The sequence below is a fragment of the Rhinatrema bivittatum genome, chromosome 8, assembly GCF_901001135.1.
Source record: "Rhinatrema bivittatum chromosome 8, aRhiBiv1.1, whole genome shotgun sequence".
In the NCBI taxonomy this organism is placed as follows: domain Eukaryota; kingdom Metazoa; phylum Chordata; class Amphibia; order Gymnophiona; family Rhinatrematidae; genus Rhinatrema; species Rhinatrema bivittatum.
This window is the reverse complement of record NC_042622.1, coordinates 208,024,643-208,601,358: the sequence shown is the minus strand read 5'-3', so window position 1 is coordinate 208,601,358 and position 576,716 is coordinate 208,024,643. Positions and strand designations below refer to the sequence as shown.

The following is a 576,716-nucleotide window of genomic DNA, read 5'->3' as shown; positions in this document are numbered from 1 at the left end:
AAACATATAATCCCAAGAGACCCGATCGAATGCTTTTTCTGAATCAAAGCTCACTGCCATAGCTGGGATTTTGTAAACTTGGCAGTGGGCAATTGCTGTGATAAGCTTGGTGATATGAGAGCTTGCAGATCTCCCCTTAACAAAACCCACTTGATTGCTTGAAATAAGGCCTGGAGAATTGAACTAAGTCATTTTGCTAAAATAATTGCCAGTAATTTGAGGTCACAATACAAAAGGGATATGGGCCTGTAAGAAGCAGGTTGGGTGAGGTCTGGGAAGCAGGTTGGGTGGGTTTGGGAAGGATAGTTATATAGGCCTTATTGAAATTTGGGGGAAACCTCCTTATGTCTAGCGCCTCTTGGTAAAAGGAACCAAGTGCCTCGGTATAGCCATGATATATAATAAAGGCGACAGAGGGCAACCTTGACGGACACCCCTTTGAGGAGTGAAATCTTGTGATGCATGACCATTTGCCAATATATGGGAGGATGGTGCTTCATAAAGAAGGGAAATGTATGTGAGGAGGTTGCCCTGCATGCCGTATCTACCCAGTACAAAAAACATATAATCCCAAGAGACCCGATCGAATGCTTTTTCTGAATCAAAGCTCACTGCCATAGCTGGGATTTTGTAAACTTGGCAGTGGGCAATTGCTGTGATAAGCTTGGTGATATGAGAGCTTGCAGATCTCCCCTTAACAAAACCCACTTGATTGCTTGAAATAAGGCCTGGAGAATTGAACTAAGTCATTTTGCTAAAATAATTGCCAGTAATTTGAGGTCACAATACAAAAGGGATATGGGCCTGTAAGAAGCAGGTTGGGTGAGGTCTGGGAAGCAGGTTGGGTGGGTTTGGGAAGGATAGTTATATAGGCCTTATTGAAATTTGGGGGAAACCTCCTTATGTCTAGCGCCTCTTGGTAAAAGGAACCAAGTGCCTCGGTATAGCCATGATATATAATAAAGGCGACAGAGGGCAACCTTGACGGACACCCCTTTGAGGAGTGAAATCTTGTGATGCATGACCATTTGCCAATATATGGGAGGATGGTGCTTCATAAAGAAGGGAAATGTATGTGAGGAGGTTGCCCTGCATGCCGTATCTACCCAGTACAAAAAACATATAATCCCAAGAGACCCGATCGAATGCTTTTTCTGAATCAAAGCTCACTGCCATAGCTGGGATTTTGTAAACTTGGCAGTGGGCAATTGCTGTGATAAGCTTGGTGATATGAGAGCTTGCAGATCTCCCCTTAACAAAACCCACTTGATTGCTTGAAATAAGGCCTGGAGAATTGAACTAAGTCATTTTGCTAAAATAATTGCCAGTAATTTGAGGTCACAATACAAAAGGGATATGGGCCTGTAAGAAGCAGGTTGGGTGAGGTCTGGGAAGCAGGTTGGGTGGGTTTGGGAAGGATAGTTATATAGGCCTTATTGAAATTTGGGGGAAACCTCCTTATGTCTAGCGCCTCTTGGTAAAAGGAACCAAGTGCCTCGGTAACTTTGTCGCTCAGTATTTTGTAATAATCATATGAGAAGCCATCAGGTCCAGGGGTCTTGTTGGACTTACTAGATTTAATAGCTGCTATAATTTCAGTCTCCGAAATTGGAGAGTTTAAGGATTCCAGCTGTAGTGGTGAAATTTTGGGAACACTGACTTTTTCAAAGAAGGAATCTTCCTCTTTACTCCTCCCATTTCTGTCCTCCGTATATAGTTTCTCATAGAAAGTTTTAAGTACCTCACATATCTCATTCCCTCCGACTGTCCACATCCCCTGGGGGGGTCTTTAATTTTTCAATATATGTTTTACTTTGGCGTAATCTCACCAACTTGGCTAATAATTTTCCAGACTTATTTCCATATTTAAAGTAATTATGTTCCTTGAATTGGTAAGTTTTTAGGGATTTTTGATGTAAATAGGATTGTAAAGAGCTTAGGACTGCATGATATTCAGCGAAGTTGGCAGGCGTTGGGGACCATTTTCAATTCAATATCTAATTTATATAAAACAATTTTTATTGAGTGTAGAACATTAAATGTGAAAAGCATGGATTACATCGCAACAGTATTGCATAGAACAGAATCCAAAGTGGTACAACTAGAATAACCAGATAATAGGAACACTCATTGCCTTTTACCCTATGTGTCCTTATCCACATCATGTCAAAAGGACAAGGTCCGGCCTCTCGAAGACCCTTGCATGTAGGTACTTGGGATGCTGAACTCTGATACATCCCCCGCACCACTTCATTTAACAACTATGGTACCATGAGACCTTGAGTGAACCGGGTTTGTGGAAAGCACATTACCCCTCATGCCCTCCCTCCCTCCCATGCCCCGGCAAGAATACTTCACAATAAGACAACAAGAGAGATAGTGGTCGAATCTAGGTCGTGATCAAGGGAACCCACATCGTAACAAAGTTGTGGTCTGCGCTGAGTATTCAGTCATTGAGGATCAAATTCCGAGCCTGATGTGGCAAAGTCTGTACATAGACTTCCCAAGTTCCTAAGAAAGCTTTACGCTGGAGCAGTGAAAGTTTAGAAGTGAGGCTGTCTATTTGCATCATGCGATGAACGTGTTTACGCCAAGTCCAATAGGAGGGTGCTGTCACCTCCGTCCAGTTGAGTAAAATAACTTTTTTCCCCACCAACCAAGCCTTTTTAACCAGTAGGCGTAGATCCACTGTTTGAAGGACCGACTGGGGAATGCAATCAAATAAAATCAGCTGCGGAGTAATCGAGAAGTGCACCTTCAATAGGCGTTGCAGGTAACTTACAATTTTCCCCCAGAATATCTGTATAAGAGGGCATTCCCAAAAAGCATGAGATAGCATTCCAATGGCAAGGCAACAGCGAGGGCATGTGGAGTCCGGGAGTAAATGTGCTCGCCAAGCTATCGGTGGGGAGATAAAGGCTCTCTGTGGGAGTTTATATTGCATTTCCCTGAAATACATATTTCCAGTGGTTCTAGGTAGATTCCACATACAAGCAGAAAAAGTTGCTACTGATATCGAGAACACTCCATCTTTTTCCCAACGCTCTACTGAGGTGACATATGTACCCTGCGACTGACCCTGCTGCAGTCCCCGGTAATACCTGGAAAGTGATGGGGAACTTTGTTTCTCCAGCTGAAAAAAGGATTCTAGAGCCAAAAAGTGGGTTGAGCTTTGATTATCAAGCTGTAAAGATTTTAGGTAATGCCTGATTTGTAAGTAACCAAAAACCTGGGCCGAAGTTAAGCCATAAATTCCCTGTAAGGAGGTGAACGGTAAGAGAGCCCCCTCAGCATCCAACAAATGTCCCAGGTGAGTAATTCCTAGCTGTGCCCAGCCCTGCAAACTAGTGGCTTGGCAGCCAGGGAGAAACTCTGGATTCCCTTGTACTGGAAGCAGGTAGGAACAACGTTGGGGCAAGCCTAGTCTGGTAAGGTAGAGCCAGGACTTTCCAAGTGGAACTATTAATGGGCTTTGGGAGAGCGTAGTCGGTAGCTCCTAGCTTGGCCCCATCAATACAAATTTAAGGTCTAGTAGAGCCACCAGAGTACGCTCCGCCAGGATATTTATAAAAAAGGAAGTCCCGACTATCTCTTCCCAGACAAGATGGAGATTCGCTGCCACACAATAAGAGCTTAAATTGGGGCCGCCCATGCCCCCCTCATCCCAACGCAGGCTAAGCCAGGAAAGTGGGATGCGTGCTCTCTTTCCCTGCCATAGAAATATACGCATCAGCTTGTGCAAAGTGGTGATATCACAGTGCTTAAGCAACAGTGGTAGATTTTGCATCACATATAACCATTTAGGCAAAATAGTCATTTTAAACAAATTAATGCGTCCACCCATGGAAATTGGTAAAGTTTTCCAGAGACTCAACTTGTCCCTAGTGTGTTTGAGCAATCCTGGGATATTGAGATCATACATAGCCGACATGTCCAATGAAAGACATATCCCCAAATATCTGATTGCGTCTGCCGCCCCATGCAAAGGCGGGAAACCCAGAGCCTCGGATTTATCCCAATTGATCCGCAGGCCAGAAAAGGTACCATAATCCTGGACCATTCTCAACACGGAAGGCAAGGAGTGCTGAGGATTGGTAAGGAAGACCAAAATGTTGTCCGCAAATGCGGCATATTTAAAGACCTCTTTCTGTCCCTGAGAGTGAAACAGAAGCCCTCGGATCACAGAAGAGGCCTGGATGGCCAATAGGGCTCCAGGGTCAATAAAAAGAGAAGGGGGGGGGACGGGGACAAAGGACATCCTTGCCGGGTGCCTCGCAATACTGGGAAAGTGGGGGAACACTGACCATTCACCAGCAACGAGGCAACCGGAGTGGCATACAAGAGTTGGATTGCTTGATAGAAAAAGCCCCCAAACCCCATCTCCCCCAAAAGGTGGAACATAAAACCCCACTCCGCTCAATCAAAAGCCTTTTCTGCATCCAAACTTGCAATGAGAAAAGGAGCATTGTGCCTAGTGCACAATTCTATTGCCACTGCCAGGCGTCGAATATTGGTCAGAGTGTAATGTTTCTTGACAAAACCCACCTGGCCAGGTTGAATTAGTTGGGGTAGAATAACACCCAATCTATCTGCCAAAATCTTGGCCAGCAACTTTTGATCCACATTTAACAGTGAAATGGGGCGATACGAAGCAGGCAGCAAGGAGTCCTTCCCTAGTTTAGGGATTAAAGTTACATGAGCCATATTACCATTTACTAGGAAGGTTCCCTGTGAGATCAAAGCATTAAATACTAAAGAGAGGAGTGGGGTTAGAGGCTCACTGAGGCAGCGGTAAAATTCGGAACTGTAGCCATCTGGCCCGGAGCCTTGAACCTTGGAGAGCCCCGTCTGCCCACCCTGACCTCCTCCTTGTAAATGGGCCTATTCAGCCACTCCGTCTGGGTCAGTGTGAGAGAAGGAAGATGTAAATTAGCACAGAAGGCCTCCCATTGTTCGGGTTTCCATCCATCAGCCTTATAAAGAGTGGTATAGTAATCTTGAAATGCTTTCATTATAGCGGAGGTGTCATTGAATATTTGTCCTCTCGAATTTTTGAGAGCTGTGATATGTCGAGAACCCCTAGCTGATTTGACTAGGTTGGCTAGAAGTTTTCCTGTTTTGTTGCCATGTCTATAAAGCTGATGTTGATAAAATAAGAGACTACATTTGGCCCTTTGATGTAAGAGAGAGTTAATCGCAGTTTGAATAGCCAGATACGCATCCTTATGTGCTTGCATATAGGAGCTCAATAACTTCGATTTAGCCTGCTGAAGTTTCAAGGTAAGGGTCAGCAACCAACTGTCCAATACTTTTTTCTGATGGGCTAAATATGAAATAATATCCCCCCGAACCACAGCCTTGGCTGTATCCCAAAATAATATAGGGTCCCCACTATGTTGGGCATTAAATGTTGCAAAATCTTTCCACCGCTCCAATAAAAATGCCTGAAATGCTCTGTTCGTTGCCAGATAATAGGGAAAACGCCAGTGGCGCTTGGCAACATCTGGGGGGAGTAACGCCAGCTCAACCCAAATTGGAGCATGATCTGAAATGGCGATATCTCCAATGCCTGCCTCCGAGATTCTTGAAAAAGAATACGTACTAACAAGTAGTCTATTCTGGAATGGGTAGCATGCGCTCTAGAAAGATGCGTGAAATCGCGTTCGAAGGGATGTAAAGTGCGCCAGGTATCAGTTAAGTGTAAGGTCTCCTCTAGAAGGTGAATCCCTTTTCCCACATTCCCTGCCCGCCGTGCAGACGAGGACCGATCCCACGCCGGGTCTCTGAGAGCATTGAAATCACCCCCCACCACCACCAGGTGCTCAATGTATGGGAGTAATAGCTTGTGCAGGTTCTGAAAAAAGGGCTTTTGCTGGGAATTCGGAGGATATATATTACAAAGCACCAGAGATGTCTGATTGACCTGAGCTTCTAAAATGAGATAGCGCCCTTGTGGGTCCTTGAACTCAGAGAGAATCTGCAAGGGTAAGTTCTCGCGGATTAGTACAGCCACTCCTGCTGAACGCGCAGATGCAAAATGCACCGACTCCACCCAATTTTGACGCAGTTTCCTATGCTCGACATCATTAAGATGCGGTTCTTGCAGAAATACTATATCAGCTGATTTTCTTTTCAGTGCCTGTAAGAGTTTAGATCTATTAATGGGCGAACTGATACCACACACGTTCCATGAAATCAACTTAAGTCCACGACTAACCATCTATCCCATATCATCCCACTGTAGCATTGACTGAACGGTAAGAAATTTCCAAATCCAAGGAAAGAGTGACCATCCCAGCACTGGTCACCCCCCTATAGCAGTGAGTTCCCCATCCCTTACACCATCCACACACCCTAATCCACAATATTTCCAGGGCCTGTAGCCCCCCTTCTTCCCACATGCCCACCCCTCCCATCCCCACCTCCCTCCCATCCTCAGCTCTTTATTCCTTCTTCCCCTTCCTCCTGCACCCTTAAATCCCATCCTAGCTAACCCACACCTATGAGATCACCAAAACCGCTGGAGGCTCCCCACCTCCCTCACCAACCCCATCCCCGCTCAACTAAGAACATCATGGGAAACCCAAAACAATCATCCATAAGGCAAAAAGGAGAAAAACAGGTCCCACAGCTCTATGCCAATTGGCTGCCTACCTAGTACATTAAACAAACAGAGACCATAATGCAGAGGATGCAGATGCACCCAGGGTTATCATGTAGAACAGTATAAAACTTCAATGCTCATTAATCAGTAAACATTTAGGGGAGACCATTAGACCAGCCCTGTCTAGCCACAGGGGCTATTTTCAACTTTAGACTTCGTTCTCCCCATAAACGCAATGAAAACAATGCCTGCACAGTGTGCTACAAGTCACCCAGTGTTTGAGTCAGAGTGATGCCTTCCCCGGTTCTGCTCTGCAGTCTGTCCCAGCGTAGCAATGTATTGCTTGAGATCTGCCACTTCTGTAAACAAACGGGGACCTCCTGGAGTGGCCACCTGGACTCGCGCTGGATAGATTATCACCGCACGTTGGCCCACGTTGGCCCAACATTAAATAGTTGAGCACACAGAGGGGAAAGCGCTCTTCGTTGTGCCGACAGGGCTCCCGAAAAGTCCTGAAATATCAAGATCTTCTTCCCCTCATAAAGCAGGGACTGCCCCTTGCGAACCGCCTGCAAAATTGCTGTTTTATGGGAGTAGTTTAAAATTTTTATAATCAGCACCCGCGGCTTCTCCTGTTGGGAGCGCTTCTGCCCCAGGCGATGGACCCTCTCTATGCGCAGGGGGCCATGTTCCTTAAACAGCGACAGCTTCCGATGCAGCCAGCACTCTAGCAGTTGCGGCAATTCTCGTTCCTCGATAGTTTCCGGGAGACCAATCAGTCGCAAATTCGACCTCCTAGACCTGTTCTCCAGGTCCTCGAGGCGTTCAGAGTGCTGGGCGATCATGGCCTGCAACGCTGTGACCTCCGTCCTCGTGGTCTGTGCGCCATCTTCTCCATCCGAGATTCTCTGTTTCAGCGCAGAAAACCGTGCCTCATAGCCCGCGATCGCCGAAGTCACTTCTCCAATCTGATAGGATAATTTTTTGAATTCGGGCTCGAGGGCTTCCACCACCGTCGTTCGCAAATCCGCCCAATTCGCCGGCACAGGATGTGCCGGCGAATTGGGCGGATCCGATGACGGTGATGTCGTCCGATGACGGCGATGTCATCCGATGACGGCGATGTCATCATCGGATGCCGCGTCCGCAGGCCGCGTCTTTTCTTTTGCTTGCTCCTTCTCCCTACGTGCGTCCTTGTCGACATTTTTTACAGGATCTTGCTCCTCTTGCCTTTGGCGAACCTGAAGTCATTCCCAGTGTCAGCGAAAGCTAAAATTCGGAGCGGGATGGGGCTGGATCGGCAAAAAGGGAGCCAGAGAGGGTCGGCTACATCCGCTCCCTCTCACAGCGTCACGTGATCTCGCAATATCTAATTTAAGAATCTCTGCATGTAAAAGTTTATTTCTGCTCCTCAAATAGGAGATGATCTCTCCCCGCAGAACCACTTTCCCTGTTTCCCAAAATAGACCCGGATCATTCTTATGCTGCTCATTCAATTCCTGATATCGGTCCCATTTGTCACGGAGATATTTTTGAAATGATATGTCATTTTTTAAGTAGGCAGGAAATTTCCACCAAGAATGGGAGGGTAGTTTGTCCTCCAAGTTGAGATCAACCCAGATAAGGGCGTGGTCCGAAACGCATGCCTTCCCTATTTCCGCTGAATTGATTAGATGAAAAATTGATGCAGAGCCCAAAATATAATCAATCCTGGATAGAGTGCCATGGGCCTTAGAGACATGGGTGTAATCATGTTCATCACTATGCAAGACTCTCCAGAAATCTAAAAGGCGCAAGTCATGACATAATTGACTTATACCCGTTCTCTGGAGCTTCTGTGTGATTTTTACTGGGGGAACAGAACGGTCCAATAAGGAATCATGAACACTGCTGAAATCCCCTGCTAAAAATAACCAGCCTTTCCCAAGTGTCAACAGTAGGTTAGCCATATTAATGGAAAAACCTGGGTTTGGAGTGTTTGGTCCATAGATATTGCTGATACTGACCTCTCCTCCATTTAATTTTCCTATAATGATGATATGTCTGCCCTCAGGATCAGTTAGTTCAGAGATTAATTGGAAAGAAACACTTCTATGTATAAGAATGGCTACCCCAGCTTTTTTTTCCGGCCGTGGGTGAGAAGAAATCAGCCCCTACCCAATCTTTCTGCAGTTTTTTACTCTCTGCCACGGTGAGGTGAGTTTCCTGCAGACATGCGATGTGGACTTTTGATCTTTTAAGAAATGTAAACACTTTAGTTCCTTTTATGGGACTACCCAAACCTTGACATTTAAACTGGCTAATCTCAGCTTGTCCTAAGAGATACCAGGATGTTTATTTTCCTGCTCAGATATTACCATGAGTGAGTAACTGCAGGCTCCCCAGCCTAAAGCTGCAGTCCAGTGGTGTTGTCCCCACCTTGGGGCCGCTTCTATTTCTTTACAATCTGATATCTCAACTAATATCTTATAAGGAGTCCAGGAAAAGCAATAACCTTAAAGAGAGTACCTGGAAGGCTATGACCACAAATGCTCATAGTTTGGGAAATAAAATCCCAGATCTGTAATGGCTGAGGCAGAATTGGACATTGTTGCTATCACAGAGACATGGTTCACAGAATCTCATGATTGGGATACAACAATACCAGGCTATAACTTGTTAAGGAAGGACAGAGAGAATAGAAAAGGGGGAGGTGTGGCTCTTTATGTCAGAAACAACATCCAAGCATCTGAGCTACAAGGAAGTTGGGGTAAGGAAGAAGCTCTATGGCTCGACCTAAAAAAAGATGACGGAGCGTCCATTTATATTGGAGTGGTTTACAGGCCTCCAAACCAAAAGGAAGAGCTGGACAGAGACCTGGTTGAAGACATCCATAAGATAGGTAAGATGGGAGAAGTGGTGATCGTGGGTGACTTTAATATGCCAGATGTAGACTGGAAAATCCCATCTGCAGAAACTAAAAATAGCAGAGCGATAGTGGATGCCATGCAAGTATCTTTGTTCAAACAAATGGTGTTGGAACCCACCAGAGAAGGAGCTATACTCGACTTAGTGCTCACTAATGCAGATAATGTCTCAGATGTCCAGGTGGGTACCCACCTCAGCAGCAGTGATCATCAAACGGTATGGTTTAATATCACTAAAAGAATAGGGAAAAGAACCACAAAGACCCGAGTTTTACAGTTCAAAAACACAGACTTTGAGGAAATGGGGAAGTACCTGGAGGAAGAACTTAAAGGATGGGAGAACGAGAGAGATGTGGATCAGCAGTGGACCAATCTAAAAGGAGCAATCGCCAAGGCAACTGCTCTATATGTTAGAAATGTAAAGAAAAGCAAAAGAAAATTGAAACCTATCTGGTTCTCAAAGGAGGTGGCGGACAAAATTAAAGCTAAAAGAACAGCATTCAAGACATATAAAAGATCCCAAAGGGAGGAACACAAAGAAGAATATTTGTATCAACTGAGGGAGACAAAGAAATTAATCAAGTTGGCAAAAAGTCAAGCGGAAGAGAGGATTGCCAAGGAGATAAAAAATGGTGACAAAACATTTTTCAGATACATCAGCGAAAAGAGAAAGATCCAAAGTGGTATAGTGAAATTGAAAGGTGGTAATGATCAATGTGTGGAGGGAGACGAAGAAATGGCAGAAATATTAAACGAATACTTCAGCTCTGTGTTCACTAAAGACGACCCTGGAGAAGGACCATCTCTACACAACAAAAAACTGGTGGGAAGTAGAATAGATGAAAATCCTTTTACAGTAGAAAATGTGTGGGAAGAGCTAAAGAACCTGAAAGTGGACAAAGCCATGGGGCCTGATGGGATTCATCCAAGGATATTGAGGGAGCTCAGAGATGTTCTGGCGGCTCCACTGTGTGACCTGTTCAATAGATCCCTAGAAACGGGAGTGGTGCCGAGTGATTGGAGAAGAGCGGTGGTGGTCCCGCTTCACAAGAGTGGGAACAGGGAGGAGGCTGGCAACTACAGACCAGTCAGCCTCACTTCGGTGGTGGGAAAAGTAATGGAGTCACTGCTGAAAGAGAGAATAGTGAACTATCTACAGTCCGGAGAATTGATGGACCAGAGGCAACATGGATTCACCAGGGGAAGATCCTGTCAGACAAATCTGATTGACTTTTTTGACTGGGTAACCAAGGAATTGGATCAAGGAAGAGCGCTCGATATCATATACTTGGATTTCAGCAAAGCTTTTGACACGGTTCCGCACAGGAGACTGGTGAATAAAACGAGAAGCTTGGGAGTGAGTGCCGAGGTGGTGACCTGGATTGCAAATTGGTTGACGGACAGAAGACAATGTGTGATGGTAAATGGAACCTTCTCTGAAGAGAGAGCGGTTTTAAGTGGTGTACCGCAAGGATCGGTGTTGGGACCGGTCCTGTTCAATATCTTTGTGAGCGACATTGCGGACGGGATAGAAGGCAAGGTTTGTCTTTTCGCGGATGACACTAAGATCTGCAACAGAGTGGACACGCCGGAAGGAGTGGAGAGAATGAGACGGGATCTAAGGAAACTGGAGGAGTGGTCGAAGATATGGCAGCTGAGATTCAATGCCAAGAAGTGCAAAGTCATGCATATGGGGAGTGGAAACCCGAATGAACTGTATTCGATGGGGGGGGAAAGGCTGATGTGCACGGAGCAGGAGAGGGACCTTGGGGTGATAGTGTCAAATGATATGAAGTCTGTGAAACAATACGACAAGGCTATAGCAAAAGCCAGAAGAATGCTGGGCTGCATAGAGAGAGGAATATCGAGTAAGAAAAGGGAAGTGATTATTCCCTTGTACAGGTCCTTGGTGAGGCCTCACCTGGAGTACTGTGTTCAGTTCTGGAGACCGTATCTACAAAAAGACAAAGACAAGATGGAAGCGGTACAGAGAAGGGCGACCAGGAAGGTGGAGGATCTTCATCGGATGACGTACGAGGAGAGATTGAAGAATCTAAATATGTACACCCTGGAGGAAAGGAGGAGCAGAGGCGATATGATACAGACTTTCAGATACTTGAAAGGTTTTAATGATCCAAAGACAACGACAAACCTTTTCCGTAGGAAAAAAATCAGCAGAACCAGGGGTCATGATTTGAAGCTCCAGGGAGGAAGATTCAGAACCAATGTTAGGAAGTATTTCTTCACGGAGAGGGTGGTGGATGCCTGGAATGCCCTTCCGGAGGATGTGGTGAAGACCAGAACTGTGAAGGACTTCAAAGGGGCGTGGGATAAACACTGTGGATCCATAAAGTCAAGAGGCCGCCAATGAAGAGTGGGTGACTCGCCAGAATGATGTCTAATGCCTGGAGACAATACCCTTATTCAATAAACGTACACATGCTTACTGTGACTCCAACATCATTCTAGCTTCAACAGCAAGAGGAAATGTGGAATAAAGGATCTGCACTCACAAAGGGGGGGAGTAGCTGGCTTGTTACGGCGGTTACTACCCCAAACCATATAAGCCTGTTACTTCAATTTCTATGCAAATACAGCATAGTTCTCTGCTTCAATGGCAGGGGAGAAGAAAAAACTGATACTACACACATCCAGCAGAGCTCTCTGCTTCAACGGCAGGGGAGAAGAAAAAAGGGTTCGCACTCACAAAGCGGGGAGTAGCTGGCTTGTTACGGCGGTTACTACCCCAAACCAAATGTGCCTGATACTTCACTTTCGATGCATATCCAGCATGGCTCTCTGCTTCAACAGCATGGGAGAAGAATAAACTGATACTTCAAGCATATCCAGCATAGCTCCCTGCTTCAACGGCAGGGGAGAAGAAAAACAACCAATAAGGGCTGTATAACATAGTCTGGGTAAAACAAATAAGCATGGGTGTAGCTTGCTTATTGCAGCGGTTACTACCCCTACTACCCCTAACTTATCAGCTAGATATTCACTTGGATGCAGCTCCATCACTGCTTTCTACATTAATGGTGGGGGTGGAAGGGAAATAGAACCAAGAGCTAAGAGAAACAGATAAGTATGAGAGAAAAAAGTGTGTGAAGCTTGCTGGGCAGACTGGATGGGCCATTTGGTCTTCTTCTGCCGTCATTTCTATGTTTCTATGATGTACACCTCCTATAGCGAAGTGCCCTTCCGCAGCGTGCTCTGCCCAGCGAAGCTTCCGTGAGTCGCGGGATGGGACAGCCCTTGCATCCCAGGTAAGAAGCATCAGGAAGGTCTTTCCTGGAGAGGAGCTCGTTGGGCTAGTTTGTAGGGGTTGCTGGGGGGGCTTCTGTATTTCTTTTCAGCCGCAAGCAGATAGAAGGTGGGAAGAGGGTGTTTTGGATTGTTGGCTGTTTCTGTGACCTTAAGCATGTCTACAAGGAGGAGGAGGATAGCAGGGGTTGGTGGTGGTGTTGGGAAGGGGTTGGGTGAGGGAGGCAATACAAATGCATTGGCCCCTGGCCTCCGGAGACCCTTGCTAGGCCACTGGAACAGCCTGCGAGGCAGCGCATCTATGGTCCTGCGAAGGCTGCTGCTGGCGTATGCAGCCAGCGTGGCCTTGCACTCTTTCCCCAGAAAATCCCCCTCCCTGGCGCTTCTCGCAGCATTCGTTCTTCCGCTCCAGCTGTGGGCAGCAGCCAGTTCAGCTGGGCCAGAGCTACCACCAAGGCGCAGAGTGCTGGCACTACCTGAAGAACGTGGTAGCTGTGGAAGCTTCACAGCCTGCGCAGGAGCCACCACCACAAGCTGAAGCAGGAGTGGTCCAGGGGATCCTCTGACAATTGATTTAGACCGCAGGTAAGGGCAAGAGGGACTCTAGAGGGAGGCAGTGATTTGAGGAGGGGAGGAAAGAAAGTTTTAGAGTTGGTAGAGGATTGGGGGCGGTGGAGATGCTGAGGAGCGGGGTGTGGGGACAGGAAGTTATTGGTGTTGAGCTCTGTGGTGGGGGGAGCTGTTGCTGAGTATTTGGAGGAGGTGGAAAGGGGGGGGTAAACTGGTGCTGTTGGAGAGGAGGAAGGGGTGTGGGGAGAAAAAAAAAGCTGCAGAGCACTTTGAGTGAGGGGAAATAGAAGGGGATCAGGAAATAATGGTGCTGGGCGGAGGGTGGGTGCATGGCAGAGGCGTACCTAGAGAATTTGGCACCTGGGGTGCATATTTCTTTGGCACTCCCCCAATATATCATTTTACAATTTCCTAAACATTGTTAAAATATTTCAAAACAGCAGACACATCAAATAACACCCAATAATTAAAACTAATAAGGATTTAAAAAATCTCCCGCTCTCCATATCTGTCATCCTAAGATAGTTGTAGACTGGGGCCATGCACAAACACACACACAAAATATGCTCCCTCTCTCTCAAACACACTTGTGTGTGTTGTGTGTGTGTATAAGGAGACAGATACACATTTCTTCCATCTCTCTCTCACATATACATGCTTCTTTATCTCTCACACACGCACACACATACACACAGGCATCCTCTCATACACATACCCTCATACACTCGCACACCAACACCCAAGCAGCCTTATACGCGAGAACACCCCCCCCCACACACACACCTTCAAATATATACACCCCCCACAGAGACACATGGACTCCCACACCCCCTCATACGTACATGCATACACCCACCCCGCCGCCACACACACACACTTACACTGGCACTTATCTCACAGGGCCAGGCTCTCCATTCTTCAGCTACCCCCGGCTCCAGGAGCACTGCTGGCAACGCTGGGTCTGTTCTTCCACCGCTGGCTCTCAGCGCACCGGCAAAAATGCTGGGCCTGTTCTTTGCCAGCGCACAGGCTCCAGGAAATGCCGGCAGCACCGCTGGCCTCTGCCACTGCAGCTCCTTGCTTTTGCTGGCGGGGTTTCCCCCTGCCACGTCACTGTTCTGCGCCACCACAGGACCTTTCTGCTGGCGGCAATGGCACCCCTCCCCCTGTTGCCACCCGGGGAGGGCCACTCCATCTCGTGTCCCCCCTCCCACCCCTTAGCCTGCCTCTGGTACGTGGAGTAAGACTGGATTCTGATACTGGGTAGAGGGTGAGAGGAGAGACGAAGGGCAAAGAAATACAGAGGGTGGGAGGGGATGCATATTTGGTTTGTTCAGTGGGGGAGGAGTGTGCTAAAATCAGTTTTTGCACAGGGCGCTGTTTAGCCTAGAGCTAGCTCTGCCTTTGGCCCCAGAGGCAGCACAGGAAGGTCTCAGCTGGAGAGAAGCAGCCACACTGAGCACTTGGGCTGCATTTGTTTGAAACGCATTTCCTAAACCATTTCATTTCGATTTAAATACTACAGGATAGAAAAAAAAACATGAATGTCCGTACATCACAATGGCACCTTTCACTCAGGAGACCCCCAGTTCTGCGCATCGTCCGTGTCAAGGGCACCATTTTGAGGAAGACATGCACCAAAGATGTCATCTCTAGGCCGAGGCCTGGGCCGCTGCGTCAGGAGCTGGTCTCTGCGCGGGGCCCTGGCGATGAGCCTAGAGCCAGCCCTGTCGAGGTGACCCTCCACAGACAGGGTAAATGGGGGCTGGGGTGGTTCCTGGCCCCGGCAACCTTTGTGGGGGTATTGTGGGAGAGATGGGGGGGGGGGGGTGCCTGGGGAGACCCCATTTTGTGTTTTTATTTTTATTTTTTTTACATGTTTATTTCATTTCTGCAAACTACAGAAATGAAAAACAGGCCTGACTGCTTTTCCACCTGGCCGAGCCATCCCTCTGCTGTGCGGGCTCTCCCGTCCTGCCCCTTTTTGACATCATCCAGGGGCGACAGCATAAACTGCACGAAGCGCCGCTGAAGGAGTGCGACAAAGGGGAACGCCCCTTTGTGTGCCTATCGGTGTATCAGCATGCCACCCTTTTTCAAATACAGTTCACACTTCTCCTTAGCTACTTATTACTCTCTCCTAACCGCCGCTGCCACCTCACAAAGATTCTCTTTCTTTTCTCAACCCCAATTCTGAAGAAAAGGAGATTCCCACGATATCCGTACAAGGTAGATATGGGCGCCTCAGTAGTCTGTACTATAAGCCAAAAGCGACTGACTGTAGCTCTTTAACTGCTATTGTACCTACTATTGTTATTTCTGTGGTAGTATTTTTGTTGGGTTTGTGGCATAGGGTGGACTCTTAGTTGAAGTGCAGATGACTCCTCCCACGGGGAGGGGCCCCGTGGGGAACCACAGCAATAGGCTAGACTCAGAGAGCAGACACGTGGAGGTGGAAACTTTATTGTACTGCTGTAGATAGATGGTATGCTGTAGGAAGGAATGGCTCAGACAGTCTCAGATGTAGAAGTCTCATCCCGATATTCAAGGTTGCTAGGGATCCGCGGTGCGGGATAAGCTAAACCTGGTGGGTGGAATTGGAAAACTGGATCATAGAGGTACTCACTGAAGCGTAGTGCAGGAATCTTCCTGGCAGATGGTGAAGATGGGACACGAGGTCCGTGGTACAGGATACTCCTGACTGGTAGGCCCTCGAGGAGCGAGTACCTAAAGTACAGACAATCCTGACAGAGAAGAGACAGACTCCTGAGGAGTGGTTGTCTCAGTTAGTAGAACCCCGAAGGGAAGTTGGAAGCGAGAGGGTCCCGAGCAGCGGGAGCCTAGAGCCAGGGGCGGATTGGCCTATCGGGTCATGTGGTCTCTCGCTGCTACCTGTCCTGGGCCCCCTTCCATCACAGCCGCTGCCTTCCTGAGTACACTGCCCCTGGAATGTAATTGCTCCTCCGATTCCTCCCTAAGGGTACGAGGAAGTGATTTTTTTTTTTAATGGAAAAGACCAATTCAGAAATTTTTTTTAAATAAATTAAAGACATTGCGACTTTCAATATTTTTTCAAAAGTTGGTAATCTTTTCATAACTGTACACATGGGGAAGACATTTCCTGTCTGTTCTGTCTGTTGGGAAACTGCTTTTCTCACCCTGGTCCAGTTAATGCAGGCGCTTTCAGCCTGGGGTTTGAGATTTGGGGGTGGGATGTGGGATCTGCTTTCGGACCCCTATCTGGACCTGCTTAACCTCCCACATGGCGGCTAGATAGACCTCCCGCTGAAGGAGTTCAATTCTATGGACAATCGTTGAATGAGAAACCTGAAATCTTCTGATTAACAACGCCAGCAGTGACACGCATTGAAACGCACGGCCATCTTGAATGTACTAGCATTTGAGACGCAATGGCATGCACTACGTAATTACGCACTTACGTACTGACATTCAGTGAAACGCACTACCATTTTGTAATAATAATTTGTATTGTATTAATACGATTGCTGCTATAAAATGTCTAACACATCACGTCAATTAAATGACGAAAACAATGGTCTGATTATAAGCTACACCTACCTGAAAGAATGTATAAAAGTCCATTCCCCCCGGGGAGTGGCATGCAGTTGTACTGAGCCATTGTCTTAGCTGCATCTTGCTGGCAATAAAAGTCTATCTTCACGGATCAGTTGTCTGGACCTCTTATCTGACTTTTAGAGACGGTTACATTTGGCGAGCCAGCCAGGAGGTGCCGGGGACGCTATATTAGCCCCCCAGTTGGTCCGGTAGTTTGGTGGTGGAGCGATCCCCCAGACTTACCTGGTGAGTGGCCACCGCTGAGTTCAGCGATCAGGTTTCTGAGGGGACCATTCCACAGAAAATCTTCTGAGACCTCTGGGCTGGTGATCCGGGAAGAAGGCTTTCTCCACGATCGACAGAACTTTGCAGGCAAGTATTTTGGGAAAAGAAAAGAAATAAGATAAGAGTAATTTTAAGCCGATCCGTTATCACGAAGGATTGAGGGGGCCTTGATCACGCCCCGCGCAGTAGCTAGTAGGAATTAAGCTCTGAAGACCACAGCAATTTGGGAATAATTTGGGAACAGGTTTCTTGTTGTGTGAAAGAGAGTGAATGGCCTCGCAGTTCTAGGCCGGGCGACCGCATCCTAGTCGGGGCGATTGTGATCCTTTTGTGTCTGGCGGATACGGACCCCTTACCTATCCGCTTGGCCGTGATTCATTAGCAAGACTACTGCAAAAAACGTACTACATTAACCGAATCACTCAATTGACTAAGCATGCAATTAATCAGTGTATTACATGTGCAAAGAACAATCCTCGAAATGGACCTGGTCCTGCCCCTGGACATGTACTTCGAGGAACTATCCCATTTCAAGTTTGTCAAATTGATTTCACTCACATGACTCCTTCAAAAGGATACAAAGCTATGTTAGTAGCAGTCTGTACTTACACTGGATGGATCGAAGCTATACCCACACGGACAGAAACAGCCAAAGAAGTAGTTACTTTACTTCTACATCAGATCTTGCCCAGATATGGGCTGCCAAGACAAATAAATTCTGACAATGGACCAGCTTTCACCAGTGAAGTCACTCAACAATTAAGCAAGGTTTTGGGCCTTAATTGGCATTTGCATTGTGCTTGGAGACCACAAAGCAGTGGAACTGTTGAACGAGCAAATAGAACTTTGAAAAGTCAATTAGCCAAACTATGTCAAGAAACAAAAACCAAATGGCCAGAGATTCTACCATTAGCTCTGTTACACATTCGATACATTCCAAAAATGTCTGGGTTAACACCCTATGAGATGATGTATGCAAGACCACCACCACTTCCATCATTCCCTGAATCACTACAAATCCAAGGAGAAATGTCACTCAGCAAGCAACTAAAAGGATTATATGATACAGTATCAGCAATCCGCAACTATACGTGTGAGACGGAACCACTAATCCTGATTACACCAACTCATCAATTTCAGGTTGAGGACTCTGTATGGGTAAAAGAATGGGACGATTCTGACTGCCTCAAACCTCGATGGAAAGGACCATACACCATACTGCTGACTATGCCAACTGCTGTAAAAGTCTCTGGGTGTCCATCATGGATTCATTGGACCCGAATTAAACCTGCTTCCAACACCTGGCAGGTTTCCAGTACTGGAGAAAACAAATTAAAATTCACTAGAAGTATACCAAGAGCTAGTGCTGAGTAAATGACAAAAGTGAAATACTGAACAATAATAATGTGTTATTTCTTTCCTCCTTTACAGGCATAATAATACATGACCTCCTCACTTTGGAAGTGGGCCATCTGTGCTCTTCTGTTCACCACTCTGAGTATTATATGCCCATCTAACAGTTCCTGGAAATGGTTCATCAGCTCTATCTACATCATCGGGTCTTCTCTACTATGGATCATTTTCATTATCTTCAGAGAGCTCTACAGTTCCTAATTATAATCATATGCACAACAACGAGATCTCTCAACTCTCCATTAAGTCAGAATTGCACTGAATGTATCAAACAAGTACGCACTACAACTCAAGATGGATTTCAGCTTGTTTTCACAATTATACATCAATCTCAACCACCAACATCCTGCACAGTAAAACCTGCTTGCTCCTTAAACACTACTCAAGGATATCAGTCTTTTCATCGATGTATACTGAACAACAAAGTTATTTGTCATTCTCCCTCCACTCCTAAGTACTACAACGTTACACTCACCTCTGGTCTACCAAAGAGTTACATGTCCGACACTATACCAGATGGGAAAGGAATACTATATTACGTTAACTCTACAAAGGTCCTAATGGGAGGACAGTCCAGTGTTACACTTACCTTTGATGCATGTGAAGCAATCGATAAACATCCAAATACAGTCAAATGTGGATCTGATTCATGGAAAGCAGCATATGTCTTCAACAACAAATATCTTTGTCCATACAATCGAGCATACAATCCATCCAGCTGGTTACCATGTGCGGGAGATGATAAGCTCTCTGGATGGAGCTTAGTTTGTGACTATACTGGAGGAGGATACACTGGTTGCCCAGATGTAGGTAGACTGAAGAAAGGCACTGGTAATACTGTCTCTTTAGACTGGCCAATCAGAACTGAAGGATCCTCTTGGCAAGATACATGGGGATTTGAAATCGATGGAACAGGAGGAGATCCTATGACATATATTACAATCACACAACGAAGAGATAAGCCACGCCCTATTATCCATCGAACTACAATAGTGGGTTATCAATCATTCTTCGATGAAGTATCTCATCTTGACGAGGAGCTCAAGAAACATGCTATTTCACATCAAGCAAAGAATATGTTCGTGAACCTGGCCAAGAACATAGCCCTATCCTTGGAAGTCAAAAATTGCTTTGTATGTGGAGGTACAAATATAGGAGAACAATGGCCTTGGGAAGCTAAAGAAATCTTCCAATCTGACCTGAATGCTTTGAATACTACTGTAACATATAACCGGAAAAATAGTCCATATGAATGGGCTCTCCAAACTGATGTTATTGGAAGACAGTGTTTATCACGACAATATTCAAAACTATACACTGTACCAATTGGAAATTCACCATGTACAGGAGTTCTTACAGTTACAATGGACAATCGCACATGGTGGCAGACAGAGAATCTTACTAAGCCTGCTTCTTTCTGGACTGAACCAAGTTTGAATGCAACATGGAATGCAGCTGGAAAACCTTCAACACCATTCATAGCCCCTGATGGATATTACTTTGTATGCGGACGAAGGGCTTATGAACAATTGCCTTCCACTTGGTATGGAACATGTTTCCTAGCAACTATACGCCCTAGCTTTTTCCTCTTACTAGTCACAGCAGGTGAAACTTTAGGTATACCTATATACAGCCCGATGAAACCAAACAAACGACGAAGAAAAAGACAAGATAAAGTTTCTATTGGGGATTGGTCCGATAAAGAATGGCCACCCGAACGTATTGTACAATATTACGGACCAGCGACTTGGGCAGAGGATGGTTCATATGGATATAGAACACCAATCTACATGCTGAATCGTATTATTAGACTTCAGGCAGTACTTGAACTACTTACCAATGACTCAGCAATGGCCCTCAATATTTTGGCCAAACAAAACACAAAACTTATTACTGCTGTATACCAGAATCGATTAGCATTGGACTACCTTCTAGCTCAAGAAGGTGGAGTGTGTGGAAAATTTAATCTTTCTAATTGTTGTTTACAGATCGATGATAAAAGCAAAGTCATCGAAGAAATTACTGATCGTATGGTGCGACTAGCTCATGTTCCTGTGCAGACCTGGTCCGGGGCCTTTGATTGGACTACATCAATGCCCAACTGGATCTCATCCATCCCAGGACTCAAGGAACTTTTCTTTCCTCTGATATTCTTTTTAATTTCTTGTGCTATTTTTCCTTTATGTTTCCCTCTTCTCCTTAGGAACTTGCGTGCCATGATGGAAACGATAGCCGATCGTAGAGCAGCAGCCCACATCATGATCATGAACCAGTACACTTCAGTCTCATCATTTCCCTCATCAGACTCATCAGATTCAGAAGCTGAATATTCTGACACTAACCTTTAATGCATTTAAAGTAACTAACGTACATGGGCCATCATGTTTGTTTGGGTTAAGTCCGGCTACAAAGGGGGGGGGGGGTGCTCCACTAGGGACCCCTCGTCTCAACCCCGGTGAAGTAACCAACGACCAAGCAAATATATTAGGGCCCACAATTTGAGTGAATACTGTTACTAATTATTGTTTGTCTTTTCAGCTACCTCATGGATGAAGGTGATACTTCCACCTTCTAAAGAAGTTGAAGTATCAAAGGGGGGAATGAAGGAGTTCAATTCTATGGACAATCGTTGAATGAGAAACCTGAAATCTTCTGATTAACAACGCCAGCAGTGACACACATTGAAACGCACGGCCATCTTGAATGTACTAGCATTTGAGACGCAATGGCATGCACTACGTAATTACGCACTTACGTACTGACATTCAGTGAAACGCACTACCATTTTGTAATAATAATTTGTATTGTATTAATACGATTGCTGCTATAAAATGTCTAACACATCACGTCAATTAAATGACGAAAACAATGGTCTGATTATAAGCTACACCTACCTGAAAGAATGTATAAAAGTCCATTCCCCCCGGGGAGTGGCATGCAGTTGTACTGAGCCATTGTCTTAGCTGCATCTTGCTGGCAATAAAAGTCTATCTTCACGGATCAGTTGTCTGGACCTCTTATCTGACTTTTAGAGACGGTTACACCGCTGCTACCTGTCCTGGGTCCACCTCCATCACAGCCGCTGCCCTCCTGAGTACACTGCTCCTAAAATGTAATTGCACCTCCCTAAAGAAAAGAGCAAGCGATTTTTTTTTTAATTTGAAAAGACCGATAGCAGCGAGAGGTCAATCTAGCCGCCATGTGGGAGGTTCAGCAACTTTTGAAAAAATATTGAAAGTCGGGCATGTCTTTAATTTATTTAAAAAACATTTCTGAATCGGTCTTTGCCATTTAAAAAAAATCAGTCTTTGCCATTTAAAAAAATAAATTGCTTCCTCGGTCCCTTAGGGAGATGCAATTATATTCTAGGGGCAGTGTACTCAGGAAGGCAGCGGCTGTGATGGAAAAGGGCCCAGGACAGGTAGCAGCGAGAGCTCTTTTGTAGCCTCTATGTGGGAGGTTCAGCAGGTCTGGATAGGGGTCCCAAAGCAGATCCCACAACCCACCCCAAATCTCAACCCCCCTCCTGGGAGAATTGGACGTGCCGACTCTGGACGTCCGGAGGTCGGAGCGTCCAATATTGGGGACGTCCAAAGATGGGACGTCCAACCTGGGGACGTCCAGAGTTGGACGTCCAGAGCTGGGATGTCCAGAGTTGGGGACGTCCAGAGTCGTGCCCTAAATCTCAAACCCCAGGCTGAAAGCGCCTGCATTAACTGGACCTGGGTGAGAACTGCAGATTCCCAGCAGAGAGAACAGACAGGAAATGTCCAACACTTCCCCCATGGGTAAAATTTTGAAAAGATTGCCAACTTTTGAAAAAAAATATTGAAAGTCACAATGTCTTTAGTTTATTTTTTAAAAATTTCTGAATCGGTCTTTTCCATTAAAAAAATTAATCGCTTCCTCGGTCCCTTAGGGAGGAGCAATTACATTCTAGGGGCAGTGTACTCAGGAAGGCAGCGGCTGTGATGGAAAAGGGCCCAGGACAGGTAGCAGCGAGAGCTCTTTTGTAGCCTCTATGTGGGAGGTTCAGCAGGTCTGGATAGGGGTCCCAAAGCAGATCCCACAACCCACCCCAAATCTCAACCCCCCTCCTGGGAGAATTGGACGTGCCGACTCTGGACGTCCGGAGGTCGGAGCGTCCAATATTGGGGACGTCCAAAGATGGGACGTCCAACCTGGGGACGTCCAGAGTTGGACGTCCAGAGCTGGGATGTCCAGAGTTGGGGACGTCCAGAGTCGTGCCCTAAATCTCAAACCCCAGGCTGAAAGCGCCTGCATTAACTGGACCTGGGTGAGAACTGCAGATTCCCAGCAGAGAGAACAGACAGGAAATGTCCAACACTTCCCCCATGGGTAAAATTTTGAAAAGATTGCCAACTTTTGAAAAAAAAATATTGAAAGTCACAATGTCTTTAGTTTATTTTTAAAAATTTCTGAATCGGTCTTTTCCATTAAAAAAATTAATCGCTTCCTCGGTCCCTTAGGGAGGAGCAATTACATTCTAGGGGCAGTGTACTCAGGAATGCAGCGGCTGTGATGGAAGGGGGCCCAGGACAGGTAGCAGTGAGAGGTCTTTTGTAGCCTCCATGTGGGAGGTTCAGCAGGTCTGGATAGGGGTCCCAAAGCAGATCCCATATCCTACCCGAAATCTCAACCCCCTCCTGGGAGAGTTGGATGTCCCGACTCTGGACGTCCGGAAGTCAGTTTGTCCAACATTGGGATGTCCAGTCGGGACGTCCAACCTCAGTACGTCCGTTGAGCACGTCCAAGTTGTTCTCACCCAGCAGGGCAGTTTTCAGCCCGCGGTTTGAAATTTGGGGTGGGATGAGGGATCTGCTGTGGGTCCGCTGCTGAACCTCCCACATGGCAGCTAGTTAGACCTCTCGCTGATACCTGTCCAGGGCCAGTTAATGCGGGCGCTTTCAGCCTGGGGTTTGAGATTTGGGGTTGGGATGTGGGCTGAAAGCTGCCCTGCTGGGTGAGAACAGCTTGGATGTGCTCACCTCAGACGTCCTGAGATTGGACGTCCCGACTGGACATCCCAATGTTGGACGTCCTGACTTCCAGACGTCCAGAGTCGGGACGTCCAACTCTCCCAGGAGGGGTTTGAGATTTGGGGTGGGATATGGGATCTACTTTGGGACCCCTATCCAGACCTGCTGAGCCTCCCACATGGAGGCTACAAAGACCTCTCGCTATTACCTGTCCTGTGCTCCCTTCTATCACAGCTGCTGCCCTCCTGAGTACACAGCCCCTGGAATGGAATTGCACCTCCCTAAGGGAACGAGGAAGCGATTTATTTTTTTAATGGAAAAGACTGATTCAGATATTTTAAAAAAATTAATTAAAGACATTCGCGACTTTGAATATTTTTTCAAAAGTTGGCAATCTTTTCAAAACTGTACCCATGGGGAAGTGTTGGACATTTCCTGTCTGTTCTTCCCTGCCTCCCTCCACCTCCACCTCCACCTCCACACCTCACATTCCATCATGCTGCACCCCCTCATTTGAGAGCCGTGGCAGGGATGCAACTGAGATTTTGAGATCCCTGGGGGAGGCCATACAAAAATGGACCCCCATTGGCCCCGGAAGATGCAGTGGATCTAATGGACACACATCCCTGGCTGCAGTGACATGAATCACGACAGCAAAACCATGTACTTCCAGTAACCTCTTTAGTCTTTCCTCATAGGGGAGCTGTTCCATTCCCTTTATCATTTTGGTAGCCCTTCTCTGTACCTTCTCCATCGCAATTATATCTTTTTTGAGATGCGGCGACCAGAATTGTACACATTATTCAAGGTGCTGTCTCACCATGGAGCGATACAGAGGCATTATGACATTTTCCGTTTTATTCACCATTCTCTTTCTTATAATTCCCAACATTCTGTTTGCTTTTTTGACTGCCGCAGCACACTGAACCGAAGATTTCAATGTGTTGTCCACTATGACGCCTAGATCTCTTTCTTGGGTTGTAGCACCTAATATGGAACCTAACATTGTGTAACTATAGCATGGGTTATTTTTCCCTATACGCATTACCTTGCACTTATCCATATTAAATTTCATCTGCCATTTTGATGCCCAAGTTTCCAGTCTCACAAGGTCTTCCTGCATTTATCACAAACTGCTTGTGATTTAACTACTCTGAACAATTTTGTATTATCTGCAAATTTGATTATCTCACTCGTCGTATTTCTTTCCATATCATTTATAAATATATTGAAAAGCACCAGTCCAAGTATATATCCCTGAGGCACTCCACTGTTTACCCTTTTCCAGAGAAAATTGACCATTTAATCCTACTCTCTGTTTCCTGTCTTTTAGCCACTTTGCAATCCACGAAAGGACATCGCCACCTATCCCATGACTTTTTACTTTTCCTAGAAGCCTCTCATGAGGAATCTTGTCAAACACCTTCTGAAAATCCAAGTATACTACATCTACGTGTTCACCTTTATCAACATGTATATTAACTCCTTCAAAAAGTGAAGCAGATTTGTGAGGCAAGACTTGCCTTGGGTAAAGCCATGCTGACTTTGCTCCATTAAACCATGTCTTTCTATATGTTCTGTGATTTTGATGTTTAGAACACTTTCCACTATTTTTCCTGTGACTGAAGTCAGGCTAACCGGTCTGTAGTTTCCTGGATCGTCCCTGGAGCCCTTTTTAAATTTTGGGGTTACATTAGCTATCCTCCAGTCTTCAGGTACAATGGATGATTTTAATGATAGGTTACAAATTTTTACTAATAGGTCTGAAATTTCATTTTTTAGTTCCTTCAGAACTCTGGGGTGTATACCATCCGGTCCAGGTGATTTACTATTCTTTAGTTTGTCAATCAGGTCTACCACATCTTCTAGGTTCACCGTGATTTGATTCAGTCCATCTGAATCATTGCCCATGAAAACCTTCTCCGGTACGGGTACCTCCCCAACATCCTCTTCAGTAAACACCGAAGCAAAGAAATCATTTAATCTTTCCGCGATGGCCTTATCTTCTCTAAGTGCCCCTTTAACCCCTCGAACATCTAACTGTCCAACTGACTCCCTCACAGGCTTTCTGCTTTGGATATATTTTTTAAAGTTTTAAAAGTTTTTACTGTGAGTTTTTGCCTCTTCGGCCAACTTCTTTTCAAATTCTCTCTTAGCCTGTCTTATCAATGTCTTACACTTAACTTGCCAATGTTTATGCATTATCCTATTTTCTTCTGTTGGATCCTTCTTCCAATTTTTGAATGAAGATCTTTTGGCTAAAATAGCTTCTTTCACCTCCCCTTTTAACCATGCCGGTAATCGTTTTGCCTTCTTTCCACCTTTCTTAATGTGTGGAATACATCTGGACTGTGCTTCTAGAATGGTATTTTATAACAATGACCACGCCTCTTGCACATTTTTTACTTTTGTAGATGCTCCTTTCAGTTTTTTTCTAACAATTTTTCTCATTTTATCAAAGTTTCCCTTTTGAAAGTTTAGCACGAAAGCCATGGATTTGCATACTGTTCCTCTTCCAGTCATTATTTCAAATTTGATCAAATTTGCAAAACTATCCTCTACTAGAGATAAAGCCTTCTCTATAGCTGGACCAAAAGAATGGAACTCTATTCCAGGATACCTTAGTTCCCTCAAAGATTCCAAAAATTTCAAAAAAGAACTAAAAACATGGTTGTTTAGACAATCATACTCAGAATGATATGATCTATATATACCTATCCCAACCATCATCTTGATCACTAATACTTCTTAATAAGTTTATGCATAATTAATCCCTTTTGTCTCATGCTAACTTGTTATACTCTGCTTTTGCCGAGATGTTATAAATATATATATTCTCTCCTTGTATAATGTTATAATCTATATGTTATAACTGTTCTCTGTATAAATTTGTTACACTGTTACACTGTAAACCGGAATGAAGGCACTCTGCTATATTTCAGAATAAAAAAGAATATAAATAAATAAATATTATGATAACTATTGCCAAGCGGCCCCACCACTGTTACCTCTCTCACCAAGTCCTGTGCTCCACTGAGAATTAGATCTAAAATTGCTCTCTCTCTCATCGGTTCCTGAACCAATTACTCCATAAAGCTATCATTTATTCCATCCAGGAACGTTATCTCTCTAGCGTGTCCCGATGATACATTTACCCAGTCAATATTGGGGTAATTGAAGTCTCCCATTATTACCGCACTACCAATTTGGTTAGCTTCCCTAATTTCTCTTAATATTTCACTGTCCGTCTCACCATCTTGACCCGGTGGGCGGTAGTATACTCCTATCATTATAGTCTTCCCCGACACACAAGGGATTTCTACCCATAAAGATTCAATTTTGCATTTAGTCTCATGCAGGATGTTTACCCTGTTGGACTCTATGCCATCCCAGACATAAAGCGCCACACCACCTCCCGGGTGCTCATCTCTGTCATTGCAATATAATTTGTACCGCGGTATAGCACTGTCCCATTGGTTGTCCTCCTTCCACCATGTCTCTGAGATGCCAATTAAGTCTATGTCATTATTCACTGCTATACATTCTAATTCTCCCATCTTACTTCTTAGACTTCTGGCATTAGCATACAAACATTTCAACGTTTGTTTTTTGTTTGTATTTTCATTCTGCTTTTTAATTGATAGGGATAAGTTAGAATTTTTTAGCTCAGGTGAGTTTTTAGTTACAGGCACTTGGACTATTTTTCTTATTATTGGATCCTCACTGTCGGGATGCCCTAATTCTAATGCATCATTAGTATCCTTTGAAGATACCTCTCTCTGAACCATGCGCTGCTGAGCGACTGTCGGCTTTCCCCTTTGTTCTAGTTTAAAAGCTGCTCTATCTCCTTTTTAAAGGTTAGCGCCAGCAGTCTGGTTCCACCCTGGTTAAGGTGGAGCCCATCCCTTCGGAAGAGACTCCCCCTTCCCCAAAAGGTTCCCCAGTTCCTAACAAAACTGAATCCCTCTTCCTTGCACCATCGTCTCATCCACGCATTGAGACTCCGGAGCTCTGCCTGTCTCTGGTGACCTGCGCGTGGAACAGGGAGCATTTCAGAGAATGCTACCCTGGAGGTTTTGGATTTAAGCTTTCTACCTAAGAGCTTAAATTTGGCTTCCAGAATCTCCCTCCCACATTTTCCTATGTCGTTGGTGCCCACATGTACCACGACAGCCAGCTCCTCCCCAGCATCTAAAATCCTATCTAGGTGACGCGTGAGGTCCGCCACCTTCGCACCAGGTAGGCATGTTACCAGGCGATCCTCATGCCCACCAGCCACCCAGCTCCTGCAATAGGGTCACTGATAACATGGCATAGCCCGGCTGTATTACTGTTGAATTGCATGCTGGCATGTTTATCCCAATTAAAGCCATCTTCAGGAGACACAGGGTTATATACTGTATCATTTGCGTTCCATATTAGGTTTCCTACTTATCTTTAAGATGCATTTGTTAGGGGTTGCCCATAGTGACACAGACCAGCATGGTATCCCAAGGGACGGGTGGGTGTGAACATCAGTCACATCTGCTGCTCCTGGGAAATAGGCCAGCAAGGCAGGAGGCAGCAGAGACATCAGCAGAGCAGCTTAGAAACCAGGGCAGCACTGCTGAAAATGTTGGCTGAGCCTGGAGTGCTTCATGTCTTTGGTGAGATCCTCTGAAAAGTGACATCTTGCTGCAGCACTCTGAAAGAACCCTGCATCACTGTGAACCTGTTTTGCTGGCTGGGAGTCTGTTATAATAAGCTGCCTCCTGCTGTCATGCTATTTGAACCTTTCTGCCAGCTTCTAGGCCATGCTGTGCAATAGAACGGCTACTCTGCTGGAGTGAACAATGTTCCAGTTACTGCACATTATAGGTTGGGAATCTGGAGGATGGGAGTCAAAGGGGATCTTTGAAGAAGAAGAAGATGTAAAAGGGATTTCAGAGAAGGGATCTTGGGAGGGGAGGTGGCTTTGGAGGCGGAAGGGAAAATCAGGGCACCCAGAGAGGGAAAGAGAGTGGGAATCAGAGAGCAGAGGGGAGATAGGAAAGGAAATGAGAAAAGAGAAGGGAAATAAGGGGGTGAGAAGAAAATGGGATTCTAGTTTGGAGGGAGGAGGATCTCGGATTAGGAGAAAGAGGGAGGGAAGATCTACTTTTACGCACCTCCTCCCAATGCTGTGCAATGGCGCATTTAATATAAGACCGCTGTGCTTTTACTTAAGCTGCACTGCCATGGACCAATTCTCTGCTTCGAATTTATAACCCTGGCAGAGCGATGCGCTCAGCTCATAGGGGCCTGCTGGACATAACCCTCTATGTGACTTGCCAGACTCGCAGACACTAGAACTTTCTCGGTTGCTGCCCCAAATTATCTGGAACTCTCTCTCCCCGAAGAGCTCCGGCTGATGGAATGTCAGAAAACCATTAGGAAAACGGCAAAGACTTATTTTTTTTTTCTCTAGGCTTGCCTTCTCGTAGGCATTGGTGCCACTGTGTGAGCTGTTTAATGAAGCTGCCCTGAGTTGTTATTGCTTATGTCATTATATTGATTTTAAATGACTTTATGTCTTGGATTTTATGTGTGTTATTTGGTACGCTGCTTAGGACCTTGGTTTAAGCGGCGTATGAAGAGATGCACTGCTGGTGCTGCCACAGCGATTCTGTGGCAGAGGGGCCCATTCCATAGGAAGGGCCGGATTCAGTGGCTCTTACCGCAGCTGCGGAATCACCCGAGACAGGGGACCCAGGTTATTATTTGGTCGTTTTAAGCTCTCCTAGCTGTTCTGCAGTGGCATTGAGTCAATAGAGAACTAAAAATATAATTCATGTGTGCAACACAGTAAATTAAGCTGAAGGGGAGGCGTTGTGGAGGAGAGAGCCCTCTGGTGAGAGGGTTTCGGTCGGGACGGTGGTCGGGGCTCCAGCCCCTTGAGAGTGCAGCCGGGAACATCTACAGTGCACGGACCGCTAGCTCCGCCCCCCACGTGAGGTCATCGACGGGGGACGGCTTGATTTTTCCTTAAATTGAACTGCCTACGGTGCCCAGCCGTCGGCGCGCAGCCAAAGCCGCGCGCCAAAGGGGTGCATTCCTTATTGAAAAAAGTTACTGCTACTTTTATTGCGTATATGGGCAGAAAGAGAAAAGTCAAGGTCTGGACTTCCTCTCCAGGAGTTTCTGTGAGGGGACCAATGGACTCGCACATTATCAGGGGGGTAAGTCAACCTAATTTAAGATCAATTCCAGATATTTCATTTTCCTCTGGATCCCCTGAAGTCCAGGGACCATTGCAGTTATCTCAATCAAGTATGGAGTCTACTTCAGCATCTCAGTCTAATGCTTCAGGGTTTAAAATGGTTAAAACTAATATTGATGTAATTAATGCTTCTTTAAACATGGGGAAAACTGAGGAGTGTGTGAACCAGGGACAGATTTTAACAGTCCCTGTATCCATAGCTCCTCAGAATATCACTTTGAAAGATGTTTGGATGTCTTTGGATAACCTGCAAAAAATTGTAATTAATTCTATTGAGCAAAATAGTAATACTACGGCAGAAATTAAAAATGTTCTGGAAAGACATGATAATTGTTTGGTACAGTTAGAGGAACATACTAAAGTTATGTCTAATCAGATAGATAACCTTAAGGAAGCAAATAATTCCTTTATTAAAGATGGTTTGGCAATTCATCGGCAGATAGAAATACTAGAAAACCAAAATAGAAATAGAAATTTGAGATTATTAAATTTCCCTGAAACTAGATTACTGTCTCCCATTGAATTGCTAAAAAAATATTTTATTGAAGTATTAGCTATTACAACAATTGATGACACAGGAATATCCAAACTTTATTACATTCCTAAAACTAGAGTAAGGACACAAGAAGGACTAGAAGAAATGGATGTTGTCCAACATTCCCCTAATTTAACTTCTTTTTTAGAAGCCTCTACAGATGATATCCCACAAAGGTCTACTTTACTTGTAACTTTCTGTAGGGAGAAGGATAAAAATCTAGTGTTACAAAAATATTTTGAACATAAAGATTATAATTTCTGTGGACAACAGATTCAAATATTCCCAGATGTGACCAGAGCCACGCAGGAGAGACGAAAACAATTTTTGTCTTTAAAACCGCGAGTAGTAGCCTTAGGTGCTGCTTTCGATTTAAAGTTTCCCTGCAAGTGCTCTGTGACCTATCTGCGGAATAAATTTATTTTCCAGGAACCTTCCCATCTGGAGTCCTTCTTAGTGGACAAAGAAGTTGGTTGAGAAAAAATTTAAACTGCTATAAATGTATATTCTCCGAAATTGTAATCTGAGATTACATATTTTTGTTGTATTAATGTATGTATAAGCCTCCCATAATGTGGACTTGATACCATTGATACTGTTAATTTGTGAGGGGTACAGTATTTGTTGAGAAGGATGATGTAAAAAAGGGTATTTTCCTGTTTTTTTTGCAATGTAAATTGTATAAAAACTTAATAAAATATAAATTAAAAAAAAAAAAAAAAATTAAGCTGAAGGAATAGAACCATTTGTGTCTTGTAAATATTTTATATTTCACACATTCGTTATTTTGAAATATTTTTCTAAAGAAGGGACCTGTATGGTCTCCGAAGTACTAAAACAGAGGTTCCCAAACCTGTCGTGGGAGACCCCCAGCCAGTCAGCTTTTCAGGATTTCTACAATGAACAGGCATGAGATTAAATTTGCATGGGTATCCTCCACAGGGGCGGATTGACCTATCGGGGGATCGGGCTTCCCCCGGTAGGCCGGTCACTCCTGTCACGTGATTTTTTTTTCTTTTTTGTATTATAAAGTTTCCAGCCAAAGTGAAGTGGGGCTTCTGAGGCCTACAGAGAAACTTGCGGAGCCGGGAGAATGGCCTGCAAGGCCGCGGCAGAGCCCATCTTGCCATGGCAGAAGAAAGCCATGCAGGCAGGGAGAGAACCTGCAAAGCCACGGCAGAGCCAGGGCCGGTGGAAGCACTAGGCGAACTAGGCCTGGGCCTAGGGTGCCGAGTATTAGGGGGCGCCACGAGCAGTGATATCCCAAGGGGAGCCAATGCCCCCAGGCGCAAGGAGGCTCATGCGGCCGCTGAGCAGCGACACGCATATAGCAGGCAGATTGGCAGGGCCGTGGTGGAGCTCACGTCACCACGGCCTGAAGAAAAAGATTGCGTTTAAACGCGCTGATGCTCCTTCTCCTTCCTGCCTGCGCAGCCCCGGAAGTAAACGTTGCTGGAGCTGCGCAGGCAGGAAGGAGGAGGAGCATCAGCGCGTGCAGAAGAGGAGCAGCGCTTTCGGGCCGCCACGAATCCCAAGTCGCAGCGGCCCGAGAAGAGGAAGAGGCCCGGTAGCAGGGCCGCTGCAGAGCCCATCCTGCGGCGACCCGCGAAGAGGAGGCTCAGAGGTGAGAGAGAGGCTGAGGGTCCGTAGATTGTGTGTGTGTGCGTGTATGAGATGAGTGTGTGGGAGTGAGGACCTGAATGTTTGCAGAGACAGCATGTGAGAGCCTCTGTGTGTGTGAGAGAGACAGCATGTGACAGTGAGAGCCTGTGCTTGAGCAAGACAGCATGTGGGAGTGAGAGAGAGCCTGTGTGTGTGAGAGTCAGACAGCATGTGCCAGTGAGAGCCTGTGTGTGTGTGTGTGAGAAAAATGCATGTGAGAAAGAACCTGACTGTGTGTTTGAGAGAAGAAGATGAAGAGAAAAGAAATAGAAAAAAAAGACAATATAAAAGGAATTGGCAAAAAAATAAGAAAGGGAAGGTGGAAAAAAATAAGAAAGGGAAGGTGGAAAAAAAAAGCCTGTGACCAACCGATTAGAAAACTAAGGTCAGCCAGCAAAGGTAAAAAAAAAATAAAAAATTACTTTTTAGTGATTGGCACATGTAATCTTTGGGAATGTGAAAGAATAGCACTTTCTCTATGTAGATCTCACAATGTACGAGATCAGCATGGAGAAAATGGAAGCCCACAGGGCCTGCACAGAGGAGGCAGCAGAATGGGCTTCAGTGTCAGTAGCAGCAATTGGCACCTCCCCAATAGCCATGCGGCATCAGTGACAGTGGCAACAGAGGAATGAGAGAGGCTCCGAGGTTGCTGGCAAAAGAAAGAGAGGGGTATCTGCCTTTAGTATGTGTATGAATGGGACTCTGCCTGGGGGTGTATGTGTGTGAATGCATGGGTGCCTGCCTGGGGGTCTGTGTGTATGTGTGTGTGTGTGTGTGTGTGAGGGAGCCAGTGAGTGTGAGAGCATGAGTGTGTATGAGAAATTTCAAGGGAGTAAGAGTTTGTGTGTGTGTGTGTGGAGGGGGAGAGAGTGTCTTAGAGCCTGTCAGTGTCAGTGAGAGGGAGAGGTTATGGTGGATATAAGAGCATGAATGTGTATGTATGTGACAGTGTATGTGTGAGAGAGAATGGACATGTGAGTATGTGTGAGAGAGAGAGGATAACCTCCTAATCCTCAACAATATCAGGGTGCCTGGAAATAAAGAGCTCCCACAGAAGGGGACAGCAGGGGCTTTTTAAAATCCTTATTAGTTTTAATTATTGAATGTTATTTGATATATGTGCTGTTTGAAATATTGTATTAGTGTTTGGGAAATTGTAAAAAATGTATATGATTTTAATTAATAGAAATTTTATTTATCAGTAGTTTTAAAATATTCTTTTATTATGGTTTTACTATTATAACTGATGCTTTATGTTTCTTGATTTTATTTGTTTTATGAGGAATGGTGGTTCTATTTTTCTATTGTTAATACACGGAGTCTGGCTTCTTGGAGTTTCCATTTGTTTTTCTATTGTTGCACTGCATAATAGTCTGGCCTGTTGCGGTTAACAGTTCAATTTTTGTCTGAATGTTTGTAATAATACTTTATGGTTACTTTATTCTGCATTTTTGTGAGGGTCTGTTTGTATTTTGCGTGTGTGACTGACGTATTCTGCTAGTGTGGAGGTTCTGTGTAGGGATCTGTAGCAGTTTGGATTTTTCTGTTTTCCTAACAGTAGGTGTATTGGCTTTTTAGAGTCTGGTGTAATGATCACAGTGTTGCCTTTTCATAAGTAGGGTTGTTAGTGTTTGCGTGCTGGCAGTTATTGCAGTTTTGATATGGAGATTTACTGTATTGAAATTGTAATCCAGTTTACTTGTGGCTTTCTGAGGGCAAAGCTCATACCCAATGCTCATTCCAATAGACCTAATACCAATTCCAAGGATCTTTTTTACTTTTTTGCAGGGTTTTTCAGCACTCCATACAAGTATAATATACATGTTGTAAGTAATATTTTTACCTCACAAGACGTTTTTATTTTGGAGATATTTTAGCTCAATTCCATCAGGTTCCAGAATTAACATGGCGTGCTTTTGGGAGCTGTTGACATATGTGCTGCAGGGAAAGGGCTGGTTTTGAAAAAATCCCCCAGGCCTATATTTTCTTGCAATCCACCATTGGTGCATATATATGTAAATTATATTGTATGTGTAATTGGGTACCCATGGGCCAGTTGGAGAAAAATCCCCCAGGCCACTACTTTCCCACAATCCGCCCATGCCTAGAGCTTCGTCAGGAGCGAATTACCCCGGAGGGAAGCGAGGCGTCTAAGTGAGCAGCTTAGAGTGCTCAGAGTAACTAAACCGAAGTCCTTGCTAACTCGTAGTTGGTAGCGTAGTGGAGGCATAAATACCCGGAGGTATTGACGTCATGCGGTGGGGACGCTCCCGAGGTTCCCGCCATGACGTGTAGATAAGCGTAGGCATCATGCGTGTCCTAGGAGGCCATGGAAAGGAGCATGGCAGACAGGGACGCCCATGCTGAGTTGGAGACGCCGAGAGTTTCGGCACTCGGCACTGGAGGCAGCCATTTTGCCCAAGGAGGAGGAAAAGGGTAGAAAAGAGGTAAGGCAGAGCGGTCGCAGCCATCTGTGACTGACGGACGCAATAATTTTCCTCTATTTATTTGCTAATTTGTAATGCCTAATCACTGACTGTTTTTTAATTAGTGAAATCTGGTTATTTGATACTGATGCTATAACAATTAACTCTTTATGTCCCTCTGAGTATATTCCCTTCTCCGAACCCAGACCATGCCACCGCGGCGGAGAGCTCCTAGCACTGGTCGAATCCTCCCTCCAACCTCATAAAAAAATGTTATCTCAGATTTACCCATATGAAATTCTACTTATTACCACACCTATTGCCAACTTTGTGATTATCTACTGTCCACTGGGTCTTCTACACTACAACTCATCTCCCTTACTTGAAGCCATTTCAGACCTACCAGTTACACTCTCGAAAACCATTATTGCCAGAGATTTCAATATTCATCTAGACTCCTCCCACTCTTTACCCTTCTGCATCCTCTTTTCTAGATGCCATGGGAGGCCTTGGCTGAGAACAACTTATTGATGCTCTCACTCACAAACTAGACTGTAAGCTTGATATTGTGTTCTGTAACCCCTGCTTTATTTCTATACCCACAATTGCACTCTCCATACACCCTGTTCCCTGGTCTGACCATTCACTCATCAACCTCTCCGCATCTCAATCCTAACAAGGACAAAAAGAGCCATCTCAGAAGAAAGAAAAAACTACAGAAACCTTTATCGAAGCTTTCCTACCAAATATGCCCTTAACAACAAGCTCTGATGTAAACACCACTGTATCCTTATGGAACTCTGCAATCAATACTACCCTTAACCCCATAGCTCCTCTAGTCCCTTATATGGTAAAGCCAAAATGTTATGCCCCTTGAAACTCCGCATCTTTATGAATTCTGAAATCCACTCTTAGGTGTCATGAACGTTACTGGCGCAAACATCATACAACCTCTGCCAAAAACTAATTTTTCTGTTGTCTGAGAAAATATAAAAAAGAAATAGACACTGCCAAAAAACCCTTCTACTCCCAAAAAATAATCACTACCAACAGAAATCACAAGTACATAAGAAATTGCCATGCTGGGTCAGACCAAGGGTCCATCAAGCCCAGCATCCTGTTTCCAACAGAGGCCAAACCAGGTCACAAGAACCTGGCAAGTACCCAAACACCAAGAAGATCCCATGCTACTGATGCCAGTAATAGCAGTGGCTATTCCCTAAGTCAACTTGATTAATAGCAGTTAATGGACTTTTCCTCCAAGAACTTATCCAAACCTTTTTTAAACCCCGCTACACTAACTGCATTAACCACATCCCCTGGCAACAAATTCCAGAGTTTAATTGTGCGTTGATGAAAAAGAATTTTCTCCGATTAGTCTTAAATGTGCTACTTGCTAACTTCATGGAATGCCCCCTAATCCTTCTATTATCTGAAAGTGTAAATAACCGATTCACATCTTCTTGTTCAAGACCTCTCATGATCTTAAAGACCTCTATCATATCCCCCTCAGCTGTCTTTTCTCCAAGCTGAACAGCCCTAACCTCTTCAGCCTTTCCTCATAGGGGAGCTGTTTCATTCCCTTTATCATTTTGGTTGCCTTTCTCTGTACCTTCTCCATTGCAACTATACCTTTTTTGAGATGCGGCGACCAGAATTGTACACAGTATTCAAGGTGTGGTCTTACCATGGAGCGATACAGAGGCATTATGACATTTTCTGTTTTATTAACCATTCCCTTCCTAATAATTCCTAACATTCTTTTAAGTGTGTTTTTTGTTTGTATTAACAACCTGCTTTTCAGTTGTTAGGGATAATTTGGAAATCTTTAGCTTCGGTGATTTTTTCATATAGGCACATAGACTATGTTTGCTTTTATTGGAACCTCTCTGTTGGGATGCCCTAACCCTCCTGTTTCATTAATATCCTTCAAGGATACATTTCTCTGAACCATGCACTGCTGAATGACTGTCGGCTTTCCCCCTTGTTCTAGTTAATGCCAGCAGCTTGGTTCCACTCTGGTTAAGGTGGAGCCCATCCTTTCAGAAAAGTCTCCCCCTTCCCAAATGGTTCCCTAGTTCCTTACAAAATGGAATCCCTCTTCCCTGCACCATCGTCTCATCCACGCATTGAAACTCTGGAGCTCTGCCTGCCTCTGGGGACCTGCACGTGGAACAGGAAGCATTTCAGAGAATGCCACCCCGGAGGTTCTGGATTTCAACTTTCTACCTAAAATCCTAAAATCCTAAAATCCTAAAAATCCTAAATCCTAAATCTGGCTTCCAGAACCTCTCTCCCACATTTTCCTATGTTAGCCATTGTTGTCCTGAGCACATGCTAAAGGGATTTCTCTGGTGGAACTGTTTACTGCATTGCAAAATCTTCATTCTGGCTAAGTATTTTCTGCTTATTTTTACTTATTTTTGCTTATTGATCTGAAGTTGTGTAGAAAGCTTGTGTAGAAAGCTTCTGTGATTATTTCCTGTCTGCAAAGCTATCAGCTTTTAAACTGGTAAAATCTCTCTAGTTTGGGGTTAGCTGGCACAAACTAAAAAACTGGGGCATAAAGACTGTTTTTTTAAAAAAGAATTGACCAAAACGCAAAGACAACAGTCCAGTAGTGCCCTGCTTTACCCAGCTTGTCCCAGGCTAAACTGTTTTACTCCCTCCCACCCACCCCTGGGGCTTGTTTCTAATAAAGACTGCCTAGATTACCATTGGCAGCAAGATAAATTAGTACATTGGTTACAGTCAAGGAAATATAGTCACAAATTACCAAGATGAGGACTATCCAATGTAACTGCTGTGGAGCCTTTATTCTGAGGGAAAGCATCTGGAAACTTAGAGCTTGCCCAATTTGTGCACAACTCTCTTCCTTGAAAATGGAGCTGACTGTGATTAAAGATCAATTAGCTTCAATTAAAAGAATTACACCCACATTGCATTACTCAGAAAATAATTCCCCAATACCACAAACAAACCAGGAGTCAAGAAAAGGAGATCCATTAGGCTCAGGTAGGACCCACAGTCACCCATTCTTGACAGAAGAGCAGCCAACAGGTATACCGCCCCACTCAAACAGGTCATTAGGAAATTCTTTAAAAACCAGGAATACAGTTGGCTCTGGTAGAATTAGACCTGTGATGAGGAGACACACAATGTACCAAATGCAAAAAGAACAACAAGCCTTCTCTAAAATAAAAACTGAAGAAGTTCTTGAGAAAAGCATTGCAGTATTACCAGAAAAGAGAGAGAAAACACAATGCATGCAGTATTTCAAGATCCATAAGCAAAAGAAAAATCTAATTGAGATGGATAACTCTGTCAACAGTGGCACTACCGCAAAAAGAAATAGTGAAGTGAATAATAAATCTCAACAAATATCTCACAAGGAGTCCAGGAAATGCAATAACCGTAAAGAGAGTACCTGGAAGGCTATGACCACAAATGCTCATAGTTTGGGAAATAAAATCCCAGATCTGCAGGCCCTAATGGCTGACGCAGAATTGGACATTGTTGCTATCACAGAAACATGGTTCACAGAATCTCATGAATGGGATACAACAATACCAGGCTACAACTTGTTAAGGAAGGACAGAGAGGATAGAAAAGGGGGAGGTGTGGCTCTTTATGTCAGAAACAACATCCAAGCAACTGAGCTACAAGGAAGTTGGGGTATTGAAGAAGCTCTATGGGTCGACCTAAAAAAAGATGACGGAGCGTCCATTTATATTGGAGTGGTTTACAGGCCTCCAAACCAAAAGGAAGAGCTGGACAGAGATCTGGTTGAAGACATCCATAAGATAGGTAAGAAGGGAGAAGTGGTGATCGTGGGTGACTTTAATATGCCAGATGTAGACTGGAAAATCCCATCTGCAGAAACTAAAAATAGTAGAGCAATAGTGGATGCCATGCAAGTATCTTTGTTCAAACAAATGGTGTTGGAACCCACGAGAGAAGGAGCTATACTCGACTTAGTGCTCACTAATGCAGATAATGTCTCAGATGTCCAGGTGGGCGCCCACCTCAGCAGCAGTGATCATCAAACGGTATGGTTTAATATCACTAAAAGAATAGGGAAAAGAACCACAAAGACCCGAGTTTTACAGTTCAAAAACACAGACTTTGAGGAAATGGGGAACTACCTGGAGGAAGAACTTAAAGGATGGGAGAACGAGAGAGATGTGGATCAGCAGTGGACCAATCTAAAAGGAGCAATCACCAAGGCAACTGCTCTATATGTTAGAAATGTAAAGAAAAGCAAAAGAAAACTGAAACCTATCTGGTTCTCAAAGGAGGTGGCTGACAAAATTAAAGCTAAAAGAACAGCATTCAAGAAATATAAAGGATCCCAAAGGGAGGAGCACAAAGAAGAATATTTGTATCAACTGAGGGAGACAAAGAAATTAATCAAGTTGGCAAAGAGTCAAGCAGAAGAGAGGATTGCCAAGGAGATAAAAAATGGTGACAAAACATTTTTCAGATACATCAGCGAAAAGAGAAAGGTCCAAAGTGGTATAGTGAAATTGAAAGGTGGTAATAATCAATGTGTGGAGAGAGACGAAGAAATGGCAGAAATATTAAACAAATACTTCAGCTCTGTGTTCACTAAAGAAGACCCTGGAGAAGGACCATCTCTAAACAACAAGAAACTGGAGGGAAGGGGAATAGATGAAAATCCTTTTACAGTAGAAAATGTGTGGGAAGAACTAAAGAACCTGAAAGTGGACAAAGCCATGGGGCCTGATGGGATTCATCCAAGGATATTGAGGGAGCTCAGAGATGTTCTGGCGGGTCCGCTGTGTGACCTGTTCAATAGATCCCTAGAAACGGGAGTGGTGCCGAGTGATTGGAGAAGAGCGGTGGTGGTCCCGCTTCATAAGAGTGGGAACAGGGAAGAGGCAGGCAACTACAGACCGGTTAGCCTCACTTCGGTGGTGGGAAAAGTAATGGAGTCACTGCTGAAAGAGAGAATAGTGAACTATCTACAGTCTGGAGAATTGATGGACCAGAGGCAGCATGGATTCACCAGGGGAAGATCCTGTCAGACAAATTTGATTGACTTTTTTGACTGGGTAACCAAGGAATTGGATCAAGGAAGAGCACTAGATGTCATCTACTTGGATTTCAGCAAAGCTTTTGATACGGTTCCGCACAGGAGACTGGTGAATAAAACGAGAAGCTTGGGAGTGAGTGCCGAGGTGGTGACCTGGATTGCAAATTGGTTGACAGACAGAAGACAATGTGTGATGGTAAATGGAGCCTTCTCTGAAGAGAGAGCGGTTTTAAGTGGTGTACCGCAAGGATCGGTGTTGGGACCGGTCCTGTTCAATATCTTTGTGAGCGACATTGCGGACGGGATAGAAGGTAAGGTTTGTCTTTTTGCGGATGACACTAAGATCTGCAACAGAGTGGACACGCCGGAAGGAGTGGAGAGAATGAGACGGGATCTAAGGAAACTGGAAGAGTGGTCGAAGATATGGCAGCTGAGATTCAATGCCAAGAAGTGCAAAGTCATGCATATGGGGAGTGGAAATCCGAATGAACTGTACTCGATGGGGGGGGAAAGGCTGATGTGCACAGAGCAGGAGAGGGACCTTGGGGTGATAGTGTCTAATGATGTGAAGACAGCGAAACAATGCGACAAAGCGATAGCAAAAGCCAGAAGAATGCTGGGCTGCATAGAAAGAGGAGTATCGAGTAAGAAAAGGGAAGTGATTATTCCCTTGTACCAGTCCTTGGTGAGGCCTCACCTGGAGTACTGTGTTCAGTTCTGGAGACCGTATCTACAAAAAGACAAAGACAAGATGGAAGCGGTACAGAGAAGGGCGACCAGGAAGGTGGAGGATCTTCATCGGATGACGTATGAGGAGAGATTGAAGAATCTAAATATGTACACCCTGGAGGAAAGGAGGAGCAGAGGTGATATGATACAGACTTTCAGATACTTGAAAGGTTTTAATGATCCAAAAACAACGACAAATCTCTTCCGTAGGAAAATAATCAGCAGAACCAGGGGTCACGATTTGAGGCTCCAGGGAGGAAGATTCAGAACCAATGTCAGGAAGTATTTCTTCACGGAGAGGGTGGTGGATGCCTGGAATGCCCTTCCGGAGGAAGTGGTGAAGACCAGAACTGTGAAAGACTTCAAAGGGGCGTGGGATAAACACTGCGGATCCATAAAGTCAAGAGGCCGCCAATGAAGAGTGGGTGACTCACCAGAATGATGGCTATTGACACAATACCCTTATTAAATAAACATACACATGCTTACTGTGACTCCTACATCGCTCTAAGCTTCAACAGCAAGAGGTAATGGAAAAAAAGGATTTGCACTCACAAAGAGGGGAGTAGCTGGCTTGTTACGGCGGTTACTACCCCAAACCAAATATGACTGATACTTCACTTTCAATGCATATACAGCATAGCTCTCTGCTTCAATGACAGGGGAGAAGAATAACTGATACTTCACACATCCAGCAGAGCTCTCTGCTACAACGGCAAGGGAGAAGAAAAAGGGTTCGCACTCAAAAAAGCGGGGAGTAGCTGGCTTGTTACGGCGGTTACTACCCCAAACCAAATGTGCCTGATACTTCACTTTCCATGCATATCCAGCATGGTTCTCTGCTTCATCGGCATGGGAGAAAGACTGATACATCACGCATTTCCAGCATAGCTCTCTGCTTCAATGGCAGGGGAAAAAAAAAAAAAAAACCAAAAAACTGATGCTTCACGCATATCCTGCATAGCTTCAACGACAGGGGTGAAGAAAAAAAGGATTCGCAATCACAAAGCGAGGAGTAGCTGGCTTGTTACGGCGGTTACTACCCCAAACCAAATGTGCCTGATACTTCACTTTCAATGCATATCCAGCATGGCTCTCTGCTTCAACGGCAGGGGAGAAGAAAAAAAAACCCAACAAGGGCTGTACAACATAGTCTAGGTAAAACAAATAAGCATGGGTGTAGCTTGCTTATCGCGGCGGTTACTGCCCCTACTACCCCTAACTAATCAAGCTAGATATTTCACTTGGATGCAGCTCCATCACTGCTCTCTACATTAATGGTGGGGGTGGAAGGGGAATAGAACAAGGAGCTAAGAGAAACAGATAAGAATGAGAGAAAAAATGTGTGAGGCTAGCTGGGCAGACTGGATGGGCCATTCGGTCTTCTTCTGCCGTCATTTCTATGTTTCTATGTTTCTATGTCGTTGGTGCCTACGTGTACCACGACAGCCGGCTCCTCCTCAGCACTATCTATAATCCTATCTAAGTGACGCATGAGGTCTGCCACCTTTTCACCAGGCAGGCAAGTTACCAGGCGGTCGTCACGTCCACCACCCACCCTGCTATCTATATTTCTAATAATTGAATCACCAACTATGATGGCCGGCCTAACTCTTCCCTCCTGGGCAGTAGCCCTGGGAAACCTGTCCTCAGTGTGAGAGGACAATACATCACCTGGAGAGAAGGTCTTTGCTACAGGATCACTTCCTGCTATACCAGGGTGATATTCTTCTACTGGGAGACCTTTCTGATCCAAGGCAGCACTGCGGCTACCAGATTGGATTTGGGACTTGGCTACTATGTCCACGAAGGTCTCATCAATGTACCTCTCTGTCTGCCTCAGCTCCTCCAGAGATCAGACTCGTTCCTTGAGAGCCAGGAGCTCTTTAGACCGAGTGCAGACATACAATCTCTCACCGGCGGGTAAAAAATCATGCATGTGACACTCAATGCAAAAGATAGAAAGCCCCCCTCTTGCTGCTGGACTGCTGCCTTCATCTTAGTTTTATTGAGTTCCTAGTTAAGTTTAGGATACTAAGGGAGTTGGAATTAGAGTACATTTACAGGTGTATTTACTAATTAATCAGTTAGTATCCTACAAGGGGATGATTAAACTTTCAGTAAGGGCTGGTATAATAGTATGATTTAGATAAGAGCCTGATTGATTTTTAATGAGAAAGTGTCTTTTGCCTAAAAATCAAGAGTTGAGTGGGTGGGAAAGACAGACACTAGAATTAACTATCTCTGGCTTGCTATTACCTCAGAGACACACAAACTCTAGAGAATATACCCCTCTATTTCACCTTTCTCCAAACCTTTATATGTCCAAAGATTTCCCAAAGCTATACTTACCAATCCTCTTTAATCACCATTAAATTGATCTTCACTCAGTTAATTGAACGGTTTGAGATTCACGCGTCATTAGGTGCACACTTCCAGTCCTCTTCTACTGCAAAGGGTGCGGGACCTCTGGAAGCTGGGGCTGGGGAATTCAATCCCTGGATCGCTTGCAGTGACCTCTGCACTTCTCTCCTGGGGATTGCTGGGAGCATCCTTCTATTCTCTTCAATATTGTAAAGACTCTAATGACTATCCCTCAAATCAAGCACGCCAATGTTGATGATGCTCTCTGCAATCGCATTGCAACCCACTTTCAGGATAAGATCTTCAAAATTACCAGTACTTTTCTGCAATCCTCTAATCAGCGGCAAGTCCTCCCTCCACCCGTCTGCACTTGGTCTGTGTTCTCATATGTAGATCCCTCATCTGTCACTCATATATTACATAAAACTAAAATCTCTTCATCTCCATTCAATCCTTGTCCTGGTCAACTACCAAAATCTTTAGGTGACCTTGCAAGCCTTCTTCTATGTCAGCTTATAAACCAATCTTTAAACTCTGGCATATTTCCAGGTATACTTAAGCAAACATCCATTCGTTCAAACCCTAAGAAAAAAACCAAGTACATTACAAACATTGCTAACCTATGTCCTATTGCATCTCTCACCTCTCTGGCAAAAATACTTGAATCTGTAGTCTTACATCAACTTTCTGACTATATATCCGAAAATGCCCTTTTTCATCCAAATCAACATGGATTTGGTAAAGGCCACACAGAGACATTATTACTCTCCCTTTTTGACATCTTAATAAGAGGTTTTGACACTAACACTGACTATATCCTAATGCTTCTAGATATCTCAGCCGCCTTTGATACACTAGACCACCAAATCCTTTTTCATCAATTAAAGTCCATTGGTTTGACAGGCACTGTTCTAAACTGGTTTCTTTCATACCTATTGAACCATCCTCATCAGATCAATATTGGTCCCTATTCATCCAACTGGTACATCCCCTCCTCCGGTGTCCCTCAAGGAGCATCACTTTCTGCCATCTTATTCAATATCTACCTAATACCACTTTTCCAGCTTCTCAATAGCCTCAATATTCAATTTAAGATCTATGCAGATGACATCCAGTTCTTTGTGCCTTACTCCTCATCCTAGTCTACCACACTACCATATGTCTACTTATTAAAACCATTAATACATGGTTATCTCATAACCGCCTCAAATTAAACACTTCTAAAACAGAAATTCTTCACCTCTCAACTATCCCTTATTCCGCCTGTAGCCTGCCATCGCACCTATTTCTAGATGACTTATCTATTCCCATTGTCTCAAAGGCATGAAACCTTGGGGTAACCCTAGACTCAAGTCTAACCATGTCCCATCACATCTCTGCCACCATTAGATATTCTTTTTTCAAACTCCATGTTAAAACATCTCCAGCCCTTACTTATTTGCTAATGAATTTCGCACTATCCTACAATCCCTTATCCTTACAGGTGTAGACTATTGTAACAGCCTCTAACTTGGTCTTCATGACAATGCACTTCGCCTTTTACAAATAATCCAAATTACAGCTGCACGTATTCTAACTGATACCTTGTAGAAAGATCATATAACTCCAACACTGTACTCGCTACATTGGCTCCCGGTTCCATGCAGAATACAATATAAAGTTTTATCTATTATACATAACCTAATTCATAATTATTCCTCTACATGGCTCTATTCTCTTCTCCTGATCTACCAACCCAGCAAGCATTTACATTCTTTACATAGAAACCTTCTAGAAATACCATCTGTCTGTTTGGCCAAGCTCAATATCACCAGAAGGCGTGCCTTCTCAGTTGCCAGCCCCTCACTCTGGAACTCTATCCCAGATCACTTATAGGCCAATTCAGTAAAGTCCGAGGGAGAGCGGACGAACGCCCACTCTCCCGGTGTGCGCACCGGCCCCTCAGTATTCAAATTAGGTGGCACAGTAGAAACGGGGAAAAGGAGGCGCTAGGGACGCTCAATTTTGCCGGCGTCGGTTCTCGAGCCCGCTGACAGCCACGGGCTCGGAAACCGGACGCCGGCAAAATTGAGGGTCCGGTTTTCGGCCCGACAGCCGCAGACCGAATTCAAATTTTCTTTTTTTTAACTTTTTTTACTCTTCGGGACCTCCGACTTAATATCGCTATGATATTAAGTCGGAGGGTGCACAGAAAATCAGTTTTTACTGCTTTTCTGTGCACTTTCCCAGTGCCGGAAGAAATTAGCGCCGACCTTTGGGTTGGTGCTAATTTCTGAAAGTAAAATATGCGGCTTGGCATACCTAATAGGGATGTGAATCGTTTTTGAACGATTAAAATTATCGTCAGGGCACGGGAATTATTTGGGGGAGGGCGGGAAAACCGGCACACCAAAACAACCCTAAAACCCACCCCGACCCTTTAAAACCAATTCCTTACCCTCCCCCACCCTCCCAAACCCCCCAAAATGTTAAATTACCTGGTGGCCCAGTGGGGGGGGGGGGGGGGGGTCCCGGCGCGATCTCCCGCTCTCGGGCCATCGGCGCCATTTTGGCTGCCACTAATTAAAATGGCGCCGATGGCCCGATAAAAAAAACCCCCACCCGACCCTTTAAATCGACCCCCCTTAGCCTCCCCCACCTCCCGACCCTTTTTTTTTAGGAAGGCTGATGAGTAAAGATGGCCGGCGCCATCTTTAAAGATGGCGCCGGCCATCCAGTGCTCCTACCATGTGACAGGGGCCGGCCAATGGCACGGATACCCTGTCACATGGTAAGGGCAAAGGGGCATCGGTGCCATTTTTTTTTTTAGAACAGCTGATGCCTGGGAACAAGAAATCTCTCCCCGAGGCCCCCCTGGATCTCTCCTCTCCCTGAGGCACCCCTGGATCTCTCCCCGAGGCCCCCCTGGACCACCAGGTAATTTTAAAAGGTTTGGGGGGGGGGGGGTCGGGAGGGTGGGGTCGATTTAAAGGGTCGGGTGGGTTGTTTTTTTTTAGTGGCGCGGGCCTCGCTAAAAAAAAAATTAGCGATGTGAATTGGAATCGGAAACGATTCCAATTCACATATCTTAACCATCAGATTCCCCCCCCTCCCCCCCCCCCCAGCCGAATCTGATCATTAAGATGATCTGGCACACGATTCACATTTCTAATACCTAATAGGGCCATCAACATACATTTGCATGTTGAGGGCGCACCTTGAATACTGTGTACAATTCTGGTCGCCGCATCTCAAAAAAGATATAATTGTGATGGAGAAGGTACAGAGAAGGGCTACCAAAATGATAAGGGGAATGGAACAACTCCCCTATGAGGAAAGACTAAAGAGATTAGGACTTTTCAGCTTGGAGAAGAGACGACTGAGGGGGGATATGATAGAGGTGTTTAAAATCATGAGAGGTCTAGAACGGGTAGATGTGAATCGGTTATTTACTCTTTCAGATAGTAGAAGGACTAGGGGACACTCCATGAAGTTAGCATGGGGCACATTTAAAACTAATCGGAGAAAGTTCTTTTTTACTCAACGCACAATTAAACTCTGGAATTTGTTGCCAGAGAATGTGGTTCGTGCAGGTAGTATAGCTGTGTTTAAAAAAGGATTGGATAAGTTCTTGGAGGAGAAGTCCATTACCTGCTATTAGGTTCACTTAGAGAATAGCCACTGCCATTAGCAATGGTTACATGGAATAGACTTAGTTTTTGGGTACTTGCCAGGTTCTTATGGCCTGGATTGGCCACTGTTGGAAACAGGATGCTGGGCTTGATGGACCCTTGGTCTGACCCAGTATGGCATTTTCTTATGTTCTTATGTTCTTATGTTCTTAGGTGCCGCGGGTTGGACGTGCGTTTTCCTCCCCTTACTGAATAAGGGGTAAGGGAAAATGCGCGTCCAATAGCAGGCTAACAGTGCGCTCCGTCGGAGCGCACTGTACTGTATCGGCCTGTCTGGCAGATAACATCACACAAAGAATTTAAAAAAAACTAATGACACATTTGTTCTCAGTGGCTTTTAATCACTTTCCATTGTTCGGTAGGCATTTCACGTTTTTTTAGTTACACTTATATAACTCTTGATTTTGCCAGATTTTAGACCATGAGTACGTCCCTCTTTATCTCCCCTTTTTCTGTTCAGTGTTTTTATGGTATGTCTCCTTATGTTACTTTCATTATGTATATTAACAGATGTAAACTGTTTTGACCAACGTATGTTGTAAAAGCAGTATATAAACCCTTTCAAATAAATAAATAAAATGATATCAGCATGTGAGAGACCAACAAACAAAAGAAACTACATTTTTTTTTCCTGCACCTCCCTACTGAGCACAGGATATGGTGACCGCAGCTCTGGTTCTCATCTCTAACCCATCCACCACATTTTGACGTCTTCACTGCCCTTTAGAGCTGGTGTTTCTATTAAGCAAACTACGCAGTCGCCTACATTGCCAAAGTTCTGGGGGCAGCAAACTCCTGCCAGCTGAGTTAATACCACAAAAAAGAGAGAACTGTTCTGCAGTCCTGCTGGCAGTAGGAGATAGAGCTGTGCCAGAAGTAAAGTTGGGGGCAGGAGGCCCAGGGCACCAAATATTTATTTATTTATTTATTTATTTATTTAAAAACTTTTCTATACCGTCGTTTAGTGATATACCATCACAACGGTTTACAAATAGGCACATAAATAAGTTCGAAATGGATTTAACTTTAACCAGAGGGTGCCGCAGTTGTTCAGATACATGATTCAGTATTATAAGCTATATGTAAAGTGTATTAAAATTCTCTTTATGAGCTAACCGTAGATGCGGTATACTCTAATTCTTTAACTTAATACTTAAGTGTGATAAAATAAAAATAAAAACACACATATGTTCTCAGGTGACTTTGCCTGTGTGTATAAGTCCTTTTCTTGTTTCTTAGTACCATCTATTTCCCATTCTCACTTTGAAAAGCCTTTTTGAAAAGCCATGTTTTTAAGCTTTTTTTTTGAAAAGTCTTTGATCCCTCATTAGTCTTATTTCGGGTAAAATTGAGTTCCATAATATAGGGCCGGCTAATGACAGTGCTCTCTCCCTTACTTGTGTCAGTTTAGCTGTCTTTACAGAGGGTATGGTTAGTAAGGCTTTATTTGCTGATCTGAGATTTCTTTGGGGAACATGTAGTCTTAATGCAGTGTTTAACCAATCAGTATTTTCTTCATTAATTATCTTGTGGATTGTGCAAAGTGTTTTAAATTGTACTCTTTGGTCGATTGGCAGCCAGTGTAATTCGGCAAGAGTTTGAGTGATGTGGTCCCTTCTGCTTTTTCCAGTTAGGATTCTGGCTGCAGAGTTCTGTAATACTTGGAGTGGTCTTAGTGTTGATTGTGATAATCCAAGGAAGAGTGTGTTACAATAGTCTGTGCTAGCGAAAATAAGTGCTTGAAGAACAGTTCGAAAGTGCGCTTGGGTTAGTAGTGGTTTTAGCCTTCTAAGGACCATTAGTTTCGCGTACCCCTCTCTGACTTTGAATGATATGTGTTGTTTGAGGTTGATTTCATTGTCAATTATTACTCCTAGGTTTCGAGTTTTTTCGGTTAGTTCTACTATCTGATTGTTTCTGAGTTTGATGGGATTCTGGATTAATTCAGTTGTTCTTCGTTCAAGGTGTATGAATTATCTTTTTTCAATATTAATTACTAGTTCCATTTGGCACAGCAGTTGTTTAATTATGCCTAGGTATAGCATTGCTAGATTCAACGTTTTTTCAATTGTTTCGTCTACTGGTAAAATTAGCTGGATGTCGTCCGCATATATGTAATGTATGATACCTAGACCGGCTAAGAGGTGGCATAGGGGCAGCCAAAAGTGCTGATCCCTGGGGGACTCCGGTTTTTAGCTGGATTTTGTCTGAAATAGTGTTTTTTATCTGTACCTGAAAGAATCTATGTTTAGGTAGGACCTGAACCATTCAATTGTTTTGTTTTGAAGTCCTATTTCTTCAGGGCTATTTAGTAGTATGTTATGATTTACTGTGTCAAATGCTGCTGATAGGTCTAATAATATCATGATGTAGTGTTTCCCACTGTCAAACCCACGTAATACATTGTCTGTTAGAGAGATAAGTAATGTTTCAGTACTATAGTGGTTTCTAAAGCCGTGTTGTGAGGGGTAAAGTATGCTGTTGTTGTCTAGATGTTCAGCTAGTTGTTTTTGTATCGTTTTTTCTATTAATTTAGCGAGCATGGGTAGGTTTAAAACAGGTCTATAGTTACTCAAGATGTTTGGGTCGCTGTTTTTTTTCTTCAGTATTGGTGTTGCAGTTGGACACTGCTGGAGAGATAGTGGACCCTTGGGCCGGCCTACCTAGGGTGACAGGGTAGGCCAGGGGGCGGAGCCACAAGCAGGAGGTGTTCACCCGGGGAACCAGGAACCCCCCGGGAGGAGCCCGTAGGGCACCAGGTCCTCGGGACTTGGAATAGAGGCAGAAAGTCCAGGGGCTGAGATAGGCTTAGACCGGGACCAGAGCAAACAGGAAGGATAGGAAGTCCAAGGTACCCGGGAAGCAGGGGACTGGCTGTACAGGGCCGAGGGCCGGCTGAAGGCAGGGCAGCGGGCGGCAGCGGAGTCTGTAGCAAACCGGAGGCTGAAGCAGGCTGTAGGCTGAAGCGGAGTCGGTAGCAAACCGGAGGCTGAAGCAGGCTGTAGGCTGAAGCGGAAGCAGGCCAGGGTCAGAGGCTGGCTGCAGACTGAAGCGGAGTCAGAGGCAGGCAGCAGGCTGAAGCGGAAGTCAGAAGTAAACCGGAGTCAGAAGCAGGAAACGTGGAGATCACCAGGAACGCAACTAAGAACAACTATGGAGTTGTGAACCTGTTGCAAGGCGATGAGAGAGAGTTTGAGCGCCGGTTATATCGGGGCTTGGGCGTGACGTCAGCAGCACGGGCGGGGCCAGGCTTCCGGGAGTTGAGCGCGCGAGACTAACAAGAAGCAGGCACATAATGGCGGCCGCCACGTGGAGTGAGAGAAGCCCCCGGGGTCCAGAGCGGGCGGAATGCGGTGATTCCTGAAGCGGAGGTAAGCGGGTTTGAGCCCTAAGCGGAGGGAAGCGGTAGAGACCGCAATAATTGGTTTAATTATAGCCCCCTTAAGAGAGTCTGGCATAAGGCCTTCATTAAGCGATAGGTTAATTATTTTTGCTATAGTAGGGGAGGTTATGTCAGCTAGTTTTTTTATATCCGTGGTGGGAATGGTGTCAATTTTATGAGGGGCAGGGTTCAAATTTTTTATCATGGATTCCACTTCGATTTGTGATACTTCGTCAAATTTGGACCATGGTGTCACGTCTCTTTTGCATCTTAATTTCTTGCTTTGTTGATATCGGTATCTTAGCTTTGAGGTCAGTTATTTTGTCAGAGAAATACTGTGCGATTTCATTGCATTTATTCTCTTGTGGGGTATGGGGTTCCTCTGTTTTATCCGCAGTCAAATTTTTTACTATGTTAAATAGAGCTCTGGGGTTATTTGTAAATTTTTCAATTTTTGAGCTAAAGAATTGTTTTTTTGCATCAAGAATTACTTTTTTGTAATATGCTAGTTGTTTCCTGAATTTGGTTAAACTTTCCTCTGATTTGTCTTTTTTTCCACTTTTTTTCTCAGATTTTGTTTGACTTCCTTTATTCTCTCGTTGAACCATGGGGTTTTTCTCTTAGGCTCCTGTATTTGTATTGTTTTTATGGGGTTAATGTCATCAGCCAGTTTACTCATGCTCGTCAGCCATTCTGTAGTTGCGGTTCCACAGTCTTTGTGGTCAGAGTGTATTAGTGTTTCTTCTAATTTAATCTTTAAAGTTTCGGTGTTAAATGGCGGACGGTATTTAAACTCTATGGTTCCTCTTTTATTATTTCTTTTGGCTTTATACACTTAACACTGGACTGAATTAGGAAGTGATCTGACCAAGGAATTTGATTATATTTAGTGCTTAACTGTTCAAAGAAGCTATGGTTGATGTATGTGAGGTCAAGTGAGTGTCCTGCTTTGTGTGTGGGTTTATCTGTGATTAATGTGAATCTTAGTGCTGTCATCAAATCGTTTAGGGTCTGGCATGAATTGGATAGTGGATGTGTGTCCATGTGAAGGTTGAAATCTCCAAGAACGATGGTTGGTTTGGAGGGGTTTAGGTTTACTGTTAAATATTCAATTAGCGGGGATATATTTAGCTCAAGTATGCTGGGGGGGCAATAGATAAGGCATATTTGAGTATGTTCGGTGTCAAACATTACAATTTCATGGTTTCGAGGGGGTGTAGTTTGAATTAGTTTACATTTGAATTTTTTTTCAATAATTAGTACTAAGCCACCACCGCGTTTATTAATCCTGGGGATCGAGAAAACGTCATAATTTTGATGAGCTATTTGGTTTTTTAGGATAATGTCAGATTTTTTTAACCAAGATTCAGTGATAGCTATGAAATTTGGTTTGATATCATACAATAGGTCAGTTACTATTGGGAATTGTTTTGTTATTGATTGAGCATTCACTAGGAGAAATGTTAAGGTTAATAGTTTGTCCAGATTTAGTGTGTTATGATTCTTAGTCTTTTTTACTTGGATGATGTTAGTGAGGTTTGGGTTCCTATTTACTAGTGACTTGTATTTGTTATTTAATTTCTTTGAATATTTGTAGCTGTATTTACCTTTGTTGATGCAGATTTCAATGGGTTGTGTTGCTACTCCATTCCTCTTTTCTACCTCTTCCATCATGCTTTGATTTGGTGTGAGGTGTGGTGAGAGGTTCTCAGATCCTGGTCTTTAGTTGTCCTCTGGGCGTACGAAGGGGCGTACAAAGGGGCATGCCCCTTTCTCGCGCGCCTTTGTCGCGCGACGCCAGCGTGCGACACCTCCGGTCTCGGGCTTGTTCCTTTAAACCCCCTCCTGGTGTGTTTCCTCGACGTCAGCACGTCGAGGGCATCAGCCAGGGGGGCGGGGTCTCCTTCGCTGCTTCCGGATCCGGGGGTGCCTGGTGAGACAGAACAAAAGAGAAGGAGAGAAGGGAGCAAGGCACTGCAAAAAAAACAAAAAACAGGTTAGCACAAGTGATTTTAAAGCCTCAGGGTGTTTGTTTGAGGCAGCAGGAAGTCACCCTGCGCCTCCGGTCTTGGGCTCGTTCCTTTAAACCCCCTCCTGGTGTGTTTCCTCGACGTCAGCACGTCGAGGGCGTCAGCCGGGGGGGCGGGGTCTCCTTCGCTGCTTCCGGATCCGGGGGTGCCTGGTGAGACAGAACAAGAGAGAAGGAGAGAAGGGAGCAAGGCACTGCGAAAAAAAACAAAAAAAAGGTTAGCACAAGTGATTTAAAGCCTCAGGATGTTTGTTTGAGGCAGCAGGAAGTCACCTGCCCTGCTGCCCTTTCCATTTTTTCCTTCCCCATCAGTTCCCATTCTTTGTCCAACCTTTTCACTATCCTCTGCTTAATTTTTCCCCCTCTAATTTTCCCTTTGGCTTATCCCTCCTCTCATGTCCCATCTCCTTCCACTTAAATTTTTTATCTTCCTCTGTTATCATACTTTCTTTGTCCACCCTTCCTTTCCATGTTTCTGATCATAGTCGAGGTGAAGCCCATCCTGCCAGGTGGAAGATTGAAAAATGCTGCTAGAGTGGCCTGACTCCTGGCCAGGGCCGATGGAAGCACTAGGCGAACTAGACGATCGCCTAGGGCGCCTAGCATTAGGGGGCGCCGAGCTGCTGGTGGCCGACAAGAAGGCTCATACGGCCGCCGAAGATCGGCAGGGCCGTGGTGTACTTCACGTCACCACGGCCCGAAGAAAAAGGTCGCATCTAAGCCTGCAAGTACTCCTCTTCCTTCCTGCCCCCGTGGCCCCGGAAGAAAAATGTTGCCGGAGCCACGCGTGCCGGAAGGAGGAGGAGCATCAGCCGCGTGCAGAAGAGGAGCAGCGCTTACAGGCCACCACGAATCCCACATTGCGGGCGGCCCAAGAAGACCAGGGCCGCTGCAGAGCCCATCCTGCGGCGACCCATGAAGAGGAAGCTCAGAGGTGAGAGAGAGGCTGAGGGCCTGTACAGTGTGTATGTGTGTGTGCATGAGATTGTAATAGGGTACAAAGAGCAGGCACAAACAGAAGACTCCAGGCACTTGGTCCAAGAAAGAAAAAGGTTTTATTCTTTTTCTTTTTGCCAGCAAAAATAGATGCAGCTGAAATGGTTTTCAGAAAAACTGCACACCCCTCCCAAGCAGGGAGTAACTTCTTATACATTCCACATTTCTTATCTTCTACACATGCGTGCTACACATTGCTGAGTAAGCATATCCCGGCTGAGGGGCTACTGACCCCCTCCTACTTCCCAATCTGGAACTTTCGTGCGGCTTCTCCTGTGTTCTGCAGGAGAGGCTGCTGGGACTTGCAGTTCTGGAAAGGAATTTGTGAGTCTGCAGCAATACTGCCCTATACATAATACATCCATTGTTCTAATCTAGGTTACAGACTTGGCAGGCAAGCAGTGAAAAGCTTATAGGACAATAAGAACAGTGAAAGCCAAAAATGAAAACGTGCTGACAGAGAGTTTCTCACTGTCCTACTATAAGTTTTATTGCAGGCAATAGACCCTTTATGAAGCGGGGAATTCTGGTACATGAAGTCCTGCTTTGTAGGAGTTGCAGGTTGTCCTCTGTCAGGGTGAAGTCTCCGCCCACTACATTCCCCCCTTTGATACTTATCAATCTCTATGAAAAGTATCACACCATCATAAAGCAGCTGTGGAGCTGAAAGAAACAGAAACAAGAAAAGTTAGCAAATTGAGTTCTCAGGGGGCCCTAATTTCCCAAACAGTCCGATGGTTTCTTCACGGTTTGAGATGGATGGGCTCTATTGGCTCCACCCCCCTTTGTAGCCGACTTGACATGAATGGGAAGGTGGCCCAGGATAAAACATGAGGACGGTTAAACAGGTTCTATAGGCACAGAGGAATACATATGCAGTGACAGGAGCTGCGTGGCTGTTTTGCGTTCAGCAATGTCCTCCATCATCCGACGAAGGCGATTGAGCAAGAAAGGAATAATGCAGGGTCCTAAAAGACAAAACAGAATTAAACTGGCTAGGATAATAAACAAGCTCTTAAATCTACCAATCATGGAAAACCAACCACGGAATCCATTGGCCCATCCCAAGCACTATTCCACTGCTGGACAGGGACGTGTGCCATCTTGACCATGCGATCAGTGATGTCTTGGATAACCTTGCTTTGGTCATTTATCTGCAAACAGCAATTTGAGAGATTAAATTTACCACATACGCCACCTTCTTAGGCCAGCAGGTAATCTAAAGCCAGTCTATTCTGGTACACTGCAGTCATAATCTTGGTGTTTTGTTTTGCCAAGAGATTAAGAGCGAAAGCAGTGTCATTGAGGATGAGCTCCAGGACTGCCTGGAGCCTGATGATCCGATTTAACATGTAAATGGGGGTGCGATAACCGTATGAGCCATCCACCGCCCAGGTGGCGGGGCCATAATACTGGATTATACGTTCAGGTGGCCACTCATTATTCTCCCAGTTACCAATTTTCAGGGGCGTGGCGGATCTTTGGGCTCGGCCCTTGTTAACGTATACAGGTATTCCTAACTGTTCCACTGCAGTGAGTGGCAGCAGGAAGAAACTGGGTCGGACAGTACCTAAGATACAGATCCCTGCCCAGCAGGGGGCAGTCGTTCATATGCCCAGCAGCCACAGATATAGTAATACCCATCAGGATCAATCCAGGTTACATTATAAATAAATAAAATAAATAAATTATTTAACCTCCCCACCCCCTTTGACCAGGTCTGATTGAGCACCCGGTCCGTCCACAGAGGGGTAGGAAGAGAAACATTATCAGTTTGCCACCAGGTGGTGGAGTTGTGGGTGAAAGTGAGCACACCCGTGCAGACAGTGTCACCTACGGGGCGTGTGTAGGTGTTACCCGGCACTCTGGAGGCACAGAGCTGACCGATGATACTGGTCCGAAGTGCCCACTGATAAGGAATCCAGGTACGATTGTAAACGAGGGAAGCGTTCAACGCATTAATCTCGTGCTGGGACATTTCCTTCGTCTCCCAGGGCCACTGCTCGCCCATATTGGTGCCCCCGCACACATAGCAATTAGTGACGTTAAGAGTGAGCGCAATGTTTTCAGCAAGGTTCAGGAACATGTTTTTCGCCTGGGCTGAGACTGAAGTTGTTCTGGAAATTATTTCTGCTTTCTCAATCTCATCATATACTTCCTGGTAGCCTAGAACAGTAGACTTATAGACAGTAGAAGGGGGCATTTCCAATGTCTGTTGAATCGTCAGGTAGGTGGAAGGATCTCGTCCAGTGCTATCAATACCAAAGGACCAGGATTTAATCCACGGCTGGTTCTGATGTTTAATGCGCCACACGAGGGAAACTAAATTGCCAGCCCTGCAGGTCAGGCCAGTGATGCCTCCCGAGCAGTCATAAAACCCTTCCTCCCCTCCGGTGTACATGCATACACTACTCCATCCCCAGCCCTGGCAGGGCCACCAGGGTTGTAACTCTTCAGGGGGGTATAGATATTAGGGATGTAAATCGTTTTTTGACAATTTAAAATATCGTCCGATATATTTTAAATTGTCAAAAATCGTTAGAGGCGATATATAATAGGAATTCCCCCGATTTATCGTCAAAAATCGTAAATCGGGGGAAGGGAGAGGGGAAGGGGGAGGGTGGGAAAACCGGCACACTAAAACAACCCTAAAACCCACCCCGACCCTTTAAAATAAATCCCCCACCCTCCCGAACCCCCCTCCCCCAAATGTCTTAAATTACCTGGGGTCCAGTGGGGGGGTCCCGGTGTGATGTTCCACTCTCGGGCCACGGGTGCATTTGATAGAAATGGCGCCGGCGCTACCTTTGCCCTGTCATATGACAGGGCAAAGGTAGCGCCGGCGCCATTTTGGTTCCTGTCCCATACGGCCGGCACCATTTTGCATTACAGCAACACGATTCGAGTGCAGGAGGTCGTTCCCGGACCCCCGCTGGACTTTTGGCAAGTCTTGTGGGGGTCAGGAGGCCCCCCCAAGCTGGCCAAAAGTCCCTGGGGGTCCAGCGGGGGTCCGGGAGCGATCTCCTACGCTTGCAACGTCGGGGGACAGGAACCAAAATGGCGCCGGCGCTACCTTTGCCCTGTCATATGACAGGGCAAAGGTAGCGCCGGCGCCATTTCTATCAAATGCACCCGTGGCCCGAGAGTGGAACATCACACCGGGACACCCCCCACTGGACCCCAGGTAATTTAAGACATTTTGGGGGGTTCGGGAGGGTGGGGGATTTATTTTAAAGGGTCGGGGTGGGTTTTAGGGTTGTTTTAGTGTGCCGGTTTTCCCGCCCTCCCCCGATTTACGATTTACACGATATTTAAAAAAACAAAACTGCGATGATCCGATTCCCTCCCCCCCCCAGCCGAAATCGATCGTTAAGACGATCGATCACACGATTCACATCTCTAATAGATATTTAGGGATGTGAATCGTGTGCCTGATCGTCTTAACGATCAAAATCGTCTGGCAGGAGAAGAAAATCGTGTTTGGCACGATTTTTTAGTAAAAAAATCATTTTTTCCGATTAGTGCGCACCAACAGGAGTTAGTGCGCGCTATCAGGAAGTTAGCGTGCACTAACCATTGTTAGTGCGCACTAACAGAAAATGATACAATATGACACTTTTCAGGTCAGTTAAGGTCAGTTTAGGAATGAATATGTATTCCTATTGGCTGCCCTCTTATTTATTCAATTTACCAAGGTTTCCACTGACAATATATGGGGAATGGGAAATGGAAACGGTTGGTAGCTTGACAAAAAAAGTAATGTGATCAGTCAATGTGACTAGAACTTGTGCCCTATCCCTGATACCGGGAGTGTTGTGATCTTCCTGCACGCAGTGCCGTATCCCTGATACCGGGAGTGTTGTGATCTTCCTGCACGCAGTGCCATATCCCTGATACCGAGAGTGTTGTGATCTTCCTGCACGCAGTGCCCTATTTCTGATACCAGGGGTGTTGTGATCTTCCTGCACTCAGTGCCATATCCCTGTTACTGGGAGTGTTGTGATCTTCCTGCACACAGTGGCTTATCCCTGATACCGGGAGTGTTGTGATCTTCCTGCATGCAGTGCCCTATCCCTGATACCAGGGGTGTTGTGATCTTCCTGCACTCAGTGCCATATCCCCGATACTGAGAGTGTTGTGATCTTCCTGCATGCAGTGCCCTATCCCTGATACCAGGGGTGTTGTGATCTTCCTGCATGCAGTACCCTAACCCTGATACCGGGAGTGTTGTGATTTTCCTGCATGCAGTGCCCTTTCCCTGATACCGAGAGTGTTGTGATCTTCCTGCACGCAGTGCCCTATCCCTGATACCGGGAGTGTTGTGATCTTCCTGCACGCAGTGCCCTATCCCGGTTACCGGGGGTCTTGTGATCTTCCTGCACACATCCCAGTATCAGGGATAGGGCACTGCATGCAGGAAGATCAAAACACTCCCGGTATCAGGGATAGGGCACTGCGTGCAGGAAGATCATAACACTCCTGGTATCAGGGATAGGGCACTGTGTGCAGGAAGATCACACCACTCCCGGTATCAGGGATAGGGCACTGAGTGCAGGAAGATCACAACACCTCCGATATCAGGGATAGGGCACTGCAAGCAGGAAGATCACAACACTCCCGGTATCAGGGTTAGGGCACTGTGTGCAGGAAGATCACAACACTCCCGGTATCAGGGATATGGCACTGAGTGCAGGAAGATCACAACACCCCTGGTATCAGGGATAGGGCACTGCATGCAGGAAGATCACAACACTCCCGGTATCAGGGTTAGGGTACTGCGTGCAGGAAGATCACAACACTCCCGGTATCAGGGATAGGGCACAAGTTCTAGTCACATTGACTGATCACATTACTTTTTTTGTCAAGCTACCAACCGTTTCCATTTCCCATCCCCCCAACCATCACCTCAGTGGGAACCTTGGTAACATCAATAAATAAGAGGGCAGCCAGCCAATAGGAATGCATATTCATTCCTAAACTGACCTTAACTGACCTGAAAAGTGTCAATTTGTATCATTTTCTGTTAGTGCGCACTAACTCCCGGTTAGTGCGCACTAACTCCTGTTAGTGCGCACTAACCCGATTAACGATTTTTTAACGATAAATCATGGGAATTCCTATTGTATCGTGTTCTTTAACGATTTATGACGATTTTAAAATTATTGGACAATAAATTTAATCGTTGAAAAACGATTCACATCCCTAAATAATGTTCACACATCCACTTGTGGTTAGACTTGTATGCTTGTTTCCAGGCAGCTGAGCCACAGGTTCTGGCCATGGGATGGAGGGAGATGACAGTGCAAGCATCATACCAGAAAGTGCAGGTGCTCGGGCCTCCCACCATTACACACGTGGAATTGACATAAAAGAGTTTGCCGTCCCCTTGCACAAAGGGGCCAGCTGACGTTCATGCCAATCCAGTGTATATGGTGATATTGTAGTATTTGGGGCTCGAGGGGGTGTGACAAATAACTTTATCCTGCTCAATGCATCTGTGGAGGCTCTGTTTGCCCTGCGGAGTTAAGACGGTGCACACAGGGGCAGGGACACATCCCTCAGGGGCTTGCGTTTGATAGATGAGAGTTCTGGACTGATTCCGCACACTCCCGTGCATATGGGTCACCACCTTTATACATTCTGCACAATCTTTGCTGAAGGTAGTTGGAGTTGGGGATGTCGAACAGGAGTGGAGTGATAGCAGCCAGATGAGGAGGAGCATTCCCCTTCTTCGATGATCCTGTGGTAATTAGACCAGAATATAATGACTAAACAGGACTGGGTGAACCTCTGTGAAATTTCATTTTTAACCCATTCCCTTTTACCACCCTCCACTCTGGGGTGGCTACTGGCTTGATTCTGGTCCACTATATCCAGGTTGGAGTGCCTGCAACCTTAAATGCAGGGCCCTCTCCATTTGGGTTTCAGGCATACTTGGAATCTGTGTATATAGTGACTACTTTGTCCTTAGGCCACCTAAGGGTTCTTGACCTGACTATTGCCTTCAGTGTGCACCGGGGCTGGTCCTTCAGGTCGGGTCGGCTGGCATGTATGGTGGTCATGCTTTCTTCACAGTCATGTGTTACTGGTTCCGGGGCCGGAAGCTGGGGCGTCGTAAGAGCCTGTTTCAACTCTTATAGGGCCCTCAGGTCCGGCTTGTATCACCTCGTACGTCTCCCGGGCGATTAGAAGGTTGTCGACATACTGAACAATTGGCCCCGGCTCGACCCGGTACATCTTCAGGTCTCTAGCCAGTTGTTCTCCGAACAGGGTCGGCGAGTTCCGGGATCCTTGTGGGAGACGTGTCCAGGTCAGTTCCATGTGAAGACAAAGAATTGCTGGCGATCCTCCGCCAGGGGAATAGCGAAGAAGGCGTCCTTTAGATCGCGTACACTGTAACGCTTGGCTTTTGCTGGGATCTGAGCCATGGGGGATATGGGTTGGGGACCAGGGCAGGCCTGTGTTCTGCGGGATCTGGTTTCTTTACCGGCAACAGTGGCATGTTCCGCTCAGGTCTGGGTGCTTTCAGGACTCCCTGTTTCAGGAGTGTTTCTGACTCAGAGCTGATTTCTTCCGGGGACTCCCTGTTTCAGGAGTTTTTTTCCAGGCTATTGACCTTCCCTAGGTCCTGGACTAGCCTGTATTCTGCGGAACCTGTGAATCTGATTGCTTTCAGGGCTCCCTGTTTCAGGAGTGTTTCCTCCCGGTCCCTTCAGGCCGTATGCACTCTTGTCGCCTCCACTGACATCTGCCAGTGGGGGTTGTCCAATCTTCTGCCTCCCTGGCCCCTCTGCGGCAGTGCAGGTCCATCTCTCTCATCAGTATCCGCTGCCAGGCTCCCATATTTCTCTTGCCATTCTTCGCAGTCTCGCTTCCAATGGCCTTCTCTCTTGCAGAACGCACACTGATTTCTTCCCAGAGGGGGCCTTATCCTCCCTCCTCTTTGCGGTCCGTCGATGTCTCGGTCTCTCCCCATCCAAGTGTCCTTGAGGGCGGCGGCCAACAGGGTCACTTTCTCTGTCATACGTCTACTTGCTTCTCTTTTCTCTTCCACTTCTCTGTTTCCAAACACTCAGTCTGCTATGGCTTTTAGCTGGCTGAGGCTCATGCCCTCAAAGCCCTCGGCCTTCTGTAGCTTCCTTCGGATATCGGGGGCTGACTGACTTACAAAGCTCATGACCACCATCTGTCGGTTTCCAGGGTCCTCCGGGTCAAACGGACTGTGTCTGCGGTATGCATCCATGATTCGTTCCAGGAAATCTCCAGGCTTTCGTCCTTCTTTTGTATAACATCATGGATCTTATTCATATTGGTTATTTTTCTCTTTCCCTTTTTCAGAGCCGCCAGATAGGCCTGTTGGTACGCGGCAATATCCGCTCTTCCTCTCTGTCTGGTGATCCCAGGCGGGGTTAGTCTGCGGAACTAGTTGCGCAACTCGAGCAGCAGGATCACTTCCCTGGGGGATGTTGGCTCTTACAGCCTCTTCCAGGTTCTGTTGTACTTGGCGTCTTTGCTCTGAAGTGAGCAGGTAAGAGTTTAATTCGGCCCAGTTAGGGTTGTGGCTGGTTACAAGCCCTGCTATCATTTCTATAAATTGTTCCGGTTTATCCTCATAAGATGGCCCATGTAACTTCCAGTTGAGCAGGTCGCTACTATTAAAGGGCACGTAGGTGTACACAGGTACTGGAACCGGCCGTACCCTACCCCTTCATCTTCTTGTGGGACATATGTCATGGTCTGTCTGATAGGGAACAATTGGGCCGTGGTTCCGGATTGCTGGGACGTGCCCTCCTGGTCCGGAAGTTCAGCCGTCTTTTGGGGCGGCTGTCCTTTCTTCCGGCGCTGAGATGGCTCCCTGCGTGCGTCCTGGCACACATCCGTAGCCCTCGTCCTGTGGGCGGGCCCAGTGGAGGAACTAACAGGCTCTAGAGACTCCGCTACATCATCATAATCCGAGACGTCCGGATCGGAGGTCTCCGTTTCGTCTGCCTCCTTTCTGTGATGTCTGCGTGGATCGGGATATATTGGAACATACTCTGGGGGTGGCAAGTCTTCCTCCTGACTTACAGGGAGTATGGGCTTAACTGACTCGCGTGACCGGCTGGGGTCGGTGACTTCGGGTTCCGGCACGCCACTCCCATCTCGCTTAGCCCTTGGACTTAAGGCAGGGAAAAGCAAAACAGTGCTTCTACTTCTCGCTGGTCCCTTCTTCTTCTTCTTGAGGGTACTGAGCATAATCAGAGCTGCCTTTTCTACTCCGGATTTGGCCCACTTAGGCGGATTGTGAATGACTTTAATCCACCCTTCAATGTAGGGAATATCATCCGGGCATCCAGGGTTTCCCTCGACTATCACTATGTTCTGGACTCTAGCAGCCCTGCTAAAATCGAAGGAGCCCTCCTCGGGCCAGTCAACAGATTGTCCGAGGCCGGGCCACATAACCTGGCATCTCTGAATCATGCCGCCTTTTGTGCATTCACTGGGGTTGAAAACTTCCTCAAAATGCTTAGTCATTAAAGACAATGGTGTGGACCCACCCCCGCCCATCCTATACACTTTGCCAAAGGATAGGTAGACAGACAGAGGAGGAACGGGATGGCGGACCGATAAGGGGTCCTGATCCGCCAGAAGGTTAACAGTCTGCACTGACTGGGACGAGGTCGCCCTGCCCAGAACTGCAGTGCCAAACATACGCTTTCACACAACAGGAAGCCCCCCTCCCTGTTTCTCAACCTGGCAGGCGGGTTTCGGAACGTAGTTCCTACTAAGCGTCTGTTCTGTTCGGAGGATGATCAGGCCTCCCATCAGACTCAATGAAGTCCGGCTGTGTATCCCTGAGTATGCATACTCGCCTGGTTCTGGAGTCTTCACTCTGGACAGGACAGTTCCTTCTCTCGGACCACCAATCCCCTCAGCCTCGGTCTGATGTGCCCACGGCAGCCCCTGGAGGCTCAGTCACTGAAATCAGCGGTGCGCACTCACTGAACATCCAGGCACAAGCCGTTGGCTGTCCCACCGAGTCGATTCAAAAATACATAAGGGAAAGTGGGAATATCCCATATTCCAAGAATAGCTCCTGGCTGGCTCGCCAATGTAATAGGTACAAAGAGCAGGCACAAACAGAAGACTCCAGGCACTTGGTCTGAGAAAGAAAAAGGTTTTATTCTTTTTCTTTTTGCCAGCAAAAATAGATGCAGCTGAAATGGTTTTCAGAAAAACTGCACACCCTCCCAAGCAGGGAGTAACTTCTTATACATTCCACATTTCTTATCTTTTACACATGCGTGCTACACATTGCTGAGCAAGCATATCCTGGCTGAGGGGCTACTGACCCCCTCCTCCTTCCCAATCTGGAACATTCGTGCGGCTTCTCCTGTGTTCTGCAGGAGAGGCTGCCGGGACTTGCAGTTCTGGAAAGGAATTTGCGAGTCTGTAGTAATACTGTCCTGCACATAATACATTCATTGTTCTAATCTAGGTTACAGACTTGGCAGGCAAGCAGTGAAAAGCTTATCAGACAATCGGGCGGATTTTAAATGCCCTGCTTGCGTAAATCCGGCCGGATTTATGCGAGCAGGGCCCTCGCGCGCCTATTTTGCATAGGCTGCCGGCGTGCACAGAGCCCGGGGACGCGTGGAAGTCCCGGGGCTTTTTTAAGGGGGCGTGGCCAAATGATGCGGCGTTTCGGGGGCATGACACGGCGTTTGGGGGCGGGCCCAGGGGCGTTCCGGGGGCATGGCCACGCCCTCCGGAACAGCCCCCGGGTCGGGTCTTGGCGCGCCAGCAGCTTGCTGGCGCGCGCGGATTTACGTCTGCCTCCGGCAGGCGTAAATCCATGGATAAAGGTAGGGGGGGTTTAGATAGGGCTGGGGGGGTGGGTTAGGGAGGGGATGGTGAGGGGAGGGTGAAAGAAAGTTCCCTCAGAGGCCCCTCCGATTTCGGAGTGGCCTCAGAGGAAACGGAGGCAGGCTGTGGGGCTTGGCGCGCGCAGGCTGCCCAAAATCGGCAGCCTTGCTCGCGCCGATCCCGAATTTTATAAGATACGTGCGGCTACGCGCGTATTTTATAAAATCCAGCGTACTTTTGTTGGCGCCTGGTGCGCCAACAAAAGTACGCGATCGCGCTATTTTTTAAAAATCTACCCCAATAAGAACAGTGAAAGCCAAAAATGAAAACGTGCTGACAGAGAGTTTCTCACTGTCCTACTGTAAGTTTTATTGCAGGCAATAGACCCTTTATGAAGCGGGGAATTCTGGTACATGAAGTCCTGCTTGGTAGGAGTTGCAGGTTGTCCTCTGTCCGGGTGAAGTCTCCGCCCACTTCAAGATGAGTTGAGAGATTGTGTGTGGGAGTGAGAACCTGAATGTTTGCAGAGACAGCATGTGAGAGCCTCTGTGTGTGTGAGAGAGACAGCATGTGACAGTGAGAGCCTGTGCTTGAGCAAGACAGCATATGGGAGTGAGAGCCTGTGTGTGTGAGACAGCATGTGCCAGTGAGAGACTGTGTGTATGAATGATTGTATGAGAGAGAGAGCATGTGACAGTGAGAGCCTGTGTGTGTGTGTGTGTGTGAGAGAGAGAAATGCATGTGAGAATGAGAACCTGACTGTGTGTTTGAGGGAAGAAGACAGATGGAGAGAAAAGAAATAGAAAAAAAGACAATATAAAAGGAATTGGCAAAAAAATAAAGGAAAGGTGGAAAGAAAATCCTGTGACCAACCGATTAGAAAACTAAGATCAGACAGCAAAGTAAAAAAAAAATTACTTTTTACTGATTGGCACAAGTAATCTTTGGGAATGTGCAAGCTTAGCACTTTCTCTATGCGGATCTCACAATGTACGAGATCAGCATGGAGGAAGTGGAAGCCCACGGGGCCTGCACAGAGGAGGCAGCAGAATGGGCTTCAGTGCCAATAGCAGCAATCAGCACCTCCCCAATAGCCACACGGCAGCAGTGACAGTGGCAGCAGAGGAATGAGAGAGGCTCTGAGGTTGCTGGCAAAAGAAAGAGAGGGGGTCTGCCTTTAGTGTGTGCATGTGTATGAATGGGACTCTGCCTGGGGGTGTATGTGTGTGAATGCATGGGTGCCTGCCTGAGGGTGTGTCTGTGTATGAGAATGAATGTGTGTCTTCCTGGGGTTTGTATGTGTGAGAATAGGTGCCTGCCTGTGTGTGGTGCATGAGTGTGTTTGAATGAATTGGTGCCTGCCTGGGGGTCTGTGTGTGTGAGAATGAATGTGTGCATGCCTGGGGATGGGGAGGGAGTGGTGTGAAAATGAATGGGAGCCTGCCTGGGGGTCAATGTGAGAATGACTGGGAGCTTATCTGTGTGTGTGTGTTTGTGTGAAAATGACTGAGAGCTTGCCTGTGTGTGTGTGTTTGTGTGAAAATGACAGAGCTTGCCTGTGTGTGTGTTTGTGTGAAAATGTGCCTGTGTGTGTGTGAGTGTTTGTGTGAGAATGATTGGGAGCTTGCCTGGGTGTGTGTGTTTGTGTGTATGTGAGGGAGCCAGTGAGAGTGAGAGCATGAGTGTGTATGAGAAAATCCAGGGGAGTAAGAGTGTGTGGGGGGGAGTGTGTGGTGGGGGAGAGAGTATCTTACACCCTGAGAATGTGTCAGTGTCTATGAGAGCGAGAGGTTATGGTGGGTATAAGAGCATGAATGTGTATGTATGTGACAGTGTATGTGTGAGAGAGAATGAACATGTGAGTATGTGTGAGAGAGAGAGGATAACCTCCTAATCCTCGACAATGACTGGAAATCAAGAGCTCCCATGCATGGACAGCAGGAGCTTTTTAAATTCCTTATTAGCTTTAATTATTGGGTGTTATTTGATATATGTGCTGTTTTGAAATATTTTATTGGTGTTTGGGAAATTGTAAAAAATGTATATGATTTTAATTAATAGAAATTCTATTTATCAGTAGTTTTAAAATATTCTTTTATTAGTATGGTTTTACTATTATAACTGATGCTTTATGTTTCTTGATTTTATTGTTTTAAGAGGAATGGTGGTTCTGTTTTTCCATTGTTAATACACAGAGTCTGGCTTCTTGGGAATTCTATTTCAGTTTTTTCTAATTTGTGCTCCTTTATTTTGTATTCTGTATTTGGTGAGGGTCTGTCTCTACTCTGTGTGTGTGACCATGATGAGAGATTCTGCTAGTATGTAGTGTCTGTATAGGGATCTATAGCAATCGGGTTTGTTTTGTTTCCTCAGTAGGTGGTGTATTGGTATTCTAGGACCCAGTGTAATATTTACCCTTGCTTATTCACAGGTAGGGTTATTGTTGTTTGAGTCCTTGGTGTTATTATTGTTATGTTATGATGGGATTGCAGTATAGATTTTGAGTGTCTTTTTTGCGAGGTTTTGTGTTAGTTCACAATGTGTCTGCCAGTGGAAGATGTTTGTGCTGCTGTTACTGTGAGGTAACACCAGAATTTGAAAATATCTTTTAGTATGATGAGCTGTAAGGGAAACATCTAAGCTCCATTGTTTGGGGGAATTTCAGTGGATGCACAGTTACAGAACTGGAGGTGCAGGATTTATATTGACATTCTGTCAATTCCAGACTTCACTCTCATAGCCACTTAGAATTAGTTGAATGAGGCTATCAAATAATTATATAGTGTGAAACTGGCCAGCTTTTTTAAATTACGCAGAAGACCCTTTGGACTTTTTTATTAACACTTTTTTTATAACCAATTTTAAAGCAGGATCCATGCTATAGAGGTGGGTGAGATGAAGAAATGTCATTTTGGCTTCCCCCCCAAATTCTTCTGTCTAGAGACGCCACTGATTTTCTGTGACCTTAAGCATTAGTACAAGAAGGATTACAGGGGGGGGGGGGGGGATGATGGGGGATGATGCTGGAGAGGCACACAAATGCATTGGCCCCCGGGCACCGGAGACCCTTGGTGCGCCATTAGGTATGAGCCATATGGGGCTGCAAGTGATGGCAAAGAGGAGTGGAGATTTGGCGGACCGCAAGCAGTGCCCAACCTTCTCGCGACCCAGAAAACCACACAGCCAGTGGGCGTGATCGAGAATGAGGTAGGAATCGGAGCCAAGACTGGGGGGTGGCGGTGGAACGGGGGGGGGGGGGGGGGGGGGGGGCGCAAGGGAGAAGGCTCGTCTAGGGCGCCAAATCCCCTTGCACCGGCCCTGCTCCTGGCAGTGCCTGGATGCTTGATAGTCTTACATTCAAGGTTAGCTTGTAATTGGGCCACTAATATAGCATGTATATAGGCATTTATATGGGGTAATAAAACACATTATATAGGAGTACAATGAATCTATTCCCCAAAGAGCTTACACACTGTCCACCTAAGGCAACAGGAACTAAAGTGATTTGTCCAAAGTCACAGCCTCTGTCACTCAGTGGCAGAAGCAATATTTGAACCCATTACTCTAACCATGTTAAGTGGTAGTAGTGAAGTTTCTGGTAATTCTCTATACATAGTAACATAGTAATGACTAGAGAAAAAGACCAAATGGTCCATCCAGTCTGCCCAACAAGTTTCTTATGACACCCCGATATTTTTGTTAAGGGTATTAACTGCTGCTCTGTGCAGGTTATCCCTAAGCCTTATGTTATGGGTAGTAATATTAATCAAAACCATGCAACTGTCAAATCCATACAAAATTATTGCTATCAACAGTTTTACCGGGTGAGCAGCCTTGCAGGGGCGAATTCCCGATGACAACCGGCCCAGAGATTCACCGCTTAGGCCGGCCCAGGAGATACCATGTGGTCTGCCGAGCGCGGCTCTGTCACAGCTGCACTCGGCAGACCACGTGACTAGAGCGACCGGCCCACCGGGGGATGCCCGATGCCCCGATAGGCCTATCCACTCCTGCAGCTTTGATAGTTCATATAATGCTGCTTGAACATGCTTTGCTTTTGGACTTGGCCATAGAAGCACTCCTGCGCTTTTCCCCTAATGTCTGCGTATCAGTACCATGAACCATAAAAGTCAGGGCCCAGCATTGGCTGTCATCTGAATCCAATTCTCCCTCCCTCACTATCAAAGCAGAGAGCGATGCTGCAGTTGCAACAAAATCATGTAAGCTAATTGGTTAAGGGTAGTAATCCCCATGCCTTCTGTTAGGGACAGAAGCTGCCTCTTCATGCTGGTTACCCCCCATGCACACTTTTCTTAATTTTCACCTCTAACCTTTAGGAATGTACAATGTTTATCCCATGCCTTTTTTAAATTTGTTTGTTTTTGTCTTCACCACCTCTTCCATAAAGGCATTCCAGACATCCACCACCCTCTCCATGAAGCATTATTTCCTGACGTTGGTCCTGAGTAGTCTCCCCTGAAGTTTGCTATCATGACCCATAGTTCTGTTTGCTTTCCAATGGAAAAGATCTGAGGAACATGCATCATTAAAACATTTTAGGTATCTGAAAGTCTGTATCATATCTCCCCTGCACCTCCTCTCTTCCAGGATATACATATTCAGACCTCACAAGTCTTCCAATACAGACCCCACACCATTTTGGTCGTCCTTCTCTGGACTGCCGCCTTCCTGTCTCAACACAGGTGAGGCCTCACCAAGGACCTGTACAAGGGCATCACCACCTCCTTTTTCTTACTGATTATTCCTCTCTCAAAGCAGCCCAAAGAGCTATTCCTCCCCATTTCCTGCCTCTTCCTTGAGTTATAGCCTGGGATGGCCATATCCCAATCATGAGAATCAGTGAACTGTGTCTCCCTAACATTAGCAATGTCCAAGTACACATCTACCATTAGGGCCTGCAGATCTGGGACTTTATTGCCCAGACTACAAGCATTTGTGGTCATAGCTTTCCAACTTTTTTTCCCTTGTTTCTTCCTAGTTACCTTTCTGCTTTTTTTTAGCTGATTGATTTTATTTATTTTCTCACTTCCTGTATCGCTTGGGGGTGACATGCCAATTTCATTGGACACCTCCTGCCTCCCCACCTGGTGATGTGTGATCTGAATGTCTCATTTAGCATCCTCTTTGCTGCTAAGGACAGATGTAGCTCATACTTATCTTATAATCTTCTATTGCTCCATACCTGCTCCCAGCCCCCAATGTATCCCAAATCACTTTCTTTATGCCATTTTTTGAGGCAGAAATTGAAGTTCCCTATATGGCAGAGTCTTTCCATGAACAGGTAATACTTCTGAAAAGGCCGCTAGCAGTTTTAGGTGAATCTCTAAGTTAAGTTTATTGTATTTTTATATTCACTATTTGGACATTATGACTTGCACACAAAAATTCTTTTAAAAAATGGTTATATAATGTTTTGAAACCTATGATTGAAATTATCATAGTGGATGAGCACCAATAGTGACTTTTCATATAAAAGTTTAAATGCCATTTTGAGTATGCTCAGCTATGACTTTATGAAGGTCTCTTTAGTTATCTCACTTGATAATTAACTTTCTGGTGGTATTTCTTTTCTATATACTGTTTACCTCCAGTACTGGATTCTAATGTTTTGAGTTCCCCAGATGGATGATAATATTGATATTGGAGTCTCTACTTTTTTCTATAAATGCATTGGCTATCCGGTTGGTATTTCTACTTGCTGTAGATCCTGGAAGGCATTAAACTCTTGTGTCCCCCATCAAATTTATTTCCCTAATTGGTACCTCTGATGACCGAGTCTCCCAGCAGAAGAATCTTCATTTTATGACATTCAATAATGGTTAAGGGTTTCTGGGTACACTGGGTAACTAAATCCCTTTCAGACATCACTTCATTTTCTGTTGCTGGAGCTTCTTCGTTATGCAATGCAGAAAAGGTATTGGGGTAGATTTTCAGACAAGCGCGAACAGCCTACTTTTGTTTGCGCTCCAGGCGCAAACAAAAGTACGCTGGATTTTAGTAGATACGCGCGTAGTCGCGCGTATCGGCTAAAATCCTGGATCGGCGCGCGCAAGGCTATCGATTTTGTATAGCCTGCGCGCGCCGAGCCGCGCTGCCTCCCCCCTTTCCCTCCAAGGCCGCTCCGAAATCGGAGCGGCCTTAGAGGGAACTTTCCTTTGCCCTCCCCTCACCTTCCCCTCCCTTCCCCTACCTAACCCACCCGCCCGGCCCTGTCTACACCCCCCCCTTACCTTTGTCGGGGGATTTACGCCTCCCGGAGGGAGACGTAAATCCCCGCGCGCCAGCGGGCCTGCTGCGCGCCGGGCCGCGACCTGGGGGCGGGTACGGAGGGCGCGGCCACGCCCCCGGGCCGTAGCCACGCCCCGTACCCGCCCCCAAAACGCTGCCGACACGCCCCCGGAACGCCGCGACGACCGGGCCCGCCCCCCGACACGCCCCCCTCCGAGAACCCTGGGACTTACGCGAGTCCCGGGGCTCTGCGCGCGCCGGGAGGCCTATGTAAAATAGGCTTCCCGGCGCGCAGGGCCCTGCTCGCCTAAATCCGCCCGGTTTTGGGCGGATTTAGGCGAGCAGGGCTCTGAAAATCTACCCCATTATGTAAGAGTAGCAGCGGAAGAGTGGATGTCCCTTCATCACAGACCTTATTCTTCCAGAGCCCACTATAATCCATTTATTCCTGGGTTTCTGAATCCTGAATGTTTGACTTCTCTGTGGGAGTGGTGTGTGTATTCAGGATGCTGCACAGTTGGGGAAATTGAGTGTTATATAGTTACATGTCTTGTTCTACTAGAACCCAATTTAAACCATTTATTCTTGGGTTTCTGAATCCTCTGTGGGAGCTGAGGGAGATATTTTGGATGTTGCAAGATAATGGAGGATATTTAAAGCCTGAAAAATTCCTCTTTCAAATGAGTCACCTACTTTTTCATTGCAGACAGCTGAAAGCAATCTGGACACCCCTTAAGTATCTAAATGGTAGGCCTTGGGACATAAACACCACAAATGTTACACTGAATAAAGACATTCTACTAATAGTGACTAATATACAAGTTGTTAGAGTGGTACTTAGGTCTTATATTATTCACTTAACCTAAGTCCTTTTGTAGATATCAGACCTTTTTTTAAATTAACAAACACACGGAGCGCACTGTTAACCCTTGATTGGACGGGCGTTTCCCCTTACCCCTTATTCAGTAAGGGGCGGAAAACGCGTGTCCAACCCACCGAACCTAATAGGTATTCAGGCACGATTCAATAAGTAAAATGTGTAGCCAAGCCGCACATTTTACTTTCAGAAATTAGCGCCTACCCAAAGGTAGGCGCTAATTTCTTCGGGCTTTTCTGTGCACCCTCCAACTTAATATCATGGTGATATTAAGTCGGAGGTCCCGAAGGCTAAAAAATGTAAAAAAAAAAAAAGAAAAAAAAATTGAAGTCGGCTGTCGGGTCGAAAACCGGACGTTCAATTTTGCCGGCGTCCGGTTTCCGAGCCCGTGGCTGTCAGCAGGCTCGAGAACCAACGCCGGCAAAATTGAGCATCGGCTGTCAAACCCGCTGACAGCCACCGCTCCTGTCAAAAAGGAGGTGCTAGGGACGTGCTAGAGTCCCTAGTGTCTCCTTTTGCCCGTTTCTACCGCTGGGCCTAATTTAAATACTGTATCGCGCACACAGGTGAGCGGGCGTTCGCCCGCTCTCCCGCAGACTTTACTGAATTGGCCCGACAGTAACTTAAATACACACTAGCAAGTTAGGACAAATATATAAAGATTTCAAACCTTGTAAAAACATAGAAGTAAAGATGAAAAAGAAGAATGTCAACAAGAAATCAATCTATATTATGGCTAGCAAATTAAAACTCAACTAATCTTGTAATCGGGGCTTGTAAACAGCGGGAAAAGGAAAATTGACTACTATGTCATTTAACAATCTTGGCACACTGGCAAGAATAATAAACTCTAGGGATGTGAATCATTTTTTGACGATTTAAAATATCGTCTGATATATTTTAAATCGTAAAAAATCGTTAGAGGCACGATACAATAGGAATTCCCCCGATTTATCGTCAAAAATCGTAAATCGGGGGAGGGGGGGAGGGTAAGGGGGAGGGCGGGAAAACCGGCACACTAAAACCGGCACACTAAAACAACCCTAAAACCCACCCCGACCCTTTAAAATAAATCCCCCACCCTCCCGAACCCCCCCAAAATGTTTTAATTTACCTGGGGTCCAGTGGGGGGGTCCCGGTGTGATCTTCCACTCTCGGGCCACAGCTGCGTTAATAGAAATGGCGCCGGCGCTACCTTTGGCCGTATTGCGGTATTGCAAAATGGTGCCGGCCGTATGGCCGTATGGCCGGTGCCATTTTGCAATACGGCCGGCGCCATTTTGCAATACGGCAACGAGTGCAAGAGGTCGCTCCCGGACCCCCGCTGGACTTTTGGCAAGTCTTGTGGGGGTCAGGAGGCCCCCCCAAGCTGGCCAAAAGTCCCTGGGGGTCCAGCGGGGGTCCGGGAGCAATCTCCTGCGCTCGTGACGTCGGGGGACAGGAACCAAAATGGCGCCGGCGCTACCTTTGCCCTGTCATATGACAGGGCAAAGGTAGCGCCGGCGCCATTTCTATTAACGCAGCTGTGGCCCGAGAGTGGAAGATCACACTCGGACCCCCCCACTGGACCCCAGGTAATTTAAAACATTTTGGGGGGGTTCGGGAGGGTGGGGGATTTATTTTAAAGGGTCGGGGTGGGTTTTAGGGTTGTTTCAGTGTGCCGGTTTTCCCGCCCTCCCCCGATTTACGATTTAAACGATTTAAAAAAAACCAAAACCGCAACGATCAGATTCCCTCCCCCCCCCAGCCAAAATCGATCGTTAAGATGATCGATCACACGATTCACATCTCTAATAAACTCTTTCTATAATGCATCTAATCTTAATCAGTTACCTCCTGCGGGTGGCCTTCCAAAAACTTAAACAAATCTGCAGGTTCAAAAAACACATATCTATTTTCTTTATAAGTTAAGATGCATTTGAGGGATATTTAACAGCAAATTTTGCACCCTGTCTCTCTACTTCTGCTTTCATAGATATAAACTTCCTCCTTCTCTCTTGCGTGGTTCTCGATAGATCTGGGTAGACCCATACCTTAGCACCATAAAACAATTTTAATCTGTTTCGCATAAAATGTTTAAACACCAATTCTCTATCAGTTACCAAGATAAATGAAACAAATAAAGTTCTTCTCTGTTTAATCTCAATCTCTGAAGACGATTCCAATAATTGAGTCAAATTCAATTTTTCTTGTAACTGGGGTAACTGTTGATCTTGCAGCTTTTTTTCTTCTCTTTCTTGTAAGTAGTAAATTCGATTACACACAGGAAAAAGTTCCAGTGGAAGACCAAAGATTTGAATAAAGTAATTTTTAAACATTTCATGCGGGGGTATCAGCTCTGAATAAGGGAAATTTATGATACGTAGATTTGAGTACTTTCCAACGTTTTCCAAATTTTCAATCCTCTTGGTATTTATATCCTCCACTCTAAGTATCTCATTTTGATTCACTTCTAGCTTCCCCACTTTAGTAGTTAGTTGCCTTATCTTAACCTTTTGGTCTTTAATTGAGGCATCCATTTTGTGGAATTGTTGATTTATTCCTAAAGTTATTTTTGTCAAATTTAGTATTACCGCCTCCAGATCCTTCAGGCCTCCCCACAATGAGTCAAGGGTTATTACTTTAGGCTTTTCCATAGGTGGAAAAAGTTCCATTAACTGTTTGGTCTGGTTCCCCGACAAAACTGATAAGTCCCCATTATATATTCATAAAGTTGAAATTATGGGAATAATTACTATATAAATTCCTGGAAATGTATCTTTTTCTCTTTGATTATTGAAAATTGCTTATGTATTGGTTGAAAATGAATACAAATTTAAATGATAAAAAAACTCAACTAATCTGGCCACAAGCTCAGTGGATACTGAGATTGTGATCAGATAATTGATATCTGCTACCAGATATACACAGTGCTGTACAAATATACATAAGAGACAGTCCCGCCACATACTTTCAATTTTAAGATAGTGCAGCATATATCTGTAAATGTTTTAAATACATAAGGTAGTCAAACAGGACAAATAGACTTAGCGTGTTTCATTTATAATGGAAAATGGTTAAAATCAGCAAACATGTGATTAGGGGAACCAGGGTGCTATGGTTTGTAGGCTTGTGAACCCCTGGGCCGACGGGAGAGGTGGAACCGGCCACAGGGAGGAGCCCTGTGAGACTCACTGTCAGGAGGCAAGGCCTTGACCGATGACAGACACAGCTGTGAACAGAGTCTTTATTGTAGAGAGAGAGAGAGCGCTACCCGAGGAGCGGGTAGTGCAGGAGAGCAAGCGAAAAGAGTTATGCCTCGTAGTAGCAATCCGGTAGTGGTCCGCAAAGCAGAGTACAATGCAGAGGTCTCTGGAGTAGAGGTTGATAGTGACCTGCAGCGCAGGTAGACTGAGCGAGAGTCACCTCTCGGAGGTGGAGAGGTAGTGGCCTGTAACACAGAATACACCGACAGGATCCTTCCTGGAGATGAGATGGTAGTGGCCTGCAGCGTAGGGTACGTCGGCAGGGTACTCACTCAGCGAGGGTCTGGTAGTGGCCTGTTACACAGGGTACGCCAGTGAGCTCCTCAGTTGAAGCAGAGATCCAGAAGTAGAACACGGTAGTGGCACACCGGGCAGCAATGGAGGCTTTGAAAAGCAGGTAACTCACAGAGGAAGCGTTGCAGCAAAAGCACCAGGGAACTAGGAGAAGCGTAGATCCCCAGGATGAAGGCCCTCCGAGGAGCAGATAGCCAAAAGCAAGAAAGGGCTCCCAAGGAGCGGGTACCCAGCGAGGAGAAAGTCTAAGGCGCTGGAACAGAAGTCCGCGGAGCGGAATCAGCAACAAGGGAACTCATTGCCAAGTCGTCAGTAGTCAGGAGCAGTCAGCTTAAGTATCTGGGGTTGTAGACGTCATCAGAGGGGAACGCCCTTGAGGTTCCCGCCAGACAAGGCTTAAGACTGTCCTGTGCGCGCGCGCCTAAGTGATTCCGGAGGCAAGATGGTGGTCGGCAGCGCCTCCAGGAGGCGCGGTGGTAGCTGGCGGAGGCCGCCACTCTCCCCAATGGAGTCAGAGAACTGAAGAAAGAGGTGAGCATGAGAGGTCGCAGCTGTATGCGACCGATGGGCGTAACACAGGGATTAAGATTTAAAAGCAGAATAAAAAATGTGGAGTTTTAGGTTGGTTTTGAATAAGGCCAGAGCAGGGTGCATGATGCACTAACTAAGGTGGGAAGTCTATTCCAGTCATGCAGTGGGCCGAGTTGGGAGCTGGCAGTGGAGGAGAAGGGCAAAAATAAGTCACCTATTTACCTGGGGTGTGGAGCTCATGGGGAGTGGTAATGAGGAATGTAACATTGCTTTGTGCATTTGTATATTAAAGCACAGTAAACAGTCCTGGAACAGGTTGAGGGAGATGGTAGTATTTCCCTCCCAGATATTGTTTTACTCTACTGGTCGCCTTTCTTTTTCCCCAAAGTTGTGTGTTCTTTCAAGGTGGGTGAAGTGCTGGAGATATTTCCGGGTATCTGCAGATGGCTTTCATCAGCTAATATTAGCACCACCATTGGGCTCTTTTTGTTTTTCTGTTTTCTCATTTCCTGCTGAGGGAAAGGCTGAAAACTTTGCTTTCACTTTTGAGACACAGGAGTAAACAGACAGTCAGGACAAAGAAGGTAAGCATTTTGGGTGGTCTCTCCTGAGGATTCCTGCATGCCTCTCTTTCTAGTTTACCTGCTGGATGCCTTATAAAGGACTGCAAACCAGTATCTGATACGGAAATGAATGGCAGCTCAAGAACTGGGGAGACAACGTGAAACAGGCAGAGAAGGGGGTTCTCCCCAGCCAGCTCTGAGTGTCAGATGTTGACATTGGGCTGAACCAAGGCCAGCAGACAAAACAGGTACCAGATTTGGCAGCCCTAACATTTCTTGCTGAGGTGAGGAGCAGGGTCAGTGTTGAATTTAGAAAGTTTGTGGCAAATCAGAATAGGGGAGGGCAGTAACCCATGTTACTTCTAATGGAAATACCACAAATATTATGAAACTATGAATCCCTTTTGACAGAGCCGTAGCTAGCCTGTGCTGTCACGTTCTCGCAATGTGGCTGAAAGGCCTCCCTTCCTAGAGCTTTGCTTCCCGGGGTACGGAGAGCTGCTGCCCCTGCTCGTGTCTGCTCTCCTCTCGGGGCCATCCTTGGAGGGGTCTCATAGTCGGCCTGCACAGGCATTTCTCTTTGCTCTGCCCTGCCCCGCAGTTAGAAGCAGAGTGGCCTGCAGGGCCGCAAGAATCATCATCCGTCTTTCCCCCTTCAGTTGGGAGCAGGAAAAGCATCGCAGCGCGGCAAAAAGAAGCATTGGCTTCCCCCCTCCTCTCCGGCAACTAGAAGCAGGAAGATAAACTGCATGGCCTGCGGTGCCGCAAGGAGCATTGCTGGCCTCCCCCACCTCCAGTCGGGAGCAGAAGATGTTGTGCAATGCACGGGCTGCAAAATAAAGCACCCGTTCCCCCCTCCCCTCCAGCAGCCAGGAGCAAAAGGAGCACTGCATGGACTGTGGTGCCACAAGAAGCATCATCAGCCTCCCCCGGTACTCAGGAGCAAGAAAAGAAGTGCGGCCAGTTGGCAGGAAGAAGCACCGTCGGCCTTTCCTACCCACCCCCACCCTCCATAGTCAGCAGCAGCATGCCAGAGGCTAGAAGAAATCTGATGGACTGAAAAAAGAGGCTTCTGTTGCTGCACCTTTTGCTTCCAGAGGGGGAAACCAGTGAGAAAGCATGTGTGTGTGTGTGTGTGACTGAGCATGTGAGAGAGTGAGCCTGTGTGTGTTTGAGTGTATGAGCGAGCAAGTGTGAGTATGTGACTGAGCAAGGTTGTTATTGTTTGAGTGTTGGCAGTTACTGCTGTTTTGGTATGGGAGTAGAGGAGGACGGGAAGGCTCATCTGCATACTGCTCCCAGCATCCCCCCAAGGGAGAGGAGTCCAGAGGCCCCGCAAGGTTTGCAGTAGAGGAGGACCGGAAGCGCGCGCCGAATCTCAAATACTTCCATTAACTGAGTGAAGATTAATTTAACCGTGGTTTAAGAGGATTGGTAAGTATAGTTTTCAGAAATTTTTGGGCTTATAAAAGTTTGGTGAAAGGTGAAATTAAGGGATATATTCTTTAGAGTTTGTGTGTGTCTGAGGTAAAAAGCAAGCCAGAGATAGTTAATTCTAGTGTCTGTCTTTCCCACCCACTCAACCCTTGATTTTTAGGCACAAGTAACTTTCCCACCCTTGATTTTTAGGCACAAGACACTTTCCCACCCACTCAACCCTTGATTTTTAGCCACAAGACACTTTCTTATTAAAAATCAATCAGGGTCTTATCTAAAACATAATATTGCACCAGCCCTTATTGAAAGTTTAATCATCCCCTTTTGGACACTAGCTGATTAATTACTAAATTCACCTGTAAATTTAAAGTACTCTCATTCCAACTCCCTTAGTATCCTAAACTTAACTAGGAACTCAATAAAACTAAGATGAAGGCAGCAGTCCAGCAGCAAGAGGGGGGCTTTCCAGTCTTTTGCATTGAGTGTCACATGTATGATTTTTTACCCGCCGGTGAGAGATTGTATGTGTGCACTTGGTGCAAAGAGCTCCTGGCTCTCAGGGAACAAGTCCGATCTCTGGAGGCTAGAGTAGCAGACTTGGAGGAGCTGAGGGAGATAGAGAGGTACATTGTTGAGACCTTCAGGGACATAGTAGCCACGTCCCAAATCCAGTCTGGCAGCCCCAGTGCTGCCTTGGATCAGAAAGGTCTCCCAATAGGAGAACCTCACCCTGGTGTAGCAGGAAGTGATCCTGTAGCAAGGACCTGCTCTCCAGGTGATGCATTGTCCTCTCGCACTGAGGACAAATCTCCCAGGGCTACTGCCCAGGAGGGAAGGGTTAGGCCGGCCATCATAGTTGGTGATTCGATTATTAGAAATGTAGATAGCAGGGTAGCTGGTGGACGTGAAGACCGCCTGGTAACTTGCCTGCCTGGTGCGAAGGTGGCAGACCTCACGCGTCACCTAGATAGGATTATAGACAGTGCTGGGGAGGAGCCGGTTATCGTGGTACATGTGGGCACCAACGACATAGGAAAATGTGGGAGAGAGGTTCTGGAAGCCAAATTTAGGATTTTAGGTAGGAAGCTGAAATCCAGAACCTCCAGGGTGGCATTCTCTGAAATGCTTCCTGTTCCACGTGCAGGTCCCCAGAGGCAGGCAGAGCTCCAGAGTTTCAATGCGTGGATGAGACGATGGTGCAGGGAAGAGGGATTCAGCTTTGTAAGGAACTGGGGAAATGTTTGGGGAAAGGGGAGACTTTACCGAAAAGATGGGCTCCACCTTAACCAAAGTGGAACCAAGCTGCTGGCACTAACTTTCAAAAAGGAGATAGAGCAGCTTTTAAACTAGAACAAGGGGGAAAGCAGACAGTCACTCAGCAGTGCATGGTTCGGAGAAATGTATCCTTGAAGGATACTAATGAAACAGGAGAGTTAGGGCATCCCAACAGAGAGGTTCCATTAAATGCAAACATAGTTCATATGCCTATGTGTAAAAAATCACCAAAGCTAATGATTTCCGAATTATCCCAAACAACTGAAAAGCAGGTTGTTAAAACAAGCAAAAAACACACTTTGAAATGTCTGTATGCCAATGCCAGAAGTCTAAGTAGTAAGATGGGACAGTTAGAGTGTATAGCAGCAAATGATGAGATTGACATAATTGGCATCACAGAGACTTGGTGGTAGGAGGATAACCAATGGGACAGTGCTATATCAGGGTATAAATTATATCGCAATGATAGGGAGGATCAGCTTGGTGGGGGTGTGGCACTTTATGTCTGGGAGGGTATAGAGTCCAACAGGATAAAGATCATACAAGAGACTAAATGCTCAGTAGAATCTATATGGGTAGAAATCCCATGTGTGTTGGGTAAGAGTATAGTGATAGGAGTATACTACTGTCCACCTGGACAAAATGGTCAGACAGATGATGAAATGCTAAGAGAAATCAGGGAAGCAAACCAATTTGGCAGTGCAATAATAATGGGAGATTTCAATTACCCCAATATTGACTGGGTAAATGTAACATCAGGACTTGCTAGAGACAAAAAGTTCCTGGATGTAATAAATGCTTGCTTCATGGAGCAATTGGTTCAGGAACCAACAAGAGAGGGAGCTATTTTAGATTTAATTCTTAGTGGAACGCATGATTTGGTGAGAGAAGTAACAGTGGTGGGGCCACTTGGAAACAGTGATCATAACATGATCAAATTTAAACTAATAACTGGAAGGGGTACAATAAGTAAATCTGCAGCTCTAACACTAAATTTTAAAAAGGGAAACTTTGATAAAATGAGGAAAATAGTTAGAAAAAAACTGAAAGGTGCAGCTGCAAAGGTTAAAAGTGTTCAACAGGCATGGACATTATTTAAAAATACAATCCAAGAGGCGTAGTCCATATGTATTCCGCACATTAAGAAAGGTGGAAGGAAGGCAAAACAATTACCGTCATGGTTAAAAGGTCAGGTGAAAGAGGCTATTTTTTTTTTTTAATTTTTTATTTATGCATTTTCACAAAACAAATTCATACATTTGTTACACCATCAGATACAAGGAAAATTTCTTTTTTTCTTACATTTATAAATCATAAGCTATACATCATTTGATCTGATAATCTGAAAAGGAAATAATTCAGAAGGATAGCTAACGTAAAAAGAGCGATTCAAAGGAAATAGAATAGCAGGATAAACACCCGCTTCCTGTAACAATTGAATATTGAGAGTCTGCTGGCATATATTATTTGCATCAAACAAACCATTACAGCAAATTATTGGGTGTGGGAGTCAAGGAAAACGCGCAGTTGTGAAATTTCAAAGAATACATATTTTTGATCCAGGTAGATAATCTCACACTTGCAAGGAAATTTTAAATTCATCTTCCCTCCTATAGCTTCTATCTCAGTTCTCAAATTAATAAACTTCCTTCTCCTCTCCTGAGTTACCCTAGAAAAGTCTGGATAAACTCATAATAAAAACTTTTTTAAATATATCCAAAGCAAGAAACCTGTGAGGGAGTCTGTTGGACCATTAGATGACAGAGGAGTTAAAGGGGCTCTTAGGGAAGATAAGGCCATTGCAGAAAGACTAAATGAATTCTTTGCCTCCGTGTTTACTAATGAGGATGCTGGGGAGATACCAGTTCCGGAGATGGTTTTCAGGGGTGATGAGTCAGATGAACTGAACGAAATCACTGTGAACCTGGAAGATGTAGTAGGCCAGATTGACAAACTAAAGAGTAGCAAATCACCTGGACCAGATGGTATGCATCCTAGGGTTCTGAAGGAACTAAAAAATGAAATTTCTGATCTATTAGTTAAAATTTGTAACCTATCATTAAAATCATCCATTGTACCTGAAGACTGGAGGGTGGCCAATGTAACCCCAATATTTAAAAAAGGCTCCAGGGGCGATCCGGGTAACTATAGACCAGTGAGCCTGACTTCAGTGCCGGGAAAAATAGTGGAAACTATTCTCAAGATCAAAATCGTAAAGCATATAGAAAGACATGATTTAATGGAACATAGTCAACATGGATTTACCCAAGGGAAGTCTTGCCTAACAAATCTGCTTCATTTTTTTGAAGGGGTTAATAAACATGTGGATAAAGGTGAACCGGTAGATGCAGTGTATTTGGATAGGAGGCGATGTCCATTCGTGGATTACAAGCTGGTTAAAAGAGAAGAAACAGAGAGTAGGATTAAATGCTCAATTTTCTCAGTGGAAAAGGGTAAACAGTGGAGTGCCTCAGGGATCTGTACTTGGACCGGTGCTTTTCAATATATATATAAATGATCTGGAAAGGAATAAGACGAGTGAGGTTATCAAGTTTGCGGATGATACAAAATTATTCAGAGTAGTTAAATCACAAGCAGACTGTGATACATTGCAGGAGGACCTTGCAAGACTTGAAGATTGGGCATCCAAATGGCAGATGAAATTTAATGTGGACAAGTGCAAGGTGTTGCATATTGGGAAAAATAACTGTTGCTGTAGTTACACAATGTTAGGTTCCATATTAGGAGCTCCCACCCAGGAAAAAGATCTAGGCATCATAGTGGATAATATTTTAAAATCATCAGCTCAGTGTGCTGCAGCAGTCAAAAAAGCAAATAGAATGTTAGGAATTATTAGGAAGGGAATGGTTAATAGAACGGAAAATGTCATAATGCCTCTATATCGCTCCATGGTGAGACCACACCTTGAATACTGTGTACAATTCTGGTCGCCGCATCTCAAAAAAGATATAGTTGTGATGGAGAAGGTACAGAAAAGGGCAACCAGAATGATAGAGGGGATGGAACAGCTTCCCTGTGAGGAAAGGCTGAAGAGGTTAGGGCTGTTCAGCTTGGAGAAGAGACAGCTGAGGAGGGATATGATAGAGGTCTTTAAGATCATGAGAGGTCTTGAACGAGTAGATGTGACTCGGTTATTTTCACTTTCGAATAATAGAAGGACTAGGGGGCATTCCATGAAGTTAGCAAGTAGCACATTTAAGACTAATCAGAGAAAATTCTTTTTCACTCAACGCACAATAAAGCTCTGGAATTTGTTGCCAGAGGATGTGGTTAGTGCAGTTAGTGTAGCTGGGTTCAAAAAAGGTTTGGATAAGTTCTTGGAGGCGAAGTCCATTAATGGCTATTAATCAATTTTACTTAGGGAATAGCCACTGCTATTAATTGCATCAGTAGCATGGGATCTTCTTAGTGTTTGGGTAATTGCCAGGTTCTTGTGGCCTGGTTTTGGCCTCTGTTGGAAACAGGATGCTGGGCTTGATGGACCCTTGGTCTGACCCAGCATGGCAATTTCTTATGGAGTTTATTGTATTATAATTATAATTCATTTTACTCATGGCTTTTTCAGGGTCAAGCCCACACCCAACATGCCATAGGCTTAATACTATAAGGGTTCCATACCATAAGGATTCCATACCATAAGAGTTCCAAGTGTCTTTTTTTTTCCCCCCTTTTAGCAGGGTTTTCTGGTTGGCACCAAAATAGTGCATGTAAATATAATACACATGTTGTAAGAGACTTTTAGTATCAAAAGACTGTACTTTGAATGATTTCATTTTTTAATTGTGTGTGGGGAGGGTGTGACTTGGGGGGGCAGGTACAAAGCTGTAAGGCGGAGAGTGGAGCTCACGAGGAACATGCTGGGATTTAATTTTGAAATTCCTGCATGTGCTTTATGGTGCTGACTTTGTATTTGCTACAAAGCAGGTGCAAAGTCTGACGTTGTGCAGGTACTCCTGGTTCCGGCTGGCCCTCGGATTTTCAAAGAGAAACTTTGTGGGCGGTTTCCCAGCCTCTTAAATTGTGTACATTGGATACGTCTGATCATACTGAATCCTCTCATCTATCCATAAGTTACAGCAACAAATAAGTTGCATGCTCATTATTTCAACATTGGAAACCTGACTAATTTAAATATGGTGAGCACTATTTGATACATGGATATATAAATATGTTTGTTTGTGGAATTTTTGAGGGTTCTGTTTTAATATGTATGTCATTTGTACCCCGCCTAGAATTGTAGACAGAGCGAGTTATACATTTTAATAAATAAATAAAGCTCATGGTTTCAGGATCCCCACATTGGTTCTGATTGAGCTGGAAGCCCAAAGGAGCAAAAGGAAACTGCTCAGGATGAGGGCACATTTTATCAGTTGGCCATAGGTGCTAAACTGCCTGGGTACGGTTCTGCTTTTTAATTATTTATATTTTATTAATATTAAATATTTCATCTTCCTTTGGGGTGACACTGGTAATGCGCCCCCTAGGGACTTGCCTGATCTCTAAACACTAACTGATTCAAAACTGGTCCATGCTTACTGTATCCCAGCTGTTTATTTATTTTATTTATTTATTTATGGTTTTTCTTAACTGACATTCATCAGAGACATCATGCCGATTTACATGTAACAGGGGAAAACGCAGTAGGAAAAGAGCAGTTACAAAAAAACAGGGAAAAGAAGAAGTGGGAGGTGCATAAGAGGAATGCACGACAGAAGGAGTGTCTTAGGCATGAGAGAATTAAAGAGAACTTATATACACAATATGTATCCCAAGTTTAAATTGGGATGTAAAAGGGACTTATATACACAATATGTATCCCAAAATTTAAGTTAAAATCACAATCTGAATCCCAAATTAAGTTGGGATGTAAAAGAACAAGTGGCTAGGGGCATATACAATGTCTAGTATTATTATATACACAGAATGTTTCCCAAGATTAGATTGGCATGAAGCATTGGCAAGTTAAAGTATAGCGAGGTTAAGTGTAGGCTTGTTTAAATAGCCAAGTCTTGAGTTTAATTTTGAATTTCTGCGTACTCTGCTCTAGTCTGAGTTCGGGTGGCATGGTGTTCCAAGCATAAGGGCCAGCGATGGAGATGGCACACTCTTTTGTAGATTTGAGGTGTATATGTTTCAGAGATGGAGTGTGGAGGGTATCTTTGTATGAGGATCTGGTGGCTCTGTTAGAGGCATGGAAGAGTATCGTGTCTTTCATCCATTGCATGTTTTGGTTGTATAGGGTTTTGTGTATTATAGTGAGTGTCTTGTAAGTAATGCGTTGGTGGATGGGGAGCCAATGCAGCTCTTTGAGTATAGGGGTGATATGATCACATTTACGAGAATTTGTGAGTATTCACGCAGCAGCGTTTTGGAGTAGTTGGAGAGGTTTGATCATGGCTTTGGGTAGACCAAGAAGGAGGGAATTACAGTAGTCAATTTTGGACATGATGGTGGCTTGCAGAACTGTACGGAGGTCACTGAGGTAGAGGAGGGTCTGAGTTTTTTTTAAAGTATTGAGTTTAGCTTCGATTTAAATAGGTCCTGTTCCAGAGTAAGTCGCAGGTCAGAGGGAAGAGAAGGGCCAGCACAATACAAGGCCCAGCATCCAGATTTCAACTGGGTACTTCTACCGGAAGGAGCAGTGCTGAAAGCCTCCAAAGAGGATCAAAGTACAGCATTAAGCCATCTGATAAATTACTTTTCCCAGTCCATGAAGTGCCATTGCTAACTGGCTCCAGATTTTCAGGACAGGATGAGTCCTGCTTTTACCCCATTGCATGCAGGGGCTTGTAGTTCTGATTTCTCTGTTACACTACCTAAGAAAAACAAGACTACAAGTCCCTGCATGCAGTGGGGGCAAAAGCAGGATTGAATGGGCCAGTCCTAAAAATCTGGAGCTGGCTGACGACCCTAGTCTTGAAAGTGAGCAATGCAGTCTTAAAGTGGGAGTAATCCAGTAAAACAGTAATCAGTTGGAGTAGCCAAGTAAATCAGTAATCAGTGGAGGCTCTTTGATATTGGAGAAATGCGATCTCCAAATCTGCAGCCAAATAAAATATGTGCTACTGAGCTTTGAATTGGAGTTTACCAATCTACTGACACAGCAGATAAAGTGCATAGCGGCGTGAGAAAAAGTGATTCTCTTCTTTGCTTTATTCCCATAGTGCTACTGAGGAAACCGCTGAAAGAGCATGGAAGGTAGGATTTACAGTTGTACAGACTGTTTTTTAATCTATGTTGCTGTATATTTGGTGATAGGAAATACAAATTGCCAACCAGTAAGATCAATAGTGGAAAATACTGACCCCCAAGGGATGGGCCCTTATTTTTCTGTTATTGCACAGATAGGGTGATCGATGTTGGTATAAAATGCTAGGAAAGAAAGTTTGATGTTCTCATGGACTTCTACCTGCTGCATGAATTACACCAGTTCATAGGTTTTCTGCTCTTTGTTGGTGAGCGTGAGTTTGCTTAGTTTAATGAGAGGTGCTGTTAGAAGTTTGAGGTCTCATATTCCCTGTTCAGTACAGTAGGGATTAAGCAGGCATGGATTTAAACACAAGCGCACGAGGCTTGTGCCTCAGATAGCAAAAATCTGGGGATATCAAATGTCCTGCCGCCCTGCCAGTTTCACCCAGCCTGTTCTATCACATGCACAGATGCCCCTTTCCCTCCCTTCCCATGGCCTTCTGCAATCCAATCCCTTCCCAGGGCAAGCCCATGAACGTGTCCTGCCCCGCCCCACCCCCAGCATGGAAGACCGGGGGTGGGGCCTGTGAGTGCAGCCGTGGGCTGACTCAGCTCCATCCCTGTGCTTGCTGCCATCCATTTACTGCATGACTAAAGTCCTCATGTTGCTCGAGTTGCCGGGAAGGGGATCAGACCTCAGAGGTCCATGGGAGAGAGGATGGACAATGGAGGTCCTAAGGAGATGGTGGGTGGAGAGGATGAACATCACAGGGATGGAGGAAGCATGGACATTGGAAGTCTATGGGGGAGGGGAGAGAGGTAGGAAAGCGAGGATGGACAATAAGAGAACTGCGGGGGAGGGGAGTTGGAATCATAGGGCTTGGGTTGGGGGAGGGAGGGAATGGAGGTTAAGGCATCAGATCAGAGGGCAGGGAGAGGAGGGCAGCATGGCACAGTGAGTGTCCAAAGGCAGCAAAAAAACCCAAAATCTTTCATTGGGGGATGAACAGTCTATTAATTTTATTGACCTTGTATGAAAAATCCCTAAGCTTGAAAAGTTAGATTCTGCCTTTCTAAACTAGGGATTTTCCATGCCACACCTGGTGAATTTGGTTTACCGATTTGCATTGTGAAAGAGTTGAAAAAAATACACTGCTAAAAACATGGCGACATCACATTATTACATTCCCTGGAAAAAGCCCGGCCTTTGCCAAAGGCTGCAGCAAAGAGTCCAGGGATACCGAATGCAAGTTTGTTCAATGAATGAAGGTCCAGCTTGATTTCCTGCCTGGGTAATACATAGTTGGAGGATTATATATTTTTATGTTTTATTTCCAGTCTGAACCAGAAATAGTGTCTAAGGTTCCAGGGCTGTAAATGTCCATTGTACATAAAGCCGTAGAGAGAATTGTTTTTCAGTGAAATGGGAGGCGCAGGTTTTGGAGGTCACTTATCAATAGATAGCCTATGGGAAGAGAAAAATATTGCAGTACATAACAATTCCTGGAAACACCAGGCAAAGTTCTACAAAGTAAATCCATGCAGAAACTCTATTTGAAAAGTAAGGTTTGAAGAAGGATTGCAGCATCAAAGGGGAAAATCAATTCCACTCAAAAAAAAAAAAGTCCATAATTCCATGCACTATGATCCAGCATTCTGTGATTCTCTTATAGTAAAATCTGCTATTGTCACATATATCTGTGGACTTTCCTCTGTGCAGTGGTTCCCAACCCTGTCCTGTGAACCCCCTAGGTAGTTGGGTTTTCAGGATATCCACAATGAATATGCATGAGAGAAAATTTGCATGTTATGGAGGCAGTGCATGCAAATTTTCTCTCATGCATATTCATTGTGGATATCCTGAAAACCCAACTGACTGGCAGGTCCCCAGGACAGGCTTGGGAACCACTGCTCTAGTGTGACCTCCCAGAATCACACACTGTTGCTCAGCACTCCCTGTGATTTACCCCACAGTTATTCCGCTAACAAAATCTGTCCCTGTATCTTATCCCATGATAAGCACAGGGACTGCGAGTCAGTCCCAGCAACAGCTCCCTCCTCCTTTGGTGTGGGATTTCCTTTCCAGGAGGAGGGGTGGCCACAGGAACTGAGCACTCCTGTAGGAATCCATTGGTTGTGCAGTTCAGTGAAGTTCAGTGTCCAACCAAAAAAAGATTTAAGAGGGGGTCTGAATTAGTTCCCGGCGGAAATGTCCTACAAGGGGCCATGAAGGTAGCTGCTACACTGAGAAACAAAACCTGTTGAGTTTCTTCTTTTTTTTTTTTTAGCTGGATCACCACTAGGGAGCTGCCAGAGACTACTGGAGAAATTCAAGCATGCTAGACTAAGTCCACCATTTAACTTCATCTGTCATGTCGCCATGTATTTTATGTGCCATGTCTCCTTCATTTCTGGGGTTAGGGCTGGGAGGGTTCTAAAGAGGCTACAGCTGCAGAAGTCTTTCAGTTTTGGGGTCAGGTCAGAAGTAGAGTTCCAAAAATGAATACAAAATTGGTAGCTGGCAAGATTTGTTTTTAATCACCATCCCCCTCCCTCCTCGATCCCCAGTCCCATCTCCCCCGGTTCCAATCCCAGACCATTTTACCGCTTCCCCTATATCATCCCTTCTCCATTGCCCCCATCCACTAGTGCACACCTTCTTTGCTCTCCTAAGCCTTGATCCAGTCCCCCATCAGGCTCTTACTACCTCCTACTGTGGCTTTGTAGAATAAGCCAGGTGGGGAAAGAGTCAGCCTTCCAGTCAGTTGGATTTAGGCCAGGCAAGGAGAGAGGCTGGGTGGAAGGCCTTCTGGGGGTAGCAGGTTGGGCTGGAAGGATGGTGGGATGGACAGGAAGTGAGGCAGGCAGCCCTCACCCACAGCTCCTTGGGTTCCTGCTCTGTGGGTTGGAGGTAGGTAGATAGTAGTGCAAGTAAGGAAGAGGAAGTAGAGTTACCGTCTGTCTTCTTGCCACCTGTAGTTTTTTGGTTGCCACTAGTGACCAGGCAACTGTATTTTAAGATGCTAAGGAGCCCTGTGGGGCAGTCCCAAAGATTCTATGGTTGCCCATTTGCTGCAGCTTTGGGTTTGGACTTGTGGTGGAATCAGGAGACATTTCAAGATTGAGGTGGGATGAAGTCTGAAGCAGGGGCGAATTGGCCTATTGGGGCTTTGGGCATGCCCCAGTGGGCCGGTCACCCCAATCACGTGACATTTCTCCGTGATTGGGCGCCGAGTATTAGGGAGGCGCCACGAGCAGTGGTATCCCGAGGAAAGCCAATGCCCCCGGGCGCAGGGAGGCTCATGCAGCCACCAGTGGACCTCATCCCACTGGCAGCTGAGCAGCGACACATAACAGGCAGATCGGCAGGGCCGGGGTAGAGCTCATGTCATCACAGCCCGAAGAAAAAGATCGCGTTTAAATGCACTGATGCTCCTCCTCCTTCCTGCCTGCGAGGCCCCGGAAGTAAACGTTGCCGGAGCCGCATGGGCAGGAAGGAGGAGGAGCATTAGCACGTGCAGAAGAGGAGCAGCCACCGCGGGCTGCCGCAAATCCCAAGTCGCAGCAGCCCGCGGTGTTTTATAGTTCTTGATTTTATTGTTTGATGTTTTATGAGGAATGATGGTATTTTCTGTTTTTCCATTGCTGCATTACATACAGTCTAACTTGTTGTGATTTCCAGTTCAGTTTGTCTGTGCATTTCTGTGTATATTTTATGGTCCCTTTATTCTGTATTTGGTGACTCACCAAATTGTATGTGTAATTGGGTACCCATGGGCCAGTATGGAGAAAAATCCCCCGGGCCACTATTTTCCCACAATCCACCCCTGGTCTGAAGAAACAGGATATTAGGAAGAGAGTGGACGTGACTTCTGGAAGAGGTATTGCAAGGTAAAGAGGTTGGGATGATTGTTGTATTTGACACATGGAGCAGGTAACTGTAATATCTTTCTTGTCTTCCCTTCTCTTCTCTTCCTATAGCTAACTTTCAAAGACCCAAGTTCATTGAAGGAGTTAATATGGCACTTATCAACGCTCTCCTGGATCAGCTGCTTTACGAAAATATTTTCAATGTAGCTGAAAAAGAAATGGTGATAGAAGAGCACAAAATAACTAAAGATAAGGCGCGATGTCTATTTGACATGGTGGTAAAGAAAGGTGACCATGCGTATGCAACATTTATGAGAATGGTGGAGAATGAGGATCAGCATCTCTACTCAAATATGATGAACAATTAAAGCAGGTAATGTCTTGCCTCCTCAGAGCCGCAGATGTTAGTGACATAGTGACACAGTAGATGTCAGCAGATAATGACCATTTGGCCTGCCTACATTGCCCAATCTGATATTCTCAATTGTACAGATGTGACCACCTTCACTGTTTAGTTCTTTATGGTTTCTCCTTCCCCATTACTCGCTGTTATTCCATTTGGCTGACCTTGATGCCTCCTTGTGGGAATCTGGCACAGTCATACCAGTGTCTAAAGTTCCAGAGTCATGCTGGTACTTGCAGGAACTCTCAGGTACTTGCAGGAAGAGGAGGCCTGGAAGGGAAAGATGTGTAGGTGAATCCCTTTGCTTGACCTCGAAAAGTTGCTGGACCTAGACCTGGAACTTGGAGTTGGGGCTTGGGTCTGTAGCAAGACATGGGATTGGAGATGCAGCATGAACTAAAACATAAGAGATGCCATACTGGGTCAGACCAAAGGTCCATCAAGCTTAGCATCCTGTTTCTGACAGGGGCTATCCTAGGTCACAAATACCCAGCAGGATCCCATAGATCCATCTTTCTTGCTCATAACTTAGGGATTAGCAGGGGCTTTCCCAAGTCTACATGGCTAATAATGGTTTATGGACTTTTCCTCCAGGAACTTGTCTAAACTCTCTTTAAATCCAGCTATATTAACTGCTTTCACCATATCCTCTTGCAACAAGTTCCACAGTTTTATTGTTCACCCAGTGAAAAAATACATTCTCTGATTTGTTTTAAATGTGCTACCTATTAGCTTCAAGGAATGTCCCCTAGTCCTAGTACTATTTGAAAGGGAAAATAACTCTTCCTTATTTATGTTTCCCCACTCAAGATTTTATAGATCTCTATCATATCTCCTCTCAGCCGTCTGTTCTCCAGGCTGAAGAGTCCTAAGATATTTAGCCTTTCTCTTAGGGGGAGCTGTTCCATCCCCTTTATCATTTTGGTCACTGTATTTTTTCCTGGTTCCACTATATCTTTTTTGAGATGGGGCAACCAGAACTACACCCAGTATTCAAGGTGCCATGGAGTGATAGAGGCGTTATGATATCCTCTGATTTATTTTGCATTCCTTTCCTAATACCTAACATTTAGTTTGCTTTTTTGACAACCGCTGCAGACTGGGCCAAGGATTTCAAAGTATTGTCCACAATGACTCCAAAATACTTTTCCTGAGTTGGTGATACCTAATATGGAATCCATTATTGTGTACCTATAGTTTTGCATTATTCCTTCTAGGTATCACATGTCCACCAGTCTATAATTTCCCAGCTCACCCTAGAGCTCTTTTTAAATATGAGCATTATGTTGGCCACCCTCCAGTTCTCAGGTTCTGTTGCTGATTTGAATGATGGTAAGAACATATGATACTGGGTCAGACCAAGGGTCCATCAAACCCAGTATCCTGTTTCCAACAGTGACCAATCCAAGTCACAAGTACCTGGCAAATACCCAAACATTAAATAAATCTCAAACTACTAGTGCTTATTAATTAATAGCAGTTTATGGATTTTTCCTCTAGGAACTTATCCAAACCTTTTTTAAACCCAGTTACACTAACTGCTGTGACCACATCCTCTGGCAATGAATTCCAGAGCTTAACTATGTGCTGAGTGAAAAATAATTTTCTTCGATTTATTTTAAATGAGCTACTTGCTAACTTGATGGAGTGCCCCCTAGTCCTATTATTTGAGGAAGATTAAATAACCAATTTACATTAACTTGTTCAAATCCTTTCAGGATTTTGTAGACCTCTATCATATCCCCCCTCAGCCGTCTCTTCTCCAAACTGAACAGCCCTGACTTCCTTAGCCTTTCCTTATAGGGCAGCCGTTCCATGCCCCTTATTTTGGTCGCCCTTCTCTGCACTTTGAAAGAGATCAAATTAATTGCAGACTTATTACAAGCAATCTCTAAATTCTCCTCTCAAACCACTGCTCAGAAAAAAATACTTGTCTTTTATTTTTTTGGGGTAGTTTGAAATATTGCTAGCAGTCACCATTTCATGAATATTGTCCTTCTGTAAGAATGGTCTGCCATTTTGAGATCTTGATCATTTGTTCCAACATATCAACATAATACAATTAAGTAATTTTTCAAGATCCAGATATTACTTTATGAACATTGGCATTGTTTTTGGACTGTATTTCAAGAACCTATCCAATGTGTATGTGTGTGTCTGTGTGGGTTTTGTTTTAGGGGTATGTCATGATTGGACACTCTTTTACTCCAATCCTGTTACCATCTATGGATTTTAAATTTTCTATGAACATACCGTTTTTCACTTGCTAAATATTCTTGAGTCTCCTTTAAAGAACTTGCATTTTTTAAATATTGTTTCTAGATCTAATTATTGGACCTTTTTTAATGTTTGTTTGTCTATTTATTTATTTATTTTACATTTTCATATGTACAAGATGTTTTGTATTTTTGGTTGCTGGCTTTTCAGCAGTTACAATCTGGCAGTGCCCCCCACCTCTCTTAACAATTCATACACTGAATCCCTAGCTCTCAGGCTAAAGGGAGGATGCAGTTACCTTCTGTGTCTGCTGCTTGTATGAATCCCCCTCCATTGATTTCTCAGCTTAGTCGTACTCCTGAGTTACTCCTCTCCTAATTAGTTCTTGCCTATGCAGTTTGTGCTTTCCCCTGCTGGATGGGCTGCCTGAGCATGCCTGCTGGTCCTCTGTCCAGATAGTAGCCAAGTCTGACCCTGCTCAGCCAAGCACTCAGGGGAAGCGTGATGAGAATGCCGACACAGATACTCCCTCGTGTAGCCACTGTTCCATGCAAGTGTGGGGCTCGGTCTGGAAGCGCTTCCAGCCTGTTACTGCTCTGTGATTAGTGCTTAGTCTGGGTGTGCTCGGGGTTTGAAGTCACCTTTCTGTCTCTGTTGCTGATCCATGCATTGAAGCAATAAAGGAGTACTCATTCTGTTTATCCCTTTCCTAGCTTACTGTTTTCAGGTAAGGAAAGGCCCAGCTCATGGCCTCTGTCAGAGCAGTCACACCTTTTGATTCCTTCTCCCTTAGTTATTGATCCATTCATGGAAACCTCAGGTTTTGTGCGTGATCATCTCTCTGTTACGGCTGCATGTCTGAAAGCTCCTTGGATTTTATTTGACGTCATTTACCACGCTCCATCTGGGGATGCTCATGTCCTGCAGTTACTACTGTTCTTCTAGAATCAAATGTGCAACATATTTCTAAGATGTCTTTCCTCACAGTGTTTTCCTGAATCTATCTCAGCTCATCATGAAACGGCTCCTCCAGACTGTCGCCACTTGTTGATGTTCCCTCTGGACACTCCTGAAGAATCAACAGTTAAGGAAGACAACTTGGAGCCAGCTATTTCAGAATCCATCTCCAAGGAAGGAAAGATAGTGCGGTAGACATCAAGGCATCAGCACCATTCAATAAAATTTGTTTTAGCAATAAGTGTTTGTGTTTTATTTGTGACAGTGAAATTAGTGTACACTGTGATGGCAGTTCTAATGAGCCCTTTTCTGAAAGTGTTTTGTGGAATTAAGAGATCATTACAGAGCTCCCAAGTGTTCCACTCTCTGGAGAGAGACTTTACATTAGTCCAGGGTTTTTCACATCCACTCCTCATGCTTTGTGGTACCAATCCCACAATACACTGGGATGTAAGTTCAGAAAACAGGAATGGCTAAAAGTTTTCTGAAAGGAACTGGGTCACTTGGCAGCTCTGTTGTTCCCGGCCTGTACAACTGTGCTCCCTTCCATAGCAATTCTTTACAGCCATTCATCAGAGCTCCTCCTGCTGGTGCAGACTGGGAATTAAGATGCTTTGTGTTCCCTTACTACCAGGGCTTCATGCTGGGAGAGGTTGGATTTGTAGGAGCTGCATATTCTCCTTATCCAGCATTTCTGTCCCATTCCTTACATCACTTCCTGGCGGGACTGCAGGAGCCATGAGATCTCCCACAACCAGCATTCCTGCACCATTTCCTATCGTATCTTCTCCAGCCTCTCCCAGGGGAGAGGATGTAGGGAGTTGTGAGGGTAGTAATCTCCATGCCTTCTGTTAGGGATAGTAGCTGCCCCTTCATGCTGGTTATACCCCCATGCATCTTTTTCTTAATTTCCAACTCTAGCCTTTAGAGATCCTCAGTGTTTATCCCATGCCTTTTTAAATTTGCTTTCTGTTTTTGTCTTCACCACCTCTTCCGGAAAATGTTCCAAGCATCCACCACTCTATGAAAAAGTATTTTCTGACATTTCTGAGATACCCCTGCTGAAGTTTCATATTGTGATTCCTAGTTCTATCATTTGCTTTCCAATGGACAAGATTTGAGGAACATGCATCATTAAAACCTTTCAGGAAGCTGAAGGCCTATATAATCTCTTCCCTGCACCTCCTGTCTCCAGGGTGTACATATTTAGATCCATCATCCTCTCCTCATAAGTCTTCCAATACAGACTCCATACCATTTTGGTCACCCATCTCTGGACCACTTCCCAGCTGTTTCTATCCTTTTTGAGATATGGTCTTCAGAACTTTATACAGGCCCTCCAAGGACCAATATAAGGGCATTATCACCTTTTTCTTATTGTTATTCCTCTCTTTATGTAGCCCAGAATTCTTCTGGCTTTAGCTATTGCCTTGTCACACTGCTTTGCCATCTTCAGATTGCCAGACACTATCACCCCCTAAGTCCCTCTCCGAGTCCATGCACGTTAGTCTTTCATCCTCCATCACATACAGCTCTTTTGAATCAGTGCATACCAGATGTATGACTGCATTTCTTTGCATTGATTCCCAGCTGCCAAGTCTTCATCCATTCTTCAAGCTTTCTAAAATCACTTTTCATTCTCTCTACTCCTTCAGGTATGTCCTCTCTTGCAGATCTTAGCATCATCTGCAAATAGACAAACTTTACCTTATATCCCTTCCGCAATGTCGCTCACATAGATACTGAACAGAGCCGGTCCCAACACCGATCCTTGTGGTACTCACAACACAATTCTCTCTTCAAAGTAGGCTTCATTACCATTACATACTGTCTCCTATCAGTCAACCAGTTTGTGGTCCACTCCACTACATTGGCACTGAGTCCCAAGCTTCTCATTTTGTTGATATAAAGAGCTACTCCTCCTTTCCTGTTCTCTCTGTTCTTCCTAAATAAGTTATAGCCCTGGATGGCCATATCTCAGTCATGAGAGTCTGTCAACCATATCTCTGTAACAGCAACAATGTCCAAGTCCATCTCCACCATTGGGCCTACAGGTCTAGGATTTTATTGCCCAGACTATAAGTATTGGTGGTCATAGCTTTCCAAATTTCTCCCTTGGTTTGATGCTCTTCCTAGTCACCTTTTCTGCTTTTTTTTTTAGTTGATTTTATTTTCTCTTCCCACTTCTTGCATTGCTTGAAGATGACATGCCAAGTTTATTGGCCATCTCCTGCCATCCCCTCTTAGTTTAAATGCCTGATGATGTATAATCTAAATTTCATACTTAGCATCCTTTTTCCTATCAAGAACAAATGTAGACCATCCATACCATATAATCTTCTATTGCTCCATACACCCCCCCAGCATGTATAGAACCAGAAATTGAACTTCTCTATATGGAAGAGCCTTTCCATGAACAGGTAATACTTCTGAAAAGGCAATGGTCTATGCCATATGTCTAATCTTCTTCCCTAGGTTTTAGAAATCTTTCTGTGCTTCAAGGATACCATTGCTAGCAAGGTCATTGGTTCCAAATGGATAATAACATTGATATCAGAGTCTCTTCTTTCTTCTGTAATTACAATGACTATCTGGTTGGTATTTCTACTGGCTGAAGATCCTGGAAGGCATTTAACTCTTGTGTCCCAATCAAAATTATTTCCCAAATTGATACCTCTGATGACAGATTTTCCCAGGAGAAGAAGCTTTGTTTTATGTTATTTAATAATGTATAAGGGTTTCTGAGTATACGGGTTGACTAAATCCCTTTCAGAGATCACTTCATTTCCTATTGCTGGCGCTTCTTCGTTATCCAGTGCAGAAAAGGTATTATGTAAGGGTAATAGTGGGGAAAGTGGGTGTCTCTTAATTACAGACTGTATTTTGCCAGAGCCCACTATAATCCATTTATTCCTGGGTTTCTGAATCCTGGATGTGTGAATTCTCTGTGGGAGTGGGGGTTGGTATTCAGGATGCTGGACAATTGGGGAAATTAGGTGTCCTATAGTCACATGTCTTATTCTGCTAAAGCCCACTGTAAACTATTTATTCTTGTGTTTCTGAATCCTCTGTGGGAGATATGTGTGTCAGTTTAGTGAAATGCATGTGTCTGTGTAATGTCTGAGCACTTAAGTTGTTTGTGGTCCTGACTATTGCATGCTACCAATAATAAAGAAGGATTATTATAGCAGATGTAGGGATTACCAGATATAGGGAACTAAGGCATGACAGAATTTGTCTCATTGATTAATTTGAATTTGTTTTGCTTGTTATATTAGGCTTTAAATAACATATACATCTAATACTGATTTAAGAGGTATGCCCAGATTTACAGGAGCTGGGCCAGATATTCTGTATGTTGCAAGATAAGGGATCATCTTTGAAACCTGAACAATTCCTCTTTCAAATGTCAAACCTGTTTTTCATTGCAGATAGCTGAAATCAATTTGGGCAATCCTTAAATCTCCACATGATAGGCCTTGGGACAAAGGCAGCACAAATGTTACTGAATAAAAGACATTCTGCTAATAGTGATTAATATACAAGTTGTTAGATTGGTACTTAGGTCTCATATTACTAACTTAAGTTCTTGGAAAAACTATTTTAAAAAGAAAACACCCTAAGGGTGGGTGAGTGGGTGTGGTATAGCATGGAAGGCAGTAAATAAACACCTTTTGTGGATACCAGCCCTTTGTTTTAAATTAATAAACACAGTAATTGAAATACACAATAACAAGAATTCAAAAGACACTATCAAACTAGGACAAATCTATAAAGATTTCAGACTATTAAAAAATCACAGAACTGCAGAAGAAAAAGAACAACGTCAGCAAGAAATCAATCTATATTATGACTAGCAAATTAAAAATTAAACTTAACTGGCCACAAGCTCAGTGCATATGTGTGTCTCTATAGAGGCACCTGTAAGTAGTTCTTGATGACCCCTGGATAATTTTACTCTGATATTCAGTGGAAAGCAACCAGTTTTGTGTTCTGCTGAATATACTTGGATAAAGTACAAGTTATCCAGATAACTTTAGGTTTGCTCTTTGACATGAGAAGGCTTGCCCAGATAATGCTGAATGTTTTATTATTGTTATCTAGGTAAGCTAGCCCTGCTCTGGAACATCCCTGGTTCACCTCCACTTTATTCAGATACATTTTTTTATCCATGTTAAAACACAATTAGATAAATCAGTGGTGATTGGCACTGTAGGAAACTCAAATCCCAGTTTGGATAAGTCCTGAACGTAGCCAGCCACACTATTTGGGGTAGATTTTTAAACTTATGTGTGTGCATCCATGTGTGCAGGTGTGTTATAAATACGAGGGGCGTGCGCACATGCGTGGTGGATTTTAACATTCGAGCGCATGGGGGGCAAATTTTTAATTTACGTGCGGCGATGCAATGATCCCTTTTCCCAGTTCCCTACCTCTCTACCTAACCTCCCTTACCTTTTCCCTCTACTCCCCACTCTCTAAACCCTTTGTCCTACCTTTTTTTGTTTTTATTTTGCTGCTGGAGCAGTAGCAACATGCGTGTGCCGGTGACCCCTTCCCCAGTATAGCGGCAAATGGCTGCTGTACCGGCCACCTCCAGCCCCGCCCATGGACCGCCACTTTCATTTGTTCTGGCACTTCTGCGCATAACAGGATTTATGCGCATGGCTGGGTCCTGTGCGCGCCGCGTGCATCTTCAAAGAGGCCCAGCCACGCGCATAAGCCCCGTTTTCCACGCGCGCAACATTTAAAAAATCTACCTGTATTTGAATATGAACCTTAATATGTATCTCAGAGATCCAGTGGAAAGAGAATAACCAGTGGGGGCACCTTTATACCAGAATAAAAAATCTATCAAAATGACATGGAAGATCAAAGTGGTGAAGGGGTAGCACGATTTGTTAAGGCATAAAGTCGAGTAGGATAAAAATTCTGCAGGAAACAAACTACACTCCAGAATCAATGGAGTCTGTGTTCAAAAGTTCTGTCCAGCTAAATCTGGGGTTTTAAATATCCACACCCCCCCCCCCTCCCCCAAATTACCGGGCTAAAACTTACTTGGATGAAAAAGAGGCAGCAGAAGGATCTTCCAGAATGGGACTTCAACTTAGCTGGCTAATGCCAGTATTCAGGATATCTGCGTCATGGTCCAGAGCAGGTCTAAATGTTACTCAGATATGTTTACCCAGATAACTTTCAACCTACCCAGCTATATTAATCACATTTCCAGGTGAGTTAAAAACCAAAAACAGCACAGCAGTGACCTGATTTCCTCCCTTTCCCCTTCATTGTAAAAAATAAAAATAGTAATGGACTTTTCTGGCCTGAACACCCCTCCCCCCTTGCTTATGTATTCATTTATTCCTTCCACTGTTGTCCAGATTGGTCATCTTGACTGTCAGTAAATGGACCAAGCCCCACTGAGAGCTTGTCAGCCTGTCCAACCTAGAGAGCAATGTAATGAATAAATGAAGATGTCAGTGCTGTAACCTGCCCATTGTATTGGCATTTAACCTTCTCTGATGGCGTGAATATATAACAATTCCTCTTTCAAATGTCACACCTGCTTTTTCACTGTAGACAGCTGAAATCAAATTGGACAACTGTTGCAACTGTTGCTGCCCGACGTCTCCACTCCGCCCTCCTTACCTCTTTGGCGACTCCTTCCGCGGTTGATGAATGGCTGCCGCGGCGTCTGCCTGCTGTCCTCTCTGGCGTCTCCGGTCCGGCTTGGGCGCTGCATTCCGCCATGCTGTTCAGCTCCATAGGGGGTGCGCGCCACACAGCCCTGCTTCTTATTCTTTCTTTGGCGCGAACCTCAGGGGTGTCCCCCTGTGATGACATCATACATCCCAGATACAAAAGCCTACTCTGTTTGCTAGCTAATCAAGTTAGCAAGGGACTCCTTATGGATGGGATTCGCTCTCCGTACCTAGCTACTCTGCCTCTCCTTTATTGGACTTACTCTATCGGGGTACCCGCGCCTCGGGGCCTCTCTCTTTTCTTTCAGGTCGCTGTCTGGAACCGGTACTCGCTCCTCAAGGGCCCATGTTCCCGGACTCGCTGCCTGAGCTCACTTCTACTTGGAAGAAACCACTGCCTACACCATCAGTGAGTTACCATCTATATTCTCTCAGAGCTATTCCCTGGAAACAGGTACTCATAAGAACATAAGAACATAAGAAAATGCCATACTGGGTCAGACCAAGGGTCCATCAAGCCCAGCATCCTGTTTCCAACAGTGGCCAATCCAGGCCATAAGAACCTGGCAAGAACCCAAAAACTAAGTCTATTCCATGTAACCATTGCTAATGGCAGTAGCTATTCTCTAAGTGAACCTAATAGCAGGTAATGGACTTCTCCTCCAAGAACTTATCCAATTCTTTTTTAAACACAGCTATACTAAGTGCACTAATCACATCCTCTGGCAACAAATTCCAGAGTTTAATTGTGCGTTGAGTAAAAAAGAACTTTCTCCGATTAGTTTTAAATGTGTCCCATGCTAACTTCATGGAGTGCCCCGTAGTCTTTCTATTATCCGAAAGAGTAAATAACCGATTCACATCTACCCGTTCTAGACCTCTCATAATTTTAAACATCTCCATCATATCCCCCCTCAGCCGCCTCTTTTCCAAGCTGAAAAGTCCTAACCTCTTTAGTCTTTCCTCATAGGGGAGCTGTTCCATGCCCCTTATTTTAGTAGCCCTTCTCTGTACCTTCTCCATTGCAATTATATCTTTTTTGAGATGTGGCGACCAGAATTGTACACAGTATTCAAGGTGCGGTCTCACCATGGAGCGATACAGAGGCATTATGACATTTTCCGTTTTATTCACCATTCCCTTTCTAATAATTCCCAACATTCTGTTTGCTTTATTGACTGCCACAGCACACTGAACCGATGATTTCAATGTGTTATCCACTATGACGCCTAGATCTCTTTCTTGGGTTGTAGCACCTAATATAGAACCCAACATTGTGTAATTATAGCATGGGTTATTTTTCCCTATATGCATCACCTTGCACTTATCCACAATAAATTTCATCTGCCATTTGGATGCCCAATTTTCCAGTCTCACAAGGTCTTCCTGCAATTTATCACAATCTGCTTGTGATTTAACTACTCTAAACAATTTTGTGTCATCTGCAAATTTGATTATCTCACTCGTCGTATTTCTTTCCAGATCATTTATAAATATATTGAAAAGTAAGGGTCCCAATACAGATCCCTGAGGCACTCCACTGTCCACTCCCTTCCACTGAGAAAATTGTCCATTTAATCCTACTCTCTGTTTCCTGTCTTTTAGCCAGTTTGCAATCCACGAAAGGACATCGCCACCTATCCCATGACTTTTTACTTTTCCTAGACGCCTTTCATGAGGAACTTTGTAAAACACCTTCTGAAAATCCAACTGGTTCACCTTTATCCACATGTTCACCTTTATCCAACTGGTTCACCTTTATCCACATGTTTATTAACTCCTTCAAAAAAGTGAAGCAGATTTGTGAGGCAAGACTTGCCCTGGGTAAAGCCATGCTGACTTCGTTCCATTAAACCATGTCTTTCTATATGTTCTGTAATTTTGATGTTTAGAACACTTTCCACTATTTTCCCTGGCACTAAAGTCAGGCTAACCGGTCTGTAGTTTCCCGGATCGCCCCTGGAGCCCTTTTTAAATATTGGGGTTACATTTGCTGTCCTCCAGTCTTCAGGTACAATGGATGATTTTAATGATAGGTTACAAATTTTTACTAATAGGTCTGAAATTTCATTTTTTAGTTCCTTCAGAACTCTGGGGTGTATACCATCCGGTCCAGGTGATTTACTACTCTTTAGTTTGTCAATCAGGCCTACCACATCTTCTAGGTTCACCGTGATTTGATTCAGTCCATCTGAATCATTACCCATGAAAACCTTCTCCATTACGGGTACCTCCCCAACATCCTCTTCAGTAAACACCGAAGCAAAGAAATCATTTAATCTTTCCGCGATGGCCTTATCTTCTCTAAGTGCCCCTTTAACCCCTCGATCATCTAACGGTCCAACTGACTCCCTCACAGGCTTTCTGCTTTGGATATATTTTAAAAGTTTTTACTGTGAGTTTTTGCCTCTACAGCCAACTTCTTTTGAAATTCTCTCTTAGCCTATCTTATCAATGTCTTACATTTAACTTGCCAACATTTATGCTTTATCCTATTTTCTTCTGTTGGTTCCTTCTTCCAATTTTTGAATGAAGATCTTTTGGCTAAAATAGCTTCTTTCACCTCCCCTTTTAACCATGCCGGTAATCGTTTTGCCTTCTTTCCACCTTTCTTAATGTGTGGAATACATCTAGACTGTGCTTCTAGAATGGTATTTTTTAACAATGACCATGCCTCTTGGACATTTTTTTACTTTTGTAGCTGCTCCTTTCAGTTTTTTTCTAACAATTTTTCTCATTTTATCAAAGTTTCCCTTTTGAAAGTTTAGCACGAGAGCCTTGGATTTGCACACTGTTCCTCTTCCAGTCATTAAATCAAATTTGATCATATTGTGATCACTATTGCCAAGCGGCCCCACCACCGTTACCTCTGTCACCAAATCCTGTGCTCCACTGAGAATTAGATCTAAAATTGCTCCCTCTCTCGTCGGTTCCTGAACCAATTGCTCCATAAAGCTATCATTTATTCCATCCAGGAACGTTATCTCTCTAGCGTGTCCCAATGATACATTTACCCAGTCAATATTGGGGTAATTGAAGTCTCCCATTATTACCGCACTACCAATTTGGTTAGCTTCCCTAATTTCTCTTACCATTTCACTGTCCATCTCACCATCTTGACCAGGTGGACGGTAGTATACCCCTATCACTATAGTCTTCCCCGACACACAAGGGATTTCTACCCATAAAGATTCAATTTTGTATTTAGTCTTATGCAGGATGTTTATCCTGTTGGACTCCATGCCATCCCGGACATAAAGCGCCACACCTCCTCCCGGGTGCTTCTCTCTGTCATTGCGATATAATTTGTACCCCGGTATAGCACTGTCCCATTGGTTATCCTCTTTCCACCATGACTCTGAGATGCCAATTAAGTCTATGTCATCATTCACTGCTATACATTCTAATTCTCCCATCTTACTTCTTAGACTTCTGGCATTAGCATACAGACATTTCAAAGTTTGTTTTTTGTTCGTATTTTCATTCTACTTTTTAATTGATAGGGATAAGTTAGAATTTTTTAGCTCAGGTGAATTTTTAGTTACAGGCACTTGGACTATTTTTCTAATTATTGGAACCTCACTGTTGGGATGCCCTAATTCTAATGCATCATTAGTATCCTTTGAAGATACCTCTCTCTGAACCATGCGCTGCTGAGCGACTGTCGGCTTTCCCCTTTGCCTCTATTCCAGCTTCTGTGTTACCTTCCGGGAGAAACTGCTGTGTGAGTAATCAACCAACGAGGCTCTATACCAGAACCCTGTGTATGCTCCACTGTACTCAATATCTCAGTTTCTCTCCACTACAGCACAGCTATTGACAGATCACTGTTCCAGTGTCCTGAGGGACTACAAGCCCAGTCGGGCTTCATTTCTACTCATTACTGCCACCTCAGGTGGCTTCTCAACTCTGTTTAATAAAAGATAATTCTGTGTTGTGTGTCCTAAAGCTGAGCCTGACCTGTGGCCCCTCACGGGACTTCTCCCCGTGGGCGTGGTCATCTGCCACAGTGTCCAAGGGTCCACCCAAAACCTTACAAACAATAACAACAACCCTTAAATCTCCACATGGTAGGCCTTGGGGCCTAAGCCCACAAATGTTACTGAAAAAGAGACATTCTGCTAATAGTGACTAAAAAACAATAGTGAATATATAAAAGCTTCTCCTCCTGCATATTTTTAGAGGTGGAGGGGGGTCATGCCCCATTGTTTTTGAGAAGAGGAAGGGAGTATAAGCCGCGAGCCATTGTAAAGCTTTTTTAAACTTGGGCCCAGGGCATAGGGCCATGAGAACCACAACCTTTTGGGTTTTTTTTTTTTAGAGTGCAGGGAGCAAGACGCAAAAAGGAGATGAGATGGAGCTGAAAGGCTTGGGGAGATGGGCTGATGGAGGGGGAAGATACAGGCTAAGAAGGAAGGGACGGAGAGAAGGAAGATGAAAGAGAACACTGTCTGAGAAGACAGCAGAAGGAAGACAAATATAAAGGTAAAATTAAAAGAAAAATGCGGAAAAGGAGCCAGGAGAAGACAGACGAGATGAAAGCAGAGGAGAGGTTCAAAACATTACAACAGGGAAAAAGTTTATAAAACCACCATTAAAAAAAAATGCTATTTTCAATGTATTTATTGGAATATATAATTTTTAAAGTGTTCACATAGAAAGTGAACACTTTAAAAATTATATATTCCAATAAATACATTGAAAATAGCATTTTTTTTTAATGGTGGTTTTATAAACTTTTTCCCTGTTGTAATGTTTTGAACCTCTCCTCTGCTTTCATCTCGTCTGTCTTCTCCTGGCTCCTTTTCCGCATTTTTCTTTTAATTTTACCTTTATATTTGTCTTCCTTCTGCTGTCTTCTCAGACAGTGTTCTCTTTCATCTTCCTTCGCTCCGTCCCTTCCTTCTTAGCCTGTATCTTGGGTTTTGGATAGCTTGAGTCTTGTCACTTTTTTACTTAATGAAATTCAAAATTTTGAGGAGTAATGACCTTGCTCAAGTAACCCCACCAAAGCTCAGTTTGCCTACCCGGTTTAATATCTCACCAGCCTGCCACAAGAATCAGTTTCTGAACAAAGTCCATCTAGGGGAGCCGGCAGCCTGAAAACAAATCGAATGCCCCAGAAAGTGTAATCCTCCCTGATCCTGTGAGAGGACAGCAGCAGAGGGAGGCACAGTGGGTGTTCTCAAGGCAGCCAATGACAAGGGTCCTCCAGGAGCTTAATACTCAGCCTCTCTTGACAATTCTTACTTCTGCTGAGCCAAGAGAAGCCAAAGCCACCTCGATTTCCCTGGTACCCTCCACCATGGTAAGTGCAAGCTCAGGACTGTCCCAGTGTTGGGGGCCCTTTTATTCGATGCTTCTTCCTCCTCACTCTGTCGCCTGTGGCCAAACTGCTCTGGGAATCTTCCTTCCCATCACAGAGAGCTTACCCTAATCTTTAAAGTGCTTTCATGATGTTGGTGATGGGACTGTTGGAAGTTCTCAGCTCGAGAAGGTGACATGAGGGGGTATACATGGGTGTCTGCACAGTACAGTAGAAGGACAAGGGGTATTTGATTATAGAAAAAGAAGGGGGAGGACTGTACCTGAAGCTAAAGATTTAAGGGTGTCTGGGGAATAAGGAGGTATTGTATCTGGGGATTTAGTGGATCATGGGATATGAGGAGGTGTCTGATTGTAGCTAGAGATTGAAGGATATTTGTAGCTGGTGATTTACGGGTGTATAGCAAATGGAGGGGTATCTGATTGTAGTTAGGGATTTAGAGCTGCCTGAGGAATGAGAAGGTCTCTAATTATAGATAAATGTTTTATGCGTCAATGTATTTTAGTTGTAAAGCTTGTTCTCTCTCTCCTTAGCATGCCCGCTGCAGCATTATTGGAGGGCACAATGTATAGTACTTTTTGTAATGAGAGTAAAAAGACGGACTTAATTTTATATTTGTGAGTCTGGGATGCTTTATTGTAAACTATGCTTTGTGGGAATGATTGTTGGAGCTCAGGAACTGGATGCAATGTTTTTCTGTAGACTGATGACTCCAGAGAGCCTTCTGTCTTCTCTGCAGCCTTTACAAGCTTGATTACCTTGATGTCTTCCTAGGGATACTAGACAGCTCCTGCTCATCTGGGACACACTGAGCCAGTCCTGATTTATCCTCACTACAGGCAGTGGGCTTCTATATCTGATTTCCCTGTATTCATAACGTGTGTACTTTTAGCTGCCTAAAAAAAGAGATGTTTGGGATGGTGGGTGGGCCTTTTGTATATTTAATTTTCTACTTTACATTGTCATTTTAAATGTTAAGGGTGTATATGTGCTTTTAGCTACATTAATAATGCAATATTTAAACACAATGTACCCAGATACCCCATGTTGGAAAGTTGGATTGTTTGGTGCAGACACTTAAATAACCAAGGGATGCATGCAGTAGGATGGAGCTGAGACTTAAATAACCAGGGGATACATGCAGTAGGATGGAGCTGAGACTTAAATAACCAGGGGATGCATGCAGTAGGATGGAGCTGAGACTTAAATAACCAAGGGATGCATGCAGTAGGATGGAGCTGAGACTTAAATAACCAGGGGATGCATGCAGTAGGATGGAGCTGAGACTTAAATAGCCAAGGGATGCATGCAGTAGGATGGAGCTGAGACTTAAATAACCAGGGGATGCATGCAGTAGGATGGAGCTGAGACTTAAATAGCCAAGGGATGCATGCAGTAGGATGGAGCTGAGACTTAAATAACCAGGGGATGCATGCAGTAGGATGGAGCTGAGACTTAAATAACCAGGGGATGCATGCAGTAGGATGGAGCTGAGACTTAAATAGCCAAGGGATGCATGCAGTAGGATGGAGCTGAGACTTTTCTAAGTCTAGTTTTCTTTATTTCAACAGGGGAGAGAGAGGTGGATGTTGTCAGACCTGGCTGTGTTAGAACTAAATGATGGGCCAGCTAAAATGCTACCTTGCGGGAGACCCAAGTTGGATTTCCAGGACCCAGATATAATTCCCTGGGCTGGCTGGGGATGAGAATACCACACAGGCAGCATTCACAGCCCTTGGGGATAAGGAGCCACAGCCAATGCTCAACGGCGACACCTGTTGGCTTGAACTAGGATGTAATGTACCAGGCTCCCCTGTAGCTTGTTGTCAAGGGCAATGAATGGGCTATGGAAACAAAAAAAAATAGGAGACATGCCCTGGGTAGTTGTAACCCAAGGCTTATGCGGCCAGTTCTAATTAAGCTGGAAGTCCAAAGGAGCAAGAAGTAATTGCTGGGCCAAAAAATGCAAGACAGAAAAAAAGAACTTAGCTAAAACTCTTGAATGAAGATCCCTACTATTGTAAAATAGGTTGAGGAAATATGTTTTACTTAGCATTTTTTTCTCCTGCTCTTTTTGGACTTCAAACTCAGTCAGAATCAAGGCATGGATCCAGTACCGTGAGCTTCTGTTCACAACTACCCAGGGTTTCCCCCTCCACACTATTTTATTACCCCCCCCCCCCCCCCAGCTTACTCTAGTGCAGTCACTGCAGTGATAGTCCTTGGTTGGGGGCCATGCACTAGGGCTTCTTCTAGAATGCTGCAATTACGGGCCCTGAATGCAGTTACTAGGTGTCACTGTTTTATGATGACTTAGGCCCCCCCCCCCCCCACCCCGGTTGCTGTGCACACTGCATCCCCAGGTGCAGCGATCCGTGAGATCTTTAATGCCCACAGAGCAGACAAGGACTGATTATTGTGTCTCATCCAAAATGACAGGAGCATAGTACCCTTTAATGCCACGATGATTGCTCCCTAGCATTATGTGGGGTCATCTGGCAACGCCATCATCATTCACTGATCCAGTTTGGTGGTCTACTAAATCAGGGTTGCCAGTTGACTCCTATTATTGGAGTAGAAAGGCAGATATAACTGCAAAGCAGAGTACATTGGGACAGTAACCCTGCGGGATGGTCTTGTTTGCTATTTTACAAATTGCTCTGCAAAAACAGCTATTTGTCTGCTCTGCAGGGATACTGTGAAATGGTATCCCTGGTGTTCCAGTGTCTTGCTTTATTTTTCCTAGTTGGCTTTCTGCAGATTCTACTGCTTCTTCTTTGAACTTGTAACACTCAGTAGACGAAGACCAACATGAGCAGAAAAGATCTGTATTGGCTGTGTGGAAAGTTGTTAGATACTCTGCGGAGGGCGTGAATTAGCATGTACCAAGCTAACTTAGCAAAAGCCAGGAGAATAGTTACATTTCAGTATTGTAAAATAGATAACCTCAAGCCGTTAGGCCCGTTCAAATGGGCAAGATTCTGTCAGTCAGACCGGCACGTCGGTCAGAGCCGCTCTCTTCTCCACAACGTCTTACCCTTCCCACTTACTCACTGATATCCTCTTCCCTTTTCCTTCCATCCCCCCTTTCCTTCCCCTCTCACCTCATCCACAACTCCTTCCCTCTCCCTCAGCCCTCCTCCACTCCCTGTGTTTCCTGCAAGCTTTTGCTCTGCAAATAGAGGGTGGAAACCCAGCCAGGACAGCATTAGTCGTTTTGCCGGAGGGGCCTGGTCCATCTTCACATTGTGCTGCCACACCAGCGTGGGACAGGCGAGAGTTTTGTTTTGTGGCACATCGGTCAGAGCTCTCCCGTCCGTGCATACACGGCACGTCGGTCAGAGCTCTGTGGTCCGCGCATGCGCGGCATTTCGGTCAGAGCCGCTCTCTACTGCGCATTGAGCTCTGACCGACGTGGTCTCTCGCCTGCGCATGCGCGATACATCTGTCAGAGCCGCTCTCTACCGCATATTTGCAGCACGTCGGTCAGTGCTCCCTTTTAGGTATGATAGGCTATTTAGAGTTATGAATGAAAACAAAATAATTTTATGAAGCCCAGTTTGAGATTTTCGCCATCTGCATTAGAATCTTGATAGCTTCACTTCCTATGATGGCTGTTAAAGTTTTCAATGTAGACCACTGGATGTGGTAGAATTGCTGAAAGCTGTTGATCCCAGTTAACACTGGGGGAGGGGGGGGGGGGCTTGTAGACATTTGCTATCTGAAAAGCACCAGGTCTGAGAATGTTGGAAAGCTCAGTGGGAAACAGATGAACTGCACCTGCAATGGTTGTTTGAACAAAAGTAGCATGACCATGCTTTGGCATCTCTCCCAGCTTCATCAGATGCAATATGTATATCTTGAATGCTGATCACACTGATTACTGTGCAAAGATATGGATTCAAGGTCTCTTGGCCCTCTCTAGGCCCTCAACATTAAGTTGCAGTACAAAAAGTTTTGTTCAATGGTATGGGAGTTACAGCAGTTTGAAATCACCAAGTTTTCTGAAATGACATTGGAGCAAACAAATAAGGATGCAGAAAAGACAGTTTTTGAGAGAGAAAGTTTCTGGCTATGGTTGTATTTTTGAGAGTCTGTATGTTACGAGTTTATTTTTCTGGGAGTTTCAAGATTTCTGGCTGGTCCAGGCCTCTGGAATTCATTACCTACCGAATTAAGGCTCCAAAGTAATTTAAAAATTTTAAAGAAAGCACTGAAAGCTTGGTTGTATGCTCAAGCATTTCAAATTGAGGCCAGTTAGGAACCTTTCATTTTATTTTTTAAATATTTTTAAGTTTATTATTGTCTTAATTTGATTATTTTAATAATTTTATTTGTTTTATTTATTTATATAATTGTAACTTTACTCCGTATGATTGGCTAAATTATTATGTTTTTGTATGAAACTTTTTGTATCTTAAATTGTTGTTTTTTATGAAAATTTTAAGGAGTTATTGTAAACCGGTGTGAAGGTACATACCAACATCAGTATAGAAAAATTAAGAAATAAATAAATACATTTGTTTGAGTGCTTGGTGCTCTTCATAGCTTTTCACAGTGGCAAAAAGTGAGAAAATAGGTCTTTAAAGGGAAGGAACTATATATAAAAAAAATAATGTTGGGGGATCTCTTGCCACATAGGAGCATACAAACAGGGCTGCTGAAAAGGGAGGTTCATTGGGAAATGGTTACAAAAACCCACAGATAAGGGGAAGACATAATAACAAATAAAATCATGGGAATGCGTAGGTGCAGAGATATTTCTGCATTGGCAGGTGGATACACTGAAGCAGTAGTGAACTGGAGGTCACTGAAGGATGGAAATTGTGAAGGCTGTGGATTGGATAGAGAGCAAATGGGATGATCAGGTAATTGTGGGGTGTAATGTCCTTGAGGCACACATTCCAGTACATGGGGGAAATGGTGCAATTCCTAGGAAGGAGCAGATATGGAAGCAAGAGAGAGGAAAGCAGAAAACCTACTTAGAACATTCTCTCCACCTAGCTTGTTGTTGCCCAGGTAGAGTGCCCATCAAGCTAGGTTGAGAGAACGTAGCCCAAATCTCCTCTTGGAGTGAGTTTCCTCACTCCGACGGCCAGCAAATCTTCACTAGAGACCACTGTTCTTTCCGTAGGTCTCATGTGGAATGCGAAAGTGGCCCCCAACCCCCGACGCTCATACCTAATCCCCACCCCGAGTTAGTAGGTGGCCCTCCCATAGGGGTTAAAATACCTGTCTAGGGCATAGGCACTATAGTAAGTGTCTCTCTCTCTCTCTCTCTCTCTCTCTCTCTCTCTCTCTCTCTCTCTCTCTCTCTCTCTCTCTCTCTCTCTCTCTCTCTCTCTCTCTCTCTCTCTCTCTGTGTGATAATCCTTTACTGGCCTGTAGCGCAGTCCGTACCGCACATTTGAGGGTTGTAGTTAATAGTCGCGATAGCAGCCGCACACGATAAACTGGTTCCCGCTTTGCATAAACTCCACCCCCTGAATACCAAATTACTGATTTTTATCGCACGCGGTAAACTGCTTTGAAAATGAGGCCCAGAGTTCCAGAGTTTCAATGCATGGATGAGACAATGGTGCAGGGAAAAGGGATTCAGTTTTGTAAGGAACTGGGGAAACCTTTGGGGAAGGGGGAGGCTTTTCTGAAAGGATGGGCTCCACCTTAACCAGAGTGGAACCAAGCTGCTGGCACTAACTTTCAAAAAGGAGGTAGAGCAGCTTTTAAACTAGCACAAGGGGGAAAGCGGACAGTCATTCAGCAGTGCATGGTTCAGAGAAATGTATCCTTGAAGGATATTACTGAAACAGGAGAGTTAGGGCATCCCAACAGAGAGGTTCCAATAAAAGCAAATGTAGTCCATGTGCCTATATGTAAAAAATCACCGAAGCTAATGATTTACAAATTATCCCTAACAACTGAAAAGCAGGTTGTTAATACAAACAAAAAACACACTTTGAAATGTCTGTATGCCAATGCCAGAAGTCTAAGAAGTAAGATGAGAAAGTTAGAGAGTATACCAGCAAATGATGAGATTGACATAAATGGCATCACAGAGACTTGGTGGAAGGAGGATAACCAATGGGACAGTGCTATATCAGGGTACAAAATACATCGCAATGACAGGGAGGATCAACTTGGTGGGGGTGTGGCACTTTATGTCCAGGAGGGTATAGAGTCCAACAGGATAAAGATCATACAAGAGACTAAATGCTCAGTAGAATGTATATGGGTAGAGAAATCCCATGTGTGTTGGGTAAGAGTATAGTGATAGGAGTATACTACCGTCCACCTGGACAAAATGGTCAGACAGATGATGAAATGCTAAGAGAAATCAGGGTAGCTAACCAATTTGGCAGTGCAATAATAATGGGAGATTTCAATTACCCCAATATTGACTGGATAAATGTAACATCAGGATTTGCTAGAGACATAAAGTTCCTCGATGTAATAAATGACTGCTTCATGGAGCAATTGGTTCAGGAACCAACAAGAGAGGGAACTATTTTATATTTAATTCTTAGTGGAACATAGGATTTGGTGAGAGAGGTAACAGTGGTGGGGGCCACTTGGCAATAGTGATCATAATATGATCAAATTTAAACAAATGAAATTTATGATCTATTAGTTAAAATTTGTAACCTATCATTAAAATCATCTATTGTACCTGAAGACTGGAGGGTGGCCAATGTAACCCCAATATTTCAAAAAGGGCTCCAGGGGTGAACTGGGTAACTATAGACCAGTGAGCCTGACTTCAGTGCCAGGAAAAATAGTGGAAACTATTCTCAAGATCAAAATCGTAGAGCATATAGAAAGACATGGTTTAATGGAATACCATCAACATGGATTTACTCAAGGGAAGTCTTGCCTAACAAATCTGCTTCATTTTTTTGAAGGGGTTAATAAACATGTGGATAAAGGTGAACCTGTAGATGTAGTGTATTTGGATTTTCAGAAGGCGTTTGACAAAGTCCCTCATGAGAGGCTTCTAAAAAAACTAAAAAGTCATGGAATAGGAGGCGATGTCCTTTTGTGGATTACAAACTGGTTAAAAGACAGGAAAAAGAGAGTAGGATTACATGGTCAGTTTTCTCAGTGGAAAAGGGTAAATAGTGGAGTGCCTCAGGGATCTGTAATTGGACCGATGCTTTTCAATATATTTATAAATGATCTGGAAAGGAATACGATGAGTGAGGTTATCAAATTTGCATATGATACAAAATTATTTAGAGTAGTTAAATCACAAGCAGACTGTGATACATTACAGGAGGACCTTGCATGACTGGAAGATTGGGCATCCAAATGGCAGATGAAATTTAATGTGGACAAGTGCAAGGTGTTACATATAGGGAAAAATAACCCTTGCTGTAGTTACACGCTTGTAACAGCATTACATCTGGGGAGGAATGCCAGTCTTGGCATGCCTGTGCCAATCTGCCAAACATGTGCAAATTGGTACCTAATAGTACTGGGATATGGGTTCCAAACTGGGAATCTGGACACATCAGTATCAAAGCTTCTAGCTGCTGGGCTACCCAAGTAAAGTGTTGGGGAAACTCCACTGTCACCACTATATAGCCCTCATAGGGACAACTATGGTTACTTATGCCCCTCAAGCTCCAGTCCCTGCAATGGTTGGCGTGGGATGTGTGACAACCTAGTATCATAGAAGCTCCAGTATATAAGGGAGACTTGGGACCCACTATCCAATAAGGCCTGGGTGGCCACACCTTCACTTCAGATTGGGACATTTGTTTTGGGCTCCACTAACTCCTCTGGCAAAGGGTCTTCTGCCCAATTGGATGGTTTCTGGCAGACTAAGTTATTAACATATAGGGTTCTCTGGATCATCCATGGCTCCTTTGATTTTGGAAGTTCCCCACCCCTCCCAGTGTGACCAAGGGGAATCTACATTGTCTCTTATAATGCCCTGGCTTCCCACACCTGCAACACACACCAGAATGCTTAGTGTTTCTTCCTGATGTGAGCACATTATTTCTGTATTGTCTGGGCAGTTCTTCCCCCCTCCAGTTCCTCTGGGGGGGGATCAGCCCTCATCAGAGAGTCAAGTCTGGTCTGAAGGGCCTCCAGCCTCAATTCCAACTCATGGACTCTAGCCTGGTACTCCTTCTCTGGGGTTGAGGTGGGTTCAAGGTGCCCTCCCCCACTCCATTGTTCCTGCGGACCCTGAACCATAGCAGGGGTTTATGGATGATCCTGGAAGGTCTTAACATCTGGTACTATTTTCCCTTCCAATTTGAGGTGGGGTCCCTCTTTGTTGGGGTGACTTAGCTTTCATAGCCTCTCGGTCTTCCTCTTCCCTGATCCCCCTCATTACAATAGCAAAGGGAGGAGTGTCCCTCTTTTCTGCTAACCCAATTTTGATCACAGTCACAACTGAGTATAAGGCCCCCCTGACTATCTGTTTAATTTGAGCCATGACCATGTCCTGTGCCATGATCTCCCCCTTCCTCACAGCTTTCAGTAGGACATGCTCTAGACAGGATAAAAGAACTTTTCCCCAGGCCTCTTTATGGTAGTTTTGAAGTGGATAAAGCAATCATCTTTGTCTTCTGTACTACCATACATGCCTTCTAAAATGTCCAAGCAATCCCGGGCAGTAGAATCAGGCTTGGAAAGGGTCAGAAACATTAATGCATCAAGGGCAGGGGCACCCAAACCCTCTTCTTTTTCTCCAACTCAGTGCATTGCCATTCTTGTAGCATCTGAAGGGCCAAGACTATCCAGTGGTCAAATTCCTCCTCTTCTGGTGGTATGGACTCAACTCCTGAGAATACTCTCAACCTCTTGAATGGGCTGGAATCATAATGGGGCTGCAGGCACTTCTTTAACACCTTCCCCATGGTACCAATCAGGGGAATAGGCTGGCTGTCCCGCCTGTGGTAGAATCCTTGCTACATCCTGCAGAGTTTTTCCCACACTTCTTATACAGTCTGCACATTTTCCTGCCAACAACTAGAAGGTGGGGATAGAACATCCACCGTCCCACTGGGATTAAGGGGAACAGACAATTTATTCCCCATAGTGTCTAAGGGAACAGATACCTCTTCACCCAGCAAAACTGTAAGGAGTGGTTTGTTAGGATCTAAATCCATACAGCAAGTACAGAAAACTTTCATATTTCATTGTGCATCATCAAAAAATCTCCTCCTAATCTTAAATTGCCCCAACACCTGGAGACCTTCTAGGGCCTGCTCAGTGGCAGCTGACTCCATGTCCTTGGGGATACCATTCACCAATATGGTCCGTGACAAGTTAACATCTTCACCTTTACACTAATTTTTCAACACCAATACATCCTTAGCAACCATTTCCCCCCAATCTGCGAGTTCTGTTCACAGTAAGAAAAATCAAAATAAATCAAATTGATCCCAGCAGTGCCTCTAAAAATTTATGTAATGCCTCCTTGACTGCTTACCTTGTGGGAATCCCCCTTAGGGCAGACTCCATTGGTTCTCACATTCTTGGCATCTGGTGCCTCCACCTGGAGAAGAAGGTGTTAGTGGGTGGGATTTCCCTCCCTTCACCCCAGGAAAACAAATGGGACTGTGAACAAGGCTGGCAGTATGTACAAATATATACAGGTTTATTAGACTTTATAAGTATAAACATTTCTACATGACTATGTACATCACTAATAGGATGTCAAACAGCATACTTATCTACTCGTGATTAATAGTCTCAGGCCACACAACTATATACAGTTCTACAAGGTAGCAAGAACATTTAATATTTGGCAATTTGGGGTTGTTGGCCCCACAGTATATCACCATATAGAATAGTTCCCACCTAATCAAGTGTTATTATCCTCTCCCTTTTTCCCAAATCTCACCCATGTGAAAAGATGCAACTGGGCTGGTGGGCAGTGATGGACTGGGGGGTCCGTTGTATCTAAACCACTGCCATCTCCTCAGTGCCACTTCCACTCTGCTGATAGGTCTGTGCCAACGCTGAGGTCCATGCCCTCCTGAGGACCCAACTCTGTGTCCCGGTCTGTCACTGGGGTTCACACCTTCTTGGGGGACCTCAACGGCTGGAATGATCCTGGGGTCCATGCCCTGCTGGGGAACCCAACTGTGCCTCTCGATCTGCTGCTGGGGTTCCCTTCTTCCTGGGGGACCACTCGATCTGTCACTGGAGTCCATACCTTCCTGGGGGACTGCTCGATCTACTGATGGGATCCACATCCACCTGGGGGACCACTTGATCTGCCTCTGGGATCCACACACTCCTGGAGGACCACTCAATCTGTTGCTGGAATCCACATACTCCAGAGGGACCACTTGATCTGCCTCTGAGTGTTCAGTTTGAAGTTAACAGTCTGCTTGGGATTAGCAATCTATTTGTTATTTAGGAGAGTTGTGGGTGCATCCTTGGACCGATGGCAGCTGACCACGCCCCCGGGGGAAGATCCCGAGAGGAACCACCGGTCAGGCTCAGTGTATGGAGACAGACACACACTAGTTCTTTTATTAGACAGTATACCGAACCACCAGAGGTGGCAGTAGTGAGCTAGAATGCCCGGCTGGGCTGTAGTCCCTCAGATATTGGAACAGCGATCCCTGGAGGCTGAGCTGTAGAGAAACTGAAATATAGTGAATAGGCAGGGTATGCAGAGTTCATGTACTGAACCAGATGGTAACACTCACACAATGTCTCATAGAAGCCCAGGGGCTGGAATGTATAGGCCCTCGAGGAGCGAGTACCTGGTTCCAGGGAAAGCTCTGAGAGAGTGATGGTAACTCACTGATGTAGTTGGCAGTGATGACTTCCAGGCAGAAGAGAGTACCGAGTAAGTCTGGGAATGAGGACCCTAGAGGAGCGAGTACCGGTTCCAGACTGTCACCTGAAAAACAAAGGAGAGAGCGAGGCCCCCGAGGAGCTGGTACCCCTAGTAAGTCTGAGGAGGCAGAGTAGCTTAAGTAGCAAAACCCTTGCTAACTTGAGGAGGCAGAGTAGCTTGGAAAGTCGAAGCGAGACCGTAGTCATTCCTTGCTAACTCAATGTGTTAGCAAATTCTAAGACCTTATATATCCGTCGTGGGTGACGTCATCTTCGGGGGATGCCCCCGAGGTTCGCGCCATTGCCGGTACTTCAGTCGGGGCCGTGCCACGCGTTCGCCCCTAGGCCTCCAGGAAACATGGCGAGTTGCAGCGTCTAGCCGGTCCAGGGATGCCGGAGGACCTCGGCAGAAGACACCGCGGCAGCCAATCTTCCCGTGGATGACGAGGGAGGCGCCAAAGAGGTAAGGAGGGCGGAGAGAGGGTGTCGGGAACCGGACACAACACTGAGATCACCTTGCTCAAGGGAGACCCAGGGTCACCTCCCAATCTGCCACTGGGTACCCTTCCTTCTGGGGGACCACTCCACCTTTGGATATGCTGCTGTCCTTCAGTTCTTTTCCCTTGGTAGGAGGGTTTTTCCTGGCTTGTGTTTACAGCTCCACTAGGCTCATGACCAGTCATTTGTTGTTACCCAGCCTGGATGGGTTAACTTCTCTCAGCCAAAAGGCCAAGATCCAGGCAGGAACATGGAAAGAGAATGTGTACACATCTTTCCATCCTGTCTGGCCTTTTTTTCTGTTGTCTGAGAACTGGGTACCCAAGGGTCTGACTCCCCTTGTTAGTTAGGGTGAGAATCTGTTTGCTTCCTAGGACTGTTTTTCAGTACATTTTTCTCACAAATCCCTCTCTCATTCAGAATTCTCCAATAAGGGACTTTTCCAGTCATAGTTCTGTAATTTCGGATTTTGCTTTCTTTTGTTTTAAAGTGATATTTCACTGCAAGTTACCAACAGTAGTCCAGGGGGCTGTGACATGCAAATCCCCTAAATGAGTCTCTGACTCATCTATAAGTGTCTGGATGATTCTTTATTTTGACACTAAGAGTGATTTTACTTTGTGAGTGCACAAAGACAAATGTAAAAAATTAATAATTTAATAATCATGGGACATTTGCAAGACAATAATAATAAAATATTGAGACATTTTCTTAAACTGATGATTTTATAAGGCTGAAGACAGTATAAATGTTTGTATACATTACTCTGGTGACACCTAGTATGAAGATCTAATATATGTTTAATAAATATATTGCCAAGGAGGATTATATTTTGACATTGTTAGCTATCCAATCACTTTGATTTCATTTTGGGACTCAAAGTTGGTTTCCATCTATTCAATGATCATTTAAGCACCTTCTCAGTAAGGGGTCTGGCAACCGTTTCAATCTCATTCTGGGTTTCCTGGGTTGGCTACTCATGTTACATAGCTGCATTATACTCTTTTTTTCTCTGCTTCAGTTCATTTAAATGGTAGCATGCTCTTTAACCTCCATCTGCCTTGGGAGGTAGGTTTCAAATATATTTATAAATGATCTGGAAAGGGTTACAACAAGTGAGGTGATAAAATTTGTAGATGACACAAAAATATGTAGAGTAGTTAAATCTCAAGCAGATTGTGAGAAATTACAGGATTACCTTGTAAGACTGGAAGACTGGGCTTCCAAATGGCAGATAAAATTTAATGTGGACAAGTGCAAGGTGATGCATATAGAGAAAAATAACTCATGCTGTAGTTACATGATGTCAAGTTCCATCTTAGGAGTTACCACCCAGGAAAGAGATCTAGGCGTCATAGTGGATACTACATTGAAATTGTCGGCTCAGTGTGCTATGGCAGTTAAAAAAAAGCAAACAGAATGTTAAGAATTACTAGGAAGGGAATGGCAAATAAAATTGTGGATGTGACCACACCTTGAATACTGTGTGCAATGCTGGTCGCCACATAACAAAAAAGATATAGTTGCACTGGAGAAAGAGCAGAGAAGGGTGACCAAAATGATAAGGGGCATGGAACAGCTACCCTATAAGGAAAGGCCAAAGAGGTTAGGGCTGTTCAGTTTGAAGAAGAGACGGCTGGGGGAGGGGGGGGGGGATATGATAGAGGTTTACAAAATCATGAAAGGATTTGAACAGGTTAATGTAAATCAGTTATTTACTCTGTCGGATAGTAGAAGGATTAGGGTGTACTCCATAAAGTTAGCAAGTAAAACATTTAAAACAAATCAGAGAAAATTATTTTTCACTCAACGCATAGTTAAGCTCTGGAATTCATTACAGGAGGATATAGTTATGGCAGGTAGTATAACTGGGTTTAAAAAAGGTTTGGATAAGTTCCTAGAGGAAAAATTCATAAATTGCTATTAATTAAATTTGAGATCTATATAATGTTTGGGTACTTGCCAGGTACTTGAGACTTGGATTGGCCATTGTTGTAGACAGGATGCTGGGTTTGATGGACCCTTGGTCTGACCTATTATGGCATATCTTATGTTCTCCTCCTAGCTCTACTAGTCTATGAGTACTGTGCTATTGAGTGTTGTACAGATAAACTACAGATACACTCTATAACTAGAACTCAGCCATGTAAATTGATCTGGAAGAAATGTTATTATTATTTTGAAAGTGACAGGTAGAGTAAAGCTCAGTGCTAGATGGTTTGTGTTCAGTTTGTGGTTTAGGCTTCTCTTCTCCAGGTCTTAGACTGGATTCACAATCAATTCCAAAGGGAAAGAAACCAATGCTGCTCTTATGGTGGCACCTAGTGGTCAGTCAAAGAACAACATTGTCCATGGTCTCAAGCAGCTACATCCTCTTTTGGCCATGGGAGACCATTGTAATTCTTGGCTTACAGTATGTCTGGGGGGAGAAAAATAGAAGGTACAGAGGTACTGCATGAGTAAAGGCTGAGAAGGAATGAAATATACTATATGGAATGGATCAATGGTGGAGGGAGGCGTATAGAATAATATGGTTAGGGAGGCTGTATCAGAAATCCCACTTATGACAGCATATGCATTAAAGTGTCTCTCTCTGTTTCAGGGATGTGTGGGCTTTCATATTTCCTGATTCTTCTAGTGCTTTGCTGACAACTAGATGTATGTGAAGAGAGACAGGCTGCGTACAATGGGGTAGATTTTAAAAAGTTGCGTGCGTGTGTCCGTGTGCGCGCGCTACCCGGTGCGCACACATGGACGCCCGATTTTATAACGTGCGCGCATGTTATAAAATCAGGGTGGGGGTGCATAATTCCCTCATTCCCTCCCAGGCCGCTCCGATTTTAGAGTGGCCTCGGGGGGAACTTCCCAATCCTCTAACCTAACCTCCCTTCCCCTAACCCTCCCGCCCCCTAGCCCTATCCTAAACCCCCACCGACCTTTATTTTACCTGTTGCGCCTGCCTCTGGGCAGGTGCATGTTGTGCACGCCGGCAGCCTGCCGGCACGCAATCCTCCAACACAGCAGCAAATGGCCCCACCCCTGGATCTCCCCACCCCCCTCCCTGCCCTTTTTCAAAGCCCCGGGACATATTTCTAAAATAGGCCTGGGGTGCGTAACCCGATTTATTTACGTAGGCTTTTTAAAATCTACCCCAATGTGAGCTAGATAGGAGAGAGTAAAGGGAGAGGTTATGCATAAGGGAGACTGATAGAAGGACTAAAGGAGGAGACCCCATGTGAAAAACACATATGGCCATGTCTCCCATTCACTATGGTGGTGTGGGCTGCATCTCCATTCAATAGCAAGATCCTTTTGTGAAACATTCATCAAATTTGTTTCAACTTTGCTTGGCCCAAGGAGGCTTCCTGGTTCCATATCTTTAGCTACAAGAAAGTACTGAGATTTGTTTCTTTTGCTTTCTTTGGTGTGCTGACTCTTGACCTATCATTTCGGGCTGAGAATTCACTTAAATTTAGGTTCCTGAACTTGGGAGCCTAAAGTGCGACCTGCAATTGATTTTCCCAGATTAAAGATCCTAAGGTAGGTGCCTAGTGCTGAATATTAGTGCTGAGTGCATAACTTTCCCTCGCCTCCCCCACCACTTCACCCCTGCAGCTACCCACTTTTTAGGAACCTAAGGGGTAGTTAATTTTTTAAAGTGCAGATTTAGGCTCCTAACTCCCTAAGTAAGATACTTAAACCCTTTGAAAAGGGACCCCTTGGTTATCATGAATTTGATCCCTCCATTTCTTGCTCCGATGGCTTCCTCTAAAGTCCTTTGCTTGCACTGTCACAGAGCTGCTTTCCTAAGTGCACTGCCTCAGAGAACCCAGGAGGAGTACAGTAACGGTGGAAATATTAACTTTTGTATTCCCGTTTCATTCTTTCTTTCAGACAAGCTACACCGATAAAGGAGAAAAGGTAAAGTACTTTGTTAATGTTGCCAGAGTAAAGATAGCCAAAGACAATGACGTGGAGACCTTTGCAGTGATGGTACTGTAGAAAAGACAAATTATAGTCCAGTTGGGGTATAAATCTAATTAGGAGAAACTCCCCGGATCCCCACTGGAGCATTACTGTAACAAGATGGAGCTTGCCTCCTCTGTAACCAAGTATAACTGTAGCCAGATGGCACTCACTTGCATCTTGCAAGGCAATACTATAACCAAGGAGACCTCATTTGACCCCAAATGGCACTAAATCATAACAAGGAGAAACTCACTTCATCTCTTCTGAAGCATCACCAACCATAACCAAAGAGAGCTTACCTGATTCCTGCTTGGGTCATCTTCAGAACTAGGGGAAGCTTAGCGGATCCCTGCCAGAGCAGCACTCTAACCAAAGAGACCTCCTCACTTGAGCCGCTATGTGTCATCACTGCCTTTTATGGGGTTGCTCTTCTCAGGGAAATACCATAAAAGGGGGAGCTCGCCCATTTTCTTTTGGGTCATTACTTTAACCAGGGGAGGCTTATCTGCTCTCTCCTGGGTGAACTCCTTAACCAAGGGAAAACTCTTCTGATCCATGTCAGGGCAACAGAAGTGCTCAACAGATCCCTACACGTGCATAATTAAATGCACTAACCTAACTCTTATTGGGACAACACCTTAAATAGGGATCAAGTACTATTTCCCTATCAATGAAACATTATATGCAGTGAAAGATCACCTGCCCCTGCTGTGAGAACAAGGGGACTTTCATTTAATTACCCTGCCTGTGGCAACTCTATAACTCTGTCTTGTATCGGTGACCAAATTCCTTTTTACCACCTCTTTTAAGACGCTACTGTTGTTATTTTGACCATCATAATAGGCATCATTGTGTGGTGTTATACAGCCATTATCACTCTGCCTTATATTTAATCATAGGTCAGTCCATAGTATTGGGACAATTGCTGGAACACTATTTTTTCAATTTTTTATGTGCTTCTCTCACCCGTGCAGTTAAAATCTCTTCTACAATCATGTAAATTTTTACTTAAATTCACTTATCTTATCAACTTGTTCCACACGCTCTTTTCTGTCTGCTTTTTACTTCCACTGCTGTAAACCAACCATGATCTTTCTGCCCGAATTATCAGCAATGTGAACAATTAACACACTGCTTTCTTCGTGCCCGACACCGTACTGTGTTTCGGACTCTGTAATGTCCTTCATCAAGGACTTGTATCTGCGCAGATACAAGCCCTTGATGAAGGACATTACAGAGTCCGAAACACAGTACGGTGTCGGGCACGAAGAAAGCAGTGTGTTAATTGTTCACATTGCTGATAATTTGGGCAGAAAGATCATGGTTGGTTTACAGCAGTGGAAGTAAAAAGCAGACAGAAAAGAGCGTGTGGAACAATTTGATAAGTGAATTTAAGTAAAAATTTACGTGATTGTAGAAGAGATTTTAACTGCACGGGTGAGAGAAGCACATAAAAAATTGAAAAAATAGTGTTCCAGCAATTGTCCCAATACTATGGACTGACCTATGATTAAATATAAGGCAGAGTGATAATGGCTGTATAACACCACACAATGATGCCTATTATGATGGTCAAAATAACAACAGTAGCGTCTTAAAAGAGGTGGTAAAAAAGAATTTGGTCACCGATACAAGACATTGTTGATTGTCTGACCTTTCCATCAAAAATTGGTTGCTCTGAGCATAGACAAAGTAACTCTATAACTCTAACATCAGTTTGGTATACTGCCCACTTGGCTTGCTCCAAAAAGATTGCTCACCCATTATTGAACTTTTCACAAAAGAATTCCATACTCCAGAAAGAACTATAATCTTAGGAGACTTCAATCTACACGTTAACGTTTCACCAACAAGTCCCTCTTGTGACTTGTTCCTTGATGCAATTGAGGCTTAGGATGGACTCAACACTCTCTGAAGCCACCCACAAAGCTGGCAACATACTTGATTTAATATTCGCAAATCCTAATTACTTCAATATAAGCACTAAACACAAGACAAGCCCATGGTCTGATCACCAGCTAATCATAGCTGATCTAATATACAAAAAAACAATAACTAAAATCTCTGATATGAAAAACACCATAACATTCAGAAAGAAAATAAAAATTGAAATACTAACAAATGAAATACTAACAAATTAGAGATCAAAATTAATGATTTAAACCTGAACAACTGTTTCAAAGAATTTGATTAGTGGGAAAATATGATCAAAGAGATTGCAGACGAACATAGCCCATTACAAACAAAAACTACAAACAAAAATAAAGAAAATCTGAGAAAAATGAACCCCTGGTATAATGATAAACTGAAGGAGTCTAAAAAACTACTAAGAAACTAGAAAAAAGGTGGCAAAAATACCCTACACATAATCACTAAGAAGATACAAATCTAACCTACCCCATTACCGCATACTAACGAACAAATAAAAAAAAAGAATATTACACAAAACAGATACATGGAGTAATTTTCAACACAAAACTCTTGTTTGAAAGTTAAGAGTCTAATTAATGACCCTTCTTCTTATCATACAATGAACACTAATTTTACAAAAACGTCATGTAATTATTACGCAACAGCACTAACACAAAAAATCTAAATGCTGATGTTACTCATGTGGACCCTTGGGCTGAGATGAGATTGGTGCAACCTCCGAAGAGGAATCTCATAGGTTTTCACCATCAGCAGGTGGCACTGGTCGATGGCAAGATGTGAGGTGATCCGAAGTCTGTCTGACAGCAAACAGAGAGGAATCAAAGAATACTCCCAGACAGGCAGATGGCAACAGCAAGTTGTGAGGCAGTCCGAGGTAAGGGCGGGCAGCAGGCAGGGAAGATCCGAAGAACAATCCAAGAGAGGAAAGGCGCAAACAGGCAAGGTCCGAAGAACAATTCAAGTCAGGGCAGGCGGCAAGCAGGTAAGATCCGAAGAACATTCCAAGTCAGGGCAGACGGCAAGCAGCAAGTCGAGAATGAGAGGCAGACCAGGTCAAACCAAAAAGAATTCCGAAGCATGCTTCAGGCCAGAGCACAAGGAACCTGTTGCTGTGGTGTCTGATGGAAGGCAAAGTTAACCTTAAGTAGGGGCAGCTCTATGTCATCATTAGGAGGCGTCATCAATATTCCCATTGCTGACCTTTTAAAGACCCAACTGCCACGTGCGCACCTAAGCAGTCAGTCTTATGGTGTCCCCGGCGAGGCGCAACAGCATCTTCAGAGGTCAGCCGTGTCCTCGGGGGAGCAATGTTGGCCAAGTAGCATGGTGAGGGCAGCCAGATGCAGGATATGAACGCAGTTGCCTGAGGGTAACAGTACCCCCTCCTTTAAGACCCCTTCCCCGAGGTATCGATTTTTTGGGATGGGATTCATAAAAGGTCTTTAGAAGATTTTTATCTAAGATATTCGAGGCAGGTTCCCTTGTGTTCTCCTCAGGACCAAAACCCTCCCAAGAAAGCAGGTATTCCCATTTCTTGTTCCTTTGCCATACCATCCCATCCAGCACTTCCATTACTTGATAAACTTGATCTTTGAAAGAGATGATTGGTGGTTTGGGGGTCTTCCGAGTCGGCCATGTAAGAACTAGTGGCTTGAGAAGAGATACATGAAAGACATTATGAATGCCCATGGAGGCAGGTAGGCGTAATTGATAAGTCACGGGTCCAACTTGGCAAAGGACTGGAAAGGGACCTACATATCATGGTGCTAGTCTCATCGAGGACAGACAGAGCGGAGGTGGCGGGTGCTTAACCACACCTTATCCCTGGGTTTAAACTGGGGAGATGATCGACGGTGTACGTCCATGGCTCTTTTCACTTTCTGTGCTGCTCTGTTAAGCATGTCTTCAGTATGTACCCAAAATTCCTGGTGCTCTTGGGCCATGTGTTGAGCTGCAGGTGATGGTACTGATAGTGGTATTGGTAGTGAGGGGAGGGGTTGTTTCCCATACACAATTTAGAAAGCTGAGGTCCCAGTTGCTGTGCTAATTTGAGAGTTGTGTGAAAACTCAATCCATGGTAGAAGAGAAGCCCATTAATTCTGACATTAATTAGTGTAAGCTATTAGGAAGGTTTTCAGCATTCGTTGGTCTTTCCGCCTGATCATTGACTTGAGGATGATAAGTTGTGGTATGGTCTAGGGTAATATTAAATTTCTGACAAAGAGAGCGCCAATACTTGGCCGTGAACTGTGTCCCTCTATCCGAAATTATGTGTTTAGGTAGTCCATGTAGCCGGAATATATGGGAGACGAACAAGCGGGCCAACTCAAGTGCGGAGGGAAGGCCAGGGAGAGGGACAAAGTGTGCCATCTTCGAAAATCTATCGATAACTACCCAAATTACTGAATAGCAATAGGATAGAGGAAGGTCCACCACAAAATCTGTGGATATGTGCGTCCAGGGTACCTTTGGAGGGGGTAGTGGTTGCAAAAGTCCCCAAGGTCTTCTTACCAAGGGCTTCTGTTGAGCACAAGTAGGACAAGATTCTACATAGGCTTTCACATCCCTCTGCATATAAGACCACCAATAATATCATTGGAGAAGAACAAGGGTTCTTACTTGCCCCAGATGTCCAGCTATTCAGGAGTCATGAGCCCGTTTTAGTACCTGAAGCCAAAGATGGCATGGAACAACTGTTTTCCCAGGGGTAACAGTCAACAAGGAGGCCAGCAGAATACGTGCTGGATTAATTACATGTCGGTATTCCTCTGGAACTTCTTCAATTTCAAAGGAACGAGATAGAGCATCTGCTCGTATGTTCTTAGAGGCAGAGTGATAGCATATCTCAAAGTTAAAACAAGTAAAGAACAGGGACCAACGGCTTGACGAGCATTTAAGCATTGTGCCTGGTGAAGGTGAAGTTCTTGTGGTCAGTATATATGGTAATCCGGTGCTGGGCCCCCTCCAGCCACTGTCGTCATTTCTTCAGTGCCAATTTAATGGCCAAAAGCTCCTTATCTCCCATCCCACAGTTCTGTTCAGCAGGGGTGAACTTTCGTGAAAAGAAGGAGCAAGGATGGAGGACTCCAGAGTCTGAATGCTGGCTAAAAACGGCCCCTGCTCCAGAATTGGAGGCATCAACTTCCAATATAAAGGGACAAGATGCATCTGGATGACGAAGACATGGTTCATGAAGGAAGGCCTTCTTCAGTTCATGGAAGACCTTAACTGCCTCCTGAGGACAAACCTTCGTGTTAGCTCCCTTTTTAATGAGTGCTGTAATAGGTGCAATAATTTTAAAGTAATGTGGAATGAAACCAGTAGTAATTTGCGAAGCCCAAAAATCTCTGCAGGGCACGAAGACCCGTTGGTTGAGGCCAGTCCAGAATGCTACGGACCTTTTCAGGATCCATGTGGAACCCACGACTAGAGATTATTCACCCAAGGAATGGTAAGTTTTCCTCTTCAAAAATGCATTTTTCAAGCTTGGCATATAGTTTATTCTCTTGTAAGCACTGTAGGACTAGGCGGACTTTATGACTTTGAGAGGACAGATCCTTAGAGAAAACAAGAATGTCATTGAGATAAATTTCACATAGCGATATAGGAGGTCTCAGAACACATCATTGATGAGAGTTTGAAAAACAGCAGGGGCATTGCAGAGTCCAAAGGGCATTACCAAATATTCATAATGTCCGCTCACGTGTTAAAAGCTGTTTTCCATTTGTCGCCTGGTTTTATATGCACAAGATTATAAGCCCCCTGAAGGCCCAATTTGGCAAATAGTCGAGCTCTCTGAAGGCAGTAAAATAATTCAGTGATGAGAAGTAAAGGATAGCAGTCTTTCTTAGTTATAGCATTAAGGCCATGATAGTCTATGCAAGGCCGCAAGGAACCATCCTTTTTAGAAACGAAGAAGAAGCCAGCTCCTGCGGGAGATGTAGATAGCCTGATAAATCCCCGATCTAGGTTTTCTTTATCGAGACATAGCCTCTGTATCAGGAATCGATAGGGAGTAAACCCTACCACGTGGTGGAGTGGTGCCAGGTATCAGATTGATGGCACAATCATAGGGCCTATGAGGAGGTAATTCTTCAGACTTTGTCTTCAAGAATACGTCAACGTAGTCCGCATATGGTGGTGGCAGACCTGATAGCATCATGGCCACCAGCAATGCTGATGGTAGTTTAACTTGATCCAAACAGGAGTCCTGGCATTGTGGGCCCCACTTAGAAATTTGTAAGGACTCCCAATTGAATTGCGGTGAATGGCGTTTCAACCAGGGAAGCCCCAGGATGATAGGTGAATATCCTTTTTGATAACCAGGAAGATGATATCCTCTATATGAAGAATCCTGGTGCGAAGTTGGAGAGGAGCTGTGCTGGTGGAAATACGCCCTAGGAGGGGTCTCCATGGATGGAAGAGATAGTCAGCAGATTCTCCTGTTTCACTATTGGTACATTCAAAGAGTGAACAAGTGCCTTTGTGATAAAGTTTCCCCCAGTGCTGGATTCAACAAGGGCTAGTGTGGAGTACTCTTGCCAGTCTGATTTTAGGGTAGCGGGCAGGATGAGTTGAGGAGCAAGCGTGGTAAGACCCAGGAGCTTCTCCCCTCCAGCTCCTAGGTTTGTCCATTTCTCGGCTTCTGTGGGCACTGTGCTAAGTGATGTCCTGCACCACCGCAGTAGAAGCAGAGGCCCAAGGTATGGCAGCGAATCATCTCCGTTGTGAGTTGGATCCATCCCAACTGCATGGGTTCTTCTGCTTGTACTGAGTCGGGAGTATTAGAGGAGTCAGATGCCATTTCCACTCGAGGGCGAGAGAAGGCAGGGGCCAACAGCCCTGGCTGATGTGGCTTTACCTCCCGAGCCCGCTGCTGTAGATGATGGACTATCCGACCGGCCAGGTCGATCAGTTCGTCTAAACAGTCGGGTAACTCCTGGGCAGATAATTAATCTTTTATTCAGGAGGATAATCCCTCCAGGAATATGCACCAAAGACTATCCTCCCTCCAATTTAGTTTGGTGGCTAAAATCCTGAACTCAATGGCATAGTCCATGAGCGGGTGTGCCCCCTGGCGTAGATGTAGCAGATCAGAACCCACTATAGTGAGTCGTCCAGGCTCATCGAATACCTGCTTGAAGGTTTTAATGAAGTCCTGCAAATTTTGTAGTAGACAATCTCCACGTTCCCACAGAGGAGAAGCCCATGCTTGGGCCTTCCCATCTAGGAGAAAAAGGATGAAGGTGGTCTTGATAGAGTCAGTTGGAAATTGTGCTGGCTGGAGTATGAAATGCATAAAACACTGGTTCAGGAATCTGCAACATTGAGCCGGGTCTCCAGTGTATCGTGGTGGTACTGGCAGATGAATCATAGGAGGAGCAGTAGCCATCAGAGGATTCTCCGAGGAAGTAGTAGATGCTGGAGCTACTGTGGCATCCAGCCGGGTGCTGAGGCATTCCAAGGAATTCGCCAAAAGTTCCAGGCACTGTTGTTGCTGCTGAATTCTTTGAGCTAAACCAAGAATGGCTTGCAAATCTGAGAGATCCACCGGGTTCATGGCCTCAGCAATTTGTTATTCATGTGGACCCTTTGGCTGAGATGAGATTGGTGCAACTTCCGAAGAGGAACCCCGCAGGTCCTCACCATCAGCAGGTGGTGCTGGTCAATTGCAAGACGTGAGGTTATCTGAGGTCTGGCTGACAGCAAGCAGGGAGGAATTGAAGAATACTCCCAGATAGGCAGATGGCAACAGCAAGTCATGAGTTAGTCTGAGGTCGGGATGGGCAGAAGGCAGGGAAGATCCAAAGAACAATCCAAGTCAGGGCAGGCGGCAAGCAGGCAAGATCTGAAGAACATTCCAAGTCAGGGCAGGCAGCAAGAAGGGAAGATCCGAAGAATAATCCAAGTCAGGGCAGGCAGCAAGTAGCAAGTCGAGAACGAGGGGCAGACCAGGTCAAACCAAAAAGAATTTCGAAACACACGTCAGGACAGGCCACAAGAAATCTGTTGCTGAGGTGCCTGATGGAAGGCAGAGCTGCCCTTAAGAAGGGGCAGCTCTATGACATCATTAGGTGGCGACATTGATATTCCCGCTGCTTGCCCTTTAAAGTCCCAACTGCTGCACGCATGCATAAGCAGTTAGTCTCGTGGTGTCTCCGGAGCGGTGAGGCAGAGTCTTCAAAGGTCAGCCACATCCTCAGGGGAATGTGTTGGCCGAGTAGCACGGTGAGGATGGCCAGCTGCAGGACATGAATGCGGCTGGCCAAGGGTAACAGCTGAATCAACAAATCATCTATTCATACCCTATCATAGCAACAGAAGAACTATCAGCACAAGATAAATGGTTATCATTTGACAGAGTATCAAAACTTGAGATAAGCAAAAATTATTGCCAAGCTAAAACCTGCTACACATCCCCTTGATCTGATACCTGCTAAAACAAGTAAACCAGACAATAACCCCTACAATCACAACGCTAGTCAACCTTGCCTTTGCGGAAGGTTATTTGCCCCAAGGTCTAAAACAAGCAATTATAAAACTAATTTTAAAACACAAATCTGGAAGTCCTGATGATTGGAATAACTCCCATCCAATCTCCAATCTTCATTGCAAAAATACTTGAAAAAGCAGTCTTTACCGAACTTGAAAATTATCTTGAAGACAATAAGACACTTTACCCTAATCAATTTGGATTCTGGAGAAGCCACTCAACTGATACTCTTCTTCAATCTTTAACTGATCCTATTTTAAGAGGTTTTGACTCAAATGAATTATATTACCTAGTCCTGACTGATCTAACAGTTGCCTTCTACACTGTTGACCATAACCTGCTTTGCCAACAGTTGAAAAACATTGGGATTGATGGAAATGTACTAAAATGGTTCACCTCTTTCCTCGCAGACAGATCATTCTAAGTAAAACTCAACAATTACTTATCTGACACCTTCCAAAGCATAACTAGTGAAACTCAAGGATCTGCCCTTTCAGCAACATTATTTAATATCTACATGCTGCCCATATGCAAATTACTAACAGACCTGGGTTTAAACTTTTTCTTATATGCGGATGATCTACAATTCTATATCCCCCTAACAAAATCTTTTGAAAATACATCCCTTATTTCTGAATATATGATTAAAAGAAAAGAAAAATTAGCTCAATGGAAACTCGATTAACCCCCCAAAAACTGTAATAATTTGGTTGAGCCACAACCCACAAAAAACTATATCCCCAGGGATAGATCTAGGAAGTTGCAAAGTAACACCTGCATCTCAAGTGAGAGATCTAGGGGTCCAAATTGATGAAAATTTAACAATGAAAATCCACATAAGCAAACTAATCAGATCTGGTTTCCACAAGCTTTAGATTTTGAGCTGATTAAAACCTCTATTAAACACAACAGATTTCAGAACAGTTTTACAATCCCTCATTTTCTCTAACCTTGATTACTGTAATTCATTACTTTTAGGTCTTCCAACTAGTCACCTAAAACCCCTGCAACTTCTGCAAAATACCATAGCTAGACTATTGTCTGGAGCAAGAAAATTTGGCCACATCTCTCCAGTACTGATGGCTCTGCATTGGCTTCCTATACAGTCAAGAATTCATTATAAAGCTCTAACAATAATATTCAATAACATTAACATGAACAACAATGATCTGCTAGGAATAACTTTTAAACCTCACAACCCCCTGCCAACCCTCAGATCACAGAATAAAGGCCTCCTCGAAATCCCGAACTTAAGAGACTCTCATCTAACGCTCACTAGAGATAAGAGTGATCTCAATTGCTGGCCCAAAGCTTTGGAATTCCATGCCAGAAGAACTTCCAACATTAACAGATAAAAAGAAATCCAAAAGTGACTTAAAAATCTTGGCTATTACAAAAGGACTTCCACTTGACAGAAACACCCAGTTCCCCATGACTCAGATATCCTATATATTTCCTGTACAATAATCCCCTGCCCCTTGCAAATCCCTATAATCCAGCTCTATCTTCATGTTTGATATCTACTGCTGTATTACTTTTGTTTATATGAGTGTTTTCCACCTTGTAACACACATTATATTTTGTATGTTTTAAATGTAAACTGTTATGAACTAGTGATTCTCACATGGAACAACGGTATATAAAACATTTCAATAAAATAAATAAATATAGCAAGGGGAGAGCTTGCGGAATGTTTTATTTGAAGAGCAGACATGACCAATGCCACAGAGAAACTTAGCAATGCAATTGACTTCCCTTATCATTAACTAAATTCAGCACAAAATGCGTTGTGCCTTTTTTCTCCCCTTCAGGTAACTCCAGTTCCGAGTCCCCATATCTAGAAAGTGTATAGTTTGGTATTGAGCTGAGCTCATCATGGTCAGCAATTCAGCCATTTGGCCCTACTATGGCCTTTTGCGGCCTTCACCGACTGAACTGCAGTTCTAAGAACCTTTAGTCCTTGTGTGTGATGTAATCAATACAGAAACTTTCGTATAATACAAAAATGACTGCATTTTTTTTTTTTTTAATTTTCCAGCATGAGAGAGGTCGCTTCGTCAAATTCCATCATCTCACCTTCTGGGTAGGAAATGCCAAGCAGGTACGGATCTCAGATGTAACCTTTATCTGGTATTCCACAGGCCCCCGAGAGCTCCTGCAGGATACTCAGAACAGTTTGCTTATTGGACAATGTACCGCTCACACTAATTACTCACTAGGTGCTGCACAATAAAAATCCATACATAATAAAGCCTAATCGCCCTGCCCTGACATGAGGGGGAAAATGTTCTCATTTCCAGACTTACAGGGTTTTTAAATTGAATGGAGATGCATTTCCCTTCTTCTCGGTGCCATACATAGATACATAGAAATGACGGCAGAAAGAGACCAAACGGCCCATCTAGTCTGCCCAGCAAGCTCCCACACTTATTTTCCCATACTTATCTATTTCACTGACCACCACGTTCAGGGCCCTTGTTGATAATTGTTTGTTTCGAATTTCCTGCCACCCCCTGCCGTTGATGCAGAGAGTAATGTTGGAGTTGCATCAAAGGTGAATCATAAGGCTTAATGGTTAAGAGTAGAAACCGCCGCATCAAGCAAGTTACCCCGATGCTTGTTTACCCTGACTGCACAGATCAATGCCTTTTTGGATGTTGTCTGAATGTAAATCCTCTTTTCCACATTTACCCCTGCCGTTGAAGCAGAGAGCAACGTTGTATATGCATTCAAAGTGAAGTATCAGGCTTAATTGGTTTAGGGTAGTAACCGTCGCAATAAGCAAGCTACCCCCATGCTTATTTGTTTACCCAGACTGTGTAGTTCAGTCCTTGTTGGTTGTTGTCTGAATGCAAATCCTCTTTTCCACATTTCTCCTTGCTGTTGAAGCAGAGAGCAATGTTGGAATTGCATTAACTATGTGAAGGCTTATTGAGTAAGGGTATTAATCACCAGGTAGTAGCCACCATCCTCTAGCCTTTATGGATCCACAATGTTTATCCAATGCCCCTTTGAAATCCTTCACAGTTTTAGTCTTCACCACTTCCTCCGGAAGGGCATTCCAGGCATCCACCACCCTCTCCGTGAAGAAATACTTCCTGACATTGGTTCTGAGTCTTCCTCCCTGGAGTTTCAAATCGTGACCCCTAGTTCTACTGATTTTTTTCCAATGGAAAAGGTTTGTTGTTGACCATGGGTCATTAAAACCTTTCAAGTATCTGAAAGTCTGTATCATATCACCCCTGCTCCTCCTCTCCTCCAGGGTATACATATTTAGGTTCTTCAATCTCTCCTTATAAGTCATTTTATGAAGACCATCCACCTTTTTGGTCGCCCTTCTCTGGACTGCCTCCATCCTGTCTCTGTCCCTTTGGATTTACGGTCTCCAGAACTGAACACAGTACTCTGGATGAGGCCTCACTAAGGCCCTATACAAGGGGATTATCACTTCCTTTCTCTTACTAGATATTCCTCTCTCTATGCAGCCCAACATTCTTCTGGCTTTAGCTATCGCCTTGTCACATTGTTTCGCCGACTTCAGATCGTTAGACACTATCACCCCAAGGTCTCTCTCCTGCTCCGTGCACATCAGCCCTTCACCTCCCATCAAATACAGTTCTTTCGGATTTCCACACCCCATATGCAGGACTCTGCACTTCTTGGCATTGAATCTCAGCTGCCATATCTTCGACCACTCTTCCAGCTTCCTTAAATCCAGTCTCATTCTCTCTACTCCTTCTGGCGTGTTCACTCTGTTGCAGATCTTAGTATCATCCGCAAAAAGACAAACCTTACTTACTATCCTGTCCGCAATGTCGCTCACAAAGATATTGAACAGGATCGGTCCCAACACCAATCCTTGCGGCACTCCGCTTAACACCGCTCTCTCTTCAAGTACGTTCCATTTACCATCACACATTGTCTTCTGTCCGTCAACCAGTTTGCAATCCAGGCCACCACCTTGGCACTCACTCCTAAGCTTCTCATTTTATTCACAAGCCTCTTGTGCAGGACCGTATCAAAAGCTTTGCTGAAATCCAAGTAGATGACATCAAGTGCTCTTCCTCGATCCAATTCCCTAGTCACCCAATCAAAAAAGTCAATCAGATTTGTCTGACAGGACCTTCCCCTGGTGAATCCATGCTGCCTCTGGTCCAGCAATTCTTCTGACTGTAGATAGTTCACTATTCTTTCTTTAAGCATCAACTCCATTACTTTTCCCACCAGTGAGGTGAGGCTAACCGGCCTGTATTTTCCAGCCTCCTCTCTGTTCCCACTCTTGTGAAGCGGGACCACCACCACTCTTCTCCAATCACTCGGCACCACTCCCGTTTCTAGGGATCTATTGAACAGGTCATGCAGCGGACCCGCCAGCACATCTCTGAGCTCCCTCAGATCCTGGGATGAACCTCATCAGGCCCTAGGGCTTTGTCCACTTTCAGTTTCCCTAGCTCTTCACATACATTTTCTTCTGTAAACGGAGTTTCATCTATTCCACTCCCCTCCAGTTTCTTAACTAGTGAAGGTCCTTCTCCAGGGTCCTCCTTAGTGAACACCGAACTGAAGTATTCATTTAATATTTCTGCCATTTCTTCATCTCTCTCCACACATTGATCCTTTCCACGTTTCAATTTCACTATACCACTTTGGACTTTTCTCCTTTCTCTGATGTATCTGAAAAATGTTTTGTCACCTCGCTTTACATCTTTGGCAATCCTTTCTTCCGCTTGACTTTTTGCCTTCTCATTCTAGTCTTCATATGTACTTCCAGTAACATGTCTCTGTTAGGAAAGATGGTAGACGACTCTAGTGCTTCATAGCCAGAATTATAAAAATGTTTCTCTTGATTTAAAGTACATTTTTCTTTCACAATCTCATCTGTTTTTTACCCATCCTAGCTCTCTTTTTAAATCCATTACATAAATATGTGCATGGTTTTTGCTCCTGTCTTAAATACTTAGGGCCTGATTTTAAAAAGCATTTACATGCGTAAAAATGGGTTTTACTCCAGTAAATGCACTTTACTTGAGTAAATGTTCTTTTTTTAAATTGTTACAGTATATGCCATTGAATTGTCCATAGGATTTACTCACATAAGTACACTTTACTCCAGTAAATGGCTTTTTAAAATTGCTACGACGGTATGTTACATTTACGTGTGTAACTCCTTTGAAAATTACCTCTTTACAATATACACTGATATCATATCCCACTGCAGTCCCTCTTTTCCATCGTGAAGATCTCGGTCTTTCTTTCTAGTCCCTTCAGATATTTTAAATGTTCTTGTCTCCTCACAAGCTTTGTTGTTCTTTGAATGTCCTTGATATCAATTAATAATCACTTAGTAAAGAGAGGACCAAGCCTTTACAAAAAAACAACGTGCCTTCAAAGCTCAATTTTATCTGAAATTCCAGTCAAGCTCCCCCAGCTCTATGCGCAGTGACCATATCAACCACAATGCATCATGGGAGTTTAAAGCTGTACTCCGTTCCTTGATTTTTAACATTTGCAGATTTCTGACTGGCCCGGTGGCTGTGGACTGCCATCTGGAAGGTCTCCGGGTTGGGTCTTCTGCTCTTTGGGTCGGCTGGAGCTGGGGATGCTACAGAGGCAGAATTCACAGCCTTCCCCACCCCTCGGAGGTGAAGGAGTCATGGTCGTTGTGTAAAACTGACACCTGGTAGTCAGATTTGGAGCCCGTGATTGCATGGTCCCCATCCCAGGATCATCACTGCAATGGCTGGACGATGTGGCTTGGGGTTAGGAGCTTTAAAGTAGGGGAAAAATCCTGGGGTAGTTGTGTCTGAAGGCTCATGGTATCCCATTCCAGCCCTGGTTCCAAATGAGCTGCAGGATCAAAATAAAGGTCCATCTTTAATCAAAGGCAGCATAAAAAAATGATTTGAATACCTGAGCCCTTAAATAGTGTCCTGAACGAGAACAGTTCTCATCCTTAGAAGTCTGTGAGAGCTCCCTCTACCCCAAACAACATCAAACCAGAAACAAGATTTGCTTCATAACCATAAAATGTCAAAAATGCACTGGAAGGTATTATTTAAAATGTGGATTTCCTTACATACAGAAACAACTGTGCCAAAAACTAATTACAAATGACAAGTCTCAAAACTTGCTGAAGGGGAGGGAGTGGGGTGAGCAAGAAAGACGTGCAGAGAGAGACAGAAATTGCCTGAGAACGAAGCAGAAAGAGTGTGAGACATTGCGTGTGAGAGAGAGACACTGAGAAGACAGAATGAAAAAAAAAGAGAGGCGGAGAGACAGAGTGAGTGTGACAGCAGAGAATGCAAGAGAATGAAAGTGAGCAAGGGAGAGACATAGAGAAAGAGAAGATAGAGGGAACAAGTGTAAAATGCAGTGATACAGAGAGAGTGAGACACAGAGTGAGTGAAAGAGACACAAAGAGACAAAGTGAAAAAAAAGATATAGCCAAGGGACAGACAGTGAGCAAGATATGAGAGTGAGAGACACTGAAAAAGAGAGGAGAGACAGTGAAAAAAAAAGATGGGGATGTTAGAAAGAGTAATGTAGAGAGTATGAGTCATTGAGCATGAATAAGTGAGAGACAGAGAAGAGTGTGTGAGATAAAGACAGAATGACAGTAAAGAGAGTGAGTGACACACAGGAAAGACAAGTGAAAACAGCTGGAGAAGAAAGTATGTGTCATAAAGAGAGAGTGATGCAGAGAGACTGTGAAACACTAAGCGTGAGCGAGTGAGAGACAGTGTGAGGTGGAGAATGACAGTGACAGAGTGACAGGTGAGAGTGTGAGTTAGAGAGCCTGAGAGATTCTCTCCTTCCCCTGGAGCTGGTTTGCTGCAGATCATATGACACGACGCCTCCCATAGTTCCCTGAGAGCTCTTTGTAAGAAGCACACGCAATCGGTAGAGAAACTTGGCTCTCAGTGTACTAAAAAAGTAAGCTAAAAGTCACTGTAACTGTTAAGGCTTTGTGTGACTGCAAGATATTAATTTGCAGAGAGGTCAGTTCTCCCCGAGATGTTGTACATGAGCTTGAAGACCCTTCATCGTGTCTTTGACATTTGCAACATCTGATGAAGGGACCCATTTGTTCCCTAATGCACGTGCACTCCATTTTTGGACAGTCTTCATACTCGTCCAATGGAAGCTAGTGTAACCGGTGCCCATTTTTTTCCCAGGACCAATAGGGGCTGCTAGCACTCTGCCCTGCGTGACCTGTCAGGAGAGTTGAAAGCAGGCGTTTCAGGTTAAGTGTCCCCGCCTTCTGCTTCCCGAGTCAGCCAGAGCTGGGGGTGCCACAAAACAGGCAGCATTCACAGCCTCTGCAATGACAGCACCTAGGGAGGGCTGGATTTAGGGCCTGTGTTTGCAGAGTCCCAAGCCCCCCGGCCAAGGACTGTCCTAACGATGACCGGTTTCCATGAGTTGACACACAGGCTATAAAAATGGGAGGGGGGGGGGGGTGGGAAGCGGGGAATCCTTGGCTGATTGGGAATTAAGGTTCAAGGAGGCACAGGCCCATGACATTTTCACTAACATCAAACTTATCTTTACGGACACTTCTAACTATTTATGTATCTAATTTTTATTGACGGTTGGCAGCCCGGATCTGGGAAGCAGCAAGGATTAATTCTGAGAGATTCTTTTAGATGCTTGTATTTGCCCAGTAATGAGGGGGCCTTGCATTACTGTACCTTTCCTCTCCCTGGTAGGCAGCAGCGTACTATTGTGACAAGATGGGGTTTGAGCCCTTTGCCTACAAGGGCTTGGAAACCGGCAGCAGAGAGGTGGTGTCCCATGCCATCAGACAGGACAAGGTAAGAAGAGCACAACAGTCCACAAACCGCATGAAAAGGAGCTGAGAGCATGAAAAAAAAAAAAAAAGCCTTTTGCGGTTGTCCTGGTTTCTTTTAAATGTTAGCCTGCAGGTTTTGGCTGTGGGATTCACGGATTTCTTTGGTTTTCTCCCCGCAGATTATTTTTGTATTCCAGTCGCCACTGAATCCCGGCAATGAAGGTAACCACCTCCAGCATGTTTTCTCCGTCTCCCTTTGACTAACACTGCAGCTGATTCGGTAGCTCAGGGCAACGGGACCAGTGGCCAAAGTCTCACTGTGCAACGTCACGAAGGACTGGTATTGTCCAGCGATTCCCGGGACCAGTACAAAATGGCTGCCTCGTGGCAGGAGAATGCGCAGGGAACTGCCACGAGGAAACTCCCTCTGCTGGACTCCTTGCTGGCACCGAGAGGGTCACTGCTGAGAGGAAGCTCACGTACTCTTCAGGGGCTGTTAGGAGTATTTGGCTTATACTAGATGCTGAATAAATGGGTCATGGTGCCCTACAGTATTTTATAAAACCATGTCAGCTTCAGCACTAAGAGACCCATATTCAGTGACATTTATCCAGCTGAGTTCAGACTTAGCTGGACAAATGATGGGATTCAAAAATCCCGCCCTGCTGAATGAGTCGGCCAGATAACTGTTTGACTGGCTGAAAGGTAATCCAGCTACCTGGGGGGGCAGCATCTTGGGTTGGAGCCAGCTATCTGGCTTCAGTTTCCAGCATTATTCGGCTTACATAGCTGGATAACTTTAGGACTGCTGAAAGGGGATTACGTGGGGATATTTCTGGCAGAATTTTAGCAGTATTATTGCTGCCCCCAATCACTGCCAGCTTCATCCTACATTTCCCCTTTCATCTCTTTCCTTTCCTTCTGTGAGGAAATCCTCGCCATCCTTCCTGATTTCCAGTTCTGGATGAGAGCTATGTGGATCGAGTTGTATGCATCCCTGATTATGTGTGCATTGCAATATGTGCCATTTTGGGGAGAAGGGGGAGGGGGGGTGTTTACAGAGAATTCAAGAGGTACAGGAGGAGTGAGGAGCTGAAGTTGCCTGGAGTCGGAGGGAAAGGTCACGAGTGCTTCCAGGAGTTGGTGAAACAGGGAAGAGCTTAACCAGCTTGTCTCAGGTTCTGTGGTTAACCGTCCCAGAACTTTCTCAGTGTTTCCATCGCAACGATGGTTGAAAGATATCTACCAGTTGGCAGGGCCGGCCCCCTTGTTGCAAGGGATTGCCAGAATTCGGCATCTTTGGGATGTTTCCCACCAGACATTTGGAGCAGTCTGCTGCTGTTCAAAATTGACACCAACCCTCTGATCCAAAAGCACCGACTAAACTGTCTGCAGGCATCTTGTGTGTGATTTGAATCATTGTTGACATGGAGCGAAAATGGCTATTCACGTCAAAAGCATTTATTGGGGCATTAAGTAAGAATTCATGTTTAATAAATTTTGATATACTGCCAAACAACCATATAATCTAAGCAGGTTTACAATAAAATGTTAAATATTACAAATACAAAAATTACCTGCCAGTACTAGGACTGGAAGAGGTGATCCTGTTATCCCATCATGGAACTTGCCACACTAGCCAGAGCTATTTAATCTTGTTTCTCCGCTATCACCCGTTAGGGTTGCCAACTGGCTCCAGATTTTCAGGTCAGGTTGATCCATTCCTGGCTTTCCCTTCTTGAGAGAGACTGTGTGCACATCATGCTTTCAAAGCAGAGATTTAAATACCTTTATTTTCATCTACTTATCTTCATAATATTGACATATTTTAGTTCAGTTTGTGTTGAGGCCTCAGTCCTCACTTTTATTTGATTTGTTTGAGTGGAAGGCAGCTCTTCTGCCTTCCCCTGTAAACTGACTGTTGCCTCACTTACACACACACCCCCCCCCTGTATACTGACTGTAGCCTCTCTTACACACACACCCCTGTATACTGACTTTTGCCTCACTTACACACACACACACACCCCTGTATACTGACTGTAGCCTCTCTTACACACACACACACCCCTGTATACTGACTGTAGCCTCTTACACACACCCTCGCACCCCTGTATACTGACTGTAGCCTCTCTTACACACACCTCTGTATACTGACTGTAGCCTCTCTTACACACACCCTCGCACCCCTGTATACTGACTGTAGCCTCTCTTACACATACCTCTGTATACTGACTGTAGCCTCTCTTACACACACCCTCGCACCCCTGTATACTGACTGTAGCCTCTCTTACACATACCTCTGTATACTGACTGTAGCCTCTCTTACACACTCACACACCCCTGTATACTGACTGTAGCCTCTCTTACACACACCTCTGTATACTGACTGTAGCCTCTCTTACACACACACCCCTGTATACTGACTGTAGCCTCTCTTACACACATACACTTTTCTTAGTTTCAGGGCGAAGTTTTATTTAGGCGGGGACAGTTTTTGAGGGCTTTAGTTTTAGGGTGAGTTTTACTGTAGGCAGGATTAACTTCAAAGCACATTTCCTTTCTTATTTTCTTTATAGTTTTAAATGCTGTTGTGCTCTTTTCTTCAGCCTTCCATTGGAGCTGAAGGGAGAGTCTTATTTCAGCTGTTTTGTTTGATTTAGTTATTTAATTTCAATCCTTCCCCAACAATTACCTTTTTTAAATTTTATTTTAGTTTTATAAGTTATAAGAGCAGCAGCTCTTACCTTTTATCTTCTTTAACTCTTGGGCTCCCGGTGATGCAGCCACCTCCGGGAGGGGGAATACCTCAGCTGCTCAGAAGCTCTGCTGAGCTAATCAGACACCTGCTCCAAGCAAGTAAGTTTCAGCTTCAGTTTTCTTTTTTAACACTCAGTTCCCTGTGCGCTCTCTCTTTAATTTTTTTTAGAGTGCAGGATTATTTTTTTTAACTAGCTTTTCACATTTATTTAATTCACAGTTATATATTTAATTGAAAAAAAAAATCACATTGAAATAGATCCACCTCACTTCCTTTTTCTTATTTTATAAGAGGCTGCTTCAATCCTAGTCCCTATTACCAAATCCTCAAGAAAAAAACAGCCTGGGCAATGGGGAAGAAGCAGCCTCAAGCAGGCCCCAGGAAAGCTGGGGGGGTTGCCAGCTGGAAGTCAATACTAAAGAGGAACATCTGTGACTTTCTGGCTGGCACCCCAAAAGCTGCAGCAACAACAACATCAGCTTCAGCTGCATCCCCAGCACCTCCTATCGCTGCACCCCCTCAAAATGCAGCATCTAACCCAGCAGCAGTTAATAATGACATCTCTGCTGTTCTGGGCACAATACTCCTGACCCAGCACTGTTATCTGCTGGGGCAGAGACCCCTATTTTTGGGGACCCTTTAGTGGCTGGTACTACTGTGCCAGCCACTGCAAACCCCATTCCTGCCTCAGTTCCATCCAACACTGAGGCAGCCACTCTGGCTGACATTACCCTTCCTTCCACCTCAGAGGTGGCTGCATCACCGGCCAGAGAGACAAGCGGTGTCCCTGCTGGTGCGGAGATTAATAAAACACCTCAAGCAGCAGCAGGACACAGTAAAGACAAAGCTTAGAGCCCAAGTTCCTCCCCTGTCATGGCATCCATCTCTGCTGCAGTCAAACCGCCACAATTAAGATCCAATGCGGTGGTGGTTTCAGGTGCAGCAGCTGGTGGCTCTGCCGGGAGGGATGTAGGATGAGCACAACAGCCAGGATCAGGCAGTAGAGCCCCATCCCCAATACAATATGTCACCTACCCCTTCCACGGGCTAACCCGGAGTCATGGGGTAAGGGGTCCAGCAATGGGAGGGGCAACTATCAAGGACCATGTCATGGCACTGGCCCATGTGGTGGATCCTGCAGCCATTATGGTGCCTGGCAGGATGTACGGAAAAATAATATTTTTCCTCCGTACGCTGGATGCCACACATGCGGCAATTGTAAATGGCATAGTGGTGGAGGGGGTCACACAATGCTCTCGCTCTCTCTTACTTACACACAGGCTTTCAATCACACACATGCTCTCTCTATTTCACTTACACACAAGCTCTCAATCACACACATATTCTATCTCACTTACAAACAGGCTCAATCACACACATGCCCTCTCTCTCACAGCCACAAGCCAGCCAAAAACATACTCCACTCTCTCTTGCACACACTTGTGTATGTCAATACATACACAAGTACCCTCCCTTACTCACATATACACCACACACATACAGAAGCACCCTCCCTGTCTCACATACACATTACACTCTCACAGAAGCACCATTCCTTTCTCACATACACACAGAAGCACCATTCCTTTCTCACATACACATCACATACACACACATACAGAAGCACCATTCCTTTCTCACATACACACCACATACACACTAACAAAGCACCATTCCTTTCTCACATATACACCACATACACACACAGAAGCACCATTCCTTTCTCACATACACACTACATACACACACAGAAGCACCATTCCTACTCACATATACACCACACACATACAGAAGCACCCTCCCTTTCTCACATACACACTACATACACACACAGAAGCACCATTCCTTACTCACATATACACCACACACATACAGAAGCACCCTCCCTGTCTCACATACACATTACACTCTCACAGAAGCACCATTCCTTTCTCACATACACACCACATACACACTAAGCACCATTCCTTTCTCACATACACACCACATACACACCACATACACACAGAAGCACCATCCCTTTCTCACATACACATCACATACACACACACAGAAGCACCATTCCTTTCTCACATATACATCACATACACACGCACAGAAACATCATTCCTTTCTCACATACACATCACATACACACACACAGAAGCACCATTCCTTTCTCACATACACATCACATACACACACACACAGAAGCACCATTCCTTTCTCACATACACATCACATACACACACACACACACACAGAAGCACCATTCCTTTCTCACATACACATCACATACACACACACAGAAGCACCATTCCTTTCTCACATATACATCACATACACACACACAGAAGCTCCATTCCAATCTCAAATACATATACACACAAAGACCCCCAGCTGAACAGCTTGTCTCCGGCGGTGGCTAGCAGCGCCGGTCTTCTTTTCTTCGGCCCCACCGGCCTGGTCTCCGGTGGCGGCTGGCAGCACCGGTCTTCATTTCTTTGGCCCCCGCCGGCCGGTCTCTGGCGGTGGCTGGCAGCACCGGTCTTCATTTCTTTGGCCCACTGGCCTAGCCTCCGGCAGTGACTGGCAACACCAGTCTTCATTTCTTCAGCCCCCGCTGGCCAGCAACGACAGTCTTCTTTTCTTCGGCCCCGCCGGCTGCAAGTAGCATGCAACACACCGGTTGAGAATCACTGGCCTAGGTCCTGCAGCTGCCACCATTGTCGGGAATCAGGACAAAATCTTTTCACAATTCTGAGCAGGTCTGATGGTAGCAGTAGGTGGCTGCTGGGTCGCTTCCACCGGCCCTATCCTGCTCATGCTGCTGGGTTGCTTCCACCGGCCCTATCCTGCTCATGCTGCAGGGCTCGTCACTGCAAAACAGCCATGCGGCACCTTCACTGTGAGAAGGAGCAGAGGAGGCCATGTGATCAGCTAGACCGGCCCACCGGGGGAAGTCTGATCCCCCGATAGGCCAATCCACCCCTGGATCCCGCGACGGCCTTGCAGGTCCAGTGCTCCACTTCTGGTTCCAGTTGGGTCAGGGTGGGCCTGGGTCCAAATTGGGTGGGCAGCTGCCCACCCAGGCCCACCCGTGGCTACACCTCGGGTGGGGGAAACCCCCACAGATCCCCACCGTCAGGAGGTGAGGCCAAGCGGGAAGCGGAGGCCAACTGAAGCTTTGCCAATACCAGCCCTCGTTCCCCGCAGGTTGAGCACTTGGGTCCTGGGGCCAGCTGGACTTAGGTGGGCCTCCGCGTGTTTGATCCTGGAGAGAGTGTCCAGAGGTAGGATGCCAGGAAGCAGTGCAGATGGAGGGTCCCAAAAGGGAGAGTCAGGATCCGAAGTCTGGAACAGACAAGAGTTAAGGCAGGCAGCTAGAGACAAAGTCAGGTCCAAGTAGAGAGTCAGGGCAGGTGGCTGAAGACAAGGTCTGGTCCAAGCAGAGAGTCAGGGCAGGCGGCTGAAGACAAGGTTGAGTTCAAGCAGATACGGCAGGCGACTGGAGACAAGGTCGATTTCAAACAGATAGTCAGGGCAGGCGGCTAGAGACAAGGTCAGGTTCAAGCAAGAGGTCAAAGCCAAGGAGATCCATCTGAAGGGCAGGAGGAACAGGAACTGGAGCAGGAGCTGGGAACAGGAACAAGAGATAGAGCAGGTACTGGAAAGGAACAGGTACCGGAACGAGAGAGGCAACGAAGCACACGACAGGAAACGTGGAGACCTGTTGCCAAGGCAAGCTCTGACTGTCAGAGCTTGCCTTAAATAGTCCCAGACCGATGACATCATCAGAAAGGGCTGGCAGCCCTTGCCTGCCGTGGGCCCTTTAAATGAACAAGAGAGGCGTGCGCATGTAAGGAGCAGACGGTGGTGGTGTCTCCGTCACACTCCAAGGCATGCTGGCGGCAAGCAAGGCCGCGAAGAGGAGAGCTGTGCAGGGGGCACCCCCCTTCACCGGGGCCCGCCCCCACCATGGTGGTGCGATGCTGGGTAAGGAAGGCCAGTCACAGGCTCTGCAGCTGGCCGACTTAACATAGAGGGATTTTCTTGCCCTTTGTGAACAAATTCTGCATTTCTGTATGACTATGGGTCTCAACTGCAAATGCACATGGACACAAAGCACAATTTCCTGGATTGACAGCAGTTCTTCAACTTGGTGCTGTAAGTCAGTCACACCCTTCTTAAGTGTATCCTAACAATTAAAATGATGGCAGCAGACAGACAAAAGCAGCAAACATGCTTGCAGACAGTCCCTAACACTTTCCTTTATACTAGGAAAGGCAGGTAACTGCGATCAAGTCAGAGTTCTGTCCCAGCCTTTCAGCTGTCTCTGGCTCAGTAACTGTTTAGTTTAGTTTAGTTTATTGGTGTTTATATACCGATGTATCAGACGAACCATCACACCGGTTCACAAAGATTACAATATATTTCAGAAAAATACAATAATTCGTAAAATAGTAACAGCTAAAAACTACGCAGAGTAAAGAAATAAATTAGCTGTTAATAAAATAAACAGAACAAATAAAACTCATAAAACAGAAATCAAGTTAAAAGCATAATAAAGGCATTAAAACAAAATTAGTGATAAAACAATAATAAGATCAAATAAAATAGTAGAAATAGTGATAGCCTGTTAAGGTAGTCAAAGATATATATGAACTCGCTGTTTTTCTACTCATTTGTTGCATCTCAGATTCTTATTGACATTCTGATCTGTATTTTCATACTCTATAAAAGCACATTCAGTGCTGCAGCATTCAGTTTTCTTGTGATTGGTCCAGCCAGACACAGTATCAGAAACCTGGTCAGTGGGAACATTGCTGGACTTACACATGATCCAAGTATTAACAGCAAAAAGGACACATATTCTTTTGTCACACTCTGCCACTTACTTACTGTATAGTACTATAACAAACAAACTAGGAGACAAACACCAATCCCATTCTGTTGCCAAATATAGTGGGTAGGAAAATTGGTGATTATTTTGTCATAGATTATACAACACACTTATGTATAAACATATAAGTTTTACTTATAAGTCTGAGAATAAGCAATAAAAGCATATAAGATTTTAGTTTGCATTAAAGAATATATACAAAAAAATACTTCCCCTCACAGTTCCCAATGTGAGTCTGATATATCTGTGGAAATCCAGGAACACAGCACCGAGAAAACAGCAACAGCTCATCAGGCACTTCATTAACCACTGGTCTCTCACAATCAGAGACACCATCTTGGGGCAATGAGGGACCGATTAAGATCAAGCTGAGGAGGAAGTCTTGTCCTGATCATGGGGAGAGCTTTGAAATCCTCAGCAGTGGGTAAAGTGCTCCTTGTTGCTAGCTCTGATGCTAATGCCAAGGCTAAGAGTACCTGGGTCTCAGTTGGGACCACTCCAGCAACCCCAATAGCAACCAATTCAACTTCAACATTTCGATGTGTGATCATTCCTAAGTCAGGCAAAAACAATTTGGTGGGAAGAAGGAGGGAGCAAAACCTTGGGAACTCGGAAATCTATATATCTTGAAAACACAATGTATATCTAGAGAAGCACCGCCACTGAATCCTTGCCTATTGTGAGCTTTCCTTCCAAGAGTAGATGGAAACTGTGGAGTGGGATGAAATACAAGGGAGACTGGGGATTGCTGATCTGGTTGATTATGCTCCCCAAGACATGGTATAGTGGATATATTATTATATCCGAGAATGAAACTGGAGGAGGCAGGTTGCAGCAGGTATGGGAAGGGGATCTCTCAAGTAGTAATATATATATTATAGGTAAGGAGCAGCATGGGAGGGTGCACACATTTCAGCCATGGGGGTATATAAGGTTGCTGTTGTCACTTACTGAAACTCAGCTCTTGATCCAAGATGGTATTTCCTAGTTCTGTGCATTATGTGTGTATTATGGTATGCACCAGTGGAGGGGGCATGAGGACCTCTAGAGGTGAGTAGAATTTGTCTTTAGGTCAGGCTGGAAAGAGGAGTAAGGAATGCCTCCAGGAATTGGTGAGACAGGGAAGAGCTTAACCAGTTTGTCTTAGGAGAGGTTTTGGGTTAACCATCTCAGAACTATCTCACTGCTTCTGTTGCAGCAATTATGGATTTATACCTGCCAGTTGTCAGGGTAAGTCCCTTTGTTGGAAGGGATCATTAATCCCACTCCATTGCATCTTGGGAGACGTAGGCCTTTTTTGCCAAGAGAAATCAGAACTACAGTTTCATTCGTATAATGGGATAAAACCAGAACTGGATCTGCCTATGGGGAGAAAAAAGGAGCCTGCTGGTTGTCTTTGGTCTAGGGTTCAGTGCTGAGAACATCTCCTCCAAAGCAGAGAGCTGCTCTGAACTGATGATGTGATCCAGACATGGCACACACATGGTACTGTGAAGTCCAAATATCAAAAGAATAACTAAATTGTGTTTATCAGTGATCTGGAAATGTGAGCCAATCACACTGATTTAATCTGAACCCAGAGGATCAAATGAATCCAAAGAATCCCGTTTCTCTGCGAATTTTACATTCTAAGGGATTCAGGCTTGTTCTCTGCTGAAAGAGAGATGAACTCCTTAAAGAAAATGAGCTGCAGTGCATGCTGTGCTAATAATATTCTTGGTAATGGAATGCGTCTCACCTCCTTTGCTTTCCAGAGATGGGGGAGCACCTGATACGGCATGGAGATGGAGTGAAGGACGTGGCCTTCGAGGTGCAGAACTGTGACTTCCTCATTCAGGTAAATCCCCCCTCCCCTTTTCCGCCCCCTGCGTCACCGAGACACGCTTACACACACACACACACACACACACACACACGCACGTGTACTTCACTACCATAGGAGAATACACACTAACACTTACACATATAGGGGGTATGTGTGTCTTATATTGAACAGGGCGTGGAACTTAAAATGTTGAGGTCCTTCTGACCTTTGTTAAATGAATGAATTGATGTTATCAATGCATTCCATTTAATAGCTGGAATGAAAGGTGTATGTGACCTGGAACAATTTCATTCTTGTTTCTTAGTATAAGAAAAGGCACCTATTCTGAGGTGTCCTTTGGCAGGGACTCAGTATAGTGCATCTCCCCCTTACCCACCCTGTAACACTGTCCCTGCCTTCACAGACACTATATAAATGTATCATATCACAGGGAAATACGCACATATGTACACTTACATGCAGCTCACTACCTCACCATAGGAGAATATATATTAAGATACACACAAGCCACTGTTTTATCAAAAGAAACACACACATATACAGCACATGGCTGTAACACAGGCGAATACACATGCAAACTTTACAATTAAATCTGTAATAGGTTTGGAAAATCTACATACAAAAAGAGTGTTTTCAGTGTTCAGAAAATTGTGTATTTTGAAAATAACTTTTTTTTTTTTTTTGTGAGGAGAGATGCAGGCTGGGTTTGAAACCACTGCACCACCATTGAGTAATTTTCACAAATCTCAAGTACCTGGACATACCCAGATCAGTCCAGACCAGTGGGTTATGCACGCCTACCAGCAGATGGAGGCAGAGAACAAAATTTTGAGGTACTTCTACATACCAAGTGTGCCACCTGCAGATCCTCAGTATTTCTCTGTCTCCAGCAGATGGTCCAGGAGGAGTCCAATAGTGAGGATGTCAACCCGGTCTTGGACAGCCTCTGTGGTCCACCCAGCGCCTTTCCTATCCCGAAGAAGATCCAGCTCATTAGCCAGGAATGGGAGTCTCTGGAGGCAGGCCTGAAGGTTGAACAGGCTATGGTAAAGCTGTATCCGGTGCTCAAAGAACATTTGGAGCGCCTTAAGACACCTAAGGTAGATACGGCAGTGTCAGTGGTCACTAAGAAGACTACCATCCTGGTGGCAGGGGCCGCCGCTCTGAAGGATGTGCAGGACTGCAAGTTGGAGATTCAGCTTAAGCGCCTGTTTGAGGTTTCATCTTTGAGCCTCCGTGCAATGGTCTGTGCGAGCATGATGCAGCATGCATGTTTGTGTGGATTCTAAAGCCTCAGGACATGGCTTCCTCCGGGGTTGTGACCCCTTCCTAAGTGGCCCGCCTGGAGGCAGGGGTCGCTTTTTGTCAGATGCTTTGTATGATCTGGTGCACACCACAGCCCGAAGTATGGTTTCGTTGGTTGCTGCTAGGCGACTACTATGGCTTTGCAATTGGGCAGCGGATGCATCCTCCAAATCTCATTATGTAACCTTCCCTTTCGGGGGAAAGCTTTTATTTGGAGAAGATCTCAACCAACTTATGAAGTCCCTGGGTAACAAGCTGCCCGAAGACAAGAAGCCTTTCAAAAAGTCAACGGTTCGCCGCGTGTCCGTTTTTGGGATTCTTGAAGATTCAGGTCTGGGAGGGGTGCACCCTACTCAAGTTCTAAGCAGTCCACGGTTCACTAGCAGGCCTTTCAGGGTTCCGGCAGGTCAGCAAGAAGTCGCTCTGGCCAGGGAGCTGGGGCCGGTAAGCCTGCCCAATGAGATCAGGCCCACCCACTCCTCGTTCATAGCGGTTGGGAGCAGGTTGTCCCTTTTTTTTTTAAATTCTTTATTTATCATTTTCAAATACAATTATTTAACATTGTATTTAAAGAAATACATAAGATGGAGATCAACAATGTAATTTGCTACAAGAAAAATAAAACATCAAAACTTCACATGAGCTCCAACCTATTTCTTATCAATGCAAATGGAGAGATGCTTTGAATCTCTAGCTGTAATTGCAATGGGATTAAAAAAACTGAAATTTAGCTATCAAGCAAAATAAGTGGCAAAAAACCTATACCATTTAATTATTTACCCTGTTGGTCTATCGGGGATGATGTTGCAGGAAGTTGTTCTTTCTTTTGTTCAAGATACAGCTTGAGTTGATCCGGGGTAAAGAAAATATAAGACTCATCCTGTTTACTTATAAAACACTTACAGGGGAAACGTAGTTTAAAGGTAAAGCCCAGTGACAACACTTCTTGACGAAAGGATAAAAACACCTTCTGCCTTTGTTGTGTTGTCACTGCCAAATCTGGAAAACTTTTTACAGGTTTTTCCATATAAAGAATGGGAAACCTGTTAAAATACTTTTTCATTATTTTATTCAAATCATTTACAGAAAAAAATGTTACTAACAATGTTCCCCAATCAATAATTGTCACATTTGAATCTTCCAAGAACCTTGTTAGATCGCCCTGAAACATCTCCTCAGATAAATTTCTATTTCTAGTGGACTTTGGAAGAAAATAGCAGTTGTTAACAATAGGTAATTCACCAGGAACAGAGCCCAGCGCCTCTTGAAAAAATTTTGTAAGAGTGATTAAGGGGGTTTCTCCTGTCACTCTAGGAAAATTTAAGATCCGAATATTAAAGCGCTTCGCGTTGTTCTCAAGTGCTTCATATCTATTTGCAATCTGGTCTCTATCCTTTACAACTGCTATATTAAATTCCTGATTTTTGATCTCTTTATTTTCTAAATTCCTAATCCTTTCATCTGATCTCTTAAGGTGCTCTTGGATCTGGATAGAGTCTTGCGAATACCTAGAATTGTATAAGTCAATTTTCCCCTCTAACTCCTTAATATTCATGGTCATCACTGCCATCATTTCCCAGATTGAATCCAATGTAATCAGTTCAGGTCGAGAAGGCATTTCCACTTTTCTGTTGCTAGATAGAGTAGCAGCGTCTAAAGCCGTCCTTGGTTGCGCTGGGCTTGTGGCGGGACTTTGTATCCCTCCCGCCCTAGCCTCCTGAACACTGGTCTCAATTAGGACTGTTTCATTGCCTTCCCCAGATTTTCTCTGAACTGGGGGAAGTCCAATGTTTGGACTTAGAGAAGCCTCCTCTGCAGAGTTAGGGAGTCCTCCCACACTTCCTGACTCATCAGGTTCCTTGGCGCTCTGAACTTACGGTATAGGTGAGACCATAAAGTTTGTGATTGCCTGCTGGATGGGTGATGCTAGTGAGGAGGGCAGGGAGGGAAAAACCCTTACTTTCCCTTTCCTCTTAGCTGGCATGTTAATTACTCCGTCACACCGGCTTACACAAGGTCTCTTAATTAGCCACTCAATTCTAGAGTCAAGCAGGAGGGATGAATTAAAAATATTTTTTAACACAAATACCTGGGGGCAGTGGCAGCGGCAAAGTCCGGCAAAATCTGGCAAAGTCAAGTAGGTGTGCGCCCCTTTAGTGCGCACGGCTTCAGCGGCGCGCCGGCTCTGCTGCACGCCGCTCTCAATTCGATTTTATAGGCTGCTTCCGTCTCCGACCCAGGGCTCCGCCCACTGCACGCCACTCTCCTTCTGCGACCGTCGAGGCTCAAGAATTTCCCCCGGAAGGCAGGCAAGATGTTTACAGGCTCAAAAAGGTATTCCTTCTCTCCCTCCTCTCTCGAGTCCTGGTTGGAAGCAGTTCGATTTTATAGGCTGCTTCCATCTCCGACCCAGGGCTCCACCCACTGCACGCCACTCTCCTTCTGCGACCGTCGAGGCTCAAGAATTTCCCCCGGAAGGCAGGCAAGATGTTTACAGGCTCAAAAAGGTATTCCTTCTCTCCCTCCTCTCTCGAGTCCTGGTCGGAAGCAGTTCGATTTTATAGGCTGCTTCCATCTCCGACCCAGGGCTCCACCCACTGCACGCCACTCTCCTTCTGCGACCGTCGAGGCTCAAGAATTTCCCCCGGAAGGCAGGCAAGATGTTTACAGGCTCAAAAAGGTATTCCTTCTCTCCCTCCTCTCTCTAGGTTGTCCCATTTTTACGAGGAGTGGGTCAAAATCACCTCCAATCGGTGGGTAGTGGAGGTGATAAGGGACGGTTACGCCTTAGAGTTTTCTCGCCCTCTCAAGGACGCCTTCCTGGAATTACGCTGCATTTCCCTCAACAAGCTGTTACGACTGTCGCTGCCCGACGTCTCCACTCTGCTCTCCTTACCTCTCTGGAGACTCCTCCCACGGTTGACGGACTTTTGGCTGCCGCGGCATCTGCCTGCCGTCCTCTCCGATGTCCCCGGTCTGGCTTGGGTGCTGCCTCCCGCCATGCTGTCCAGCTGCCTTAGGGTGCACACGCTGCGCAGACCTGCTTCAAATACTTTCTTTGGCGCAAACCTCAGGGGCGTCCCCCTGTGATGACGTCACCCATCCCGGATACAAAAAGCCTACGCTACTGCTAGCTAATCGAGTTAGCAAGGTGAATGGTCAGGGATTCCTTACAGATGGGATTCGCTCTCCGTACCTAGCTACTCTGCCTCTCCATTATTGGACTTACTCTATTTGGGGTACCCGCTCCTCGGGGGCCTCTCTCTTCTCTTTCAGGTCGCTGTCTGGAACCGGTACTCGCTCCTCGAGGGCCCATGTTCCTGGACTCGCTGCCTGGACTTCACTTCTGCCTGGAAGATACTGCTGCTTACACCATCAGTGAGTTACTATCTACTTCTCTCAGAGCTGTTCTCTGGAACCGGGTACTCGCTCCTCGAGGGCCTGCCTCTATTCCAGCTCCTGTGATTCCTACCGAGAGAAACCGCCGTGTGAGTACTCAACCAACGAGGCTCTATTCCAGAACCCTGCATATACTTCATTGTACTCACTATCTCAGTTTCTCTTCACTACAGCATAGCCATTGTGGGATCGCTGTTCCAGAGCCTGAGGGACTACAAGCCCAGCCGGGCTTCATCTCTGCTCACTACTGCCACCTCTGGTGGCTCCTCAGTACTGTTAATAAAAGATCTATCTGTGTTATGTGTCCTAAGCTGAGCCTAATCTGTGGCCCCTCACGGGACTTCCCCCCGTGGGCGTGGTCAGCAGCCACAGTGTCCAAGGGTCCACCCAAAACCTTACAAACAATAACACAAGCGGGCCACGGTAGAAGACACTGTCGAAAGGTTGCTAGGCCTGGAGGTGATTGTCCCGGTGCCATTGGACGAGTAGGGACGAGGAAGGTACTCCATTTACTTTGTGGTTCCGAAGAAGAAGGGTATTTTCCGTCCCATACTGGACCTTCAACAGGTGAACTTGTGCTTGCGGGTTCTGCGTTTTCAGATGGAGACTCTAAGAACGGTCATTGCAGCCGTCCACAAAGTGGAATTCTTTGCCTTCTTGGAGCTCACCAAGGCCTACCTCCACATTCTGATCCGGACCGATCATCAGAAGTTCTTACGCTTCAAGATTCTGGGTCAACATTTCCAATTCCAGGCTCTTCCCTTTGGCTTGGTTACGGCTCCACACACCTTTACCAAGGTGATGGTGGCATGGCGACTGCCCTTCGGAAGGAGGGGGTGTTGGTTCACCCGTACCTCAACAATTGGCTGATTCGAGCAAAGTCGGAGGAGGACTGCTTGCATTTGGTGCACCGGGTGATGCAATTCCTACAGTCGCTAGGCTGGGTGATCAATGGAGCGAAGAGTCAGCTGACCCTGTCGCAGTCCCTGGAGTACCTGGGAGCTCGTTTCGACACTCAGATGGGCAAGGTGTTCCTCACAATGGACAGGATGCACAAATTACAGCAGCAAGTGCTTCACCTCCTGCATCTTCAGATCCCCAGAGTTTGGGACTATCTGCAGGTTCTGGGCTCCATGGCGTCAACGTTGGAGTTAGTACCGTGGGCCTTCGCTCATATGCGGCCATTTTAGAGACCGCTGCTATCCTGATGGAACCCAATGTCGGAACATTACCAGCTGCCATTACCGTTGTCAAAGCAGGCCAAGTCCAGCCTGGAGTGGTGGTTATTGAAGGCCAACTTGCAGAAGGGCATGCTCCTCGAAGTCTCGGATTGGGTGGTCATGTTGACAGACACAAGTCTCCAGGGCTGGGGAGCGGTGTGTCTGGGTCATGCAGCCCAGGGTGCCTGGTCATTGGTGGAATGGTCCTGGTCCATCAATCGCCTCGAGACGAGAGCGGTCCTCAGGGCATTGGTAGCATTTCAGCCTCAGGTTCTGGGGAGAATGATTTGCATCTTCTCAGACAAAGCCACCATGGTGACATACCTCAACTAGCAAGGAGGAACCAAGAGCCCTGCCGTGGCTTGGGAGGCTCATCTACTGTTTGCTTGGGCCGATCGTCACCTGGAAGGAATCGCGGCCTCTCACGTAGTGGGAGTAGACAACGTACAGGCGGACTTCCTCAGTTGCCAACAGCTGGATCCCAGGGAATGGGAACTGTCCCAGGAGGCCTAGTAGAATCACATTTGTACCAGATGGGGAGTCCCCCAGCTGGCTCTCATGGCGACGTGAGCCAACTAAAAGACAACAAGGTTCTTCAGTCGCAAGAAAGAGGTTTGGTTGGTGGGGCTGGACGCCCTGGTGTGCAATTGGCCGACTGGGATTCCCCCGTATGCCTTTCCCCCTTGGCCACTCATAGGTCGAGTTCTTCAGCGCATTTCAGTGGTCCTGGTGGTTCCGGAGTGGCCATGGCGTCCTTGGTTCGCAGAGCTCATACAGCTGGCGATGGATAGTCCGTTACGCCTGGCCCATCTTCCGGGTCTCTTGCATCAAGGGCCCATCTTTTCGGATCGGGAGGATCACTTCTTTCTCGCGGCTTGGCTTTTGAAAAGTGGTGATTAAACATGAAGGGTTACTCGGAACCTGTGATTTCCACCCTCCTTCAGACTAGATGTCCTTCTACTTCAATGGCATATGTCAGAGTATGGAAAGTGTTTGAGTCCTGGTGTGATCAGCAAGGGCTAGTGCTGCTTTTGGTGACCATTCCTCACATTTTGGCTTTTCTGCAGCAGGACTTGTCAAAAGGATTGGCTTATAATTCCCTACAGGTTCAGGTTTCAGCCTTGGGTTCTCTCAGGGGCCGGATGCAGGGCATGCCTCTGGCTAGTCATCCGGATGTCATCCGCTTCCTAAAAGGAGTAAAGCAATTATGCCCCCTCAGTTCGTAAGCTGTGTCCAGAGTGGAATCTTAACCTGGTTTTACGGGCTCTGTGTGACCCCCCCTTTGAGCCGTTAGGATGGGCCTCCCTAAAGGATTTTACTTTGAAGGCAGTTTTTCTGGTAGCGATTTCTTTTGCTAGACGGATTTCAGAACATCAGGCTTTTTCCTGTCGGGATCCCTTCTTGCGCATTTCTACTGATAAGGTTTCTTTGCGCACGATGCCTTCTTTTTTGCCTAAAGTGGTGTCTGCCTTTCATGTGAATCAATCCGTGGAGTTGCCCGGATTTTTGGATTGGTCTCGAGATTCTTCGTCGGGTAGAGACCTTCACCGTTTGGACGTTCACCGGGTTCTGCTACATTATTTGAAAGTCACTAATTCCTTTCAGAAATCAGACCACCTTTTTGTGTTGTTTGGGGGCCCGAAGAAAGAAGAGAAGGCATCCAAGTCTACTTTGGATGCCTTCTCTCCTTGGCTGGTTAAAAGAGACCATTTGTTTAGCCTATCTTGGCAAGGGCCGACCCATTCCAGCTGGTTTGAAAGCACATTTTACTAAAGCATAGGCGGCCTCCTGGTTGAAGTGTCAGTTGGTATCTCCTAAAGAAATATGTAGGGCCATGGTCTCGTCCTTTCTGCATACCTTTACAAGACATTACCGTTTGGATGTATGGGCACCAGAGGATGCGGTTTTTGGGGAAAGCATTCTGAGAACGGGTCTTTCGGGTTCCCGCCCGGTTGTAGTGTGGCTTTGGTACATCCCACTGGTCTGGACTGAAATGAGTATGTACAGGAAAGGAAAATTGGGTCTTACCTGCTAATTTTCATTCCTGTAAAACCACAGATCAGTCTAGAGGCCCGCCCTGGTAAGACTACCGAAAGACTGATTTGCCTGGTAGTTAACAGCTGTATATAAGAAGTTTGTGAGTGATACTTTTTGTTTTCAAGTTGACGTGTTATGAGTTACGGTCCGGAGCTGGGTTATTCCGGTTCTGGGGAATCCATCCCTTGGGGTTTTTCTGTTCGCCCTTATTGGGGTTAAAAGTTTCCATTCTATCTTGACTTGGGTATTAATACTGAGGAGCTGCAGGTGGCACACTTGGTATATAAAGCAGTGCCTCAAAGTTTTGTTCTCTGCCTCCATCTGCTGGTGGGAGTACATAACCCACTGGTCTGGACTGATCTGTGGTATTACAGGAATGAAAATTAGCAGGTAAGACCCAATTTTTCTGTTAGCAATACCTAGAAGTTATCAGGGATCTACATATATCACATATCCCAAGCTGGTGCATCATGCCCCTTCAAGTCCTGCCTAAAATACCACCTTTTGGAGGTTACTTTTAAATCTTAAATGCTGAATCTTCCAGATTTCAGCCTCTTCAGTGTAATAAATAAATGTCTTGACATCTCTGTGTGTTGACTAGGTTGTAAACCTCATGGGCTTTCGACCAGGCCAGAGAAACCAAGCTTCAAATCTCACTTCCCCCACTGATGATTTTTTTGACCTTGGACAGGTCACTTTATCTCCTGTTGCCTCAGATTCCCACGTAGAATGTTAGGCTTTGGGGATGGAACATTGAATTTTACTGAAATAAAACACTGTAAGCTGTTTCTTATGTGTCTCTGTACAGCTCTGCGTACATCTAGAAGTGCTATAGAAACGATCAGTAGTAGCAGTGGGAATATCCACCAACACACATAAAACCTTACTGTATCATAGGTGAGCAGCCAGATTACTATAGGTGTAGGAGGGTAAGAGGGCAGGAACTACACAGGGATTGGGACTGCAATTGCAGTGGTGATCAGGAAGGGGATAACTGGTTGTATTTTAATGGAAAATCAGACAGAATATATATATTTTTTCAAAACCTAGCTGGTGTCGAAATACAAACTCTGCTGTTTGCTGATGACTGTAAGGTGGGAGGTTCATTTGCATCATTGGCCAAAGCAAATAAACAGGACTATGGGGGTGTGGAGCGAGAGGAGAGAGTGGAGTATTCTCTGTAATCTTTTCTCTTCCTTCCCGGCCAGAAAGCCAAGAAGCGAGGTGCTGTGATACTGAAGGAGCCCTGGACGGAGCAGGATGAGGGGGGCAAAGTGAAATTTGCCATCTTACAAACGGTAAGCCCTCTTAAATTCCATCTCCTCGTCCCTCCATCCTTCGTCTGAGATTGGAGGCAGGTACAGCAAGAAAGCCCTGTCCTGCTCCCTCACCCAGAGGCCAGGGTCACAAGGAGTCCCGTAGCTGCCCTGCAATGAAAGGTTGGACGTCTTTTGTTAAAAATGTTACTAATGACTTTGCTGTATAAACCGCCCCCCCCCCCCCCCAAAAAAAAAAAAAAGAAACAGAAAGCACATGGGTTGTGCGATTTTGAATCGAGGATTCAGTCAAAGAGCAGGGGAAAAAAAAACCTCCCTGTCACTTACGTCCGATGTGGTTTTACTAATGGAGCCATATTATTTCAAGTAAAAAATTGTTTTAAATGTATTTAAGATTTAATAACTTTTATAATTTGGGTGGCCCCTGCATCTGCTTGGCAGTGCTAATGGGGAGGAATTAACAGTGTCCCTGACCTGCTGCTCCTGCACACGCCTTCGCCTGAGACCGGAGACAGCGTCCCTTGGCTAGAGGAACGTGATGGAAACCCTTGTCTTTGCTTTCCAGTACGGTGACACAACTCACACTCTGATTGAATACCTGGAGCCATGTAAGGGGGTCTTCCTGCCAGGATTCCAGGAGCCGCTCTTCAGAGACCCCTTGTTACCTAAGCTGTGAGTGCCAGGTCACTGCTACCTTCACTGTAATATCCATTGGGCTTTTAGCAGATGTTCTCCAAACAGCATTCGTGTACTGGTTTTCTTACCACAAAATGGCAGGGGCTGAGTGCAGAGACTCCATGTTGTCCACGCTTTCTCCAAAGAGTCCATCCTGTCACAGTTTCTGACTTACGGAGCCCTTTTTCTTATATTCTCTGAAATGTCCTCTGAGGGACACCTGCCATAGAAAACCCATCCTGTGATATTGAGGGGTCCATGCCATGGAGAACCTTCCTCTGATACTAAGGAGTCCCTACCATTTAAACCCTTCTGAAATAAAGGGTCCCCGCCCAGAGAGATCATTTCTATGTACAGGGCTTCCTGTAGTGTATGTTTGTGATGGTCAAGAACTACTGAGTCGGTAAGCACAGGCTGAAGAAAAGAGTTGACTGGTTTTTGCAAGCGTTGACAATGCCAGCAGCACCTTTCCCAAGGCCCTTCCCTTGTATTTAGGGTCCTTGCCGTGGATAGTGTTTCCTGCAGCGATGAGTTCTTTTTCATAGGAATATAAGATATGCCATGGCTGCATGTATCTGCTTTGCAGAATCCCCCTTCAAATAGTATGGACACCTGTCCTGGAGAATCCCCTCTTCAAAGCCCAGTGGTACCTGATGTAGAGTCTCCCTTCTCTGATTCCTAGGTGCCCTGTCAGGAGAATCCCTCCTCTGACAGTGAAAGGATGAGCTCTTCCAGAGCCATATCTTCCTTTTGATATTTGGGTCACCAGTGCTCCAAATGTCCCTCCCCTGACATACTGGGATGCACCTTTCCCCAGAGAATCTTCCTTTTCATGCTTATTTATGTATTTATTATTTGGATCGATTACCTGCCTTTCTGAATAAAACAATTCAGCCAAGGTGGGATACAATAAATTAGAATAACAGCATACAGACCTTGGGGTATAACCTGTCAGGATAACAACATACAATCAGAAGTCATTAGCAGTCCAGCCATATTAAGGCACACACTAAGGACGAAAGCCTCTTCACCTTGAGGAGGGGCACCTAAGATGTGAGAGGGTCTGGTGCCAGTTTGGGAGCTCAGCACCAGCCTTTCGGGAGGATTCAGTGAAAGTTAGGCTGAACAGACGGGGTAATGGACCCAACGCACAATTAAACTCTGGAATTTGTTGCCAGAGGATGTGGTTAGTGCAGTTAGTATAGCTGTGTTTAAAAAAGGATTGGATAAGTTCTTGGAGGAGAAGTCCATTACCTGCTATTAAGTTCACTTAGGGGTAGATTTTCAGAGCCCTGCTCGCCTAAATCCGCCCAAAACCGGGCGGATTTAAGCGAGCAGGGCCCTGCGCGCCGGGAAGCCTATGTTACATAGGCCTCCCGGCGCGCGCAGAGCCCCGGGACTCGCGTAAGTCCCGGGGTTCTCGGAGGGGGGCGTGTCGGGGGCGTGTCGGGGGGCGGGGCCCGGTCGTCGCGGCGTTCCGGGGGCGTGTCGGCAGCGTTTTGGGGGCGGGTACGGGGCGTGGCTACGGCCCGGGGGCGTGGCCGCGCCCTCCGTACCCGCCCCCAGGTCGCGGCCCGGCGCGCAGCAGGCCCGCTGGCGCGCGGGGATTTACGTCTCCCTCCGGGAGGCGTAAATCCCCCGACAAAGGTAAGGGGGGGGTGTAGACAGGGCCGGGCGGGTGGGTTAGGTAGGGGGAAGGGAGGGGAAGGTGAGGGGAGGGCAAAGGAAAGTTCCCTCCAAGGCCGCTCCGATTTCGGAGCGGCCTTGGAGGGAATGGGGGGAGGCAGCGCGGCTCGGCGCGCGCAGGCTATACAAAATCGATAGCCTTGCGCGCGCCGATCCAGGATTTTAGTGGATACGCGCGGCTCCGCGCGTATCTACTAAAATCCAGCGTACTTTTGCTTGAGTCTGATGCGCAAGCAAAAGTAGGCTGATCGCGCTTCTTTTAAAATCTACCCCTTAGAGAATAGCCACTGCCATTAGCAATGGTTACATGGAATAGACTTAGTTTTTGGGTACTTGCCAGGTTCTTATGGCCTGGATTGGCCACTGTTGGAAACAGGATGCTGGGCTTGATGGACCCTTGGTCTGACCCAGTATGGCATGTTCTTATGTTCTTAGGCCCAGATGTAAGGGTGATATTTTGTTTCCTGCCCTCTGATTGCTCCCCACTTTGTCCCCAGTATCTCTCACCAGAAGATAAATTTAGGGACATCACTCCAAGGTATATTCAGACAATGCACTGATTAAATCAGGACTTCATAGACTTCTACAGCCAGGCTGCAACAGCATTTATTTCCAAATCACTTATTTAAACAATAATATTTCAAACTATGCTTTCCAGGAAGTATAGAGTACTTTTTTTCCACCCACATCTCCCATGGTTGCTCCATGACTTTCTCTGTACGGTACATATCTAATGTTGGTTCCAAATAGGTTCCTTAATCAGAGGTTCTCAAACCTGCCATTGAGGCAATGCATGCAAATTTATCTCATGCATATTCATTGTGGATATCCTGAAAACCTGACTGGCTGGGGGTCCCTTAGCACAGGTTTGGGAACCTCTGACTAGGAACCTATTTGGAACCAACGTCAGATATGTACCGTATGGAGAAAGTAATGGAGCAACCATGGCAGATGAATATGTATGAGATAAATGTGCATGCATTGCCTCCATGGCCTACAAATTTTATCACATGCATATCCATTGTGGATATCCTGAAAACCTGACCGGCTGGGGGTCCTCCAGGACAGGTTTGGGAACCACTGTCCTAGATTAAATTCACTATAAAATCATCAGTTCTCCCTACCATAATCAAGTCATCAAATCTTCCTCCCAGACAACATAAGGTTACTCCTTGAACGCTTAGTAGGGGTTCCATGGATTTCCCAACTCCAACCTCTATCGACTTCCTCATTCTTAGGTCTTTCACAAACAGTGAGTGGAACCCCAGAGCACTCCTCCTCCTTCAGGGCTCAGGACGAGTCCCCTGGTTATTCCTCTGTGGGAAGAAAAAATGTTTCCAGCCTCAGGCCTATCCCCATTGGGGGGGGGGAGTGCAAAACCCTTTCAGATCCCTCTCCTTGAAAAGAGTCTCTCCGGGCTCCCACCCTTCAGGTGGGGCTCCAGTTCCTCCCGCCAAACTTAAAACAAAAGTATATATACTCTGAAAAAACTCTCTATAGTGGATCTTCCTCAGCAACCCTTTTAAAGGACATCATCACCTAGATTCAAACGTCACCTCCATAGACTCTCAATGTCACATGCGTCTTATAATTTTAGCATACACAATGCCATCTAGTGACAATTCAGTATAATCACCCCATAAATAATTCTTCACAACATCCAAATATTGTTAAATCATTTACAACTACAGAGGCAGAATTTAAATGAACACCGCACCCAAACTCTCTTCTTAGCTAGACTCAGCACCACAGACCCAATTTACAGGGCCCAACACAACTGAATAAATCAACAGTATTGACCAAGCTTGAATAACAACTCAGCAGAATACCAGTGAGTACTTCAAAACAGGTTTACAATAAATAACACTTCTGCAAAACAATAGGTTGTAGCAGCATGTTCAGAGCACTGGAGGTGGTGCTAGACAGTTTCTGGTAGTCAATTCTTCAGCTTTCCAGGGAGGGGGAAGTTGTGGTTTTGTCATTTAAAGGCCTGACAGAAGAGTCAGGTTTATATTTGCTTCCTGAAGAAGGAATAGTCATGTATTTAGTGGAGCTATTCTGGGAGTTTAGTAGTGGGCCGATACAGTAAAAACCGCGGGCGCGGGAGAGCCGGAGCTCCGAGGAGAGCACCCGCTCTCCCGAAGCATGTCCAGGCCACTCTCCTGGGTGCGCGATCGAGTATTTAAATGAGGGCCCGAGATAAAAGGAGGCGCTAGGGATACTAGTGCGTCCCTAGCACCTCCTTTTTGACAGAAGCGGCAGCTGTCAGCGGGTTTGACAGCCGACGCTCAATTTTATCAGTGTCGATTCTCGAACCTGCTGACAGCCATGGATTCGGAAAATGGACGCTGGCTAAATTGAACGTCCGTCTTCCAACCTGCGGGCAGATTTAAATTTTTTTTTTAAAATTTTTTTTAAATGTTGGGGCCTCCGACTTAATATTGTTATGATATTAAATCAGAGGGTGTACAGAAAAGCAGTTTTTTCTGCTTTTCTGTACACTTTCCCTGTGCTGGCCGAAATTAACTTCTGCCTTTGGGCAGGCGTTAATTTCTGAAAGTAAAATGTGCGGTTTCGCTAATAGGCCCATCAACATGCATTTGCATGTTGTGGCCGCTATTAGTTTCGGGTGTGGGGGGGGTTGGCCGCACGTTTTCCACTCGCTATTTCACGTGGAAAAAGCGCGGCCAACCCCCCGAAACTAATAGCGGCCACAACATGCAAATGCATGTTGATGGGCCTATTAGTTATTCCCACGTGATACAGAAAGTAAAATATACAGTGAAGCTGCACATTTTACTTTCAGAAATTAACGCCTGCCCAATGGCAGAAGTTAATTTCGGCCAGCACAGGGAAAGTGTACAGAAAAGCTGAAAAAACTGCTTTTCTGTACACCCTCTGACGCGCGGCCAAACCAGGGCTAAAGGTGCGCTCAGCCGAGTGCACCATACTGAATCGGCCGTAGGGCAGGTCCTGCTCCTGAGAAGGATCAGTTATCTGCTCTTTTGATTTCTTAAGTCTATGGAGTTGTTATGGAGGATCCAAGTGCAATCTTAGTGGTCTGGAGGGCATGCATGAGAGTAGTCTTCCTCTCAAGTAACTAGGTCCATCTCAGAGCCTTGACTATCAGTGTCAGAGTTTTGAATTTGGTTCTGTAGGGGACTGGTAACCAGTGTAATTTGTGTAGGGCAGGTGTGATATGCTCATGCAGTTTGCATCCTTTTTCTATCAGTCATGCAACAGAGTTTGTATTAACTGGAGGTTGTGGAAGGCCTTTCTGATAGATGCTTGAACAGTGCATTGCATTAATCCAGCCCTGTGGTTACCACGGCATGAAAAACTGAAGAAGTTTTTCTTCTTGATGAGCAGTAGCAAGTTCCATAAGTTACCTCATTGGAAATGGCATCTCTTTACTGTTGCCTGGGTTTGTGAAAAATATGATGAGTTTCTAGTCCAGCAGGACTTCAAGGCTTTTTACCTGAGTTTTAGTGGGACCATATAAGGTTCACAAAGGATTTTCAGATTAGGGACCTGTCTATGCATATTTGTATTTGGGGGCCATATCCCAGAGCTCCCCTCCTCTGATACTTAGGGTTTTCTAACCCAGAAAATATATCCTCTGATATATTAGAATCTGTTCTAGAGAGTTCTTATTTTCATATGTTGAAGTCAGAACCCAAGAACACCCCAATTCTGATACCTGCAGTCAACACTCCAGAAACCCCTTCTCTGACCCCAGACATACCTGCTTCAAAGACTCTTGTATTGCTGAGTGGAAATAGAGAGGTTTCAATTCTGGAGAGTTCTTTCACTTAGTATTTTGGGGGCTCTGCCCCCAAAAAGCTCTTTCTCTGACACCAGGAAGTGGACTTCATCTGAGTGCCCTTTTTCTGACACCTAAGGATCCCTGATCCAAAAAAACACATCATCTGATATTAGGAGGAAGGCTTCCCGCTAGCTTCAAACACATGCTGATTAAATTCACCTATCACTCACACACTAACAGAGCATCTTATCTCTTTCGTACCTGAGTGAGCTTTATTTCTGTTACACTATGATTGAGTTCTCCCACCTCTATCACGAACTGAGGAAGAGATGCACTAATCCACACGATTCTGAAGAGCCACAAACAGGCCTGCTTTTCAGGATATCCACAATGAATATGCATGAGACTGGATTTACATGCACTGCTTTCATTGTATGCAAATCTAGCTCATACATATTCATAATGGAAATCCTGAAAAACAGGCCTGTTTGTGGCTCTTGAGGACGGTAGTTGGCCACCCCTCCACTAAATATTTCCACCATAGACACAAAATTGGAGAAAACCCTTAATGCATCTGACCCTGAGGGTTTTTGTTTGTCACACGCTGATGAGCAGTTATGTCTCCGTCACACACTAACAAGATCTTTCCCACCCCAGTCATAGCTGGCTCATCCTCACCCATCAATGCCCCGATGACTCTCACCTACCAGTCGCACCTTACCCAATCTCTCTCACCCTTGTCCCACACTGACTGAGCTCTCTTCTATCGAGTCCTGGCTAAGAGAAAAAGAAGCCCGGCGTCTGCCAGCAGTGCTCTCACCACAGGCAGCAGACTTTAGCAGATCAGATTTCTTGAATCATGGGAGGCTCTGAGAATTCCAAGCCACAGAAATCTAATTATACTCAACATGAAAGGCTTCCCATGCAGACATCAGTGGAGGGGAATCCTAACGTGGGTGTGGTGTCCTAGGACACTGCTGGGTTTGTAACATGCTGCCTGTCTGTCCCCACAGGCCAGAGGGATGTCTGCATTTCATTGATCACATTGTTGGAAACCAGCCAGATGACGAGATGTTGTCAGTGGTGGATTGGTGAGTACCAGGAAGGATAATTCAGTAAGAGAAAGCTTACTGAATTATCCAAGTAAACATTTTTACTTTTCATTATCCTGCTGGACCTTTGGGACCAGCCACACGGGCCAACAGACATACGCCCGTGCCCCGCTTGCTGTATCTGACTGCAACATGTTCTATTGACATTGCATATATGTGTTAATTGAGTTATATTTTTTTATATTGTATTTTGCCTTATGCCAGTTTTGTTGAGAAACATGTAATATAAAATATTTAAATAAATAGATGACAACAAAAAAACCCGACCATTTGGCCCAGTTATTTTTGCCCACCTTGCAAGGATATCCCTCAGCTGCCAGCTTATCCAGCGTGCCCACCTGTAGAATATCACTTCTTATACTGGTCAGTTTGGCTTTTCTTACCCATTGGTTCTCTACCTTCCTACCATCCTGGGTAGATAAGCATATAAAATCCCATACTTAATGCAGCACCAACCTCCCCCATGTCTTTACCACCAAGCTTTGTAGTAATCTAAAGAGCTGCCAAAACTAGTGAGGCTGTTGCCCAAACATTTGGCCTCCTAGATCACCGTGGCCTTGCTGGATGGAAACCGGCCACCCACATCCTGCTGGCAGCAACCAGCTAGTTTCTGGAGTGTTGTAACTTACTGACACCAGCCTAGCTATGTCTGGGCTGCGGTGTTGCTACCTTGTGCTTCCTTTATCTGTCATTTGTTTTCTCCTTATCATCTCTCCCTCTGCCTCTGCTCCGGAGGGAATGAAGGGTAGGTTGTTTGCAATACTGAAACCTCTCAACCTACTCCCATCCTCTGTATCTGTCCAAAGCATGCTTGAATTCTGTCACTCTGCTGGCTTCTACCACCTCTGCTGGTAAGTTATTCCAGGCATCCAGCATCCTCTCAGTAAAGAAGTATTTTCTCAGATTTCCTCTGAACCTGCCTCCTTTCCACTTTGGATTGTGAACCCTTTCACTTTGAAATTATTTTTCTGTGGAAAATGTCACCATCCTGTGACTTGCTGAAGCCTGTCCAAAATGTAAATGTTTCTGCCATTTTCAGGGTGCACATTTTGAAGGTCTTAAGCCTCTCTTATAGGGTTTGTGCTGTAAACCGTGTATCATTTTTATAGTCTTTCTCTGAATGGTTTCCATACTTTTGATGTTCGTAAGAAGGTACAACACACAGATTATTAGCAAGGTTCACAGGAGCCTCAGGTTTGAGATTCCCCAGTCTGGAAACCCTGTCAGTGGCAGAGCAGCATGTGGTGGTGATGGTGGGTCCAGTGCTCGTGGTGTGGTGAAGACACTGATCCAGCTTTTTGCTTCCCTTCAGGTACCAGAAGTGCCTCCTATTCCACCGCTTCTGGTCTGTGGATGACAAACAGATTCACACTCGGTACAGTGCGCTACGCTCAATCGTGGTAACCAACTATGAGGAAACCATTAAAATGCCAATAAATGAACCAGCTCCTGGGGAAAAAAAATCCCAAATACAGGTAGGAGCATCACATTAAAACTTGATTGCAGTAATTAGTTACTAAAATAGCAAAATATGAAGTTCAAAGTACAGTTACCTAGTTAATTTGGATTCTTCTAAACATGAGGTACGTCACCTCAGTGTGCGGGTTTTATCCTAGATACACATTTATTAATGAAGAAAAATATTGTGAACATGGTGTACAAGATGATTGAAAAGACACAGTTAAAAATAATCTTTGGGGGCCAGTTTGGTGGCTAAAGTGGCAAGTGGCCAGCCTGGTGCCATGTAGAAGACCTAGGTACAATTGCTGGGCCAGACTTCTGCTTCTCTGGCTAGCTGGAGCTGGCGATACTGCAGAGGCAGCATTCACAGTCCAAGGAAGGAAAGTTGCAACCAAACAAGGTAATTTTCAAAGTAATCTCCGTTGACGTGTCATTTTACAAAGTTGCTGTTGTGGGAGTCTCAGTTTAGTGGACCCTTGGGCCGACCTGCTGGAGACTGGGAAGAGATGGACAGTGTCTCTGATGAATAGCAGGCCGGGAGGCAGATGTTCAGGCGGGACATAGATGCTCTTCACCCTGGAAGCTGGTACTCCCCCGGGAGGAGCCCGTAGGAGCCCAACCACTGGGACTTAGGTGGCTTCACCCTTGGAAGCCGAAGCCCTCCCCGGGAGGAGCTCGTAGGGGCCCGGCCGCTGGGACTTAGGCGGGTTGTGGATCAGGATGGGTAACTGGAACCAGACTAGGACAGTAGCGATACTGTAACTGGGTTCGGGTTCAGGAACCAGGCAGGAACTTTAGCAAGACTCGGGTACTGGAACCAGGCAGGAACTGTAGCAAGACTCGGATACTGGAACCAAGCAGGAACAGTAGCAGGACACAGGTACTGGAACCAGGCAGGAACTGTAGCAAGACTCGGGTACTGGAACCAGGCAGGAACTGTAGCAAGGACACAGGTACTGGAACCAGGCAGGAACTGTAGCAAGCAGGGTACTGGAACCAGGCGGGCACTGTAGCAAGCAGGCAGGAACCAAGCAGGTACTGTAGCAGGAACGGAGCGACGAAACCCGAGTCACTCCGGGGCACAGCGCAACAGGAAGCCGGGATGCTAACCCGTTGCAAGGCAAAGGCTGGATGGCCACAGCCGGCTTATCAAGGCCACGGTGTCTGACATCAGGAATTGGGCGGAGTCAGCACTGGCGGGAAACGGGCTACAAAGGCGCCCAAGTGGCGCGTGCGCGCGCCTAGGAGCAGGGCATCCACCGGCCCCTTCACGCAGGCGCTGACCCATGGGGACGCCACCAAACAGGCCGCAAGCCAGGACTCCGGAGGCGGAAGCAGGTCCGGGAATCAAGAGGTAAGGGCCTGGCTGCGGTGCTCGCGGCCAGGACCGCAACAGTAACTCCCCTCTTACGCCCCCTCTTAGCCGGTCCGGGTTTACTGGGGTGGTCCAAATGGAACTGCCGTAATAAGCCCTTGTCGAGGATATTACGGGCCGGTTCCCAAGAGTTATCCTCGGGTCTGCAACTCTCCCAGGCAAGCAAGTATTCCCATCGGCGTTGATGGAACCGGACATCCAAAACTTCACGTACTTGATACGTAACCTCATCTGGTACTGAAGGGTCTGAGGGTTCAGGAGCCCTGGAGTGGTATCTGGACAACACAAGAGGCTTCAACAATGACACGTGGAACACACCATGTATGTGCATGGAGGAGGGTAGGCGTAGACGGTATGAGACTGCTCCCACTCGTTCGGCGACTCGGAAAGGCCCACAGAATTTTGGAGCTAGTCTTCGAGACGGAATACGTAGCTGTAGATTTCTGGTGCTAAGCGAGACACGGTCTCCTGGGAGGAAGATAGGTGCTGGCTGACGATGCCTATCCGCCCATTCCTTGGCGGACAGGACGGCTTTGCGGATCTTTTTCTGGGTAGAGCTCCACAAGGCATGAAGCTGGCGAGCCGAGAGTTGCACTGCTGGGAGTGCACTAGGTTCAGGCGAAGGTAGGGGCGGTCGAAGTTGCTTCCCATAAACAATGAGGAACAGGGAGCTTCCCGTAGCAGCATGTGTGTGATTATTATACGAGAACTCCGCCCAAGGGAGTAGCTTGGCCCAATTGTCTTGTCGTTCGTTGACAAAGGCACGGAGAAACATCTTCAGGGTTCGATTGGTTCGTTCCGTTTGCCCATTACTCTGAGGGTGAAATGCAGACGAAAGACTAAGTTGCACATTAAAGCACTTGCATAAGGCTTTCCAATAACGGGCTGTAAACTGTGGTCCTCGATCGGAGACTATATCCTGCGGAAGACCGTGAAGTCTAAAGATGTGCTGAGCGAACAGACCAGCTAGGTCAGGAGCAGAAGGAAGCTTTGGCAAGGGAATGAAGTGCGCCATCTTGGAAAATCGGTCCACGGTTACCCAGATGACCGAATTTCCTCCTGAGACAGGAAGATCCACGACAAAATCAGTGGAGATATGTGTCCAAGGTTCCACCGAGATGGGCAATGGTCGCAACAAGCCCCTGGGCTTCCCGAGGAGCGGCTTTTGAACAGCACAAGTAGGACATGAGCCCACAAAAGCTTGGACGTCTTGTCTCACCGTTGGCCACCAGTGGAAACGGTTTAACAAGTCTAAAGTCCCTTTTCAACCAGCATGGCCCCCAGTGAGGGAGTCATGGGCCCAAGCGAGGACTGCTCTCTGGAAGCGACACGGAATGACTGTCTTCCCTTGGGAGGACACCAAGGTTGCAGCAAGACTTACTTTCTCAGGGTCCAAGATATACTGAGGTGTATCAGGGGTCTCTTCGACCTCAGAAGAGCGTGAGAGCGCGTCAGCTCGAACATTCTTAGAGCCGGGTCGATAGCATAAGGTAAAGTCAAACCGATCAAAAAACAGCGACCACCGGGCTTGTCTTGGATTCAGGCATTGGGCTTGCTTCAAGAATGCTAGGTTTTTGTGGTCGGTGTAAATCGTTACTGGGTGGTTGGCTCCCTCCAACCACTGTCTCCATTCTTCCAGGGCAAGTTTCACAGCTAGCAACTCTTTGTCACCAACACAGTAGTTGCTCTCAGCCGGGGAGAATTTCTTTGAGAAATATGAACAGGGCAACAGCTGTCCAGAATCAGAGTACTGGCTCAGTACAGCCCCACGGCCACATTGGAGGCATCAACCTCCACTACGAAGGGCCGGCTGGGATCCGGATGATGAAGGCAGGTGTCTAGTAAGAAGGCTTCTTTGAGGGCCTCAAAAGCTTGGCAGGCAGAAGGAGGCCAATCCACTGCGTTAGCCTCCTTTCGAGTGAGGGCAGTTAACGGAGCCACAATACGGGAGTAGTTGGGAATAAAGTGACGGTAGAAATTGGAAAAGCCGAGGAAGCGTTGCAACACTTTAAGATCCCTGGGCCGGGGCCAATTCTTAATAGCCGCCACTTTTTCAGGATCCATCAGAAAGCCTTCTGCAGAGACTATGTAGCCTAAGAACGGCAGGGAGGTCTTCTCAAAACTGCACTTTTCCAGTTTCGCGTATAGGCCATGATCCCTAAGTATCTGGAGCACTTGGCGGACATGCTGACGATGTGACGGCAGGTCCTGGGAGTAGACTAACACGTCATCGAGGTAAACAATTATGCAGGTGTTCAGAAGGTCCCGCAACACCTCATTCATCAGGTGCTGGAACACTGCCGGGGCATTACATAAGCCAAAAGGCATCACGAGGGAGCTCCTCCCAACCTCCTAGGCTTTGGCGTTTTCCGCACGCTCCTGGCAGCGTCCCAAGAAGTGGCCCTTCTGGCCACAATATAAACATAACTTCAACGAACGGCGACGTTGACTTTCTTCAGCAGCAAGCGGGGCCCGTCCCAGCTGCATGGGTTCGCTGGTGGGGACGTCTGGACGAGAGCTCTTAGGAGAGGGCACAGGTCTCGGCCCACGAGCCGGACTATGGCGAGAAGAGTGCTGCTCCTTGGCCCGTTGCTGTAGGCGGCGGTCAATGTGAGCAGACATCTCGATCAAGGCGTTGAGGTCCTCCGGCAAATCTCGAGCCACAATCTCATCCTTAATGCGTCCGGAGAGACCTTCCAGGAAGATGGCCTTAAGACTAGCATCTTGCCAACCTACTTCCTGGGCTAAAGTCAGAAACTCCATTCCATAGTCTGCCAAGGAGCAAGCCCCCTGACGAAATTGCAGCAGATCAGACAAAGCCGTGGCTAATCGGGCGGGCTCATCAAAGGTCTGGCGAAAGTTCGTGATGAACAGTTGTAAGTCCGTTAGTGAAGAATCATTATTTTCCCAAAGGGGAGAAGCCCATATCAAGGCTTTCCCATCGAGCAAAGACAGGATGTATGCCACTTTCACCGCATCCGAGGGAAACTGCCGAGGCAACAAGGAGAACTGTACGAAACATTGGTTCAGGAAGCCGCGGCAGGTCCTTAAATCGCCAGCGTAGCGGGAGGGTGCCGGTAACTGAGTCATAGAAGAGCCGTGACCCTCGGGGGCCCTGCCAGCGGAAGGCAAGGACTCCAGGTGCGCGGATAGCCGTTCCACTGTGGCTGCCAAATTATCAATGCAGCTCTGGTGCTGTAGCATCTGCCGGGCCATCCCAGGCAGGTCCGAGGGAGCGGGTGCATCCGCAGAGTCCATGGCCTTGCAATCTGTTGTGGGAGTCTCAGTTTAGTGGACCCTTGGGCCGACCTGCTGGAGACTGGGAAGAGATAGACAGTGTCTCTGATGAACAGCAGGCTGGGAGGCAGATGTTTAGGCAGGACGTAGATGCTCTTCACCCTGGAAGCTGGTGCTCCCCCGGGAGGAGCCCAACCGCTTGGAATTAGGTGGCTTCACCCTTGGAAGCCGAAGCCCCCCCGGGAGGAGCCCATAGGGGCCTGGCCGCTGGAACTTAGGTGGGTTGTGGATCAGGACGGGTAACTGGAACCAGACTAGGACAATAGTGATACTGTAACTGGGTTCGGGTTCTGGAACCAGGCAGGAACTGTAGCAAGACTCGGGTACTGGAACCAGGCAGGAACTGTAGCAAGACTCGGATACTGGAACCAAGCAGGAACAGTAGCAGGACACAGGTACTGGAACCAGGCAGGAACTGTAGCAAGACTCAGGTACTGGAACCAGGCAGGAACTGTAGCAAGACTCGGGTACTGGAACCAGGCAGGAACTGTAGCAAGGACACAGGTACTGGAACCAGGCAGGAACTGTAGCAAGACTCGGGTACTGGAACCAGGCAGGCACTGTAGCAAGCAGGCAGGAGCCAAGCAGGTACTGCAGCAAGCAGGCAGGAACCAAGCAGGTACTGTAGCAAGCAGGCAGGAACCAAGCAGGTACTGTAGCAGGAACGGAGCGTCGAAGCAAGGCGAGTCACTCCGGGGCACAGCACAACAGGAAACCAGAATGCTAACCCGTTGCAAGGCAAAGGCTGGATGGCCGCAGCCGGCTTATCAAGGCCGTGGCGTCTGACATCAGGAATTGGGCGGAGTCAGCACTGGCGGGAAACGGGCTACAAAGGCGCACGCCTAGGAGCAGGGCGTCCACCGGCCCCTTCATGGCGGTGCTGCCCCAGCAGGGACGCTGCCAAACAGGCCGCAAGCCAGAACTCCGGAGGCGGGAGCAGGTCCGGGAATCAAGAGGTAAGGGCCTGGCCGCGGTGCTCGCGGCCAGGACCGCAACAGTTGCCTGCCCGTGCGTCAAGTTCGCACAGCAGTTTGTCTGGATTGTGTGGAGACATTCTTGGGGGCAGAGTTGGGGAGGAGTCTGCATGTACACGAATAATTTGTAACATTCAATCGTATGCATATACATTTCCAGGAAAACGTTCTGTGCACCAGATGGCCGGTATGCAGGGTACATTTGGTGAGGTAATTTTCAAAGCGGACTTACGCAAGTAAGTCCGCTTTGAAATCTGGTGTAACTTAGGCACATACGTTATGCAGCATGTTTGAACATTATCCTCTCTCTGTGCTCCGTTCGGGCCCCTGTGAGATTAACCATGTGCCCTTCCAGCTCATTCTTTCAGTCACCCTTGCGCCTCCCCCTCGTCCGCATTTTCTCCTGACCTCCCATGCTTTTTTTTTTTCCTTCTTTCCTTTCCCTCCTCCCACCTTTCTTTCTCCCTTTTCCCAGGAATATGTGGATTACTACGGAGGTGCCGGCGTGCAGCACATTGCACTCAACACGTCCGACATCATCCAGGCAGTGAGTGACACACGGAGCACAGCTGGCAAAGGGGGAGGGAGAGTCCGGGGGACTGAAGGGGAGGGAGAGAAGGTAGTGTTTAAGAGTAAGAGGAGTGTTTCTCCAGACGTGGTGGACAATACTTTGCTATGGACAGGGATGTGTGCATTCTTTCACTGGAAAGTGAGAATGCAGGAGTGAGGGGGTAGATGTATGTATGTTCGGGTATATGTCAGAGGCGATTGGGTATTTGACTGTATGCACTAGATAAATAAGCAGACACTGGTGCATGGAGATATTTGTTTGGGGTGCAGGGTGCTCAGGGGTACAAAGGCACTTGTGTACATAGGACGGGACAGATGTGGGAAGTTGGTGGGTACAAGGGTAAGTGGATGTACACGAGGTTCAAACTTTACTGGCATGTCAAGTACTATATTAAGTGACAAAATGAAAAAATACACAGTTTAGAAGAGAAAGAACAAAGACATATGTTCAGTAGTGACTCTGGTCACTGGGTGCATCATCTCAGCCACATTTCTAACTAAGCATTAATAGAAAGGATCTAAACTCCGGTCAGCACAATGTGATGAAAAGCCTCTCTGTGTGGTCTCTGGAGCTGCACACAGTAATCGAGGTGAGGTCTCACCAGGACCTGTAGAGAAGATGATATTCTTTCCCTCTTCTTACTAGTGATGCCTCTCTTTAAGTACACAATTGGGACTATAAATCAAATAAATACAAATGAGCTGTCCCAACTGCTTCGTCACTCTGACTGGTTACCTTCAGGTTATGAAGCCAAGACTTTTTCTAGTTCAGTGATTGTTGGTTCTTCCATCCCTCCCCACCCCAAAATAGCAATTGGCCTTTGGATTTCTGCACTATAATTATAAGAATATTTTCCCATAAATTTTGTCTTTTGGTATTTCTAAGCAGCATATTTGGCACTGGGCGCTGATGCGGACACATGTTCACAAGATAGAAACAGTATCTGACTCGTGTGAACGCCTCTTGGAGGAACTCGGCAAGCTTAGCCCATTGTGGTCTGTCCATGTTTTATTCCAGGAGTCAGAGAAGGAGCAGCCGTGGCTGAAACCTGGGTTTGTGTTTTACAGGTTGTTAATTTAAAAGCTCGAGGAATGGAATTCCTTAGTGCACCAGACACATACTACAACCAGCTTAGAGCCAACCTGAAAATGTCCAAAATCCAAGTGAAAGAAGATATCAACAAGCTGCAGGTGAGACCATCTGGGCCAGAATGTATTTTAAAGACCGTCCAGGGATAAGATATTGTGAGATCATCTAGTAGAAGGCTTTTGACTAGACGTTATCCAGAACAGGTTTACTGTGAGACAGGGACAGGGCTATTGTGTGACACACAAGGAATTACTATCCAGGGCATGATTAACATGAGACGGCGCCCAGGGAATTGTTGAGAGACTGCCTAAATCTGAATGCTTTGGAGACACTACCTAGAGTATAGGGAATGCTGGGAGACCACATGGAACAAAGTTTTACTCTAAGAAGCTGTCCAGTTCAGTGCAAGTGTCAACAGATTATGGCAGGTGGAGGGAGATCAGAAAACCTTCAGGGTAGGTTTAGGGCTGAGGGAGTGTCCCATGGTTGGTGTTCTTTAGAATACTGAAGCATCAACGAGAGGAGCCCCAGGAAAGGGCTTTATCATTCTCCAGGTCCATGACAAGAATGAAACTCATGTCCCTATCAAAATGCAAAACACATCATCTATCTTGAGTATTATTTCTGTACAATATTATTACATATGCCTACACCTGTTGCACACAGTTTTCAAAGGCAGTGACATGCATAAAACCTGGTTTTATGCGCATGAGTAGCTGTTTGAAAATAGCTCTGGCAGGTGTGTGTGCAAACTGCTTACTCACGTACTTTCACGTACACTCGCATCCTGTGCACCTGAGGGGCGGACTAGTGTGCAGGCTTTTGGATTTTCAACACTCTGCATGTAAGTTTACATGCAGATGTTATGTATTGCTATGAGTATGTGCAACCACCTGCGTGTAGCCAGTGTGCATGCAAGGGGGACTTTACCCTGGCATTTTCAGAGCGATTTAATGCACATAACGTCGCTTTGAAAATTTGCGGTAAAGTCTGTGTTTAGCAGGGGTGAGCTGCAGTCTATTACAATAGTAGTGATCTTCTTTCAAGTCATTTACCTTCCAATGAGAAAACTACATTCACTGACTAAGGGCCAGATTCATTAAGGCTTTTCTCCCATTTTGTGTCTATGGGAAAAACCCTTAGTGGGTCAGGTACTAAGATCTTGTTTTACAAATATTTTATGATGTGTAAACAAAATATAAAAATTAAAATGTATTCTTTTGGAAAACAAAGATTGAGCAGGTATGTAACAAAGCCCTTGACTTTCACCTGTTTCAAGACTAATATGTCCATATCTGTGATTGTAACAGTTAAAATTATATTCCGAAAAGCAGAATATAAATCAAATCAAATCAAGATTTCCTAATTTTAGGAGAACTCTTGTTCCTATGCAGAAGAGTGATTTTTTTTCTCTAGCGATTGCTTTGTTTCCTAGGAACTCAAGATCCTTGTGGATTTTGATGATAATGGATATCTTCTTCAGATCTTCACCAAACCTATGCAAGATAGACCCACCCTCTTCCTGGAAGTGATACAGAGATATAATCATTATGTGAGTAATCAAAATTTACATCACCAACACCAACAGTTTAACCACCTGTTCCCTTGGCTCAGCAATCAATGAAAAATCTGCCCACCTGCTCATATCAACCACCTCCATCGGTGACACATCCACCCACCTCTCCTCACATTTGCAGCACAACTGATAAAACAGCTGTCTGCTGCCTCCCACCAGCAAAGCCATCCATGGAACATCTATCTGCCTGATCTTTCACATAACAACACAAAAATTAAATCCTGCTGAATGTGTGCGGGTCAACAATTGATTGTTTCAAAGTGACCTCATATAACGTGCTCAGGTTGCTACAGGCTCATAAAGCTCTGGGGAGCGTTAGGCCTTTTTAATCATTGGTCACTGAGAATATTTTGAACAAATGCTTCCAATAGAAGCTAGACAGTTTTTGAAAGATACTGCAACCAATGAAGTTATCAGGAGGGAACACTTATCTTGAGAATATATTGCCCTCCAGTCCAAGTTTCGCTGGTAGTGGCAAACGGTACAGTCCTCATAAAGATGAAGAGCCAGGCTTGATGAAATTAGTCCGACGATATCCGACACTGCGGGGTTTGGGAGATAACTCCTTCTTCAGGGAATCGGATGATTTTTCTCGCCGGCACAGAGGACTGTGAATTTCAAAAAATTCTTGTGTCACTTCGACTATGTCTCTTAATGAACGCTGCGCGATGCTGCAAAGCTGTCTGCTGCCCCGCTGTGAGGAGTCTGTCAGTTATATGAGGTCACTTTGAAACAATCAATTGTTGACCCACACACATTCAGCAGGATTTAATTTTGGTGTTATTTATGGTTTCCTGGCTGGTTTGGATTCATTTATTTATATGATCCTTCACATCAGCATCATGTTGCGTGTGTGTTTGTGTCTGTGTATAGGAATTAAAATGTGACCAAAAGACTTTCTACACCGTGGTCTCTAGAGATGCACACAGTTCTCAAGGTGAGGTCTCACCAGAGACTTGTAGAGAGGTGATAATATTTCCCTATTAGTGATACCTCTGTTTATGCACCCAGAGATACTATTAGCTTTCTGAACTCATTTGCCACTCAGACTGGCTGCCTTCAGATCATGACCCCAGGTCTTTTTCTAGTTTAGTGTACCTAATGACCTACTAAGTGTTACATTTACTGTGAAAAGGCCATACACCATGCAAAGAGGAGAAGTGGCCTCGTGGTTAGCCCAGCAGCCTGTGAACCAGGGAAGCCAGGGTTCAAATCCCACTGATGGACCTTGGACAAAATCACTTCACTCTCCATTGCCTCAAGTTCAAACGTAGGGTCTCATTTACTGAGCATTTTTCCCAGAATGGGAGAAAACCTGTGGTAAATAGGCCCCCTTAGATTGTAAGCCCTTTGGGAACTGAGAAAATACCTGAACATAACTCATCTTGAGCTGCCAGTAAAAAGGCGTGAGCTAAATATAAATAAATAAACAGCAGCTAATGCTGTGGGGCAGGGAGATCAGTATCTTCAATAATCATAGGATTGTGCCTCTTTCCTTGTTCAGAAACCAATGTTCACTTATGAAGCAATAGAGTAAGTTAAGATGAACAAAGTACAAAAATGCATTGTGTTCAGCTTTCTTCAGCTACCTCTCTGGCAGTTCCTCGGTTCTGATCCAGTGGAAGGCTAAAAAGAATAGGCTTTGTTTGTGAGCTGAATTTTTCTCCCAGATGGAATATTTCATTCCTGTATTTTATTTTATGTTCCTTGTTTTTTATTGTAAATGTGATTTGTAGGCCGCTTAGGGCTGTGCATAAAGTGGCTTATAAGAAATGGCATCTCCATAGATCGATGCCTAAAATCTAAGCAGCTGCAAAAGCTCATCCAACTTTCTCCTAAATGTGCTTTAGCTAGAACAACTTTCTCCAGATGCATATTCCACAGCTGTACTATCTAGTATCATCATATGCTTGAGAAGACAGTGACACCTTATTGCCACTGCCCATACTGCGTTTCCTAGATGCAAGAGATTTGCCTTCAGTTGTGTTTATTGGCAACACTGGACAAATATTTCCAGTGAAGATGGGTTAGACGTGGGCTAGCAGCAGTTCAGCTGCGTCAGAGCCACAGGCAGTGGTTCAGAAGCACAGTGGTGAAAGCTTTGGGGCCAGAAACGTGCAGCTGGCTTGCACTGCATCAGCAGGATCCATCGACAGCACGATAGCAAGGCAGAAGGCAGCAAATGTAGCATCGGCAGACAACCCGAGGTTAGGTAGCAGAGGAAAATTGGGTGCCCTTGGGGTAACAGTGAAGGAGAAAGGGAAACACAGTCCCATGTCGGGGGACTGAGTTATAACTAAACTTCATTTCTGGATTAAAATGGCTACTTTTTTTTACTATAAGGAAGATTGAGTTTCTAACTTATTTGGCTCAGCTGTATTTACATTAACATATTGACCTTACGCTTGCTAACAGCCTGTTTGTAAGATTTTTTGCAGCAGGGAAGAGGGGAGTGAGAGGGGTTAGGGGAAGAGGATTTAGAAATGAGGGATAAGAGGAAGAGCCATGAGAGGGTTATGGGAAAACTTGGCAAACAGCAAAGGGGGCACATGGGGGGGGGGGGGAGTATTTCAAGAGAAATGCTCATTTGACTGTAAATGTTTTCCAGGTTTCAGCTAGTAAATGAAAAACAAATCTTCCTCCTGAAATATTAAAACATACACCTCTCTAATCTCAGAGAATGCTCCTTCTTTATTATTGCAGTGGTTGTATGGGCAAATAGCTCCTCTGCAAGATCCTTGCATGATTTTTTAATGTTGGACAATATAAACTTGTCCCCAGTCGTCCTTCTTTGTCATATGGAAAAGCTTAGCTTAATAAGCATTTTGTCCTAGAAAAACCTCTCCATCCCTTTAATTAGTGTACTTAGGGCTGGCCCGATGGCTTAGTGGCAATGCTATGTGCTGCCATGTGGGAAATCTGGGTTTGATTACCAAGCCTGGCTTCTGTTCCTTAGACTGGCTGGGACTGGGGATGCTGTGAAGGCAGTGTTCACAGCCACTGAATCAGCCACTGCACAAAGGCAGCAACTTGTCAGATTGTTGGTACACATGTATTGGGTTCAAGAGGAAGCCGGTCTGTGGCCACTGACTAAGAACTGTTGCTGCAATGGCTGGACTAGATAGAAAATCACTCCTTTCAAGTTAAAATTAAGAACTCTATATCTGATATTATTGCAAACTGGAGTGCCACAGGGTTCAACTCTGTCCGCAACCCTTTTAAATGTTTATGTATTACCAATTTGTCATTTTTTAAATGGACTAAGCCTAAAATTTTATATTTATGCGGATGACATACAATTTCTAGTTCCCATAGAAATGTCAGTAGAGCAAACTCTCGAAATTATTAAAGTTTATATAGCTGCCTTAAAAAAATTACGACAGCATTTGAGATTCATTTTGAATATGGATAAAACAGAAATAGTTTTACTTGAGAGAAAATGTCATTACCAAACCATCTCTGATTTAATATTGGACAACAATATTAAGATAACGCCAATGTTTTTTACAAGGGACTTAGGGGATATTTTAGATACAGAATTATCCATGAAAAAACATATTACTACCAAATTAAAAGATGGTTATTTTAAATTACTAACATTAAGAAAATTGAAACCATTTTTAGAACAGTGTGATTTTAGATCTGTGTTACAAGCCTTAATTTTTGCAAATATTGACTATTGTAATTCGCTGTTGTTAGGATACCAGCAGCAACTATTAGGCCTCTCCAGGTTCTTCAAAATGCGGCCGCAAGAATTTTAACAGGCAAACGAAAATATGATCACATAACACCTACTTTGATATCATTACATTGACTTCCGATTTTCTATTGGATCCAGTATAAAACAGCTTGCATAGTCCATAATATTATTTAGTGAAAGAACAGAGTGGCTGAATTCATCTATACGCTTGCATATTCCACAGAGAAATTTAAGATCTGCCAATCAAGGACTTTTGTCAGTTACTACGATTAAATCCACAAAGCTCAGCCAAGTAAGGGAGCGCGTAATATCAATAGCAGGAACTAAAGTATGGAATTCCTTACCTATTTATTTGAGACTACAAGCAGACAAAAGAAAATTTAAAGCAGACTTAAAAACATGGTTGTTTGAATGTGCTTATACTGAGTTGGAACCATAGTCACAGTTAGCAGTAGCATTATTATATTTCTGGTCTTAACCTTTTTAATTCTTCTTTTAATTTTTTAACTTTCATTTTAGGAAAGAATAATTGACTTTAGAATATCTTATTAGTTCTTATATATTTGCTCTTAGATAATAATGTATCACGGTTTTTGTTTTTTTTAATATTTTTATAGTAGTAGTTTTATGATATTTCTTAGCAGCTAATTTATACATGTTTCTTTTATTAATTTTAGCTGTTATCCCTTTTATGAAATTATTATATTTCTCTATTTTAATCCAATTGTAAACCGTTGTGATGGCTTTGCCGATGTGACCGTATAGAAAAACCAATAAACTAAACTAAACTAAAAAGGAGGGGGAAAAATGATGAGTTCATAGTACAGTAGCCCCAAAAGAAGCCAGCCTAAAGGTGCTGGGGGAAATCTCCCAGTCCACAAAATAATTGTGAGGTCAATAGTCAGACACAGTCCAGATAGCAAAGTTAATCGGATAAACTTATCCAGCTAACTTTGGAGGCATATTTAACAAGGCAGGCACACTACTTAATATAGTCGGCTATCTTATTAGTTAGTCAGCTAACTATAGGCGGCTAACTTTAGGACAGCTCTTTGACTCAACCAGACTTAGCCAGCTAAGTCATCTGGCTAACTCTGAATATTGGAGTTAGCCAATTAACTTAGCTGGCTAATTCAACTCCTCCCAGTTATGCCTCTGGACCGCCCCTGACTTATCCAGCTAAATTCTAGCCCCCTAACTTATTAGCCAGATAGAATTTAGCCATATAAGGACTGAATATAACCGGGTAAGCCATTTAGACTGATTACCTATTATCTGTCTGAACGGCTTTTGAATATGGACCTCTATGTGCTTTTCTAGCTCCTCCATATTCATTCTGAAGTGTGGGTTACAAAGTTGTATACTCTTACTCCAGATGTGACCTGATAGTGGCCTTATTGAATGGCAACGTAACTTCCTTATCCTTGATAGCACTGCATATTTAATACATACAAACACTCATTCAGACCTAGCAATGCAACTTATTGTCCCCTATAATTCCCAAGTCTATTTCTTTGGTGATAGTAGAAAGTTTTGACTTATTCAGATTGTATTCTGCATGCCTGTTCTTGTTGCTAAGTGCATCAGCACGCATTTGTCTACAATAAAATCTCATCTACCAGATCTCAGAAACTGAAGGCCAATGCCAAAGCTTGGAGCCCTTTAATAATCATGTGATTAGATGTGCCCCTTCTCAGAAGCTGATGATTAGGGCATGTACAGTACTCAGAAAACTATTCCTTTAAATGTGTTACTATCTCATACAGCTTGTCTCAGGAATTGTACTTAAGCCCTTTCACCAGTTCCCCAGCTACTGATGGAATGATTTTATTCATTAATGACAGAACTGTAGTTAGAGTTCTAGGACTGGGCCATAGTAGAATTATCACCATAAGAAGGTCATGAGGGTTGACTAGGGAAGACGTTTCTAGTGTAAAGGTTTGAAAGGAAAGTAATCAGCATTAACCTTTGTCCTCTCTCCCTTAGGGCTTTGGTGCCGGAAATTTCAAGTCTTTGTTTGAAGCTATAGAGATTGACCAAGATGCCAGAGGGAACCTGACTGTGTATAAAGCAAATGGAGAAACTCAGTCATTCTCCTGAAGACACTCAAGTAATGCAGAAGATGGGCTGCACGTATTGACACGCCTTCCAAAGGTTACCAGACAGCTCTGAATTAGTAGGCATCCAGTGCACAAAGCTTATCCTGTTTCCAACAGCAGGAAGTTTAGCACATTTCCCACGGCTTCCCCTCAAGGCTCATCTTCTGGACTTGGGACCCATGGGTTTGAATACTTTGGATGACCATCAATCAATGAGCCTATTTCAGCAGCTTCCTGGTAGCTCTTCCTTTCAGTTATTATCATATGGGAAAGGACTAAGATTCTCTCCAGGGATATTTATGGACAGATCACCACACCAAAAAAAATGATAACAACTGGTGAACTGAATTGTTTTCATTGTAAGAAGAAATAAAATATGCAGCCACTTGTGGTCCTGGTTGATTCTGTCTGTCCTATGTGATATTTGACTCTTCTTTCTGACGCAGTCAGGCACTGAGACAAGAGATTTCTTTCCATGAGCTGATACAGTAAGTTCAGAGCTCACTTTCTCTCACACAATCACTCATCTCTCAATAGTGTTGTGAGGTTATTGTAACGCCTACAGCCATCAATGTATCCCAGACCATGTCTTAAACGCATGTGTCCCTTACCTGCTCTTATTCCTAAGTTTACTCTCTCTTTTTCATCAAAGTTATTTTCTTAGGATTTTAACTTTTGTTAATTATATACCTTTTTAAAGGAAAAAACAAAATTCTAGAACAAATGAAATGGTGATAAATATTACATAATGAAAAAATCAAACCATGAGTAATTGGTCTGACTTAATCCAACAGATCATCCAAAAACATGAAAAAAAGCTGGGTTTTTTTTTTGCCAAGCTACTTATATTTAAAAGTTTGGTACAAGGTGCTGGTGGATTATGCTGGGTTTTGCTTATACCTTTCAAAGAACCAGGATAAAAGATGATGTACTTCATGTATAGCTGTATGTGGTAATATCTCAAATGTCCTCTGTCCCCAACTTATTAAATTTTGCTGAATACAACTTATTCTTATATGAGTTTAACAGACCATTGAGCTGTTTGCAACATACTCTTTTGCCTTGTTTCTAATTATATTTTGATGTGATTTGCATTTTCTCCACATCCATAGTGGTGTTTACCTTCATCTGTTTATGACAGATTCATACATTGAGTGTATGAAGGTACCTTTGTCTCCTTCCTGAGGTTACACTTCAGCTGCCTATGCTATAGTTGTAATTCAGCTTTCTGGATTGCCCTTAGCACACGTTTATGACGATGATCAGAACTACAATACCATGAATGACTTGGATCCAAAATGGAAGGCTTGACCTAATAAGATTAGCTTTCAAAAGATGGAAATTAACGGACATACAATGTTTGGAAGCAATAGATCTAGAGTCAAATCCAAGCTGCTGTAAATTATGCTGGAGTAAACTATAAGCAGATAGAGGTGCTAAAACATAAAAGATTAGATTTGCAGTCCCAGTGTTATGAACTGATATATTTGTGGACCCTGGATCATGGTGAAAGTTGGCTCCACCCACAGGAGGCTTCTGTCTTGTGCAAGTGGCGCAAGAATCCACATACGTGCATATGTCTTCCTTCATTGAAGGCCATAAATAATACCGCTGTAATGTGGATAGCGTACAGAACTGCCCAGGGTGGCTGGCTAAGCAGGAATCATGAGCCCATTTCAGAAGTTTCCTCCTCAAGCATTGGGGCACTACTGTCTTCCCAGCTGGAACGGCATGTGTAGCAGCCAGCATCACCTTTTCAGGGTTAATAGTATGGTGGGGTTCGTCCGGGACATCTTCTGAAGTAAAAGAGCACGAGAGGGCATCTGCGCGGACGTTTTTGTCAGCAGGACGATACTTGAGCAGGAAATCAAACCAGTTAAAAAACAATGACCATCGGGCTTGTCAATGATTTAGTCGCTGAGCACGATGCAGATATTCTAAGTTTTTGTGGTCTGTGAAAACAGTTATCTGATGTTGTGCTCCCTCAAGCCACGGGCGCCACTCTTCAAAAGCTAACTTAATAGCCAACAGCTCTTTATCTCCTATGTCGTAATTCCTCTTGGCTGGAGTAAAATGCCGGGGAAAAAAAGAGCAAAGGTGCAGTGTCTGAGTATCACTGTTCTGGCTGAGCACGGCTCCTACTCTGACATCGGAGGCAGCAACCTCGACAATAAATGGTCGGCGAGGGTATGGATGATGAAGGCAAGGTTTTTTGAGGAAAGCCTCTTTGAGGGTCTGAAAGACAGCAATTGCTTCGGGTGACCACTGTGAGGGATTGGCTCCCTTTTTGGTCATGGCTGTGAGTGGTGCCGTCAAGGTGGAGTAGTACGGGATGAATGTGCGATAATAATCAGTAAAGCCGAGGAAGCGGCGGAGTGCTTTAAGACCAGTGGGTTGAGGCCAGTCCTATATGCTTTTGGTTTTTTGTGGATTCATCTGGAACCCTCTACTGGACACCACATAGCCCAAAAAGGGAACGGACTCTTGATGGATGGCAAGTTTTTCAAGCTTAGCGTAGAGACGGTTATCTGGTGACATCTACTTGATGGCATTGCAGATCTTGGGAAAAAATCAGTATGTCGTCTAAATACACAACCACACACTGGAACAGCATATCTCGCAGAATCTCATTCATCATATTTTGGAATACAGCCGGGGCGTTACACAGGCCAAAGGGCATGACCATATACTCAAAATGGCATGTCTGGTATTAAAGGCCATTTCCCACTTGTCCCCTTGACGAATATGGACCAGATTATAGGCCCCTTTTAGAACCAGTTTTGTAAAAATCTTGGCTCCCTGGAGTCTGTCAAATAGCTCCGAAATCAGAGGTAGGGGGTATCGGTCTTTGATGGTAATTTCGTTGAGTCCCCTGTAGTCTATACATGGGCAAAGGGATCCATCCTTTTAGCCGACAAAAAAGAATTCTGCACCAGCTGGTGACTTGGCGGGCTGGATGAATCCTTTTTGCAAGTTTTCTTGGGTATAGGCCGACATGGCCTCAGTCTCTGATAGTGACAGTGGGTACACCCTTCCTCTAGGGGGTTCCGAATCTGGTTTTAGATTAATAGCACAGTCGAAGGACCGGTGTGGTGGTAACACGTCAGCTGCTTTCTTAGAAAACACGTCTTGAAAGGACGCATATTGTGGCGGCAGGTCTGGAAGTGAGGTGGTGGTAGACAGGCAGGGTATAGGTGTTACACTCTTCAGGCACTTATCGTGACAAACAGAATCGTGACAAAGCATAATGTGAAAGTTCCATTATGCTCCAGTCAAACTGGGGTGTATGATCTTGCAGCCACGGGAGGCCCAGTACTATAGGATGAATGGCCTTTTCAAGGACCAGAAATGAGATGGTCTCAGTGTGAAGGGCACTGGTGTGCGCATTAAGAAAGGTGGAAGGAAGGCAAAACGATTACCGTCATGGTTAAAAGGTGAGGTGAAAGAGGCTATTTTAGCCAAAAAAACATCCTTCAAAAATTGGAAGAAAGATCCATCTGAAGAAAATAGGATAAAACATAAGCATTGTCAAGGTAAGTGTAAAACATTGATAAGACAGGCGAAGAGAGAATTTGAAATGAAGTTGGCCATAGAGGCAAAAACTCATAATAAAAACTTTTTAAAATATATCCAAAGCAAGAAACCTGTGAGGGAGTCGGTTGGACCATTAGATGACAGAGGGGTTAAAGGGGCTTTTAGGGAAGATAAGGCCATTGCAGAAAGACTAAATGAATTCTTTGCCTCCGTGTTTACTAATGAGGATGTTGGGGAGATACCAGTTCCGGAGATGGTTTTCAGGGGTGATGACTCAGACGAACTGAACGAAATCACTGCGAACCTGGAAGGTGTAGTAGGCCAGATTGACAAACTAAAGAGTAGCAAATCACCTGGACCGGATGGTATGCATCCTAGGGTTCTGAAGGAACTCAAAAATGAAATTTCTGATCTATTAGTTAAAATTTGTAACCTATCATTAAAATCATCCATTGTACCTGAAGACTGGAGGGTGGCCAATGTAACCCCAATATTTAAAAAAGGCTCCAGGGGCGATCCGGGTAATTATAGACCAGTGAGCCTGACTTCAGTGCCGGGAAAAATAGTGGAAACTATTCTCAAGATCAAAATTGTAGAGCATATAGAAAGACATGATTTAATGGGACACAGTCAACATGGATTTACCCAAGGGAAGTCTTGCCTAACAAATCTGCTTCATTTTTTTGAAGGGGTTAATAAACATGTGTGTTAAAGCTTACTCTATGCTTATGGCCAGGGACACAAGAACACTTAGACTCAGTAAAAGTATAATGTATTTTTATTAGTCAATATAAGTGTTCTCGGGAGATGCTGGGTACTGGGTGCCCTTCGTCTTACAATCTGACCAGCATCTCCTTGTATACAGAAAGTGATCCTTGTTTTATAGATAACATTCAAATACAGGGTAGAAGGTTCTAGAGACTTGCATGACTGCCCAAAGGATCATTTACATAAGTTGTGATGTCAACTGCATGATTAAATCATTGCTTACTATCCTGATTGGCTTCCCAGGATGTGTAGCCCATTTCCCATGACTTTCTTTATTCTGGTAAACTGCTCTTGTGTGGATTACAAACTCCTGAGAATAGTGCCTGAAGCTCCCCTGTGGTGACTCTATGAATAGACATCACCTGTCTGGTGCCAGCTTGCCTCCACAGATATCCAGGGACATTCTGTAAGTCACTCAGAGTCCATTCAGCCCAGGCAGGCCAAAGACACGCAGAGGGTTCTGGGGATTTCCTTCTCCATGTTGGCATACTTCTCATGTGGATAAAGGTGAACCGGTAGATGTAGTGTATTTGGATTTTCAGAAGGCGTTTGACAAAGTCCCTCATGAGAGGCTTCTACGAAAACTAAAAAGTCATGGGATAGGAGGCGATGTCCTTTCGTGGATTACAAACTGGTTAAAAGACAGGAAACAGAGAGTAGGATTAAATGGTCAATATTCTCAGTGGAAAAGGGTAAACAGTGGAGTACCTCAGGGATCTGCATTGGGACTGGTGCTTTTCAATATATATATAAATGATCTGGAAAGGAATACGACGAGTGAGGTTATCAAATTTGCGGATGATACAAAATTATTCAGAGTAGTTAAATCACAGGCAGACTGTGATACATTACAGGAGGACCTTGCAAGACTGGAAGATTGGGCATCCAAATGGCAGATGAAATTTAATGTGGACAAGTGCAAGGTGTTGCACATAGGGAAAAATAACCCTTGTTGTAGTTACACGATGTTAGGTTCCATGTTAGGAGCTACCACCCAGGAAAAAGATTTAGGCATCATAGTGGATAATACTTTAAAATCGTCGGCTCAGTGTGCTGCAGCAGTCAAAAAAGCAAATAGAATGTTGGGAATTATTAGGAAGGAAATGGTTAATAGAACGGAAAATGTCATAATGCCTCTGTATCGCTCCATGGTGAGACCGCACCTTGAATACTGTGTACAATTCTGGTCGCCGCATCTCAAAAAAGATATAGTTGCGATGGAGAAGGTACAGAGAAGGGCAACCAAAATGATAAAGGGGATGGAACAGCTCCCCTATGAGGAAAGGCTGAAGAGGTTAGGGCTGTTCAGCTTGGAGAAGAGACGGCTGAGGGGGGATATGATAGAGGTCTTTAAGATCATGAGAGGTCTTAAACGAGTAGATGTGACTCGGTTATTTACACTTTCGAATAATAGAAGGACTAGGGGGCATTCCATGAAGTTAGCAAGTAACACATTTAAGACTAATCGGAGAAAATTCTTTTTCACTCAACGCACAATAAAGCTCTGGAATTTGTTGCCAGAGAAGGTATTTATTTATTTATTTATTTATTATTTATTTAACATTTTTATATACCGGGCTTCATGCAGGATTGCATATCAGCTCGGTTTACATTGTAACTGAAAAAAGACATGCATAAAGAACGCAAGTTACATAGAACAGGGACTAAAAAACTTGGAACGAATACATGGGTAAAATTAACTTAACATAGTATAAAAAAATGTGAAAACATAGTATAAAAAAAAAAATAAAAATGTGAAAACTGGAAATTATCTTGATTGTGAAGTGTTATGTTTCAGGTTTGATTGAGAGTCTATGGATGGAATGTTTGCTAGTGCGTGGAAGATGAGGTGCTTTATTAACATGATTCGAACGCTTGAACAAAAAGCCAGGTTTTTAGTCTTTTTTTGAAGTACTTAGTGCAGTTAGTGTAGCTGGGTTCAAAAAAGGTTTGGATAAGTTCTTGGAGGAGAAGTCCATTAATGGCTATTAATTATACTTAGGGAATAGCCACTGCTATTAATTGCATCAGTAGCATGGGTTCTTCTTAGTGTTTGGGTAATTGCCAGGTTCTTGCGGCCTGGTTTGGCCTCTGTTGGAAACAGGATGCTGGGCTTGATGGACCCTTGGTCTGTCCCAGCATGGCAATTTCTTATGTTCTTATGATATAAAATACGGGAAAAAAGATCCTCAGTATTTGCGCCAGGATCTCTGTATTGGTTCCGACTAAGCTAGAACTCAAAAGGACCAAGAGGAAACTGCTTGATCAAAATAAAAATCAAAGCCTCCTACATTTAGCAGAGGCTCCCACCTCTTGGTGATGTATGAAATGTTCAGCGTGAGGGTACACTGTTTTACGTGGTCATAGGTGTCAAATTGCCTGGCTAGGGCTCTGGTTTCTCACCTCCCACTATTGTTTTTCATAAAAGGCGTAACATAAGTGTTGTAATTACATCAAATTAAATCTGCAAAATCGTGCCTGCTGGAAAATGTCAAATAATGGGCAGGACTTATACAGTAACATGACAGTACTATATGTCTCATCTTGGACTGCGAAGGCAAAAAACGGAGCAGAACAGCATAACCAACAACATTTTATTTATTTAACACTTTTTTTTTTATACCGACCTTCATAGTAACATGCACACACATCCGCTTTCCTAACGCGCCCCCGAGGCGCGCTTACGCGTGCGCAATACCCCCTATCCGGCACGTGCCATTCTTTTCTTTGGCACTTGTCTGTCACCCCCGAGCGCTAGTTCTGACCTGTCGTCTTGGGGGCCCTGCATGTGCTCTTCTTCACAGCGCGCGGCACCCCGCATGCGCCGTGTACTTCCCCACACGACCTGTAGTCTTGTTCTCCCGGGCGCGAACTTTCCTTTTCTTGGCGCGCGCTCGCCCATCACTGGCGCGCGCCCTTTTTTTTCCGCCCGCCGCCACGGTCTTGTACCAGTTTCTCCACGCGCTCCCCGGCCGGTATCTCGAAGCATGATTGGTTGGAGTTTAGAATTTAAACGCAGCGGTTCGGGAACGACATTAACGGTTCCATCGATCGGTAAGAGGCGGAATCCGCAGCTGCTGAACCGAGATCGGGAGGCGATCGCCACCGAGAATCGGCACAGATTGAGAGAGAAATCGGGGTGAAGGAAGGAATTTCTGGCCTGAGAGACATCCAGTGAGGAAGAGAGAGAGAGAAATCCAGAAGTAGCAGATTCGGAGAGAGTGAGAGAAATCCAGGAAAGACAAATTCAGGCAGGGAGGTGAAGATAGAGAGCTATCGAGGCACGACAGATTCAGAGAGGAAGAGACGAGAGAGACAGAGAAATCAGGGAGGAGGAGAGCTAGAGAAAACCAGGAAAGACAGATTCAGGGAGGGAGAAATCCAGGAAAAGGAGGGAGGAGGAAGAGAGATCAAGGGAGGGAGGATAGAAATAAATCCAGGAAAGACAGATTCAGGAAGGGAGGTGGTGAAAGAAAAATCCAGGAAAACGAGAGATTCAGAGAAGAGACAACAATCTGGAACACAGAAAGCTCTAGAAAAGTGAAAGGTGCAGGGAGAGAGGGTTGTTTTGGATATAAGTAACAGACAAAAACTCAGTCTTGACAAGTAAAGTAAACTACTATTCTGTGATAGCAGTGAAGATGCCACTGGTCTAGGGTGCTGTTAACCCAGCATGGTGAAGGTTTTGGTGGGTATGAGGTGCCAGTAACCCATTATCAGTAAGGGTCCCAGTGGGTGTGAGGTGTAGGTGACCCAGTATCAGTGAGGGTTCTGCAGACAGTACTAGGGCAGTTCTAGATTCAGCTGTAGCTCTCTCTCTTTCTTTGGTTTTATTGCTTTCTACAAGGCTCACTTGGGAAAGTTATGTCCTGCCATGTTCTGAGCCCCACAGTTAATGCTATGGAGGTGGAAAATGCTCTACTATCCACTCCTATCAATCCAAACAACTTCCCTGCCAAACTGTGGCGGCTGGTGAATAGCCCTCGATATCGCTCCATTCGCTGGGATGCCCGCGGGGAGGGGCTTATTATTGACCAACAGCTCTTTGAGTCTGAGCTCCTGTGCCCCTCCAAACCCGTTGATGAGGGCTCAGAGCTCTTCAAGACTACCAACTTCACCAGTTTCATCCGCCAGTTAAATCTGTATGGCTTCAGGAAGGTGGTACTGGGAGCAGGTAGCAATCCAGGGAACCTGCACCCTGGAGGAGACTTGGGTGCTGGCGATGGCCACCTCCATCACTTCCATAGCGTTCACTTCAGAAAGGATCATCCAGAGATGCTGGTCAACCTGAAAAGGCTGACAAGTGCCAATAAGGCCAAGCTAGCTGCAGGCATGGAGGTGAATTCAAGACCTCCAAATCGCTTCCAGAGACTGCTCACCAACTCATTGGATTCTATGGGCAAAGGAGAGAAACCTGGTAAGAATAAGTGCAAACTGGGGAAGCGCTCAGACTAGGCGCATATAGAAGAGTCTTTAGGCCTCTCCAGAAATCTGTGTTGGTGTTTATTCTTGCTACTGCCACGCAAACTCTCACACAAAGCTCTCTGTTCCATAAATCCACTGCTGCTGAGGCCACCTTGGTCAAATGGAGAAGATTAAGATACTGTCAAATGATTTTGTGGATCTGGCCCATTTAGTCAATTATATGAAATCACACTGAGCTTAATAAAGTTACTTAGGTGAGCTAGTGACAGAAAGATCTAAGTACTTCAGTATGCATTTTAAAATTTAAGTTGACTTGGTTTGTAGACTGCAGGGCCAGACTGACCGTGATCTTGGTCCCCGGGCAGTAAGGATCATTGGCCCTTAACCACCTATCTGGGGCTAAGGGCGGGTGCTATGGGCTCATGGGCACTGCCCTGTTGTGTGAATAGTCAAGCCACTTCTGGTAGAAAGTGGTTATTCAGGGGCTGGGTATGCTTGCCTTTTTGGAGTCAGGAAGAACGTTTTACTTTTGGAACATACACTGATTGGCTAAAGTTCTACAGAGGCTTTGTCTTGTGGATCAGCATCAACAACTAACCCAATGAAGGTAGTCTGAAGGGGGCAAATTCAATGACAAGATCATTTCTTTTCAGCAAATCATATGTAAGTATATTACTAACGCTTACAGCAACATATTGAGCCTGAGTATAATCAGATATGTCAAAAACTTATGACTATACACTTGACTAACACAGGGAACCTTTCTTCTACAGGTATACTGTCTACTTCCCATTCATATGGGATGGAAAATAAGAAGGAAGGAAAGAGGTGGTGGGAGAATGAGGAGGGGGTAATGAGAGACTAGGGAAAAGAACAGGATAGATGGAAGCTCAAAAGAGAGTAAAATGGCACTGCGGGATCCCAGCAAGGAGAGGAAGAGAGGATGGATGATGAGAGTTGTGGGAAGACGAAAGGAGAGTCAACTAGAAAATGAAAGACATGGAGTGAGAGAAGCAAAGAAAGGAAGAAAATGTAGTTTTAAAAAGGTTACTTTTTCAAACCGGATCTTCATGAAGTTCATGGAAGATGAAGGTCCTCTACATGGTGATCTTGTGTTTGGATGCCTAACAGGCTACAGGTGATAGATGTACTGCATTTGCTAAGCTAATAAAGCCTCTGAACTAATCCTACCATTAATCAATCCATTTTTTTTCATTCTACAGGTCCAGTAACAGTAGGACAACTGCACAGATCTTTCCGAAGAGATAACTTATCTCCTTACTCCTATGCATCAGCTTCACCCCATAGTCACAGTACTTTCCCAGTGAAAGGTTTGGATCGGACCCCAATCCCTCCCAGAACCTGGCAAAATTCACTAGGGATGCTCCCAAGTCAAGTGGATACCCCGCCTGCATTCTCTGAGAAGGACATCCCATTTCCTGTTCTCCAGCGGTTTCCAACCGAGGTGACATACACGCTGCAGCCCACTGTAACCTCTGTCCCCATCCAGCAAGGACCCCAGACAATGACCAGTTCCTCCCAGAAATACAGCAACTACACCACTGCTTCAGCACAGTACTCCCAAGCTTACTATCCGGCAGGTACAGTCTGGGAGTTGGGGATTTCTCTGGATCTTGACAGTTGAAGCCTTCCAGGCTGTAGTTACTGAATGGGGTGGTGGAGGAGCATGTTTCCAGGATGTAGTTTAATTCATATTAGTTTCATGTAGAGTCTGATGTATCGAGAGGTTCAAAATCACTGTAACATTTTCAAGAAAGTTCCATCGCCTAAGATAGGTAGCACATCTTTGGATAAGTTATTTGTTTATGTGGTACTAGACTTGCTGTCACCAAGGTGAGTTGTTCCCAGTACCTCAATCTCATTTTTCCCAACCACTGACAACAGGAAATAAACTTCCAATCCACGTATTGATAAAAAGGGATCCGTTCCCCTAACTTGTTTATCTATTTAAGTGTTTTATATACTGTCATTCCATGTGAGAATCACTAGTTCATAATGGTGTACAGGTTTAACACTCATAAATAAATGAAGAAATGCAGAGGTAGGCCAGAATTAATTTACACTCGCTGACCTACCTGAACTCATTCTTCCATGTTGGATGAGCTGTCAGTATGGGAGTTTTGACCCTTGTTAAATCTATGTAATTGACTGAAATTGTCATCAATGCTGTGATCTGTGTGTAAATCTGGCAGGAAGGAAAGGGTTCTTGTATATATCTGAATGTGTCTTGATTTGTTTTAAATGTGAACTAGATCCCTTGCATGCAAAGACTTTATCTCCAGGTCTGAAATGTCTTAGGGTTTTTTTTTTGGGGGGGGGGGGGGGGGGATTGATTTGTATTATCTTTTGAGCTTACTCTTTGTACTTGGAATTTTTCTAGCTGTGTTGCAATGCTGCTCACCACCTGCCCACATGGAATCTCTCTCAGGGTGTCCTAACCCCACTGCTTCATCCTACCAGCACTGCAGCTATTTCCAGGTGAGTGAGTGAATGGAAGGGGCTGTAAAGATAAGCATCCCGAATAGTCATTTTGATGGATAATGTCATTTGTCCTACCATGCAGAAGAGCTTCTCCCAAGCTCTAGAACTTTCAAATGTTGCTACATGACTAGGTGACACTGCCACCCTAATTTAAGGGTCCTTTTTATTTCTTTTCAAATCTTTGATTCTTTAGGTTTTTTTATTACAGTCGTAGTGGGCCTTTTTAGTTAATTTTCTTTTCCTTTTTCATTATAAATTTCTTTATTTCTTCAATATTTCAAACTAATACACAGTAAGGAAGATGAAATCCTAATATAATTAAGATATTGGCCTTTTTTCAACAAAGATTTATACATTGACTGCTGTTTTTGTGTCAAGTTTTTCCATTTCTTTGCCTAATATAATTTTATTTCTTTTAAAATTTCACTTAGATTCATTTAATTTTGTTTTCTATAAAAAGGCCTCAAAGCATTCGGTGAAACCCCCCCATACACTATAGTGACTGATCGGCCTTTGTACATGTCCAGAGTTCATGCTTGAGGTGGTGTTGGAATTAATTCCTTTGTAACTAGTCAATCTTCCAACACTGTTTCTTTGTCCTCATGCCTATAGGGGGAGAACCTGCTCCATATAGTTTGAGTCGTAAGACAGCTTGTGCCATCTGTCTGCAGTGGGTTAGAAAATCCAACCAGCATATATTGTAACCCTAATAAACTTGCCATTGCCATCAGTAAATGTTAGAGGGTGAGGGGTGACAGGCATGAATTACAAGAAAGGCACAGATAATGAGGGCAAATTTGTGACATTGCACATAAGTTCGCCAGCAAATATATGCATGAGTTACACCAATATTCAAAGCAGACTTACATACACACAGCTGTTGCTGAATGTACTCTGATAAAATTTTGTGTGCAATTTTATCCAGGTATAGTTAGGACAGCTAGTTTTCCAACCAGACTTGTGTGCTCATTGGCTAAAGTTTAGTCTGCTTGTGGAATGGTTCCATTGACCTTCCTTTTTGTCCGGATAATTTTTGTGCGCACAAAAAGTTGTGCACACAAAATGTATGCAGGCAGCAGGTGTAGAATTTCAAAACTTAGCTTTTCTTTTCCTCCTCCCAGACCAGTCCAGACCATGCCCCACTGATCCTGTGTCTTACCACTTAGGTTTGTACTGTAGAAATGCAGAAAATACTGAAAAAGAAGGAGCACTGTGGGTTATGAGAGAGATGGGAAGTGGAACTATTGTTCACATTAATGCGATCTGCTGACCATCAGCACAGAAAGAAACATTGGACAAAGACATTCATAGTATAGCAACTAATGGGGAGACAATACTGATGGGTTACTTTAAGCACCTGGATTTCAATTGGGTCATCTTAGCTGCACACCAGCTAGGAGCAGGGAAAATCTAGGTTCTGCAAGGTTCATTTCTCAGGCAACTAGTAACGAAAGTCACACATAAGGGTCTTGGTACTCACAAAAGGGGAACGTGTTGATGACTTTATGGTAGGGAGACACCTGTGGTTCAGTGGTCACTAGGTAGTGTGGTTCAGCATAAGAACAATGCTAGAGTCAGGCCATAGAAAGATGAGAATCCTGGATTTTAAGAGTGACAAATTATTAAGATGGGCTTTATACTTTATACTTCAGAATGACATACTGGACAAATGCATTCTAGTATTCACAAAAGACAAAGGACCACAGAAGCGGCAACTCAAACCGAAGAGAGGTGAACCCAGGTTCATTTGCAAAAGAGACAGGCCAGATGGAGTTTCTAAAACTGAAAGTAGAAAAAAAACAATGACATTCTTCCTAGAATATTAAGGGAACCTAGAGAGGTGCAGGCAATCCCACTGACTATCTTGTTAAATCACTTGCTAAAGTCATAAGAGATTCATGAAGGTTGGAGATAGGCAAATATAGTCCTGCGCCACAAAAGTAGGACCAGGGAGGCAAATGGCAATTGACATGATCTTAATGAATGGAAAATGATTGGAATCAATATTACTAAAAAAGGATTGTAGAACATCAACAGTCCAGTGGGTTACAGGACCTGAGACAGCAAGGATTGAATAAAGAGAGATCTTAGCAAATAAAGCTTATAGATTTCTTTGGGTTACCAGGAATTAGATCTGAGAGAGTGCTGAATTACAATGAGGCTTTTAACACTGTTCACATAAGAGACTTGTAATCAACTTGGGCAACCTGGAGTTCCTGTTCGTACCCTGGATCAGTCCAGGCAAGTGGGTTTATGTATCCCTACCAACAGATGGAGGCAGAGAACAAAACTTTGAAGCACTATTACATAACCGAGAATGCCACCTAAAGTCCCTCAGTATTTTTCTTGTCTCCAGCAGATGGTAGAGGTGCAAACCTGCAGCCTGGAGTTAAAAAAAAATAAGTAAATACAATTTTTAGGAGATGGCCAAGGCTATGGCTAAGTTATATCCCTTGCCGGAACAGACTTTGGAGTTGTGGAAGATTCCCAAGGTAGATGCGGTGGTGTCTGTGGTTACCAAGAAGATGACCATCCTGGTGGCAGGTTCAGCCGCACTGAAGGATGTCCGGGATCGGAAACTGGAAATTTTACTTAAAAGGCTGTTTGAGGTGTTAGCCTTGAGTCTGCGTGTGGCTGTGTGCGGAAGCTTGATGCACAGTGCTTGGCCTTTGAGAGGTGGTGGCTCCGCTTGAAGGGTTATTCTGAGCCTGTGTTGCAACTTTGCTTCAAGCAAGGAGGCCTTCCATGTTGTTAGCTTATGTCTGAGTGTGGAGAGTGTTTGAATTGTTGTGTTTGCAAAATAGAGTGCAGCCTTTGAATGTGGACGTTCTGCAGATTCTGGCCTTTTTGCAAAGCGGCTTGGCTAAGGGTTTGATCTTTAATTCCCTTCGGGTTCAGGTGGTAGCTTTAGGATCCCTTTGAGGTAGGATTCAAGGTAGATCGTTGGCGTCCCGTCTGGATGTGGTGACTTTTTTCACCTTAACCAGGTTGTTGAGCTACCGGACCTTCCGAATTTGGCAGCTGGTGCTCTGGTGGTAAGGGAGCTTCGCTTTTTGGATGTGCATCAGATTCTTTTGTGATATCTTAAGGTGATAAATACCTTTCAGAATGTCAGTTACTTTCTCTGCAGGAGATTTGTCAAGCTGCGATTTGTCAAGCAGCGATGTGGTCTTCTCTTCACACTTTTTTTTTTTTAAATTATTTATTTATTGAGTATTTCCATTTTAATTACAACAAATCACGGAAAAAGAAACAATCTTAAAAAGAAAAACATTCCAATTCCATATGTAAATTCCATATATACTAAAAGATAAAGCAAGAATAAACAAGGATATGAAGAGGTCTTAAACTCTAATAGAGAGCAGTTACATTTGAGAAAAAGAAAAAATGTATTATTGTCCTAATTCTCTCCCATTCTTTTTATCTTCCTGCACAATAGGGGTTTATTAGGATAAGGAATCCAAATAGGATTTCAACTGAGCTGGTTGATTGAAAACATATTTCCTCTCTTGATATGAGACAACGCAGCGACAGGGAAATCTTAAAATAAATTTAACCCCTTTTTGTTGGGACTCTGCTTTCATTGATAAAAATTCCTTCCTCCTGAGCTGTGTTTCCCGTGAGATATCAGGAAAAATTCTTATATTCTGACCGTAGAATTTATTATTCTGCTTTCTAAAGTAAAATCTCATTAAAGATTCCTTTTCAGATAGGAAGGAAAGTTGAACAATGAGAGTGGCTCTAAGATTTATATTCATTTCAAAAGATTTCTCCAACAAATCAGATAAATTTAAATTTTCAATTTCTTGAGCATTTTGTTTCTGATTCTGTTTATCTATTTCCTGATTCTGCGATAAATAGTAAATCTTATCTATTACAGGTAAAGTTTCATTACTATAACCTAATACATTCACTAAATAGCTTTTAAACAAGTCTTGTGCAGACATTAAGTGAGTTCTAGGGAAATTAAGTATCCTTAAGTTATTCTGTCTAATTTGATTTTCCATCACTTCCAATTTATTACTGTGAATTTTCTCAGACTTAATTGAATTAAGTTGAATCCTATCCAATTCTTTCACCTTTTCCTCTACTTTATTAATCTTAGTCTGAAATGCCATGTTCTTATTTAACACTTCCTGCAAGTGTTGGCAATATTATTTATAGATTTCTGTAGTGTCACCAGCATTGTCCCAATCTCTTCAAGTGAAAATCCCCTTGGGGTAATAACAGTCAGGTCAGTTATACCTCCTCCTTGAATACCTCCAACTCCTCCCTCTATTGGGGTCTGTCCGGCAGCAGATTGAAAAGTGGAGGTGCCATCTTCCTCCCTATGATCCATTTCTGGAACAGCCAAGGAGGGAGTTACACCTCCAACTAGTTCTTGCACTGATACAGCTGAAAAATCCAACTTTAATTTGGGATCTTCTAGGTAGGGGATCCCAACTCTGTTGCCAGATGGTGGCTCAGGTGTTTCTGGCGCTCCAGGGGTTAATGATAGTTCTTGGGTCAGATGGATCTTTCCCTGCTCTTGGTTAGAGCCATCAGCGACTCCTCCTGGAGTTTTTATAGGAGCTTTTGTGAAACAATCCTTTATTTTGGGTTGATTGTCTGACAAAGGTGTCGAAGATAACTCCCGCAGCTTAGCTTTTCTCTTTGTGCGTGGCATTACAAAGAGAAAGTTCGCAACGGATAAAATACACACCCAAAAAATAAAAGAAAATAAAGTTATTTGACTTACGTCGTGGTAACTCTTACTTAGGATCTTCAACAATGGACAATCTGTACTTGTTTCGCCTCTTCATAAACTTGTGGCTGCAGCAACAAATTGTTGAGAAGAACTCCTGGCAAGGCCAAGCACGCCGAGCTAAGCCGAACAAAGCCCCGCGCGCGGCTTTGGCGGCGCGCCGGCAGCTGCGGTGCGCCGCTAGAACGCCGATCTTATGGGCGTCAGCCCGGCTCCACCCCCGACGTCCTGACCTCACAGGCAGCTCGGCAAGCAGGAAATCACCTCCGGAAAGACAGGTAGAAATGCGGCAGCTTGGGGCACTGGGACGCCGGTCTTATGGGCGTCAGCCCGGCTCCACCCCTGACGTCCTGACCTCACAGGCAGCTCGGCAAGCAGGAAATCACCTCCGGAAAGACAGGTAGAAATGCGGCAGCTTGGGGCACCGGGACGCCGGTCTTATGGGCGTCAGCCCGGCTCCACCCCCGACGTCCTGACCTCACAGGCAGCTCGGCAAGCAGGAAATCACCTCTGGAAAGACAGGTAGAAATGCGGCAGCTTGGGGCACCGGGACGCCGGTCTTATGGGCGTCAGCCCGGCTCCACCCCCGATGTCCTGACCTCACAGGCAGCTCGGCAAGCAGGAAATCACCTCCGGAAAGACAGGTAGAAATGCGGCCCTCTTCACACTTTTACCAGACATTGCCACTTGGATGTGTAAGCGCCAGAAGAGGCAACGTTTGGGAAAAGTGTGTTGTGCGTGGGTCTTTTGAGTTCCCACCCAGAATAGAGGGGCTTGGGTACATCACACTTTTCTGGACTGATCCGGGGTAGGAACAGGAACCAATTTTCCTATGGATCCTAAAGTGGTAAACTGGGCTAGAAACCGATTGAGTGGCAGGCAGAAGAGAGTGGTGATAAAAGGAGTTCATTCTATGGAGAGGGGTATGATCAACAGGGTGCCACAGGGATCAGTCCTCATGGGATAAGTTCTGTTTATTGTTTCATAAGAGATATTGAAGAGGGACTAGAAAAGAAAGTATCCTACAGATGACACATCCTCAACACTAGTGACCTTCCAGAGGGAGTGGAAAAAATAGAGAAAAATCAGAATAACCTGAGGTATAATTGGTGTGGCAGCAAAGATTTAATACCGCTAGTTTTAGAACTTCCTTTCCATTGCATTACGGTATTACTTGTGCATTATTACTTCCTTTTAAATATTTAAATGTTTCTATTATATTTCCCCTGATGCTCCTCTAGGGTATACTATTTAAATCTTCAAGTTTCATTTCATATGCCATTTTGGTTGCATTTCTCTGGACTGCCTTTAACCTTTGTATGGCCTTTTTGAGATGTGGCCTGAAGAACTGAACATAGTACTCTAAGTTCGGCCTCACCAATGACATGTAAAGAGGCATTCCATCCTGCTACACCAGTCCAGACTAGGGGTTATTTCCCCCTACCAGCAGATTGAGGCAGAGAACACAGATTTCTCTATGACATCATCACCGCTAGATGTGTATTGCAGAAAAGTTTCAGTATTCTCTGCCTTCAGCATATGGTAGGATGTGGGTAAGTAGGTGGTGCAGCAGGATTGATTGTTCTAGGCCTACCTAGCCTCTTTTGATAGGCAGGAACCCTTCCAGTAATTTCAGGACCAGGCACTTGTTTCCTCCAGGGTAGCATGCAGTAAGAAGTTTCCAGCCCCAAAGGCGGCTTGGTCAAGCCTGAGCAGTTGTTGTAGTTTGGCAGTGTATTAAAACAATAAAAAAGAGAAGATAATCTGGGAAGGATGCTCTGACTGCTACCCCCTCCTCCTGTGGTGAAGCCTTTATGCCAGGGTTGGCCAACTCTGGTCCTCCAGAGCCACAAACAGGCCAGGTGTTCAGGATATCCACAATGAATATGTATGAAATAGAGCTGCATACAATTAAGGCAGTGCATGCAAATCTCATACATATTCATTGTGGATATTCTGAACACCTGGCCTGTTTGTGGATCTGGAGGACCAGAGTTGGCCATATTTGCTTTATGCTGTTAAATAAAAAGAAAATAAATAAAGTCATTAGTCACATTCAAGAGAAAGATGGTGAGTACAGCTGCTGGGGCCTAGCCAAGTTGGCCTCTCAGGGAAGGGGGAAGTTCTCTTGGCTGTGAAGAACCCTGTTTTCCCACATGTCACAGCACCATGATGAACAAGGAGCAGGGCTATTGGTGTGCAACCTGTGGGCACTAAGCATTCCTCTGCCGCATAAGGCTCATTATGCCTGAAATTATCAGAAGGACTGAGGAACATGTCTGGGGCAGCAAGGCCAGTTGGGGCAGAGCCAGCCTCCATAGGGAAGGAATCCTGCCCCAAGCGGCCAGAGAACAGAGATTGCAGATATGGCATTTTTGGTGGGATGGTCCATCATTTTGGATATGGGGCAGAAGATCTCCGTGGCTCAGCCTGGCCAGTATTTAGACCTAGTCTTGTCACCAGTGGGGATTATTAACAGAGAGGTCCTGTGGGGGCTGTCACCTCTTCCTCAGAGTTTTCTCTGGTGTTTTTTAGGTTCCTTCTCCAGGCTTTTTGTGCTGTTCAAAAGCCTGGAGAGAGAGGGAGAACTTCAGGTTTCTCTGCTATGTAATTGTTACACAAGTCTTTGTTAAAAGATTCAGTGTCCCTTAAGAAGGCCAGGGTAAACTTTGAGTTGGAGGAGGCTTCTCCCTTTGGGTCCAGCGAGCTTTTTTCTTATGGATTCAGGCAGCATTTTTTCCTTAGAGAAAGGTGAGGTCCCCTTAGAGGGGGGAGAGTGACTGTGATATGACTGGTCCATAGGGATGAGGTGGCGTCTCTCATAGATGAAGTAGTAGCTTTCCTTAGAATTTCTGAGTCTAAGGTGGAAGAAGCACCCAATTGGGGCCCTATCATTAAGGGGCTCCGCAAATTCGCCAAGGCATTCCCTCTACATTCAGAGGTGAAATGGGAAAGAATGGGAGTCTCCAGAGTCAAGGCTCAGGGGTATTAAACATTTCAGTAGCCTGTATCCACTCTCTCCAGAGGCTGTGCAGCACTTGTTTCAGATGCCCCGCGTGGATGGATTGGTGGCGGCAGTTACTAGGAGGACAGCTATCCTGGTTGAAGGTGGTACCTCTCTTAAAGAGCCCCAGGATAGAAAGATTGAACTTCCCCTAAAGCATGTGTTCACTGCTTCTGAACTGTTGGTGCAGATTGCTATTTGTGGTGGCCTTGTAGCTCAAGCTCTCCTTCGCTGGGTGCAGTAGATCCCATAAAAGGATAAGGTGACTCGCATGATGTCAGCAGCAGCATTCCTAGCTAATGCACTATATGATCTTATCAGAATTTCCTCTAGATCTGTTACTTCAATGATGATTATGAGTAGGCTTTTGTGGCTAAAGCACTGGGTAGTGAATTCGTAGGCTAAGACCCGCCTATGTAAGCTTTCCTTTAAAGGGAACTTACTGGTTGATGAGGACTTGGCTCGGCTTTTTAAAGATGTAGGAAATTCCAAACTTCAGAGACTCTGAGGATAAGGGTTGAACTGTTGCGTCCGTTGGTCGCAGACGGCTGCGACCACTCTGCCTTACCTCTTTTCTACCCTTTTCCTCCTCCTTGGGCAAGATGGCTGCCTCCGGTGCCGAGTGCCGAGGCCCTCGGCGTCTCCAATCCAGCATGGGCGTCCCAGTCTGCCATGCTCCTTCCCGTGGCCTCTTAGGGCGCGAGCGCGCACGTTGCCTACGCCTATGTACACGTCATGGCGGGAACCTCGGGGGCGCCCCACAGTCAATACCTCCAGGTATTTAAGCCTCCGCTACGCTACCTACCTTGAGTTAGCAAGGACTTCGGTTTAGCTACTCTGTCCGCTCTAAGCTGCTTGCTTAGATGCCTTGCTACCCTCCGGGGAATCTCGCTCCTGATGAAGCTCTAGGCACCCTCTCCTCGGGGACCTCTCCCTTCCAACTACCCTTTGGGGTTTCTACTAACTTGACAATCGCTCCTCGGGGGTTTCTCTCTTTCAGGATCTTCTGCACTATCAGGTACTCACTCCTTGAGGGCCTACCAGTCCAGTGTATCCTGCACCACGGACCTTCGGTCCCACCATGTTCATTGCCAGGAAGACGCTTGCACTACGCTCCAGTGAGTACCTCTACGATCCGGTTCTCCAACTCCACCCACCAGGCTTGGCTTGTCCCGCTTCGCGGGTCCCTATCTACCTTGAACATCTGGGTGAGACTTCTACATCTGAGACTGTCAGAACGTAACTTGCCGGACTTAAGTGCCTTTTCTTCCTGCCTCATACCATGTATCTTCAGCAGTACAATAAAGCTTTCCACCTACAAGTGTCCGCTCTCTGCGTTTAGCCTATCGCTGTGGTTCCCCATGGTGCCCCTCCCCGTGGGAGGAGTCATCTCCACTGCGACTAAGGGTTCACACAATGCCACAAACACAACATGAACCTTCTATTGGCCCGGCAGAGGACAAGGTCAGTATAGGAATTTAAGAATACAGACCAGGCAAGCAGTCTGCTTCTCCGCTTTTCAGGTTTAGAGGATGGTGCTTTTGGGGTTATAGGCCTATCCTCAGTCTAAAGGGAGAAAACAGCAATCTTTGTGCTTTTCATTTCCAAATGGACACTCTTTGTTCTCTGTACATACCCAGATCAGTTCAGACTCCTGGGTTTTACCTCCCTTCCAGCAGATGGAGACAGAGAAAGATTTTGAGAGGATCCCCTCTTAGTCCGGTGTGCCACCTGCTTCTCTTCAGTATTTCTCTGTCTCCAGCAGATGGAGGTGGTGCAAAACCTGCGGTTCTGTACCCAGCTTTAAAGAAAAAAAAAGAGTGCTAGGTCTAGCCTCCCAGGGGGTTGTTTAGGTCCTGGTGGGACCATCCCCCCTGGTGGTTGGCGTACAGCGAGCAGGTGTTGGGGATCCCAAAAGTTGCTCCTTGCTGCTGGAGGTGATAGCTGGTGCACCAGCTCCCTCTCCTTCAGCCTGCAGACGCTGTCTGGGTATCAGGAAAGTATCCAGTTATTTAGCAGTTTTTGTGTTTAAAAAAAAGAAGGGACTTTAAATTTTCGCAAGCAGCAACAATCAAACTGCGGGGGGGGGGGGCCCAGCCGGCACAGAGGATCGCCCGTGCAGCGCGGAGAAAGTTTGTAGGGGCTTGCCATGTTCTTATCCCTTCCCCCCTCCTGTTTCCAGCGCGGCGACCGTGCTGTGTTCAAGCCGCTGCTGGAAACGGGGGGGGGGAGGGGGGGGAAGGGATAAGAACACAAGCTGCACGTCCTGCGATCCCTGTCCGCATTGCATCTCCTGTGAGAAGGGGGCCTCCGGGAGGGCGGCAACGGCTTCTGCTCTGCTGTGGTAAGCAGTGCAGGCACAGGGTGCTTCTGAGTCTCGGGCTGATCCGTTTCCCCTTTAGCGCGGAACGGTGCCCATTTTGGATGCCTTCTATGTGGCTGAGGAGAGCAGCAGGGGGAAAGGATATCCCTCCATAGTTGTTTCCCGCGGACATGAGGCCCGGGGGCCTCGGGGACACTGATTGCGGAGGAGTTTGAGCCAATGGAAGGGGTAGGAGGGGGCCCTCCAGGTTTTCCCCAGACGTTTGTCCTCATGCACCAAGTCTTTTTGGCCAGCAGTGCTTTTAAGTGAAAAGAGGTGCCCGAGAGTGAGCGGAGTCTTGAGCCTCCTCGCAAGGTCCATAGGCTGGGGAATACGCCAGCCACTCTCAAGTTATGTACGCTACGGCCCCCATGTGCGGGGAGGGGGGGGGAGCACAAGAGGGCTCATCGGAGGGCTTGGACCTGGATGCGCACTTAATTGAGGCACTTTCTCCCCTGGTGGTTCCGGATGTTGGAGATGATCAGGTGCAGTCCCCTACCGTGGAAGGGGATGACCCCAGGGTGCTGTGCTTATTCCAGCTCGAGGAGTTGGCACCCCTTATTCCACATATCCTGACGGAGTTAGGCATCCTGTACCCGCTGGCGGTGCCAAGTATGGATACTGTGGATCCGGTCATAGCGGGCTTACGGAGTCCGGCAAAATCCTTCTCTTTTCATGAGATGATGAGGCAGATGATGGTCCCCGAGTGGGATACTCTGGAGATGGGCCTTAAAGTCGGCAGAGCCACGGACAAGCTGTACCTGCTGTCGGAGGATATGCTAGAGCTACTGAGGCTTCCCAAGGTGGACACGCCGGTTTCGGCGGTCACTAAACAAACTACTATTCTGGTCACGGGGGCGGCAGCTTTGAAGGATTTACAGGATCGCAAAGTAGAGGTCCATCTTAAATGGATTTTTGAAGTCTCCGCTCTGGGCATTAGAGCGGCGGTATGCAGCAGCTATATGTTGTGGGCCAGTTTGCGATGGATTCAGCAGTTGCTGAGCGCCAGGTATCTTCCTCCTCAGGAAGTGAAGCAGACGGAGCGGTTGGAGGCCCCGGTAGCCTATGGAGCAAATGCCCTATATGACCTTCTGCGTACCTCATCCAGGACCATGGTATTGGCCATTTTGGCGAGGAGGCTTTTGTGGCTGCGTAACTGGGCGGCGGATGTCTCCTCCAAGGCGCAGCTCGGGGTGTTACCCTTCAAGGGAAAGTTCCTCTTTGGTGAGGACCTGGAGCAACTGATCAAGCAACTGGGAAAGAATAAGGTACATAAGCTCCCAGAGGACAGGCCGAGGGGCGCGAGAGGCTTCCCGCCTCGCTCCTGTTTTCGGGGCCAGCGACGTTTCTGTCAGAGCAGAGCTCAGGGGACAGGACAGCGGCAGACCTCAGGGAGGTCTCAGGATTGGTCCTAATCCTTTCATGGCTGCAGATCCAACCAAGATGGACCTGCGCCGGGAGCAAGTGGCGCCAAGGCATCACAATGAAACGCAGCCAACCCTCTCCTTGGTTCCGCTCTTTGGGGGTCGGCTGACTCTCTTTTACCAGGAGTGGGTCAAAATCACGTCAGACCGATGGGTTCTAAGAATGATAAAATACAGTTACGCATTAGAGTTCGCTCGTCCGCTGCGCAGCCTGTTTCTCGTGTCTCCCTGCGGATCCCCAGAAAAGAAGCAGGTCATCCAACAGACTCTCCTCCGATTAAGAGAACTAGGGGCCATTGTTCCAGTGCCCCGCCAAGAACAAGGCCAGGAGAGATAGTCTGTCTACTTCGTAGTTCCAAAGAAGGAGGGATTCTTCCGCCCCATCCTGGATCTGAAGAAGGTCAATGTGGCCCTTAAGGTGCCCCACTTTTGGATGGAGACTCTCCGTTTAGTGAAAGCAGCAATGCGCCAGGGGGAGTTCTTGGCCTCTCTGGATCTAAAAGAAGCCAATTTGCACATCGGGATCCGCAGGGATCATCAGAGATTCCTCAGATTTATGATCCTTGGTCAACATTTCCAGTTTTGCGCCATGCCACTTGGCCTGGCCACAGCTCTCTGGACCTTTACAAAGGTCATGGTTGTGGTGGCGGCAGCCTTGCACAGAGAGGGGATTCTAGTCCGCCCCTATCTGGATGATTGGCTGATCAGAGCAAAGTCACAGGAGTTGTGCACGCAGGCGGTCAACACAGTGTTGCTCCGGTTGCACTCCTTGGGCTGGGTGGTCAACCTAGCCAATAGTCCTCTTACTCCTTCCCGGATCCTGGAGTTTCTAGGGCCCCGATACAATACCAACATGGGAAAGGGTTTTCTCTCGGAAGAGAGGATTCTCAAGTTGCGAGCTCAAGACCAGAACCTGATGCAAATGCAAATGCCCAGTGTCTGGGATTATTTACAGGTTCTTGGGACCATGGTATCAACCTTGGAGCTCGTCCCATGGGCCTTCGCTCACATGAGACCTCTGCAGAGAGCGTTGCTGTCCCTTTGGAATCCGTTGTCGGAATAATTTCATCTCCTGCTCTTTGTCCTGGAAGTCACCAAATCCAGTCTCCTTTGGTGCCAGATCACTTGGAATGCGGTGTGGACCTCGAAATAAAGGTCGCCCTGTCCCAGAGGGTTTAAAGGCCCATTCCACATGTTTGCAAGCGACTTCCTGGGTGGAATGTCAATTGGTTTCTCCTCAGGAGATTTGCAGGATGGCTACTTGGAAATCTCTGCAGACATTTGCCAGGCATTACCGCCTAGATGTTCAGGATCCCGGAGCCTGTTATTTTGGCGATTGGGTTCTCCAAGTGGGACTCTTGCAGTCCCACCCTGTCTAGGGAAGCTTTGGTATATCCTAGGAGTCTGGACTGATCTGGGTACGTACAGGGAAAGGAAAATTGGTTCTTACCTGCTAATTTTCGTTCCTGTAGTACCACAGATCAGTCCAGAGACTGAGTTACTGGGTTCGGTTGTAACTAAGAGTCCGCTCATCCAATATTTTCTTGTTGCTTGCCTGATCTAGGGCATCCAGTCCTTTAGTCTTACCTGTCAAATTGAATTGTTTTTTTGTCCCTCATCTTCTGCTCATTGTAGGGTTGGGGGATACCATTCTTAAGTTCTCGATTGTTCATTTATTTGCTTGTGTACTGATCAATACTGAAGAGAAGCAGGTGGCACACTGGACTAAAAGGGGATCCTCTCGAAGTTTTTCTCTGTCTCCATCTGCTGGAACGGAGGCAAAACCCAGGAGTGTGGACTGATCTTGTCATTGTTTGTAAGGTTTTGGGTGGACCCTTGGACACTGTGGTAGCTGACCACGCCCACGGAGGGAAGTCCATGAGGGGCCACAGGTCAGGCTCAGCTTTGGGACACACAACACAGAGTTATATCTTTTATTAGACAGAGTTGAGAAGCCACCAGAGGTGGCAGCAGTGAGTAGAGATGAAGCCCGTCTGGGCTTAGGGTTCCTCAGGATACTGTAACAGCGATTCCCTCTATGGCTGTGCTGTGGTGGAGAAAACTAAGATAGTGAGTACAGTGGAGCATACACAGAGTTCTGGTATAGAGCCTCGTTGGTAAAGTTACTCACACAGCGGTTTCTCCCGGAAGGTGACACAGAAGCTGGATGAGAGGCAGGCCCTCGAGGAGCGAGTACCTGGTTCTAGGGAACAGCTCTGAGAAAATAAAGTTGGCAACTCACTGATGATGTAGGCAGCAGTTTCTTCCAAGCAGAAGCGATAAGTTCAGGCAGCGAGTCAGGGAATTTGGGTCCTTGAGGAGCGAGTACTGGTTCCTGATAGCGACCTGAAAGAAATAAGCGAGGCCCCCGAGGAGCGGGTACCCCGTTAGGATAAAGTCCAAAAGTTGGAGAGGCAGAGTAGCTAGGTACGGAGAGCGAATCCCATCCGTAAGGAGATGCCTTGCTAACTCGATTAGCTAGCAAAAAGTGTAGGCTTTTGTATCCGGGATGCGTGAGGTCATCACAGGGGGACGTCCCTGAGGTACACGCCAAAGAGAGAATAAGAAGCAGGGCCGCGCGCGTGCGCCCTATGGTACCTGGACAACATGGCGGGATGCAGCGCCCAAGCCGGACCGAAGACGCCAGAGACGACGGCAGGCAGACACCGCGGCAGCCAGACGTCCATCAACCATGGGAGGAGTCGCAAAAAAGGTAAGGAGGGTGGAGTGGAGACATCGGGCAGCGACAGTCGTAACAGTACCCCCATTCAAAGGGCGGTCTCCTCTGTGGATTCCAGGTTTTGGTTTCAAAGGATGCGCAAGATGAAATTGATGGAGCATCTCTTTATCAAGGATATTAGCCTGAGGCTCCCAAGAGTTTTCTTCGGGGCCGAAACCTTCCCAAGAAAGAAGGTATTCTAATGTTTTGCCTCGTCTTTGGACATCAAGAATGGCTTCGACCTTATATTCTAGGTCATCTTCTGCATTGATGGCAGGTGGTTCCTGAGTCTTGGAAGAGAATTTACTGAGTATGAGAGGTTTCAAGAGTGAAACGTGAAAAGCGTTGTGGATGTTTAGCCCGGGTGGTAACTTCAGACTGTAAGTGATGTTGCCAAGACGTCGGAGGATTGGAAATGGTCCAACGTAGCGAGGAGCAAATCGAGTGGAGGGTAACTTCAGTCTGAGATGTTTGGTGGATAACCAGACTTTCTCACCAGGTTTGAAGACAGGCGCTTGAGAATGGTGAGCATCATAAAACATCTTAGCACGGTCACTCACTTTAATTAGCATGTCTTTCGTCTGAGTCCACGGATTATGGATTTCATCAGCAGTAGATTGAGCTGCTGGGGATGTCACTGAGAGCTTCAGTGGAAGTGGCGGTGTTGGTGAACGTCCATATACCACTTCAAAAGGTGTTGATCCAGTTGATGTTGCTGAATGAAAATTGATGGCGAATTCAGCCCAAGGTAACAGTTCAGCCCAGTTATTCTGACGGCAATTCACGTAAGCTCGAATGAACTGTTTTAAGGTTCTATTCGTCCGTTCTGTTTGGCCGTTTGATTGCGGATGATATGCTGAAGTGTAGTCTAGAGAGATGTCGAATAGCTTGCACAAGTCCCTCCAGAGTCTTGCCGTGAATTGGGATCCTCGGTCTGATACTATGTGTTTTGGTAGGCCATGAAGGCGAAAAATGTGTGATATGAAGAGCTTCGCAAGCTCCAAGGCTGAAGATAAGCCAGGCAGCACCACGAAATGGGCCATCTTGCTGAAGCGATTGACTGTTACCCAGATGGTATTCATTCCTCCAGAAAGAGGTAAATTGACTACAAAGTCAGTAGCGATGTGTGACCAGGGCTGTTCCGGAGCTGGCAACGGTTGCAGCAATCCCCACTGTTGGCCAGAAGTGGGTTTGTTGGCACAGTTGGTACAAGATGCCACGTAGGATAGTGTATCTTTTTTGATAGTAGGCCACCAATAGAACTTCTGGATTTTGAGCAGGGTGCGGCGTTGACCAGGATGGCCAGCCAGCTTGGAATCGTGCGCCCAAAAGAGCACTTTCTTCCTGAGGTGTTTAGGCACGATGGTTTTACCAGCGGGCACAGAATGTGAGGTCACCAAGATTACTTTCTTTGGGTCAGTTATGTGCTGAGGTTCTTCAGGCACATCCTCCCAGAGAAAGGAGCGTGACAAAGCATCGGCTCTGGTATTCCTGTCTCCGGGGCGATATTTAAGCACAAAGTCAAAGCGATTGAAGAATAAGGACCATCTAGCTTGACTGTAGTTAAGACGTTGCGCATGGCGGAGATACTCTAGATTTTTATGGTCCGTGAATACGGTTATTTGATGTTGAGCGCCTTCGAGCCAAGGCCGCCATTCCTCGAATGCTAGCTTAATAGCCAAGAGCTCTTTATCTCCAATCCCATAGTTCTTCTCTGCCTGGGAGAAACATCGTGAGAAGAAAGAGCAGGGACGTAAGAATTTGGAGTCTCCAGTTTGGCTCAATACAGCCCCCACACCGACATCCGAAGCGTCAACTTCTACGATGAATGGCTTGTTGGGGTCAGGATGACGCAAGCATGGTTCCGTGGAAAAGGCAGTCTTTAATTTCTCATAAGCGGAAGTGGCCTCCGCAGACCATTTTGAAGCGTTGGCACCCTTGCGGGTCATTGCGGTCAAGGGCACTGTTAAAGAAGCGTAGTTCTTTATAAAGCTTCTATAATAGTTGGTAAACCCCAAAAATCGTCTCAGGGCCTTCAGGCTGGTAGGTTGGGACCAATTTTTAATAGTCTCTAGTTTTTGTGGATCCATCTGGAAGCCATCTTTAGACATGATATAGCCAAGAAAAGGCACAGAGTCTTTATGAAATTCGCACTTGGATAGTTTGGCGTAGAGCCGGTGTTCACGGAGTCGGCAAAGTACTTGCTTGACATCCTCTAGATGAGTGGGCAAATCCTGAGAAAATATCAGGATATCATCCAGGTATACCACGACTTTTTTGTACAACAGGTCCCACAAGATGTTGTTCATCATATTCTGAAATACAGCGGGTGCGTTGCACAGGCCGAAGGACATTACTAAGTACTCAGAATGTCTGTCTCGAGTGTTGAAGGCTGTTTTCCATTCGTCGCCACTGCGAATGGGAACTAAGTTGTAGGCCCCCTTCAGGTCAGGTTTTGAGAATATTTTGGCCGCTGAAGCCGGTCAAACAGCTCTGAGATTAAAGGCAGGGGGTAGCGGTCTTTGATCGTGATCTCGTTCAGACCTCGGTAATCGATACAAGGACGTAAGGTACCGTCCTTCTTCCCCACAAAGAAGAAGCCTGCGCCGGCTGGAGACTTCGATGGTCTAATAAACCCCTTCTGTAAATTCTCCTCGATGTATTCAGACATAACCTTGTTCTCAATCACTGAGAATGGATAGACACGTCCTTTAGGAGGTTCAGTATTGGGTTTCAGTCTTATGGCACAGCCATAGGACCTATGTGGAGGAAGAATATCAGCAGCTTCTTTGGAAAACACATCACTAAAAGATGTGTATTGAGGCGGCAGTCCCGGCATCGCTGGAGTCATAGGCATGCAGATGACAGTAGCAATCTCCTTAAGGCACTTTCCATGACAAACTGGGCCCCAGAGGGAGAGTTCCAAGGAAGCCCAGTCGAATTGGGGTTGGTGCGACTGCAACCAGGGTAACCCCAGGACGATAGGGTGCATGCCTTCTCTAACGCAAAGAAGGGAATTGACTCTGCATGGAGAGCTCCGGTATGAAGGGTTACCGGTTCGGTTTGGCAAGTCATGTCACCCGGTAAGGGCTCCCCATGGATGGAAGATAGGAGTAGTGGAACCTTCAAAGTGACGAGGGGAATCCTCAAATGTTCCACTAGGCGTCGAATAAAGTTGCCTCCTGCCCCTGAATCCACCAGGGCAAGAGTTTGAAACTCACACGGTCCGCAGATCAGGGAGACTGGGAGAGAGAGCGGAGGAGAGGGCATAGTAAGGCCTAAGAACAGTCCTCCTGCAGGACTTAGGCCCGTCCATTTCCTGGATGAATTGGGCATGTTGGGACATCGTGACCAGCCTGTCCACAATACATACACAGTCCATGCCTCTTCCGAAGTCTTCTCTCTTTAGAAGTCAAATGACTGCCACCAAGTTGCATTGGTTCATCTCCACTGGCAACAGGAATTACTGGAACCATCCGAGGTGCAGGTTTAGAACTAGCCTCCTTCTGACCTGGTCCTCTATTAGGCCAGAGTTCTTTCACCTTATCACAAAGCCGGTGGTCGATTCTAATAGCCAAAGCCACTAGTTCATCCAGCGAGTCAGGTGTTTCACTAGCGGCCAGCTCGTCTTTCAAGCGAGTATCCAGGCCTCTGAAGAAGAGAGTTTTCTGGCATTTAGGGTCCTAGCAGAGTTCTGTAGCAAGAGTCTTGAACTCTATCACAAAATCAGCCAGTAGTCGGTTGCCTTGCTTCAGGTCCACCAGAGCAAAACCGGCAACGGTCATTCGGGCAGGATCATGAAAAATGGATTTAAATAAGTCCAAAAATCCGTCAATATCCTGCAAAATAGGATCCTTGCGTTCCCACAGTGTAGAGGCCCAAGACAAGGCCCTTCCATCAAGATAAGATAGAATGTAAGTAGTCTTGGCAAAAGCTGTGGGGAAGTGAGAAGGCTGTATTGCAAAATGCATGCAGCATTGGTTTAGAAAGCCCCTGGTTCTCTGAATCTCTCCCGAGAAACGAACTGGAGCAGCCAGCAGTACAGTAGTCTTTAAAGTTACTTCAGGTAACTGACCTTCATTACTGGAAGTAGCGCCTTGAGTCTTCTGTGCGTGCAGCCGATGGAATGCTGAAGTGAGTTTCTCCAATGCATCTTGCTGTTCAGAAATGCGTAGGGCCAGGCCCGGAATGGCCTGCAGGGCATTGAGCTGGGCGGGATCCATGGAGTTAGCAATCTGTTATTGTTTGTAAGGTTTTGGGTGGACCCTTGGACACTGTGGCAGCTGACCACGCCCACCGGGGGAAGTCCGTGAGGGGCCACAGGTCAGGCTCAGCTTTGGGACACACAACACAGAGTTATATATTTTATTAGACAGAGTTGAGAAGCCACCAGAGGTGGCAGTAGTGAGTAGAGATGAAGCCCGGCTGGGCTTAGGGTTCCTCAGGATACTGGAACAGTGATTCCCTCTATGGCTGTGCAGTAGTGGAGAAAACTGAGATAGTGAGTACAGTGAAGCATACACAGAGTTCTGGTATAGAGCCTCATTGGTAAAGTTACTCACACAGCGGTTTCTCCCGGAAGGTGACACAGAAGCTGGAATAGAGGCAGGCCCTCGAGGAGCGAGTACCTGGTTCCAGAGAACAGCTCTGAGGAAATAAAGTTGGTAACTCACTGATGATGTAGGCAGCGGTTTCTTCCAAGCAGAAGCGATAAGTTCAGGCAGCGAGTCAGGGAACATGGGCCCTCGAGGAGCGAGTACCGGTTCCTGATAGCGACCTGAAAGAAATGAGCGAGGCCCCCGAGGAGCGGGTACCCCGTTAGGATAAAGTCCAAAAGTTGGAGAGGCAGAGTAGCTAGGTACGGAGAGAGAATCCCATCTATAAGGAGATCCCTTGCTAACTCGATTAGCAAGCAAAAAGTTTAGGCTTTTGTATCCGGGATGTGTGACGTCATCACAGGTGGACGTCCCCGAGGTACGCGCCAAAGAGAGAATAAGAAGCAGGGCCGTGCGGCGCACGCGCCCTATGGTACCTGGACAACATGGTGGGATGCAGCGCCCAAGCCGGACTGGGGACGCCGGAGAGGACGGCAGGCAGATGCCGCAGCAGCCAGACGTCCATCAACTGCGGGAGGAGTCGCAAAAAAGGTAAGGTGGGTGGAGTGGAGATGTCGGGCAGCGACAGTTGTAACAGATCTTTGGTACTACAGGAATGAAAATTATCAGGTAAGAACCAGTTTTCCTATCTGTTGTGGTTGCAGTTCAGAAAGATGAATACCTTACCTCTCTGGATCTTTGAGAGGCATATTTTCACATTCCTAAAGGGAGGACCATCAGAGGTTTCTTCGGTTTTGCGTTCTGGATCAGCATTTTCAGTTCAGGGTGCTTCTCTTTGGCTTAGCCACACCTCCAAGAACATTCACCAAAGTCGTGGTGATTGTGGCATTCTTGAGGAAAGAGGGTAATAAGCTTCATTTGTATCTAGATGATTGGTTGATCAGGAACAAAACTTATCAAGAAAGTATCAAAGTTTCCAGAAGAATGTTCCAGCTGTTAGAAAATTTGGACTGGATGATCAATTTTACAAAGAGCTACCTTCTGCCTTCTCAATCTCTGGAATATCTGGGAGCTTGATTTGTTATAAAGCCGGAACATGTCTTCCTGACTTCAGAGAAAGTGGCCAAGATTGTGGACCGGTTGCAGAGGTTCTCAGTCAAAAGAGGCCTCAGAGCTTGGAACTTTCTTCAGCTTCTGAGTTCCATGGCAGCAACCTTAGATCTGTTTCCATGGGCTAGAACTTATATGCGCCCCCTACAGGCTGCATTGCTTTTTTGCTGGTCATCTTAGGCCCATGATTATGAATACTGTCTTCCACTTTCAGTTTCAGTGAGAGAGAGTCTCCAGGGGTGTTCAGGGAAACTAGGTTGGTAAGCCTGATGTCAATGCTGGGAAAAATGATATAAACTAGTCTAAAGAACAATATTACAGAACATATAGACAGACATTGATTAATGGGCTTCAGCCAACATGGATTTATCCAAGGGAAGTCTTGCCTCAGCAATCTGCTACATTTTTTTGAAGAGGATATTAAACATGTGGATGATGATTAGCCATTGAATATAATGTATTTAGATTTTCAGAAGATACGACAAAATCTGTCATGAGAAACTCCTGAGAAAATTGAAAAGTCCTGGGATAGGAGGCAAAGTCCAATTGTGGATTATGAATTGGTTAAAAGACAGGAAGCAGAAAGAACTAAATGGTCATTTTTTTCTCAATGGAGGAAGGTAAACAGTGGGGTGCCCCAGAGATCTGTATTGGCACCAGTGCTTTTTAGTATATTTATAAATAATGTGGAAAAAGGGAAAAACGAGGTGATCAAATTTTCAGATGACACAAAATTATTCAGAGCTGTTAAATCTCAAGCGGACAATTCTCACGGGAAGGAGCAAGATGGTGGCATAGGTGAACTTCTGGTTGAGCGTGTTTCTGAGTTCTCTGCTTTTGAAGGGTTGTTACCTGATATGCCTTCCAAACGCAAGGCTAAGGTTCGGGTGTTTCCTTCTGAACCTCTCCCCTCTCCAGTGATACATGTCCACGCCAGCATCAACTCCAGGGACTGAGGGTTCTAATGAGCGAGGTGACTTGGGAATGTTGCTCTTGCCGGTAGAGGAGGTTTCCCTGAGCCCAGATCAGCGTCAGCTGCCGGCGCAGAGAGCAGGAGCGATGACTTCCGTTGAGGAGCCGGGAGATGGGGTTGCTTCCAGACCCGACGAGGGGGGGAACAGCTTGTTACGATCATCTGCGGATTTTCGACCCCATGATAACGTCTGTGCGAGCCGCGGCAATGGGATTGGAGCCTTATCCGGTGGCCACGCCGGGAGAGAGAGGACACTTGATCTTCTGAATCGATATTACTGGTGGCCCAAGGTGCGCCAGGATGTACACCTGTACGTGGACTCTTGCCCCGTTTGCGCCAGGCAGAAGCCTCTCAGCGGCCGCCCGTGGGGTCTCCTGCAGCCACTTCCTATACCCACTGAACCATGGACCCATATCGCCACTGATTTTGTGGTGGATCTACCCCCTTCCGAGGGCAACACTGTGATATGGGTAACAGTGGATCGTTTCTCCAAAATGGTTCACCTCGTACCTCTACCCAAGTTACCTTCGGCACCTGAGCTGGCCCTCCTGTTCACACAACACATTTTTAGGGCTCCTGGGCTCCCACAAAGCATCGTTTCTGACAGGGGTCCTCAATTCACTGCTCGGTTTTGGCGAGCCATCTGCAGGAAGTTTGGGGTACAGTTGAATCTGTCTACTGCTTTCCATCCACAGAGTAATGGACAAACTGAACGAATGAATAGGTCTTTGAAGACCTTTCTCCGAACTTTATCTCTGAGAAAGGAAACAACTGGGTTTCCCTTCTTCCCTGGGCCGAGTTTGCCTACAACAATCACACTCACTCGGTAACGGGACAATCACCTTTCCAGACGGTATTTGGACGCCACCTGAAACCGCCGGTTCCCATTCCAGTTACGGTACCTTCACCGGCAGCGCTATCAGTGGCTCATCAGATTCATCATCTCTGGAGGACTGTTCAACAGCGACTCGCATCATCCGCGGAAAAGGCACAAAGATGTGCCAATCGTCATCGGCGACCAGCGCCCGTATTCTTGCCCGGTACCAAGGTTTGGTTAAGTACCAAGAATCTCCATTTGCCGGGCCGCTCTCGGAAATTGGCATCTAGATACTGTGGCCCATTCACTGTAGCGGAACGAATAGGGTTAGTCTCCTATAGACTTCGACTGCCCTCATCTTTACGTATTCACAATGGGGGTCATTTTCAAAGGAGTTACGCATGTAAATGTGACATACTATCGTAGCAATTTTCAAAAGCTATTTACTCGAGTAAAGTGCACTTACTTGAGTAAATCCTATGGACAATTCAATGGCATATATTGTAGCAATTTTGAAAAGCCCACTTACTTGAGTAAAGTGTATTTACTCGAGCAAAAAACAGTTTTGCTCGAGTAAATGCTTTTTAAAATCTACCCCAAAGTGTTCCACGTATCTCTACTGAAACCTGTGGTACTCTCCCGTTTTCATCACCCATCTACAGATGCCGTATCGTCCATCTCTAATGAAGAGCCTACTTATCAGGTACGAGAGGTTCTAGACGTCCGTTTCCACGCTCGTCGCTGGGAATACCTGCTGGCATGGGAGGGTTGCGGTCCTGAGGAGGATTCTTGGGAGCCAGCCCGAAATATTCTGGACAAGTCGCTGTTAGTTCAGTTCCATCAGGACAATCCTGGGAAGCCGGGTCCCCTGAGGAGGGGGCGTAAGAAGGGGGTTACTGTTACAGCCCCAGTCGCTTGCACCGCGACCGGGTCCTTACCTCCCTCGCGGGTCTCTCCCCAGCGCCGCGAGCCGCGCGATTCCGGGTGGGCCTGGCCGCATGGCAGCAGCGTCCTCCTCGTGGAGACGCCGGCTCGGCCTAATGGTAGCTCCTCCCCCTGCAGGGGAACGCGCGCGCGCGAGGCCAGCCCTCTTAAAGGTCCAGCACCTGGAAGTGCTGAACCGCCCTCTATTCTGATGTAAGCCCCGGCGGGGGATTTAAACTCGCAGCTTCCTCTCTTGCTTTGCCTTGCAACGTGGTCACTCTTCGGAGAGTTAGTTGCTGTTCCTGAGTTCCTGATTCTGTGTACCGGTTCCAGCGCTCCTCTTGCTTCTGCCTGATTGCTGCCTGTCCTGATCCTGGTTTGTCTCACGGTTCTGATTCTTGCTGCCTGTCCTGATCCTGGTTTGTCTCACGGTTTTGATTCTTGCTGCCTGTCCTGATCCTGGTTTGTTCACGGATTCTGATTCTTGCTGCCTGCCCCGATCCTGGTTTGTCTTCACGGCTCCGTCTCCTGCTGCCTGCCCAGACTCCGGTTCGTCTTCTCGCTCCTGACCTCTGCTGCCAGTCCTGACCACAGTCCGCTCCAGGTTTTAGTCCACGCCAGCGTTTCTCCTAATTCCCAGCGGTCCGGGTCCCTACGGGCTCCTCCTGGGGGGACCTCGGACTTCCAGGGCGAAGCCACCTAAGTCCTAGCGACCCGGGCCTTAACAGCTCCTCTGGTGGGGTCACGGGTTTCCAGGTGAAGTTCCATCTTTCGCTGTGCGTGTCTGCCTTCCGACCGTCTCTTCTTGCCGGTCGGCCCAAGGATCCACATCCAGACGTTAACAGATGCCAACACCAAGAGGTTGAAGGAACTAAATATGTAAACCTTAGAGAAGAGGAGGGGCAGGGGAGATATGATACAGACCTTCAGATACCTGAAAGGTTTTTGTTATGAACGCTCCTGCCCACGGGTTCCCCCGCAAGCAGGCTCACTCACCATGCTGTTCTTGTTTCTTCGCTGACGCGGCAGGACGCCGCCGTCGGCCTGCCCATGCAGCCCGGAGACCGCCCCGGATTCCCCTCTTCATCGCGGCCGGAGTCGCGGGTCTTCGGCCCCCTCAGCGCGGCTGGGAATGCCGCTGACGTCATCTTCTTCACGGCGCTAAGGCCGCATCCCCGGGCTGGCCCGGCGGCTGGAGCCGCCCCCGGGGCTCCCCGCAGCGGCTGGAGCCGCTGCCGACGTCAAGGCCTGCTCCTCAGGCCCTGCCCTGCTTCTCCGGCGTCTGTGTGTAATGACGATGGTGCAGGCCGCTGTCCGCGGTCCTGCACAGCTTCCTGCTCTCTCCTTAGGCGCCAGCGCGCGCCCTTCTGCAGAATTTAAAGGGCCTGGCACAGGAAGTGTGCTGGCCCCACCTTCAATGGGACTTCCTGCTTCAGCCCTATAAAGGGCTGCTCCATCAGTTGTTCTGGGCCTTGCATCAAGGTGACTTCGCTCTGGAGGCTCCTGCCGGCCAGAGCCTTTGTAAGGTCTTCTAGTCTTCAAGGAGCTCCTCGTTTCGTCCATTTGTATCTTGTCAAGTCTTGGTGCCTGAGGTCCTCATCCAGGTGTCCTGATCTTCATGTCCTGGTGTCTTGTCCTGATCCTCTGTTTCCTGCTGTTTCAAGTTCCGGGATGTCTTGTTCCTGTGACTCGTCTTCGCTCTCGAGCCTTCTGGTCCGGTAGGCCGAAGGTCCCTCGGATGATGTGTGCCTGAGTGGACTAGCCTGCTGGTGGACGTCTGTCCTGTGCTCCTGAGCCGTCATGCCCCGCCAGCCATTGTGGAACTCCGGGCGACTTATGGCTCCGTCGTCGTAATTCCGCCGTAACTGGACTCTTTCCTGCATCTGTCCCGTTCTTCTCGTGGTCCGTGACCAGCCTCTTGGGGCTGTGTAGGGCACGTAGTGGACAGGGAGGTCCGCAACCAGCCCATTGGGTGCGCCCGTGAAGGTGGGCTGAGTAGGGCGCCCTGAGAGACAATGCAAATGTCCTCCCAGCCATAGTCAAGTTTCAAGTGTCTCGTCTGCGATGCCGTCTGCATCGATCCCAAGTATCTCGTCTGCGATGCCATCTGCATCGATCCCAAGTCTCGTCGTCAGTGATGCTGTGCACCAACTCAAGTTCCGGCGTTCTTGAGGCTTCCATTTTATCTTCGTCGGTGGTGCCGTTACAGCGACCCCAAGTCTTCTATGTCTTCATGTCAAGGCCCGTCTGCCCTCAACCTCAGGCCAGGCCTGCTGCTCCATGCTGCTCGCAGCAGGTCCGAAAAGGCCCGGAATGGTCGGAGGACCATTCACCTTCCAACATCCTTGGATGTTGGCCTTGGGAGCTTGCTGGCCTGGCGGAGGGTAGGCTGTCAGCCATGTGGAGCCACCGTCAACCCTCGGCTCGGCCCTGAAGGTCTGGGCCCGGGCTGAGGCCCATGGGCACACGAAAACACCCCGTTCTCAACAGAATGCAAGGCCTTTCGAGGCTCTTCTCAACAGAATGCAAGGCCTTTCGAAGCTCTTCTCAACAGTTTTAATGATGCACATTCGACAAACCTTCTCTGTTGGAAAGAAATCAGTAGAATAGGGGTCATGAAATGAAACTCCAGGGATGACGACTCAGAACCAGTGTCAGAAAATATTTTTTCATGGAGAGGGTGATGGATGCCTGGAATGCCCTTCTGGAAGAGGTGGAGAAAACAAAAATGAAGGAAGATTTTAAAGGGGCATGGGATAAACACTCTGGATCCCTAAAGGCTAGAGGATGGAAATGAGGAAAAGAACGCATGGGGGTAACTTGCCGATGTGGGGGTTACTACCTTTAACCAATAAGCCTTCATACTGTTGATGCAACTAATTATTGCTCTCTGCTTTAATGGCAGGGGGAAAAAAGGAAAAGGAATTAGTTTCGGACAGCAACCAACAAGGACGGTTTGGGAAGACAAATAAGCATGGGGGTATCTTGCTGATGCAGCTGTTACTACCCTTAACAAATAAGCCTTAAATTTGTGATGTAACTCCAACATTGCTCTTTGCTTTAACGGCAAGAGATAAGAGATAACAGGGAATTGGACTCAGACAGTAACCAACAAGGGCTCTGACTTTAACAATTTGGGAAACTAAGAATGGGGGTAACTTGTATGCCATGGCAGATGCCACCCCCTGATGTTACCATTATAGGGGAGACCTGTATGGCATGGCTGATGCTACATAAGCTTGCTGGGCAGACTGGATGGACTGTTTGGTCCTCTTCTGCCATCATTTCTATGTTTCTGTGTAACCAAGGATTGGCTCCCCAAAGCCGTATAGGCATTCCAGAAACTGAAGAACGCCTTTTTGGATACGCCTGTCTGCATCATCCAGACCCACATGGCTCTTTGTCCTAGAAGTTGATGCCTCTGCTCTGGATGTAGGGCCAATTCTAACCAACATTTTCGAGAAGGAGTACTTTATCCCTGTTCTCTCTTTTTGAAGAAATTCTCACCCACGGAGTGTAAGTACAGCATCGAAGACTGAGAGCTCTTGGCTGTTAAATTAGCTCTTGAGGAGTGACGTTGTCTGCTTGAAGGAGCGCAACATCATATCACAATATATACGGATAACAAAAACCTCAAACATCTTCATCAAGCTCAGCAACTAAATGCAAGACAAGCTTGCTGGTCCTTGTTCTTGACTTGCTTCAGTTTCGAACTGTGTTACCGGTCCATGCTCAAGAACCAACATGCGGATGCTCTCTTGTACTCCTTCCAGACCTAGTATGCTCCAAAATCCCCCAGGCATATAATCGATCCTGCTAAAATACTTAAGGCTATTACAGTGACCATCCCTCCAGGGAAGACTGTCATACTTTCCAGACTACATGAGAAAATGTTGAAATGGGCCCATGACTCCTGTGTTGCAGGTCACCCTAGATGGGCTTGAACCCTTGAATTGCTTCGGTGTTACTACTGGTAGCAAATGAAGCAAGATGTCAAGGCCTATGTTGAGTTGTGCTCCATCTGTGCAAAGCAAAAAACACTGCATGGCCGACCCAGGGGGCTTTTACAGCCGTTGCCAGCCAGCGCTCACCCAGGCTTCTCCTAGGCATGTGCGTGCCCGACATCAGGCCATTTAAAGGACTCAAGGCAGGGTTCCTTTATGACCTCACACTCTATAAAAGGCCCTCTTGTCCTCCTCTTTGCCTCGGCAACAGGTCTCCTTACTATTTAATAGTGTGACCCACCTGTCCACAGATTTTATCATGGACCTTTCCTCTCAGACGGCACCACCATGATCTGGGGGTCATAAATCGTTTCCCTTAGATGGCACACTTCGTTCCACTACTGGGCCTCCTGTCTGCACCAAAATTGGCACATCTCTTTACTCATCATATCTTTCGTCTGAATGGCTTGCCAAAGCACATATTGTTGGACAGAGGAGTACAAATTACCACAAAATACTGGCACTCCCTCTGTAAGAAATTGGTATCATGCTAGACTTCACTATCGCCTATCACCCCCAAGGAAATGGACAAGCAGAATGTACCAACCGGACTCTCAAGACCTTCCACTGCTCATACACCAAATGCCAGAACAATTGGGCTTCTCTCTTACTCTGGGTTGAGTTTGCTCACCATACCCATATTAACAAAGCCATCAGGTCTTCTACCTTTCAACTGGTTTATGGGAAACAACCGTTACACCTGCTGCCCTAATCTGACACTGTCCTTACCAGCGATCCAACTGTCTGCCCAAGAATTGCAAGAACTATGGGCCCAGAAAACAAAAAGGAAGGCGATCAAGAAAAGCCGTGAGGAACAAAAAAGAAAGTGACCGGAGGTCCTTCAGGAGTTCTTTATTAGTTGCCCGACTCTAGGCCTGAGTTTCGCCTAAAAAGGCTGCTTCAGGGGCTACAATAATAAAATACAATAAATATTATGCAAACAATCAAATAACAAACATACATATTTAAGAAGATTAAAAAATCAGATTAATAAATTTAAAAACATGAATAAAACAGACGCATAAAAAGTACTAAACATACATAAAACTGTGCACTCCTAATTAATTAAAAATGCAGTGATGAGAAAAGGCAGAGGAGGGACCGAGAACAAGAATATTAAACACAAATGGTCGTAAAACAGGTGTTTAAAAAGCTAATTGAGCATAAAAGTCATACCTAAACAAACTTGAAATAAATTAAGAAGCGTGATCAATTGGGTGATATCACAGGCAAAATTTAAAGAGAGCAATAAATATGAACTGCTATTGAAATTATAAAAATTCTTATCTTAATGAATTACATTTACCTTCTTTAAATATCTCCAAAGGATTTAGAGATATATTCTCTAATACAAGCAGATGTTATTAATCCTTCCATCAATCGGGATTTCCTCGATTGTGGTCAAGTGCAGTTTAAAATTCAACTGAAAAAAGGTTTGTAAAAAATATCTTTAATACAAAAATCTCTTCATTTGTGCACCTAAAATCTAATATGTCTTCAAAATCAGTGTAATAAATATGTGAGAAAACAAACTATTAAAAGCATATGTAATTAAGAGAAAAGAGTGATGAATTTGCTACAAGCATGTGTCAATTAAAAATCAAGTGAAACAATTAAATAGTGTACAGATGTGATTTATCTAATATATTCTTCTTGATTATAATTACGCATGTGGAATATTTGTGATGATTATTTGTGCATAAATAGTAAGTATTTCTTATTAATTAAATTATAACGGAACACAAGACAAAAAGTATATGCACACATCTCAATATTTTATAATTAATCTAAAATATTAATCAATTACTTTTTGCTACAAAAATAATAACAATAAAAATTAAATTAAGTGGCAAAATGAAAAGAAAATAATTTCGAATCAACTTAGTAATCATCATTATAATATGTGACCGCAGTTAATCGTGACAAGTCAAATGAAATATTACCTTTGAGGGACAAATGAATGTGTTTCTGAAACATTATAATTATAAATATTTAGATACTGCCTTAGAAAGGCGAACACACACTGTTTATTGTACCAAAAAAACGGGGACATTTAAACACCAAAAATTGAAAATTGATAATTAATATATTCAGCGCCAAAATATCAAACACAGAATAGACAAACAACAAACATAAAACACATTTAGTATAGTTAAAAAAGAGTTGCGTCGAAAATAAATATAACAAAAAATTGTTAAGCTCATGTCGGCATAGTTAACCTATAATACAAATCAACTCATTAGACCGTAGTTTTTGAAATGTAGAAAATTTTAAGAAAAAATTTTTTTTGCCTGCCATATTCTTTTCTTTTAATGCTCGCAAAATATCTTTAGTTAGTTATCAGAACTGTTACTGCATTACTCATGCATTGCTAATTGCCCAACAAATCCTTTCCTTTATGTGCTATGTAGTCGCAGAGTCCCTTAGCAATTTAACTCGTGCATTGCTTTGGTTAGTTATCGAGACTACTGCGGCAACATACACAAAGGAGCCATCAAAAAAACGCGGACTAATGAATGCATACTTAAAAAATATGGAAATACCCAATTAAATAATGTGCACGAAGAAAACTTACGTCGTACTTGTTGCGCGTCTGAAGTCACACAAAATTAAACCAAACCTCGGGAGCATTCAAACAAGAAAGCTTATATATTTGTATTTGGCGCCAAAAAAGCTGTCAATCAACTGAAAGGGGAGTGGGCAGACGGCGAACATGAAAACAAAGGTTTTAATTAAGAATGTGGACACAAATATGATTAAACAAAAAATAATTAAAGTAAATGTGACAAAATGTATAAAGAAAAACTAAAAAATGTGTTAATCTTTGGAAAAGATAAGTAAATTTGTGTGGGCGTGGTTAACCAAAACTGTCAATCACCTCATGTGGGCGTGGTTCACAAAAAATGTTAAACGCCTGTCGTGTTCTTAACCAACTAGCAGGCTTGTCATCTTTGTGCTATACAAACACAGTATGTATTAGTGATTTGACTTAAGTATTATTTCATTAGTGATCAGAAATGCTGCTGCAGCAAAATGCTTGGATAAGTGAATACATAATCAAAAAAACAACCCAATTCTATATATTAAAACAAATACACCGTGATTACTATATATCTAGGATCACAAAAAATAAACTAAAATAAAAAACCAAAAAATAACAATCAACTAAAATGAGCGGCAAACTATAAATATATTAATTTTATGAAGTGTAAATCTATTAATTATATTAGTGACACAAAAAAGGGGGAAAAAAAGGAAGAAAAAGAGCAATATTTATACAAAAACAAAAAATGTATACAAAAGATTTTGACAAGCACTTACATCACTTATAATAGATAGACTCTAATGTTTAAAATGACGTCTCCTACAATATTGGATAATAATCAAATCTTAAAACGACCCAAATGTGATCAACTAAATAATTAAGTCCAATAATGTGTAACATGCATCGGAATAATGTAAATAACAATGAACCTTTGATCGAGAAAAAAACTTTTTTGCGGAATCACACCTTAAAAGGTAAATATTCTTTCAAATAGCAGAAAAATATAACTGCTTAATTAAAATGAGTAAAATTGTAGCCTGTGATATACACCAAAAGATACACGATAAAAAAAATCAGATAGACTATTCTATAAAAAGAATAAAAGTATATAAAACACCTGTCGTACAATAAAGACCACCTATTATTATAAAAATACAGAGTAATCAATGTCTAAGTTTAGACCATGTGGGGACATTGTATTAAAATCAAAAATGAGTTTTTGTTCTTGCTGCAAAAGTATTTTATCTAGGTCACCTCCTCTCCAATGCAATGAGGGTTGCAACAGGACGCAAAATTTGTAATCGTTGAATTTGTGATTTGCTTCTAATGAGTGATCAACTAGTGGTTTAGATACAATTTTTCTATTAATATTGCTTTTGTGCTCTATAATTCTTTTTCTAAACTCTCTCACTGTTTTCCCAATGTACATCTTATTACAGGGGCAAATGACTGCATAAATGACACCTTTGCTCCTACAGTTTGTGAATTGCTTTAATAAAAAATTTTTGCCAGTACCAGGAATGACGACATTGTTTGTCTTAAAATTAACATTACATACAGAACATGCGTTACATGGTCTGTGTCCAGCTGGTCTAATGTCTCTTGGCTGTTTCTGTGGGAGAGCTGACGGAGAAATATAATCTTTAATATTTTTAGATCTTTTGTTTGCTATTAGTATCTCTTTATTCTCAAAACCATCAATTAATTGAATCATTGGCCAATGTCGTTTCAGAATTTTGATAATATTATGTGACATGTGAGTGTACATCAGCGGACAAGTGATCTTGACATTTGGCGTCTTAATTTTGGGCTGAAGAAGATCAGACCTTTTTTGTTTAAGTACTCTATTAAGACCACTTACTACATGCTTCTCAGGGTATTCTCTATCAAGAAATCTCTGCTTCATTTCACCAGCTCTAAACTTAAATGTTGCATCATCATCACAAAGTCTTCTAAGTCTTAAAAACTGGGAGTACGGTAAATTATTCATTAGAGACCTGTTATGGCAACTGTTAAAATGTAAAAGTTTATTAGAATCTGTAGGTTTTCTGTAAATGTCAGTATGGAATCTGCCTTCCTTTATGGTAATTTGAATATCTAAAAAGGAAATAGTTTTGTTGTGAGATTGCATTGTAAACTTGAGATTAAAATCTAATGTATTGAGCCATTCGTGAAACTCTTCTAAATCTCTCTGATTCCCATTCCATAGCAGAAATATATCGTCTATGTATCTTTTCCATACAATAATATTAGTAGACCATCTGTGTTCTTTTAGAAATCTTCCTTCAAATTTGGCTACATATAAGTTTGCTATGGAAGGGGCCATGGCAGACCCCATAGCAACTCCCTTGATTTGAAGAAAAAATTCTTTATCAAATTTAAAAAAATTTTTGGTTAAGGCAATTTCGGCTAGTTCTATGACAAATTGATTGGGTATGCGTCTGTGTACATTATGTTCTAAAAGTTGTTCAGTGACAATCTCTACCGCTGACATCTGCGGGATATTTGTATAAAGGGATTCAATATCCATGGTAACCATAAGAGCCTCTTCTTTCACTTGTGGAAACTTTTCTAACATCGTAATAAAATCGGACGAATCTTTAATATACGACGGGATGGAAGGGACTTGTTTTTTCAAAAATGTGTCTATAAAAGTGGACAAAGGTTCAAGTAATGAGCCAATTGCTGAAATGATGGGCCTTCCTGGTGGTTCACTAAGCGATTTATGAATTTTGGGTAGGACGTATATTGTTGGGAGAACTGGATGGTTTACAGTCAAAAATTCAAATTCTTTATGTGTAATAAAATTCCCTTCTTTTGCTGTAACAAGTAAGGTGTCTATCTGATTTTTTAATTTCATTGTAGGATCACTTAATAATTTACAATAAAATGTTTGGTCCGATAGTTGTCTTTGAATCTCTGCTATGTATTTTGTTCGGTCCATAATAACTATGGATCCTCCCTTGTCTGCAGCCTTTATTACGATACTGTCATCATTTCTTAAATCTGTGATGGCATCCATTTCTCTTTTTGTCAAATTTTTATAATGCTGATTAATATCTTTTCGTTCTTCTTTCGCAAGATCATTTAAAACTAAAGTCTCATACGTCTGTATGATCGGATGAACTCCACCAGGGGGTACCCATTTACTAGGGCGTTTTACAATTGAGGTATCGGTGTTGGCATTAACAGTATTAGAAAAAAATTCCTGTACCTTAAGTTTTCTGGTAAATTTAAATAAATCGACGCGAGTTTTGAAAGGATCATATTTGGCCGTGGGGACGAATGATAAACCTTTGTTTAATACTTTCTCTTCATCTTGATTCAATGTTCGAGAGGAAATATTGACTATTCTCGATAATTCCGAAACTGGTTTTGGAACTGGTAATGTCCCTGGTTGTAAGGCTGGAACTGATTGTGTCCCTGGTTGTAAGGCTGGAACTGATTGTATGCCTGATGATGAAAACCTCTCCCTCTCCCTCTTCCTCTCCAACCCCCTCTTCCTCTGAAAAAAGGGGTATCCGATTTTTTATTTTGATTCATATCTTGTTCTGAATTCTTCCTCCAAATTCTATTAACTTGTGATACCCGTGTATCACCTCTGTTTTGTCTATTACAATCAACTTCCGAACTAAACAGGGGTGCTGAGGGGTCTATTTCATCATCGGTAGTGCTGCGTATTCTCTTGGCGTTTCTATCTCTGTTGGGACTGGATATATGCTCTTGTCTGTCTATGTTAATTCTATTCTTATCTCTGTCTCTATTGGGACTGAAAGCGTCATCATGTCTGTCTTCAGTATATCTTGTTGTTTTATCATTCTTGTAAAAAGATTTATGGTAAGGTTTATTAAAACCATGCCACTGATAAATCTTGTGATTTTTATAATCTGCTTCATCTCTTCTGAACTTCTCATATTTTTGTGATTTTAATTCTTTCGTGAAGCTATCTAAATTTTTTTTATAATCGTTGTAAATAATATCAAAACAGAGGTCATTCTTTTTAAGAAAATCAAGATTTTCATCCAGTTCACCCTTAATTTGACATTCTCTTGTTTTAGATGTTTTAATAATCAAGATCATTAAGTCCAGGGAGCATTTATTAAGTATTGCCTCCCATGAATTCATAAAAGCAGCATCCTCTCGAAACATACTAGGCGGCTTGTTGACTCTCAATCCTCTTGGTATTCGCTTGTAGCGACAATAGTCCAATAACGTCGATGCATGTAAATTGCTTCTTACCAGGCTTTTACTTAAATTAATAGTGTCTTCCCATTTTTTTAATAAATCCACAAAGACTTCATCATTTTTGAAGAAGGGTTCTGATGATAAAAGCTCATTCAATTGTCCATCGTCGTAGCTTAAAACGTCCTTCCATGGAGAGAAGGACATCTTCCTTAAAAGGGATGGGCCCAGAAAACAAAAAGGAAGGCGATCAAGAAAAGCCGTGAGGAACAAAAAAGAAAGTGAGCGGAGGTCCTTCAGGAATTGCAAGAACTATGGGCACGGATCAGCATTTAATTCAGAAAGCCACTGACAGGACCAAAAGAACTGAGGAGGCCCACAGAAGACCAGCTCCACAATTTAAAGTTGAAGAGAGATTTTGGCTGAGCACATAGCATCTACGTCTGCAGGTTCCTTCCATGTGCCTGGCCCCACACTACATTGGACCTTTCGCTGTACTGGAGCCTGTCAAGAGTCAATTAAAATTGTTAGCTACGCTAAGGATGCACAACATATTTCATGTATCGCTACTCATGCATGGTCCTTTAGGGCAACACCGAAACCACAGGATTCTGGAAGTCTTAGACTCATGTCATAGGGGCAAAAATAGTTGACTTCTTGACCGGGTGAAATGGCAGCTTGAACAGGGAGCTCCCGGGCACCCCGAGCTATTATCCGAGCGCATCATCCTCCAAAATTCACTTTTAGTGGAAAAGGGGAACAGAGAGATTAATGCAAACGAGTATCCCCATGGCGACCCGGAAAAAAGGCACAGATCTCAGCCGATACTCGTACTTTAAAGTAGAGGCCGACACGGGAGCTGAGTCGGCCATGACAGGCCTGGCGGAAGTGGAGGAGGAGACTGACACAGCCGAAATAGATTCGCAACTTAGCACCATCCCTACCAGAAGTGAATTCCGCCAATGGTTCATGGATATAAGGGCTGAGATGAAAGCCAATAAGCGAGAAATGTTGGATAAAATGGCAGAATTGAGGGAGGAAATGGCGGAAATCGACCATAGAGTCGATGAATGCGACATGCGGATCGACGCGCAGGAAGACAAATTAAAGAAGATGCAGACACAATGCGATAAATTTTCAACTTCAGAACTTGAATTGACTGTTAAATTGGAGGACTTGGAAAATAGAAATCGCAGGTGTAACCTGCGATTTCGAGGCATCCCTGAAACCGAGGCCTATAAGGACTGCCATGCAGTGGTACAGTCTCTTGGTACCTTTTTTCTTTCAAAGATGGCCGACGGGGAACAACGAACACCAGCCCACGAGATCGAGTTAGAGAGGGCGCACCGGACATTGGGCCCAAGGCAAGGGAACCTGCCAAGGGATATAATCGCCTGCTTTTTGCGATTCCCAGTGAAAGAAAAAATCCTGCAAGTGGTCAGGCAACAGAAGACATGGGAATGGGAAGCGCACTCGATTGCAGTGTTTACCGACCTCGCGCCTGGAACCCTTAAACGCCGTCAGGAATACAGGCAAATCACATCATTCTTTGGCAAGAAGACTGCCGCTATCGGTGGCTATATCCGACAGGGTTTTCTATTACGATTAAGGGAGCTACTTCCCGGGCAGCCTCACCATCGGAAGCGATCGCCATTCTGAAGGAGGCAGGCTACACTGTCCAACAAGTGGCGCCAGTGGAGCAGAGGGAAAGGCGAGAGCCTCCCCGCTGGCAGAGGGTGGAGAAAGGAGGCCGTCGCCTACGAAGGCACTCCGAGACGCCCCTGCAACCCTCGATGGAAGACCAGGGCTGAAGTCTACATCCTAAGCAGTGGGACAGACCGGCCTACTTATTCAGGCGACAGACTGGTAACAACTTTGAAGGCGAGGAAAATGGCGTATACACTAGGCACGGACATTTTGCTATATCTTGCGTATAAGCTTTATATGATCTCTACCCTTCTATGCGTATGCTATGTGTTCTATGTTTGTGGGGGAGGGTTTAACTGATCTCCCGGGGTGGCCCGGGGGTTGACCATTAACCCCAGTCACACCGACTACTCCTGCTTTGCAGGAAGGCCATAGGATTATGGCACTTGAAAACGGGGGGGTGGGGAGGGGGGGAGGGGAGGGAAACTGGACTTGAGAACCAGGAGGGAGGAGAGGGGATTGATTTTGGGAATGGAGGGGACACCGGCTGATTCGGTCATAGCCTACAGTAATGGGAAAAAGGTTTCTGGGGTCTTAGATTCGCCCTTTCATGATTGGCCAGCCCTGGTCAAACAATATGCGTCAGCGTTGATACTAGAGGGATACCGAATACATGCTATGGGGAAGATGTATGTCCATTGGCGTATCAACCCATCCCATAGATAATGTACCATGACACTACAAATTTTATCTTTGAATGTTAAAGGCATTAATACTCCGCACAGATGACAGCTCCTTAAGCAGGACTCTCAGTTTCTATCTGCTAACATAAAATGCTTACAAGAGATGCATTTAAAGCGCCAGTTTGAACATGTTTTGGCATGGCCATGCTTTGTCTATAGATTTTTTTCTGCTGCACATAAGAATAGCAAATACGCAGGGTGTGCGTCCTTTTCAAACAAGGAATGGATTATAAAATCTGCACACACATAGAAGATGATGCTGGGAGGTATCTCTTGGTTAAATTTGAATTGAGGGGGGAATTCTACACGCTGGTAAACATCTATGCCCCAAACACCGATCAACAGAGATTCTTTGATAGGATTGGCAAACTATTGTGCAGTGAAGGGGAGGGGAATCTGATATTGGTAGGAGATTATAACTTAACCATAGACCCCAATTTAGACAACTCAGGAGGAAGAGGAAGGGGGTCGGGTCCGGCCAGGCGCACACTGAAGTCCCTCATGAAGACATGGCATCTTACGGATGTATGGCGCCAAAGAAATCTAACCAGTAGGGATTACTCATTCTATTCTTCCCCACACCAGTCTTACACAACTTTTTCCTCACGGAAAACTCTAAAAAACTTCAACCGCAAAGGGTCTCCCTTAGTATAGACATCGCGGTAAGTTTTTACCGATTTTGCGGTTCCGTTCCGTTTTTCCAAATTTTTTACCTGAGTCATAGGCCGTCGACGGCTGTCTGGCCACAAAATGACTACAGGCTTCAAAAAATGCCCAAAATGCACGAGGAACATGTCCATCACAGACCCTCACCAGGACTGTGTCCTCTGCCTGGGTGAAGGGCATGATGTAAAAAATTGTCCCTTATGTGCTACGATGACCTCGAAAGGTCGACGTCTGCGGCTAGACAAAATGGAACAGTTGTTTAAAATACAACTAGTTACTGCTCCATCTACTTCCACACAATCGTCTCCGGCTGGGTCGATTAGAAAAGTCGTCCTGAAAAAACGCCATTCAGGTGAGTCGGGAGACGCTCCATTTTCCTCCCCCTCGCCATCGTCCAGGGCGTCAACATCGGGCAGTGAGAAAGCCCGCGAAAAAGACAAACATCGCCATCGGCATTGTAGGCCGCATACGGCATCCGCTACACCGATACCCGGCGAGCCATCGACGGAAGACGGGGCACCGGTTAAGAAACCCCGGCTCCAGGGTAAGGCTTCGGAGCCATCGACAAGGCGATCCTCGCCGATTCCGGCGGAAGGAACCGTGCCTCCTCAGGGCTCTGAGGATGTACTGATGTCGCCACCACCGCCTCCCCCCATGGGTGCTCTGTTCACACCATCCATGTGGGCGGAACTTGACGTTTACATACGCCAAGCGGTCAGGGATGCCTTCGTCGAAGCGATGCCGCGACCTGCTACACCGGTTCTGCCATCGACACCGGTCATAATAAGATAGTCGATTCCATCGCCAGTACCCTCGATGCCGATGCCGAGGAAATCACCGCAATCATCGATGACGTCGGTTCCAGCACCGGTGCCGTCCATGCCGCAACCAGCCATGCCGTCGATGCCGATGCCTCAGATTCCATCGATTCCAATGCGGCCACCGACCCAGATGACACCATCGGTGCCAACTCATGATTCGTCCATTTTCCAACCCTTGATGGACAGATTGGACTCACTTATCCATGCTTTCTCCTCTTCACCACAAGATCTAGGTTCTGGTCAACATCAGGAACCATTACCAGGTCCGTCAGGTGTCATACCACCCATCAGACCACAAACACCAGTCTCTGAAATCCCATTTAAGCCTCCTAGGCCAACAGGGCATCCTCTGGACACTAGTGACTCAGAATTTTCATCTGAGGAAGATATCCTCTCTGAGCCTTCACCACCAGAGGACAGGAGAAAATCACCACCGGAGGATCTTTCATTTTCTAATTTTATAAAGGAAATGTCTGAAACCATCCCTTTCTCCCTCCTCTCAGAGATAGACAGCAGGCAAAAAACCTTGGAGGTACTTCAATTCGTAGATCCTCCTAAGGAAATTCTTGCCATTCCAGTTCACGAGGTCTTACAGGAATTGATGTACAGGATGTGGGAGCACCCTGGGTCTGTGGCGGTAGTCAATAAGCGTGCTGATGCCACTTATCTGGTTCAGCCCATCCCAGGGTTTCAAAAAACTCAATTGCCCCATCAATCAGTAGTGGTCGAGTCGGCCCAGAAGAAGGCCAAGAGGTTAAAACAGCATGCCTCCACACCTCCTGGGAAAGATAACCAGTTCCTAGACAATCTTGGGAGGAAAATCTTCCAAGCTGCCATGCTGGTATCCAGTACCAGCGAGACCTGTGGAAACAGGTTGAAACACTGTCACACCAATTGCCTGACCAACTTCAGGACGGATTGCTAAGACTCGTGCACAAAGGCCTAGAGGCGGGCAAACATGAGGTAAGGGCCACATATGATTCCTTTGAGACAGCCTCCCGATTGTCAGCGTCAGGAATCACAGCTAGGAGATGGGCCTGGTTAAAATCATTGGAGCTGAGACCAGAGGTGCAGGAACGCTTGGCAGACTTGCCTTGCCTGGGGGAAAACCTCTTTGGTGATAAAGTCAAAGAGGCGGTGGCGACCATCAAGGACCACACTGAAACCCTTAAACAGCTGTCTCAGCTGCCACAAGAAGTACACCAACCTTCTAGGAGGCTTCCAAGAAGGGAACCAAGGAAACCATATTATCGTCCTAGGCGATACTATCCTCCAGCAACCAGACCCAGACAACAACGGCCTACTCAACGGTCACAACCTCGCCAGAGACCTGCTAGGCCTCAGCAGCCTCCGCCTGTGGCATCCACTTCTGGATTTTGAAATCCAACCAGAGAGCAGGAGCCATTCCCAAAATCCTCATCCACAATTACCTGTAGGAGGCCGAATTTCTCATTACCATCGAACTTGGACCTCCATCACAACGGACCAATGGGTACTCTCAATAACAACTCAAGGGTACCGCTTGGATTTCCTCACTGTACCAAACGAAAATCCTCCTATTCCATCTTGGACAGTGTCTCATCACTCCACAATTCTACAAGCAGAATTATCCACCCTACTGACTGCCAGGGCCATAGAAAGAGTTCCCAGGCCTCAGTGGGGCAGAGGATTCTACTCCCGATATTTCCTCATTCCAAAGAAAACCGGGGGCCTACGTCCTATCCTGGATCTCAGGAATCTCAACAAATTTCTAAAGAAAGAAAAATTCAGGATGGTGTCATTAGGCACCATGCTACCTCTTCTTCAAAAAGGAGATTGGCTCTGCTCTCTGGATCTTCAAGACGCTTACGCTCACATTCCCATTTTTCCTCCTCATCGACAATACCTGCGATTTCTGGTGGAAGGTCAACACTTCCAATACCGAGTACTGCCTTTCGGCCTAGCCTCCGCACCTCGAGTGTTCACAAAGTGTCTTGCAGTAGCGGTGGCACATCTTCACAAGCAAAGAGTACATGTCTTTCCTTACTTGGACGATTGGCTCATCAGCAGTCAAACACAAAGCGGAGCTCTCTCTTCTCTCCATCTCACAATAAAGTTGCTTCACTCCTTGGGGTTTCTCATCAACTACGAGAAATCCCATCTCACACCATCTCACCAGTTGCAGTTCATAGGTGCAGATCTCAACACCATCACAGCGAAAGCCTTTCTTCCAAGAGACCGTGCTCAAGCGCTCGTTCTCCTAGCGCACTCTGTTCGCAATCAATCTCGAGTTACAGCTCATCAGTGCCTCACCCTGCTCGGACACATGGCCTCAACGGTTCATGTTACTCCCATGGCCAGGCTCACCATGCGACTAACGCAATGGACACTCAAATCTCAATGGATTCAAGCCATTCAACCATTGTCCACTCCCATTCGTATCACACAAGATCTAAGATCATCTCTTCTCTGATGGACATCCACAATCAACTTGCTCAAAGGCCTGCCTTTCCAGCAACCAGCTCCACAAGTGACTTTAACTACAGATGCGTCCACCTTAGGGTGGGGAGCGCACATTGCTCACCTAAAGACACAAGGCACATGGACAAGGCAAGAAGCCTCCTTTCAAATAAATTTTCTGGAACTTCGAGCTATACGCTATGCTCTACATGCGTTCAAGGACTGCCTTTCACACAAAACTGTTCTGATCCAAACGGACAACACAGTAGCCATGTGGTACATCAACAAGCAGGGAGGCACAGGCTCGTACCTCCTTTGTCAGGAAGCAGCTCAGATTTGGGACTGGGCCCTAGCACACTCAATTCTTCTGCGGGCCACCTACCTAGCAGGCATCCACAACACAGTAGCGGATCGCCTCAGTCGTCACTTCCAACCACACGAGTGGTCTCTGAACCCATCGCTAGCAACCACGATTTTTCAGCGTTGGGGTCAACCAACAGTAGATCTCTTTGCATCCCACCTGAACTACAAAGTGAACAATTACTGCTCCCTCCTCTGGCAGTCCAACAGCCTACCAAGGGACGCCTTTGCTCGCCATTGGAATTCAGGCCTGTTATATGCGTATCCTCCGATACCACTCATAACCAAAACACTAGTGAAGCTACAACAGGACAAGGGGACAATGATACTCATAGCCCCATATTGGCCTCGACAAGTATGGTTTCCCACACTGCTAGATCTCTCAGTCAGGGATCCAATTCGCCTGGGAGTAGCTCCCAATCTGATAACTCAGGAACAGGGCCAGTTGCGCCATCCCAACCTTCAGTCCCTGTCCCTGACAGCATGGATGTTGAAAGCTTGATCTTACAACCACTCAACCTTCCAACTACTATATCTCAAGTACTTATAGCTTCACGTAAACCTTCCACTAGAAAGAATTATTCCTACAAATGGAAAAGGTTTACACTGTGGTGCACTCAGAAAGATTTAGATCCTTTCACCTGCCCCACTACCTCGCTACTAGATTATCTTTACCATCTCTCAGACTCTGGTCTTAAGACGTCATCTGTAAGAGTACACTTAAGTGCAATCTCAGCTTACCATAACAAACTGGGAGATGCACCTATTTCTACACAGCCTCTCGTAAGCAGATTCATGAGAGGTCTAACTCACATTAAACCTCCAGTTCATTCCCCGAGCATACAATGGGATCTGAACGTAGTACTCACTAGGCTTATGCGTTCTCCATTTGAACCCATAAATACCTGTGACCTTAAATACCTTACTTGGAAAACGATATTTCTCATAGCCATTACATCAGCTAGAAGGGTCAGTGAATTGCAAGCACTAGTCACATACGAACCTTTTACAAAGTTCCTACATGACAGGGTAGTCCTCCGGACACATCCAAAATTCCTTCCTAAGGTTGTCACGGAATTTCACTTGAACCAATCAATAGTTTTACCAACATTCTTTCCTAGGCCTCATTCCCATCAGGGTGAAAGAGCCTTACACACTTTGGACTGTAAGCGTGCGTTATCCTTCTATTTAAACCGCACAACAGCCCAAAGAAAATCCAGTCAGCTGTTTGTATCCTACGATCCAAACAAACCGGGTAAAGCAGTGGGTAAGCATACTCTGTCAAACTGGTTAGCAGATTGCATACAGTTTTGTTATGAAAAAGCAGGCCTTACTCTTCAAGGGCGAGTAAAGGCACACTCAGTCAGAGCAATGTCAACTTCAGTAGCACACCTTCGCTCTGTACCTATTCTGGACATTTGTAAAGCAGCAACATGGAGTTCTCTTCACACCTTTGCAGCGCACTACTGTTTAGACAAAGAAGGAAGACAAGATTCAGCATATGGACAATCTGTCTTAAAGAACTTGTTTCCAGTATAACCCCAACTCCTTCTACATCCAACCTGCTGTGATTTCGGCTGATTCATTTCAACAACAATAATTCACTGTTGCTTCACCACAAAATGACTCAGCCTCTAGCTTGCTAATCACCCATATGTGAGGACTAGCATCCTGCTTGTCCTGGGATAAAGCAAAATTGCTTACCTTGTAATAGGTGTTATCCCAGGACAGCAGAATGTAGTCCTCACGAAACCCACCCGCCACCCCGCGGAGTTGGGTCCAATACGTTTTATTATTTTATTTTTGGCTAACGCTATTGCTACAAATCAAGACTAAAGGGAGACCCCTGTGGCAGGGAATATCATAGCATGCTGGGCATGCTCAGTAGGCACTCTGGTGCCAGTCAAAAGTTTCATAGAAACTTTTACAGAAGTTTTCCGTACATAGGGCTCCATTACTGATGTCACCCATATGTGAGGACTACATCCTGCTGTCCTGGGATAACACCTATTACAAGGTAAGCAATTTTGCTTTACTGAATATGCCACTGGAGACCTCTCAGATGCAAGGTAGAATAATCACCCTTATAATCATTGCAGCCCGCTGCGAAATAGCTAAGGTGTGGCGATTGAGTACACTACCCACGTTATCCGACCTAAAAACTAGGCTATCCAAGCTTTATTCCTATCATGCCCACTTTGCCAGTAGACGGAAGAAACAGACGCAATGGCAATCCCTACAAGAATGGTTAGACCGAAGCTCCGGGACTATGGGATAATACCGAATCTCGCCTTTGGGAGGCAAACTTACACTTTATGCTTGTGAGCCATACATAGATGACCCCAACAGGAGGTTCTGTATGGTACGTGCTTATTCTCTCTACTCTAGCTATCTCGCTATCACTGTCCGGTAATCTTAGGTGGGGGGGAGGGGGGAATATGGAGGGTTATGATAAAGCACTGTTGCTAAACACCTGTTGATTTATTCAGGAGGACTTTTCCAAGGGCTATTATTTAGGCCCTATATGTTTGGGTTTTGTTAAACACGGTCACTGAATGTTTTACAATACTCAATGAATGAGGTTGGTTGATGTTGTTATTGAAATTTTGTATATATATATGGTGTACCGCACTGTGCGAAATCTCTTAATAAAATATAAATTACAAAAAAAAATAGTTGACTACTTTCTCTCATGGAAGAATTACTGTCCAGAAGAAAATTCCTGGGAGCTAGCCTCCAACATATTGGACTGTAACCTATTGAAGGATTTCCATCTACATCACCCCAAGAAACCCCGATCTTCAAGGAGGGGGCTTAAGGGTGGGTACCGTTAAGTTTGGCAGTCTGCGGGCTTCCCCCACAAATTGCCACTCTTACCCATTTGGCCAGGCCTTGCTCATCTTTCCCCAATGCCGCCAAGTTTCCTCACTATCCAGTGCGGCGGGACATCGCACCTCGACAGTAGGATGCCGCTGATGTTTGTGGCAGAATGCCACCAACGCTCACCCAAGCTTCTCCTAGGCACACGCACGCCCGATGTCATGCCATTTAAAGGACTTACAGCGAGAAAGGCTCGGAGAGGTTCCTTGATGACCTCACAACTTTGGGTCTATAAAAGGCCCTCCTGTCCTCCTCTTTTTTGCCTTGGCAACAGGTCTCGCTACTATTTAATAGTGTGAGTTGTTCTAGGATTCTTCAGTTCTAGCATCCTTCAGTTAATTTCATCTCCTGCCTGTTCTTCTTCTCGTCCTCTTACCCTGCCTATCCATCCCTCCTTCCCTTCGGATGGATACTTGGTATTGACCTTGGCCTGACTTCTGGATACTCCTGACCGTAACCTACTACCAACTACTGCCTGCTACTGGATTTGTCTGACCTACTTCTCCATCCAAGCAACCTTTGTGGACCTCTCCACCATCAGCAGAGGCCCCCCACCTAAGACCTGCTGGCCCTGGCACCCAAAGGCTCAACATAATGCACAAGATGTGGTTAACTGGTATTCTGTTTCAAAATATCAATAATGTATGTAAACATCCAATTTCTTAATTTTATAAAATTATGTGGGACTGACGCTGAGTCAGCTAATAACATCAGGACTGCTCTTGAGCTTAAGTCCACTCTAATTTATTTTTTAGGAATTTTTTGTATTTAAAAAATGACCTTAACCCAGTCAGGGGACAAACTGAAAATATATCTTGTATATTTCTCAAAGTCCGAATAGATAACAGGGCATACGTGAGTGTAAAAGATTGAAAAGATACTTAGCTTGCAGACTGGGGCGGACTGCAATGTTAATTATTCGGACTTAGAGAAATATACAAGATATACGTTCACTTTGTCCTCAGCAGTAGTCCGGGTAGGGCTGCTGTGAAGGATTGTGGCTGCCAGGTGGTGGAGGGAGGTCAGCCGTGATCAAAGCAAGGCACTTTATGCAGGATCAAGGCTGCTGGAGGTGGAGGGAGGTCAGCAGTGGCTCAGGCAGGGCTTCTGTGAACAATTGGGGCTGCCAGAGGTAGAGGGAGGGGACTGTTGAGTTTTCCTGTATATCAGGGCTACAGGGATTGGGAGGAAGTATGACTGCTGGGTTGAGGGAGATTTGCAGCACATGAGGACTTTGGGTTTTGGGTAGAAGGGTTTCTGCAATCCGGGAGGGTTTTTTTCTTTGTCTGCTGGGGTTGGGAGAGGGAAGGATAGCAAGATATGGACCTAGCCAGCAAACCTTAGGACAGCAATTTTCGTACCTTGATTTAGCCAGCTGAAAATGAGCACTAGCTGGTTAAATTGCTCCTCCAGCCTAAACTCGCCCTGTGAATCCCCTCAGTTTGAGCAATTGAATTTTCAAAGGCTTTGATTTAGCTGGTTAAGTAGATCCTTTGATTTAGCTGCTAGGTAGATCCTTTTGAAAATTCATTCCTATGGTGTTCAAATTACTCTTGCTCAGTACAGTAATTGTTAAAGCCCACGTTTCCCAGTCTGTTTTGTCTCTGCAGAGTCCTTCTATACAGTCTTCCTACCCTGTGGAGTTTCTGCCTTCTAATTGGTCATGTGCTGCCTCTGAGGAGAACAAGAAGAATGAGGTGAACCTGGAAGCTGTTTTCCAGATTGTAGATGAGCTGCATTCATCCCCCAAACTGGAGATGGTAAAAGTGCATCACGTGGAGAGCCAAGAGAGTCCAGCCTCTCAGCCTAACAGAGGCCAGCATATCCCAACCACTTCTGTGGCCACCAATGATACTTCATGCACCAGCCAACCCAGTCAGCTGGAGTCTCTCACTCCTGTGGTTTCAGATATCACCTCATTTGTCGTGGGAGCTGACCAGCCTATGGGCTCATCACTGCCCCAGGCTTCAGAATTTCTCTACACGATGTCCTCGAGCCAGACACCAGAGAGCACAGATACCACTACTAGTGCTGCAGCGGTGATTGTGCAGGGGCCTGCAGCTTCGCAACAAGTATCTGTCAAAGTGGAAAATCAGCTGAGTCCACCTCCCTCACAGCCGGTGGTAGTCCTGATGGAGGAAGGGATGTCATCCAGTCCACAGCAGGTAAGAAGGGTTTTGTAGAGAATAATGATTGTAATCTAGTGCAAAAAATGTACCTATGCCAGTGTTAGCTCTCTCCCTGGATGCCGAAATGGCTTTTGTTAGAATGGAGTGGGAGTATCTTTTCTATGCTTTATGCTAGTTTGGTTTTGGCGATACTTTTCTGTCAGCAATATGTTTACTCTATGTTCAACCACAAGCATGTATATTGGTAAATAATATGATTTCCCCTAAATTTACTCTAACTAGAGCAGGGGTGGCCAACCGGCAACTCTTCCAAGCTTCAGTTGCGGCTCCTGGCTAAAATCCTCCTGCACTGCAGACCCCTGATGTTGATCCAGGTTTATCATCTGCCTCCTGCAAACAACGATCCTCTCCCTTCTCAGCAGCTGGCTCAGGCAGAAGTTGTAAATTTACAACTTTCACCCATTCCGGCTGTTGAGAAGAGGGAAGATCATTGCCTACATAAGCTGCCCACCTTCACGTTGCTGTTGCCTCCCCACCATGTCAAAGCACTCCACATTCCTTAAGACGACCCGGACCCAGATCCAAAGGGCTGGTGAAGAGGCTGATGTTGATCTCAGTGGCTCCATGCCTATGGAGCCACTGCGAACAGGCCCCTGCAATAGCCTCCCCACTGGATCCTAGTTAGTTTCATTCTCTCTGCCGCAATACGAGCTCCCTGGGCCTGCTCCCTTAGTAAACCCCTCCCCTCCCTGCCGGACATACACACACACACACACACACACATACAGACACATGAACCTTCAGAAAGAAACAAACCAACTGTCTCTCCTTGTCTGCTGTGCCTTTCTAGGTGGGAGGCACCTAGCACACCTCCGGCTGCTGCCTCAAAAGCCCCATCTGCTGTCTGCAGTTAGCCATCTCATTCTCGGGCCGCAACAAACTAGAAAAGAGTATGGGGGCCTGGCATTCTGGAAGACCTCCAGAAACATTAATTGGAAGCCCACCTATTTATTCTCCTTTGATCCTGCCTGGATTCCCAGTGAGTCTGTGAGAGACAGTGAGTATGTGAACACACATATTTTATCTGTGAGCAAGTGTGTGTGAGTGTCAGTGAGCAAGTGTATTAATTTGTATGTCAGTTAATGTATGAGAGTGCATGGGTGTGAGAAAGTGTGTGTGCCAGTGAGCATGTGTTTGTGAGCATATTTATAAACATGTGTGAGTGAACATGTGCGTCTGTGAGTGTGTCTGAGTGTATGTCAGAATATTTGTGAGCATGTGTGTGAATGAGCATATGTGTCTGTGAGCGAGAGTGTCAGTGAACGTTTGAAGGTATGTGAGTGCGAGCAAGCACAGGTGACAGTGAATGTGTGTGCGTGTGTGTATGCATGCATGAGAGAGAGAAGAGTAAATTTGTGCACCAACACCAGTCCCCATTCCGCCCCCTCAACTAATCCACAACAATCTCAGGAAAGGAAGCATGGATGATTTTAAAATCCTTATTAATTTTAATTATTGAGTATTATTTGATATATCTGCTTTTTGAAAAAATTTTATCGCTGTTTGAGAAATTAAAAAAATTAGTTTTAATGATTGGATGTTCTATTTTGTCAGCTATTTGAAATATTCTGTTAGTATGGTTTTACTGTTAAGAATGATTTATTTTTTTTTGTTTTCTTCTTTGTTGTGAGGAAATGTGACATTTCTGTTTTTCCATTGTTGCACTGCATAATACATTTTGGCTTGTTGCAGTTTCCAGTACATTTTAATGTCAGCATGTTTCTAGTTATACTTGGGATCACTTTATTCAGTATTTGGTGAGGATCTGTCTGTGTTCTGCATGTGTGACCAAGGTGAGTTATTCTACCAGCATGTATAGGGTGTTGGGATCTATAGCAGTTTGGCTTGTTCTATTCTAATAGGAGGTGCATTAGTGCTTTAGGGCTGGCGTAATAGTTGCAGTATTGCCTTTTCATAGATAGAATTGCTACTATTTGAGTGCTGGCAATTAGTGTTGTTTTAATATGGGAGGTTATTCTGCAATTGTAATCCACTTTACTCATGGCTTTGAGGGATTCTGTGTGACTGGACTGAATTCTGAGAGTGGCAGCTGGCTGTAGGTGTATCTGGGAGGGAGGGAGGATGTGCATTTGTATGTCTGGGAGAGAGAAGAAGGGAGGGTGTGTGTTTGTATGTCTGGGAGAGAGAGGGAGAAAGGTGTGTATGTTAAATGTCCGGGAGATAAAGAGGGAGAAAGGGGTGTGTGTTTGAATGTCTGGGAGAGAAAGAGAGAGAAAGGGATGTGTATGTCTGGGTGAGAGGAGGGAAAGATGTGTGTGTGTCTGGGAGAGAGGGAGGGTGTGTGTGGGAGAGAGAGGGGGTTGTATGTATGAGGGAGAGGGGGAGGAAGAGTAGGCTATGTGTCTGGGAGAAAGAGGGAGTGAGAATGTGTGACTGTCTAGAGGGAGGGAGGGTGTGTATGTCTGGGAGATAGAGAGGGGTTGAGGGGTTGAATGTGTATTTGTGTCTGGGAGAGAGATGGTTGACCTTTTCTCACAGGACAAGCAGGATGGTACTCCTCGCATATGGGTGACATCACAGGATGGAGCCCAATCACGGAACACTTTTGTCAAGTTTCTAGAACTTTGATTGGCACCTACTGGGCATGCCCAGCATGGCATCAACCCTGCATCCAGCAGGGGTCCCCCTTCAGCTTTTTTTTTCCAGCGCAGCAGTAGCCACGCGGGTTAAGAAGCTCTTCAGAGATTCTTGACAGGGATTTTTCCTCACGGAACTTTATCAAAAAATGCAAAAATTTTCTACCCCACAGGGGTCCCCTTATCGATATCTTTGCTCCGCGGTCGAACGGTTTTTTCCCTGCTTGCGGTCGATTCCCGTCGAGTTTTTCACCTCGCGGCCTAACAGACATTGACCGCACCTCGGCTAAATTTTGTCAAGGCCATGGCGTCAGGTTTCCTTTGGTGCCCTGACTGCACTCGAACAATGTCCATCACTGACCCTCACACAGTCTGTGTGATGTGTTTGGGGTCCGACCATGATGTCCTTACTTGCACCAAATGTGCCCAAATGACACAAAAGATCGCAAGGCTCGACTGGAGAAGATGGGTCTTCTCTTTCAGTCAAAAACCCTGACTACGTCAATAGCTTGGAAGTCGTCTGAACCACTGCCGTCTACTTTGCGCCAGCACCGGGAAACTGCTGCTGCCCGACCGGCTTCGATGTCTCCGTGGGTGTCGACCCCCTCTGTTCCTCCTCAGGAAAAAGACTGAGGAGAACATCGAGAAAAACATTGAGAACGCCATCGAAAAACTCAGGCCACCGATACAGGCAAGCCCTCGGCATCAACGTTGTCTGAGCCACCGACAAAGAAGTCCTGTACAGAAAAGGCCCCATCCTCTTCTGTCTCTGGGTCACTGAGGTGTTCCCCACCTGGACAGGTGCCGGGAGCAGCGATTCCACTTTCACTTGTGGACCCGCCGGCTACGCCAGTGTTGCCTCCTACTCCGGAACCGGGCATCCATGCCCCAGGTTTCCGTGAGGAATTGGATTGGATGATCCAAGAGGCCATCGGTAAAGCACTCCAGGGGTTCAAACCTCCATCGATGCCGGTGCAGGTTCCTGATCTGGCCACCGATCTGATACCTACAGTGCTTGCACCGCTATTGGCAAGAATGGATGCGTTAATCGGTGCCCTTCCACTGGTGAATCCGAGGGAACCGATGGCCCTGATTCCTTCCTCACTGATACCCTTGTCATCGGAAGAAGAAGAAGAAACACCAATCTCCATTCCGCCCTCCGGAGTGCTGCCACCGACACATCCATCGATGTCGCCGATTCCATTGGTACCTTCGTCGATGCCTCCAATATCTCCTTCGATGCCCGCATCTATGCCTTTGATGCCTCCATCGATGCCTTCGATTGCACCTCCAAGACCATCGAAGCCTAGGCCCAGGCCTTCGGGAATAACACTGTTACTCCCTTCTGATGATCATATGGGAGCTGGTGATGAGCCTTACGATCCTTGGACCGATGATTCGTCCCAGGATACTGATGATCTGCCTTCACAGCCCTCTCCTCCTGATGAAAGGAAGCTTTCTCCTCCAGAGGTCTTGTCCTTTATCAACTTTGTAAAGGAAATGTCTGAAACGGTTCCATTCCAGCTTCAGATTGAAGAGGACTCTAGGCATCAGATGCTGGAGCTTCTCCAGTTTCTCGATGCTCCTAAGGAAATCAAGTCTATCCCTATTCATGAAATCCTCCTGGACCTTTTAAAGAGAAATTGGGAACACCCTGGCTCTGTGGTACCTGTCAACCGTAAGGCAGATGCCACCTACCTAGTTCAGTCAGCCCCTGGCTTCCAGAGAACTCAATTAGATCATCACTCAGTGGTTGTGGAGTCAGCCCAGAAGAAGACACGACGCTCCAAACCTCATTCTTCCATTCCCCCAGGAAAAGAACAAAAATTCCTGGATGCATTTGGGAGGCGTGTATTCCATGGCTCAATGCTCATCTCTCACATTGCTTCCTACCAATTGTACATGACCCAATACAACAGGGCCCTGTTCACGAAGATTCAGGAAGTTGCTGAAGCCTTACCTCTGCAATTCCAGGACCAGCTTCATGCCCTAGCACAGAAAGGCCTAGTTGCTGGCAAACATGAAGTACAGTCGGCATATGATATCTTCGACACCGCCTCCAGAGTATTGGCGGCAGGAATTAGTGCGAGGAGATGGGCCTCACTAAAGTCTTCAGACCTCAGACCAGAGGTTCAGGACAGGTTAGCTGACTTGCCCTGTACGGGGGATAATCTTTTTGGAGAAAAGATTCAAGAAACAGTGGCGCAGCTCAAGGACCACCAAGAGACTCTGCGCCAGCTCTCCTTACTGCCTTCTGATCTTTCTTCCTCTTCCAAAAGATCTTTTAGGAGAGATTCCAAGAGACAAGCCTACCGGCAAAGGAGATACTATCCCCCAGCATCCAGGGGTCAGCCTTCTAAGCCTTACCAAAAAGGCCAATCCAGGCAACCTCGAGTACAGAAGTCACAGCCAGCCCCCCAGCCAGGTCAAGCATCTCGCTTTTGACTCCTTCCTAGAGAGCAGTATCCAGCCTCCACGTCCGGCTAATCCCGTCGGAGACCAGTTGTGCCACTTCTCCAGACCATGGCACACGGTCACCACAGATCAGTGGGTACTCGCTGTAGTAACTCAGGGTTACCACCTCAACTTTCTCAGTCCCTTGACCCCTTTACCTGTCCAATCACAAAGTTTCTGGACTTTCTCTGGCATTTGTCAGAGTCAGGTCTGAAAACTTTCTCCATCAGGATGCATGTCAGTGCGGTAGCCGCCTTCCATAAAGGTATCGGGGATGTTCCCATATCAGTACAACCCCTTGTCACACGTTTTTTGAAGGGCTTGCTTCACCTCAAGCCTCCTCTGCTTCCTCCGGCCCCTTCTTGGGACCTCAACCTAGTTTTGGGTCGGCTCATGAAACCACCATTTGAGCCTCTTCAATCCTGTGACCTTCGATATCTCACATGGAAAGTAATTTTCCTTTTGGCAATCACTTCTGCTCGCAGAGTTAGTGAATTACAGGCTCAAGTTACCTTCTGCCTTACACTAAACTTCTGCAGGACCGGGCAGTACTCCACACTCACCCTAAATTCTTGCCTAAGGTAGTTTCGGAGTTTCATCTCAATCAATCCATTATACTACCTACCTTTTTTCCCAGGCCCCATTCCAATCCAGGAGAGCAGGCTCTGCATACCCTTGACTGTAAACAGGCTCTAGTGTTCTACCTAGACTATACAGCTGCCCACAGGAAGAGCACTCAATTATTTGTCTCTTTCCATCCTATCAAATTGGGGCAGCCTGTGGGTAAACAGACTCTCTCCTCCTGGTTAGCGGACTGCATATCCTTTTGCTATCAGCAAGTGGGCATTCCACTTCTTGACTGACTTCAGTAGCACACCTACGCTCGGTGCCGCTTCCTGACATTTGCAGGGCTGCAACCTGGAGTTCTCTCCATACCTTTACAGCCCATTATTGCTTAGATAAAGCCAGAAGACAAGATTCCATCTTCGGCAAGTCTGTCTTGCGCAACCTATTTACAACATGACATACCGCCTGCCCGGTGGGGTTCAGGATGCTCTCGGCCAAATTTCATCCCAGGCCTAGTGCTTTGCATGCCTGCGTACATTTAGTGCATACTTGGACATCCTCAGCTCGGTACTCACTCATATGTGAGGACTACCATCCTGCTTGTCCTGTGAGAAAGCAAATGTTGCTTACCTGTAACATGTGTTCTCACAGGACAGCAGGATGTTAGTTCTCATGAAACCTGCCCGCCTCCCCGCGGTGTTGGGTTCGTAACGTTTTCTTATTTTATTTTCGGTACTACCTGTAGCTTTTTAACAAGACTGAAGGGGGACCCCTGCTGGCTGCAGGGTTAGTGCCATGCTGGGCATGCCCAGTAGGGGCCAGTCAAAGTTCTGGAAACTTTGACAGAAGTGTTCCGTGATTGGGCTCCATCCTGTGATATCACCCATATGTGAGGACTAACATCCTGCTGTCCTGTGAGAACACCTGTTACAGGTAAGCAACATTTGCTATCTCTCGTCACCATGCTTCCATACCGCAGTAAGTAGGTTGCCTCTTTCCTCTAGTTTTGAATTTTTCTATACCGGCGTTCATGTAGCAAATTTTTTTCTATGTGCTTCATGGTGAGTCAACAATATTACAATCCCAAGCTCTGCCGGTTGCATCAGCTTCGGTAACTTGGGTATTTCATTAAATCACTAGCAGTGACTGCTGTTTCTCTACGGAGTAAAACATCATTCACGCTTTTCCTTGCATGGACAGCTACATAATAACAGTCAACCCAAGCAAGGAGCTCTCCCTTCTTCATGACTCACTATAAATCTATTACCTGGGAATGCTGTTCACTACCATAAATCCCATATAGCACACTTCTGGACACCACAGTCACAACGAACTTCCTGTCCAACAACCGCACAGACATTCTGACAAATTCCTATATGTCTCTGCGCGCATACACCATAACCTCAGCCCCTCAATTCTTTCATTGTTGGGCCATAGCATTTTTTCACCATGCATTTACTCATAGGTCCCAAAAAATTGCTATGAGTAAGATTCAGTGAAATTCAATTATCAGTGGACCTAAGCTGTTCAACTGCTATCGTCCCTGATCCATATTACAGATCTAGAGCCAAAACCTAAACTGGCCCTGCTCACACTTGTATTTACTCAGGGTTGCAGAGTTCAAACTAACATCTTCTCAACCCAATATGCGTCTCTTCTGCTCCATGCAGAGTTTCACATTAACTTCCTGGAGCTTTGAGCCATGAGTTATGCCTTTATGCCTTACAATACTGCCTATGCAGCAAACCTTTGTGCATACAGACAGACAGCATAGTGACATTGTGGTATTTCCAACACACAAGCATGCACAACCTCTTAGCTGCTCTGCTAGGAAGCTGTGCAGCTCTACTCTTGGCCCTTGCTCACTCCATGCATCCCCGGGCCATTTATCTAACAGACTTACTGAACGCACTAGCAGACCTTCTCCACATAAGTTTCCATCCTCTCGGATGGTCTTGGATTATATGTGTAGTGAGGAATATCTTCTAGCGCTGTGGTCAACCGAATTTGCCCTCTGCGTCTGAATCAAACCATATGGTGGACAGATTCTACTCCCTACACATGTCTCCAATGCATTCCCATGGACGCCTTTGCTGCAACAAAGGCCTCTTATATGTGTCTCTTTTGATGCCTCTCATAGCCAGCACCCTTATTATGCTGCACCGGGACGGGGTTCACTGTTCTCAGACCCACGTCCTCGCCGAGACCAGTATGCTTTCCCATACTTCTCAATCCGGATGGAGGAGATGGAGCAGCTTTTCCAAATTCAGCTGTTACCCTCAGCATCATCCTCCACGCAATCGTCTCCGGCTGGATCGATTCGCAAGGTAGTGCTGAAGAAACGAGTCCCAGGTGAGTAGGGAGATGCCTTTATTCCCTCCCCCTCTCCATCGTCAAAAGCATCGACGTCGGGCAGCGAAAAGTCCAAAGACAAAGAAAAACATCGACATCGCAATTGAAGGCCGCACACATCGACCATCGATCCGATGCCCGCAGTACCATCGATGGAAGCGGCATCGTCGGCTAAGAAACCTCGGTTGGATGTGCAGGCTCCAGGGCCTTCGATACCAGGGCGATCCCCACCGGCATCGGTGCAGGGAACCGTACCTCCTCAGGGCTCTGAGGAGGTACCGGCATCGCCTCTACCGCCTCCCCCAATGGCTGCTCTGATCTCATCAACCATGCGGGCGGAACTTGATGTATATATTCGTCAAGCGGTACGAAACGCACTCCTCGATGCGATACTGCCAAGACCACAGCCATCGACACCAGCGATGCCATCGACGCCGGTACCGACGGATATTTTGCCCTCGATACCGATGTCACCGTCCGTTCCGACACCGATGCCATCGGTGCCTATTCCGACGCCAGCATCGGTTCCTCCCATGAAACTGTCGATGCCGATTCCAGAGGTTTCTATGTTTCTACCTCTGATGGAGAAGTTGGACACTTTAATCGATGCCGTAATCAAAAAGCCTCAAGACACCGATGAAGGCACCATTCCAGAGCTAATTCCTGGACCTTCAGGTATTCCTAAACCTCTATACCCACAGTCTCCGAGGTTTCCTTCCATACCTCACTCTTTGCCATTGATGCCTTTCAGACCATCAGGTCATCCAAGAGATACTGGAACCGATTCAGACACAGATGTCTCTACAGATGAGGAGATGCTTTCTGAACCTTCACCTCCAGAAGATAGGCGAAAGTCATCTCCAGAAGATCTCTCTTTCTCCAATTTTGTGAAGGACATGTCGGAGACCATCCCATTTCAACTTCTCTCTGAAATAGATTCCAGACAGAAAACACTTGAGGTGCTACAATTTGTAGATCCACCTAAGGAAATTCTGGCTGTACCGGTATATGAGGTGCTTCAAGAACTCATGTACAGATTATGGGAACATCCTGGTTCAGTAGCATCAGTTAACAAACGATCAGATGCTACATACCTGGTCCAACCAATCCCTGGATTCCAAAAGACTCAACTACCTCACCAGTCGGTGGTAGTTGAGTCAGCTCAGAAAAAGGCAAAAAGAGTCAAGACACATTCTTCCACACCACCAGGGAAAGATAATCGGTTCCTTGATAACTTAGGCCTGAAAATCTTTCAAGGAGCTATGCTGGTTTCAAGAATTGCTGCTTACCAGCTCTTCATGAACCAGTACCAACGCAACCTATGGAAACAGGTCCAAGACATTACCCACACTCTTCCTGAACAGTTCCAGGAAGTATTCTTACAACTAGTGCATAAAGGCCTAGAAGCAAGCAAGCACGAGGTCAGGGCGACATATGACAGCTTTGAAACCGCATCTCGTCTGTCAGCCTCAGGTATTACAGCTTGTAGGTGGGCTTGGCTTAAGGCATCAGACTTAAGACCAGAGGTCCAGGAAAGATTGGCCGACCTTCCTTGTTTGGGAGATAACCTGTTTGGAGACAAGGTTAAGGAAGCAGTCGCCACGTTAAAAGAACACACTGAGACTCTCAAACAACTCTCATTAATTGCTCAAGAGTCACAACCTCCTTCCAGGAGACCTCCTAGACGGGATACAAGGCGTCCTTACTACTGTCAACGCCGCTACTATCGCCCAACAAGCCATGCAAGACCATCTCACCCAGCTCAACGTCCTCAGTCTAGGCAAAGGCCTGCCAGGCCTCAACCCCCTCCTCAGACTGCATCAACATCGGGGTTTTGAGATACACTCAGAGAGCAGCAGCCCATCTGTCAATCCACTCCCACACCTGCCAGTAGGAGATCGCATAACCTTTTTTCATCACACCTGGACCTCCATAACCACAGACCAATGGGTACTTTCCATTATAGCTCAAGGGTACCGATTGGATTTTCTCACTGTACCAAAAGAAACTCCACCAATCTCCTCTTGGACAGTGAACCACCATTCCAAACTTCTAAAAGCAGAATTATCCACCCTTCTGAGAGCCAGGGCCATAGAACCAGTCCCCTGGCCTCAACAGGGCAGAGGATTCTACTCCCGCTATTTCCTCATTCCAAAGAAAACAGGGGGCCTACGTCCTATCCTAGACCTCAGAAATCTCAACAAATTTCTAAAAAAAGAAAAATTCAGGATGGTATCATTAGGCACCATGCTACCTCTTCTTCAAAAAGGGGATTGGCTCTGCTCTCTGGATCTTCAAGACACCTACGCTCACATTCCATTCTTTCCTCCTCATCGCCAGTACTTGCGATTTCTAGTCGAAGGACAACATTTTCAATACTGAGTGCTTCCATTTGGCCTAGCCTCAGCACCTCGAGTATTCACAAAGTGTCTGGCGGTGGCAGTGGCACACCTCCACAAACAAAAGGTACATGTATTTCCTTATCTAGACGATTGGCTCATCAGGAGTCAGACGAAAGAAGGAGCTCTCAATTCCCTCAAGCTCACTGTCAATTTGCTTCACTCCTTGGGGTTTCTCATCAATTACCAGAAATCCCATTTCACACCATCTCACCTTCTACAATTCATCGGTGCAGATTTAAACACCATCATAGCAAAAGCATTTCTTCCAAGAGACCGTGCCCATACACTCATTCTGGCACAATCTCTCAGAAATCAGTCCCAAGTCATAGCTCATCAGTGCCTCACCCTACTCGGTCACATGGCCTCCACAGTTCACGTCACTCCCATGGCCAGATTGACCATGCGACTAATGCAATGGACACTCAAAACACAATGGATTCAAGCCATTCAACCGTTGTACTCTCACATTCAAATAACTCAGGAACTGTGTTCTTCCCTCCTCTGGTGGACATCAATGAACAATCTGCTCAAAGGTCTACCTTTCCAGCAACCAGTTCCACAAGTAACATTAACTACAGATGTGTCCACTTTAGGTTGGGGAGCGCACATTGGTCATCTGAAGACCCAGGGGACGTGGACAAAAACCGAAGCCTCTTTTCAGATAAATTTCCTAGAGCTTCGAGCTATACGTTATGCGCTACATGGGTTCAAGGACTGCCTTTTACACAAGACTGTTCTGATCCAAACGGACAACACAGTAGCCATGTGGTACATCAGCAAGCAAGGGGGAACAGGTTTCTACCTCCTTTGCCAAGAAGCAGCACAGATTTGGGACTGGGCCCTAGCACATTCAATTCTTCTACGGGCCACTTACCTAGCAGGCATCCACAACATAATAGCCGATCGCCTCAGTCATCAGTTCCAACCACACGAGTGGTCCTTGGATCCAGCGATAGCAACCAAGATTTTTCAACAGTGGGGTCAACCGACCATAGATCTTTTTGCGTCTCATTTGAACTACAAAATGAATAATTATTGCTCCCTACTATGAAAGGAGAACAGCATGCCAAAGGACGCCTTTGCTTGCCATTGGAACTCAGGCCTGTTATACGCGTATCCACCGATACCGCTCATAACCAAAACTCTAGTGAAGCTGCAACAGGACAAAGAGACCATGATATTATTAGCCCCATACTGGTCTCGACAAGTATGGTTTCCCACACTGCTAGACCTCTCAGTCAGGAATCCCATTCACCTGGGAGTAGCTCCCAATCTCATAACTCAGGAACAGGGTCGGTTGCGCCATCCCAACCTTCAATCCCTATCCCTGACAGCATGGATGTTGAAAGCTTGATTTTACAACCACTCAACCTTCCAACCACTATATCTCAGGTGCTTATAGTGTCACGTAAACCTTCCAGTAGAAAGAATTATTCCTACAAATGGAAACGGTTTACTTTGTGGTGCGCTCAGAAATCTATTGATCCTTTCACTTGCCCCACTACCTCACTACTAGATTACCTATACCATCTTTCAGACTCTGGTCTTCAGACTTCATCTGAAAGAGTACATTTGAGTGCAATCTCAGCTTACCATAACAAGCTGGGAGACGCACCTCTCGTCAGTAGATTCATGAAAGGTTTAACTCACCTTAAACCTCCATTTCATCCCCCAAGCATACAATGGGACCTAAATGTCGTATTAACCAGGCTCATGCGTTCCCCATTCGAACCCATAGATACCTGTGACCTTAAATTTCTTACATGGAAAACTGTCTTCCTCATAGCCATTACATCAGCTAGAAGAATCAGTGAACTACAAGCACTTGTCACATACGAACCTTTCACAAAGTTCCTACATGACAGGGTGGTCCTCCGTACTCATCCCAAATTCCTTCCTAAGGTAGTCACGGAATTCCACTTGAACCAATCCATAGTTTTACCAACATTCTTTCCAAGGCCTCATTCCCACCAGGGAGAAAGAGCCTTACATACCTTGGACTGTAAACGTGCACTATCTTTCTACATAAACCGCACTACAGTCCAAAGGAAATCCAGTCAACTATTTGTATCTTATGATCCAAACAAACCAGGTAGGGCAGTGGGTAAACATACTTTGTCAAACTGGCTAGCAGATTGCATACAGTTTTGTTATGAGAAAGCAGGCCTTACTCTTCAAGGGCGAGTAAAAGCACATTCATTGAGAGCAATGTCAACCTCAGTAGCACACCTTCGCTCTGTACCTATTCTTGACATTTGTAAAGCGGCAACATGGAGTTCTCTTCACACCTTTGCAGCTCAATACTGTTTAGACAAAGAAGGAAGACAAGATTCAGCCTATGGACAATCTGTCTTAAAGAACTTGTTTCCAACTTAATCCCAACTCCTACTACATCCACCCTGCTGTGATTTTCGGCTGATTAATTTCCAACAACAATACTTCACAGTTGTTTCACTACAAAATGATTCAGCCTCTAGCTTGCTAATCACCCATATGGGAGGACTAGCATCCTGCTTGTCCTGGGATAAAGCAAAATTGCTTACCTTGTAATAGGTGTTATCCCAGGACAGCAGGATGTAGTCCTCACGAAACCCACCCGCCATCCCGCGGAGTTGGGTTCATACGTTTTATTATTTTATTTTTTCGCTAACGCCAATTGCTACAAAACAGACTGAAGGGAGACCCCTGTGGCAGGGAATATCATGGCATGCTGGGCATGTTCAGTAGGCACTCTGGGTGCCAGTCAAAAGTTTCATAGAAACTTTGACAGAAGTTTTTCCGTTTAGGGCTCCATTACCGATGTCACCCATATGTGAGGACTACATCCTGCTGTCCTGGGATAACACCTATTACAAGGTAAGCAATTTTGCTTTCTATCCAGACCGCACTTCACTCCATAGGACTTACACCTAACTCTTTCCTCCTGTGGAAAAAGCCAAGCTGCGAGTTCCAGTGGGCAAACAGACCTTTTCCTCCTAATTGACGGTCTGTATCTCTTTTTCCTACTAACAAGCAGGCATTTCACTACAACACCATGTGTAACCACACTCTGTTAGGGCCATACCAGCTTCAATAACTCACCTTCGGCCAGTGCCGCTTGTACATATTTGTAAAGCTGCGACCTGGAGCTCGCTCCATCCCTTCGCAACCCATTATCCTTTAGATAAGACTGGCCGGCATGCTTCTATGTTTGGCCAGTCCTTCTACTCCTCTTCTGTTCGGTTTAACTACCCAACACACTTCCACCAACCCATTAAGGGTTTCAGGATGCCCTCCTTACCAAATTCCACCCCCGACGTTGAGCCTTTTGCACGTCTTGGGTGCATTTGGTGCACTCTCGGGCATCCTCAGCTCGGTACTCACCCATATATGAGGACTACCATCCTGCTTGTCCTGTGAGAAAGCAAATGTTGCTTACCTGTAAGAGGTGTTCTCACATTATTCTCGTGGTGTTGGCTGAGTTACTCAGGCTTTGACAGAACGATGCAGGAATGCAGGTGCCAGACAGCAAAAACTTAGCTGAAGAGTAATAGATCAAGAGTGGACTGTTTGGGCTCCTGTTTGTATAGAGATACATATGAAGAATACTGACTTATTACATTACTTTATATTTTACAATTTTATACTGCTTTACTTCACAAATATGAACCTAAAGCAGCTTATATCACAGGTAAAAATACATTCCATTGCCTTCTACTTCACCAGTTAGGAATAGATGGGTTTGTCCTCTCGTCCAGCCACTAAAATACAGAATTGCTCCTTCCCCCACTGCCACTGGGGAATAGGCCAACTCTTTAATACAAAACTAAATAATAATCATTCCACATAAATCCACAGAACTCATCCCACACCTGCCTATCTAAACATCAAAGTACATTATTTTAAACTACCAAAACCCCAGCAAACCTACGTAATTCCCTCACTCCAAAAACAGAGGATGCATACCTTATCACAACCTGAGTAACCATCCCTGCTTCCCCTGGTGGTCTCTTCAGAGTCAGCCTGCCCAGGGGCAACCTGTCCTCAGCAGAAGATGGCATCAGGAAGGAGGCAAAGCCATCAGTAAGGCCCCGGTCTGAGAAGACATCAGGCAGGACAGGCATGTAGGCAATAGAGGCAGGGGGACTGGATGGAAAAATGTCTCGTCCCTCTTGCAGCCACAGTTGATGGAAGAGCTACCAGCTTTAGACCTCTCTTTGAAGTCTTCTGCAGATGACATCGTGAAGGGGGCAAATAAATTGTCTGTAAGATCATGGGACCTAAGCTGGAGCTTTTTATATCATACAAAAATGTTGCTAAGATATTTTGCAAGACTTTTGCAAATGCAAGACAGAACAGAATTCAGTGATCTCACTAACCTTGGTTCACTGTCCTATTAATGATAGCCATAGCAGAAACTATCAGATTAGGGACTTTGCAGACTTAATTTCTCAACACTAGGGCATACTCCTCCTCTGATTTCTATCTCTCATAGCCTGATTGCTAGAGGGGGTACAGTTTGGCAGATTCTCTATGTCTAAGAAGGTATATTAATTCTTCTTGGCCATCCAAAAGGAATCCACCTGTCACCCTAATAGGATCTTTGTTTCCTTCCTCGGGTGTTAGTCTGTGAAGTGTCAAATGGCAGGAGAGTTTGATCCAGACTCATTCTGTGCAGAAGCAATCATTATATAACAGAGCTACTTAGCTCTTTGTGCATTGCTGGTTGGTTCATTTTATTAATGCAGGGTTCACCTATTATGACCTTATTTGTGTTCTGCTTTATCCCAATCAGACTGAATATCTTTATATGGTAGGGACTTCAGGCAAATTTTTGGACAAGTATCAAGTTCTTGAACAAGTTGAAATTATGAGGTCAACTATTTCTCAGAGATTATCTTTGTCTGTTTGCTACCACTTAGTTCATGAGTATCTGCAAGGACACCAGTTCCTTATCCTTAGAGGCCAATTAGTCCATAAGCTATCATGCAAAGCGGAATATAAATCAAGTAAATAATAATTTTAAAAAAATTAATAATAATAATGCTTTTTGTCTGGCCGTTCCTTTATCCTGTCTCGTAACTCTGTTTCTGGTGCTCGCCTGTTTTCTCTCTGTATTCTTTACAGGTCTTATTGTTATGATTCTGGCCCCGAGGGGGGGTCCACGGCCGGTCCCCCTACCTGCCGTGTTGCTGTCTGGCGCTCCCCACGGGCGTCTGGCCTGGACGGGGCCTTCTCGCGGTGCTCCCTATGCGAGGGAGATGTCGCCGACTCCAAACTCTTGTGCCCGCCCCTTTATTTATTTATTTATTTATTTATTTATTTATTTATTTATTTAAAATCTTTTCTATACCGTCGTTAAGCGGGTGCCATCACAACGGTTCACAATAAGGCACAAAAACTATGTTGCATAAAGTGTCTGGAATTCTAACTCTTAAACAGGTGCCATCAAAAATACTGTAACATTATATCATAATAAGTACTATTTGATGAGTGTTATAAGTTATGTCTAGATTTTCTAACTCTGCTAAAAGTTTGGTGTTACTTAACTTTAGGCGCGCGCGCAGGGGCTGGCAATAAAGGGACCAGCGTGGGAGACTTGGCTCCCCCCCAGAGATGACGTGAGACGCCCTCTGCTGTTTAAACCTGGCTGCCAGCTTTCTTCTTTGCCTTGCAACGGGTCCTCTCGTTTAGAGTGCTAGTTGCCATTCCTGCCTTGTGCCTGCTCCAGCCTTGTTCCAGTTCTGTTCCTGCCTTCGGCTTGCTCCAGACTTTCCTCTTTTCCAGCTTGTCCTTGATTCCAACTCAATTCCAGCTTAGTCCTGTCTCCAGGTCCGTCTTCTCCTGCTCCTGTTCCTGCTTCCCTTGTCTTGTCTTCCTGACTCCTGACTCAGTACATCCTTGGATTTTCTGCTCCGCTGCCTGCCTCGATCCCTGACTTGACTCTGATTTCTGCCGTCTGCTGCCTGCCCCGACCCTCAGTCCGCCTCCACGTTGTACTCCACGTTGCTTGCTTCGACTCGGACTTCTCTTCGGACTTTCATCTCCAGGAGGCATCTCCTAAGTCCAAGCGGCTCGGGTCCCCAAGGGCTCCTCCCGGGGGGGATCTCGGGCTTCCAGTGGTGAAGATCCCGTTGGCCTCCTGGCTCCGACTCGTCTCTCAGCTCAGGACTTCTGGGACGCTCCTCGTACCACGGTCTTCAAGCAGGTCTCACCTAAGTCCAAGCGGCTCAGGTCCCCAAGGGCTCCTCTCGGGGGGGGGGGGGGGGGGATCTCGGGCTTCCAGTGGTGAAGCTTTCTTTCGGTCTATGGGCCTTAATCTGCCTCCCGGCTACCATCCTTTCTGTGGACCTCTCCACAGCGCATCCTCAACATCTTCTAGCCGGCTCAAGGATCCACGAACTCAACACTTATATTAAGCCAGCAAAGCGCACGAACGGGCGTGCGTGCACAGCGTACGCCCATTCGTGCGCTTTACTGGCTTGGGGGCCCAAATTGACGACACGTCGGAAGAGCGAAGAAGCTTCGGAGGAGAGGCCGCGCTTTAGTAAAGAATTCGCCTGGGAGCGATCGTGGCAGAGGGCCCGTGCAGGCATTCATCTTCGCCGGCGGCGGGGGCTGCTTTCGCCGCCGGCTGCTGCCGGGAGGCAGGGGGCAGCCCCCGGGAGGCAGGGGAGCTGCGGTCCGTCTCCGGAGGAGGGCTGCAAGAAAAAAGTACGTTAAACTTTACATGCCGAGTCGCGAGGGGATTTCAAATGTCACTTGAGCGCCTAAATTTCGCTTTTCGTTGCTTCGGGAGGAGGGTAGAGAGGACTGGGCTGCTCCGGAGACCGGCACCCATGGACACGGCCAGGGCAGGTGAGCAAGGGCTGGGGGAAAGATTGCCGCCTACCCTAACCCCTGCCTCTAATGCAGGGGTAAGGGTAGGCGGTAAGTTAGCAGGTTAAACACGCGGCAAAACTGCAGGTTTAAAAAGCGATAATCGGGGCACGCGTTACTGTATGGGAGGGAATAGCTAATCTGATCGTTTACATCTCATATACATGCCGCGGGCGGAAGGGGTTTCCCGTTGATTTAAAGAGGTGGTAAGAATGGGTTAAAGGGGATAGTGAATCGCGGGTTGGACTAACGCGGCCAAATTGTGAGTAGAAGGCGGGTTAGAAGCAGGGTAACCGCGGCCGCACTTTACTGTATTGACCTGATATTTTGTAGCTAATTTTCAAAGAGAAGCTACCTGGATGCATGGACGTGCAAAGAGTATGCATGCTTGGCACCTGCTATTTGTGTGGATGGTGTTATGGTTATGTTGGACTGGATTCTTGGGTACTGCGGTAATGGCCACTCCCACGGGGAGGAGCCCTGTGAGGAATCACAGTACTAGGCTAGACTCTATACACGCAGACACAGAGAAGTTGTATTTATTGTACAGCTCGATGGTACTGCCCGGGGAGCGGGCAGCAGTGGAGGTAACCCAGTGAAGTAGTCCAGGAGTCCACAGCAGAGGAGACCAGTCTCACACTCGAGTAGGTGATAGGCAACGCGGCGTAGCAGGGACAGGTCCTGGATGTAGACACAGAGCGCTGAAGCTAAAGGTGAGACAGACTGAAAGGGTTAGTATTCACTGAAGCAGAAGCTGTATTGAAGGTCCTAGCAGGCAGAAATTGTTCAGTGGCAGGCACCAGATTAGGGAGAGCAGGCCCTCGAGGAGCGAGTACCCAGTATCCCAAGATAGGTACCTGAAATAGAGCAGAAGGGCCCCCGAGGAGTGGGTACCCAGGTTAGTGAAGAAATACCCCGAAGAGCAGAGAGATCTTCCTGCGGCAGTTGGGAAGCGGCAGAGCAGCTTAGACCGGAGGCAATCCAATCCTTGCTAACTCAGTTTGTTAGCAAACGAAGGGCAGGCTAAATACCAGGATGTGATGACGTCACTCGGAGGGGATGCCCCCGAGGTTCCCGCCATGACATGGATATAGACGTGGGTGGTGTGCGCGCACACACCCTAGGAGGCTCTCAGGAAAATCATGGCGAACACCGTCCATGTTCCCAATCTGGGGACACCGGAGAGAGTGGCATGAAGACGCAGCAACAGCCATCTTCCCAAGGCTTGAGGAGAGAGAAGGAAGAAAGGTGAAGCACAGAGGTTGAAGCCGTCTGAGACCGACAGACGCAACTGTACCCCCCTTCAAAGGGCCCCCTCCAGACCCCCTACCTGGTCTAGGTTTTTGAGGATGCGATCGATGAAATTGATGAAGCATCTCTTTGTCCATGATATTAGCCAATGGTTCCCAAGAGTTTTCTTCTGGTCCGTATCCTTCCCATGACAGGAAGTATTCCCAAACTCTGCCTCTCTTTCTTACATCAAGGATTGCATCAACCTTATATTCGATGTCTTCTTCTGCATCAACTGGGGTCGGTTCAGGTGTCTTGGTGGAAAACTCGCTAAGAACAAGCGGTTTCAGCAGTGAAACATGGAATGCATTGTGAATCCTCATAGCTGGAGGGAGTCTCAGACTATAGGTGAGTGAGCCCAAGTGTCGGAGAATAGAAAAGGGTCCGACAAAGCGTGGAGGAAATCTAGCAGATGGAAGCTTAAGTCTCAGTGTAATAAATCTACTCCCCAGAGGGGTGGAGTTAGCAATCTGTAATAAATCACCCAGCCAAAGGGGAGGAGTAGCAATCTGTTATAAGTCCACTAGGGAGTTAGCAGTCTGTTATGGATCACCCCGCCAAGGAGAGGAGTTAGCAATCTGTTCAATGCTGCTCCCCCCAAGGGGAGGAACTAGCAATTGGTAATACTCTGTAGGCGGAGTTAATGATCTGTTGTGGGTTGGCTCCCACAGAGTGGCAGTTGTATGATACCGCTCTAGTAATGTAAGGAATGAACACTTAATGTAAATTGGTAAATCCTTGGGCTGATGGCAGATCACAGCGCCCCCAGGAGGATATCCTGAGAGGGACCACCGGCTAGGCTGGAGTATGGATACAAACACAGTTCTTTATTAGACAGGAACTAGAACCATCAGAGGTGGCAGTAGTGAGCTGATGTGCCCGGCAGGGCTGAAGTTCCTCAGATACTGGAATTGTGGTCTCTGGGTTGCTGAGCTGTAGAGAGAGACTATAGGTAGTGAGTAGACAGTGTATGCAGGATACATAACCAGTATCAGATGATACACTCACAATTGTAGATATCTGTAATGGCTTCTATGCAACAGAGAGTCTTCAGTATATTCAGGAACAGGAGCCGTAGGCGAGTTCTGGTTCCTATATGCAGTCTGGAATAAGAACTCACAATATCTGTGTATGAGATGGCTTCTGGAATAGAAGAGAGTCTTTGGAGGGTTTTAGGAACATAGGCCCTCGTGGAGCGAGTACCATTTCCTATCTGCAATCTGTAATAGTAATTCACAAGGTATAGGTATGTGATAGCTTCTGAAATAGAAGAGAGTCTGTGAAGGGTTTAGGAACATGAGCCCTTGTGGAGCGAGTACCGGTTCCTATCTGCAATATGAATAGTAATGTACCAGATATAGGTATGCGATAGCTTCTGAGATAGAAGAGAGTTTTTGAAGGGTTTTAGGAACATGGGCCCTTATAGAGCGAGTACCGGTTCCTATCTGTAATCTGCAATAATAACTCACGATCTCCGTACCTGCGATAATGTCTTAGATAGAAGGGAGTCTTCGGAGATTAGGAACATAGGCCCTCGTGGAGCGAGTACCAGTTCCTATCTATAATAGAACTCACAGTGTTCACGTCTGCGATCGCTTCCAGGCAGTAAGGAGTCTTCTGAGCATTCAGGGACGTAGGCCCTTGAGGAGCGAGTACCGGATCCCGTCTTAACAATCTGAAATCAAGAAGAGAGAGCGGGGCCCCCTTGGTAAGTTTGTAGAGGCAGAGCAGCAGAGAAAGAATTCCCCTTGCTAACTCGACTCGTAGTTGCAATCAAAGACCTTTTAAGTTGGAAGCGGATGACGTCACTACGGGTGGATGCCCCCGAGGTTCGCACCCTTGCCGGTACAAACTCTGGAGTGCGCGCATGCACGCGCACCTTTACGTCATCAGGAACATGGCGGATCCGCAGCGTCAGGCCAGCCCGGGGATTCCAGGGAGAAATGGCAAGGAGAAGCCGCGGCAGCATCTGTCCGTCAGACCCGAAGGGAGTTGCCACAAAGGTAGATAGGGTGGAATGAGGGTGAGAACAGGCACGAACACAACACTCAGATCTTTAGTAGAAAGCCAAACTTTATCTCCAGGCTGGAATTCAGGAGCCTTGCTTCGGTGAGCGCCATAGCCTTTGTTTGCTCTTTGTCCTGCTTTTTGGAGCATCTCTTTAGTCTTTCTCCAGAGCTGCTGTATATTTTTGGCAGTAGATTGAGCTGCCAGGGACAACACAGAAAGTGGAAGTGCTAAAGGTGGTAAAGGTTGTCGTCCATAGACCACGTCAAATGAAGTAGATCCAGTAGAAGACGCTGGATGCAAATTGATGGCAAATTCAGCCCAGGGCAACAGTTCAGCCCACTCATTCTGTCGTGAACCGACATAGGTGCGGAGGAACTGTTTGAGAGTTCTATTCATTCTCTCAGTTTGGCTATTCGACTGAGGATGATACGCAGAGGTGAAGACAAATGTGATGTCGAATTTCTTACACAAGGCTTTCCAGAACTTTGCTGTAAATTGAGCTCCTCTGTCAGAAACAATATGTTTAGGCATGCCATGTAGGCAAAAGATGTGACTGATGAATAACTTAGCAAGTTCAATGGCTGATGGCAAGCCAGGGAGAGCCACGAAGTGAGCCATCTTCGAAAATCGGTCCACTGTAACCCAAATGGTATTGTTAACTCTGGAAAGTAGCAGGTCCACCATAAAATCTGTTGCAATATGGGTCCAGGGCTCATCCGGTGCTGGCAAGAGTTGAAGCAGGCCCCAAGGACGTCTGGGCGGAGGTTTCTGTCTGGCACAATTGGAACAGGAGGCTACGTAAGCTAGAGTGTCTTCTTTCATGGTGGGCCACTAATAGTACTTTTGTAGCTTGGCCAGTGTTCGCCATTGACCAGGGTGTCCAGCCAGTTTTGAATCATGAGCCCATCTTAGCAATTTCTTTCTTAGATTGCAGGGTACAATGGTTTTGCCCGGGGGTACCGGATGTGTAGCTGTGAGAACCACTCTCTTTGGGTCAATAATATGCTGGGGTTCATCAGGTATGTTCTCTGAGAGGAAAGAGCGAGATAATTCGTCTGCTCTGACATTCTTGTCACCAGGGCGATATTTCAGCAAAAAGTCAAATCTGTTGAAGAACAGGGACCACCTTGCCTCTCTATGGTTGAGGCGTTGAGTGTGGCGGAGGTACTCCAGATTTTTGTGATCAATGTAAACAGTAATCTGATATTGTGCACCTTCAAGCCAGGGGCGCCATTCTTCAAATGCCATTTTTATTGCCAACAGTTCTTTATCCCCATTGACGAAGTTCTTCTCCGCTGGCGAGAAGCATCGGGAAAAGAATGAACAGGGGTGCAAGATCTTTGAATCACCAGTCTAGATTAGCACGGCCCCTACACCTACATCAGCGGCATCGACTTCCACAATGAAGGGTTGAGTAGGGTCCGGATGGCAGAGACATGGTTTGCTTTGAAAGGCGTCTTTTAACTTCTGGAATGCAGTCACAGCTTCCATAGACCAAGTAGCAGCATTGGCTCCCTTCTTAGTCATTGCTATTAATGGAACAGTCAATAAAGAGTAATTTTCAATAAAGGTCCGGTAGTAATTGGTGAATCCCAAAAATCGTCTTAGAGCTTTTAGGGCTGTGACCATTTTTTAATACTCTCAAGCTTCTGCGGGTCCATTTGGAAACCGTTGTTTGAGACTGTGTAACCTAAGAAGGGTTTGGATTCTTTATGAAATTCACATTTAGACAATTTGGCGTACAAGCGGTTCTCGCGAAGTCTCTGCAGAACTCTTTTGACATCTTCCTGATGGGATTGCAGGTCATGAGAAAATATCAAGATGTTGTTTAAGTAGACGACACATTGGTAGAGTAAATCATGCAGAATATTGTTCATCATGTTTTGGAAGACAGCCGGGGCGTTGCACAAGCCGAAGGGCATCACCAGGTATTCAAATTGTCCATCCCGGGTATTAAAAGCCATCTTCCATTCATCGCCAGAGCAGATGCGAACTAAATTATATGTTCCTTTGAAGTCAAGCTTAGAGAATATCTTGGCTCCCTGTAACCTATCAAATAGCTCCGAGATGAGTGGTAAAGGGTAGTGGTTCTTTATGGTGATCTCATTCAGACCTCTGTAGTCAATGCACGGACGTAACGTTCCATCCTTTTTCCCCACGAAGAAAAATCCTGCGCCGGCAGGAGACTTAGAAGGTCTTATGAAGCCTTTCTGGAGATTCTCCTGGATGTGCTCCGACATCGCCTTATTCTCCACTACGGAGAGGGGGGTAGACACTTTCTTTGGGTGGTTCCATATGTGGCTTCAAATTAATTGCGCAGTCATAAGATCTGTGTGGAGGTAACACATCAGCAGCTTCTTTTCAGAATACATCTTGGTAAGATGCATATTGAGGTGGCAACCCAGGCAACAACAGGGTAGTTGGCATGCATGGTATTGGAGAGACTTCCATAAAGCATTTGCCATGACAGTCTGGACCTCAATGTGAAAGCTCCAGTTTATTTATTTATTTCATTTGTTTATTTATTTATTTGATGAGTTTTATATACCGTTATTCGGTAGAGCCATCATAACGGTTTACAAAGTGAACATTTTTCTTAACAGTATTGAAACATAATAGCAGAATAAGGATATATAGAGATTAACAAGTCAGGTCAAATAATTATTCTTAGGTTGGATGAGGAGGGAGGCAAGTTTGGTTGGAGATTAGAGTTGAGAATTCATTTGATGGTTGGTATGGTCAGTTGAAGGTGGGTCGGTGAAGAATTTGCGGAAGAAAAAAGTTTTTAGGTCTTTTTTGAATGTTTTATGTTGTGCTGTGTTCTCAGGTCTTCAGGTAGTGTGTTCCAGAGTTTGGGGGAGGCGATGGAGAAGGCTCTTTCCCTTGTTGTAGCCAGATGTGCATCTTTTATGGTAGGGATGTTTAAGTAACTTGAGCTATTGGAGCGTAGGTTTCTTGAGGGGTTTTGATGAGTTATGTTGTGCGTGTTTAGACCTTGATTATCGTTGTTTAAAATTTTGTGAATGATGGTCATTGCTTTGTAGGCAATACGTGCAGTAATAGGAAGCCAGTGAAGCGATGTTAATATGGGCGTTATGTGGTCATTTCTTTTTGTTCCTGTTAGGTCTCTGGCAGCTGAGTTCTGCAGTATTTGCAGAGGTTTGAGGGTTGAAAAGGGTATTCCTATTAGTAAGGAGTTGCAATAGTCGAATGTGGAGAAAATGAGTAGTTGCAGGACTGTTCTGAAATCGTCGGGGTTGAGAAATGGTTTCAGATGTCAGGGTTAAGAGTCTGTGGTAGCCTTCTTTGGTTTTATATGAAATGTGGTTCTTAAATGAGAGATCTTTATCAATGATGACTTTTATGATGAATTGTGGCATGTGTTTCTGCAGCTACGGTAGCCCATGTACCAAAGGGTGCATGGCCTTCTCTAGCACAAAGAAGGAAATAGTCTCTGTATGAAGAGCACCGGCATGTAAGCTCACTGGTTCTGTAAGCAGCATTACTTCACCTGGTAAGGGCTCTCCATGAATAGAGGACAGTAGTAATGGAGGCGTCATAGTAGTAGTAGGGATCCGCAAATGTTCCACTAGACGTTGCAAAATGAAATTTCCCCCTACCCCAGAGTCTACTAAGGCAAGGGTCTGATATTCCAAAGGCCCACAGATTAAAGATACTGGAAGAGAGATTGGAGGAGAGGGTGCAGTTAGACCTAAGAAGAGTCCTCCCACAGGACTTAGGTCTGCCAGTTTCCCGGACATATAGGTCATATTTGTACAGCATGACCAGCATGTCCACAGTACATGCATAGTCCCAACCTCTTTCGGAATCGTCTCTCTTTAGGAGTCAAATGACTGCAGCCTAATTGCATTGGTTCTTCTTCGCCAGCAGCAGGCCCTGGGAGTGTAGGCCTGGGTACAGACTTGACACGAATCTCTCCCTGGAGTGGTCTTCTGGGACTCTTGACCTCTTGAACTTTGTCTCGAGTTCGGCGATCAATATTTGCTGCCAACTTCATAAGTTCTGCTAAGGTCTCGGGCATCTCACGAGTCACCATTTCATCTTTCAACCGGGAGTTCAGGCCTTCAAAAAATAGGGTTTTCAGGCACCTAGGGTCCCAGTGTAATTCAGAAGCCAACATCTTGAATTCAATGACGAAGTCTGGTAAAGGTTTGTTACCTTGTTTTAGATTATCAAAGCTGATCCTGCTATCGAGTACCGGGCATGGTCATCAAATACCATCTTAAATAGTTCAAGAAACCCGGCAAGATCATTCAAGATAGGGTCATTGCGCTCCCACAGCGGTGAGGCCCAAGCCAGCGCTCTTCCATCCAGATACTGCTTTTCCTGTCCCCGGACACGCCCCCTCCCGCCCCTTTTACGAAGCCCCAGGACTTACGCACGTCCTGGGGCTTTGCGCGCACCGGTGGCCTATGCAAAATAGGCGCGCCGGCGCGCGAGTGCCCTGCGCGCGTAAATCCAGGAGGATTTACGCGCGCAGGGCTTTTAAAATCTAGCCCTATGTGTGCATGATTGAGATCCTTTGTGTGTGAGAGAGATCATGTGTAAGTATGATTAAGAGCCTGTGTGTACAAGTAAGGGAGAGAGCATGTGTGTCTGTGTGTGATTGAGAGCTGGTTTAAGTGAGAGAGCATGTCAGCATGTGATTGAGAGCCTGTGTGAAAGTGAGAGAATGAGAGAGCATGTGTGTCTGTGTGTGATTGAGAGCTGGTTTAGGTGAGGGAGCACGTGAGCATGTGATTGAGAGCCTGGGTGTAAATGAGAGAGAGAGAGAGAGCATGTTTGTAAGCATGTGAATGAGAGTCTGTGTGTGAGAGAAAAAGACAGCATATATGTGTGTGATTGAAAGCCTGTGTGTATAAGCATGAAAAGATAGACAGTATGTGTGTAAATGTGTAATTAAGAGCCTATATAAGTGAGAGAAAAAGCATGTGTATATGTGAGTGACTGAGAGCATGTGTGTATAGGTGTGTAATTGAGAGCCAGTGTGAGAGGGAGCGCTGGTATGTGATTGAGAGAGAGGAGAAAGTTCCAAGCAAACCACCCCTCCTCCTGCTAATTCAAAACAATCTCAGGACACCTGGATATCAAACGTTTCCAGGTATGCAGAGCAAAAACATTTTTGTATCCTTATTTTTCATTACTAGGTCGAAATTTTTTATATGAGTTTTTAATTATTGGATATTCCACTCATCAGCTGTTTTGAAATAATCTGTTCTTTTTGTTAGTATGGTTTTACTGCTACTGATTTTATATTTCTTGATTTGTTTTACAAAGATGGGTGATGTTTCTTTTTTCCTTTATTACTCTGCACATAGAGACTCTGGCTTGTTGCAGTTTCCAATTCAGTTTTTTCTGCATGCTTCTAGTTATGCGTTTTGGTCTCTTTATTCTTTGTTAGGTGAGGGTCATGACATGTGATTCAGGTGAGGTTTTCTGCTGGCGTGTAGTTTCTGTGTAGGGCTCTATAGCAGCCTGACTTGGTCCGTTTTCCTAATAGGAGATGTATTGGTGTCTTAAGGCCTGGTGTAATATTTCAGTGTTGCCTTTTCTTAGGTAAGGTGGTTACTGTTTAAGTGCTGGAAATTGGTGCTGTTTTGCTGTGGGATGTTTACACAATTTCTGTTCAGACAGAATATGTATCTTTTCCTTGTGTCATTTTAAACAATAAAAATAATTACTGGACCTTAACTTTTTATTTCCGCCGTGAATTGTAATGAGCAGGGTGTCACACATGTGAGCGTGGCCTGTCCGGTGTGTCACGATAGGAAAAAGGTTGAGAACCACTGCTATAGAGCATGGTCTTTGGCTAAGAAAAGGTCTAAATTATCCCCGAACCTTTCATCATCTGCTAAAAAATCTGTATGTTTCTTTCAGCAGTTGAAAAAATAGTATTTTTGCATGTGTTATAATTGAGGCTAAAAGGATAAACAATCAAGAGAGCTGAAAAGAGATGTGCCTTTTAACCAATTATTTAGGTGTCTAAACACATCCTGATTATATCTTTTAAGATTTGGCAGCACAAGCCTTCTATTTTCATGAAATTCTGTCAGTTTTTTTCCAGCACAACCTTATACCCACACACCACTGTATTCCAGTGTACCTTAAATGTATACCCACAAATTCAAACCAATAGTACAACTGGTCAATAATTAATATGAAAGGTTTTTGCCAAGTATATATATATATGTAGGCCCCTCACTCTTAGGGTCTGTATAATGCCACAGACTCCAATGCGGTATGGGGTCACCTTGCTTTAATTATAACATCATTTTTTTAAATTTTGTTTTTTCAATTAAAACTTCCCAGTCTCAGTCAATGTGTTCAATAATCGCTTTTGTCACACCATATTTAGAGATACGAGAGGAACAATCTTACTCATCTGCTCCAATCTTGGTTGCTCTCCCTCTCCCGACATGCACGTGTTTCGAACAGAAAGTTCTGCTTCAGGGGATTTCCTTCTGTATCTATTTCTCAAACCATCTTCCCATCTTCGATGCTGCGATTTTCCATCTTCGATACTATGATTTACCTCCTCTTGGCTTATTTAACACATCTTGTTTTCACGGCAGCCCCTTTGAGCCGCGTCTGCGCTTGAAATGGTATACCGCCCAGAGAGATCCTCTTATACCCTGGACCGGAAGCTACGTCATCATGGGCAGTCTCCTCTCACGTCCAGCTCGTCTTCTTTAATACACAGTGTCACCAAGGCTCTATCGTTTAAAATTAAATATTAAGAGATTTCATCCTTTGTTAGTGGGATTCCACCTCATCTCATATTTTTTGTTTTATTCTCCATATCATCAGTGTAACTGCTTCTTTCTCGAAAGCGGTCACCATCAGGTCCTCTTCAAGTCCTCTATCATGTCCACGTCGACGTCATCAGGTTGCTTCATCCGGGTCCTCCCCGTCATCTGCTGATTTCTACATAGGCGATCCCCATCAGGTCCTCTTAGTCCTCTATTACGTCCACGTAATCAGCAATCTCTCTCACACCGGAATCCAAGTTCACTATCACGTCCTCTTGAAATCCTCTGTACCGACCTCATCGGCATCAACGGGTTCCCACATCCGGATATGGGAAACTTTCCTTCATCCGGGTACGGAGGACCTCCCTTACGTCGAACTTCACGTTCTCTATCACGTCCTCTTCAAGTCCTCTCTACCAACTTCATCGGCGTCAACAAATTCCTTCATCCGGGTATAGGCAACTACCAACTTCATCGGTGTCAACTAATTCCTTCATCCGGGTATAGGAAACTTCCCGTCCCATTGCGCTCCACATTCTTTCTCACATATCACTCGCTGTGACTTAATGCACAACATACCACTTATCAACTCTAATATCTTAACTTCACCCTTCATCAGGCAAACATACCACTTGTTCTTTATTATGGCCTCACATAATGATAATCACTGAATCAGCACTTTCCTCACTTTAACAGGGAATGGGGTCCCTCGGGTAATGTCTAAATAAGGGAATACCAATTGATCTTCTCATTAAGACCTCCCGGGTCCATTGTATTGAGCCAGTATATCCAAAATTGTTCCCGCATATTTAAGCGTGCTTGGATGTCACCACCACGTAGGCCACATTGCACCTGTTCTAGGACTAACCATTTCAAGTCTGAGAAGTTGTGCTGTAATATCTTCCAACTGACCCACGTCTCTTAAAACTAATTGCATAAATGTAGCTATTGCAGAGTCTATAGGACCTGGAGGCATAAAACAACTTGCAGCCAATCCACAGGTTATAGTTAAACCTGCAGATAAAGGTGGGGCAATCGTGATTCAAAATACAGAAGATTATGTACTAGAGATCCACCGTCAATTAGATCAAAGTGAGTATTATCAAATCCTAACTGTTGATCCAACAGAAGAGTTACAGCAGATTATTGATGGGCTGGTGGAGAAAGGTCTACAAGAAGGATACATCACCTCTAGAGAAGCCCGGGCTCTGAAGGTTCAACAACTGGTGATCCCGGTACTGTACACCCTCCCGAAAGTACACAAGGATATAAGATCCCCTCCTGGACGTCCGATTGTCTCGAGTAAAGGTTCGATATTAGAAGCTCTGTCAATGTTCCTTGATTTCTTTTTGAAGCCGTATGTGAAAGAGGCCCTCTCATTCTTACAAGATACATCACACATGCTTCGGATCCTGGAAGAGGTAGCAGATCTACCGGAAGAATATTGGTTAGTCACTCTTGATGTGACGGCATTATACACCAATATCCCTCAACGGGAAGCATTTGATTTATTGAAAAAGATTTTCCAGTCCCGTCCCCGTCCCCATTCAGTCCCTTCAAGTTTTCTATTGGAGCTGTTACAGTTAGTACTATTTAGGAACTTTTTCAGATTCGATGATACATTGTATCTCCAGGTGAAAGGGGTGGCGATGGGAGCCACAGTTGCCCCCGACATCGCAAATTTATACATGGTCGATTTTGAAGTTCAAAAATTGTACAATTCTCATTGGTTTCAATTCATAAGAATATACAAGAGATATATAGATGACATATTTTTTATCTGGGTGTCATCTGAAGACAATTTACAGCTGTTTCTAACATGGCTAAATTCAGTAGATAAGAATTTACAATTCACAGCACATTTTGACCGGCAGTCCATTGCATTCTTAGACATTCTTATCCAACGGGATAAAGATCTGATAAAAACAACTTTATATAGGAAGAAAACGGACCGAAACAACTATTTAAGATATTCTAGTGACCACTGCCAGGAACTGACCACTGCCTGCCTTCTGACTACGTTTGACCGCTACCTGGAACTGACCACTGCCTGCCTACTGACCACGTTTGCCTGCTGCCGGGAACCGACCACTGCTTGCCTACTGACCACATATGGACTGATCTCGGAACTGACCCTTGCTTTGGCTGACCATTCTCGGACTGATACCCTGGTTTTGACCCTTGCGCTACACTCGGATACTCTATTCGCTCCTGTAACAACCAAACTAGCCTGCTCGGACGCTACCAGTGGCCTACCTCCTACTAGACCCATAGGCGCTGCCTATCTCGCCCGGAAGACCTTCGCTTCCTATCTCCATCCGGAGGTCTCCAGTGATCCAGATCCAGGTCTAGTGCATCCCTTCCTCATCAGCCACGCATCTTTGCTAGTGGTGGGCACACCTCTCCGCTATCTCTCCGGGAGAACCTCTGAGGCCCACCTAAGTCCAGGCGGTCCAGGTACCCAAGGGCTCAACCTGCAGAAATCCCAGATTGCTATTGGCGAAGCTCCAGCTAGCCTCTGTCTCCTAGTGTGCTCCGCCTCCTGGTGGCAGGCGCTCTCTGGGTCTGACCAGCGGGCCGTACCAATCCTGCACCAGGCCAAGGGTCCACCTCCAGCGTAACACTCCATGTCTCCATGGTATGCACATTTATCTCATGCTTATTCATTGTGGATATCCTGGAAACCCAACTAGCTGTGGGGTCCCTAAGACAGGTTGAGGAAGCTCTGTCATAGAGGCTTAAAATGCTCTGCTTGTCAGGATTGCTATTTTAACTAAATGAACTCTGCCAATCAGTGAGAGACAGGTGGTAACAATTAACCAAAAGCTGCTCAAAATTTCTGAGCAGCAGAGAGATATTAAATTTATACAAAGTGTTGTAATTATGTGTGTTTGTGGATCCTTGGGTGCTGTGGAGGTGACCACGCCCATGGGGAGGAGCCCCGTGAGGAGCCACAGCACTGGGCTTGACTCGTACTACACAAACACAAGAGTTCTTTTATTAAACAGCTTGAAGAGAACCACCAGAGGTGGCAGTAGTGAGGCAGTCTAGTAGTTGCAGTCTCAGGGACCTCAGCAGAGGGAGCCCTTCTCTCCTTGATGACGTCAGGAGGTTCCGCAGCAGGTCTTCCAGCGAGGAGATACTGTGGATGAGATAGACTGAGGGTTAGAGTACTCACTAGCAGGTCAATACAGTAAAGTGCGGCCGCGGTTACCCTGCTCCTAACCCACTTTCTACTCACTTTCCGGCCGCGTTAGCCCTTCCTGCGATACACAATCCCCTTTAACCGATTCTTACTGCCTCTTTAAATCACCGGGTAACCCCTTCCGCCCGCGGCATGTATATTAGATGTAAACGATTGAATTAGCTATTCCCTCCCATACAGTAACGCATGCCCCGACTATCGCTTTTTTACCCTGCTGTTTTGCCGCGCGTTTAACCTAACTTACCGCCTACCCTTATCCCTGCGTTAGAGGCAGGGGTAAGGGTAGGCGGCAAACTTACCCCCAGCCCCCGCTCACCTGCCCTGGCCGCGTCAATGGGTGCTGGTCTCCGTGGCAGCCCCAGTCATCTCCCCCCTCCTCCTGAAGCAATGAAAGCGGAAAAAATCGAAAAAATCGAAAAAGCCAAAAAAAAAAAATAAAGTAGCAACGAAGTGGACGGTTCTCCTATGCTCGGGATTGCCAGTCCTCTCTCCCCTCCTCCCGAAGCAAGGCACGTAAAGCAGCCTTGCTTCGGGAAGAGGGGAGAGAGGACTGGCAGTGTAAAGCAACAACTTACTTTTTTCGCAGCCCTCCTCCGGAGACGGACATCGGCGGAGACGGATCGCGGCTCCCCTGCCTCCCGGAGGCGAAGATGGATGCCTGCACGGGCGAAAGCGGCCCCTGTGCGTGCAGTTGGGCCGCTCAAGGCGTGACATCACGACGTTTGGCGTCACGACATGTGCTTTACGCGCCTTGCTTCGGGAGGAGGGGAGAGAGGACTGGCAATCTCGAGCGTAGGAGAACCGTCCACTTCCTGGTACCTGTCATTTCAAATGTCATTTGAAATGACATTTGAAATGACAGATACCAGCGTGTCCGTGAAGCGTTAGGCCAGCGCACCCAGGATACTGTATAGCGCTCTATACAGTAAAATGGGTTGCGCGGGCCTAACGCTTCACGGACGCTTCTTGGACGCGGCTTGCATTTGCAAGCAATTTAAATACAGTATCGAGCGGTAGGTGAACCGGACTGTGCGTGCGGCAACCGCGGGTGCGCCCGGCACTAACGCAGCTCTTCCTACCGCTCCTTACTGTATCGGCCTGTAGGTGTTTGCTGTTGATATGCGATTCCACCAAGTCTGTTGTAGAAGGTACAGGCACTGAGGCAGGGAGAGCAGGCCCTCGAGGAGCGAGTACCTGTTCCCTGTAAGGCACCTGAAATAAAGCAGAGGGGCCCCCGAGGAGCAGGTATCCAGGTTAGCATATACTCCAAAGGGCGTAGTAGCGGCAGAGTAGCATGGATGAGAACGGATTCGAGTCCTTGCTAACTCGAGGAGCTAGCAAATGAGTGAAGGTAATATACCCGGATGGTGTGACATCAGCATGAGGGAACACCCTCGAGGTTCGCGCCAAGGGTGGTACAAAGACATGGGTTGCGTGCACGCACGCACCCTAGTAGGTACTTGGGAGGAGCAATGCCGGGAGGCTGCACCATAGCCGTTCCGGGGATGCCAGAGAGGTCGGCTTGTAGACGCGGCAGTAGCCATCTTGCCCAGGTAAGCAGGAGGAGTCGTGAATAAGGTGAGGCAAATGGGGCAAAGCCGTCGAGGACCGATGGACGCAATACAAAGTAGATACAGTAAGTCTCTTGAGAGGAGTACTCCAAAACATAGGGAGGGTAACTTTCAACAGTGGGCATTACTTATGCACGTGCGTAAGTAGGTGCGTCTAAAGTTACAACAGTATTATATTTTATTTTTTTATACAATTTCTCAACTGTTTTCCTACCACTGCCCTCAATATCTATTCCAAGCATACCCTAAATCTGCCACAATGATGGCCTTCACCACCTCCATTAGTAGACCATTTCCGATCTTTGCCACTTCACCTTTCCTTCTTACAAGACCATTAACTAAGCCAAACTGTCAAGCCTCCTTCCATTTCTTATTACCAAATTTTGTAATAATCCTCACAACCACCAAGGTTAGTGAGGCTGTTATAAAACATCCGGGTTTCAAGTATTGTCCCTCCATGCAGGTTACCCCATCCTTCTTGGAAGCCCGATGCTATTTTGCCACTACAGTTAGTGATGTAACTCTGTGCAGGTTATTTTTCCGTCGATAAGCAGGGCAATTAGCCATGCATCATGGGTGACGTCATCCGTGATGTCACGAGGCGGAGCTGACTCTCTTAGCTCAAAGAGCTTTGAAGTGAGCATGACCTCGGCTTCCTGTGCCATGCACAACAGAGAGTCATTCCTGCACAACCAGTGGCCCAGTATAACTTCAGACCAGTGTGTCCTTCTCATCATTCGCAGAGGGTACAAATTTAACCTATGGAGTGCCCCACCAAATCGCCCTCCGACTCCATTTTGGGGACCCGTAGCACTTCAGGAAGTGCTTCTATTGGAGCGCTCCTCCCTCTTAATGGCCAGAACAGTTGAACTCGATCCACCAGAGCAGAAAGGGAAGGGGTTTTATTCCTGGTACTTCCTGATGCCAAAAAAAAAAACAGGGGGACTCCTTCGCATCCTAGACCTAAGAGCCTTGAAGAAGTTTCTAAAATGAGAAAAGTTCAAGATGGTTTCCTTGGGCATCTTCATCCCTTTCCTGCAAAAAGGGGATTGTCTATGCTCTCTTGATCTGAAAGACACGTACACCCACATCGAGATCTTCCCCAGCCACCAGAAGTATCTCCGATTCAAGTTGAGAAAGCAGCACTGCCAGTATCGCATTCTGCCATTTGAATTAGCATCTGTCCTGCAGGTCTTTACGAAATGCCTGGCCAAGATGGCAGCGCACTTTCGCAGATTTAGAATTCATGTTTTCCCCTATTTGGCTGGTCAAGAGCACCTCTCAGGCAGGGGCCAAAAGGTCCATGTGCTCAGTCATCTGGGTCTTGGAGTTATTAGAATTCATCAACTACCCCAAGTCCCATATCAGCCTGTCATCTCAATTGGACTTCATTGGAGCCCTGCTAGACACAGCTAAGTCTAAAGCCTTTTTGCTGCAGCAACAGGCCATCACTCTGATGAACATTGCGGTGGAGATTCAGCAGAGCCAACAGGTATCAGCATGGCACATATTGAAACTGTTGGGTCACATAGCCGGCACAGTACATTACTCCCTTGGCATACATTCACATGCGAAGAACCCAGTGGACTTTGCAATCTCAGTGGCTTCGGGCCTTTCAGATTTGTGGGACTGCATCCAAGTCACACCATCCCTCCAGGACACCTTATCCTGGTGGTGGGAAATTTCCAACCTGGAAGAAGGAGTATCCTTCCAAATTCCTTCCAGTTATCCTAACCACAGATGTGCCTCCCTGGGCTGGGGAGCCCATGTAGATGGGCTCAGCACCCAAGGTCTCTGCTCCACTCAGGAATGTCTCTGTCATATCAATCTCCTGGAGCACCAGGCAATTACATACCCACTGTGGGATTTCAGAGATCTACTGACCAACAAAATTGTGTTGATTCAGACAGACAACCAAGTGGCAATATACTACGTCAACAAGCAGGGAGGCACAGGTTCTTACCTCCTGTGTCAAGAAGCGGTCCAGATATGGTCCTGGGCCCTCTCACACAGGATGGCGCTCACAGCTTGGATGTTGAAAGGTTGATCCCTCAATCCCTCAGTCTCTTGAAAGTTGTGTCTCGTGCCCTTGTAGCTTCTAGAAAGCTTTCCACCAGGAAGTCCTACGAACTGAAGTAGGGAGATTTTCTGTGTGGTGTGAGCAAAAGGCCCTAGATCCTTTCTCCTGCTCAACAGAAAAACTACTCGACTACTTTCTGTACCGTTCTGAAGCTGGTCTCAAGACCAACTCAGGGTTCATTTGAGGCGATTGGCGCATATCATCGTGGTGTGGATGGTAAGCCCATCTTTGTATAGCCTATAATTGTATATTTCATGCAGGGCCTGCTTCAGTTGAAGCCTCTCCTAAGGCTTCCCGCTGTGTGCTCCTGTGACCTGAAGTACCTTACCTGGAAGGTCGTATTTTTGGTGGCAGTCACTTCAGCACGCATGGTCAGGGAGCTCCAGGCTTTAGTGACTTACTTTCCTTACAATATGTTTTTTCATGATAGGGTGGTCTTGCGCACGCACCCTAAGTTCCTGCCTAAGATGGTGTCGGACTTCCATCTTAACCATCATCCTGCCAACATTTTTTCCCTGGCCATATTCGCACTAAGGTGAACATACCCTGCACAGTTTGGACAGCAAGAGAACCTTAGCTTTCTCTCTAGAGAGGACAGAAACCCATAGACAATCCACCCAGCTTTTTGTTTCTTTTGACCAAAACAGGCTGTGGATTGCTGTTGTCAAGTAGACGTTTTCCAATTGGCTAGCAGACTGCATCTCCTTTTGTTATGCCCAGATCAGATTGCATTTTGGGGGTCATGTCAAGGCTCACTCTGTTCAAGCCATGGCAGCATCGGTGGCCCACTTATGAGCAGTTCCCATGGAGGAGACCTGTAGGGCTGCGATGTGGAGTTCCATCTACTCATTCACATCACATTACTGTTTGGATAGGGAGGGCCAACGCAATAGTAGGCTTGGCCAGCATGTCTTCCAGAACTTGTTTTGAGGTTTAGAATCTAACTCTGATCCTTCCTAGGGCCCATTATTTCTGTTCAGGCTGCCCCCCTCCCCCTCCTGTTACCAACAAAACGTTGTTGTTGTTGTGCCCCTTGCACCTGTTTAGCTGATCCCCTTTTTTGTTTGGTCGTCTGTAGCTAGGGATTCACCTATGTTTGAGGACTGCCAATCTGCTTGTTCTCGGAGAAAGCAGAGTTGCAGGATGTCAGTCCTCATGAGACCTGCCTGCCTCCCCATGGATTTGGGTCTCCACTTTGTGGGTTTTATTCTTTTTTTTACTTCTATAATTCTATATTATAACACTGAAGGGACCTCACTTGGCCACGTGGTATGTTGCATGCCAGAGCATGCTCAGAAAGATGCAATCAAAGTTCTAGAAACTTTGAGATGTTTTTCATGCCAGGTGTTATGAAAGTGGACCCTTGTCTCGAGGTAAATGACTACCGTCGAAGGGCAAGGCCTCTTGGACTGTAGAGACTTGCTAGAAGTCTTCACCCTGGAAGCACGCGACCCCCTCAGGAAGAGCCTGTAGGGGTCCGGCCGCTGGGACTTAGGCGACTCCTCTGAAGACTGTAGAAGGTCTGGATGCAGGCGCCTCCTGCAGGTCGTGGGTTCCAGGCGGCTGGTGCCTCCAGCAGGTCGAGACAGTCTAAGGACAGAGTCGAAGAAAAGTCCAAAACTGGTCCGAGAATCAATATACCAGCGGGGTCCGAGTCCAGGCCAGGATCAAGGCAGGAGAGAGGTCCAGAGCCGTACCGGGGTCAAGCCGGGAGAAGGGTCCAATGCCGTACCGAGGCCAAGCCAGGAGAAGGGTCTAAATCCGTACCGGGTCAAGCCAGGAGAAGAGTCCAAATCCGTACCGGGGTCAAGCCAGGAGAAGACACATCCACCAATCCAGAGGTCAGAAGCCAAGAATCAATCCACGGAGCAGGGGAGAAGAGCGGGACGAAGAACCAAGAACCAGGAGCCAGGAACACACTCAGGCAGGAACCTCAATACCAAGGCAAGGACTGAATGCACAGCCCTTGCCTTAAGTACAGGAAACCGGGGGAGGAGCTTCAGGGGCAGCCATGACACTTCCTGTCATGGCTCCTTTAAGAATTTCCTTCAGCCGCGCACGCGGCCCTAAGGGGCAGAGGAGGAGGAGCCAGATAGCCGCGGAGCCACGCTGCCGACACAGCGATGGCAGCGGCCAAGAGGGAGAGAAGAAGAAGGGCTGCCTGCGCCTGCAGGCACCCTCAACCATACTGGCGATCCGGGTGAGTTATAGTTTACTGCGGCTGTCGGCCTTGCTTCAGTCGCGGCCGACCACGGCCAGCGGCCATGACACCTGGTCCTGGTTGCAGCCTGCCGCGGCCGACGCTGCTAACACTAGGTTCCATTGGATGGTGTCACCCTTGTGTGAGGACTGACATTCTTCTGTCTTTGGAGAACACCTGTTACAGGTAAGCAACTCTGCTCTATTTGTGAGGTGTTTACATATCTCTATTGTATTTTCCCTTCTCTTTTCTCCTCTACATATTTAGATCCTTAAGTCTCATTCGCTTATGGTTTTTGGTGCAGACCCTGCACCATTGTGGTTGCACCTCTCTGGACCTCCTCTATCCTCTTTCTGAGAAATGAATGCAGTACTCTAGAGGTGGCCTTACCAATGAGCTGTAAAGAGGCGTTATCGTCTCCTTTGTTTCTGGTTATGCCTCTTCCTAAGTACCCAGCATCCCTCTGGCTCTGGCCAATGCCTTATCACACTTTTGCTACCTTGAGATCATGAGACACTTAACAGCCCTGGTCAGTGCAAATCAGCTTCTCATCCCTCAGATTTCTGCACCGCAAATGCATGACTCTGCACTTGTTTGCATTGAATCGTAACCACAAAGCATCCAGCACTTTCTGTTTTTCTTCCCTGATCTAAATTTCCCCTCCCCCTAAAGCCTCAACATATTACAAAAGCTGACATGTACTTTAGCTGGCTTAAGGTGGGCAATTTTCAAACATGGCAGGCTATGCATATTAATCCCTTTTAATATAGCTAGATTGCTTTGAAGATCATCTTTCCCAAGTGCATTTTTAGCAGATCTAATTTATCTGATTAATTTAACCAGTTAAGTCCGAATATCAGGGCTTATATGACTGAGTTATATGGCTAAGAAGTACCACCCCACTACATGATTGTCTGCCCACTGGATATCCAGTTCCCTGTACGTACCAGGATCAGTCCAGACGGTGGGTTATGTCCCCCGTCCAGCAGATGGAGTCAGAACAGAGCTCGAGAGTGCCACCTCATATACCAGCGCACCCTCTGCTGGAGCTCAGTATCTTTCTGACTCCAGCAGATGCGAGTTGGGGAAATCAGTGCTTCCCCAGAGTGACAGGTTTTTTTTGGTTATTCTTTCTCTCTTCTTCAGTTCTTCCTGTCATTTCTCTTAACAATTTGGATCAAGTTGTCAAAAAAAAAAAGAAGAAGTTTAATTTCTGAGGAGGCGTGCTTTCCTCTGTTCTGCCTCCTTCTGCGGTTCCCTCTCTTTACCTTGGGGGTAAGTGTCGTTGTTTTGTGAAACTTTTATTTTCAGCTGTTTCTCTTTCTGTCGGCATTGCCGGCCACTGTGCAATTTGACGGTCCCGCGGCCCGGCAAATTTTCTCGCGGGCCTGGGTGCGCCGGCAGAGGTTTTCCCACCGGTGCCGGAGGACTCTTTGGGCGGGTTGTGAAGGCCTTTAGGCCCCCCCGTAGTGTGGTTTGCTTTTGGCCCCCCCCCCGAGGCGTTTTTTCTTCAGTGGCACGGCTATGCCGCGCTTTTCCCATTGCGAGACCTGCGGCAATCACTTTCCACCTCATGGATACATCATCCCAAAGAAAATTTAGGAAAAAACCTTACTAAAGGTCTTACTATTCTCAGAGGTCAAGATGTAATTCTTATTACTGTTATAGGCAACGCCCAATCATCCTGCAACAACTGCAGCAGCTACATCAACAGACAGAATATCAACAACCCAGGTCAAGAGGCAGAAATAGGTAGCAAAAAAGACAAATGTAACAACCGCTGCAAAAGCCTCTTCAAGCTTTTGACAAGCAACAAAAGACCATCAGAACCCATTACTAAAAATAAGAATAGGAGAGAAACTCTGCTACTTTGCTCTTCAGTGCAGTGAAATCACAACAGATTAATTGGTTTAGAAAATCATAAACCAAGGCTACGTTGTAAATTATCTCTCAGGACAAGCAGGATGGTAGTCCTCACATGTGGGTGACATCATTGGATGGAGCCCAATCACGGAGCACTGTTGTCAAAGTTTCTAGAACTTTGACTGGTACACTCAGCATGCCCAGCATGCCACTAACCCTGCATCCAGCAGGGGTCCCCCTTCAGTCTCTTTTTTTCCGCGCAGCAGTTGCCTTGCGGTTCTTAGGAGCTCTGTGAGTATTTCTCACAATTTTTTCCTCACAGAACTTTTCTCAAAAAATTTCAAAATTTTTCCCTGTCCCGGAGTCCCCCATCAACCATCGACCTCCGCTGACGCCGGTAAGTTTACCATGCTTCTTGCGGTCAATTCCTGACGGTGTTTCCATCGGTGCCCGATGACCACCGACCGCACGCCGCCCCTTTTTTCGAAATGGCGATCAGTTTTTGGAAGTGCCCCGAGTGTCCGAGGACTATGTCCATTACGGACCCTCATGACATCTGTGTCTTATGCTTGGGGCCTTCCCACGACGTCCAACAGTGCACTAGTTGTGCCCAACTGACTCCTAAAGGCTGCTGCGCCCGCCTAGAGAAGATGGAGCACCTGTTCGCCTCTAAGCACTCGTCTCCATCGACTCCAGCCAAAAGCGCACAGAGTCAGAAACTTTCCTCTTCATCGACTCCTTCTCCATCGACGTCTCAACAACATCGAAATGCCGGTGACCAGCCGTCACCGACGTCGTCCCGCTCAAAGGCTTCGACATCCTTGTCCTCAGCGCCGGAGAAGGACCAGGCCGAGCATCGCGAGAAGCACCATCATTGGCACCGACACGAAGCTTCATCTGGTGCTGGCACCAACAAGCCATCGACCTTGACTGAGCCGCCGTCCAAAAAGTCCTCGAGAGAGGAGCCCCCATCCTCCTCTGGACCCGGGACACCGAGGCGTTCCCCACCTGCAGCGGCACCGGGAGCTGAGATTCCACAAATTCCGGTGGACCCTCTGGCAACGCCTACTCAGCCTCCAACCCGGGCCACTGTGTTACCAATACCAGCCTTCTGGGAGGAATTGGACCGGATGGTCCAAGAGGCAGTACTTCAGTCGCTTCAAGGATTTCAGTCACCGCCAGCACCGACTCCCAAGCCGACGCCTGACCCGGTGCCAACTATGTTGGCTCCACTCCTCGAAAGATTGGACACCCTGATCGGTGCACTTCCATCAATGCCTGATTCTTCTGGACCAGTGGCGCCTCCGAAACCATCGATCCCGATTACTTTATCTTCAAACGATGAAGAACCGGACAGTGCTGCTTCTCCTTGCCGGGAGCCACCAATGCCAAAACTGATTCCTGGGCCATCGGGTTTGCTTCCACCCCGACGGCCATCAAGAACACCGATACCATCGGTGCCACCACCGTCCTCGGTGCTGCCTCCTCCTATCTCGGTGCCTCCATCTTTTCCATCGGTGCAACCTCCTGATCCAGCTGGATTTGGACTTCTGCCTCCATCTGAAGGCCCACAGGGTGGAGGAGAACCACCATTCGACGCTTGGGGTGATATTCCTCTGACTCTCAAGATTCTGAAGACCTTCTGTCAGAGCCTTCACTCCCGGAAGAAAGACGCCGCTCCCCTCCGGAGGACCTTTCATTTGCCAGCTTCATAAAGGAGATGTCTGAAGTCATCCCCTTTAAATTGCAAACGGAGGAGGATGCCAGGCTGGAGGTACTTCAGTTCGTGGATGCCCCCAAAGAGGTAATGGCAATTCCAGTCCACGAAGTTCTGCTTGACCTCTTACACCGTACTTGGGATCACCTTGGCACAGTGCCACCAGTCAACAAAAAACCTGACCTACATACCTTATTCAGTCAGCTCCGGGTTTTCAAAATAGCCAGCTACCCCACCACTCCGTAATGGTAGAATCTGCCCAGAAAAATCTGGTAGAATCTGCCCAGAAATCTGCCCAGAAAAATCTGCCCAGAAAAAGGCTTAGAGATCTCATTCTTCTGCCCCTCCTGGCAAAGAGCAGATGTCCTTGGATACCTTCGGCCGAAGAGTTTTCCAGGGATCTATGTTGATCACACGTATAGCAGCCTGTCAGCTACACATGATGCAATACACCAGGAATCTCTGGAAACAAGTCCAAGACTTCACTGAGACCCTGCTGAAGAATTCCAGGAAGGATTGTCTACCATCCTCCAGAAGGGACTCGATGCTGGCAAACACGAGGTAAGAGCGGCGTATGATACCTTTGACACAGCCTCCAGAGTGTCAGCGGTGGGAATAAGCGCCAGACGCTGGGCATGGCTCAAATCCTCTGACTTATGCCAGGAAGTCCAGGACAGGTTAGCAGACCTTCCATGCATGGGGGACAATTTGTTTGGCAAAAAAAGTCAGGCAACAGTAGCACAACTCAAAGACCACCACGAAACCTTGCACCAACTGTCCATTGTCCCCTCGGACTTCTCGTCTACTACCAAAAGAACATTTAGACGAGAACCTAGAAAACTAACCTACAAACCACGTAGGTATTACCCTCCTCCATCCCGGGCTAGACCTTCCAGACCCTCTCACAGAGGTCAGCCTCGTCAGCACAGGCCCCCAAAAGCCCAACCAGCTCCTCAGACTGGTCCTGCATCGGGGTTTTGACTTCCATCTAGAGAGCAGCAGTCAAACCCCCCGCCCCCTCCAAGCATGTTTCCTGTGGGAGGCTGCCTGTGCCACTTTGCCAACAAATGACACCGGTCAAAGAGAAAAATAGTCAAACATCAGATCCTCGATCACCCATATTCCCCTCAAGAACCAACCACGCCAGATCTGAACTACTCACCTGTTTAAGACTCCATCTCTGATTCATCAGTCTTCTTTAATTCATGCATAACTCGGATTTTTGCACTTCAACAAGGTCTATGCACCCACACATCACAATTTAGACTACCCCTCTAATTATTCAAGATATTTATTCACGCTTTAAACATTCCTTACATTGATCCTCGTCATGTTGACGAGTTATTATTATTATTGTCTATGTAATATTTAAGTTGTATTATTTATATTTATATGTTATATGTTACTCATATGTTAAGAAACACTGTTTAATGTAACGCCTTTATTGCGACAGTTATTGTTCTATGTAAACCGACCTGATTCGATACTTGTATTGAGAATGTCGGTATATAAAAATCCGAAATAAATAAATAAATAAATAAATAAATGGCACACAATCACCACAGACCAATGGGTCCTTTCTATAGTAGCCCATAGTTACCATCTAAATTTCCTTACGCTACCACCGGACTCTCCACTGCGTCCAGTGTGGAGTCTAACCGACCACACTTCACTTCTCAAGGCAGAACTCTCAATCCTCCTCAGTCCAATGCCGTGGAACTGGTTCCCCTACTGCAGCAAGGGAAAGGGTTCTACTCTCGATATTTCCTGATTCCAAAAAAGTTGGGTGGCATACGTCCTATATTGGACCTCCGCGCCCTAAACAAACATCTTCACAAGGAAAAGTTCAGGATGGTTACCTTGGGCACCATGTTCCCTCTTCTGCAAAAGGGATATTGGCTCTGCTCTCTAGATTTTCAGGAGGCTTATGCCCATATAGCCATATCCCCTTCTCATCGAAAATATCTCAGATTTACTGTAGGTCAAAGGCTTTTCCAATACCGGGTGCTACCGTTCGGCCTGGCGTCGGCACCTCGAGTATTTACGAAATGCCTGGCAGTAATGGCAGCTTACTTAAGACAGCGCAGTATCCATATCTACCCGTATCTAGATGATTGGCTACTCAGGGGTCCATCCAGGGAAGTAGTACTTCGATCCCGCCATCTTACCATACAACTGCTATAGTCATTGGGATTTCTCATAAACTACCCCTAATCTCATCTGACTCCGTCACGTACCCTCTTGTTCATCGGGGAAGATCTAAACACCATTCAAGCCAGCGCATTCCTCCCAAACGACCGAGCACGCACACTGTCAACCTTAGCCAAAGCAGTACAGACTCACCAAACCACTATAGCTCGTCACCTGCTAACCTTGCTAGGACACATAGCATCTACAGTTCGTTACCCCAATGGCTCGTCTAGCCATGAGAGTAACACAATGGACTTTAAAGTCCCAGTGGTCACAAGCACACCAACATCTGTCATAGATTGTCGACGTAACCAGCCAGCTTCTCCTCTCACTAGCTTGGTGGATACAAGAGTCCAGTCTTCAGATAGGACTACCCTTTCAACCTCCAGATCCTCAGATTACGTTGACCACAGATGCCTCCAATCTGGGTTGGGGAGCCCATTTCAATGACCAACAAATCCAGGGAACCTGGAAAAGAGCAGAAGCAAACCACCAGGTAAACTTTCTGGAGCTCCGGGCGATACAGTATGCCCTATTCGCATTTCAGGATTGCCTATCCAACAAGGTAATCCTAATTCAAACAGACAACCAGGTAGCGATGTGGTATCTCAACAAGCAAGGGGGCACAGGCTCTTGCCTGCTATGCCAGGAGGTGGCGCAGATCTGGGCCTGGGCTCTCTTCCATTCCATGCTGCTGAGAGCAGCCTACCTGGCAGGCATCAACAATGTGATGGCAGACTGTCTCAGCCGGACCTTTCATCCCCACGAATGGGCCCTAGATCGCACTGTAGCGAACTGTAGCGAACAGTAGCCCGCACATCGACCTCTTTGCATCAATTCACAACCGCAAAATAGACCGATTCTACTCTCTACACTGCAGCCACGAGTCACCATTGATGGATGCCTTCGCCCACTCGTGGAACACGGGTCTTCTATACGCATACCCTCCTATTCCACTCATCAGCAAGACTCTCGTGAAGTTACGACACGGCCAGGGCACAATGATCCTCATAGCTCCATACTGGCCGCGACAAGTTTGGTTTCCCATCCTACTCGACCTCTAAGTCCAGCAACCAATTCACCTGGGCACAGATCCAACTCTAGTAATGCAGAACAATGGACTGTTGCGTCATCCGAACCTCCACTCCCTATTTCTTACGGCATGGATGTTGAAAGGTTAATTCTACAATCCCTTAACCTTTCTAACGATGTGTCCCAGGTCCTTGTAGCTTCACAGAAGCCTTCTACTAGAAAATCTTATCGTTCAAAGTGGAAAAGGTTCTCCTTGTGGTGTACGACAAAGGACATAGATCCCTTCTCCTGCCCCACACCAAGGTTCCTGGACTACCTCTGGCATCTCTCGGAGTCTGGCCTACAAATTCCCTCCATCTGAGTACATATAAGTGCCATAGCTGCTTACCATAAAGGTGTAGGAGAAGCCCCAATTTCGGCACAACCCCTTGTAGGGCGCTTTATGAGAGGCTTACTCCAGCTGAAGCCTCCACTGCGTCCCCCAATTGCACCATGGGACCTCAATGTTGTGCTAGGACAACTCTTGCGACCTCTGTTCAAACCCCTACACTCCTGCGAGCTCAGACATCTCACTTGGAAAGTGATCTTTATAGTTGCTATAGCATTGGCTCGCAGAGTCAGTGAGCTACAGGCATTAGCAACATATGCAACTTATACCAGATTCTCCACAATTGTGTGGTACTCCGCACTCACCCTAAATTCTTGCAAAAGGTAGTTTCTGATTTCCACTTAAATTAGTCCATAATACTTCCTACCTTTTTTCCAAGACCTCACACCCAGGTAAGCGGGCACTGCATTTCTTGGACTGTAAACGTGCGCTCACCTTTTATTTGGACCGCACTACAGCCCATAGGAAGTCCACCCAACTTTTTGTCTCCTTTGATAAAACCAAACTGGGAGTTCCGGTGGGCAAGCAAACCCTGTCCACCTGGCTGGCGGACTGTATATCCTTCTGCAACCAACAAGCAGGCCTTCCGCTACAGGGACGCGTGAAAGCGCATTCGGTCAGAGCCATGGCAATGTCAGTGGCGCACCTCCTTTCTGTATCTGTTACTGACATCTGTAGAGCTGCCACATGGAGCTCTCTCCATACATTCGCAGCTCATTATTGTCTCGACAAGGCTGGCAAGCAAGATTTGTCTTTGGCCAGTTTGTACTCATAACTTGTTTCCAGTTTAATACCTCAACTTCCTACCTACGACCCACTGTGAAGTTCAGCCTGCCCTCATAACCAACAGAACCACTGTTGTTGTGCCTGTTGCACATCGTTGGGTGCTGCTTGGTTGCCTCTATTCGGGCATCCTGTAGCTCGCTATTCACTCACATGTGAGGACTACCATCCTGCTTGTCCTGGGAGAAAGCAGAGTTGCTTACCTGTAACAGGTGTTCTCCCAGGACAGCAGGATGTTAGTCCTCATGAAATCCGCCTGCTACCCCATGGAGTTGTGTTCACTTACGTTTTCTTATTTTATTTTTCGCTTGTACTTTTTGCTACAAACAAGACTGAAGGGGGACCCCTGCTGGATGCAGGGTCAGTGCATTACTGGGCATCCACAGTGTGCCAGTCAAAATACTAGAAACTTTGACAAAAATGTTCCGTGATAGGGCTCCATCCGATGATGTCACCCACATGTGAGGACTAGCATCCTGCTGTCCTGGGAGAACACCTGTTACAGGTAAGCAACTGCTTTCACACTCTTCCTCCTCAACATCCTCCATGTTTCCAAAAAGCATACAGACATACAATTACACATCCTCAATTAAGAACTGCAGTCTCTTCTACAAGCAAAAGCAATTCAATCTATCCCTTAAAATCAGAAAGGAAAATGATTCTACTCAAGATGTTTCCCGATTCCAAAACAAGACAGGAGAACTATGACCTATTTTAGATCACAGAGATTTGAACTCTTTCTTAAAGGAAAAGTTCAAAATGAAATCCTTGGGTACAATCCTTCCACTGCTGTAAAAAGAGGACTGACTGACATCCATAGACATTAAGGATGCCTACACACATACCCCAATAAACAAAAAGCACAGGAAATACCTAAGATTTGCCTTCCAGGATTGCCATTATCAATACAAAGTGGAATGGCACTAAGGGTGTTCATGAAATGTCTAGACATAGTAGCTGCATATTTAAGAAACAAAACTTGGCTAGTATTTCCATGACTAGACAACTTGCTAATATCGAACACATCCTACGAGAACTCTTATCATATGTAGACTTGGTGATCCAAACTATGCAATATCTGAGATTCATAGTAAATTTCAAAAAATCAAGCTTAATCCATGTAGTATATTTTAAATCTTGGAATTCATAGGAACTCATTTGGATATGAGCAAAGGAAAAGCCTATCTACTGATCCAGAGAACAATCATAATACAAACAATGGCAAAGTCCATGTATATACAAAAATGAATAGCTGCACAAAATTTCATGGTTATTGGGACATAGGGCATCAACAGTGCATGTCATTTCCCTGACCCATCTAAAGTTGAAATAAGCTAAGTAGCATCTGAATCCACATGTACAGCCCCTCACATTCACAATCCCTATGATGAAGGACCTTATCTATTCTCAGATGGTGGACCAAGAAGGAAAACATTTTTTCTGATCAAAACTTTCAACCAATAGATTATCAGAAAACATTAATGACAGATGCCTCACATCAAAAAGGGGGGGGGGGGGGGCAGGGCCGCATATATGGATTCAGTTTCCACATAAGGTCAGTGGATATTACAATTCTGCTAGCGGACCCATCCGCAAGCAGCCTCTCACCTCCCACCAGCCACCTCCAACGTTGCCTTCTCTTGCGGTCGGGTGCCGCCACTATTGCTGCCATCCTTCATATGGCAGGAGCACCACCGACACCGAGCCTGTCTCCCCCACGGCCCGTGTGCTGCTGCCATTGCTGCTGTCCTCCATGCGGTGAGAGTGCTGCCGCTGCCTTTCCTTTGCAGCCTGGAGGCCGCCGACACCACTTCTGCCAGCATGGCAGGGGAGCCACCGCTGATGTCTCCTCTGGCAGGGCAGCCGCTCCAACACAGCTCTTCGCAGCAAGGATGCTGCCGCTGCTATTCCTGGCCCCTGCTTTCCCCTAGGCATGTGGCTGTGCACCTCTACAGTATTTAAAGGGCCCGTGACGGGAAAAGCCCCACAGCCCTGTTAGATGACATCACTTCATCGTCGCTTCTTCAGCCCTATAAAAGGTCTCTTTGCCAGTTCCTCATCGCCTTCCCAAGAAGCTGTCTGCTCCTAGATTCTCCATTTCAGCTTCTCTTTGCAGGAGGCTTCCTTGGTCCATCTTCGCTTCTTCAAGGTCTTCCGTTCTTTGTTGGAGCTCCCTTGTCTTTATCCTGTGTTCCTGGTCTCTCGACAGATCCTGCGTCCTTGTCTGTTTCTGTCTCCAGGTGTTCCAGTCTCTTCAGTTCCTGTCTTCGGATGTTCCAGACTCTTCGGTTCCTGTGTCCAGTTGTTCCTGTTTCACCAGTTCCTAGCTCCGGGAGTTCCAACCTTGTCTTTTCCTACCGGATACAGTCTCCAGCTGACCATCCGTGCGTTAAGCCTGAATCTGTGTCTGAATCTGAGCCTGAGTCCTGTTCCTGTTCATTGGAGCTCCGTTCTGGTTTGGAGCTTCCTTCAAGCGCTGCCTGGATGCCTCCTTTTCTCTGAGCTTCAGTCCTGTGCTTGACCTGTTCTCCACGCGGTCCGCGACCAGCCTCTTCAGGTTGTGTAGGGCGCACAGTGGGACAGCGTGGTCCGCGACCAGCCCAAAGGGTCTGTAGGGTGCGCTGAGGGGCAGTGCCTTGTCTGACTCTTCAACCCTTCGTCTCATCCAAGTCTCCAAGTGCCTACATCTCGTCCAAGTCTCCAAGTGCCTACGTCTCGTCCTAATCTCCAAGTGCCTTTGTTTCATCCAAGACTCCAAGTGCCTACATCTCGTCCTTGTTCCAGAGTCATCATCCATCATCTGTCAACTTCTGTCTGTTACGCCCGTCGGTCGCAGACGGCTGCAACCACTTCTGCTCACCTCTTTCTTCATCTCCCTAACTCCATAGGGTAGATTGGCAGCATCCGCTAGCTACCTATAACCTGCCTACCGCTTCCAGGGCTCCCGGGTCAGCACGGATGCTGCCGACCGCCATTTTGCCATCTGATCTCTCTAGGTGTGCGTGCACGCACACAGGCCAGTCTTATCCACGTCATGGCAGGAACCTCGGGGGCGTCCCTTCCAGATGACATCAGGATCTGTGGATATTTAAACCTGCTGGCCCTCTCCAAAGATGATTTGGCAAAGAGTGACATCCTTGCTATTTCCGCCTCACTTCCTGAGGACCCTGCGTTCCAGTTCCGACGTGGACATCTCAGGTACCTGCTCCTCGGGGGCCTCTCTCTCGTCCTGGCTAACCGCTCCTTGGAGGGCCTGACGCCTGGAACTCCGTCTGCTCCATTCCTCGGGTATTCCTGGAACCCACTCGCTCCTTGTGAGTACTCCGCCCTGCGGATCCCTTTCTACCTACTAAGTGCCTATCGGGTGTGCTCCGCGCTGTGGGCCATTACCATCACCTCTAGAAGAGACCCAGCAACGCAATGCTGGTCTCTGGGGTAGCCCTCCAGCCACTCGCTAGCCCTTTTGGACCTGCCACCTCGGAATGGCAGGTGCGACAGGATGGACAGTGTTAGGATTCTGTGATGTCAGAAGGAGTGTGAACACTGGGCCGAAGTGAGGAGATGGTACCGCCCATGGGGAGGAGCCCTGTGAGCCTCACTGTCGGGAGGCTAGGTTTCAGCAGAGGAAGGCACGAAAAGAATAGAGTCTTTATTAAAGAGATAGAAGCATTACCCATGGAGCGGGGGGTGCCAGGAAGAGAGAGAGTCCACACAGGCCCTATGACACAGGGTCGATGAGATATGTAGTGCCTTGAGGGAATACCTCCGTAGCGCTGGTAGTAGTCCATGAAGCGAGTATACAGGAGAGGTCTCCTGTAGAGATAGTAGTGGCCCGCGGGGCGGGATACACCAATGATGTCCTTGGTAAGGATGGTAAACCTGCAGAGTAGGAAATGCAGATGAAGCCCTCAGAAGAGGTGACAGTGGTCCGTGGAGAGAGGAGCACAGTTAAGGCCCTAGATGGAGGTGGTAATAGCCCGCAGCGCAGGGTACACCAGTGAGGGTCCTCGGTCGGTCTGGTAGCGGTCCGCAAGGCGGGGTGTGCCTGTGGGGTCCTCAATAGTGTGGTAAAGATCCGTAGAGCAGGCACTTCTGATGAAGCTCTCTGTAGTGATGGTAATGGCCCACTGCACAGGGCGTCATGGCGGGAACCTTGGGGCGTTCCTTCCAGATGACATCAGGATCTGTGGATATTTAAACCTGCTGGCCCTCTCCAAAGACGATTTGGCAAAGAGTGACATCCTTGCTATTTCCGCCTCACTTCCTGAGGACCCTGCATTCCAGTTCCAGTTCCGACGTGGACGTCTCAGGCACCCACTCCTCAGGGGCCTCTCTCTCGTCCTGGCTATCCGCTCCTTGGAGGGCCTGACACCTGGAACTCCGTCTGCTCCATTCCTCGGGGCTTCCTGGAACCAACTCGCTCCTTGTGAGTACTCCGCCCTGCGGATCCCTTTCTACCTACTAAGTGCCTATCGGGTGTACCCTGTGCTGAGGGCCATTACCATCACTACAGAGAACGCCGTCAGAAGTGCCTACTCTACGGATCTTTACCACGCTATTGAAGACCTCACAGGCGCACCCCGCCTTGCGGACCGCTACCAGACCGACCAAGGACCCTCACTGGTGTACCCCATGCTGCGGGCCATTACCACCTCCATCTAGGGCCTCGACTGTGCTCCTCTCTCCACGGACCACTGTCACCTCTCCTGAGGGCTTCATCTGCATTTCCTACTCTGCAGGTTTACCATCCTTACCGAGGATATCATTGGTGTACCCCAACCCGTGGGCCACTACCATCTCCCTCAAGGTCTCTTTGGCATACCCCGCTTCGCGGGCCACTACTATCTCTACAGGAGACCTCTCCGGTATACTCGCTTCACGGACTACTACCAGTGCTACGGAGTATTCCCTCAGGGCACTACCTATCTCATCGACCCTGTGTCATAGGGCCTGTGTGGACTTTCTCTCTCCCTGGCACCCCCCGCTCCATGGGTAGTTCTTCTATCTCTTTAATAAAGACTCTATTCTTTTCGTGCCTTCCTCTGCTGAAACCTAGCCTCCAAACAGTGAGGCTCATGGGGCTCCTCCCCATGGGCGGTACCATCTCCTCACTTCGGCCCAGGGTTCACACTCCTTCTGACATCACAGAATCCTAACACTGTCCATCCTGTCGCACCTGCCATTCCGAGGTGGCAGGTCCAAAAGGGCTAGCGAGTGGCTGGAGGGCTACCCCAGAGACCAGCATTGCGTTGCTGGGTCTGTGCTCTGAGACTTCAGCCTGTCCGCCCGTACTCGGATACGTTTCACCTGTCACGGTGCATCCCCTGGGTCGTGCTGTGGTCCAGGGCACACACACTGTCCCGAATAAGTGACCGCTCTCCCGCGCTCGCAACAGTGGTCACAATAAGAGTCAAGACTCCACATCAACCTACCAAAAAATAAGAGCTAACTCAATGGCCTATGAGTGTTTAAGACATGGTTAAAGAACAAGACCCTTCAGGTCCAGATGGACAGTCAAGTAGCAATGTTCTATATAAACAAACAAGGAGAAACAGATTCCTCACAACTTTTCAGAAAAGCACTAGCAATTTAGAATTGGGCCATCAAGAGAGAAATACATATCTCAACGATATATCAATATACTTGATGACAGATTTAAGTTGCTAGCTTTCAGCCTCTTAATGGTCCCTTCACAAAGGGATATTCTTTCCAAGAGCGTGCACCCATAAAGGCGAGCATTCTCGTCATACATTGGTCTGCAGAAGAGTTTTATTTTTCTGTTTGCAAAGGACACAGTCTCACAGAGTAAATGGGACAATTTATCTGGATAACTTTAGCCAGATAAGTTGTGCACTAAACGGCTTACTGAATATTGGCCTGCTCGTGTGGAAGCAGAATGCAGATGTGCTAAAGAAGTTGCTGTAGCCCTAACCTAATGGACATAAGAACATGCCATACTGGGTCAGACCAAGGGTCCATCAAGCCCAGCATCCTGTTTCCAACAGTGGCCAATCCAGGCCATAAGAACCTGGCAAGTACCCAAAAACCAAGTTTATTCCATGTTACCGTTGCTAGTAATAGCAGCAGCTATTTTCTAAATCAACTTAATTAATAGCAGGTAATGGATTTCTCCTCCAAGAACTTATCCAATCCTTTTTTAAACACAGCTATACTAACTGCACTAACCACATCCTCTGGCAACAAATTCCAGAGTTTAATTGTGCGTTGAGTGAAAAAGAACTTTCTCCGATTAGTTTTAAATGTGCTATATGCTAATTTCATGGAATGCCCCTAGTCTTTCTATTATCCGAAAGAGTAAATAACCGATTCACATCTACCCGTTCTAGACCTCTCATGATTTTAAACACCTCTATCATATCCCCCCTCAGCCGACTCTTCTCCAAGCTGAAAACTCCTAACCAGTCTTTCCTCATAGGGGAGCTGATCCAGTCCCCTTATCATTTTGGTTGCCCTTCTCTGTACCTTCTCCATTGCATTTATATCTTTAATTATACCTTTAATTTACTTTGAAAATACAGTCCTGCTTTTTTTTTTATTTAAGAGGTGATAAGGGGGTGTTGAGAGCATGACCCAACTGGGCAGATATCAGAAGTTGTTGGAGGAAGGCCAAGAATTGGGCCATAGGCCCTTTTCTACTATTTCTTTAAAAAAGGTGCCATTTAACCGGATATCTGCCTGACAAGGCACCGTTTAACTGGATATCTGCCCGACAAGGGTTATTTAACTGGATATCTGTGTTAAGGCTCCGGTCCAGGCAGAGTGAGGGGAACACCACCCCCAGAGTGGCGTGGGCGGCAGGGCAAGGTTTGGGCAGTCTGATAAAACTGAAGCAAGGCTTGGCCAATCTTGCAAAGCTTGAGCAAAGCCTGGACAGCTTGGTTTAGCTGAAGCAAGGCTTGCACATGTTGGTAAGCCTGGAACCATGGTTTGGACTGGAACAGAGTGCAGGTAAGGTTGGAACCAAGACTTGGACTGGAACAGAGTGCAGTTAAAGCTGGAACTGAGGCTTAAACTGGAACAGCCTGCAGGTAAAACTGGAACTGAGGCTTAGACTGGAATAGCCTGCAGGTAAGTCTGGAAATGAAGCTTAGATAGGAACAGCGTGCAGGTGAGATTGGAACTGAGGCTTAGACAGGAATAGACTAAGACAAGACAGGACAGGTAAGCAAGGACAACACAGAACATAAAGCCCAAAGGCAGAGATGCAAGAAGGCCCCGATGGACAAGACAAGGAGAAGCCTAGAAAGCCCAAAAGGGCACAAGGCAAGGGTCAGAAGACCTGAGGGCAAAAAGGCAAGGCTGAGGTCAAGAAGGCTCAGAGGCCACAAGGCAAGGCTGACATCAGAAGGCCACGAGGCAAGACGAGGATAGGCCTGAGTAGGCCACAAGGCAAAGGTGGCTAAGGCAAGGAGCCAAGGAAGACTCGACACAGAAGCATTTTGGGACTGACAAGGTAGGATTATGTAGGTGGGGGAAGACCGAGAATTGAGCTGTAGGCCCTTTACTACTACTACATAAAAAAAAAACACTACTTATCCAGATATCTTTTGAAGATATCCAGTTAAGTGGAAAGTTATCCAACCACACAAGGCTGGATAATTTTAGACCTGCTTTGAAACAGGTCTAAAATTATCAGTTATAATCAAAAATCAGCTAAGTTACCCAGATAACTTTACTCCTCCCCAAAATGCCCCCAGATAATGATTGATCAGGCTAAAACTTAACCAGATGAAATGCTTGTAAGTTATCTGTCTAAATGGCTTTGTATATTGGTCTCAAGATATCTGCAAAGTTGCTACATGGTTTTCTATCCATTCCTTCATTGCTTATTACTGCCTAGAGACTGCCTCGAGTCAAGACAGAAGCTTTGGACAGGCAGTTCTTTGAAGCGTATTTAATTAAATCCTTCAACTCTACCCTCTATCCTCAGGCAATATAGATGGGTCGCAATAATCTACTTCTGACATGCAAAAATAACAAACTAATCATATGCAGCCCTCAACTTGGGAGTCCTGACTTGCGTGTCTGATATTATCCTGCTTGTCCATGGAGAAAGCTATTGCTTACCTATAAAAAGTATTCTCTGTGGACAACAGGATAAATCAGCCTCACAATTCACCCATCTCCCCTTTAGAGTTGAAGCTTAGCTTGCTGTTAAGACTGAGCAAATTTGCACAGCGGCGGCACAGATTGTCCAGATTTCTTAATAGGTGGATTTTTATCCTGAACAGAGTTTCATATAGTCAGCAAAAAGAGCTATATTGCTGTAAATCCCTTTCAGATCATTTAAGAATAAATTAAGTATGAGCATACCCATCATCAATCTTGAAACCACTTGGTAAAACTTAGAATATTGTGCAAGAATCTTTACTCCCTAGATCATATCATCTAACCAGTTTTTGATTCAAAGATACATGGAATCCCAAATACATGTTTTCTTTATATTAAACAACATTGTTTCATGTGTTGCTAAAGATCTTTTTAAAATTCAAATAAAGGTAAATTGCTTACTTGTAACTGGTGTACTCCGTAGACAGCAGGATAAATTAGTTCATAATTGGGTGATATCATCTGATGGCACCATGATGAGCAGCTCTCTCAGAGGATGGACAAATTTGTTTCATCCATAGAACTTGGAATGGGGACTATGGCCATGACCCGATCAATATCTGGCTTTTCCTTCAGAATCGCTGTGGGTGAGCCAGGGCCAGGTCAGGCAGGCAGCAGCTGTTTGGCAGCCAGAGGAAGAGGAAAGCAACAGCGCATCAATCATGTCCTCTACCTCTGCAGATTTGGGCCCTACTGCTGCTTTGAACTGCACAGGATTCTGTACTATGGCGCAGGCCACAGCAGCTGGGCCAGGTGGCAGAGGAGGAAGTGGCCTGAGGCATCACTGCTGTCCTCCTGCCACTGGTCAGTGTGGAACAGGTAAAGCGGGATCATAGAGGGAGGGAGAAATGAAGAGAAGGGATGGGATAGGGGAAAAGAGGGGTTGGAGCAAGCGAGACCAGTGGGGATCAGGGGACAGAGGGGATGGGTTGGGGCGAAGCCACTCAAAACATTCCACTGCCTCTGGTGACAGCTGGTGAGTGGCTAATGCAGAATACAAATTGAGTCAGCTGTTTCTACTGCCATCCAATAAAGGATCTGAGAATTAAAGTGAGTTACAAGCTAGACATAAATGTTTAAAGCTAGGCAGCAACCATACTATATAAGGCCCTATTTAGTTGTAATATGGGTTCATGTGTGGGTTCTATGTTATCAATTAACTAGGAAAGGTACAGAGATGAGCAACTAAATTAATAGAATGAGTGATTATTCCACTTCAGGCCCATAGGCAGAAGACTGGGGGGTGGAGGTTTTTGCCCCCAGAAATGAGCACCAGGGGAAGTCCTAGTTTCTTGGGTGCTGTCAGAATTTGGCACCCTGGGCACTTGCCTATGCCAAAATCTGGGCCTGTCTCACTTGCAAACACTTATCAGGTTATTATAAACTATTCCTTAGGAAAAAGGTTGAGAGGAGAAATAATTATAGTTTACAAATATAAAGGGTCAAACATAGATGTGTTAGAAGAAATATTGAGCAGCACAGAAATTTACCAGAAGCTGAATGAGTTTTAGGTGGTGATCCTTGCAGATTCCATTTTTGGGGGTCATGCAGATAATTTCACTGGATCACCTCTAGGGTAATTCCAAAGAGACAGCTGAAGAAGATTAACAATAATGAATTTTTTTGTTTAGTTCAAATAACGTATCCTAAAAGAGCTGTGATATGACTATTCTTCTTCCTCAAAGGCATGGGGTAACCTGCACAAAATGACACTGGAGGAGTGGGTGGCAGGTTACATTTGGAAATGTATATGTGCATTTACCCAAAATGGGCAGGCATTACTGATGTGCCATTTTGGTCTTTATCAGTTGTCATTTTCTATGCTACTGTGGAGATTACAACTAAACAAAAATTGGTTCACAAAGTCAAAAAGGTCAGATAAGATGAGAAGCTACATATTACAACCAAGGAAAATAGTATTCAAAAATGAAAAAAAATGTTCTGCTGAGTTCATGCAGATTGATTCAAGGAGTTACAGAAAAGTAATGAAGGGAGCTTTAATGTTCTAGGTGGATCCCACTATGAAGAGCCACACACATTCATCACATACAGTCCTGCCTGCAGAGCAAATGGAATTTCTCATCTCAGAAGTGTCAGCAGCTGGAAAACCTGGAAAAGAATTAACTTCAGCCACCCCAGTGCGAAGCAGAGAGAGGAGAGGCAGCTCGCAACCGGGCAAATCCCCTGGTAAGGGTTACACCGCAACTTTAAGCTCAGGAAACTTAGCAACAACTTGAACAAATAAAAAGTGTTGTGGCTTCATTGGTATACTACGGATCCTGTTTTCAAATGTATTAATTATATAGCTAGTCAAGTTGTGTGCTTTGCTCAACCAATTGCATAAATATTTGGAGGCCAATATTCAGAGAGTTGGCAAGTAGGTAAAAGATCCTGTAAAGTTATGCGTAGTACTTTATCTGCATATTCAGCAGAACTCAGAAGTCAACCACTGAATGTATCAGGATAGCTTTAGGGCAGGGATTTTTCTGACCAGACTTGTGTGTAACTTTAGCTGGACAATGCTCAAGATGTGTGCATGCCAGCTAATGTTTAGCCCCGCCCCTAGAACGTCTGCAGCGTTGCCTACTTTTATCTGGATAAAGTTTGTTTGCACAATGAATTTATCCATTCAGTGGGGTAAATGTACAAATGTCGGCTTTTGTCTGGCTAACGAACCAGAGAAAATCTTTGAATATTTACCTCTTGGTAAAGGCATGATAAATTCAAAATTTACACAGGCAAAATTAAATATGCAACAGCAGGAGGGATCTTGTGGAATAAAGAGCCTTATCATAGGAGCATTGCACACTCATTAAATTGTAATATCTGACTTACAAATTTTATAAAGCTACATACTTTCTGTTTGTTATCCATCGCTTATCCATCCTCACACTTTGTCATTTATCATCAGATATATATAAAAATGTGATGTGTAGAGGGGAAAATAATTGGGGCATTGAGACACATTGGAGAATGCAACGGCTCCTTTAGCTACTAAGTACCAGTGGTTGCATTGGTTGTATTTACTAGTATGTAATAGAGTCTCACTGATGGCTTGTGTCCTTACATATGCCTAATTAGAAGGTACTTCTCCCAAGCACAAAGTTTACACAACTCTGGGTGGTGTTACTCATTGCAAGTACCCAGCCTCATTTGCTGTTTTCCGCTTTGGATCCCCATCCTGATCATTGATGTTCCTGTATCTTCCTTTTGCTCCTTCACTTGTTTATCCAGATTTTGTTAATATTGACGAATCAGACCCTTTTCGTCACTTAACATTCTTGATTGACAAAGTTTGTTTTTTATTTTTAACCATTCCATAGATATCTCTTCAGCTGTTTGTCAGCAGCATTAAGCAAATTGTTTTGTTTTCTTTTTGATGCATTTTATTTTTTCAGAATTCTTTCCAACTTCATTTCTTTTTGTGGATGCTCTACTAGAGCATGCCAGTTTTTTCAGTCTTGCTGCATTGCAAAATCCAGATGGGGTGATGCTGATCATAGTATCTTCTTCTGCTGTGTGGTGCTGCTCTTACTGCACCTAGTTCTGAGATCTCTTTAAGGATATTGCTTCCAGCTGTCTGGTCTCAACAGGAAATGCTCTGTGCCCACTAGTCCAAGAAAGAGAAGCCCAACTTCTGTTACATATTGACAAGCAGAAAAGTCAGTCACACATCTGAGTGGCATCATTTGATAATGCAGAGGATGGAACTGCCATTTCTCTGAAGTGAATACTTGTACTCTACTGAGCATGTGTGTTGTACTGCACACACCCAGTGGCTGTGTGAGGTCTTTTAGTCCATTTCTTTCTGTGGAGCCAACAGGACATGTCCCTGCAGTGCTTTGTAACTCTTTGTGAGATTCCATCAGGAAACAGGTTAAAATTAAAATAAATATTTATTATTTTTTTGCAGTTCTACCTGGCAGCTTGCCTTCCATTAGAAAAAATTGTTACTTTCAATTTGGCTAAAATTATCTTTTCCTTGTTGGAGATAATTCCTCTGGATTTAATTGGTGAACAGAATGTAACATGAAAATGTCTCTAATAGATAGACACAAGATTTGTCTTCTCTGTGTAGGGCTGGAACAATAAATTGAAAATATTCCACCTCTTCTCAGATGTCTGCCAAATCCTTGAAGCTCAGAAAACTAAGGCTTCAATACATGTTTCAAACAATCCTAAGGTCTAATCCCCAGGAAACCTTTCCTTCAGCCAAGTGCAAATCACTGAGATCTACAGATAAATTGCTTAGATGTAAATCCGCTTCAGATAAACAGCCGGTTCCTAAACACGACAAACAGAAACATAGCCACTGTCCTTAGGCTGCCTTACAGAAAGCAAAGGGGAGCAAGGTCCTCTGTTCTTGAGCATTATGCTCAGACTGTTAGACCAGTGGTTCCCAACCTATGGTCTACAGAGACATAGGGTCCACTGGAAGTGCAGCTGCCCAGAAAAAGAGCAAGCTGTGCACTAAGGCTACTTCCTGTGCCTCATTGCAGCACTGAACATTGTGTGGTACAGAAGAGCCTAGTTCTGTGCTGCTGAAGAAGGTTGGAGCAGGCCGAGTTGCTGCCAAGAGTCCGGCGCAGAGAGAGGCGGAGACGTGTCACTGCTAGGGCCACTGCTGAGAGCCGGCTCTAGCCACAAGGAAAAGCCTGCAAGAGCATGCCACTGCTGAAAATCCGGTCACATGCTAAGAAGGCCAAGGAGCAGGGCACCAAAGAGAGAAGGAAGAATGCTGCCAAGAACCATTCCCTGCACCCGAAGAGACCTGTAAGAGTGTGCTGCTGTCAAAAGTGTGGTCCCACACTAAGAAGAGTGAGGAAAAAGACTGCTGCAGCCAATGTGGTACCACTCTGAATAAAATGTGAAGGAGCTGAGCGCTTACTGACTAAGAAAGAAAGTGAGTGCCAGAACTTTACTATGGGAATGCAGTGGTAAGAGGCCAGCACTGGAAGGAGCCATAGGGGGAGGGTCAGAGGATGAGAATGGAGGAGGAGGATCATATGGGATAGAGGAAGGGAAGGTGCTTGGGAAGGGGCCATGGGGGGAGGGCAGGAGAAAGAGGAGAAAGGGGGCAAAGGGCAGGAGGGAAGGTACTGTGGAAGATGGGGAGGGTCCACTGGTAAGGAGAAGTGGACAGGAGGGAAGAGACCATGAATGGAAGAAGGTTGGTGGGATGGGACGGAAGATACAAGGGACAGACAGCAAGAGGGAAGGCACTTGGAAAGGGATGAAGTGGGAAGTGCTCAGGAATGGGAGAAGGGTGAGGGGAGGTGGGCAGAAGGGTAGGGGTCATGGGAAGAGGCCAGGAAGGAGAGGACAGGGACAGAGGGTAGGAGGGAAGGCACTTGGGAAGGGGACATCAGTGAGAGGATGCAGAGCAGGATGGAAAAGGCTATGGAGAAAGGCAGGAGGCAAAAGATGGAGGTCAGAGGGCAGGAGAAAGGGTACGGGAAGGGGCATTATTTAATAAGTTTTATATATTATGAATGATTCTGGTGTGCATATCATTAAGGGGTCCACGCTCCCAAAAAAGGTTGAGAATCCCTATGTTAGACTGAGTCAGGCCTCAGGTCCTCAAGGGGAGGTCCTTCCAAGTGTCCTCTTAACTACAAGTGAATCTTCTCTGGTTTCCAAACTTGAGGCTTCCACAGGAATAGTTGGGCAGCAAGACTCGACATCTATAAGATCATTGTTGACCTCCACATGCCCATATACTCATTGACTCAAATTCCACAAAATCAACATTGACCTCCACGGCATTCGGGCTTGCTATCTCAATGTTCAGAGAGTTGACATTGAGGATTTTGACATCAAAAGCAAAGTCCTTAATATTGAGGGTACCCCCCTTGACATCTAGAAATATACCATTAACATTTAGCAACATATTTTCAGTGTGTAGAGACATGCCATCAACTACAATATTAAAGCCTTCCATATCCATGCCGCACCTTCATATAGAGTCCATCTTTAACCAGCCCTGATAATTCTATCCTTAGAAAGGGCTTCAGGGTGACCCAGGAAACCATAGACAAGTGAACTTGATGTCGGTGCTGGGTAAAATGGTAGAAACCATTATTAAAGCAGAGTTGATTACCTGTAACAGGTGTTCTAGGACAGCAGGATGTTAGTTCTCACAGATGGGTGACATCATCAGATGGGGCCCGGCACGGAAAACTTTTGTCAAAGTTTCTAGAACTTTGACTGGCACACTGAGCATGCTCAGCATGCCACTATCTGTACGTCCACGCGGGGTCCCTCTTCAGTCTTGTAACATAGAATTCACAAGTGAAAAAACTAAAATAACAAAATGCATGTGAACCCAACTCCGGGGGGGGGGGGGGGTTCCTGAGGACTACCATCCTGCTGTCCTAGGAGAACACCTGTTACACTTAAGCAACTCTGCTTTATCCCAGGACAAGCAGGATGGTAGTCCTCACAGATGGGTGAATACCAAGCTACAGGCTGCTCCCGGTAAGGCTTATGACCAACAGGCACCGAATCAGGTGCCAACGGGCACAAAAATAACTGCGGTGCTATTGGTAACATAGGGAGACAGCTGAACCCAAACAGTGGGCCCTAGGCAAGGAGAGTTGGGTTTTTAAGCCTAGAAGAGATTATGAAGGACAGATTGGCCGAAGTTACTGTTATGTCGACCATCCTTGTCCAAGCAGTATTGAGCAGCAAACGTGTGTAGGGAATTCCATGTCGCAGCTCTGCATATTTCGGCAATGGGAACCACTTGTAAGTGGGCTACCGATGCTGCCATGGCTCTTACCAAGTGAGCCTTAATGCGGCCTCCAAGCTGAAGGTCTGCCTGCGCATAGCAGAAGGAGATGTAATCCACCAGCCAGTTGGACAGAATTTGTTTGCCCACTGCAACGCCCATCCTGTTTTTGTCAAAGAATATGAAAAGTTGTGTGGACTGCCTGTGGCCTTCAGTGCGTTTGAGATAGAAGGCCAAAGCCCTCTTACAGACTATGTGGAGCCCATTTGCCTTGGTGAGAATGAGGTCTCGGAAAAAATGTGGGCAGAATAATAGACTGATTAAAAAGAAAATCAGTCACCAGCTTAGGCAGAAACTTAGGGTGAGTACACAGGACCACCCTATCATGAAAGAACTTCGTGTAGGTGGATATGTCACCAATGCCTGAAGCTCACTAACTCTACGAGCCATAGTGACCGCCACAAAAAATAGAACCTTCCAGGTTAGGTACCTCAGATCGCAGGAGCGCATAGACTCGAACGGGTCATGTATGAGCCACTGTAGCACCACGTTGAGGTCCCAGGACACAACAGGAGGACGCATGAAGGGCTTCATCTGAAGCAACCCCTGCATATATTGCCCTACTATGGGCTGCACAGAGATGGGCGTACCACCAATACCTTGATGGTAAGCGCTGTTTGCACTTAGGTGGACCCTAACTGAGTTGGTCTTGAAGTCAGCCTCTGAGAGATGCGACAGGTAGTCTAGCAACTGAGGCATGAAGCAGGCGAATGGATCCAAGCCATGACCTCCACACCAGATGGAGAACCTCCTCCACTTAAGCTTGTAAGACTTCCTGGTGGAAGGCTTTCTTGAAGCTACCAGTACCTGAAACACGTCATCAGAGAGGTCGATGGACTGCAGGACTAGCCTCTCAACATCTAGGCCATCAGAGCTAATGACCTGAGATTTGGATGGCGCAGCCTGCCCTGGTCCTGTGTGATCAGATCGGGGGAGGACCCCAAACGGATGGGCTCTCTGATCGACAGGCCCTGCAGGATTGGAAACCAGACCTGCCTGTGCCAGTACAAGGCCACCAGGATCATGGTTCCCTTGTCCTGCTGGAGCTTCATGAGAGTCTTCATTACCAGCGGAAGCAGATGATAGGCATACAGAAGACCCTTGGCCCGGTAGCTCCTGTAAAGGGAGCAGAAGAAGCTCATTTTGCTGTTGCAAAGGGAGGTAAAGAGATCCACATCTGGGGTTCCCCATAGGTGGAAGATCCGTTCTCTACTGAGGAGTTCAGCGACCACACGTGTGGTCGGAATTTCTCGACTCAGGCAGTCCGCCACCACATTTTCTGACCCAGCCAGGTAAATCGCTCGCAAGAGCATGCCTTGGGATAGGGCCCAGGATCATATCTGCACCACCTCCTGACAAAGGAGGAAGGAGCCCGTGTGTTATGACCGTCAGTCGCAGACGGCTGCGACCATGTTTACTTATTTTATTTATTTATTTATTTATAGATTCTTATATACCGCGGTACGTATAGTTCTACATCACCTCGGTTCACAGTGAACAATAACTTAGCAACAGGCTTTACATATAACATGTTCTACAGAAAAACAAAAGTAGCAACAAATTTTACATATATATTTTACATATAACAGTTACTTACATCTTGTACTGCCCTGCTTCCTTCTCCAGGACTGCTCGTGGATGGGGCCAGCCTTCACTGCCGCGTATCTCCTGGTTCTTCTTGGCGGCTGAGATGCCGCCAACTCCGGGCCTTGCTAGGTGCACGCGCGCACCACTGGGCCCTCTTTTGAAGTTGCTACGGCGGGAACCTCGGGGCGTCCCTGACTGATGACATCACTGGGTCAGGGTTCTTAAGCACCGCCTTCACCCCCTACTAGCTGACTTGGCAACGAGTTCCATCGCTACTCTACTAGCTCCTGTTTCCTCGGACCTGTGGTGACTGCACCGGACCCTTCTTGGACTCTGGATCCTGGCTCAGGTACCCGTTCCTCGGGGGCTTCTGTGCGCTATCTCCGGAGATCTGGTCTCCTGGCTTCCCCCGCTCCTTGGGCTAGCCCTGCATTTCCCAGGAGTCCTACTTGCCGTCTCCCCGCTCCTCGGGGTTGCCTCCGGGAATGCCTTCACCACTTGGGAGACTTATCTCCACGCTTCCCCGCTCCTCGGGGAGCGCCTACATTCTACAACAGAGACTGTCTGTATTTCCCCACTCCTCGGGGTAGTACCCACGTACTACAACAGAGACTGTCTGTGCTTCTCCGTTCCTCGGGACAGTGCCTACGTTCTTCTCCAGAGTCTTTCCGGGCTTCCCCGCTTCTCGGGGTTGCCTACGTCATTACCTGGGGACCAGACGCAGGCTTCCCCGCTCTGTGGGTTAGCCTACGTCATTGCAGCAGTACCTTCTTCGCTAAGTAGCTCCACCCCTCGGTGTTGCCTCTGCAGTACACCTCCTGCTCTTCCTGCCTCGCGCTTCCCGCTCCTCGGGCCTGTCTAGCGCCACCTCTTGGAGGTCTCCGCCCAGGTACTGTTCTCCACTCCAACCTGCTTACTGTGGGGTCCCTCTCTGCTGTGTCTCTCACCCGCTTTTCGGGCCTCCCCACATATTCTGTCCCAGAGCTCCAGCCATACCTGACCTCACCTCCTGACGGTGTGGACTTGTGGGGCTCCTCCCCACAGACAGTAATAACTCTCACCTCGAGCCAAGGGTCCACGAAACCCACAAACCATAACACTGTGCTTCCTTGTTTGTTGATGTACCTCATTGCATCCTGATTGTCCATCTGGATCAGGACAACTTCGTGGGACAAACGATCCCGAAACGCCCAGAGAGCATAGTGGATCACTCTGAGCTCTAGGAATTTGATCTGGCAGCCAACTTCCTGTTCCGTACAATGATCCTGTGTACGGAGGCGACCCTGTGTATGGAGGCTGTCCACATTCACCCCCCAACCCAGGGTAGATGCATTGGTGGTGAGCACAATCTGGTGCGGGGGAGCTTGAAACGGGAGTCCCCGCTCCAAATTGGAGAGATCTTCCCAGCAAGACAGGGAGGCTTGAAGAGGCTGTGTGATGCAGACGGGTGTTGAGGTCCTGAGTTGCCTGTAGCCAATGAGAGTGCAGGAACCATTGAGCACTGTACATAAACAAGCGGGCGAATGGGGTAACTTGGACAGATGCAGCCATGTGACCCAGGAGTTGGAGCAACAGGCGAGTGGAAACCTGACGACTGCGGCGACCAAACCCACCAGTGATGGGCAGACTGGATGGGCCGTTTGGTCTTCTTCTGCCATCATTTCTATGTTTCTATGATGCCAGGGCAAGCACTTGGTCATGTGGCAGAAACGCCTTGGCCTGAACCATATCCAGACTGGCTCCAATAAAGCCTAGATGTGGAGATGGGCTGAGATGGGACTGGGATAGTTGATGACAAACCCCAGAGACTGGAGCACATGGGTAGTTAGTGTCAGGGAGCGGAGCGCCCCCTGCTGGGTATTGCTTCTGATTAACCAATCGACCAGTTAGGGGAACACATGCAGTCCCTGCCGGCGTAGATGTGCCCTCACAACCACCAGACACTTGGTGAAGCCCTGTGGGGCCGAAGCAAGGCCGAAGGGCAACACACAGTATTGGAAAGGCTCCTTGCCCACTAGAAAGCGGAGATACATCCTGTGACTGGGGAAGATCTCGATGTGGGTGTAGGCATCCTTTAGATTGAGGGAGCAGAGCCATTCTCCTTTTTGCAGGAGAGGGATCAGGGTGCCCAAGGAGACCATCTTGAACTTTTCTCTTTGAAGGAATTTGTTCAAGGCTCTCAGATCGAGGATAGGGCGAAGGCCCCCTGTTTTCTTTGATACCAGGAAGTACCGAAAGTAGAACCCCACTGGCAAGGGGGGACGGTTTCGACCACCCCAGCCATTAGAAGGGCGGAGAGCTCTGTCTCGAGCACTTCCTGATGAGCGGATAGACCCTACAATGGGCATGGGGGAGAGTCCGCGGGGCAGCCCTGATGTTCAGCCGGTAGCCTCGATGAACGATGGCAAGAACCCAGTGATCCGACATAATGCTGAGCCAGAGGTCCACAAACAGACATAGCCGGGGGGGGAAGGGGGCCGAGGGTATGGCAATCTGGCATATTCTCCCTCACCCGCAGTCAAAACCCCATAACGGGGCTTTGCTGGGGGGTGGGTTGAGGCCTGGGGGTCTGCTGTTGACTTGAGTGGCCCCAAGAGCTGGCACATGATGTGCGTGCCCGTGAGGCAAGAGAGTAGTACTTTCTCTGGCGGTAAAAGGACTTCCTGGAGCCCTGTCACAAGGATTTCCTGATCAAGGACGGCAGATCTGAGGTACTCGCAGAGAGGTGCTGCAGGGTCTCGTGGTGGTCTTTTAAGTGAGCCACCGTGTCCCTCACTTTATCCCCGAAAAGATTCTCCCCTGTACAGGGTAGATCTGCCAGCTTCTCCTGGACCTCTGGTCAAAGGTCCGAGGCACAAAGCCAGGCCATTCTGCAGGCACCAATGCCTGCTGCGGCCACCCTCGCCACCTTTTCAAACATTTCGTAGGTGGACTTCACATTGTGTTTGCCTGCCTCCAGGCCTTGCCTGCAGTACTGCCATGAAAACATCCTGCTGATGCTGGGGCAGGCGCTCTGACAATTACTGGACATGTTTCCACAGGTTCCGGTGATATTGGGTCATGTACAGTTGGTAGGACACAATACGGGTGATGAGCATAGCGCCCTGAAAGACCTTCCTACCTAGGCCATCTAAGGCCCTATGTTCCCAACCTGGCAGGGCAGAGGCGTGGGTGCGAGAATGCTTGGCCTTCTTGAGGGCAGACTTCACCACCACAAACTGGTGCGTGAGGTGGCGCCTCTCAAAGCCCAAAGCTTGTTGCACCAGGTAAATGGCGGGAGGAATGGACACAGGGTGCTCCCAGACCCTGAGGAGAAGTTCCTTGAAGATCTCATGGACTGGGATAGCCACTATCTCCTTTGAGGCATCAACAAACTTGAAGAACTCCAGCATTTTGTGTTGAGCGTCCTCTTCTGTGAGGAGCTGGAATTGGATGGCCCCAGCCAGAGCCCGGACAAAGCCCACAAAGGAGAGATCCTCTAGGGGAGACCGAAGCCTCTCATCCAGCGGAGACGGCTCAGAAAGCAGGTCATCTGAGTGTTCCGAGGAAGACTCGGATGTGTCATCTCCGCAGGGATCATACCGGACCTCCTCTTTGCTCAGGTCCCTTCGGGACCGGCGTGGAGGATCCCTGCCTAAGCCTCTTGGTTTTGGCATAGAGGGCACCGTCGGCCCTGAGGGAATCGATGGCACCAGGGGCATCGACGGCACCAAGAACCCCAATGGCCTGGGAATGGAATCAGGGAACCCCAGCCGCGATATTTGGGATCCCGAGGGCACCGTTGGCCACACGGATTTTTCCTCCTCCTTGGACCTGATAATGGGAATCACTCCAGAGGGGAGCATCAGTGACTGCTGGGGAACTGATGGTCCCCTGGGCACCGGCTGCGTCAGAAGTACGCCCAAAAGGACATCTAGACGCTCAAGCAGGGGCACCAAGAGAGACAGCGCAGGCTCTGGCACTGTAATGGGGACTGGTGCCAACAGCAGTTTGATACCCCTCAGGGCTCGGAACACTGCCTGTTGAACCCTGTGGACCAACCCCTCCTGAAAATCTGCTTTGGTTAAGGATGGAGGAGGAGGAAGAGGCGTCACCAGAGTCTCCTCGGAGCCTCGAGGAGGCTCGGTGCCCAGCACCGCAAGCGGTGGGGAACACCTTGGACTCCCGGGTCTGATAGAGGACGGTGCCTCTTCCCTACGGGGTCGCTTTGATGGCGACACAGCAGCTGCCGGTGCTGCACCAGTCTCAGAGCCGCGCGCTGATGGCGACCAGTGACGTTTATGGGACTTCCCTCGGTGCTTGGCCCAGTCTTAGCCGGAGTCGAGGAAGGTAAGATCCTGACATCCTTGAGTGCAATGACACTGGAAGACGGCCTATCACCGGCTCCTCTCTCTTAAGAGGGGCTGCTGGAGGGGTAGAGAGGGACGGCGTATCTAACAGCTCCCTCGGCCCTTCGGTGTCAACGTCCCTGATGCTGGAGTAGATAGATCAGACCTTCTGGCAAAAAGCTTTTCCATCTTATCTAGCCAGGCACGATGGCCTTTGGAGGTCATCTGGTCACACAGATGACAAGCTCGGACGTTGTGTGATGTCCCCTAGCAAAGGATACAGACCTCATGTTGATCAGTAAGCAACAAAGTCCACAGGCACTGGGGGCATCGGCGAAAAACGGACGATGCAATAAAAAATAGTCAGCGAGCGGCCAATGGCCGTCAGTCACCGAGAGGCGACTCACCGCGAATCAATCGCATGAAGGGAAATTTTAAACACCTACCATACGCCGGACAGCATCGACCGAAGAAGAGGGACCTGGCGCCAAGAAAGTCGAAAACAACCAGGAAAAAATACTTTGAAAAGATGAACTAAGAGTTCCACTGCCGTGAGGCAACTACTTCGCAGAAAAAGAGACTGAAGAGGGACCCCGCATGGACGCGCGGATAGTGGCATGCTGGACATGCTCAGTCTGCCAGTCAAAGTTCTAGAAACTTTGACAAATGTTTTCCATGCCAGACTCCATCTGATGATGTCACCTATCTGTGAGGACTACCATCCTGTTTGTCCTAGGAGAAAAACAGTATCACTGGACATTTAGATAGACATGGCTTAATGGAGAAGAGTCAACAAGGTTTTATTAATTTTCAAATATGTAAATCCTGGGTAGGCAACATTGGTCCAGGAGTGCCATAACCAGGTCTGATTTTCAGGATATCCACAATGAATATGCTTGAGGAGTATTTGCATGCACTGCCTCTATTGTATGCAAACATATCTCATGCATAATCATTGTGGATGACCGGAAAACCAAACCTGTTTGTGGCACTCCAGGTCTGAAGCTGCCTATCACTGGTGTAAATAAACATTTAGATTTTCAGACAAAGTCCCCCATGAGAGACTCCTCAGAAAATTACAAAGTCATGGGATAGGAAGCAGTATTCTCTTATGAATCGGTAACTGGTTAAAAGGCCGGAAACAGAGTAAAACTAAATGGTCAGTTTTCCAAATAGAGAAAGGTCATTAGTGGAGAAACATATTCATAAATGATCTGGAAAAGGGAACAACAAGTGTGGTGATCAATTTTGTAGATAACACAAAATTATTCAAAGTTAACACAGCAGCAGATAACGAGGAACTGAAGAAGGACCCTGTGAGACTAGGAGACTTGACAATTGAATAGCAGATGAAATTGAATTTGGAAAAGCGCAAAGTGATACACATAGGAAAAATAATCCCAACTACATATACACAATTTTGGGTTCTGTATTGGACACTACCCAGGAAAAGGGTCTTGGAGTCTTTGTGGACAATTCGTTGAAATCCTCAGCTTAGTACACAGTAGTGGACAAAAAGGCAAAAAGGCTGTTAGGAATGATCCAAAAAGGAATGGAAAATACATTTTAAAATATCATATTTCCTCAATATTGAACCATGGTGTGACTGCACCTTGAGTATTGTGTGCAGTTCTGGTCACCCCAGCTTAAGAAAGACAAAGTGGAACTATAAAATATGCAGAGCAAGGTGACAAAATTGATAAAGGAGATGGAACATCTCTCTTATGATGAGGGGACATGATCATATGTGGGGTGGAACAGATAAATAAAAGGCAATTATTTATCCTTTCAAATAATATTAAAACAAGTGGATACTCCATGAAACTAACAACCAGAAGATTCAAAACAAATTATAGAAAGTACTTTTTTACTTAGCATACTATCAAGTTTTGGAATCTGATGCCAGAGGACATGATCAACGTGACTGGCATAGTGGAGTTTAAAAGAAACTTGGACAAGTTCCTGGAGGAAACATCCATAACACATTCAGGTGAATTTTCAAAAGAGTGAAGCAGCAATTTTCAAATGCCCACTTAATGTGGGTAAAAGCTATTAACAATTCAATGACATATGTTTAGAGACCTTTGTTTTCAGTTTTTATTTTATTTTTCCTGGAAAAATATGAGCGTTTATTACATTGAAAACAAAACTAGGAGAGATCACTGGGAAAAAATGACACTTCATTTTTCTGGGTAAATATAATTTGTGTTCTTGTTACAATAATTACTGATAAATTCCCAGGAAAATTAAAATAAAAACTGAAAATGAAGGCCCCTACATATATTGTAGCAATTTTCAAAAGCTCACTTAACACAGGTAAGTGCATTTACATGTGTAAAACCCACTTTTAAGTGTGTAAATGCTTTTGAAAATCAGGCCCATTATTAGCCAGGTTGACTAAAGAAAGCTATTGCTATCCCTGGGAATGAGTAACAGGAATTAGATCTACTTTATGGCACCTGCCAGGTACTTTCGACCTGGACTGGCTACTACTAGAGACAGAATGCTGGGCTCAAGCGACTTTAGTCTGACCCAGCATGTCAATTCTTATGTTCTTATGCTTCAGTGTTTACTGAGGAGGATGCTGGGGAGATACACATACCAAAAACTGTATTTAATGGTGACAGTTCAGAGGAACTGAAGCAAATCATGGTGAACCTGGAAGATGTAATAGGGCAGATTGACAAACTAAAGAGTAGCAAATCACCTGGACCAAATTGTATATACTCTATAGTTGTAAAAGAACTAAAAAAATGAAATTATAGATCTAATACTAGTAATTTTTAACCTATCATTACAATCATCTATTGTACCTGAAAATTGGAGGGTGGCCAATGTAACACCAAATTTTGAAAAGGGCTCCAGGTGTGATCCGGGAAACTTTAGATATTGAGCCTAGAAACTATTCTAAAGAACAAAATCACAGAAAAGCCAATATGGATTTACTGAAGGGAAGTCTTGCCTCACCAATCTACTGCATTTTTTGAAAGGGTTAATAAGCATGTGGACAATGGTGAGTTGGTGGATACAGTGTATTTGGATTATCAGAAAATGTTTGACAAAGTCCTTCATGAGAGACTCCTGAGAAAATTAAAAACTCATAAGATAGGAGGCAATGTCCTATTGTGGATTGCAAACTGGTTAAAAGATAGGAAACAGAGAGTAGGACTAAATGGTCAGTTTTCTAAATGGAGGAAGGTAAACAGTAGAGTGCCCCAGGAATCTAGATTGGGACCGGTGCTTTTTAATGATCTGGAAAAGGGAATGACGAGTAGGTGTTCCGTGTACGTACCAGGATCAGTCCAGACCACTGGGTTGTATCTCCCTTCCAGCAGATGGAGTCAGAGAAAAAAAACTGAAAAGCACCCCCTCTTACACTGGTGTGCCACCTGCGATCCTTCAGCATTTTCTCCGACTCTAGCAGATGAGGGTCCTGATCCTGTAAAAAAAGAAAAAAAGAAAGGGGTTTTTTGACTTAAATTTGCCAGAAAGCCTGCTCTTTCTGAAGGATTCCTTGGCTACATCAAGCTAATTAAAAAAAAAAAAAAGAAAGAGGTTAAAGTTAGTTACTTCTGTTCTTTGCTGAAGTTGGATACGCCTCCCAAGGCACCTTGGTAGAAGCTTGGCTGGGGTGGGACGCCCCGATAGCCGCATTCCCGGAGCCCCGCCAACTGGTAAGTGGGGAGATTCACCGGTGGGCCGGTCTCTCTCCTCCCTTCACCCTGAGATGTACACATTCCTCAGGTGTGCCCTGTAGTGTTAGTGGTCCCAGGGACGCCAGTTTTCCCCTGGTTGACAGGGTTTCAAAAAAAACAAAACCTTTAGAGATTTAAATTCTTGCCGTGCAGGTTCCAGGGGCTCTGGAGGGGCTTTTTTGGTGCTGGATTGCTGACCTTATCTTCTTTTGCTTGGACCTAAGGGGGGTCCTGTCCCCTTGATTTATTCAGCCTAGAACCCTTTTCCCGGTGGCCTCTTGCCTGGCTCTGGGGTGATACTGGTAGTCCAGTCCCTCCCCCGTTGAGACCCCTGAGAAGTTTCATGACTCGGGTCTCTTGTCAGAGAAGTAAAATTCCTCTGACACTTTAAGCTGTCTGAAAAAAAAAAAAAGAAGAAAGGTTTTTATCCCAGGACAAGCAGGATGATAGTCCTCATATATGGGTGACATCATCAGATGGAGCCCTGGTACGGAAAACTTGTGTCAAGAGTTTCTAGAAACTTTTGGCTGGCACTGTGGGCACACTGAGCATGCCCAGAATGCTGTGATATTCTCAGCCACAGGGGTCTCCCTTCAGTCTCTTTTTTTCCGCCTCGCTGTAGCAAAGCACATCAGGAGCTCTGGAAAACCAATTCCCTCACATTTATCAGGGAAGAAAACTTTCCAGTCACATATTCTCAGTCACAATTTCATCATAATTGGGTCTCCTTTTCACATAGTCTCGGTGAATACATTTTTCAAATACCTTTTGGATCGATTCCGGTCACCTCAGCGTCGATTCCTGCCGGTTGTCGACCGTTATCAGGCCAAAACATTTATCATGGCCTCGGGTTTCAAAAAGTGTCCGGATTGCAACCGGATATGTCTATCACCGACCCACATTATGTTTGTGTTCTTTGCCTGGGATCAGGCCATGATGTCCGAGCCTGCTCAACTTGTGCCCAAATGACACCAAAGGGCAGACGAGCTCGGCTAGATAAGATGGAAGAATTATTTAAAAAGATTCCATCATCGTCGTCGACATCTTCACCAAGGATAACTCCTCCTTCGGCATCGACGCATCGAGAGGAAAAACGACTCGATGACCGGCCGTCACCGGCGCCATCCGGAACCTCGATAGCAACATCTTCGGCATCGAGAAGCCATCGTGAAAAAAAGCGGCATCGACATCAGTCTACCGATCCAACCGATGAACAGACATCGACATCGGGATCCAGACCCATCGGATCGATGCCGAAGAAGGTCCATGTACTGGAGCCAACTCCACCGGCTGTACACGTGGAAACGAGGCGCTCTCCACCGGGCTTGGTGTTGGAGGAAGAGCCACCACGACTTATCGTGGAAGTACCTATAACGTCAGCAGTACCTTCCCCAGTAGCAGTGGATACTGCCCCGATTTCAAGGGAAGAGGTGACTATTTTAGTCCAACAGGCGGTCGTCGAAGCTCTACGAAATCTGCAACCTCCGACAGCGCCTCCGACACCGGATTCGATACTGCCAGTGGCACCGGATCAGTCCATTTTTCAGCCTTTGCTGAACAGGCTCGATGCCTTAATAGAGGCTTTCCCTACAGCACCGACAGAACCGGTTCCATCGAAGAAACCATCGATGTCACCGATGACTCCAGCCATTCTGGCCCACAGATCATTGGAGGAGGACGGAGGAGACTCCGATTCAGCCCCAGGTCCATTGGGGCTACATCGACATCGATATCCAAAGGAACCCTAGATGCCTCCCCATCATCCATCGATGCCAATACATCCAGGCCCCTCAGGGGATACAAGGCACCGATTTCCATCAAGGCCTATCGATTCCCCATTGATGCCCTCATTGCCAAAAAACATACCAACAAAGGCTATGTTTAAGTCAAAGCACGATCTACCTTCAGATGATCCTGATTCTCCTTATCATCCAGGATACACCCCTTGGAAAGATGTTGATTCGGACACAGAGTCAGAGGAAATGGTATCAGAACCCTCTCCACCAGAAGAGAGAAAAAAATCCCCGCCTGAAGATCTGTCATTTTCTAACTTTATTAAAGAAATGGCAGAAACAATTCCATTTCAATTAATCACAGAGGAAGACACCAGACATAAGGCATTACAAGTTCTACAATTTGTAGATGCACCTAAAGAAATTATGGCCATTCCAAATCATGATATCCTTTTGGAATTGCAGCAGAGAATGTGGGAACACCTCTGCTCAGTTCCTGCAGTAAATAAAAGAACAGACGCCACTTATATAGTGCAACATCAGGGTATCAAAAATCTCAACTACCCCACCACTCTGTAGTTGTAGAATCAGCTCAAAAGAAAGCCAGAAAAACGAAGCCTCATTCTTCTGTCCCACCAGGGAAGGATCAACGCTTCCTGGATACATTAGGAAAAAAGGTCTATCAAGGTTCCATGCTGGTAGCACGTATCGCAGCATACCAGCTGTATATGACACAATACCAGAGGAACTTGTGGAAACAGGTTCAAGGTATTGTAGATAACCTTCCACAACAACATCAGCAACCTTTAATGACGTTGGTGGACAAAGGACTAGAATCAGGAAAGCACGAGGTAAGAGCGGCGTACAACGTATTCGAGACTTCAACCCGTCTCTCTGCCTCTGCAATCAATGCAAGAAGATGGGCTTGGCTTAAAGCCTCAGATCTTAGACAAGAGGTCCAAGAACGTCTGGCAGATCTCCCTTGCGATGGAGAAAATCTTTTCGGTGAGAAAATTCAAGCCATGGTGTCTCAATTAAAAGACCACCATGAGACACTCCGTCAGCTTTCCACGCTACCAGCAGATCAACCATCCTCTCTCAGGCGACCAACTCGCAGAGATACGAGGCGACCTTTTTACAGACCTAGGAGGTATTATCCACCTGCCTCTTCAGGACGTCAAAACCGACCCCTACAGAGAGGACACCCTCGCCAAACCAAGCAGCAGAAGACCCAACCACCACCTCAAACTGGTCCAGCAGCGAGTTTTTGAACCGTGCCACGAGAACAGAAGTCTCTCTCTCCTCTGCTAAACCCTATACCTTCCCTACCAGTCGGAGGACGACTTCATTATTTTCAACAGCAATGGAGTCATATCACAACAGACCAATGGGTATTAGTCATACTAAATCGGGGTTATCGATTGAAATTCAAAACAATACCCCCACATTCACCTCCCACTCCACTCTGGACTCACATGATAATCACATCTCAGTTAGCAGTGGAACTCTCTTCTTTGCTGACCACCAGGGCCATCAAACCAGTTCCCCTGTCTCAGCAAGGGAAAGGGTTCTACTCCCGCTATTTCCTCATTCCAAAGAAAACAGGAGGCCTTCGTCCTGTCTTGGACCTCCGCAATCTCAACAAATTTCTTTTCAAAGAGAAATTTCGAATGGTATCCCTGGGATCCATCATCCCGTTGCTTCAAAAGGGAGATTGGCTCTGTTTTCTGGACCTTCAAGACGCTTACGCTCACATACCAATTTCCATACAACACCGCAAATACCTACGCTTTGTAGTGGGAAAAAACCATTACCCGTATCGAGTCCTCCCATTCGGCCTGGCCTCTGCACCACGAGTATTCTCAAAATGTCTAGCAGTGGTGGCCGCACATCTAAGAAAAAACTATATTCACGTTTTTCCTTATCTCGACGATTGGCTCATCAGAAGTCCATCCAAGCAGGGAGTTCTCTCTGCCTTAAAAACCACATTAAACTTATTACACCTCCTGGGTTTTCTCATCAGCTATCAAAAATCTTACATTGAACCGTCTCAGCTCCTCACGTTCATCGGAGCAGACCTCGACACCACAATGGGGAGAGCTTCCCTTCCATGCGACCGTGCAGACAATCTAATGCGACTGGCAAACATTATGATTCATCATCAGTTCGCATCTGCTCATCAAGTTCTGATACTTGTAGGACACATGGCCTCCACAGTACATGTAACTCCTTTCCCAAAGTTAGCCATGAGAAGAACTCAATGGACTTTGAAATCTCAATGGCTCCAAGCTTCCCAACCATTGTCGCACACAATTCAAATCATCCACCAATTTCGCCAATCACTTCACTGGTGGACAAATCAGACAGCACTGACTGCTGGTCTCCCATTCCAACCAACAAATCCAAAAGTCATCCTGACTACAGATGCCTCCAACCTGGGATGGGGAGCTCACGTCAACAGCCTTTAAACACAAGGGACATGGACTCTGCTTGAGAAAAAGTGTCAAATAAACTTCTTGGAACTTCGAGCGATACGATATGCCCTTTATGCCTTCAAAGACTGCCTCTCAAACAAGACTGTGCTGATTCAAACAGACAACACAGTGGCAATGTGGTACATAAACAAGCAAGGAGGCACCGGCTCATACCTTCTATGCCAAGAAGCAGTACAGATCTGGGCTTGGGCTCTGGAGCACTCCATACAACTCTAGCAGACAATCTCAGTCGACATTTCAATCCCCATGAATGGTCGCTGGATCCACGTGTAGCGAGCAAAATTTTTCAACGTTAGGGTCGCCCAACTATAGACCTCTTTGCATCCAAACTGAACCACAAAGTGAAAAGGTTTTGTTCCCTCCACGGATGTCGGCAACCAATCCCCAGGGACGCATTTACTCACCCCTGGAACACAGGTCTTCTGTATGCGTATCTTCCAATTCTGCTCATAGCGAAAACTCTCGTGAAGCTACAACAGGACACAGGGACAATGATCCTTATAGCCCCGTATTGGCCACGTCAAGTATGGTTCCCCATACTCCTCGACCTCTCGATCTCACAACCAATCAGACTGGGCACAGAGCCCATTCTCAGCACGCAGAATCAAGGCAAGTTGCGTCATCCCAACCTGACAACTCTTTCCCTGACGGCTTGGATGTTGAAAGCTTAATCCTACAACCACTTAATCTTTCAACACAAGTCTCACAAGTTCTAGTAGCTTCACGAAAGCCTTCAACACGTAAATCTTACTACTTTAAGTGGACCAGATTTACAAAATGGTGTGCTCAAAAAGGTATAGAACCCTTTTCCTGCCCCACTTCTTCTTTACTGGATTACCTATGCCACCTGTCGGATTCCGGTCTCCAGGCATCTTCTGTCAGGGTACACCTAAGTGCCATAGCGGCTTACCACAAGGGTTTAGGCGATGCGCCCATAACGGCACAACCACTAGTAAGTAGGTTCATGAGAGGTTTACTTCACCTTAAACCTCCCATTAAACCACCGGTCACTGAATGGGACCTCAATTTGGTATGAACAAGACTCATGCGTTCACCGTTTGAGCCTCTACACTCTTGCGAAGAGAAATTCCTTACATGGAAAGTACTTTTCCTAGTAGCCATTACGTCGGCTAGGAGAGTCAGTGAGTTACAAGCTCTCGTCACATACTCGCCTTACACATGATTCCTGCATGACAGAGTAGTCCTTCGCACTCACCCAAAGTTCTTACCAAAAGTGGTAACAGACTTTCATATTAATCAGTCAATAGTTTTGCCTACTTTCTTTCCAAGACCACACTCTCATCCGGGAGAGAGAGTTTAACACACTTTAGACAGTAAACGTGCGCTAGCTTTCTACCTTGACCGCACAGCGGTCCATAGAAAATCCACCCAACTCTTTGTTTCTTTTGACAAGAATAAACCAGGAGTTGCGGTAGGGAAACAGACTCTATCCAACTGGTTTGCAGACTGTATAGAATTCTGTTACGAATAAGCTAATATTCCTCTCCAGGGGTGAGTAAAAGCACACTCGGTAAGGGCTATGTCTACATCAGTAGCACACTATCGTTCAGTGCCCATTCTTGACATATGTAAAGCTGCAACATGGAGTTCCCTTCACACATTTGCAGCTCATTATTGTTTGGACAAAGAAGGACGACAAGATTCAGCCTTTGGACAATCTGTCTTAAAGAACTTGTTTCCAGTTTAATCCCAACTCCTTCCATATACATCCTACGGTGATTTCAGGCTGCCTCAATTTTTTCCAGCAGTACACCTGTTGTTGTGCTTGTTGCACTTGTATGCTGTTGGCATAACATAAGAATGACGCAGCCTGTAGCTTGCTAATCACCCATATGTGAAGACTACCATCCTGCTTGTCCTGGGATAAAGCAAAATTGCTTACCTTGTAATAGGTGTTATCCCAGGACAGCAGGATGTAGTCCTCACAGAACCCACCCACCTCCCTGCGGAGTTGGGTCCGATACGTTTTATTATTTTATTTTTTTAGCTCACGCAAATTGCTACAAACGAGACTGAAGGGAGACTCCTGTGGCTGACAATATCATGGCATGCTGGGCATGCTCAGTGTGCCCACAGTGCCAGCCAAAAGTTTCTAGAAACTCTTGACACAAGTTTTCCGTACCAGGGCTCCATCTGATGATGTCACCCATATGTGATAACACCTATTACAAGGCAAGCAATTTTGCTTTACTTTTTATTAATCAATTACCAGCAGCTTACGGGGGAAGGAGTGGAGAGCAGTTTTCTCTCTCTCCCGCTCGCAGCAGCCAGGCACAGAAGGACTTTTCCATTCCCGCGGCAACTCCTCACACCCCCCCCCCCTTGCCTCGATTGCCATTTTGTATTGCATGTGGAGAGCCGGCCTGCTGCACATATCGAACCTGTTTCTTTGCTGGGCGGGGGAAGGGATTCTGTAGTTCATCAGTCCTCTGTGGATTCTCCGGATTTGATCCTGGACCCTCAGGACGATATCCAGCCTCCTCCAATTCCAGTGAAAGCCCCTTCTCATTTTACTACTGATTTTGTACTTTTATTACACAGAGCTTATGTCGCTAGCTTGCTGCAGCAGGAGGATCCTCCCAAAGACCCCCCACCTGTGAAGGTTCCTATAGGCCCTCCACCTGCAAAGGTGCCTAGGGTATCTACAGATCAGGGACCCAAGCTCCCAGTTTCCCAGGGGACTAATCGGGTTTGGACCATACCAGGGGCGCAAAACCCGAAGGATCCTCCTACCCCACCTCCTCAGCTCCCGGATCCCACATTGGGTCAGGTCAAAGTGGCTTACTACACTAGCCAGTTGTAAGAAACCCCGTATCCTTTAATTCAGAATCCACCAGTCGAAGGGGACCCCAAGAAGGAGGGCTCCTTCCGCCCAATTTTGGATCTCAGGAGGGGATCGGAACCGGCAGATATTCCATATATTTCGTGGGCCCCAAGAAGGAGGGCTCCTTCCGCCCAATTTTGGATCTCAAGAAAGTGAACAAGGCACTCCAGGTGCCTTGTTTTTGCATAGAGACCCTCCACTCGGTCATTGCGGCTGTCCACTGGAGCAAATTTTTGGCTTCTTTAGACTTGACAGAGGCCTACCTTCACGTAGGGATCAACGAGTGGTATCGCCGGTACCTCAGGTTCATGATTTTGGGCGAGCATTACCAGTTTCAGGACCTTCCGTTCAGATTGGCCACGGCTCCCCGCGTATTCATCAAGGGGATGGTGGTTGTAGCGGCGGCGCTACAGAAGGAGGGGATTTTGGTACATCCCTACCTGGACGATTGGCAGATCCGGGCGAAGTCGGAGGAGCTGTGCAAAGTGGCGGTTCAGTCAGTGCTCTGCCGGCTACAATCTCTCGGGTGAATCGTCAATTACACCAAGAGTCAGTTGATTCCGGTCTAGGTTCTGAACTTCCTCGAGGCTCGGTTCGATTCAATAGGCAAGGTCTTCCTCACAGAGGAGCAGGCCACCAAGCTGGTGTGCAGGTTCAGCAGCTATTGTACCCACCGTTACCCCGAGTGTGGGATTACTTGCAGGTGCTTGGTTCTATAGCGTCAGCTCTGGAACTAGTCCCTTGGGCCTTCACCCATACAAGGCCTTTGCAAAGAGCGTTGCTTTCTCGTTGGGATCCGAAGTCGGAAGAGTTCCAAATCTGATTGCCGCTCTTGGAACCTGCCCGGTCCAGTCTCCAGTGGTGGTTGATTCCGGCCCACCTGCAGCGCAGTATGGACCTGGAGGAACCTCAATGGGTGATATTGACGACGGATACCAGCCTCTCCGGTTGGGGAGCAGTTTATCAATCCCAAGCGGCGCAGGGCAGTTGGACAGGGCAACAGGCGAAATGGTCCATTAATTGCTTGGAAACCAGGGCGCTGCGTCTGGCGTTGCGCCGTTTTCTTCCTTTGGTTCGCCGTCGGTCCTTGCGGGTGTTGTCAGACAATGCAACAGCGGTGGCTTACATCATTCGACAGGGGGCTATGAAGAGTCGTCCCGTAGCCGCAGAGGCCGACCGTCTGATGGTTTGGGCGGAGCGCCATTTAGTCCGTCTGACGGCTTCTCACATAGCCGGAGTCGACAGTGTTTAGGCGGATTTTCTCAGTCATCAGTGTCTGGATCCCGGACAGTGGGAGTTGTTCGAGGTAGCCATGGGCCTCCTGGTTTGTTGGTGGGGCGTGCCTCGCCTGGACTTGATGGCGACCCAGAGAAACGCAAAGGTGGCTCGGTTTTTCAGTCGCCGAAGGGAGCACTGGTCGGAAGGGGTCGATGCCCTCGTCCTTTCTTGGCCTCGCAACATCCTGCTTTATGTGTTTCCTCCCTGGCCCTTGGTGGGCAAGGTTCTAAGGTGCATAGAGATGCACACAGGGCCAGTTATCCTCATGGCGCCGGAATGGCCACGGCGCCCATGGTTCGCAGATCTGGTCAATCTAGCAGTCAACGGCTCGCTTTGACTCCATCATCTACCGAATCTTCTTAGACAAGATCCAGTATTTTTCGATCGAGTGGATCGCTTTTGTCTAGCTGCCTGGCTTATGAGAGGCGACAGTTGAGGAAAAGAGGCTACCCTGATACAGTTATTTCAACCCTCCTGCAGGCACGCAAGAAATCCACTTCTCTTGCTTATGTTCAGGTCTGTAAGGTTTTTTGACACCTGGGGTAGCGGAGTAAATGTGTCCCCGTGACGTTCTTCCATTGTACATATTCTAGCATTCTTGCAGGAGGGACTGAAGAAAGGGTTAGCGTGCAGTTCTCTTTGGGTGCAGGTGGCGGCCCTTGGATATTTGCGGGGAAAGATTGACGGCGTCTCTCTCGCAACTCATCCGGATGTGTCATGCTTTTTGAAGGGCGCGAAGCATCTGCATCCTCCGGTTAGACAGGTCTGTCCTTCGTGGAGTTTGAACCTGGTTCTCCGAGGCTTGTACGGTCTTCCCTTCGTGCCTATCAAGCGGGCTACCTTGAAAGACCTGTCTCTCAAGGCGATTTTTCTTGATGGCTAACATGTCGGCTAGACGCATATCAGAGCTTCAAGCGTTGTCCTGTTGGGAGCCCTTTCTCTGGATTTTGGACTCGGGAATTTCCCTTCAAACAGTACCCTTCTTCTGCCAAAGGTAGTCTCGGGGTTTCATTTGAATCAGACAGTGGAGTTACCTGCGTTTACTCATTTGGATCGCGATTCGCCTCAGGCTCGTGAATTACATAGGTTGGATGTGAAGTGGATTCTACTTCGCTATCTGGAGGTTACCAATACCTTTCGATTGTCTGATCACCTGTTTGTCTTATGGTGTGGCCCTAAGAAGGGACAGAAAGCTTCTAAGGCTACCATTGCCAGGTGGCTGAAGGATGCCATATCCTCAACTTACATTGGGCTTGGGCGTTCAGTACCGGATGGCCTAAGGGCGCATTCAATCAGGTCTCAGGTGGCGTCTTGGGTGGAAAGTCAATTTGTCTCGCCACAGCTGATTTGTATGACGAAGGGTTGATGGGTGCGGTGTTGACCGCATTCTTGTTCATTCAGTAAAGCTGTTTCCATTCGAAGTTGTATGGGTTCTTTCAAAACCTGGGTCAGGTGACCTTCAATCTGAGTCCATAGAAGTTTGATGCAGCCTCCTGACCACCACATATGCAAGTAGGTGCCTATAGTGTTGCACCTTCTCCAGCATGTGCTAGAGCATTTAGACGAGATCTTTGCCATACGCTCAGGTGTGAAATACCATCGATATAGTTGTTTATATCCATTTTCCACCAATACTGAGGATATAGAAGCTTTGCTCAGCTGTCCGAAAAGGGCCTCCCAGTCCAATTCCAAATTCTCTCTCATCAAGTCCTTTTTCCAAGTTAATATATGAGCAGAATCTTCCAGTAGTTTTACATTCAGCAATTTATACACTTTAGTAATAAGACCTTTAAACTGATTTGGATCAGAGCAATAACTTTCCAGTAGAGTTTTCCCCCTAGTTAAGTTTTCCTTAACCTGTACACTGCGGCAAAAATGTCTGAGTTGGAGATATGCCAGAAACTCAGCAGTGGGGATAGAATATTTCGCTTTCAAGGAATCAAAGGAGAGAATACCCTCCCTCCCCCCCCCCCCCCCATATATCCTCAAATTTGAGAATCCTTTTAGCCTTCCATTGGGTAAAGGAATTGGGGGGTAAACACGGCAGAAAGCTGGTATTATGAAACAGCTGTGTTAAAAAGTAACATGACCTATCACCCACCAATCTGGTTTGCCATCTTCTCCATAAATTTAATGTATGCCTAGTAGTTGGTAGCATGTGATTGTTTGGTTTCCATGTCTTCGGAGCCTGCCAAGTTAAAGCTTCCAAGGGCATGTCGGGGATTTGGGATTGCTCTATCACAGCCCAGTGTTTTGGTGTTTCTGTCTGATGCTAAACTATCAGGGGGTGGAGCTGCGCTGCCACATAGTACCAGGTAATATTAGAAACACCGAGACCCCCTTCCAGCTTGTTTTGGTATAAGACCCTCCGGGCTAACCTCGGTGGTCGTCTTTTCCAGAGAAAGCCAAACAGCTTTCTTTGCCATTGTTTTAATAATTCAGGGGGGAATCGGTACTGGTAATGACTGGAACAAATATAATAATCTGGGAAGAATATTCATTTTGACTGTTGCCACTCGTCCCAGCCAGGATATTGGTAGGTTGCCCCACTTATCCAAGTCCTGGAAGACCCACTTTATCAAAGGGACATAGTTTAACTTAAATAGATCAGTGGGGTGAGCCGCAATATTAACACCCAAATATTTTATCTTTTGATTAGCCCAGCGAAAAGGATGTAAGGGTTGCACTGCCTGGACTGCCGCAGAGCTACAGGTGATATTGAGAATTTCAGATTTGTCCCAATTCACTTTGAAACCGGACACACCACTGAATCGTCTGATATCATTTTCTATGGCTGTTAGGGAATCGTGGGGATTAGTCAGAGAAAACATAATATCATCTGCAAATAAAGTAATTTTGAAGGTCTGATGTGCAAAGGTAAAACCCGAAATCGCCATGTTTTCCCTTATGGTGATTGCCAGGGGTTCTAAAAAGAGTGCAAATAATAGTGGTGACAGTGGGCAGCCTTGCCTGGTGCCACGGCACACTTGGAATCGATCTGAGTAACCCCCATTGATTTTTAAGCATGCCCTGGGATTGGTGTATAAGCTAGTTATCCAAGTACAGAAATAAGATCCAAAGCCCATCTTCTGCAGAACCCTGAAGAGAAATGGCCAGTGCACCATATCAAATGCTTTTTCTGCGTCAATAGAGAGAAAAATGGATTCTTTCTGGTGCTTATGTGCCCACCACATCAGATCTATCAGTTTGCGCAAATTGTCCCCAGCCAAGTGCCCTGGCATAAAGCCTGCCTGATCTTGGTGTATTAACTCCGTAATGAAACAATTCATGCGGGCTGCTAATATTTTTGTGAGAATTTTAAGATCAAGATTTATTAGTGATATGGGCCTGTATGATCCACAGACAGCTGGGGTCCCTTCCAGGTTTCAACAGGATGGTTATCCCCGCTATATTGGAGTTATGAGCCAAAGATCCCCCATTTCGTAAGTAATTATATACCGTTTGAAGGTAAGTAACAATATAGGGAGCGAATTGTTTATAGAATTTAGCTGTGAGGCCATCAGGACCCGGGGATTTTCCGATCTTTAGTGTTTTTATGGCATGGAGGATTTCGACAGTCGAGATCTCTTCATCTAACCTATCCTGTGCTGCCTTTGTCAAAGTGGGTATGCATATCCCCTCAAGATACAGATCAATATCTGATTGATTAATATTTGTGTCAGAGGCATATAACATACCATAGAATTCCAGAAAGCGCCTACGAATATCAGTATTATTAGTAAGGATATCTCCTTTATCATTTTTTATTTTGGCTGTGGTATTCTGGTAAGTAATTTGTTTGAGCTTGCGGGCTAAGATATGGCCTGCCTTGTTTCCCCCCTCAAAATATGCCTGTTTAACAATATTCAGTGAATGAACTAGCGAGTCTGCTTCCAATCTAGCCAATTCTTCCCGAGTTTGGATATATGTTGCCATATTTTCAAGGAGCCGGTAGCCTGGTGGTCTCGGGTAAGTTGTGTCTATTTTTGGTGCAATTCGAACGCCTTTTGGGTATCCCTTTTCTTAAGAAATGAAGCCCTTGAAATCAATATACCCCTCAGATATGCTTTTAAGGAGTCCCAGATTTCCGCCGGGCTCACATCCCCATTATCATTTAGGCATATATAATCCTGTATCTGGTTTGCCAATAGTTTGTTAAATCCAGCATCTGACAACAAAGAGTCATTCAAACGCCAAAATCGGGTCCCCTTGTCATAGTGTGGTATACATATGTCCACCAGTACCGCAGCATGATCTGACCAGGCCACTGGGCTAATATCGGGCTTCAAGATATAAGAGCAATGCCTTATCGATCAGAAAGTAATCGATCCTAGTGTTGTGCAATCAATATACAGACCCCGGTGTATTTGGTGGCGTTCGTACTTGGAGTAAAGAATTGATATGGGTATTGGTGATTTTTTAACAATGATTCATGTTTACGCTTTAAATGAGATTCTTGGATAAAGGCCATATCCGCTTTTAGCATGTTCAATTCTTTAAACATGGTATGCCTTTTGTATGGTGAGTTGAGTCCCTTAACATTAAGGGATACCATGCGGAATGTGGCCTTAGCTAGCTGTAGAAACCTATGGTCCTCCACCACCCAACACCAGAATCCGGTACACAGAGTAAATATTTAACCAACGCACATGCAATACCACCCCTGAGTGTATATTGTGGAACATTCAAACAGGGAACACAGCCTTTAAATAGTATGTGATAACAGGTACCATTTTGTGCAGTAGTTACATGTACAACCCAGATAGACTGCTGACTCTCATCCCCAAATAAAATACAGATAGAGACATTTAACCCACTCTCCCCATGAGATTCCCCTCCCCTTTCCCCCCTCCCCCCAACCATGATCTGCTAATAGCTCCACGCAGATCTAGCGTAACCCAGCTCATGAAGGAAGATATTAATCATGGACTTTACGCTCCTTCAAGCCGCTAGAGAAAAATCTTAGTGGGCTTCTGGTTATCTGTCGCCATAAGATATGCAAATATATTATAGGTATAGAGTCCCGACAACAAGAAAAACATTCAAAATAGAACCGCTATGTGTCTATGAATCAAAAAAGACTGTGTATCCTGCTAAGCTTACGCTTAGTCTTCAGGTGCCTTCCTCCTGAAGTTTCCGGGAATCTGAATTTATTTTCAGGCGGCTATTCCTGGAACCAGCCCTTTGCCATCTGGGTGGTTGATTCCTGGGTGTGAATTTTTTGTAGCCTACCGGCTGTGGGATTCTTGCTGTAAATCCACGATCCTTGAGCTGGATTGCAGCCTCGGTCGCTGTAAGGATACGGGTAGATATACTTTCCCATGTGTATTGCAGGCCGAATAGGTGCAGCCACCGGGATTTGATGTTTTCTTTTTGAAGAAAAGCTGTAGCCTCTTTTAGTTCCTGCCTGTTCAGTAAAGTAGCTTGAGACAGATCAGCATAAACAGAGATTTCTTGGTCTTCCCACGACCACCACATTTGTTTTCTAGCAATACCTGCAATTTTTTCCTTCAGGGCATAGTCATGATAGCAGACTATGATATCTCATGTCTGGTTGACGCCCGTTGCCCGCAGCGCCCTATGGGCACGATCTATTTTAATGCTGGCTTGCAACATATCTTTATGTTCTGTGGTAGAGTGTAGTAAGAATAAACTGAAACGCTGGATTAACTCAGTGCAGTCATTATTTTCTGGTTTTTCAGAGAAACCCCGGAACCTAAGGTTTCCCCTGCGAGTTCTATTTTCTAAGTCTGCTAATTTCGCTTTCATACCTAGATTTTCTTCTTGAAGTTCTGTAAGAGCCTCGTGTAGTTGCTTGGTTGTCTCTGTCTGGGTATCCACCCTCATATCAATATCATCTACCCGTCGTCCCATCGAAGAAAGTTCCTCCTGGAAATCATTGATCATAGCTGTAATTTCTTTTTTGTAGGATTTCAAGTCCTTCCGTAGTTCCCCGAACCACTCTCAAAATTCTTTTCTGGTCGGGGCTCGTCAGTGCTCAAATGCGCTGCGCCATCATCCGCTTTACCGTCCGCGGTAGCATCGGCCTCAGCGTCCTGCTCTCCTGCCTCGCGATCTTTCTCCTGCACTTCTCCTTTGCGGTAGGAGAAGCAGTGGAAATCCACCGATTTCCTTTTCGCCGCCATCCTGAAGTGTTGTCGGGTCCCTTGCACTATTTCTAAGGTGTTAAGGCTCGTCTAAAGTGCCCAAAAAAAGCAGTTTTAATCGGCATTCGGAGGAGCTCCCTTTTCAGGCAGCCATGCAGCCCGATGACGTCACTTCCTCCTTTGCAGAATATTCTCAACGAGGTAGCATTCAAGTTGCTTATAGACATGCTCCTTCGATGTACATAAGTTCCACATTATGCAGTTTCCTTTTTTCTTAAGTGGTTTGATATAGCCATTGGTTCTTATGTTAAAGGTTTGATATTTTTCATTCTGCTATGGTATGAATTATACTGAAGGATCGCAGGTGGCACACCAGTGTAAGAGGGGGTGCCTTTCTTTTTTTTTCTCTCACTCCATCTGCTGGAAGGGAGACACAACCCAGCGGTCTGGACTGATCCTTGGTACTAGAGGAATGAAAATTAGCAGGTAAGAACCAATTTTCCTATCAAATTTGCAGATGACACAAAATTAATCCGAATTGTTAAATCATAAGTGAATTGTGAGAAATTGCAGGAGGACCTTGGGAGAATGGACCACTAAATGGCAGATTAAATTTAATATAGATGAGTGCAAAGTGATACATATAGGTAAAAGTAGTCCAAACTATAATTACATGATGTTCCTGAACATACCCAGATCAGTCCAGGCAAGTGGGTTTTATTCATCCCTACCAGCAGATGGAGGTAGAGAACAAATCTTTGGGCACTGCCACATATACGAGAGTGCCACTTGCAGTCCCTCAGTATTTCTCTACCTCCAGCAGATGGTAGATGTGCTAACCCTGCAGTCCTGACTGATTGGATATTTTGAGGAAATTTGCTCCCCGAGGTGCCAAGTTCCTGAAAAGGACCATCCCTCAGATTGAGCTGGGCGAACGAGGGGTTGGATACCCCTGCCCAGTTTCAGCCCGCAACCCTTGAATCCCTAACAGCCAGTAGTCTGGTTCCCTCAGTGGAACCCGAAAACCCTCCGCCGGCCTAGGAGTTCAGGGAAGTATCCCTCCTTTGGTTTTTTTACTTTGGGGACTTCTCTGTTTGGTGTGTGGGCCTTTAAGACAGTTAAAAAAAAACAAAACACTAAGGGGAGTGCCTGCTTTGCTAGCAGCGGCAGCTTGGACAGGCAGCCGGCCTGGCAGGATCGTCGGGAGTGGGTCTCGAGGTGCTGAGGCAGAACAGGGAAGCCGACAGTGGAGGATGCCCCCAGTCGGGGAGAAGTGCCTCCGGTAACTTTTTCCGCACTGCCGGTCGGGTCGCGCATGTTTCAGCCACGCCAGCATTCTCCTTTCGCGCTGGCGGGAATTTCTGGAGGCAGTGCACCCACTACGGTTTTTGGCAGCTGCTGCGTGGTGCGCCCCTCCCCCTCTCGGGCCTGGCCACATTGCCACGCGGCGTAAGAGGGATTTGCTTTTTTCTTGTGGCTTTAGTCCTATGTCAGACAAGCAGCTAGGGGAGGCCTGCCGAGCCTGCGGGGTTCGGTCGGCCTCCCTTAATGACCTCCTCCTATGCGCAGAGTATTCAGGAGGGGGGAGGGGGCATCAGCAAAGCGGACGAAGCCATGGAGAGCCCTGCGGGCCGCGGTGGCGGCGCTTGGTGCACAGAGGGAGTGGCTGTGGCCGCGGAAGCGAAGCCGGATAGGGGGTTTCGCTCCGGGGGATCCCCACCACTTCTTTCCCCTGAGAGAGGAGGACACAGATGGTTCGGGTCCTAGCAGCCCCAAGAGACCTTTGGGAGCCCCGGGGGTGTTCTCTCCCGAGTTTGTGCTTTTGCTTCACGAGGCCTTCCTGGCTAGGCAGGCAAGTGCGGTTTTAAAGAAAGCCCGGCGGACTCGGCTAAATGGATGAAGGTTCCTCCTCAGGGATCCGCGGGATTGTGGAGCCTGCCCCGTGAAAGTCGCCCGGCGCGTTTGGGGTCTGATTTGGAAGATTCAGATGAATCTTGGGAGGATGGGCGATTGGGATGAGGACCCAGCAGGGGGTCCCCCCCAGGAGACTCTAGGGCGGATCAGGGGATTTCTGAGGGTCCGGAGGCTGAGTACGATGATCCGCAAGTGATCCGTCTCTTTAAGAGAGAGGAGCTTCGCCTGCTTATCCCCCAGGTGTTGGAGGAATTGGGGATCAAGCTCACTCTGTAGGATTCGAATGCCGAAAGGGTTAATCCGGTGCTGGATGGCCTAAGGAGACCTCCCAGCGCCTTCCCCATTCCGAAGAAGATCCAGAAGCTGATTAACCGGGAGTGGGGCTCCCCACTCGGGGCTGCAAGTAGGTAGAGCCATGTCAAAGCTTTATCCGCTGTTGCAGGAGCATTTAGATTTCTCCCAGGACAAGCAGGATGGTAGTCCTCACATGTGGGTGACATCATCAGGATGGAGCCCAATCACAGAACACTTTGGTCAAAGTTTCTAGAACTTTGATTGGCACACTGAGCATGCCCAGCATGCCACCAATCCTGCATCCAGCAGGGGTCTCTTTTTTTCTGCGCAGCACTAGCCTCGCGGATTCTGGAGCTCTGTGAGAATACCTCACAACTTTTTCCTCACAGAAACTAAACTTAAAAATTGCCCCATCCTGGGGTTCCCCATCGACTACCGACCTCCGTCGATGCCGGTAAGTTACCCCGTCTTTGCGGTCGGTTCCCGGTGGCGTTTTTTCATCGAGGCCCAACAGCCACCGACTGTGCGCCGCCCATATTTTTTCTAACATCATGGCCACCAGGTTCCGTAAATGCCCCGAGTGTCCGAGAACCATGTCCATTACGGACCCGCACGATGTGTTCGTTTTGTGCTTAGGCCCTGTTCACGACGTCTAACAGTGCACTATCTGTGCCCAAATGACGCCAAAAGGCCGCAGGGTCCGCTTGGAGAAGATGGAACTACTCTTTAAAGCACTGTCATCACCATCGACGGAGCACTTCCTCCGATGCCGTCGCCGGTAGGCTATCGACATCGGCACCGACAGAGCCACTGGCCAAGAAGTCCCGGAGAGAAGGGGCCCCATCCCCTTCTGGAGCCGGGACACCGAGGCGTTCCTCACCGATACCGGTGCTGGGAGCCAAGACTCCACTAATACATGTGGACCTTCCGGCAATGCCCTCTGAGCCTCCACCCCTGGTGACTGCACTTCCAACGCCAGCCTTCCAGGAGGAAATGGCCCGGATGGTCCAAGAGGCAGTACTCGAGGCACTTCGGGGATTCCAGTCTCCACCGACACCGGCCCCCATGCCGACGCCCGACCCTATGCCTATCATGCTGGTTCCGCTTCTTGAGCGACTGGACACATTGATCGGTGCATTGCCATCAGCACCGCTTCCTGTCATGTCATCGGCACCTACTACACCACCAACACCGATGCCGATTCCATTATCCTCGGAGGAGGAACCAAATTTACCGATGCCAGAGCCGGTTCCAGGGCCATCGGGCTTGTTACTGCCCCAGCGTCCTTCGAAAACACCAATTCCATCGATGCCATCACCGTCCTCGGTGCCCACATCGGTGCCACCTCCAGATCCGGCTGGGTTTGGAGCTCTACCTCAACCTGAAGATCCTCAAGGTGCCTGTGATGCCCCTTATGATCCCTGGGGTGATGATTCTTCAGATTCTCAGGTCTCAGATGAACTCCTCTCAGAACCTTCACCCCCAGAGGAATGCCGCTGCTCCCCTCCTGAAGACTTAACATTTGCAAGTTTCATCAAAGAAATGTCTGAGACCATTCCCGTTAATTTGCAAACAGAGTAGGATGCCAGGCACAAGATGCTGGAGGTATTGCAATTTGTTGATGTCCCTAAGGAAGTCATGGCAGTGACAGTTCATGAGGTGCTCCTGGATTTGCTACAACGCATCTGGAAACACCCTGGCACAGTTCCACCAGTAAATCTACCTAGTCCAGTCAGCTCCGGGGTTTCAAAAGACACAACTACCCTACCAATCTGTGGTCGTGGAGTCTGCTCAAAAGAAGTCCAAATGATCCCAACCTCATTCTTTGGCACCTCCAGGTAAGGAGCAAACATCTTTAGATGCCTTCGGACGAAGAGTCTTCCCCGGTTCCATGTTGATAGCACAAATAGCAGCGTACCAGCTTTATATGACTCAATATTCCAGGAATCTCTGGAAAAAAGTCCACCAGTACTCTGAAACCTTACCAGACGAATACCAAGAAGAACTCAACAACATCCTTCAGAAAGGACTTGATGCTAGAAAGCATGAAGTGAGAGCAGCATATGATATCTTCGATACTGCCTCCAGGGATCTGCAGCTGGTATAAGTGCCAGCCGCTGGGCATGGCTCAAATCCTCTGATTTGCGTCAGGAAGTCCAAAAAAGGTTAGCAGACCTTCCATGTGCAGAGGACAACTCATTTGGTGTAAAGATCCAAGAAACAGTTGCGCAATTAAAAGACCACCACGACGCCTTGCGTCAGCAGTCTTCTCTCCCTGCGGACTTCCCATTCACTCCAAAGAGATCTTTTAGACGGGATCCTAGAAGGTTTTCCTACAAACCATGTAGGTATTATCCACCTCAATCCCGTACTAGACAGCCTAGACCTCCGCAAAGAGGTCAACCTCAACAGGCCAGGGTCCCAAAAGCCCAACCAACCCCACAGACTGGTCCAGCATCGGGGTTTTGACTCCCTTCTAGAGAGCAGCAGTCAACCCTCACCTGCCACAGCCATTCCGGTGGGAGGCTGTTTGTGTCATTTTGCCAACCTGTGGCGCAATATTACCACAGACCAATGGGTACTGACTAGTCAACCGGGGTTACCATCTAAACTTCCTCACCATACCACCGAACGCTTCACCACGTCCGGTGCCAAATCTAAACACTCACTCTCCACTTCTCGAGACAGAGCTCTCAACCCTTCTGCAATCCAATGCTGTGGAACCAGTACCTCAACAGCAGTGGGGTCAAGGGTTCTACTCTCGGTATTTCCTAATCCCAAAAAAATCAGGCAGCATTCGTCCTATCCTGGACCTACGCACCCTAAACAAACATCTCCAAAGAGAGAAGTTCAGAATGGTAACCCTGGGTACCATGCTCCCACTACTGCAACAGGGAGATTGGCTCTGCTTTCTAGATCTTAAGGAGGCTTATGCCCACATTGCCATATACCCTCCTCATAGGAAATACCTCAGATTTACAGTAGGACACAATCATTTCCAATACCGAGTGCTACCATTCAGCCTCGCATCAGCACCTCGCATATTTACCAAATGCCTTGCAGTAGTAGCAGCCCATTTGTGACAATCCAATGTCCTCGTCTATCCATATCTAGACGATTGGCTTATCAGAGGTCCGTCTCAAAATGTAGTGCTTCAATCCCTCCATTTCACTATCAACCTGCTACAATCCCTGGGGTTTCTGATAAACTACCCCAAGTCGACTCTGACTCCATCATGTACCTTATCGTTCATAGGAGCAGATCTAGACATCATCCATGCAAAGGCATCTCTCCCAAAGGCAGGACACGCATGTTATCAAGCTTAGCCAAGTCAATGCAATCTCGCTGAACCACTACAGCTCATCATCTATTAACCGTACTGGGTCACATGGCGTCCACAGTTCATGTGACTCCCATGACTCGACTTGCCATGAGAGTAACACAATGGACTTTAAAGTCCCAGTGGTTGTTGTGGGAGTCTCAGTTTAGTGGACCCTTGGGCCGACCTGCTGGAGACTAGGAAGGGATGGTCAATGTCTCTGATGAACAGCAGGCCGGGAGGCAGATGTTCAGGCGGGACGTAGATGCTCTTCACCCTGGAAGCTGGTGCTCCCCCGGGAGGAGCCCGTAGGAGCCCAACCGCTGGGACTTAGGTGACTTCACCCTTGGAAGCCGAAGCCCCCCCGGGAGGAGCCCGTAGGGGCCCGGCCGCTGGGACTTAGGCGGGTTGTGGATCAGGACGGGTAACTGGAACCAGACTAGAACAGTAGTGATACTGTAACTGGGTACAGGTTCTGGAACCAGGCAGGAACTGTAGCAGGACTCGGGTACTGGAACCAGGCAGGAACTGTAGCAAGACTCGGGTACTGGAACCAGGCCGGCACCAAGCAGGTACTGTAGCAGGAACGGAGTGATGTAGCCAAACAGGTCACTCCGGGGCGCAACGCAACAGGAAACCAAAATGCTAACCCGTTGCAAGGCAAAGGCTGGATGGCCGCGGCCGGCTTATCAAGGCCGTGGCGTCTGACGTCAGGTATTGGGCGGAGTAGGCACTGGCGGGAAACGGGCTACAAAGATGCTCAAGTGGCACGCGCGCGCGCCTAGGAGCAGAGCGTCCACCGGCAGCTTCTCGGCAGCGCTGCCCCAGTGGGGAAGCCGCCAAACAGGCCGCAAGCCAGGACTCCGGAGGCGGGAGCAGGTCCGGGAATCAAGAGGTAAGGGCCTGGCTGCGGGGTTTGCGGCCAGGACCGCAACAGTGATCCCAATCAAGTCAAAATATGTCCCACATTGTCCATGTCACCAGCCAGCTTCGTCTCTCCCTGGCTTGGTGGCTACAGGAGTCCATTCTACAAATAGGACTACCCTTCCAACCTCCACAACCTCAAATTACTTTGACAACAGATGCATCCAACCTGGGTTGGGGGGCCCATGTCAACAACCTCCAAACCCAGGGAACCTGGACAACTGCGGAAGAAAAGCACCAGATAAACTTTCTGGAGCTCCGGGCAATTCAATATGCCCTCTTCACTTTTCAGGATTGCCTCTCCAACAAGGTAATCCTAATTCAAACAGACAACCAGATAGCAATGTGGTACCTCAACAAGCAAGAGGGTACAGGCTCTTACCTGCTATGCCAGGAGGCAGCGCACATCTGGGCCTGGGCTCTCTTCCATTCCATGCTATTAAGAGTGACCTATCTGGCAGGCATGGACAATCTAATAGCGGACAATCTCAGTCGGACCTTTCATCCCCACGAATAGTCCCTAAATCCCATGGTAGCGAACCAAATATTTCACCAGTGGGGTCACCCGCACATAGACCTCTTTGCGTCAATACACAACTGCAAAGTGAACAATTTCTCTCTCTACACCGCAGCAGTGATATACCTCCACGGGATACCTTCGCCCACTCGTGGGCAGTGGGTCTCCTCTTTGCCTACCCTCCACTTCCACTCATCAGAAAGACTCTCGTGAAGTTACGTCAGGACAGGGGCACTATGATTCTTATAGCCCCTCACTGGCTGCGTCAGGCTTGGTTCCCCATCCTATGCGACCTATCAGTCCAGCCTCCAATTCGCCTGGGCACAGATCCAACTCTGATAACACAGAACAACGGTCTGTTGCGTTATCCCAACCTCCACTCACTGTCCCTGACAATCTTTGAATCTTTCTGACAGTGTGTTCGAAGTCATCGTTGTTTCTCGAAAGCCTTCTACTTATCGTTCAAAATGGAAGAGATTCTCATCGTGGTGCACGACAAAACAAATAGATCCCTTTTCCTGTCCAACAACAAGGTTCCTGGACTACTTCTGGCATCACTTGGAGTCTAGCCTACAAACCTCCTCCATCCGCGTACGTGTTGGCGCAATAGCCGCTTACCACAAGGGTATAGAAAATTCTCCTATTTCAGCACAACCACTTGTAGCTCGCTTCATGAGAGGCTTGCTACAACTCAAGCCTCCACTGCGTTCTCCAGTTCCAGCATGGGATCTTACTGTTGTCCTAGCATGACTCATGAAACATCCTTTCAAGCCGTTCCATTCCTGCGAGCTTCAGCATCTCACTTGGAAGGTGATCTTTCTAGTGGCCATAACGTCAGCTCGCAGTCAGTGAGCTACATGCACTAGTAACATACCCACCGTATATCAGGTTTCTTCACGACCGTTTGATACTCTGCATTCACCCTAAATTCCTTCCAAAAGTAGTGTCTGATTTCCACTTAAATCAATCCATATCACTTCCTACCTTTTTTCCAAGACCTCACTCACAGCCAGGTGAACAAGCTCTCCATTCCTTGGACTGTAAGCGCGCACTTGCCTTTTATTTAGATCACACTGCAGCCCATAGGAAGTCCACCCAATTATTTGTCTCTTTCGATAACACCAGATTGGGTACTCTGGTAGGCAAACAGACTCTATCCACCTGGCTAGCGGATTGCATCTCTTTTTGATATCAACAAGCAGGACTTCCTCTACAGGAACGCGTAAAAGTGCATTCAGTAAGGGCAATGGTAACATCAGTGGCACACCTCCGTTCCGTACCTCTTGCTGACATCTGCAGAGCTGCCACATGGAGTTCTCTCGACACATTTGCAGCTCATTATTGTCTCAACAAGCCTGGCAGACAAGATTTCATCTTTGGCCAGTAGGTCCTGCGTAATTTGTTTGCAGTCTAAATAACCCAACTTCCTTCCTGCAACCCAGGGAGATGATCAGGCTGCCCTGCTAACCAAAGCTACCACAGTTGTTGTGCCTGTTGCACGTCATTAGGTGTTTTGGCATCATTATATTCGGGCAACCTGTAGCTTGCTATTCACCCACATGTGAGGACTACCGTCCTGCTTGTCCTGGGAGAAAGCAGAGTTGCTTACCTGTAACAGATGTTCTCCTAGGACAGCAGGATGCTAGTCCTCACGAAACCCGCCCGCCACCCCGCAGAGGTGTGTTCGCTTATGTTTTATTATTTTATTTTTCGCTCGTACTTTTTACTATAAACGAGACTGAAGGGGGACCCCTGCTGGATGCAGGGTTGGTGGCATGCTGGGCATGCTCAGTGTGCCAATCAAGGTTCTAGAAACTTTGAGAAAAGTGTTCCACGATTGGGCTCCATCCTGATGATGTCACCCACATGTGAGGACTAACATCCTGCTGTCCTGGGAGAACACCTGTTACAGGTAAGCAACTCTGCTGTCCTCAAGGTTCCGAAGGTGGATGCGGTTGCTGGAGTTTCCGCTCTGAAGGACATTAAGGATCAGCAAGTGCACCTCAAGCGGGCTTTTGAGATTCTGGGCCTGCGGGCGACGGTCTGTGCCAGTCTGATGCAGCGGGCCTGTTTGTGTTGGATTCAGAAGCCGCAGGAGTAGAAGGTCTCCGGGACTCTTCCCCCGATCCAGGCAGTTCGCCTTGGAGGCGGGGGTTGCCAATAGAGCCAATGCCTTATATGACCTAGTAAGGACCAGGGCATGCGGTATGGTGTCGGTGGTGGCAGCCAGACGTCACTTGTGGCTGCGGAATTGGTCAGCGGATCTTTCGTCGAAATCGCAACTGTATAATCTGCCTTTTCAGGGCAAGCTGTTGTTTGGTGAAGACCTTGACCGTCTTATGAAGTCTTTAGGGGAGACGAAGGGCAGTAGACTGCTGGAGGATAGGAAGTCTGTCCGGAAGCCTTTCTCCTCTCGGCCTCGCTTTCGGAGTCGAGGCGGTTTCGTCCTGCTAGGCCCTCAGGGTCTTCGGCTCTGAGACAGTCCTCGCGTAGACAGCAGTCCTTTCGGGGGGCTGGAAGAGCATCTAGAGTTTGATCCTCCCAGGGAGCGGGTGGCATTAAGTCCTCCCAGTGAGATCCGGCAGGTCCACTCCTCGTCCCTGGTGATCGGTGGCAGGCTGGCCCGGTTTTACGGGGAGTGGACCAAGATAACGTCCGACCAGTGGGTGCTGGGCGTGGAGAAGGAAGGTTACACCTTATAATTTTCTTGTCCTCTACGGTTGGTTTTTCTGGAGTCGCGCTGTCTTTCCTGGAGCAAATGGTCAGCTGTCCAGAAGCTGCTTCAGCGGTTGTTAAGTCTGGAGGCTGTGGTGCCGGTACCGGTCTCCGAACAGGGACAAGGCAGATACTCCATCTATTTCATGGTACCAAAAAAGGAGAGCACCTTTCAGCCCATCCTAGACCTGAAGAAGGTCAACCAGAGTTTGAAGGTACAGTGCTTTCGGATGGAGACGTTACATATAGTAATTGCAGCAGTACGAAAAGAAGAATTTTTGGCGTCCCTGGACCTCACCGAGGCTTATCTTCATATTCCCATTCGGCAGGAACACCAGAAGTTCCTCAGGTTCATGGTCCTGGGGCAGCACTTCCAGTTTCGGGCTCTTCCCTTCGGTCTGGCCACCGCCCCTTGAACTTTCACGAAGGTGATGGTGGTAGTGGCTGCAGCCCTGCTACAAGAGGGACTCTTGGTGCACCCTTATTTGGATGACTGGCTGATCAGGGCGAAGTCACAGGAGGAGTGTTTGCGGTCCGTAGACTGAGTGAGGTCACTCCTGGAATCTCTGAGCTGGATCATCAATGTGCAGAAGGGTCATCTGGTGCCCTCTCGTTCCCTCGAGTACTTGGGAGCCCGCTTCGACTCCCAGCGGGGCAGAGTGTTTCTTACAGATGACAGAGTGAACAAGATTCAGGGACAGATAGCTCGTCTGCTTTGACTGCCGCTGCCAAAGGTCTGGGATTATTTACAGGTCCTGGGATCGATGGTGTCCCGTTGGAACTGGTGCCTTGGGCGTTTACTCATTTAAAGCCTTTACAGAGAGTGTTGTTGTCCCGCTGGAGTCCTTAGTTGCAGCAATACTTTCTGTCTCTGTCTCTGCCGGAGTCGGCCAGGTCCATTCTGGCCTGGTGGATGACGCGGAGCAATCTAGAGAAAGGAATGCCCGTCAAGGTCCCGAATTGGGTGGTGGTCACCACGTACACCAGTCTTTGGGGCTGGGGGGCGGTCTGTCTGAGCAAGTCCACTCAGGGTCTCTGGTCGACGTCGGAGCAGGAGTGATCCATCAATCGGCTGGAGACGAGGGCGGTGCGCAGAGCTCTTGTGGCGGTTCTACCCTTGGTCCGCGCTCGGATGGTGCGTTTTTTCTCGGACAACTCAACCACAGTGGCGTACATCAACCGCCAGGGGGGAACCAAGAGTCCTGCAGTAGTGCAGGAGGCTCAGCTGTTGTTTGAGTGGGCAGAGCTACATTCGAAGGGATTGCCTCCTCGCACGTCGTAGGAGTGGACCACGTCCAGGCAGATTATCTCAGCCATCTACAGTTGGATCCAGGGGAGTGGAAGCTGTCCCCGGAAGCCTGGGGTCTCCTTCGCAATCGGTGGGAGACTCCTCAGTTCGATCTCATGGCAATGAGTCTCAATGCCAAGACGGAGAGGTTCTTCAGCCATTGGAGGTAGTCAGGGGCGGTGGGGCTCGATGCCCTAGTATTCCCATGGCCAACCGGTGTCCTCCTGTTTGTCTTCTCTCCATGGCCTCTCATAGCGAGGATTCGCAGAAGAATAGAAGGTCACCCTAGGTCAGTAGTACTTGTGGCTCAGAGTGGCCTCGTTGTCCATGGTTCGCAGACCTGCTGCGTGTGGTGGTGGTCGGACCGCTACGCCTGACACACTTGTAGGACCTGCTTCATCAGGGTCCCATATTTTCGGATCGGGAGGATCGCTTCCGTCTAGCGGCCTGGCTTTTGAGAGGCAGCGATTGCGTGTGAGGGGGTATTCCGAACCAGTGATTGCTACCTTTCTTCAGGTGCGGTGCCCTTCTACCTCCTTGGCCTATTCCAGAGTCTGGAAGGTTGTCGGATAAGGTGTCTTTGCGGACGGTGCCTTCGTTTCTTCCTAAGGTTGTGTCGGTGTTTCATGTGAACCAGACAGTGGAGTTGCCCGGGTTTCCGAGTTGGACTCGGGATCCCTCGATGGGACGGGAACTCCATCTTTTGGATGTGCGACGAGTTTTGCTGCGGTACTTGAAGGTCACCAATTCTTTCTGTCGCTCTGATCATTCGTTCGTCCTTTTCAGTGGAGCAAAAAGGGAGAGAAGACGTCTAAATCCTCCTTGTCTCGCTGGTTGAAAGAGACTATCTCCGCTGCTTATGTTTCCAAGGGATGGCAGTTCCAGTGGGATTTAGGGCCCACTCGACTCGAGCTCAGGCGGCGTCTTGGGCTGAGTGTCAGCTGGTGTCTCCCCAGGAGATATGTAGGGCCGCGGTGTGGTCTTCACTGCACACTTTCACAAAACATTACCGTTTAGATGTGCGGGCCCCGGAGACGGCTCTTTTTGGGGAGAGTGTTCTTCGAGCGGGTCTTTCGGGTTCCTGCCCGGTGTAGGAGGGCTTTGGTATATCCCACTTGTCTGGACTGATCTGGGTATGTTCAGGAAAGGAAAATTGGTTCTTACCTGCTAATTTTCGTTCCTGTAATACTACAGATCTGTCCAGAGGCCCGCCCTGGAGATCTATGCTGAAAGACTGCTTGTTCTACTGCTGTATTTGCTTGCAGAGCAGTGTTTCCATAATTGGCTAAGAATTATTTCAGTTTACTGTTTAATGTTTCTGAATTGGTTATCCAGTTGGTCTGGGGTATCCATCTTAGGGGCCTCGTTCACCCTCCAGTTTAATTATCTTGGCTTGGGTATCGGTTAATACTGAGGGACTGCAGGTGGCACTCTCGTATATGTGGCAGTGCCCAAAGTTTTGTTCTCTACCTCCATCTGCTGTTAGGGATGAATAAAACCCACTTGTCTGGACTGATCTGTGGTATTACAGGAACGAAAATTAGCAGGTAAGAACCAATTTTCCTTTAGGTTCCATATTGGGAGTTTCCATCAGGAAAAGGATCTAGGAGTCATTGTGGACAATTCTTTGAAATCCTTGGCTCAGGGTGCAACAGCAGTCAGAAAAGCAAACAGAATGTTAGGAATTATTAGGAAAGGAATGGAGAATAAAATGGATATTATCAGAATCCCTCTCTATCACTCCATGGTGAGACCACACTTGGAGTACTGTGTATTATGCCTATTTGTTACCCTTGATTTCATTGTTCTGAAGTTATTTGTAAGTTATAAGTTTTTAAGTTATCTGTAAACCGATACGATGTGCAAACGGTTGTCGGTATATAAAATCTTTAAAATAAATAAATAAATATTATTCTGGTCACCACATCTCAAAAAAATACATAACTGGACTGAAAAAATGTACAGAGAAGGCTAACCAAAATGATAAAGGGGATGGAACGACTCCCCTATGAGGAAAGGCTAAAGAGGTTAGGGTTGTTCAGTTTAGAGAAGAGACACTCAGGAGCGGATTGGCCTATTGGGGCTTCGGGCATTCCCTTGTGGGCCTGTCACCCCAATCACGTGATAGCTGTTGGTCGCCATGATTCTTTACTAGGCATGTGGCTGCGGCGACCAACACTCGCCGCAGCCACATGCCTAGTACAGAATCATGGCGACCAACATCAGACATGTGACATTTCTTGGTGAGTGGGAGCGTCTCTCGAGACTCTCTGCTTAGTGCTGCTTTTGTATTTTCCCCACGGCAGCAGCCCTGGTTCCATAGGCCTACTCGCCACGCTTGTCCCATCCCTCATCATCACCTTGGTGACAGGAAACACTCCCGCCGCCTCCATTTGCTCCAGCCCCGCTTCTGTTGTTTGCCGGCGGGAAGCAGCCAGCACACTAACAGCCGCTGCCTCACCTCAGGCTGAATGCCTGCCTCCCAGCTCCCACAGATTTTCTCTGTGGCAGGCTCCTTTCATTCTCATGCCGCAGCAAAAATACATATAAAAACAAACAGCTTCAGGACTTAAGTGGCTTAACAGACCTTGGGCCTTCCCACACTAAGGGGTACATTTTATAAAAAAGCGCGAGCGCGTACTTTTGTTCGCGCACCAGGCGCAAACAAAAGTACGCCGGATTTTATAAGGTTCGCGCGTAGCCGCACGTATCTTATAAAATCCAGGGTCGGCGTGCGCTGCCCGTTCCTTCCGAGGCCGCTCCGAAATCGGAGCGGCCTCGGAGGGAACTTTCCTTCCACCTCCCCCCCTTCCCCTACCTAACCCATCCCCCCCAGCCTATCTACACCCCCCCCCCCCTACCTTTATTCCCAAAGTTACGCCTGCTCGAGACAGGCGTAACTCACGGGCCAGCTGCTGGCGCGCCAGGTTCCTGTCCGGGGGCTGGTCCGGAGGCTGCGGCCACACCCCCGGAATGCCCCTGGGCCGGAACCATGCCCGCGGCCACACCCCCGGAACACCCCTGGATGACGCGCCGCCGCGACCCCCCCCCCCCCCCCAGGAAAGCTCCGGGACTTACGCGCATCCCGGGGCTTGCGCACGCCGTCGAGCCTATGCAAAATAGGCTCGGCGCGTGCAGGGGGGGTTTGGGGTAGGTTTTCGGGGGTTACGTGCGGATCCCTTTGAAAATCTACCCCTAAATGGTCACCCCTTCCTCAAAAGCCCACTTAGACTCTCCGCTCTTGGGCCCTGCCTGGATTTTCTCTGGCCACCAATGTAAGTAAAAATGTTTGTTTTACTTATTCACAGACAGAGAGGGAGAAATGCGAACATAAGTGAGAGTGACTGAATGTGTGAGGCAGTGAGGGTGTATATGTCAGCACGTGTGAGCGTTAGAGTGCAAGTGTGTTAGTGAGCATGTGTGTAAGGGAGAGAATGACAGCATGTTTGAGTGTGCATAAATCTGAGCATTTTTATGAGCATGACTGGACAGGAGTTAGTTTGTGTGCCAGTGAACATGTGTAAGTGTGACAGTGCGAGTATGTCAGTGAGCATGTGTGTGAGCGTGACTCGGCATGTGAGTCAGTGCAAGTGTTTCCGTGAGCATGTGTGTGAGGGAGAGTGAATGAGTCAGCATATGTGTGAAAGCATGCATAAGGCCATGAGTGAGAGCATATTTGTCAGTAAACGTGTGTCAGAGCAAGCAAGCACATCAGTGAGAGAGGGAGACTGTGTGCGCGCATGGGTGAGCATATGAGTGTGTGTGACATGTGTGCTAGACAACATCTAATTCATGACCATCTCAAGGTGACTGGAATTAAAAGTTCCCAAGTATGGAGAACCGGGGATTTTTTTCCTATCCTTATTATTTTTAATTATTGGATATTATTTGATGTCTGCTGTTTTTTAAATATTTTATTGGTGTTTGGGACATTTTCAAAAATTTGTATATGAGTTAAATTACTGGATGTTCTATTCATCAGCTGTTTTGAAATATATATTTTTAGTATAATTTTCCTATTGTGATTGATGTTTTATAGTTTTTGATATTATTGTTTCATGTTTTATGAAAAATAATGGTATTTTTCTGTTTTTCCATTGCTGCATTACATATTCTGACGTATTGTGATTTCCAGTTCAGTTTTTGTCTGCGCATTTCTGTGTATATTTTATGGTCCCTTTATTTTGTATTTGGTGAGGATCTGTCTGTGTTCTGCATATATGGCCGAAGTGAAGTATTCTACTACTGAATAGTTTCTGTGTAGGGATCTATAGCAGCCTGCCTTGTTCTGTTTTCCTAATAGGAGGTGTATTGATGTTTTAAGGCCTGGTGTCATATTTGAAGTGTTGCCTTTTCATAGGTAGGGTTGTAACAGTTTGAGTGCTGGCAGTTTGTGCTGTTTTCATTTGGGAGGTTTAGTCATGACTTTCTGAAGGCTGTGCCCGAGCCCATCTGGCATTACAATAGGCCTAATACCATATGGGTTCCAACAGTCATTTTTGTTTTCTCAAGGGTTTTCTGGTTGGTACTTAAATATAATACACACATTGTTTTAAGTAGTGTTTTTACCTCAGAAGACTATACTTTGAATTTCAGAGAAAATGTTATTATAAATGCATAAATTGTAATTGTGTTTGGAGAAGGCAAGGCTGGGGGGAGAGAGGAATGCAAGGCTGTAAGACTCGCTTTTCGTTCTTAATACTCTTGCACCAGCCCTGGCTTTGCTGGCTCTACATGGGAAAACAGGGTTCCATCTGGAGCTGTGCTGCTGGAGATCACTGACTCTCCCCAGTTTCAGCCAGGGCTTAATATTATTTTTCTTTTTTTTTTTTTTAAGTCCAAGGAACAGCATGGATTTCTTCTGGTCCCCATCCCCCCTGGAGTAGGCATGCAGAGTAGTAGCCTGGGGAATCATAAAAGCAGCAAACTATGTAGTGCACAGTCAGTGGGAATATGCTGGTAGAGTGGGGGGCAGCGGAGAAGTCTAGGTAAGCTACAAGCTCAGAAAGGAAGTGGGTGAGTCAGGAGGAAGTGCATGTGCAGTGCTGGTGAGGGTTACTGTGAGGTGACTGAGCTGAGTTCTGAGAAGGGCAGCTGGCTGTAGAACCTGTAGGTCTCCTGAGGAGTGGGGGAGTTGAGAAGGGTTGCAAATGGGAAAGGGAAGGGCTGCTGCAGGCTGGGGAAGGGCTGGCAGCAAGCAAGAACTTTACATAGTGATGTGGCAATGCTGGGGTGGGGGGGTACATTCACTGTGTGAGCATGAGGAGCAGTACCACAACAGCAGAGTGTGTATATGCCTGAGAGAGAGACTGTGTGGGTGTCTCTCTAACTCAAAGATGTGCACACCCTCTCTTGCTGTCAGTGTGTTGGTGTCAGTGTGTATATGCCAATAAAGTTTCCTCAATCTGAAAATATGTCTGAGTAACTGAGCAAGTGTGTGTGTGTGTGTGTGTGCGCGCCTGATATTGGTTGGCAGTGTGGTTCATTATTTGGCAGTTGGTTCAAGAGCTGATTGATTGACAATAGACTTTAACACTGTACTAGGATATCTGTCTATATATAAGAGATGTAGCTAAACTTGTGGGGAGACCTAACCAATTGAATGAATAGAATGGGGACTACAGCTGTTTGCTCATCCCTGTTCAAGGGTGTCCTTTACTTCTTATTCAGGAAAAATTTAAAATTTTATTTTGGAGACTTTTTGGCTCAGCTCTGCCAGGCTCCAGGTCACATGATGGGTTTCTAAAGGGTCAGCTGTTGACGTATGCGCTGCAAGGAAAGTATATTTATTTATTTTATTTAGAAACTTTTATATACCGGCATTAGTGGGTACATCATACCGGTTCACATAATAACTTAAAGCTTGGAAAATACATTTCAACAAGGAGAATGTAACTGGGCGTGGGGGTAAAATAAATAGGCAGTAGGAAGGATAGATAAAACAAGAAAGTCATAACCAGAGAATACAATTTATAATTTACAATGGTAGTCTCCTTAATATAAGGAGAGGGCAGTCCCCTGGAGGGGGGGGACTACGAGAGGAGATGGAAGAGTTATTCTGGGTAAGCATGGTTGAACAGAAGTGTTTTTAGTTTCTTTTTGAATTTAATTGCACACGGTTCAATGCGCATGTGGTCAGGTAGAGAGTTCCATAGAGCCGGACCGGCAATAGAGATAGCACGGTCGCGGGTAGAGGAGAGATGAGCCATTTTCAGGGATTGGACATGTAGGGTGCCTTTGTTGGTAGATCTGGTGGCTCGGGTGGACTGGGGGGCAGTGAAAGGGAGGTCGAGCCATATATAAGGGATTCACGTACCTTGTAGGCCAGTTTTGAAAAAAATTCCCCCGGGCTGATATTTTCCTGCAATCTGCCCCTGGAGACATCTGAGGAGAGATATAAAAAAGGTCTACAAAATCATGAGTGGAGTGGAAGGGGTAAATGTGAATCAGTTGTTTACTCTCTCAGACAATACAAAGATTTGGTTTGAGTATGTGTTTTTTAGATCTATTTATTTATTTATTTTGACATTTTATATACCAATGTTCCAAATAAAGATCACAACGGTTTACAAAAGTTACATTTTTAACTATAAATCAACAAATATTGACATTTTACAGATTTATTTTATTGTTTGTAATTATGTGTATTTTATGCTTGCTGGCTGAAAATTTTCTGGAAGATGCAGAACATACAATTTTAAATAAATAAATAAATGAACTTGGGGGACACTCAATGAAGTTATTAGTACATTTAAAACAAATCAGAGAAAATATTTTTTAACTCAAACACAGTTAAGTTCTAGAATTTGTAGCTGGAGGATGTGATAAAGGCAGTTAGTGTAACTGGATTTAAAAAAGATTTGAACTAGTTCTTGAAGGAAAAGTCTATAAACTATTATTAACCAGGTAGACTTGGGGAAAGCCACTACTTATCGCTGGACATTAGCAGCATAGAATCTATCTGCTATTTGAGATCCTGCCAGCGACTTGTGACCTCCTAGATTGGCTACTGTTGGAAACTGGATACTGGACTTGATGGACCCTCGGTCTGATCCAATATGGCAATTCTTTTGTTCTTATGTTCCTTTTGTGACTTCAAGTCCCCTTTCACTCTTGATAGTGCAAGAGATGATCTCGCCAACTACAAAGGTCATCCCACCCTCTGAACCCCTGCAAACTCAACATTTACCATTTGAAAAACAGGATTTTACTAAACTAATCCAGGACATCCTCGGACAACATCTGTCTATGTTTCATTGTATCATGGTCACAGGCAACCCAAGCTATTCCTAGAATCCTGTCTATCTCTAGAACCCAGGATTTGCAGCCTCCTTTATTATTCTCCCCTTATATAGATTCTATATTTCAGAGGGATAACTCTCATAATATGGATCATGAAAATCTATCACCTCTCCCATCCTAATATAGTCTGAATGGTTTTGGGACTCAAAAGCAAAGGGTGTGGACAGTTTCTAAGATCTTGACTTGAAGAATACACTTGATTTGTCCTCAGAACCATTTCCTCAGCCAATGGGAAAGCACTTCACCACAGGGCCTCTTGTTCCCAGCATTTATCAGAAAAATGTCCCATTCAGTATTTTCTGAGATATGAGAGAAACCTAAGATATGAGAGAAACCCAAGGCTTGAGACCCCATGTTGGGGTACCTGAAATATCTAATTGTTCCTAAACAGATATCAGCCATCCTTGTGCATCAAATTCTAAAAGACCTTCAAAGCAATATCTACTATTACTATTAACATATTTGAAATTAGTTACAAAATCTATTTATGGTGGTATTTATTTCCTCAGATTAAATTGAATATAATGTATCCTCAAGTTTCAGATAGATGCTGGCAGAATTGTGGGTAAGTGGGCTGCAGGGCTCATATATGGTGGGAGTGTCCCATGATTATAAATTATAGAAAAGGGTCCAAGCCCTCATTTTTTATATAACTGAAGTTAGCCCTCCACAGGACTCTACAATCTTCCTTTTTTTGTCTGCCTATACTGGATGTTGGATCAAACAAGCAAGCTAATTAGGCAACTTTTCATAGCAGCTAAATACAAAATTGTGTTTTATTGGAAAATTGCTGAAGCAACAGCTGCTTCATCTTTGCATAGTCGATTCTGGAATAAGTATCTTATGGGGTTCCTGACAGCACTGTGTAGGGATACTATTTCTACTTTTAATTTGTTATGGGATCCTTTAAAAGCTGGATTATCATCCATGTTCCCCTCAAGACCTGGCTATTCTCTAAAATATATACATCTTACTTCCCCTCTCTCTCTATTGTGTTACCCTTACCCCCCTTCCTATCCCTTTTCCCCCCTCCCTCCTTCCCTTCTCTTCCCTCTCACCCCTTTTTCTACACAAATGATATATTTTATGTTATACCCTATCATTGTACATTTTGTAAATATTTGCAACACTTGCTTACAATAATTTAAGAATTAACTTAATTCTTAATTATCCTTCACATTTCCCCCCCTTTCATTTACTCTCTTGTTAATATGTTATTTTATATTATGTTCTTCTTTATATTTCCCCCTCCTTTTAATTACTCTCTTGTTAATATGTTATTTATGTTTTATGTTAAACTTGTTCGATGTAAAGCGCCATCCCAGGCACTAGTTTATGTTACGCTGTGAACCGATGTGATATCACTGATGAATGTCGGTATATAAAATCGTTAAATAAAAAAATAAAAAAATTAAACGTACTATAAAATGAGGACTCGTGATTCCAATATATGATTATATATATATATATTTTGTGTTGGAGTTGAGTGAGATGGGGTTGGAGGGGGGGGGGGATAAGGTTAAAAATTTTGGGAAATTTAATGATTTCTGCGTAATTGTAATGGTTGAAGCTGTATTATTGGATTTGCTTCTGTTGGATTATATATTTATCTATTGCAGAAATGGAATAATAAAAAATTAATTAAAACACAAATTTCTAAAAACCCATAGAAGCAGGCATATCTGCATACCCATCTTTCATCTACTTATAGTTCGATACTTGAACTCTAAAACTGAGCTGCAAAGCTTCTCACGTTCACTTCCAGAAGCAAAACTGGAAGAGTCTAAAATTCTACTAGAAGATGGCGACAAGTGCAGCATGCACCTAATAAAGTCAGCATACAATGTCTTTGATACCTTCAAACTTTAACAAACTCTCAGGCCGAGTGCACCGTTAACCCCCGTTTGGAAGCACATTTTCGACGCGCTATTGCCCCTTATACAGTAAGGGGTAATAGCATGTGGAAAATGCGCGGCCAACCCCCCCGAAACTAATAGGGGTACATTTTAAAAAACAGCCCCCCCCCCCGGCCCTATCTAAAACCCCCCCTACCTTTGTTGGCAGATTTACGCCTGCCAGAGGCGCACCATCACCCGACCCGGGGGCTGGTCCGGAGGCCTCGACCACGCCCCCGGGCCGGCGGCACGCCCCGGCACGCCTCCCGCCCCCCGACACACCCCCTTTACAAAGCCCCGGGGCTTGCGCGCCCCGCCGAGCCTATGCAAAAAAGGCTCGGCACGTGCAGGGGCCTTTTAAGAGGGTTACGCGCATAACTTATGCGCGCAACCCTTTTAAAATCCGGCCCATAGTGCGCATCACATGCAAATGCATGTTGATGAGCCTATTAGTTAGTCTCGCTCAATACAGAAAGTAAAATGTGCGGCCAAGCACCAGACAAGTATACAGAAAATGTGCGGCCAGCACCGGACAAGTGTACAGAAAAGCAGATAAAACTGCTTTTCTGTACACCCTCCGACTTAATATCATAACGATATTAAGTTGGAGACCCCAAAAATAAAAAAAAATAACAAATCTTTAAAAAAAACTGCCCGCGGGTTGGAAAACGGACGCTCAATTTTGCTGGCGTCCGGGTTCCGAACCTGTAGCTGTCAGTGGGTTCGACAAACGATGCCGTAAATTAAGCGTCACCTGTCAAACCCGCTGACAGCCGCCGCTTCCGCCAATAAGGAGGTGCTAGGGACGCGCTAGTGTCCCTAGCACCTCCTTATTAGCGCGGGCCCTCATTTGAATACTGAATTACGCGCCCAGGAGGGTGAGTGGATTACATTTAGCTACTGGAGATATTTCCTTATCCCCAGAGAGCTTACAATTCAAGATGATGACTTTAAACAGGAGTACAGGCACACATATATATGTGTATATGGGCCCAGGCTAGATATGAGGCAATTTTAATATCCTGCACACACGTATGTGCACGTGTTATAAATTAGCCTTGGCACATGTATGTGGCGAGTGGATGTCCCCTTGTGCTCAAAAGCAGAGGGCTCAGAAGATTGACTGTCTATGTGAAGAGGAATCCAAGTTGGCTGGAAGAGTGGAGATTTCCTCAATGTCGGGAGCTATGCTCCGACGAGGAATTTAGGTGGGTAATCAATGCAGTCCTCACTGGTACCTGAGATATATCACACAGGCCTTCACAAGCGAGCTGTGACGGTAGGCCCCTTGGGAAAATCATATGTGCCATCTAAGACCGCATCTAAACAAGTTAAAAGTAAGGGAGCCACAGTGCCTAAGAAAAAGTTGGCACAAGCCACCCCTAAGATAATGATACAGGGTGTTTTAAAACCCATGATGCCAGGAGTTCTGACACACAAAGTGCCAAAAACTGTCAGTCCAAAATACTTGATGCACAATTGCCTGAAGACTATGCATTTGAAGCATACAATGCAGGATGCACCAGAACACGACTCATTGGAGCATGAAGCACATGACGTGGCAAAATGTAATGTGCTGAAACATGTCACACAATGCACAGTGACGCAGAGCAAGAAAGCATGCATCGAGCAATGTACCAAGATGCAATGCCACAAAGCAGATAGCGCATGATCATCAGAAACATGCGGTGAAGACAATGCAAGCATCATAGAGCAGGCAATTAGGATCTGCTGGCATGGAGGACAAGACTTTGCAAAGGCCCAAGCACCCGGCACCTCATTCAGTAGCAGCAGGACCACAGGCTCTGAAAAAGTCAAAAAACAATGAAAAGGGCTTTTCTACATCAGTCCTCCCAAGCCATTTAGAACTAGGAGTGGCTTCCTTGTCTGACCATGATTGATCACCCCCATCTCATTCTCTCTTCAAAGTTGCTTTGAAGAAGGGAGACCTCTCACCTTCAAAAGGAACTTTGCACCAGACACATGGATATTTGTCCGGAACCCTCGCTATTTGTTCCTTTCTGGCCTACGCTTTCCTCCATCCTGATGGCTGCCATACAGCCACTGAGTTACCCAAAGGATCGTCTGTTTGTTTCTCCTCCTCGTTCAAGAGTTAAGGATTATAGATAATTGCCTCTAGAAGGACCACCCCTATTGTCCCCAGGTTCTCGGTCCTCCCAGGCAATGGAGCAAATATCATCCATTATCAGAAATTTCTTCTCTACATCTTCAAGTGCAACCACCAACTTTTCTGCCACAATACCTGGTACGTCCACTTTCTGAGTCAAATAGACCGTCACACTCTCAGGAACCAGCCTCCCCTATTCCTGAGAGTCCAGAATCTCTGATATTAAAAAGTCTTCCTCCTTCGCCTGATGCAGTAGGAGAATGCAGTCCACTTCCCTCCCCACATTCAAAGGTTACATTGAACAAGTCATTGGAAAACTCACTAAGTAGCTCAACAGAAATTCCATCCAACACTTTGGAAGAACCTCCTGAGCACTCCTCTCCACTGGAGGATCTCATGTACTTCAGATTTGTGAAAAAGCTGGTTAAAGCCTTGAATGTGGAAATCCAAAAAATGCCAGACCTATGCTCGGAAGGCATCTTAAAGGTTCTGGATATTCCTGGGGAGCCAATGGCCCTTCCTTCCCCTGCTGTTTCAGATTCAGTACTATTGAAAACATGGGAGTCCTCCTTTTCCAACTTACTGCTGGCTCAGAAAGTAGACCTGAAATTTTGTCTAAAGAAATCCTCGGGATATGGAATAATCAAACTGTCTCATACCTCAGTTGTAAGAGAGTCAGCAGTGAAAAATACTAAAAAATGTAGACTCCCCTTGAGTCCGGAAAAGACCACAAGATCTTAGATGACTTAAACCGAAAAGTATTTCAGAGCTTGATGCTCATCTCAAGGATAGAACAACATCAGTTTTACATTATTCAATATCTCTATTAGTGAATACAAAAACTCAAACCTTTCATATGATCTAACTCCTCAACCACTTCATGATTTGGCACCTTCTCCATTCAGTATATGAAGTCTTCGATACCATGGCTCGCTCTTCCATAGCGTCAATTGCCGTCCGCCGGCTGGCTTGGATAGAGTTAACACTATTCAAGAAGATGTCCATGAGAAATTGGCAGACCTGCCATGCCTAGGCAACAATCTATTCGGGGATAAATTTATAGAGACAGTATCCCAGATAAAAGAACAGAACGTGGCTGTTCAGTACTTGACCACTATAGCGGAACAACAAGGAACTCCTTGAAGCTTTTATTCGCAATTCAAATGCCCTTACTACTAGCGAAAACCATATAGGCAGTTTCCCCTATATCGTCTTTCTTCATTGTACCAACAAACCCGACAACTTCAAGCGGTGCAACTGAGAGGCTGTCAGAGAGACCGCAGACCACAGAAGCAATACAACTGCCAACAAGTCACAGCAAGGTTTTTGATTACCGAACAGCCTCAACCTCCAGTTCAGGTTGGAGGAAAAATCAAACATTATTTGTCAGCATGATCTCAGATAATGACAGACCATTGGGTACTAAGCATAATACGAAAGGGATACTGTCTGGATTTCACTGACTGACTCACTATCCTCCATCTGGATGCTCCCTCAGGAGACCCCTCTCAGCTGCTCCTTTTAAGCCAGGAAGCCCACAAGTTACTGGTTCAGGATGCCATCCAGATAACACCAGAAGCACAATGCAACAGAGGGTATTATTCCCAGTATTTTCTCAGCTCCAAGAAGTCAGGAGGCCTCTGCCTTATTTTGGATAGCAGATTTCTCAACAAACATCTGAACAGGAAGAAATTTGAGATGATATCTCTCAAATCAAATTTACCTTTCATCCAACCCAACAATTGGATGTGCTCCCTCGATCTCAAAATGCTTATGCACACATTCCAATTCAGCAGTCTTGTTGGCAATACCTCTGTTTCAAGATAGGATCCCACAAGGTACTCCTGTTTGTACTCTCCTCTGCCTCCAGAGTCTTCACCAAGTGTCTAGCAGTAACTGTGGTTCACCTCCGATGAACTGGGATATGAATATTCCCCTATTTGGAAAATTGGCTCATAGTTTCCCCAGAGGCAGAGGCCCTGCATTCCAACCTAAAGAATACCATTCAATGCCTGGAAAACTTAGGCTTCCTTATAAATTGCAAGAAATCAGTACTCAAACTGACACAGATTCTACAGTTTATAGGAGCACGAATAGATACAGTTCTTTCACGGGCGTTTCTTCCCAATGACAGAGCCCTACTATTGCGTCAACTGGCTTCTCAGCTTCATCAGTAATCCTCCTCAACAGCACGCCGTTTATTGGTATTACTCAACCATATGGCAGCGGTGATTCATGTGGTTCTTTGAACCTGTCTGCATATGCGATGCTTACATTGGGGTCTGAAACACCCATGGTCGCAGTATCTACAGCCACTGTCCACCAGAGTAATAATAACAGAATCAATGAAAATAGACATCGCGTGGTGGCTAATACATCTTAAGCACAGACGCCCCCCCCCCCCCTACAGCCAACCTCCCATCAGCTAATTCTCACAACATATGCTTCAGTCCAATGGTGGGACACTTAAGTACTTCAGTACAAGATGCAAGGACTGCGGTCCTGGGAGAAGAGTTCCTACCAAATCAATCTACTAGAGCTAAGAGCAATACAGAATGCCCATCGCACATTCTGTCACATACTGCAAAACAGATTTGTCATGATTCTTACGTGCCAATGTTCTGTATAAACAAGCAAGGGGAGTCCGGTTCATGGATCTTATCCCAGGATAAGCAGGATGATAGTCCTCACATAAGGGTGACCTCAATGGATGGAGCCCTATCACGGAAAACCTTCTGTCAAAGTTTCTAGAAACCTTTGACTGGCACACTGAGCCCACTGAGCATACCCAGCATGCCTTTATCCCTTGAGCCACAGGGGTCTCCCTTCAATCTTCTTTTTTCCGCACTGCAATTAGCCTCGCGGTTAGGAGCTCTGGGCCGGATTTTATAAAGTTGCGCAAGCGCGTACTTTTGTTCGCGTACCAGGCGCGAACAAAAGTATGCTGGATTTTATAAGATACGCGTGTAGCCGCACGTATCTTATAAAATCAGGGGTCGGCGCGTGCAAGGAGGTGCACATTTGTGCAACTTGCGCGCCAAGCCCGGCGAAATCGGAGCGGCCTCGGAGGGAACTTTCTTTCCACCCCCCCTGCACCTTCCCCTCCCTTCCTCTACCTAACCCCCCCCCCCCGGCCCTATCTAAACCCCCCCCCTTACCTTTGTTGGCAGATTTACGCCTGCTGAAAGCAGGCGTAAATCCGCAGGCCAACAATCCGCAGGCCAACAATCCGGACCAGCCCCCGGATCGGGTGATGGTGCGCCAGCGGGCTGCTGGCGCACCATCACCCGATCCAGGGGCTGGTCCGGAGGCCTCGACCACGCCCCCGGGCCGGCGCCACGCCCCAGTCCCGCCCCAACCCAGGACACGCCCCTCCCCCCCTTTTACGAAGCCCCGAGACTTACTCGCGTCCCGGGGCTTGCGCGCGCCGCCGAGCCTATGCAAAATAGGCTCGGCGCGCACAGGGGGGGTTTGGGGTAGGTTTTCGGGGAGTACACGCGTATCTTACGCATGTACCCCTTTGAAAATCTACCCCTCTGTGTTTCTTCACATAATTTTTCTCACGAAAAAATTTTCAAAAAATTTCTCAAAAGGTTATCCCTTCATAGGGGTCTCCCACTTGAAATCCATTTTTCATCAATCGGTGAGTAAAATTTCTTACGGTCGATACCGTTCTTCTCGTTTTTGTTGCCAGAAGGCTGTCGACGGCTGTCTGGCCTTCAAGTTTTATTATCATGGCAACCTGTTTTAAAAAATGCCCAAATTGCTCTCGTATGATGCCAATCACTGACCCCTATGACGAGTGCGTACTATGTTTGGGCGCAGGACGTAGTGTTACTTCTTGTCCTCAATGTGCCGAAATGACGGCAAAAGGCAGACGGGCCCATCTGGAAAAAATGGAAAGCCTGTTCAAAATTCGGTTACTTCATCGACCTCAACATCGACGCAGTTGTCACCAGCAGGAGCGGCTAAAAAAGTGGTAATGAAAACCCGGCAGATTCTTGAAGGAAGTGGTGACCACCCATCTCCGACTCCATCATGGTCATCGATTAAATCAACCTCGGTGCTGGAGAAAAAGAGTACCGAGCACCGAGAAAAGCATCGACACCGGCATTGACGATCTTCCACACCCGATGCTGGCTCAATTTCCGGAGCGCCTTCGATGGCCATCGAGCCGCCACCAAAGAGGACTAGGGTAAAGGAGCCTTCTACGCCCTCCATACCTCAAAGTCCTCCATCGATGCCACTGAAGTCTCAGCCAAAACCATCGATGCCTTTACATCCTTCGATGCCAGTCTTCATCCCTCCATCCACTCCTCAACATCACACCTTATCAGATACCTGGGAAAATATGGATACTGATTCTTTTTCTGAAGATATATTATCAGAGCCATCTCCACCAGAGGAAAGGAGAAAGTCACCACCTGAGGACCTCTCTCCTTCTCCACCTTCTAAAAAGAAATGTCAGATACAATTCCTTTCCAATTATTAACTGAAGAAAAACAAGACACAGGACTTTGGAGGTCCTCCAGTTTGTGGATGCCCCCAAGGAGGCAGTAGCCATACCAGTGCACGATGACCTTCAACATCGTCTGTGGGAACATCCCTGTTTTATTCCTCTGGTGAACAGGCAAACTGATGCCACATACTTGGTGCAGCATATACCTGGTTTTCAGAAACCTCAACTCCCACACCAATCTATTGTGGAAGAGTCCGCACAAAAAAGATCAGAGAGAATCCGTCCACATTCATCCACACCTCCTGGCAAGGAGCAAAAATTTCTGGATAATTTGGGACGTAAAATGTTCCAAGGCTCCATGCTTGTATCAAGGATTGCCTCATAACAATTATACATGACGCAATGCCAACGAAATTTGTGGAAGCAGATGCAAGAACTGTCAGAATCTCTTCCACAACGGCATCAGGATACCTTCAGTCCCATCATTCATAAAGGTCTTGAAGCAGGTAAGCACGAGGTACGTGCGGCCTAAAACTGTTTCAAGACATCCTCCAAAATGGCAGCAATGGGCATTAGTGCCAGAAGATGGGCATGGCTCAAAGCATCCAACCTCAGGCCTGAGGTCCAGGAAAAGTTAGCGGACTTTCCTTGTACTGGTGAAAACCTTTTTGGGGAAAAGGTACAAGATGCTGTGGCGCAGTTGAAAGATCATAATGAAACTCTGCGCCAACTCTCCATCATTATGGCAAAAACTCCATCTTCTGCAAGACGCCCATCCCGGAAAGATACAAGAAAACCATTCTATCGACCACAAAGGTATTATCTACCAGCTCCTCATGGTAGGACAACAAGGCCATCCCAAAGAGTTCATTCCAGGAAACCAAAGGCATCCAGACCTCAGCCACCCCCTCAGGCAGGACAAACATCTGGATTTTGAAAAACTCCCAGAGAACAGCAGCCTCTCCAGAAACCCAAATCAAAATCTACCAGTCGGGGGCTGAGTCTCTTATTTTCTACCCAATTGGAAAAACATCACCACAGATCAATGGGTAATATCCATTATAACACAAGGTTACCATCTGGATTTTCTCACAGTACCCAGGGATTCCCCACCAAATTCCCTCTGGGTACACAAAGATCATACCACTCTTCTAGAAACAGAATTATCCACCCTCCTGAGAGCCAGGGCTGTGGAACCTGTTCCCCGACCTCAGCAAGGCAGAGGATTTTACTCCCGCTATTTTCTCATGATTCTACTCCCGCTATTTTCTCAAAGAAAACAGGAGGCTTCCGCCCCATCTTAGACCTCAGAAATCTCAACAAAGTACTACAAAAAGAAAAATTCAGGATGGTGTCCTTAGGCACCATGCTTCCCCTTCTTCAAACAGGAGATTGGCTTTGTTCTCTGGATCTTCAAGATGCTTACGCTCACATTCTAATCTTCCCTCCTCATCGCAAGTACTTGCGCTTCCTAGTGGGTCATCAACACTTTCAATACTGGGTTCTGCTCTTCGGACTTGCCTCAGCACCCCATGTATTTACAAAGTGCCTAGCAGTAGCTGCGGCCCATCTATGCAAGACAAGCATTCACGTTTTTCCTTATCTGGATGACTGGCTCATCAGAAACCAGTCGGAACAAGGAGCTCTCGACTCTCTCCAGATTACAATCAATCTGCTTCACTTGCTGGAATTTCTAATCAACTACCAAAAATCCCACCTCATACCATCTTGTCTTCTACAGTTCATCGGAGCAGAGTTGAACACCACCGTAACAAAAGCCTTCCTACCAAGAGACCGCGCAGACATGCTCTCCAGACTGGCGACTTCTCTACGAGCAAAGAAAATGGCTACAGCCCATCAGTTCCTAATTCTGCTGGGCCACATGGATTCCACGGTTCACATCACCCCTATGGCCAGATTGGCCATGAGAATGACGCAATGGACTTTGAGATCACAGTGCCTCCAAGCCATTCAACCACTTTCAGCTCCAATTCAAATAACGCAATAGTTACGTTCATCTCTTCTCTGGTGGATGAACACAACCAACTTGCTAACAGGCCTACCGTTCCAGCAGTCAGTTCCACATGTGACCTTAACTACAGATGAATCCACCTTGTGTTGGGGAGCACATATAGGAAATCTTCAGACTCAAGTTACTTGGACAAAACTGGAAGCAACATTTCAAATCAACTTCCTGGAGCTTTGAACTATATGTTACGCTCTCTATGCGTTCAAGGACTGCCTTCTCATACAAATAGACAACACAGTTGCCATGTGGTACCTGAATAAACAAGGAGGTACAGGCTCTTATCTCCTTTGCCAAGAAGCCATGCAGATTTGGGACTGGGCCCTGACACATTCCATGTTTCTCCGGGCCACTTATCTAGCAGGCATACACAACGTAGTTGCAGATCGCCTCAGTCGTCAGTTCCATCCCCATGAGTGGTCCCTGGATCCTGCGGTAGCAACCAGAATCTTTCAATATTGGGGTCAACCATCGATAGAACTCTTTGCCTCCGAATTGAATCACAAAGTGGACAGATTCTGCTTTCTACACAAGCAGAGTGTTATGCTTCTGAAGGTGGACCCTTGGTCCGAGGTAGAGTTGACACTACTTAAGAGGGTAACCCCTCTTGGGACCCTACCGTCGGAAGGCAAGGCTGGACACAGGTGGATCCTTGAAGACAGAAAAGAGATCTGGATGCAGGCATCTCCTGCAGGTCGTGTAGTCCAAATAGCTGGCGCCTCCAGCTGGTCGAAAGTCAGTCCAGGAGCCGAAGCTCGAAGGATGGTCGGACACCGGTCCAAGGGTCAAAGCCTGAAGAATGGTCGAAAGCCGGTCCAAGGGTCAAAGCCTGAAGAATGGTCGGAAGCCGGTCCAGGGTCAACGCCTGAAGAAATCCAACCAACAAGGAGAGAAGGGGAACCAGGAACGGAGAAGCCAGGAACTCGAAGCACAGGGATATCCCAAACTAAGAGCCAAGAAGCCAAGGCAAGTTCTGAGGAGCAGACCTTGCCTAAAATAGCAAACCGGAAGGTGGAGTCCACAGGGAGGAGCCATGACAATTTCCTGTCATGGCCCCTTTAAATGTACAGTCTCTGCCGCGCGCGCGGCTCTAAGAAGGCCAGAGGTGGAGGAGCCAGCCCGACCCAACAGGGAGCCATGTGGCTGGGCCCAGCAGCGGCCGCGAAAACCACCCTAAAGGGACCTGCCTGCTTAAGCAGGATCCCCAGAGGTGACCCAACGCCTTGGGTAAGTCTTCGGCCCCCCCTCCTTTAGGCCTCCCCCTAGAAGATCTGGGTTTTTCCGGGAGTTCATAGTGAAAGTTACAGAGAAGAGTCTTTTCCAGGATGTTAGTAGCAGGTTTTCAGGAATTCTCTTCTGGCCCAAATTCTTCCCAGGCTAGGAGGTACTCCCATTTGCGACCTCGTCTCCGGACATCAAGAACCTCACAAATCTGGTATATAGTCTCCTCCTCAGCCCTCAGTTGTAGAGCTTCTGGAGCCTTCCGAGAGGGCCAAGTGAGGACCAGTGGCTTCAACAGCGACACATGAAAGGAATTGTGGATTCGCAGTGTGGCAGGCAAAACGTAGTTGATAGGTCACGGGACCTAATTGTTGTATCACCGGAAAAGGACCAATATAGCGGTGGGCCAATCTCATCGAGGGAACTCTTAAGCGGATATGTCTGGTGCTGAGCCACACCTTCTCCCCTGGACAAAACCGTGGAGCCGGTCGTCGATGTCTGTCTGCAAATGTTTTTGTGGTATTAGCTGCTTTGTGTAGCATCTGCTGGACGTGAACCCAAAGTTTCTTCAGTTGTAGGGCTATAAGCTGGGCAGCCGGGGATGAAACAGGCAGAGGTAAAGGCAAATGCGGCCTGGGTTGTCGCCCGAAAACAATTTGAAATGGTGAAGCCCCGGTCGAGGTACACGCATGAGAATTATGAGAAAACTCTTCCCAGGGAAGCAGTGCTGCCCAGTCGTCCTGACAAGTATTAACATACATGCATAAAAATTGTTTCAAAGTACGATTAGTACGTTCCGCCTGACCGTTTGGCTTGAGGATGGATCGCTGTGGTGAAGTCCAGAGTAATGCGAAACGTGGTACAGAGGCTCCGCCAATATCGGGCTGTGAATTGTGAACCACGATCAGATGTGATGTGCTGAGGTATTCTGTGAAGGCAGAAGATATGTAACATGAATAGGTGAGCCAGACGGGGAGCAGACGGGAGGGAGGGTAGCGGAATGAAGTGGGTCATTTTCGAAAATCGATCCACAACTACCCATATCACAGTATGTCCTTCAGAAGATTTATTTATTTATTATTTATTTTGGACTTTTATATACCAACGTTCGTGTAAAAAATACAAATCACATTGGTTTACAATGAAACTGTTGTAACATGAGAGCATTACATAGAACAAGGGTTACAAATAACTGGGGTACAGGAAGATAAATACCTGTAGTTAAATACAACCTGCTGATATATATAATTAATTTGTTAAATTCGTAAAAAGCACAATAAAGAAATATGTGTAAAAATAAGAACAAATAGATAAATAGTTATAATATAAAGGAACAGAACATTAAAATGAAGCCGAAATCGGACTGAGATGATTACACTTATGGGATGAGCTCAGAGAAATTTCAGATCTAGGTTGGATCAAGGGTGAGATAAAGAAGGGGGAAGTAATTAAAGGAATAGTGGCCTACTAGAAAAAGTAGGGGTTCAGGGATGGGGTAGGGTCTAGGGGGAGAAAGGGTAGGGTGGGAAAGGAGGGAGGTATAACTGGGATAAAATGGGGCGGATAGGGTGGAGAATTAAACTTGATGGTGGTAGATCTATGGTTGAAATATAAGAAAAAGATGAAAAGGGATGAATGTCCTGCTTGCATGTGGTGTGCCCTGTTCGAGGTTAAAATAAGAGTCCCATCATGTCCTGGGATTGAGGCTGTACGATCTTTTTAGGGAGAGAGAATGATTGTCTATCATTCTCTCTCCCTAAAAAGATCCACAATAAAATCCGTGGAGATGTATTTATTTATTTATTTAACATTTTTCTATACCGAACTTCATGACAAGCTTCATATCAGGCCGGTTTACATCAAACTTAGGGGTTAACTTAACAAAAACCATATAACAAGAAGGCCAAAGCGCAGATACAAATAACAGGGAGAATGAACTTGGAGGCTAGAGTAGCCAGGAAATAAAGGACAGAAAAAACTGGAGAATGAACATGAATGAATATACAATTACTGGGTTGGACATTTAGTCTATTGAGCTAAATGAAAGCACTTTTGCGATGTTATGCTTAAGGGAAGGCTTGGACAAAAAGCCAAGTCTTGAGTTTTTGAGATGTGAGTCCATGGTCTCGTAGGAGTTGGAAGTGGTTGTAATTGCCCCCAAGCCTTCCGTGTAGGACTCTTGTGCTGAGCACAGATCGGACATGAATCTACATAAGCACGAATATCCTTGCGCATCTCAGGCCACCAATAATGTTGTTAGAGAAGGGCCTGCATCCGTATACGTCCCAGATGTCTGGCCAATTGGGAATCATGTCCCCATTTTAATACTTTATTATGAAGCCTCTTGGGCACCACAGTCTTGCCAGGTGGGACCGTGAAAGTTGCAGAGATGATGATGCGAGCTGGGTCAATAATGTTTTGAATTGGCTCCTCAATGTCCTGATTGGAGAAAGATCGAGACAACGCATCAGCCTTGATGTTCTTGTTAGCTGGTCGATATTGCAGTTCGAAATCAAAACGTGTGAAAAAAGCACCCAGCGAGCCTGACACGGATACAAGCGTTGAGCTTGTTGGAGGTATACCAAGTTCTTATGGTCCGTGTAAACAGTGATACGGTGTTGTGCTCCTTCTAACCACTGTCGCCACTCCTCGAATGCGAGCTTGATAGCTAGAAGTTCCTTGTCACCAATGGAATAGTTGCGTTCAGCTGAAGAAAATTTTCTAGAGAAGCAGGAGCACGGATGAGACATCCCTGATGCGTCAATCTGGCTCAGGACAGCTCCTGCCCCTTCAGCAGAGGCATCAACTTCTACTGAAAATGGACGTCTGGGATCAGGGTGTCGGAAGCAAGGTTGTAGTAGAAAGGATTCTTTGAGAGTCTGAAAGGTTTCTTCAGCCTCTAAAGGCCAGGCCTTAATGTTTGCCCCCTTACGAGTGAGTGCAGTAAGAGGTGCAGCCAGCTTGGAAAAGTTCTGGATAAAATTACAATAGTAGTTTGCGAATCCAAGGAATCGCTGGAGTGCGCGTAGACCATTAGGCTGAGGCCATTCTTGGATGCATTTCAATTTAATGGGATCCATTTGAAAACCTTGCCTAGAGATGATATATCCCAAAAAAGGTAATGATTCTTTTTCAAAAATACATTTCTCTAGTTTGGCATAGAGTCGATGCACTCTCAGACGTTGCAATTCTTGAATAATATGTTGATGATGTGTCTGTAAATCGCAGGAAAAATTCAAAATGTCGTCTAGGTAGACTACCACACAGACATAGAGCAAGTCTCTAAATATTTCATTAACAAAGTGCTGAAAGACGGCAGGAGCATTGGTTAGTCCGAACGGCATGACAAGATATTCGTAATGGCTGTCTCTGGTGTTAAAAGCCATCTTCCACTCATCACCCTCACGAATCCTGACTAGGTTATATGCTCCTCGAAGATCCAATTTGGTGAATACCCGGGCTCCCTGTAGGCGATCAAATAGTTCAGCAATAAGGGGCAATGGATAGCAATCCTTGACAGTAATAGCATTCAGACCTCGGTAGTCGATACAAGGACGTAAAGTTCCATATTTTTTCCCGACAAAAAAACCCCCAGCCCCGGCAGGGGATGTGGATCTTTGGATAAACCCCTTCTGAAGATTGTCCTGGATATATTCGGACATGGCACGGGTCTCAGAAGTGGACAAGGGATAGACTCTCCCCCGAGGTGGTGTGGATCCCGGAAGCAAGTTAATCGCACAGTCAAAATCTCGATGTGGAGGCAGGGTATCTGCAGCCTTTTTGGAGAAAACATACACAAATTGTTTGTACTGAAAGGACAAATTCTCCAGAAGAGAAATACAGATGAAACTACTAGAAGGAGTAATTCCTTTTAGGCAAGTTTCGTGGCATGCTGGGCTCCAATGAGCGAGTTTTAAGGATGTCCAATCAAACTGCGGATTGTGGCGTTGTAGCCAGGGAATATCAAGAACAACTGGATGAATAGCTTTCTGGAGGACATAAAAAGTGATCTGTTCTGTATGGTTGGGTGCAATGTGACAGTCCAGAAGTACTGTAAGGTGTGTTATTCTTCCAGGCAAGGGTTCTCCATGGATAGAGGAAATAATCAACGGCCTCAGTCAAGGACGTGTAGGAATATGAAGTTGTTCCACCACTTCTTGCAAGATAAAGTCTCCACCAGACCCAGAATCTACTAAAGCCAGTGTGGTAAATTTATGTCCTCCGATGATAAGAGTAACAGGCAAGGTGAGTGGGGGAAGTGGTGAAGTGATGCCTAGGGTTATTCCCCCTGTGGAACCTAGGCTTTGTAGTTTCCCAGACGTGTAGGACAGCCCGCAATGCGATGACCCGACCATCCACAATATAGACAAAGGCCAGCCTTACGGCGTCTTTGACGTTCTTCCGGTGAGAGAGGGCCTCTACCCAACTGCATGGGTTCTTTGGCGATCCCCTCGGTGGTTGGGGAATCTCGAGAGGCTGAAGAGGATGAGTGTGAAGCAACAGGAACTGCCATGCGTCTTCTCGAACCCAGACCTTCACGAGCCCTTTCCTGTAGACGGCGGTTGATTCTGGTGGCTAGTTCAATGAGAGCATTTAAGGAGGACGGAAGTTCCCGAGCGGCCAGCTCGTCCTTAAATCTGGCTGACAGTCCTTCGAGGTATATAGTCTGGAGAACACTTTCCTCTCAATGGACTTTAGTTGCTAGGGTTCTAAATTCGATCGTGTAGTCCGAGAGTGAACGTCCTCCTTGACGGAGACGAAGAAGGTCAGAACCAGCGGCTGCTTGTTTTCCGGGTTCCTCAAACACTGTCTGAAATAGTTCCAGGAATCGTGGAAAATCTTGTAATACCGGATCCAAACGCTGCCACAGCGGGGAAGCCCAAGCCAGAGCCTTGCCCTCCAGCAAGGACAATATGTACATCGTCTTAGTTATGTCATCCGGAAAAAGGGTAGCTTGAAGCCGGAAATGCATGCTGCATTGGTCGAGAAATCCCAGGCATAGACGTGGTTCCCCGGCATAAAGTGGGGGAGCTGGCAGTGGAATTACCGGCCGAGGGTAGCCATGTATTGCCAGCGGTGCTTGTGCTGGTGGAGGACTTGCGTGTGTTGCAATCACCGCATCCAGACGGGCGTTGAGTTGGTCCATAGATGCTGCCATGGATTCCAACATCCTCAGTTGTTCCATTTTCTTCTGGGCCAAGCTGGGAATGGCTTGCAAGGCTGAAACCTCTGCCGGATCCATGGCCTTAGCTTACTGTTATGCTTCTGAAGGTGGACCCTTGGTCCAAGGCAGAGTTGACACTACCTAAGAGGGTAACCCCTCTTGGGTCCCTACCGTCGGAAGGCAAGGCTGGACACAGGTGGACCCTTGAAGACAGAGAAGAGATCTGGATGCCGGCGCCTCCTGCAGGTTGTGTAGTCCAGATAGCTGGCGCCTCCAGCAGGTCGAAAGTTAGTCCAGGAGACGAAGCTCGAAGGATGGTCGGACACCGGGCCAAGGGTCAAAGCCTGAAGAATGGTCGGCAGCCGGTCCATGGGTTAACGCCTGAAGAATGGTCGGCAGCCGGTCCAAGGGTCAAAGCCAGAAGAATGGTCGAAAGCCGGACCAAGGGTCAACACCTGAAGAAATCCAACCAACAGGGAGAGAAGCAGAACCAGGAATGGAGAAGCCAGGAACTCGAAGCACAGGGATACCCCAAACTAAGAGGCAAGAAACCAAGGCAAGGTCTGAGGAGCAGACCTTGCCTAAAATAGCAAACCAGAATGTGGGGTCCACAGGGAGGAGCCATGACAATTTCCTGTCATGGCCCCTTTAAATGTACAGTCTCTGCCGCTCGCACAGCTCTAGGAAGGCCAGAGGGGGATGAGTCAGCCCGACCGAGCAGGGAGCCATGCGGTCCGGCCCAGCAGGGCAGCGGCCGCGGAAACCAGCCTAAAGGGACCTGCCTGCTTAAGCGGGATCCCCAGAGGTGACCTGACGCTTCGGGTAAGTCTTCGGCCCCGGTCGCGGACCACCGCGACCAGCGGCCATAAAACAGAGAAACCAGTTAGCCATGGACGCCTTTGCTCGTCCCTGGAACTCAGGCCTCTTTATACGTGTATCCCTCGATACCGCTCATAGCAAAAACCCTAATGAAGCTACAACAGGACAAGGGGTCAATGATACTCATAGCCCCTTATTGGCCTTGACAAGTATGGTTTCCCATACTTCTCGACCTCTCGATCAGAGAACCAATTCGCCTGGACTCATCACCCACTCTCATAACTCAGGACCAGGGTAGTTTGCACCATCCCAACCTTCAGACCCTATACCTCACAGCCTGAATGTTGAAAGCTTGATTCTGCAACCACTCAATCTTTCAACTAATGTCTCTCAAGTGCTTGTAGCTTCACGAAAGCCTTCCACACGAAAATCCTATTGTTGTAAGTGGAAAAGATTCACCACGTGGTGCACGCAAAAAAGTATTGATCCCTTTTCCTGTCCCACATCATCTTTATTAGACTATCTCTGGCCCCTTTTAGACTTTGGTCTCCAGACTTCGTCGGTAAGGATACACCTGAGTGCTATCTCAGCTTACCACAAAGGAGTACGGGATGCCCCAATATCAGCGCAACCCCTTGTCAGTAGATTTATGAGAGGTTTAATTCAACTAAAACCCCTTTTACAGCCACATGTCACAGAATGGTCACTGGCAAGGCTCATGCGTTCTCCTTTTGAGTCCATAGATTCCTGCGATGTTAAATTTCTTACATGGAAAGTTCTCTTCCTAGTAGCTATTACATCTGCTAGAAGAGTTAGTTAGTTACAAGCACTTGTAACATTACTCACCCTATACCAGGTTCCTACATGATCGAGTGGTCCTCTGTACTCATCCTAAATTCCTTCCCAAGGTGGTTAAGAATTTCCACTTGAATCAGTCTATAAACTTGCCCACATTCTTTCCAAGACCTCACTCTCACCAGAGCGAAAGAGTTTTACACACCTTGGACTGTAAACGTGCGCTAGCGTATTATCTAGTCCGCACTAGATTCCATAGAAAATCCACCCAGCTCTTTGTTTCTTTTGACAAAAACAAACCGGGTAAGGCAGTGGGCAAGCAAACTCTCTCCAACTGGCTAGCAGATTGTATAGACTTCTGCTATGAAAAAGCAGGCCTTTCTCTCCATGGACGAGCAAAAGCGCACACAGTTAGAACAGTGGCAACCTCAGTAGCACACTATCGTTCTGTACCAATTGCTGAGATCTGTAAAGCTGCAACATGGACTTCTTTACACACATTTGCAGCCCTTTACTGCTTGGACAAGGAGGGACGACAAGATTCAGCCTTCGGACAATCTGTCTTACAGAACTTATTTCCAGTATAGTCCCAACTCCTTCCACATCCAGCCTGCTGTGATTTCAGGCTGCCTCATTTTCCCCAACAGCAGACCAGTTGTTGTGCCTGTTGCACAAGTTGTACGCTGTTGGTCCAAAACAAATATGAGTCATCCTGTAGCTTGCTAATCACCCATATGTGAGGACTATCATGCTGCTTGTCCTGGGATAAAGCAGAGTTGCTTACCTGTAACAGGTGTTATCCCAGGACAACAGGATGTAGTCCTCAAGAAACCCACCCACACCCCACGGAGTTGGGTCCGAAATGTTTTATTATTTTATTTTTCGCTCGCACTTATTGCTACAAACGAGACTGAAGGGAGATCCCTGTGGCTCAAGGGATAATGGCATGCTGGGCATGCTCGGTGTGCCAGTCAAAAGTTTCTAGAAACTTTGACAGAAAGTTTTCCATGATAGGGCTCCGTCCAGTGACGTCACTCTTATGTGAGGACTATATCCTGCTGCCTGGGATAACACCTGTTACAGGTAAGCAACTCTGCTTTCTGCAGAGAAGCTGTTCAAATCTGGGACTGGGTAGAAAACCACTCAATCTCCCTTTAGGCCACATACTTACCAGGGATAGCGAACACAGCTGACAGGCTTAGCAGAGCTGATGTTGGTTACCTGCTCAGTCAGCAGGTAGTCGACGACATCTTTCAGCACTGGGGCCAGCCATAGATAGACTTTTTTGCAATGAAACATAACAAGAAACTGGAGAAGTTTTATTCCATTCATTCCAGTCCCAACAGAGAGGCCCAAGATGCTTTTCTTCACTTCACGGTCAAGGAGCCTACTTTACCCCTTTCTCCCAATACCAGTGATCGCCAGAACAGTTCAAAAGTGCATACAAGACAAAGCAAGGATGATTATAATAGTTCCAGTATGACTGAGACAACTATGGTATGTGTATCTCAGTGCAAACTCTGGGACCCCTGATCTATAGCCAAGAGGAAGCATCGCTTCTTCACTCACTACACACATCCCTACACCTCACAGCTTGGATGTTGAACGTGCAGCATTAAATCAATTCAACTAACCAGAATCAATTCAGGAAATTCTCATTTGCGTAAGGAAGCCGTCCACCAGACAAAACTATTCCTTTAAATGGAAACAATACACAATGTGGTGCATCTCTAACTCAATCGATCCTTACACTGTGAACCTAAGCAACTTCTGTAATATATACACCACCTATTTCAGTCAGTTCTAGCTACTTCATCAATCAGAGTACACCTAAGTACTACTGCAGCCTATCACACTCAGAACGAAGGACCACCAGTTTCATCCCATCCTCTCATTTCCCATTTCATGAAGGGCTTCTAAAAATTTGCCCACCATGGCAGAAACCTTCAGTGCCATGGAACATTAATATAGTTTTAATGGCACTAAGAAAGCTCCCCTTTGAGTTTTTGAAATCAGCATCATTAATGTATGTGACTTGAAAGTTTCTATTTTTGGTAGTGATAACTTCGGCTAGAAGAATAAGTGAACTTCAAGCTTTGGTGCATTTTCTTCCATATTTGGAGATCTTCCATGATAAGGTGGTACTTCAGACATGTCCAAAATTTCTACCGAAAATAGTGTCCTCAAGCAATCTATTACACTTCCTACTTTTTTTGCTAAGCTGCACAAGAATAAAAGAGAAAAAGTGCTATATACATTGGATTGCAAACAGTGTTCACTTTAAGCTGCATGATTGCGCAGCAGCGCAAAAGAAAAACTCCTGCCGCACAAACGTTTTAACCTGTCGTGCAAAAAATTCAGTTATATATATTTTTATTTTGTTTATGTAACAAATTTTTATAAGGTCTGCATTCAGATTGAAATACCTCGATGATAGTGCTATGAAAGCTATAAAAGTTTCTTTTACCACTTTGCCATTTTATTGATTTCCATTTCCTGTTTTTTTCATGGCGATTTGCAAAGTGAGGGAAGTCGATCATAACTTTTTCTGTAAAGAGAATCCTACTGCTAGTAAAATGTCGAAATATGGTTTTGAAGAAAGTGAAAACGAAAGACCGTCAAAGAAGTTCTGCTTAAGATTTAAGGAAGAGTGGCTGCAGGAATATGTACAAACTGTTATTTAAAATGTTATTTGCTTCAGAAAGTTCACGTAAAATCTATGGATAGGTTACGCACTCAGCGTCGGGAAACAATTAGGACCTTGTTAAGTGAAACCTGTTCTTCCACAAAGAAGTTTATTCTTTGTGGAAGAGCTGCAAAGGACGACAAATTGTTTCTACAGCTGTTAGTTGATGACTAGTAAGACATAAATAATGACAAAATTATTCATTAATAAAAACCAGTTTATTGAAAATTATTCTTCTGTCTTAAATGTTATGATTCCTGACCGCTGAGTTTTTCACCGGGAGCAGGCTTCTCTCCTACCTTCTAGCCCCGCTGCCTTCGCGACCAGTGCCGCCACCGGGTCACTCCACGCAGCCAGGAGGTCGCCATTACTGCCGCTCCACCACGCGGCCTGGACCGCCGCGTCTCTGACCTCCTAAGCGGGCGGGAGGCTACTTCCAATCCTGGCCTCACTTGCGGCAGGGAGCCGCGAGGCAGCATTGTCTTCAGCAGCAGGAAGCCATAGACGTCAGTTCTCTTCGCAGCCCAGAGGCTGCAGTTCCCGGTCTCTCCTGGCGGCTGGAGCCGCCTTTGATCCCTCCTGCAGCGGCAGGAGCCGCTGCTGATGTCGGGGCCTGCTCCTTGGCCCAGCCCTGCTCTCCTGTCGTCGGTGTCTGTGCAGGGCCGCTGGCAAAGGTCTTGCACAGCTTCCTGTTTCCTGCTCCTAAAGCACGGGCCGTGCTTCTTCACAAGAATTAAAGGGCCGCGGCCGCATATGCCCCGGGCCCCACCTAATGACTGTTTCCTGGTTCAGCCCTATAAGAGGGATTCTCCTGCTCTCCTGTGTTGCCTTGCATTGGAGTTTCCTATCTCTGGAAGTATCGTCTTCCGCATTGGAGTTTCCTGTCTCTGGAAGTCTCGTCTTCCAGCGCTCCGTCAGGTCTACGTTCTTCGTTGGAGCTCCATGTCTCGTCTTGCTTCCTGAGTCTTCGTTGCTTCCTGTGGTTTCCTGATGTTCCAGGTCTTCATGTTCCGAGGTTCCTAGTCCAGGTTTCCTGATGTTCCAGGCTTCCTGATGTTCCAGGCTTCCTGTTTCACTTCCTGATATTCCAAGGTTTCGCTCCTCCTTCACCTGTCTCGAGTCTTCCAGATCCTCCAGCTCCTTTGGTTCTCCAGATGACACCTTGCCTCGTAATTGGAGTTTAATCTCGGCTGGATTCCCTCCTGACTTTCCAGCTTCTCTGGTTCTTCAGATGACACCTTGCCTCATAATTGGAGTTTCGTCTCAGTTGGATTCCCTTCCTGTGCTTGTCCTGCTCTCCGCGTGGTATGTGACCAGCCTCTTCAGGTTTTGTAGGGCACGCATTGGGTCCGCCCATGTAGGTGGGCTGTGTAGGGTGCCCTGAGAGACAGTGCCAATGTCCGAACCTTCCAAGTTTCTCATCTCGTCCAGACTCTTCCAAGTTTCCCATCTCGTCTAGAGTCTTCCCAGTTCCTGGTTCTCATCCAGAGTCTTCTCATCTCGTCTTGAGTCTTCTGTGTCACAAGGCCTCCGTCTGCCCTCATCTTCAGTCCAGCCTGCTGCTTCTTGCCGATACCTAGCAGCAGGTCCAAAAGGACTGGGAATGGTCGAGGACTGTTCACTAACCAACATTGCGTTGTTGGCTTCCAGAAGCATGCAGGTCCGGCAGAGTGTCAGACTTTGTCTTCGCCCATGCTGGGACACGCCTCACCAACCCTTGGTTCTAGCTTGGATTCGTCTGGGGTCATGCCAAGGCATAAGGGCACACAATCCCCTCAAGCTGGGATTGCTCCTAGCGGTCCTCCATAATACTGAATTTGTGTTTGATAGTTTTATTTCTGCTGAAAAATTTTGCACAAAAAAATTGACACTGTAAATATTTGCACACAAACTAGCAATCCTAAGAGGGAACATTGATTGCAAACTGGCCTTAGCTTAGTACAAATGCAGAACTCAAGGCCACAGATAAGCAGCTCAACCCTTCATTTCCTATAATCCAAATTCCTTAGGGGTAGTGGTAAAAAGAGGACCTTGTCAAATTGGATTACCTACTGTATACAGTACTGATATAATGCTAATTTACCCATAGATAAGCATCAAGAATTAGCTATGCTGTCTGGGATGTCCTCTGGGCAGCTAGGTGGGGAGTTCTCTTAGAACACAGCCTTTCAGTGTAGTGTGCCTGCTTGGATCCCCCCGTGCTTCCCCCATCTCCCTCAGTCCGTTTTTTTCCGCAAGCCTGACTGCATGCGGAGCTCCTCTTCTCAGCGGAACTTTTCTTCTGACAGGGAAAAAAAAGGATTTTTTGTCGGGTTTTTTTTTCAACATGATGCCGCAGCCACCGGGCTTCAAGTTTTGCCAATGTGGTAAAATCATGTCGGTGACCGACGGGCACATCAGAAGCTACATCTGCCTCGGACTAGAACACTACCAGGCGACTTGCAGGGACTGCGGACCATGTCCCCCCGAGCCCAGCAACAGAGGGCTGCCAGGATCACCAAACTTCGAGAAGCAGCATTGGGATTGTATGCCCCTTCTGAAGACTTGACTAGGTCCTCCCTGGGACCTCCCCGGGCCTCCAAAGCATCGACGCATCGTCAAGCCTCCTCGGTAGGGCCTCCTGGTTTATCCAGGCCGGTACCGAAGCGAGCTTCAATGGCGCTAACGCATGACGCAGGAGACGAGTTGACAGCGTCAATGGCGCCGAAGACACCATCTGTGCGAACCGCATCGGGGCCCCGACACATCTGACATGGGGAGCCAACCGCATGATTCGGCACCAAAGCACAAACACAAGACATCAACGATGCACCGAAGCAAATCGGCGCCAACACCCTCAACGCACAGTGTCACAAAGACGCCCAAAAAGCACTCATCAGGGCACAAATGACCCAGGGAACCTTCCCCACTCTTAGTAGTGGACTCCGATGTGGCGCCTACTTCTCCAGGTGCCTCTCATAGTTCCTCGGCCTCATCCAGGGTCTACTGTGGCCTGTCCACTGCCTCACACCATAAGAAGAAATCAGGCCTCCAAGAACCCTTACGTAAGAAGCACAAGCGGCCTCCTACGGACCCTCTCCCACCTAGAGGTCCAGACACGGAAATCCTGTTGGCTGCAGTACCTCCCAGTGGTGCTCCCAGGGAACCTAGGTCGCTACTCAGCAAAGCTCACAGACAGCCTGTCCTGAACCCTCAGGACACCGTGGCCTCTCAGACAATGTCTCAGATTTCCTTCCTTACCACCGTGGATCAACAAGGGAAACGTCCAGCCGAGATACCCCTGGAAGCCCCTCCATCGCTGCAGGACAACCTCAGTTCAGATCCTTCTCCTCCCGGCCAACCTATAGTGACTTCTCCTCCTGGGGATGTTTCCCCCCAGCCTTCCTCTTCACCAGGTTCCTCTACAGCAGTGGTTCTCAAAAGTGTGTCGCGACACAACAATGTGTCGCCAAGCACACGCAGGTGTGTCGCCACACTTCCCAGTCCCCTGCTGACCCAGCTGCTCCCCCTACCCGAGCAAGATAGGTCCTACACCTGGGCTTAAAACTCTGAAAGCCCGGGCGGAATGCAGCAGGAGTCAGCGGCACCGGCATGCTCTCTTCTTCCCGCTCCCCCCCGTGGCCCGGAAGAGGACGTGGTGAGCAGCGGGTGCGTGCGTGGGAAGAAGAGACCTTGCTAGTGCGCTCGGCATCAGCCCAAAGAAAAGAAGAGAGGTGCAGTCTGAAGAATGAGCAGCGCGGCTCAGAGAAAAACGAAGAATGTCATCAACCCCCGCGGTCGATGGGACTCCTTGCTCCGCGAGAGCTGAAAATGAAGTAGATTGCTGCTGCCTTTAGGGTTAGAAGTGGAGGAGGCTGCTGCTGCCACTAGTTCGGGGGAGGGGGGAGAGTGAATGAATGAGCAAGCATGTGTGTTTGAGATCCTGTGTGTGTGTGTGAGCGAGATAGCATGTATGTGAATGATTGAGAGCCTGTATATGTGAAAGAGAGTTTGTGTGTGATTGAGAGCTGGTTTAGGTGAGGGAGCATGTGAGTATGTGATTGAGAGCATGTGTGAAAGTGAGAGAAAGACAGCATGTGTGTCTTTGTGTGATTGAGAGCTGGTTTAGGTGAGGGAGCATGTGAGTATGTGATTGAGAGCCTGTGTGTAAATGAGAGAAAGAGAGAGAGCATGTGTGTCCGTGTGTGACTGAGAGCTGGTTTAGGTGAGGGAGCATGTATGTGATTGAGAGCCTGTGTGTAAATGAGAGAAAGGGAGAGTATGTTTGTAAGCATGTGAATGAGAGTCTGTGTTTGAGAGAAAAGGACAGCATGTATGTGTGTGATTGAAAGCCTGTGTGTGTAAGCCTGAAAAGATAGCATGCGTGTAAATTTGTAATTAAGAGCCTATATAAGTGAGAGGGAAAAAGCATGTGTATATGTGAGCGATTGTGAGCCAGTGTGAGAGAGAGAGAGAGAGAGAGAGGGGAGAAAGTTGCAAGCAAACCACCCCTCCTCCTGTTAATTCAATACAATCTCAGGGCACCTGAATATCAAACGTTCCCAGATATGCAGAGCAAAACATTTTTTGTATCCTTATTATTTTTCATTACTGGGTCTTTGTGTCTGCTATTTTAAAATATTTTATTGGTATCTAGAAATTTTTGATATGAGTTTTTAATTAGTGGATATTCCATTCATCCGCTGTTTTGAAATAATCTGTTCATTTAGTTAGTTTGCTTTTACTGCTACTGATTTATTATTTCTTGATTTGTTTTATAAGGATGGGTTATGTTTCTTTTTTTCCTTTGTTGTACTGCATACAGAGACTCTGACTTGTTGCAGTTTCCAATTCAGTTTTTGTCTGCATGCTTCTAGTTATGAATTTTGGTCTCTTTATTCTTTGTTAGGTGAGGGTCAGCACATGTGATTCAGGTGAGGTTCTCTGCTGGGGTGTAGTTTGTGTAGGGCTCTATAGCAGCCTGACTTGGTCCGTTTTCCTAATAGGAGATGTATTGTCTTAAGGCCAGGGGAGGAGGAATAGCCTAGTGGCTAGAGCAGTGGGCTACAAACCAGGAGACCAGCGTTCGAGTCCCACTGTCACTCCTTGAGACCTTGGGCAAGTCACTCTACCCTCCATTGCCTCAGGTACAAAACTTAGATTGTAAGCCCTCTGGGGATAGGGAAAAACCTACAGTACCTGAATGTAAACCGATGTGATATCTCAGATTGAATATCAGCATACAAAAGTAATAAATAATATTTACAGTATTGCCTTTTCTTAGGTAAGGTGGTTACTGTTAAGTGCTGGAAATTGGTGCTCAATCTTTTATCTAACGTCTCTCAAGTGCTTGTAGCTTCACGCAAACCCTCCACACTAAAGAACTATCGTGCTAAGTGGAAAAGATTTACCATGTGGTGTACACAGAACGGTACGATGGAGAAGGTACAGAGAAGGGCAACCAAAATGATAGGGGGGATGGAACAGCTCCCCTATGAGGAAAGGCTGAAGAGGTTAGGGCTGTTCAGCTTGGAGAAGAGACGGCTGAAGGGGGATATTATAGAGGTCTTTAAGATAATGAGAGGTCTTGAACGAGTAGATGTGACTCGGTTATTTACACTTTCAAATAATAGAAGGACTAGGGGGCATTCCTTGAAGTTAGCAAGTAACACATTTAAGACTAATTGGAAAAAATTCTTTTTCACTCAACGCACAATAAAGCTCTGGAATTTGTTGCCAGAGGATGTGGTTAGTGCAGTTAGTGTAGCTGGGTTCAGAAAAGGTTTGGATAAGCTCTTGGAGGAGAAGTCCATTAATGGCTATTAATCAATTATACTTAGGGAATAGCCACTGCTATTAATTGCATGGGTTCTTCTTAGTGTTTGGGTAATTGCCAGGTTCTTGTGGCCTGGTTTTGGCCTCTGTTGGAAACAGGATGCTGGGCTTGATGGACCCTTGGTCTGACCCAGCATGGCAATTTCTTATGTTCTTATGTTCTTATTGATCCTTTTTCCTGCACTACATCATGTTTATTAGACTATCTGTGGCACCTCTCAGACTCTGGTCTCCAGACCTCATCTGTAAGGGTACACTTAAGTGCAATCTCAGCTTATCACAATACCATCAGGGATGCACCAATATCAGTGCAACCCCTCATTAGTAGGTTTATGAGAGGTTTAATTCAACTTAAACCTCCCCACCGACCACCAGTCACAGAATGGGACCTTAATGTAGTATTAATGAGGCTCATGCATTCTCCTTTTGAACCCATGGATTCCTGTGATGTTAAATTTCTTACTTGGAAGATGATAATCTTAATAGCCATCACATCTGCTAGAAGGGTTAGCGAGTTACAAGCACTTGTCACATACTCACCCTATACAAAATTCCTACATGACCGAGTGGTACTCCGTACACACCCAAAATTTCTCCCCAAGGTAGTTACGGAATTCTACTTGAATCAATCTATCATCTTGCCTACTTTCTTCCCAAAACCGCACTCTCACCAAGGAGAGAGGGCTTTACACACCTTGGATTGTAAACGTGCGCTCACATATTACTTAGCTCGCACTGCAGCCCATAGGAAATCCACCCAGCTCTTTGTATCTTTGGATAAAAACAAACCTGGAAAAGCTGTGGGCAAACGAACTCTCTTGCAGATTGTATATAATTCTGTTATGAAAAGTAGGCCTCTCTCTCCAAGGGCAAGTAAAGGCACACTCAGTAAGAGCAATGTCAACATCAGTAGCACACTATCGTTCAGTGCCAATAGCTGACATATGTAAAGCTCACTACTGCCTGGACAAGGAAGGATGACAGGATTCAGCCTATGGACAATCTGTCTTAAAGAACTTGTTTCCAGTATGATCCCAACTCCTTCCACATCCAACCTTCCGTGATTTCAGGCTGCCTCATTTTTCCTAACAGTACACCAGTTGTTGTGCCTATTGCACAAGTTGTACACTGTTGGTCCAATACAAGGATGACTCAGCCTGTAGCTTGCTAATCACCCATATGTGAGGACTAGCATCCTGCTTGTCCTGGGATAAAGCAAAATTGCTTACCTTATAAGAGGTGTTATCCCAGGACAGCAGGATGTAATCCTCACGAAACCCACCCGCCACCCCGCAGAGTTGGGTCTGATACGTTTTATTATTTTATTTTTGGCTAAAGCTTATTGCTACAAACGAGACTGAAGGGAGACCCCTGTGGCTCGAGGGATCATGGCATGCTGGGCATGCTCAGAGGGCTCAGGATGCCAGTCCAAAGTTTCTAGAAACTTTTGACAGAAAGTTTTCCGTGATAGGGCTCCGGCAGTGACGTCACCCATATGTGAGGACTACATCCTGCTGTCCTGGGATAACACCCATAACGGCAACACGATTCGAGTGCAGGAGGTCGTTCCCGGACCCCCGCTGGACTTTTGGCAAGTCTTGTGGGGGTCAGGAGGCCCCCCCAAGCTGGCCAAAAGTCCCTGGGGGTCCAGCGGGGGTCAGGAGCGATCTCCTATGTTCGTGACGTCGGGGGACAGGAAGCAAAATGGCGCCGGCGCTACCTAGGTAGCTCCGGCGCCATTTCTATCAACGCACCCGTGGCCCGAGAGTGGAAGATCACAACGGGACCCCCCCCCACTGGACCCCAGGTAATTTAAGACATTTTGTGGGGGTTCGGGAGGGTGGGGGATTTATTTTAAAGGGTCGGGGTGGGTTTTAGGGATGTTTTAGTGTGCCGGTTTTCCCGCCCTCCCCCTTCCCCCGATTTACGATTTTTGACGATAAATCGGGGGAATTCCTATTAAATATCGCCTCTAACGATTTTTGATGATTTAAAATATATCGGACGATATTTTAAATCGTCAAAAAACGATTCACATCCCTAGTGGCTGATGCCAGCAGCTCTCATAGCAGGAACCTCCTGCGGGCCCCAGAGTATCACACAGTCCTTACCACAGACGCTTCCACCAAAGGATGGGTCTGTGGTCCACCTGGGAATGATCACAAGAGATCAACCTACTGGAGCTCTGAGCCATTCGAAACGCTCTTTGAGCCTTCGAACAAGCTCTCCAAGGGAAGACAGTCATAAGAACATAAGAACATAAGAAAATGCCATACTGGGTCAGACCAAGGGTCCATCAAGCCCAGCATCCTGTTTCCAACAGTGGCCAATCCAGGCCATAAGAACCTGGCAAGTACCCAAAAAAACTAAGTCTATTCCATGTAACCATTGCTAATGGCAGTGGCTATTCTCTAAGTGAACTTAATAGCAGGTAATGGACTTCTCCTCCAAGAACTTATTCAATCCTTTTTTAAACACAGCTATACTAACTGCACGAACCACATTCTCTGGCAACAAATTCCAGAGTTTAATTGTGCGTTGAGTAAAAAAGAACTTTCTCCGATTAGTTTTAAATGTGCCCCATGCTAACTTCATGGAGTGTCCCCTAGTCTTTCTACTATCCGAAAGAGTAAATAACCGATTCACATCTACCCGTTCTAGACCTCTCATGATTTTAAACACCTCTATCATATCCCCCCTCAGTCGTCTCTTCTCCAAGCTGAAAAGTCCTAACCTCTTTAGTCTTTCCTCATAGGGGAGTTGTTCCATTCCCCTTATCATTTTGGTAGCCCTTCTCTGTACCTTCTCCATCGCAATTATATCTTTTTTGAGATGCGGCGACCAGAATTGTACACAGTATTCATGGTCCACATGGACAACCAGGTGGCCATGTTCTACATCAACAAGTAAGGAGGGTCCGGTTCCTGGAACCTTTGCAAAGAGGCTGTGGGGATCCTGGAATGGGAAGAGAGCAGATCCATCACCCTACAGGCCACATACCTACCCGGCATCAACAACGCCAGGGCCAACAGACTGAGCAGAATCTTTCACCCCCATGAGTGGGAACTCCATCAGGACATGGCGGACAGACTCTTTCAAAACTTGGGACTGCCACACATCGATCTCTTTGCTACAGAACACAATCGAAAGATAAAGACCTTCTGCTCAGTGTATCCCAGCTCCCAACTACTTGCACAGGACGCGTTCCTCATCGACTGGACAGGGGTCTACTCTACATCTTCCTTCCTATACCTCTAATTTCTTGCACAATTCAGAAATGCATCACGGACAATGCAGACCTCGTTCTCATCACTCTAGTGAGGCCCAGGCAACAGTGGTACGCGTATCTAGTTCGACTATCGGTGGATCGACCAATCCCCGTGGGCAACAGCTCACGCCTCCTCACCCAAGAGGGAGACTCCCTGCTTCATCCGCTTCATTCATCTCTAAGTCTCACTGCGTGGAGATTGAAAGGCTGGTACTTCACCACCTGAACCTTTCACTTCAGCTTCAGGATATCTTAGTTTCCTCCAGGAAACCCTCCACAAGAATTAATTATCAAAGGAAATGGGCCTGTTATGCCTCCTGGTGCTCAGAAACCGAAATGGACCTGCTCACCTGTCTGCCTGAACGATTACTGGACTACCTCCATCTGCTGTACTGGAAGAGACTAGCCACGGCTTCAGTCAGAGTTCACCTCAGTGCCATAGCAGCCTACCATTCTCTGCACAATGAAGCCCCAATCTCTTGTCACCCGCTCATCTCAAGATTCATGAAGGGGGTTTTACATCTCCAGCCTCCGATCCGGAAACCTCCAGTTCCATGGGATTTGAATGTAGTGCTAGAGCAATTGATGCTACCACCCTTTGAACCACTGGACACTTGCCATCCCAAGTTCCTTTCCTGGAAGGTGCTGTTTTTGGTCACCCTCACCTCCGCAAGACGTGTCAGTGAGCTGCAGGCCCTGGTGCACTAGTTATGTTGCGTACGCATCCCGCCTTCCTTCCTAAAGTGGTTTCGGTTTTTCACCTCAACCAATCCATTACCCTTCCAAACTTTTACCCAAAGCCACATAGTAATGAGGCAGAGCGTAAACTACACACGCTGGATTGTAAGTGAGCACTCGCTTACTATAAACGCCGCATGCACTCTGAGCGCAAAGCCTCACAGCTTTTTGTGTCATTTAACCTTAACGCTCCAGGACTTCCGGTTTCCAAAAGGACCCTTTCGTCATGGATCTCAAACTGCATACAATTCTGTTATCAGAAACGTTCGGAGACCTTGTCTGCCTCCCCTAAAGCTCACCAAGTCCCTGCTATGGCGGCTTCTATAGCTCATCTTCATGAGGTGCCTATTCTAGACATTGGCAGAGCTGCCACCTGTTCCTCGCTGTACACATTTACAGCTCACTACTGTTTAGACAAGCATACTGCAGCTGACGCAAACATGGGCAAAACAATTCTCAAATCGGGCACTTCTTAAAGCTGCAAAGACAACAGAGATGAACTCTCCGCCTATCTTCTCTACTGTCTTGAGTACATTAACTCAACTCATCATTGGGACATGATCAGAAACTTTGCGCTCAATACATCAGCTGGGGATTCCCAGACAGCATGGCTAATTCATGCTGCTTATCTACGGGAAAAGAGCAAGTTTGCTTACTGTAAACAGTGTTTTCTGTAGAAGCAGATGAATTAGCCATGCTGACCCTCCCGCCTCCCCCGGACAGTTCTTGCTACACTTCCTCTGCTTAGATATGGACTGAGGGAGATGGGGGAAGCGCGGGAGGAATCAAGCAGGCACACTACACTGAAAGACTCAGTGTTCTAAGAGAGCTCCTCCACCTAGCTGCCCAGAGGACATCCCAGACAGCATGGCTAATTCATCTGCTAACTATGGAAAACATCGTTTAGGTAAGCAACCTTCTCTTCATTGCCTTTATCAGGGTTCATAAGGGCACATCAGCTGTGCAAGGCAGCAGCATGGTCATCAGTTCATAGTTTCACATCCCACTACTGCCCTGACCAATTATTAGCATCAGACAGTTCCGTGGGTACATTGGTCTTGAATCAGATGGCGAACAAGTAATGGCTGTTTATGCAGGAGTCTAATTGCAAGAAGACAAATATATGGATATTATATCAGTGAGCGTCACAGCAACCCTCAGCTTGGGACTCCCCAGTAAGCATGGCTAATTCAACCTGCTTATCAACGGAAAAAAGCAAGTTTGCATACTGTAAATGGTGTTTTCTGTAGATAGCAGGATGAATTAGCCATCAAACCCGCCCAATCTCCCTGGACAGCCCTTTTCGAGATGCTCAACTTTTACAAACTTTGATATAGACTGAGGAGATCTAACAGCAGATGATCTTCTGGGAACTGTCGCACATGTACAGAAGAGGCAAGATCTGCAAGCTTGGAGAGATGACTCTGTCTTCATGCCATCAGATGATATCACCCAGAAAGCATGGTTAATTCATTCTGCTATCTACGGAAAACACCGTTTAGAGTAAGCAAACTCTTTTATTGGATTTGCCAAACAATACTCAGCAAAGAATGAACAGCACAATGGCGATTATGAAAACGCCATAAGAATTATGTCTATAAGCATATACCGGTAACTCACACTTGTGAATATGGAGGAAAAACACTTTAGATGCCAGTTCTCAAGCATACTACTTTTGAAATGATTAAATTGCAAAATCATTAGTCATAAAAAAACCTCTGTATTACGGTGTATTAGAACAACAAAATTAGAAGCACATTTTTTATATTTTTTGATGTTTTGTTTTTTGTCTCTTGCTGCTTGTGCTAAATAAGTGTGCTTATGCTCATGTAATCTTATACTCATATAAAAATGTACTGGAAGCAACAACTTCTTTGAATGCTCATGTCAATGTACAGCGAAATATTATGAAAGTACACTTAACTTGATAAACTGTCTGGAATCTCAAGATAATTGTATGGCTCGAAAGTGTTACTCTGATGCTGAGCATTTCGCACAAACAGGCTACCTCAAGGAGTAGCCTTCAGTGCTAGTATACATTGCAAAAATGTGCAAACTTGAACATTCATACATTTTGTTGTGATGCTAACATGTACCTAGCTTAAACAAAATGGCTGAATCATTCAGTTGGCTCTGAAGTACAGCATGATGGTGTCTGGTGCCAACATGGTGCAGCTGGAATGATGGTGCTGGAATACAGTGTTGCCAAAAAAATCAGTGCCGAAGCAGGGCACAGATTAAAGCATGCCGCAGCCAAAATTATCGGTGCCAAAGCATGATGCGGTTGAAAGTTATAGCCACTGGAGCGTGCAACTGCCTAAATTCAAGGCGCCAAGGCATGGTGCAGCTGACATAGTGTGATTGCACAACCAAGCTATCAGCACAAGACATCTAAACAGCATAATTTTATTTATTTATTTATTTATTTATTTATTAGTGGTTTTTATATACCGCTCATCGTTTGGAACATCTGATCGGTTTACAGTAAAACAGCAAAATTCAGCAACAAGCTTTACAAGTAATTTAGTGAGTAACAACGTAGGCAGTAGGAAGAAGGAGGAGAACAACAAGAGCGAGGTGAAACGGTAGAAAGAGGGAGATAACTAACTCCGAACTATATACAAATATTTACAGCTGGTAAATGGCAAAGTGTGAGTTGCTGTATAATTACAAATTCGAGGAGGGGGGGGGGGAAGGGAGTTAGGTGAAGGCTTGCCTGAAGAGCCAGGTTTTGAGATTTTGTTTAAATTTTTTGTAGAATGATTCTTGACGTAGGGTATGAGGCATGTTGTTCCATAGAAAAGGGCCAGCAATGGATAGGGCTCGGTTTGCAGTGGACTTCAGTCTAGTTATTTTGTAAGAAGGGGTGTGGCTGCATGTTGTTTTCTGAGTGGTCTACCGGATTCATGGAAGTAGAGGTGTTCCTTGAACCATTGCATGTCATTGTTGTAGAGAGATTTATGAATGAGGGTGAGTGTTTTATATTGTATCCGTGAGGATATGGGAAGCCAGTGCAAATGTTTGAGAACCAGGGTGATGTGTTCGTTCTTGTGTGCATTAGTAAGGATACGTGCAGTCGTGTTTTGTAGGATCTGTAAGGGCTGGATTGTGCTTTTTGGGAGGCCTAATAAGATGGCATTGCAGTAATTGATTTTTGTTAGAATGATGGCCTGTAGCATGGTGCGAAAGTCACTGAGGTGTAGAAGGGGTTTGAGTTTTTTTAGTGTGTGTAACTTGTAAAAGCCCTCTTTAATGGTAGCGTTAATGAAATTTTTTAGATTAAAGTGAATGTCAAGGATCACACCGAGACTGCGGACGTGCGAGGAGAATGGAGTAGGTGGTGTAGATGAGATAGGTGGAGTACGTGTAGTGTTACTGATGGGTAGAGGGTTGTTGGAGATGGTGTTAGGGGAGAAAGCGAGTAGCTCTGCTTTTACTGTGTTGAGGGCGAGAAAGTTGTCAGTGAGCAAGGAGTTGATGGAGGGGAGTGCAGATTCCCAGGTCTTGAGGGCATTCGAGGGTACGTCAGTGATAGGGATGAGAATCTGAATATCATCAGCGTATATAAAATGTGGAAAACCAAGGTTAGACAGGAGACGGCATAGAAGGAGGAGATATATATTAAATAAAGTGGAGGACAGAGAGGAGCCTTGGGGAACACCTTGAGCTAAATTATATAATTTAGATTCATGATTTCCTATTTTTACTTTGTATTGACGATTACTGAGAAAGGAATGAAACCAGAGGAGGGCGGACCCTGTGACCCCAATTTCCTGAAGGCGTTTGAGTAGTATATTGTGATTAACCGTGTCAAAGGCGGAAGAGATGTCAAGTAGTGCAAGGATATAGGAATGACCTTTGTCTAGGGCTTTCAGGATGTAGTCGATTAGCGAGGAGAGGAGGGTTTCCATACTATGTAGTTTCCAGAAGCCGTATTGGGAGGGGAAGAGGATGTGGTTGTCATTCAAGTAGTCTGTTAATTGGTGATTGACGATTTTTTCAACGATTTTGGCTAGGAATGGGAGGTTGGAGATGGGGCGAAAGTTAGCAGGTTCAGTAGGGTCAAGGGAGGGTTTTTTGAGGATGGGCTTGACAATGGCTTGTTTTAATGGTTTGGGACATGTCCAATCGATAAGGATCTGTTGAGTATGAGGGAGATGGGTTTGAAGATTATGTTCGGGATGGTGAGGAGGCTTTTTGTGGGAATGAGATCCGATGGGTGAATAGCAGGTTTGAACTTTTTCAGGATTGACTCGATTTCCATTTCGGTAGTGTTCGTAGTGTTCCATTTTGGTAGTGTTCGGCTTGGGGCGGGTGTAGGCCAAAGCGAATGGGTATTGTGGTCGGGAAAGATATCGGGAGTCAGAGCAGTGTCGGTGTTAGCAGAGGGTAGGTTAGTGGGGGTGCATTTAGTAGGTAGGGGTACTTGAGTAGTGGAGGGGGGTGGGGGTGTCTGAGAGGAAGAAAAGAGAAGAGGCAGGCCATTTCTACCATATCCAGAGTGTTACTTATTAGTGGTGGAATTTTGGTCACACATGCCTGTACATATAAGAAAAAAAATTATTTCCAATAAAGAAGAATTATGATTTAGCAAAAGAGAAAAATTAGCATGTTGTGCATCATGCTTTGTAAGACATTCAGCATTCAAAGACACGGGAACCAACTTTTCAGAATAATTGGGGGTGCTAAACTTGACACAAATTACCCTTCTCTAGTCTCAGTAGTCAATATTAGAATTGCTCAAACACTGACTGAGCTGGCACCTATGTTCAAAAGTGTTTTAAATATTCATGCTGAAGTGACAACCATTGTGAGTGCTGCTTAAGAACATAAGAACATAAGAAATTGCCATGCTGGGTCAGGCCAAGGATCCATCAAGCCCAGCATCCTGTTTCCAACAGAGGCCAAAACCAGGCCTCAAGAACCTGGCAATTACCCAAACACTAAGAAGATCCCATGCTACTGATGCAATTAATAGCAGTGGCTATTCCTTAAGTAAACTTGATTAATAGCCGTTAATGGACTTCTCCGCTTAGAAAAGCTACTATTAAAAAAAAGGAAAATAAATAAATCAATATAGAGCACATCAGAGGGAATTCAACCTTCTTATTGTGTCATTACTGATATAGTTACTTCAATGTCATCCAACTTTCTTAGTGCTTAAGGGGCACAAGATGGCATGTCAGTCATTAAAAAAAAGCATATCCTTAAAAGGACATGTCTGTGTAATGCAGATAGGATCCTATTAATATATTAATAACCTAGATTTTCAAAGGATTTGGACAGCTTCCTGAAAGAAAAGTCCATAAACTACTATTAGGGTGCACTTGGGAAAATCCACTGACTATCCCTACGATAAGCAGCATGGAATCTATCAGCATTTGCGATCCTGCCAGATACTTCTGTCCTAGATCTTCCACTGATGGACAAGCTTACTGGGCTTGATGGACCTTTGGCTTAATTCAGTATAGCAAATCTTATGGCCTTATACTCTAATCTTATCTCAGTGTATAAATTAATAATACTGTTTATTAAATTGAGCTGTTAACAGGTCCTGCTGGGCACATTTGCATTCCTTTAGCAAGAAAATGTATCATATCATACACCTTCTACAAGGGCGCCTAGAGATGCACATTTACTCATACGGTTTATTCCATAAATTATACCCCACTAGCACGCATGAACCATGTACAGTCATGCTCTGCAACAGGTAAAGCAGACAGTGCATAATCCAGACAAGGCATCAGCAACTTACCAGTCTTCATAATTGTGTAAGATGAAAGTAATTTGACTTATCTCCTTCCTCTGTAAAGTAAAGATTTATAACTTCAAAACAAAATCATGCCACTAGCATTTCATGAAACGAAGGATTCACCAGCCCACAGCAATGGTCGGTAGGTAGAATGGTACACCTTTGGTCAGAAGAGCCACAACGCTGGAAACTAGGCCATAACGCAATAAGTAAGGTTCACCAACACAATTTTCAACTAAGAAATAAATGTTTTCTTTAACCTGATCCATAATAACCATGAGAACACGTCTACTATTTTTTTATAGATCCTGTTTAATAAACTAAAGCAGCTGATACATTAATAACTCACTGAGCTGCTCAATTATGTCAATAGCTATGTTCTTCAGTTCATTGATATCAACATAAAAAAATTATACAGATTAAATTGAGTTTTAGTGGCATAACATAAAGAAACATAGAAATGATGGCAGAAAAGGATCAAAGGTCCAGCCAGTCTGCTCAGCAAGCTTCTGCAGCACCATATAAGCCACCTCCATAACTTATCAGTTTCCCAGACCATCAAAGTCAAGGCCCTTGTTGTTTGCTGTTTGAGTCCAAATTGCCTGTTACCTTTTACTGTGAAGCAGAGAGCAAAGTTGGAGTTGCATCATGAGTTACAGACTTATCAGCAAGTTACCCTATGCCTATCTGCTTTCCCAAACCACAAAATTCAATGTCCTTGTTGATTGCTGTCTGAATCTAATTCCCCTTTTCCCCCTGCCGTTGAAGCAGAAAGCAAAGATGGCTTTACATCAACAGTATGAAGGCTTATTGGTTAAGGGTAGTAACCGCCACACCAGCAAGCAAGTTACCCCCATGCACTCATTTCTTCATTTCCATCCTCTAGCCTTTAGGGATCCACAGTGTTTATCCCATCCCCTTTTAAATCTTTCACTGTTTCTGTCTTCACCACCTCCTCCGGAAGGACATTCCAGGCATCCACCACCTTCTTCATGAAGAAACATTTCCTGACATTGGTTCTGAGTTGTCTTCCCAGGAGTTTCATTTTGTGACCCCTAGTTCTACTGATTTCTTTCCAGCGGAAAAGGTTTGTTGTTGATTGTGCTCATTAAAACCTTTCAGGTATCTGAAGGTCTGTATCATATCTTCCATGTACCTCCTTTTCTCTAGGGTGTACATATTTAGGTCCTTCAGCCTCTCCTCATAAGTCATTTGATGGAGACCACCCACCATTTTGGTCAACCTTCTCTGGACCACCTCCATCCTGTCTCTGTCCTTTTTGAAATATGGTCTCCAGAACTGAACACAGTTCTCCAGGTGAGGCCTCACCAAGGACCTATACAAGGGAATTATCACCTCCTTTTTCTTACTAGTTATTCCTCTATGCAGCCCAGCATTCTTCTGGGTTTAGCTATCGCCTTGTCACATTGCTTCGCCGTCTTCAAATCGCTAGACACTATCACTCCAAGGTCCCTCTTTTGTTCCTTTCACAGCAGCCCTTCCCCCTCATCACAAAGAGCTCTTTTGATTGGGTGACTAGAGAGCTGGATCAGGGAAGAGCGCTCAATATAATTTACTTGGATTTTAGTAAAGCTTTTGATATGGTCCCACATAGAAGACTCATCAACAAAATGAGAAGCTTGGGGTGAGCTCCAAGGTGGTGGTGAGGATTACAAACTGGTTGATGGATAGAAGACAAAGTGTAATGATAAATGGAACCTACTCTGAAGAGAGAATGGTGTTAAGTGGAGTGCCACAGGGATCGGTGTTGGGACTGGTTCTGATCAACATCTTTGTGAGCGACATTGCGGAAGGGATAGAAGGTAAAGTTTGTCTATTTGCAGACGATACTAAGATCTGCAATAGAGTGGCACGCCGGAAGGAATAGAGAGAATGAGACGGGATTTAAGGAAGCTGGAAGAGTGGTCGAAGATCTGGCTGCTGAGATTCAATGCCAAGAAGTTCAGAGTCATGCATCTGGGGTGTGGTAATCCAAAAGAACTGTATAAGTTGGGGGGTGAAGGACTAATGTGAACAGAACAGGAGAGAGACCTTGGGGTGATAGTGTCTAACGACCTGAAGTAGGCGAAGCAATGCGACAGGGCGATAGCTAAAGCCAGAAGAATGCTGGGCTGCATAGAGAGAGGAATATCTAGTAAGAAAAGGGAAGTGATAATTCCCTTGTACAGGTCCTTGGTGAGGCCTCACCTGGAGTATTGTGTTCAGTTCTGGAGACAGTATCTCAAAAGGGACAGAGACAGGATGGAGGCGGTTCAGAGAAAGGCGACCAAATTGGTGGGTGTTCTCCATCGAATGCCTTATGAGGAGAGGTTGAAGAACCTGAATATGTATACCCTGGAGGAGAGGAGGAGCAGGGGTGATATGATACAGGCCTTCAGATACTTGAAAGGTTTTAATGATCCATGGTCAACAACAGACCTTTTCCATAGTAAACAATTTAGTAGAACTAGGGGTCATGATTTGAAACTTCAGGGAGGAAGACTTAGAACCAATGTCAGAAAATATTTCTTTACGGAGAGGGTTGTGGATGCCTGGAATGACCTTCCAGAGATGTGGTGAAGACTAAAACTATGAAGGATTTCAATGGGGCATGGGATAAACACTGTGGATCACGAAAGACTAGAGGATTTCAAAGGGGCATTGGATAAACACTGGATCACTAAAGGCTAGAGGATGGAAAAGAATGAAAAAAAGCATGGGGTAATTGGTCTGGGGTAACCCGCACGAAGTGGCAGTTGCTACCCTTAACAGAATCATAGGGGTGACTGTTACGATTCTGCTTGTGGGATAGGCCCACAAGCAGCCTCTCACCTCTTCGTCACCGACAACTGCTGCTTTCCTCGCGGCCTGGAGGCTGCCGACATCGCCTGCCTTCTTCCACGGCCAGGAGGCCGCCGCTGAAGCTACCACTCGCGGCAGATAGAGCCGTCACTGTTGGATCTCCCCGCGGCAGGGAGCTGCCACTATTGATGCTCCTCTTCGCAGCCTGGAGGCCGCCGCCGTCCTTCTCCTGCGGCCCGAAGGCCGCTGACGTCATCGTCTCCTTCCTGTGGCCAGGGAGCCGCCGGTGTGGGACTTCCCACGGCAGGGAGCTGCCGCCTTCTGTGCCTGTCTTAGTGGCTGGAAGCCACCATCATCAGGGCCTTGCTTTGCGGCCTAGTGCCGCTCCTGTGTGAGCCTCTTTGCTGCGTGGACGCCGTCTTTGCTGTCCAAGGTCCTGCCCCTTCCTAGGCGCGCGGCAGCGCCTCTTCTCTTTATTTAAACGGCCTGCGCTGGGCAGGGCTCTGAGACTCCTGATGACGTTCCTAGGCGTCTCCTTCTTCAGCCCTAAAAAGAGGGCCTCCCTTCAGTCTCTCATCACCTTTGCAAGGAGTTGGTTAACTCTTTGAGTTCCCTTGGTTCCAGCTCTTCGTTGCAGGAGTCTTCTGTACTTCACCTCGCTTCTTCAAGGCACTCCGTTCTTCATGGGAATTCCCTTGTCTTCATCTGTGGTTCCTGATCTTTCGTCTTCACCTTTGTTCCATGTCCTGGTCTCTCGTTGGATCCCGTGTCTTCATCTGTCTTGTTTTCAAGATGTTCCTGTCTTCAGATGCTCCTCTCTCCGGATACTCCTAGTTCCGATGCTCCTGCTCCAGAGGTACCTGAGGATCCTTGCTTCTGTTCTGGTTTTGAGATGTTGGAGTGGATTCTTGGGTATTGCGGTGATGGCCACTCCCACGGGGAGGAGCCCCGTGAAGAACCGCAGTACTAGGCTAGACTCTAAACACACAGACACAGAGAATTCATATTTATTATACAGCTTGGTGGTGCTGCCAGGGATGGCAGCAGTGAGGTAACCCAGTAGAAGTAGTCCAGGGGTCCTCAGCAGAGGAGACCAATCCCACGCTCAGGTAGTTGGTAGGCTGCACAGTAGGGAAGTCCCGGATGCAGACTTGCAGCGCTGAAGCTGGAGGTGAGACAGACTGACAAGGTTAGTTACTCACTGAAGTTGGTAGCTGTAATGATGAAGATCCTGGCAGGCAGAAGTAGTTGAACTGTAGGCATCAAGGTAGGAAAAGCAGGCCCTCGAGGAGTGAGTACCCGGTATCCCATATAGGTATCTGAAAGAAGCATAAGGGCCCCTGAGGAGCGGATACCCAGGTTAGAGATGAATAACCCCAAAGGGCAGAGAGAAAGCTTCCAGCGGCTGCTGGGAAGTGGCAGAGCAGCTTAGACTGGAGCGATTCCAATCCTTGCTAACTCGAATTGTTAGCAATCGAAGGGCAGGCTAAATACCCGGATGTCGTGATGTCACTCTGAGGGAACGCCCCCGAGGTTCCCACCATGGCGCGCACCCTAAGAGGCCGAAGCCGTCTGAGACCGACGGACACAACAGCTCCTTGTCGCAGACGTCCCAGATGTCCTTGTTTCCAGAGGTCTCTTTCGTCTAGTGGCTCCGATGTCCTAATGTTCCGGTGAACTAGATGTCCTTCGTTCCTGCCCTGATCCTGATGTTTCCTTCGTCAGCTCTTCACCCAGCTTCCAAGTTCCTCTCGTCCATTCTTCACCTTGCAGTGCAAGTCTCTGATGGACCCTTGCTTTTAATGTTCCTGAATCCGAGTTCCGAGTCTGAATCCTGAGTCTTGTATCCTGTCCCCGGTCTGAGTCCTTGCCTGCTTCCGTCCATGCCTAAGCCTCTGCCAGAACTTGCTCCACTTCAGTCTGGTCCATGACCAGCCATGGGCGGCTGTGTAGGGCGCGCCCCGGTGCAGGCCTCTCCTGAATCTTCGTCATGTCCTGGCTTCAACTTCCACTTCTTCGCCTGGAGTCTGTTTCAACCTGGTCTGTGACCAGCCGTGGCGGCTGTGTAGGGTGCGCTGCGATGCAGCTCTCATCCAGTACTTTTGCCCAAGTCCTGAATCCTTGCCTGAGACCTTTGTGTAACCTGAATCCTTGTCCATGTCTTCTGAGTAATCTGAGTCTTCATCTGAGTCCTTTAAGTAACCTGTATGCCTATCTGAATCCTCTGAGCATCGTGCATCTCCATCCTCGTCTGAGCATCCAGCATCCTTGTCCACGTCTGAGCATCCTGTATCTCCATCCATGTTTGAGCATCCTGAACCTTCGTCCACGTCTGAATCCTTGCCTGAGTTCCAAGTTTCCTCGTCTTGTCCAAGTCTCAACTTTTCCTCATCTCGTTCCAGTCTCCAAGCTCCTTGTCTTGTTCCTGTTCCAGTACCATCACTTGTCCTTGTCCTCTGTTCATCCCTTCGCATCTGCTGTTCCCTGGCGGCAGGTCCGAAAGGGCTATCGAGTGGCCGGAGGTCTACCCCAGAGACCAGCATTGCGTTGTTGGGTCTCTTCTGGTGCGATGGGTTTGGCAGGTGTCAGGCTCACTGGGTCTTCTGCCTGTCCGCCCGTGCTTGAACACGTCTTGCCGCGGTGTTTCCCTGGAGTCCTCTGGGGTCGTGCCGTGGTCTGGGCACACTAAATCTCCCAGGAATTGAGATCGCTTCCCACCGCTTCCCCAATAGTGACCTGCACGGAGCAGCAGTTACTAGCCTTAACAGAATCATGGGGGCAACCTGCATGGAGCAGCATTTACTGCCGTGGGAATCTTGCTGGGCAGTCTGGCTGGACCATATGGTCTTTTTCTGCCGTCGTTACTATGTTACTATGTTTTGGATTACCGCACCCCAGATACATGACTCTGCACTTCTTGGTATTGAATCCCAGCTGCCATATCTTCGACCACTATTCAAGCTTCCTTAAATCACTTCTCATTCTCTCCTTCCGGCGTATCCACTCTGTTGCAGATATTAGTATCATTCGCAAGTAAACAAACTTTACCTTCAATCCTGTCCACAATGTCGCACATAAATATATTGAACAGGACCGGTCCCAACATTGATCCATGTAGCACTCCGCTTAACACCGCTTTCTCTTCAGAGTGGGTTCCATTTATCATCACACGCTGTCTTCTGTCCGTCAACCAGTTTGTAATCCATGCCACCACCTTGGCACTCATTCCCAAGCTTCTCATTTTATTCACAAGCCTCCTATGCCAGACCATATCAAAAGCTTTGCTGAAATCCAAGTAGATCATATCAAGCGGTCTTTCTCGATCCAAATCTTTAGTCACTCAATAAAAAAAATCAATCAGATTTGTCTGACAGGACCTTCCCCTAGTGAATCCATGTTGCTTTGGGTCCAGCAATCCTCCTGACTGCAGATAGATCACTATCCTTTCCTTCAGCAGAGACTCCATTAATTTTCCCACCACTGAGTGAGGCTAACTGTCTTGTAATTTCCAGCTTCCTCTGTGCTACTATTCTTGTGGAGCGGGACCAACACCGCTCTTCTCCAGTTACTCTGCACCACTCCCATTTCCAGGGATCTATTGAACAGGTCATGCAGCGGACCCACCAGCACATCTCTGAGCTCCCTCAGTATCCTGAGATGAACCTTATCCGGCCCCATGGCCTTGTTCACTTTCAGTTTTCCTAGCTCATCCCATACATTCTCTTCTGTAAAAGGAGTTTCATTTACCCCATCTCCATCTACTGTCTTGTTAACCAGCAACGGTACTTCCCCAGGTCTTTTTTAGTGAACACCGAAGTGATGTATTTGTTTAATATTTCCGTCAGATCTTCATCTCTCTCCACACATTAATCCTTGTCACCTTTCAGTTTCACTATACTACTTCGGACTTTCTTTTTTCTCGGATATATCTGAAAAATGGTCTGTCACCTCTTTACCTCTTTGGCAATCCTTTCTTCTACCTGACTTTTAGCTTACTTGATTTCCTTCTTCGTCTCCCTCAATTTCACCAGATATTCTTTCCTGTGTTCCTCATTTTGGGGTCCTTTATTTTTCTTGAATACTGTTGTTTTGGCTTTTATTTTATCAGCCACCTGCTTTGAGAACCAGATCGGTTTCTTATTTCTCTTACTTTTGTTTATTTTTCTAACATATAAATTTGTTGCCTTTGTACTTTCTCCTTTTAGTTTGGCCCACTGTTGTTCCACCTCTCCCATTTTCTGCCAGTCTTCTAGCTCTACCTCCAGGTACGCCCCCATTTCGACAAAATCCATATTTTTTAAATTCAAAACCCAGGTCTTTGTGTGACTTCTCTGCATCCTATTAGCAATATTAAACCATACCATTTGATGATCACCAGTGCTGAGGTGGGCACCCACCCGGACATTAGAGACATTATCCCCATTAGTGAGCACTAAGTCAAGTATCACATCTTCCCTTGTGGATTCCATTAGCATTTGTTTGAACTGAACCCCTTGCAGGGCATCCACATTCTCACAGGACAAGCAGGATGGTAGTCCTCACAAATGGGTGACATCGAGGATGGAGCCCTGTACGGAAAACTTTTCTGTCAAAGTTTCAACAAGCTTTGACTGACACTGGCACACTGGGTGCACTGAGCATGCCCAGCCTGCAATTATCCCTGTGAGCCACAGGTGTCTCCCTCAGTCTTCTTTTTTCCGCTCTGCAGTAAGCATAGCGGTTGGAGCTCTGTGAGGATTTTTTTAACTAATTACCTCATGGAAACACTTAACTTTTCACTTCAAAAAACACTTTTCCCTGCACAGGTCTCCCTCCGCGTACGTTTTTACGACGCTCGGTGAGTACTAATTCTTATTTTTCGGTCGGTTCCTGTCACTATCTTAAGGCTGTTAACTGACTGAAGCCTTCCCTTCCCCCATTTTTCAGTTAGCTTTAAACAGCTTGCGAGTATCTCTGTGACACTCTGCTTGCTTATGCTAGTGGGGTAGGGATTTTTTCCTTAACTTAGGACCTCTGTAGCTTCAAGTCCTTCGTTCCCTGGTACCCTCACGCAGTCGATACCCTATCGCTACACCGGGACCCGCCTAAACCGCCCTGGGCTTTTATATGTCATCAGCGCCCCTCCCCCCACGGTGCCCTGATGCCTTTATCCATGTTTTTTGCTTTTCAGTGCTACCAGGCTTTTTCCTCCTACGCACTGTTTTTTTCCTTGGGCTTCCTCGGTGCTGTCCCTACCCGGATGCATGCCATTGACGCACACGCTGTTAGTCACTGCCATGCATACTCGGGTCGCCGCCACCGCTGCCCGAGACACTTTTTAACGATCCCAGGGTCACTTCATCGATGCCACCCCCCCTTTTGGGGATGCCATCGATGCCCCATCCTCCCCACCGATGTCCAGCCCTTTCCATCGGGGGGCATCGGTGCCACATCGATTCGTCGGTGGGCATCGATGCCGGATGGTCCCCATCGGTGGACATCGGTGCCGGATGGTCCCCATCGATGGACATCGGTGCCGGATGGCTTGTCCGTCGATGGCATTGGTGCCGGATGGCCGTCCGTCGATGGCATCGGTGCCGGGTCCTTTTGCATCGATGGACACCGATGCCCAGGTGTTTCATCCATGGGCATCTATGTTAGAATGCATCCATCGAGGGCAGTCGATGCCAGGCTGCTCCCATCGGTGAAATTCGATGCCCAGGTGGGTCCCATCGGTGGGTATCCATGCCGGCTCGATTCCGTGGATGGGCGTTGATGCCAATGCCAGCCTTATGGCTGGCATCGATGCCCATGCCGATTCCAGGACTGGCGTTGATGCCGGGATGGAATTCATCGACTGGGAGATCCATGCCATCGATTCCATACGTGTCCATATCGATGCCACCGACACACGTGTCTGGGGCACCGATGCCATGTACACTTGGAAATCTGAGTCTGTCCAAATCGATACCGTCAACGTCTATGGCCCTATAGTTGATGCCCGTGGCCATGCCACAAACGGCATAAATGCCCGCCCTCCATGCATCGATTGCCCTCGACACCTCCGTTTTCCTTCGGTGTCCTTGACGCCCTATTGATTCGACTTCGACTCAGTCGATGCCGGTATCTTTTTCAATAACGGCAATGTTTTTCGATTATTCGATTCCACATCGTTTCAAAGATACCTATGCCACTGCTGTCAGTGCCCGTCACTGTCATCATTCTCCTGGCCAGTCATCGACGATTTTTCATACCCATTTTGATGATATCCTCGAAGCCCCTTAGGTTGCCTTCAATATCGTCAATACCAACATAGCACCGCCACATAATACCCTCGCCTCCTCACATTGCTCCACGCTTTGGGTTCTTTTTTAAGCCCCGTATTAGCTTAAGACACTCCATTGTGTCAGGAGCAGAGCAGGCGTGCTGACAGTTCGTCATCGATCGCCTTCCAGGACGACGAGGGCTTCCATCTCGGCGCTGGGGAAAGACCGGGCCGAGCACCGTGGCACCCATCATCGCCGACATCGTGATCGTCCGCCGCTGACGCCATCCAGCACATCGGTGCCATCCTTCTCCAGGCTGGACAACGCTCGGGCAGAGCGACATCACCACTGCCATCAGCACTGTTCCTACAGTTTTGGCAGTCCTTGGTGATCCAGAACTTCCGGATCCAGGTCCGACAGCTTCTGCATTGGCGTCACGACACATCGAGCCGCTGTGACGAGGGAAGGGAACATGAGTTCCGTTAGGGCTCCTCTGTTCCTGGCGTGCCCCACCGTCAAGTGGTGTGGGACTATGGCCATCTGTTACACTTAGCAGTCTAAACGCCACTCACGCCTGGCCTGTCTCCTCTGTACCTGTGCCACCATACCGGGTTTCAGAGCGAGATGGACGTTTACGTCCCCGGCCTTACCCTCGAGGACTCCGGAGACCGTCGGGGTCAACAATCTTCACCGGCTCGTCTTGCGGCGATCCACGTCGGATGGTAAGTACCCGCTTCGGTGGCATTCCCATAGAGTTGTGTTCTCCCATTCGGACCGTGGTTCGAAAAGTTCTGGGTCATGTGCCTTTTAGAACTGTATTAGTGTCACATATCACTATGTTAGCTATGTTAGCCACAATATCAGGAGAACCCCTCTATCTTCTTGGGATTGCAGCAGGGCTTCTTCTCTTGTCAGTAACAAGTCCCTGTGCCGACCAATGCTCTGACTCTTGGTTCCCTCCCAACCAAGGTCCAGCTGCATTGGCTGATCTGCTAAACATGAGATTCAGCAACCATTGCCCCATGTACAAGTCCACCTTGAGGCCTGGCCACAGGTCTCAGTGTCTCCTTGTACAGCATACAGAAATGCGGGTACCACTTACCGCTCACACACCTGCAGGAGCCTACATGATATCCTCCATTGGGACACCTCTTGGTCTCCCATCTGGTCAGATATCAGAGCGGCCACCCCACCTTGTACCAAAGTCCCGGTACACTCCCCCAGGCGCTACGAAGTGCAGAGGGGAGAAGGGAGGGGGGGTTGGGGAGTTTTAATTGCACTATTCTTTCTTTTAACAGAAAATAGTTACTCTCCGCACATCCTGGACCTAAGAAAATCCAACTTTCTTTAGACGTCACAGGTACAATGGTATCTTTGGTTACCATCACTCCATACTGCAGTAAGTACATTATTTTAATGTTTCTATGTGCTTTATGGTGAGTCAACATTACAACCCCAAGCTCTGCCGCTGGCACCAGCTTCGGTAAGTGAACTGTCTCTTGCATCACTGTTGGTGAATGCTGTTTTCTCTGCGGAGTGTAACATCATTCACTTTCCTTGCATAGACTACTGCTAACCACTTTCAGTACATGCAAGGAGCTCTCACTTTTTTCAGGACTCACTATACATTTACTAACTGGGATTACTGTCACTGCCATAAATCCCTTCTGTAACACTTCTGGACACCACAGTCTTAAGACCCTCTTGTCCAGCATGCGCACAGACATTCTGATACATTGTTATATGTCCCTGCGCATATTTTCCATAACCTCAGCCTTTCAAATTTTCATGGTTGGGCTATGGGGTTTCTTCCCACTATGCATTTTTCTCATAATTCAAAACTGCTATGGGTTATATTCAGTGACATTCTATACTCAATGGACCTAAGTGGTTTCATTGCTTTCGTCCCTGATTCTTATCCCAGTTCGAACTAGGACCTAGTCTCCTTCGACTCATGCTCGCAATTCCTTAGGGTTATAAAGTTTCTCCTGAAAGCTGTCAACCCATTATGCATCTATTGCACTCCAGCATAGTTTCTCATAAACGTCCTGGACGTTGCACCCATGAGTTATGCCCTTATGCCTTCCAATACTGCTTTTGCAACAATTCTTTGTGCATACAGACAGACAGCATAGGGACAATGTGCTTTCCAACTCATAAGCACGCACAACCTCTTAGCTGCTCTGCTAGACAGCTGCGCAGCTCTACCCTTGGCCCTTGTTCACTTCATGCGTCCTTGGGCCACATATCTAAGAGATTTAATGAACGCTCTATCTGACCTCCACGTAGGTTCTATCCTCTCGAATGGTCTCAATTACATGTGTACAGGGCAAATCTTTTAACGCTGAGTTTAACTAAACTTTCCTCTGTGTCTGCATCATTCCATACGATGCACAGGTTCTGCTCCCTACACATGTTTCCTATGCGTTCCCTTAGATGCCTTTTCTTCCATCAAAGGCCTCTTCAATATATCTCTTCTGCTGCCTCTCGTAGCCAGCATTCTTCTAATGTTGAACTGGGATGGGGTTCAGTATTCTTTTCCCCACTCCCTGACTGAGATCAGTATGCTTCCCATACTTCTCAATCCATCATATCAGTAACCTTTTATTCCCTCACCAGTCAGTCCCAAATCATAGACTTACTGATGTTCTTAGGTTCTGGTAGCGTCACAAAACCTTCTATACATAAATCTTGCCATTTAATATGGCAGGCTTTACCTCCTGACGCTAAAAAAAAAAAAAAAAAGAGGTATTACCCCTTTTACTTTTCCACCATTTTTTCTTACTCCCTCGGATTCTGTTCTCCAGACATCCTCCACATAGATACACCTTTCTCTTAGGAGGTGTATCGTTTTGGGAGTTGGGTTCCCGTTTTCGGTAATCCTCTCTGAGTCGGCTTACCATGGATTATCCACTGATCAAGCCGCCTCTATTTCTCTAATCACGGAATGAACATATATATTCTCCTTATAAGTCTCATACATTCTACGTTTGAGCCTTTCCATTCCTCTCTTCCACAGTTTGGCAAGGGAACTTCTTTCCCTCTTAATGTCATTCCTGCCAGCAGGGTCCGTGAGTTATGCACTCTTTCCATACTCACCTGACTCCGTTCCTCTGCCACTGAGTAGTTCTACGCATTCAACTTTCTATCCTTTTCAGGTAGATGTTGTATCTCCTTTCCTCAGGAAATACTCTATTAATTTTTCCTAACCTCTCTCTCTCGCCCTAGGGAGAGACTGGGTTTTCCACATTCCTGGACAGTAATGCTGCGCTTACATTCTATCTACATTGCACTGCATTCCATGTGAATTCCACTTGACTCTTTCCTTCATGCAAGGGTCAAGCTGCTACTTCCAGTGGCCACACAGACCTAATCCTTCTGATTAAGTGGTCTATATTTCCTTTCCTACCAACAAGCAGACATTTCACTACAACACTGTGGGTATCCACATACTGTTGTGTCCGTCTTAGCCTTAACAGCTTCCCTTTGGTTACTGCTGCTTGTACTTTTTTATCAGGTTGCAGCCTGGAGTCCTCTCCATACCTTCGCAGCCTATTATTGCTTACATTTGACTAGCCGGCATGCTCCATGTTTGGCCAGTCCGCCTACTCTTACTTTTTTCAATTCACTACCCAACATCCTTCCACGAACCCATTATGGTGTTGCGGATGCCCTCCGTTCCCATTTCCACCTCAGTCGTTACGCCTTTGCGCATCTGCGGTGTATCTGGTGCATTCCCGGGCATCCTCAGCTCGGTACTCACCCATTTGTGAGGACTACCATCCTGCTTGTCCTGTGAGAAAGCAAATGTTGCTTACCTGATGTAACAGGTGTTCTCACAGGACAGCAGGATGTTAGTCCTCACGAAACCCGCCCGCCACCCCGCGGAGTTGGGTCTGTATACTTTTATTTTAGTTTCGCTTGCGCTTTTTAGCTATAAGACGAGACTGAGGGAGACACCTGTGGCTCACAGGGATAATTGCAGGCTGGGCATGCTCAGTGCACCCAGTGTGCCAGTGTCAGTCAAAGCTTGTTGAAACTTTGACAGAAAAGTTTTCCGTACAGGGCTCCATCCTCGATGTCACCCATTTGTGAGGACTAACATCCTGCTGTCCTGTGAGAACACCTGTTACATCAGGTAAGCAACATTTGCTATCTCTCTACTTCTGGTAGATTCTGCAGAAGGCATTCTCCAGTCTACGTCTGGCAGATTAAAATCTCCAACAATCAACATTTCTCCCTTCTTTCTCATCTTCTGGGTGTCTTCAACCAGATCTCTGTCTAGTTCCTCTGTTTGATTCGGAGGCCTGTAAAGCACTCCAGTAAAAATGCATGCACCATCATCTTTTTTTAGGACGGTCCATAGTGCTTCTTCTCTACCCCACATTCCTTGCATTTCAGTTGCTTGGATATTGTTTTTGACATAAAGAGCTATTCCTCCCCCTTTTCTGACCTCTCTGTCCTTCCTGAACAATCATAAGAATCTGTGATCCATGTCTCTGTGACCGTAACAATGTCCAAGCCAACCTCAACCATTAGGTAGGGCCGCAGGTCTGGGATTTTATTGCCCAAACTGTGAGCATTTGTAGTCATCGCTTTCCAATGTTTCTCTTTTGATTTGTTGTACTTAGACACCTTTTCTGAGCTGATTGATTTTATTTTCTCCTCCCACTTCCTATATTGCATGGGGGTGATATGTCAATTTCATTGGCCATTTCCTGCTACCTCCATTCATTAGTTTAAATGTCTGATAATATATGATCTGAATTTCTCATTTAGCATCCTCCTTTGTGCTACAGACAAACGTAGGCCATCCTTTCTATAAAGCCTTTTACTGCTTAATACATGACCCCCAGCCTCTATTGTATCCAAAACCACTTTCTTTACACCAGGTTATGAGCCAGTAATTGAAATTATCTATGTCATAACTTCTCATTTCCCTTTCCATGAATAGGTAGTACTTCCAAAAAGGCACTATTCTTTCCTAGATTTGGTAAATCTTTTTGTTCTTCATGGAAGCCATTTCTGTTGAGGTCATTGATCCCCAGATGGATGATAACACTGATATCAAAGTTCCTACTTTCTTCTTCAATGACTTGGCCTCTCTGGTTTGCATTTCTACTAGCTGAGGATCCTGGAAGGCATTTAATTGTTGTGTCACCATCAAAATGTGCTCCCATATTGGTTTCTCTGACTATTGAGTCTCCCGTCAGAAGCAGCTTTCTTTTATGACATTTGATTCTATTGAAACATAGAAATGACGGCAGAAGAAGACCAAACAGCCCATCCAGTCTGCCCAGCAAGTTTTGCACTTTTTTTTTCTCATACTTATCTGTTACTCTTGGCTCTTAGTAACCTTTTGATTCTATTTCCCTTCCACCCCCACCATTAGTGTAGAGAGCAGTGCTGGAACTGCCTCTAAATGAAATATCTAGCTTAATTAGTTAGGGGTAGTAACCGCCACAATAAGCAAGCTATACCCATGCTTATTTGTTTACCCAGACTAAATAATTCAAACCTTGTTGGTTGTTGTCTGTATATAGATCTACTTTTCTTCATTCCCCCTGCCGTTGAAGCAGAGAGTTATGCTGAATATGCATTGAAAGTGAAGTATCTGACTTTCTCCCCTGCCGTTGAAGCAAAGAGCTATGCTAGATATGTGTGAAGTATCAGTCTTTCTCCCCTGCCATAGAAGCAGAGAGTTATGCTGGATATGCATTGAAAGTTAACTATGAGACTTTCGCCCCTGCCGTTGAAGCAGAGAGCTATGCTGGATATGCATTGAAAGTGAAGTACCAGGCTTATTTGGTTTGGGGTAGTAACCGCCGTAACAAGCAAGCTACTCCCCACTTTTTTTTTTGTGAATGCAAATCTTTTTTCATGTTTCCTCTTGCCGTTGAAGCTTAGAGCAATGTTGGAGTCGCATTAACCGTGTGTATGTTTCTGGGTGTATTGGGTGACTTTACTTTTAGAAATCACTTCAAAATCTATTGCTGAAGTTTCTTCATTCACCAATGCAGAAAAATCATTTTGTAAGGATAATTTTTAAAAGGATTTTCATGCTACAATGCACTTTACACATATAAGTAGGCTTTTGAAAATTGCTACAGTATATGCCATTGAATTGTCAATAGGTTTTACTTGTATAAGTGCACTTTAAAAGGTGAATTTTAAAATCCAAAATCGGGAAATGTGCTCACCTGATTTTAAAAGACGCCCACATGCATGCCCAAGTCCTGATGTGCAAATTACAGTGGACACAAAAAGGGTGGAATGTGGGTATAGTGTGGGTGGGGCATGGGTTCTGGGGCAGGGCCAAGAGATGTGCATACACAGAGTTACCTATGCGTCTGGGTGCATGCCTAGGTCCAGCGCTTCAAAACTTTACTTCTGCTTTGAAGGAGGTGTAAGTCTTAATAAAAGTATTTTCAGGCATCTGTGAGGGGTTTAAGGGGTCTGAGGTATCTGGGGGAATTGCAGGCTAAAAAACCAGGGCAGGACGTATCTCTGCAGAGCGAACTAGGCGTGTACAAGCTTAAACTTAGGCACACACCTATATGCGTGCTTAGCCTATTTTATAACATGTGCGCGTATGTGTGTGTATGTTATAAAATTGCTACCTCTCTAAGTGGGCATCAAAGCACATGTGTATATATGCGCCCACGCACCCATTTAAAAGTTACCGCCTAAACATGTAAACAGGCTTTTGAAAATTGCTATGATAGTGTGTTACATTTATGTGCATACCTCTTTTGAAAATTACCTCCCCTAGATAGCATGTACCTAATATTGTTTCTCAGTTTCCTGGAAAAAAAAAAGTTTTTTCAAACTGGGAGGATAACTTTCAAACAACTGCATGTGGCAGTATATATGCGTGTATATGGCTGCACATAGTTTTGCTATAGTATTTTATAATCCACACATATCACATGTGTGTGGATTATAAAATATGGGGACCATATTCAAAATAATATAATATGGAGAGGGAAATTATATTCCCAAATATGTTAAAAACAAGTGATCAATATATGTAAATAAGGAGAAAGGTATCATAAATAAAGTGCCTACTAATGTCAATCCACCGTCTCCCGCCCACATAGGGCCACAAACGGTATCATCTCTTATGGCATTATTAGTTGTAATCACGTACCCACTCTCTTATACATATATATTTTTTATTTTTAATCTTTTATGTATTATTTTATTTATCTATGAAATCTCTAAAATTATTCAGGTATAAAGATATTTTTCTTCCACAAGATACATTGAGCGTTTTGGCGCCATTGATAAACCAGCATTGGGAAGTTTGCCCTGTCTTGAGAGTTTGTGCTCTGTATAAGGGTATGGAGATACGAAGGGATCGCGGCGAGCCTGTAATATTTGGATGAAAGAAAATCCCCTGATGAAGGCTATTTTTAGCCGAAACATGGTCCGTGTTGGGAACAACTTATGATTTATGATACAGTAGTTGATAATGTGGAAAAGATGATATCGATACGCCAGTGATTGAGTTAAGTATCTTGTGGAAGAAAAATATCTTTATACCTGAGTAATTTTAGAGATTTCATAGATAAATAAAATAATACATTAAAAATAAAAATAAAAAATATTTTTGTATAAGAGAGTGGGTACGTGATTACAACTAATAGTGCCATAAGAGCTGATACCGTTTGTGGCCCTATGTGGGCGGGAGACGGTGGATTGACATTAGTAGGCACTTTATTTATGATACCTTTCTCCTTATTTACATATATTGATCACTTGTTTTTAACATATTTGGGAATATAATTTCCCTCTCCATATTATATTATTTATATATTAGGAGAGGAGGTTTGACTTCTGTGTAGTGACCATATTCAAAAAACCGTTTAGATGGATATCTCAAAAGTTATGTCTAAATGGCAAATTAGGAATATTCAGCTATTTATCAGGCTAAATTATAGCCGAATAACTATATAACTGGCTATAATTTAGTCTGATATAAAAGGGGCATTTCAAGAGTAATCCAGGGAAGGGTTGAGTTAGCCACCTAACTTAGCCGAATAATGCATATATCCAGCTAGGTTAGCAGGCTAATTTTAGACCTGCTTCCAAGCAGGTCTAAAATTATGAAGCCTTGTGTGGCTGGATAACTTGCTACTTATCCAGATATCTTTAAAAGATATCTGGGTAAGTAGTGCTGGGAAACTTTGAAAAAAAATTGAAGTACAGGGTCCTGTGGCCCGATTACCTCCCACTTCCATCATCAATTTTTACAGAGGCCTTAGCAGTCTTGCGTTCCCCACCTTACATCACCTTGATATAATCAATCTTCACCCACCATGGACCTTCCCTTTCCCCACCCCCCACTGAGTTTCAGTGATACACTCTGTACCCCCACCAGCACCATCTTCATTAACTGTCCATTGCACTGTGAGGTTTTAGTTCTTAAAATTTAGAATTGTGATTTATTTACATTTTTCAGTATTGAATGAAGCATTGATTTATTTATTCCATAGTCTTTAAAATTTATAAATTTGTTTTTGTACTTAAAATAATATTGATTGAATAAAGGGTAAGTTAGTTGGATTTACTTAGTGTGGACTGTTCCTTTTTTTGTTTTTTCAATTCATAAATAATAAAATCATAAAACATTTAGATAGTCAAGGTTTAATGGAATACAGCCAACATGGATTTACCCAAAGGAAGTCTTGCCTCACAAATCTCCTACTTTTTTTGAAGGGGTGAATAAACACGTGGATAAAGGTGAACTGGTAAATGTGGTGTATTTGGATTTTCAGAAGGCATTCAACAAAGTCCCACATGAGAGGCTTCTAAGAAAACTAAAAAGTCATGGGATAGGAGGCAATGTCCTTTTGTGGATTGCAGGCTGGTTAAAAGACAGGAAACAGAGAGTAGGATTAAATGGTCTGTTTTCACAGTGGAAAAAGGTAAACAGTGGAGTTCTTCAGGGATCTATACTTGGACCGGTGCTTTTTAATATATTTATAAATGATCTAGAAAGGGATACAAGAGTAAAGTGATCAAATTTGCGGATGACACAAAATTATGCAGAGTAATTAAATCCCAAGCAGATTTAATAGTACCTGTACATACTTTAACTGTACATAGTCTCCCTCTTTTCTATTTTCTATTTGTTTTATACTTCATCTAGCTATGCCTTTCCCCCTCCCGCTCCCCATCCCCCCTTTCCCACACACCCCTACCCTCCCTCCCTCCCCATGCCCTGCCCCCCTGCCTATCCTCCCCCACCTCTCCCTCCCCCCTTTTGTTATTGCTCCTTTGGTTCATTTTGTATTCTGAATTTTGTTTCTGTTATTAATGTTATATTGTTATATTGTTTTATTGTATTTCCCGCCTGAGTTCTTTGTAAACCGGCATGATGTGTTTCACGAATGTCGGTAAATAAAAAGTTAATAAATAAATAAATAAATAAATAAATAAATAAATAAAATTGTGATAAATTGCAGGAGGACTTTGTGAGACTGGAAGACTGGGCTTCTAAATTGCAGTTGAAATTTAACATGGAGAAGTGCAAAGTGATGCATATAAGGAAAAATAATCCTTGCTATAGTTACACAATGTTAGGTTCTATCTTAGGAGTTACCACCCAGGAAAGAGATCTAGGTGTCATAGTTGAAAATACATTGAAATTGTTGGCTCTGTGCTGTGGCGATCTAAAAAGCAAACAGAATGTTAGGAATTAAGAAGGGAATGACAAATAAAATGATGGATTTTATAATGCCTCTGTATTGCTCCATGGTGAGACTGCATCTTGAATACTGTGTACAATTCTGGTCACCACATCTCAAAAAAGATATAGTTGCACTGGAGAAAGTACAGAGAAGGGCGACCAAAATGATAAGTGGCATGGAATGGCTACCCAAAGACACCAAAGTCAGAAGCTGTTATTTTAAACTAACAATGCATCGTAATGGTAAAACCAAACCGCCTAAATGTTCCCAACAATCAAGCTTAACATACACACTTTATTTATAATTATGAATTGTTACCGTACAATGATGGCACTTAACAAGTTGTAATCTATACCACCCATATGCTCATATATATATACCACCCATATATATATATATATATATATATATATATATACCACCCATATGCTCCCCATTAAACAAAGGATACTCTATAAGGTACTCACAATCATCCACAAAGCGACAAACAAAATAGCTCCCATCACGTTAAGCTTTCAACTCCAACCGCACACATCTTCCAGACCTATCAGAAGCGCTTACAAAGGATCACTGCATGCCCAACAAGTAAATCATCTCTGAGCAAAAGAGCGCTATCCTTAGCAGGCCCCCACCAGTGGAACATGCTCCCCCCAAATCTAAGACTTGAACCCAATCATCAAGAGTTCAAAAAAAGGCTAAAGACTCTTCTTTTCCAACAAGCCTTCCCAGACTCACAATCCTACCAAGACGGAAAGTCTTCCAAATAAGAAGTATCCCCTAATTATGGTCACCATACCAAGTCCTACCTTCAGGTCTCTGCAACTGGACAACAATCTTTGAGTTCTAAAAATTAATCTTATTTATATTTTCCTCTGCAACTGGACTACAATTTCTAAGTTCAAAATTCATGTTATCTTATTATTTATATTTGGCATGGTTAATATGTCACTATATCCAAGTTAAATATTTAAATTATACAGTTTATATTACATAATTTTATTAATTACAAGTAAAACTATTCTATATTATTTATTATCATTATGTTAAATTGTCATCCAGTTATAATGTTCCATATGTACCACTGTTCTATGTAAAGCCCCCTTATCTCTGTTGGGCAGTTTATTGTTATATGTAAACCGGAGTGATTTATAGTCTCTATAAGAACCTCGGTATATAAAAATTAAAAAAATAAATAAATAAATATTGTTGTGCCCCTATGTAAACCGTTGTGATGGTTAACCAACTTAACGACGGTATAGAAAAGTTTTTAAATAAATAAATAAATAAATAAATACCCTATGAGGTAAGGCTAAGGAAGTTAGGGCTGATCAGTTTGGAGAAGAGATGACTAAGAGGGGATATGAGCGAGCTCTACAAAATCGTGAAAGGACTTGACCAAGTTAATGAATATTGGTTATTTACTCTCTTACAGATAATAGAAGGACTAGGGGGCACTCCATGACGTTAGCAAGTAGCTCATTTAAAACAAATTGAAGAAAAATTTTCACTCAGTACATAGTTACACTCAAATTCATTGCCAGAGGAAGTGGTTACAGCAGTTAGTGTAGCTGGGTTTAAAAAAGGTTTGGATAAGTTCCTAGAGGAAAAATCCATAAACTGCAATTAATTATTAAGCAATAGTAGTTTGAGATTTATTTAATGTTTGGGTACTTGCCAGGTACTTCTGACTTGGATTGGCCACTTTGGAAACACGATACTGGGCTTGATGGACCCTTGGTCTGACCCAGTATGGCAAGCCTTATATTCTTATGTTCTTACGAACTTTTCCTGCTGTGGCATGATTGACGCAGCCTCACAGGTGAACCTGTTAAGCCCATGCCGACAGCGAACCTGCTCGAGTTGGGGCAAGGACGAGCTTAACCTATACCAACCCCGTTCCCCGCAGGTTGGGCTCATGGGTTCAGGGGCCAGCAGGACTTAGGCAAGAGTCCTGAAGAGCGGGCAGCCAAAGTCAGAAGGAAAGCTAAGGTCTGGGCAGGTACCAGACAGCAGCAACAAATCCAGACACAAGTAAGGGCTGGCAGAGAAAAGGCATTGTCAAGGTCCAGACAGTGGTCAGGGCAGGTGGAGATAAAGCATCGTCAAGGTCCAGGCAATGGTCAGGAAAGACATAGATCAGGCAATGTCAAGGTCCAGGCAGTGGTCAGAGCACAAGAGAGAAATCTGAAGAAGAGACTGGATAGGAGCTGGCAGAGAAAGCAGTGCAGGCAAGAATGAGGCGAGGCAGGCTGGATGAGGCAAGGCAGGGACTAACAACATAACAAGGCAGGAGGATCTGTTTCTGAGGCACTAATGGGAAACACGGCTGGGGGGCCCACAGCTCTGGTTCCCATTCCGGAGCCTATTTGATGTGCTGGGGTGTGCACACACACGCCTAAGGGGAGACATGTTGGCATCCCAGCCAGTAAGATGGCGACGTCCCGACTGCAAGGCTGGTTCCCGGGGTTTGGGGTAATTGGGGCTGTTCACAGGGCCATCTCATGAGTGGCCAATTGTTACATGCGCATTTCTGCCTTCGGACAGAGAATTAGCACTCTATAATAGTGCTGCTAATGCGCTGCTTAAATTGACATCTACAGCAGCCTCCCGCATTCTTGTATTTTTGGGAAACTTAGCAGGGGCGATTCAAGTAGTCCTGTTAACATGCTTACACATGCGTCCCCTACAATGATAATTAGTGGAACCAACTTCTTCAACCAGTTCATACAAAAATTGCCATCAATCTGGATATGAGGGCAGAGGTACGTTGGTGGTTACAACCATCCATACTTCAGGAAGGTGCTCCCCTTCAACCAGTGCCATATTAAGTCCTACTAGTCACAGATGCCTCCACTGTGGGTTGGGGAGCCCATACCGGTCACTACAAGACACAAGGGTATGGTCTACTCAAGAACAGCATCTAAAAATCAACTTACTGGAACTCAGAGCAATGTGGAATGCGCTACGTACATTCAAGCATATCCTCAGAGGAAACACATAATGATCCAAACAGATAACCAATGGCAATTTTCTACATCAACAAACAAGGGGGAACCGGATCGTGGAGTTTGTGCTAAGAAACCCTACACATATGGCAAGGGGCATTAAAAAACAAGGCCATGCTTCAAACCACTTATTTACCAAGCATTGCAAACACCATGGCAAACAGCCTCAATAAAATATTCCACCCATACAAATGGTCCTTGAATCAAACCATAGCCAATCGTCTGTTCAGGCTGTGAGATCAAACTTGGATCAACCTTTTTACAACGGTTGAAAACTAAATCATGTCATGGACTGGCAAGCTGGTGTTGGGGAGCACCTCCATAGAGGCGGTACAGGGCTGCAGGTCTGGACTGGAGCTGGTCTTCTGCCTAAACAACTCCCTTCCCCACAAGTTGAGCCCTTGAGTTCTGGGGGCCGATAGGACTTGTCTTCAGTGGAACATCAGGGTGGCAAGGAAAGGCAGGCTGGACGAGGCAAGGCTGGCTGGACAGGGCAAAGCAGTCTGTATGAGGCAGGTCAGGCCAGAAGCTGAGAGCAGGGACAGGCAGAGAGCTGGATACAGGTACTAGTTAGGAGCTAGCCTGGATACAGGTACCGGCTGGGGCTTGGGTAACATACACGCTTGGCCAGATACAGAGTACAGAATAGGGGCTGGGCAGAAAACACAGAAGGCCCAGAAGCTGCTAGGTAAAAAGCCTGGAGGCCACAAAGCTAGGCAAGGCAGGAGGCCCGAAGTCCACAAGGCTACTCGACAGAATAACAAGGCTGGCCAGGACAGAGCCAAAGTGACTCAAGGAAGAGGCATTGGACCAGCTGGGTTAAATACGGCTGAGGCTTGGGAGTAGTGTAATCAGTGAGGAGGTAACTGGCAAAGTAGTGAGCAAGGTTCACTGAGGGCTCCTGGGGAAGAGAAGTCTGCGCAACAGGCTTAATCTTGGCACAGCAGGCGAAACTGTGCATGCAAGGAACTCCCTCAGAACACCTTAAAGGACCAGGTACATCTATCTGTACCAGTCATCCTTAAATCCCAACCCAGCAAGGGATTCTGGGATAGGGTGGATCACTGCAAGCCAGAGTAAGTGACCAGGGCCAGAGGGTTGAAGGAGGCCCAGGGAGAGAGAAAGAAGCCTCAGAAATACAAACTGTAAGTTACAATTATTTTGTTGAAGTGCACAAATCTGTTAACTTGTTTTGTTTACTATTGCTGATAAAGATTTTTGCCAGAATCCAGCCTAGAGTCTGTTCTTGGGCTAATCCTGACCACTCGGTATCACATATGGTGTTAGAAGTGGAATAGCTTGCCTAAGCAGGAAGCACAGGCAAAACCCACAACTGCAGCAGGGGAAAAAAAACCCTACAAAGTTTTGTTTTTTTCTTTCTCGTGGGACCTCCCAATTTCACTGCCCAACTGAAGCTACCACAGGGTAAGAGGGTAGCCCTGCCTGCAGAGTAAGGGACCGATACAATACAGTGTGCTCAGCCGAGCGCACTGTATAACCCTCAGTTGGACGCAGGTGGTACAGGTGCTAATTAATCCTCTTGCCGATCGGGTTCTCATTAGCAAGGAGGCACTAGAGGCGCGATCCCCTAATTTAAATATTGCATGACGACCCCCTAATTTAAATATTGCATGGTGACCCCAAGGGAGGCGCGTTAAGAAAGCAGGCGCTGAATTAATGTCTTGAATTTATGGGACCAAAATCTTTCTGGCACAGGGTGGCCGTGCAGGCATTCCTCTGGTGTTAATTGGCCATACCGACTTCTCTCTGAGACTGGACAGCTGGTTCAGGGTCTCTTTAAGGTTGGACCGCTGGCTCAGGATCTCTCTGAGATTGGGTAGCTAGAATAGCAGCTCTGGGGCACTGGGTGGCTGGGCCAGGGTGCTCGTCCTGGAGCAGGTCAGCTGGACTGGATTGCTTTTCCTGGAGTGGATCAATTGGACTGGTCTGCTCTTCCTGGAGCGGATCATCTAGACTGGGTTTGTTCTGCATCCTTGGATAAGAAGAAACAGCATCTCTTTGGAGCTGGGTGGCTGGAACAGCATCTCTCTGGCACTGGCTGGTAGGGACAATGTCTCTGTGACACAGGGTAGCTGAAAGAGCATTTTTCCCATAGATAAGCAGCTGAATTATCCATGCTGTCTGGGTACGTCCTCCGTGCCTCTAGATGGTGGAGCTCTCTAAGATCACCCAAAGTCTTTCGGTGAGGTGTTCCTCCCTGCATACCAGCCGTGTCTCCTCGAGGCTCTCAGTCCGTTTTTTTCCACGCGACTAAATGCACACTGAGCTCTTCTCTCTGTGAGGAAAGAATAATTCTGAGGAAAAAACCTGACAGGAAACTAAAAATGCCTAGACGAGGTTTTAAGTTTTGTGAATGTGGGAAAATCATGTCTGTGACAGACAGGCACCAATTTTGTTATTTATGCCTAGGTCCTAGACATGACCAGGCTAATTGCCGGGACTCCGGCCGCATGTCCCCACAGGTACAGCACCAAAGAGCTGAAAAAATTGCCCGTTTAAGAGAGGGAGCATCGGGCTCATATGCCCCCTCTGAAACTTCAGTTAAGTCGGCTCCAGGACCGAAGACGACCCCCAAAGCCCAAGGCCATCGAAGGGCTACCTCTGCGGACCCTCCCAGTCTAAAGAGAAAAAAGAAATAAAAAATTCAGACGACACAGAGCGCAGGAGATGTGCCGAGGATGCATTTTGCGTTGCAAGCATCGGTGCCTCATGACGTCAAAGCACCCCCGACGCATGAACGCGTTGAAGAAACACCGACGCATCGATGCTCTGAAGTGCCGAAGGAACATTGACGCATCAGAACATCATCGACGCACCGACGCATCTACTCCAAGCATCGATGCACTCAGGACATTGAGTCGTTGCTGAAGCAACACGGTGCGCAACTCTTACAACCGACCCTGCCAATGCAGTCAGTCATAACACACAAGAGACATCCTACAGGACACAAAAGAAGAAGGAGTCCTTCACCTTTAGTACTAATCCTAGAAGGAAGTCCGTCTCCCCCATGGAGATCAGACTCTTTTTCTTCTTTTACTTCTTCGGAAGTTCTCTCCATACTATCTACGACCTCTCATCGTCACGGAGATTCAGATCTGCAAGAGCCACTTCATCCCATAACAACCTACTTGCCCATGGATGTGGGCCGCCCAAAAGGTCCAGACACTGATATACTCAAAGCAGATGTATTACCACTATATCACCAAACAAAGCCGAAACCGTCAACTTCGACTTCAGCTTCAAATACTATCTCACAAATTACTAGCATCTTATCTCAATTTTTGGAATCCATTGAGAAACCAAATCAACCTATTCCTACTGAACCTGAAGAGATGCCCTCGTCCCCTCAACCGGGACTAGCACTAAAAACGCTATCTAGAGCCCCTTCGCCTCTACTGATTGACTCTTCAACTTCATCCTCTATCCCGGATCATCAATGGGATACCTATCTGACTCGCAAGAGTTACCACTGGAGCCAATCTCCCCGCCAGAAGATCTCACATACTCACAATTTCTGGAACAAGTGGGTCTCCAGTTGCGCGTGAAAACCAAAAACATACCAGACGCCAGACAAGAAATGTTTGGCGTCTTTAACATTTTTGACACTCTTGCTGAACCTACAGCACTCCCTTCACATCCAGTTTTATTATCACTGCTGGAAAAGTCCTGGGTCTCTCCATTTTCCACTACACCCACCTCGAGGAAAACGGATTTGAAATACAGAATGCGTGACTCACCTTTCTACACTAACGTGCAACTAGCTGTTGCGACCATCACTTCCCGACAGCTTCACTCCGCCTACTTTTCCTTTTTTGCGGCTCCTCCTGCTCTTCACGGACGCCTGGCTGCCGCAACGTCCACCTGCCGTCCTCTCCGGCGTCCCTGGACCAGCTTTGGCACTGCCTCCTGCCTGTTGTTAATGGAGTTGCTGGAGTTAGCAATCTGTTGGTATTCTGCTAGGGAGTTAGCAATCTGTTGTTATTTAGGAGAGTTGTGGGTGGATCCTTGGACCGGTGGCAGGTGACCACGCCCCCAGGGGAAGATCCCGAGAAGGACCACCGGTCAGGCTCAGAGTATGGAGACAGACACAAACTAGTTCTTTTATTAGACAGTATACTGAACCACCAGAGGTTGCAGTAGTGAGCTGAAAGGCCCAGCTGGGCTGTAGTCCCTCAGATACTGGAACAGCGATCCCTGGAGGCTGAGCTGTAGAGAAACTAAAATATAGTGAGTAGGCAGAGTATGCAGAGTTCATATACTGAATCAGATGGTAAAACTCTCACAATGTCTCATAGAAGCCCAGGAGCTGGAATGTATAGGCCCTCGAGGAGCGAGTACCTGGTTCCAGGGAAAGCTCTGAGAGAGCGATGGTAACTAGGGGTGTGAATCGTGTGATCGATCGTCTTAACGATCGATTTTGGCTGGGGGGGGAGGGAAATCTGATCGTCGTGTTTTGTTTTGTTTTTTAAATCGTTAAAAATCGGGGGAGGGCGGGAAAACCGGCACACCAAAACAACCCTAAAACCCACCCCGAACCTTTAAAACAAATCCCCCACCCTCCCGAACCCCCCCAAAATGTTTTAAATTACCTGGGGTCCAGTGGGGGGGTCCCGGCGCGATCTCCTGCTCTCTGGCCACGGCTGCGTTGAGAAATGGCGCCAGTGGCCCGTTGCCCTTATCATGTGACAGGGCAAAGGTAGCGCTACCTTTGCCCTCACTATGTCGACTGTAGTGAGGGCAAAGGTAGCGCCGGCGCCATTTTGAATATTGGTAATACGGCCCGCGTGCAGGAGGTCGCTCCCGGACCCCCGCTGGACTTTTGGCAAGTCTTGTGGGGGTCAGGAGGCTCCCCCAAGCTGGCCAAAAGTCCCTGGGGGTCCAGCGGGGGTCCGGGAGCGATCTCCTGCACACGTGACGTCGGGAGCCAGGAACCAAAATGGCGCCGGCGCTACCTTTGCCCTGTCACATGAAAAGGGCAAAGGGCCACCGGCGACACTTCTCTTAACGCAGCCGTGGCCAGAGAGCGGGAGCGCCGGGACCCCCCCACTGGACCCCAGGTAATTTAAAACATTTTGGGGGGGTTCGGGAGGGTGGGGGATTTGTTTTAAAGGGTCGGGGTGGGTTTTAGGGTTGTTTTGGTGTGCCGGTTTTCCCGCGCCCTATTTAACGATACAATACAAATGCCCCTGACGATAAATCGGGGGCATTTGTATTGTATCGTGCACTGTAACGATTTTGGACGATTTTAAAATTATCTGACGATAATTTTAATCGTTCAAAAACGATTGCCATCCCTAATGGTAACTCACTGATGTAGTTGGCAGTGATGACTTCCAGGCAGAAGAGAGTACCGAGTAAATCTGGGAACGAAGGCTCTCGTGGAGAGAGTACCAGTTCCAGACTGTCACCTGAAAAAACAAAGGAGAGAGCGAGGCTCCCGAGGAGTGGGTACCCCTAGTAAGTCCGAGGAGGCAGAGCAGCTTAGGTAGTGTAACCCTTGCTAACTCGATGTATTAGCAAATTCCAAGACCTATATATCCGTCGCGGGTGACATCATCTTTGGGGGACATCCCCGAGGTTCGCGCCATCACCGGTACTTCACTCGGGGCCGCACCGTGCGCGCGCCCTTGGCCTCCAGGAAACATGGCGGTTTGCAGCGTCCAGCTGGTCTGGAGATGCCGGAGGACTTCGGCAGAAGAACGCCGCGGCAGCCAATCTTCCCACGGACAAAGAGGGAGGCGCCCAAGAGGTAAGGAGGGCGAAGAGAGGGCGTCGGGAACCGACGGACACAACACCGCCATGTTCTACAGGTACCTTAGGGCGCGTGCGTCGTGCGGCCCTCATTCTTATTTCCTCATTGGCATGTTCCTCAAGGGCGTCCCCCTGTGATGATGTCACGCAGCCCGGATATTTAAGCCTATAGTTTATTGCTAGCCGTTGAGTTAGCAAGGGGGGATTCTTATGGATGGGATTCGCTCTCCTTACCCAGCTACTCTGCCTTTCCAACTTCTATTGGACTCTTTCTGCTAACGGGGTACCTGCTCCTCGGGGGCCTCTTTTGCTTCTTTCAGGTCGCTATCAGGTAACCGGTACTCGCTCCTCAAGGGCCCATGTTCCCGGACCCGCTGCCTGCATCTACCTCCTCTTCTACTTGGAAGAATTTGCTACAGACACCATCAGTGAGTACTACTATCATCCACCCCTCAGAGCTGTCTCCCTGGAACCAGGTACTCGCTCCTCGAGGGCCTGCCTCCGTTCCAGCGCCAGTGCCATCTCCTACGTGGAACCGCTGTGTGAGTACTTTGCCAATGATTCTCTCTGCTTCCAGGGATCTGGTACTCGCTCTTCGAGGGCCAGCTCTCCCTATCTCGGAGCTTCTCCATATTTGGGACTCTGTGAATGTTCTATTGTGCTCACTTTCTCAGTTCTCTCCACTACTGGAGGAACCGCTGTTCCAACGCCCTGAGGAATACTAGTCCAGCCCTGGGGAATACTAGTCCAGCTCACTGCCACCTCTGGTGGCTTCTCAAACTGTCTGAATAAAGAAATATCTGTGTTTGTGTGTCCAGAGCTGAGCCTGACCTATGGCCCCTCACGGGACTTCACCCCCGTGGGCGTGGTCAGCTGCCACAGTGACCAAGGGTCCACCCAAACCTCACTAATTATAACAGATTGCTAACTCCATGGATCCGGCACAGCTCAATGCCCTGCAGGCCATTCCGGCCCTGGCCCTGCGCAATGCTGAACAACAAGACGCATTGGAGAAACTCACTTCTGCGTTCCATCAGCTGCATGCAGAGAAGAATCAAAGCGCTGCTTCCAGTAATGAAGGTCAATTACCTGAAGTAACTCTGGCTGCTCCAGTTCGTTTCTCTGGAGAGATTCAAAGAACTAGAGGTTTCCTAAATCAGTGCTGCATGCATTTTGCATTACAGCCTTCTCACTTCTCCACAGCCCTCGCCAAGACTACTTATATTCTATTTTATCTTGATGGAAGGGCCTTGTCTTGGGCCTCAATGCTGTAGGAACGTAAGGATCCAATTCTGCAGGATATTGACGGATTTTTGGATTTGTTTAAATCCGTTTCTGATGATCGTGCTTGAGTGACTGTTGCTGGTTCTGCTCTGGTGGACCTGAAGCAAGGCAACCGACCACTGGCTGAGTTTGCAACAGAATTCAAGACTCTTGCTACGGAATTATGCTGGGATCCCAAATGTCTAAAAATCCTCTTCTTCAGAGGTCTGGATACTCGCTTGAAAGACGAGCTGGCCGCTCGTGAGACACCTGACTCGCTGGATGAACTAGTGGCTTTGGCTACTAGAATTGACCACCGGCTTCTTGATAAGTTGAAAGAACTCAAGCCTAGTAAAGGACCGGTTCAGAAGGAGGTTCGTGCTAAACCTGCACTTCGGATGGTTCCAGCAATACCGGTCGCCAGTGGAGAGGAACCGATGCAACTTGGTCGCAGTCACCTGACTTCAAAAGAGAGAAGACTTTGGAAGAGGCATGGCCTGTGTATGTACTGTGGACAAGCTGGTCATGATGTCCCAAAATGCCCAATTCGTCCGGAAAATGGACAGGCCTAAGTCCTGCGGGAGGACTGTTGTTAGGCCTTACTACACCCTCTCCTCCGCTCTCTCTCCCAGTCTCCTTGATCTGCGGACCATCCGAAATTCAAACTCTTGCCCTGATGGATTCAGGGGCAGGAGGCAACTTTATACTTCGACACCTAGTGGAACATTTGAGGATCCCCCTCGTCACTTTGAAGGTTCCACTGCTCTTATCATCTATCCATGGATAGCCTTTGCCGGGTGACATGACCTGTCGCACCGAACTGGTGACCCTTCGCACCGGAGCCCTCCATACTGAGTCAATTCCCTTCTTTGTGTTAGAGAAGGCCATGTACCCTATTGTTCTGGGGTTATCCTGGATGCAGTTGCATCAGCCTCAATTCGACTGGGGCCCAGGTTGTCATGGCAATTGCCTTAAGGAGGTTTCTCCTGTCCTCTGTATGCCTACAACTCCAGTGATGCCAGGACTGCCGTCTCAGTACGCATCATTCTGTGATGTGTTCTCCAAAGAAGCTGCTGACATCCTTCCTCCACATAGATCTTATGACTGTACCATAAGGCTGAAACCGAACATTGAACCTCCTAAAGGACATGTCCATCCACTCTCTGTAATAAAGAATAAGGCTATGTCAGAGTACATCGACGAGAATTTACAGAAAGGATTCATTAGACCATCAAAGTCTCCAGCCGGCGCAGGCTTCTTCTTTGTGGGGAAGAAGGACGGTACTTTACGTCCTTGTATCGAGGTCTGAACGAGATCACGATCAAAGACCAATATCTCCTGCCTTTAATCTCAGAGCTGTTCGACCGGCTTCAAGGTGCCAAGATATTCTCGAAACTTGACCTGAAGGGAGCCTATAACTTAGTTCGCATTCGCAGTGGCGACGAATGGAAAACAGCCTTCAACACTCGAAATGGTCATTTCGAGCACTTAGTAATGCCCTTCGGCCTGGGCAATGCACCCGCTGTGTTCCAGAACATGATGAACGACATTTTGCGGGATCTGTTGTACAAGAATGTCGTAGTGTACCTAGATGACATCCTGATATTTTCTCAGGACTTATCTACTCATCTAAAGGACGTCAAACAAGTACTACGAAAACTTCGAGAACATCGGCTCTACCCCAAGCTATCCAAGTGCGAATTCCATAAGGACTCTGTGCCTTTTCTTGGCTATATTGTGTCTAAAGATGGCTTCCAGATGGATCCCCAAAAATTAGAGCGTTTTAAAAACTGGTCCCAACCTACCAGCCTGAAGGCCCTGAGACGATTTTTGGAGTTCACTAATTACTATAGAAGCTTTATAAAGAATTATTTTTCTTTAACTGTGCCCTTAACTGCAATGACCCGAAGAGGGGCCAATGCTTCTAAATGGTCTGCGGAGGCTATTTCCGCGTTCGAGGATTTAAAGACTGCCTTTTCCACCGAACCATGCCTGCGTCATCCAGACCCCAACAAGCCATTCATCGTGGAGGTCAATGCTTCTGATGTCAGTGTGGGGGCTGTATTGAGCCAAACCAGAGACTCCAAATCCTTACGTCCCTGCTCCTCCTTCTGGCGACGTTTCTCTCCGGCAGAGAAGAACTATGGGATCGGAGATAAAGAGCTCCTGGCTATTAAGTTGACATTCGAGGAATGGCGGCCTTGGCTCGAAGGCACTCAACATCAAATTACCATGTTTACGGACCATAAGAATCTAGAGTATCTCCGCCATGCGCAACATCTTAACCATAGACAAGCCAGATGGTCCTTGTTTTTTAACCGTTTTGACTTCATGCTCAAATATCGCCCCGAAGACATGAATACCAGAGCTGATGCCCTGTCACGTTCCTTTCTCTCGGAGGATGTTCCAGAAGAACCTCAGCATATTATCGACCCAAAGAAAGTCATCATGGCGGCTACTCATACTGTGCTCGCTGGTAAAACCATCGTGCCTAAACACCTCAGGAAGAAAGTGCTCTATTTTGCACACAATTCCAAGCTGGCTGGCCCTCCTGGTCAATGCCGTACCCTGCTGAAGCTACAGAAGTATTATTGGTGGCCAACTATCAAGGAAGATACACTCTCTCTCCTATGTGGCATCTTGTGCCAACCGTGCCAAGCACAAACCTACTTCTGGCCAACCGTGGGGATTGCTGCAACCGCTTCCAGCTCCGGGCGCATATCGCTACTGACTTTGTAGTAGATCTTCTCCTCTCTGGAGGTATGAATACCATTTGGGTCACAGTCGACCATTTCAGCAAGATGACCCATTTTGTGGCACTGCCTGGCTTACCTTCAGCCTTGGAGTTTGCGAAGTTCTTCATAACCCACATCTTTTGCCTTCACGGTCTACTGAAGCACATAGTCTCAGATCGAGGATCACAGTTCACGGCCAGATTCTGAAAGACTTTGTGCAAGCTTTTCGACATCTCTCTAGATTATACATCAGCCTATCATCCTCAATCAAATGGCCAAACAGAACGGATGAATAGGACCCTGAAACAGTTCATTCGGGCCTATGTGAGTTGCCGTCAGAATAACTGGGCCGAACTGTTACCATGGGCTGAATTCGCCATTAATTCTCATCCAGCATTTTCCACTGGATCAACACCTTTTGAAGTGGTTTATGGACATTCACCATCACCGCCACTTCCACTGAAGCTCTCAGTGACGTCCCCAGCAGCTCAATCCACTGCTGATGATATCAATCAAATATGGACTCAGACGACAGAAATGCTACTCAAAGCGAGTGATCGAGCCAAAAGGTTTTATGACGCTCACCATTCCAAAGCGCCTGTCTTTCAACCTGGTGACAAAGTCTGGCTATCCACTAAGAACCTTAGACTGAAGTTACTCTCCACTCGATTTGCTCCTTGCTACGTTGGACCATTTCCAATCCTCCGACGTCTTGGTAACATCACTTACAATCTGAAGCTACCACCTGGATTAAACATTCAATGAGTTCTCTTCCAAGTCTCAGGAACCATCTACCATCAATGCAGAGGATGACCTAGAATACAAGGTCGAAGCCGTCCTTGATGTCCGAAGACGAGGCAAGACTTGGGAATACCTTCTTTCATGGGAAGGTTTCGGCCCTGAAGAAAATTCTTGGGAGCCTCTGGCTAATATCCTTGACAAACAGATGCTCCATCAGTTTCATCTCTCGTATCCTTGGAAACCAAAACCTGGTACCCGCAGAGGAGACCACCCTTTGAAGGGGGGTACTGTTGCGACCGTCACTTCCCGACGGCTTCACTCTGCCTACCTTTCCTTTTTTGCTGCTCCTACTGCTCTTCACGGACGCCTGGCTGCCGCAGCGTCCGCCTGTCGTCCTCTCTGGTGTCCCCGGACCGGCTTGGGCGCTGCCTCCTGTCATGTTCTACAGGTACCTTAAGGCGCACGTGCCGCGCGGCCCTCATTCTTATTTCCTCATTGGTGCGTTCCTCAGGGGTGTACCCCTGTGATGACGTCACGCTGCCTGGATATTTAAGCGTACAGTTTATTGCTAGCCGTTGAGTTAGCAAGCGGGGATTCTTACGGATGGGATTCACTCTCCGTACCCAGCTACTCTGCCTTTCCAACTTCTATTGGACTCTTTCTGCTAACGGGGTACCTGTTCCTCGGGGGCCTCTTTTGCTTCTTTCAGGTCACTATCAGGTAACCAGTACTTGCTCCTCGAGGGCCCATGTTCCCTGACCCGCTGCCTGCATCTACCTCCTCTTCTACTTGGAAGAATTTGCTACAGACACCATCAGTGAGTACTACTATCATCCACCCCTCAGAGCTGTCTCCTCGAGGGCCTGCCTCCGTTCCAGCGCCAGTGCCATCTCCTACATGGAACCGCTATGTGAGTACTTTGCCAACGAGTCTCTCTGCTTCCAGGGATCTGGTACTCACTCCTCGAGGGCCAGCTCTCCCTATCTCAGGACTTCTCCATATTTGGGACTCTGTGAATGTTCTATTGTGCTCACTTTCTCAGTTCTCTCCACTACAGCACTGCTACCGGAGGAACTGCTTTTCCAGCGCCCTGGGGATGTAGTCCAGCCGGGCTACATCTTCTACTCACTACTGCCACCTCTGATGGCTTCTCAAACTGTCTGAATAAAGAAATATCTGTGTTTGTGTGTCCAGAGCTGAGCTTGACCTGTGGCCCCTAACAGGACTTCCCCCCATGGACGTGGTCAGCTGCCAGTGTCCAAGGGACCACCAAAACCTCACTAATTATAACACTAGCATATGCTTCAGTGGTAGTAGAATCAGCCATGCAGAAAGCACGGCAAACCAGGCTGCACTCCAATAACCCATCAGGTCATAACATTAAATCTCTGGATGATTTCGCTAAAAAAGCTTATCAATCAGGAGTTCTAAATGCCAAAATACAAAACCATCAGTTTTATGTGGTGCAATATCTCTTTGAATATTTGCAATCTTTAAAACCTATTTTGCAACAGGAATTGGCTGATAACACCCCTCCACCTGAATTCCATGATATGGAAGAAGGCCTTCGCCATCTCGTGCGATCAATTTATGAGAGTTTTGAAACCTCTGCAAAAACAACGGCTAACGTCATTGCAGCTTGGCGACTTTCTTGGTTACGGGTAAGCGCTATATGTGATGACGTGCATGAAAAACTAGCAAACCTTCCTTGTCGGCCAGACAACTTGTTCGGGGATAAATTAATGGAAACGTTTGCTAAATTAAAAGAACAAAAGGTAGCAGTACTCTCGCTAACACAGCACGAGACACCATCCTCTAGACAACCCTTCGGTTCCTATAAAAAACCTTATCCCAGGCGACAATATCGTCCTTACCCTGCCTATAGACCACAACAATATCAAACTTCTCGCCAACAACCTTACCAGCAGCCAGCTCCTCATCAGTGCCCATGCGCTCCTCGTCAGCCACGCCAGTCTGCAGATCCTCAACCACCCAAAAACCAACAAAGTTTTTAGGAATAACACAATCACCACTACCCAACCAGAAAGTTGGAGACATCTGTCCCACTTTCTTTCTCAATGGAGCACCATAACATCAGACTCATGGGTCCTCACTATCATACGGGACGGATACTCTCTCAATTTTATATCCCTTCATCACTACCACATCCAGTGGCACCCAAACACCAGGGAGTTCATCGGGAAATTCTCTTTGGGAAGTACACCAGCTACTCCATCAACACTGCATACGGGAGTTGCCCCATCCCGATACCAGAAGGGATTCTATTCACAATACTTCCTCATTCCCAAAAAATCGGGGGGGACTCCGCCCTATTCTAGACCTACGTTCCCTCAACAAATTTATAATGAAGGAGATATTCAAAATGACTTCTCTCAAATCCTTTCTTCCCTTCCTACAACTGGGAGACTGGATGTGCTCCATAGATCTGAAAGATGCGTACGCTCATATACCAATGCATCCCAATTCTTGGACTTACCTCTGTTTTCAGGCGGACATGAGACATTTCAGTACAAAGTACTTCCGTTCAGCCTCTCCTCCGCACTGAGAGTATTCATGAAATGTCTAGCAGTAGTGGTGGCACACTTATGTCGACAGGGAATTCAAATATTTCCCTATCTAGATGACTGGCTTTTAGTAGCCCCCAATCCAACCCTTCTACGGAAAAATTTAGTTCAAACAATAAACTGCCTAGACGATCTAGGTCTTCTCATAAATTACAAAAAGTCGCATCTTCAACTGACACAAACACTAGCCTTTATTGGGGCTTCTATAGACACCATTCAAGACAGAGCTTTCCTGCCGCAACCTCGAGCATTAGCTTTCACCATACTTGCCCAACATCTCTTACCACTTGCCAGAAGTTCAGTCCGTGAAGTCTTAACCTTTCCAGGTCACATGGCAGCATGATTCTACGTGGTCCCATACACGAGACTACATATCCGTCATCTACAATGGGGCCTAAAAACCCAATGGTCTCAATTCCTAAGTCCATTATCAAAACCTATACAACTAACAACCAACATAGAAGTAGACCTCCGCTGGTGGTTAACCCCACCGGCATTGACAGAGGGCTCACCACTCAGATCCCTACGACATCACCACAGATGCCTCCCCCAAAGGCTGGAGAGCCCATCTTTCCGACCTACAGACTCAAGGATTGTGGTCCACTCACGAGCGCAATTATCACATACATTTCCTGGAATTGAGGGCTATTAGGAATGCCCTTCAAGCTTTCCAGCATGCCCTGCTACACCATGTCGTCATGATCCATACGGACAATCAAGTAGCAATGTTTTACATAAACAAGCAAGGAGGGTCCGGTTCTTGGCACCTTTGCAAAGAAGCAATACAGATTCTGGACTGGGCCCATTCCAAAGGGATCTCCTTACAAGCCACATATCTTCCTGGGATCAACAATTTCAAGGCAGACAAGTTGAGCAGAATGTTTCACCCACATGAGCGGGAGCTCGATCAAAGTGTCGCCAACTGACTCTTCTCCATTTGAGGTCTTCCCCGAATAGACATCTTTGCAACACAACACAACAAGAAAGTCGATCTCTTTTGCTCAGTATACCCCAGCACACACCGGCTGACACAAGATGCATTCCTCCTGGACTGGTCTCAGGACCTCCTTTATGCGTTCCCTCCTATTCCACTGATCTCCCACACAGTATTGAGGTGCATCGAGGACAGTTCGGATCTGATCCTCATCGCTCCAGCATGTCCAAGTCAACCGTGGTACAGGTACCTAGTTCAACTATCAATTTGCAAGCCGATACTTCTAGGGAATGCACCCACCCTCCTCACCCAACAACGAGGATCAATGCTCCATCCACTACATGCATCACTGAATCTCACAGCATGGAGATTGAAACTGAACTTTTCACCTCAACTGGAAGATATTTTAATCACATAAATGGGTACTCTACGTATCTTGGTGTTCCTCAACGAACGCAGACCCACTAACATGTCCATCTGAACATCTTCTAAGTTACCTCCATCTGCTTTATACTCAGGGACTAGCCATTGCCTCTCTTTGTGTTCACCTTAGCGCGATAGCAGTTTACCACACTCCTCTAAATGGTAAATCAATAGCCTGTCATACTCTTGTTTCTCGCTTTATGAAAGGTGCTCTACATCTACAACCCCCCCTTCAAGAAACCACCAGTGCCATGGGATGTCAACCCAGTTCTGGAACAACTCACGTTACCAGCTTTCGAACCAATGGACAGCTGCCATCTTAGGTACCTATCCTGGAAAGTGCTATTTTTAGTCGCCCTTACATCCGCAAGGCAAATCAGTGAACTTCAAGCACTTGTATACTACCCATCTTAACTTGAATTCTACCACGACAAGGTGACACTATGTACACATCCTAATTTCCTTCCAAAAGTGGTCTCCACCTTTCACTTAAATCAGACCATAACCTTGCCAATTTTCCACCCCAAACCGCACACGAATGACAGCGAGCGGCGTCTCCATATATTGGACTGCAAACGTGCACTTGCTTATTATAAGAAGCGAACTCAATCTACCAACAGACATTCACAACTTTTCCTCTCATTCAATCCAAACGCTCCAGGACTTCCTGTCACCAAATGAACTTTATCTTCCTGGATTTCTTACTGCATACGTTTCTGCTACCAAAAGCGTTCTGCAACCTTATCCTCCACACCCAAAGCCCATCAAGTGCGAGCAACAGCTGTCTCCATTGCACATCTTCACAATGAATCTATCTCAGATATCTGTAAAGCAGCCACATGGTCATCACTGGACACTTTCACATCTCATTATTATTTAGACAAACAAACGAAAAATGATGCAGAGATTGGGCAGATAATCCTAGCCAAGAGCACTTCTACTTCAACTCATTTATAGGAACTGTCCGCCTATTATGTAGTATTGAGCGTTCAATTACATATAAGTACTCACATAACTACACGCTCAATACTTCAGCTGGTGACTCCCAGACAGCATGGCTAATTCAGCTGCTTATCTATGGGAAAAATGCAATTTTGCTTACCGTAAACGGTGTTTTCTGTAGATAGCAGATGAATTAGCCATGCTGATCCGCCCACCTCTCCGGACAGTTCGGCATTGCATTTCATCTTGCTTTGACACTGATTGCGGAGCCTCGAGGAGACACGGCTGGTATGCAGGGAGGAACACTTCACAAAAAGACTTTGGGTGATCTTAGAGAGCTCCACCACCTAGTGGCATGGAGGACGTACCCAGACAGCATAGCTAATTCATCTGCTATCTACGGAAAACACCGTTTACGGTAAGCAAACTTGCTTTTCTCTGGTACAGGCTGACTGCAATGGCTGAAATAGAATTCCACAGAAGAGGATCTGCTGAACTGGGTCTCTCCAGGAATAGAATGGATTCCTGGAGCTGAAGCGCAACTGAGACTGGCAGGACTTCAGATGGAATTACTATTCCCTCAAGCTGAGACGATAAGATAGAATGTGCAGAAGACATTAAAGGTGTTCTCATGGTGCATAATGACTGAACAGAGGCACAAGACTTCCTTGAAGGCAGAACTGCAGCTGTGATGCGAGCAGCAATCTGGAGCGGCTTCAGTGCAACAGGGCTGGAGTTAGTTCCTGAGCCTTGTACACTCAGGAGAGATTCAGAGAGGGCTGGTATGGGAAAGACCTTCCTAAGAGTCAGAGCTGATGTTGATAGCAGTTTGTTACCTGCATCTGATGGCAGCTGGATACCCAGGGCTGAATCAACTAGCTCTTTCTGTTTCAAAGTTTCTGCTATCTGAGACCAGAACAGGAGGACTTAAAGAGCGCTGTAAATAGTAACAGAATTTGCTCTTGATGATAATTTAAAATTCCTTAAGTTGGCAAGTTGTGCTTGAATTAGCTGTGCTTTCTAAGGAGGTTGTGCAGGGTGTTAAAGCAGAATTTACCTTTCCCCATTGATAGCAGGGCTGAATTAGCCATGCTGTCATGGGAAACGTCCGTCAGGCGTCGAGAGGCGGAGCTTGTCAAAGCTGTTACAGAGTTTAGCTTTGTGCAGCTGCGTGTGTGTTCCCGCACAGGAAGGCAGATTCTCCTCAGTCTGTCCTTTCCGTGAGCAGGAATTCACGCAGAGCTGTGTCTCTCCTCAGCCGGACAAACAAAAAAAAAGGAAAAGAAGAGCGAATCCCGGATTCCACAGCACACCCTCAGGTATGCCCTGACCATCAGGCTTTAAACCGTGTGCCTGCGAAAAAATTATGTCCATAACCGATGGACACTCGGCCTGTTACATCTGCCTCGGCCCTTCCCACGACAGGCGACATGCAAGCACTGTTGCCACATGTCACCTAGGGTCCAACGTCAAAGAGCCCAAAAAATAGAAAAATTGAGGCTCGCTACACAGGGCTCATATTGCCCCCCCCCCCCAGAGGCCCATTCCTCACCGGGACTGGCTCCAACTCAGACCCATTCAAGAAAATGGGCAGCCTCTTTGGGGCCCCATGAATCAAAAATGGGTTGACAAATCCAAAAGGAAGCACGATCATCGCAATGCACAACGATATGTGGACTATGATCTGTGCCACGACCCTCGACATGATTGTCGATCCTCAGAAACGTCAGCGTCGACTCCGAGGCCTTCGGTGCTGAAAAGCACCGACGCAGGCAGTATAACGCTGACGCACCCATCGATGCAAGTGTCCTCGGCGCGACCATTGACATCATCGGCGCAGTCACCGACTTGGCCATCGACGCAAAATTCTTCGGCGCAACCATCGCAGCACTCATTGGCGGGGCCATAGACACAAATGACATCAGCACAGCCATTGACGCCGAAGATACTGAAGCAGCCATCAAAGCACACGTCCTCCGCGCAACAGCCGACACAGGAACCTCCGACACATGCACTGATGCCATCATTGGAGCATCCACAGGAACAAGACCACTTGATCAGGAGAGTGACATTCCCTCCGATCACACACTGCTCCCACGGACTAAGCCACACAAGCGCACATCAAACCCCAAAAAGCCAGAGTCAACCACCAGGTCAGAAGAAGAATGGGTGGATGTGTTCTCTCGCGCTGCCTCCCAGGATTCCTCGTCTTCTTCATTTGTACGAGTCTACTCTGACCTCTCATCAGTTTCCCAACGACTTCGCTCCTCCACGCAGCTCCAGGAACCCCTGTGTAAGAGAATAAGGGCACAAGGACATAAGAGCCCTCAGAAACAATGCCCACAGGCTCCCAATTCGGACATTATCCTAGCAGCGATTCCACACCACCGAAGATGGAATCAGCCATTGGCTCTACCGCCCCCAATGCCAGACATGGCCCAACAGGCCATCATTCAGATTTTGGCCGCCCTCATAGGATTCTTCTCTTTCCAAACGGGGTTCCAGTACCCACATCCCATCCCACTCAGCCCACATATATCTCCAACACAGTCGCGGGAGCCCTATTCCTTTATATCACCAAGGATACCTTCACCTATCTCAGGGCATTTACCAGGGGAAGGTATTCCTTCACCCTTCCACCGAGCCTTGGCCCGTCCATGGGATACCCTTCCGACCCTCCAGAAGAACCCCACTCCTCCCCCAGCTCTCTCCTATCCTAAATTCATTGAAAAAGTTGGAACCACCCTTAATATTGAGATCCATAAGTTACCAGATCCAAGAGCAGGAACTTTAGGCATTCTAAAGATATTCAAGCTTCCCTCAGAAACAACGGCTCTCCCTTCCCACCATGTGCTGGATGCGGTCCTAGAGAAATCCTGAGAAACACCTTTCACCATGACACAGGTTTCCAGAAAGACAGACTTAAAGTTTTGCATGAAACAATCCCCATTATACACACCACCTCAGTTACCACATGTTTCTATCATGGTTGAGTCGGCGATGCAACGAGCGAAAAAGACATGATTACATTCCAACATGCCACCGGGGAAAGACCATCGATACCTCGATGAGTTTGCGAGGAGATCCTTCCAATCTGCCATGTTGAGCGCTTGTATTCACCAGCACCAATTTTATATAGTGTACAATATTTGTACAAATGCTTCCGACTTGTTAAGGATCTTATACCAGAGGCATCTTCTTCGGTTCCTCCACCGCAATCGATTCAGGATATGGAAGAGGGTATACCCCATCTCCTACATACGATATATTAAGCCTTTGAAACCTCGTCCAGAGCGTCGACATCGGCGATAGCTGCACGGTGCTTGGCATGGCTGTGAGCCAGTGCAATACGTGAAGATATTCATGAGAAGCTGGCCAACCTTCCCTGTCGGGAAGATAATCTATTCGGCAGCCAGTTACAAGAAACAGTCTCCCAATTAAAAGAACAAAGTGTGGCAGTGCAATCCTTGACCAACCCGCCAGCCCATGCCACATTCCCTCAATGATACTTCACCCCTCTTCGCAGGCAGTCATATCAGAGGAGGCCCTATCGGACCTACCCTCTGTATCGTCCACCCACCTATCCACAGCAACAACAGCAATCACAGTAGCAGCAGCAACAACGAGGTAGACCCAGAGCCCAGCAACAACAGGGCCAGCAAACCTCTGCCAACCCAAAGACCCCACCATCTTTTTTAATTCAACGGGGCCACCACCCTCTACTGTAGTAGGAGGCAGGATATCGTCGTTCCTCAGCGCCTGGTCACGAATCACTACCGATCGTTGGGTTTTGGAGTTAAAACGTTACATCACGTCTGTCAACTCCATTTCATATCCAGACCTCCTCTGCTCAACCTCACCCCCATCAGGGGAATACAAAACAATCACCTACAGCTAGCGGAAAAAATCTCAACTCTTTGGCTTCAACATGCAATCCAAGTCATACCCACATCACTCTGGAATATGGGTTTTTACCCCCCCTATTTCCTAATACCCAAGAAATCAGGAGGTCTTTGTCAATATTGGACTTACAAGAGTTGAACAAGTTTCTGGTCCGCGAAAAGTTCAAATGGTCTCCCTCAAGATCCTCCTTCCTTTTCTTCAACCCAATGATTGGATGTGCTCCCTAGACTTGAAGGATGCCTACACACACATCCCTATGCACCCTTCCTCATGGCGATACCTGTGCTTCCAAATCAATGGCCAGCACTGCCAATACAAAGTTCTCCCCTTCGGCCTATCGGCTGCTCCATGAGTCTTCCCAAAGTGCATGGCAGTGTTGGTGGCCCACCTCAGGAAACAGGGGATCCAGTTGTTTCCCTACTTCGACGATTGGCTTCTAGTAGCCTCAGACCCGAGGACTCTACACTCCCACCTTCTCCAAACCATCACCTGTCTCCAGGAACTGGGAATGATCAACTACGAAAAATCGAGCCTCCAACCAACAGCAGCAGTATTAGTAAAAGAATAAATGCGACTAGCTGTGATGAAAGAGAGGGAAAGGAAGCACAACCGGGACACCGGGAAGCCGCGATACACCTGCTGATGCTTGGCGACACACTAGTGTGTCACGACACACCGGTTGAGAATCGCTGCTCCAGAGAATGGAGCATCTATTTCCATGAATCCTCTTGTCTCCAAATTCATGAAAGGTCTGTTTTGACTGCACCCATCAGTATGCAAGCTGCCAGTGCCTTGGAACATTAAAGTAGTTCTTACTCACCTAATTCAAGCTCTGTTTGAGCCCTTAGAGACTGCATCTCTAAAGCGCTTAACCTGGAAAGTACTTTTCTTGGTAGCAGTTACTTCTACTAGATGTGTTAGCGAATTACAAGAACTAGTTCACTACCCACTATATATCAATTCTTCCTTGATAAAGTGGTTCTCAGTTCTTGCCAAAAGTTGTGTCTGCATTCCACTTAACAGTCAATAGTTCTTGCTACTTTCTTTCTAAAACTTCATGCTCATGATGGTGAGAAAACTTTGCATATGTTGGACTACCAAAAGAGATCTGGCTTACTATAAATGCCAAATAGGGCAGAGAGAATCTCAAAAGTCTTTCGATTTTAGATTCAAAGGAGATTTTATTTATAATAGTCCAGATGTAACCCTTTATGAATTTGGAATATCTGTTTATACATCTGGACAATTTATAAATAAAATCTCCTTTGAATCTAAAATCGAAAGACTTTTGAGATTCTCTCTGTCCTGTTTTCCTATTTTTTGATTATTTTGTGGTGTGAGCAGTCACCTTTGTTTACTGTATTGCACTTATTATAAATTCCATATACAATACCACTGGAAAACATTGCAACTATTTATCTCTTATGATCCCTAAAAACTTGGCACAGCTATAGCCAAGAGAACGCTTTCCAAGGGGTTAATAAGCATGTGGATAAAGGTGAACCGGTAGATGTAGTGTATTTGGATTTTCAGAAAGTCCCTCATGAGAGGCTTCTAAGAAAACTAAAAAGTCATGGGATAGGAAGTGATGTCCTTTCTTGGATTACAAACTGGTTAAAAGACAGGAAATAGAGAGTAGGATTAAATGGTCAATTTTCTCACTGGAAAAGGATAAACAGTGGAGTACCTCAGGGATCTGTACTTGGACCGATGCTTTTCAATATATTTATAAATGATCCGGGAAGGAATATGATGAGTGAGGTAATCAAATTTGCAGATGATACAAAATTATTCAGAGTAGTTAAATCACAAGTGGATTGTGATAAATTGCAGGAGGACCTTGTGAGACTGGAAGATTGGGCATCCAAATGGCAGATGAAATTTAATGTGGATAAGTGCAGGGTGATGCATATAGGGAAAAATAACCCATGCTGTAGATACACACTGTTAGGTTCCATATTAGGAGCTACCACCCAGGAAAAAGGTCTAAGCATCATAGTGGATAATACATTGAAATTGTCAGCTCAGTGTGCTGCGGCAGTCAAAAAAGCAAACAAAATGTTAGGAATTATTAGGAAGGGAATGGTGAATAAAATGGAAAATGTCATAATGCCTCTATATCGCTCCTTGAGTACTGTGTACAATTCTGGTCACTGCATCTCAAAAAAGATATAGTTGCACTGAAGAAAGTAAAGAGAAGGGCAACCAAAATGATAAAGGGGATTGAACAATTCCCCTATGAGGAAAGGCTAAAGAGGTTAGGACTGTTCAGCTTGGAGAAGAGACAGCTGAGGGGGGATATGACAGAGGTCTTTAAAATCAGGAGAGGTCTAGAACAGGTACATGTGAATTGGTTATTTTCCTAGCGTGTAGCAGATGGACTCAGGACCAACTGATAGCAGTTGGAGATGGAGTCAGATTTCAATCTGACGTCAGCACTACATATACCCGTGCACGAAGCTCTGAACCTCAGTTTTTTCCATCTCCATAGCAGTTCGGGACTTCACACACGCTTGCACAGCGTTAGAAAACCAAACTCCAAATTTAAAGAAGAAACAAAGAAAAACTTACCTCCAAAACGAGCCCCATTCTCCTGCGGTGATACCCAGTCGAGATTTCCTGAGGTGATTTCCGAGGTCCCTCAGAAGTAAGCCTCGATCCCAGCGTGGACTTAGCCCCTGGGAAAGGGAGCAGCTGAGAGGCAACGGGTGCAGAACCGAGCACGGCGGTGAAGAGAATTCCCTCTCCCCTCGCAGCCGGACACCACCCGGCAGAGGACCGGGAAGCGCCAAGACAAGGTAAGGTAGAAAACTTAAGTCTCCGAGGCTCAGACAGCTGCACAGATTGTCCCACCGGCGTCTGTACATTCAGGTTGAGCAGCCCCGACCGGGCTAGACCCCGATCCGGCAAGAGGGTCCTCCCACATGGAGACCCCTGGGGGGACCGCCATCTTACCGCGTGGTCGCCGGCGCCTCCCCCCCACCCCCCGGTCGCCGCATTATCCGCACAACTGAGCCATGCGCACAGCGACCAGCCGGGCACACAAAGTACTTGTGCGCATAGCGGCGCGCGCACCTATGCCATGCGCACAGCGACGCGCACATCGGGGCAGGGCGCATAGCAACACGCTCGGGTGCCAAGCGCACAGCCACGCGAGCATCTCTGTTCCTACACGTACAACGTAGGCACACCCGGAACACATAACCAGGCCTCCCGGCACGTGCACCTGTACAAGATACACGCACAAATCATGACACCCGCCGTCCAAGACAGCTAAAGCTCCAGTCCTCTGCCCGGCATGCCACCTGAGAGTGGCACACCCCGAGGTGACCTCTGCCCTGTGCCTACTATGCGAAGAAGCTTGGGGGGAGCCGAGACAAAGTCCCCCTCAGCCTGTAGCGGACTCTGGATCCACCAGCGAGGCTACCCCGGACCTCTCTATTCCCGACTCAGTCCCTCCACAGTGGGGGCCGTCGGACCCAATGCGGTCCCAGGCAACTTCACCTGGGCGGGATTCTTCGCTGAGCTACAATCCTACATCCATGCACAGACAGGGCCACCAGCAGCACAACCACAACCCCTGCCAGTGGTCCAGAACCTCCCAGGCCCCTCCCGGCCTCCACCAGATGAGTGTCCCCTGGACAAATACCTCCCCTTAGGGGACACAGATGATTTGGACGAGGAATCAGAACCCCTGGAAGAGGGGGAACTCCCTCCAATGAACAGAACTGTATCGCACCATGATGCGCTTCTTCCCAAAAGACGAGTTATCAGATCTCGTAGCCTCGAGTCTGAAGGCATTGCCCATCCCGGACACATGCAACACAGCAGAATCAAAGGCGAGCCCCTTCCTGGCTGGGATCCGCCAGACCTCATGCCATTTCCCTACACTACACGCCGTACAACAACTGATCGACCTGGAATGGGATGCGCCAGAGGCCACCTTTAAGGGAGGTCGAGCCCTAGAAGCTCTCTACCCCTTGGACCCCGCGACGAAGGAACTCCTGAGGTTTCCCAAGGTCGACGCCCTGGTGTGTGCCACCACAAAGCGCACTACCATACCAGTCAAGGGAGGAGCTTCACTCAAGGATGCCAATGACAGACGGCAGGAATCCATCCTCAAGCAGTCTTACGATGTATCAGCTATGACATTACAGATCGTTGCTTGCTGCGCCGTGGTATCTCACGCCTGCCTGGCTATGGCCCAAGACGCAACTACGCCAATCAAGGCATTAGATCCGGCAATATCATTCCTCACGGATGCGACCTCAGACCTCGTACGCACCTCAGCCAGAAGCCTCTCGTCCATAGTGGCAGCCAGAAGACAGCTCTGGTTCCGAAGCTGGTCAGCCGACGCGACCTCTAAGACGAGGCTCACGAGAATGCCCTTTAGAGGAACACTCCTATTCGGAAGCGACCTGGACAAATTCACAACAAATGGGGCGAGTCCCCAGTACCCCGTCTACCGGAGGACAGGAACAAGAGGAACCAACGCCCCTCTCCTCGGGCACCCAAGGGCAGAGGATTCCAGTGTTATAGACCATAAAAAAACACTTACCAAGCCCCCCGCCCTGCCGGCAAGGGGCAGTTCTTTCGGAACAGACACAACAAAAGAGGAGCTGGCTCGGGTCCAGGCCACAGCCGCAACACACAATGAGAATCAGCAGACTCATCTACAGGAAGAGATCATAGGGGGCAGGCTTGCCCTATTCTACCAAAGAAGGGTCAAAATAACGTCAGACAATTGGGTCCTATCCATCATCCGAGAGGGATACTACCTGGACTTCCACAGCATCCCCCCGGACAAGTTTGTGATTTCTCTGTGCCACGATCCCTCAAGAGGAAGGCAATGGAAACCACACTATCAAAACTACTCGCCCTAAAGGCAATAACACGGTGCTCTCACACCAACAAAATTCTGGGCACTATTCCATCTACTTCATCGTGCCCAAGAAAGAGGAAACATTCCGGCCCATACTGAACCTCAAGACCGTCAATCGCTACCTGAAGGTACCTCACTTCCGCATGGAAACCCTGCGTTCGGTCATAAAGGCGGTACAACCGGGAGAATTCCTGACCTCCCTGGATCTGTCAGAAGCCTATCTCCACATACCGATCCATCACATCCATCAGCGTTTCCTACGCTTCGCGATATTGGGCCATCACTACCAGTTCCAGGCCCTACTGTTCGGGCTAGCTACAGCTCCCCGAACGTTCACCAAGATCATGGTGGTAGTAGCGGCGACACTGAGGAAAGAAGGAATCCTCGTGCATCCATACCTGGACGATTGGCTGATCAGAGCGAAATCGCCAGAGGAAAGCCATCAAGCAACCACCAGCGTCAAGGAACTACTGAAGACCTCGGGTGGGTCGTCAACACACCCAAGAGCCACCTGCAGCCCTCCCAATCCCTAGAGTACCTGGGAGTCCGGTTCGACACCAGATGGAACAAAGTCACCCTTCCCCCTACAAGGAGAAGGAGACTGATGGAACAACTACGAGCATTGTTGAATTCCACTCTCCTCACGGCATGGGACTATCTCCAAGTCCTCGGACTCATGGCATCAACCATAGAAGTCATCCCGTTGGCAAGGGTCCACATGTGGCCCCTAGAACATTCCGTACTCTCACGGTGGAACCCAATGTCTCAAAACTACTCCGCCCCCTCCGGCTACCGGCGAAGGTTCAAAACCAACTACAATGGTGGCTATAAGAAGACCATTTGAGCGAGGGAACAAGTTTATCCCCACTGGAATGGACCTTGCTCACCACGGATGCGAGCCTGCGGGGATGGGGAGCCCACTGCCAGGAGCTAACGGCTCAAGGGCAATGGGACAAGAAGAGTCGACATGGAACATAAACCAACTGGAAGCCCGAGTGGTCAGACTAGCCTGCCCTACAGTTCAGTCACAGACTCCGGGGCAAATCAGTCAGAGTCATGTCGGACAACGCCACACAGTGGCCTACATCAACTGCCAGGGGGGAACCAGAAGCCAGCAGGTGTCTCTGGAAATAGAGCCCCTAATGACGTGGGCAGAGTCAAACCTACAAGGGATATCAGCCGCCAACATTGCGGGAAAAGACAACGTCACTGCAGACTACCTCAGCAGAGAGAGTCTGGATCCAGGGGAATGGACTCTGTCTACGGCAGCCTTCCAGCAGATAGTAAACCACTGGGGAACCCCAGCCATGGATCTTCTGGCAACCGGGTCCAACACCCGTGTTCCCAAGTTCTTAAGCCAAAGACGGGAACCGCTGTCCCAGGGAATCGATGCCCTCGTCCAGACCTGGCCTCAGGAGGACCTACTGTACACCTTCCCTCCATGGCCACTACTGGGCGGAATCATCCGCAAGATAGAACACCACAGAGGGCTGGTACTTCTAGTGGCCCCGGACTGGCCAAGAAGACCGTGGTACGCGGACATGCGAAGACGTCTGGCGGGAAACCCTCTATGCCTACCTCCACACAGGGATCTACTCCAGCAAGGACCGATCCTTCACGAAGACCCAATGAAATTCTCGCTTACGGTCTGGCCATTGAAAGGTCTCGCCTGAAAAAGAGTGGATACTTAGGACCAGTGATTGACACACTGCTCCGAGCATGCAAGTTCTCCACCTCCTTAACATATATACGAGTATGGAGAATATTTGAAGCCTGGTGTGAGGACCGCGACATCTTTCCACGGACAGTCAAAATCCCCATGATCCTGGAATTTCTGCAGGACGGCGTGAACAAAGGGTTGTCCCTCAACTCCATCAAGGTGCAATTGGCCGCCCTGGCCAGCTTCAGATCCAGGATGGAGGGCACCAGCCTAGCGGCCCACCCAGATGTCTCCCGCTTCTTAAAAGGGGTCAAGCACATTCGGCCACCTCTAAAGTGGCTGATACCCCTATGGAATCTCAATCTAGTGTTAGACTTCCTAGCAGGAGCTTCCTTCAGACCAGCTCGCAGTCTGTCCCTACGGCTCCTGACCTTGAAGACAGCGTTCCTCGTGGCAATCTGCTCAGCCTGTCGAATCTCCGAACTTCAAGCACTAACATGCCGGGAGCCGTTCCTCAGATTTACGCCGGGATCCATACAGCTGGCACTGTACCCTCCTTCCTGCCAAAGGTGGTTTCTCACTTCCATCTAAACCAAACCATCTCGCTGCCATCTCCAGACGAGCATAAGGACTCGGAAGACTCACTCCTTCTTCGCTACCTCAATGTCGTTCGTTCTTCACAGCGGGAAGAAACAAGGGGAAGTGGCCTCATGGGCAACCATTGCTTGCTGGATCAAAGAAGTAATCAAGGTGGCCTACATAGAGGCAGGCAAGCCTCCATCTCTACAAGTCAAGGCCCATTCCACAAGGGCCCAGGCAGTGTCCTGGGCAGAAACCAAGATGCTGTCACCCACAGAGATCTGTCGGGCGGCAACGTCCTCCATCCACACCTTCTCGAGATTCTATCGCCTGGATGTTCAGGCCAAGGAGGACACAGCATTCGCAAGGGCAGTACTAAATGGGCCATGGGCAGCCTCCCACCCGGTTCAGGAGTAGCTTTTGTACATCCCATTGGTCCTGAGTCCATCTGCTACACGCTAGGAAATGTAGAAATTACTTACCTGATAATTTCATTTTCCTTAGTGTAGACAGATGGATTCAGCACCCTGCCCATGGCTGCCTCGCAATCAAGAACCCTCGGGGGAACCTCCCCCCGAGTGCAACACAAGCACGGGTAAGCCAACCCTTATCTCTAGTTCAGACACCCATATTACCAGGTGTCAGCACTTCTCGGTTGAGAGCCCTGGCGATCTCCAGCTAGAAACCACATCAACCAATCCGAGTAATCAAGTATCAAGTTAATCAAGCTAACCAAATTAATTACTTTTCGAGGAGAAAACTGAGGATCAGAGCCTCGTGCATGGGTATATGTAGTGCTGGCGTCAGATTGAAATCTGATTCTGTCTCCAACTGCTATCAGGAGCACACTATACCCATTGGTCCTGAGTCCACCTGTCTACACCAAGGAAAATGAAATTATCAGGTAAGTAATTTCTACATTACTGTTCAGATAATAGAAGGACTAGGGGGCACTCCGTGAAGTTATCAAATAGCACATTTAAAACTAATCCGAGAAAATTGTTTTTCACTCAATGCACAATTAAGCTCTGGAATTTGTTGCCAGAGGATGTGGTTAGTGCAGTTAGTCTATCAGGGTTTAAAAAAGGTTTGGATAAGTTCTTGGAGGAAAAGTCCATTAACTGTTATTAATCAAGTTGTCTTAGGGAATAGCCACTGCTATTACTGGCATCAGTAGCATGGGATCTACTTACTGTTTGGGTACTTGCCAGGTACTTGTAACCTGGATTGACCACTGTTGTAAACAGGATGCCAGGCTTGATGTATCCTTGGTCTGATCCAGTATGGAAAGTTCTTATGTTCTTATGGATTTTGAGTTGCATTAAACACTGCTATGCAGGAGCTGGATTCAATCTCACGAATCCAGTCAGAGCTCACCAGTTAGATCACTAGCTTGCTTCATTGTACATCTCAGAGAGGTTCCAATTGAAGATATTTGTAAAGCAGCTACCAGGTCATTGGTGCATATGTTCACTTCCCACTACTGCCTAAATGCTTTGGCTTCCACAGACAGTGCAGTAGAACAGGCAGTATTGCACTACTTGATATATAAATAGTCTGCTCTCCACAGAGGAGTCCGGGTTGCTAACATGAAACGCTTCACTGCAACCCTCAGTTTGGGACTCTCCACAGTTCATGGCTAATTCATCCCTGCTTATCAACAGAAAAAAGCTAGTTTTTCTATCTATGGAAAACACTTTTTAAAGTAAGCAAACTTGCTTTTTTCCTCCCTCTTTTTTCCTTGGAATTCCCATTGTGTCAGGAGTTGGGTTTTAAATTGGGGAGTTAGTGTGTTTTTTAGCTTGTTACAGGTCACACTGGTAGACTGAGGACAGCACAAGAGCCTATATGAGTGATGTCAGTGAGCCTGTTGTTCTTTGTTTCCATCTGCTGGTTGCTGGGCATAACCCATACACTTGGGCTGGTCTGGCTGGATTCAAGGAAATGAAATTATCAGGTAAGAACAAATTTCACCTTTCTCCAATAGGGCATGCCCAAGATAGACCCCAAATGGAAGGGTGTTAACTTCCCCTGTTCAACAGCTTTTCAATCTCAATCAAAAAGCATAGGACTGTCCTCGGCTATAGCTGAAACCCTGTGCTTGAGTACACTGTGATCTTTGCATATGGCTTGAAAGGAAAATATGCCCCCCAGAAAGACCATATGGGGGAAGGCTAAAAGCCTGGGAGGATAGGGCTTGAAAAGCGCATCCTTAATTAATTTTTTTAACTATTTAAACAGGTTTTTATGGCATACAGCAATTTTAAAACAAGAAAAATATAATCTTAACTATCAGTATCAGCTTCCAAACACTGCCGAAAAACAGCTGGGCATTCCTTAATTTTTAACAGTTATGTCCATGACAATATCATATAGCAAAAGAGTTAGGAAGTCCATAAAATTGATGATAGATATCCCATACGTACAAGTAATTATAGTATTCGTTTGTCAAGTCATATTGAATTTTTTCTATAGCTGTTACTTCTCGCACCTGGGTCTTCCAATATGCAAAAGATGGATTACTTTTCCAAAAGGTCGCTCTGGTAAATCTAGCAGCAAATCCCAGAATATCAGAAAACTCTTATGTAACTTGTGACCAAAACTGTTAAACTCCTGGGCAGTACCACCACATATGCAAATAGGAACCAACTTCTCCACATCCCCACCAGCATAAAGACTGCATCCCAGGAGCAAACCTAGAATAAAGAAATTGGCATACGATAAATTCTATGAAGCAGCTTTACCATAAGCTCCATCCTTCTGGAACAAATGGTTAGATGAACTTAATTCCAAATATCTTTCCAGGCTCTAGCATCTAGTCATTATTAAGATCATCATTCCAGGCATTTATTAATGCAAGGCCCATATGCAAACCCAATTTCTCAGTGAGAATACTCTTATATGTTACTATTATGCTCTTTTTTTCAGCAGGGTTACTCAAGAAATTTTCCATAATCTCAAAGGTTTTGTAAGGTCACAACGGGTTTCTAAGGATTGCCGCATCAGAGGATAATGAGCTTGCAATCCAGGATCCATATTGTACTCCTGAATGAGGTCATTGAGAGATGAATATCCATCATGATCCCAGTGTCGACAAAGAAAAACTAGTCCCTTATCTCTCCACTCCCACTGTCAGTGAAAACTCATGTCCCTGAAATGTCCGGGTTCTCATAAAGTAGCATTATTGAAGCTAATAGTTCCCCATGTTTACCCAGATAATGAACAATTTGCTTCCATATTTGGAGATTATGGGCCAAAATTGGACTGCTTCTACATATCCAACAATTTTGAGGGGAGCCTGGAGATAAGAAAGAAAGCACAGCCAAATTTACTGTGTCTGCCTGCTGCCTTTCCAGAGCCAACCATGGTACCTCACTCCCAATAAGCCAGTCATGTAAGCATAGAATTCTAGCAGCCCAAAAGTAAATCCACAAGTTAGATTTCTAACTGTTAGAAAGAGCTATACTACTCCGTTGTTTTGACTTCCATATCTACAGGAGGGGTATTCTTGGCTGGCGATGTATCCAGATAAATTTACTCATAAGGCTATGCAAGTCTGTGAAGACCTGCACCGGAATATTGCAGGAAAGATACTGAAACAGATAAAGCAACTTCAATAAAATATTCATCTTTAGTAGGCTAATCTGTTCCACCCAAGAAGTCATTAGCTTTTCCCACACTGCTAAATTTTGTTTTATTTTACTTAGCAACAGAGAATAATTGCTAGCATAAAGGTCTTTAAATTTTCTAGTAAACACCCAATGTTGCGACTATCCAATCCCGGAAGTGGATCCTTGGGCCGACCGGCCAGGAAGGACGGCCGGGAGGCAGAACACACACTGGGCTGACGAGGCTTCACCTGGAAACCCGTGATCCCTCCAGAGGAGCTGTAGGAACCCGGGTCGCTAGGGCTTAGGCGTCTTCACCCTGGAAGTCCGAGGTCCCCCCAGGAGGAGCCCGTAGGGACCCGGACCGCTGGGACTTAGGCGAAGTACTGATGAACCCAGGAAGAGTGTGAACCAGAATCAAGGCTGGCTGCAAGCAGGTTGAGTTGGAGTCACGGAGCGGAGTCAGGACTGGAGACTAGCAGACGGAGTCGGGGTCACAGGCAGAGATCGAGGCAGGCGGCAGGCAAGCGGAGACGGAGTCACAGACCGGAGTCAAGGCAGGCGGCAGTCAAGCAGAGTTGGAGTCACAGGCTGAAATCAGGGCAGGCGGCAAGCAGGCAGAGTCAGAATCACAGGCTGGAATCAAGGCAGGCGGTAAGCAGGAAACAATGGTCAGGCAAGCAGGATACAAGGCAGGCAGGCAGGAATCGGGAACCGATGGAACAGGAGGCAACTAGCACTTCAGGAAGTGACCTCGTTGCAAGGCAAAGACAGAGTCCCCGGGTCCGGTTTAAATCCCCCTTACCGGCGTCTGACGTCATCAGGAGGCGGCCTCTGACATCCGGGACTGCAAGTAGAAAATGGCGGTCCTCGCGCGTGCGCGTGGCACTTCAAGGGGGCGGAGTCTTCGGCGGCGTCTCCCTCATGGAGACGCCGCTGCCATGCGGCTTGAGAGGCCCAGGAGCCGGCGGTCTTCAGCCGCTGCCACGCGGCTCGGGAGGCTTGGGAGGCTCGGGGACCGGCAAATCGTGGCGCTTTAGGAGGAGGTAAGGGCCCGGTCACTGCCCCAATGACCGGGATCGCAACACCCAAGTACTTAAAGCTATCCACAACTTTACGAAAGGCAAAGAAACAGCCAGGGACACCTTGTTCAGTGAGGGTAAATAGGTCCGATTTGTCGTAATTTATTTTATATCTGGAAAGGTCACCAAAATGTTGCAACAAATCCAAAAGTGCCAGGTCATATGTGCACAGTGCAATTAAATGGATCAAAACATCGTAAGTATATAAGGATATTTTGTGATCTCTCCTCCCAGACCTAATAACTTGAATATTAGGATGTTGTCAAACCGCTTGGGCCAAAGGTTCAATAATCAAATAATAAAGTGGAAAGAGGGCAACCCTTGCCGGGTCCCTCGCTCGATGGAAAAAAACTGAATTTTAACATATATGGGTGGAAGGAGGTAAGCTAGTTACCCCAAGGACTACCAGGTACATTTTTTCTAGAGTGGGGGAGAGCCTTTTACTAAACAACACTTTTAACTGGCCGCTTCAGGATGGGAAAGTCCACCATTGCAGCTGAGAATGTGAGTTTTCCCAACCGTGGCAAAGTGACTATAACAATTACCACAGGATTCACTAAATTGTGGTACTCAATTACTCAGTATTTCCAGCTATCTCACAATTTCTCTTGCAGGATTTCTGGGATGAATGACATCAACTTCCTTCTACAGATACATATGCCAGGATTCCACTTCCTTCTGCACTAGATTGTTACATTCAGTTAAGGCAAGCATTTTAAAGTGTGATTCTACTTTCAAAAAGTGGATTTGAACTCCTTTTAGTTTCTAGTGCATCTAACTACATTTTACTGTAAAAAGAAATCCATTCTGTTTTTAAGATTTTAAGTTTTTTCCAAAGATAAGTATTCTGACTTAGGTAACCTATAGGTCATGTAGTTCATTATATGCCACCTCAGGAAGCTTCTAGTGCTTACAATATAAAACATGTTTGACTGCATCTTGTGCCACTGTTTGGTGCTCACCTGCTCATTTGACGTCCCAGGTTCCTATATTCACTGCTGTTCCAATCAGTCAGTTTCTTGGTTGTCGGCTCTTTTGGATGATTCCTTTGAAAATTTATTAGTATTCTTTGTTCCTGCTTGGCTCTGCAAATGTTCTTATTTTTCAAGTTAGTACTTTTTCATCAAATCTGATTTATTTTTTTGATTTATCAACAATTTTTCATTTCTTGACCACTTCAATTCCTTGATTATATTCAATTGTATCTGTAGAACCAAGCAGATTGTTACTTTTCCATGAATATTTTTTAGCTTCATTTACCATTTGCTTCAGATGTATTTCAGTTTCCCTGTAGCCAGAAAGTCAGACATTGACTTGTAAACCTACTCCCAGTAATAACAAAATATTGCAATAAAATGAGTATAGTTAGTGCCTGAACTTATTTCTTTCATTTTCTTCCCCCACTATCAGGCTCTCTTCCCACCCCCAACTCACCTCTCTCTCTTGTTCCTCTCCAAGTCCATCTCCAACAATCTTTCCCTCGAAAGTCTATCTTCACCAATCTCTGTGCATCTTCCCCCATATCAAGTCTTTTTTCCTATTTTCTTTTCTCCTGCCTACTAGTCTCTCTGCTGCTGGCCATAGTTTGGGGCATGATAGTATCAATCAGTGTTCCCTGCTGTTTTCATGGCACAGTCCTGCAGGCCATTGATTCTTTTCTTCCCTCCTTGACTCCACCAGTCCTCTCCATCACTAATCTCTCTCTCTCTCTCTCCCTTCCACAGTTTATTTTTCTATCCCTTTTCAGCTCGTGCTTACCAGGCCATCCACATCAAACTGTTTTCCTCCAATCCATCTACATCACTTTCTTCCCTACTTCAGTCAATCCCGTCAATCTCTCTTTTTATCCAGCCCATCCCTTCTACTCTTTTCTCTCCTTCTTTCTGTCTCCATCATTTTAGGTTGATAAGCAGGCTGAATGATCCATTACATGAGGGTGACATCATCCAGTGGTACTGAACAAACTCGTCCCGTGCAGACATTGCCTCGTGACTATCCTCAATCATTTTTTGTCTGAGAACAGCACGGATGTGAACTCAGTCTCTCCTGATATTTTTTCTCTAAAAAATCCTCTTTTAAATTTGTTAATTTTTCTTCAGTCTCTTCTTAAGTTGCCTCACTCCTCTGCAACCCCACAACAGCACTTTTAATGCTACTAAAAAAGGCAAAAAATGGCCTTATTTTCCATCTTTTCCAGTCAAGAGAAGTCAACAACAATGAGCGGCTTTAAAAGTTGTATCTGTGGAAAGTTTGTGTCCCTTGTAAATGGGCATGAATTGTGTTACCGATGCCTTGGTCTGGAACATAACCAGAATAATTTGCTATGTCTGTGGACAGATGTCCCCAAGCTCACTATGTTCTAGGGTGCTTGGCATCAAGGAATTGTGGAGAGATTTATGTAGTCACAATAGGTCCTCATTCTGCAGTGCAGCCCCATCTGCCTCGCTGGGAAAAGAGTTGAGTAGGAGCTCCTCTAAAACTCCCCCGTCTGCTCAGGCCAAAATTTCAGGGTTGAGTTTCATCATCCGCCCTACATTGAAGACTAAGTAGCATCAGACACTGGAGCCACCACAGTTTGCATCGAAGAAGCACAAACCCTCTAAGCGGGGCGGATCGGCACTGGCACCATGATATAACTATCATTGTTGCCATTATCACAAGCAGCATCTGCATTGATTCACCTGATGCATCTTTCAGTGATGCATTTGATGTACGGCACATTGAAACAAACACTGCACCAATGCACTTGACACATGGAGCTCCAATGCATTCAATGCACTGATACACAACACACACAAGGCACCCATGCACTTGATGCTCAGTGGGTCATTCTGGCTGTGAGGAGTGGAGAGTGTCTGACCTCTGTGGATTTTACAAAGGCTTATCTTCACATCCTTATAAGGAAGGATCATCAGCGCTTCCTTCGTTTTGTGGTACTAGTACGGCATTTTCAGTTTCAAGCCCTGTCCTTTGGGTTAGCCACTGCTTCAAGGACGTTTTGGAAAGTAATGGTAGTGGCAGTGGCACTGCAAAAAGAAGGAATTTTGGTATATCCTGTGCGATTGGCTGATAAGGAAAAGTTGGAACAGGAAAGTGCAGTGGCCATCAGGAGAGCAGTTCAGTTTTGGATAGTCAACTTCCAAAGCAGTTTGCAACCTTTTCAGACCCTGGAGTATCTGGGAGCCCTCTTTAACACAGATAGGTATGTTTGTCTGTCGGAACAAAGGATTCAGAAACTGGTACAGCAGGTCCTTTCATTGCTGTTGGTCAGGAATCCAATTGTATGGAGATATCTGCAGCTTCTCAGTTCCATGGCACTGGCATTGGATCTGGTACCCTGGTCAAGGGCACATATGAGGCCTCTTCAGAGAGCTTTTCTTTGCAAATGGGATCCTCAGTCTCAAAATTACTATGCAATACTGCATTTACTGGAGATGTTCAGGGTAAGTTTGCATTGGTGGTTAAATTCCAGAAATTTGGAATTAAGAGTGGATCTTGAAATCCCAACTTGGGTGACAGTGATGACAGATCCCAATCTAGCAGACTGAGGATCTTATTGTATGGAACCTGTTGCTCAGGGTCAGAGAAGGAGGCAAAGTAGCCTGTCAAACCGGAGAATTATGGTTGGCTCTTCTGCATTTCAAGCCACTTCTAGAAGGTAGTCAGGATAATGTCCAACAATGCCACATGATGTTTGTCCTAATAGGGAAAGTTGAAAATTGTCCCATAAATGAAACAGCAAGACGCCATTCTAATAGCCAACTATGAATACATGATTTCCTATATTTTTTAGGCTACAAATGTTGGCCATTTTCACTGCTAGCAGAGGTAAATATCCTATTTTGGTGGACACTGATTGTTGGCCAGTTTAAATAGTGTAAAACCATCTTCTATAAAGCTGACCAGAATCAATTCTTCTGCTGCTAGTGCACAAAGGGATTGTCTTAGATATTGATTATCCTGCAATCTTTAGGTTGCTCTCAACCATGATGGAAGGAAGAATAGGCTTCAACAATGAAAATACAAGTAGCATCTTTTTCAGAGTTTTGTAAGCCTATTGACATATCTTTATCTTGCCCAGGATCAAAATGCAGTATTTGTTTTGTGATATGATAGAACATTATGTGAGGGTGAAGTAGAGTTTGTTTCAGTAGCTACAACATCATGGTCTGCAGACACCCTTATTTTTAAAGGAACATATTTAACTTTTCCTAAGCATGAAGGAAGAAGGTTTTTGCTGAAATGCCTATTGGTTTCTACACATCCAATACAAATTGAGATTAATAAGAATGCTAGAGCTCAAATGTGACCCAATATTTTTTTTACTGGGTACAGTTATTCATGTGTAATATTATGCCTGAGGAAAGAAAGATTTGTGCTCCTCATTCTACCTTAAGCCTTAAGTCAAAAATTGTTCCCAAGACATTGATATTCTGAGCCACATATGCTTAGAGAGGTTGTTTTTTGTTTGTTTGTTTTTTACAAAGAAAACACTTTTGGGTGCTTGATTGAACTTTTCCTTCTGCTTTAATAGTTTTTATTTTACCAAGCAGTCTTACCAGTGTAGCAGCATCTTCAGAGAGAAGAGCCACTTATACTCAAGATGTAAGAGCATCCAGTCCTGATCCCTATTGCACCAGGGTGGAAATACCTTATCAAACATAGAAAACTACATCTTCAAAAGCATGACCATGTTTTAAATAATGTTGCACAAGAGGAGCCTTGTTCTTCTGAGGAGCCTTGTTCTTCTGAGTTTGTATATGACTGGAGTTTGATTATTCTGGTCTTGTCAGCTTTCTTAGTTTTGCTCACACAGAGCACGTGGCTTGGTCACACAGCGATATAAATCACAAAAAAGGAATTGCAATTCTTGAAAAATCAAGAAATTGGGTAACCAGTGGAAGGAAATTAAGTGATTGAAAGTACATAGAACACTTGCCTAGGTACAGTCCATTGCTGTTTTGTACCTATGGACCTTGTACCTAATTTTCATTGAAAATTGTTCATAGATACAAAATACACATAGACTTACACGTGCTTTATATGTGAGTTGTTTTTTGCTGGAAAACAATGCATGTAGGTTTCGAAAGCCAATCTGTGTGTGTTGTTTTCCAACTCTGCCCTAAACGCACGCCCTGGTACACCTCCCATCAGTCCAAGGACCCCGCACATACTTTTAGCTAGATTTAATGTGGGCAGTTTTGAGACAGCCAATTTATCCTGGTAAATGGCTTCGAACGTTGTTCTCAGGATGTCCACAGATTTCACAAGTGTTATGTCTGTGGACCCTTGTGCTGAGGTGAGATTAGCTGTACTTGCAGAGAGGAGCCCTGCATGTTTTCACTGTCAGCAGGTGGGGCCCAGGTGAAGCAGAGACCAAAAAGGACTTTCACTTATACCAGCCCACATTCCCCTCGGGTTGAGCCTTTGGGTGCTGGGGCTGGCAGGCAAGGATCTTTGCTGATGACTGGAGACATGGTTCGAGGCCAGGTGAAGGTCATAGGCAGGCGCCGAGTAGACGTGTTGAGGTCCAAGCAAGGGTCGGAGGCAGGCAGCGGTCAGGTATATCCAGAGCCCAGGCAGAAGTCAAACCAGGTATCCATCCAAGGGAGAAGAAGAGGAACTGATAAGGCTGAGGCAGACAGGCAGGGCAAGAGGAGGTCGAGCAGGTAAGGACTGGGGCAGGCAGAAACAAAGACTGGAACAGACTGAAGACGAAGACTGGAACAGGCTGGGAAGCAAACACGCACTATGATCGGTAGCTGGACCTGTTGCTGAGGTGAGTTGCTTCTGGGAAGCTGCCCTTATATAGATCAGTGTCACTGATGTCATCTGTAGGGGCTGCGGAGACTTTCCCCCCATGGTCCCTTTAAATGCTGTAAAGTGATGTGCCAAAATCACAATGACTTTGCTAAAATGTGAGTAGAAATCAATTACATCAATACAATGAATTCACAAAATTCAATAACTAGACAAAGTTCTTAAGTTGTCATGTTAATTTCCCAATAGGACAAAAAACATCTCAAAAAATATATTGAAGGAAAATATTTTTGCACTTCATGAGAAGAGGTTTTTGGAATTACACACAAAAATATTTTTTGGAGGATGGTAGTCAGTTAATGGTTAAAAGTTTTGATGGTAATCGGGATGGTGCCTACATACATGGTATGAAACTACCACCTGTTGTGTAGGACGGCCTCTAAAGGCCTTGCATTCTGTTGTGAACGGCCTCGAGGGCCTTGCATTCTGTTATGAACGGGGTGTTTAGTGTGCCCTTGGGCCTCAGCCCGGGCCCAGACTTTCAGGGCCGAGCCGAGGGTTGACGGTGGCTCCGCATGGCTGACGGGCTGACCCTTGCATTCTGTCAAACTCTGGTGGGAAGGAGGAATTCGAGGGTCCAAAAAATGGAAACTGGTAACTCCGGGGACAGCATGAAACAGAACAAGCAACGGGAAAACACAAAAAACACAAGAGACACGACGAGAGACCAAGAGCAGACGAGACCAAGCGAACACGAGACCGAGGGAGCAGCGACCGAGCGAACAGTGACCGTGCGAGCAGCGAACAAGCGAACGGTGACCGTGCGACCGACAATACAAAAAACACAAAAGAGGGAGCAAGGGAACGGAGAGCGAGGGAGCGGAGAGCAAGGGAACAGAGAGCGAGGGAGCAAGGGAACAGAAAGCGAAGGAGCAGAGAGCAAGGGAGCTCAAAGAGCGAAAGAGCCAAGAGCGAGAAAGCGGAAAGCGAAGGAGGGAAAGGCGAAAGAGCGAAGAGTGAGGGAAGGAAAACGAGGGAACGGAACGCGGGAACGAGGAGGACGGGAAACACACAAGTGGAAAACAACAAGCGGAAAACAAAACAAACGAAAAACAAACAAAGAACAAGACAGACAAGCAACCAACGAAGAACAAGACACAACAAGCAACAAACAAGACCCAGACAAGAAGCACCACGAAACACCAAGAAGACCTGAGGGAGGGAACCCAGGGCGGGCAAAACAAAAACCAGCAGCACCAGTAGGGGAGCAGGCACCTCCTGCAGGTCGTAAAAACCCCAAACTGGCCAACAAGATAAAAAGTCTGGATGCAGGCGCCTCCTGCAGGTCGTTTACAAAAAGAAATCCAGACAGCTGGCGCCTCCAGCAGGTCGTAACATGGGCAAAAACTGGCACCCCAGCAGGTCATGAACATAAAGTCCTGAAAAAAATTTTCCGGTCCCAAAACAGTCCAGGAACATAGACAAGTCTCAGGAACAAGGCGAATCCATCGCTGAACCCACCATTGGGCACATGGCCTTGCATTCTGTTGTGTAGGACGGACTCCAAAGGCCTTGCATTCTGTTGTGAACGGCCTCGAGGGCCTTGCATTCTGTTATGAACGGGGTGTTTAATGTGCCCTTGGGCCTCAGCCCGGGCCCAGACCTTCAGGGCCGAGCCGAGGGTTGACGGTGGCTCCGCATGGCTGACGGGCTGACCCTTGCATTCTGTCAAACTCTGGTGGTTTCGTGTGCCCTTGGGCCTCAGCCCGGGCCCAGACCTTCAGGGCCGAGCCGAGGGTTGACGGTGGCTCCGCATGGCTGACGGGCTGACCCTCTGCCAAGCCTGCAAGCTCCCAAGGCCAACATCCAAGGATGTTGGAAGTTGAATGGTCCTCCGACCATTCCGAGCCCTTTCGGACCTGCTGCGAATAGCATGGAGCAGCAGGCCTGGCCTGAGGTTGAGGGCAGACGGAGGCCTTGACACGAAGACAGGAGTATGGTCGATGCCACGGCATCGCAGACAAGACACTTGGTTGATGTGACAGCATCCTGACGAAGACACTTGACAACAGCTGGGTTGATGCATCGGCATCCGGGCAAGGAACATAACAACAACTGGGTTGATGCGATGGCATCCTGACGAAGACACTTGACAACAGCTGGGTTGATGCATCGGCATCCGGGCATGACGAGGAACTTGACATCCAAACAGGCAAAACACAAGGCATGGACATTGGCACTGTCTCTCAGGGCGCCCTACTCAGGCCACCCATGGGACTGAGTCGCGGACCACCCTGTCCCACTGCGTGCCCTACACAGCCCTTGCAGGCTGGTCATGGACCACGAGGAGAACGAGACAGCGCAGGAAAGGTCCAGGCAAAGAGGGACTCCAATGACGAAGCTGGTATCACCCGAAGCTCCCTCTAAGGCTGGCGGGAACGGAGGCTCCGGAGCGCAGGGACACTTCCCACCTGCAAGCCACCTCATTCTCGGGCATACACCATCTGAGAGCACCGGCTTACAGGAACAGAAGGCTCAGGAGCACCAAATGAAGACACGGGGAAGAACATCCTGGAAGGCGGGCACATCAGGAGGTAGACGATCATGATGAGACATCAAACATGGACAGGGACCTCTGGCGGAACACCAAGACAAGAAGACGTGGTAGAAGGCAGATGAGACGAGGAGCGCCAGGTAGAACAGAAGACCTTACAAGGCTCTGGCAGGCAGGAGCCTCCAGAGGGAAGTCACGATGATGCAAGGCGAGGAACAGTCTGACGAAGCAGCCCTTTATAGGGCTTAAGCAGGAAGTTCCATTAAAGGTGGGGCCAGCACACTTCCTGTGCCTGGCCCTTTAAATTCAGTGAAGAGGCGCGGCCGCGCGCCTAGAGGAAGCAGGAGAGCTGTGCAGGACCGCGGACAGCGGCCTGCACCGACGTCATCGCGTAAGACGCTGGCAGAGCCTGGGGAGCAGGCCCTGCCGGGGGCGGCTCCAGCCGCTGGACCAACCCGGGGATGCGACCTTAGCGCCGCGAAGATGGACATGGCATCGGGGGCAGTCCCAGCCCCGAGGAAGATGTAAGAAGGCCGCGGCTCCGACCGCGGGGCAGAGGATACTCCTCAGCGGCCTCCGGGCCGCATGCCAATACAGACCATGGCTCCAGCCACGTAGAAGGCCCGACGGTGGCGTCCTGCCACGTCGGGAGAGGAACAGCAGCGACAGGGTGAGTGCCTGCTCGCGGGGACACCCACGTGCAGCAGCGATCATAACACCACCTTCTCCTTCAATATATTTTTTGAGACTTTTTTATCCCATTGGGAAATTAACATGACAGCTTAAGAACTTTGTTCAGTTACTGAGTTTTTGTGAGTTCATTGTATTGATGTAAAGTGATGCGCGGCACATTGCTGTTGGCAGTGTCCTGCTGGTGTCATCTCGCTGTCTCAGGGAGCGGCGTCCTGCTGCATGGCTAGCTAGCAGCATTTCACCACGCTGAGGAGCAGTAGGACTGGACCAGCCAGGGGAGGTGAATGTGGTGGTTCACCAAACACAACAAAAAGATGGCCCAGGATTCCTCTATCCCAAGGAACTAAGTGTAGATTTAACAGGATAATACCTAATATTCCTACATCGAAACAAAGCAATTATAGGTAGATCACAAAAAATACTGTTCAGCTTCAGAATATTTGAGTTTAGAAAAAAAGGTAATATGTAAATCATATATTTTTCTTCTTTTTTCTAAATCATTAAGAGTAAATTATCTTTTTCAGAAAGCAGCATGTTTTTAAGCTCATCTATTCCACTTAAAGGACAATTTTCAAAGCCATTTATCCAGGTAAATTGACTCTCTGAAAATTGCCCTCCCTCAATTTCTCTAAAAGTACACAAGGTATTCCAAATTGTGTGGAATTTTAGAACTGTTTGGGGGAGGCATTTCTGAGATGCATTTTGGATGGGGTTGAAAGATAATGTGCGTAGACTGGCTTTTCTAATCCACATGCTTTATTTTTCATGAAAAATCTATCAAAACAAGAAGCAGATGAAAAAGTACATGGGTATGTCATACCAGCAGCAAGATTCAAAAGGCGAGTATCCATGTACTTTCCCTTTGAAATTGGTTTAAAGTCCATGGGTAAGAAGTATTCATAGTCTTTGCAACAAAGTTTGAAGATTTCCCCTTTAAGCAGATATCCTCACAGATAACCAAGCGCCCACATTCTGGGCTCATAACTTGTATTCTGATGTTGATTAGCAAAGCTGTCTCAAAATAAGGGACTAACTAACAGGTGAATTATTCTTCCAATACCATAGATAGCAACTACTGCATTGGAGAAAATAATTTCTTTTGGTCCTTTTTCTAAAAATTGAGAAACAGAAGAAATGCTCTCTAATGGAGACAGAAATATCCAAAAACGAAACTTATGAGAAATTAGCATGTAGAAGAAACTTGAAATTATCATCACAATTATTTAGCCTGACAAAAATGAGTGTAAATCTTTCGTAAATCTTTCATATTCCCCTTGTCATACTTTAAAATACATATTCAATGTATATCTTCCTTAACTTGTTATGGTCTGTAATGTGGTTAAAAGAAGCCACTGATGTTCAAAACATCCTATATAAAGGTTAGCAAAGTCAGGGGCCATAGCAGCCCCCATCACTTTTTTTTTGTTTGCTCATAACAACAGCTGTCAAATGTAAAATTAATCCTTTTTAAGGCAAAAGAAGTCTCACTAAAATGTAATTTGAAACCTTAGATTATCAGATCTGAGAAATAATGTATCTTTGATAATCTTAAGTGCCTCCTCTTGAAGGATATTAGTATAAAGAGCCTCCCTCTATAGCTAATGTTACATGAATTAAACCTTGAACATCTCTTGAAATATGGTAATGATATCAAAGGAGTCTCATGTGAGGGAATCAAGGGAACAAAGAGTCTCTTTGGAATTAAAGCATTTGTATTTTCTTTTTAAACATTGCCCATTAGTTTCAGGGAATCCTTCAGATCCCTCAGCTCCCTTGGATGAATGTCAACTGCACCTGATGGCATATAAAAGCTTTTCATCAATAGTTGCATCTTGATATCATTTTTCTCAAAGTCCATCCCTACCCATCTGTTATTGAGTCATCATTTATATCTATGTCTCTTGTCCTTACCTTCTTCATCTTTCACTTTATCCCTCCTAAAAAACAATGCAAAGTATTTATTATGTGAGCGTAACCCAAAATATCCATTATATTATTGTTTAGTTAATTTCTGCATGGAAAAGCATCTTAAAACTAGCCACACAAGAATGGTGACATCATCCGATGGTGCCAAGTCAGCCTCTACTCACTCCTAGCCCAGAAAGTTCTTTGAGTGTCTTCTGGGCATGCACGAGAGTTTTCGCCCTAACACTGTTGCATGCCTTTCAGTCTAATTTCATCTGCTTCCTCTCTCGTCAGCTGTGACTAAAGACAAAAAATACAACAAGAAGATTCCTCAAGGAAGAAGTTAAGAAAACTATTCAACATCTGATAATGTCATTGAAAAATACTTCTTCAGATAGAGAGAGAAAATGTCCTTTTAAATCTTGCGGAAAGTGCCACCACAAAATGGCTTTGGCAGATCAACATTTCTCACAGGACAAGCAGGATGTTAGTCCTCACAAATGGGTGACATCACAGGATGGAGCCCTCTACGGAAAACTTTTCTGTCAAAGTTTCCACAAAGCTTTGACTGACACTGGCACACTGAGTGCACTGAGCATGCTCAGCCTGCAATTATCCCTGTGAGCCACAGGTGTCTCCCTCAGTCTTCTTTTTTCTGCTCTGCAGTAAGCATAGCGGTTGGAGCTCTGTGAGGAAATTTTAACTTTTTTCCTCATGGAAACACTTTACTTTTTATTTCAACAGATACTTTTCCCTGCACAGGTCTCCCTCCACATACGTTTTTACGACGCTCGGTGAGTACATTGACTTATTTTTTCGGTCGGTTCCTGTCACCTTCTGGCCTGCTAACCGACTGAGGCCTTCCCTCTCCCTATTTTTTCAGTTAGCTACACATAGCCTGCGAGTGTCTCTCTGTGACACTCTGCTTGGTTATTAGCGCCAGTGGGACAGGAAATTCAACAGTTTCCGTTGCTGCCAGGGCCCCTTTAGGTTCGGGTCCTTTGTTCCCCGGTACCCTCACACAGTTGATGCCCCATCGCTACTGTAGGTACCCCTCCTCAGACCGCCCTGGATTTTTAGGTGCCATCAGTACCCCTCCCCCGCGGTACACTGATGCCATCCTCCCTGCATCGTTTTTATCAGTGCTGCCAGGTTTTTTACTCCTTCGCGCTGTTTTTTCCTTGGGCTCCTTCGATGCCGCCTTACCCAGGTGAATGCCCTCGACGCACACCTTGTCTCGTTGACTGCCATCCATACTCGGGCCGATGCCAAAGTTGCCCGGGACACTTCCATCGATGCCAGGGTCACTTTCCTCGATGCCATCCCTTAAATTATGGATGCTGTCGATGTCCAGAGCCTTTCCATAGAGGTCTAGAGCCTTTCCATCGATGCCAGGGCCCATTCCATCGATGGACATCGATGCCAGGTGGTTTCCATCGATGGGCATCGATGTCAGATTGATTCCATCGATACCAGGTCGATCCCCAGGTCGATTCCATCGATGGGCATCCATGCCTATACCTTTGCCATGGATGCCCATCGATGCCAATGACAATTTCATGGCTGGCATCGATGCCAAAATGGATCCATCGATGTCAGTGTCTCTTCCATCCATAGGGTCCATGCCAACATCGATTCCATTGGTGCCCAGGTCGGTGCCATTGACACCCCTGTCCGTGGCGCCAATTCCACGCACACATTTGCTACCCGAGTCGGTCCAATCGATACCATCAGCGTCCGTGGCCATACTGTCGATGCCCATGGCTATACCACTGAGGACATCGGCGCCCGCCCCCATACATCGATGTCCTCGACACCCACATCGTTCCCATCGGTGTCTTCGACGTTCCTATCGATGCGGTCACCGACTCCGTCGATGCCGGTATCTCTTTTCGATAATGACGATGTTTTTCTCAACTATTCGATGCCACATCGTTCCCATAAATACCTTTCTCTGTACGTACCAGGATCATTCCAGACGGTGGGTTATGTCCCCCGTCCAGCAGATGGAGTCAGAACAAAAACTTTCAGGGGAGGACCTATATAACCACACCTCCCCTGCCTCAACTCTCAGTAACGTTCTGACTCCAGCCGATGTGAGCAGGGGACACGGTGGTCCCCAGCGGTTTAGCTTAAGGCTAGGTTTTCTGAGGGATCAAGTAAAAAAAAAAAAAAGTTTAATTTTAGGAGTAGGTCACTGGCTAGTGTTCTTCTTTGAGGCAAGGGAGCGACTCTCAGTCCCTTGGGGCTGGTTGTTCTCCCTCTAGGCTGGTGTCTTGCAGACAGGCTGTTCTTACCTGTCCTTCTCTCTATCTCATTCCCTCCCCTGTGGGGTGTTTGGGGTAAGTGTCTTTGTTTTTTTGCTTTTATCCTTCTCAGCAGGAGACTGCAGTATTGTTGGATGGTGGGCCGGCCCTCTGGGGTGCACGTCGGTGGGGCCGACCTCTCCTCCTCGTCCCAGTTTTCCCCCCCTCCCTGTAGGGGAGCGAGCAGCGTCCCGACCTGCGGCCCTGCGAAGAGCCATTCCCCGGGGCCGCCGACCGTCGGGAATTTAATTCCCCGATGGTTTTTCTTCGGGTTGGTGGGGGGACCGGGGTACGCCTCTCTGCCTTGCTGTGGGCTGAATCTTTGCCGCACGCCCGCGCCTGCTCCTCCCCCGCCCCCCGCCCCCACCTTTGACGATGCAGAATTTGGCATTCTGTGGAGCATGCGGCCGGCACAGAGCAGCCCTGTCCGCGGAGGGGCTTTGTGCTGGCTGTCTCCCCGAGGGGAGGTGAAGCCGGCCGAGAATCAGACCGCGTGGGAAGAAGCAGCAGGCCCCGTTCTCGCTAAGCGCGGGAACGGCGGGCATTTTGTTGCAGGACTCGGATGCTGGTCTCTCTGAAGAGGTCGCGGAAGCCCCGATCTCTGCGTCTCTGCCCAGTTTGGGTTCTTTCGCTGCTGCGGAGCCTGGTAGGCAGGGGGGAGAGCCCTCGGGGGGTAACCCCTCGGGAGGCCCGGCCTTCTCACCCGAGTTCGTCGTTCTAATGCATAGGGCCTTCCTGCAGAGCAGGGATTCGAGTTTCAGGGCCTGGGGTCCCCCTCCCCCCAAGATGGCTTGCCCGGCCTCCCTCCTGGTTGGGGATCTCCCCCAGGGTCGACCTCCTCTAGCGGAGGGGACGGGGGACGGGACCATCTCGTGGTCCTTCCGCGACCCCCTTCGGCACTGCAGGCCTCCTCGGGAGTGGACCCTCCTCAGGATCCAGATGCGGACAATCCCACACTGGCGGCCCAGGTGGAGGGCGACAACCCGAGAGTCCTCCGCATCTTCCAAGCGGCGGAGTTGGATGATCTTATCCCCTACATCCTGCAGGAAATGGATATCGACCCTCCCCCGGAACCGGTGGGACCTGACCCGAAGCTCAAGAAGGGGGACCCCCTCCTGGCGGGCCTGCGGCCCCTGGCTAAGGCTTTTCCCACTCATCACACCATCTTGCAGTTGATAACCAGGGAGTGGGACGCTCCAGAGGCCAACCTTAGGGTCGGGAGAGCCATGGAAAAATTGTATCCTCTCCCGGCGGACTTCCTGGAGATACTCAAAGTCCCCGCAGTGGACTCGGCGGTTTCGGCAGTCACGAAGCATACCACCATTCCTGTTACTGGCGGGACGGCGCTGAAGGAAATGCAGGATCGGAAGCTGGAAGCTTATCTCAAGCGCATCTTCGAAGTTTCTGCCTTGGGAATGCGGGCGGTTATTTGCAGCTCCCTGGCACAGCGAGCGGGTCTTCGTTGGGTTCAGCAGCTCCTCACCTCCCAGACCTTGCCGGATGCCGAGGCTCATCAGGCGGACAGGCTTGAAGCCATGGTCGCCTATGGGGCTGACACCTTGTATGATCTGTTGAGGGTCCTAGCCCGGTCCATGGTGGCGGTGGTGTCAGCTCGTAGGCTCCTGTGGCTTCGCAACTGGTCGGCTGACGCATCGTCCAAGACACGTCTAGGTTCTCTCCCTTTTAAGGGTAAGTATCTGTTTGGGGAGGATTTGGATCAAATCATCAAGTCCCTTAACGAAAATGCGGTGCACAAGTTGCCAGAGGACCGACCACGTTCATCGAGATCATATAATTCGTCCAGAAGCCGATATCGCAATCAGCGGAGAGCGTGCCCTACGAGACAGCAGCTGCCCCGGGCGCCCTCTTCTCGCTCGCATACCTGGAACTGGTCCATTCGTGGGCGCCGCCACGGAAAAGAGCCACAGGGATCGGGTGCCTCCTCTAAATCTGCCCAATGATGCCAGACGGACCCGCGAGTCGGTTCCTCGGCTGGGGGGTCATCTTGCTCTCTTCTACGAAGAGTGGGTCCAAATTACGTCGGATCAATGGGTCCTGGATATTCTAAGACACGGCTATGCCTTGGATTTTGTACGCGCGCCTCGAGACCGTTTTCTGTTTTCCCCTTGCGGGTCCTTACTCAAGCAAAGAGCAGTTCGGCAGACCCTCGATCACCTCCTAGAGTTGGGCGCGAGAGTGCCGGTGGCGGCCTCCAAACTGGGGCGAGGCCATTATTCGGTTTACTTCGTGGTTCCCAAGAAGGAGGGTACCTTTCGGCCTATACTGGATCTCAAGACTGTCAACCAGTCCCTCAGAGTCCCTCGGTTTCGTATGGAAACGCTTCGCTCGGTGTTGGCTGCAGTTCATCCGGGGGAATTTTTGGCCTCGTTGGATCTCACGGAAGTGTATCTCCACATCCTGATTCATCAAGGTCATCAGCGCTACCTGCGTTTCAAGATCGTGGGTCAGCACTTCCAGTTTCGCGCGCTTCCTTTTGGCCTGGCCACAGCTCCACGGGTCTTTACGAAGATCATGGTGGTAGTGGCGGTGGCTTTACGCAGGGAAGGGATTCTGGTGCATCCTTACCTGGACGACTGGCTCATTCGGGCGAAATCGCGGGCACAGGGTCGCCGGGCGGTCGACAGGGTGGTACAGCTCCTCCAGTCCCTGGGGTGGATCGTCAACTTCACAAAGAGCAAGTTGGTTCCGTCCCAGTCGTTGGATTTTCTGGGGGCCCACTTCGATACAAGGAAGGCCAAGGTTTTTCTGCTCCCGGAGAGAGCACAGGCCCTTCGCCAACAGATTCAAGGGTTCATGGCACTCGAAGCTCCCACTGCGTGGGACTACCTGCAGGTACTGGGGACCATGGCCTCGACCATCGACCTGGTCCCGTGGGCCTTTGCCCATCTGCGCCCTCTCCAGAGGGCCCTGCTTACCCGATGGAAGCCAATATCGCGGGATTACCAGGCGATCCTGCCGATCCCGAGAGTAATGATGCTCAGTCTCCACTGGTGGTTGGATCCTCAGCACTTGGCTCAGGGGGTGTCCCTGGAGGACCCGGATTGGGTGATTATCACCACGGATGCCAGCCTTGCGGGCTGGGGAGCGGTCTGTCGGGACAGTTCAATCCAGGGCCGGTGGTCGGAGGAGCAGTCAAAGTGGCCAATCAACCGGTTGGAGACCAGGCGGTCCATCTTGCGCTACAGGACTTCTTCCCATTGGTACATCATCGAGCAGTCCAGGTGCTATCGGACAATGCGACCACGGTGGCGTACATCAACCGTCAGGGAGGCACGAGAAGTCGTCTCGTCTCTCTGGAAACCGACAAGCTGATGGAGTGGGCGGAACTACACCTTCAATGCCTAGCGGCTTCGCACATAGCAGGCGTGGACAACGTGCAGGCGGATTTCCTCAGTCGACAACACCTGGACCCCGGAGAGTGGGAGCTCTCGGAGGAAGCAATGCGGATGATAGTGGAGTGCTGGGGGACGCCGCACGTGGACCTAATGGCAACCGCCAGAAATACAAAGGCCGCCCGTTTCTTCAGCCGCAGGCGGGAGCGCGGCACAGAAGAGGTAGATGCGCTGGTCCTGCCCTGGCCGCGTCAGTGCCTTCTGTATGTGTTTCCACCGTGGCCACTCGTGGGCAAGGTCATTCGAAGGATAGAGGCGCATCAAGGGCCGGTGATCCTGGTGGCGCCGGAGTGGCCCCGACGGCCGTGGTTTGCAGACCTCCGCAACCTGGCGGTGGAGGGTCCCCTTCGACTCAGTCATCTTCCACATCTCCTCCGCCAGGGACCAATATTTTTCAAGGAGGCAGATCGCTTCTGTCTTGTGGCTTGGCTTTTGAGAGGCGCCAGCTAAGGGGGCGCGGTTATCCGGAGCCCATCATCTCGACACTTCTGAAAGCTCGTAAGACATCCACTTCTGTCACCTACGTCAGGGTATGGAAGATTTTTGAGGATTGGTGCGGATCGAATGAGATTCAACCGACACAGGTCCTCTCCTTTCTACAGGCCGGTCTGGATTTGGGTCTTGCTTACAATTCCCTCTGGGTTCAGGTGGCGGCCTTGGGGGCCTTCCTTCGTAGTGGAAATACGGGACTCCTGTCTTCACATCCGGATGTCTTACGTTTTCTCAGAGGAGCGAGACACTTGAAGCCTCCGATTCGTCCACCTTGTCCATCGTGGAATCTGAATCTGGTGCTTCGGGCTCTTTGCGGTTCTCCCTTCGAGCCTTTGAGTACAGCCACCATCAAGGACGTCACTCTCAAGACCATCTTTCTGGTCGCGATCAACTCGGCGCGCAGGATTTCCGAGCTGCAGGCTCTCTCCTGCCGGAAGCCATACCTGCGGTTTACGCTTGACGGTATGTCCCTGCAAACGGTACCATCGTTTCTCCCTAAGGTGGTCTCGGCCTTCCATCTCAACCAATCGGTGGAACTCCCATCCTTTTCCGCCTCTGAGTCGGGTGATCTGCGCAGACTAGATGTCAGACGTTCTTTGATGCACTATCTGGAGGTCACGAATGAATTCCGGCTTTCCGATCATCTATTTGTCCTTTGGTCGGGGCCCAGGAAGGGTTGCATGGCCTCCAAGCAATCCATTGCTCGCTGGCTGAAGGGAGCGATTATAGCGGCATACCTGGGAGTAGGTAAGTCTCCTCCGCTAGTGGTTAAGGCACATTCCCTTCGCGCCCAGGCAACATCGTGGGTGGAGAGCTCTTCCATCTCCACTCAGGAAATCTGTAGAGCGGCCACCTGGAAGTCGCTCCATACTTTTGCGAGGCATTATCGCCTGGACGTCCGTGCGCCATTGGGCGATCAGCTGGGACGCAAGGTCATACGAGCAGGGCTGTCTGTGGCCCACCCGTGATGGGGAAGCTTTGGTACATCCCACCGTCTGGAATGATCCTGGTACGTACAGGGAAAAGAAAATTATTCCTTACCTGCTTATTTTCGTTTCTGTAGTACCATGGATCATTCCAGACACCCTCCCTCGGTTTGGGGGTTGCTTGTGGGACATCCCTGCTTTCCTGTCTTATCAATCCTTCACTCTGTACTTTTGGGTGCTGCGCGCCTGTTCTTTCACGCAGTACTGTTCGCAAGTTGACCATTAAGAATTTGGTTCCAGAATCTAGTTGCTGTCGGTTGGACAGAGGTTGTTTCGAGTTCTTGGGTACTTGATCCCTCTGTTTTTCTGTCTCTTCTCGTCTGGGCTTTGCTAGTCTAGTTACTGAGAGTTGAGGCAGGGGAGGTGTGGTTATATAGGTCCTCCCCTGAAAGTTTTTGTTCTGACTCCATCTGCTGGACGGGGGACATAACCCACTGTCTGGAATGATCCATGGTACTACAGGAACGAAAATTAGCAGGTAAGGAATAATTTTCTTATGCCTATGCTGTCAGTGCTCCATCACTGGCATCATTACTCTGGCCGAGTCATCGACGTTGTTTTCATTTCCAATTTTGACGATGCCCTCGAGGCCGCTTCGGCTGCCATCGATACCGTCAATACCGACATAGCACTGCCACATAATGCCCTCGCCTGCATACAGTGCTCCACCCTTTGGGTTCTTTTTCAAGCCCCTTATTAGCAGAGCAGGCGTGCTGACAATCTGTCATCGATCGCCATCCAGGACAGCGAGGGCTTCCATCTCGGCACTGGGGAAAGACTGGGCCGAGCACCATGGCACCCATCGTCGCCGACACAGTGATCGTCCGCCGCTGACGCCATCCAGCACATCGGTGCTATCCTTCTTGATGCTGGACAATGCTCGGGCAGAGGGGGGTCGGGGAGTTTTAATTACACTATTCTTTCTTTCAACAGAAAGTAGTTACTCTCCGCACATCCTGGACCTCAGAAGTACCAACTTCCTTCAGAAGTCACAGGTAAAATGGTAACTCTCGTTTCCATGCTTCCAGATTGCAGTAAGTACATTACTCTAATCTTTCTAAGTGCTTTATGGTGAGTCAACAACTCTGCCGCTGGCAACAGCTTCGGCAGCCGAAGTATTTCATTGAATCACTATTGGTGAATGCTGTTTCTCTGCGGACTGCAACATCATTCACTCTTTTCCTTGCATGGACAACTGCACAACCACAGACAGTCCATGCAAGGAGCTCTAACTTCTTCATGACTCACTATACATTTCCTAACTGGGATTACTGTCACTGCCATAAATCCCTTATACCACACTTCTGGACACCACAGTCATATAGACCTTCCTGTCCAGCATACACGCAGACATTCTAATAAAATTTTTACATGTCTCTGCGTGCATCTTCTATTACCTCAGGCCCTCAATTCTTCATTGTCGGGCCATGGGGTTTTTTCACTATGCATTTTCCTCATAGAAAACTGCTATGGGTTACATTCAGTGAAATTCCAATATTAGTGGGTCTAAGCTGTGCAACCGCTTTCGTCCCTCATCCATATTCCAGATCTAGAACCAGAACCTAGTCTGATTCTGCTCATGCTCACATTTATTCAGGGGTGTAAAGTTTGGCCTAAAAGCTTCCCAACCCTATATGTGTCTATCCACTCCAGGCACAGTTTTCTCATAAACTTCCTGAAGCTTGTAGTCATGAGTCATACCCTTATGCCTTCCAATACTGCCTCTGCAACAAACCTTTGTGCATACAGATAGACAGCATAGGGGCAATGTGCTTTCTAACACATAAGCACGCATTACCTTAGCTGCCCTGCTGAGAAGCTGCGCAGCTCTATTCTTGGCCCTTGCTCACTTCATGCATCCTCGGGCCACTCATCTAAGAGATTTTCTGAACGCACTAGCAGACCTTCTCCATGTAGGTTTCTATCCTCTCGAATGGTCTCAGACTACATTTGTAGAGAGAAAAATCTTCTAATGCTGAGGTCAACCGAACTTGCCCTCTGCATCTGAATCGAACCATATGGTGCACAGATTCTACTCCCTGCACATGTTTCCAATGCGTTCCCATAGATGCCTTTCTTCCATCAAGGGCCTCTTAAATATATCTCTTCTGCTGCCTCTCATAGCCAGCACTCTTCTAATGTTGAACCAGGACGGGGTTCACTATTCCTCTAACCCTCTCGCTGACCGAGACCAGTATGCTTCCCATACTTCTCAATCTATCACACCAGTAACCAATCTACCTTCTCACCAGTCAGTCCCAAATCGTAGACTAACTGATGTTCTCAGGTTTCTGGTAGCGTCACAAAACCTTCCACACATAAATCCTACCATTCAAATGGCAAGATTTACCACATGACGCATACAAAAGGGTATTACCCTTTTTTCTTTTTCCACACCACTCTTTCTCTTGCTCCCTCGGATTCTGCTCCCCAGACATTCTCCACATACGTATACCTCTGTTCCAATTGGTGTATCATTTGGGAGTGGGGATACCTGATTTACGGTTCATCCCTTCTGAGTCAGCTTACCATGGATTTTCCACTGATCAAGCCGCCTCTATTTTCACTAGTCACGGAATGGAACATATATTTCATGCTTATAAGTCTCATACGTTCTCCGTTCGAGCCTTTCCATTCCTCTCATTTCACAGTTTGGCATGGGAAATTCTTCCCTCATAAATGTTATTTCTGCTAGCAGTGTCAATGAGTTACACACTTCTAGTTACATACTCATCTGACCCTGCGTTCCTCCATCACTGAGTGGTTTTCACGTGTTCAACTTTCTATCTTTCTTAAGGTAGACGTTGCATCTCACCTTACTCAGGATATACTCTGCCCATTTTTCCAACACCTCTCTCTCACCAGAGCGAGAGGATTCTTTCCATTTCTTGGACAGAAAGGCTACGCTTGCATTCTACCTAGCTTGCCTACATTCCATAGGAATTCCACCTAACTATTTCCTTCTGTGGCAAGAGCCAAGCTGCGAGTTACAGTTGGCAAACAGACCTATTCCTCCTAATAAACGGTCTGTATCTCTTTTCCTACCAACCAGCAGGCATCTCACTACAACACTGTGTGTAACCACACTCTGATGTATCCGCCTCAGCCTTAATAGCTTCCCTTCGGCTGCTGCTGCTTGTACATATTTATCAGGCTGCAACCTGGAGTTCTCTCCATACCTGCGCAGCCCATTATTGCTTACATACGACTAGCTGGCATGCTCCATGTTTGGCCAGTCCGTCTACTCCTATTCCTTTTGGGTTAACTACCAAACATCCTTCCACCAACCCTTTAAGGATTTCAGGATGCCCTCCATTCCAAACTCCACCCACGTCATTGCGCCCTTCGCGCGTCTTGGGTGCATTTGGTGCACTTTCGGGCATCCTCAGCTCGGTACTCACTCATATGTGAGGACTACCATCCTGCCTGTGAGAAAGCAAATGTTGCTTACCTGTAACAGGTGTTCTTACAGGACAGCAGGATGTTAGTCCTCACGAAACCCACCCGCCACCCCGCGGAGTTGGGTCTCTATACGTTTTCACATTTATTTTAGTTTCGCTTGCGCTTTTAGCTATAAGACGAGACTGAGGGAGACACCTGTGGCTCACAGGGATAATTGCAGGCTGAGCATGCTCAGTGCACTCAGTGTGCCAGTGTCAGTCAAAGCTTTGTGGAAACTTTGACAGAAAAGTTTTCCGTACAGGGCTCCATCCTGTGATGTCACCCATTTGTGAGGACTAATATCCTGCTGTCCTGTGAGAACACCTGTTACAGGTAAGCAACATTTGCTTTTTACGCTGCTTAGGACTAGACCATCACAGCTCAACTTGCGGTCCCCTATGGCAGAATGTCTAGAAGGGCACTTTTTTTTTTTTTAATTGAACATTTTTATTGGATGTCAAATAGTAAATACAGAAGAACATGAGAAAAAAGACATATAATAGCAACACCCCTGCTTTCCAGAAGTCTCACCTTCCACCCATAAATTCCCAAAGTACTAGCATACAATACATTTAAAGATAGCCAAACAAAAGGGTATGATAATTATAACAAAGAATTTCAGCATTTGAAATATATAGAAAAAGAAAACTACCAGCTGTTATGACTTGTAAGTGTGTGGGCTCTGGGCCGAGGTGAGAGATGGTACCACCCACAGGGAGGAGCCCTGTGAGCCTCACCGTCAGGAGGTGTGGTCTCAGCGGACATCAGACACAAGAGAGGTAGAAAGGCACAGCCCGCAGAGCGGAGGGTGCAGGAAAAGTAACAAGGTCGGAGCAGAGGGGTATACCCAGAGGGAATACCTCAGACGTGGAGATCCGTTAATGGTCCGCAGAGTGGGGTACGATGAAGAAGTCTCTCCGTAGTGGTGATGCGGTAGTGGCCTGCAGCACAGGGTACACCAAGGGATTCCTTTCTCAGAGATGGTATGGTAGTGGCCCGAGGTACGGGGACACTGGTGAGGGTCCTGTAGCAATGATGCGGTAATGGCCTGCAGTGCAGGGTACACTGGAGTGGTTCCTCACTTGGAGATGACACGGTAGTGGCCCGAGGCACGGGGTAAACCGGAGAGGATCCCACAATAAGGCTGGTATAGTAGTGGTCCGTTGAGTCAAGGTACTCACAGAGAGGTAGTTCCAGGAGAGGTCCCAGGGAACTGGAACAGACAGCGGTCCAAGGCAGAAGGCCCTCCGAGGAGCGGATAGCCGGAGACAAGGAAGGGCCCCCAAGGAACGGGTACCCAGAGCGTCTCACGCCGAAGTGCAGGAACAGGAAGTCCATAAGAGTGAAGCAGATTCAGTAACGAGGGAACTCCTTGATAACTCATTAATAGGCAGGGCCAGCCAGCTTTTAAGTATAGCAGCGTGAAGACGTCATCCGGAGGGGACGCCCCCGAGGTTCCCGCCATGATGTGCTTAAGACTGGCCCGTGTGCGCGCGCGCCTAAGTGATCTCAAAGGCAAGATGGCGGTCGGCAGCGCCCACGCTGTCCCGGGAATGCCAGGAAGGTTGGCAGTAGCTGGCGGAGACCGCCACTTTCCCCAATGATGTCAAGGCAGCAAGAAAGAAGTGAGCATTAGTGGTCACAGCCGTCTGCGACCAACGGGTGTAACACCAGCGAGTATCTGCAGGCATAGATAAAGTATCTCTCGCACCATTCCAGCATCACCATTGTCAACAAAAAACAACGGTTCTAAAGTCTCTAATGATGTGTATCCCACCACATGGTAACTGATTATGGCGAACAGTTGAAGGCATAATTTCTGGCTATATTTATCCATGCCTTCCACAGCTATATTAAGTAAGGTATGTCGGGCATCAAACACCTTCCCCATCCCTAATAATTTGGAGATATAATCCATCCCAAATGATAGAAACCCCTGTACAGCCCCACCAAATATGAAAAAGAGTTCCCTTTTCCTCACAGGATCTCCAGCAAGTGTCAGCTATAGTAGCATACATGCGGTGTAGTTTAACCAGAGTCAAATACCAGTGGAGCAAGAGCTTATAGCAATTTTCTTGTAGCCTAGCCGAAATAGAGCATTTGCTCGCAAAAGAAAAGGCTAAGTCCCAATCACTCTGGCTTAAGGATTCCCCCAAATCCTTTTCCCAAGCCCGCATATGTGGAAAAGGTTCATCATTTAGTCCATTAAAAAGGCTATAAATTTTAGATATCAATCCCTTCATCTTTTCAACCTGATCAAAATAGTTTTCAAATTGGTATGGGGAGGAGCTAAGATGGCCGCTTGCCAGTAGCGTTTGACTCGGAGCTCCTGCAAAGTTTCTTATAAAGAACAAATTATTTCGGACAAAATGCCCCCAAAAAGAAAGGGGAAGGTGAGGATTTATCCCTCAAATCCTCCGCTCCCCATGGGTCAACGAACCATCGCCGAGTGCGTTCATGTCCACAAGAAGCGGGAGGAGCCATGCCCCGCTGGCGAGGAAGGCAAGGAAGCAGCCACCATGTCTGGGGACCGTTCTCTGAGCCCTCCCACACCTAGGATACCACAAGCTATTTTGATGAACTTGCCAGTGGAAACTGCGACGCAGATGCCGGGAGCCACAGGCCCAGAAGCAGATATGGAGGGAGCAGTAACGGCCGGTTACAAAAGAGGTGAAACATCACAAGGAGGTAGCGCAGCTCTGATGTCGGTAGATATTTTAAAACCAGGCGATACTAACAATGGTAAGGCCGTTTTGATTCCTACTGTACCTATTTCTTCATTGGCACTACCAACAGTAAAATAACAAAGTTTAGAGTTGATTACCCCAAGCAAACCAGCTGTAACAACATTGGATTCCCTATGGGAATTGATGGCTCATAAAAATTTGGCTCTTCAAGGCTGCATGAACCAGATAACTCAGATTTCGGCAAGATTGGAAATTGTAACCAGTGAACAGGATAAAATAACACTTGATCATTCTAATAAAATACAGCTATTGGAAAATCAAATGAAAGAACTTCAGAAAGTTCAGTCTGCTACTATCCAAGACTGTGTTTCTTTAAATAAAAAAACAGGGCTTCTGGAGAACAGGCTAAGAAGGTTAAACTTAAGGTTGTTAAACTTCTCCAAAATATCGGGGGAGCAACCAAGAGTAAACTTGCATAGATATTTAAATGAAGTACTGCAGATTCCGCTTGAAGACATCCCATCCTTCAATAAAGTTTATTTCTTGCCTTTCAGTCATTCAAGAGAATTGAATAAGAAGGTTGAATAAGAACCAAATGGATCTAGGGAATCTGACTGACCTTCTTGAATCCTCTACAGTAGAAATCATTGAGAGAGCTACTCTACTGATTTCTTTCATTTATGAACAGGATGTAGGTACTATCATGAGGAGTTATTTTTAATGCATGGGGGTCAATTTTATGGGCCAATTTGTCCAGATCTTTCATGATCTGGCAAAGACCACGCAGGAAAGGTTTTCTGGCATTGCGCCAGGAAACTAGAGAGTTGGGGGCTGTATACCAGCTTAACGTATTTATATATACCGTTTTACCAATATGACGGGAACGGAGGCAGGCTGTGCGGCTCAGCGCGCGCAGGCTGCCGATTTGGCTTAGATACCCCTGCAAATGTATTATTAAATTTAATAGTAATACTTATGTGTTCCTGATTCCTGAACAACTGAAAGCGTGGTTCAATTCCCATAGAAGGGCGATGATAACTTCAACACCTACTGAAAGCCCAAATGCTTAGCATAAATAAAATGGGTGGACATGTGCAAGTTATTGATCTGTTTCTATGAGTATTTTCTTGGAAAAAATGTATAATCAAGCTTCCAATTATTTTTCTCAATTATCTCCCCCACAAAATATTTGGGGACTAAGAAGAATTTGATTTCTGGATTATGTTGTATGATAACTGAACAATGTTCGTTTTCTAATTTTCTGTACAAAGATGGATATGCTTTGTAATTTATTTTAAAAGCAATAAATAAATAAATAAATAAATAGTTTTCAAATAGCAATTTACCCGAAGCCAAATATAAAAGGATTTTTCTGAGAGGAAATGAAATGCCTCAATTGAGCATAGGCCAGAAATTCTCCAGGCCCCAACTCAAAAATGCCCATTTATCTTGAAAAGACATTAGGGCCCATCGTGAAACAAGTTACTTCAAATGAATAATGCCCCGGGTCTTCCACACCACAAAAGTGCCCGGTGAGAGACAAATCAGAAATGTCACATTGTGAAATAAATGTGAAAGAAAAAAGTAATCCCTCTTGCCAACCAGTTTAGCTTTCCACTGGGACCATACACACATTGGGGTAGATTTTAAAAGCCCTGCGCGCCGGCGCACCTATTTTGCATAGGCCGCCGGCACGCACAAAGCCCCGGGACGTGCGTAAGTCCCGAGGCTTGCTAAAATGGGCGGTCCGGGGGGGGCGTGTCTGTGATCCGGGGGCGTGTCCGGGGGGGCATGTCTGTGGTCCGCGGGCGTGGCCGAGTGCTGTGTCAGGGCCTGGCCAGCCGGCACGCACAAGTGGCGTAACTCCATCGAACAAGGTAGGGGGGGGATTTAGATAGGGGAAGGGAGGGAAAGGTGGGGGGGACAAAAAAAAAAGTTCCCTCCGAGGCCGCTCCAATTTCGGAGCGGCCTTGGAGGGAACAGAGGCAGGCTGTGCGGCTCAGCGCGTGCAGGCTGCCGATTTTGCGCAGCTTTGCGCGCGCTGACCCTGGATTTTAAAAGATACGCACGGCTATGCGCATATCTTTTAAAATCCGGCGTACTTTTTTAAAATCTGCCCCTAAGTATTTTGCAGTGTAAAAGGGAAACACAAAATAGGACGCCAGGATGATCTAGGTTGCCAAGGTTGCAAGGAGGGGGAATAGAATTTCAGCTGCTCATGGCCCAGCACAATCAGGGCCAAGATCAGGAGTGGTGGCGCAGCCGCAAGAGCACTCAACCTGCTCGTGGCCCAGTGCAGTCGGGGCTGCGATTGAGGGTGGAGGTCTGGCTGTGAGCAGTACCCAACCTGCTTGCGGCTCAGTGCAATGGGGGCCAAGATCGGGGTGGTAGCACCATGGGGGAGGGCTTGACCAGGGGGTGTCAGGCAACATAACCAGGGGGGGAGGGCGCAAGGCAGAAGGTGCCTAGGGCTCCTAATCCCCTTGCACCGGCCCTGCTTATCTCACCCCAACATTTTGCTAGCTGGCATCATTGAGGAGCTGGATCAATTTAGTGGGGTCTCAGGCTTTAAGATCAACTTTGATAAGTCTAAAATTCTGAATGTCAACTTGATTGACTCTAGGTTCTCCTTTAAATGGGCTAAAAGCACCATTAAATAACTGGGGTGCATATTGGTCAGTTTTTTGTTTGCATTGAATTATATCTCACTAGTTAAGAAAGTTGATAAGGACTTGGAAATTTGGCCTAGAGATTGTTTTTCGTGGCTGGGAAGGATAACCATTGTTAGAATGAATATTCTTCCTCACTTTTTGTATCTCTTTATTACTTTACCGATTTTTGTAACTGCTGCAATGTTACAATCCTCGAAGAAGAAAATTTTTCATTTTATTTGGCAATGTCGTCCACCTAGGATCTCTCAGTTGATTATGTTTCAGCCTAAAACGAGGGGCGGATTGGGGGTCCCTAATTTGTCCTGGTATTTTGCGGCTTCCCAACTTCGAGCTCTGTTAGATATTTATCAGATAACCACTGTAAAACAATGGGTGGTCCTTGAGCAGACTTTGGTGGGAATGATGCCCCTTTCGGCCCCATAAGGCTTGCGCCCCCTAATGGTTGGCGTCCTAGGCCCAGGCCTAGTTGCCTAGTGGTTCCACCAGTCCTGGAAATAAGGTAAACAAAATATCATCAGCAATAAGGATAACTTAAAATACAAATCCCCCACCCTAACTCCCTTGATCTGAGAAGATTGACGCACCTTAATGTCAAAGGGTTCCAGAAATACAGCAAAAAGAAGCGGAAAAAGAGGGCAACCTTGTCTTATTCCCCGTTCTACAGTAAAAGTTTCCCCATAGCCCCCGTTCACTTTAACATAAGCCTTCGGGGACTCATAACTACCCAACCCAGTGCAAAAAATAGGGTCCAAAATATATTTGCTTCAGCGTTTTAAATAAAAAGGAAGAATGCATCACATCAAACGCTTTTTCAGAATTGATAGAGAACAGCACCAATGGAATACAGTCCTTTTGAACCCACCAGAGGAGATCTACAATATTGCAAACATTGACCACGGCCATGCGTCCAGGTATAAAGACAACTTGGCCATTATGAACCAAACCTGGCATGACCCGGTTTAACTGTTCAGCTAAAATTCTGGCCAATATTTTAAAGTCCAAATTGATGAGTTGCATAGGGAAGGATCCCTGTCCAGTTTAGCAATAATCATAATGCCCGCAACATTGGAATTAGGTGGAAAAGACCCACCAATCCTAATGCGATTAAACATCTCCGTCAGAGGGGCTGCTAGAATATGGGAAAACTTTTTATAGCAACCACTAGAGAACCCTTCAAGCCCCGGAGATTTGCCCACTTTAAGAGATTTAATCACCTGTAGAACCTCCACGGAACAGTGGGACTATCAAAATACTGCTGCTGTTCGGGAGAGATGAAAGGGAGAGAAATTGAAGATAAATAACTATCAGTGTCCTCATCTACTATGGTAGTGTCCCTACCATAGAGTTGAGAGTAGAACATGGAAAAGCATTTTCTGATATCTGGTGTTGCTGTGAATATCTCACCTTGTGGATTTTTTATTTTGGCTACAAACACTTGAGATTGGAGAGCCTTCAGCCGTCGAGCTAAATAGCAACCAGCTTTATTCCCCCCTTCAAAATACGCTTGTTTGGCCAATTCAAGGTGGTGAGCTATCTAAAGTACGGAGTTCCTCTCACACATGAGACAGCTTATGGAATAAAGACTTGGACTAGGTTTGCATATGTAGGCGAGAAAGCTCATGAATTTTGTCTAAAAGGCCATTCCACGCAATTTCCCGCTCTTTCCTTCAATATCTAGCAAAGGATATAATAATACCCTTGCCACAGCTTTAGAGCATTCCCAAATCACCCCTGGGTTGACAGAAGAGGTAATGTGCACCAAAAATTACTTTCAAAGCTGAGCCTCAAGGGATTTACAGAACAAATCATCTCTCAATAAATTTTCATTCAAGCACCAAAATTGAGCTCTAGGATCAACATTATGTAACCGGATGTCAACCCAAATGGGCACATGGTCAGATCACGTTATGTTACCGATCCTGGCTCCCACCACCCTATCAACCAAAAAATAATCGATACAGGATTATGACCCATGGGAGGAGCAGTGAAAGGTATAAGTGCAAGATGAAGGAGAGCGCTGCCTCCAGATGTCCACTAGACTCCAGTGAGTCATCAGGGACACAAGTGTTGTCCGCAAGCTATTGGATGCATTAGAGATCTGGTGATAATTGTCAATCTCTGGATTTCTAGTGAAATTAAAATCTCCGCCCAATATCAGGAGCCCTTCTACATGATCCAGTAGTAGTTTTCATAAGGAATGTAAGAAGCCTCGCTGATCAGAGTTAGGCGCATAAAGCAAATGTTGCTTACCTGATGTAACAGGTGTTCTCACAGGACAGCAGGATGTTAGTCCTCACAAATGGGTGACATCGAGGATGGAGCCCACCACGGAAAACTTCTGTCAAAGTTTAAACAGAACTTTGACTGGCCCCTACTGGGCATGCCCAGCAAGGCACTGACCCTGCAGCCAGCAGGGGTCTCCCTTCAGTCTGATTTTCAAAGCTACAGGCAGTGCCTAGAAAGTAAGAATAAAACGAACCCAACACCGCGGGGAGGCGGGCGGGTTTCGTGAGGACTAACATCCTGCTGTCCTGTGAGAACACCTGTTACATCAGGTAAGCAACATTTGCTTTCTCACAGGACAAGCAGGATGGTTGTCCTCACAAATGGGTGAGTACCGAGCTGAGGATGTCCCGACTTGCACCAAATGTACCCAACGGTGTGCAGCAGGCACAATAAGTGAGGAGAAATTTGGAAAAGGGCATCCGCACCCAACCGGGTAGGTGGAAGGGTGTTGGTACATCAGGTTGGAAAAAGGTTACGCAAGACAGACTGGCCGAAGATGGAGTCCTGTCTTCCAGCCTTGTCCAAACAATAATGGGCTGCAAAGGTATGGAGAGAACTCCAGGTTGCAGCTTTGCAAATGTCAGGAAGCGGCACCGATCGAAGGTGTGCCACTGACGTCGCCATGGCCCTCACAGAGTGTGCTTTAACACGGTCTTGAAAAGGAATGCCAGCTTGCTCATAGCAAAAAGAAATGCAGTCCGCCAACCAGGAAGAAAGAGCCTGCTTACCCACAGGTTGTCCCAACTTATTAGGATGGAAAGAGACGAATAATTGAGTGCTCTTCCTATGGGAAACTGTACGGTCTAGGTGTAAACCGGCATGATGCGACTCCCATCGCGAATGCCGGTATATAAGAAATTTAAATAAATAAATAAAATAAATAAAAAGCTAGAGCTCGTTTACAGTCTAGGGTATGCAGGGTCTGCTCTCCAGAGTTGGAGTGGGGCCTGGGAAAAAAGATAGGTAGTATGATGGATTGATTGATATGAAACTCAGAAACTACCTTAGGTAAAAATTTAGGGTGAGTGCGGAGTACCGCGCGGTTCTGCAGGAGCTTAGTGTAAGGCGGATAGGTAACTAGGGCCTGTAATTCACTAACCCTGCGAGCTGAAGTAATAGCCAAAAGGAATTACACTTTCCAAGTGAGATATTTCAAGTCACAGGAGTGCAGAGGTTCGAAAGGCGGCTTCATTAGACAACCAAGAACCAGGTTAAGGTCCCAGGATGGGGCCGGAGGACGCAAGGGCGGCTTTAGATGGAGCAAGCCCTTAAGAAAGCGTGTTACTAGGGGTTGTACTGAAATAGGATTACCCCCAATACCCTTATGGAAGGCGGCTACCGCACTGACATGCATTCTGATAGAAGAGGTTTTAAGACCTGATTCAGAGAGATGCCATAAATAGTCCAAGAATTTGGAGATTGGACAGGAAAGGGGATCAAGTGCACCATGATGTGTACCTTTTCCATTTGTATGAGTAAGACTTTCTTGTGGAAGGCTTTCGTGAAGCTATCAGGACCCGAGAAACGGAATCTGAAAGGTTGAAAGGCTGAAGGACTAACCTTTCAACATCCATGCCGTCAGGGACAAGACTTGGAGGTTGGGATGGAGGAGGCATCCGTCGTTTTGAGTGAGCAGATGCGGGTCCTTTCCCAGAGGAATGTGCCTGCGGATGGAGAGATCCTGGAGTATTGGAAACCATACTTGGCGTGGCCAGTAAGGTGCTATCAGGATCATGGTTCCTCCGTCCTGGCGTAGCTTCACGAGAGTCTTTGACACAAGAGGGAGTGGAGGGAATGCATAGAGCAGACCGGTTGTCCACTTGAGGGAGAATGCATCCCTCGGCCGAGAGTGCTGGCTCCGAATGAGAGAGCAGTAATCGTCCACTTTGTGGTTCTGAGGGGACGCAAAGAGGTCTATGCGGGGAGAACCCCACTTGTGAAACAGAGAGGTCGCTACCAGAGGATCGAGTGACCACTCGTGTGGTTGGAAGACACGGCTCAGCTGGTCTGCCAATACATTGTCTACTCCCGGCAGGTAAGTGGCCCTGAGGTACATGGAGTGGGAGAGGGCTTCCGCCCAGATCTGCGCAGCTTCCTGACACAGAAGGAAGGAGCCTGTGCCTCCCTGCTTGTTTATGTACCACATGGCCACTTGGTTGTCCGTCTGGATTAAGATTATCTGATGAAAGAGATGATCTTTGAAAGTGCGGAGCGCATAGCGGATTGCTCGAAGCTCCAGGAAATTGATCTGGTGTTCGGCTTCCTCTTTGGACCATAACCCTTGGGTTTGAAAGTCGTCCACATGGGCTCCCCAACCGATGTGAGAAGCGTCGGTGGTTAGGATTACTTGCGGATCCGGTGGAAGAAAGGGTAAGCCCTGAAGGAGGTTGACCTGAGTCGACCACCAGGTTAAGGATAGGCGCAGCGCTTGTGTGACTGTGACTATGGAGGACAGAGGCTGAAAAGCTTGAATCCATTGGTGTCGTAGAGTCCATTGTGTTACTCTCATGGCTAGTCGGGTCATGGGAGTGACTTGAACCGAGGATGCCATGTGCCCTAGGAGAATGAGGAACTGGCGAGCCGTGGCAGTGTTCTGAGACTGGAGCTGGCGAGCCAGGGACATTAGGGTGTGGACCCTCTGAAGAGGAAGGTAAGCCTTTGCCTGTAAGGTGTCCAAGTCTGCCCCAATGAAGGATAAGGTTTGAGACGGGACTAAGCAAGATTTCTCGTAATTGACAAGAAACCCTAAGGAAAGGAGTGTTTGAATTGTCAATTTTAGGGAGGATTGAGCTATCTGTTGGGTGGAGGCCCTGATTAGCCAATCGTCCAGGTAGGGGTAGACGTGGACACCTTCCTTCCTTAGGAATGCTGCTACCACTACGAGACATTTGGTAAAGACTCGTGGGGCAGAAGCCAGACCGAAAGGTAGGACACGGTATTGATAATGGTCGTGGCCTACTAGAAACCGCAGATATTTGCGATGGGATTGTGTGATCGCAATGTGGGTATAAGCGTCCTTGAGGTCGAGAGAGCACAGCCAATCCCCTCTTTGTAGCAGAGGGAGCAGCGCGCCTAGGGTTACCATTTTGAACTTCTCTTTTTGAAGGTATTTGTTGAGGGCTCGAAGGTCCAAAATGGGACGTAGTCCCCCTGATTTCTTTGGTATTAGGAAGTATCTGGAATAGAATCCCTTGCCTCGTTGAGAGGGAGGAACGGGTTCTATAGCATTTGATTGCAGAAGAAGGGATACTTCCTGTTGTAATTGAGCCAAATGGGTGGATAGACTCCACGCTTGAAGAGGCGGGGAGTCTGCCGGAAGAGTTATGAAGTTGAGGTGGTAACCCTGTGCGATAATTGTTAGTACCCACTGATCTGAGGTGATCTGCAACCAAGGTTGTAGAAAATGGTACAGTCGACCTCCTACAGGGATGTCCGGAAGAGGGGTTTGGCATGTGTTCCCTACAGGGGAGTCAAAGGCCAGCCGCAGGCCCAGGAGGAGGGGCTACAGTAGGCCTTTGTTTCCTAGGCTGACGCGGCTGAGGCCTAGTAGAGGATCGAGCTGGACGAGGCCTGGCCGATGGAGGGTAATAACGGCGTGGTCGAAAGAATGACTTCTTAGAGTCTTTCTTTTGCGGTTGCTTGGAGGTCAGCTCAGGTGGGACAGATGAGAGTTGTTTCAACGTCTCATGGTGGTCTTTTAACTCCGCCACAATCTGCTGAATTTGCTCTCCAAACAAATTATCGCCTAAGCAGGGTAAATCAGCAAGACGATCCTGAACCTCTGGGCAAAGGTTGGATGATTTTAACCAAGCCCAACGTCTGGCTGAGATGGCTGTGGCTGAAACTTTTGTGGAAGCATCGAATATGTCGTAGGCAGTCCTAATCTCGTGCTTCCCTGCCTCAAATCCCTTGTGAAGAAGGGCTTGAAGCTGCGGTTGGTATTGGTCTGGCAACGTGTCAGCATAGTCTTGCATCTGCTTAAGGATGGCTCTGTTGTACTGGGTCATGTAAAGTTGATATGAAGCTATGCGTGAAATCAACATAGCTCCATGATAGACTTTCCGTCCAACACTATCTAGGAACTTGTTGTCCCTGGTAGGTGGGGTAGAAGAGTGTGGCTTAAGACGCTTGGCCTTCTTCTGCGCGGACTCAACCACAACAGAGCGATGATCCAGTTGAGGTTTTTGGAAACCTGGTGCTGACTGGACAAGGTAGGTGGAGTCAGCTTTTTTGTTAACTGGGGACGCTGATGAAGGAGATTCCCAGTTTTTCTTGAGCAGATCCAAAAACACCTGGTGTATAGGGATGGAAGCGATGATTTTTGGAGTATCCAGAAATTGAAGGAGTTCCATCATCTGGTGTCTGTCATCAGCTTCAGATTGTAGTTGAAAAGGTACAACTTCTGACATCTCTTTCACAAAATTAGTGAAAGATAGATCCTCAGGAGGAGATCTTTTTCTGCTCTCTGTAGGAGATGGTGGCGAAGGCAAATCTGTGTCAGAAGATGTATCATCATCATCACCCCAGGTATCGTAGGGATCAAGTGGGGCTTGTAGCCCTGATGGACCTGGCTGAGGCTCTGAAGGCATCGATGGAAACCGAGGTGGAATCGGTGCCGTAGGTGGAACCAGAAATGGCATCGATGGCTTCGGTGCTGCCGATGGAATCGGTGCCTGGCGTGGAATGGATGGAACCGAAGGATATATCGGTGGAGATATACCAGAAGGCACCGATGGAACCACCCCGGAAGGGGGAATCCGGAACGGTGTTTCTCCTGCCGATGAAAATCCAGTCGGAGACGGTGGTGTTGTCGATGGTACTGGAATCACCGATGGAAGGGCCGTCATGAGCGCCTCCATGCGGCTCAGTAGCGGTGCTAGCGCTTGTATCAACGGCTCGGTGGTCGGTTCCCTCCTCGGTGGCGAAGCCGGTGCCGGTGTCGGGGGCGGCACTGGAACCGGTGCCGGAGACGGTGCCGATGGAGGTTGCAATTTCTTCATCGCTTTCTCGATGGCCTCCTGGACCAGCCGGTCCAGTTCTGCCCGGAGACCAGGGGTAACCATACCCGGCTCGACGGGAGAGGGAGGCTGAGGCAGGGCCGGAGGGACCACCGTAACTGGTGGGATCACGGCCCCCGCACCCCGGGAGGGTGAGGGTTTCCTCGATGCCGGCGAACGAGACGTGGAGGGTGTCCGGTCTGTTCGCGGCTTCTTTGTCAGTGGCTCGGCTTGAGCAGAGGTCGATGGCTGTGGATCCTCGACAGGCCGAGACTTGTGCCGTCGATGGCGGTGCCTTTCCTTCCGATCCCCTCGCCCATCCGGGGAAGGGACGGGAGTCGACGGCCGAGAAGCGATCGATGGCGGACGGTCACCGGAGGGTTGACGATGATGGTACAACTTCGACGGTGCCGGTTCCGATGACGTCGATGCTATCGATGGCGTTGGGGTGGGTGCATGGAAGAGGAGCCCCATCTTCTCCATCCTGGCTTTGCGACCCTTGGGTGTCATTAAGGCACATTTGGTGCAAGTCAGGACATCATGCTCATTACACAAACCCTGTGGGGGTTTGTGTAATGGACAACGGCGGAACCCCGTTGCCATGGCCTGAAGCCAAAATTTAGGCTGGGGATCGGTAAGTGCCAACAGGCCTCAAGGGCCAAAATCGACGGTAGTCGATGGAAAAAGGCAAAAAACTTACCGGGTTCCATAAGATGACTAAAAATTTGTCGAAGGGAGACCCCTGAGGGGCAAATTTTCTTAGGAAATTAACTTCCAAATTCCTGTCAGGAACGTGGTTAGAGAGCTCCTTTCACCGCGTGGCAACTGCTGCGCGGAAAAAAGAAGACTGAAGGGAGACCCCTGCTGGCTGCAGGGTCAGTGCCTTGCTGGGCATGCCCAGTAGGGGCCAGTCAAAGTTCTGTTTAAACTTTGACAGAAGTTTTCCGTGGTGGGCTCCATCCTCGATGTCACCCATTTGTGAGGACAACCATCCTGCTTGTCCTGTGAGAAACATAAGAACATAAGAAATTGCCATGCTGGGTCAGACCAAGGGTCCATCACGCCCAGCATTCTGTTTCCAACAGAGGCCAAACCAGGCCATAATAACCTGGCAATTACCCAAACACTAAGAAAATCCCATGCTACTGATGCAATAAATAGCAGTGGCTATTCCCTAAGTAAACTTGATTAATAGACGTTAATGGACTTCTTCTCCAAGAACTTATCCAAACCTTTTTTGAACCCAGTTACATTAACTGCACTAACCACATCCTCTGGTAACAAATTCCAGAGCTTTATTGTGCATTGAGTGAAAAAGAATTTTCTCCGATTAGTCTTAAATGTGCTACTTGCTAACTTCATGGAATGCCCTCTAGTCCTTCTATTATTCGAAAGTGTAAATAACCGATTCACATCTACTCGTTCAAGTCCTCTCATGATCTTAGAGAGCTCTATCATGTCCCCCCTCAGCCATCTCTTCTCCATGCTGAACAGCCCTAACGTCTTCAGCCTTTCCTCATAGGGGAGCTGTTCCATCCCTTTATCATTTTGGTTGTCCTTCTCTGTATCTTCTCCATCACAACTATATCTTTTTTGAGATGTGGCGACCAAAATTGTACACAGTATTCAAGGTGCGGTCTCACCATGGAGCTATATAGAGGCATTATGACATTTTCTGTTTTATTAACCATTCCCTTCCTAATAATTCCTAACATTCTGTTTGCTTTTTTGACTACTGCAGCACACTGAGCCGACGATTTTAAAGTATTATCCACTATGATGCCTAGATCTTTTTCCTGGATGGTAGCTCCTAATATGGAACCTAACATCGTGTAACTACAGCAAGGGTTATTTTTCCCTATATGCAACACCTTGCACTTGTCCACATTAAATTTCATCTGCCAATTGGATGCCCAATCTTCCAGTCTTGCAAGGTCCTCCTGTAATGTATCACAATCCGCTTGTGATTTAACTACTCTGAATAATTTTGTATTATCCGCAAATTTGATAACCTCACTCGTCGTATTCCTTTCCAGATCATCTATATATATATTGAAAAGCACTGGCCCAAGTACAGATCCCTGAGGCACTCCACTGTTTACCCTTTTCCACTTAGAAAATTATACTCTGTTTCCTGTCTTTTAACCAGTTTGTAATCCACAAAAGGACATCGCTTCCTATCCCATGACTTTTTAGTTTTCTTAGAAGCCTCTCATGAGGGACTTTGTCAAATGCCTTCTGAAAATCCAAATATACTACATCTACCAGTTCACCTTTATCCATGTTTATTAACCCCTTCAAAAAAATGAAGCAGATTTCTTAGGCAAGACTTTCCTTGGGTAAATCCATGTTGACTGTGTTCCATTAAACCATGTCTTTCTATATGCTCTATGATTTTTATCTTGAGAATAGTTTCCACTATTTTTCCTGGCACTGAAGTCAGGCTCACTGGTCTATAGTTACCCAGATCGCCCCTGGAGCCTTTTTTAAATATTGGGGTTACATTGGCCACCATCCAGTCTTCAGGTACAATGGATGATTTTAATGATAGGTTACAGATTTTAACTAATAGATCAGAAATTTCATTTTTTAGTTCCTTCAGTACCCTAGGATGCATACCATCCGGTCCAGGTGATTTGCTAGTCTTTAGTTTGTCAATCTGGCCTACTACATCTTCCAGGTTCACAGTGATTTCGTTCAGTTCATCTGACTCATCACCCCTGAAAACCATCTCCAGAACTGGTATCTCCCCAACATTCTCATTAGTAAACACGGAAGCAAAGAATTAATTTAGACTTTCTGCAATGGCCTTATCTTCCCTAAGAGCCCCTTTAACCCCTCTGTCATCTAATGGTCCAACCGACTCCCTCACAGGTTTCTTGCTTCGGATATATTTTTAAAAAGTTTTTATTATGAATTTTTGCCTCTATGGCCAACTTCATTTCAAATTCTCTCTTCGCCTGTCTTATCAATGTTTTACACTTAGCTTGACAATGCTTATGTTTTAACCTATTTTCTTCAGATGGATCCTTCTTTCAATTTTTGAAGGATTTTTTTTAGCTAGACTTTCACCTCACCTTTTAACCATGACAGTAACCATTTTGCCTTCCTTCCACCTTTCTTAATGTGTGGAATACATATGGACTTCGCCTCTATGATTGTATTTTTAAACAACGTCCATGCCTGTTGAACACTATTAACCTTTACAGTTGCACCTTTCAGTTTTTTTCTATTTTCCTCATTTTATCAAAGTTTCCCTTTTGAAAGTTTAGTGTTAGAGCTGCAGATTTACTTATTGTCCCCCTTCCAGTTATTAGTATACATTTGATTATGTTATGATCACTGTTGCCAAGTGGCCCCACACCGTTACCTCTCTCACCAAATCCTGCGTTCCACTAAGAATTAAATCTAAAATAGCTCCCTCTCTTTTTGGTTCCTGAACCAATTGCTCCATGAAGCAGTCATTTATTACATCCAGGAACTTTATGTCTCTAGCAAGTCCTGATGTTACATTTACCCAGGCAATATTGGGGTAACTGAAATATGCCAAGCAAAGACATGAAGCAAAGTGCCTTGCACATCAGTAAATATCCACATATACAACGTGCAAGGAATTGGTAAATCAAGTCCACCTTCAAATTATAATAGTTTTTTATTTGAATTTTCTCAGTATTTTCTCAGTATTGTTAATGGCAACTCCATATATCTTCAACAACAGTCATTTAAAGTCCCCCGACACGGTCCGTGTTTCGCGGTAGCTGCATCGGGAGGGACCCACAATCAATATCATCTAAAATATAAAGACAATAAAGCTGATGGACTTGACAAATATGGCTATACAATTTCAAGTTTCTTACAAACATACCTTGTATATGCATCATGGAGCGCATCGGCTCACACGACTAAAGGCCATTTTAAAAGGTCGTTTGGCGCCAAAAGACAGAGGCTATCGCGATAGATTCATTAGCGTAAACCCCGCCCACCCTGTACACGGTTCAACCAAAAAGGTGCCATTCTACGTCCTTATTCAAACCCTTGGGATGGACAGAAGAAAGCGTATAAATCCATTTCTGTTCCCGTTTTCCCAAAATCTCAGAGTAATTCCCTCCCCTATACGGGGGAACGACCACCTCTAAAACTGAGAACTGCAATTCAGCAATAGTGTGTTGATGTTGAACCCAGTGCGTAACCAGGGGTTCATCCATCCTCAGGAGACGGATATTCGAACAATGTTCTATAATGCGGGTCTTGACCATCCTAGAGGTCTTACCCACATACAACATGGAACACGGGCATTGTATTACATAAACAACGCCCTTGGTAGTACAGTCTGATGAATTGCGAAAGTTAAACTGAACCCCAGTGTCCGGATGGGTTCAACATCAACACACTATTGCTGAATTGCAGTTCTCAGTTTTAGAGGTGGTCGTTCCCCCGTATAGGGGAGGGAATTACTCTGAGATTTTGGGAAAACGGGAACAGAAATGGATTTATACGCTTTCTTCTGTCCATCCCAAGGGTTTGAATAAGGACGTAGAATGGCACCTTTTTGGTTGAACCGTGTACAGGGTGGGCGGGGTTTACGCTAATGAATCTATCGCGATAGCCTCTGTCTTTTGGCGCCAAACGACCTTTTAAAATGGCCTTTAGTCGTGTGAGCCGATGCGCTCCATGATGCATATACAAGGTATGTTTGTAAGAAACTTGAAATTGTATAGCCATATTTGTCAAGTCCATCAGCTTTATTGTCTTTATATTTTAGATGATATTGATTGTGGGTCCCTCCCGATGCAGCTACCGCGAAACACGGACCGTGTCGGGGGACTTTAAATGACTGTTGTTGAAGATATATGGAGTTGCCATTAACAATACTGAGAAAATACTGAGAAAATTCAAATAAAAAACTATTATAATTTGAAGGTGGACTTGATTTACCAATTCCTTGCACGTTGTATATGTGGGTAACTGAAATATCCCATTATTATTGCACTGCCAAATTAGTTAACTTCCCTGATTTCTCTTAGCATTTCATCATCTGTCTGACCATTTTGTCCAGGTGGACGTTAGTATACTCCTATCATTATAATTTTACCCAACACACATGGGATTTCTACCCATATAGATTCTACTGAGCATTTAGTCTCCTGTATGATCTTTATCCTGTTGGATTGTATACCCTCCTGGACATAAAGTGCCATGCCCCCATCAAGTTGATCCTCCCTCTCATTGCAATATAACTTGTACCCTGATATAGCACTGTCCCATTGGTTTTCCTCCTTCCACCAAGTCTCTGTGATGCCAATTATGTCAATCTCATCATTTGCTGCTATACACTCTAACTCTCCCATCTTACTTCTTAGACTTCCATTGGCATACAAACATTTTAAAGTGTGTTTTTTGTTTGTATTAACAACCTGCTTTTCAGTTGTTCGGGATAATTCGGAAATCATTAGCTTCGGTGATTTTTTACATATAGGCACATGGACTATGTTTGCTTTTAATGGAACCTCTCTGTTGGGATGCCCTAACTCTCCTGTTTCATTAATATCCTTCAAGGATACATTTTTCCAAACCATGCACTGCTGAGTGAATGTCGGCTTTCCCCCTTGTTCTAGTTTAAAAGCTGCTCTATCTCCTTTTTGAAAGTTAGTGCCAGCAGCTTGGTTCCACTCTGGTTAAGGTGGAGCCTATCCTTTTGGAAAAGTCTCCCCTTTCCCCAAAAGTTTCCCCAGTTCCTTACAAAGCTGAATCCCTCTTCCCTGCACCATCATCTCATCCGCGAATTGAAACTGGAGCTCTGCCTGCCTCTGGGGACCTACACGTGGAACAGGAAGCATTTCAGAGAATGTCACCCTGGCTTCCAGAACCTCTCTCCCACATTTTCCTAGGTCGTTGGTGCCCACATGTACCATGACAGCCGGCTCCTCCCCAGCACTGTCTATAATCCTATCTAGGTGACGCATGAGGTCTGCCACCTTCGCACCAGGCAGGCAAGTTACCAGGCGGTCCTCACGTCCACCAGCCACCCTGCTATCTACATTTCTAATAATCAAATCACCAACTGTGATGGCCGGCATAACCCTTCCCTCCTGGGCAGTAGCCCTGGGAGACTTGTCCTCAGTGCGAGAGGACAATACATCACCTGGAGAGCAGGTCCTTGCTACAGGATCACTTCCTGCTACACCAGGGTGATGTTCTCCTACTGGGAGACCTTTCTGATCCAAGGCAGCACTGGGGCTGCCAGACTGGATTTGGGACTTGGCTACTATGTCCCTGAATGTCTCATCAATGTACCTCTCTGTCTGCCTTAGCTCCTCCAAGTCTGCTACTCTAGCTTCCAGAGATCGGACTCGTTCCCCGTTAGCCAGGAGCTCTTTGCACGAGTGCACACATACAATCTCTCACCGGCAGGTTAAAAAATCATACATGTGACACTCAATGCAAAAGACTGGAAAGCCCCCCTCTTGCTGCTGGACTGCTGCTTTCATCTTAGTTTTATTGAGTTCCTAGTTAAGTTTAGGATACTAAGGGAGTTAGAATGAGAGTACTTTAAATTTACAGGTGAATTTACTAATTAATCAGCTAGTGTCCTACAAGGGGATGATTAAACTTTCAATAAGGGCCGGTACAATAGTATGATTTAGATAAGACCCTGATTGATTTTTAATGAGAAAGTGTCTCGTGCCTAAAAATCAAGGGTTGAGTGGGTGGGAAAGACAAGACACTAGAATTAACTATCTCTGGCTTGCTTATTACCTCAGATACACACAAACTCTAAAGAATATATCCCTTAATTTCACTTTTCACCAAACTTTTATAAGCCCAAACATTTCTTTTTTTTTTTTTTTTTAATTTTTTATTTATTAAATTATTTCAAATTATACAAAGAATATCCTCTTTGCACAGAAACAAAGAAACAAATCATATATTAGTACACAGTAAATACTGTTTAATATTTTAAATAAAGAAAACATTTCAATTACATTGTCCTCAAACTAAAAGGGGGCTTATGCCTAGATTATGAGGAGATTAAACAAAAGGAAATATTTATAATAAAGTATAAGCTTAGCGGTTGACTTTTTCTTTATTTTCCTATGACCCACTGACACTCTGGATATTGGGACTAGGTAACACTTTTTTCTTATTTTCTAACAGTGCCTTCAATTGCTCAGGAACAAAAAACACATAGGTGGTATTATCCATTTTTAAAATACAACGGCACGGATACCTTAGAATAAATACAGCTCCCATGGAGCGGGCCTCCTGCCACATGGCAAGGAACCCTCTCCTCCTCTCCTGGGTTACCTTGGCCAGATCGGGGAAGACTTGCACTACCTTACCCATAAACTCCATTCTCATATTTTGAAAATAATTTCTCATAATTAAACTAAGATCCTGTGAGTATATAAAGGACACAAGGAGGGTTGCCCTCTCTATTATTTCAGACGTAGAAGTCTCTAGGAAGGCAGTTAAGTTTGCCATATCAATAGTGGGTGTCACTGCTTCTTCTCTCGTTCTTATATGAGGAAGAAAATATACTTTATTAAATACCGGTATATTTTCAGGTGCAATCTTTAGTACCTCTATCAAATATTTCCTCAGAGTTATCCTTGGTTGTTCCCCAAGAACCTTAGGAAAGTTAATAAACCTAAGGTTCAAGTTTCTAGTTTTATTTTCCAGCTGTTCCATTTTCCTGTTCAGGATAACTCGATCCTGGACTAGTGCCACCTGGATATCTTGGATCTTCTTAGTCTGTTCTTCCAAAGCTTGGATCCTTTGTATTTGATTCTCAGTCCCTGAATTGAAGTCTCGGGTAACAGCTTCTAGTTTTAAAGAAACACTTTTTTGCTGTAAGGAAACTGTTTGTAGTGCAACCCCCATCTGTGCCAATAGCACCCATAAGGAATCCATAATCACTGTCGGAGGTTTAGGAAACATGGTTTTTGCAGCTTCAGATTCCAGAACTTCACCCGTTAAAGTACTGATAGAAAAAACTGCCTCAATTTTAGGGCTTGTCGTTTGCAATTCAGCCATGCTTCCCTCTTCCGGGCCTTGAACATTACTCCCACTTCCCACGGTGGCACCCGCAGTTGCATCTTCCAATCCCATCAGGGCTGTTTCTGCACTCACCGGACTTGAGAAGTTTTGGGGTATCGGCACCGGAGGCATCCTTGAGTCTGGGGGGCTAAGGGTGGTCTCTCCAGGATTGTTCGCGGCTCCTCCCGCAATCCTTTCAGCGGAGAACTGCTCCCCCTGTATAGAAAAGCCAGCAGCCAACTCTGTTAAAGTACGCTGTCCTGGAGGTAGAGACGGGGCTGCGGGGTACACCCTTACTCTACCTTTTCGCTTCGGAGGCATTTTGAAGCAACGATGAGGCAAAAAATTGAACGAAAGCAAGTGAAACACGGAGAGCGTCTAGAGCAGTGCTGCTACTCTGCCGCCATCTTGGCTCCGCCCCCAAGCCCAAACATTTCTGAAAGCTATACGTACCAATCCTCTTTAACCACCGTTAAATTAATCTTCACTCAGTTAATGGAAGGGTTTGAGATTCGCACGCCTAATGGCACGTGCTTCCGGTCCTCCTCTACTGCAAAGGGTGCAGGGCCTCTGGAAGCTGGGGTTGTGGAAGTCATTCCCTGGATCACTTGCAGTGACCTCTGGACTCCTGTCCCGGGGGATGCTGGGAGCAGTATGCAGTTGAGCCTTCCGGTCCTCCTCTACTGCCAAAGATTAAGAATGGTGAAAATTTCCCAACACACGCATAATTTAATCACTAAATACCTTCCCTGAGGATCAGCACACTGAAATAAAAGTTCGTGGGTTAAATGGCTGGAGATTAAGTCTCCCAATCCCATATATTTCGCCCCTTTATTACTTGCTGCAAAATATCTATGCGGAAAGACTTTAAAAGCTAAACCATGTTCATGCCTTTTCCTCAAGTGGGTCTCTTGTATTAAGGCTATGGAGGCTTTATAATGAGATAATTCCAGATGTAACAGTCTGCATGTTAGGGTTCCCGGCCGCTTGAGACCATGGCCGGGTCCCCTCACCTGGACAGGCAGGAAGCCCATGCCCACTTCCCCTGTTGCCATCTCCGAACGCCACAGCCACAGCCTGCTCTCACGGAATCTCCACACACCGCAGACGCTGTGCTCCTTGCCCAGCCCCCTAGGATACGTGTGCGTCCCTTCGGGGAATTTAAAGCGCCAGCAGCGGATAAAATCTCCTCGCCCCGAGAAGATAACGTCAGACGCCCTAGGTATTTATACCCGGCCCTGCCACCACCGCTTTGCCTCAGCAACGGGTCCTGCTCATCTTGAGTGCGAGTTGTCTGCTATCCTGATTCCTGCCTTGGTCCCTGCTCCTGATTCCTGGTTCCTGCATTCCTGTTCCTTGCCTCCAATTCCTGCCTCACTCCTCCGCCCCTCGGATTGATTCTCTGGTTGTGACCCTGGTTTGTTGACTCTGCTTGACCTCCGCATGCCCTGACTCCAGCCTGGTACCTCGTCTCTGCTTGTATGCTGCCTGCCCTGACCTCCGGCCCGTCCGACACTGCCTCTGCCTCTCGACTCACGGTCCAACGCCTTGACAAAGAGGAAGACCCACTCCTAAGTCCTGCCGGTACCCAAAGGCTCAACCTGCAAGAAACGAGGACTGGTATAGGTGAAGGTCCTGTGGGGCTTCTTCTCCGAAGCCGCCTCCTGATGACGAGGACCAGCAGGGGCCCTTCCCTGGCGGTAGCAACAACCTTGTCTCAGCTCAATGGTCCACATTCCCAACACTGCGTTTTCTGTAGGTGTTGAGTCCCTTGACATTAAGGGAGAAAATACTAACAGCCATTAAAAAGAAAGGTACACCACACCCCTGCAATAATCATCCACATATCCCTACACGATGCCCCTGCAATAATCACCTGCATATCCCGAGTGGGAAAGCAAAGGCTGAAATAAAAATGTATTACCCCTTGAAATGTATGAAAGCTGTGCTAGAGAAAATCCTCTCCCCAACCCCTCCTCCAACCAAACATGATCTGCCTCATCCATTCCGCAGATCTCTCCTCCTCAGAGGGGCCTAAACAACCAATGGCGATGAATCCCCAACCCGAATCCCCCTGAAACCACAAAAATTGAAACAAAATATTCCATCTTGAGAGCATTCAATAAAACAGACCCTTAAGTCTGAATGCATGAAAAAGCAATCGCAATGCATAAACCCCACATTGTATACTGCTACACAAAACAGTACAGCTTAAGAGAGAGCACTAGACCTCGGGAACTAATATATATAAATCTCAGCCCTGCTCAGAAGCTGCAGAATGTGAATCCTCAGAATGGTAACGCAGTCTCCTGCTTCCTTTTCCGGCATGCTGCCATCTCGGAAAAGCATCTTATTTCGGTGCGTCTGCTGCCATTTTAGGTACCTCAAAAGTTACTGAGATATTTGCCTGCTTAAAGGCTGCCACAGCTTCCGCATTGGTTTTAATTCGAAATGAGGTACCTTTGATCATAAAGTATAAACCAAAGGGGAACGTCACCTCCTTCAGTTCATAACGTTGTGGAGAGTCAAGGGAGCAATATCGTTAAAAATAGTGAAGGTGTTCCCTTCACATAGCCAATCATTCCTCTTCCTGGCTGACTCATAGAGAAATGCTTTAGAGCATAGAGGTGCAGACAAAAGATAATGTCTCTACTGCGATTATCAGATTTAGGGCCCAAAGAGCGATGAGCCCGCTCAGTCTTAATATCCAATGCCGAATAAGCGGCAACAGTAACTCCACCACTACCCACAGATAATAACATCTCACATACTTTTGTAGCTATAGCCATACAGTCCGCATAATCCTGAGTCTCAGCACTCCACGGATTCTTAAATTACACTGCCTTGAGCGGTTCTCTAAATCCTCCAGTTTATCTGCCAGTAGTGTGTATTCCATATTTAGGGCTTTCTGCTGCTCTGTTAGAGTTTTGAGAGAGTCCCCATGGCTTTCAACCCTGATGTCTAGCTCATCTACTCGGGAGTTGAGGGCAGCCAAATCATCTCTTACATCCTATATCAAAGCCAGCAATTCTGTCTTATGCTGCTTCATATCAGATCTAAGCCCACCTATCAACCACAAGAAATAGAGCATTCTCCATCGCCTGCCCAAAAAGATGGAACTCCCTACCACATTATTTAAGAACACAAACTAACATCAAAACATTCAAGAAGGATCTAAAAACTTTGCTTTTCCACAAAGTCTACATTAATGATCAGTTAAATCAACAATCTAACTACAATCAATACCACCAACCAAACCCACGCAAGAAAGAAACAGAAACAACTGGCATCAACCATAATCATACCAATATGAACTTATAAGAAACAACACTAAGAGTCCACATCTAGAATGAATAAATCCCAATACCGTTACCATCCTCCTTTCTTTCCATTTCTTCCTTTTCCCCATCGCCCTCTCCCCCTTCCCTTCATCCCTCCCACTGTTTATTTTTGCAATGATCAACAATGTTTAATTATCTGTATTCTGTTTTGAATCTTGTAAACCGTTATGATGGCTACACCGAATGATAGTATATAAAACAAAACAAATAAATAAATAGATAAGCTCCATAAACCAACCTCTTAATTCTTCTCTTGAGGGCAAATTGATGGGTCCAGCACTACATAGAGTGCTGTATGATTCAGTCTCCAACTCAGGACCCTCATGCTTGGTCGAGGCCTGGCTGCCATCTTTTCCCAGAGTCATGGGAGTAAGTTTACTAAAAGAGAACTGTCTTAAGTCCGACGGTTTCTGTTTGGTAGCCATCCTGATCGTACAGCAAGCCCAGACAAGGTTTAGAAAGCCAAAAATGTGCTGATTGCTATATTAATCGATGGAATCAGAAATGAAGGGTCGGGAGATCCGCACTCAGGCATCTATCTCAGTCGGTGGCAATAGCACCCCCCTCCAAGGGCACGTTTTAAACTGAAATATGAGTTTTAAAGCTCCTCAGAGAACAGGAGATTGAAACATCATCGGAAAATAGAACAATCATTATTAATGAACTCCACAGACTCAAAATAATCATGGGGTAGGTCTTTGGCACAAAAGGATCAAGAGGCTAGATCTCCAACACAGAGCTATCATAACAAAAGTTCGGCGTCACATAACAGTGGCACAGAGCTATCTATATCAAAGGGTGCCGGCACACAATCGGGAAATGGCACAGAGGCATCGGTACTGAGGAAATGGCATAAAAACAACAGCACAGAAATCAAACAATGCCAAGAAGCAGTGTAAAAATTTCTGTGCAGACAGCAAATGGTGCCGAGACCCCAACACCGATGAAAAGCAACACAGACAGATCAGCACTGAAGAAAGCCAGTGAATATATATATATATATATATATATATATATATACTTCACAGTCATCTCCTTCGATGAGCGTCATGTCATCTTTGCCTCTACTGCAGCTGGAGAGACTTCCTTCCATTAGTAGGAAGGAACCACGGCTGCCCTTCCCACAACTGCCAGATTGCCATGCATTCATCCAAAAACTTGGGACGGATTTCATGAAACATATGAAGGAATTATCTGATAAGGAACCAACATTCCAAAAATTCATTTTGGAATGTATAAGAGAAGAACTAAGATCAAACCTTCCTCGTTCTTATTGGAAGAATTATCTTCAGGAAAATAATTTAAATCACGTTCACCATCATATATCATATCACAATCAGAAGATTCTCAAAATTCCTATGACTCTTTTTATGTGCCAAGAAAACAATCACATGGTCCTCCATCAGACCCGTCAATAACACCATCAAAAAATACTATATGCCTAGCATTCATACAAAAGATGTCTGAAGCGATACCTTTCAGCCTTCCAGAAGAAGAAAAAAGTGTAGCCAAGCTAAAAGGAGTTCTTCATTGCATACAACCACCAAAACAGTTCAAGGCTGTTACAATGCACCAAGTATTACTGGATATACAGATGAAATTTTAGAAAACGTCCTACTTTATAACACCGGTGTCAAAGAACTTAGACATTAAATATAGAATACTGAAGTGTCCAGGACATAATAAGGTGCAGTTTCCATATGATTCACTAATCATCAAACCAGCAATGAAAGCTAAAAAGACCAAAACATTTTCCAATATCCTCCATGCTCACATGCTCTTTCACGTACACACATACATACACAACACATACTCTCTCAAACACACAGGCACACATGCACACTCCATCTACATCACTCACATATGCTCTCTGCTCTCTTCCTTTTTTTTTTTTTTTTGGCTGCCAGCGGGATCTCCTCTTCAACTTCTGCCATTGGCAGGATGAACTCCGATGGTGGTGCAAAGCCTGTTTGCTCCTCTTGCCACCAGTGGGTTGGGCTCCACCAGCAATGCAAAGCTTGATCTCCTCCTTTTTCAGTCATTGGCAGGGTTGGGAACTCCAATGATATTTACTTAGCCATGTAATCTGGTGGCAAGGTGAGGCAGCTGCCCAACGTTTTGGGGGGCACCTTTTGCTGTTCCAACATTTTGCAGCCTGAGGTGGCCACCTCTCCTTACCTCATTATTAAACAACCTCTGGAGGGAAGACCTACTTTATGCCCTACAATTCCTTTAATAGGGGTAAAGGCTTGGCAGCATTATTTTGGAAAATAGCTGTTGCCTGGGCCTGGAGCCTAGGGAGTGCTCGGGAGCCCCCACTGCACCACCAATGCACATTCTACAAGTAAGCAGAGGCACAGGGGGATGGGTTAGGGTGGGGATCGTGGGACCACTAGACCACCAGGGAGCTTTTTTTGTGTAAGACGGGTTCAGGGTAGGACGTTGAGCAGTCCACTGGACCACCAAGGCTTTTTTTTTTTCAAAAAAGAGGGGCCTGGGGGGAGGGAGTCCCAGCCTCGGGGGAGGGCTGGATTTTTCAATGAAGGGGTGGGGGACAAGGCTTACTCTTTTCTTACAAAATGCTTTTTTAGCATTTTTAACAATTATGGGCCACCTGCAAGGGAAGTGAGGAAGGAGGAACAGGAGGTGGGAGGGGGATGTTCTCGGAGCAGAGTGCCCATTTAAAGCTAGGCCACAGGTGCATTGGAATGTGCACTGACATCCCAATGCACCTATGGGAAATTAGCTACAACTTCTGAGTTGTTGCCATGACATTAGCCCTGTGAAGGAGTGTATATCAGGACCCCCTTAAAAGACTAGGACCAGGCATTTAGACTAGTCCACCTTAAGGCACAGCCCAGAAGGTAATTCTGGTCCCAGGGCGCTTCCCTAAGCAGGAGACTAAAGCCAAATTTTAAAAGCCTGGTGTGCGCAAAAAACGGGGGATACGCGCATGGCCGGGCCATGCACACGCCGAGCGCCTTTTAAAATGGCCCAACCATGTGTGTATCTCCTGATACGTGCGGAAGTACCGGGCTTTGTGAAAGGGGCGGGGCGGAGCGAGGGCTGACCGGAACAAAGGCCATTAGGCCCTGTCCTGGGGAAGCACGCGCCAGCTAGCTGCCGGTGCATGGAACTTATTGCAGCTGGAAGGAGCGGGTAAATTCCGAAATTAAAAAAAGAGGTTAGGGTAGGTTTAGGGGTCAGGGAGGAGAGGGGAAAAGGGAGTAAGGGCAGGAAAGGTATAGGGAAGTTCCCTCCCTGTCCGCTCCTTAATTGGAAAACATGCACATGGGGATACAAAATTGTGCGCGCGGGCATCAGATTTTATAACATGCGCACAGTAGCGCGTACATGTTATAAAATCGGTGTATTCATGTGCGCATGCCAGGAACCACACACACATGGACACCCGCACCTTTTTTTTTCAATCTACCTTTAAGAGAGCAGACTTAGGAGAGAACAGACAGGCTCTGAGGATGAAGAGAAGGCAGCTTCTATGACAAGACTGTCTATTGCTGTAACTTTTCATTTAGATCTGCTGAGGTAAGGCAGAAGTTTCTACCTGTTTTCTGTTACACTGTAAATAATAAAGATTCTGTGGAGAAAAGGCTGGAGTCCAGACTATTCTGTCCTCCAGCACCCTTTTAAAGCCAAAGACCGATCTCATGTTATCATATATGGTGGTAGAGGTGGGATGTCTGTTCTAAGTACCTGCACAGAAAAGAGACCCATGCTAGAAAAAAAAAGACAATTAAAAAAATTATGAGACCTGTTTCTCTTCTAAGCATGCTTGTGCTAAAGGATTTCTGACCTAAGCATCAGCACAGAGCAGAGAACCATGCTTTAAAAAAATGTTCTCTCTGGGGCCTCACTGCAGCAGCAGCCCTGAAAGTACATACAGTGGGCCAAGTGGTTTATCTCTGCTCAAATAGGAGAGACATAGAGTAAATCAGAGCCAGATAGGCTAGGATTATTTTTTTCTTTCCTCCTTTTTCAAAGAAAATAAATAGAGGCTTTATCCCAGGACAAGCAGGATGCTAGTCCTCACATATGGGTGTCGTCAGCAACGGAGCCCTAGGCGGGAAAGGTTTCTGTCAAAGTTTCTAGAAACTTTTGACTGGCACTGTGGTGCCACTGAGCATGCCCAGCATGCTATGATATTCTCTGCCACAGGTGTCATCTCTTCAGATTCTCTCAACACAATTTTTGACTGTATAATCAAAGTTACTTGATATTCTCTCTCACAAGTCTCTCGAAGTACTTTTTTTCATCGGCCGGTGAGTACCTCTATCTCTTAATTTCTTCATTTGAAGAAAAAAACATTTTCTCACGAATTCCCGTTTCTTTTCGACGGCCGTCGACTAGAAAATATGGCTACAGATTTTAAAAAATGTCCTGTATGTGCTCGAAAAATGTCGATTACTGACCCGCACACCAAATGTGTCTTATGCCTCGGAGAAAAGCATGAGGTAAATAACTGCCCACAATGCGCCGAGATGACTCCGAAAAGTCGCAAAACTCGACTAGAAAAAATGGAGCATCTTTTCCAGCTTCAACTTATTCCATCTCCTTCGGCGTCATCGAAGTCGTCTCCGGCTGGAACGACTAAGCGCTTGTTAATTAAAAAATCTCGCCGTCATCATCATCGACGAAATCCATCGACCCTCAAAAGTTGAAACACAAGCATCGACATCGACGACCATCGATGCCCGAAACTGCTTCCCAGGAACCCTCGATGGCAAAGCGGCCACGGACTGAGGAAACATCGGCGCCTGGGCCTCATCCTCCGTCTCCGGTTCCTGATCCTTTGCAGGGCCCTGCATCGGATCCTATACCTCAACCTCCGCCACCGCTTACAACTGCTCTGGTACCATCAGTTGTAATGCCGGAATTGTCTGATATCATCAGACAAGCGGTATCGAAGGCTTTCATGGAGAAACAATGGATTCCGACGAGCTCGTCGATGCCGATGCTCCCTGCATCGATGCCGGCAACTTTGCCGATGCCGGTGGGACCACCAATGCCGGTGTCAACTTTCGCACCGAGGACTAAAGGTGACTCGACGTCGACACCCAGTTTAGTAATGGCGTCGACATCGATATATGCATCGACCTCTTCGACGTCAATACCAATAACTCCGCCAACGTCAGTTTTAACACCGAGACGACAGCCTTCGACGTTGACATCGATTCCGGCGGCTATTCCATCGACACAACCACCACAAGAAGAGCCAGAAATTCAAGATCTAGCTTTCTTCCAGCGTCTACTGCAACGGTATCAAGATGTCATCGACACTTTACCGAAGCAACCAGAAAAACAAACACTTCCATTACATCCCATCGATGACCCATTACCAGGTCCATCAGGATTACATCTACCACCCAAGTCCATCACAAAACTACCCTATAGGGATGATGATGATGATTCTTGGGATAGCCATGAGACTAATACATCTTCTGAGGACTTTATGTCGGAACCTTCTCCACCAGAACCCAGAAAAAAGTCCCCCCCAGAAAACCTATCGTTCTCCAGTTTTATTCAAGACATGGCAGATACCATACCTTTTAAACTGTCAACAGAACAAGACACTAGACAACATACTCTAGAAGTCTTACAATTTGTAGATCCACCCAAACAGGTTTTAGCTATTCCAATTCCTGAAGTGCTCTTAGACCTGCAACACCGGATCTGGGAGCATCCTTCTACAGTTCCAGCAGTAAACAAACGAGTGGATTCCACTTATCTGGTACAGACGGCACCTGGTTTTCAAAAAGCACAACTACCACATAATTCAGTGGTAGTTGAATCTGCCCAGAAAAAGTCAAGACGTGTCCGTCCTCAACTCCTCCAGGCAAGGATCACCGCTTCCTTGATTCATTGGGAAAAAAGGTGTATCAAGCAGCAATCCTAAATTCCAGAATCTCTGCATACCAGTTATATATGACACAGTATCAGAGAGATTTATGGAAGCAGATGGAAAAATTCATAAATTCTTTACCTGCACAGTTTCAAAAACCAGCACAGGTCATAGTGAATAAAGGCCTAGAAGCAGGAAAGCATGAAGTCAGAGCAGCTTATGATAGCTTTGACACTGCCTCCAGGACTGCAGCAGCTGGAATTATTTATTTATTTGCTTTTTTATACCGACATTCAATTCAAAATATCACATCAGTTTACATTGAAACAAATTGTCAACAAATATTATTGAAGACCTGATACAGTATAACAGTTGAAAAACAGCTTGTGGAATAAGGGGGAAAAAAAACAAAAAAACCCCCTAATAATTATCAATAAATTAAACATAGAACTATATAAGATAATAAGCTAACATTATGAAACCAAAATTCAGTATCTCATCGATAACAAAAGGAACAAAACCGTGTATAAGGGGAAGAAATCTATCAAGTTTATTGGGGGAAAGCTTTGATAAAAAGCCATGTTTTAAGGTCTTTTCTAAAGGTGGATGTGGAGGGTTCAGTCCTTAGTGGTGGTGGAAGTGAGTTCCATAGAGTAGGACCAATTATAGAGGGAGCTCGATTTATAGTAGCGGTTTTGAGCATTTTTTTTGCTGTAGGGAATAGAGAGTAAACCAGTGTCTGTAGAACGAAGATTTCTAGTAGAAATACAGTGATAAAGTGGTTTTGTAACCAAGATGAGTCATCATCATACAATGCTTTATGAATAAGCATAAGTATCTTATATTGTGATCTAAAAGCGATGGGAAGCCAATGTAATTGGTGCAAAATTGGAGAGATGTGTTCAAATTTTCTGCAATTTGATAGGGATCTAGCGGCAGCATTTTGAAGCAGTTGAAGTGGCTTAATTGTGGAAGCAGGCAATCCTGTTAAGATGGAGTTGCAATAGTCTAATTTTGCAAAAATTAAGGCTTGTAGTACTGTTCTAAAGTCAGGAGGATGTAGTAACGGTTTCAATTTTTTTAGAACTTGAAGTTTATAGAAACCTTCTTTACTTAGATTTTTGATGTGGGCTTTGAAATTAAGTTCTTTATCTAAGGTAATTCCAAGGTCTTTAACTGACGTGGATAATCTATAATTTGAGAGTACAGATGGATCTATAGGTGGAGGTGTTAACTTTTTGGAGAGAAGAAGGAACTCTGTTTTGTTATGATTGAGTGAAAGTGCCATTTGAGATAAGATATTATTGATATCATAGAGATATAGTTCCCATTGTGACAATGTACTGTGGATGTTGTCTTTGATGGGTAACAAAATTTGGACATCATCCGCATAAAGGAAATATGAGAGTCCTAATTTATTTAGATAGTGACATAATGGAAGCATGTAAATGTTGAAAAGGGTGGGAGAAAGGGATGAACCTTGAGGGACGCCTAGTGGGAGAGGAGAGAGATCCGAAGTATTGTTGTTGTATGATACTTTGAAGGAGCGATTAGATAGAAAAAACTGAAACCATTTCAGAACATTACCATTTATACCAATCTCAAGTAAACTATGGAGAAGTAACTTATGGTTGACTGAGTCAAAAGCCGCAGAGATGTCTAAAAGAATCAAGATAAAGGAGATTCCCTTATTGAAACCATGAAGAATATTATCCACCAGAGTAGCTAAAAGTGTTTCAGTGCTATGTCCTTTTTTGAAGCCATGTTGGGTCGGAAGTAGAGTATTATTATTTTTTAAGAATTCCGTAAGTTGCAAATTAACAATTTTTTCTATCATTTTACTAAGGAAAGGTAAAATGGAAATGGGTCTGTAATTTGCTAAAATAGATGGGTCTAAATGTGGCTTTTTTAAAATTGGTTTAACAACTGCACATTTGAGAGAATCTGGGAGAAAACCTTGAGCAAGAGACAGGTTAACTATATCAGTGATAGGTCTAGCTAAACAGTTTGGAATTAGCTTTAGGGATTTAATAGGGATAGGATCAAGTGGGTGTGCAGCCGGGTTCATTTTATGGAGGATGGACTCTACTTCAGAGGAGGCAATGGTCTCCCAATGTGACCAATCAGAAGTAATGGAAGATGTGTGTGAAGACAAATCAGAAATACAAGTGAAATTTATTGTGTCAAGCTTCGATATTTTGTCATTAAGATAGTTTGAAAATTCATGGCAAGATATCGAAGGTTTATCAATTTGAAAGTCGTGATAAATGGGGAGAGTTAAATTAGATACATATTCAAAAAGTATTTTTGGATTGTATTGATATTCATGAATTCTTTTAGAGTAAAAATCTCTCTTGGCCGTATTAATGTCAGTCGAGTAGATGTAGAGTAGTGTTTTGTATCTATCTAGAAGTTGACTTGAGAGATTTTTTCTCCAGGCTTTCTCAGCATGTCTTAAAAGACGTTTTTTATTTTTTAGATCGACATTAAACCATGGCGATTTATGTTTTGTGGAAGCTTTTATTTTTTTTAAAATGGTAGGGAAAATAATTTTTGCTGCATCTGAGTTAATTTTAAGCCAGGAGTTTACTGCAGATAAGGTATTTGAAGTATTCAACTGTTTTAGTGCATCTGGGAGAATCTTTTCTAGAATTTCACTAGAACAGGGTTTAATGAACTTAATGACTTTGACATTATTTTGCGAATGTAAATAAGAGCAGTCCACTTGTAATTTAGTGTTAATTAATTTATGATCCGACCAGGGAATAGAGGTGGTAGAAGGAGGAGATATACTAGATATTTTGTTATTGATAAATATAAGATCTAAAATATGTCCTGATTTATGTGTTGGGGATTCGATTAATTGTTTAAAACCCATAGCTATTAGAGAGTTGAGGAAAAGTTCTGCAGACGGTGATAGAGGAGACTTATCCATGTGAAGATTAAAATCTCCTAATAAAATTGTAGGAAAATTGGTATTTATTGAAGAAGCAATGGTTTCAATAAGTGCATCTGGATTTTTATTAAGACAACCTGGAGGAGCATACACTAGTAAAAGTTGTAGAGATTTAGATTTGAATAGGTTTATTTCAATGGGTTACAAGGAGTTAATTGGGACTGATCTAAATTTTAATTTTTTAGCAGATAAAAACAAGAGTCCACCACCTCTTTTTTTGGTCTAGGACTGGAGAAAATATTATAAAGATTACTGCTCGTAGGTATGCATGGCTCAAGGCCTCGGATCTCAGGCCTGAGGTCCAGGAAAAACTTGTGGATCTACCATGTTTGGGAGACAATTTATTCGGTGATAAAGTCCAAGAAGCAGTTCAACAGCTAAAAGACCACACTGAAACATTACGTCAGCTATCCCAAATGCCTCAGGATACTTCAACACAATCACAACGACACTTATTTATTTATTTATTTATTTAACATTTTATATACCGGCATTCGTAGGACACATCATGTCGGTTCACAATTAACTGAGAAAGGAAATTACATTGAACAAGGGGGTTTAACTGGGAGAAATTGGATAATAATTGGATAAAAGAACAAGGTAAAAAGCGAAGTGCGAGAGAAAAGAGAAAGCAAGCATGGATAACTTAATTGGAAAGATATGGGTTCAAAATTACATATTACATATGTGAACTTATTTACAGCGTTGGGGGGAGGGGTGAGGGGAGAGGGAAAAGGGGGGGAGAAAATATGCGAAAGGGGAGGTAGAGGTAAGGGAGGGAATGATGTGGTAAAGAAGGCGGGGGGGGAGGCTGAAGAGGCTAAAAGGCGGGGGGGGGGGGGAGTGGAGGGGGGAGTTAGGGGGAGCATGGGGTGTGCTGGAAGGGTTACCAGGGTGGGAAAGGTGGGACGGGCTGTATATAGAAAGCAGGTTCCTGCATGCGTGGGAGGCCTAGGGTTGAGAGGAGTTGGGGTAGGCCTGTTTAAACAGCCAAGTTTTTATTCCTTTTTTGAAGTGGCTCAGGGATGGTTCTAGTCGGAGTTTGGCCGGGAGGGAGTTCCAGAGGGAGGGGCCCGCGATAGAGAAGGCTCTTTCCCTGGTGGCGGTGAGGTGCCCAATTACTTACCCCGCAGGGAACCAAAGCGTTCTTACTACAGGCCACATAGATACTACTCACAAACATCCAGGGGCAGATCTACTAGGCCTCAACAACAACGCTCCCAATCAAGACAACCTAGACCTCCTCGCACACAACCTCCACCTCAGTCAGGTCCAGCGGCGGGATTTTGAGAGTCAGACCAGAGAACAAGCCATAATTTTAAATCCTCAAATACATCTGCCAGTGGGAGGAAGAGTATCACACTTTTATACACACTGGCAAACAATAACAACAGACCAATGGGTACTCTCTATAATTGCCCATGGTTACAAACTAAATTTTCTCTCCATTCCACCAGATTTCCCACCGATTTTCTGCCCACAGCAAAAATCTCAAATACATCAATTAAAGATAGAGTTATCCACCCTTCTGAGAGCCAAGGCAATCCAGTTAGTACCTCGACTCAGCAGGGCAGAGGATTCTATTCCCGTTACTTTCCTCATTCCAAAGAAAACAGGAGGCCTACGTCCCATCCTCGACCTCAGAAATCTCAACAAATTTCTAAAGAAAGAGAAGTTCAGGATGGTTTCTCTAGGCACCATGCTCCCACTTCTTCAAGAAGGAGACTGGCTTTGTTCTCTGGATCTTCAAGACACTTATACTCACATTCCAATATTCCCTCCTCACCGCAAGTAGCTGCGCTTCATGGTGGGTCATCAACATTTCCAATACAGAGTACTGCCATTCAGACTCGCCTCTGCTCCCAGAGTATTTACAAAATGTCTGGCAGTAATAGCAGCACACTTGCACAAACAAGGTGTTCATGTCTTCCCATACCTAGACGACTGGCTCATCAGGAGTCAATCTCAACAAGGAGCAATAACTTCTCTCAACCAGACAATTGCTCTACTTTACTCCATGGGATTTCACATCAATTATCAAAAGTCCCATATCACACCATCTCACCTGCTCCAATTCATAGGAGCAGAACTGAACACCGTCCTTGCAAAGGCCTTTCTACCCGAGGATCGAGCAGAAACATTGTCCTTGCTAGCAAACTCAATTCACTCAAAGACGCAAGCTACAGCTCATCAGTTTCTAACCTTACTAGGCCACATGGCCTCCACAGTTCATGTCACTCCTATGGCAAGACTAGCCATGAGGGTAACTCAATGGACTTTAAGATCTCAATGGATCCAAGCCATTCAACCATTGCATTCTCCAATTCAAGTAACCCACCAACTACGTTCCTCTCTACTTTGGTGGGTAAACAAGGACAATTTGCGCAAGGGCCTACCCTTCCAGCAACCAGTCCCACAGATAACGTTAACTACAGATGCATCCACCCTGGGTTGGGGAGCTCACATAGACAATCTCCAAACCCAGGGAACTTGGACAAAACTCGAAGCAACTTTCCAAATCAATTTCCTGGAGCTTCGAGCTATACGTTATGCACTGCATGCGTTCAAGGACTGCCTTTCACACAAGACTGTTCTCATCCAAACAGATAACACGGTAGCCATGTGGTACATCAACAAACAAGGAGGTACAGGCTCATATCTCCTTTGTCAAGAAGCTGCACAGATTTGGGCCTGGGCCCTAAATCACTCAATACTTCTCCGGGCCACTTATCTAGCAGGCATTCAAAATGTAGTGGCGGATCGACTCAGTCGTCAATTCCAACCACACGAATGGTCACTGGATCCCTCAGTAGCGACCAGGATATTTCAAAACTGGGGTCAACCAACCATAGACCTCTTTGCATCACATCTGAATCACAAAGTGGACAACTTCTGTTCTCTACACAAACAGAAGAACCAGCCAGCCAAGGACGCCTTTGCTCGCCCTTGGAACTCAGGCCTACTATACGCGTATCCTCCGATACCGCTCATAACCAAAACTCTAGTGAAGCTACAACAGGACAAAGGGTCCATGATACTCATAGCCCCATATTGGCCTCGACAAGTATGGTTTCCCACACTTCTAGACCTCTCGATCAGGGATCCATTCGCCTGGGAGTAGCTCCCACTCTCATAACTCAGGATCAGGGTCAGTTGCGCCATCCCAACCTTCAGTCCCTATCTCTGACAGCATGGATGTTGAAAGCTTGATATTACAACCACTTAATCTTTCAACCCATATATCTCAAGTACTTATAGCTTCACGTAAACTTTCCACAAGAAAGAACTATTCTTCAAAATGGAAAAGATTTACTTTGTGGTGCACGGAAAAGCACATTGACCCTTTCTCCTGCCCCACAATTTCTCTACTAGACTATTTATATCATCTTTCAAACTCTGGCCTCCAGACTTCATCAGTAAGAGTACATCTCAGTGCAATCTCAGCTTACCATAACAAGGTTGGAGATGCACCAATCTCCACTCAACCCCTAGTAAGTAGGTTTATGAGGGGATTAACTCACCTTAAACCACCAATTTGGCCACCAGTCACAGAATGGGACCTGAATCTGGTTTTAACAAGACTCATGCGTTCTCCTTTCGAACCCATAGACTCCTATGACCTGAAATTTCTCACATGGGAGACTATCTTCCTCATAGCCATTACATCAGCTAGAAGGGTTAGTGAGTTACAAGCACTAGTAACATACCCACCCTACACAAAATTCTTAAATGATAGGGTGGTTCTCCGTACACATCCCAAATTCCTTCCCAAGGTAGTTACAGAATTCCACTTGAGTCATTCTGTAGTTTTACCCACTTTCTTTCCAAGGCCTCATTCTCACCAAGTAGAATAAACTTTACATACCTTGGACTGTAAACGTGTTCTATCTTTCTATTTAAACCGCACTGCAGTCCACAGGAAGACCAATCAACTATTTGTTTCTTATGATCCAAACAAACCTGGTAAACCAGTGGGTAAACATACTCTATCCAACTGGCTAGCAGATTGCATACAGTTTTGCTATGAAAAAGCAGGCCTTCCCCTCCAAGGGCGAGTAAAGGCACATTCAGTAAGAGCAATGTCAACCTCAGTAGCACACTATCGTTCAGTGCCAATCCTTGACATATGTAAAGCAGCAACATGGAGTTCTCTTCACACCTTTGCAGCTCATTACTGTTTGGACAAAGAAGGACGACAAGATTCAGCCTATGGACAGTCTGTTTGGACAAAGAAGGACGACAAGATTCAGCCTATGGACAGTCTGTCTTAAAGAACTTGTTTCCAACTCCTTCTACAACCAACCTGCTGTGATCTGCGGCTGATTCATTTCAACTAAGAACATAAGAAAATGCCATACTGGGTCAGACCAAGGGTCCATCAAGCCCAGCATCCTGTTTCCAACAGTGGCCAATCCAGGCCATAAGAACCTGGCAAATACCCAAAAACTAAGTCTACTACAATACATAACTATTGCCTCAATACAAAATGACTCAGCCTCTAGCTTGCTAATCACCCATATGTGAGGACTAGCATCCTGCTTGTCCTGGGATAAAGCAAAATTGCTTACCTTGTAATAGGTGTTATCCCAGGACAGCAGGATGTAGTCCTCACGAAACCCACCCGCCACCCCGCAGAGTTGGGCCTCATAATTTATTATTTTATTTTTGCTAAAGCTCATTGCTATAATACCAGACTGAAGAGTGACACCTGTGGCAGAGAATATCATAGCATGCTGGGCATGCTCGGTGGCACCACAGTGCCAGTCAAAAGTTTCTAGAAACTTTGACAGAAAACTTTCCCGCCTAGGGCTCCGTTGCTGACGTCACCCATATATGAGGACTACATCCTGCTGTCCTGGAATAACACCTATTACAAGGTAAGCAATTTTGCTTTTTGTGCTGTGTTTGAAAAGCCTTGGCTACAGCAGAGCACATACTAAACTAACTTGGAAGATTTACTCTAGGCCCATGTAGAGTGGCAGCAGCAAGTACAGACAGTGTTACAAAACCAGTATTCCTAGCAGCTAGCACAAAGGAACAATTCAATCAGTAACAGCTATCATTGACCCAAACAAGCTGTGTAAGCTTCTACAACCCGGCTATCCCCAGTGTCTCTGGTAATACTTATGAAGGGCCTAGAAGACGACTTAGAGAAGGAGATGAGTGCCAACAATGAAGAGGTCGAGGGGAATAATGGTGGAAATGGCAAAACAGATCATGAGAGAATTATTGTGAATGATAAGAAAGAAAGAGAAAAATATGCACACAGAGACAGTAACATTAAAACGAGCGCATGCACACCCACATACATGCATATGTGGGCACATAGCTGGAATTTTAAATCATCCGTGCAAGTGCACACATATAATTTAAAGTATACCTAGTATATGGGCCTTTTAACACAAGCAACTCTTTTAAAATTCACCCCTAAGGACTCAAAAGACCCAGAGAAAGAACAGCCACAGGACTTAGGACCACAGACATACTTTTTTATTTTATTTTTACTAATTTCATCAATTAAAGCAAGAGTTTCACCTTACAGTAAAGAAGATGATTATTTATTACATTTCAAATAAAAATAATAATATACAGGGAATACATCCTATAACAAATTATCTTTACAGGAAAAACAATACAAAAGGCAGAAATAATTGGGAGAAAAAAGGAAAAGAAAAATATATAGGAAACTAGCTTAACATGTAATGGCAACAATAAATCTAAAGGATTAATAAAGGCCTGCTAATTCCCAGGAGGAAAAGACAAAACACTCCTGGGGTTGATAAAAGACTTAAGTTGTTCCTGTTGCGCTTGGAGATAGACCCTTGTCCTGGAGCAGTGGAGAACAGCTCCCTGGTTGGACTCAGGAAGCACCTGCCATCAGGTGGCGGAACACAGGAGGAGACAGAGGCTAGCTGGAGCTTCACCACTGGAAGCCCGTGGTCCCCTCGGGTGGAGCCCTTGGGGACCCGGGCCGCTTGGACTTATGTGGGCCTCGCAGGGTCTCCCTGATAGGAAGTTTAAAGCTGTGCTCACCAGGATCAAGGGTGCGTGGTTGATGTCTTGACTGAAGGCCTGAAGAATCAAGGAAGGCCAGTACAGTGTCTGCGATGACAAGGCTAGGAGCAGGGCCAGAATCAAGGAGGCATGGTCAAGGATAGCCGAGGTCGAGTTCCAAGGATCAGTCCGAGAGTAGTCAGCCAAAGCAGGGGTCAGGTTCCAGAGGTCAGATGTGGTCAAGGAGGCAGGCAAAGGTCAGAATCCAGGCAGCGGTCAGCTTGGTCAAGGAGGCAGGCAAAAGTCAGTACCAGAGAGTGAGTCCAAGAGGTACTACGTGGGGGAACGCAGGAACAGACAGACACTGGAACACGAGGACGCTGGAACACAAGGATGCTGGAACACGAGGATGCTGGAACAAGACTGGAACAGGCTATGAGACATGGAGGCAAACTCAGTACACACATGGTGTCGACCCGATTGCCAAGGCAAGGAAGTGCAGGCAGGCACTTCCTTTAGTAGTACGTTCAAATCAGGGCGCACCGCGGAGCTTGGACCTGGCCCTATAAGGGACCAGGCAGTCCGCGCATGCCTAGGGGCAGGGCCGACGCCACGGAGGATGCCGAGCCCTGCCATGAGGCCTAGTGCGCTGAGAAAGGCCTGGTGACCGCCACTGCTGGTCGCCGAGACCTAAAGGAGCTAGCAGCAGCTGCCAGGGAGGCCGACCCGGGACCTGCAGTGGAGTTGGAAAGGTGAGCAGGCCCATGCGCAGACAGGGCGCGCAACAGTTCCTGCAGAAGAACACAAAACATTCATTACGAAATCGAATTACACATTTGCAGGGATATCTATTTATTATTTATTTATTTATTTAAAGGCTTTTATATACCGGAGTTCATGCACTAGTGCATACCACTTCGGTTTACACAGAACAAGGAACAGAAAATTACATCAAACAGATTGAACAATTAAACAAATATACAATTACATCCAACGATTGGGTATAAATAACATGGCTAACTTAGTAGGAACTTAGAGTTTGAGGTAAAGGAGAGAAATAGTACCAAGTGGTAACAGAACAATGTTAATTGTTCTGTTACCACTTGGTAACTATTTCTTGTTCTGTTAATTGTTCTGTTATTAGCGTTAATAGCCACCTCTTACAATGTTATTTATACAATGTTATTCATACTTATATATAATTATCTGATCTCCATTTTCCTTCTCACTCCAAGTTATTGATTTCCTTGTTATATGTAACTGCTTTTCTGCACTATTGTTCAAATTGTAAAGTTTTATTATAACTGCACCCCTGTTTCTTGTGAACCAGCATGATGGGACTACTGTCTTGAATGTTGGTATATAAAAAACTTAAATAAATAAATAAATAAATAATAGCTAAATAATAAATATAAATAGTAAATACAAATTCTTATAATAAATACAGGTGCTTACAGATTACAGTCTTCATGAAAAGTTTACGTCTACAGAATAGGGTTAAGTAAATAAATAAGAACTGGCGGTTATTTCTATAGGAGTGAAGACTTAAGCACAAAAAAACACCCCAAAGGTACAGCCTGAGACCTAAGAGCAAGGAAGTCTTTCCGCCTCTCTTATATAGAACGAGAAAATCAGGAAAGATACAAATCATCTGCCTATAAAATAAAAAGGAGATATTCCTAAAATATCTTTTCATCACCTCACTTAATTCCTATTCAGATATAAAGGAAACAAGAAGGGTAAAACGTTCATAACTCTCAGCATTAGAGTCCTTCAGGAATTCAGTTACATTTTCAAAAATATCAAGTATTTGGGCAGATTGAGCCTAAGAGAACCTTGCTTTATTAACAGACAGAAGGAAAACATTTTGTTTATTGAAGGAATTTATCAGTACCAAAATGAAAAATTTTAAGGAATTATTTCCTCAAGGTGCGGTAGGAATCCTCCCCCACTACCTTTAGGAAATTAAGAAAACGAAGATTTAAGAGCCTGCTATGATTCTCAAGATATTCCAGTCTACAAAACAAATTGTTTCTGTCCTTAACCACTGTTGCATTAAAGGACTGAATATTCAGAATAGCAGTCTCAGAAGCTGTAACCTGGGATTTTAATTTGCCAAGCTGTAAGTCATATTTTTTCCCCATAGTGTCAACTTTACTTGATAGGTGATCAATTTTTATGTTGCAATCCTTCAAGGAACAGCCAAAGCCTTCCATCAGGTACCATATAGCATCTAGAGTGACCACAGCCAGCCTAATTGGTGAGGAAAAAGACTCACCAAGAGACTCAAGAACCAGGATACCTGGGCCTTCAATTGCTGTTGATACAACAATATCCACCGTCTTTTCCTGGCTCTCAGCAAGAGAAGAAGAGGTCAAGCATGCAGCCAGACCAGGTCTTCCCGAGTCCTCGAACATCGGAGTACACAGTGGCAACTGAGACAGCGAAGCTGCACTCCGACCCCCCCTCCCCCGGTGCCGACAACACGGCATCTCATGGCGCCAAGATAAGCAGTGGCAAAACAGCAAGTCCAGATGCCCACGGGAGCTGAAGATCTGGGGGGTTAAGGTGACTTACCCTGCCGAAATGGGTGCTCCCTCACCCACAAATGCAACAGAGCTAGTTATCCCCTCCTTTATTGCCAGACCAGGCATAAAGGGATAGCATTAATTGTTGCCCAGGAAAGAGGGGAATGTCAGGTGGGAAGATGCGCACCTTTCCCTTTCTTTTAGATGGCATGAGTCAAGACAAATCAGAAGAAAACAGAGAGCAGTTTCCAGGTCCGGTTCATGCCACCATCTTGCCCTTCCACAGGCATACTTTTATTGTGGAGTTTGAGTCCACTTTGCCAAAGAAGATCCCAAAAGTAAAGAAGCTATGGGTGCAGACCTGACGACACCCCTCAATTGTAGCTTTGTAGATACTTTTCACCCTGACCTTGGTACTTTTGTGGACCCTGTTCAGCTGGATGGAGTCTGCACAGACTGTAGTTGAATCTGGGAGTGAACAACCCCTCATTCAGAGGGAGCCTATTAGGCAAGCTTACATTGATTATGAACTAACAGTGACTGTAGGATACACTTATGGAGACCAGCGGTAGGGCCTTGCCACATGGGTCTCCCTGGGTACATCAACTGGTGAGGTCATCTTTAAAGTGGGGACACTCCAACAGCCCTCATATTTGGTTGTCCTGGGATCCAGTTTCACAGATTTTGAAATTCTATGGGCCCATCTTAATGTAGGGTCAACCAGCTGTGAAGAAGAATCTTTGCTAGAGATCTCCCCTTGGGAAAGTCCAGAATGTGTTCTCATGGAAAAGGGTGAGTTGATCCTTGGGGGTATGAAACAGCTCTTTAAAAATGTGAACAGAAGAGAGGACTGAAACTCGGATACTCTTTGTGACTTGTATGAGACATTGATCCTTATATAGACTGTTATTCTCCTAAATACAAGGGGACAAGTTGAATGGTTAACTGGAAAAATGCATGCCAGGGACTTCACTGTCTTTAATTTGTATGGTGTCATGGATCAGAGGGAACAATGTATGCAGGATGCCAAGAAAAAAAGGAGGAAATATGAGCACTTTGGGAACACTTAATTTATTCCCCAGAAAGGGTGGGGAAGAGTCATCCTGGAACAGTTAAATGAACCCTACTCAAAATTGGTTCCCTTGAATTTGGCCAGGGGCATATACAGGTGTTAGAGGGGAAGCTACTCTCTGGTTTAAGGATCCCCACTGCTTTCCTATCCTCTGTTGGAAAAAGACATGGACAGTCCCAGTTCAGGACAGGAAAGGAATATAGGAATGGCGTTCGCTTTTCCAGGAGGTAAGCCAAGGAAGAGTAAGCACTCAACCTAGGAAAGTCAGACTGAGAGGGAGAGTATGTAAATAAGTGCATATCAGGACCCCCTTAACATTTAGCCTGGTCCACCTTAAGGCATAGCCCAGACGGGAATTCTGGTCCCAGAGAGTTTCCCTAAGGGGAAAAAAAGAACAGGCCCAGGAGGGAAAAGACAAGGAAAGAGCAGCTTCTACAACAAGATTGTCTATTGCTATAACTTTTAAATTAGAACTGCTAAGGTAAGCAGACTATTCTGTCCTCCCGCACCCTTAAGGTCATTCGCAAGTCCATCAAAACTCTTCCATACAAGACATCTGCAAAACAGCAACATGGTCCCTGATACCTTTTATCAGCAGTATCGTTAGGAGCAGGAGTCTCATACAGACAGTAAATTTGGACAATGTGTTTTCAGTAATAATGTGAAATGAATATCAACTTCCCGCTCAAAACTTACAGGTTGCAAAAAAAAAATAAAAAAATCTTAAGGCAATCCTTAGCTGGGGAGTCCCAATTTATGTGGCTAGTTTGTGATGCTTGTCCACAGAGAAAGCGAAGTTGCTTATCTATAAAAGGTGTTATCCCAGGACAAACAGAATGCTAGTCCTCACATATGGGTGACATCAGTAATGAAGCCCTATGTACGGAAAAGCTTCTCTCAAAGTTTCTATGAAACTTTTGACTGGCACCAGAGTGCCTACTGAGCATGCCCAGCATGCCATGATATTCCCTGCCACAGGGGTCTCCCTTCAGTCTTCTTTTTTCCACGGAGCCGTTAGCCTAGCGGTTAATCTGGAGTCCTGTGGTGATTTTAACCACACATTAAACTTTAGAAAAAGTTCAGGAAAAACTTTCCACCGCAAGGGTCTCCCTTCCGTTCCATCGCGGTACGTTTTTCCCCCGTGATTTTTGTCGGTTCCATACCGTTTTTCAAGCCATAGCCGTCGACGGCTGTTCGGCAAAAATGGCCTCGGGTTTTAAAAAATGCCCGAATTGTGCACGAAATATGTCCATTACGGACCCGCATCAAGAATGTGTTCTTTGCCTCGGCGAGAAACACGACATCAAGTCCTGTAGTTTATGCACCGAGATGACATCGAAAGGACGTCGGCTCCGGATGGAGAAAATGGAGCATCTCTTCAAAATTCAACTGCTCCCAACGACATCGACGTCAGCCCAGTCATCGCCTTCGGGATCGATACGGCAAATTGTACTGAAACGACGACTCCCAGGTGAGGCCAGAGATGCTTCTACTCCCTCCCCCTCGCCATCGTCGAAGGCGTCCACCTCCGGCAGCGAAAAGCCAGCTGAGCCATCGACTGATGCGGCCTCCTCCGCTAAGAAAGCTCGGACGAGCGTGGAGGCTCCGAGGCCTACAGTACCAGGGCGATCCCCACTGATACCGGTGCAGGGCACCAAACCTCCTCAGGGCTCTGAGGAGGTATCGGTATCGCCATCGCCGCCTCCCCCCATAGCTGCTCTGATACCATCAGCTATGCGGGCGGAACTTGATGGTTATATCCGTCAAGTGGTTCGACAAGCGCTCCTCGATGCAGTACCATTCCAGCCATCGACACCGATGTCGCCATCGACACCAGCTCCGATGCCTTCGGATCCATCGCCATCGATGCCGATAATACCATCGATTCCGCCACCGATGCCCTCGGTGCCGAGCCCGATGCCTGCACCAATTCCACCGGTGACTCCATCAGTGCCATCTTCAGAATTCACGATTCTTCAACCACTGATGAATAAATTGGACACTTTACTCGATGCAATATCGAAGAAGCCAAGAGACATCGATGAAGAACCTGTTCCAGGACCCTCAGGAGTTCCCAGGCCTCATCAGCCTCGGTCCCCTTACTTCCACCGATGCCTAAGGAGACACCACTGGTGCCACTTACACCACACCCACTGAGGTCTCCAAGAGATACAGGCACAGATACAGACACAGAGTACTCCTCAGAAGAGGACATACTGTCTGAACCATCACCTCCTGAGGACCGTAGGAAGTCCCCTCCCGAAGATTTATATTTCTCAAACTTTGTTAAGGACATGGCGGAAACCATTCCTTTCCAGTTGCACGCAGAGGTGGATTCCAGGCAAAAGACACTGGAAGTTCTACAATTTGTAGATCCTCCCAAGGAGATTTTGGCGGTGCCAGTACATGAGGTATTACAAGAACTCATGTACCGAATATGGGAACATCCAGGTTCACTGGCAGCAGTAAATAAGAGGTCAGATGCCACCTACTTAGTCCAACCAATCCCTGGGTTTTAAAAGACCCAGCTACCTCACCAATCGGTGGTAGTGGAGTCAGCCCAGAAAAAAGCTAAAAGATTGAAGTCTCATGCCTCTACACCACCTGGAAAAGACAACAGGTTCATGGACAACTTGGGGCGTAAAGTTTTCCAAGACTCTATGTTGGTATCTCGGATTGCATCTTACCAACTCTTTATGAACCAGTATCAATGAAATCTTTGGAAACAAGTCCAAGACCTAGTTCTCACGCTTCCTGATCAATATCAAGAACCCTTCCATCAACTGGTGCATAAAGGCCTAGAGGCAGGCAAGCATGAAGTCAGAGCGACCTACGACAGTTTTGAAACTGCAGCACGTCTCTCTGCTTCAGGAATAACAGCTCATAGATGGCCCTGGCTTAAGGCATCCGATCTCCGGCCAGAAGTACAGGAGAGACTGGCCGACCTTCCCTATTTGGGGGATAACTTGTTTGGCGACAAGGTTAAGGAAGCGGTTGCAACTATTAAGGACCACACTGAGATACTCAAGCAACTCTCATTACTGCCTCAAGAGACTCAACCCCCGGCCAGGAGACCTCCTAGAAGGGATAAAAGGCGCCCTTACTACCGCCAACGCCGCTACTATCCCCCATGAAACCGAGCAAGACCCTCTCGCACAGCTCAGTGTCCTCAAGCTAGGCAAAGGCCTGCAAGGCCTCAACCTCCTCCTCAAACTGCATCAACGTCAGGATTTTGAAAGAAAATCAGAGAGCAGCAGCCAACCCACCAACCCACTTCCACACCTGCCAGTAGGAGGTCGTGTAGCCTTTTTCCACCACACCTGGACCTCCATAACCACAGACCAATGGGTACTTTCCATAACAGCTCACGGTTATCGATTGGATTTTCTCACTGTACCAAAAGAAACTCCACCAATCTCATCTTGGACAGTGAACCACCATTCCAAAATTCTACAAACAGAATTATCCACCCTTCTGAGAGCCAGGGCCATAGAACCAGCTCCCAGGCCTCAGCAGGGCAGAGGATTCTACTCCCGCTATTTCCTCATTCCAAAGAAAACCGGAGGCCTTCGTCCCATCCTAGATCTCAGAAATCTCAACAAATTTCTCAAAAAAGAGAAATTCAGGATGGTATCGTTAGGCACCATGCTACCTCTACTTCAAAGAGGAGATTGGCTCTGCTCTCTGGATCTTCAAGACGCTTACGCTCACATTCCCATCTTTCCTCCTCATCGCCAGTATTTGCGATTTCTGGTCGAAGGACAACATTTTCAGTACCGGGTGCTCCCATTCGGCCTAGCCTCAGCACCTCAAGTGTTCACAAAGTGTCTGGCAGTGGCAGTGGCACATCTTCACAAACAAAAGGTGCATGTATTCCCTTATCTAGACGATTGGCTCATCAGGAGTCAAACACAAGAAGGAGCTCTCAATTCCCTCAAGCTCACAGTCCACTTGCTTCTCTTCTTGGGTTTTTCATCAACTACCAGAAATCCCATTGCACACCATCTCACCTACTACAATTCATCGGTGCAGATTTAAACACCATCATAGCAAAAGCTTTTCTTCCAAGAGACCGTGCTCAAACACTCGTTCTCCTGGCACACTCTCTCCGAAATCAATCCCAAGTTACAGCTCATCAGTGCCTCACCCTACTCAGTCACATGGCCTCCACAGTTCACGTCATTCCCATGGCCAGACTGACCATGCGACTACTGCAATGGACACTCAAAACTCAGTGGATTCAAGCCATTCAACCATTGTCATAAGAACATAAGAACATAAGAAAATGCCATACTGGGTCAGACCAAGGGTCCATCAAGCCCAGCATCCTGTTTCCAACAGTGGCCAATCCAGGCCATAAGAACCTGGCAAGTACCCAAAAACTAAGTCTATTCCATGTAACCATTGCTAATGGCAGTGGCTATTCTCTAAGTGAACTTAATAGCAGGTAATGGACTTCTCCTCCAAGAACTTATCCATTCCTTTTTTAAACACAGCTATACTTACTGCACGAACCACATTCTCTGGCAACAAATTCCAGAGTTTAATTGTGCGTTGAGTAAAAAAGAACTTTCTCCGATTAGTTTTAAATGTGCCCCATGCTAACTTCATGGAGTGTCCCCTAGTCTTTCTACTATCCGAAAGAGTAAATAACCGATTCACATCTACCCGTTCTAGACCTCTCATGATTTTAAACACCTCTATCATATCCCCCCTCAGTCGTCTCTTCTCCAAGCTGAAAAGTCCTAACCTCTTTAGTCTTTCCTCATAGGGGAGTTGTTCCATTCCCCTTATCATTTTGGTAGCCCTTCTCTGTACCTTCTCCATCGCAATTATATCTTTTTTGAGATGCGGCGACCAGAATTGTACACAGTATTCAAGGTGCGGTCTCACCATGGAGCGATACAGAGGCATTATGACATTTTCCGTTTTATTCATCATTCCTTTTCTAATAATTCCCAACATTCTGTTTGCTTTTTTGACTGCCGCAGCACACTGAACCGACGATTTCAATGTGTTATCCACTATGACACCTAGATCTCTTTCTTGGGTTGTAGCACCTAATAAGGAACCCAACATCGTGTAATTATAGCATGGGTTATTTTTCCCTATATGCATCACCTTGCACTTATCCACATTAAATTTCATCTGCCATTTGGATGCCCAATTTTCCAGTCTCACAAGGTCTTCCTGCAATTTATCACAATCTGCTTGTGATTTAACTACTCTGAACAATTTTGTGTCATCTGCAAATTTGATTATCTCACTCGTCGTATTTCTTTCCAGATCATTTATAAATATATTGAACAGTAAGGGTCCCAATACTGATCCCTGAGGCACTCCACTGTCCACTCCCTTCCACTGAGAAAATTGCCCATTTAATCCTACTCTCTGTTTCCTGTCTTTTAGCCAGTTTGCAATCCACGAAAGGACATCGCCACCTATCCCATGACTTTTTACTTTTCCTAGAAGCCTCTCATGAGGAACTTTGTCAAACGCCTTCTGAAAATCCAAGTATACTATATCTACCGGTTCACCTTTATCCACATGTTTATTAACTCCTTTAAAAAAGTGAAGCAGATTTGTGAGGCAAGACTTGCCCTGGGTAAAGCCATGCTGACTTTGTTCCATTAAACCATGTCTTTCTATATGTTCTGTGATTTTGATGTTTAGAACACTTTCCACTATTTTTCCTGGCACTGAAGTCAGGCTAACCGGTCTGTAGTTTCCCGGATCGCCCCTGGAGCCCTTTTTAAATATTGGGGTTACATTTGCTATCCTCCAGTCTTCAGGTACAATGGATGATTTTAATGATAAGTTACAAATTTTTACTAATAGGTCTGAAATTTCATTTTTTAGTTCCTTCAGAACTCTGGGGTGTATACCATCCGGTCCAGGTGATTTACTACTCTTCAGTTTGTCAATCAGGCCTAGCACATCTTCTAGGTTCACCGTGATTTGATTCAGTCCATCTGAATCATTACCCATGAAAACCTTCTCCATTACGGGTACCTCCCCAACATCCTCTTCAGTAAACACCGAAGCAAAGAAATCATTTAATCTTTCCGCGATGGCCTTATCTTCTCTAAGTGCCCCTTTAACCCCTCGATCATCTAACGGTCCAACTGACTCCCTCACAGGCTTTCTGCTTCGGATATATTTAAAAAAGTTTTTACTGTGAGTTTTTGCCTCTACAGCCAACTTCTTTTCAAATTCTCTCTTAGCCTGTCTTATCAATGTCTTACATTTAACTTGCCAATGTTTATGCTTTATCCTATTTTCTTCTGTTGGATCCTTCTTCCAATTTTTGAATGAAGATCTTTTGGCTAAAATAGCTTCTTTCACCTCCCCTTTTAACCATGCCGGTAATCGTTTTGCCTTCTTTCCACCTTTCTTAATGTGTGGAATACATCTGGACTGTGCTTCTAGAATGGTATTTTTTAACAATGACCACGCCTCTTGGACATTTTTTACTTTTGTAGCTGCTCCTTTCAGTTTTTTTCTAACAATTTTTCTCATTTTATCAAAGTTTCCCTTTTGAAAGTTTAGCACGAGAGCCTTGGATTTGCACACTGTTCCTTTTCCAGTCATTAAATCAAATTTGATCATATTATGATCACTATTGCCAAGCGGCCCCACCACCGTTACCTCTCTCACCAAGTCCTGTGCTCCACTGAGAATTAGATCTAAAATTGCTCCCTCTCTCGTCGGTTCCTGAACCAATTGCTCCATAAAGCTATCATTTATTCCATCCAGGAACGTTATCTCTCTAGCGTGACCCGATGATACATTTACCCAGTCTATATTGGGGTAATTGAAGTCTCCCATTATTACTGCACTACCAATTTGGTTAGCTTCCCTAATTTCTCTTAGCATTTCACTGTCCATCTCACCATCTTGACCAGGTGGACGGTAGTATACCCCTATCACTGTAGTCTTCCCTGATACACAAGGGATTTCTACCCATAAAAATTCAATTTTGTATTTAGTCTCATGCAGGATGTTTATCCTGTTGGACTCTATGCCATCCCGGACATAAAGCGCCACACCTCCTCCCGACTGCTCCTCTCTGTCATTGCGATATAATTTGTACCCCGGTATAGCACTGTCCCATTGGTTATCCTCTTTCCACCATGTCTCTGAGATGCCAATTAAGTCTATGTCATCATTTACTGCTTTACATTCTAATTCTCCCATCTTACTTCTTAGACTTCTGGCATTAACATACAAACATTTCAAAGTTTGTTTTTTGTTTGTATTTTTATTCTGCTTTTTAATTGATAGGGATAAGTTAGAATTTTTTAGCTCAGGTGAGTTTTTAGTTACAGGCACTTGGACTACTTTTCTAATTATTGGAACCTCACTGTCGGGATGCCCTAATTCTAATGCATCATTAGTATCCTTTAAAGATACATCTCTCCGAACCATGCGCTGCTGAGCGACTGTCGGCTTTCCCCTTTGTTCTAGTTTAAAAGCTGCTCTATCTCCTTTTTAAAGGTTAGCGCCAGCAGTCTGGTTCCACCCTGGTTAAGGTGGAGCCCATCCCTTCGGAAGAGACTCCCCCTTCCCCAAAAGGTTCCCCAGTTCCTAACAAAACTGAATCCCTCTTCCTTGCACCATCGTCTCATCCACGCATTGAGACTCCGGAGCTCTGCCTGCCTCTGGTGACCTGCGCGTGGAACAGGGAGCATTTCAGAGAATGCTACCCTGGAGGTTCTGGATTTAATCTTTCTACCTAAGAGCCTAAATTTGGCTTCCACAACCTCCCTCCCACATTTTCCTATGTCGTTGGTGCCCACGTGTACCACGACAGCCAGCTCCTCCCCAGCACTGTCTAAAATTCTATCTAGGTGACGCGTGAGGTCCGCCACCTTCGCACCAGGTAGGCATGTTACCAGGCGATCCTCACGCCCACCCGCCACCCAGCTATCTACATTCCTAATAATCGAATCACCAACTATGATGGCCGACCTAACCCTTCCCTCCTGGGCAGTAGGCCTTGGGGAGATATCCTCAGTGCGAAAGGACAATGCATCACCTAGAGAGCAGGTCCTTGCTACAGGATCCTTGCTACAGGATCCTTTCCTGCTACACCTGGTTGGTGCTCTCCCATTATGAGACCTTCTTCCTCCAAGGCAGCACCAGGGCTGCCAGTCTGAAGTTGGGACTGGACTACTATGTCCCTGAAGGTCTCATCTATATACCTCTCTGTCTCCCTCAGCTCCTCCAGGTCTGCCACTCTAGCCTCCAGAGATCGGACTCGTTCTCTGAGAGCCAGGAGCTCTTTACATCGCATGCACATGTACAACTTCTCACCAGTGGGTAAAAAATCATACATGTGACACTCGATGCAAAAGACTGGGAAGCCCCCCTCTTGCTGCTGGACTGCTGCCTTCATCTCAATTTTGATCAGTTCCTAGTTAAGTTTTAGGTTGCTATGGGAGTAGGAATGTGTCTAAGTTCCTTTAAATGTATTAGTGAATTCACTATATGTCTGGTAGTGGCCTACTGGGGTCTGATCAAATTCTCAATAAAGTTTTTGTTGATGGGGTTTTTTTTGGGGTTTTTTTGTGCAAGTGGCACCTGCGTTTTTTGGTTTTTTTTTGTGCAAGTGGCACCTGCGTTCCTCCCTCCTCTGGTGGACATCAATGAACAACTTGCTCAAAGGTCTGCCTTTTCAGCATCGAATTCCGCAAGTGACATTAACTACAGATGCGTCCACCTTAGGCTGGGGAGCACACATTGGTCTTCTGAAGACCCAAGGGACGTGGACAAAAGCCGAAGCCTCTTTTCAAATAAACTTCCTAGAGCTTCGAGCTATACATTATGCGCTGCATGCGTTCAAAGACTGCCTTTCACACAAGACTGTGCTGATTCAGACAGACAACACAGTAGCCATGTGGTACATCAACAAACAAGGGGGAACAGGTTCCTATCTCCTTTGCCAAGAAGCAGCTCAGATTTGGGACTGGGCCCTAGCACACTCAATTCTTCTACAAGCCACTTACCTGGCAGGCATCCGCAACATAATAGCCGATCGCCTCAGTCGTCAGTTCCAACCACACGAGTGGTCCTTGGATCCAACGATAGCAACCAAGATCTTCCAACGCTGGGGTCAACCAACAATAGATCTCTTTGCATCCCATCTGAACTACAAAGTGAACAATTACTGCTCCCTGTTACAACAGGAAAACAGCCTACCAAAGAATGCCTTTGCTCGCCATTGGAACTCAGGCCTGTTATATGCGTATCCACAGATACCACTCATAACCAAAACTCTAGTGAAGCTACAACAGGACAAAGGGACCATGATACTCATAGCCCCATACTGGCCTCGACAAGTATGGTTTCCCACACTGCTAGACCTCTCAGTCAGGGATCCAATTCGCCTGGGAGTAGCTCCCAATCTCATAACTCAGGATCAAGGTTGGTTGCGCCATCCCAACCTTCAATCCCTGTCCCTGACAGCATGGATGTTGAAAGCTTGATCTTACAACCACTCAACCTTCCAACCACTATCTCTCAAGTGCTGATAGCTTCACGTTAACCTTCCACTAGAAAAAATTATTCATATAAATGGAGACGGTTTACTTTGTGGTGCACTCAGAAATCTTTAGATCCTTTCACTTGCCCCACTACCTCACTACTAGACTACCTATACCATCTTTCAGACTCTGGTCTTAGGACTTTATCTGTAAGAGTACATTTGAGTGCAATCTCAGCTTGCCATACCAAGCTGGGAGACACACCTATCTCTACACAGCCTCTTGTCAGTAAATTTATGAAAGGTTTGACTCACCTTAAACCTCCACTTCAATCCCCAAGCATACAATGGGATCTGAACGTAGTATTAGCCAGGCTCATGCGTTCTCCATTCGAACCCATAGATACCTGTGACCTTAAATATTTTAAATGGAAAACTGTATTCCTCATAGCCATTACTTCAGCTAGAAGAGTCAGTGAACTACAAGCACTTGTCACATACGAACCTTTTACAAAGTTCCTACATGACAGGGTGGTCCTCCGTACTCATCCTATATTCCTTCCAAAAGTAGTCACGGAATTCCACCTGAACCAATCTATAGTTTTACCAGCATTCTTTCCAAGGCCTCACTCTCACCAGGGAGAAAGAGCCTTACATACCTTGGACTGTAAGCGTGCACTGTCTTTCTACTTAAAGCGCACTGCAGTTCAAAGGACATGCAATCAGCTTTTTCTTTCCTATGATCCAAACAAACCAGGTAAAGCAGTGGGCAAACATACTTTGTCAAACTGGCTAGCAGATTGCATACAGTTTTGTTATGAGAAAGCAGGCCTTACTCTTCAAGGGCGAGTAAAAGCACATTCAGTCAGAGCAATGTCAACCTCAGTAGCACACCTTCGCTCTGTACCTATTCTGGACATTTGTAAAGCAGCAACATGGAGTTCTCTTCACACCTTTGCAGCTCACTATTGTTTAGACAAAGAAGGAAGACAAGATTCAGCCTATGGATAATCTGTCTTAAAGAACTTGTTTCCAGTGTAATCCCAACTCCTTCTACATCCAACCTGCTGTGACCTTCGGCTGATTCATTTCAACAACAATATTTCACTGTTGCCTCAATCCCAAATGACTCAGCCTCTAGCTTGCTAATCACCCATATGTGAGGACTAGCATCCTGCTTGTCCTGGGATAAAGCAAAATTGCTTACCTTGTAATAGGTGTTATCCCAGGACAGCAGGATGCAGTCCTCACGAAACCCACCCGCCACCCCGCGGAGTTGGGTCCGATATGTTTTATTATTTTATTTTTGGCTAACGCTAATTGCTACAAAACAGACTGAAGGGAGACCCCTGTGGCAGGGAATATCATGGCATGCTAGGCATGCTCAGTAGGCACTCTGGTGCCAGTCAAAAGTTTCATAGAAACTTTGAGAGAAGTTTTTCCGTTCATAGGGCTTCATTACTGATGTCACCCATATGTGAGGACTACATCCTGCTGTCCTGGGATAACACCTATTACAAGGTAAGCAATTTTGCTTTCTCTGTGGACAGCAGAAAAAACACACAATCCCTCCCTCCTCCCCGGGTATTTCTGGAGTGGACCCCTGGACCGAGACGAGGTTGACACTACCTGCAGGGAGGAGGTCTCCGGAAGTGAAGAATCCCATGGAGGACAGAAAGCATGAGCAGCGTCAAGGTGTTCCGAGGATCGAGGCAGGCAGCAATCCAGCGAAGACTGGGAGTTGTAACAAGAGTCAAGACAGGCGGCAATCCAGCAGAGTCCAGAAGGCGTTCTGAGAGTCAGGGCAGGCAGCGATCCAGTGAAGTCTAAAAACAGTCTGAAGTCATGGCCAAGAAGCAAACCAGTGGAAGACGAGGGAGATGGAGTCAGGAACACAAGACAACTAGCTACTCACAAGGAACTCAACCTGTTGGTGAGGCAAGGAACTGTAGACAGGGACTGGCTTAAATAGTCTGGAGGGCAGACATCATCAGAGAGGGCCACGGGAACTTTCCCGCTGTGGGCCCTTTAAATTCTTCAGAGAGGCATGCGCGTGCACCTAAGGACTTGCTAGCAGGGCTGGACGTCGGCAGCGAGGGCAGCAGCTCCGGGCTGTGAAGAAGCTCAGCATTTTGTGGCAGCTCCCTGCCGCTGCGAGAGAAGTCGGGGCTGGTCCGTGGTAGCTGCAGGTAAGTGAGGCCGGCCGCAGAGTTCCGCGGCTGGCAAGTGCAACACCAGGAAGAAGAAGACAAATAGCAAACAGACTGAGGGAGAGGTGAGTGGCAGCATTAGGCCAGGAACTCCTGCACATGCCCAGAATGCACTCAAAATAACTTTCTGGGCTGATTTGACGCTGTTTGTTCTGCTGTCCACAGAGAATACCAGTTACAAGTAAGCAACTTCACTTTTCAAGAACGCAGTCAGGCATCTTGTAATTCTTTTATTACTTATACAGAAATATTATTAATCCCAGTGTTTCTCATAGGGAGGAGAATTTTCAAACAGCCTGCATAGGGCTACAGTAAGTACCAGAGTCTTCAGGCCATATTTTCAAAGTGGACTGTTGCAGATGTAATTTTCTGCATGTACATTTATGGCATACTTTCAAAAATTGAAAGCATGCACGTAAATCCTTTCTCCACCCCCAAACCCACCCCATCCTAGAATCAGGTTTCACACTTACTGTTTCCATGGCTGATTTTCAAAGTACGATTTGTGCACATAAAGCACTTTGCAAATCAGGCCCTAACTGACCAGTGGGTGAGAGTACAGGAATAATGTCTGACCCTTCTGGCGATAGTGAGCTGTAAAAGATCCTTTGGATTGATCTTTGTTTCTTGCTAAGTTTATTTCTTAGACCATAAAGGCAAAAATTACATTAGCTGTTGATAAATAGGTAAGTAGATATTGATTGTAGAGAGAAATGCTAATATAAGCAGATGAGAAGAAACTTCTGTGAAAATCCCACCTTAATATTTCCACATTTTTTTGACAAGAGGCATGAATTCCCCTATTCAATGATTTCCTTGACTGAATGTAGTACTGATGTGCAGAAGCAAGTTAAATCTTGGCACAGGAGACTGCTGAAGAGGTTACTGACATGATGGCCATTCCAGAAATCCAACAAGTTACTGGAACAAGAGACAATGAAAGTACATGATCAGGACCAAAGGTGGATGACAAAGCGTACGTACAGAAACCTAACCAGAGAAGTAATCAGAAGGTATATTAGTATAAAAGGCATTTATAAGATGTGTCTCCTCCCATAGCCTATTGACCTCAGGAATTTCTAGTCATACAACCTGTCCTACCCTCACAATCTTTACCAGCTGCCCTGATACCTAACTTGCATCTGAAGTCCAGTATAGGCAGCCAACTATTTTTTTGATGCCTTTGTTGAAAGAGTTTCTCCACTCCCAGTGATAGTCTGGGTACTGCAGTGAGTTCCTGTGGCTGAGAGGATAGTCCCATCCAAGGCTTTTCTGTAACTGACCAGCAGTTATTAGTACAAGAATAACACCTAATTCCCTTTAAAAGTGAGTGATTCTTCAACAGTTCTAATTGGTTAGAAGAGGAAGAACTAAATGAAAACTGTATTCAGATTACTGCTCGGATTGTCTAATCTTTTTGCTGGTTGGTGCTGTATGCTACATAGTAGCATATCTAGATTTCATGAATTACTCTGCTTCTGAGAAAGTCCACTTCTTGGCAGAAGAAAGTGACAGGTAAAGTTGAGAGCAGTAGGGAAGATCATGAGGATGGCAAAGACACAAGCAGAAAAAAGATAGCTAAATTAAACTAGATGAGAAGACCTTTATCAGGTATGTTGGTGAAAGGTGGCAGGTCAGACGTGGGACCGTAAGAGGAGAAAAGGAGGAATAGGTGCAGATGGATAAGGAAAATGCAGAAATGCAAAACAAATACTTTTAGAAAAGGACCAACGAAAGTTGGCAGGGGAAAATGCTATAGCATTTCTCAAAGAGAGGGTTTGTGTGGAACTAGCAGAAATGAAAGTGGAAAAAACTGTGGGGCTGGATGGAATACATCCTAGGATATTAAAAGGGCTCAGAGAGATTCAGATACAAGCAGCTCTGCTTCAACGGCAGGGGGAAATGTGGAAAAGAGGAAAAGAGGATTTGCATTCAGACAACAACCAACAAGGACTGAACTTCACAGTCTGGGTAAACAAATAAGCGTGGGGGTAGCTTGCTTATTATGGTGGTTATTACCCTAAAACTGATTAAGCCTGATGCATCACTTTGAATGCATATACAGCGTTGATTTCTGCTTCAACAGCAGGGGGAAATGTGGAAAAGAGGATTTACATTCAGACAACATACAATAAGGCATTGATCTATGCAGTCTGGGTAAACAAGCATCGGGGTAACTTGGTTGATACGGCGGTTACTACCCATAACCATTAAGCCTTATGCTCACCTTTGTTGCAACTCCAACATTACTCTCTGCATCAATGGCAGGAAATTTGAATCAAACAGGGCCCTGAACTTGGTGGTTGGTAAAATAGATAAGTATGGGAAAATAAGTGTGGGAGCTTGCTGGGCAGACTGGATGGGCCGATTGGTCTTTTTCTGCCATCATTTCTCTGTTTCTATGAAGATGTGACGAGATGGAGACGTCATCAAATTGGGGCCGTGGGCTTTTCCCGTGATGGGCCCTTTAAACTGCAAGGAGAGATGTGCATGCACGCCTAGAGGACATTAGGTGCAGGAAGAAGTTGGCGGCATTCCCATCCGCACTGAGGGACCTGCATCAGCGGCATCCCAGCCAAGAAGATAGCAGCAGCTCCCCATCTGCAAAGAAAATGGCAGGAGCTGGCGGACCCGTGCCACAAGGACAGTAGCGGCGGCGACTCCCAGCCATGAAGATGGCTGTAGGAGGCGGCGGCAATGTCAGAGCAGCATTGGAACAGCATCACAGCAGTGCCGAGGCTGCCTGCAGGCTACAGCTTCCACCAACATCTGAGCTCAGCAGCGTGGCATGGGGCCAGTGAGTGGAGCCAGTAGGTCTTACTCACATAAGTCACAATTTACTTGCCGCCAATTTTAAAACATGCACATGTAAATTAAACAGTTTACCAATGAGGCTACCAGTTCACCCAGGCTTCTCCAAGTCATCAAAACCTTCCTGGTTCTTCAGCCTGAATGCCCCTGGTTCACCTTATCAGTACTACACAATAAACACTTTTAATATCACTTATGCCAGATAATTAGTAGATGTAAAAATGCGCGAGTAAGTTGAAAAATATATGCACGTAAATGTCTTTCAACATTTATTTATTTATTTATTTATTTATTTATTTAAAGTTTTTCTATACCGGCATTCGCGATGGATATCGCATCATGCCGGTTTACAATTAACAAGTGGAGAAGGAACAAAATAATAATAAATAATAATAATAATAATAATACATAATTAAATAATAAATAATAATAAATAATAATAAAAAAAATAGCAACTTACATGCATTAGTATTGGCCCTGGAACATTATAGATTGCCCCATTTTTTACACATGTATATATGTGCGCAAAATTGAAAATGTGCGTATTTTTACTTTTATAAAATATGAAATACACAAGTAGAGGCCACTTACATGCATGTATGCTAATTTTTTGCAAATGTAAAGTTTTGAAAATTCACCCCATAGAGTATAAGCTGTCTAGGGAAGGGAAATACCTACTATACTTGAAATGTGCCTTGCCTGAGTTTGGGTTTGGAAAGGCGAGTAGTTAAATCCAATTTCAAAAATTCTGGTAGCACCATTAAAGGATTTCTTCAATTGATATTTGGAAATGGGAGTAGTTCCGGAGGAATGAGGAAGGGCAGATGTTGTTCTCTTCAAAAAGTGGTAGTAGGGATGAGTTTAGAAGTCATGAGCTAGTTAGTCTGACCTTGATAGTAGGAAAATTAATAGAGACTCTAGTAAACAAAAAGACAGTGATGTGTCTTGAATCCAGAGGGTTTCAGGATAAGAACATAAGAAATGCCACACTGGGTCAGACCAAGGATCCAATAAGTCCAGTATCCTGTTTCCAACAGTGGCCAATCCAAGTCGCAAGTACCCAAACATTAGATAAATCACAAACTATTATTGCTTATTAATTACCATAATAGCAGTTTATGGATTTTTCCTCTAGAAACTTACCTTTTTTTAAAGCCAGTTAAACTAACTGCTGTAACCACATCCTCTGGCAATGAATTCCAGAGCTTAACTATGTGCTGAGTGAAAAAGAATTGTCTTCGATTTGTTTTAAATGAGCTACTTGCTAACTTCATGGAGTGCCCCCTGGTCCTTCTATTATCTGAAAGACTAAATAACCGAATTACATTAACTTGTTCAAGTCCTTTCATGATTTTGCAGACTTCTGTCATATCTCCCCTCAGTCATCTCTTCTCCAATCTGAACAGCCCTAATTTCTTTAGCCTTTCCTCATAGGGCAGCCATTCCATGCCCCTTGTCATTTTGGTCGCCCTCCTCTGCACTTTCTCCAGTGCAGCTATATCCTTTTTGAGATGCGGTGACCAGAATTGCACACAGTATTCAAGATGTGGTCTCACCATGGAGCGATACAGAGGCATTATGACATCCATCGTTTTATTTGCCATTCCCTTCTTAATAATTCCTAACATTCTGTTTGCTTTTTTGACCACCTTGGCACACTGAGCTGATGATTCAATGTATTATCCACTATGACAAGTAGATCTGTTTCATGGATGGTAACTCCTAAGATAGAACCTAACATTGTGTAACTATAGCAAGAGTTATTTTTCCCTATATGCATCACTTTGCATTTGTCCACATTAAATTTCATCTGACATTTGGAAGCCAATGTCAGATGTCCAGTCTCGCAAGGTCTTCCTGCAATTCATCCCATTTCGCTTGAGATTTAACTACTCTGCATAATTTTGTGTCATCTGCAAATTTGATCACTTCACTAGTCGTACCCCTTTCCAGATCATATATAAATATATTAAAAAACACCGTTCCAAGGTCAGATCCCTGAGGCACTTCACTGTTCACCTTTTTCCACTGTGAAAACTGACCATTTAGTCCTACTCTCTGTTTCCTCTCTTTTAACCAGCTTGCAATCCACAAAAGGGCATCACCTCCTATCCCATGATTTTTTAGTTTTCTTAGAAGCCTCTCATGCGGGACTTTGTTGAACGCCTTCTGAAAATCCAAATACACCACATTTATCGGTTCACCTTTGTCCACATATTTATTCACCCCTTCAAAAAAATGTAGAAGATTTGTGAGGCAAGACTTCCCATGGGTAAATCCATGTTGGCTATGTCCCATCAAACCATGTCTAAATGTTTTGTGATTTTATTCTACATAAGTTTCCACGATTTTTCCTGGCACTGAAGTCAGGCTCAACGGTCTATAGTTTCCCGGATCACCCCTGGATCCCTTTTTAAATATAAGGCTTACATTGGCCATCTTCCAATCTTCAGGTACATCAGATGATTTTAATGATAGGTCACAAATTAATTGAAATAGGTCTGAAATTTCATTTTTTAATTCTTTCAGAACCCTGATGTGTATACCATCCAGTCCAGGTGATTTACTATGCTTCAGTTTGTCAATCAGGCCTACCACATCTTCCAGGGTCACTGTGATTTGGTTCAGTTGATCTGAATCATTACCTATGAAAACCTTTTACAATGGAAAAAAATCAATAGAACTAGGGGTCACAATTTGAAGCTCCAGGGAGGAAGACTCAGAACCAATGTCAGGAAGTATTTCTTCACGGAGAGGGTGGTGGATGCCTGGAATACCCTTCCGGAGGAAGTGGTGAAGACTAAAACTGTGAAAGATTTCAAAGCGGCGTGGGATAAACACTGTGGATCCATAAAGGCTAGAGGATGGGAATGAAGAGTAGAGCCATGGGGAGGCGTGCTGGAATGTTTACTACCTGGTGATTACTACCCTTACTCAAAAAAAATCCCTTGCATAGTTAATGCAACCCCAACATTGCTCTCTGCTTCAATGGCAAAGGGAAATGTGGAAAAGAGGATTTGCATTCAGATAACAACCAAAAAGGACTGAACTACACAATCTGGGTAAATAAATAAATGTGGGGGTAACTTGCTTATTATGGTGGTTACTACCCTAAACCAATTAAGCCTGATACATCACTCGAATGCATACACAGCGTTACTCTGCTTCTACGGCAGGGGGTAATGTGGAAAAGAGGATTAGCATTCAGACAACAACCAAGGACTAAACTTCATAATCTTGACAAATAAGTGTGGGGTAGCTTATTACGGGGGTTACTACCCTAAACCAATTAAGCTTGATACATCACTTTGAATACATATACAGTGCTGCTCTCTGCTTCTACGGCAGGGGGAAAAAAGTAGAAAACAGGATTTACATTCAGGCAACTACCAACAAGGACTGAACTTCACAATCTGGGTAAACAATTGTGGGGGTAGCTGCTTATTACGGCGGTTATACCCTAAACCAATTAAGCCTGATATATCACTTTGAAAGCATATACAGCGTTGCTATCTGCTTCAACGGTAGGGGGAAATGAGGAAAACAGGATTTGCATTCAGACATCATCCAACACGGCATCGATCTGTGCAGTCTGGGTGAACAAGCATCAGGGTAGCTTGCTTGATGCGGTGGTTACAACCCTTAAACATAAGCCTTATACTCACCTTTGATGCAACTCCAACATTACTCTCTGCATCAATGACAGGAGATGGCAGGAAATTTGAATCAAACAGTTACCAGCAAGAGCCCTGAAGTTGGTGGTTGGTGAAACAGATAAGTATGGGAAAATAAGAGTCGAAGTATGGGAAAATAAGGGTCGAAGCTTGCTGGGCAGACTAGATGGGCCGATTGGTCTTTTTCTGCCGTCATTTCTATGTTTCTTCTCCAGAACGGGTATCTCTCCAACATCCTCATCAGTAAACACCAAAGCAAAGAAATTGTTTAATCTTTCCATGATGGCCTTATCTTCTCTAGGTGCTCCTTTAACCTCTTGATCATCCAGCGGTCCAACCGATTCCCTCACAGGCTTTCTGCTTCAGATATGTTTGAAAAAAGTTTTTATTGTGAGTTTTTGCCTCTATGGCCAACTTCTTTTCAAATTCTTTCTTAGCCTGTCTTATCAATGTCTTACATTTAACTTGCTAATGCTTACACTTAATCCTATTTTCTTCTGATGGATCCTTCTTCCAATTTTTGAATGAAGATCTTTTGACTAAAATAGCCTCTTTCACCTCACATTTTAACAATGCTGATAATGGTTTTGCCTTCCTTCTACCTTTGTTAATGCGTGGAATACATCTGGATCAGAGGCAGCATGGTTTTATTAGAGGAAAATCATGTAAAAAAATCTGATGAATTGTTTTCACTGGGTGACCAGAGAATTAGACTAGGGATACATACTGGATGTGGAATGCTTTGATTTCAGCAAAGTTTTTGATAATGATCTGCATAGGAAGCTCATAAATAAATTGAGTAGCCTGGAGGTTGGCCCCCAAAGTAGTGGACTGAATTACAAATTGAGTGAGTAGTAAATGATGTTTATTCTGCCTCCAGGATCTGTCCATGAGCTAGTTCTGTTCAAAATCTTCATGAACATGACGAGTGAGGTAATCAAATTTGCAGATGATACAAAATTGTTCAGAGTAGTTAAATCACAAGCAGATTGTGATAAATTGCAGGAAGACCTTGTGAGATTGGGAAATTGGGCATCCAAATGGCAGATGAAATTTAATGTGGATAAGTGCAAGGTGATGCATATAGGGAAAAATAACCCATGCTATAGTTACACAATGTTAGGTCCAATATTAGGAGCTACCACCCAAGAAAGAGATCTAGGCATCATAGTGGATAACACATTGAAATCGTCTGTTCAGTGTGCTGCAGCAGTCAAAAAAGCAAACAATGTTGGGAATTATTAGAAACGGAATGGTGAATAAAATGGAAAATTGTTGTGTTCCGCGGCCGTGGCAGACCACGACCACGGCCCCCTACCTTGTCCGCATTCCTTCACCGCGGGAGCCCCGGGGGAGGGCTCTGACTCAGGCCTTCGCTCCTGCATGGCCCCCGATGCTACTTGCTGCAGGGGGAGCCGTCCTGCTACCATCTAGCGGCGTCTCTCCTCCACAGGGGAAAATCTAAAATGGCCGCCGCCATCCTTAGGCGCAAGACCGTAACCCCTTTGCAGATTTAAAGGGACCTAATCCCTTTAACTAGCTTCACCTGTTCTTGATCAGCCTGAGCAGGGGAAGTATATAGGGAAGCTTCCTCTGCTCATTCAGTGACTTGGCAACGTCCTCCAGTGCAGTCTAGTCTGCTTGATTCGGTGAGTTCCTTGAGCTTTGGATTCCGTTCCTGTTTCGTCTTGGTGTTCCCGGTTCCTGACTTTGGATTGGCTTATGGTGATTCTCTGGTGTACGACTTCGGATTGGCAAGCAGTGATTCTCTGGTGTGTGACTTCGGACTGGCAAGTGGTGATCCCTCGGTGCGTGACCTCGGACTGGTGAGCGACGACCCTCTGGCACTCGACCTAGGACTCCTTCTAGACTACCGTCTCCAAGGGCCCGCCTAAGTCCCAGCGGTCCGGGTCCCTACGGGCTCCTCCCGGGGGGACTGCGGGCTTCCAGGGCGAAGCTCCAGTCTGCCCTTCCACCGATACCTTGACCTCTCAAAGGTCCACCTAAGCCCCAGCGGTCTGGGTCCCTACGGGCTCCTCCTGAGGGGACAACAGACTTCCAGTGGTGAAGACACAGCTCCTCTTCTCTTCTCGTCTCTTCGTCCGCCTCCGCAGTCGCCTCAGTCTCCAGTGCCGAGGGTCAGCTGATCCCGTCTTCCGCTCTGCCTCGCCACCCGACGAGAGAACCTACGGATCTTCCGAAAGGTATACCATCCTCCCATCGACCAAGGGTTTACAAGCCTGAGCATAACAAAAATGTCATAATGCCTCTGTATCGCTCCATAGTGAGACCACACCTTGAATAATGTGACAAAATTGTTCAGAGTAGTTAAATCACAAGCAGATTGTGATAAATTGCAGGAAGACCTTGTGAGACTGGAAAATTGGGCATCCAAACGGCAGATGAAATTTAATGTGGATAAGTGCAAGGTAATGCATATAGGGAAAAATAACCCATGCAATAATTACACGATGTTAGGTTCCATATTAGAAGCTACCACCCAAGAAAGAGATCTAGGCGTCATAATGGATAACACATGAAATCATCGGTTCAGTGTGCTGCGGCAGTCAAAAAAGCAAACAGAATGTTGGGAATTATTAGAAAGGGAATGGTGAATAAAATGGAAAATGTCATAATGCCTTTGTATCGCTCCATGGTGAGACCGCACCTTGAATACTGTGTATAATTCTGGTCGCCGCATCTCAAAAAAGATATAAATGCGATGGAGAAGGTACAGAAAAGGGCGACCAAAATGATAAAGGGAATGGAAAAGCTCCCCTGTGAGGAAAGACTAAAAAGGTTAGGGCTTTTCAGCTTGGAGAAGAGACGGTTGAGGGGGGATATAATAGAGGTGTTTAAAATCATGAGAGGTCTAGAACGGGTAAATGTGAATCTGTTATTTACTCTTTCGGATAATAGAAAGACTAGGTGGTACTCCATGAAGTTAGCATGTGGCACATTTAAAACTAATCGAAAAAAGTTCTTTTTCACTCAACGCACAATTAAACTCTGGAATTTGTTTCCAGAGGATGTGGTTAGTGTAGCTGTATTTAAAAAAGGATTGGATAAGTTCTTGAAGGAGAAGTCCATTAGAAAATAGCCACCGCTATTACTAGCAACAGTAACATGGAATAGACTTAGTTTTTTGGTTCTTGCCAGTCTTATGGCCTGGATTGGCCGCTGTTAGAAACAGGATGCTGGGCTTGATGGACCCTTGGTCTGACCCAGTATGGCATGTTCTTATGTTCTAACAATATTGCAGAAGAGTTATTAGGAAAAGTTTGTCTTTTTGCAGATGAAAAGCAATTTAAAGCTTGAGGATTGGTCAAATGCTTGACAACTAAATTTTAATGCAAAAAAAAGTGCAGTCATGCAATTGGGGTACAATAGTCCAAGGGAATAGTTCACAGTGGAGGGAGGGGTAAGATATTGATGCCTCTCAAGCAGGAAAAAGACTTTTGGGTGATCATGTTTGATGATCCCAAGATAGTGAAACAGTGCAACAAGACAGTGGCTTGAGCCAGAGGAATAATAGTTTGCATAAGGAAAGACATAACCAGTAGAAAAAAGGTGATGATGTCTTTGTACACATCATCAGTGATAACTGGAATTTTGTCTTCAAAATAATATAGACAGAGTGAAGGTGTTCCAGAGAAAGACCACCAAAATGGTGCAGGGACTGCACCAACAGCCCTATGAGAAGAGGCTTAAGGATGTAAATACTGTATGTAGAAGAGAGAAGAATCAGGGAGGATATGATAGAGTCATTCAAATATCTTAAACCTTTTCAGTGGAAAGGAAATTCTAGAAAAAGAAGTCATGAAATGAGGCTCCAAGAGACTAGACCACATCAGAAAATATTTCTTTACAGAAAGGGTGGTGGATACACCTCTCAGGAAAAGTAGTGAAGGCAAAAAGAATAACAGAACACAATAAAGTCTGTAATAAGCATAGGGGATCCCTAGTTGCGAAAGAGTGAAGGGAAAGCCAAAGATCATCTGTGGTCTATGCCACGTACCAGGCAGTAAAATTTAGTAGACCAGATGGAAAACTAGGATCTTTATCTGCCCTCAGAGTCAGTTTCAATGCCTGAAATGAGTACTGACAGCTTCATTTTCTTCCCAGATCTCCACCTGTTGGTGGACGTGGCATGCAAGCAGGAGCATTTTCCAAAGGAAGACGACTTGGGAGAGTGAGGCACTGGAAGTGGTGCAGCCCCTGCAGACTTTGCCCCTCATGCTGAGGCTGGCAGAATAGTGTTTGTATACAGACCATGAGCAGATTCTCCATTTTTTTGGCCATGTTTCCAAACGTGAACCTTTCCTTTCATTTGCTTTTGCTTAGGAACAGTCACTACAGTGTTAGTTTCATCTATTTCATTCAGATTGTTTATCTTGTTTAAACTGGGAAAATATCCAGTGGCTAGAAGGGTTTCCTGTGAAATATTGTAATTACATAATGAGGCCTACTAAAAACAGCCATGCTAGGCAAAGTCTTCAAAATCTCTCTGCAGGAATGAAATCTAAATCTAAAAGTGGAATCTTTGATTTTGTTTTAACTTTCAATTGAATTATATGACAAAGGGCCAGAACAGCTGCTAGCCCAGATCTCTAATACAGCTTTACAGTAAACCTGCAGCACTATACAGCCTTCTTCAGCTTACTGGAAATGGTGTTTCATGTTCACATGTTGACTCATGGACCACAGTCAGTCTGGCTTTCCCTGGAATAGTCACTGCTCCTTTAAAAGAGATTCGAGGAGACAAAAGGTATTGTGAGATCACAGCACCCCAGATCCGAATGTGTCACATACTGCAGAATGATTACAAGCTGAGCTAATTATGTAGAAGAATCATCAGGAAAATAGTTCTTCCCTAACCCAGCACACAGCTCCCTGAGGATGTTTGAGCAGGGATCACCCATTTTTGCCACTGGATCTTTTGCTATTAATAGCTTTCTTTCCTTTTTAGTATTTGCTTTGATCCTTATGTTATAATATACTCACTTTAAGGGGTTTGTTTCTTTATTATAATATTTATTTCAGGTGTATTTTGTAAAAATAGTGGTTAACTTGTTTAGTATACTATTTTGTGATTTTAGCACATATGTACTGTAATATTTTAACACCTTTGTATGTATAAATGTGTGTATTGTTTTCTTGTCTGAGAAAGCTCTTTTGCTGCCTCTGTCTAAATATATATATATATATATATATATATATATATTATATGTTATTATATGTAGATGTATAGAGAGAGATTTATACTATATATATATGTATGTGTATATATATATATATATATATACACACATACAACTTTAGTAAGCATCATATAAATCTTTTTTGAGCATAAAGATCTATATATTTAAGTATATTTATATATAAGTGCAGAGTTAATATTGTATTTCTAATTCCAAAAACACCATGGAGAAACACTTATTAAAGCTGAAATGTGTATCCTTAAGCTTTTCTCTGTTTTAAATTGAGCCTAAAAAGTCTCCTGGATGTGCAGATTCATTCTATTCGGCTGAGTTCTTTGTTTTTGTTTCAATCTCTTTATTGGTTTTCTCAAAACTATAAATCAAGCAAAAAAAAAAAACTTGATATAAGAATCAGACAAATCAAGTAAAGATTTTAATTGAAAAATGAAAAAGTAATATCAAGAAAATAAATCATTTGACTAATCAGCTTATAGACCAAAATAGGGGGAGAACAAAAAAAGAAAATATAATAAGAACAGTTTCTGCCATATCAGTAATCTAGGCTCTAAATACAATTCTTCCCATCCTAACAATTAGAAACTCTGTTTTGAAGAAATCTTTCCAGTTGATCAGGATCATAAGACATATACCTCACACCACACAAATTAATATAACATTTACAAGGGAATCGCAATAGGAAACTAGTTTCTAATGCGATAATCCTCTGCATTTTTTCCAAAAAAGATTTACACCTATGCTGGGTTGCTTTGGAAGCATCAGGAAAAATTGCAGTCTTATTTCCAAGAAACAACTTCTTTTTCAACATGAAAAACATCATCAAAACAGCATTCTTATCAACCTCTCTTGTTTAGGTCACAAGTACAGTAGCACTCAGGACAGAATCTTCCTGAGATTTAGACAATAATGTACCTATTGTCTCATTTTCAGCCAGTGAACTAGACCTGGCTGAAGAACTGCCAATAGATTCCTCATTCCGTGTCACTGGAAGATAAAAGACTTAAGTCACAAATGGAACAGTATCACCAGAAACTTTTAAACATTCAACACAGAATTTCTTCAACAAACCCATAGCTGATAAAGAACATTTTGGAAAATTAAGCAAACACAAGTTTCCTATGAGAATAATTCTCAATATTTTCAAGCTTGCAGTGAAGAATCTATCTCTAACGCTAATGAGGAATTTTGCAGCGTGGTAATATGAGAATCCAAACCAGTTGTTTTGTCATATTTTTGAATAGATAAGGAATGAAAATCAATTTGAGAGTGCAGTTGTTCCAAGGAAACCATAGTTCTGCCTAACCTATTGGATAAAGCCTGCTCCAAACTAATTGCTGACCAAAGGGTCTCCAAAGTAATAGTTGGAGGCTGACTCAGTGTGGAGTGTGGAGGCACTGCTGAGGAAACACCAAAGGAGCCAATCCGCTTGCAGAAGCCTCCTGTTCAACAAGCCTGGACCCATTACCCAGGGGAGACCTGGAAACTACTGCACGTACCTGTTTTCTCATTTCCAGAGCTTCATGACACTCCACATCAATGAAAGATGGTAGCTGTGTATCAGAACTGAGAGAGCGAAGACACAGAAGCGAAGCCCTCAAGCGCCTGATCCAGTACAGTACCTTGGCAAGAGAAAAACATGTCCAAACTTGTTTGAGAGAAAGGTAGGGAAGAAATCACCTTTGCTGGGAAAGAATGGAGAATTTCCTTTCTCTTCTTTCCCATGGACAAGAAATGCTATGAGGGCTGAGCTGAAAATTGGATGTAGGGCACATCCCTTAGGCACACATATTTGGAATAAGCCACAGAGTACAGCTATTTTGTGCACAAAAGACATCGCCTATGAAATCATCCACTGGCACCATTCATGCATGGAAAGAGGTAGGCCCCAAAATCTCGATGCCCAGCACATGCAGGTACTGCTCACACACTCGATCTCCCCCATATTCAGCTGAGTTTGAGCAGTATCTTATGTGAAGGATTTGTGTAGTTCATTGGAGAGGTGGCATTCCTATGTAGGGACTGTGTCATTCAGTTGAGACTGAGAGTTGACAGAGACCTACAGAACTATGTTTAAAGGCACATCTGAGAGATATTGTTTGATCTATATAACTTGAATTCTGTAGAAGAACCTGTAATGTGTCTTGAACTTGCAGTGACACTGATCTCCTCTAAACTATGATGATAATTCTAGAACTGTTTTCGGTCATGTTTTCCTAAATGTATCTGTCTTTGAAATACTCCCTTTGTCCCTAAATGTTTCCCTAGTTGACTATCTGTACATTCGTCTACCTATGTTTTCATTATTTATTTATGAGTGTCAAACCTATACACCGTTATGAATTAGTGATTTTCACATGAAATGACAGTATATAAAACACATAAATAAATAATAAATAAACTGTAAGACTCCCTATAGAAATCTAATAAATGTAGTCCTCAGTCAGACCTTATGTACCTGTGTTCCACAGCTACACCTTACAGATTTGATTTGCAGGTCATATGTTGTCCATCTAAGTCCAAGCTGTGCCTTGCCCCTGGACTCTTTTTTTTCAGCATTCATCTCCAGTCAGTATGTCTGATATTGAAGAGAGACCTAACTGTAACATCGAAAGAATTGTTGTAAAGGGTTTGATCCTGTTTGTGAGGGTTAGTATAGTATACCACTGTCATTTCTGTGCCTGTTGCATTATAATCCATTGAACTCCCAGATGTCAGAGACAGCAAGGAAGACTGAAGGCATAAGAAAAGGATGGATCTCACTGCAGTGTGTTAATGTTCCAAATCCAAAAAAATAAAAACTATATCTTGTAGATTTGAAATCAAGAAACAGAAATATTTGATTTGGATCTGTGTAGTATGAAATGATGGAAAACAATGTTCTCTTTTGAACTACCCTTGTGCCCAGTACCAGACAGATGAAATCCCTCTTGGACCATGCTCTGTCAGAATTGTGAATGATGATTAGTTGCTGTGGTTAACTTTCTAAACTGTGGTTAACTTTCTAAAGAAATCTATCCTGTGCTTCCCATAGTGTCTGTAGAGGAAGGTACCAGATGGCTATGGAACTGAAGTGCAAAACAGTCAGATGTGAACAATAGTTGAAGGCTGTAGATGCTTAGAATCAGTCTCATGTTGCATACACGGTCCATTCTCAAATAACAGCCCACACTGAGCTCTTCAGAATTTCAGACCTTTATGTATTTCAGTTGCTAAGAATAAAGGGTGACTGTTCCAACCATATGCTTTGTCTTCCTTTTGCTATGGTGTATGGCAACATTTTCAGGTTTTCTTTACTTAGAGGTAAAATTCCAAAGGTTGTGAACCATGGGGGCAATGTAGACTCATCCACTTTATTGCAAGGAACATGCACACTTGTGTACATTCATATCATGCAGCTAGTTTTAAAAGATGAACTAATCTACACTGAGCTTAGTTTTACTTGCATTTACAGCTATATTCCCTCTCCCTATCATTCAGTCACACCTCACGAATGCATTCTTGCACACCACACAGTTTCTACTTGTATTCAAACCCTTTTCAACATATTTACTTCTCATAGAAACATGACAGCAGAAAAAGACTGTATTGCCCATCCAGTCTGCCCATCCATTCAATTAATTTAGCATTATAATTATTAGGGATGTGAATCGTTTTTTGACGATTTAAAACAATCGTCAGATATATTTTAAATCGTCAAAAATCGTTAGAGCCGCGATACAATAACAATTCCCCCGATTTATCGTCAAAAAATCGTAAATCGGGGAAGGGCGGGAAAATCGGCACACCAAAACAACCCTAAAACCCGCCCCGACCCTTTAAAACAAATCCCCCACCCTCCCGAACCCCCCCCCCCCCAAAATGTTTTAAATTACCTGGGGTCCAGTGGGGGGGTCCCGGCACGATCTCCCGCGATCCCCCACTCTCGGGCCACGGCTGCGTTAATAGAAATGGCGCCGGTGGCCCTTTGCCCTTACCATATGACAGGGCAAAGGTAGTGCCGGCGCCATTTTGGTTCTTGTCACCCGACGTCACGAGTGCAGGAGATCGCTCCCGGACCCCCGCTGGACCCCCAGGGACTTTTGGCCAGCTTGGGGGGGCCTCCTGACCCCCACAAGACTTGCCAAAAGTTCAGCGGGGGTCCAGGAGTGACCTACTGCACTCGCGCCGTGTTGCCAATATTCAAAATGGCGCCGGCGCTACCTTTGCCATGGCGTCACGAGTGCAGGAGATCGCTCCCGGACCCCCGCTGGACCCCCAGGGACTTTTGGCCAGCTTGGGGGGGCCTCCTGACCCCCACAAGACTTGCCAAAAGTCCAGCGGGGGTCCGGGAGCGACCTCCTGCACTCGCGCCGTATTGCCAATATTCAAAATGGCGCCATGGCAAAGGTAGCGCTAGCGCCATTTTGAATATTGGCAATACGGCGCGAGTGCAGGAGGTCGCTCCCGGACCCCCGCTGGACTTTTGGCAAGTCTTGTGGGGGTCAGGAGGCCCCCCAAGCTTGCCAAAAGTCCCTGGGGGTCCGGGAGCGGTCTCCTGCACTCATGACGTCGGGTGACAGGAACCAAAATGGCGCCGGCGCTACCTTTGCCCTGTCATATGGTAAGGGCAAAGGGCCACCGGCACCATTTCTATTAACGCAGCCGTGGCCCGAGAGCGGGGGATCGTGGGAGATCGCGCTGGGACCCTCCCACTGGACCCCAGGTAATTTAAAACATTTTGGGGGGGTTCAGGAGGGTGGGGGATTTGTTTTAAAGGGTCGGGGTGGGTTTTAGGGTTGTTTTGGTGTGCCGGTTTTCCCGCCCTCCCCCGATTTACGATTTTTTACGATTTAAAAAAAAACAAAAACATAACGATCAGATTTCCCTCCCCCCCAGCCAAAATCGATCGTTAAGATGATCGATCAGACGATTCACATCCCTAATAATTATCATCACTTCCTTAGAGATCCCTTGTATTTATCCCATGCTTTCTTGAATTCAGATACTGTTTTTGTTTTCACCGCTTCCTCAAGGAGGCTGTTCCACACATCTATCACTCTCCCTGTAAAGAAATATTTTCTAAGATTACTCCTGAGCCTACCCCCTTTCAACATCTAATGACCCCGCGTTCTAGAGCCTCCTTTCTATTGAAAAAGGCTCACCTCACTTTTCCTCTAGGACAGGGCTTCCCAAACCTGTGCTGGGGACTGCATAGCCAGTCGGGTTTTCAGGATATCCACAATGAATATGCATGAGATACATTTGCATATATTGAGTCTCCATGGTATGCAAATGTATCTCATGCATATTCATTGTGGATAACCTGAAAACCCAACTGGGTGTGGGGTCCCCAGGACAGGTTTGGGAAGCCCTGCTCTAGGGTATACATGTTTAGATCTTTAAATCTATCCCCATATGCTTCAGAACGAAAATCACTGACCATTTTAGTAGCCACTCTCTGGACTGACTCCATCATATTTGTATCCTTTTGAAGGTGCAGTCTCCAGAACACAATGCCTCCAGAGATCAGGCTACAAAGTGATCTCAAGGCATTCAAGAAAAGTTTAAAAACATGGCTTTTTAAACAAGCATTTTACAAAGAGACGAGAGAATAGAGAGAAATTATTCAGGAAAAGATGGAAAGGCACCGACCCAGGGTACTTAGAACTTTACAGTAGATTAGTCTATGAACTCTACACCACAATAAGCTTAACTATAAAACTATGTGTGATAAAACTACCCGTGTAAGTGCCTTGGTACAATTGGTCATGAACTACTTTGCTAAATAACTATGTCTAATGATATATTGTAACAGAACCTTTGACGGCACCTGTTAGAATGTACTATAGTACACTTACCTACATTAAATATGTGCCTACATGTAAACCGTTGCGATGGTACTTAAACTTAGCAATGGTATAGAAAAATTTTTAAATAAATTTAAATAAATAAAATATTCCAAGAGACATATACAGGGATAATATCACCTCCTTGTTACGCTCGCCGCCTGAGGCAGCCCCGCAGTGCAGCCCTCTCACCTTTCCAAGCAACCTCCAGGCTTCAGCTCCCCATCGCTTGCAGCAGTGGGCCGCCGGCTCCGACCTCGGGCTCCTGCCAGCGCCTCCAGCCCTGCTCCACTTCCCGGTACTTCCAGCCGGTACTCCATCTGTCAGGCCTCTCCGCGGGTTTCACAGAGAGACGCCGCCAGCAGCGCCGCACCCCTCCCTAGGGGTGCATCAGTAAAACCTTTAAAGGGCTCTCGGCGGGAACCTGCCCGAGGATCCGGATGCTGACGTCAGATCCTTCAGCGTATATAAGCTCAAGCCTAGCACTGAAGCTTTGCCTTTGCAACAGATCTCCTCGGTTCCCTGTTTGGTTCTGAGTACTCGTTGCCTCCGTGCTTCCTCATTCAGTGTTCCTGAGTGTTTTGCAGTTCCTGTGTCTTCGTTCGTCTCGTCTGTATTTCGACTGATCTCCTGGTGCCGACCTCTGCTACATCCAACCTTGTCTGCCTTCTCCAAGCCTGACCTGTGCTACGTCCGACCTTGCATGCCTTCTCCAAGCCTGACCTCTGCTACATCTGACCTTGCCTGCCTTCTCCAAGCCTGACCCCTGCTACATCTGACCACGCCTGCCTTCTCCAAGCCTGACCCCTGCTACATCTGACCACGTTTACCTTCTCCGTGCCTTGACCACTGCTAAGCCTGACAACGATTGCCTTCTCCATGCCTTGACCACTGCTACGCCTGACCACACCTGCCTTCTCCGTGCCTTGACCACTGCTACGCCTGACCACGCCTGCCTTCTCTGTGCCCTGACCATTGCTACGAATGACTACGCTATAGACTCTTTGTGTCCAGAGTTCTACGATTAATTGCTACATCTTTCCATTGCCGCCAGCTCTCATTCGAGTTGATAGTAATGCCTCTGTCTCTATCCTCTGGACTTCGACTCTCAAGGCTCCGGCCTTTCTCTGCTCAAGCACCTTCAGTCAAACCTCGTTCCTTGATGCTTGAGTTCCTGTACTGGGACCAGTCCAGGATAACACTACGCCACCTGCTGGTTGCTGTCTCTGAGCTGAACTGTTCGCCTTTGTTCTACCTCGAGGCCTATTTAAGTCTTGCCGGCCCCGGCACCCAAAGGCTCAACCCAAGGGGAACTTGGGCTGGTATAGGTGAAGCTCCAGTGGCCGCTAGCTTCAGCTCACTCCACCTACTGACGGGGAGGACCTGTAGGCCCTTGCCTATGGGTTGCGTCAATCCCTCCTCAGCCCAAGAATCCACCTCCAGCGCAACAGATTGCAAATGCCATGGATTCGGTGGAACCGTGTGCCCTCCAGGACATTCCAGGCCTGGCTTCCAAGGTGCATAAACAGCAGCAATTCCTTAAGGCACTGGCCTCCTCCATGGACCGTCTTCACGCCCGGGTCGATACCTTCCTTAGCGATCTGGCTCTTCCTCCTCCACAGCCACCTCCATCATTGCCATGAGCCTTGGCTCTTTCAGCGCCTCCACGCTTCAGTGATGATTCCAAGCTCTGCAGAGGGTTTATAAACCAGTGCTATATGCAATTTGCTCTGCAACCCTCCATCTTCCAGGATGATTTAACAAAAGTCACATTTATCCTATCTCACCTTGAAGGGAAAACCCTGGCCTGGGCTTCACCCCTGTGGGAACACTCAGACTCCCTGTTGAGGGAGCTGGTTCAACTTGTGGCTGTCTTCAAATGGACCTTTGACGATCCAGGGCAGCATGTTGTAGCAAGCACTAGTCTACTCCACCTTCATCAGGGACAACTAAGTCTCTTCGATTATACCATAGAGTTTCGGACTTTGGCTTCTGAGCTCACTTGGCAAGATGATTGCCCTTGAGCCATTTATCTTGATGGTCTCTCCTCACAGTTAAAAGACGAGTTGGCTGCTTGGGAGCTCCCTTCCTCTTTGGAGGATCTTATAGACCTGATGGGCCGAATAGATCAACGTCTTCAAGAGCGTCACCGGAAGAGTTGGATGCCAAAGAGATTCTCGCGGGTTCGTTCCCACTCACCACCCATCACGAACACCACATCCAGTGACACTAGAGTAGTCAAGGCAGAGGAACCCATGCAGTTGGGTCATGGGCGACTGACACCGGAAGAATGCCTCCAGCGAAGATAGACCGGCTTGTGTCTATATTGTGGAGAACCAGGCCACCATCTACAGAATTGCCCCATCCGTCTGGGAAACTCCAGGGCCCGAGTTCAGTAGGGGTCCTGAACTTGGGTGCAACTTCTCCGGCCCCTCAACTCTCTGTTCCAGTTACACTAATTTGGGACTCCCGGTCCTTCCTGGTCCTCGCTCTGGTAGATTCCAGAGCAGGAGGTCATTTTATTATCCCAAGACAAGCAGGATGATAGTCCTCACATGTGAGTGACATCACTGGACGGAGCCCTATCATGGAAAACTTTCTGTCAAAGTTTCTAGAAACTTTTGACTGGCACACTGAGCATGCCCAGGATGCCATGATCCCTCGAGCCACAGGGGTCTCCCTTCAGTCTCTTTTTTTCCGCGCTGCAGTTTGCCTCACGGTTAGGAGCTCTGTCTCAATCCTCACACAATTTTCCTCATGGAAAAAATATTAAAAATTCCTCAGAAAAATATTCCCTCATAGGGGTCTCCCATCTATATATATTTTTCTTCGATTCTGTGAGTAAAGGAATCGTTTTTGCTGTCAATACCACTCTCACCGTTCCTCGGTGTTCGCAGGCCGTTGACAATTTTTGGGCCTCAACCTTTGCTATTATGGCAACAGGTTTTAGAAAATGCCCGGAGTACCCTCGCACTGTGTCGATAACCGACCCTCATGACGTTTGTATCCTAAGCCTCGGCTCAGCACATGACGTTGCTACTTGTCTTAAATGTGCCAAAATGACACCGAAAAGTAGGCGGGCTCGCCTAGAAAAGATGGAAACCCTGTTTAAACTTCAGTTAATTCCATCGACGTCTACACAATCGTCACCGGCAAAAAAAGTGATCATAAAAACCCGCCGAGAACATGGAGGCAGTAGTGACTGCCTGTCACCAATTCCATCGAAGTCATTAACAAAATCTACCTTGGTGCTGGGGAAAGACCGGACCAAGCACCATGAAAAACACTGACACCGGCACTGCCAGGAATCCATGCCTGGTGCCGGCACTGACACCGCAGTGGCTTCGATGGCCATCGAACCACTTGCGAAGAGGACATAGATAGAGGAGCCAAGTACACCCTCTATACCGGAACATCCAAGGCGATCCCTACCAATATCGGTGCTGGGTACGGTACCCCCACAGGGACCTGTGGAGGAGCCAGTTCAGCCTAGTCTGCCACCCCCTGTAGCTTTTCTGTCCTCATCAGCTCTCAGGGAGGAACTGGACGGTTTTATCCGCCAGGCAGTCATCGATGCCCTCCGTGAACTACAGCCACCGGTGCCGGCCCCCATACCGGCACCACCGGAGCCATCGATGTTCGCACCATTGCTTACCAGGCTGGATACACTAATCGGTGCCCTACCGATGCAACTGGTACCACCGATGCCAATCCACCCGATGCAGCCTCCGAAGGACCCGATACCAATTCCCAGGTCATCGGACGAAGAAGGCATGAATTCTAGCCCATTATCACCAATGCCTCAACCGAGGCCAGGTCCATCCGGGCTCTTGGGACCGAGACGCCCAAGATATCCATCGGAACCACCAACTCTGCCATCGATGCCACCGAAACATCCATCGAAGCCATCAACGGACCCATCGGTGCCTATACGTCCTCCAACACCAGCTTTCCTGCCTTGTCCAGGATCTCAACCAGGGCCCTTCTCAGATACATGGGAGGATGTGGACCCTGACTCTTCTACAAAGATATATTGTCAGAACTCTCTCCTCCAGAGGAAAGGAGGAAGTCTCTACCAGAAGACTTTTTCTTTGCAAATTTTGTGAGGGAAGTGTCAGAAATGATCCCCTTCGATCTAGTTACAAAAGAGGATACAAGACACAAAACTTTGGAAGTACTTCAATTTGTTGATACTCCAAAAGAAGTCGTGGCTATTCCAGTACATGAAGTACTAGTAGATCTGCAGCTTCGACTTTGAGAACATCCCTGCACTGTTCCTCCAGTGAACAGAAGAACTGATGCCACTTATCTAGTTCAACATATTCCCGGATTCCAAAAAACACAGCTGCCACACCAGTCAGTGCTTGTGGAATCAGCACAAAAGAAATCAAGACGACTTCGTCCTCATTCATCCACACCTGGCAAGGAACAGAAGTTCATGGACATTTTAGGATGTAAAATGTTTCAGGGCTCAATGCTGCTGTCAAGAATTGCTGCATATCAACTATATATGACGCAGTACCAAAGGAACCTTTGGAAACAGGTTCAAGAGGTGGCTGATACTCTTCCTCAACAGCATCAGGATGCTCTTAATGCCATTTTACACAAAGGCCTTGAAGCTGGAAAGCACGAAGTCCGTGCGGCATACGATTCCTTCGAGACCGCTTCCAGAATGTCAGCAACAGGAATCAGTGCCAGGAGGTGGGCCTGGTTAAAAGCCTCAGACCTCAGACCTGAAGTCTAGGAAAGACTGGCTGACTACCGTGCACCGGAGAAAATCTATTCGGTGATAAAGTGCAGGATGCAGTGGCTCAATTGAAAGACCACAATGAGACCCTGCGCCAATTATCCATGGTCACTACAAATATTCCCTCTTCTGCCAGAAGGTCATCTAGGAAAGATCCTAAGAAACCTTTTTATCGCCCACATAGGCACTACCCACCTGCACCTCGGGGACGAACAACTAGACCATCTCAGAGAGGACATCCCAGACAGCCTAAAGTATCCAGACCTCAGCCTCCTCCACAAACAGGCCAAACATCTAGGTTTTGAAGGAATTCCAGAGAACAGCAACTCCTCCACAAATCCAAATCTAAATTTACCAGTGGGAGGTCGAGTTCATCACTTTTCAACCAGTTGGATCAACATCACCACAGACCAATGGGTTATTTCTATTATAACCCAGGGTTACTGTCTAAACTTTCTCACGGTACCCCAGTATTCACCGCCCAACACACTGTGGATACACAAAGATCACACAACTCTTCTAGAGTCAGAATTGTCCACCCTTCTGGGTGCCAGGGCCGTAGAACCTGTTCCCCGACCTCAGCAGGGCAGAGGATTCTACTCCTGCTATTTCCTCATTCCAAAGAAAACAGGAGGCCTCCGCCCCATCTTAGACCTCCGCAATCTCAACAAATTTCTACGAAAAGAAAAAAATTCAGGATGGTATCCTTAGGCACCATGCTTCCCCTTCTGCAAAAAGGAGATTGGCTCTGTTCTCTGGATCTTCAGGATGCTTATGCTCACATTCCAATCTTCCCACCTCACCACAAGTACCTGCGTTTCCTAGCGGGACATCAACACTTTCAGTACCGGGTACTGTCTTTTGGACTTGCCTCGGCACCCCGGGTATTTACAAAGTGCCTACAAGTGGCTCTGGCCCATCTATGCAAGAAACACATACACATCTTTCCTTACCTGATGACTGGCTCATCAAGAGCCAATACAAGCAAGGAGCTTTCGACGCTTTCAATTTAACTGTCAATCTGCTTCACTCCTTGGGATTTCTCATCAACTACCAAAAATCTCACCTGATTCCATCTCGCCTCCTGCATTTCATCGGAGCAGAGTTGGATACACTGTCGCAAAGGCCTTCCTGCCCATCGACCGCGCAGACACACTCTCCAAATTCGCTATATCTCTGCACACAAAGAAAACAGACTCAGCCCATCAATTCTTAACGCTGCTGGGCCACATGACTTCAACAGTCCATGTCATTCCTATGGCCAGGTTAGCCATGAGAATAATGCAATGGACTTTGAAATCTCAGTGGCTCCAAGCCATTCAACCACTGTCATCTCTGATTCATATAACCCACCAGTTATGTTCATCTCTTCTCTGGTGGACGAACAACTTGCTAACAGGTCTACCCTTCCAGCAACCAGTTCCGCAAGTAACTTTAACCACAGATGCATTCACCTTAGGTTGGGGAGCTCATGTGAACAATCTTCAAACTCAAGGTACTTGGACAAAGCTCGAAGCAACATTTCAGATCAACTTCCTAGAGCTTCGAGCTATACATTATGCTCTCTATGCATTCAAGGACTGCCTTTCACACAAGACTGTTCTCAAACAAACAGACAACACAGTTGCCATGTGGTACCTTAACAACAAGGAGGCACAGGATCTTATCTCCTCTGCCAAGAAGCCGCACAGATCTGGGACTGGGCCCTAACATATTCCATGTTTCTCCAGGCCACTTATCTGGCAGGCATACACAACATTGTTGCAGATCGCCTCAGCTGTCAGTTCCATCCCCACGAGTGGTCCCTGGATCCAGCAGTAACGACAAGAATCTTTCAATGATGGGGTCAACCAACAATAGACCTCTTTGCATCCAAACTGAATCACAAAGTGGACAGATTCTGCACCCTGCACAGGCATGGACACCTTTGCTCGCCCCTGGAACTCAGGCCTCCTATACACGTATCCCCCAATACCACTGATAGCCAAAACTCAGAACCAAGGCATGTTACGCCATCCAAACCTTCAGACACTATCCCTCACAGCCTGGATGTTGAAAGCTTGATCCTCCAACTGCTCAACCTTTCAACTGATGTCTCTCAAGTGCTAGTAGCTTCATGAAAGCCTTCCACACGAAAATGCTATAGTTCTAAGTGGAATAGATTCATCATATGGTACACGCACAAAGGTATACACCCTTTTTCCTGCCCCACTCCATCTTTATTAGACTATCTCTGGCACCTTTCAGACTCTGGTCTCCAGACCTCTTTGGTTAGGGTACACCTGAGTGCCATCTTAGCGTACCACAAGGGAGTAGGGGATGCCCCAGTAACAGCACAACCCCTAGTGAGTAGATTTATGAGGGGTCTATTACAACTTAAGCCCCCTTTACAGCCACCAGTCACTGAATGGGACCTAAATTTAGTACTTACGAGGTTCATGCGCTCTCTGTTTGAACCTATAGATTCCTGCGATGTTAAATTTCTTACATGGAAAGTTCTCTTCCTAGTAGCCATTACATCTGCTAGAACGGTTAGTGAGTTACAAGCACTTGTTACATGCTCACCCTATACCAGGTTCCTACATGACCGAGTTGACCTCCATACTCACCCTAAGTTCCTTCCCAAGGTGGTTACTGACTTCCACGTGAATCAGTCAATACTCTTGCCCACATTTTTCCCAAGGCCTCACTCTCACCAAGGTAAGAAGGTTTTACACACTTTGTACTGTAAGTGTGTACTTGCATTTCACCTAGACCGCACTGCAGCCCACAGGAAATCCACCCAACTCTTTATTTCTTTTGATAAAAACAAACCAAGAGTTGCAGTGGGCAAACAAACTCCAATTGGCTAGCAGACTGTATTGCATTCTGCTATGACAAGGCAGGCCTTCCTCTTCAGGGATGTGTAAAGGTGCACTCAGTGAGTGCCATGGCAACCTCAATAGCACACTACCATTCAGTGCCAATTGCTGACAGCTGCAAAGCTGCAACATGGAGCTCTCGTCACACATTTGCAGCACATTATTGCAAATGTGTGACATTACTGGACAAGGAAGGACATCAAGACGCTGCCTTTGGCTAATCCGTCTTGAAGAACTTATTTACAGTATAATCCCAACTCTTTCCACATCCAATCTGTTGTGATTTTCAGGCCGCCTCATTTTTACCAACAGTATGCCAGTTGTTGTGCCTCTTGCAAAAGTTGTATGCTGTTGGTTCAAACAAATATGAGTCAGCCTGTAGCTTGCTAATCACCCACATGTGAGGACTATCATCCTGCTTGTCCAGGATAAAGCAGAGTTGCTTACCTGTAACAGGTGTTATCCCAGGACAGCAGGTTGTAGTCCTCACGAAACACACATGCCCACCGCGGAGTTGGGTCCAAAACGTTTTATTATTTTATTTTTCGCTCGCACCTTTTGCTACAAACAAGACTGAAAGGAGATCCCTGTGGCTCGAGGGATCATGGCATGCTGGGCATGCTCAGTGTGCCAGTCAAAGGTTTCTAGAAACTTTGACAGAAAGTTTTCCGTGATAGGGCTCCATCCAGTGATGTCACCCACATGTGAGGACTACATCCTGCTGTCCTGGGATAACACCTGTTACAGGTAAGCAACTCTGCTTTCTCAAAGATCTTGTGCAATTTTTGGGTATAAAAACCCGCTCGTTGGTTCCCACCTTGAGTATTGCATCTATATACGGAGAGCCGCTCCCCGGCCGCATCTCCCTGACCACGGAACCTGTTCAGCTCGCACAGGCGCCTTACACCTTGAAGAACTAGAGCTACTAGTATTGGATAAATCTATTCATCCCATAGTGCTTGGACTTCCTTGGCTACAGAAGCACTCTCCCCAGTTCAATTGGACTTCACTACAGTTGGTAGAGTGGGGTCCGGCCTGACACCAGTCCTGTCTTCAGAAAGTGACTCCGTTAGCAACGATTCCTTTGGTGACCATCTCCTCTGGTATACCTGCTCCATATGCCGCCTATAAGGATGTATTTTCCAAACAGAAGGCCGACCTTCACCCACCTCTTCGGCGGTTCGATTGTCCAATCGATCTTCCTGGAACCACACCTTCTCATGGGCGCACCTACCCTTTGTCGCTACCTGAGACAAAGGCCATTTCTGAATATATTCGAGAAAATCTGGAAAAAGGGTTTATCCTCCCCTCTACACACCCGCCGGAGCGGGGTTATTTTTTGTAACCAAGAAAGATGGGTCACTTAAAGCGTGTATTGACTACCTCGGTCTAAATACTATCACCCGTAAGGATAAATACCCCTTACCATTGATTTCAGAACTTTTTGACCGTATTCAGGGTGCTACCATCTTTACAAAGCTGGATTTATGCGGGGCGTATATTCTAGTGAGGATCCGTCCTGATGATATCTGGAAGACCACCTTTAATACTAGAAACGGTCACTATGAATACTTAATGATGTCTTTCAGCCTTAGCGAATGATGAACGACATTTTTAGAGATCTCCTGTACACCAAAGTCATGGTATATTTGGATAATATCCTCTTTTTTTCAAAACATCTTGATACCCACCGGACTGACGTATGTATGGCATTGCAACGTCTTCGTGAAAATCATTTGTTTGTGAAACTGGATAAATGTTTATTTGAGAGGTCCAGTTTGCTATTCCTTGGCTATATAATTTTGCCACAAGGTTTCTCGATGGACCCGGATAAACTGAAGGCGATCTGGGGTTGGCCACAGCCTGTGGGACTCAAAGCGCTCCAACACTTTTTGGAGTTCCTTAACTATTACCGACATTTCATCCCTCATTATTCCACATTGGCCACCCCCCCTGATGGCCCTGACCAGGAAGGGCCAGAACACATGGAATTGGCCACTCGAAGCCTTAGCCGCTTTCCATCAGTTGAAAGAGGCCTTCCAAAAGGGATCCTGTTTACGTCACCCTGATCCGACTCGCCCATTCCAAGTTGAGGTGGATGCCTCCGCCATAGTGGCTGGGGTTGTCCTAAGCCAACGAAACGCTTCTGGTACCGTAGTTCCATGTTCATTTTATTCTCAAAAGTTTTCATCGACAGAACAAAATTACAGCATTGGAGACCGTGAACTACTCACCATAAAATTGGCCCTGCTGATAAAAACCTCCGAGCAGATGCGTTATCCCGGTCATTTGAACCCAAAGATATTCCCAAAGAGCCAGCTTGTATCTCCTTGTCTGCCACCCATCCAGTTCCTACGGGAAAAACCGTGGTGCCCCGACAACTCCGAGAAAAGGTTCTCCGTTGGGCACACGATTTCAAAGTTGCCTGTCACCCAGGACAAGTGCGAACCGTGGCACTGCCCCAGCGGTTCTTCTGGTGGCCTACCTTGGTTTCTGATGCGAAGGCATATGTTGAATCCTGTAATGTTTGCGCACAACAAAAACCCCGGTCGGGCGACCGTGGGGACTCTTACAGCCGCTTCCAGTACCCGAAGAACCATGGACCCACCTGTCAACAGACTTCATTGTGGATCTGCCGCCTTCTAAGGGTAATAACGTGATATGGGTTATCATAGACCATTTTTCGAAAGTGGCTCATTTTGTGACCCTTCCGGGCTTACCATCTGCACCCGAGTCAGCATGATTGTTTTTTCATCACATCTTCAGACTGCATGGTTCACCAGTGGATGTCTCTGATCGAGGTCCTCAATTCGTCGCCAGGTATTGGCGCTCTCTTTGCCAAAAGTTCGGTATCAACATCAGCCTCACGACCGCCTATCACCCCCAAGCCAAAGGGCAAAATGAATGGATGAACCGCTCCTTGAAGGCGTTCCTGCGTGCTTATATTAATGACTGACACGACAACTAGTCAGACCTCTTATTTGGGCAGAGTTCTCCCACAACTCTCATATTGCCACAGCTACTGGAACATCTCCATTCTCAATAGTCTATGGAAAACAACCTTGACCACCATTACCCATACCTCTTTCCGTGCCGTCCCCCGTGGCACAGGCTACCGCGGATACCCTTAAGACATTATGGGAACAGACTAATCTTTGCCTACGTCAGACCGCTTCCCGGGCCAAGAAGACTGCTGACAGTTGTCACCGCGCAGCTCTTGAATTCCTTCCTGGCCAGAAGGTCTGGTTAAGTACCAAGTATATTAGACTCTGAATTCCTTCACAAAGATTCGCTCCGAGGTTTATTGGACCATTCTGGATTACCCGAAGCATTGGACCCGTGACATACCAGTTCTGGCTGCCTCCTTCTTTGGGCATACATAACACTTTCCACGTATCATTGTTCAAGCCGGTAGTGCTATCCTGGCCCTCCCAGAGGGTTCCTGAGCCACCTCCATTGGTGGCAGAAGTAGATACTACTTATAAAGTCCATGAAGTCCTAGATGTCCACCATAGAGGCCACCGATGGTAGTACCTCCTCACTTGGGAGGGTTATGGACCTGAGGAAAATTCTTAGGAGCTTGCACGGAATATCTTGGATAAGACCCTCCTCTTAAACTTCCATCGTGCCCATCCGAGCAAGTCCTGACCTCCAGGAGGGGGGCGAAAAGGGGGGGGGTACTGTTACGCTCGCTGCCCGCAGCAGCCCCACAGTGCAGCCCTCTCACCTTTCCAAGCAACCTCCAGGCTCCAGCTCCCGTCACTTGCAGCAGTGGGCCGCCAGCTCCGACCTAGGGCTCCTGCCAGTGCCTCCGGCTCTGCTCCACTTCCCGGGACTTCCAGCCAGGATGCCTCCATCTGTCGGGCCTCTCTGCGGGGTTCGCGGAGAGATGCCGCCAGCACAGCCGCGCCCCTCCCTAGGCGCGCACGCGCATCAGTAAAATCTTTAAAGGGCCCGCGGTGGGAACCTAGCCGCAGACCTGGATGCTGACGTCAGATCCTTCAGCGTATATAAGCTCAAGCTAGCACTGAAGCTTTGCCTTTGCAACAGGTCTCCTCGGTTCCCTGTTTGGTTCTGAGTACTCTTTGCCTCCGTGCTTCCTCATTCCGTGTTCCTGAGTGTTTTGCAGTTCCTGTGTCTTCGTTCGTCTCGTCTGTATTTCGACTGATCTCCTGGTGCCGACCTCTGCTACATCCGACCTTGTCTGCCTTCTCCAAGCCTGACCTCTGCTACGTCCGACCTTGCCTGCCTTCTCCAAGCCTGACCCCGCTACGTCCGACTACGCTTGCCTTCTCCGTGCCTTGACCACTGCTACGCCTGACTACGAATGCCTTCTCTGTGCCTTGACCACTGCTATGCCTGACCATTGCTACAAACGACTACGCTATAGACTTTTTGTGTCCAGAGTTCTACAATTACTTGCTACATCTTTCCATTGCCGCCAGCTCTCATTCAAGTTGATAGTGATGCCTCTGTCCCTATCCTCTGGACTTGGACTCTCAAGGCTCCGGCCTTTCTCTGTTCAAGCACCTTTAATCAAACCTCGTTCCTTGGTGCTTGAGTTCCTGTACTGGGACCAGTCCAGGATAACACTATGCCATCTGCTGGATGCTGTCTCTGAGCTGAACTGTTCGCCTTTGTTCTACCTCGAGGCCTGTCTAAGTCCTGCTGGCCCCGTCACCCAAAGTCTCAACCTGAGGGGAATGATGGCTGGTATAGGTGAAGCTCCAATGGCCTCTAGCTTCAGCTCACTCCACCTACTGACGGTGGGGACCCATAAGCCCTTGCCTACGGGTTGCATCAACCCCACCTCAGCCCAAGAATCCACCTCCAGCGCAACACTCCTTTTTGCTACTGACCATTCCTCTCCCTATGCAGCCAAGCATCTTTCTGACTTTTACCATCGCTTTATACACCAGTTTGGCCATCTTAAGCTCATCAGATAAAATTACCCACAGATCCCACTCTTCCTTTGTGCTTAGAAGAATTTCACCTCCAATATTGTACCTTTCCATAAGAACATGCCATACTGGGTCAGACCAAGGGTCCATCAAGCCCAGCATCCTGTTTCCCTTGGGTTTTGGCATCCTAAATGCATTACTCTGCATTTTTTAGCATTAAATCTTAACTCCAGACCTTAGACCATGTGGTCCTGTGTCACATCCCAAGTTCCTGCCAAAGGTCATGACTGATTTTCACATCAATCAGTCCACTGTGCTGCCCATCTTTTTTCTGAGGTTCCATTCCCACCAAGGGGAACGGGCTCTCCATATGTTGGATTGCAAAAGAGCTCAGGCCTTCTACTTAGAAAGCTCAACAGTCCATAGGCAGTCCACCCAACTATTCATATCTTTTGATAAGAATAGAATGGGGGTTGCAGTGGGAAAACAGACCTTATCCAACTGGCTAGCATACTGCATCTCATTCTGCTATGCGCAATTAGGTCTTCATCTAGACGGCTGAGTCAAGACTCACTCTGGAAAGGCCTTGGCGGCATCGGTGGCCCACTTAAGGGCAATCCCTATCATCGAAATCTGCAGAGCTGCAACATGGAGCTCCCTACACACATTCATCGCCCATTACTGCTTGGACATGGATGGTCGACAAGACGGTAGTTTTGACCAATCTGTCCTGCACAATCTCTTCTAGGCTTAAACCCAAATCTTGCTACCAAAAGCCCTTGGAAACAAACCAAGCTGTTCCCCTACAGCCCAACAATACCTCAGTTGTTATTGTGCCCATTGGCACCTTGTTCAATACCTGTTGGTCTTAATTGTTGCCGGGAACAGCCTGGAGCTTGGTATTCACCCATCTGTGAGGACTACCATCCTGCTTGTCCTAGGAGAGAGCGCAGTTGCTTACCTGTAACAGGTGTTCACCAAGGACAGCAAGATGTTAGTCCTCAGGAAACCCGCCAGCCACCCCATGGAGTTGGTTTCTCCTTTGTTTTTGTTATTTTAATTTTTCGCTTGTATTTTTCTATGTTTCGAGACTAAAGAGGGACACGCAGATAGTGGCATGCTGGGCATGCTCAGTGAACCCGTCAAAGCTTCTAGAAACTCTGACAGAAGTTTTCTGTGCCGGGCTCCATCTGATGATGTCACCCATCTGTGAGGACTAACATCTTGCTGTCCTAGGAGAACAAATGTTACAGGTAAGCAACTGCGCTTTCTCCTTCCTCATCATCTGTCATTCCATCACCACATGACACCACCGCACAGGGTCTCTTCACTGGGGAGGGATGGGAACCACACCAGCACGTTGTCACAGGGCACCGCTATGCATGGCCAGTGCTAACTTTTCTGCAGCCCTGTGCAAAAAATTACTGTGCTTGCCCTTCTTCATTTTGTTGTTTGTTTTTTTTAACATTTAATTTGTATTCTTTTACTAATCAGGATCAGTGCAAGGGTATTAGGTACCCTAAGTGAATCTTACAGATTTGTGCCCAGCCTTCCCCCTAGCAAGACCCTCTCCACACACAATTTCAAATTATGCATTTATAATAAAAGATTTTACATAAAAAAAAACACACATTCAAAGTACAGTCTTTTGAAGTAAAAATATCACGACTAATGGTCCTCAGAAAACTGAAACCCTTACTGACTCTGAACAATTTCCGCACAGTTCTACAAGCAATGATATTCGCAAGCACAGACTACTGTAACTCCCTGCTATTAGGATTACCTCAAGTTAACATTAGACCGCTACAAATACTACAAAATTCCGCTGCGAGAATATTGACAGGCAAGAAAAAAAGAGACCACATCACAGGAACACTTGCTGATCTACACTGGTTACCTATCGAACAAAGAATACAATACAAAGCACTGTGTATAATTCATAAACTAATCCATGATGAAAAGGCCGACTTGCTTAACACAGCACTTCGAGTACACGTACCACACAGAAACCTAAAATCAGCTAATAAAGCACTACTAACTGTCCCCTCTGTTAAATCAGCGCGCCTTACTCAAGTAAGGGAGAGAGCCCTGTCGCTGGCTAGACTTGTTCTATGGAACTCCATGCCACTCGAACTTAGATTGCAAAGTAACCTGAAGCTATTTAAAACTAATCTAAAAACCTGGCTTTTCAAACAAGCTTTTTACAAAGAGAAAGAGGAAAACAAGTAAAAGCTAAGTAAGCACTAAGTAATCAGTATCTTTTTTAAACATCACAAAATACATATTAACACTAGACCTGAATTGTTTTACCAGTTTTTCAACCAACATTTAAGCTTTATTCATCACATAGTTATATTATTAAAATTACATTACCGTCCCATGTTGGCACATGTATAACTTGTAATCTATACCAATTAACCTTGAATAACCTTTTGTGCCTTTATGTAAACCGCTGTGATGGTGAAATAACAACGACGGTATAGAAAAGTTTTTAAATAAATAACTTCTGGTGTCAACCAGAAAACCTCCACATAAAAGCCCCAAAGTCTCTTGTAACGCATATGGTATTAGGATTATTGTAACGCATGTTGAGTGTGGGCAGGCCCGGCGTGACCGGGTGTGCATACCAATCATTTGCACAGGGCGGCACACTCAAGGGGGTTGGCGGGCTGACGGTAGCAGGAGAGGCCGTTTGGCTGCCAGCGGAACCTAATCCTACAGCGGCTGAAGAATGAGAAAGGCTGCAGGCCACCAGTAATCAACCTGCCGGTGGCCGAAGGAGAGGTCCATCTTCTGTTTATGTGCGTGCATGCACATGCCTGCACATGACTTCCGTTCCCCCCCACCCCCAGCAGGAAAATCAGTGGGCCTTAGTAGAGCTCATCCCACCACAGCCCAAAGACAGCAGAAGAACCACAGGGCTGTGGGTGGAGTTCATCTCACCACGGCCCGAAGACAGCAAAAGGCCCGTGGGGCAGTGGTGGAGCTCATCCCACCACGTCCCGAATTCAACAGAACAGGAGGCCCACGGGATCATGGTGGATCTCATCCCACCACGGCCCAATGACAACAAGAGCCCTGTGTGTATGTGTGTGTGCTTTAGTGAGAGCCTGTGTGTGTGTCTGTGTTTGATCCTATGTTTGTGTATGTGTGTGTGTAACTGTATGAGACCCTATGTGTCACATATAGGCTCTCACAGGCATGCATATGCACACATACATAACATATCTAAGAGTGAGGGAGCCTGTGTATGTTGGAGAGAGGGAGTATGTGAGAAAGAATGTGTTATTGTGCATGTGTGTGAGAGAGAATGTTAACATTTGTGTGGCCCTACCTCCCCTAATCCACAACAGTCTCAGGATGACTGGAAATCAGATCCCAGGTATGGAGAGCAGGAGATTTTTTATTCCTTATTAGATTTAATTAGTGGGTGTAATTTGATGATTCTGCTCTTTCTAAATATTTAATTTTTTTGGGGGGGGGAATAGAACTTTTTTTAATTATTGGATTTTTTATTCATCGGAGTAGATTTTAAAAGGTGCGCGCGGGAGTAGATTTGTTCGCACAACCCGGCGCGAACAAATCTACTCCCGATTTTATAACATGCGCGCGCTGCCGCGCTCATGTTATAAAATACAGGGTTGGCGCGTGAAAGGCTGCGCAAAATTGGCAGCCTGCATGCGCCGAGCTGCGCAGCCATCCTCCGTTCCCTCCGAGGCCACTTCGAAATTGGAGCGACCTCGGAGGGAACTTTCCTTCCAGCCCCCCCAGCCCCAACTAATTCCCCCCCTACCTTTATTTTACAAGTTACGCCTGCCCGAGGCAGGCGTAACTTGCGCACACCAGCCAGCTGCTGGCGTGCTATGTTCCCTGGGCTGGAACCACGCCCGCAGCCCCGCCCCTGGAACACCCCCGATGATGCACCAGCCGCGACACGCCCCCAACACGCCCCCCCAGGAAAGCCCCAGGACTTATGCGCGTCCCGGGGCTTGTGCGCGCCGCCGAGCCTATGCAAGATAGGCTCGGCGCGCACAGGGGGTGGAAGGGGCAGCCTTTTGGGGGTTACGCGCGTATCTTACGTGTGTAACCCTTTGAAAATCTGCCCCCAGATGTTTTGAAATATTTTATTGGTGTTTGGGAAATTTTTGATATTCTATTCGTTATCAGGTTTGAAATATTCTTTTTATGAATATGATTTTACTATTATGAATGATTTATATTTCTTGATTTTATTATTTAATGTTTTATGAAGAATGGTAGTTTCTATTTTTCTATTGTTGCTCTGCATGTAGACGCTTGTTGTGGGTTCCAGTTCAATTCTTATCACAAGTTTCTGTTGATACTTTCTGATCTTTTTATTCTGTATTTGGTCAGGGTCTCTGTATTCTGCATATGTAAACGTGGTGAGGTATTTTTGCTGGCATGTAATTTCTGTGTAGGAATCTATAGCAGCCTGGTTTCCTAATAAGAGTTTTATGAGTGTTTAGGACCTGCTGTAATATGTGCAGTGTTTCCTTTTCATAGATAAGATTGTTAGGGTTGTTTTAGTATAGGTGGTTTACTATACTGTAATGGTAATTCCGTTTATTCATGGCTTTCTGAGGGCTAAGCCCACACCCAGCACGCATTACAAAAAAGTCTAATTCCACAGGAGTTCCAAGTGTCTTTTTTGCAGAGTTTTCTGGTTGGTACCACAGGAGTGCATGTAAATATAATATACATGTTGTAAGTGATATTTTTGCCTCATAAGTCTGAACTTCTGAATGTTCTTGTAAAATTTGTTATAAATGCATAATTTAATTGTGTGTGTCTGTAAAGGGTGTGTGTGTGGGGGGGGGGGGGCGGGGCTGTGCAAGGCTGTATGGTTTGCCTATGGTACCTAATACCCTTCCCTATCCATGGGTTCCAGGAGAGTGGGGGGGGGGGTCGTGTCAGTTTTTAAAAATATAGATTGAAGGATGGAGCTGGGCTTTATTTGATGGGCCCAGGACAGGCACTGAATGAAAGGATGGGGGGGGGGGGGGGGGGGGCAGCATAATACTTTTTTGCACAGGGCAGCAAAAAAGTTAGCACTGGCACTGGGTGTGGGCTCGGTCCTCAGAAAGCCATAAGCAAACTAAATTACAATTACAATATAATAAACCTCCCGTTCCAAAACAGCAATAACATAAGAACATAAGAAATTGCCATGCTGGGTCAGACCAAGGGTCCATCAAGCCCAGCATCCTGTTTCCAACAGTGGCCAATCCAGGCCATAAGAGCCTGGCAAGTACCCAAAAACTAAGAAGACCCTATGCTACTGATGCAATTAATAGCAGTGGCTATTCCCTAAGTAAACCTGATTAATAACAGTTAATGGACTTCTCTTCCAAGAACTTATCCAAACCTTTTTTGAACCCAGCTACACTAACTGCACTAACCACATCCTCTGGCAACAAATTCCAGAGCTTAATTGTGCGTTGAGTGAAAAAGAATTTTCTCCGATTAGTCTTAAATGTGCTACTTGCTAACTTCATGGAATGCCCTATAGTCCGTCTATTATTCGAAAGTGTAACTAACCGATTCACATCTACTCGTTCAAGACCTCTCATGATCTTAAACACCTCTATCATATCCCCCCTCAGCCGTCTCTTCTCCAAGCTGAACATCCCTAACCTCTTCAGCCTTTCCTCACAGGGAAGCTGTTCCATCCCCTTTATCATTTTGATTGCCCTTCTCTGTACCTTCTCCATCGCAACTATATCTTTTTTGAGATGCGGCGACCAGAATTGTACACAGTATTCAAGGTGCAGTCTTACCATGGAGCGATATAGAGGTATTATGACATTTTCCGTTTTATTAACTATTCCCTTCCTAATAATTCCTAACATTGTTTGCTTTTTTGACTGCTGCAGCACACCGAGCTGACGATTTTAAAGTATTATCCACTATGATGCCCAGATCTTTTTCCTGGGTGGTAGCTCCTAATATGGAACCTAACATCATGTAACTACAGCAAGGGTTATTTTTCTCTATATGCAACACCTTGCACTTGTCCACATTAAATTTCATCTGCCATTTGGATGCCCAATCTTCCAGTCTTGCAAGGTCCTCCTGTAATGTATCACAACCTGCTTGTGATTTAACTACTCTGAATAATTTTGTATCATCCGCAAATTTGATAATCTCATTCGTTGTATTCCTTTCCAGATTATATATATATATAGTGAAAAGCACCGGTCCAAGAACAGATCCTTGAGGCACTCCACTACCCTTTTTCACTGATAAGATTGACCATTTAATCCTATTCTCCTGTCTTTTAACTGTTAAATTGACCATTTAATCCTAATCTCCTGTCTTTTAACTGTTAGTGTTTGAGGTAGTTGTGGGTGGATCCTTGGGCCAGTAGTGGATGACCACGCCCCCGGGGGAAGATCCCGAGAGGGACCACCGGTCAGGCTCAGAGTATGAAGACAGACACACACTAGTTCTTTTATTAAACAGTATATTGAACCACCAGAGGTGGCAATAGTGAGCTGAAGTGCCTGGCTGGGCTGTAGTCCCTCAGATACTGGAACAGCGATCCTGGATAACTGAGCTGTAGAGAAACTGAATAGAGTGAGTAGGCAGGTTATGCAGAGTTCAGGAACAGAACCTTGATGGTAACACTCACACAATGCTTTCTTGGAAGCAGCCCAGGAGCTGGAAAGAAGTAGGCCCTCGAGGAGAGAGTACCTGGTTCCAAGGAACGCTCTGAGAAAGAGAAGGTAACTCACTGATGTTGTAGGCAGCGATGACTTCCTGGCAGAAGTGGTATTCAGTAGCAAGTCCGGGAACAAGGGCCCTCAAGGAGCAAGTACCGGTTCCAGACTGCGATCTGAAAAGCAAAAGAGAAAGCGAGGCCCCCGAGGAGCGGGTACCCCTGGTAAGTCTGTGGAGGCAGAGTAGCTTAGGTAAAGTAACCCCTTGCTAACGCGATTAGTTAGCGATTTCAGAGACCTTAAATATCCGGTGCAGATGACGTCACCTCAGGGGGACACCCCTGAGGTTCGCACCACTGCTGGTACTTCAGTCGGCATTGCCAATACGTTGAAGGACTGGGAATGGTGCCACGTAGCGAGGAGCAAACCGACAGGAGGGTAGTTTAAGCCTGATGTGCTTGGTTGACAACCAGACCTTGTCCCCTGGCTTGAAGACTGGAGCTTGCGAATGGTGCGCATCGTAGTACTTCTTAGCAAGGTCACTCACTTTGATTAGCATGTCCTTTGTCTGGAACCCACAGATTATGAATATCATCATCAGTGGACTGAGCTGCTGGGGACATCACTGAGAGTTTAAGTGGAAGTGGCGGTGTTGGGGAACGTCCATAAACCACTTCAAATGGTGACAATCCAGTAGATGTTGCTGGATGAAAGTTGATGGCGAATTCAGCCCATGGAAGCAATTCGGCCCAGTTGTTCTGTTGTGACGTGACATAGGCTCGAATAAACTGCTTCATTGTACGATTCAGCCGTTCCATCTGGCCATTTGACTGCGGATGGTAGGCTGAAGTGTAGTCTAGAGTGATGTCGAATAACTTGCACAAGACCTTCCAGAATCGTGCCGTGAATTGGGACCCACAGTCAGATATGATGTGCGAAGGTAGGCCATGGAGGCGGAATATGTGCTTTATGAAGAACTTTGCAAGCTCCAAGGCTGAAGGTATGCCAGGGAGCGCCACGAAGTCTGCCATTTGCTAAATCGATCCACAGTCACCCAGATGGTGTTCATTCCTCCGGACATAGGTAAGTCGACTACAAAGTCAGTAGCGATGTGCGACCAGGGCCAATCTGGAACTGGCAAAGTTTGCATCTGACCCCATGGTTGTCCAGAAGCAGGTTTGTTCTTAGCACAATTGGTGCAGGATGCCACGTAGGAATAGGTATCCTATTTGATAGTAGGCCACCAATACAGCTCCTGTATCTTGAGCAGGGTATGGCGTTGGCCAGGATGGCCAGCCAGCTTAGAATCGTGCGCCCAAAAGAGCACTTTCTTCCTGAGTCTTTTTGGAACGATTGTTTTCCCAGTGGGTACAGACTGGGTGGATGTGAAGAGGATTTTCTTCGGGTCAATTATGTGCTGTGGCTCGTCAGGCACATCCTCCGAATGAAACGAGCGTGACAGAGCATCTGCTCTGGTGTTTCTATCTCCAGGGCGAAACATGAGCACAAAGTCAAACCTATTAAAAAATAGGGACCATCTGGCCTGTCTGTAATTCAGGCGTTGTGCGTGACTGAGATACTCTAGATTTTTATGATCTGTGAATACAGTTATTTGATGTTGAGCGCCTTCGAGCCAAGGCCGCCATTCCTCAAATGCAAGCTTTATTGCTAAGAGCTCTTTAATCGCTGATCCCATAGTTTTTCTTGGCAGGAGAAAATCTTTGTGAGAAGAACGAACAGGGACATAAGGCTTTCGAGTCTCCTATTTGGCTTAACACGGCCCCTACACCCACATCTGAAGCATCAACTTCGATGATAAAGGGCTTGTTGGGTTCTGGATGCTGCAAGCACGGTTCTGTGGAGAAGGTAGTCTTCAGTTTCTCGAACACAGAAATGGCCTCCACTGACCATTTTGAAGCGTTGCCACCCTTGCGGATCATTGCAGTTAAGGGTACAGTTAAAGAAGAGTAGTTCTTTATGAAGCTTCGATAATAGTTGGTGAACCCCAGGAATCTCCTTAAAGCCTTCAGGCTGGTAAGTTGGGACCAATTCTTGATACTTTCGAGTTTGTGAGGGTCCATTTGGAAGCCTTCTTTTGACACGATGTAGCCTAGAAAAGGCACTGAGTCTTTGTGAAATTCACACTTAGAGAGTTTGGCGTACAGCCGGTGTTCGCGGAGACGGTGACGTACTTGCTTAACGTCTGCAATGGGGGTGTCCAAATCCTGGGAGAAGATGAGAATATCGTCCAGGTAGACCACAACGTTCTTGTTCAGCAGATCCCGCAAGATGTCGTTCATCATATTTTGGAAAATGGCGGGTGCACTGCACAACCCGAACGGCATTACAAGATACTCGAAGTGGCCGTATCGCATATTGAAGGCTGTTTTCCATTCATCGCCGCTCTGAATCCGAATGAGGTTGTAAGCCCCCTTCAGGTCAAGCTTTGAAAATATCTTGGCCCCTTGCAGCTGGTCAAACAGTTCCGAGATTAACGGCAAGGGGTAACTGTCTTTGATTGTGATTTCATTTAGATCTCGGTAATCGATACATGGACGTAGGGTACCATCCTTCTTCCCCACAAAAAAAAAAAGCCTGCGCCGGCCAGCGACTTCAATGGTTGGATAAAGCCCTTCTGGAGATTTTCTTCAATGTATTCCGACATTGCTTTATTCTCAAGAGCTGAGAGAGGGTACACCCTACCCTTCGGTGGCTCAGTGTTGGGCTTCAGTCTTATGGCACAGTCATAGGGCCTATGTGGAGGGAGAATATCAGCCACTTCTTTGGAGAATATATCCCCGAAGGATGCGTATTGGGGCAGCAGCCCTGGCATCACTGGAGTTGTAGGCATGCACATGATGGGCGAGATCTACTGAAGACACTTCCCATGACATTCTGGGCCCCAGCGGGAGAGATGCAAGGATGCCCAGTCAAATTGGGGTTGGTGCACTTGTAACCAGGATAACCCCAGGACGATAGGGTGCATGGCCTTTTCCAGTACAAAGAAGGAGAGCGATTCCATTCATCTTTATCAGCAGCAAGAATTACTGGAACCATCCGAGGTGCGGATATAGAACTAGCCTGTTTCAACCCAGGTAACACCTTAGGCCAGAGTTCCTTCACTTTGACCCGGAGCTGGTGATCAATCCGAGTGGCCAAAGCTACTAATTCGTCCAGAGAGTCAGGTGTTTCGCGAGCAGCCAGATTATCCTTTAAATGGGTATCCAGGCCTCTGCAAAAGAGTGTCTTGAGACATTTGGGGTCCCAGTGGAGTTCTACCGCAAGAGTTTTGAACTCGATGGCAAATTCAGCCAATGATCTGTTGCCTTGCTTCAATTCCACCAAAGCAGAACTGGCTACAGCAGTTCGAGCAGGGTCAATGAAAACGGATTTAAACAAGTCCATAAATCCTTCTATGTCCTGCAAAATGGGGTCCTTGTGCTCCCACAAGGTAGATGCCCAAGACAAGGCCTTACCATCCAGGTAAGAAAGGATGTAGGACGTCTTGGAAAGAGCCATAGGAAATAAAGATGGCTGTAAGGCAAAATGCGTGCAGCACTGGTTTAAGAAGCCCCGGGTCTTCTGGATTTCACCGGAAAAGTGGATTGGAGCAGACAATGGTACAGCAGTTTTTAAAGTTACCTCCTGGAACTGACCTTCATGGTTGGAGGCTGTGCCTTGAACACACTAGTTCTTTTATTAAACAGTATATTGAACCACCAGAGGTGGCAGTAGTGAGCTGAAGTGCCCGGCTGGGCTGTAGTCCCTCAGATACTGGAACGGCGATATTGGATAACTGAGCTGTAGAGAAACTGAATATAATGAGTAGGCAGGGTATGCAGAGTTCAGGAACAGAACCTTGATGGTAGCACTCACACAATATTTTCTTGGAAGCAGCCCAGGAGCTGGAAAGAAGTAGGCCCTCGAGGAGCGAGTACCTGGTTCCAGGGAACGCTCTGAGAGAGAGAAGGTAACTCACTGATGTTGTAGGCAGTGATGACTTCCTGGCAGAAGTGGTATTTAGTAGCAAGTCCAGGAACGAGGGCCCTCGAGGAGCGAGTACCAGTTCCAGACTGCGATCTGAAAAGCAAAAGAGAAAGCGAGGTCCCCGTGGAGCGGGTACCCCTGGTAAGTCCGTGGAGGCAGAGTAGCTTTGGTAGAGTAACCCCTTGCTAACTTGATTAGTTAGCGATTTCAGAGACCTTAAATATCCGGTGCGGATGACGTCACCTCAAGGGGACGCCCCTGAGGATCGCGCCACTGCTGGTACTTCAGTCAGGGCCACGCCACGCGTGCGCCCTTAGGCTCCGGGAAAACATGGCGGTGTGCAGCATCTAGCTGATCCGGGGATGCTGGAGGAGAGGACACCGCGGCAGCCAAACTTTCAACAGGCAAAGAGGGAGTCGCCAAAGCGGTAAGGTGGGCGTAGTGGAGACATCGGGCAGCGACGGTCACAACATTAACCAGTTTGTAATCCATGAAAGGACATCATCTCCTTTCTTACAGGACAAGCAGGTATGGTAGTCCTCACACATGGGTGACATCATCAGGATGGAGCCCAATCACGGAAAACTTCTTCAAAATTTCCACAACTTTGACTGGCCCCTACTGGGCATGCCCAGCATGGCACTAACCCTGCAGCAAGCAGGGGTCCCCCTTCAGTCTTCTTTTTTCCGCGCAGCAGTAGCCTCGCGGTAAAGGAGCTCTGAAGAGATCCCTGACAGGAATTTTCCTCACGGAATTACTAAAAGTTAAATTGCCCCACAGGGGTCCCTCCTCTAACTTTTCTCAGTCCGCGGTACTCCGGTAAGTTTTTACCCGTTTCCCGTCAGTTACCGTTGAGTTTGGCCCTCGCGGCCTACTGGCCGTCGACCGTACTGCGGCTCAATTTTTTTCCATGGCCATGGCATCGGGATTTCATCTGTGCCCGGACTGTACCGGCACCATGTCTATTCACAGATCCCCATAAAGTCTGTGTAATGTGTCTAGGACGCGAGCAAGATGTCTTGACCTGCACCAAATGTGCCCTAATGACACCGAAGGGTCGCAAGGCCAGAATGGAGAAGATAGAACTTCCGTGATCAAACCCCGACTCCGTCCATTGCATCGACGTCGTCAGAACCGGCACCATCAACTTTGCGTCAGCATTGACCACCGACCGGTGACTGACTGGCATCGACAACTTCTCGGCCATCGACACCCTCAACTCCCCCTCAGGGCTGAGGGGATCGCAGGGAGAAACATCGCCATCGACACCGTAAGACTCGGACCATCGAGGGAGCGAAATCATCGACCTCGCCATCGTCCGAGCCGCTGTCGAAGAAACCCCGTCCAGGAAAGGCATCGACCATTCCTGCGACCGGGTCACCGAGGCAACCCTCACCTGATCTTGGATCGGGAGCCGCGACTCCGCCTTTAATGGTGGTCCCTCCGACTATGTCTCTGCCTCCTTCTTCTGTTCCGGAGCCAGGGCTGCTTACTCCAGGTCTCCAAGAAGAACTGGACCGTATGGTTCAGGAGGCCATCGACAAGTCGATGCAACGTCTTCAGGTTCCTCCGCAACCGGCACCGCCTGTGGAACCGATCATCAACCCGATTCCGGCAGCGCTGGCACCGTTGCTATCCAGGATGGAAGCGCTTATGGCCGCTTTTCCACCGATGGATCCCGGGTCTCCAATGCCCACCCCACTGACAGCATCAGTAGGAGAAACACCGTTCCGCATCCCTCCATCGGGAGTTCTGCCTCAGCCATCGATGCCAATACGTCCCTCGCCACCGACCCATCCATCGGTGCCGATATGTCCGTCGGCACCACCAAGTCATCCATCGATGCCCTCGATGCCTGCACCGGTGCCTTCGATGCCATCATCGGTGCCTCCGATAATTCCTCCGATTCCTTCGGAGCCTAGACCGGGACCTTCAGGTATCCAACCACCCTGTCCCCCTCTAGTTCCTAGAGGGACGAGTGCTGATCCTCATGATACCTGGGCTGATGATACCTCAACAGACACTGATGATTTACCTTCACCACCTTTACCCACTGAGAGTAGGAAGCGTTCTCCTCCAGAGGACCTCCTTTATAAACTTTGTGAAGGAAATGTCTGAATTGGTTCCCTTCCAATTACAGACGGAACAGGATGATAGGCACCAGATGATGGAGTTGCTCCAATTCCTGGATGCCCCCAAGGTAATCACCTCTATTCCCATCTATCAGGTCCTTCTTGATATGCTCAAGAAGAACTGGGAACATTCTGGATCAATTGCTCCAGTACACAGGAAAGCTGACACTACCTATTTGGTGCAGTCAGCCCCAGGTTTTCAAAAATCACAGCTTGATCACCACTCGCTCGTGGTAGAGTCTGCACAAAAGAAAGCAAAGAGATCAAAGCCTCACTCGTCTGTTCCTCCTGGAAAGGAACAGAAGTTTCTAGATAACATTGGTCGCCAAGTATTCCAAGGGGCCATGCTCATCTCCTGAATTGCCGCCTATCAGCTTTATATGACCCAATATTACATGGTCATTTTTAAACAGATACAGGTCTTCTCAGACTCCCTGCCTCAGCAATTTCGAGAACAATTGCAAACCCTAGTAAACAGTTTTGAGGCAGGCAAGCATGAGATTAGAACATCTTATGACATTTTTTGACACTTCTACCAGAGTGTCTGCAGCTGCCATTTCGGCAAGATGGTGGGCCTGGTTCAAGTCTTCTGACCTTCGCCCAGAAGTACAAGACCGGTTATCCGACCTGCCTTGTGTCGGCAATAATCTGTTTGGCGAACAAATTCAACGGACGGTGGCGGAATTAAAGGACCATCATGAGAACCTAAGACAGCTCTCTTTGATGCCTTCCAACTTCTCCTCAAAACAGCCCTTCAGAAAGGACTCTAAGAAGTCATTCTTCCGCCCGAAGAAGTCTTACCTGCCACCAACCAGATCCCGTACCGCAAGCATCTCCTCAACCAGGACCTGCTACAGGTTTTTGACTTCCACTTAGAGAGCAGCAGCCAGATTCTTCTGTCGCACATACCAGTGGGAGGTCGATTGTGCCACTTCCACAACATGTGGCATTCAATCACATCCGACCAATGGGTATTGGCAATCATTACTCAGGGTTACCATCTGAACTTTCTCGCCGTGCCACAGGACTCCCCACCTCTACAGACGTGGAGAACATCTGAGCACTCCATTCTTCTGGATCAAGAGGTTTCCCTCCTCCTCCAATCAAGAGCAATAGAACCTGTTCCATACTCTCAGCAAGGCCTAGGGTTCTATTCCCGGTACTTCCTAATCCCCAAAAAATCGGGAGGCGTCCGTCCTATTCTGGACCTACAGGCCCTCAACAAGTACCTCCAGTGAGAAAAGTTCATGATGGTCACCTTGGGATCGCTTCTACCTCTTCTACAAAGAGGAGACTGGCTCTGCTCTCTGGACCTCCAGGACGCATACACCCATATTGCAATAAGTCTAGCTCATCGCAAGTACCTGAGGTTCCTAGTAGGCCCCAAGCACTATCAATACCGAGGACTTCCATTCAGCCTAGCATCTGCACCACGAGTCTTTACAAAATGCCTCGTAGTTGTCGCAGCCTTCCTCAGGACACAAGGTGTTCACATCTACCCCTATCTGGACAACTGGTTAATCAGGGCTCCCACTCTGCAAGCTGCTCTGTCGTCCCTCAAACTAACCTTACACACTCTAATTTCGTTAGGATTTCTCGTCAAGTACGACAAATCCTACTTAGTCCCATCTCAAACTTTGTCGTTCATTGGGGCAGACTTGGACACCTTACAGGCAAAGGCTTTCCTGCCTCGACAACGAGCACTGACTCTTGTATCTCTTGCTCACCAGCTGCAGTCTCAGCACTCTGCGACTGCATGCCAATTTCTCGTCCTCCTGGGACACATGGCGTCCTCAGTCCATGTCACACCAATGGCCCGCTTGGCCATGAGACTCATGCACTGGACTCTGAGGTCTCAATGGACTCAAGCTATTCAGCCTCTGTTGGCCATTGTCCATGTCAACAACTCACTCCGTCTGTCTCTCGCCTGGTGGAAAAATCAGACCAATCTCCTCCAGGGATTGCCCTTCCAGGTTCCAAATCCTCAAATCATTCTCACCACCGACTCTTCCAACCTCGGGTGGGGAGCCCATGTAGCCGATCTGCAGACACAAGGTTCTTGGTCTCCAGAGGAAGCCAAACACCAAATAAATTTCCTGGAACTTCGAGCAATCAGATATGCTCTCAGGGCTTTTCAGGATCGCCTCTCAAATCAAGTCATCCTGATTCAGACGGACAACCAGGTGGCCATGTGGTACATCAACAAGCAGGGAGGTATGGGCTCCTTCCTTCTGTGTCAGGAAGCTGCACAGATATGGGCGGAAGCTCTCTCCCATTCGATGTACCTCAAGGCCACCTACTTACCGGGAGTGGACAATGTGCTGGCAGACAAGCTGAGTCACGTCTTTCAACCGCAAGAGTGGTCTCTCAACCCCTCAGTAGCGAACTCCATTTTTCAACAATGGGGATATCCTCGAATAGACCTCTTTGAGTCCCCACAAAACCGCAAAGTGGAAAACTACTGCTCTCTCATTCGCAGCAAACTCTCTCGACCCAGAGACACATTCTCCCTCTCATGGACAACCAGTCTGCTCTATGCATTCCCTCCACTTCCTCTTCTCTCAAAGACTCTCATGAATTTACGTCAGGACAAGGGAACCATGATCCTGATACCACCTCACTGGCCATGCCAAGTGTGGTTTCCAATACTTCAGGATCTCTCCATCCGCAGGCACATTCCCTTGGGAAAGGACCCACTTCTGATCACTCAGAACGACGGGAGCCTACGTCATCCCAATCTTCACGCCTTATCCCTGATGGCATGGATGTTGAAAGGTTAATCCTTCAACCACTTAACCTTTCTGAACCAGTTTCCCGTGTCTTGATTGCTTCACAGAAGCCTTCCACGAGAAAATCTTACTCTTACAAATGGAAAATGTTCACGTCATGGTGCTCTTCTCAGTCCCTTGACCCTCTTTCCTGTCCAATCCCGAAGTTTCTGGACTATCTCTGGCATCTGAGTCAGGTCTAAAGACTTACTCCATCAGAATGCATGTCAGTGCAGTAGCCGCCTTCCATAAAGGTGTCGGGGATGTCCCTATATAAATACAACCTCTTGTAACACACAGTTTGAAGGGCTTGCTCCATATCATGCCTCCACTACGTCCTCCGGCCCCTTCTTGGGACCTTAATCTGGTTTTGGGTCAGCTCGTGAAACCACTGTTCGAGCCTCTTCACTTCTGTGACCTTCGATATCTCACATGGAAAGTGATTTTCCTTTTGGCTATCACTTCAGCTCGCAGAGTTAGTGAATTGCAGGCTCTAGTTACCTATCCGCCTTATACTAAACTTCTCAGGACCGGGCGGTACTCCTCACTCACCCTAAATTCTTACCTAAGGTAGTTTCGGATTTTCATCTTAATCCATCATACTACCTATCTTTTTTCCCAGGCCCCATGCCAACCCAGGAGACCAGGCTCTGCATACCCTTGACTGTAAACGGGCTCTAGCATTTTACCTAGACCGTACAGCTGCCCACAGGGAAAGCACTCAATTATTCGTCTCTTTCCACCCTAACAAGTTAGGGAAGCCTGTGGGTAAGCAGACTCTCTCCTCCTAGTTGGCGGACTGCATATCCTTTTGCTATCAGCAAGCGGGCATTCCATTTCAAGACCATGTTAAAGCACACTCTGTGAGGGCCATGGCAACTTCAGTAGCACACCTACGATCGGTGCCGCTTCCTGACATTTGCAGGGCTGCTACCTGGAGTTCTCTCCACACCTTTGCAGCCCACTATTGCTTGGACAAAGCCGGCAGACAAAATTCCATCTTCGGCCAATCTATCCTTCGTAACCTGTTTACAACATGACGTACCAACACCCTTCCGCCTGCCCGGTGGGGTTCAAGATGCCCTCTACCAAATTCCGCCTCAGTTGTTGTGCCTGTTGCATGCCTTTGGGTACATTTGGTGCATGTTCGGACATCCTCAGTTCGGTACTCACCCATATGTGAGGGCTACCATCCTGCTTGTCCTGTGAGAAAGCAAATGTTGCTTACCTGTAATAGGTGTTCTCACAGAACAGCAGGATGTTAGTCCTCACGAAACCCACCCGCCGCCCCACAGTGTTGGGTTCCTAACATTTTGTTATTTTATTTTTCGGCACTGCCTGTAGCTTTCAAATAAGACTGAAGGGGGACCCCTGCTGGCTGCAGGGTTACTGCCATGCTGGGCATGCCCAGTAGGGGCCAGTCAAAGTTCTGGAAATTTTGACAGATGTTTTCCGTGATTGGGCTCCATCCTGATTATGTCACCCATATGTGAGGACTAAAATCTTGCTGTCATGTGAGAACACCTGTTACAGGTAAGCAACATTTGCTATCCCATGACTTTTTAGTTTTCTTAGAAGCGTCTCATGAGGGATTTTGTCAAACGCCTTCTGAAAATCCAAATATACTACATCTACCGGTTCACCTTTATCTTTATTAAACCCTTCAAAAAATGAAGCAGATTTGTTAGGCAAGACTTCCCTTGGGAAAATCCATGTTGACTGTGTTCCAATAAACCATATCTTTCTGTATGCTCTATGATTTTGATTTTGAGAATAGTTTCCACTATTTTTCCTAGCACTGAAGTCAGGCTCACTGGTCTATAGTTACCCGGATCGCCCCTGAAAACTTTCTTAAATATTGGGGTTACATTAGCCATCCTCCAGTCTTCAGATACAATGGATGATTTTAATAATAGGTTACAAATTTTAACTAATAGATCAGAAATTTCATTTTTTAGTTCCTTCAGTACCCTAGTGTGCATACCGTCCGGTCCAGGTGATTTGCTAGTCTTTAGTTTGTCAATCTGGCCTAGTACATTTTCCAGGTTCACAGTGATTTCGTTCAGTTCGTCTGACTCATCACCCCTGAAAACCATCTCCGGAACTGGTATCTCCCCAACATCCTCATTAGTAAACACGGAAGCAAAGAATTAATTTAGTCTTTCTACAATGGCCTTATCTTCCCTAACAGCCCCTTTAACTTCTCGGTCATCTAATGGTCCATCCGACTCCCTCACAGGTTTCTTGCTTCAGATATATTTAAAAACGTTTTTACTGTGAGCTTTTGCCTCTACGGCCAACTTCTTTTCAAATTCTCTCTTAGCCTGTCTTATCAATGTCTTACATTTAACTTGCCAACGTTTATGCATTATCCTATTTTCTTCTGTTGGATCCTTCTTCCAATTTTTGAATGAAGATCTTTTGGCTAAAATAGCTTCTTTCACCTCCCCTTTTAACCATGCCAGTAATCATTTTGCCTTCTTTCCACCTTTCTTAATGTGTGGAATACATCTTGACTGTGCTTCTAGGATGATATTTTTTAACAATGACCACACCTCTTGCACACTTTTTAATTTTGTAGCTGCTCCTTTCAGTTTTTTTCGAACAATTTTTCTCATTTTATCAAAGTTTCCCTTTTGAAAGTTTAGCACGAGAGCCGTGGATTTGCTTTCTGTCCCCCTTCCAGTCATTAATTCAAATTTGATCATATTATGATCACTATTGCCAAGCGGCCCCACCACCGTTACCTCTGTCACCAAATCCTGTGCTTCACTGAGAATTAGATCTAAAATTGCTCCCTCTCTCATCTGTTCCTGAACCAATTGCTCCATAAAGCTATCATTTATTCCATCCAGGAACTTTATCTCTCTAGCGTGTCCCGATGATACATGTACCCAGTCAATATTGGGGTAATTGAAGTCTCCCATTATTTCCGTACTACCAATTTGGTTAGCTTCCCTAATGTCTCTTAGCATTTCACTGTCAGTCTCACCATCTTGACCAGGTGGATGGTAGTATACTCCAATCACTATAGTCTTCCCCGACACATGGGATTTCTACCCATAAAGATTCAATTGTGCATTTAGTCTCATGCAGGATGTTTATCCTGTTGGACTCTATGCCATCCCGGACATAAAGCGCCACACCGCCTCCCGGGTGCTCCTCTCTGTCATTGCGATATAATTTGTACCCCGGTATAGCACTGTCCCATTGGTTGTCCTCCTTCCACCAGGTCTCTGAGATGCCAATTAAGTCTATGTCATCATTCACTGCTAATATATTTGTATTGATTAAGGTGTGAGAAAGTTTGTGTGTTCTCTTATGTGGATGTGATCATTCACTGCTATACATTCTAATTCTCCCATCTTACTTCTTAGACTTCTGGCATTAGCATACATACATTTCCAAGTTTGTTTTTTGTTTGTATTTTCATTCTGCTTTTTAATTGATAGGGATAAGTTAGAATTTTTTAGTTCAGGTGAGTTTTTAGTTACAGGCACTTGGATTACTTTTCTTATTATTGGAACCTCACTGTCGGGATGCCCTAATTCTAATGCATCATTAGTATCCTTTGAAGATACCTCTCTCCGAACCATGCGCTGTTTTCCCCTTTGTTCTAGTATAAAAGCTGCTCTATCTCCTTTTTAAAGGTTAGCACCAGCTATCTGGTTCCACCCTGGTTAAGGTGGAGCCCATCCCTTTGGAAGAGACTCCCCCTTCCCTAAAAGGTTCCCCAGTTCCTAACAAAACTGAATCCCTCTTCCATGCACCATCGTCTCATCCACGCATTGAGACTCTGGAGCTCTGCCTGCCTCTGGTGTCCTGCGCGTGGAACAGGGAGCATTTCAGAGAAAGCTACCCTGGAGGTTCTGGATTTAAGCTTTCTACCTAAGAGCCTAAATTTGGCTTCCAAAACCTCCCTCCCACATTTTCCTTTGTCGTTGGTGCCCACATGTACCACGACAGCCAGCTCCTCCCCAGCACTGTCTAAAATCCTCTCTAGGCGACGCGTGAGGTCCGCCACCTTCGCACCAGGTAGGCATGTTACCAGGCGATCCTTACACCCACCAGCCACCCAGCTATCTACATTCCTAATAATTGAATCACCAACTATGACGGCCAACCTAACCCTTCCCTCCTGGGCAGTAGGCCTTGGGGAGATATCCTCGGTGCGAAAGGACAATGCATCACCTGGAGACAGGTCCTTGCTACAGGATCCTTTCCTGCTGCACCAGGTTGATGCTCTCCAATCATGAGACCTTCTTCCTCCAAGGCAGCACCATGGCTGCCAGTCTGAAGTTGGGACTTGGCTACTATGTCCCTGAAGGTCTCATCTATATACCTCTCTGTCCGCCTCAGCTCTGTTGCGTTCGTGCCTCTTCTCACCCCTCGCTCCATCCTCTCTACCTTGGGAACAGCAAGGGCGCGAACCTCGGGGGCGTCCCCTCGTAGTGACGTCATCCATTTCCATTTTAAAAGGTCTTTGTTTGCTAACCTCTAACGAGTTAGCAAGGAACTCCAACAGGACTTGCTTCGGGAGTCCACGATACTTGCAACAACGATCTGAGTCAGCCAGGGGAATCCTTCCCCACTGCTCTGCCTTTTCAAACTTACCAGGATTACTCGCTCCATGGGGGCTCCGCTATCTCTTCTTGATTTCAGATTGCCAGAATACTCAGAAGACTCCTCATTGCCTGGAAGCGATCACGGACGTGAACACAGTGAGTTCTATTGTAGATAGGAATCAGTACTTGCTCCACGAGGGCCTACATCCCTATAGCTCTGAAGACTCCCTTCCGTCCAAGACATTATCACAGGTACGGAGATCGAGAGTTAGATTGGCAAGATTGCAGATAGGAAACTGTACTCGCTCTACGAGGGTCCATGTTCCTAGAATACTTTACAGACTCTCTTCTACTCTAGAAGCCATTTTATATACAGCTATTGTGAGTTCTTATTATAGACTGTTTATAGGAACCAGTGCTCGCCTATGGCTCCTGTTCCTAATATACTGAAGACTCTCTGTGGCATAGAGACCATTGCAGACATCTACTATTGTGAGTGTACCATCTTGAATCCAGTATACCCTGTCTACTCACTCCTTCTAGTCTCTCTCTACAGCTCAGCGACCCAGAGATTATATTCCAGTATCAGAAGGATTTCAGCCCTACCAGACACCTCAATTCACTATTGCCACCTCTGGTGATCCAGCTTCCAGCTTAATAAAGAACTATTGTGTTTATTTCATATTCTAGCCTAGCTGGTGGTTCCTCTAAGGATCTCCTCCTGAGAGTGCTGTCATCTGCCATTGGCCCAGGGATTCACCATTTCCTCCTAGTGATCATTCCTTACACTACTATCTCTCTGTGGGAGCCAACAATTACAGACCACTAACTCTGTCCTCCTGGCGGGGTCAGCACTACAGATAGCTAACTCCTCCCTTCTGGAGAAGCAGATCATGACAAATTGCTACTCCTCCCCCTTTCAGAAGAAAAGCAGAACAGTTTGCTAACTCCGCCCTCCTGGCAGGGTGAGCGACAGCAGATTACTAACTCCTCCCCTCTGGAGGAGGAGAGCGTAACAAGCTCCTCCAGGTCTGCCACTCTAGCCTCCAGAGATCAGACTCGTTCTCAGAGAGCCAGGAGCTCTTTGCATCGCATGCACATGTACAACTTCTCACTGGCAGGTAAAAAATCATACATGTGACACTCGATGCAAAAGCTGGAAAGCCCCCCTCTTGCTGCTGGGGCTGCTGCCTTCAACTCAATTTTGTTCAGTTTCTAGTTAAGTTTTAAGTTGCTATGGGAGTAGGAATGTATCTAATTAACGTCCTTTAAATGTATTAGGGAATTCACTATATGTCTGGTAGTGGCCTACAAGGATCTGATCAAACTCTCAATAAAGTTTTTGTTGTTGTTATTTATTTTTTTTGTGAACGTGTCACCTGCCTATAAATTAAAGGATGAGCTAGGGGTGGGTGGGCAAGGGGTGGGAGGGTTGGGAAATACAAACAATCTAACTTCAGTTAGTCAGCCAGAGTGACTCACTGCTCTCTTGATTAACAAATGTTGTTCCCTATTCAAACCTAATCACACTATCTCAACACCTTTCCAAGGTGAGTAACTGAACTGAACTTTTCAACCTTTTTACTTAGGTATACACTGCTCCTAGCTTATTTCTAGCTTCTGGCTACTTTTTTTTTTAAATACAAACACTCAGTTCTGCTTACTAGCTGCCTTACAGACTTTTAAAAATAAACACACTAACTACTGCTTACTAGCTGCCTTGCTGACTATTTAAAAATACAACAGTCTAACTTGTTTATTCGCTGCCTTACTGACTATTAAAAGGACAAACACACTAAATAATATTCCCAAATAGTTAACTTTGCCCCAATACTTTTAAAAAAGTCAATGTCCCAAGCAAAAACTTACTGATTCCTTTCAGCCACCAGCAAGGTGATCCTCTCCTCTCAGTGCTCCCACTGGAAGAAAACAGAGTTGCTTACCTGTAACAGGTATTCTCCTAGGACAACAAGATGTTAGTCCTCACGAAACCCGCCCGCCACCCCGCAGAGTTGGGTTTCATTTTCAGTTTGTTATTTTATTTTTTTGATTCTCTGTAACAAGACTGTAGGAGGACCCTGCATGGCCGCACAGATAGTGGCATGCTGGGCATGCTCAGTGTGCCAGTCAAAGTTCTAGAAACTTTGACTGAAGTTTTCCGTGCTGGGTTCCATCTGATGATGCCATTCATGTGTGAGGACTAACATCCTGCTTTCCTAGCAGAACACCTGTTACAGGTAAGCAACTCTGCTTTCTCGTCTCTCATATATACACACATGCTGAATCACAAAACATGCTTTCACACACACACACACACACACACACACACATACTCTCACAAACACACAGACAGATAAGCTTTCACACAGACATGCTCTCACACACATACATATACACACACATATATGCTCTCACAAACAGAGATATGCTCACACATATACACACACACAGACAGAATTGCAGTCACAAAATCCGATAGATATGCTCTCACACATATACACACACAGATATGCTTTCACACACACATACAAAGATATCCTCACATACACACAGCGACATACCCACACACATTATACACACACACATTCTCTCAAACATCTCACAAACATACAGAGACAGATATGTTCTCACACATATACACACATACACGACAGACATGCTCACATACAGACATGCTCTCACACAGACAGACATGCTCACAAACATACACAGATATGTTCACACACAAGCATGCTCTCTCACACACATGCACAGATATGCTCAGTTCCTCCCCCTCCCCATCAGAAGCAGAAGTCCAGCTGGCAGCCTCCTCTTGAGGCTGCGGGGGGCTGATGCCGCACTGTTTCCTGCATCTGCGAGGGGAAGGAGTGGCATGCAGAGGACGTGCTGTTCTTTCCTCTGGCTGCAGCTGCATGGCCTCTCCTTCTTACTACCCATACAGACCCACCACTTCCTCTGGGCTATACAGCTGGGAAGGAGAGACAAGAAAATTATTCCTTACCTGCTAATTTTCGTTCCTGTAGTACTAAGGATCAGTCCAGACTGTGGGTTATGCTCCCAGTCCAGCAGGTGGAGTCAGAAGCAAAAACTCGAGAGGGGGTCTATATGACGTCACCCCCTGTGCCTCAATCCTCAGTAACTAAACTTACAAAGCCAAAGAGAAGAGACGGAGGGATCAAGAATAACACTTGTTCAACAATTATGAACGAAGATTGAACTAATAAAAAACAACTCACAAAAGGAACTTGTCCAACTGAACTGTGTAAACAGAAAACCCCTGGAGCCCCAGGGGGAGATTATAAGAAGCAGAAAGAATAGGAGTGACGAGCAGAGGCTTATCCCAATTACAACCCTTAAAAACTAGGGAGGGCGTCTGGACTGATCCTTAGTACTACAGGAACGAAAATTAGCAGGTAAGGAATAATTTTCTTTTCCCTGTACGTACAAGGATCAGTCCAGACTGTGGGATGTACCAAAGCTTCCCTACTCCGGGTGGGCCGAAACCAGCCCTGCTCTCAAGACACTATCTCCAAAGGAACCGAAATCCGGAGCCCGAACATCTAAACGATAGTGCCTAGAGAAAGTATGTAGTGATTTCCAGGTGGCCGCTCTACAAATTTCTTGAGCAGACACCAAAGAACTTTCGGCCCAGGACGCAGCCTGCGCCCGAAGAGAATGTGCCTTAACACCCAGAGGTGGTTGGCGCCCTTTCCCTATATATGCAGCAGCAATCGCACCCTTCAACCATCGAGCTATGGTTGTTTTAGAGGCCATCTGACCCCTCCTGGGGCCTGACCATAGAACAAAAAGATGATCCGTAAGACGGAAATCATTAGTGGACGCCAAGTACTGCATGAGACATCTTTTAACATCCAAGCTGCGGAGCTGTCTGGAATCAGACAGCGAGAAAGAAGGAAGTTCTACCGACTGGTTCAAATGGAAAGAGGAGACCACCTTTGGTAGAAAAGAGGGTACCGTCCTTAGGGAAATACCATCATCAGAAATACGGAGGTAAGGTTCTCGGCATGACAAAGCTTGGAGTTCCGAAATACGACGAGCTGAACTTATGGCTACGAGGAAGACAGTCTTGAGAGTGAGGTCTTTGATGGTGGCCACACGTAAGGGCTCGAACGGAAGTCCTACAAGAGCCTCGAGTACCAAATTAAGACTCCAAGAGGGACAGGGCGACCTGGAAGGAGGATTCAACTGCCGTACGCCCCTAAGAAAACGGAGTACATCTGGGTGAGAGGAGAGTGGAGAAAGCATCCCCGCCTGCAGCAAGGCTCCAAACGCTGCCACCTGTACCCGAAGGGAGTTATATGCAAGACCCATGTCGAGACCAGCTTGTAAGAAAGCTAAGACTTGAACCACTGAGGCGTTATCTGGTACAATATCACGAACCACACACCAATCCTCAAAAACTTTCCAAACTCTGACGTAAGTAACAGAGGTGGATGTCTTTCTAGACCGTAATAGAGTAGAGATGACTGCCTCCGGATATCCTTGGCGTCTCAACTTACGCCTCTCAAAAGCCAGGCCGCAAGACAGAAGCGATGTGCCTCCTCTAAATATATGGGACGTTGTCTGAGAAGACGAGGAAGATGACTGAAGCGAATCGGCCCGTCGCGAACTAGATGAAGTAGGTCTGCGAACCATGGTCTCCTCGGCCATTCCGGGGCTACCAGAATTACTGGTCCTGGGTGATCTTCTATGCGACGAAGAACCCTCCCCACTAGAGGCCATGGAGGAAAGACATAAAGAAGTATCTTTCTGGGCCACGGGAGGACCAGGGCATCTACGCCTTCCACCCCGTGTTCTCGCCTGCGGCTGAAGAAACGAGTGGCCTGTGCGTTCTTGGCTGTGGCCATGAGATCTACGTGAGGAAGACCCCAACGATCTTGTATCAGAATCATCGCTTCTCTGGAGAGCTCCCACTCTCCCGGATCCAGACGTTGTTGGCTGAGAAAATCCGCCTGAACGTTGTCTACTCCTGCGATGTGAGAGGCCGCTAACCGAAACAAGTGTTGTTCCGCCCACTGCATTAGGCGTTCCGCTTCCCACGCAACCAGGTGACTCCTCGTGCCTCCCTGCCGGTTGATGTAGGATACCGTGGTTGCATTGTCCGAGAGAATCCTGACCGCTTTTTGACGGACAAGGGGCAGGAACACCTGTAAGGCGAGGCGAACGGCCCTTGTCTCCAACTGATTGATCGGCCACTGTCTCTGTTCGTGCGTCCAAATGCCTTGAATGGAGCTCGACTGACATACAGCTCCCCAACCCGTGAGGCTGGCATCCGTGGTTACCACCAACCAATCCGGAGTCTCCAGAGATACTCCCTGGGCCAGATTTTGGGGATCAAACCACCAACGGAGACTGAGCCGAGCTGCCGGTGGAAGTGGAAGAACCGCACTGTAATCTCGAGAAACTGGTTTCCAACTGGATAGCAGAGACTTCTGTAGAGGCCGAAGGTGCGCAAAGGCCCACGGAACGAGATCGATCATGGAAGCCATAGTCCCCAGGACCTGTAGGTAATCCCAGGCTGTTGGGACTTGGAGTGTCGAGAACCGGCAGATCTGTTCTCTCAATGCTTGCGCTCGCTCTGGACGTAAGAACACTTTTCCCTCTCTCGTGTTGAAATGAGCGCCCAGAAAGTCCAACGACTGAGAAGGCGTAAGACGGCTTTTGTCGTAGTTGATTATCCAGCCCAGCGACTGAAGAAGGGATACTACCCGTTCCACTGCATTGATCCCCTGCTTTCGGGACTTTGACCGAATAAGCCAGTCGTCAAGATACAGGTGAACCAGGATTCCTTCTCGACGGAGGGCCGCAGAGACTACTACCATTACCTTCGTAAAGACTCGAGGAGCTGTTGCAAGACCAAAAGGTAGCGCCTTGAATTGGAAATGCTGTCCCAGGATCTTGAAACGGAGAAAACGTTGGAAATCCGGATGGATCGGAATATGGAGGTACGCCTCCGTCAAGTCCAAAGCAGCGAGAAATTCCCCTCGATGGACTGCCGCTAAAACCGACCTGAGCGTTTCCATGCGGAAGCGAGGAACCCGGAGTGCTCTGTTGACAGTCTTGAGATCCAAAATGGGCCGGAAGGATCCCTCCTTCTTGGGAACTACAAAATAAATGGAGTAGTGACCTCGACCCAGCTCGGTGACAGACACTGGTCTTATCGCTCCTAAAGCACGCAGTCGCTGGAGAGTCTGACGGACGGCTTGCTGTTTGTGGAGAGAACCGCAAGGAGAGAAAATAAATCTGTCTCTGGGGGCGCGGACAAAATCCAACGCGTAACCTTGTCTTAGGATGTCCAAGACCCACTGGTCCGACGTGATTCGAACCCACTCCCTGTAAAAGAGAGAGAGCCGGCCCCCCACCCGCGGAGTCAGCTCGTGGGCTAACTTGGCATCATTGCGATGGCTTAGAGGTTGAGCGGGACGCTGTAGCCTCTTTACCTGTCCGCCGACCCCGAAAGGACCGATTCCAGCCTTGTGAGCGATAGGAAGGAGTCCTTGACGCTGGTTGTTGTCTGTTTATACGAGTGCGTCGCTGGTTCCGGGATCGGTTTCTGGAGAAACTAAACGATCTAGCTGAACGAGGCCTGTCCTCTGGAAGCTTATGTACCGCATTTTCATTCAGGGACTTGATTATCTGATCCAAGTCCTCACCAAAGAGGAACTTTCCCTTGAAAGGCAAAGAACCCAGATGTGTCTTGGAAGAAGAGTCCGCTGACCAGTTACGGAGCCACAGAAGACGGCGGGCCGAAACTGCTGCAACCATTGACCGAGAGAGAACTCTAAGAAGGTCATAGAGTGCGTCGGCACCATAAGCAATCACGGACTCTAACCTATCTGCCTGTTGAGCCTCAGGAGTAGGGAGGTCCTGCGAGGTGAGTAGTTGTTGAACCCAACGTAAGCCCGCCCTCTGTGCAAGAGCGGTGCAAATAGCCGCTCGTACACCGAGAGCTGAAACCTCAAAAATTCTCTTCAGAAAAACTTCCAACTTCCTATCCTGTAAGTCCTTCAAGGCCGTACCGCCCGTGACAGGGATGGTGGTGCTTTTAGTCACCGCAGAGACCGCAGAATCCACTGCCGGTACCTTTAGGAGGTCCAGAAAATCCACCGGAAGAGGATATAATTTTTCCATAGCTCTGTTGACTCTGAGGGAGGCCTCAGGAGTTTCCCATTCCCTAGAAATCAGTTGTAAGAAACTGGGGTGTGTAGGAAACGCTTTAGCCATGGGACGAAGACCCGCAAGGAGGGGGGGTCTCCCTTCTTAATCTTGGGGTCTGAAGGAGTTGGATCCGGGGGAGGGTCAATGTCCATCTCCTGGAGAATATGTGGAATGAGACCTTCCAACTCCTCTAATTGGAAGATGCGAAGTACCCGTGGATCGTCTCCTTCAACCTGAACTGAGAGCGTAGGATCATCTCCTAGTGGGTCTTGAATCACATTTCCCTGTGGGATAACCGGAGAGGTCCGTGGTGGACCCGTGGGAGGCTTAGAAGGAATCGGAGTGGAAATTATAGGATGGTTCACACCCTGTGCCAAAGGTCCCCCTAGAGAGGGATCCAAACGTGGTATCTTGGCAGGAGGAGGACCCGAGGTCGAAGCTAGGGGCTGACCGCAGCTCTGTAAAAAAGCGCGATGCATTAAAACCACAAACTCCGGGGAAAAACCTGGCAAACCTGGAGGAAGCCCTCCCAGGGGTTCCCCTACCTTAAATTGCTCTCCTGAGCCGACCGTAGGTGTTGAAACGGCAGCTTGACGAGGAACTGGGTCCCCCAGCTCCTCACAATCTGAAGCGCCAGTTTTCTCCTCAGAGAATAAAATGGCCGCCATTCCCGCTGACGAGAAGTGCCGTCTTCCACTTGGTGTCCTGTGCCTTCCCCCGATGGCGTGCCAACTTTTTCGGTGGGTTTACAGCCGGAGCACAGCCCCTCGTCAGAGAGGCGGCTCCCCAAACGCCCACAGGAAACACAAGTTGACGTCTGCGACATGAGAGAGAAAATCCTTCCCTTGGGGAGGCAGGAACCAGACAGCGCGGCAGAGACCTGAAAAGGTCGTAGTTATTAGCAAAAAATGCCAAGACACCCTCCCTCTTCCTACCGAAACAAGCACTGCCGGGGAAAGGACCTCCCAGAAGGCGGCAGCTCCGCGGAATGGCGCTTCGCGGAGCCGCGAGTAGGAGAGCCGGGAGGAGGGTGTTCAAACGTGACAGGAAAATTAGTGAGAAACGCCGCCCTCCAGTGCCGCCAGAAGCGGCAAGAGGTGAAATGTACTGTCTCTGAAATAAAAAACTTAAACACTTACCCCAAAGAAAAGAGAAAGTGAAAACAGAAAACAGTAAGCCAACAAGGTCCTGTCAAAAAATTACCAGACAAAAGTCTGAAACAAAGGCTATATTAAATTAAAATATTAAAACTAAATACTACTTTTTTTTTTTTTTTATTTTCTTGATCCCTCAAAACAAACAGGAAAAGGCCTAAAACCTAGAAAACCTGTGCTGGGGACTGTTAAGTCCCCTGCTCACACCTGCTGGAGTCAGAAGATACTGAGGATTGAGGCACAGGGGGTGACGTCATATAGACCCCCCCTCGAGTTTTTGCTTCTGACTCCACCTGCTGGACTGGGAGCATAACCCACAGTCTGGACTGATCCTTGTACGTACAGGGAACATGCTGTTACCACCCCCAGACCGGTGGCACTCTAGGCGGCTGTGAGCCTCCTCTTCTGCTGTTGGGCAGGATGGGTTCCCTCGGTGGCCTCGGGGCTCCTCTTCTGTTGCCAGGCAGGATTGGTTCCCCCAGCGGCCATAGGCCTCCTCTTCTGCCACTGGGCGGTATGGGCTCCCCCAGTGAACCTCCTGCCACTGGGCAGGATAGGTTCCCACAGCGGCCGCAGGTCTCCTGTTCTTTTGCCACCAAGCAGCATGGGCTCTCCTGGTGGCCATAGGCCCTTTTCTTGCCTGGGCGGAATGGGATCCCTGCCCCTGGGCGCCCCTACAGCCTGACATCTGGCGGCTTTGGCCCCCCTGGCTCCCCCCTCGCAACAACACTGTGTCTACCCCACTGTTCTGAAAATCAGTTGAGGTTTTCTTCACTTCCAATGTTATTTGTGTTTATTTTATGTGATCCTGCTCTAGGCCCTTCCGCAGTGGACACTGAACAGAAATATTTGTTAAGCTATTTTGCATTTTCTTCATCAGCCTCTACATGTTCTCACAGGACAAGCAGGATGGTAGTCCTCACATATGGGTGACTTCAGTAAACAGAGCCCTGTTACGGAAAACTTTTCTGTCAAAGTTTCTATAAAGCTTTGACTGACACTGGCACACTGAGTGCACTGAGCATGCTCAGCCTGCAATTATCCCTGTGACCACAGGTGTCTCCCCTCAGTCTTCTTTCTTCCACTCTGCAGTAAGCAAAGCGGTTAGGAGCTCTGTGAGAAATACTCACAATTTTCCTCACGGAAACACTTAAACTTTTACTTCACAAACGCTTTTTCCCTGCACGGGTATCCCTTCACGTACATTTAATCGACGCTCGGTGAGTACTATGCCCTGTTTTTCGGTCGGTTCCTGTCACCTCACTATGGTTCCTCCTGTGACCCTCTGCCTGGTTATTAGTCCTAATGGGATAGGGACTTCCACGGTTACCGTTGCCGCCAGGGCCTCTGTTGAATTCATACCTCGGTGCCTTCGTGCAGACGATGCCTCCATTGCTACCATCGGTACCCCTATCCAGGCCGTCCTGCCTTTTTCGATGCCATCGACACCCCTCCCCCCGTGGTCCATTGATGCCATCGATCCCCGCATCGATTCTTTCAGTGCCATCAATGTTTTCATCCATGGCACTGATTTTTCCATCGATGTCCGGGTGGATGCCATTGATGCACACCTTGGTGTTGTCGGTGCCATCGATGCCTGGGTCGATGCCATCAATGCCCAGGTCAGTTCCATTGATACCCGGGTCAATTCCATCGGTGCCATCGTCGATTCCATCGATGCCATCTATGCCCAGGTCGGTTCCATCGATGCCATCATAGATTCCATTGATGCCCAGATCAATGCCATCGATGCCCAGGTCGGTTCCATCAATGCCGATGCCCGGATCGATGCCATCGATTCCATCGAAGCCCATGTTGATGCCATCGATTCCATCGATGCCCATGTTGATGCCGATGCCCATGTCATGCCATCGATGCCGTCTACGCCCGTGGCCATGCCGTCAGAGCCCGTCTCCATCCATCGATGCTGTCGACACCCATGTCGTTTCCATCGGTGTCCTCGTCGTTCCTATCGATGCGGCCATCGATTCCGTCAATTTCCCGATGCCATCGATGTCTATTTGAGTCTTCGATGCCACACCGTTTCCATCGATACCTACTCCAATGCCATCGGTGCCTCCATCACTGTTATCGTTGCTCTGCCTGGGCCATCGACGTTTTTTCATCTATATTTTTTATGATACCCTCGAAGCCGCTTCTATGCCGCCATCGATACTGTCAATACTGACAAAGCACCTACACGCAATGACCTCGCCTAAACACAGTGCTCCATGCTTTGGGTTCTTAACTAAAGCCCCGTATTTGCCTACGACACTACCTAGTGCCAGGAGCAGTGCAGGCATGCTGACAGTCTGTCATCATTCGCCATCCAAGACAGCGAGGGCATCCACCTCGGTGCTGGGGAAAGACCGGGCTGAGCACCGTGGCACTCTGTCACTGGCACGGTGACCATCCGCCACCGACGCCATCCAAGACATCGGTGCCATCCTACTCGGTGCTGGAGAATGCCCAGGCCGAGCAACATTGCTACTGCCACCGCCACTGTTCCACACAGTGCTGGCAGTTCTCGGTGCTCCAGAATGACCAGACCGAGTTCCGAGGAATTCTGCACTGGTGTCATGATACATCAAGCCGCTGCAAAGAGGGCTGGGTTCATGAGTCATAATGGCTCCCCTGTACCAGAGGCATTCCCCACCGACACCGGTGTGGGGTTCTGACCCTCCACAAATTACTGTGGTAGCGCCAGACACGCTCAGCCTGTCTCCTCTGTACCTGCGCTACCATACCAGGTTACAGAGTTGAGTCGGATGTTTACGTCCTTCAGGCAGTCCCTCGATGCCTCCTGAAATCCACAGAGCCATCGATCTTCATCGGCTCATCCTTCTGCGATCCACGACGGATGGTAAGTACTCTAATCCTGCTTCAGCGACAATCCCATTGAGACCTGTTCTCTAAAATCGGGCCATATGGTTCGAAAGGTTCTAGGTCGTCTTGTCTTCCAAGAACCGCATTAGTGTCACATATTGCTACTGCGAGCTATATCTGACACAATACCAAGAGAACCTCTCTACCAATCATTTGGGATTGCATCAGGACATCCTCCCATTGTCATCAACGGGACTCTGTACTGATTAATACTCTGGCGTCTGGTTCCTACTTAAGGACCGAAATCCCAGATACATTCACTGATCTGCTAAACACAAGATCCAGCAAACACTGCCTCAATTGCAAATCCACCTCGAGGCCTGGCGACAGGTCTCGACATTTTCTTGTACAGCACACAGAAATGCAGGTAAAACTTTTACCGCTCACACTCCTGTGGGAGATTACATGATATCCAGATTACAAATTGAGAGACCAGTTGGACACCTCCTGGTCTCTCAACTTGCCGGATATCAGAGCGGCCACCCCACTTGGTACCAAGGTTCAGGGTACAGTCCCCCGGGCACTACAAAGCACACGGGGGAAGTTTTAATCTCACTATTCTTTCTTTCAACAGAAAGTACATAAGAACATAAGAAATTGCCATGCTGGGTCAGACCAAGGGTCCATCAAGCCCAGCATCCTGTTTCCAACAGAGGCCAAAACCAGGCCACAAGAACCTGGCAATTACCCAAACACCAAGAAGATCCCATGCTACTGATGCAATTAATAGCAGTGGCTATTCCCTAAGTAAACTTGATTAATAGCCATTAATGGACTTCTCCTCCAAGAACTTATCCAAACCTTTTTTGAACCCAGCTGCACTAACCACATCCTCTGGCAACAAATTCCAGAGCTTTATTGTGCGTTGAGTGAAAAAGAATTTTCTGCGATTAGTTTTAAATGTGCTACTTGCTAACTTCATGGAATGCCCCCTAGTCCTTCTATTATTCGAAAGTGTAAATAACCGAGTCACATCTACTTGTTCAAGACCTCTCATGATCTTAAAGACCTCTATCATATCCCCCCCTCAGCAGTCTCTTCTCCAAGCTGAACAGCCCTAACCTCTTCAGCCTTCCTCTTAGGGGAGCTGTACCATCCCCTTTATCATTTTGGTTGCCCTTCTCTGTACCTTCTCCATCGCAACTATATCTTTTTTGAGATGCGGCGACCAGAATTGTACACAGTATTCAAGGTGCGGTCTCACCATGGAGCGATACAGAGGTATTATTACATTTTCCGTTCTATTAACCATTCCCTTCCTAATAATTCTTAACATTCTATTTGCTTTTTTGACTGCTGCAGCACACAGAGCCGACGATTTTAAAGTATTATCCACTATGATGCCTAGATCTTTTTCCTACGTGGTAGCTCCTAATATGGAACCTAACATCGTGTAACTACAGCAAGGGTTATTTTTCCCTATATGCAACACCTTGCACTTGTCCACATTAAATTTCATCTGCCATTTGGATGCCCAATCTTCCAGTCTTGCAAGGTCCTCCTGTAATGTATCACAATCTGCTTGTGATTTAACTACTCTGAATAATTTTGTATCATCCGCAAATTTGATAACCTCACTCGTCGTATTCTTTTCCAGATCATTTATATATATATTGAAAAGCACCGGTCCAAGTACAGATCGCTGAGGCACTCCACTGTTTACCCTTTTCCACTGAGATAATTGACCATTTAATCCTACTCTCTGTTTCCTGCGTTTAACCAGTTTGTAATCCACGAAAGGACATCGCCTCCTATCCCATGACTTTTTAGTTTTGGAAAAAGCCTCTCATGAGGGACTTTGTCAAATGCCTTCTGAAAATCCAAATACACTACATCTACCGGTTCACCTTTATCCATATGTTTATTAACCCCTTCAAAAAAATGAAGCAGATTTGTTAGGCAAGACTTCCCTTGGGTAAATCCATGTTGACTGTGTCCCATTAAATCATGTCTTTCTATATGCTCTACGATTCTGATCTTGAGAATAGTTTCCACTATTTTTCCCGGCACTGAAGTCAGGCTCACTGGTCTATAGTTACCCGGATAGGCCCTGGAGCCTTTTTTAAATATGGGGGTTACATTGGCCACCCTCCAGTCTTCAGGTACAATGGATGATTTTAATGATAGGTTACAAATTTTAACTAATATCTCAGAAATTTCATTTTTTAGTTCCTTCAGAACCCTAGGATGCATACCATCCGGTCCAGGTGATTTGCTACTCTTTATTTTGTCAATCTGGCCTACTACATCTTCCAGGTTCACAGTGATTTTGTTCAGTTCGTCTGACTCATCACCCCTGAAAACCATCTCTGGAACTGGTATCTCCCCAACATCCTCATTAGTAAACACGGAGGCAAAGAATTCATTTAGTCTTTCTGCAATGGCCTTATCTTCCCTAAGAGCCCCTTTAACCCCTCTGTCATCTAATGGTCCAACAGACTCCCTCACAGGTTTCTTGCTTTGGATATATTTTAAAAAGTTTTTATTATGAATTTTTGCCTCTATGGCCAACTTCATTTCAAATTCTCTCTTTGCCTGTCTTATCAATGTTTTTGTTTTGATTTGTTTTTTCAGTCTGAAGGGGTTCGGGGTTCATTTTGTTTATTTTGGTTTGTTTGCCAAACTGAAATAAACATTTAATTTAAAAAAAAACTCCCATCTCCCCACCCCCACTCCTCCCTTGCCCTTTTAACCCCTTACCTGTTCCGAGGCTCTCATCCAAGCATCAAAGGGGCAGGAGCAATCCCCAGTCGCTCCTGTCCCACCAGCTACAGTTAAAAAAAATGGCACTGGTCACAAAGCCATCTAGCACCAAGTTATTTTATGGCCATAAACAACTTAGTGTCAGCCAGCACTGAGACCAGTGCCATTTCGAAGCAGAACCAATGGGGTCAGAGCATCAGGAGATCACTTCTGTCCTTTTGATGTTTGGAAAAGAGCCAGAAAGGGGTGAGGAGGTGGCAGGGAAGGGGGGTGGGAGTGTATTTTTAATGTCTAAGAAAATATTGCACCCTAACAAAAAAAAAAATCTAGCTTCCAAACTCACTAGGGTCAAGTTTCATTTGGAATGAATCAAACCAAATATGGGCATTTTTGGTTGAGATAGCACATTAGTTTCCAATGACTGCATATCCTTAGTTGGCAATAGAGTTACTGCCATCAGAGGCATGCCACACCAGGCCTCCATAACTAATTCCATTGACACTTAGATCCATCTGATGCATGTATTGCTGAAGTTTGTGGATATTGTGACAAAGGCAGTAAATGAACAGTCTGATTGGGAACAATGGTCCATGGACAGAATGACTACAGCCATCTTCAACCTCTTACCCTCAAGCTTGTCTCTGACAGCTTCCTAACCTTGTCTAGTATTTTAATCAAATCCACATCATCCACACCCCTCAGGAGCCTATGTATCAGAGGGTTGCGAACAAAGTATAGAAGGACTAGAGCCTGATATCTTGTGCATGGGGGCAAGAGGCTGCCTACTACACTCTGAAGCTGATGAGCCAACAGAGCTTGAGAATGCCCTATGATGCTTAACTGCTGAATGACTGTCTTTTTCACCTGTCTGTAACTAGCAGGAACCACCAATGGCCTTCTTTCTTTGCCTACTGTATTCTAGTGCATAACTGAAAGATAGTCAAGTTATTTTGTCTTATATAACTTTTACCTCACCTGTTTTACTGTTGTCTTTTGTGCTGTATATAACATTGAAAAAAATGGGTGAAGCCAATATTCAAAAAATCTGAAAATGGATACTCGTCTAGCTAAATAGTCAGATACATTTATCTGGCTAACTATAGGACAGACAAATTGCTGCCCTACATTTGACTGGCTAACTAAAGTCGGGATTTTCCATTCTCGCAGAGAATGGTGAATCCCGGCGGTAACGGGGGGGGGGGGGGCTGTGAAAGCCGGCAGCGATCGCACCACCACGGTGTTATCACTGCCGGCTTTCGCACCCTAGCGCCACCGTGAAAGGTGGCGCTATTGGGCACGCTACTGGCGGCGATAACGTGTCTTACCTTATCGTCGCCAGCGAAGATAGCACCGCGTCCGCCTCCTCGCTGCCCTGACTCCTCCCGACTCTGCCCCGACTCCAACCCCGGCAAGCTATCGCATGCGAAAAGGGACTTTTCGCGTGTGATAGCCTAAGAAAATAACCCTCTAAGCCAGATAATGCTGAATATTGGCATTTATGTGGCTAAGTTAGCCAGATAAGTGATTCCACCCAAATCTTCTCGTCTCACCTCTCACTTTGCCACCTATTTAGCTGGATAAATAGCTCGCTAAGTGGCAGCCACTGGCTGTGCCCGAATATTGAAACAGCACCACTTAGCCAGCTAAGCCCAAATTTGACTGGTTAAGTGACACCGAATATCAAACTCGTGTTTTGAGGTTTTGGGATTTTTGAGTATTGTGCCCTTCAAATGCTAAGATCTTGCAGCATGGCAACCCTTTTATGCTTAAATTTTATTCTGATCCCTGCACAGTACAATGCATCTGTACGACTGTGTAGGAAAGAGTTAATCAACATGTATTATTTAATAAAGGAGAAACAAAATTGTGTTCCTAACTTCTGTATTAATATGGCCTCTCAGCATGTGCTGAAAAGCGATCAGGTAATTAAATCCAGGGCTGAATAGAAGTAATGAAGAAATGGAATGGAATAATGTATTTCAAATAATTAAAGCAAGTGGAAATAGCAAACCAGGGACAGGAAGAGCGGGAGAATGTAAAGAAATATGTGAAAAGCACAAGACCTGCCCTAGGCAATAACCTCTAAAGAAGGGGACTGTTTTTTACCCCAAACATGGCTGCTTTTCAGATTGTGTTACCCAGCTGAAGACCCATTCTTTCTTGTCGACATTGATCCTTTGTTCGCTTCCCTTTTGTAAATGTCCTTTTTGTACTTTGATTTTCTCAGTTTACCTTCTCTCTTTACACGCTATCCAGAGAAAGAGTCAGAGCAGAAAACTGTGACACACAAATGCTGAACTTGCTGGAGTCCTGGAATAACCTTTAACATTTGCTTTTCACAATCGCACTCCAGCTGCAGCAATTGATGGGAACGTTCCTCTTGCCATTGCCCTGAATAGGGAGTGCTGAAGTTTATCCCGGCAGCTCGAGCACAGCTCTCTCTCCCTGGTGACAAACTAATGTTCTACCAAAGCCACTAACCTGCTCAATTGATTGATGTCCATGATTTTTTATTTAGCAATTCATGTAAAGAGGCTTTCCTCAAATACTCCCTCATTTTGTCTTGTCAATTCCCATTGTCCTTCAGTTGACTGTTTCCATACAACCTCCTCTAGTTGCTTCCATCACAAATATGTGTTTGAAACTTGAAATAACAAAGCCTTTTTTTTTTTTTAATGTGGACTGTTGTCTATAGTCCAGTGCACCTGGGTTCAAGGATTTCCACCCCAGTTTGTCTGTTTCAGCCTTTCAGTTGAACATCAGATCGTACATTTTCTCTGTTTAATGCACACCGTTTTCATTGGTATTGCAAAGTGAGTCACATTCAGGTACTGTAGGTATATTTCTACCCCAAAGGGCTCACAATCTAAGAGCCTCATTTACTAAGCATATTTCCCATAGCTATAGAATGGCAGAAAAGCCTATCAGCCCTTAAGTTTGTACCTAAGGCAACAAAAGGGGAAGTGTCTTGCCCATGGTTACAACATGAAAGAGGATTTAAACCCTGGCTTCCCTGGTCATAGCCTGCTGCTTTAACCACTAGGCTGCTCCTCCACTCCTGTGTTGCCTTTGTTTGTTGTGGCCCAGCAATTTCTTCCTGTTTCTTTGAGCTTTCAGTTCAATCAGAACCAACCTTCCCTGATGCGTGAGTCTTCATTCACAACTACCTGGGCAGGGGTGGGGTGTTAACCCTATGTTTCTACCTTCTTAGCCCAGCCACTGCAGCAGTAATTCTTGGCTAGAGGCAGGCCTGTCACTGACCTAAGCAAAACCCTTTGTCTCTACCTGCTTAACCCAGCCATTGCAGCAGTAATTCTTGGCTAGAGGCAGACCTGTCAGTCCTAAGCATTACCTCCAGGGTGCAGGGTCCTCCCTCCAGTGTTGTGGCCGATTAGATCTCCTAATGAAGTAGCCATCTGGCAGTTCCCTTCTGATGATGCTGCACTGAGGGAGCCATGCAGGACCTTACTTTTGCTGCCACGGACTTCCTCTGGAAACTGATATGCATACACCCTAAATCTAGTCACTAGACATTACTGTTGTGCGATGGCTAAGATTCTCCCCTGGGGGCTGTGAATACTCTTCTAGCAGCACTAGCCAGCCCAAGGAGCAGAATCTGGGTTTGGGAATCCAACTCATGTCTCCTGCATAACAGCATTCTGTTACGACCCTGCCCGTGGACCCCATCCCGCGGACAGGCCCTCACCTTTCCTCCTCTGCCGGGCCCAGCACTGCTGTCTTCATCGCGGCCCAGACCGCCACCGAGCGGCGCTTCCTCTCATCTTTGCGGCCTGGAGTGTTACGCTTGGGCTGAGTTCAGGGGTAGTGAACACCACCCAAAAGGGTGGCTCCAGGTGGAGAGAGACAGGGATGGCTGGAAACCGTGTCTGGGTCCCGGCTGGGTCAGGGCAGACAGCAAGTAGCAGTGTCTGGGTCTAGGCTGAGTCAGGGCAGGCGGCAGTTAGCAGGGTCTGGGTCCAGGCTGGGTCAGGGCAGGAGGCAGATAGCAGTGTCTAGGTTCAGGCTGGGTCAGGGAAGGCGGCAGATAGCAGTGTCTAGGTTCAGGATGGGTCAGGGCAGGAGGCAGAGCAAGGCAGGTCAGAAGGCCCGTAGGCCACACACACACAGAAGGCCCGTAGGCCAGACACCGTAAGCGGGGCAAGGCAGGTCAGAAGGCCCGTAGGCCACACACCGTAAGCGGGGCAAGGCAGGTCAGAAGGCCCGTAGGCCACACACACACAGAAGGCCCGTAGGCCACACACACACAGAAGGCCCGTAGGCCACACACCGTAAGCGGGGCAAGGCAGGTCAGAAGGCCCGTAGGCCACACCCACACAGAAGGCCCGTAGGCCACACACAGTAAGCAGGGCAGAGAGCCCGTAGGCCAAACACACACAGACAGTAGAGCAGAGGGCCCGTAGGACCGCACGCACAGTAAGCAAGGCAGGGCAGGGCAGAAGGTCCGAAGACCATACACAGCACAAGGTAGAAGGCCCGAAGGCCGCGCAAGGCAAGGCAAGACAAGACAAGGCAGAAGGCCCGAAGGCCGCGCAAGGCAAGGCAAGACAAGACAAGACAGAAGGCCCGAAGGCCGCGCAAGGCAAGACAAGACAAGACAGAAGGCCCGAAGGCCGCGCAAGGCAAGACAAGACAAGACAGAAGGCCCGAAGGCCGCGCAAGGCAAGGCAAGACAGAAGGCCCGAAGGCCGCGCAAGGCAGGGCAAGGCAAGACAGGGTAGAAGGCCCGAAGGCCACGCAAGGCAGGGCAAGGCAAGACAAGGTAGAAGGCCCGAAGGCCACGCAAGGCAAGGCAAGACAGAAGGCCCGAAGGCCGCGCAAGGCAAGGCAAGACAGAAGGCCCGAAGGCCGCGCAAGGCAAGGCAAGACAGAAGGCCCGAAGGCCGCGCAAGGCAAGGCAAGACAGAAGGCCCGAAGGCCGCGCAAGGCAAGGCAAGGCAAGACAGAAGGCCCGAAGGCCGCGCAAGGCAAGGCAAGGCAAGACAGAAGGCCCGAAGGCCGCGCAAGGCAAGGCAAGGCAAGACAGAAGGCCCGAAGGCCACGCAAGGCAAGGCAAGGCAAGACAGAAGGCCCGAAGGCCACGCAAGGCAAGGCAAGGCAAGACAGAAGGCCCGAAGGCCACGCAAGGCAAGGCAAGGCAAGACAGAAGGCCCGAAGGCAACGCAAGGCAAGGCAAGGCAAGACAGAAGGCCCGAAGGCCACGCAAGGCAAGGCAAGACAGAAGGCCCGAAGGCCACGCAAGGCAAGGCAAGGCAAGGCAAGACAGAAGGCCCGAAGGCCACGCAAGGCAAGGCAAGGCAAGGCAAGGCAAGACAGAAGGCCCGAAGGCCACGCAAGGCAAGGCAAGGCAAGACAGAAGGCCCGAAGGCCACGCAAGGCAAGGCAAGACAGAAGGCCCGAAGGCCACGCAAGGCAAGGCAAGGCAAGACAGAAGGCCCGAAGGCCACGCAAGGCAAGGCAAGGCAAGACAGAAGGCCCGAAGGCCACGCAAGGCAAGGCAAGGCAAGACAGAAGGCCCGAAGGCCACGCAAGGCAAGGCAAGGCAAGACAGAAGGCCCGAAGGCCGCGCAAGGCAAGGCAAGACAGAAGGCCCGAAGGCCGCACAAGGCAAGGCAAGACAGAAGGCCCGAAGGCCGCGCAAGGCAAGGCAAGACAGAAGGCCCGAAGGCCGCGCAAGGCAAGGCAAGACAGAAGGCCCGAAGGCCGCGCAAGGCAAGGCAAGACAGAAGGCCCGAAGGCCACGCAAGGCAAGGCAAGGCAAGACAGAAGGCCCGAAGGCCACGCAAGGCAAGGCAAGGCAAGACAGAAGGCCCGAAGGCCACGCAAGGCAAGGCAAGGCAAGGCAAGACAGAAGGCCCGAAGGCCACGCAAGGCAAGGGAAGGCAAGGCAAGACAGAAGGCCCGAAGGCCACGCAAGGCAAGGCAAGGCAAGACAGAAGGCCCGAAGGCCACGCAAGGCAAGGCAAGACAGAAGGCCCGAAGGCCACGCAAGGCAAGGCAAGACAGAAGGCCCGAAGGCCACGCAAGGCAAGGCAAGGCAAGGCAAGACAGAAGGCCCGAAGGCAAGGCTAGGCAAAGCAAGGTCAAAGGACCACACGCACAGCAAGCAAGGAAGGCTAGAGCAGGGAGCCCAGGCGAGCTCGATGCCGAAGCACTGAGGGAACTGTCAGGCAGGGCTATAAGGGAAAGCCCAGAACATAGAGAGGAGAAGGGAGATAGACTGGGCCTGTCAGGAGAGCCAGCTCTAGAGGTACCCCTGGTGGTGAGGCGGTTGCACAGCAGCCATAGCCGTAACATGGAGATGCCACCACTCTCTTCCTTCCCGCACGGCCGACTCCTCCTACGTCTCGTCCAAGTCTTCAAGAGTTTCGTCTTGTCCTAGTCTTCAAAAGTCTCGTCTCATCCAAGTCTTCAAGAGTCTCGTCTCATCCAAGTCTTCAAGAGTCTCGTCTCATCCAAGTCTTCAAGAGTCTCGTCCAAGTCTTCGAGAGTCTCGTCTCGTCCAAGTCTCCAAGAGTCTCGTCTCGTCCAAGTCTCCGAGAGTCTCGTCTCGTCCAAGTCTCCAAGAGTCTCGTCTCGTCCAAGTCTCCAAGAGTCTCGTCTCGTCCAAGTCTCCAAGAGTCTCGTCTCGTCCAAGTCTCCAAGAGTCTCGTCTCGTCCAAGTCTCCAAGAGTCTCGTCTTGTCTTATCTAGTCAGGGAGTCCTCTTCGCGTCCAAGTTCCAGGAGTCCTTGTTCCCCTATGTACTCTGACTCTTTTACTCTCTCGGATCCGGAATCTCCTACTCCGGCACCTTGCCTCATTGTCTGTCCTCACTATTCGTGTTGGCTCAGCAGAGGCTTGACCCACTTCATCTTCCTCCTGTGTTCTTGCTCCGCCCATGCCTGTACTTGCTCACCTCCCTCGGGATGTGTCTTGGGGCTCCTCCTTTTGCCACCTCAGGGCCCAAGGGCTCACTCTCTCCCAGGAGCAAGCGATTGCGCCTCTACGCCCTTCCCAGGGCTCACTGGGCGTGTTCGTAACACATTCCACATTGCCATTGAACCATTCGGCTGGCTTCTCATTTTTCTTGAACCAATTTCTTTTTTTTAATAAGTTTTAATTTTTTTCCCGAAGACACCACAAGTACACATTATGAGGGTAATTTTATAATAGCCTGCCTAAACCTGCTGGCTCTTAAATGCCTAAGTTATACTAATTTTCAAAATGATCCCCTGAACATTACTTGCCGAATGTTACACCTTCTACTTTAGGCAGAGAAAGCTTTCAAGGAAATTTTATGCACATAGGGGTAGATGCGCGCTACCTGGCACACACACATATACACTGGATTTTATAACTTGCACGCGCAGGCGTGTGCAAGTTATAAAATCAGGGGTCAGCGTGCGCAAGGGGGTGCACAATTGTGCACCTTGCGCGCGCCGAGCCGCACTGCCTTCCCCCGTTCCTTACCCCACCTTCCCTTCCTCTACCTCCCCACTACCTTTTTTTTCTGATTTTTTTATTTCACAATTTACTTCAGCCCTGGGGCTGAAGTAAGTTGCACGCTGGCCGACTGCCAGTGCGCAATCCCCGGCACAGCAGCAAATATGGCCGCTGTGCTGGGAGCCTGACCCTGCCCTTCCCCCGGACCGCCCCACCCCACCCCGCCCCCTCCCCGCCCCTTTTTGCAAGCCCCAGGACTTACACGCGTTCCGGGGCTTTATGTGCGTCGCCGGGCCTTTTTAAAATAGGCCCGGCATGCGTAACCCTTTTAAAATCCGGCCCATTCTTTTTAAAATTGAACAGTAGGTATGTAAATGCAAGCCCTGCCAGATTTCGCCCCACAAAATGCTTCTCCCTTCCACGCCTACAATTACACACCTACGATACATGCAGAAATTTTCAAAAGGGTTATTTTCATAAGGTCTTCTATAGGGAGAACAGTGCTTTACTCGAAGAAATGTCCCTTTAGAAAATTGCACAAGCAACAAGCACGTAAGATTGCACACATGCGTATTCGATGCATGTATGTTTACACACAGTAGGGAGAGGTGTTCCAGGAGGTTAAGTATGGGTGAGGTTGAGACTTGGCGTGCATATTTTCTGATTTTTAAATGGTAATGGTAAATTATTTTTGATAATCTGATTTTCGCAATAACTTCAAAATGGTGTACAATAAAAATTGAAAAGGTAATATAATATAGTAAACCAATATACCGATAAAATGTAAAAAGGTAGTACAATAGAGCAAAACCAAAATACAAAAATACATACATTAAAACACAAAAAAAAACATTAAAATCAATATAAAATTAAAAATAAATCAAGTTCCTGTTGCATTTGGCAGCTTGCGGCCTCCCGCGAGCCGATGCTCTGACCTCGGTGTTCCCCAATGCTCAGAAAGTCTGGCTACTGAGCAGGAGCAGTGAATGAAGCCCTCTTCCTGCTTGCACAGCTGCTGCCGCAATCCCTCCAGCCCTGGCATGCACGTCTGATCCTACCCTTCTTAAAGGGCCAGCAGCAGGAAACGGGTCCAGTACCCATTGATGAACTCACTCCAGGACCATTTAAGGATGCCTTCTGCTTTCAGACCTTGCCTTCGCAATAGGTCATCTTTAGGAGTAGCGGTTTGCCTGCTTTCCTGGTTCCAGAATCCTGTTCTTTGCTTCCTGGCTCCCTCTGTTGCACATTGTTCCTGAGTTCTTGACTTCCTGGTCCTTCTCTCCTTCGTCTGCTTCCAGCTTCCCATCTTCATTTGTGGTCTTCATCCTCCTCCTTGCCTCTCCTTCGGATTGATCTTTGGCTTGACTCTGGACTGGACTCTGACCTTATGCTTCGCTGCCTGCCTCTGGCCATGGCCTATGTACTATGTTAAATCTCTCTTGACGCCTGGCTGTTCCTCCACTGATCCCTCAGCATGCTAGCCGCAGTGTTTCCGAATGTCTGGATGTCCACCACCACAGAGGACCCACCTAAGACCATCTGGCCCCAGTACATGAGGGCTCAACCTAAGGAAATGTGGGCTGGTATTGGTGAAGCTCCAGCTGGGCCTCTGTTTCCACCAGCTACGCCTGCTGATAGTGGGGACCAGTGGGGCACCTCCCCAAAGGTAGTGCCAACTCCCTCTCGGTCCAAGGGTCCACCCACACAACAATTCCCCACATATCATAAGTGTTGCAGCAATAGATACAGTAGAAACAGAAATTGCAAGAAGAGCTTAAAATGGTCATGGTTTTAATCAAAAACATTTGAGAAAAACCAGGATTTAACCGATTTCCTGAATTTCAAATAATTGCCATCCAAATGGATATCCAGACACAATGAGTTCCAAAGCATGGGAGCCTGATATTGAAACACAGGCTGTCGAGTACCCTCTAAATAAATTTCCTTTGGAGAGGGCAACTTAAGGAGTTCTTTTTGAGATGATGGCTGATAAAGGATCAACAAATTGAACAAATATTCGGGAAGACCCTTGGAAAGTGCTTTATGGGTCAAGCAGAGTACTTTAAACAAAATTCTACAACAAACGGGAAGAATGCATGTAGTTTTATCAGGATCATTTTCAAAGCAAAAGCATGCCTGTACCTTTAATTTTGAAAATTAATATAAATTTGGAAGGTAAAAAGCACCCACAGTCTTTACACCAGCTGAAAATGACCCTCCCACACAGTATAATTCAGTGTTTCCCAGACAGTCAGGTCGATACAGAATGGTGCGCTCAGCTGAGCGCACCGTTTGGCCCCCGTTTGGCCGCACATTTTTGACGTGCTATTACCACCCCTTATACTGTAAGGGGTAGTAATAGCGCGTGGAAAACGCGCAGCCAACAACCCCCCCCCCCCCCCCCGAAACTAATAGCGCTCATCACATGCGCTATTAGTTAGTCACCCGCAATACAGAAAGCCGCACATTTTATTCTCAGAAATTAATGCCTGCCTTTGGCAGGCATTAATTTCAGACAGCACCGGTTTACAGAAAAGCAGAAAAAACTGCTTTTCTGTACATCCTCCGACTTAATATCATAGCGATATTAAGTCAGAGGCCCCAAAAATTTAAAAAAAAAAAATCTGCCCGCGGGTTGGAAAACGGACACTCAACTTTGCCGGCGTCCGTTTTCCGAACCCTTGGCTGTCAGCGGGTTCCACAACAGACGCCGGTAAAATTAAGCATCAGCAGTCAGACCCGCTGACAGCCGCCGTTTCTGCCAATAAGGAGGCGCTAGGGACGCGCTAGTGTACGTAGCGCCTTCTTATTAGCGCAGGCCCTAATTTAAATAAAGAATCACGCGCCCAGGAGAGGTGCCTGGGCACCCATCGGGAGAGCGGGTGCTCGCCTCGGAGCGCTGGCTCTCCCGCAGACTTTATTGAATCGGCCTGACTGTGTGGTGTGCCTTAAGACCCAGGGCTGATGCTAGGTACCTAAAAGATCTGGGGCACAGGCCCCTAAAGCTCCCCCCCTTCCTTCTCCTAGAGATTTTGATAGTTAACTCATCACAATCAACAGCTTTCTCCCTTCCCCAGAACCATCCTGTAAAAGTACATAACTGGACATCACGTTTTTAAATATTGAATTTTAAATGATCTCTGTCCTACATTCCCATGCAGCTGTCATCAGGGAATCATCCTGTATGACCTGTGACAAGGAAACCATCCAGTTAGTTCGATCCCGGTGGAGGGCCCAGGGCTTTCTTCACATCTGCCTCTTACCTCCGTCCATACAGAGCTAGGACACCCCTGCTCATAAAGCAGGAGGCACTGCTACAAACATTTTGCACCAATTTCAAAAAGTGCTGGGCATGTATATCAGTGGCATCTCTAGACAGAAGGACCTTTTATGCAACAAAGAAACCCCTGGCCGGTTTCCATCATCTAGCAAAACTACCACTAAAATTATTCAAGAGCATCAATCAAGTTCTTCTTTTGGGAGTAAAGTCTGGATAGGACAGAATCCCAATATAAACCATGCACCTCAAGTTCTACAACACCCTGTATTCACTGAAGCTCCCTCAACAAAGAATGCAGAGCAGGGAAGATAAGAACACTTCCCCTTACCACTCATCAGAGAAAACTAATATTCAAACTCTGTTGTCTCCTCAGTGAACAGTAACATATTAGCATGCCTCAGTAACATTGTGCAATAATTCAAAACTTTGCAAAAAATCTACTCAGGACCAATAGCAAACCTGCTGTACCATAGCACACTAACTGCTAGACTCAAACAGTAATAACCCTACCCACGAAAAGGCGACACTGTAAATATTGCATGCCCCTAAAAGACCACTACACCTGTTATTAGGAAACAGAAAACCTCAGGGTGCTATAGATCTCTACACAGAAACTACATGCCAGCAGAATACGCCATCTCAGTCATACATGCAGAACACAGACCGACCCTCACCAAACACAGAATAAAGAGACCATAAATTATAAATAGACACATACAGACAAAAACTGAACTAGAAACCATAAGCCAGACTCTGTATGTAGTGCAACAATGGGGGGAAAAAGAAACATCAATGCAACATTCAGTAAACCACTTATTTTTAAGCCAAATAAATGAGTATGATAGTTCCTTTTTGAGAAAAAATGGACCTTCATAACACCCTTATATGAGGCTTAAATTCAATAAACAACCTTTGAAGTCAAGATCATATATATCATTGGTCCAATGGTGTGCTTTTTTTGGAATTTTTTTAAATGCCCTTTTTAAAAGAATTTTTAAATTATTGCACATAAAATGTAACACTTATGAATCAAATGGAATTCAACAATACTTTTCTTGAGAAACAAATTACTGCATGTATCGCACTCTGCTTCAGGGGCTTCTCCTGATTAACACTTCTGCAGTTTGTGCCACATGTGTATCTATAAAATCATCCACCAAACAGGGATTAGTTTATGATAAATGGATAATTCTCACAGCTACAGATATTAAGGTGAATTTTAAAAGCCCAGGGCACGCCAAATCTGGGAGATATGCACATAAGTCGGGCCGGCACGTGCTGAGCGGATTTTAAAAGTCATCCGAGTACACACATACTGGCCGCTTCATGCAAGTTCCAAAAGGGCGGGGAATGGGTGTGGCCTGGGTGTTCTGGGATTTCACATTGAAATTAGCTTGTAAGTACTTATGTGCACAGGCGCATACCAGGGTCCCCGCCACGTAACTTCTGCTATAGATGACGTGTAAGTTGTAAAACAAAATATTCTATGTAGATCAGCGGGATTTTAAAGGTCGGGGTTAACAGGGAAGAAGGAAGGCTATTAAACTAGATAGGTTTGGAAGTCTTATCCCTTACCTGGGTGAACTGGGAGAATGGTAATAGTGTCGACACGCATGTCTATTAAAATCCCCCCACTTACATGGTTGAAGAGGCATTTGTGTGCATAGGTGCATGTCCACTTAAAATTGTGCATTCGTGTGCGCATGTACAGGCTATTTTATAAGGTGCGTATATACGCCAGCAAACACATGAACATGTGCACCTGCGTACTTGTTTAAAAGTGACCATCATTGGGTATAAACCTATATGGAGAACTTTTAAATAACTGCACAGGAAATTAAGCAAATGCTTTCTTTACAAATCAAATCACAATTCACCTAAAATCTAACAATACTCCCTGGCAGCACACATTGCACCTCAGGAGAGCTTTCTTCTTTCATTATAAAATCTACACTCCAGTTTGTAATTTTCCCAAAGTTTCAAATATGTTCCGACAAACCTCTTTGAAGTCAGTCCCCAGTGACCTACTACAGTCTAGCGCCATTTTGAAAACATCAATCACCATATTATATTGGCATATTTTGAGAGAATATGTCGCTATAGTGACAATCCCAAAGGGTCGTCACAGGTGATTTCTCAAATTTAGGGAATTGTACATTTTGGGGGCAGTTTTCACAAAGCCACCCAGTGGCTTAGGTTGCTTCTCGTTGGAAATTTGTTAAAGATACACAAGTACTGAAGTGCCCGCATACTCTGCCTTCTTATTTTTGCGGCAGGGGCTAAGTGGGGCACTTTGCTTGTGTGTTGGAATATTCAGTGCGCATGTGTCATTTTCTCCCCCAAACAAGTTAAGGTCCCTGGAAAATTAGGAGCTTAAATTTAGCTGCTATGTGTGGGGAAGCTTTCAAATGAGATCTAGCCACCTAACTTCAGGATTTGGGGGCTAGAACCATTTTGAAAGTCGTCCACTTTCGAGTAAATGGTTTTTAGCTTTTTCTGCAAGGGTAACATCCTATACCCATTTTCATAAATGCTCACTCACAGATCGCAGAGCAAATAAACTTGAAATATTTTCAGGTACGCATGTCACTAAAGAACTGTTGTGTTGGTGGGTGGCTGTGGGTGCAGGACAACTTGGGCCACTTTTCTGTGGCATTTGCCCAACTGCCATGTGAATGATTATCTTTGTATTAGGGAAAGTTTATATGTGTGCATCCCATGCAAAGCGCTCCTAGCACTCATCTCTGGAAGCTATAGAGTGGCAGACCTGGAGGAGCTGAGGCAGAAAAAAAGGTATGTAGAGGAGACCTTAAAGGACATAATACAGTGGTCCACTCTGGTCGCCCCTGTCCTGCTTTGGAGAAGCAAGGTCCCCAGGAACTCAGGCAGAAAGATATATAGAGAATGTAAGGACATAATAAAGTGGTCCCATCTCCATTATGAAAGCCTCTGTGCTGCTTTGGAGAAGCAAGGACACTTGGAAGGAAAGCATCACATTTCAGAGGCTGAAAGTGTTCATGTAGCTGGGACCTGCTTTCTTGCACTAAGGATACATCTTCAAGGCTGTGGGTCTAGGAAGGTAGGGATAGAATTGCTGTTGTAATTCATGATTCGATTATTGGGCATATAGATAGTTAAGTAGCTGGCAGCTGGGAGGATCACTTGGTAACTTACCAGCCCAGTGTGAAGGTAGCAGATCTCACGCATCACCAAATAGGATTTAGAGCATGTTGGGAAAAGCCTGTCATCATGGAACATGTGGATAAAATGACGTAGGAAGGTGGAGGAGAGAGGTTCGGGAGGCTATATATAGACTTCTAAGTAGTGAACTAAAATCCAGAACCTTCAGGGTAGTATTCTCAGAAATGTTCCCAGTTCTACACACAGGACC

At 46.2% G+C, this 576,716-nt stretch overlaps 3 protein-coding genes and 1 long non-coding RNA gene across 5 annotated transcripts; all 4 read left to right on the top strand.

The window, feature by feature from the left end:
- The first annotated feature begins 15,415 nt into the window (after positions 1 to 15,415).
- Positions 15,416 to 21,449, top strand: LOC115098239 (endogenous retrovirus group 3 member 1 Env polyprotein-like). Its single transcript, XM_029614711.1, has 2 exons — positions 15,416 to 15,573; positions 18,637 to 21,449. Exon 2 carries the CDS (start codon positions 18,735 to 18,737, stop codon positions 20,964 to 20,966), a length of 2,232 nt encoding a protein of 743 aa, XP_029470571.1. The 5' UTR covers positions 15,416 to 15,573; positions 18,637 to 18,734; the 3' UTR covers positions 20,967 to 21,449.
- Positions 21,450 to 74,169: 52,720 nt separating this feature from the next.
- Positions 74,170 to 90,924, top strand: LOC115097098. The gene is made up of 4 exons (XR_003858205.1): positions 74,170 to 74,335; positions 83,212 to 83,245; positions 87,218 to 87,479; positions 90,736 to 90,924. It is a non-coding gene; the product is annotated as an uncharacterized LOC115097098 (long non-coding RNA).
- Positions 90,925 to 101,544: 10,620 nt separating this feature from the next.
- LOC115097209 (4-hydroxyphenylpyruvate dioxygenase-like) lies at positions 101,545 to 175,690 on the top strand. 2 transcript variants are annotated; one of them, XM_029612822.1, is made up of 14 exons: positions 101,545 to 101,693; positions 116,910 to 116,936; positions 127,448 to 127,510; positions 133,119 to 133,223; positions 133,381 to 133,423; positions 142,599 to 142,681; positions 151,839 to 151,928; positions 152,473 to 152,579; positions 159,048 to 159,125; positions 160,459 to 160,621; positions 166,729 to 166,800; positions 167,892 to 168,014; positions 169,349 to 169,465; positions 175,176 to 175,690. In XM_029612822.1, exons 1-14 carry the CDS (start codon positions 101,583 to 101,585, stop codon positions 175,287 to 175,289), a joined length of 1,296 nt encoding a protein of 431 aa, XP_029468682.1. In that variant the 5' UTR covers positions 101,545 to 101,582; the 3' UTR covers positions 175,290 to 175,690. The 2 variants fall into 2 exon arrangements, with proteins under 2 accessions (XP_029468682.1, XP_029468683.1); XM_029612823.1 differs by lacking the exon at positions 101,545 to 101,693 and adding an exon at positions 116,460 to 116,555.
- A 6,865-nt stretch (positions 175,691 to 182,555) lies between these two features.
- HSF5 (heat shock transcription factor 5) lies at positions 182,556 to 510,124 on the top strand. Its single transcript, XM_029613802.1, has 6 exons — positions 182,556 to 184,007; positions 185,239 to 185,616; positions 186,417 to 186,514; positions 231,048 to 231,602; positions 286,095 to 286,272; positions 509,122 to 510,124. The coding sequence occupies exons 1-6, from the start codon at positions 183,455 to 183,457 to the stop codon at positions 509,190 to 509,192; spliced, it is 1,833 nt and encodes a 610-aa protein (XP_029469662.1). The 5' UTR covers positions 182,556 to 183,454; the 3' UTR covers positions 509,193 to 510,124.
- The last annotated feature ends 66,592 nt before the right edge of the window (positions 510,125 to 576,716 follow it).

Bases quoted from the DNA above. Each gene is read 5' to 3' on its own strand.
- LOC115098239 (XM_029614711.1), top strand. From the start codon at position 18,735: ATGGTTCATCAGCTCTATCTACATCATCGGGTCTTCTCTACTATGGAT.
- LOC115097209 (XM_029612822.1), top strand. From the start codon at position 101,583: ATGACAAGGGTCCTCCAGGAGCTTAATACTCAGCCTCTCTTGACAATT. The intron at 127,511-133,118 runs GTACGGATCTCA...TCTCCCTGGTAG, and splicing joins GGGTAGGAAATGCCAAGCAG to GCAGCAGCGTACTATTGTGA. The intron at 151,929-152,472 runs GTAAGCCCTCTT...TTTGCTTTCCAG, and splicing joins AATTTGCCATCTTACAAACG to TACGGTGACACAACTCACAC.
- HSF5 (XM_029613802.1), top strand. From the start codon at position 183,455: ATGTCCTGCCATGTTCTGAGCCCCACAGTTAATGCTATGGAGGTGGAA. The intron at 186,515-231,047 runs GTGAGTGAGTGA...TTGTCTCTGCAG, and splicing joins AGCACTGCAGCTATTTCCAG to AGTCCTTCTATACAGTCTTC. The intron at 231,603-286,094 runs GTAAGAAGGGTT...TTAATGTTCTAG, and splicing joins TGTCATCCAGTCCACAGCAG to GTGGATCCCACTATGAAGAG.